Source organism: Danio rerio, chromosome 7, assembly GCF_052040795.2.
Source record: "Danio rerio strain M-AB ecotype USA chromosome 7, GRCz13ab, whole genome shotgun sequence".
NCBI lineage: Eukaryota > Metazoa > Chordata > Actinopteri > Cypriniformes > Danionidae > Danio > Danio rerio.
The window spans coordinates 38,920,222-39,477,500 of record NC_141027.1 but is presented as its reverse complement, the minus strand read 5'-3'; the positions used below and the strand labels follow the sequence as shown (position 1 = coordinate 39,477,500).

The 557,279-nt window shown below is 36.0% G+C and overlaps 15 protein-coding genes, 5 long non-coding RNA genes, 1 other non-coding gene and 1 pseudogene across 94 annotated transcripts; 11 read left to right on the top strand and 11 right to left on the bottom strand.

Moving 5' to 3' along the window:
* Window positions 1–44,639: 44,639 nt before the first annotated feature.
* Window positions 44,640–71,296, top strand: chrm4a (cholinergic receptor, muscarinic 4a). The gene is made up of 2 exons (XM_087261565.1): window positions 44,640–45,009; window positions 65,066–71,296. The coding sequence occupies exons 1-2, from the start codon at window positions 44,955–44,957 to the stop codon at window positions 66,550–66,552; spliced, it is 1,542 nt and encodes a 513-aa protein (XP_087117691.1). The 5' UTR covers window positions 44,640–44,954; the 3' UTR covers window positions 66,553–71,296.
* On the bottom strand, window positions 70,792–81,950 carry mdka (midkine a). Its single transcript, NM_131070.2, is given in 5 exon segments — window positions 70,792–72,187; window positions 73,848–74,009; window positions 74,209–74,376; window positions 74,548–74,630; window positions 81,822–81,950. Coding segments are annotated over 4 exon segments (441 nt in total). The 5' UTR covers window position 74,630; window positions 81,822–81,950; the 3' UTR covers window positions 70,792–72,158.
* A 9,062-nt stretch (window positions 81,951–91,012) lies between these two features.
* dgkza (diacylglycerol kinase, zeta a) lies at window positions 91,013–286,490 on the bottom strand. Of its 51 annotated transcripts, none has more exons than XM_087259351.1 (37): window positions 193,962–194,098; window positions 168,687–169,543; window positions 166,878–166,986; window positions 166,672–166,767; window positions 164,708–164,785; window positions 164,556–164,627; window positions 163,800–163,856; window positions 162,116–162,211; window positions 159,647–159,715; window positions 159,458–159,529; window positions 159,249–159,365; window positions 158,909–158,980; window positions 158,704–158,799; window positions 158,525–158,607; window positions 158,169–158,229; window positions 157,248–157,361; window positions 156,128–156,268; window positions 155,932–156,010; window positions 155,729–155,784; window positions 153,531–153,593; window positions 153,154–153,227; window positions 151,233–151,344; window positions 150,932–151,131; window positions 148,217–148,320; window positions 145,329–145,408; window positions 141,426–141,470; window positions 140,525–140,594; window positions 132,212–132,252; window positions 131,910–132,103; window positions 125,257–125,358; window positions 121,767–121,823; window positions 111,400–111,434; window positions 108,111–108,160; window positions 105,355–105,475; window positions 102,734–102,770; window positions 102,412–102,511; window positions 93,424–94,821 (listed from the first exon to the last, which is right to left on the bottom strand). In XM_087259351.1, the coding sequence occupies exons 2-37, from the start codon at window positions 169,499–169,501 to the stop codon at window positions 94,705–94,707; spliced, it is 3,885 nt and encodes a 1,294-aa protein (XP_087115477.1). In that variant the 5' UTR covers window positions 169,502–169,543; window positions 193,962–194,098; the 3' UTR covers window positions 93,424–94,704. The 51 variants fall into 51 exon arrangements, with proteins under 51 accessions (NP_001429875.1, NP_001429877.1, NP_001429878.1 ...); XM_087259350.1 differs by having other exon boundaries at window positions 193,965–194,098; XM_087259352.1 differs by having other exon boundaries at window positions 148,217–148,317; window positions 193,965–194,098.
* Window positions 111,636–111,760, top strand: LOC137496268 (U5 spliceosomal RNA; annotated as a pseudogene).
* Window positions 187,366–187,442, top strand: LOC147836060 (small nucleolar RNA SNORD36). Its single transcript, XR_015496679.1, has one exon. It is a non-coding gene; the product is annotated as a small nucleolar RNA SNORD36 (small nucleolar RNA).
* LOC147836059 (uncharacterized) lies at window positions 208,431–212,101 on the top strand. The gene is made up of 6 exons (XR_015496012.1): window positions 208,431–208,569; window positions 208,876–208,931; window positions 209,411–209,470; window positions 210,280–210,394; window positions 210,658–210,769; window positions 211,863–212,101. It is a non-coding gene; the product is annotated as an uncharacterized LOC147836059 (long non-coding RNA).
* LOC101882371 (uncharacterized) lies at window positions 267,319–274,837 on the top strand. 17 transcript variants are annotated; one of them, XR_015496004.1, is made up of 14 exons: window positions 267,443–267,629; window positions 267,910–268,039; window positions 269,284–269,317; window positions 269,478–269,507; window positions 269,599–269,668; window positions 269,982–270,011; window positions 270,108–270,177; window positions 270,265–270,292; window positions 270,502–270,531; window positions 270,586–270,655; window positions 271,015–271,059; window positions 272,020–272,150; window positions 272,206–272,337; window positions 274,559–274,837. It is a non-coding gene; the product is annotated as an uncharacterized LOC101882371 (long non-coding RNA). The 17 variants fall into 17 exon arrangements; XR_015495996.1 differs by having other exon boundaries at window positions 272,017–272,150; XR_015496002.1 differs by having other exon boundaries at window positions 271,015–271,077; window positions 272,017–272,150.
* LOC147836058 (uncharacterized) lies at window positions 284,641–287,111 on the top strand. The gene is made up of 3 exons (XR_015496013.1): window positions 284,641–284,958; window positions 285,401–285,564; window positions 285,625–287,111. It is a non-coding gene; the product is annotated as an uncharacterized LOC147836058 (long non-coding RNA).
* Window positions 287,112–293,796: 6,685 nt separating this feature from the next.
* Window positions 293,797–350,839, bottom strand: creb3l1 (cAMP responsive element binding protein 3-like 1). 2 transcript variants are annotated; one of them, NM_001243038.2, is made up of 12 exons: window positions 350,462–350,839; window positions 324,219–324,423; window positions 318,991–319,166; window positions 314,841–314,925; window positions 312,670–312,869; window positions 312,390–312,539; window positions 310,356–310,414; window positions 309,740–309,808; window positions 302,636–302,735; window positions 300,103–300,253; window positions 297,987–298,233; window positions 293,797–295,783 (listed from the first exon to the last, which is right to left on the bottom strand). In NM_001243038.2, the coding sequence occupies exons 1-12, from the start codon at window positions 350,561–350,563 to the stop codon at window positions 295,747–295,749; spliced, it is 1,581 nt and encodes a 526-aa protein (NP_001229967.2). In that variant the 5' UTR covers window positions 350,564–350,839; the 3' UTR covers window positions 293,797–295,746. The 2 variants fall into 2 exon arrangements, 1 of the variants encoding a protein (NP_001229967.2); NR_199880.1 differs by lacking the exon at window positions 300,103–300,253.
* A 1,015-nt stretch (window positions 350,840–351,854) lies between these two features.
* Window positions 351,855–386,240, bottom strand: LOC141375414 (uncharacterized). The gene is made up of 3 exons (XR_015495993.1): window positions 386,038–386,240; window positions 385,795–385,912; window positions 351,855–354,477 (listed from the first exon to the last, which is right to left on the bottom strand). It is a non-coding gene; the product is annotated as an uncharacterized LOC141375414 (long non-coding RNA).
* Window positions 386,241–387,104: 864 nt separating this feature from the next.
* On the top strand, window positions 387,105–427,405 carry phf21aa (PHD finger protein 21Aa). The gene is made up of 15 exons (NM_001328015.1): window positions 387,105–387,388; window positions 395,208–395,262; window positions 395,818–395,907; window positions 396,059–396,091; window positions 402,345–402,494; window positions 406,203–406,448; window positions 408,904–409,152; window positions 412,521–412,679; window positions 412,778–412,829; window positions 412,929–413,008; window positions 413,101–413,158; window positions 418,376–418,398; window positions 421,161–421,236; window positions 423,777–423,880; window positions 424,072–427,405. Exons 2-15 carry the CDS (start codon window positions 395,233–395,235, stop codon window positions 424,630–424,632), a joined length of 1,911 nt encoding a protein of 636 aa, NP_001314944.1. The 5' UTR covers window positions 387,105–387,388; window positions 395,208–395,232; the 3' UTR covers window positions 424,633–427,405.
* Window positions 408,905–411,644, bottom strand: LOC141375415 (uncharacterized). The gene is made up of 2 exons (XR_015495994.1): window positions 410,528–411,644; window positions 408,905–409,378 (listed from the first exon to the last, which is right to left on the bottom strand). It is a non-coding gene; the product is annotated as an uncharacterized LOC141375415 (long non-coding RNA).
* Window positions 425,509–437,046, bottom strand: zgc:110699. The gene is made up of 7 exons (NM_001020806.1): window positions 436,943–437,046; window positions 436,668–436,777; window positions 436,524–436,580; window positions 433,974–434,047; window positions 432,141–432,288; window positions 431,520–431,613; window positions 425,509–428,688 (listed from the first exon to the last, which is right to left on the bottom strand). Exons 2-7 carry the CDS (start codon window positions 436,738–436,740, stop codon window positions 428,499–428,501), a joined length of 636 nt encoding a protein of 211 aa, NP_001018642.1. The 5' UTR covers window positions 436,741–436,777; window positions 436,943–437,046; the 3' UTR covers window positions 425,509–428,498.
* A 148-nt stretch (window positions 437,047–437,194) lies between these two features.
* atg13 (ATG13 autophagy related 13 homolog (S. cerevisiae)) lies at window positions 437,195–455,011 on the top strand. Of its 4 annotated transcripts, none has more exons than XM_087258980.1 (18): window positions 437,195–437,362; window positions 442,245–442,325; window positions 442,425–442,505; window positions 442,602–442,721; window positions 443,058–443,104; window positions 443,210–443,350; window positions 444,296–444,336; window positions 444,436–444,532; window positions 444,628–444,726; window positions 445,236–445,329; window positions 445,974–446,072; window positions 446,509–446,604; window positions 449,193–449,332; window positions 449,449–449,536; window positions 450,149–450,226; window positions 450,337–450,450; window positions 451,654–451,782; window positions 454,191–455,011. In XM_087258980.1, exons 2-18 carry the CDS (start codon window positions 442,257–442,259, stop codon window positions 454,266–454,268), a joined length of 1,611 nt encoding a protein of 536 aa, XP_087115106.1. In that variant the 5' UTR covers window positions 437,195–437,362; window positions 442,245–442,256; the 3' UTR covers window positions 454,269–455,011.
* harbi1 (harbinger transposase derived 1) lies at window positions 438,241–440,780 on the bottom strand. Its single transcript, NM_001003734.1, has 3 exons — window positions 440,755–440,780; window positions 438,912–439,603; window positions 438,241–438,817 (listed from the first exon to the last, which is right to left on the bottom strand). Exons 2-3 carry the CDS (start codon window positions 439,582–439,584, stop codon window positions 438,441–438,443), a joined length of 1,050 nt encoding a protein of 349 aa, NP_001003734.1. The 5' UTR covers window positions 439,585–439,603; window positions 440,755–440,780; the 3' UTR covers window positions 438,241–438,440.
* Window positions 455,012–456,303: 1,292 nt separating the features above from the next.
* Window positions 456,304–461,017, top strand: si:dkey-23n7.10. The gene is made up of 5 exons (XM_087261564.1): window positions 456,304–456,464; window positions 456,700–456,867; window positions 458,453–458,584; window positions 460,233–460,423; window positions 460,597–461,017. Exons 2-5 carry the CDS (start codon window positions 456,708–456,710, stop codon window positions 460,798–460,800), a joined length of 687 nt encoding a protein of 228 aa, XP_087117690.1. The 5' UTR covers window positions 456,304–456,464; window positions 456,700–456,707; the 3' UTR covers window positions 460,801–461,017.
* A 4,215-nt stretch (window positions 461,018–465,232) lies between these two features.
* arhgap1 (Rho GTPase activating protein 1) lies at window positions 465,233–486,823 on the bottom strand. Its single transcript, NM_001017781.1, is given in 13 exon segments — window positions 465,233–465,515; window positions 469,056–469,159; window positions 469,283–469,411; window positions 469,505–469,582; window positions 469,692–469,768; window positions 471,489–471,599; window positions 471,698–471,796; window positions 473,465–473,551; window positions 473,651–473,782; window positions 475,595–475,682; window positions 475,766–475,858; window positions 478,542–478,686; window positions 486,763–486,823. Coding segments are annotated over 12 exon segments (1,305 nt in total). The 5' UTR covers window positions 478,678–478,686; window positions 486,763–486,823; the 3' UTR covers window positions 465,233–465,344.
* A 1,875-nt stretch (window positions 486,824–488,698) lies between these two features.
* Window positions 488,699–497,977, bottom strand: f2 (coagulation factor II (thrombin)). Its single transcript, NM_213390.2, has 14 exons — window positions 497,834–497,977; window positions 497,541–497,698; window positions 497,346–497,370; window positions 496,655–496,726; window positions 496,420–496,525; window positions 496,080–496,210; window positions 495,162–495,473; window positions 493,016–493,123; window positions 492,804–492,930; window positions 492,078–492,245; window positions 491,778–491,951; window positions 489,617–489,795; window positions 489,437–489,507; window positions 488,699–489,340 (listed from the first exon to the last, which is right to left on the bottom strand). Exons 1-14 carry the CDS (start codon window positions 497,907–497,909, stop codon window positions 489,185–489,187), a joined length of 1,863 nt encoding a protein of 620 aa, NP_998555.2. The 5' UTR covers window positions 497,910–497,977; the 3' UTR covers window positions 488,699–489,184.
* A 731-nt stretch (window positions 497,978–498,708) lies between these two features.
* znf408 (zinc finger protein 408) lies at window positions 498,709–503,878 on the bottom strand. Its single transcript, NM_001328275.1, has 5 exons — window positions 503,845–503,878; window positions 502,351–502,562; window positions 501,611–501,675; window positions 501,293–501,528; window positions 498,709–500,531 (listed from the first exon to the last, which is right to left on the bottom strand). Coding segments are annotated over exons 1-5 (2,295 nt in total). The 5' UTR covers window positions 503,846–503,878; the 3' UTR covers window positions 498,709–498,750.
* A 10,065-nt stretch (window positions 503,879–513,943) lies between these two features.
* syt13 (synaptotagmin XIII) lies at window positions 513,944–532,800 on the bottom strand. 3 transcript variants are annotated; one of them, NM_001017652.1, is given in 8 exon segments: window positions 514,613–515,059; window positions 517,317–517,440; window positions 522,048–522,364; window positions 526,028–526,165; window positions 527,267–527,471; window positions 530,910–531,085; window positions 531,460–531,519; window positions 532,545–532,797. In NM_001017652.1, coding segments are annotated over 6 exon segments (1,263 nt in total). In that variant the 5' UTR covers window positions 531,084–531,085; window positions 531,460–531,519; window positions 532,545–532,797; the 3' UTR covers window positions 514,613–514,754.
* A 1,495-nt stretch (window positions 532,801–534,295) lies between these two features.
* fbxo3 (F-box protein 3) lies at window positions 534,296–545,258 on the top strand. Of its 2 annotated transcripts, none has more exons than NR_144396.1 (11): window positions 534,296–534,405; window positions 535,962–536,051; window positions 536,163–536,326; window positions 536,439–536,553; window positions 537,100–537,304; window positions 539,137–539,182; window positions 539,271–539,355; window positions 539,445–539,567; window positions 543,179–543,314; window positions 543,421–543,611; window positions 543,708–545,258. NR_144396.1 is itself a non-coding variant. In NM_001346202.1 (11 exons), exons 1-11 carry the CDS (start codon window positions 534,314–534,316, stop codon window positions 543,834–543,836), a joined length of 1,356 nt encoding a protein of 451 aa, NP_001333131.1. In that variant the 5' UTR covers window positions 534,296–534,313; the 3' UTR covers window positions 543,837–545,258. The 2 variants fall into 2 exon arrangements, 1 of the variants encoding a protein (NP_001333131.1); NM_001346202.1 differs by having other exon boundaries at window positions 543,179–543,294.
* A 4,986-nt stretch (window positions 545,259–550,244) lies between these two features.
* cd59a (CD59 molecule (CD59 blood group) a) lies at window positions 550,245–553,134 on the top strand. The gene is made up of 4 exons (NM_001326385.1): window positions 550,245–550,291; window positions 551,894–551,974; window positions 552,071–552,172; window positions 552,288–553,134. The coding sequence occupies exons 2-4, from the start codon at window positions 551,920–551,922 to the stop codon at window positions 552,485–552,487; spliced, it is 357 nt and encodes a 118-aa protein (NP_001313314.1). The 5' UTR covers window positions 550,245–550,291; window positions 551,894–551,919; the 3' UTR covers window positions 552,488–553,134.
* Window positions 553,135–557,279: the final 4,145 nt, after the last annotated feature.

Sequence of the window (557,279 nt, the reverse complement as noted above, 5' to 3'; positions counted from 1 at the left end):
GTTGCAGATAAAACACATTGCCATATTATGTGTAAAATGATTATGACTGCTATCTTCCATAGTTGTATATCTTAGAAGAGAAAGCGACAGAGATTTATCATTACACAGCCTTCCTAGTGACCCGAAGGTCAGTTCTGAATGGATAGTGAAAATAAAAAGGGAAATCAGACCTCATTTTTAGCTAAGTCAAGGGAATTGGCACTAATGTTTTCTTACCCAAACATGCATTTTAGATGCAATTTATCAAACTCAAGTTAATTAACTGATTCTTTCACTATAGACTTGTCACGATACTGAATTTCGGGACTGAAATTCATAAAAAAACATCAATTTCCTGCTAACATTTAAGCACTGTTAAGTGCGTTCTTAAACACCATTGCCCAGTGTTGCCAACTTTGTGACTTTGTCACTACATTTAGCGACTTTTCAGACCCCCTTAGCGACAAATTTTGAAAAAAGGACTAGCTACAAATCTGGTGACTTTTTTTGGGCATTGCTGGAGATTTTTAGACTCGTGTCCATACTGTACCATTCCTGCTCTTCTCCACAAGCTGCGGGTGATGCTGTCGGCCCCTCTTCTGCCTCAAAGCACTTACAGGCTGAGGCGGCCCAATCCTCGTACAGCAGTCTCCCCCACCTGCAGCCTAAGAGCAGAGCAGCCCTTTACATACCGACGGCAAATAATTTAGCACCGTGAGTGTATGGCATTGTGCAGTCAAACTGATCTGCTTCTTTGTTTTATATTTAACAGTTTAATTTGACCAATTATTCTTTTCTTTTTCACAATCACAGTTATTTTAGTGACAGTTTCGGAACAAGTCTGAGAGCATTACGCCTTAGAGATTACTGCAAATTCACCACACATCTATACTGATATACTGTATTCAAACAGCAACAAATTTAGTTAAATTCACGTGCTTACATAAAGTTTAGTGCAAATATAAATACCCCTTTATTTACCATAGGCTGTTAAACACACTGAACAGATTGGATGTAATGACATCAGTAAAATCAAAATAGACGTATGATGTAATCCAGGGACATTTAGCTACTTTTCAGGCAGAGCTTAGTGCCTTTTTATTAAAAATAGTTGGTAACACTGCCACAGCCTCGGTTTAATTTTTTAAAATGGCGGCCACTTGAAATAAGCATATTGCTATTCAAATAGCTTCCTTCAGATTTTGGAGACCTGTTTGACTGAAACACTTCGCTCCTCTAATCAGTGTCATCCTGACAAATATCTGGAGTTTTTATGCAGGTCTGAGAAATCCATTCCTGTCATGCGAAATGACACCAATCCCAATTCCTCCAGCCTGAACCGTGACAGGACGTCCCTGAAGGCCTGGGTGCCGCAGCAGCGATCGCTGTTTATACTGAGAAAGCCATTATAGACTTTTCCCTGAAGACCCAGAGAAATTCCACCTGTCTAGCGGGAAATTTGTTCGCCATTAGCCCAGTGTGCGTTATTCTCAACTTTGCTGACTCTCTGCTTTTTTTGTGCATCTCTGCGCAGGGCTCATATATCAGTATTGATGCTGTGAAAGGTCTGCGTTTGCATCGAGGAAATCAAAACTTACTGCACGTTAACCTGTGAGAGACAGAGTTTCAGACCTGGCTTGATCGGAGTCCACCTTTTAAAGCTGATCTCAGTCATTTGTGTAGATTCAAAACACAGATAGCTACATGATTACAGGCCCTGCTGCACATTATCATCACCTACACCAACTACACTCTTCAGAAACACTGTTGCATAAAGTGCTCCAAACAGAGGCTGCAAAAGAGCTGCGTCGCTGCATAAGTGGGCACTGTATGTGTGTTTATATGTATGTGTGTGTGTGGTGGCATTTTTGTGAGCGAACGCGCACAGTTGGGCTTTGTGAGAGAGTAGATTTAATGATGGGTGTTTTCTGAGAGATGCTGTTATGCAAAGCCCCCCTTAATTGTATAATGTGGCAGATAAACAGAGTGGGCTGAGGTTAATGGGAATGACTACAGCAAAACATGCTGCTAATGATCCGGCCCATTTACTATTGCTAAAACCCCTCGGCACAGCATGTAGCCATTATATATGTAATTACATCACTATTACAAGTTTCTCTAACAGATATGGCATGGGTTACATTTATCTGTTTGTTTCTCTCTGAAGTGTGCGCGTGCTTGTTTGTTTCTGGAAACTAGTGATCATTTTCCTGTGCTGTCAGTTATAATTTGCTATTCATCCCCGGCTAATAAGGACACTGAGACTGTACAGGAAGTATCTATACAGTGTTTACTATTACATTATGGGCTATCGAACAGTTTTGGCATTTGCATTATTTCTTAGTTAAACACATGACCTTAACATTGAGTGTAATCTGCACTCATAATCAAAATAGACCCTATTATGATGATTACCTGCTGTAGCATACACAGTGAAGTATTTTCACTTACTTCCAGAGATCATTCATATTACATACATGAACATTTTTACAAATAAAGCTAACACTTTATTTTAAGAATGTCCTTGTTAAATATTCTGATTAAAGTTCATTTATTATGCATAATTACATGCAAGTATCCCTAAACCTAACTTGCAACCCACCATATAGTAAGTTCATTCATTTATTCATTCATTTTCTTTGTGGCTTAGTCCCGTTATTAATGTACGGTCGCCACAGCGGAATGAACCGCCAACTTATCCATGATATGTTTTACGCCGCTGATGCCCTTCCAGGTGCAACCCATCACTGGGAAACATCCATACACACTCATTCACACTCATACAAAACGGACAATTTAGTCTACTCAATTCACCTATACCACATTTTTTTGGACTTGTGGGAGAAACCAGAGCACCCGGTAGAAAACCACACCAACACAGGGAGAACATGCAAACTCTACAACTGACCCAGCCAAGGCTCGAGTCAGCGACCTTAGTGCTGTAAGGCGAATGTGCTACCCACTGCGCCACTGTGCCGCCTATAGTAAGTCTGTGTAATTAATATTAATAATTCCTTACATCAGGGGTCACCAATCTCGGTCCTGGAGGGCCGGTGTCCCTGCAGGGTTTAGCTCCAACTTGCCTCAACACACCTGCTTGGATGATTCAGGTATACCAAGTAAGAGCTTGATTAGCTTGTTTAGGTGTGTTTGATTAGGGTTGGAGTTAAAATCTGCAGGACACCAGCCCTCCAGGAACAAGTTTGGTGACCACTGCCTTACATTTATATGGCGCTTTTCTAGACACTCAAGGCCCTTTACACATTTATGGGCGAATCTCTTCATCCATCACCAGTGTGCAGCATCCACCTGGAGGATGCGATTGCAGCTATATTGCACTAGACCACACACAGCTGATTGGTGGAGAGGAGATAGAGTGTTGAAGCCAGTTATGATATGGGCATTATTAGGAGGCCATAGGGCAAAATTTTGTTAAACCTCAAACCTTCTTTTCGAAGACCTCAGTTTAACGTCTAATCCGAAAGACGACACTCACTGAGTAGTATAGAGTCACCATCTCTATACTGGGGCATTAGAACTCACTTAGACTGCAGGTTGAGTGCCCCCTGCTGGCTTAACTAACACCACTTCCAGTGGCAACCTAACTTTTCTCATGTGGCCTCCCATCCAGGTACTCACCAGGCACAGCCCTGCTTAGCTTCAGTGTGCAACTATGTGGGAGCTGCAGAGAGCTAGCTGGCTGGTTGGTTATTAAATTAATAATTACAGTATAATGCAACAAAGGCAACTTAAAATAAAGTGTAACCCAATAAATTGTTTTAAATTAATATTCTTGTTTTAGCTGTAGCTTTGACAAAATAAAAGCATCTTCGGTGATTTACATTCTTTTAATTGATTACCTATGTAGTCTAATCTGAAAAAATAAAATAGACGTTAATGATTAACCATTAATAGGCCTTTTGAAGACTATCTGTCCTGAGTGAGTATCTGTTTTTGATTCACTTATAATATTTCCAAATACTGCATTTTTAATTATATTTAATCGTTTTGATTTAATAAGTGCCACTGAAATATACAGACTAAATCTTTAGTCATAAAATATTTCGATGATTTACTGCCCTATAGCATAGAAGTTAAATCATCCATAGTATTCTTATATTATTTGCATTTCATAATATATGTTTATGACTTTTAATGAAAAAAAAAAAACAGGCTGGAATACCAAGTACAACATGCAATTGTTTACATTTAAGTACTTGGGCTGTAAAAATACAATATGCTTTGGTAAAAAAAAAAAAAAACAGTTATGCTAAAAGATATATAATGTAGCTTGTTTTGTGTCTGTGTAGCATTGAGTTACAGAAACATGAGAAATATTGAGTAAACAGAATCAAGCCTCTTTATTTATATAGAGATGCAGTTTCAATGAAGCAGCGATCAGGTTGTGTAAGTTGCATAGATATCATTTTTCAGAAAGGATATCAAGAGAAGATAAATTTGTATTTTTAGCACAATTATAGGGTCTAAATTTGTAAAAGTAAACTCAGAATTGCAACTTTTAAAAAAATAATAAACAATCAATAATCATTGCAGACCAACCTGTCAAATTTACATGCATGCAAATGACTCTGCTCTCCGATTGGTCAGTTGTGGTATTCTGGGGTCATACACTTTGATAATGATTTCTTAATTGACCATTTCCCCAGCAGTACATTTGCTGAACAGCTCTGCTAATTTCACGGCTCTCGTGTGACTCCACTGTCTCTTATTTTGCATAATAATAGCTTTTTAACTAAACTGAATTGTTAAGGACTGTTTATTTAACATCACAGAATTACCCTCTTCAGGCTGATTCAAGACTCTTGCAAGACTATTTTTCCATCTTGATTCAGTTATTGCTTCTTTGAACTTAGTGATAGTTCACTCCCAAAATGTAATTAAATAATCAAGCATTTTATATAAATAAATCCATTTACAGATGATACTGTAATAATATGAATTATAATAATTGTAATTATGATAACAATAGCAACAACAATAATACACAAAAGGATTAAGATTGAAGTAAATGGTCCAAATGTGAAAACAAAAACAAACAAAATGCACACACAAATTAGTTTAAAGCTCTAACTCTAAATACATGTAACTATTTAATATTACTCAGTAGGGCTGCATGATATTGCAAAAATCTGACATTGCAATATTTTATTTTTCTATGATATATAGTTGGGTCCATAAACATTTGGACATTGACACAACTCTGACATTTTTTTATACACCAACACAATGAATTTTAAATGAAACAAGATGTGCTTTAACTACACACTGTCAGCTTTAATTTGAGGGTATTTGCATCCAAACCAGCTGAACACAGTAGGAATTACAACAGTTTGCATACGTGCTTCCCACTTGTTAAGGGTCCAAAAGTAGTTAGACAACTGACTTCTAAGCTGAAACCTGGCCATGTGTGTGTGTTATTCCCTCATTATCCTAATTACAATGAGCAGATAAAAGGTCCAGAGTTGTATTTGGAATCTGTTACGATCTACTCTCAAGATGAGATCCAAAGAGCTGTCACTATCAGTCAAGCAAGCCATCAATAGACTGAAAAAACAAAAATCCCATCAGAGAGACGGCTGAAACATTAGGCGTGACCAAAACAACTGTTTAGAACATTCTTTAAAAAAAGAAAAAGAAAAAAAAAAGACTCAAAAGACCACAGAAACAGCTGTGGTGGACGACCGAAGAATTCTTTCCCTGGTAAAGAAAACACCCTTTACAACAGTGAACACTCTCCAAGAGGTAGGTATATGTGTGTCAAAATCAAAAATCAAGAGAAGACTTTTTAAACAAGTGTTAAAAAGTGAAAGTTTGGTTTAAGATTATTATTCTGCCCGACTACGGCGGTTCATTCTGCTGTGGCGACCCCAGATTAATAAAGGGACTAAGCTGAAAAGAAAATGATGGAATGAATTCTGTCCAATTACTTTTGGTCCCTTAACAAGTGGGAGGCACATATGCAAACTGTTGTAATTCCTACAGTGTTCACCTGATTTGGATGTAAATACCCTCAAATTAAAGCTGACAGTCTGCAGTTTAAGCACATCTTTGTTTCATTTTGTTTCAAAATTGATTGTGTTGGTGTATAGAGCCAAAAATGTTAGAATTGTTAGAATTGTGTCGATGTCCAAATATTTATTTTATTATCCCAACATTGCTGGATAAGATGGCGGTACGTTCCGATGTGGCGACCTCAGAATGAATGAATAAATCAATGAATTAATGTATAACTTGGTAAGTATTTATAGTCGCCTATTATTTTAAGGCTCACTTCCCGCTATTGGCCAACCATTAACTATGACTTTTGCTTCAATAAACTCTTAATTTGTTCGGTAATAATAGATATTTATGTAACTTAGGTATTGGGTTAGGTTTGTTAAATGTTAAAATTTCTAATATTCATACTAATATTCATATTCATTATAATTCAACACAATTATTATTTATTAAACTTACAATTGGTAAAATGTCTTATGCCTGACTACTTAAATCTCTATCAGGCCTTAAAAACACTATCATATCTATGCGATGTGACTACTGCCAATGCAAACATTGCAATATTGTTGCCAAACCGATATATTGTGTAGCCCTATATTATTCAGTATTTAATTGTATTTTAACTCTGTAACAATGAGACTGTAAAATCAATTATTAATTTAGCAGTTTCTTCAGTCAGGTTTTTAAACATAAGTGGGGCAAATGAATATGTTGTGTTGTTGTTTACAAAAACAGTTCAGTTTTTCTTGTTGCCAAGAATCCATTGAAGTCATTAAGAACCATGTTTGTGATGCCAAGAACCCCTCACATCAGTGAAGAACTGTGTTTGTGTCAGGTTCTGTGAGCGGTAATGAATCCAGCCAGGACCATTTGTCATCCAGAGCACCTTTTTTTAAGAGTGTGTATTTGCATAATTGTATCTTCTCCTACTGAACACCGCAATGATTATGCTCAACTGAAGAGCATGAAAGGGGTCACAATTTCAGCTTCATGGTTTTTAAAAACAATTTTGCTTGTTTTTTTTTTTCCTTGCAGGAGGTGATTGCTTTAAAAAAACTCAGCTGATATGATGTTTTGCGTGTCCTTTTCGATTAGACATTTAACTGTGTTCTTGTCCCTCGGAAAAGGGATATTCATCATTGCATTACGTTAGCTTAACTTTCCATTTCGATACAACTGCTTTGTTTTTGATTAGTTTAATTATTTATCTCTCACAACTCGCATCTAATCACTGACTCTGGTAGCTCTCTGTCTTTTGCTGGTGAGTAATGATCCTAATGCAAACACACCTCTTAAACAGAGAGAACACACTGCACTTAGAGCCACTGAGAGTGTTGCGTAATAACTTAAATGGGTGGAAATATAAAAAGTGGAGAGGAGCAGGAGATGTACTGTAGGTGATGCTGATTTTTCTCTACAGTATTCATAGAAGAACACAAGTGATTGTATGCATGAATGCAGTGTTAGTGTTTAATATCCCAAAAGCAGAGAGGCTTGCTGATCCTCATTTAAATAAACTCCATTTACAGTAGATCCATGGTGAAACTAATTGGAGGTTTAAGTTCCCATATATTGCAACCCCGGCATACAGACCATAGACTCTTAAATATATACACTACCTGACAAAAGTCTAGTCGTTGATCCCAGTTGTAAGAGCAACAAATAATAACTTGACTTCTGGATAATCATTTTGAAAAGTGGCAGAAGATAGATTTTTTTGATGAATTATCTGTTGAACTGCATCCCAATCATCACAAATACTGCAGAAGACCTACTGGAACCTGCATGAACCCAAGATTGCCACACAAATCAGTCAAGTTTGGTGAAGCAAAAAATCATGGTTTTGGGTTACATTCATGGAGGCGTGTGAGAGATCTGCAAAGTGAATAGCAACATCAACAGCCTGAGGTATATCAGGACATTTGTGCTGCCTGTTATATTACAAACCAGGAGAGGGCAAAGGATAGCGCTCCTTCTCATACTTCAGCCTCCACATCAAAGTTCCTGAAATCAAAAGAACGTCAAGATGCTCCAGGATTGGCCAGACCAATCAGCAGACATGAACATTATTGAGCATGTCTGCGGTAAGATGAAGGAGGAGGCGTTGAAGATGAATCCAGAGAATCTTGATGAACACTGAGAGTTCTGCATGAACGCTTTCTTTGCCATTCCAGATGACTTTAATAATAAGTTATTTGAGTCATCGCAGAGACGTACGGATGTAGTCCTCCAAGCTCATGGGAGTCATACACCATATTAATTCTTTTTCCACTGCACCATGACTTTATATTCTATACTGGACACTATTTCTGTTAAGAGACAAGACTTTTGTCTAAGCAAAGTCAGACCTTACTGTTCTTATTAAATAATTAAAAATCAAGGCATGATCATATTTCATTTTAGCAAAATAAGCGTAATCTAGAGGCCTTTGTCATTCATATAAGCCACTTCTGATACCAAAGTAATAATAAGATTTCTTTATCGTGTAGTATACCGGACATAGCTGAGGTTCAATATACATGCTTATGTGGAAGTACAATTGGCTGGTACTAATGCATGTGATGAACCAATAGGTAATTTATTTTTCAGCTTAGTCCCTTTATTAATCAAGGGTCGCCACAGCGGAATGAACCGCCAACTTATCCAGCATGTATGTTTCACGGAGTGAATGCCCTTCCAGCTGCAACACAACACTGGGAAACACCCACACACTCTTACATTCACACACATACAAGACGGACAACTTAGTTTATTCAATTCACCTATACCACATGTCTTTGAACTTGTGGAGCAAAAACTAGAGCACCTGAAGGAAACCCATGTGAATATGTGGAGAACATCAAAAATTATAAATCTTTAGAGCAGGGAAGTAAAATGCGCTTATTGATGGAAATTACATTGGGGTCAATTAGGCCTATAAAACATATGCATTTAACTCTTCAGTTGTAGAATGCAGAGAACGGTTACAAAAAGAGGAAGTATGTTTGGGTGCAAGTGCCAAAGGCCTGCATAATAATTGACAAGTGACGAATTCCATCAAAACTCCACCTTTTAATATCAGCTGTGAATAAACATTGCAGTCAGGGAAATGCAGAGACGTTGCAAACCTTCTTAATGTAACTCTTGTACTGCATTGGTGTAATGTAACCTGGATTTCTGTTATCGAATTATTTATTTGTGTCTAATAAATTACTGATATTTTTGAAAATACCTTCCTGACATTTTTATTGAACATGCATGGAATTGGTTAGATATTCCAGTAGGAAGTGTTTCAAAGAAACACATCAAATCATACATTTTAGTTATATAAATGTATTTTTTTTCACTATGAAGAACCTTTTGTGAAATAAAACGTTTCCATGGAAGTTGAAGGTTCTTCAAAAAAACCATTGCCATTAAATGACTTTTATTTTTAAGAGTGTAAGACATGAACAAAAACCATATACAGTATTGCATTCCTTTTTGCATACAACACAGCCATGTCCCCCAAACTGGTGACAGCCAGGTAATAATTATGTTTGATGTAATTAACTCGTTATTAAAACATCCAGCCTTAACCTTATTACAGACAGCCTAACTGTAAGAACCCACTATTAAAAGGATAGTTCACTCATAAACGTTCTCCCCATTTACTCAGCCTAAAGTTATTCCAGACATGTATAAGTTTCTTTTTCTGTTGAACACAAAAAAATTTGGAAAATCAGCCACTAACTTCTAATGGAGAAAAACCATTTAGTCATCATAATTTATTATCTTTTGTGTGTGTGCATGTGTGTGTGGGAACAGTGAATAAAATTACTGCAGACAGACTCGTGATATTGTGAAAGAAGAAACATGGTTTGCAGGAAATACAGAAGACATCACTGTTATCAGATAAGCAGTGTGACATTGAATACATTTACATGGGCACCAATAATCAGATTTAAATATGATTTAGACAATACTCTGATTAAGAGTCCACCATGTAAACAGCGATTGTTGGTTACCTTAATCAGACTAAAGTCATAATCGAACTAAACAGAAATCCAATAAAGCCATGTGGAGTGTACCAATTTCAGTCGCATTATTAAAGTGCAGTGCAGACATGTAAACTTAATTAAACTATTACCGTCGTGTAGGATTTTGACACTGTTCTCTGCACCCACCCAGAGAAGGACCACAGACATCTGCATAGTGAAATGCGAAGCTTTTTTTCCCATACGACGTGTGGTGTCAAATTCCATTAAAACAACACTCTTCAAACAGTCCTTCATACTCGCATCCAATGTCTCAGTTTGTCACGGAGGCATGGATGAAATGTTCCTGAATGAAAGTGAAACTACCGAACTGCAGTTAAATGAGACAAATAAAACGAAACACCTAAAATTGCATCAAACTCCGGAGGAAATGTGCATAGTGTGATGATAACGCAGTGATGTTAATCGAACTCTGTGCTGTAACGTAAAATTGGATTACGAAAGGAACATTCAAAAAGCAACTTATGTAAACACCTTGATTACTGACGTCCATGTAAACATAGCCAATGCTTGTGGAGTTCATAATGGTTGACAGCACATGTGTGCTTGATGCATGCACTCCATAAAATGTGCAATAGCTGCTCAAGGGATATCAGTTATCAAGGGGTAACTGTTGACCTGATTAACTCAATCCTTGCCAAATTCACATAACTCACATCATGTGCACATTCACCCAGTCACTCACTCAGGTGCAAGAATAAAGACTGCATGCTCTACTGGCTTTGAAGAGGAGAAAGGGAATAAGTGATGAGAGAGAGGGAGATGAGGGGGGCTTGGGAATGAAACAATGATGAGAGATTCAGGAAAGAGAACAAATCTTTGCGTTCATACTCCTGTGCTCTCAACCACACATTTGCAAGGGATGCATGAGCTCCTGCATATGCGTTCATAAAGACACAACTTCACTAGCTGAAAATATACTTAAGGGAAATTACTATTTTATGTATGTTCTTGGTGGCATTATATATTGAATGGGCTGTCAACATTTAAATTGAACTGTCAAATCATGCAAGAATAACACACATTTGCAAGGGATGCATTAGCTCCTGCATATGTGTTTTCAAGATAAAGTTTGAGAATATATTATAGGGAAAACTTTATTTTATCATGCTCTTAGTGGCAAAGTCAAAACCTTAAAGGGCCATGACACCCCCAACTTTCGGCTCAAGTCTACCTTTGAATTTTTTCAAAAAGTGCATCATAATGGGCGTGGAGCTCCCCGTTCAGAGGCAGGAGTCAGCGTGGCCAGCAGACCAGGGGAGAAGGAGGGGAGCGAAAAACTGTTGTCAGTTAGCTCACAAAATAAGACACAAATCGTGAGAAGATGCATAATTTTATAGTTTACAAAGTTAAAAAGCAAAAAAATAAACAGTAATTTTTGCCCTGCTACATTTGTCATTTGTAATTTAATAGACACACAACTAAAATTTATATGATTATAAAGATAATCGTCTTCAGACTCAGAATGAACGCAGACTTGGTGCAGCAGGTCTCTTGCCATGCCTATTTCAACCATTAGCCCTGTTGGTAATTTAGGGGATTTAGACGAACACAACAGCATGGCGATGTGTTTAAATGTAAACAAACTCCACTGATAAAGGACAAAATCTGTCATTCTTCAATTTAAAAAAAATCATTTTAAACCCGGAAGCTGAAATTAACTGACAAAAGCTCAAAATTATCCAGTTTTCCCCACAATTAAAGCTAACAGGTGCTAACATTGTTTTAACCGATGCTCAACACACACAAATCTGTTAAAATCTCCCAAAAAAGTACTCGAGGGTTTCTTGAACCTTTAAAACACATATATTTTTGGTTTGTATTTGTATTGTATAAAGCTGTAGTTGCTATTATTAATATTTCCTATACTATAAACTCAAAAAAATATTTCGGTCTAACAACTAAGATTTATGTTTTCTGATTGCATATAAAATTTCCATCCATTTGTTATGTGTACTTTTTAACATAATTGAACTAATAATCTTCATATGATTGATATGTTTTAGTTAAACATAAATGTATCGAATACGAACAAGATTTATGTAATAATATCAACAGATCCCATGTGTTTTTAAGGGCATTGGTTATTTGATATATGTATTGTGGAGTTAATTCAAGTGACACACAATGCGCGTGCACACACACACAAACACACTTTTAGATTTGCACGGCAAATGTGACAGGACACACATTAATATCCACTGCTGTATGGATATCCGTTATGTTAATGTACAAATAAACCCGATTTAATGTCCACAAACATGGATTGAAGCGTCTTCTTTTATAATTGTACTGAGACTATGCAGCTGTAGTGATGAATTACGTAGCAATATTGTCTTTATTGCAAACATGTTCTTTATTGAACATGTTTTAAAAATGTTTTACACTATTTGATGATGATTGATGATCACATTGCGCACGTCCTGTCTTGTTGATATGATTATACACGTCACTACAGAGACATGTTATTACATAGCTGTCAATTCGGTGGGTGGGGAAAACCACACTCCTACATCACGATGTGGTTGGCCTCTAAATGGGAGGGATTTCGATCCCATTTTAACGTCAGGAAATTAAAAAAAGAGACTTATTGTGTTTCTATCTCTCCAATATATCTATACCTACACACACTTCTGTCCAAACAGCTTCCAAAAGATAATTTTCATCATAGGTGCCCTTTAAATTATTATTAACTTAAAACAGATTGGATATAATCTATATCCAATATAATCTAATTTAACTAATTGGATCTGGCTTTTTCTACAGCTAGATAAGGTTATACCATATTCATATTTTCTACTGATTACATCTACACTCTAATAAAGGAGTAAAATACGCAAGAAATAAAGGTAAGCAAGCTGTCACTGGGGTGGTACCTTAGTGTACGGTATTCCGAATGATTTTAAGGAATCTGACAACATATATACATATAAAAAAAGCTGACAAATTAAATAAAATCAAAAGGTTAGAAACAGTTCATGAAAAACTTTATTGTGATTCAGGAAGAACATGGCAACAATTCCCATGCAGGGAAAGCAAAAACTGATAAAACATGTACCTTCGATATTCTGTAAGTCACTTAGGGTAAACGCATCTACCAATGGCATGAATGCAAATGTTAATGATTATATTTATGTTAATGATTTGAACTTTTATTAAGTGGTTTAGTTATTTGAATTTAGCAGTGTGGTTATAATCACCCAGCTAAAAATGAAGTGAAATGAATTGAGATTAGCCACAGCCATGTCACCCTGCAGCCCAAGACTGGTTACTTGCTGAAGCTAAGCAGGGCTGAGCCTGGTCAGTGCCTGGATGGGAGACCACATGACAAAACTAAAAATCCAATGGCACATCTTGTAAAGAGTAGGGGTGTAACCCCGGTGTCCTGGCTAAATTTTCTTCATTCTCTTCATTCCCATACCCATCATAGCCTACTGATCATCTCCATCCACCGAATTGGCTCTATCACTGTCTCTCCACTCCACCAATAACTAGTATGTGGTGAGTACACTGGCGCTGTTGTCCTATGGCTGCTGTCGCACCATCCAAGTGGATGCTGCACACTGGTGGTGGTGTGGAGAGACCCCTTCTTATGATTGTGAATCACTTTGAGTGTATGGTCATACACGATAAATGCTCAATATAAATACACACATTGCATAACATTACAAAATAAACATAAAAATAAAACATCTGACCAGCTGAAAAATACCCAGGAAACCTCAACCTCAGGCTGGCAAACCAGAGAGCAAGCAATGGATGGCTTTGGCTTTTTTTTCCCCTCAACAGAAAAAAACAGATCACGCCGGCAAATAAGCTTTTAACTCTGTCTGCACAGCTTGTTCTTGTGTTTGTTTAATGAAGTTAACTTTAATTCCACTTGAATTTAATTACATTTGATTCATTATAGTCAAGGCCACGAAGCAGCCATCGCAGAAGCGTGCGCATTTCTACTGTGAAGTCTACGATATCAGAAGGGAATTTTCTCTCATGCAAACAGACCACAGGGCAGGGAATAAGATCTGAGAGAGCCGTTAATGAGGTGAGGCAGACCAGCACTCCTGTGTGGACACGAGGAGACGTCTCTACTAAACCACCGTGTGTGGATATTAACAGTAATACGCTCTGCTCTCTCATTAGTCCAGTATGAACGCTGAGCTTGATGATCTGACTGCAGCAGGAGAGCGAGAGACAGGCCCATATCACACAACTTAATAAGCAGAATTGCAAATATCAAAGTACAAATGCTTTAAAACTATAAAAACTTTTCTAAGACTAACAAGCCGACCAGTGAGACCTTTTAGTTTTTTAACAGCTTCTTATTTTTCCGTGTTTTGTCTGTTTAGAGAAATGTCATCATCTAGACTGGAGAACAACACTTTAATAAATAGCTACTGACTCTCGCTGCTGTTCGCCATGTGAGAAACCAGCTCTAGTCTGTAAAAGACATCCAACAAGTCAAATGATAGGCTCATTAATCTCGTACAACACAGACACAGATAACAAATTCTGTTACACTTCATCTGCTCACCCGCTGATTTCAAATGAGATGTATTGATGAGATATAGCATTGCTGCTGAGATCAGTTCAGTCTCACTTTGTTAACTTTAAAACTGCTGAATCTGGATTACATGAGAGAATCCTGTTGAGTTGATTTAGCCTGTACTATATAGTATATCATAAATATTCATTGTACTTGGTGTTTTTTCTTTTCTTTTTTATGTATCTACTATAGAATTACTGTAGCTGAAGGCCTGGGGTTAAACCTGTCTCGATAAAACAACTGGCAAAGTTCACCAATAAAACTGATTTGCAATAGCTAACTGAACCGCTGACAAAGCAAATGACTTTTTTACTCCGTTTTCTTTCTGGCTCTGTCTATTGATGTTTATCAAGGTTATAAAAGCTCTATGAAGTACCCCTCTAAATTAACTTTATGTGGTTGATCTAAGGCGAAAGAGTCACCACCAGCTAAAATATGCCATGAGTGGCACTTTAATTCAGAGAGAGGTGTATTTCGCCTGAGGCTGAGGGAATATTGGTTTGGAGAAACAGATTAGATTTAATATACACCCCTCTCCCTTTCTCTCTCATTGGTCTAAATCAGATTAATTAAGAAGCTGCTTTGAAGTGACAGAAGAACTACTGTATATGTGACCCTTTGTACTGCACCTCTTTACAGGAGAAGGGGGTTTTTATTTTCTAAATGAAAAACGAATGATTGAATAAACCTTAATCAAATCATATTCAAATTGCACACCATCTGGGCCATTTTCCTATAGTCTGATAGAAAAATACTTTTATATGAATGGCATACATTTGCAATGGGAAATGCAAAGATATTTTAAAGGGCAGGTGCTAACGTGAAAAAATCTGTCTAATTATTATCGTCTCTTTTAAAAAAGCAACAATTGCCCACTGTTTGGAATTTTTTAATTGATAAACGTTGTACACTATAGGGTACGGTGGCCAAGAGAGCTCAAACATGCTGCAAATTAGGAAAACATAGTTTTATGCTTATTTTACTGTCCTAGGGTGTGTTTCCCAAACAACGACACATCTAACGGCTTACCTATCATTGTACGATGCATCATTTGGGAAAAGAATGATGCATTAAAGAGTGTTTCCCAAAACAGTAGTTCTAAACAGGGTGGTGTAAGAAAAAAACCCTTTTTGTGTTGTTTTACACACATATGCATTTAAAAAAATTACTGTTAGCTTTGATAAAAGCATGCACTTGTTCTCCATATTAGTTGAAATGTATGTAAACAGCACATACTGTATATGGCCTATATATGTTTCCTTTACAAACATTATTTGAGAATATTTCATATTCTATTTCAAAACCAAAAACCACTTAGCTAACATGTAATCTCATAAATAAATCATTAATGGTTGTAATTTACAGTAGGCTGGTTATTAAGAAATAAAAAAAAACCTACTTAACAACAACAACAACAACAACAACAACAACAACAATAATAATAATAATAATAATTATTATTATTATTATTATTATTGTTATTATTATTATTATGTAGGATATTGTTTATTTGTCTTTAAATTATTTATTTTTATAAAAAAAATTTAAAGTACAATTTGACACATTCAAACCATTGCAGAAATCTTCTAACCAACAGGCTCATGTCATATAGGTCAACAGTACAGAAACATTTTTTTTATAAGTAACTTATAAATTGGCTGCACTGCACAGTGGCGCAATGGGTAGCACGTTTGCCTCACAGCAAGAAAGTCTTGGATGGGTCAGTTGTCAGTTCATTGTGTGGAGTTTGCATACTCTCCCTGTGTTTGCGTGGGTTTCCTCTGGGTGCTCTGGTTTCCCCCACACGTCCACAGACATGTGGAACAGCTGAATTAGGTATGCTAAAATTGACCGTAGTGTGTGAATGAGTGAGTATGGATGTTTCCCAGTGATGGGTTGCAGCTGGAAGGGCATACACTGTGTAAAACATATGCTGGATAAGTTGGCGGTTCATTCTGCTGTGGCGACCCCAGATTAATAAAGGGACTAAGCCGAAAAGAAAATGAATGAATGAATTTATAAATTAAAAACAATAACATGCTATATATTTTAGTATTCAAAAGCTTTTGAAACGTAAATTCTGCTTTTAAATCATAGGTCACATATAACTTCCTCTATAAGCCTGGGCTGCATTCAAAATGGCATAAATGATTTTAAAGTGCACCAAAGGGATCGCAATTTATCATTATGATGATCGCTAAAACTGAACTTAAAAAATACTTTTAAATCTAATTACACCTAAGAGAGACGAATTTTATGTTGTTTTTCATTCATTCTGAGTGTAAATGTTAGAACATTAGAAAGGAAAAAGGCATAGGAGGGATTACTGGCAATAGAACACAACCACAAACTATTCTTCTAACTACAGCTCCAGAGGTGTAGTTGCAAGCATACAAGTTTTTGATGCAGTTTGCCAATGTTCATTGGAACATTGAATTTGTGAATAGCCAAGTCCACCAAATTTGTTTGTAACAATGGAACTTGCAATTTTAGTTTGCTAACAATGGTTTTTGTAAATGCAGCCCATTTGTACAGTTCCTTGTTATTTTTAGCCATTATAATCTGAATAAGTAGTTAATTTAATGTTAATTGTGCCGATTATGGTTAAAATATACAAACAACAAGGAATGGTAAATGTAGGATGTTAAAATAAAATAATAAATATCAAAAAAACAGCTCAGATCTCTGACAACACCACTGACTCTAAACAAGAAGCAGCCGTTTTCATTATTTTGGGAGTTTCCATTGTGTGTCTGCGCTGCCTACAACCCATTTCCCTATTTGCATGTGTTGTGAGAATGTGCATGCAGGTATATTGGACAACATAAATACCTTTATGTACTTAAATATATAATGTACATAACATTCTTTAAATCACTAACTTTATTGGGTTTGAGTCATGTAAAGACAAATCTAAATAGATATTTTCAGTCTGCTGTACATACTAGAAGATAACAGACTGTAGGTAAAATTAAATTTACCCACATTTGACCAAATTCAGCATATATTGAAATGAGTTTTATCTTGCAGCCTTGAAACGCTTATCAAAAGCATAATGACCATTTGAATAATTTTAATCAAAAGCATAATGCTTCATTTTTGATATACACATTAGTTTTGGATCAGTTTATTTGATCATGTTTTTGAGTTTACCCTAGAAAAAGCTCACAGACAATTTTGTGACATGTAAAGCACTCATTCATCTCTAGGGAGCTCCAACTACTCTTCCGCAGAGTGATCAAATATGTTTTCATTGGATTGTTGTGGTTTCTGCAAACAGGGTGGCACGGTGGATCAGTGGTTAGCACTGTCACCTCACAGAAAGAAGGTTGCTGGTTCAAGTCTTGGCTGGGTCAGTTGGCATTTCTGTGTGAAGTTTGCATGTTCTCCCCATGTTCGCGTTGATTTCCCCCACAGTCCAAAGACATGCGCTGGTGAATTGATTAACTAAATTGCCCAATGTGTGTGAATGAGTGTGTATGGGTGTTTCCCAATACTGGGTTGCACCTGAAGGGGCATCTGCTGTGTAAAGCATATGCTGGAATAGTTGGCTGTTCCTTCCGTTGTAGTGACCCCTGTTAAATAAGAGACTAAGCTGAAGGAAAATGAATGAATAAGTGAATTATTAATCGATAATGAATCAATACGCTTTTAGCAATTGTTGATATCAATCACTAGAAATGGCCCTTTCTGAACATAGTTTGGCTAAATAAGAATCATAAAACTGAGCAGAACCCATTTCTGCAACTAATGAGAAAGCAGAAATCATCTGCGCTCACATTTTACCGTCTGGTTTCTGAAATAGGGACTAAGACGAAGGAGAATGAATGAATGGTCTTTACAAACAGTGAAAAAACTCTTACAGAAAGTCAGTGGACATTAAGGCTGTAAATTAATAATCAGACCTTTTCATCTTCATTAATTTATCATTTATTTAAATATACTTTGTTAAATAAATGATTTTTGCTTTGTTGCATGACACTGAAACACCTAGTATGGTTCTTTCCATGCCTTTAACACTGGATGAAGGATGTAAAGAAATAGAAGGTGTTCACCCGTGTTTATCTCATACTGTACAGTACAGTAGCTAGTAAATGAAGGAGAATAAATGCAATGCATTTACATTATCCAGCAACCGCAGTACAGAAAAAAAATGTGCTCCCATATGTTTACTATGACAGCTAATACCACAAACTGACTTCTTTAATGTGTGAACTTGCCAGTTCACTGATTCATTAGCTCTGTTTTGCAGGCCAGTCTTTAAAGTGAAAGGCATACAATACCATAGTCATGCTCAAACCGAAAAGGCTCAATTACACAGGTCTATAGTATTAGTATCCTATTTGCAGTCATCTGATATTTATTAAAAATTAGCTTGTTTGGTCATGCATGATGCAGTTTTACATCAGTGGTTGCATGTTTGTTGTTTAGCTTAAAGGGATAATTCATTCAAGCACCCATACAATCTCACATGCACACACATACTCTACAGCCAGTTTAGTTTATTCAATTCACCTTTAGAACATGTCTTGGGTCTGTAGGGGAAACCGGAGCACCCAGAGGAATCCCACACCAACACGAGGAGAACATGCAAGCTCCACACAGAAATGTAATTCAAGCAAAAATGGTCATTCATTTACTGATCATCCACTTGTTCCAAGCCTGTATGACTTTCTTTTTGCTGTTGAACACACACACACACAATTCTATTCTTATGGCGTGGACTCTCATAATCACAATGATGTTTCTCTTATACAAGCCATATTCTATCTCCCTAACCAAACCTTAACCCTAAACCTAAGGCTCATAGGAAACATTCTACATTTTTACATTTTCAGAACACTTAAGTATATTTACCTGTGGTGACCTCAATAGACTCTTTTCACATTTCCAGGTTTCTTAGTAGCGGAAGTCGTCATAGTTGGGAAAACTTAAAGCACAGTAAATAGGAGAGTACAACAAACATTTTTTCTTATTTGCTGAAATAATAAAAGAAAAACTCCACGATGATTGTATAAAGACTTTCAGAAAATGGAAAAAAAATACTTTGAGACTGATCACGGAAACTATGGCAGAGAATAACGTTAAATTTGCTATCCTGTCCCATAAATGCTGCATTAGAAACCCCTCGCACGAGCGGTAATTCATTTTTTTATTTATTTTTTGTACTTTAAAGCAAAGATGATATACTAGTATGTACATAAAAATACTTATAAATGTTCAAACATTTTTTTAAATAAAAATATTAAAAACTATTTAATATTTAATAGTTGTAAGAGGCTGATGGCTATTAAACGCATCATAACAGGCTTGTAAAAAGGGTCCATTTAGTTCTCTGTGAGTCTGTGTTCACTCAGGTTTAAAGGTCATGTGAAGTACTTTGAAATGTGCATTTTTATTTGATGTTTAAGGTCAATTCAACTAAAACATGAATACAGGGTGGGATATAGAGTAGATCCTTATATATATACCAATTTTTTTTCTTTTTATCACAGATCTGTCAGTCAGAGTGTGAATGAAAGCAAATAAGAAGCATCTTAAAGTGGGTGGGACATGTTAGATTCTATAGAGCATTTTATTGGTCAGAAGATTTAATGAGAAACTGAAGTATGAGGTTATGTCAAAGTAGGTAGCAAGATCGCCTCAGAGCAAGATGGTCTCTGGTTCGAGCCCCTGCTGGGTCAGTTGGCATTTCTGTGTTGAGTTTGCATGTTCTGCCCGTGTTTTTTGATTCTTTGGTTTCCTTCGGATGATCCGGTTTCCCGCACAGTCCAAAGACATGTGATATACAGTATACAGTAGGTGAATTGGGTACGCTAAATTGTCCGTATTGTATGTGTATTAATGAGAGTGTATGGGTGTTTCCCAGTGATGGAAGGGCATACGCTGCATAAAACATATGCTGGATAAGTAGGCGGTGTCTTCTGCTGTGGTGACCCGATTCATAAAGGGACTAAGCCTAAAAGAAAATGAATGATAACAAAGCTTTGTTAATCTTCTACATGTGAATTTTGGAGCATACTAGATTACAGATACCCTTATCCTTAACTTACTGATAATAACAGCTAAAAAAGATTATGATTTCACAAGAACTGTAAGTCCCCATAGTATGCAATAAGTACATAGAAACTCTAGCTGGTATTCCAATTGAATATTCCCAATTATTCCCACTTTTGTAGTAGTGCATAGTGTGATTCTATAAAGTATTATGTTAACACCGTTGATGCGACATTGATAAGGCATTAACTGGAATCAGATGTTCTATAGTGTTGCCATATGGAAACTTATCTTCTTTTCAAACTACACTATCCTGAACAGATGTTTTTTTTTTTTTTTGTCTTAGCCCATAAATTGGAAACATTTTCCGTCACCCCAGGGAAGAGTTGTTGAAGCTCCCAAGAGATGAAAGCTTTATAAAAGACAGGGGCCTCGATCAGTGTACCATCAGACAGACTTCTGACAGGAGGAAAATGTCAGAAGTGTTTCTAGAATGGTGTTCATGAGAGGTTACCGTAGTGGAAACCACTGCTCTCCAAAGCAATTAATAATTTACCCACAGCTCTACTAAAACAATGGACCATGAAAAGGTGAAGCAACAGCTGAATGGAGTTCAAAGCATTATATTTGAAGAAAACAAGACACTGTTTATAGTTAGGAGGGGGGGGAAACTCATCCAGCTGTCAATTATTTTGTAAGGAAAACTGAAAAGTATCAGTTTTACTATGATGCTTTTAAAAGTGGATGTCAGAATGACCTTGATTTTTCACAAGGGAGTAAAAATGTACCTGCCCCAGGTGTCCTGGTAAAATGGATATACCTGCCTCTAGGCATAGCTACATATGCCTCACATGCGGAGTCTGGTAGAGCAACCGACTCCCATGGGGAAGATTGACGTAGGACTGGCGGGGTTACATTGGTGCTGTGACCCGGATGAGAGTGAGGTTTAGGGGGGTGAGTGTAACGGTGGACAGCTAGTAGGTGCTGTGCAAGTAAACCTCACTCCTTTGAACCTCTTAAGGTGCTCTGATGACAGATGCTAGAGACAATTGTCTTTAGCCTCCTTGTCAGAGCAACCGACTCCTGTGCGAAAGGTTGCCGGTTCGATACCAGCTCGTAGTGGGTTGGGTGGTGTAGGGCCGGCGGGGTTACATGCACGTATATCTCTGTCAGTCCCTTTTGTTGAGTAAATCTAAAATTTAGCCTATATTTTATTTACAACTAAGTAGCAGTAATGGAGGAGCAAACTTAGTTGAATATCTTCAGTTAAAATGATTATCATTTGACAAGGCATCTACTTCATTTATTCATTAATTGTCCTTCGGCTTAGTCCCTTTATTAATCATAAATAAAGTTTGCTGTGTTAACATCATGGACTGATATATCTTCTGTTTGCTACGTTATGAAGTGTCCTTTCTCCAAACATTATAAAGAGACATAAATAAGCATAAATAAATTGTCAAGAAATAGTTCATTGGCAAAAATGTTTTTTTTTTTCATGTAATACCGTAGCCCTACCCTAATGGGTTAATTTGAACTCTGTTGTGTAATTTAAGTACACTTATAAACAGCTTTTGTTTTTCAATAACAATGAATAATATTCTAATTGAATCAAAACAAATCAATTCTAGGGGTTAAATAATGCCCATTAAAAAAAATCATTTCTGAGATGCTAATAACATACATGAATAGGCCTAAAGAAAATTAGCAAATTAAACAAAAGATAATCAGAATGAATGCAAAAGAGTCATGAGGGTTGCAGTTACCTCATTGTCATGTTCAATAAACCAGTCTGAGATGATTTGTGATTCCAGCATATCTTTTTTTTTTCAACAGAAAAAATACATTTGTAAAGGTTTATAACCACATGAGGGTAAGTAAATGTTGAACCAATTTTCTTTTTGGGTGAACTATCCTTTCATCAAAAGGATTTGTACAAAAAATCATTATTATATTTGATATCATTTGTATATGGTAATGATTATTACTGGTGTTGGGGGTAACGCATGACAAGTAACAAATAAATCACGTAATGAATCACACAGTCAATGACAGAATGTGTTCATTAGTTAAAACGCATCGAAGAAAAGCAAAAAGGAATTGTCTCAATGGACAGTGATTTTCTTTAATACAAATAGTACAAAAGTGGCAAACAAATTGCTTTAAACTTTCAATAATCTGTACATACACATGTAGAGTTCTGACGAAAGGAAGTTCTCAGATAACATTATCCTAAAATATACATTTTTGATGTGTTTTAAAGGTAAATGAAGGTTATACAGTGTGTTGTTATTTTTAGAGCGCTACCAATTAAAAAAAAAGAAAAAAAAAGAAAAAGAAAAAACAAGTTCTAAAGAGATCAAGCCTCAGCCAGCTAAAAAAAAGTGACACAAAAGTAATGTAGAGCATAAAAAATAAAAAAAAATAAGTAATGCAACTAGTTACTTTTTTGGGCACAGCTGAATATTGTAAGGCATTACTTTCAAAAGTAACTTTTCTCAACACTGATTATGGCTATTTACCAAATCACCAAATTTTGATGATGTATTTTTAGGCCAGTTTGTCTCTCTTGTTGTCTAGCTTTAGTGTTGAATACTACAGACCTACTGTACGAGTAGGAAGTTCGAACAACTTAATTTTTTCTTTTTTACTTTTTTTCAAGTGGTGTTCATTAGTCTCCAACAAAAATCTTCTGACTGCTAGTTCATCTTTTAGGACGTACAGTACACTAAAAAAAAAAAAAAAACATTTAATACCCAATGATATAATAAAAAAAAATCTTGTGGAAGAGTGTGTATGGTAGTGTGTATTGTAGGAAGATTGGATTATTGCATTGTAAAATGAACGCTTCATCTTAAGTGCTGAAAAATAATAAGTTAATTTTAAACTACAAGTGTTTAAAAAGAAAGTAGCAAACAGAAGTGAATTTCCATTGTCAGTGTCTGTCTCTGTTGACATGCTTTGTAGTTTTATGCAGATGTGCAGAGGTAATTGAATGCTATAATGTTTCAAGATTTGCTTGTTCTCTACATTTGCATGAAGAAATCTTTTCCTTTAACGAAAAAGTTTGAAATTAAAATTCTGAAAGTGATGGGAAAGTTTTCCAGTTCTAAAGAGTGTTATCTGGCTTCCTTATTCTGTCTTGATGGAGTCAAACTTTATTTGCATTAGCCGCAGACAGATTTGAATAAAGTAGCTTGAAGGTGCTGAACAAACATCTAATTGATGTGACCTCTGACCCCTGTTTGCCAGGGTTATTTAATGTCAGTGAAGAGATTAATGTGGGTGAAGAGAGGCAGCAGTAATGTTGCTGGTAGATGCAGACAGACTCTGTCAGTGCTGACACAATCACTTACAGCTCACACTTATTTCTCATTCCAGAGAGAAGCAACTCTCTCTCTCTGAAAAGATCTCTTCTGCATTGGAAGGAACTCAATATTGATTTTGGATTAAATGACTGGTTATGTTTATTAGTGGACTGATTGAGTGGATGCAGAAATGACGATCTTGTTTGCATCAAACCCAGAATTCTTCTTATTGAAACAAACAGCATTCACAAAGTTATGCGAAAGCTATAGAACAGTTTAAATTGCTTTCATAGTCCTTTTTTCCTTAAATCTCCAGACATAATCGGAACAAACATCACATGGTTCAGCAGCTCTCAGATCTAATCGCAAGCTTGTTTGATGTGTCACCAAGAATCAACATGGGAATGAACTGAACTAATGAACCCTTAATTCCTGTGTGAAACTGACCATGGACACACACACACAGAAACTGTAACACACTCTCAGTTCCCTATAGAGATCATCCTCAGATGCTCTTGCAGACCTCAAAATCTCTATTCTTGTGTGTTTACGGTGCTGATCTGAATTATTTAGATAATTGCTTGGTATTGCATTATGTGTCTCTCTTAAACCAACATTTTTCCACTCTAAGAAGTCCACAGAGAAATAACAGACTGTAGAATATTTAGTCATAAATTAATTTCTAAACATACTCTGTGTTTGTAGTCTTCTAAGCCAGTGAGGAATGGCCTCATAAAGAAGCTGTCTAGGTGTGCTGATCAATGAGAGCAATTTCAGATGCACAATTTCTTTTTCGTTTCTTTTTTTTTTGTTGCTCAAATTACAAACTCTCGTTGTTCCCATCAACACTGCTGGCGAGAAACTAACATCTTCGGAATTGATATCTCTAATAATGCTGTGTTCTGGATTCACCCAGGATTCTGTTGTCTTGTGTACTGCACATGCTTTAGGATTTATTTTGACCTTCTGCATGAAAAATAAGTCTAATCTGGGGTTTTCTAATTTCAGGCTTTGAGGGGCTCAAACCCGTAATGAATGTGATTTGTTTCGTATAATAGGAGCAGGAGGCCATGATTCTTGTATCAAAACCTTGTATAACAACAACAACAACAAAAAAATATTTGAACAAATTAAAAATAATTAACTAAAAATTAGTATCCTTTTTTTTGTGTGTGTGTGTGTGTGTGTGTAGTACATATTAGGGCTTTTCACACTGTACTTAAAGGGGTGGTCCAGAATGTAATTTTAAGGCTTGGTTGTGTTTATAAGATGCAAAGCAATGTGTGCTCATGTTTCACTTAAAAGAAATCACGCTATTTTTTCATATACCTCACTTTGATTATTCACAGCTACTCAGCTAACATGAAAACGACCGTCAAATTTCCTAGTTCCTCTGAAAGGCCGGCCCTTAAGTGACTCTGATTGGTCATTGTCATAATGTGCTGCGATTTGCAGATCGGCTCCACGTCATGCCCTTAAAAGCATGCAGTTTTCTGCTGCAGACAATCAGTCAACCTCCTGCCTGCTCTCTAAAATAAAATCTGACAAGTGTCTGTAACGAGTGAAAAAGGGGTGCGGCTTCTACAGCGTTTGCCATTGTGTGTGCGTCTATGTGTGTGTGTGAATGTTGTCTGCATCTATGTGTGTGTGCGTGAGTGAATGTGTGAACTTTCTGTAACAAGCGCTTGTGCACAGGAGTTTTTTTTTCTTTTTCTCTGACGTTCGGATTAATTTATTTTCTGTAATATATCGTGACAGAAGAATAAAGCACAAGATGTGGGATGCTTACTGTGTAAGCCCTGATTTATTTTTCTGCTGTTACAACGAGTCAGGTGAACTATCCTGTATTTTTTTTAACTCTATACGTTACACGATATCTTTCACATATATCCAGAGTATGCAGGTGTAAGTAATATGAATCATCCACATATCTTTTGCGACTTCATTATCTGAGATGTGAAACGCATGAAAAAGCTGCCTAAAGACAATCAATGCAGTCGCGCACACACATAAGTGACACAAATGTGCTGGTGGAGTGTGTGTGTGTGTTTACAGCAGTTTGACTGATAAATATGGATTTGTAGCTAAATCGTTTGCCCCCAAAGCAGCATTTCCCAATGTTTACATCGTTGCTACAGCATACTGTTAACGCTAGACACTGTACATGTTACGATCAATTTTAGCAAATAAAAACACTTACAGGTTGTAGTTCACAGCTTCTGCTTTGAGGAGATTGTAGCCAAATCCAGCACTAAACAGGGAGAGATTCTGGAGCTGTTTTGTCAAATCATGCTTGCTATGTATTTTGTAATTCTCTGGAACATAATTAAAATTGAACTGTAAGCACTTCTGTCTTTGTGTCGTGTCCTTTGGAAGCCCAAATACAGAAACAGACGAAGCTCTGTGGAAACAGCAGTGTTTAGACACATTTTTAGCTTCATCTCTGCTATAACGTTACAGTGCCTCTGGCCACGGCCCTTAGCTGCGCAGTGTGTGTGCTCAGTAAACGAACCTTTGTGATCTCATAGGGGGTGGAAGTATTTTTTGTAGTCCCTAAAATATGTTCATTGTAGGCTTTGCTAAGCTAACTCTGTAAAAACCAAAGTCTCCCTTTGCATTGAACATAGAACTTTTTACGTTCAGAAATGTTGTTTATGTTCACACAGCTACATTACACATCAACTAAAGTTTAAAATATGATATCATAGTGGACCACCCCTTTAACCATGGAGTATCATTAGGATAATGGATTTTTGGCCAAAATCAATGACTCAAGATTTGGAGGCTGATAACTGATACACCATAGGTCCATATACATTCATTTATTTTATTTTCAGCTTAGTCCCTTTATTAATCTGGAATTGCCACAGCAGAATGAACCGCCAACTTATCCAGCATCTGTTCCCAACACTGAAAAACATCCATACACACTCATTTACACTCATACATTACAGACAATTTAGCTTACACAACTCACCTATACCAAATGTCTTTGGACTGTGGAGGAACACCCGGAGGACACCCACACGAACATGGGGATAACATGCAAACTCCACACAGAAATGCCAACTTACGCAGCCGAGTGTCGAACTAGTGATCTTCTTGCTGTAAAGCGACAGCGCTACCCACTGCACAAAAAGCGTCCTTCAGTTCAGCTTCCTCTGAAATGTGGCCTATTCAAATTAGTTTGCAGCTCATGAATTAAAAAGAACCATGTTTGAATTTTGCCAAAGACTTTTGTAACATGTTAAATATTCAGAATTGAGTCAGCTCTTTAAAGATGAAACTGTTAAAGCACACTCACCCTGTGGTCGCAGTCCTGATAAACGACTTTTAAATGGTTCTGTTCATTTCAAGTTTATAGTATTCTTAGGGGGCCAGTGTGTTCATTATGTATTGATTCAGTCAGCTGAGGTTTTGCATTCATCCACTAATAGACCCTTATCTTCAAAGCGGTTCTGACCTGCAGAGGATTTAAGAGCCGATCATTCAGTCGTCTACATCTGGCATGCAATTTGCTGTGCATATCGACAGACTCTCTTAAAGATTTTCTAGACCCCTTTTAAGGAACTAGAAAACATAGTTATTCATGTTTTACATGTGGTCATATATGTGTGGTATCTGTTTAATTGATAGACCTATCCCTATTCTATATATATATATATACACACACACACACACACACACATATAATATATATATATATATATATATATATATATATATATATATATATATATATATATATATATATATATATATATATATATATATATAAATGTGTGTGTGTGTGTGTGTGTGTAAAAGAGAAAGTATGTGTGTGACCTTTCCTACAGGACAGGTTCTCCTGAATGTCATTGATTTTAGTGGCATAATAATCACACGGCTTTGAGCAACTGTCAGAACTGGGAGGAGAGAGAGGCAGGAGGAGAACGAATAGAGGTGAGCGAGAGGAGGAGAACCTAAAAGAATGACATTTAGCTGTGAGGGAGACAAGGACCCACTGGCATTTATTCTGACGGAATGTTGGCTTCAGTCTTCTGGCTCAGCTGGTTCATGTTGCCCTGTAGATTACACTGCAGTGCCTGTATCAACAGAAAACTAGCCGGTATCCTCAACAGACAGCAGGGAGAAGATCACTTGGCTAAGTTACATGAATGATGGGATGTACAGAACTTATCGCACTGGGTATTGCCCGGATGGATTGCCTGTTGCATCTTGGGTGGGAACGGGATAGTGTTTAAGGCTTATAAGGGAGTTTACTCAGCCCAAAATCCCAGTTGTTGTTGTGGTTCAGGAGGTCTCTTGATTATATTTCTGCACAGAGTTACAGTACCCCAGATCAAAGTAGCCCAAAAGTAACAATATCCCCTGTGCCATGTCTCCTGCAGCATAATGACCACTCTGAGTATATAAGAGAAGCATGAAAAGACCACAACATGAAGTCCAGCATGTTATCGTCCTGGGACCTGAGGCTTGCACATTTTGCCTTTCTTGCCTCAGGCATTTTTCTTCCAAAACTGTCCGTCTTGAGTTCATCCTGTCCCAAACATTCGCCTTGGGTCCATCTTTCTCTCTGAGTGTGTTTACTGTTCTCTTCAGCAGTGCATAAGTCTAAATCTGATTACTGTCTACGAGACTGGGCTCTATTTACAGAGGTATAAATTCTGCTCATCTGTGAAACAGCTATTGATTTGTGGGCCGTCACTCTGTCCCGTTTTCTACCGCTAATCTTCCTCATTTCCCATGAAGTCTCCTGCTTAAGCAGTCTGGAGACATTGGGATTTCATTTGGAGTCATGTAGAGGGAGGATGCTGCAGTGTGGTACAATACACAGCAGGACAGACATTATGAAGTATGAAATGCTGTGCAGGGAGTGATGAAAGATGATAGCAAATTCCCTCAAATCACAGTGATGCCAATCACTCTGTCTGCCATTTCCTGAAAAAGTCGTTATTTTTGAAAAAGTTTCCTTTTTTGCCATACTTAGACAAGGCCTAGCATGAGCCTGTAGTGTTTAAAGAGACTTTAGTCATCAGAGCCGTGTCTGATATTTAATTTAAGCTATTTTTTGGAATATAGAAAAGGTTTTCACATATTTTTGTCTTAAAAATGTGAAATGTTATTCTCAGAAAATTCTCTTTTTTTAAAGAGAACCCTTTTATGCATTAAAAAAAATGTCATGTTTTATTTTGGGGTCTCCGAGGCTTAACCGCATGCAAGGTCAAAAACACTTGTATTGTTTAATACATTGATTTTTATGTAATTATCTCACCGACTCACATTTGATTCATTCAGCGATTTATTTGTTCCAAAACCCCTCCTTAACACGAAGCTAATGCACTGATTGGTCCGAGGACCCAGTCTATTGTGACTGCGTTCAGGTTGAGACAGAGAGAAACGCCCACCACAGCTTATTAACACTGTTGAAGTAGCCAGAGTGTTGAGTGTATGTGTGAGCCCAATGCAGGAGTGCATTAAAGCAATGCAGTTAAACACCAGAATATTACTCTACAAGTAAAAACAATGACACACATTCAGTATTAATCCACACAGTGATAAACACTTGACCATGGCACAGGTGTAGAAACAGCTGGTCATAGCAACAACAAACGGCAGAGAATTTCGAGCTCACAAATGCATTTAAATCTGTAAACAAATCGGCACGTGTTGCATTTTCAATGTAGTTTTAGACAGTACAAACCAAATGGAGCAATTACAAGTAACAAAACACAATTAATTACATAATTTGCAAGCTAGAGAAAACAAGGAGGCAATCTTTTAAATCGCATTTAAGTTACTTACACTTGTGAAATGGAGGAACAAATTGATCAATGAGCTGTGTACTGACAAAGTCCCAATCATCAATAGTCTTTTCTGATCCTTCCTTTAACAAACCGCGACGAATCCCGTGTTGCTGGGTAAATTATTGCATTAATCACCAGAATGTTCACTTATTAATGTTCACTCATCTTCAGTCATTATCAGCCCCACACACCGCGGCACTCTACTAGTGTTTAAAGGAAAAGGCGTGTTCACATTTTACTGGATCCGGCACTTCATATTTGGTGTTGTTTTGTATCAACATCAATATGAACAGGCAAAAGATCTTGACAAACGACAAATAATTTAAACGGCTGTTTTGTTTTTAAAAAATCCATATGTTTAAACAAGGTGCACTTTTAGATTTATACCTCAGCTGAATGTTTCCATTCCCTTAGAGCTGTGTTGCACACTGCATGAAAGGTCTTTTTCAAAAACCCTTAATAGTGGCTCTTTAAGAGCTTTATTCTAAATCCTGAGGTTCTAGTTCCATTTTGAAGATAAACCTCAGTTTGCAGCCTATTACCAATACATTTTCACGAAAGCATTTATTTCAGTGTTTTATAATGTATTTTGATGGTCCCCTTTGGGCAAGCTGTTGAATATAACTCACTTTGCAAGTACATGTAAATTAGCCATCATTAAGTAGACTATCTTAGAAACTGTAGTAACTTAGTAACCCTGTGATCAAAAATTATTTTACTCACTATATATTCTTAAACTAATTATGATGTATTCTTAATATTTCTATACAATTCTACTAACACTAACCATTTACTAATATACTACTAATATTATAATGATTGTTACTAGACATGTACAGTACACTCACTGGCCACTTTATTAGGTACACCTGTCCAACTGCTTGTTAACACAAATTTCTAATCAGCCAATTACATAGCAGCAAGTCAATGCATTAGGCAAGGCAAGGCAAGGCAAGTTTAGGAATATAGACATTGTCAAGATGATCTACTGCAGTTCAAACTGAGCATCAGAATGAGGAAGAGAGGTGATTTAAGTGACTTTGAACATGGCATGGTTGTTGCCAGACGGGCTGGTCTGAGTATCTCAGAAACTGCTGATCTACTGGCATTTTCATGCACAACCATCTCTAGGATTTATAGAGAATGGTCAATAGAAGATTGGAAAAACGTTGCCTGGTCTGATGAGTCTCAATTACTGCTGTGATATTCGAATGGTAGGGTCAGAATTTGGTGTCAACAACATGAAAGCTTGTATCCATCCTGCCTTGTATCAACGGTTCAGGCTGGTGGTGGTGATGTAATGGTGAGGGGAATATTTTCTTGGCACATTTTGGGCCCATAAGTACCGATTGAGCATCGTGTCAAAACAACAGCCTACCTGAGTATTGTTGCTGACCTTGTCCATCCCTTTATGATCACAGTGTTCCCATCTTCTGATGGCTACTTCCAGCAGGATATCGTGCCATTTCAATCCAATAGAGCACCTTTGGAATGTGGTAGAACAGGAGATTCACATCATGGATGTGCAGCCGACAAATCTGCAGTAACTGCGTGATGCTGTCATGTCAATATGGACCAAAATCTCTGAGGATTATTTTCAGTACCTTGTTGAATCTACAGCACGAAGGATTAAAGCATTTCTGAAGGTTAAAGGGGATCCAACCCAGTATTAGTAAGGTGTACCTAATAAAGTGACCGGTGTGTGTAGTGTATAGTTATAAACTTAATTAAATAGTTATAGAACATTTAGAATATTTATGAATATTTAAAGGTGGCCATCACTATTTTTTTTTAATTGACCATATATTGTTTTAAAGGGATAGTTCATCCAAAAATAAAAGTTCTTTCATCACCTACTCATGTTTTATTTCCTTTGATGAACTCAAAAAAGGTACTTTGTAGTATGCTAAAAACTGGAAGCTACTTCAATTGCTACTGTTTACCGGCAACTGGTAACAGTCTTCAAAATATCTTGTTTTGTGTTTTGTTGTACAAAAAGGTTTTAGAATCACTTCTGTAAATCAAAATTTTGGGTTGAACTTTTCCTTTATGAGCTGATATATGCCAGCTAAAGCATTAATTATTTTATAATGGATTAATGCATATTGCAAGGGTCAGTAAAGAAAAACATTTGTTTTTGTTTTAAGACCGGTACAGTAAATCTTACAACAACACAATGACTAGGACTACTGGAACCTCTTGAATTATATTAGGATGGTAAACAATGACCTACAGTATGTCGTAAATCACATTAGAAAAGGGTAAGACCATTACAGCCATTAACAAGGGCTGGGAAAAACAAAATCAAATGGAGACTCTAAAAGAAACAGTACTCTCTTTGGACTATGCATGAAATGTAACCTTTAGTCATTATCCATAGTAATCTCACTATTTGCTATCTGTGTCGTTCTCTGTGGTAAAGCATGTGTTCAGCTAAGGGTAGATCAGACACAGTTGACCTCTTGTTGCAATCAAAAGGCCATTTGAGCTCCTGGTGTAACTCTGGCATTAACTCAGTCTGATGGAGCATAGCTGTCCCTGTCTCAGACTTCAGCCGCTACAGAGAGACTGCTCAAAAATCTCTCTGAAGATCACGCAACCCTCCCGTGTGAAGCCGACCTCCTAATGAGCTTAATTTTATTTGGGAAAATGAGGAGGACTGAAGCACTGTTGGAAAACATGAATCCAGGCGGAGGTGAGATTGCCGCTATAAATAGTGTTGTTTGTGAGAGGAAGTCATGCTGCATTTAGCCCTTGTCAATCAAGTGTCTTTTCTCTCACACAGACACACGGATGTCTTCTGCGCCACTGAACAGTCAGATGATTTCTACATCTATACACACCTCTGTGATCGGCTTTTCACCTACATTCATTCATCTGCCAGTCACGTTACACCACACCTCGCCCTGAACAACGAGAGATGTGTGGTGTGGTTTACTGATTTATTTATTTTTTCAAGTTTGTCACACTTTAATGTTTCAGATCATCAAATAAATTTTAATATCACTCTAAGATAACACAAGTAAACACATCATGAAAATTTTAAATAAAGGTTTTTATTATTAAGGGAAACATAATCTAAATTACTACATAGCCCTGTGTGAAAAAAAAGTTGTTGCCCCTAATGCTAAGTTTAGACTAACTGCATAGTTTTCAAAGTAGTCATGTCACACATGTTTTTAACTGCATGACTACTTGGGCTAGCGTTATGTTGCATTTTAGCTCTCCAAATATCTCACAGGCATTCGTGACTCATCTGCGATTCTCTCAGATCGCGTCTTTCTTAGTTCATACTGTGTGATTGTCACTCATGTGCGCGAGCACCGGTTTGCTGGTGATTTCAGGCATTTGGCGGCAATTTCTTAAAACTTGTCGGCAAGTAAATATCGGGCCTAAAATCATGCAGTCTGAACTTGGCATAAGCCTAACACAGGTTGGCCCCCGTTAAAACATAACATAACTGTAATTAATCACAGCTGAGTTCAATTTCTCTTGCCACACCCAGGCTTGTTTACTGTCAAACTTGTTTGCAATCAATAAATCACTTAAATAGGACCTGCTTGAAGAAATTAAGTAGACCAAAATATCCACAAAATTAGACATTGTGTCAAGATACGAATACATTCAAACACAAATTAGAAATAACAGTAATCTACCAGTCCAAAAAAAGATTATAAAGTCATTTCTAAAGCTTTGGGATTGCAGTGAACCTCAGTGAGAGCTATTATCTAAAAATGGCAAAAACATAAAACAGTGGAGAACCTTGCCATGAGTGGCTGACCAACCAAAATTACCCCAAGAGCGCAGTGACAACTCATCCAAGAGGTCACAAAAGACCCCACAACAAATTCCAAAGAACTACAGGTCTCACTTGTCCCAGTTAAGGTGTGTTCATGACTTCACCATAAGAAAGAGACAGGGAAAAAAATTATTTGATTGGCAGAGTTCCAAGACAAAAACCACTGCTGAGCAAAAAGGTTAAGTCTCAGTTTTGCCAGAAAACATCCTGATGATACCCAAGACATTTGTGAAAATACTCTGAACTGTTGAGACATTTGGAAGGTGTGTGCCCCAATATGTAGGCATAAAATTAACACTGCAATTCATACCGGGGCTGTTCTGCTGCTTCAGGACCTGAAAGACTGTGATAAATGGAGTCATGCATCATGCTGTGTACCAAAATACCCAAAAGAAGAATGTCCGGCCATCTGTTAGTGACCTCAAGCTGAACTGAACTTGGGTTCTGCAGCAGGACAATGATCTAAAGAACACCAGCAAATTCACTTCTGAAAGGCTAAAGAAAAACAAAAGACTTTGGAGTGGCCTAGTCAAAGTCCTGACCTGAATCTAATTGAGATGCTGTGGCATGACCTTAAAATATAATTCATGTTCGAAAACCTCCCAATGTGTCTAAATTACATCATTTCTGCAAAGATGTGTGGGCCAAAATTCCATCTCAGGGCTGTAACAAACTCGTTGCTGCTAAGGGTGGCCTAACCAGTTGTGTTTAAGGGGCAAACACTTCACACAAGGCTATGCAGCTTTGGATTTAGTTTTCCCTCAATATTAAAAACCTTAATTTATTAATTAAATTAAGTTTACTTGTACTATCTTTGAGTAATATTTAAATTAGTTTGATGATCTGTCACATTAAAGTGCGACAAACATGCAAAAAATAAGAAATCAGTAAGGGGGTGAATACTTTTTTACACCACTGTATACTAAAGTGTTGCAAAATGTTTACCATTCAACACAATTACTTTTGAGTGATAGAAATTTGCTTTGGATCTGTCAATTATGAGTAACTTTGCAACTAGTGTAAACATTAGAGTACTGTAGTAGTCAATATGCCTAAAATCAGTCAACAGTTTATTTTGATGTTCCCATGATAGGCATTGATTGACTAGTACGTCATCTTAATCTACTAAACCCAAAATAGTCTCTAATTATCATGCTAATGATAGTTAGCTGACGAAGATTCAACCAATAATCATGCTTGTTTCAGTCTCAAATTAAAGGTAACGGAAACAGACCAACATCTAGTGTGGAGTGAGCTTGTGTAAATTCAAACAAACCCACATCTGTTCTTTCTGCTTCTCCATTACCTCATTAAATCAAAACAGACAGAGGTGAAATGACCGAGAATTACATCAGCCCAGTTCAGCACAAGAACACATGTGAACAACAGTCGTAAATACTGGATAAGATGCCACATTTAACAACTGACAGAAACACAGTTTGTCAGGCAAGTGGAGAGGCATTGTAGTGTTTGCATCATACCTGTCTTAAGTTACAGGTGCTCAGCTAGATCTGTTTCTCTGACTCCACACCTGCACAAAGACATGCTCACGACTGCTCCCCTGAGAGGTGCATGCTGGGTAATACTGGCATTCCCCGAAGGCAAGTTATGTCCAATTAGATCAGCTATGCTGCAGGAAATCTAATTTAACATAACCACATCAGAGAAAGAAAGAGTGGAAACACAGGGCAGACACCGAAGACCCAAGTACAAGTGAATGTGTTTGTATAGGCAATTCCCTTGACACACACCTGCTCGTGTCTGTCTCAGTTTGACTGGACGTTTTAATGTGTGTTTGAAAACAGTTATGAAGCTATTAGCTGGTGCTGTAGAAAGTAGAAATATTTCGGCTCTGGCTGATGCAACCCAAATTCAAACAAATACTAATCGTTCTGTAGCTCTGTGTAGACACAGGTGTGCTCTGTTATTTCTGTTCTCTAAAACATCCTCCTCAAAGTCACTAATGGTGTCCTGTTGTATTTAGCCCTGCTGCGGTTCGTGCTGAGTCTTTTTGCTGGCCATGTGCAATAGTTGAACTCTGCTGCTTTTTCGGAGATTGGAAGAAAATCTTGTATCTCTTCCTCCTACCTGAAACAGTCACTTTCAGCCTTGAGCAAACACATTACATAAAACCCATAAACAAGTAAACAGAGCCCCAACAAAATAGTTCAAACTCTTACAGAAATGAAATCCCTCAGTATTTTCTTAGTGTCTAATTTAAATAGCTGTTTTTCATTTGTATAAATGTACACAATCCTTTTATCCGTGAACAGGTAGTTCATCTAGAAAGGATATGCTGTTAATTTGCTCACCCTCAGGCCATCCACAGTGGAAGGTTTCAGTTTTTTGTTTAGGACAGCATTTTAGCGAAAAAAGATTTTTAGCTGAAATCATAATCCTAGTGATTTCATTTCATGCATTAATTTTCCTTTAGCTTAGTCTCTTTATTAATTGGTGGTCACCACAGTAGAATGAACTACCAACTTATCCAGTATACCTTTTACACAGTGGATGCCCTTCCAGCTGTACTCCAGTACTGGGAAACATCCATACACTCTCATTCACACACATACACTCCAGCTAATTTAGTTTCATTCATTTCACCTATACCACATGTGTTTGGACTGTGGGGGAAACCGGAGCACCCAGAGGAAGCCCACTCTAACTCGGGCAGAACATGCAAACTCCTCACAGAAATTTCAACTGACCTAGCCAGGACTCAAACCAGCGACCTTCTTGGTGTGAGGCGACTAACCACGGAGTCATCGTGTCGCCCATCCTAGTGATTTATAAAATGTAAATCAATGGCTATCACCACTTTGAGTGTAAAATTACCAATGCAATCTCACGGCAGTTCGTAAATATTTGATTTAGTGGCTAATTCATAGGAATTCTTACAAATTAGAACAATTTGCTCATCACCCAATGACAGTTGGGGTAAGGGTGCCATACCTCCTTTTTAAAATCAAACATTTTCATTCGACTGAACTCGTACGAATTCATACAAATTAACTGACAAAACGTAAAATACTTACATTTCCTCGTGAGATAAGGCTGAAAATTACATATACAGAGAGTAAAGAGAAAATACACTTGGCTCCTGACAATAAACACTGAGGTCCCGCGAAGTGGCCTTTGCTGAAACTGAGCAATATTTATAACAATGTGGTACATATTCTGTGTGGATTTTGCATGTTCTCCCCATGTTGGCATGGGTTTCCACTAGGTGCTCCGGTTTTGAGTTGTAGCTGAATTGAATAAACTAAATTGTCCATAGTTCATGAGTGTGCGTGAATGGGTGTTTCCCAGTACTGGGTGGAGACTGGAAGGGCATCCGCTGTGTAAATCATATGCTGGAATAGTTAGCAGTTCATTCCCTTGTGGTGACCATTGACAAATCAGAGACTAAGGTGAAAGAAAATGAATAATGAATTGATGGCTTGGCATTTGTGTATTGCAGAATTTAGGAGTTGGCATTCACCCAGAGCATCTAAACAAAACTCCACAATGATGCTGTTAAAGATAACCTAAACATTTCTAGAAGAATAGAGCTGACCATTCCTAATTTGAGGTTTAGCTTATTTCAATATCATAACAATAGTATTTTAACAGCGAGTCACTGGTATGATCCTTCTTTGTTAGTTTTTAATTTTACCTATATGTTTGCTGGTCATTAAAACTTGTTTGTTATTAATAATAATATCTTAATGATTGTAGAATGGCAGATTTTACAAGATCATATAGACATACATTATTTTATTTTATTTTCAGTTTAGCCCCTTTTGCCACAGCGGAATGAACCGCCAAAATATCCAGCATATGTTTAACACAGCGGATGCCCTTCCAGCCACAACCAAACACTGGGAAAAACCCACACACACTCTTTCACACACATACAGTAACTATGGACAATTCAGCTTACCCAATTCACCTATATCACATGTCTTTAGACTGTGGGGAAACTGGAGCACCCGGAGGAAAACACGCGAACACCGGGCGAACATGCAAACTCCACACAGAAACGCCTACTGACCCAGCCGGGGCTCAACCTAGCGACCTTCCTGCTGCAAGGCGATCGTGCTACCAACTGCTCCACCGTGACGCTCTGGATCAGCAATTATGGATCAGTTGGGGTAATGAGGTAAAGATTTTTTTATATTCGCACATTCTTTCAGTGACAACTTGTGACATGCTCCCTATATTGTTTACCACAGTAGTTTAAGTATTCAGCCTGAAATCAAATGCAAGTATGACTTCAAAACAACATTAGCACTATTTCATTGACTGTGAACAATATTATACTTTGTTAGTCATTAACTGCTAATATGATTGCACTAATTAGAATTTACAAAGAAAACTTTTCTAAAATTATATTATTAAGGAGAAAGTCAGAATGAGTGAATATAAAGCTAACTTTACCTTAATCTGCTCACTCACTCTTAAGTTGTTCCAAGCCTACGAGTCCTTTCTTTCTTGGAATAAAAGAGATTTGTAAAAAGGTTGAGAATATTATCCCTGTAATGTACTAATAATCCCTTATTAGTGGTGAATCATTGAGGTGAAGTATTTTTAACTCTTAAATGAATTTCTGTGATTAACAATCCCTGTGCAGCTTTCTGCTACAAATACAAACAACAAAATAAGCAAATCTTACATTGTAAAAACCTGCAGTGTGTTTGTTTAAAGAGGGCTGGTTATTCAATATAATAATTTCCTGCCAAAATTGGAGACTATGAGCTGCAGAAGGGACTTGTTGTATTCCCAAAAGACATTTAAATGAAACCATCCTAAGCGAAAACATATTAAAATTCTGTTTTAAAATTAGCTGGTGAATTAACTTGTACTAGAGTGTGGGGATTTGTTTTGTAGCTGTTCTCTGATGAGGATATAGGCGATGAGTGGGTTATTTTACAGCCATTCTCACTGTTAATGTTCTCTCTGACGCCACTGTGGTGAATCCTTTCTCCCTACGGATTACTGATGGCATGAACAACACGCATTATCTTAATAACAGACTAATCATCCAAGTCACTTAGCATATCATGTTTTTATCTGCTTTAATTGTTGCTTGTACCTGCTCAGCTAATGGAAACAGATTGGCCGCTCTGTGGGAAGAGCTGCTGGGAGTTTAGTGAAGCTCTGCACTGAAAGATGTGCTTTTGTTCTGTGATTGTAACAGTTTCCTCTTTCCTCATCTTCTGTCTTTGAGAGGAACACACACACCTCCTCACACCCACTCATCCTCTGAGGCTTGAGTCCAGTGAGGAAATACAATCATAAAGGTGTCCGACAGGTGTGCCTTGCCATGTGAAACTACTATAGAAAGCAATACACAGTACAGTTTGTGAAAAGTCTGCAATGTCTTAAAAAAACTGTAGCGAATCTGCTTTTTATAAGGAATCATTACGTGGACTTACACCTTTAGGTCAAAGAATGATCATGCACCTGTGATGAAATACGATTAGTGTCTTCCTCTCTCTTTCGTTTTCTCTTCATCTGCTTGAATATTATGGATCATTAAAATAATTAAGTCTCGTCGTGCCAGGCTTTAGAAGGACTTCCAGGCCTTTTAACGGTGATGATGAGAAGTGCAGCCACATCTATCTCTTTACTGTCTCTGCTTCTGACACATCACATGACCTAATTTCATCACTTCCTGTATCAATCAGAGCTAAAGCCACTGGCTGGATGCGGACATTTATTTTTGAGATGAATATTTGCACCAAAGTGATCTTAGAAAACAGAATTTCTGCACTTTCATAAACAAAAATAGTTGTGACTAAAGTGCTAAAGTGTCTGTGAGTATGATTATTACACTCCTTTTTACAGAGATGTTTATTTTATTATGTTAATGTTCTTTCATGTGGCATGGTGGCTTAGTTAGCACTTGGTTGGTTAGCACTGTTGCTTGACAGCAAGAAGGTCGCTGGTTTGAGTACTGGCTGGTTTAGTTGGCATTTCTGTGTGCGGTTTGCATGTTTTTCCTGCGTTCACCGGTGCTTTGGTTTCTCCCACAGTTCAAAGACTTACAGTATAAGTGAATTGGATGAACTAAATTGGCCGTAGTGTATGACTGTGTGTGTGTGTGTGTGTGGATGAGAGTGTATGGGTGTTTCCCTGTTCTGGGTTGCAGCTGGAAGGGTATCTGCTATGTAAAACATATGCTGAAATAGTTGCCGATTAATTCCGCTGTGGCGACCTCTGAAATAGAGATTAAGCTGAAGGAAACTAAATGAATGAATGTTGATGTACTTCTATCAGAAATAAAATATTGTCGGCAGCTAGCTCTCTGCAACTCTCACATGGTCGCCCACTGAAGCTAAGCAGGGCTGCGGCCAGTCAGTACCTGGATGGGAGACCACATGGGAAAGCTAGATTGCTGCCGGAAGTGGTGTTAGTGAGACCAGCAGGGGGCGCCCAACCTGTGGTCTATATGGGTTCTGATGCCCCAGTATAGTGACGGAGATTTTATACTGCTCAGTGAGCACCATCTTTCGGATGAGACGTTAAACCGAGGTCCCGACTCTTTGGTCGTTAAAAATCCCATGATGCCATTTGAAAAAGAGTAGGGGTTTAACCCCAGCATCCTGGCCAAATCTGCCCACTGGCCTCTGTCTATCATGGCCTCCTAACCATCCGCATACCATAATCTGTTTCCTCTCCACCAATCAGCTGGTGTGTGGTGTGCGGTGTGGCACAATATGGCTGTCGTCGTGTCATTTAGGTGGATGCTGCACACTGATGGTGGATGAGGGGATACTCCCAAAAATGTGTAGAGCACTTTGAGTGTCTAGAAAAGCGCTATATAAATGTAAGAAATTATTATTATTATTAATTATAATGTAGCACAGGGGGCACTATAAGAGAGGTGTGCTTAAGTATAATGACTGAAGCCATCAAGCTGACATCACTCCAGAAGCAAATGGTCAGACTTTGATTAAAGTGAATTAACATGTACCAAACCATTGTTCAAATTAAAAGTTCAAATAAAAAAAGTTGTATTGCTCAAATTAAAGTTGAAAGTCAACCGCACCTTAAACAGGGCTACCCAACTTTTTCTTATAAAGGGCTAATAACCAAATTTGATTGAGTGCTCTCATTCTACTACGTTCTGTTCCGATAATCAGTTCAGAATAACAGTGTAATCTTCCAGTCTTACAACTAAATTGTCAGGTCAACAAGGTGTTAAAAACATTTGTAGTGACTTTGGTCCACACTGCATTGCACCACATCCCAAAGGTGCTCTATTGGATTGAGATCTGATGACTGTTTAGGCCATTTGAGTTCAGTGAACCCATTGATATTCTTAAGATATTGAGAGGATTTGAGCTTTGTGACAAGACATGTTATTTTGCAGGAAGTAGCCATCAGAAGATGGGTTGACCATGTTCATGAAGAGAAGGACATGATCAGCGACAATACTGAGGTAAGATTTGGTTTTTAAATAATTTTTGCTTAGTAATAAGGGGCCCAAAATGTACCAGGAAAATAGACCCAAAATATTACAGCTTGTTAAAAGGCAGGGTGAATGCATTATCCTTTCTTATGACACATTCTGATCATACCATTCAAATTTCACAGAAGTCAACAAGAACTAGCAGCAACCTTTTACAGTCTTCTGTTATCCAGTTTGCTCAGCACATGGGTATAGTGAAAGTTTACTGTTCCTAGATGGCAGTGGTGGGCTCTTCTGCTGCTGCTGTAGCTCATCTGTTTCAAGGTTTGCTGTGTTGTGTGTTCAGTGATAATCTTTTGCAGACTTTGGTTGTAACAAGTTGTTATTTGAGTTACCGTTGCTAGATCATTTCTAGTTTTGAACATACTCTGCTAACCCAAGAAATGGCTGAGTTTTTTTTAAATATACAGTAAAAAAGGTTGTTACAATCTCCTAAATCACTGTTCTCCCTCATTCTGGTGCTCGGTTTAAACTTAATATATCTAAATCTTACACAATAGAATAAAGACTAACCAACAAAAGTAGGACTGTCACGCTTTAGATATCAGAAAATACTGTTGTATACAGTAGTAACGTTTTTGGCTTGTAATTTTATTCAATGACAAAAATGTGTTTTAAAGTTTTTGTTCAAAAACGTGACGACCTGCCATCTCCAATATGTCATCTTCTTTTTTATTGATTTAATTATTTTGCTATTGTAAAGCTAGATTGTGACATTTGCCTGGCATCATTAAATAATAACAAACAAACCAATTAGTTAGTCATGAAACTCATCATAATAACATAAAGAGCTGTCTCTCCTAAACTATTTGTGACATTTGGATGTCTTGTTGCATAACCGGCACATGCAAATTTAACAAAATGTAATTTGAGAAAAGCAAAATGGATAAGACAAGTCGAACTGATTGCCTGCATATTTGTAAAGTTAGTTACAGCTCGCGCTTTCTTTATTCCACATTTTACGCCTGTATACTTTAATTAACAGCGCTGCTCATCGGCGGCGGAGCGCGCGCGGACTGAAAGAACGTTCCGCCTGCATCTGATTTGGATGATTTCGTTCCGGGTTGTCAGTGGCTGTCAGGTCTCCGCTCCGTGCTGCTATTGAAATGATTTTCTGTTCGCGATCTCTTTGTTTTGGCTGGCATCAATCTCATTTTGCCTGCTTTGAGACAGCTGCCAGATTAATCTTGGAGTCTGTGCGCAAACCCATGCCGAAAGGAGCTGAGGAAGGTGAGAAAGGGCGAATTGTCATTCATAAACCTTCTATACGAGCTCTCAAATATGCCCCGTTCACCCTTTACGTGATTGTTTTCTGCTTTTTGACTTAAGTTAGGCTATACTGTCACAGAGCACACAGCCTCCAGTGGATCTGAGCGCGTGCGCTTGTCATTCAATGCTGTGGTGCCAGTTCACGCACAAGCGACAGACAGCAACCATTCAGCTGTTGTAGAAATCTCTTGAGATGATGATTTAGAAAGTAAAGAAAACACCCCATCCCTTCTCATCTACACACACTCGTTTTAATAATGCGTGGTTTGTTTATCTTTAGCAACTTTGCTGTTGTTCTGGGAAAACTCGACACTATAAAAAGCACAAAGCGTGTTTGGATTTCCAGCAGATGAAGTGATATTTTGGGAGACACATGAAGGCTCGTGCTGTTGAGCGCTGTCCACGAGCGGTGGTGCTGAACCTGTGCGCTGCGCTCAAGAGCCTCGCGTATGTTGAGAGACTGGCTCTTCATAAGCAATATCACGCCTGTAAAGACACAAGCCACATAGGAGGAGCGCGTGCACGGCTGGGGAAGCTTAGCCTTCTTCTGATCACGTGCATAATTTCTGTATATGATCACAGATGCGGTGGGATTCAAATTGCTGCCCTGGGATAACTGGATTTGGGGACGGTTTCCCTCCCCAAATCTAAAAGTTAATTACGGGTGTGCAGGCATAAATTGGAGTTGGATCAGTGGCTACATATTTATTTTACATATTTTGTATGTGTGCGTGCACAAAGAATAATGTAATTTATGTTATTTAAAGTAGCCTATATTATTTTTAAAATAGCATGTTTCCACACTCAGGTGGGCTACTTGGTTTAATCTTGGTTTGGATACTCAGTTCGATCAGATTTTTTGTTGGGCTGTTTTGTTAGGTTTTCAACACATTTTCAGTCATTAGGAAAACAGGACTTTCAGCATAAACAGGTTTTAAGATATACTCCTCCTATAACTCTATATAGTGTAACAGGTGTAAACAATGACTGTCACGTTTGTTGCTTGTTCGTGTTGGCTAATACATGGATTCCAAACATGTTTTTCAGCCAAACCCATTTGACATTAAACACTTAGCTAATTGAAATCACTCTGAGAAACTTCATGTTCAAACAATTTAACAACATAATTGCATGGTCTTCCACTCACCTTCACACTGACATGCAAGTAAACATAACATATAAAAAAATCTGGTCTAAAAAATGTGATTTTTAAAAATTATTTATTAATATGATTAGGGCAGCATGGTGCCGCAGTGGGTAGTACAATCGCATCACAGCAAGGTTGCTGGTTCGAGCCCTGGCTGGGTCAGTTGGCATTTCTGAGTTTGCATGTTCCACCGTGGGTTTTCTCCTAGGTTCTCCGGCTTCCCCCACAGTCCAAAGACATGTGGTATAGGTGAACTAAATAAGCTAAATTGGGCGTAGTGTATGTGTGTGCAAGAGTGTATGGTTATTTCCCGGTTTTGGGATGCGGCTGGAAGGGCAAAACATGTGGTAGATAAATTGGTAGTTCATTCCGCTGTGGCGACCCTTGATTAATAAAAAGACTAAGCAGAAAAAATGAATGAATGAATGAATGAATGATTAAATAAATAATATGATTTAATTAATTAGCCCCACAGCACGAGGGTCACTGGTTCGGGTCCCAGTTGGACCAGGAGGCCTTTCTGTGTGGAGTTTGCATGTTCTTCACGTGTTTGCATCGCATGGGTTTCCCCCACCGTCCAAAAGCATACAATAAGGGGAATTAGAGAAACTAAATTGTAGTAGTGTGTGAATGAGAGAGCGTGTGGGTGTTTCCCAGCACTTAGGGTTTAAAACAGTTTGTAAGACATCTGCCAGAGTATTGGTGGTTCATTTCACTGTTGCGACCCCTGATAAGCCATGGAATAATAGTGATTGAGTAAATGAGCTTCACATTAACTCACAAAGTGACTGTATTTCTTACATTGACCACAGTTTAGGGAAAACTGGCGAAATTAAATATTTAATCCATTTCTGTTGAAAAGACAAAAAGAGTAGCATAGATTACGTCACAAACAGTTTTCATAATACAATATACATTGACGGACTACAATACTGTGCTACACAAATCGTCAATTTCAGATTGTCTGACTTGTAAGTGTATTATGTAGCAAAGTGTTGTTAATCCATTGACCTTTTTATTGAACCACTGTGTTTAAAGACTTCTCTAAACGCAATAGTTCAACCAAGTAGCTGCCCTAATAAGCCGAATTCTGTAATGAGATCTGCTTGAATAAATGCATTTGTCTTGAAGGATGTTTTAGGCATCGGGAAAAGAGACAGCGCCGAGAGCAGGAGCATCTCACAGGACAGTACCGGCTATAGGTTGATTCAGTCGAACCTGCGGACTCTCAGGTGATTGGCTGGAGGTGGATGACATCATTGAAAGTCCGCTGCCTCAGCCGCGCGCTAAACTCCTGGAAAGAGATCAGAGACGCTCGCGCGGATGGGAGCCACATCTGGCGGATTGTAAACCGACTCGTTCTAGACAAAAGCAGTCGCTCGAGGTGCGCTTAGGTAAGCAGCAGTCGCGATGGTCAGAGTCTCAATCAGCGTCTCACCGCTGGCCAGAGCCGCGCGCGTCAAGAGCGCATGATGTGAAAACAAAGTGTTCCGGCGCAACATGAGGACAGCCCTTCTAATAATCGCGAGGAAAAACTTGACGGAGTGAAAGAGGAAGGCTGGATTCCTTTTTCTTTTTTCTTCTGGCTGGTTGAGCATTTTTAAAACCATGCAACATGAATGTAACTAACAGCACTGGAGCAGAGGGACTCGCGCCCTGGAACTTCAACGGTAAGTTGCGAGTGAAGGCGTCGAGCTTAATGTGACACACACAAAGAGTTAGAAAGAGTTTCTTATCACCACTGGGAATTACGACGGATGTGTCCAGTGTGTGGGTATTCATTCTGAGACTATATCCAAACAAAGTGACTCACATTTGTGACTGTAGCCAAACTGCCCTCTTTATGTTTTCCAAGATTAATGTGTTTTTATTTTCTGTTATTGTGTAAGTAGGCTAAAATCATTAAGCAGAACCCTTTTCACCTTGTCAGATTGAGTTGTAAAGAAACAAGATGAGCATTAATGGTACTTAGGCACATCTGCAGAAGGGGCTAAACCGGTTTATCCCAGTCAGTGTGCGCTGCAAGTGAACATTAAACATAAATATCATTAAATTATTACTGTCAAATGTGTTTTTCACTCAGTTATGTTGCTTATGATATTGAAGTGGAGGAACACAATTATTATCAATTAAAATTATTATTATTATTTATTATTATTATTATTACAATAAAAAATCATGTTTTTATTCATTTTAAATACATTAGTCAATTATTTGTTCATATGATTAACTCAAAACCAAAATTGTATTGCGTCATACGTGAATGTTTCATCCATTTAGATTTTGTTTATCAGGTAAAGTTTTTGCAGATATAAAAAAACTTGTAAATGAGGGTTTGTGTTAATGTACAAGTGTGGCTGAGAAATGATTCTTTGTTGATTTCTGCTGGAATGCCCTGTGGTATTGGCACAGGAGTGGATTTGACAAGGGCTGATTGATGTTTAGGGGAGATTACTGTTGATGTTTACATATAGATTAGTGTAGGTTTTAGGCTAAAAGCCATTTCTGGCCAATTCACCACTGGCTTATCTGTCTCTGCCACTCTGTTAAATGATCTATCAGGACCTGATCTTTAGCTCTTTCTGCTGCTTGTGATTTACAGAGTAGCAAGAGCCCAAAGTGACAGCCCACAATGCCATATTATTTCCCTTAATTTTTTTTATTAATTTTTATGCACAATTCATTAAAAAAATCTTTAAGAATCCTCTCTTTCTCAACTGTTTATTTCTATAATGCTTTTACTATGTAGATTGTGTCAAAGCAACTTAACATAGAAGTTCTTCACATAATCTACTGTATATTTAATCATGCAACGACCATATCTGTTCCACGTCTTCAGTTGAATGTGAATGTTAAGATAGATGAAATTGATAAGGGGATAAGCCCTGCTCTTGCTGATAAGTATGTCATATGCTGTACAGAACACACATGTGCATTTCATTTAAATAATCTGTGCATTGAATCCAGTTGTCAAAATGTTGTCTTTTCCGTTCATAATAAGCAGAGTGCATATCATCACTGAGCAGGCACACATTCCCCCCTCAGAAGCTTCTACAGACGCTTCTCTCCAAACTGGCTTTAAAGTAGAAAATGTATACAGGCATTTTGGGGGCTCTGAACATGGGAGAAAGAAACAAAAAGACTGAGTGTTGGTCAAAGTTCTCTCAGAGAGGATTTTCAGATAATACAAATCTCTCAGTTTTGTTATCTCAGACAGACTCAATCACATCTCACTGCTGCGCATGATGGTGCCTCTTTGATTCTGTGACCATGATTCTTACTGTGTGAACTGGTAAAGTACTAGAAGAATCCCCTAGAGTCAAAGTCTGATCTCTCTCTCTCTCTCTCTCTCTCTCTCTTTCTCTCTCTCTCTCTCACTTTCTCTCTCTCTTTCTCTCTCTCTCTTTGTCTCTTTGGCGGGGTGTTAACCCAGTTTCACAGAGGAAAGTGTGTCGCTATGCTGCTGTTTCACCCTGTTACACACACACACACAAACACTCTGAGAAAAGAATGAAATGCCTGGAGACACAGCCAAATCTCAGTGGCTTCTCAACGGGGAGAGAGAACAGCTATAACAGCTGAAGCAGCAGGACTGGCTTTTAGCTCTAAACAAAGCCCTGAGCGTTCTGCCACCGGCCACCAACAATTGCATCACCTGTGACACCTTTAGACTAAATATTTCATCAGATGTAGCACATGTTGGTTGTGGGCACAGTGTATCATTACATTGCGGAAGCCTTGAGTGGAGCATCATAAAATGATGGACAGCACTGGACATTGAAACAGACTCTGATCTCAAAATGGCACTCTTTATTGTCAAAACTGACACGTAATTGGGTTCAGACTATCAACCTCAGATTATTATCAGACCTCAGATCATCAAAAAGTGTATATTAGGACTGACAATAATGGATTTAGGTTAGAGAACACATAACTAGGACCAGAGAGGAACTATAAACATTTTCTTGCTATTTCTGCGAAAAAATTTGTTTTAAAAATCTGAGGATTTATGAGGAATTATTTTGGGAATATCATAACTAAAAACTAAATATATGAAATAAAAAATAATAGCTTTTTAACTTTTATTTAATGTTTACAATGGAAATCCATCTAGAGCCACTTATTTGGTAAACAGTCTATCAAGAACGAAAATATTACTTCACAAACTTTATTGCAAATAAAATGAACACTTTCATTGTCATAAAAGTAATAAAATTACTGAAATTCATTTAAAAATGGAATAAATATCAAATGACACATTTAAACAAGTAAATAAATACGCAATGATGGGTTAAAAATCTGCGGAAATCTGTGGATTTCTGTGCACGCAGATTCCGTGAGGGCCTACTTATACTGTAACTAACAACTTATTCCTTCAATAAAATCCTTATTGCTGCTTACTAACAGTGAGTCATTGAGTGAGTGAGCAGGGTAAGGACAAGGGATAGCGTAGGGACAAAGGATCTTGAATATGCAAAACAAAGCATTACTATGTGCTTTAAAAGTACCAAATATTTTTAAACAACTGCTGATAATACCCACAAAAAATACAAAATACACTGTAAATAATTATATAATACAGTCATGACAATGTTTTTGGTCATTTAACTTATTTCAAGCTTACCTTGCCCCCCAAAAAAGTAAGGGATTCATCCAGTGGCTTCATCAGAATAAACAGCAAAAATCAGTTCAAGGCACTCTAACATGGAATAAAAAAAATGAAAACTCGTACTGAATTTTGACTTTTAAAATTTATTTGATTCAACTGTAGTTTATAGTGAATATATGTTCAATAATTTAAAGTGTTAACCATTATTTTAATGATACAGTTGAAGTCAGAATTTTTAGCCCCTCTGAATTATTAGCCCCTGTTTTTGTTTTTTAAAATAGTGCTTAAAAGATTAAAAGCTGCATTTATTTTAGCTGAAATAAAACATTAAGACTTTCTCCAGAAGAAAAAATATTATCAGACATACTGTGAAAATTTACTTACATCATTTGGGAAATATTTAAAAAAGAAAAAAAAAATTCAAAGGGGGGCTAATAATTTTGACTTCAACTGGATAACACTACAATAAAGATTTCTTCATGCTTTTTGGTTTGATTAAATCATAAAACTTAATTCTTTAACCTTAAATCTTTGGTTTTCTCTGATTGATTTCCCTAGACTTTGGGATGGGCTGTGTCTGTGTCATGCAAGTGCTTGCATTGCGCCAGTTGAGTGTTATTGTTATACATGTGACGGTTATTGGCATTTGGGCTCCAGGCTTTTCATTTATGAGCATTAATTTCTCATGGGAACTCTTGTACTCTTGTGAGGTTTAGTGTATCTTAAAGCCCCTTGGGGGCAAAGGAAAACTGAACTTTGCACTTATCAGTAATGAATAGCATCTAATGCCATAGGAAGTTCCCAGACACTGACATAGACAAATGTGTTTTCACCTACTAGAAAGAATAACGCTGATAACTGTCCGAGCTGTCATCTGGTCTTTTAAAGTAATTGCTTTTTTCATGCCGATCACAATGGCGCAGTTAACAGGGAGCCAGCACCTGTATCACCTTCCCTAAGAGTGCATGCCAATCAGAAGCATCTGGAATATTTTACTAGCTGTAAAAACCCCTCAAATTAAAACGTGTTTTTAGAATTATAACTACGCCACGTTCCTTGTCACAAAGCTAATCTGATGTTTTGCTCGTTTATGTGTTGATCTGCTTAGTCAATGTTACTAAACTGCAGCACAGCAGGGTGTAGTGCCTGATTCTGATCCAATATTCAGAGAATAAGCTCAGATTAGAACTGTGTGTGTGTGTGTGTGTGTGGGAGAGAACGAGAGAGTCATTAGCTTGCCAGTGGCCAGTATGGGGGATCTTATAACAAGCACAAAGCAAAATCAAAGGAGGAGTCTGATGAACAGACCACAAAGCTTCCCACACACACTCCCACTGTGATGTCTGTCCGAATCTGCAGAGGCTTGCGTGCCGTCTGTGTGTTTGTCCATGTGTCCTGGTTGCCTTGTTAACTCTAACTTTAACTTGTGTTGTGGGGCCCAATGTAAATTGGAAAAACGTCCTGGAAAGACAGGCCAGCAAATTACTAAAACACCAATTAAAAACTTTTTGATGCTTATATGGAACCTTTCAGCTTGTTAATCGAATGTTGACACATTGTTATAGATGTTTAAGTTAATTAACTGATATTCATATGAGATTTTTTTTGCTCCTTCAGTCGTACTGGTGGGGAAAAGTATATTTGGTAGCAGATGGCTTTATGTTTGGAGCTGCCAGCTGGTAACTGGAGGCTTTCTGCTTTGAGTCCCAATAGAGTCTCTAAATGAGCAGCATCCATGTGTTTGTTGGTGTGCATGCATTTGTTTGTGCAGACAAGCGTGTGTGACTACATCCATAGTCAAATCCTCTGCAGCTGACTTGACTCCCTTCCTGTTCTTTGTCATTCAATTAAATTTAAAAGTACAAGAGTTTAGCCTTTATGAACATGTACGACTCTGCCAGTGTGTGTGAAGCAGAGAAGTGTTCGAGAAACAGCTGCTGCTTTCTGCATCCCAGAGCTTTAGCACAGGAGACACGCAGCTGAGAGAATGACAGCTTATATAAAAGTCTCGGTTTGTGACTAGGAGACTCTGGAAACATCTTTCGCTGTATTTTTGACAATGTGTCGCCGCCTCGCTGTACAAAGAGCCACAGTGCTCTAGCATCAGTGCAGAAAGAGTCTCCAATGAACAATAACAGGCTTTTTGAAGGTACTGACACAGACATTGCTAACATGTAACTGAATGTCTGGTGATTCTGTTTGTTGGGTTTCCTTCATGTTTTCTTGCTCTTAAAGGAACACTCAACTTTTCCTTTTTTTGGAAATAGGCCCATTTTACAACTTCATAGAGTTAAGCATCCATTACAGGTCTGGCGGGAACACTTTTAGCTTAGCTTAGCATAAATCAATCAATTGGATTAGACCAGGGCTATGTCCGAAACCGCCTACTAGTCAATAAGTACTGCATTTGAATTTAAACGTACTACTCGGCTTTTAGAAAAGTACATTCATACAGTATGAGTATGAATGTGAATGGAATTCGGACATACTACATCCTCCATTTTGTCATGGTCATGTGACCTACCTGCATCAGTTGCATATGCATTGCTTTACTCCCATTCATGAATTCTCTCTTGGGTCATCATGGGATAGCGCAGCATGCATGGAATGCGCACTTCAGAATCTCGTCAGAAGTAGTAGGTCATCCAGGTACTTCTCACATACTACTCGGCTCGCATTCTGATTTTAGCAATCAATAAACTATGGAAGAATGTGGTTTCGGATGCAGCCCAGAGGTTTCTGGCCAGGTTTCAAACTGCTGGCCAGCAGGCCATTTTCGCCCCCTCTCCACACCCCACACACTGAGGTCAAAAATATAACGAGATTCGTCCCTAAAAACTAAATATTGTTGAATCGCTATCATTGTTGTGCAGTCGCTTATGGCCACTTGTGGTTTTGACCTGCCTCCTACTGGATGTTTGAAGTACTGAAATATGTTTGAGTTACTTTCGGTTTCTTTAGGCGTGCAGTCAAGTAAGTAAGTAATGCACATGCAGATTATTTCTGGAGCTGATTTAAACGTTGAAATAAATGTCAGTAAGTGCTCTATTTTTACTAAAGCTCTACTTTTAAAAATATTCAAGAGTCATTTGATTATAATTATTTTATACCACCTGTATTGTGTTGTACAAACACACTTCCATGGCTTACACATTATGATGGTGGTGTAAATATGATCATTTTGCTAATATTCGATTAAAATGGTCTAATCTCATTTAGTAGATATTCCACAAATGCATACTAAAATTTGTATAAAAAATGTGTGAAATTGTACTAAATATTTGCCCCCTCTTTGTTGTAGTTTTACACACACACACACACACACACACACACACACACACACACACACACACACACACACACACACACACACGCACACACACACACACACACACACACACACACACACACACACACACACACACACACACACACACACACACACACACACACACACACACAAAGAAAGATATTGAGAAGTTACCCAATCTGCTTTCTGCTTTTCTTGTGCCATCTGTTAAACTTTTGGTTAAGCAACAACTGATTGGGACAGAATAATAATAATTATTATTATGCCTTTTATTAAATTGTAATTTTTTATAGCAATTTAATCTACCCCTTCAATATAAGAAACAAAAAGATAGGAGCTTTGACTGCATATACTATGTTAAAGCCCCTTGCCAATTTGAGTGTAAAAAAGTGTACTTAAAGCATGACTCTTTTGTAGTTACATGGTGTACTAAGAGTGATAAAAATTAGCTATTTTCTAGGCCATATTGCTTGGTCATTTTGGCATAATAATCAAGGATCTTTGTTGCTCTACCATGGCTGCAGCAGGAGCAATGATATTACGCAGTGCTGTTACCTAGCTACCTCGCTGGGGACTATTTTCAGGTGCTGCTTAAAATTTTTGCTACAGATGAGTCAAGCTTTAAAAAATGAAAACTATTAAAACTCTAATGTGAGCAAGATGCTAATGGTCTAATTCGATTCAATGGTTTAAACAAAGCTAAGCTAAAAGTGCTCCCGCCTTATCCAGAGATTGGCTTGAATGGATTCAAAAATGGTAAAACTCAACTGTATATGTAGCAGAGGTCTTTAGACTCCAGAGCAACCGACTCCCATTCGGAAGGCTGCCAGTTTGATCCCAGCTCAGAGCAAGTTGGGTGGTTATAGCGTGGTTACATTGGTGCCTTAACCCGGATGGTAGTGAGGTTTAGGGGGGTAAGTGTAGCAGAGGCCAGCTAGTGAAGTGCTGTGCAGGTAAACTTCACTTCTCTGACCTCTAAAAGTCACTGGTTAGACCTCAGATTAGAGCGGGTTGGGTGGTGTAGGACCAGCAGGTTTACATATAACTCTAGGGAAGTTGTAAAATGAGGCTATTTCCAAAAAAGTGGAATGTTCATTTGATAAAAATACAGTCTAAATAAGATCATAATACACCCAAAGGCCACTTTACACTGGCTCATTAATGCAAATACCAGCTCAGTGTTAATGAAAGCATTTAGTCGTAGACAGTAAAGATATGGGAATAAGGAAAAAAGGTGATTTTGGAATGATTGTTGGTGCCAGAGGGATTGCAGCAACTGCTGATCTGCTGGGATTTTCATGCACGGGCATCAATAGAGTATGGTCTGAAAAGAGAAATCCTCCAATGAGAGGCACTTCTGTGGACGCTATGCTCACAAATGCCTTGTTGAGGTCAGCTGAGAATGGGCAGACTTGTTCAAGCTAACTCAAATAAGCAGCTGAGGTTAAATTTTACATAATGGCCGTCTATGACTTATGCTCAATACATAATAATAGATTTAATGGCTTGTAATGGTATCATTGACGCAGTCATGTCAGTTTAAAAAAAATATTAATAATGATTTTCGAGTCGAACGCAAAGAAATACAACAGTGTGAGGGTTTGAGAAAGAGCGAGAGAAGGGCCATCAATAAAGAGTTAATGTGCAGAATGTGTCCGGAGAGAGAAATGAGTGGAGGTGAGGGCAGATGAATTATTATGATTATATAAGCAATGGAGCTCTCCCTCAGCTTAATGGCGCTCGGTTAGAAATGAGCACTATTAATAACGTCCTAACACATCAGTGACATATCACTGCTCCCACAATGACCTCTCTGGGGTCATTCTGTAGACACAGATTAGTGCCCTCTTGGTAACCGTAGACTGGAATTGTTTTTCAAAGCTTTGTCAAGCAGGTCCCGTATCGACTCAGTTAGGACATTGAGCTGAGGAAGACAGAACGAGGCAGAGGAATACATCTGTGCGGCGTTGGCATCGGGCTGTGATCAGGCATGGAGCTGCGAGCCAGCTGAGATCAGACCCCTCATATCTCACTGCTGCAGGCTGAGCTCTGATCACCCTCTCTGCATCTGCACACTGCCAAGCACACAGACACAGCTGTGGGAGAACTTCACCACCAGATCCCATCACTAACATACATGACACTCACACTTCAGTAATTGCATCTGTAATAATTCTGGAGCCGTTTTAGGATGCATTTGTGCTAGTAAATCAGACATTAGAGAAGGGTGTAGTTTTCTGTATTATTGTTGGTGAGCAGGGTGTGAATTATACATTGACGATCAGGGGTCAGCTTTTTCTGTAATACATTCATCTATATTTCTGTAGCAATTTTTACAATGTAGATTGTCAAAGCTGCTTAACATAGCTGAAATTTAGTCTTTACAGTTGAAGTTCAGTTCAATGTAATAATGTAAATCTCACTGCTGAAAGCCAAAACACTGAAGAGCAACTCCAACGATGCGCAGCTCCACAAGTCCCAAACCAAGCAAGCCATAGGAGACAGTTGTGAGCAACAAACTTTACCAACTTGGCTCAGCTGGGCAAAACCAGTTCTTCTCTGGCCTAATGTCTTGCGCAGAGCTAAAGTCTAGTCTAAATAATATTATATGCTTCAGTGAACCAAATTTATATATTTAATTAGATTAAATCTAATTAATTATTCAAACTTATAAAAGTTTTCATTGTTTTGATGGACATTCAGTGTATTCTGACCTTTATTAACCTCTGACTGGCTATTTCAGCAGATGTGTGATGCTCAAAGACAACCTATTTTTGCATCAAAAAGTAAATGACCATGAAAGATTGCACTATTATTTTACAGTTTGACCTCCATGTGCGATTAGGTATCCATAAAAGACAAACTATGCATCTAATTTTAGTATTTATGTAGATACAAACACTTATTTTACAAGAAAAGTGGCATCATACAATGTCTACAGTGAAACAGTGATCGAAACAGTGGGACTCTGGCATAAATAGGCAGAGTGATCTTTGTCCATATAATTGCATCGACAAACTTTGTAAAAAAGGTGCACAACCAACAGGAACCAACCAACAGCATCTGAGGGTTTCGCTACAATTACTAAGGACAAGCATAAAAGCCAAAGATTGAAGCAGTGTACTGACACTGTTACATCTTACCTGATAGATTCAAAGGACTGAAGAGTCAATAGATAGAGACCAGATTAATTAAATATCACGTTTAACAACTATAGTGAGACAAGATCCAGTGGTACATCCCTGATAAGCTATCCGACGTGCACTGCTCTCTGGGGTTTTGTGCTGACTGCCTGGAGCTCAGACGTTCGCATATGCTGCAGTGCATCAGTGCATGCCTCTCTCTGTGTGTGTGTGTGTGTGGTCATGTGATGTGCATTTTCAGCAGTATAGTGTGGAAGGAGGGCTTTTCAGAAATGCTAGATGAAACGTCAGTTTGGACATGGATTGTTTTTTATTCTAAAATGCCATTTTAAAACTAAGACATAGTAGTGTAAATGAGGCCGTGTGTATTTTCGCGAGCTGGTTGCTGCTGCAACAGAGGTGGGGCGGAGGATCGCGATGCCCGCTCAGCATCGTGATGTCTATTGGCCATCAGTAGGCCCACATGAAATCTGTGCATGCAGAAATCTGCAGATTTTTGCCCATCGAGTCTATGTATTTACTAGTGTAAAAGCGTGTAAATTTATATTTATTCAGTTTTGAAATTATTTTCAGTAATATTACTAACTAATATGAAAGTGTTCATTTGATTGACTTACAATACAATTTGTAAAGTGATACTTTTAGTATATAATATTAATATTCTTTAGTCTTTTAGTAGATGTATATTATATGAGAGACTTGCTTTGTTTACCAAATAAGTGGATCTAGATGGATTTGCATTGTAAACATTAAATAAAAGTTAAAAAGCTATTATTTGTAGATTTCAAGTTTTTGGTTATGATACTCACAAAATAATATCGCATAAACCCACAGATTTTTTACAAAATTCTTTGCAGAAATAGCAAAAAATGTCCACAGATTCTGTCTAGCCCTAGCCATTGGCGATGGACAATGGCATCGTCTATCGACCCAAGCCTAGTTACTGTAGGTCAGAATACACTCAGTATCCCTTAAAACAATGAAAACTTAAATGAGTTTAAATAATAAATTAGATTTAATCTAATTAAATATATAAATATGGTTAACTGAAGGGAAAATGGTATGAACTGTCATAGGGGTGCTCAAATATGTACAGTTATATGATCTATTAATTATTGATATTATTATTTAAGATCAGAGCAAACAATTTCGCACTACTTGAAGGGTTGACCCCATTCATGTCGTCACCTTAGAATTATAAGGTTCTATCTAACATTTTTGCCAAATTTGAGTTATTGACATATTCTTAATAAATGACAGCTCATTTATATTATGTGATGTTTTTTTATAAGTTGTTTACAATTTAAGATTTTAAAATGGTTTTATCTACAAAGTCGAACTAGTTTGGCTTTATAAGGTTCTTTCTGTGAGCCAATCAGCATTTCTAATGCACGCACAAGGACCAATCAGGATCAGCTTTCTTTGTCATTTCGCCAGACTGCTCCATTGACAGCAGGACAGACCAGAAAAATATAATCAGAGTCGACAAAATAATGATGCACCACACAAAACTGAGCAGAAACCTGAAACTGAAAAAATGTATAAATGTGATGATTTAGAAGGTTTTTTTTTTACATTGAGATGAAATGTTGCATTTTACATTGTTGAAAAAGAAACTTGTTAAAAAATGTAATATTAAATTTAAAATAGATTTTTATTTGGGTATATATAGTCAGTGAAACATTTTCAGTGTTTATTAAACTTACTGGCGCATTGTCTGTTTTCTTTTAAAGTCTTTAAATTTCATGTTAAGTCTTGAAGGGCAAATACTTTAAGTCACGGGGCATTTAATTCAATAAATATAATTCAATATTTCATATAAAGCATATAATTCAATAAATCTTACCATATTAATTAAATCATATTACATCTGCACTGGACAAAATATTTTTATATTTCAGCCTTGTATGCTTAATTTGAAAAAGAAAAAAATATTCAACCTAAAACATGAAATAATTTACATTTCTAGTACATTTAAGGTCTCTGTCATGTTGATGTATGAAAGAGAACTGTTTTGCACATTTTATATATAAATTTGAAAAGCAAAAACTTTGAAGCTCAATATCTCAAGATCATTTAGAGCACAGATAGCACCTTATAATTCCAAGGTGATGATGTGTTTGATGTCTTTCAGGGGGGTGGAATAAGCATTAATTAGGGGCCAATCACACCGAACATGCTTTTTGCGTTGAGAGGTGCCTCTTTTGAATGATTGGGGGTCAAACCTACCTGTAATTTGCGACCTCTTGGTGTGTTTGTTTAGCAGCAGAATTGATCAAAATTGAATCGATGAATAAGCTTTCACAGCTCTTCGTGCTTTATTCTTGGACTTGTGGATGCGGATTTGAGTGTCTGGTTTCAGTAGTGTACACGGACGTGTCAAAGACATGTATTCATCATGTCGTGAGTTACGGGAATCAGTGGTTCGTTTGAGATCAGCTGCCCGTCTGTTATGGATATTCAGTTTCAGCCTTTTGATGTGAACTGTGAAAAAAAAAATATCATGATAGAATCGGCTGCGGTTTGGAGAAGGAGGAGAAGGAGGAAAGTGGTGTCTTTAGCTCTCCATCAATTCCAGTGGAGCTGCAAAGTGGCGCAACTGCACATTTTGTTCACAATCCATTGGTGTATATTAGGCGTGAATTTAAGGTTGAGTGCAGGCTTTGGTGGGATGTTTGTCAACATGTCGAAATGGTCCGGGCTGTTTTTATCTCCTGACATGAGAGTCGGTGCCGGTATTGTGCTGGTTCAAAGCTCAGCCACCCTCTCAGCACACAAATGTCACTCCATCCTCAAAGAGCTCTGACTCTCTGAATATTAACCTTCAGAAGAGAGGAAAACCCTCAAACAAACACAAACAACGCTGGCCATTTCAGGTGGAAATTTAGTGCAGCCACTTAGTATTGAGAGGACAGCGGGGAGAGGAAAAAAATTAAGTGGCACTTTGTTTCAATCCTTTTTATGTACTTACTTTAGTAATAACACTAAATTGTGCATAATTACATGCAATAACCATAAATCAAACCCAAACGTGCATGATTGCGTTTAAATACAGTTTACCCAGTTTGTGAATGTATAATTATATTGTAACATGGGGACACAAGTTAAAGGGTACCAATAAAAAAGAACTAAAAATCATTGAATGTAATTCATACACAGAGAAAACGCAGGCATCAGAGAGATGATGATTTGCCCTGACATTGAATGTCTCATTATACATTCACTTTGAGGATGACTCGATCTTAGACTGTTTGTGTAAACAGATTTCATTCTTGAATGCTAGGCTTTCTGCTGGTATCATTATGCTTATGAATTCTGATTCCAACTGTAAGATTTTTAATGACAAAAATGCCAGATCAGATCAGAGAAACTGGGCAACAGTCCAGCTTCCAGCTGCTCTTCTGTTGACTTCTGTGTGCGAGTGATTGTCACATCCTGCCTTTGTCTTTCTATGCATGTGTGTGATGTGTTCAACAGCATCTGCATGTGTTGTGTGTTTGCACATGTTTTTGTGACATATAGGGACACAACTTTGCATAATGACTTGGGTTTGACATAAGTATTACAAGGAGAAGGTGACTTATGAGGACATTGCATATTGTCCCCATTTTTTAAAGGCTGATAAATCATACATAATGAGGTTTTGGGGTTGGGTTTAGGAATAGGGTTGCTGTATGGCACAGCTGTTGAACTCAAATCCTGAAGGGCCACAGCTCTGCACAGTTTGGTTCCAACCCTAATTAAACACACATGATCAAACTAATTGAGTCCTTCAGGCTTGTTTGAAACCTACAGGTAAGTGTGTTGAAGCAGAGTTGGAACTAAAATGTACAGGGCTGCAGTTTGAAACCCCTGGGGTATGCTGATAGAAAATATAGTTTAATCAGTATTAAAGCAATGCAGACCTGCGAGATATCTTTACAATTCACAGAAACAAAAGTATAGTATGTGTGTGTGTGTGTCTTAGAAACAGTTTTTGAATCCACACTAATTTTACTGGCTGTAATTTCAGTATTGTTCTTGCTAAACCTATATGAATACATTTGTTAAAAATATTTAGTTAACATGTCACAAATTACATTTCAATTAATTTTACTGTTGTGTACTTTTTTAATAAAGATACCGGTTAGCATGTTAACTTTGTGTTCCTTAAAATAATTTTTAAAGAAAGTCTTTTCTCTAAAGGGATAGTTCACACACAAACACACACACACACACACACACACACACACACACGCACACACACGCACGCGCAAACGCACGCACTCACGCACGCACGCACGCACTCACGCACGCACGCACGCGCACACACACACACACAAAATTTCCTCATATTTACTCAAGTGATAAACACCCAAGTGGTTCTAAACTTTTAGGAAATTCTTCTCTATAACACAAGAAATTCTGAAGAATGTTGGGGAAAAAGCATTTATCATTCATTGACATAAATAGTAGAAACAAGAATTCAATGGAAGTCAATGGCTGTTGTTTCCCAAAACATTTTTAGATCAGAATATCTTGTTTTATTTTCAGCAGAATAAAGGAACTTGCACAGGTTTGGAACAAGTTGAGGAGTTAATGATGACAGAATTGGTATTTTCAGGTGAACAATCTCTTGGGAAGTGGGAAACAGTTCAAGTTTGTGAAGAAATGTAACTGTTTTATATATAGTCAGAAAACTGACTAATATGTACTAGTTTGTTTATGAAAATATATCATTTTAAAAGGAGGCCCCCAAAACCCCACCCCTAAGCCCAACCTTCATTGGGGGATGAGCAAATTGTACTAAAATGTATGAATGAGATCATACAAATTAGACAAAAAAAATTTGACAAAAAATCTAAAGTTACGAATTGCAATGAGATTGCATTGGCAATGACTGTCCCGGCCATTTAACATCTTAAATGGGGAAATCCTGGAATCTCAAATACTCTTCAACAAACTGATATTTAGATTATATATTTCATATCAGCAACAAAATCAACACACCGACAAATGTTTTTTACAGTCAAGTAGGATTAAACAAAAACATTTTTTTCTGAATGCAATTCATTTGCATGTGCAGTTATACAAACTAAATCTCATAAAACATGTATTTTCAACATAGGCACATTCTGAAAACGTAGTCCTCTATACGTTTCTGGAGATTAAGAATAATGTAGTCAGAGATACGTATGGCTGCATTTTGTCTTTAAAATGAGCACTATGGGGCGGTATGACACTGCTCCTTATTGCACTCACCAGCTGATCGCTTACCTCCATATGGATGACTTTCCCGCTGTTACCAGTTTGTCCGGTAGCTTATGTATGTCGGCGGACTTGAGATGCAGTGCAGAGTTGATCATGACAATCGGGTTTGAGTCCTGTGAAGAACAATTCCAAAAAATGGGTAAGACAAAAACAAAAGCTAAAAAATAAACTAAACAAGTAAATAACAGGGTGAGAATGTGGTAAAATCTAAAAACGTAGTAAAAAATCAGGAGGCTTTTCTTTTTCTGGATTGTTTTTTAAAAACACTGCGGTTGGGTTGAGGGAAGGGTATGGGCGGGTAAATCAGTACTTTTTTAAAACACTATCGGCTGGGTTTAGGGAAGAGGAAGGGTGGGGGGGAATCGGTCGGTTGGTCAGTCAGTGGACAGTCTGGTGGATTTATGTGAAAACAGCAGGCGCGAATGGCACAAATTTAAGATCTGAAAAAGAGTACACAACGGCCTCTGGTAGACTCGCAAAAACAAAAACTGCAACAAAAAAAAAAAAAAGAAAAAATGCAATAATATCTTGATGCAGCCTTTATGGTGCAAGCTGAGGTTGCATCACTCAGCGATGCAATGTCAGACACAATGCACTCAATAGAGTGAGTGACGTCACTGTGACGAGTAGGGTTAGGGGTGAGGTTAGGTAAGCCCATTAAAAACCATTGGATGCAGCTCAAGATTGCACTGCACCAGATCTGCATCCAGACCCCTCTCACAAAACGTAGCTCCTGGGACATATTTTTTGCTCTCTTTCGAGAAATATACAGGAGTACATAATTGGAATGAGCCTGGGTTGTGTATTTTTCTTCAGCAATTGGAATTTTGATGGCTGGTTCAGTGATGCAATGATTGGCTTTTACTTAGAAAATGTATTGCCATATAACATGTTGCACATTCTCAATTTCAAAGTAATTCAAGAAGATAATTTTTGTATGCGTTCTCAGATGAAAATGACTTAACTGAAACCAGAGAACTCTAAATAAAACTACACAGAAATATATAGGCAAATTTAGCTGTCGGATATTACATTTTAGAGTCTGCCTGGCAATTTGGTCTTGAAATAATGGTAAAAGGAGGCTCAAACCAGAGCAAATTCTAAGCTCAGACTCCTCCTATAATGGCACTGTGTGGAAAAGCAATGAGAGAAGTAGAGAAGAATATGTGAAGATGGAGGAATGCTGTGCTGGGACAGTGCAGTGGCTGCTGCCTGTGTATGCTTTAATGTGATTGACATTACTGAATAATTAGACTTCTCCCAAAGCTCATTGAGTCACAAAATGTATGTAATGTTGTACACAGTAGAACTATCCAACATTCTCTGAATCAAAACAGTATACACGAGAAATATAATAGCTCTTACAGCTGAACTATATTAAACTATATTATCTCCCAACTCAAATCTGCTAAATAAGTCATGGATATATAAAAAATTATGTTCACATTTTAGTTCAAGTAACAATTCTCACTATTATCTAGTGCAGGGTTTCGCAACCCTGTCCGCTGAGGCACACTAACAGTACATATTTTAGATGTCCCTTATCTGACCCATTGACCAGGTTTTGAAGTCTCTTCTTATGTCTCTTATTCTCTTTCCGATGAGATGATTCAGTTGTGTTTGATTAGAGAGAGGTTGGTATGCCCTCAGGAACATAGTTGGGAAATCTTGATCTAGTGGCATATTACCTACCTGTTATTAAGATATTGGCTGTTTATTAGTACTTGTAAAGCACATTTCCAATACCTAATCCCAACTAATAGTAAGCAGCATATTGAGGCTGAAAGTCACATGGTTTGTAAACAGTGACTGAAGTTTTTTTTCATTACATTAACATGATATAAATGTATATTCCAAAACAAATAATTTGACCTAAAAAATAAATAAAATGTAGAAACAAAAATAAAACTATTGTTAAAACACACTAACCCTGGCTCTAGCAGCATGACGCACATCTACAGCTGCTCTTCTTCTGTTCTGCGAGTTTAGGGTGTCAAAGGTTTGTGTACACAGTTAAATTGTACAAGAAAGCTGAAAAAACAGTCCTGGAGAGCTTTCTCCCACGGTGATATCAGATGAATATTCGTGATTCATATTTAATGAGGCTTGGCACTTATCTTTCCGCTCTGCTCGAATCCACAGTTGAGTAATTGCTGATTCATATTTGATAAGGGGTAAAGAATCCTCTCCCCGCTCTGAATCACCTGCACCCCAGGGGGAAATACAGAACCAGACCCGGCCTGCTGTATATCAACCTTCTCATCTCTCAAGAACCAAGAGCCTTAGAGTTAAAGGAGTGTGATCTGTGTCGGCAGGAGAGAACGGGTGTCTGTTTGTCAGAAGCTTTCAAAAGGAATAAGAGATGTGTTGTCTGGCCGTCCGGAGCGTGGCAGCGCTTTGATGCCTGCTGATGATCAGTCAGGTGGATTTAGGAGAGAATAAAGATAAAGAGAGAGGCTGGTTGGGGTCCTTCCTCTAGTGGGAAACGGATTTCAGATCCAATAGTTAGGCAGGGTTTTTATGTCTTAACTCGTCGAGAGCAGTTTAAAAGCAGTGCATTATATAGCAAGTCTTTAGCCATTTTCTGTCAGAGTGATGGGTTGTAGTGGCTCTGGTTATCCAGAAGATGGCAACCTTCAAAAGATATGGCTGACACAACTCCTCCGGGAGTTAAAACGGGCAGTAATGAAGAGTGTGTTTGAAATGCTTAAAGATATTTGCATTTACTCTGACGCACTTCTTTAATGCATTTTGAGCATTTAGCAGACTTGAGTGGCTTCAAACAGGATTTTAATTGCCTATTGGATTAATACTTTATCAGTATTACAGCAGCTTCTCACAAGAAGGTTATGGGTAATTCATGACCTGAAACAAAACATTTGTGTCTTTTAATGTACTTTTGTACATACCTTTTAATGCACTGCATAGCCTCTTGTAAGGTTAGCATACAGCGTACATCATGAAGAAACCTCTAGAAATGCAGCCTACATTCACAAATGATATGCCAGATTACCCTCAATATTTCACGGAAGCTTATCTTTACTTTAATATCTATGATAAAGGACATTTATTTTGTGGAATTTGTGCACATAGTAAATAAGTGTGTGTAGAATTCACAGGCTTGATGTGATTGTTGATTGTTTCTCCTGAAGTTCTCTTGGTTCCCCGCCTGATAATTGTGTTTAATTGTTCCTGAGTAGCTCAGATCATTAGGAAGCCCAGGGGGTCAGTTGAGTTTAACCACGGGGCAGATTTGCACTCTTTGATTGGATAATGTCGTAAGGTGTCGAGCTTGTGTATTTGAATAAAACATGAGCGTGTTATTAATTGTGAGGATATAATTAATTTTCTCTTCACCTGAGACCTGTTCACCCTGATGTCTGAATGCTCTTACACTGTCACGTGATAAAGACTCTATAATTATCTAGAAAGAAGTTTATAATTAAGCTCATGTTAGTTAGGTGTCAGTTAACAATGATCTGTTGAACAGCATTCATTAATATTGGAGAATGTTCATTCATTCATTTTCTTGTCGGATTAGTTCCTTTTATTAATCTAGGGTCGCCACAGCGGAAGGAACCGCCAACTTATCCAGCAAGTTTTTATGCAGCGGATGTCCTTACAGCCGCATCCCATCTCTGGGAAACACACACACACACACACGCACGCACGCACGCACGCACGCACGCACGCACGCACGCACGCACGCACGCACGCACGCACGCACGCACGCACGCACACACACACACACACACACACACACACACACACACACACACACACACACTTTAGCCTACCCAATTCACCTGTACCACGTCTTTGGACTGTGGGGGAAACCGGAGCACCCGGAGGAAACCCAGTCGAACGATGGGAGAACATGCAAACTCCACACAGAAACGCCAACTGAGCCGAGGCTCGAACCAGCGACCTTCTTGCTGTGAGGCGACAGCACTACCTACTGCGCCACTGCTTCGCCTAATTAACAAATATAAAATTGTTAATTTGTGTCCGCTTATAATTTGTTCATTGATCCAAGTAAAACGTTTTAGTATATAGTAAAAATGATCAAAAAGGGTCCAGAAAAAATGCATTTAATTTCATTTAAAGTGCATGTGATTTAAAAGCACAAGCAAATATTACAGCACATTGTTTTCTGCTCAGGTGATAATATTAAAATATGTTTTTTCACTGTTATGGGACTAAATTCAGCACATAGCATTTAATCATTTGCATTATTTTTTGTGGCTCTATAAGCACATGGAACAAAGGGATCCTCTTTATTTTGTCTACGTTAAATCCATTTTGCATCAAACAATTTTATGCACATTAACCAAGATAAATGTAGCAAAATATCTCATTTTTTATATTAAAGAATGGTTAATCTTTAATTCATTGTTCAATAATTAATAATTGTTCAAGTGTTACTCTATAGTTAAAAATATATAAAAATAAAAATATTTACAAATACAATATACTTAATGTCATTGTTTATACCCCAATCACAAGTGCAGTAACTGGTCAGATGTTTGAGCCAGTGGTCGGATGATTGGTGATTTTGCAATTTTAATGAATACATTTTGTTATTCCATACAGATATTAAGCAGAGCTCCATTATTCCATGTCTGAAATAATGTTTAACAAATCCAGGCTTCACAATCGTACACACTGTAAAAAAGTGATTCATTGGATTTACTTAATTTTTTTTAGGTAAGTGATTGCAAACAATTTATATGGGCTGAATTTAAATGGTAATTATCTGCATTCATTCATTCATTCATTCATTCATTCTATCTATCTATCTATCTATCTATCTATCTATCTATCTATCTATCTATCTATCTATCTATCTATCTATCTATCTATCTATCTATCTATCTATCTATCTATCTATCTATCTATCTATCTATCTATCTATCTATCTATCTATCTATCTATCCATCCATCCATCCATCCATCCATCCATCCATCCATCCATCCATCCATCCATCCATCCATCCATCCATCCATCCATCCATCCATCCATCCATCCATCAAAAACCCAACAACTATAATGTACATTAAACTGAGAGATGTTTCTTGGTAACAGTGACAGTGAAGTGATTTCTGGTTCACATGCTACCAAACAAATGTACAGTTGAACCCAGAAGATTTCTCTCCGTTTTTATCTCTTACCATTTGGGACACAGAAAACAAGTCCTCTTCCTTTGCAAAAGCAACTGCATGTTTATATTTCATGATGGAAATGAATGTTCTGCACTAGTATGCATCATAATGAATGTCATGCTGTTTCCTTCTATACACTCACTATATTTGTATCAGCTATATTCGTATCAGCTTGTGATTATTTTCAATGACTGCATCCAGACATATCTGCTGCTGTGTAATTTATATCACGGTGTGTGCTTGTGTTTCAGGCTCTTTGAGCAACGTGTCCAGTGATGCCAACTTCAGCTGTGACAGTGGCAGCGCCAATGGCTCATGTGCAGCGGTTGAGGGCGACGGCGAGAGCCCGTACAAGACGGTGGAGATGGTCTTCATCGCACTGGTCACTGGATCTCTCAGTTTCGTCACCGTCGTGGGCAACATCCTCGTCATGCTCTCAATCAAGGTTAATCGACACCTGCAGACGGTCAACAACTACTTCCTTTTCAGCCTGGCCTGTGCAGATCTGATCATCGGTGTGTTCTCCATGAACCTTTACACCGTCTACATCATTAAGGGTTACTGGCCGCTTGGCCCAGTGGTGTGTGACCTGTGGCTCGCGCTGGATTACGTGGTCAGCAACGCTTCAGTCATGAACCTGCTAATCATCAGCTTCGACCGATACTTCTGTGTGACCAAACCCTTGAGCTACCCCACACGCAGAACCACCAAGATGGCCGGCCTCATGATTGCCTCTGCCTGGATCCTGTCCTTCATCCTGTGGGCTCCCGCTATCCTGTTCTGGCAGTTTATCGTCGGAGCCCGAACCGTAGCACCTGGGGAATGTTACATCCAGTTCCTTTCCAACCCCGCGGTCACATTTGGCACAGCCATCGCTGCGTTCTACCTTCCGGTGGTCATCATGACAGTCCTTTATGTGCACATCTCTCTGGCAAGCCGCAGTCGTGTGTCCAAACAGAAGCCTGAAGCCAAGAAAGAGAAGAAAGCCCAGAAATCTAGCGGCCTGCTCAAGAGTCACATCCTAAAGCAGAACAACAATAACCAGTCTCCTCCTAAGCCCAGCCTGGACACCTGCTCTACAGTGGACACCATGAAAAACGGTAAACTGGAAGAGTCTGTGGTGTCCGCTAAAGCAGACTCTTGCGTGCAGGCGGAGGAAAAGGAAAGCTCCAATGATTCCAGCACAGCCAGCATAGCGCCAAAGGAGCCCAAAGAGCGAGCGAACAGTGAGGTCACTTCAGACGCAGGTCTGACCCCTGCGCCAGCAGCTGCACCTAAACTCAACCCTCAATCCAAATGGTCCAAGATCAAGATAGTCACCAAACAGGCAGGAGATGAGTGCATCACAGCAATTGAGATCGTCCCACCGAACAGCACCGGCGAGAGCCGCTCCATCCCTGTGAGCCGTCCCCGCACTGTGGCGCGCAAGTTTGCCAGCATTGCACGCAGTCAGGTGAAGAGGAAACGGCAAATGGCGGCACGAGAAAAGAAAGTGACAAAGACAATCTTTGCCATCCTGCTGGCCTTTATCATCACATGGACGCCGTACAATGTAATGGTTTTAATTAGCACGTTCTGCCAGTCGTGTGTTCCAGACACAGTCTGGGCCATTGGCTACTGGCTCTGCTACGTCAACAGCACCATCAACCCCGCTTGCTATGCACTATGTAACGCCACTTTCAAAAAGACCTTCAAAAACCTGCTCATGTGCCAGTATAAGAACATCGGCACCAGATGAACTGAAGAAAGAAGCAGCCTGCGGAGACGAAGGGTATGATGTAGAGGGCTGTCCGGGCTCTTCTGGCCCCAATACCTTTTTGAAGCCTTGGAAGGTATTGCACAGTTCTTTGTGAGGCTTCATAGTGCTCAATCAGTGAGTCATAATCAATGTTTCATGTATTAAGGGATCACTGTTTGCAAGAAGATGATGGAGCTCTCACAAGAGACTGAAACACAGACCAAGTCTTAAAGCAAATGACTTTTCCAGTAATCTGATCATTGCTGGAGCTCTGCACTACAGAAATGTGAAGATCAACTGCATAGAGAGATTCCCAGCAAACATAAACCAAAAGAAACTTGGTGAACGAAGGGATTTTTTCATTCATTTATATTCCCAGTACAGCACAAATGGTATCTATCAAGTTTCTTTTGGTTAGTATTACCACTGTTTCTGACCCAGATTCTCTGCAAACATCATACAGAGGTGAGGAGGACGATGGGAGAACATATTCAAATATCTTATGGAAAAGCCTCCCGATTGACGTCCCAGAGTGAGTTCAGATTTGCTGTACCTGCACCTTCCACTTTTCAGAAGACAGAGACTGAAGCTGCTCACTGACCACAACAGCTGTGTTGTCCATTACATTCACAGAGGCGAATTCAGGGCATGTGGTTCAGACTGGGAGAAGCTAGACATCATGATCCTCTTGAGGTTCTGGAATAGGTCAGAATTCAAAAGAATCTTCTCAATGGATTGGGAAAGGCATTATAGACTTTATATGGGATGAGGCACTCAATACTGAGCTGAGAAATGTCACTGTAAGGGTTTGATCTTACAGAGGTGTGTACTGTAAATATGTTAAGATATGATGAATATATGCTCTTGAAAGTATTATTTCTTCCCTGCATTTAATGTCTGGATGTTTGTGTTCCTCTTGTATATAGTTGGTGATCTTCATGTGATTTTATAGATTAAATATTAAATGTATCGTTGTCTGTATGCAAACTGCTAAAAATCATTTATAATTTGTGATATACTTGGAAAAAAATAGGAAATGACTAGTGCATTTATTTAACCTGTTTATAAGATTTAAAGCATTTAAAATGAGGCACAAAGGACGGTGTAAAAAATTTGAGAAATGGAAAATTGGTTTTATTTCCCCCTTGTACATGTTTGTTTAACAGATCCTCACTTCATTATATTGTTTTCTCATGGTGCAATACAGTTTTGCCTAGTTTTTGTATTAAAATACAAAGTTTGTAATTGATGGAAACGCAGCAAAGAAAGATCTCCCACAGTTCTGTGTTTAAGAGCATGTGGCTGGAATTAGAACAGAGGGAGAAATGTGTTGATGTTTTAGGGCTCATGTTGTTACATTATTAACAAGCTGCCAGTTTCAGCAATTACAGATTTTAAAGCATTAAACCAAAGAGGTCATGGCGCTCTGGTCTGTTATTATAGGCCTGGTCTGAAAGAGAGATTATTCATTCATTAGCATCATTTTAAGATGCAGAGACTTGCCTCTCTTAACGTCTTTGGTTTGGTTTCATGTTTCTACCTCATAATCAAATTTCCATTCATAGGGTCTGTATCTCCAAACCAGCCCTCAATCTCTTTTTAATGGGCGGTAAAGGCAGACTTGGTGATTAGTATGCCATTGCAAAAGCATTAAAAACCAGATTTCCATTTTTCTGAATGTTAAACTTGCCAATTGCTTTGGTCTAATGAAACATGCGGTAGTCTTTTCACTACAAATCCTAGTCATTGATGCTTTTGTAAAAGTCTCCTTGACTGTGATGCAAACTCGGAAGACTTCACACTGGAATACAATTATAATCTCCTTTTGTAACAAAGAAATTTAGTCATGAAATCTGAATAAATATTGTTCCTCTGCAAACCTTAATATAGCAAAAGTCAATGCTAAGCATTGGTTATATCAGTGTTTTTCAACCACATTCTTGGAGGACCACCAGCTCTGCATATTTTCCATGTCTCCTTAAACAAACATACCTGATTCAGATCAACAGCTCATTAGCAGAGACTGTAAGACCTGTAATGGGTGTGACAGACAAAGGAGATATCCACAAAATGCATGCTGCGTCCCAATTTGCACACTATCCACCTTAAATAGTATTCGAAAATAGAATTAATATTTCCCAAAACATAGTATGTTGAAAAGAGTATGCTAAAGGTACCCGGTTGGTTTACTATTTCCAGAAAATATTTGAAGTGTTAAAAACCTCCATACGGTCTGTTTCCCAAAATGCGTTCTTCAGCAATCTTGCATCCTCGTGTTCTTGTTTAACGTCATCATCAACTGCCAAAATTCCGTTCCAAAACTCAAGACCGTAAGAACGCAGGATACGTGAATAGTTCCTGAAGGACGCACCGATGCAGACCTGAACACAAAACTCGCTTGAGAAGTCCAAGAAGTCATTGCGGCTGTATTAAGGAGGTGAGAAGCGCAGCATTTAATATAGATTTACTATTAAAGAACAGAGATATAACTTATTTGTCTCAGGAATTTCCCTAAATGAGACGATGAAAGTAAACATTACCATAAAAATCTTAAGGAAGGCATAACAGTGTTTATTTGCTGATAGTCATATTAAACTCTAATAAAAAAAAAATTATTGTGAAAAGTATATTGAGAAACAGCCAATCGAACTGCAAATATTGGCCACAATACATTGCACGTTGGATGTGAAATTGATTAGAACTAAAAACGCAGGTAAAAAGTGTAAACAAACTACAAACATGGCGGACACGTGCGACCAAACATCAAGTAGAGAGGCTTCGGTAATGATGTTTGAATGACTGTTATTTCATATCGAACATATTTAAACCATGTTTTCTGTGTTTTATTTAATCTGCAACAACAATAATGACATAATATAAAGATGTTTTTGAACATTAACGCCTGAATAAATATTATTCAAAGGCCTGAGGAGATTTCTCTGCATGAAAGACCCGCGAATGGGAGATTACCCAGCTGCTGCTTCACCATTAAGGTAGGTAACTAAATATGAAAGAAATGTGGAGAAGTAACTAAGCAACATAGCGATCTCTTAACAATGTGTGTCCCAAAGATTGCATACTCAACTGTTTTTACACTCAAAAGAATATACCTTTTTTTTTACAAAAAAAGTGCATACTTTTAGGGCGTACAAGTCCTACTGTAAGTAATAATTAGGATGCAACAGCAGTGTTGGTGGTTCTCCAGGATCGTGGTTGAGAAACACTGCTACATGACTGATACCCCTACTGAAAAAAACTGCTTAAACCAGCCTAGGCTGGTTGGCTGGTTTTAGCTGGCCAACCAGGCTGGTTTTGGACGGGTTTTGGCCACTTCCAGGCTGGTTTTCAGCCATTTCCAGCCTGTTCTTAGCTGGTCAGGCTGGGAGATGACCACCTAAAACCAACTTGACCAGCTTGAGCAGGGAGCCCAGCCAAAACCAGCTATGTCCAGCTTAAACCAGGCTGGTCATTTTCCAGCCTGACCAGCTAAGACCAGGCTGGAAATGGCTGGAAGTCAGCCTGGAAGTGGCCAAAACCCCTCTAAAACCAGGTTGGTCAACCAGCTAAAACCAGCCAACCATCTTAGGCTGGTTTAAGCAGTTTTTTTTTCAGCAGGGACATCAAAATAACTATGCCCATAATGCTCTCTGTCTTCTGGGGTCTGATTTATAAAATGTTTTATTTATAAAACATACAAACCATCTTATTTTTGACCTAAGATCATTTCTAAACTGTGTGTATGTATGATTCTCTTTCTCTATATCTACAAATCGCAAATAAATTAAAATACATTTTGCAGAAGTCCACCTTAAAAAGACCATCTAATTAAATTCTTTACCATATAAAAGAGTGCCTGTCAATATTTTAAATCTTTTACTTGATCATGTTGCGAGACAAAAACTGTTAAAAGTATAGGTCACCCAAAATTGAAAACGTTGTCATTATTTGCTTGATTTTCTTTCTTCTGATAAACACGAAAAAAAAAACAGATGTATTTAGAAGAATGTTGGAAGTAATTGTGTTCCTTCTATGGATCATTGGTTACCCGTTTTCAACATTTTTGAAACATCGTCTTTTGTGTTCAACAGAAAAAAAAGATATTAAGAAAAGTTTAGAACAACTTGAGAGGATGTTTTAGTGAATCCTTTAAGATTTTCAAATACTCCAACTCCACCACAAGGAAAGTTTCCTCAGAAAAGAATGCTCCGAGAACAATTTACAGTAAGTAGTCGTTTTTTCCAGAATGTTACAGGGCAGTGTTATTATAACAACTTAAAGAATATTCTGTGAATGTTTTCCTAACCTAGAGGGAACAATTAAGTAATCTAATTACGTACAGAAAACTTTCTTTGCTAACCAACAGAAACACACTGAGAACCACTAATGTTCAAGTAAAAAGAAGTCACATTCTTTTTAATAAATCCTAACGTCGTGAAGGATTTCGCTGCATGTACACTCTAAGAATCTCTGTGTACACACATTTTATAAATAGGCCCCAGTCTCTTAAATTTCTATTCGAATGTTTATAAAATGTCATTTGTTAAGGGTTAGATGGAGAAGCTCTCATATAACTGTACCAGCTGAAGGGCAAAGTCAACGATTATTACCCTGATGGAATGAACACACTGTATTAATGGACTTGTCTACCACTGCCCTTAAAGAGCCAGTGTACATAAGTGTGTGTGTGTGGTTCTTTTTCTATTGCATAAAGCTTAATAAAGATCTCATGCGCACTGACCCGGAATACAGAGGAATGATTATTCTTTGCATATTCATGAAGAAACATATGCGGTCTGCATAACGAGAGATTCAGAGGGCTCAAGTGTCTTTAATAATGAACTTTCATCACTCATGTACCTTTTGTTAACACTACATAAAACACACAAAGCTCAGTAACAAAACTTCAGGGTTTTTTTTTTTCTTAAATGCTTATAAAAAATGTTTGCGCAAGAGGGGACGGTCACCTCTCCATGCATTTCAACAACCCTCTTTCACCCTTAGATCTGTTAGTAACAGTCAATATGAAAGCAAAGAAAAAAGGGGGTATTTTCACTTTTACATACACTACAACTTTTATAGAAAAAGAGAAATCATTTATTTCAAACAACACTCCTTAGTTTTATAGTTTAGAATACAAAAAAAGAAATGGGTGACTTTCCAATTGCTACTTTTATACCCCGCTAGTAATATAATCCTGTAAATTACAAAATCTTACAAAACCAAATGTTGTAAGTAAAACAGTAATAAAATAGATGTGTTTGATTGAGTTCTACTGATTGTTGTCCTTTAGCAAATGAGAGGCCTGAGGTGTGAACAGCTGATAGATGGTAGAGAGAAAGAGAGAGAGGGGGAAACAGCAGAGGAGTGGCTGAACTACACGATAAACAACGGCATTTTATTCTCCGATCGCCCTCGCGCATGAAAGAGTCATGTAAGGTGTCAAACACTCCGCTGTTACTCTGTCATAGTCTTCTAAAGCTATGTGTTTGTGGCTGTAGAGCGAGTCCCGCTCGTGCTGAACAACACAGAGTGGAGATATAAAAGGCCGTGTTTAGATGGCGGATGATCACGGGGTGTTTACTGCTCCTCTGGATCTCTCGCTCCCTTTAGTTCCCTTTCCCCTTGCCTTTCTTTCCTGCGGAGAGAGATTGACAGAAAATCGCGTTATTCAGATGCAGCAGTAAACCTCCCCGTCTCACGCTGGTTAGGAAATGCATATGCTCTCGTAAAATAATGCTACAGTATTATTGCTCAAATCCACATTGGGATAAGCACATTAAGCATAAAACGTGTGCTTTGAAAGGACTGACTTAGACATCTGCCTCTTATGTATGAGCAGAGGTTCATTATTGATTTCAGAAACCCACTCAGACACCCACCACAGCCAACAGGCCAAGATTATACAACCACAGCAGATTACAGGCATTACTGTCTCCATTCAGCCAAAGCAGACCCAACCAAACCACTGGCTGCAGAATAGAACCTGTTGAGTCGCATGCGTGCGCGCGGATGCAATTTAATTCAGTAAATATTGTCATGAGAAAATAACCATTTCTGAAATCATTAGTATCATTTTAAATGACATTTATACAGTACACTCCCACATACATGTGTCACATGACCTTCACATGAGCAGTCACTTGTTAAAAATCACACGTGAAGCACACATGAAATGTGGCATAATTGGAGCATTGTTATGTGAAGAAAAAAAATCACATAAAATGTGTGTTTGGCGTGTTTCACTCATGTGTCAAGCCATGTGACACTCATGTTTTTTTTTTTTTAATTATGGCTATTGTTGTTATTATTGTAATACATAATTAGACATTATTAATGTTATTTCTAACACTAAAGCCCAAATTATGCCATATTTTACTTGGATGCATGAACTAAATATTTGTCTTAGTCCTTTGTCTCTTTCTTCACTCCATAGGTGAAATAAAATTAGCTTTTTGGACTCAATGAACTGTATTGTGGTTAATCTTCTAAGCCAGGGGTGTCCAAACTGGCCAGTGTCTGTCCTCCAAGTTTAGCTCCAACTTCCCTTAACACACCTCTCTGGATAGTATACCTAGAAAGAGTTTAATTAGCTGGTTCGGATGTGCTTAAATGGAGTTTTAACTAAAATAAGCAGGACACCGGCCATCCAGGACCAAGTTTTGACAACCCTTTTCTAAGCCATCCACATATCTGCCAATTTAGTAGTTACTGAAATTCTTGCTCAGGGTTGCCAAGTCTGGATTTCCCACAAAACTGGGCAACTTTTAACCCCTTTCCAATGTTTTTTTTTATTCCTTAAGTTAAAGTTTTGATACTTTGGATTGATTATGTTTATAAGGTCACATTAAAATATTTTACTCTACCAAAGTTATATTCTGCCAATGATAAAACCTGTGCTAGGATGACCAAACAGATTAAGCCATTTTTGTGATGTGTATGAGTCTAGATGAGTAGCTGATTTTTCCATAGTAACAGATTCCATAGCATTTATGTAGATTGCTAAATTATATTAAATCTACTTAAAGTCTATTGATTAACAATTTAATTCATATATTTTATGTTTTTAGTTTTTTTTAAACATCTTTAATTTAAAATTAGTTTCTTGAGTTTGAGGTAACTTAATTCAGAGTTGTTTTAAGTGGACGGCAGTCACATGAGGGACACCATCGCAGCTGTGCTGTCAGTTTTAAGGTAAGATCATTTTTATAACAGAATCTTTATAATTACTAATATATACTTGTATATATTATATATTACTATATACTACTCAGTGAGTTTGAGTGTTGAGGATGTACCTTTGGGTTTGTTTTTGACCTTGGTGGTGCAGGGTTTGGTCACAGAGACGGTTTGCTGACATTCGACGTTGAAGAGAGCCTTCTGCAGAGTGCCAGTGCGGCTCTTTGTGCTCGTGGCTGCGTCACATTCACCCCAGTTACCAAACTTATACTTGCAGTCAGCTGCAGGAAATGAGTTACAGTAAAGTATGTCAGACATTATCAACTGCAAAGAACAAACAGAAATGCACAGAGGCACAAAACTACCAAATATAGAAATTTCAAAAAAAAAAAAAATGGCTATGACTTACTGTAAATATAACTCGAGGCAAATTCCACCTGATTACCATATCTATTTTTAATCACCCACAGTTTAACTCACCTCCAAATTCTTTCTTCCAGTTGCATGGCACTCTGCATTTGACTTTCCTGGTCTGTTCATTGCAGGTTCCCTCCCTCATGCCTTGGCCACAGTCGCCGTTATTGGCCACGCAGCTGCCATAGAGCCACTCCGCACAGTCGGCACCACCCTTACCTCCCTTATTCTTCTCTATGGCACAGAAAGCACAATGATTGGATTCACTTCCCATTTAATCGCAGAATCATACATAACAGCACTGAATTTTCAGCGTCAATAAGCTTCAAAGTCACATGATGTGTTAGAGATGAACTATGAGAAGAAAGAAGAGAGTATGGAGATGGTATAATTCATGATTGATACCTTTCTTGTTTTTCCCAGCCTCTGATGTCACGATCATTAAGGCCACCAGCACCACGAGGAGGGTGGAAAACAGGCCCCGCATTCTGAAAAACACACACGAAATAGTCAGTTGTCGCGAAGGAAAATTGCAGTTTGCGATAATGATATAATTTCCTTCATAAGTACTGTTATGAAAGGGCAAGACAGAAATGGAGCCATCTGCGCTGAGACCACACTTTGCCCTTTTAATATTTCAACTTCCCAATTACAGATGAATGGATGAAGCCGATAGGGATGATCATTCAGAATGATTAATTACAGCTTCGCTGATGGAATCCGATGGACTGGCATTAAAATGTCGCAGACTTGGCTCGTGCAAACACTAAAGGTCATATAGTGCTGAAGGACTACATGATTCTCTGCCACCAGATTAGAATGTAACAACAGCGCTTAAATTTCTCCAGCCGCCCACAGAAATGAAACACAAACACATCACACAGGGGTATGATGTAACAGCTAGTGAAATGGCAAAATACGCAGCGATTTTCTTGGAATTATGATAATGACGTTCTTGGCACTGAAAGCACCACCACTGTGCTAGCTTTTGAATCATCGAACACAAACATCCAAAAGGACAGCAACGAATGCACAAGCACATTTGCAGCCCTGACTAACATCCATTCGGAGTGTTGGCGTGTGTCTTTGAACATGTCTTTTCTGTCCTGCTGCTTTCCGGCTCCGCAGTCCTCACATCTGTGTTTTCTCTCGGCCTGTCCTCAGCTGTGTACACACAACGTAAATTAATAAATGTTTGTATGGAAACGGCACTCTTTTGCTCCTCTCAACATGTCAGCATTCAAAACTGGAAAAACATGAAGATCCCACAGAGTTCATAACGGCTGAGAATGGCTGGTGGTAGGTAAAAAAATATATATACAAAAAAGTGATATTTGACTGGAGAAAGCACTTCTCTGTTTTCTTTCTGCTGATAAAAGAGCTCTTTTCAATCATGCATTTATTTGCCTGGATCATCTAAAAGAAGGATTTCTCCATGTACACAGATCTGCTTATGTGGGTTTTGTGTTTGTGACTCTGGCTGCGTGAGTGCGCTCTTTAGCCTCCGCTTGTGATCTCCATGGCAATGATTGGCCCGCGTGCTGTGAGATAGTAGGAGCGTATTGTCTGAAGAGAATGGAATCATCGCTGCGGGACGCCATTCTTCCGGAGCGCTCCGTGGATATGAAGGCAAGAAGAGTGAAGCATATGGAGCCACACAGATTAAAGAACTCGCATTCACATATCGGCCGGCTTCCCACATTTACCAACAACACAGCAGCATTGTCAGTTTGGGAGTGACTCTTTTTAGTCAATAATATAGCATTCTTGGTTCAGAGTTCTGTTAGCAGGAAAAGCAATTAACAGTAACAAAAGCTGATCTCCAGTTGAAAGAATGGCCGTGGTCTGTAGAAGACGACTCAAAGTAGCCAGACAGAGCTGGACTGATGAAAGCAGTATTGAACAGTCTTTGAGGATAATTAAGCATCTATTAGGTCCAAACAAGCTTCTCATTCTTCACTCTCGACTGAAACGCTCTAAAATGGCTTTGTGATGGAGGACAAAATTCAGCACACACTTTGTTACCTTAAAGTAACAATTTTTGCAATAAAGTATGTGGATTCTTACCTGCTTATTATTAACATATTGGCTGTTTATTAGTACTTATTAAGCACTTATTCCGTTTGATCTGACTCTACATCTCTAAACGTAACTACTACCTTAACAAAAATATTAAGCAAATTAATAGTTTATTAAAGTTATAGTTAAGGCTTGGTAATAGTGAGAATTCATTCATTAATTTTCTTTTCGGCTTAGTCCCTTTATTAATCTGGGGATGCCGCAGCGGAATGAACCGCCAACTTATCCAGGACATGTTTTACCCAGCGGATGCTCTTCCAGCTGCAACCCATCACTGGGAAAATAGTGAGAACTGAACCTTGAAATATGGTAGCCAAACTTTTTTTCTAATAATAATGTTCTATAGGGGAATTACCAACTTACGTCATACATGACATCACACGGGTTCAACCACGCATAGTGGTTGCAAAAAAAGACTGGTTGCAATAGCAGACATGTTGTGTTGACTAAATCAAAAGTGCAAAAATAGAAAACTTTAATTTTACTGTACACCACACTGCTTTTAATGCAGTTCTCATTTTAAATCAGGTAAGTTCACGCTATGCTGAATCATACACATTACTGGTTTTTGATTGCAGCAATGATTTCAGCAAAAACAGTTAAATATGGTAATTAAACTGCGGACACTGAATGCTTAGAATGAAATGTAAACATGTGCGTTCGCATACCCTGCTGTACAGGTGCAGTTCGCTGTCAGAATGCAGTAGTTTTGCTTGTTGATGATTACCCAGGCCTTGCACAGTTCAGTCTTCTTTCCTTGTCTTGGCTAGGCAGAACCTCGGTTTTTAGCACTACAAAGTTTTGAATCTGGCAATCATGGAACATTAATTCTTGCACATGACTACACAGAACAAAATTGTTGGCATCCAAAGACGGGTAGGCTTTTAACTTTTCTCTTGTAAAAACACTTGGAGTTTCATTGAGATTGACAGGTCCATTGGGAGGTTGCGCTATAGGTGAATTAAATAAACTAAATTAGCCGTAGTGTACGTGTGAGAATGCAAGAGTGTCTGGGTGCTCCCCAGTGTTGGGTTGCGGCTGGAAGGGCATGCTCTGTGTAAAACATGCTGGATAAGTTGGTGGTTCATTCTGCTGTGGCGACCACTGATGAATAAAGGGACTAAACCGATGGAAAATGAATGAATGGATAATGGTATTTGGCCACTGTCTTCATCAGTTAAGCCACATTAAGCATTTTCTTTAGAACCGCTACCTAAGAGAGGCATACAACTAATATGAATGGAGTTAATATTCTGAGCACATCTGCTTTTCTTTACATAGTATACATTTTTAATCAACTTTACACCAAATTTCTCTTTTTATATCTTCATCTTATAAGCTACATTAAGCATTCTATGGGGTAAAGAGTATTTAATGTGAAGATGTGTGTGTTGTGTTCATAGTGTTGGCTGTTTTGCTGTTAATAGATGCTTAATTAATAAGGTTTGTACTGAATTTGGTTCTCATACAGCTCACGTTGTCTGTTTCACTCTGTATTGGCGCACGTGTTGCTCTTGCTCAGTGTGTTTGAGTGGAGTACTCTGATTCTCAATATCTCTGGGCTGTAACTTCCTGTCCCAGCCCAAATGCTGGACCTCATCACTCAGACACCAGGCCTTAATGGGTCACCATAAGCAGAAGCAATAAAAATGCTCTCTATCTCTGTTATTTTTTTACCCTCGATCTCTCACTCTCAGACATTAAATGCTCTTCTAAAGCCGTTTATAAAATATTCTGTTGACCCAGTAAATCCTGCAACTCCCTCCAAACAGTAATTAAGTGTCAGCCGCTCAGCGGAGCGTGACTAACCTCTCTCAGAAAAACACAAATCTCGAGCACCCCAACCCCCATTTTGCTGGCCCAAAAATGTCTTCACCCCCTCTCTGTGTCCAAAAATTCCCCCTCCTCACCTTTTTTCTCTGACCTTTCTCCGAAATCTCTCATCAGGCAGTCTTCTTTGTGCAATGTGTGTGTGTGTGTGTGTGTGATGGGGGGTGTTTTAGACGGCCTAACGAGGTTGTTCTAACCCGCTGGGTCCACACTCTCTCACACACACACACTCTCACACAAATCTCGTACACTCTGAAGATAGAAAGCCCTTTAAAAGCCCCATTCCTCCCTCAGAAACACACACTCTTTGAGGGCCTTACTCACTCATCATACGCCATGGGGCTTCCATTATCACAAGCGTGGAGGAATGCAGGACCGCTGGACACACACGGTTTCTCTTCTCTCCCCTCCTCAGGTCCTCTCTCCTCCCCTCACATCTTTTCAGTGCGTTCCAGCACCCAATGTTGGAGAGTGAACGAGTCCCTCGCCGCACAACCAGCTGGACTTCAAACTCATTTCCATAGCAGAGAAAACAACACAAAGCTCTGACCCACTTCACTCATAGTCAGACATATGGCACAGTTTCACGCTTATCAGCGCGCCTTTTCAATTACAGATCTCCATTCGGAGGCTCCTTTCTGCAACTCTTAAATTCTATTACCAGCGCTGCGTGTTTCTGGAAAGAGCACATTAAACGGAGGTGCTTCCATTAAGTCTGAAGCAAAGCAGGCCCTTAAGGCTGAGCCGGTACTGAGTCTGTAGATTAAGTGCAGAGGGAGTTCAAGTCAGCACTGGCTTTATCAGTCATCTAAACCGCAGACAGACAGACAGACAGACAGACAGACAGACAGACGGACTGACGGAGCAGCATGGGGGAGGAGAGAGAGAGAGAGACGTCTGGAGACAGTGTTCATACCAGGAGCAGCTGTTTAAGTTCACCTCGGCTCAAGATTTACTCAAACACAGGTCTGAGGCGAGCAGTCATAAATCACTCACACTCTCCCATCATTCTTTCTGATGGGCGTGTGCAGCTGGATGACACACACACACACACTGTCACCAGACCAGTGCTGCACAGCATTAGGCAAGTGTTACAGCAAATGCTTTCTGACAGAAATTGTGACCAGCATGGTGCTGGAGGCCTGTAAATCTGAAAGTTCGGAGACACACACACACACACACACACACACACACACACACACACACACACACACACACATGCGCTTAAAAAAAAAACAACAACCCTTTTCCTCACAAAAAAATCAGTGACTGAATCAGTGCACTTTGGTTGCTAAACACAAACCCCCTGAGGAAAACAATAGCCTGACACCCAGCTATTGGAGTTAAAGGCTTGTAGCTCTAATGCAGATGGCTCTATACCAACACACTCCATTTATCCTCTATAGTCATGTGAAATACAATCTTTAATGCACACAATACTACCGTTTTAACTTCCCAGTGTTTTATACAAATAACTCCATAATTATTCACTCTCTAACTTTCTGTTTTGTTTCTGCTTTGAAAAGGGTTTACCCACCTTTTTTAAACCCAAAGAGCCCCTTTCACTCTCCGTCTCTCACAAACTCACAACAAAAACAGGGCAAAGGGCAAAAGGTTGAATGTTTACAACTTTGCTGAAGTGCTGTGAAGTGGTACAGCTCCGAATGTGTAATCGCTTCAATAAAACGGCATTTTTTTGCACTTTCTTATTCCCACTCTTGGATGAAAAGGCCCTGAAAGTGTCTAAAGAGAGAGAAGTGAAGAGGGGGGGGGCAGGTCAGAATGCAGGTCAGGTGAAAGGGTCTCTGAAAAAGCAAGAGAAGAAAAGAAGAAACGAGGCCCTCTTCCTTTCTGTCCTGCACCCTTTGACCATACTCACTTTAATCACCCCATTCAAGAGGAAAGAGAGAGAGTGAATGAAGCCAAGAGCATTAAACGCACAATGATCCCTAACACACACACACACACACACACACACACACACACACACACACACACACACACACACACACACACACACACACACACACACACACACACACACTTTTAGCAAGAGGGTTGAATTATGGTGATTCTCCATTTATAGCATTAGCTGTTGTCCCATCACAGACACATGTAACAGAAATAAAAACACATTTCTTAGTAATTTTTTTAGATAAAGGGTCTTGGGTTCTTCAGGAGCATCTAAAGTATTTATTTTCTTGTTTAAAGACTCAATTTATACTGCAAAAAATGATTCCTAATCATTTATAGATTCATTTAACTCTTTACATGGAATATCAATTACAACAGTATTTTATCATTATGTTTCCATGTTCTTGTTAGCACTACCCCTAATAAACACTTCCCTCCCTCAACTGCCTCTAACTTCCCATTGAAATACTGAATAAACATAATTAAGTTTTTAAAAAAAAGTAATAAATAATAATAAAGATAAATAAAAAATATGAAAGTGAAAGAAAATTAGTTATAAATATGTTTTCATATATTATTGCTCAGTTTAAGATTTTTTAAATTTATGCATTTTATGAATTATATTTTTGTTCTATATTTTTTATGTTTATAACATGTTTATAATTATAAATGTATATTTACATTGTCATTTTAGATTTTTATTTTATAATTACTAAGATTGTAATTATTCATGTTATTTTTTTACATTTTCAGATGTAAATGTTTATTTCTTTGCCCATTTTTATTTGAAACTTTATTTTTAAACTGTATTTTTAAAATGAAATGCAATATTTTTTAGTTTCATTTTGTTTGCTCTTTTTTTCTAAAGGTTTCCCCTCAGCAGTCCCATTGAGCCCCTCAGGGTCCCCGGACCCCTTGATGACAGTAAAACTGAAAAAAGCAGTTCAAAAGTACAGTGAGAACAAGATATTTAAAACACTGGCAAGCATCTCAGAATCAGTGCAGACAACCACATTCTTTGTGTAAATACTTTTTTTTTCTGCAAAGATAGCAGCTATTGGTCACACTTAAAGTGAGTGAGAGCAAAGAAATCGCCTGCAGATCATGCTTTGAGACAGCTTATAATACTAACCTTATAAACAGTCAGCAGGTTCAAGGGACACTGGGAAGTTAATTTTAATGTCTCAAACTATGAAACTAGGATCTTAGATTTTCTACAAGCATACTGGCTAAAACGTACAATATCCACCAAACTGTGTGATACTGTGTTAGTTAGTAGTTTTGCATATTAAACATAGTTGTAGATTATGTGCAATCATTTACAGTGAATATTACATTTATTAAAATCCATTAGATAAAAATATTATAATAACAGGACTGTTTATTACCCTTATGACAAAACAAACTAATAAAAGAAAGAAATAATCTGCTTTTTACGCAAAAAAAAGTTGATGGTTATTTTGAATTATGACTTTGACACCTTTTAAATATCTTGTGCTGAGTTAAACAGCTCTTGACTAACTCATCCTCCTCAACGAAAAACTAGTGCACATAACAAACCCACTCACTCCATATCGCTTATGTTTTATTGATAGATAACAGAAAACTCGACACTTACTCAAGAGCATTGCCAACACATTTATAGTATTTTTAACATTCTTTTCACACCATATCAAAATCAAGTTTCTGACAGTGTTTTAAATATCGTGGCAGTAAAAACATCTAAACTGCTCTTTACGCGGTAAAACTCTCCAATGGCACTTTTCAAAAAGTTCAGGGAGTAACGTTAAAACAAACAGAAAGCCAAACAATAGTCCGACGAGAAGTGCTGGTGTGTAAAAACAGCTAGAACTCACTTGTTTTCTGTGTCGAAAGTTCCCTCACTGAAACTCTGGCTGAAGTTTGCTGTGTTCACTCTTCTCCAGCATCCGCCTTTATGCGCTGCTCCGGCTCTTTGTTTCCCCCCTAACTAATTTAATCTGTTTCTCGCCCCCCCCTGAACCCCATATAAATTAACCCCGCGGTGACGTCAAACCGTACGTCAGCATCACTCAATAAACATCAGTCACAGCCATGAGACTTTTTTTCTAGACTTTATTCAACCTGCAAAATGTAATAACTACAATATAACAATGATAATAACATAATTAAGAATGAATCAAATAATGTACAGAAACCAATACCTTACAAATCGAGGAACAGAGTTTGTGTTTTTAAAAACGTGTAGCACTGGACCAAGCAAAAAATAAATAAAATAGAAATCAGTAAAATAACTGCAAACCTGTGTAGAAAAAAAGCTAATAAACTGTAAAAAAAAAAAAAAAAAATTAAGGATTGCGCACAATTTAATCATGTTGCGCGAAAAACAAATCCATTAAGTTAACCTAACCTATTAAAGTAGATTGAACATAAAACAATTAAGTTGTCCCCAAAGAAATCTCAAAATATGTGTTGTTTCAACTCATTTTAAATAAGTAATGTTAGTTCAAACAGGCAGAAAAATCATTTTCCAGTACAAATTCAGCAAATTTATCTGTGAATGAAAAGTAATCATACTGTAAAGACCAGGCTACCACAGCATTTTAACATATTATAATCTGGATTAGCACAACATTTACCATGTAAATTTCTCAAGTTTTACATATAAATAATTCGTTTCATATAGACTTAAATAAATAATTAATAATTTTTTTAAATTTAGTTAATCCACAACTGAAATATCTACCACAATTTACTCACCGTTCACTTATTCTAAACCTGTTTGACTTACTTTTTTCTGTTAAACACAAAAGTCATTTTGAAAAATGCTAGAAACCTGTAACCATTGACTTTCACAGTATTTGTTTTCTCTTTGGAAGTCGATGGTTACTGGTTTTCAGCTTTCTTCAAAAAAAAAAAAAACCTTTTCTAAAGACAGTAAGTCATAAGTTTTGACCACTTGAGGTAAAGTAAACAGTGAGTACATTGTACATTTTCATTGCTTGGTGAACTATCCTTTACATAGGTGTGTTGTGGTACTTTCGTTAATTACCATAAGTTAATATTTCAAATTATTAATTCATTAAATTTTCCTACTGTTTAGTCCCTTATTTATCAGGGATCACCACAGGAATGAACCACCAACTATTGATGCCCTTCCAGCCCAAACCCAGTACTGGGAAAATGTTTTAAATAAAATAAACATTAATAATGATAATAATGAAGTAATAATAATAATGAGTTAATAAAAATGAGTTTAACTTAATGCAAGTTGAAATTACATGACATGATTTACATGAATCAACTTGCATTAAAGCAGCAACATTTATAATGGTTTAAAAAAAAAGTCCAGCCCTGGTTGTAAAGTTTTAAGAGTCTTAAAAAACTTTTTTCAATCATGAAAGCATACTGAACACAGAAATCTCCCGACATCCAAATAAGAGCTTCAACAGTAAATTCACTAAACTGAAAAGTACTGTCAGAGTTCTGTGTGCAGGCTGTTAGTTTTTCGACTATAGCTATAGATTCTCTTATTTGTGGCCTGTTGTGTGATTTTATGTGGGTGTGTTGGTGATGTTTGTGTTTGTAAAGACCCCTAAGGGCAGGAAACAGCAGCTCAATAGGACAAATGGTGCAGTCAGATAAACAATCTCTCTACAGGCTGAGACAGGACAGAACAGAGCACATACAATGACCCGAGCCAACTCTACCAGAAAACCATTTACTCACTAAATCTGCTCTCAGTGGAAAACACACACTTGTTGAACAATCACTGCCCATGGCTGCTGGTCTTCATCAGCCACTGCATCAATTAAAGTATTACATTTATGATTCGCACTGAACGTTAATTGTACATGAAGATGAACAGCATCACCATCATTCTGTTACACTTCTTTTTTTTTTTTTGCTGTATTTTTAAAATGTATTACTTTTTTGCTGGTTGATGTTCACTGCTGTTATCTGGTAAATAAGATAACTTTTCATTAAACAACTCTTGAGCTGTTTGCACGGCAAAAATAATATATTTTATTGATGTTTTTTGTTGTACTTTTTTTCTTTTTTTTTTTTTAATTATACTCATATTTATAATCCATTTATGTCCTCGTTTTGAGCAATTAAACTTTTAGCTTAATTATATGTAAATCTAAACAACCTAGGCTAAAACTATAAATAGAAAAGGGTGTACTTATATATGCTGAGCATCGTATATTATCTATCTAGAGAGATAGATGAATATTGAACAGTCTTATGACAATTTTGCTGAGAGATTTGGATCCACTTCAAATGTTAGTTACTATATACTGTGTGTGTGTGTGTGGGCGAGGGGGGTATTTAACATGTCTTTTTTTTCTTTTGGTATCACTTAATTTTGATGGTCCCTTTAGTGCATTTTGTTGAATTTAAGTTACATTGCATCTACATACCGAGTAATTCTCAACAGATTCTAAGTAGACTGTTAGATCGGGCTTAGGTTTAGTGTAAGTTGACAAGTACTTACAAAGTACCAGCAGATATTAAGCCGACAGTCTACTAATACTCAAATGAGAAGTAATTGGCATGTAATTGCAATACAACTTATAGTCAACAAAATGTGCAATAGGGACCATCAAAATAAAGTCTTACCTTTTTTTTCTTGGAAATAATATTCTAAAGGATCTGTTGACATGGGATTGAAACCCAAAAACCCCAAAAATATAACAAAATAAATAAATAAATAATAACAGTAATACAAGGTGGAATAATACAAGGAGAAAGTACTGAACTACTGAAATGTATTTAATAATTCATAATGAAGGCTTTGGTGATGGCAGCTAAAAGACACCTCTCATATTGAGAATGATGTCACATACATTGCTCAGTTTTTTTTTTTTCACAGACTTCAACAGAATGTAAAAATCTTGATGGTTCTGTGAGTCTCGTCTATCAAATTTTAGTCTATTTTCTATTAGAAAGATTTGAGCGAGGTGATTGGCTGGGTCATTCTACAGCTTGATTTTCATTCTCTGAAACTATTTAAGAGTTTGCATGGCTATGTTTTGGATCATTGTCCTGCTGAAATGTCCACCCTGGTTTCACCTTCATCATCCACGTGTAGATGTTGAACTGAAGCAGCTAATATTAAATTTGCAATGATAAAGAGCAGAGGGTTGCTGTTTTTCTGCCTTTCTACATTCTGCAGTCATTTGATTTTGAGTGTCTACCGATCTGATACTTTTAATACATAAAAAAAAGAATAAAGAATAGTGAAGAAACAGATCCAGGATGTTCCTTATTTTTAGTTTAATTCACCTTATTTACAATTCAACAACTCAGTTAACAAACAGAGCACTTCTGTGAAATAGCTTGAACAATTAAGTAATAAATAACATCAATTCTTCACTTCTGGACTTTAGCGCAACAGTAAATATATAAATAAATAAATAAAAATCTACTATAAAAACAAACAGCACCTCAACTTCAAATATCCCAAGTTCACATATCTCACAGTTTTCTATGGCAATGTTGTCGTCATCAACTTCATAAAACCTCCAGACTGCAGACATGCTTTCCGCTTCAAGCTGCTTCCATGTTCTACTTTGCTGGCATTTAACCAATAGTGTCACTGCAACCAAGTGATGTCATGCCAAACGTGTTGCTATTTCTGTGTAAAGTCAGGTATTAGCCTGGTGATCTGATCGGGAGGTAACATCAAATTCCGATCAAGTGATCAAAACCACGTGATCAGGCCCAACTTACGATCATGTGATTGCACCTGGACATCCTCCAAAAACAAATCAATAAAAACGTCTTATCTGTTTTCAAAAGAAAAACAACAAGACATGCGAACAACAATTTTGCATGAACTACACTGAAAAAAAAGTTTTGTTGGATTGACTCATTTTTTTAAGGTAAGTGGTTGCAATTTATATGAGCTGAATTTAAAAAAATTAAGTTAAACACAACCAAATTTTAATTGTTTGTTTAAATTCAACCTATATACACAGTTTGCAACCCCTTAAAAAAGGGTAAATTCATTATGCCAGCAGCAGATTTTAACAAAGAAGAAAAAAAATCCTATATGGAAATACTTGAAGTAGCAAAACTTTTGAGGGGAAAGTAGTGTTCATTTTTAGAGACCGATTCCAGCAGCAGACCTTGAGGAAAAATGGGGGCTATGGAGGAAATCAAAGTGTGGAGAAGGACAAAGAGAAAGAAAGCGCGGCTTGAGAGGTTGGGAGGTTTATACAGGCCACATATTTTGTAGCGAACTGAAAAGGCAAGACCTCCTCCCTGCTCTCCACAGTGAAACCTCTGTCTCACAACAGAGGAGCAGATGAAACAACCAGTGTTTGAATAAAAGAGAGCTCACAGCCACCACAAATGACCAACAAAACCCCAACACTCCTCCTCTCCTCGCTCAGCGCCTCTCAGCGTCCACGGGAAGTCATGGGAAAACTTGCCAAATGGGCCAAGGGTGAAGCAGTGTGTGCGAGTGTTTGTCCATGAAGAGGTTAAAGAGTTGAGGATGAAGTCTGTGCTTTCATTCACACGAACATTATTGTAAAGGCAGGGGTCACTCGGAGCATGACAAGAAGAATGGACTCAACACTTCCTCTTGTGCTATAGTCCTTTTCTTAGACCGAAAATGAATAAATGTGTAATAAAAGACAACCACATAGACCTTAAACAAGTTTGCAATTCTGGAGCAAACCAGAAGCTGTTTTAATAACTATTTGTTAACATTAGTGAACAATAGATGTACAGTGTTTTAAAATCTAGATTAATGTTGATGTATTATGGTTCATTCACTGTTTATTCATGCTCATTAATAATGCATTATTTATTAAAAAAATGTAAATGGGATTCATAATTTCTGTAGAAGTTCTCTTCATATTGGTTTGCAATGCACAAAAAGCACATACAGATATTTGTTATACAGTACATCTATCTTTAGGCACTGTGAAGAGTTAATTTGAGAAAAAGAAAAACACTATCTCTATGTGACGTCCAATTTGAAACGTGTCAGAAAAAGAGCTGAAACTCAGTGACTATTTCTCACATATACTTGAAACATAAGTTTGTCGAAAGCTTAGTTTGCCTTCTTTTAAACGATGCAAGTCAAATGTGAAACAAATATTCTGAGCTCATGTAATTTGCATGAAAGCATCTTAATAAAAGCACCTAAATAAGGGAATGAGTATAAAAAATAAACACAAATGTCGAAGCCTTACCTGACAAAAGTCTTGTCGTTGATCCCAGTTGTAAGAGCAACAAACAATAACTTTGACTTCTAGTTGGAAGGTTTCTTGTAGCACAAGTGACGGAAGGTAGATTTTTTTTCGATGAATCATCTGTTGAGCTGCATCTCAATCATCTTAAATACAGCAGAAGACCTGTTGAAATCCTCATAGACTCAAGATTCTCACAGGTATCTGTCAAGTTTGGTGAAGGAAAAATCATGGTTTGGGGTTACATTCAGTATGTGAGCGTGCAAGAGATCTGTAGAGTGGATGGCAACATGAACAGATACCTGAGGTATTAAGACATTTGCTGCCCATTACATTACAAACCTCAAAAGAGGGCAAACTCTGCTCCAGGATTGGAAAGCCCAGACATAAACATTAATGAGCATGTCTGGGGTTGGATGAAGGAGGAGGCATTGAAGATGAATCCAAAAAATCTTGATGAACTCTGGAAGTTCTGTAAGAACGTTTTCTTTGCCATTCCAGATGACTTTATTAATTAATTATTTGAGTCAGTGCAGAGATGTATAAATGCAGTCCTCCAAGCTCAAGGAGTCATACACAATAGTAACTCTTTTTACACTACACCATGACTTTATATACCAAACCAATGCAATCTCGTGGCAATTCGTAACTTTCTGATTTTGTGGCGAATTCGTATGAATTAGTACAATCTAATTTGTACAATTTAGTACGATTTGCTCATCACCCAATGACGGTAGGGGTTAGGGGTGGGGTGCCATGCCTCCTTTTCAAAATCGTACATTTTTGTACGACTGAACTCGTATGAATTTGTCACTAAACTGACAAAACGTAAAATACTTACGTTTCCTCTTAAGATCAGGCTGTCTACACTGAACAGTATTTCTGTTAGGTGACAAGACTTCAGTCTATGCAAAGTCAGACCTTACTGTACTAACTAATAAAAATCTATAAAAAAATCTATATTAATTAAAAATCTCAAATAAGAAAAAGGTCACAAATAAGTCTTTAGGAACAAAAAAATAAGTAAATCACAAGAAATAAAATTTAAAGTAGCACCATATTTTGGAAAGGCGATTCTACAAGTTTTCCTCTCAAACAAATCAAGACTGAGAAAGAGCTGAACTGTGACTCTTCCAGAAGAATGGAGATAACTTGCTGAATATCAATATATAAGGTATCATCCTATTTTAAGATATTCCACACCAGGATTCTCCTTTCGTCTCATATCAGTGATAATTCAATCTCTGATCAATCAGTGCCTGCAGTCAGAGAGTGGGATTGCATTTCTCTTATTAATACCTGCCTCTCATCTCACAGTCGGCAACTCAGTCCTGCAGAGACAAAAAGAAACTCAGTTTTAGAGTCTGAGGGAAATATTGCTAATACACTCCATGCATGACTCAACTATATTAAAATTAAAACAGCACTGAGCCGTTTCAAACACCAAAGTCTCAAATCTATCCATAAAAGAAGAGAAAAACACAGGCTCTTCATAACAAAACTCACATTATACCTAAAACGGTGATACTCATCTCAGGGTTCATCTTAAATACTTTTTTTAGTATTGAATATCCCACAAGAGCTCTATAAGCACATCCATTTTACATTTATTCATTTTGCATAATTGTTGTTTTCATTGTTTTCATCCAAAGCCACTCTCAAATTAGGATAATAGAAGCATGTAAAATCACCAGAAAAGCAACAATATGTAGACTCAGTGATAAGTCTGGTTAGTTTTGCATTGTGTTAGATTTTTTTTCTTTCATTATTATTAATATATATATTTTTTACAAATAAAATAGTAGGTCATAAATAAATGTAGACATTGAGAACAAAGCACAGACATACCTAAAAAATGTATTGCAATGCATCGATTAAAGGGTTGGTTCACTCAAAAAAGAAACCTTATTGCCAGTTTACACACCTCTTATTTAAGATGTAATTAAAGAGTTCAGATACAAAAAACTTCATTTTTCCCAAAAAATTTAGCATTTTTTTCAACCTCTTTTGTTTACGTTGTGTTATTTCACTTTAAAGTCCATAAAAAAAACTCAATCTTAGGCATTAAAGAGGAACGACTGAACCTACTGTATACACTGGAGAATGATAAAAAAAGCTCATTTTAAAAGAAAATTTTAAAGAGTTTTCTTCAGTAGAGCATTAAAGAAGTTTTTTTAGCTGAAACCGTGGTCCTTTATGGTCTAAGAAATGCAAGTCAAAGACTCGCCAATGACTAGACACGTTGAAAGCAAATTAAGTACATAAATAAGGCAAAACCAAGTGAATACATCTGTTTTCTGACAATATATTGGGGCATCAAAACCATTTTTAGCAAGAGACAGCAAATGGTCTTGAACATGTTAACATCTTTTAAACTATTAGTTCAGCCATAAAATATAATTCTGTTATTATTTACTCACCTTCTTGTCAAACCCCTGAGATCTTTTTTCATATTCGGAACTTAAATTAAGATATTTTAGACTATTTCAATAGTATAGAGACATTGAAAGTCCAGAAAAAGATTTGAAAACATTTTCGTAACAATGTCATGTAACTGTAATCAAGCTCCAAGAACTCTTTTCTGCACCAAAAAACCTGTACAAATGACTTTGTTTGCCTACAGTATATGCAATATACTGTATTATACACTCACCGGTCACTTTATTAGGTACACCTGTCCAGCTGCTTGTTAATGCAAATTTCTAATCAGCCAATCACATGGCAGCAACTCAATGCATTTAGACATGTAGACATGGTCAAGACGATCTGCTGCAGTTCAAACCAAGCATTAGAATGGGGAAGAAAGGTGATTTAAGTGACTTTGAATGTGGTATGGTTGTTAGTGCCAGACAGTTGGTGCTGCTCTATGGTTAAGAGAGAATGGTCCGAAAAAGAGTAAATATCCAGCGAGTAGCAGTTCTGTGGGCGCAAATGCCTTGTTGATGCCAGAGGTCAGAGGAGAATGGCAAGACTGGTTTAAGCTGATAGTATGGCAACAGTAACTCAAATAACCACTTTACAACCGAGATATGCAGAAGAGCATCTCTGAATACACAACACGTCCAACCTTGTGGCAGATGGGTTCGATGAGTTTAATGTATACAAATGGCCTCCACGGTCACCAGACCTCAATCCAATAGAGCGCCTTAGGGAGGTGGTCGATTGGCAGATTCCCATCATGGATGTGCAACTGACAAACCTGCAGCAACTGCGGGATGCTATCATGTCAATATGGACCAAAATCTCTGAGGAATTTTTCTAGTGTCTTGCTGAATCGATCTACGAAGGATTAAGGCAGTTCTGAAGGCAAAAGAGGGTCCAACCCGGTATTAGTAAGGTGTACCTAATAAAGTGAAAGTATATTGGCAATGTATCGCCATTAGAGTCAAAACCACAACATGCAAGCATTATTTATATTTGACGCAGAAAAAATAGGAGAACAATGTTATTGTTTTAGTTTTTTTGACAAACAAAAGTGTTTTTGGAGCTTAATTTAATCACAGATGAACCACTGATTCTTTTTTTGACATTGAACATCCCATGACTGTTTTTGTCTATGGAGGATGAAAAAGTTCTTGGATTTCATCTCAAATATCTTAATTTGTGTTCAGAAGATGAACAAAGGTCTCAGAAGATAAATGTGACATGAGGAAGAGTAATAACAGTGTACTGTATATGATGGTCTGTTTACTCTAAAAAGGTCTTAAGGCAGAGGGGAAAAAAGGCATTTGTTCTCATTCTTATTAAAAAGGAAAAACCACTAAATTCTTCAATCAGAATACTTGAGCAGCATTGGGTGATCATAACAAGACCATTCAAAGTCCAGACATCCCAGTGGTTTGAACAACAAACGACCTTGCTTTGGAGTATGAAATATTCGGTATGCTTTATTACTTTATTAGCCAGACAGTAACAGAATAAGTTCATTGAGGAGATAGATATTGACTACATATTGTTACAGAACAAAATATTCATAAAACATCTCTTAAAATTTAGTATATTGCACTAGAACCCATGCGTTCTCTTTACAACCTCTAGCGATTTCTAGCCTTGAATTGCACCGCAACTCAAAAAGAAAAAAATTCTGACTAAACAAGACTAAATTAGAGTCAATGTCAGATCATGTTCCCTGTAAATCAATGAAAGAGGCAGTTCTTCCTCCTCTCGCAGTTTTCATGCATCTCAATGATGGCTAAAGGCTTAAGAGCTTAATTGAGCGAGAAAATGCACGGCAACAAAACACATTCAGAAATTCAGAATACATACATATTACATTGCTTTGCCCTTTAAAAGTTAAAAGTAAGGAGATTTCCATAAAACAAAAGGAGAAATGCTTGGGAGAAACTTTTTGGAAAATCTAATCCCTTAAAGGGAAAGTTCACCCCTAAAAAACTTCATTTCCTTACCATTTACTCCCTCGCTTTAAGAAGACATTATGAAGAATGCAGGTCAACAGAACCCACTGACTTCAATAGTAGGATAAAAGGACTGTGGAAGTCAACCAGCATTCTTCAAAATATCTTCTTTTGTGTTCAACAGAAGAAAGAAACTGAAAGTTTCGAACAAGTGAAGGGTGAATAAAAGTCATTTTTGGGTGAACAATCCCTTTCAGTAATAAAGGAATGCCTATTAATAATGTTGGTGATGAAGTATTGACGATGGATCAAGCTTCAACAGTGTATCACAATAGCACAATAAGGAAATGAAATTAATGTGTTTTCCGACAATGTGGTGATAATGAGACGTGAAGCTAAAATAAGCCATGGATTAAAATCTTGGTTGTAATCAGATGATAAAGGGACATAAAAAGCTTCGTCCCTGAATAGCTGCTTGTGAAAACAAGCAAGTATGAATTATTTATAATGAAACATTGTACAGAACTACCACCGTGATCTGGTGTATGGAGGAAAATAGACTCCAGTATAGAAGAATGAAGAGTAACAGGAGATCGCTTATAAACTCCTCTGAACATGTCGCAGAATAGATAGATCAACAACAACAGCAATAGGGCCATATAGTTAAAGTATGACTGATAAAATCTAAATAAGCCAGACTAAGTCACTCAGTGGATTCCTCACTTGCCATTAAAGGTATCAGAATGATATGCTAAATGCAGTACTTAAATAAAAAATCTGGCCATTATTTAATATGCACTCAACTCTGGGTTGATAGCCGTGGAGTTCATGCAGAAAACATCACAATGCCAATCAAAAATGCATATTGCTAAGAGTATGGATCTGTGGATAAATGTAAGGCTTTTGAAAGGTCTACGTCCAATAAAGTCCTAATCAATAATAAGTTTCACAGAAACAGAAAAAAGAAGAAGCTTATTGTAGCGTGGTTCTAATATATATTTAAATGAGAAATAAAACTCAATGTATTATTTACACACAATACAACTGCTTTAGAAATGCATCCAAATAATTACAGTATAACAAGAAAAATTATAAATAAACATTTGGGGCATATCTATACCATCTGTCCCGCATATTAGTATGAAAAAACTCTAGTTTTAGGACTGTGATGATTCTGAAGAAAGTGAAAGAATCATAAAATCTCCTCAAACGATTAATTTGTAAAGGAATGAAGTTGGCATGGTTCAGTAGAAAGAACTGGCATGAGGATCACTTACAGTTGTAGCCAGTCTGCTAGCTCTGTTCTCTCGCAGAATGCATCCGTGTATGTCTTTCCAAGCTACAGTATAAAAAACAGATTATCCATTACTGTAGTGCAGGTGATATTTGGCCTTTATGTTAAGCTCTTGGAATAAAGCATTATATAAGAGATTATGACAAAAAGAGATTCATTTCCATACAAAAATGGCCAAAATGGATTACAAAAACATCTTTGTCTGAATGTTTATTGTAAAAGTTAACTGAGTTTGGCTTTTATGGTATATAATGTCATTTAAATCAGTGTTTCTCAACCACATTCCTGGAGGACCACCAACACTGGATGTTTTGGATGTCTCCTTTGTCTGTCACACCCATTATAGTTCTTTCAGTCTCTGCTAACAGAGTCTCTGTGTTTGGATAAGAAGACATGAAAAATGTGTGAAACTGGTGGTCCTTCAGGAACGTGGTTGAGAAACACTGATTTATATGATGTTATTCATCAACACTGTCAAATAACTGTCAGGGTGAGGGATGAATGGATGGGATGGATGTTTAACCACTTATATTTCCAAAATAAAGAGCAGAACCAATGATGCAGGATATTAAAAAAGAATATTAATAACATTAATTAACACAATGTGTTAACAACGTCAAAATAATGTAAACATACCGCATAACGACGTTTATTGATCTTTGAAATCAGTGGGTCATGTCATTAATGAAGTAAATTTCTGGACAGTTTCATTCTGTGATGTAAATAATTCAAAAAGATTATAAATTACTATTAAGTATTACTTTTAGGTATTAAATATGTATGCTTTCAATATTTTCAATATATAGCTTTTTAGGAAAATAAATAGCATCCTAAAATTTTCAATCTCCATTAAGACATCAGTACTAAAAACAAAACAAAAGCCATAACAAAACAAACTCTCGAAGAGCATGTCGGTTTAAAAACGTAGGAAAAATGAGCTGAATCACAGGGAGATCTGTTCTCAACTCCAATAAAGCAAAATCTAATTTACAGAGGTTTATGATACAAAAAGGACAACACATCTTTTATAGCTACAAATTATATAAACATCTATTTACTTAAAAATATTGTAGGAAAGAAGCTATATTTTAGTACATCAATTATAAATCCAGAAAAGAAGGCAATCAAAGCTACAGTGCAAATGCCTCTTAAACAAAAAGCTACTCGCATACATTTACAGTACCGAATGTTCTTATTAGAAACAGCACAGAAATCTATGAAAATGCAAAGTCCTTGCAATTACACACCTGAAAAATATCTAAACACGTCTGACACTTCAAACCGAGACCAACGGAAATATTCCTTGTCTATGAACTCTCCTGAACTCTTTCAGTGGTGGGGAATCCACATTATACATTATCATCATGTCATTAAATGCCTCTACTGTTACTCAGAAACAGGTCAGCTAATTGAAATGTCATGTCTGGTTCATTTCTGGACCACTAACCAGAGCTCAGCTTTAACAGAGCAATACTAAAGCTGTAGCTGTGGACTTCCAGACAGCCGTGGCTCAAGACAGACAAAACGCCGTCCACGCCAGCCTTCTTTTGAAAACCTCATTGTATTCATCAGACATTCAGCATTGTCAAACTAGAAAAGCAACACTGATGAGTGCATTAACATGGAGGGAAATCCATTCTGTCTCATACATAAAAAAAAAACCCTTTAAGATATTTTGGCAGTGCATTGAAAGTAAAGACATAAAGTCCATCAAGGTCATTCAGAGAATGATGACAAAAGCTAGGGAACATTTCAGAGACGATGAAGTGTGCGATCATCTCCCCTCTCTGGGAATGTATCATCCCGCTTGCAGTCTGGAGAGTCTGCGACGAGTATAGAGACACATTTTTGGTTACAGTTGTTTTGGCACAAAATAACGAGGACACCGGTCAGAGGACAAAGGTCAAACTGCAGTCTCCTGGTCCTCACGCTGGATCATTTGGTAGTGCTGGCGGTTTTCAAGATATGCCGCAAGTTCAGCATCTTTCGCCTTCTCGGCACGATGCTTCGGAGTGTCACCCTGGAAATGAAAAGACATGATGAGTACAAACAAGACAGTTTGGGTATGTAGTACAATTGAAATTTGCAATTAATATTACTTTTTTGTAAAAAGTATTTTGTGTTTACAAAAGCCACTCGAAAGTTCAGTACTCATGTAGTAATAGTAATTTGAATATTGGTTATTAAAAATAAATGAACAGAGAATAACATTTTTAGGTTTGTTCTAAAATGTGTCCTGTCCAATTTGTTGTGATACTTCCAATCTAAATGCAATTTTTTTATTAATCTATATTAAAACATATTGGTCACACTTTACAATAAGGTTCAATTAGTTACATAATAATAGCTAATGTATTTAGTAAGAATGAACAATACTTGTACAGCAATTATTAATCAAATTTTAACATTTACTAAAGCATTATTAGTATTGTATTGGTACACTGTAAAAAATCATGCTGCGTTTTAGTTTTTTTCAACATGATTTAAGTTGAAACAACAAAGTTGGTAATTCAACTTAACCTGTTAAGTTTTCGCTGTCTCAACTAGTCTGTAATAGAGTGTTTGTCGACTTAACTCAAAAACATATGCTGAACCAGCATCTTTAAGTTGCGCCCCAGACTTCCAATCCAATCTTAAGTCGGTTTGCCAACTGCCAGTTAAACACCAGAAGAATTCAGACAATGGGATACTTTTCACCAGATATTTTAATTGTTTAATCATCACATTTGGTAAGTAATGCTTCTTCAAATTTGATATAACTTGTAAAATGACACATATGAACTGATTGTCAATGTACTGTTCACAGTATAAATGTTTTTGGAGCAGATTAGACCTTTTGGTCACATTTATAAGATTGGGCCAATAGGTCTAATTTATAGTTTGGCCACATTTTTAGTAAAAGTAAAGTTTGCTTTAGGTTCAAATTTGCAATACCTCAATATGTGTATAAACAATAGTACTTTTATAGTATAATTGTTTTTATAGATTTTAATGGATTGCTTCTTTATATATAGTAGAAGATACTTTGGAAAAAATATTAACAGTAATTCATTTACATGTACTTTTCTCATTATAAAGGTTGTTCCCAGAGAGCAGACTGGTTACTTAAAGGTGATATTTTACCATTATTTCCATTAATAACTTTACAGTATTTAAATATTTAAGAACAAATATTTACAATAATTGACCCAAATGTGACTTTTCCATTATAAAGGTTGCAGCACATTCCCAAAAGCCAGATCAACTTTCAACAGGTGAGATTTTATTAAACTTCTCTTTTCAAACTTCCTTTTTTTGTTTACAGTAGAATAATATTTATTATATGCATACAGTAAACAAATATTTAAGCAGCAATAGGCAAATAAATTAGAAAGATTTCAGTAAATTTATGTTTAAAAAATGTATGATTACTCCAGTCTTGATTGTGTAAACTACTTAAAAAGTATGTTTTTGGCATTTTCTTTTCTTTATAGAATTACTTCAAGCAGTGTGGGGCATTTGGTGTTGATAAATTATTGGAGCTGCAAGTTCCACTACAACCAATTAATTACAAATTGTCATAGGACACTAAACACTGAAGCACTGCCTTCACGCAAGTAATGATTTGTAGGTAAATACCATTTGGTGTACATGTTGTGTTTATGTTCTTCAGCTTAGTGTTTTAGATTTTGTAAAGTAAAGAAAATGTAAAGAAATTTAAAGATTTTTTTTTAATTGTTTGGCATTTTATACAGCACACAGATTCTGAAGAAGAGCCGACCAGAGGGACGACTCCTTGAAATCAGAAACTGTTGATGAACATTGGAGCAGATATCTGCAGTGCAAGAGTACATTCACTTAAAATACATTCAAATAAGGATGTTGAGATCAGATTTTATAATCTGATAATTCCATGTTCTGGTGTCATTTTCTTCCAAGAGTCTGTGTTAGATATGTATTTCAGAGTTTTACAGTTATTCTTTTTTACTTTATAAGAGAAAAATACTTTGTAAAGACAATTCTATTGTAAGTACATTGTGTGTGGTTGCTAAATTGGTAGTAAAAACCTTTCATAAAATGTGTATTTTGTGGTCTGTTCTGTTTCTAATTGAGAAAATCTGCTAGATTAAGTTCAGTGAACTTGATGATGAATTACTTGAATGTAAGTTAATGTATTTAAACTAAACTTGGCAAGTTCTGCTTACTTGATAATGTAAAATAACTTATTAAAACTAAACTGCAAGTCCAGTTAACTTGAAATAAGTAGTTGGATCAATGATTTAACTCTGTCAACTAAATTTAAGTTGAGAAAACTCAGAGTATTGAGTCACTGCAACAAGATGACTTAACTAAGTTAAGTTGAGTGAACAAATAATTTTTTACAGTGTAGTGTGAGTTGCAAAAACTAACAATGAATTACTCCGATTTCATTGATTAATGATCAAAGATTAATAATCATGGTAATAAATGTATTGTCTTTGCTTGTTCATGTTAGTAAATACATTAACTAATGGAACCATATTGTATGTTAATTATAATATAAAATTTGAATTTAGGACCAGATTTTTGATGCATGCTTAAAACAGTTTAAATAAATCATTATTAGGCTGCTCTTTGTTTCAGTGGGACTCCATTTATAAATACAAACACAAGCTGAAGTACACGATCAAGCTTCCTGAAGTGAAGCAAAACACACAGAGAGAATCTCTAGTTGCTGCAGGCCTTAATTAGGGACAGTTTCTTTCAGACAGATTCTTCTTGAACAATGAAGAAAGGAAATCAGAGATTACACGGAGCCTCTAATGGTAAACATGTTCTCTCAGAAAACGCCTCTCTTTTTCCATGTTGCTGGTGCCAGCATTGCTCAACAGTAATTGTTGTTAATTGCAGGCAGGCCTAGTGCAGAGAGTCTAAGAGAAAGGCCTGGACTGTTCCTGTCGGACAGAGCTCAGAGCACTCAAACTGCCCGCCAGGCGCTTTCATTGTTATGGCACAGATGAAGCTGCTTTTGTTCGTGAATATACAGTACAGCAGGCCGGCCACCGGCACCCTTTCATCCTGTGCAACTTTCCAGCGTGGTACTGCATCTCTCCATTTCCAGCCTTTCAGACGCAGACAAAGCCAGTTTTGGAAAAGCTGTCAAAAGCTAGTCCCGTAGCTAGCACAATGGAGAATATTAGCCGTGATGAACTAAAAGTTGCACAGAAGGAAAAAAAAAAAGCTTTAAGAGAGATGAATCTCTGCAGGGCAGGCCAAACAGAAATATAATCACACTTAGTGCTTTTAAAAACCAGCATTCATCCTCATACAAGTCACAAATGAGAAAAACGATGGAATGGATAATGGGGAGGCTTATTATATAAAGACAAAGACAGATGGATGGACTGCAAAGGAGAAACAGAGGAAAGGAAGGCAGCGGGAGGAATTGTGCTTCATCACCGGCGATAAACGGTGAGTCACTCTATCCTGGAAGTGATGCTTTCTGGATTGAATCAAACCATGAGTGCGGGATGTTTAGATCTGATGGAAAGCAGAGCAGAAAAGTGCTGACGGAGCCGTTAAACGCAAAGCACCGTGGTCCAAGAGAACGGCACAGCCAAATCGGGCCCTGTCAGGAGTACAGTCTCCCTGAAGAGGGCAGATGAAAATCTTGGGATGTCCTCTGAAGAGAGAAATCTTTATCTCGGCCTGCCTTTAGACTGTGCCAGACTGGTGACTTTACACATTTCATTTCCCTCAACAGCACACGAGTTACTGATAATTACACAGATAGAAGCGAAGGCTGTCAGACAGACTAGAGTCCACTGGCACCCAGGAGACTCAATCAGCGGCGTCTCACACATTTATCAGATGGGAGTTGGGACAGGTCCGTTAGACTGCCATGAGCTTTTGGAGACATTAAACGGAGGCCCGGGGGTGCAAAGGTACAAGACTATAGGGAAAGAAATTAAAAAAATAAAAGCATGAGCAAGAGCCATAGAAAGTACTGCGGCGAGTTCTAACCACAAATGAGATTTCTGTGCTTTGTGGAAAATCATTCCCTCAGTGATCTCTTCAAATGAGTAGCTTTTAAATTGATGTTTCTTCTGAAAAGAAGAGAGGCAGTAATTAGAGTCTAGTGTGTCTACAGCTGTGTGTAATTTTGCGGTGCACCAATGAGAAGTGCCGCAGGAGGGCTTGCGTCTCTTGGCTGGCTCTGCGGAGGTGAGCGGGGGAGAGGGTGGGCTTCTGCTGCTGGGGGGGAAGAATGGCTCCTTGTTTCGTGTGGAGGTCTTAGTCAGCATTGACTAACAGAGCAGTTGAGTGCAGAGACGTCCTGGGATTGAGAAAAGCTGGAGGCTGCAGCCAAAATGAGAGAGATCCAGAAGCCACAAACGTCTACAGTGAACCGGCTCAGCATGGATCCGTTTTCAGTGCTAACCAAAATTATTCCTTACTAAATGCCCATATCAGTAACAACGAGTGAAGAAACCACTGACAGGATGTATTTTAATATATACTCAAACATGACAGTGTGTCCCAATGGGTTTCTGTCATGCACTATACAAAGCCTGATTATGAGGCTTGTACAGTACATTAAGTAGACATCTACATTAAGGCTTATGCCTAAATTAAATTTATATCACCATTTACGTGCTCTAATGTTGTTCTAAGACCTTAAGACTTTAAATAATACAATCGTTTTAATGAAGTCTTGGAGGTTTCTCTGTCTCTCGAAGTGCAGATGAACAAAGCTTAGTTATAAAAGGTCATAAAGGAGCTGTAAATTAATCTATATAAATACAATTGTGTTTCTAAGTTTAACCATTGACCCTTCATGATGCATTCAAAAATCTCTATATTATTTTTGTATTCAGGGTTTGTTTGGACCACTTCAATGAAAATCATACTACAATATTGGGAAGGGAAACACATTGCTAAATTGGATTTAAAGAAAGTTTTAGAAAGACACAAAGAAACTATTATGCAATATATATTTTGAAAAAGGGATAAATACACTGCCAGTCAAAATAATTAATAATAATAATAATAATCCAGCATCACGATGTATCTACCCAAATACTTTAGGGCTGCATCTGAAATCGCCTATTACTCAGTAGGTACTGCATTTGAATTTAAACATACTACTCAGCTGTTAGAAAAGTGCAGTCTATTCAGTATGAATGTAAGCAGTATGAATAAAACTCGGATGTACTACATCCGCCATTTTGTCTCATCACATGAGTTGCTTCGCTTTTCTCCCATTCATGAATTCTCTTGAAGGACATCATGTTTTTATCGTACTATTTAGTATGAAAGTATGCAATATCAGATGCAGCCTAGATATAGATATAGCCTTGCATTGGATAATTACTGCATGGATAATTATGTTTCAGCTGGTAACTAATGATTTACTTCTAACTGATGCAGAGAGTAGCTTCTCACTTATTAACTGTATCAGAAGACACATCCTGCGGTCATGGAAAAGATGTGAATTGGATTCAGAAGGATCAAATTAGTGCATGCATCGAGCAAAGGAAACATCTACGGTGATTTCTGAAATGACTAAAATTGGGCTAAGAACTGTCCAATGCATTATTCAAAACTGGAAGGAGAGTAAGGAAGGGGAAGCATAATCTTTGAGGAAGAAATGTGGTCGGAAAAAACCTTGAATGATTGAGTTTGGCAATTACTAAAGGTCAAGTGATATCTAATGGTTAAAAAACAACAACAGAAGAGCTCACGGCTATGATTAACAGTAAAAGTAAGAGCATTTCCACATGCACAATGCAAAAGGAACACAAGGGATTGGGACTGCACAGCTATGTAGCCTTTAGAAAACTAATAATCACTGAGGCTAAAAAGGCTTCAATGTGCTAGGGAGCATAAAGATTGGACACTTGAGCATTGTAAGAAAGTCATGTTTTCTGATGAATCCAGATTTATCCTGTTCTAGAGTGATGGGCACATCAGGGTAAGAAAAGAAGCAGATAAAGTGGTGCTCCCATCATGCATAGTTCCTACAATGCAAGCCTTTGGAGGCTGTGCTGTGATCTGGAGCTGCTGCTGGTGAGGTCTAAGTTCAGTAACATTATATGCACAAAAGAATGAGGTTAGGTAGAACCCTGTATATATATTAATGACAAGGTCATGCAATCGATGGATTTTTTTCTTCCCCTACACGGGCATATTCCAAGAAGAAAATGCCAAAATTCACCAAGCACAAATTGTGAAAGAGTGGTTAAGAAAGTAGACATAATTTTTACACATGGATTGAACTCATATTCTCAATAATATATATTAAAAAATGCAGGTCCCTTGGGTAGGCTAATGATGGAAAGGACAAAATATAATATACATTTTTTTTTTGCAGCTGGTTTTTAATTTGTGATTGTGTTGTTAAACTGAAAAATATTCTTAATTCGTTGGTGTATTTTATTTGCATGTGCTTTCTTAAGCTCTCACAGCCACCATACAAAATAAACTTAATAAAAATATATTAATTCTAATGGGTATGGTACCACTACATTTTTAGATGAACAGCCCCTTTAACTAATTCAGCACCAAACATTAACTTAGGGCTGGGCGATAAAATTGGTATCGATATTTATTGATCAAACACCATTGTCAATATTGAAAAAAAACCTATAAAAACATTTGAAATTTTCAGAATGCCCCGAGCGCAGTGCAATTCAAGTACTACTAATCAATCTGCTTCACACTTTGTATAGAATATGCACATTTCAGACTAATTAGTAATTAGCCGAGACAAACACAGTTCATCCTAACACTGCAGCGCTTTTTACTTTTCTCCATAAACTTGCATTGGAGCTGCAGCAATGATTATTTTGTTTGTCATCCTCTGAAAAAGCACTTGATGGTCGCCTAGTTATAAGAGACGCTAGGGGAGCGTGAGTGCAAAGTCCATTGTAAATGGTCAAGGAATCCACGCGCATGCACTTGACACTTCAGGTCAGAATAACAACACATGCGAAAATGTGTGCCGTATAGCAGCAGTGAAGAGATTGTAAATAAAAAAGGATGTCACCAGAGTGGCTTTTTGGTTTCTTTTCTTGTGCATCCCAGCCACTAGCTCCCCATCTGAAAGAGTTTTTATCATTGAGGTAATGTAGTCGTTCAACTTCACAATTTGTACTGTGTAGAATGTATTTGTTTAGTGATGGTTAGTTCCTTTACTTTAAAGCTCAGATTTGATTATCATAATTTGTGTTGTTGACAGAGTTTGAGGTTTACTGTATCATTATTATTCACACCTTAAAGCTTGCTATGATTGTTCAGTATTTACAAATTAACATTGCACACACTGTAACATTTTATTTATCATGTTTAAGAGTCTCTTTAACACTTATGTTTATATTACTATTTATAAATGATATATTTTGTTTTGTTTATTGTTAGAGATATTTATATTTTGGTTTTGACTATTATAACTGTTAGCCTTACTAATGTACGCAAATTAAAATAAAATGGTTGAATAACCAAAAAATCCTAATAATCCTAAATGTATTGTTAAAAAATATTTAATAATTATTGATATCGAATGATATGAAACATGTTGTTGTGATCTTTTTTATTTTTTTGCAATATCGCCCCACCCTACATGAACAATCCTCTGCAGATTTGATCTCACCTGTAAGTCTGTCTTCATAAGAGATGCTCCTGCTTCCACTAGGTAATGACAGATTGTCCTATGACACAGCGAGGCTGCTTTGTGCAACACAGTCTCTCCACTGAATAAAAGAAACAGACAAACAGAGAAAAAGAGAGACAGATAATTATATAGAAAGCAGTTGGTAGAAAACTGATTGTTAAAAACAAAACTCAAGGTAAGTCTTTTGAATGAGCCAGTCCTGACTACAGTATCATGAAACAAAAGCTTGAACTTTTACTGTCAACAGATAAAAATAGGAAATGGCATCAGCGTGAATTCAGTATGAAAGACCAATCCTCACTTTTCTTTCTCTGTTACATCCAGGATATCGGTGGGTGCTGTGGAAAAACAGAGACAGAAAAAAACATCAAACCTTGCATCTGCACAAAAGCATGTGCCCTGAGGTGATGTTGTGTTGCTTAATGAAGAGCTGTAAAAAGCTTGCGTGGGAGAGAGAGATGACCTGCTTCACACACCAACCCCCCCACACACAGCAGATAGCAAACATAACACTGACTGAAAGCAGACAATACCAGTCAGAAGTTTGGACACACCTGATGTTTTTCTTCTGTTCACGAAAACCTGTTGGTCTAAAGTTTGTATTGTTGTTTTTTTTTATAATGTATTGTTGACAAATTTGGGATTTGCGTAAATAGGATTTTTTTTCCTTCACAAAATTACATTTACACATGAAAAATACGACTACATTTTTAGACCCACATTATTTTGGTATTCTTAAGATACTATAGGAGTTTTATTATTAGTTGTAATATTTTCAGTTCCAGTTTAACTTTGTGATTTTTGATTTAAGCATTATTTAAAGTATGTCCAGTGTTGAGAAAAGTTACTTAAGAAAGTAATGCATTACAAACTTGAGTCCGCATAAAAGTAACTAGTTTCATTACTTAGTTACTTTTTATGGTAGGTAATGCCTTACGTTACTTTTGCGTTACTTTTTCTGACCTGGCTGAATCTTGATCTCTTTTTAAAAATTGCAGAGTTTTTCTCTTCTTTTTTTTTAAAAAAGAGGAGCTTTCCAATTAAAAACACACTGTATAACCTTCATATATCTATCTTTAAAAAAAAAAACACATGAAAAATGTGCAACCCACTGCGCCACCGTGATGCAACTTTTTGTCTAATTAAAACGTAAAATCACTGTGCGTTTAGATAATCCTTTTTTCCTTATTTTCTTATGTGTTCAAAATAATGAGAACATTTCTATCGTAGAAATGTAAGTCTTTGCCATCTTTCTTTCTGTCTGTTTAATAAAATGACGTTTATTTTATTTCAGCAATTAAATTTTTTAAAGCGAATTCACTAAACTAAAAAGTAACTTGCATTGCATTTTTTAAAAGTAACTCAAATATTAATTAATTCTAAAATTAATGTGTTAGTATGTGTTACTCATTATTTAGAAAAGTAACATTATTATACAATAATTAATAATAATAATACTTTATAACTAATATTCATTTTCTTGTCGGCTTAGTCCCTTTATTAATCCGGGGTCGCCACAGTGGAATGAACCGATAACTTGTCTAGCAAGTTTTTACGCAGCGGATGCCCTTCCAGCCGCAACCCATCTCTGGGAAACATCCACACACACATTCACACACACACACTCATACACTACGGACAATTTAGCAAACCCAATTCACCTTCAGCATTTTGGACTATGGGGGAAACCGGAGCACCTGGAGGAAATCCACGCACAGGCAGGGAGAACATGCAAACTCCACTCAGAAATGCCAACTGAGCCGAGGTTTGAACCAGCAACCAAGCGACCGTCTTGCTGTGAGGCGACAGCACTACCTACTGCGCCACTGCCTCGCCCTTTATAATTAAGAATAATTATAAATAATTAATTATTTAAGAAAACAAGCTGAAATAAATTTGTATATAACCCTGTTCTAGACAAACCTAAAATACGAGATTAAAGTATGTCTTAGTTTTAATAATTTTATTATGATTATTATTATTATTATTATGCTTCATCTTTAGTATGCTTTATCATTTCAATATTTCATTATGAACACGGGGATTAAACTGTACTATCAAATTTTAAATAGTGCTACCTCAGCAGCCCTATGTGCTTTGGGGCCAAAATTCAGATTTATACAATAATAATTAATACAAGGACTGATCGTTCCACCAGATCTGCAACAAATGGATGTCTGTTATGGACAGAGATCTCTCTTTTATGTATTCACAAAAGCCCACATCTAAAGACAATAAGACTTTTTTTAAAAATCCTAAGCTCCTCATCTGATGCTCAACTATCCCTATAGCCACTGAGATAGCAGCTTGTCTCTCCTTATGTTGTATATTTTGCAATTGTTTGTAATGTTCTTATGTCTTGACGGATGAGATGTTAAGAGTGTCTGTATGTTTCTGTGTTCTGCAGAGCAGGAACCTGTTGGAAAAACAGCATTTATGTTGAGCCAGGCCTGATTATCTTTTAATCTTTTCCGGTTAAAAATGACGAAATAAAAAAAAAATAAATAAATTATTATATTTTTTCACATTTTGAGATATAGCAAAAAAGTGCATTTTTACTCTCATAGTACAAAAAACACATTAAACTTTTATTTCCACGGTGTCTGGGATCTAACTAAAAACATAGGAGTAATCATGTAACTGAAACATGGACTTTAACCGTTCAAAAACATTGCCCCATTCTGTATTTAAGGACAGACAGACAGAAAGAGAAAATGAGAGAGAGAGAGAGAAAGAAAGAGACACATCTGACAATAACAGTTGTACTTTACTTCTTCAAAGAATTTCTCCATAGCTTTTACATTAACTGTTCAACAGAAAGAACAAGAGACATACAGACATAAACCGTACCGAGACAAAAACATTCTGCCTACGCTAGCAGTGTTTGTAAAATGATACTGTACAGATGTGATTTGTGATTACCATTATCAATGATGTATTTGACAATCTCCTTGCTGCCCACTTCCACAGCATAGTGCAATAGGGTCCGTCCAGCAGGGTCCTGCACACACAGGTCGGCCCCTTTCTTATGCAGCTCCTTCAACTGCACAGAAAATGCAGTTAGGGAAATGTACAGCAAGATGAACACATCCTAAACCATGGCAAATTAAAGCAAGCACCATTACGGGAAGCCACATGCTATCCTGAACACCAAGTCTTATTAACTATTGAAAAATGGCCAAAAGGATTGGTTTTCACAGTTATTGAATCAGAATCTAGTCATGGGCTCAGCTGTGCTTAAGAAAAAGCACACGTTTGGCTGAAAGCTGATAGCAAACATGCCAGTGACCATCTCAATGGGTTCAAAAAACCCTTCAGTGCGATAAAGCCCAAAAATCTGTCAGAAAATTGCCAAGACTCTTTTATACACCACAGAGAGTTTGGACATTAAAATACTGGCATTATCACCAGTCCAGTGAGTCACAGTGATATCATCAAAGGTGTTTTATTCACCAGCTTTGAGTCTCATTTTGGAGGAGATTTCAGATGAGGAATCCACCGAGAGGAAAAAGAATACACCAAACACCAGACAGTGAGCAAAGTTAAGTTTAAACTACTGAGCTTTTCTCTTAAATGGCACAACTTGGCTACAATTATGTCTAGCATCCTACTTTGCACCCAAATTGCATACTTATACACTAAATCGTATTCTTGTACACTGTTATATGCTTTTTGCACTATAAATTGTGTAAGTGGTGCGTTCACAACTAAAATTCTCCAAATAATTAGTGCACATTAAATACCCGGATAATATAAGTATTAAGTAAACGATTATACCACCTCCATACGGTAAATGCAGTTGCACACATACCTAGCACTATTTGTTTGTTTGGTGATTTATTTTTCTAATTTAGTAACTGTTAAGCGTTGTCTTGGAAACTCTGCAATGTTAGGGTTGCATTTGAAATTACACAAAACTAAAACACTGCATGGTCAAGTGTATAGGTGCATGAGTACTGCAAGCACTGCAGACCCTTTTTTAAATTGAAAACTTAACCAAAACTAAAAAAAAATAAATAAATAAATAAATAAAAAAAGGCATGTCTGGTCACATTTAAGTAGTGCATTCACACTGAAATATCCTTTTATTCTAAAAGAATAAGTGTACTTTAAATACCCGGATGATGCACTTATTTAACTGTTAAAAGAAGTCTGGAATGATGGACACTTCACACACTCAACGCCTGCAGTTTTGCTGATGTAGCAGAAGGGGCGGAGCTATCAGGCGCTGACATTTGATTAATTTATTTATTTTAGATTGTGAAAGCAAAATTCTCCTACATGAGTGATTATGCTGCTTCCCGATGGTAAATGCGGTTATACTTATGGCAGGTATTGGTCATTTGTTGTAGTATTTTAGTAAGCGTCAAACATCTGGGAAACGGTCTGAATTTGTGGTTAGTAAAAAAGGGTCAGCGTTTTATTTGGGACGACACTGCAATTATATATTATCATATACTAAGTGAATAAGTAGTGTATAATGTGCCATTTTGGACACAGCTCCTGATTGGTTCTTCTGGATCATTCTATAGTATTTCCTGTTGTACAGTGATTTGTGTTTTTTGTAATAATTGTATATGTAGTTTTGTACTACACTGTAAAAAATGCTGGCATCCACACTGTTGACACAACAAAGAAATTAAGTTAATTCATTAGATTTGACTAATTTAAGTTAATTGAACATAAAACAATTAAGTGGTCCCCAAAAAAACTTTTGTTTCAGCTAAGTTTAAATAAAAAAAACTTTTTTGAGTGTATAATTATAGTTATATCTTGTAATCTCCTAAATACTGGTAACATTTAAAGCATTTTTAGCTAACTTAAATGTCACATTTATTTCTTCCAATGCAATTTATTACTAGTTGTTATAATGAATGTTACTAATTAGTGGTTTATTTAAAAAGCTCAAATAGGGTACAATTTTGATAGGGCCATCAGTGCAGTGTGGATGGAAAGCTTTTTTTTTTTTTTTTTTTTTTTTAAAAACACCACTATTCCTTTCCATCAATTCTATTTTATAATGCTGTGCAAAAATAAAAAAGTACTGATATAAACGTGGCCTGAAGGAAGTTCTGCATCTTTCATGCGACTTTAAATGTCAGAGAGGCTGTTTACTGCTCTAATGTTCAGGCTGTAGGAGCACTAAAATGCTTTAAAGACGACACACTGGGCCAGGTAAAGGATGCCGGGTGCATCACAGCCATTTTGCAGCAAGTCAACAATTCTCATTAATATTTGAAATATTTGAAATTCTTTCCTCTTCTGAGGTGTTCCAGGAGTGGGAACATGTTTGGGTCTGGGCGTGAGAGATTATCAGTCTGGAGAAAGTCTGTTTGGTCACCATAGAAACCCAGAGCGAGTGAAAGGTCAAGAGAATATGCAGGATCATTTATCTGGATCCGCCTCCGCTCTGCAAGATACTTGACATTTAATGGTGAGGTCAGTCCTGTGTTACAGACGACAGAATATCCTTTAGGCCGAGTGAACATTTAACTAAAAGCACACAGGCTGCTCTCTTGCATATTAAATCAGTGTAAAACACAGCATCTGAGCGGTCTACTCGAATAATATCTGCATGTTCTTGCAAACTAGTCAACACTGAAGTTTGTGAAACTTGTAAGAAGAAAGAGTGAGGCTGCTGTATTTATGTGCTTAATGTATTGAAATGATGCTCTTACCTTCTGATGGTCCTTCTTTTTCACACATTCAATTAGACTGTCCACTGACACTGTTAAAGAAATGAGATGATACTCTGTTAATGGACATGCATTCATATTTTTTGTCAAAGTAATTGATCTTGATCTTATTTTGATCATTTTCACTTAACTAATTACAGAGCAAACACTGTTTACTGAAATAAAGTGCTAGCAGATGTGTGAAAACGCATGGCTTCAGTATAAAAAATAAAGTTAATGGGTTTTTCTTCAATGCAAAACTGGAGGAGGCCATTTCAATTGATCTTCAGTTTGGTTTGATACTATTACTTAAAATTAATCACAGCAAAAATGAATCTAAACAGTATGTGACTGCAATAAAAAGTTGTAACTCAAAGTTAAATTTCTAAAAGATCGAACTCTCTAGAGACACATGGGTAATTGTTTGACTTTAATACAGTCAGGCTTCAACAGCAGACACTAGCTGATTCAATTCAAGGTCATACACCGTCTACATTACACTACACTAAAGCCAAACTACATAAAATCTTTCCTTGTGTCTCACCAATGTGCGATAGATGCACGATAGCAGAGGACATGGTTGCTCAGACCTTTTGGTTCTGTTCCTTACTGAATAGATTCTGGACAAACATATTTGACCGGTACTCCAAGGCTTATAGCAGACCTTTTCTACCAGATGCCGAACTTGCCATCTTTGGTTTTTTACAAAATACATCTTCTCTCCCTCAAACAATGCAAGAATCTTTAATTCAGCATGGTTGTGGTTGAAAGACTAGTACTTAACAATTGGAAATCACCTTTCCCCGCCTCATTCCAGAACTAGATTTCTGACATGATATCTGTTATTCAGATGGAAAGACTCAGATTTTTAACGACAAGCTCCATAAGAACCTTTTCAATAACACTTTATAACACCTACACACTATAAATCCTTTATTAAACATTAGCAAATATTTAATTTATTGTCTGTTAAGTATTAACTCTACATCAATAGAGGTTAGTAAGCCGTTTATAAATACAGCTACAAATGCTTTATTCTTCACTTATAAGCACATTTATAATGTGCTTATTAATGAATGTATTTTCATACTTTGTTAAATATTATACTTTCATTATCCAATTAAGTATTGTGTTGTTTACAAACTAGTTATTTAAGAGTAGTTGGTGTTATTTTAAGATAAATGGTATTTATGACATTCATATAAAGTATCTTATTATTCCGGCATATACTAATAGTTAATTTGTATGTTAATAAATGCTTTAACTTAACTTCAGCCAGTTTTGTGACCTAATCTAGTGGAATTATTTATGCTTTATAAATCCCTTATAAATGACAATTGAAGGCTCTGTTATATTCTAAACAGGAAAAAAAAGAAAATAAATGACTTTATTAATTTCTGTTCATTTGAAGACACACAAGTGAAACTGTACTTTAAATGTAAAATAAATCTTTGCACTCTTATGTAAAATAAAACAACTGTACAGTTTAAACTTCACTTAATAACTTTGATGTGTTGCATCATAATATATTGTTAAATTATAACATGTTTTGTCCAAATTTTATTTAATTGTATTTATTTCTAATTGTATTTTGACATTTCTGTTATTTGGCAATGTTTAAAGTTTACAGTAATTTTATTTTTTTAGATACGATTGCAAACATTCATTCATTATCTTTTCGGCTTAGTCCCTTTATTAATCAGGGGTCACCACAGCGGAATGAACTGTCAACTTATCCAGCATATGTTTTAAGCAGCGGATGCCCTTCCAGCTGCAACCCATCTCTGGGAAACCTTCAAATAAAGTAATAAAAAAAAGCTGATTGCATAAGTTGGCTTTAGCTCTGCTAATCAGGTTTAGAACCGACGTATAAAGATTGTTTTATAAACCTAGTGAATTGGATGTTACACAAACTACTGTACACGTATTTCTAAAAAGCCAAGTTGCTGCTGATTCAGTTTTTCATTGAAGGCATTATCTTTTTTTATATGCAAATTATTTTCAGTTTTGTTTCCTTCTTCAAGCTATACATATATGATTTGAAAATACAATGACAGAGCTATCCTGTTTCTCACTAAATCTGACGGCTCTAAATTAAACAGTTGTTACAAACATGCTGACAGCAGTGATTCAACATGTTTACTTTTTTTCAAAATTTTGTTCAATTAAAAAAGAAACAGTGTAGATTTAAAACAAGGAGTGAATATATCAAGTTCAGACATGTGAAACAGCATGGTATCAGTTTTTTTTTTTTTAAATGCAGTATTATTAGTAAAAAAAAAAATGACTGTAAAAGACAAGAGCTGCAGCTTCCTCTTGACAATTGATGACTCCATTATTATTTCAAGGTATGATTATTCAGAAACCGCCTGTATGCGCAAATCGCTTTTGCATATTTGTTCAATATTCAGTTATTCAGAGTTACACAAGATGATGTTCTGTTTATTTAATGCTTTGGAAGGAGACAGTTAAAAAGGGAGTAAAAAAATACCATTTTAATTACGGGTGTTAATCACATTAGCCGATGCCAGCTCTGAGGGTTCAGTCTCAATATGCTAAATCTGTGTTCAAAGCTTTGCAATGCCCTTTGTAGATTTGCCTTCCTAATCCAGCAATCTTGTGTGTTGCTTCAGAAACCTCGAGAGGTAAAATATGAAAATACCCAGCTGGGATGTCGGACTAACACGCACTGTAGAGCGCACGGCGAGGCTAAATCTACGCCTGTGTCTAAAGATATGGCCGCTCCAATCCCGCTCTCAAAACTCGGCCGCTTTATGGAATTGAAGAGTCTTTTTTCCCTGTCTAGAGAAAGCGTGCAAAGGGCCAAATCAGGTTTTTGGAAATGCGTTCCTCCTCTGCTCATGCCAGGAAGCTTTGGAGCTAGCGCTGAATTCTAATGTGGATCAATGTGAGTGATGATAACCTGCTCTGCCTCGCTGCACCTCACAGACTGTGAGACAACCATTTCCCTCTCTCACTCTCTCCATCTCCTCTACTAATGCCAAGAGAGCAGAAAACACCACGGCCTTGGCAGATGCCCTCTCCTGACAGGCAGCAGCTTGTTAAAAAGGAACAAGAAGACCAGCAAGCGTTTAACACTCAGCTTGAATCCCTGATCGACGTTCACAATTTGCTTCTTGCTGAGCAAACCTGAGACTGACTATTTTTTTTTTTTCTGCTGAATGTGAATTAATTATTTCAAATTAGATATTTTTATCCAAAGCAACTCTTGGATAAAGTTTGCTTGAGGTTTGTTCACTGAAAAGCTGAAAGCACCAGATAAACTCCTTACCAGAGTTGGCATTGTTCACAGCGCTCTTCTCAAACCTGTGGAAGAAACAGAAACATGACTGAAACACTTCAAAAACTATAGACACTAATCTTTTGGTAAACCTCTTTCAGAGCATGTATCTGAAACCACAGATGGATAGTTCACCCAAAATGACCCTTTCTTCACTATTTATTCACACTCAAGTAATTCTCAACTTTTATAAATCTCTCTTCTGAACAAGACAAGTTATTCTAGTACACTCATGTGTCTCTCTTCATATTGAATAAATCTTTCGCCTTTACTTAAGATTTCTTTGGAGAGGACAATAGCACTTTAAGAACAAAAAAAAGAAATTCTGAAGAATGTTGGAAAAAGCAGCATTTGAAATCCATAGTAGAAACAAAAAATACTATGAAAGTCACTAGCTGTTTTTCCTCCAACATTGTTCTGTATACAGTAGTCCCTCGCCATAACGCGGTTTACCTTTCAGTTTCAAATTTCGCAGTTTCATGGATTTTTTGTGTGCAATTTGACAAGCTTTTTTTTAGCACATTGGATTCTGCGTCCTATTTAGCACATTGTGTTCTGCGTCCTGATTGGCAGTAGACTATTGTCAATCAATCTTCTTCGTGCCATGTCTGCTGTACAGGACATAATGCGTTCAGTTTTGCAAACTGACATAAATCTTTGATCACTAGTAGAGATGCTCCAATCGATCGGCCAGAGATCAATATCAGCCGATAATCACCATTAATGATTCGATCACATGAACGATCACAAGCGTTTGTGTTAGTTTAAGATAAGCAAAATATTTGAATGACCTTGCATGTATTTAGGTCTTTTTACATATAAGAACTGAAAGAACTTATGTGTTTTTTACAATATTACAAGTTCACTAAAACTTGGCTGGAAATATTGCATAAATAAAGCATAAATTATATATTTTTAACATGAATATTTAATAATAAAATTTCTTGTCATTTAATTATTGCAACAAACAGTAGTTTATAGACCTGCTTTTCTTTTAGTAAAGAAGTAATGGATTTTTTAGATGTGCATTTTACCTTTTCAAGCATCAAATGTGTGTATACGTGTGTACCTTTTTCTTCATTGAAACATGTTGAATTTTTCTTCCATCATTTGCAGTGATTTCAAATTGCATTGTTTGTCTTTTTTCTTACTATTTTTTAAATTAGTTAAATCTATTTTCTGACCATGACATGTTCACATCTAAATAGTTAAAAAAGACACATTTAAAAGATTATATGCAGCATCGTTAATCTTTTCTCTTAGGTAAGAAGAAATCTCCACTTAAGTATCATACTTAGAGGGAAAACGTCTTTTATGCATTATAAAGCTTAAAGCATCAGAATCGGCACTCTGTATCAGCTGATCACCATGACAAAGGATCGGTACTCTGTATAGGCTACAAAAATTCTAATCGGAGCATCCCTAATTGCTAGCAGTGTGACTCTAAAGTGCTGTACTGTATGTTTGCAAGTTTTCTCATCAACAAACCCCTTGATGTCGTCTAAACATTCTGCACCATCAAAGGCTCCCACTGTAGCACCCAAAAGGGCAGAGCAAGATGTAAAAAGTTGGAGTTCTGGACATGCTAAAGGAAGTTAAAAGTTACTCGAGTGTTTAAACAAGAGAGAAAAGTGTGCAAATGTTAATGCCTAGCTGATAAATAATGTAGTGAGGGGTTTTACAACCTTAAAACATTTATAATAATTGTAAAAAAGAAAAAAGAAAATAAAGCAGACTACTTTGTGGATTTCACCTATTGCGGTCTATTTTTAGAACGTAACTTCCACAATTAACGATAGACCAATGAGTCTTCTTTCGTATTCAAAGGAACTAAGAAACTCAAACATGTGTGGAAAAAAAGTGCAGAATGAGTAAATGATTTTTATTTTTATTTTGAGGTGAACTAATTCCAATTTGTTTCGTTTTCAACTTCTGACTCGGATGCACAATGCACACACACACATCTGCACCTGTCCGTTTGTGTAACACTAGACTGCTAGTTACATCATACTGCCTCCCTCTATACCAATAAGACAGTGTCACTTCATCATAAGTATCATGTTTACAAGCCTTTTGCACTATATACTGTTATGCATTATACTGTATTTTTTGCATTATATACTGTTTTACATCTGCACAACTCTGGTTTGCTTGACATATGCCTTTAAGTTTAATCCTACTGTTTACAAATTTGTATTTGTTACTTATATTTTAGATTATTTTAAATGTGTAATTTCTTTTTAAAATTCAACTTTTTGTATTATTATTATATATTAGGCACCTAGGGTCTGAGAGTAACACAATTTGGATTCTCTGTCTGTCCTGTACATGTAGTTGAATTGACAATAAAGCTGACTTTATCATTTTCTGATATTTTTCCTGATGAAGTTGTACAACTCATCTTCAAACAATCCTAAAAAGAAAGAACATCTGTACAAGAGAACACACTCGAAATACAGCATCTCAGGGATTTAGATTTCTAAATAGAGATTAATTGAGGAGAGACCAAATTTAAACTTAAATTAATATCACAGCAAGGCTATCAGTGTGACAAAAAACAACAAGCTGTTTCACACTGATCAAACTCAATGGCAACCATTTATGTTTATTTTGACACCTTCTAATCCAATAATACTGATGATGTGTACATAATATGGCTTATCTTAATGCTTGTGATATTTAAATAAAATGACTAATCTTCCTATACAATAAAGAGTGATCTTGAGCCACTTGTACATTAGGGAAGCAGTCAGAAAAAACACCAGTGAAGAAACTTGACACAGAGGCACAAAAAAAAACTAATGCCATTTAGCGTCTCGGAAGTGTTATTGCAGAGCAACAGAAACAGCGATTAGAAGTATAATTGCACAGCAACATGCAAGACATGCGATGTGGGTCACACTGATCACTCGATGCAGAAGTATAAACCAGGCTTAAGCAGTACCTATACAATGCTTCTAACATATAAAGCTTTAAATAATCTAGCTTCTGTCTATCTAACCAACCTTCTATCTCGCTACAATCCAACCCACTTTTTGTGATTTAAAAAAAGGTTTCTGGCAGTACACAGAATAGCAAAGTCTACTAAAGGAGGTCGAGCCTTCTCATTTATGGCTCCAAAACCCTGGAATCGTCTTCCTGATAATGTCGAAGGCTAACACACGCTCTCAGTTCAAAATTAAATTACAAAAATGAAAATTAAACCACACTTAACTGAACTAAACTGAACTGAACTTCAACTCTGAAAAATGGACTGACACAGTTTCAGTTTACTAGAACTTCTATGTTAAGCTGCTTTGACACAATTTACATTGTAAAATCGCTATAGAAATAAACATGAATTGAATATTAGTAGGGAGGCAACCACAAATATACTTTCATATTCTAGCTGCAACCCTGACAGCAAGGCACAATATCAAGCAACACATTACGTATTTAATAAAGAGTGTGTCTTGCTTTTAAAACACCTCTTCATTTGTGAAATATACATTTTTCCACTTTGAGCATACACTGTGCTTGCCACTATGAGAGGCAGAAGTGTCCCCTTTTTCAGCTCCTCCCACAACTGAAAGCAGGCGCAGCTGAGGTCGAGCACTCCTAATGATGATGCCACCATTGCTGACACTACACCTCCTCTCTGTCTCTTCCCCTGACAGACCTCCACCTGACTGCACATCTTCTGTGCGCCCTCACCTGAAAGAATATTTGATCAAAGAGCTCTCCGCCCTACTCTAAGAAGGCTGGGACATTAAGGAAAAGAGACAAGTGGCGCACAGGGCTTTGGATCCTGAACTTTGCTAACAGCAGTGTGCCTCTGAAATGGATTTCATTGCCAGGAACACACCGCAAGGAAATACATAGCAGCCTTTCCTAATTTAATGCAATGTTTGCTGTAAATGTAGGGTTTCCATGTCTTGTTTGTCTTAGTCAGACTTAGACTGTCCCATTTTGAGCTATATTTTTTGTTTCATCAATTCATATATATTTGATTTGAATGTTTTCTAGAATATCCTCATAGCTGATTGATAGCAGAAGGCTTCTGTCGCATACAAAAAACAGGTTTTTCAATTGTAGTCAATTAGTTCATAGTATATTTTAAAGATCAAAATTAGCATCCAATCATATATATTTTCATTTATACTGGTTTGCAGCTAGTGAGGGCAAGACTCATTCGTGTGAGTTTCCTCCAGGTGCTCTGGTTTACCCCACAGTACAAAGACATGCGATATATAGGTGAATCGAATAAATTACATTGGCCATAGTGTATTTGTGTGTGTGTGTGTGTGAATGAGAGAGTGCATGTGTGTTTCCCAGTAATGGGTTGCAGCTGGAAGGGTATCCGCTGTGTAAAACATATGCTAGAGTAATTGGCGATTCATTCCACTGTGGCAACACCTGACAAATCAGAGACTAAGGGCGCTATTTTAACGATCTAGGCGCAAAGTCTAAAGCGTATGGCGCAAAAGCTCTAAGGGCGTGTCCAAATCCACTTTTGCTATTTTAAGGACAGAAAAATATAGTTTGCGCAGCAGCGCATGGTCTAACAGGGTTGTGCTCATTCTCTTAATGAGTTATGGGTGTGTTTTGAGCATAACGTGCATTAAAGCAATTTGAGTCTCATCTCACATTCCCTTTAAGAGTCAGTTGTGTTGTGCTATGGCGCATTTGTGTTGTGCTATGGCGCATTTGCTATTTACATGGTGGACTTTATAAGTGGAAAAACTGAACGCTTAATAGAAGCGAGAAAACAGTTAAACAACATTTGCAGTGTGAGGATAAAGAACAAGCGTCCTCCATTCAGCCTCTTTACTTTTTATATATATACATATATATATATTTCAACACTGAACTTGACTAGAAACAGTATTACATAATAAGGAGGATTAAGCCATAAGGTTGTGTGGTGAAGAATCTGTCCTATATTTTTATTAAATATATTGAGTGGGCTTGACAAACCACCTGTAAAACTTCTTTCTAAACCACACTAAACTGAACTACACTGAGCTCTGAAATCTGGACTTTACTAGAACTACTATGTTAAGTTAGGAAAATTATGCTTACTATAAATGTACCACAATCATGTTGCACTGCTTGCTTTAACCTTGAATAACTTTTCTGCACAAAAAACCATAAATACCTTTTTTTCACAATATTCACCTTTAATACCTCTCTTGTACAATAGTCTGTACAACATTGTTTAGTCTCATGTAAAAGTACTTGTATAGCCTGTCTTATGTGTAGGCCCACACGGAATGTTCACATGCAGAAATCCGCAGATTTTTAGCCCATCATTGAGTCTATTTATTTACTTGTGTTAACTTACAGTATACTTATTCAGTTTTTTAATTCATTTCAGTAATATTATTAACAACTATGAATATATTCATATGATTTATTTACAATAAAGTCTGTAAAGTAATATTTTCTGTCTTTCGTAGATACATTATATGAGAGACTTGCTTTATTTACCAATTAAGTGGATCTAATTGGATTTGCATTGGAAACATTAAATATAAGTTATTAAAATATATATTTTTTTATGTAATATAAGTTACGATACTCCCAAAATCATTCAGCATAAATCCGCAGATTTTTCACAAAATTCTACGCAGAAATAGCTAAACATGTCCACAGATTCTGTCTGGCCCTACTTATGTGTATAGTTTATGTATCTTATAGTATATGTTAAGTTTTTTTTATAATAGCTCTTATGTCCAGTGTTGTCCTGCGAGACACGTCTTTTCATTTCCCTGTATGTCCACACATGTAGCGGAATGACTATAAAACTCGACTTGACTTGATATCAACTTAATATAAAGGTTATGCAGATATTTGGTATATTAGCGTAGAGGTCAGAAGTCAAAAGGTGTCAAACATTGTAAAACAATAAACCCCTTTCACTTTGAAAACACTGGCTCAAATTGGGTGAGACAGAATAAGAGGGAGGGGAAAGGTAAATGGGTTCATAAATACTGACGTCAAAGCCAAAAAACACTGTTTCCAATGTGATACGTCAAGGAGTGACTGTATATGTGTGTGTGCGTGAGAGCTTTGTAAAGGAATCTGAGCGTGTCCAATAATTAAAAGCATTTCGCAGACTCATAAATCTAGACTGACTCTGACGTCTTCTTGCACATGCACACACGCGCATGAGCACACACACACACACACTGTATGTACACACAAACTTGCGTACACACACCTTTGCTGTAATGTTTGCATGTCTCCTCAAGCCTTCTAGCTGAGGTTCAGCCTCCAGGCAGCAAAATTTGCTCAGGTAAGTGGATTTTAGATCAGTGAAACCACAAATCGCAACTAGCAGCTATTAAAAAAACCTCTATAAATCACAATTCATCTTTCCATACAGTTCTATTATGATAAATGACGTTCCAAAGCATTCAGCCCTGGTCAGCCTTGGGGAATGCTCAAAGCAGCCAATCTTTTCCTATATGACAAGCTCACTGCAACACTCCAGTGGAGAAATACACAACCAACATTGATCTTCAGATGGAAAAAGGTGAGCGTGAATAGGAAAAAAAAAAAAAAAAAACTGATAATGTTATTCCAACTTCTATGAATCACAAGCATTTGATATGATAGCCTGGACTCCATCTCAATCCATCTCTAACCATCATGCCCTGGAGAAAAGGCTGGTAACGGTTTATTCCCCTAGTCTAAATGATCACCCAGTGTTTGAACATGTCCGAACCATTTCTTGGTATGTAACCCAGACGGCAGCTGTAATTACTGATGTTCTTTAGCTTGCTTTCACGACACATTCACACACTCTCAAAAACACATGCACCCTGCAAACACACACACATACACATGCTCAACAACATAAAATAGCCCAAGGCCGATTTAATGGGGTTATTGAGTTTTTGCTAGCTGTAATTGCTAGTAATTTAGCACATTTACAGAAAGGGTAGAAATGTGACTTTGGACCAATTATTCGATATGAGTCCAGAAACCCCTCATTAGCTCCAGAGAGGAATGGCGATGTGAATCTGGACAGGCTGGCATTTATTCAGCCAGATCACCAGCTCCCAACGGTTCTCACAGATACGACAGATCGCATTTGCGAGCTAGTTTTATTGTATTGATTGTGGACTGGAATGTTCTTCTCTAATCACTACCAAGATTTATGAGCAGAGGTCTTTCTTTTACACAAAAGTAGGTCTTAATGAGGGGCGCTTGATGGCCTGTGCTGTGAATACAATACCATTAGAGGAGACTTCAATATTCTTCAATATAGGCTGGTTTTAAGGTTAAAGTTCACCGCACTGGGGACCAATCAGACTTTGGTAGCATCGGGATCTCAGCTTAATAACGAAGGGTGCGATGCCCCATTAAACTGGCCTCTCTTCTATGGCGTATCTTTCCTTGTTTGCTTCTCTTCATCAATATAACCTTTATTGTGCTCCCTCCAATTTAGCATTTGCAGAGAGCACATTAAAGATGGCTGGCAAAGGAAATAAGTGGCTAATCTCTCTCATGTGCGCTCTAGCTTCCTCCTGTTATTATTTGCTTGGAGTATCTGTGTTCTGATGTGAATCTGCCTTAGAGTGAGAGTTCCTCATGGGCCCGCTATAATTCCATTACAGAGGAAAACACAAATCCCTCACTTATTAAGGACAGAAAAACAACATAAAACACGCATCAATTAATTACAGCTTCCATTCAAAATTAAAACAACAGCAACAGAAGCCTAATCAATTTCTCAGGCAGACAAAGATGCAGAGATGCAGGTTTAATCAAACTTTCAAGCATAAGCTGATTTCATGTATTGATGAGCTGTAAAAGCCGGGCTATGGAAGACAGTGATGTAAAAGAAGAAGGTTTTCAGGATGCAAAATGTTGAACGATCTGTATGTCTGCCGGTCTATGCTATACTGAAGACATCTCTTAAAGTGACAGTTCACCAAAATTGAGAATTGTCATCTTTTTATCACCCTATAATCAAGCCTGCGTGGCTTTCATAAATGTCTTTCTGCTGGGGACCACAAGACTTTTAAACCCTGTTTACTTGTATGCACAAGACATCCATTTGTACATTCGGCGACAATATCAGCATGTGTCGAAAGCCCCTTTCACACAGCAATAAATATCTGGAAAATTACCAGAACGTTTTTACCTGCAAATTCAAAAAAGCACTGTTCACACAGTCAAAACCCTTCTAAAAATTTTCAAAGACCAGGTAAAAATACAGGTAAATTCTGACATCATTAACCAGAAAACGGATGTGCTCATATTTTTAAACACAGAAGGGGTCGGGTTTTTGTTGATGGTACATAATATGTGTGTGCACTGGCGTAAATGGAAAATTTAATAAATAACATAAATAATTCTTGTTAACAGCTGCCTGCAGCCATATCCGATCTAGCAACAACCCTCACCGGCTGCTTCACATGCACACACGTCAAGCAACTGAAGTAGAGCTTGAAGGTAAACAAACAGCAGTTTATCATAAGCATTTTATCGATATTTCTTTCCACAGTTGGCATTAAGAAGGAACATAGAAACGTTATCTGACTAACATCTAGCAGCTAAATGTGTCTGGAAAAATATTCAAAGGCTCTCATTTTCGTAAACAGCACAGATGTAGATGCGTCTGAATGTTCTGATTGCCTGGAGTAGACGTGTCGCGTCATCGCGTTCTAACCGTTACCACCCTCTGTTTTGCAATTTTCCTTCTGCATTCACACAGAGCAGCATTCCGGCAAATTACCGGTAATGTTGCAACTTCTCTTTCCGGAACTAATTTACCAGTATTTTTTTTTAAAAGGGTTCACACATGATCCGCCAATTTTTCAGAAAGGTCTGTATCTGTGAAAGGGGCTATACTTTACTGGGCCACGTCTCACATGAAAAAATGCACATGCACAAAGCTTTCAACTTTTCAGTTTTCATTGAGATCAAATATTTACAAGCTCTCTTGTTAAGATTAAAAAAGGTTTATCCCACCCTTCAAATTGAATTGAAATTTCAATCAATTTGGGCACTTTTAATCTGACTTAGATGTTTATGAAGCATTTTTAATATGATTGTATTTTTAAATCAATTGTAAACACTATTGTGAAACAGAATAAAATGTCTAACATGTTTGGAGTGAATAACTGATGACAGGACTTTCCCCTGCTCTTATTTTTGATAAACTATATTCCTTTAAGTAGGGCTTATTCAAACAAGAACACATCTTTGCTTTTAGAAAACACAATTTTTTTAGTACTCAACTTCAGGTTGGGCTGGTTAATCTCAGAAAGTTTAATTTATTATCATTTTATACCTTGGATGCTCATTGTGAGACATTGAAAAATAAAATAAAGAAAATGTGCAATAATTGAAAACATCTGTTGAATACACTGAAAATGTTGCAAAAACATTTGCTGAGAGTTTGTCTTGTTTCATATATAAATATCTAAAGTAGTAACTTAATCAGGAAGTATTTCTCGACAAGGTAAAAATATCGTCATATTTGTAAATATTATGCTTTTTTCATTTGTATATATTATGAGTTTTTTCATAAAACAAGCAAAACAAATCACCAATAGGGTAGGCAAAATAATCTTGCTTTCGCTTTGGCATTCTGATTGTTTTGTTTAACCAATTAGCAGATTACATATTTTGCTTCTTTAAACTCATCTAATTTTGACTTTTTTTTTTTTTTTAAATTCAGGACAATTGTTTGCACGTCTAGAAAATGCTTCTTGATTTAAAAATATTCAGACATTACTAGAACTAGAAACATAACAACAATAATCTAAATAAGAAAAGCAGCATTTTACAACTTTTTCTGGGTGAAATATTTTTTATTTCCCTTCACCTCGCTATACGTTTTGATTATCTTTGTGAACTGGCCCTTAGTCTTCAAGCAAACATTAGTTAGAGGAAAGGATGACAGACATCACCTGGAGAATGCCAGACAAGACAAAACATGAACACACCAGACTAGGAATGACTAAACTGGACCAGCACAGACTAGATTAGGCCAGAACAGGGTTAATTGCTACATGGGCTGTGCTTTTCTTTGAAGAACTTTTGCCCACTAGAGCCATGTCAACAGAGCCAGCTAGACCTAATAAGGAACATAAAATGCTGGTAAAAAAAATAATAATACTAATCAGCAAGAGAAATAGTGTGGTCCTGCTGTGACAGAGTTCATTTTCTCATTGCTGCAATGACACTCATAGCCCACAATAAGAAGAGCCACCGGTCACCAGTAACTATCCCCGCTGGGATTAAAACAGCAGAGCTGCTCTTTGAACAGTTTCAATGCTAACATCGACAGCAGCTCTGGAGAGAGACAGCTGAATGGGCACAGAGAAAAGAGAAATATTAAAACAGTCTATAAAGCTCACCTGCTGGTAGGTTTGAAATCTGCTGCGGTTGTATTTGAGCGATGAACACCCCCAGCTCTTCAAAACAACAACAAAATGAAACATAAAAACATAAATAAATACATAAATAAATGGAAAATAACATAAAAATGACGAAGACATGACTATAAACATTAATATTTTGTCATAACTGTGATGCAGTACAAACTAGATTTGTATTTCCCAAAGGAAATATGTGAAATATGCTACAAAAGCATTGTTATCTGGCTGAAAATTCTACAATTATAAAAAGTCTTTACACTGTTATTTTAAAGGCAATGACAAAAGCACACAATATTAACATTTATTGCTAAACAAATGCTAATAAAAATGAATTTATAGTTTAAATATATACTATAATAGTTGTTTTAAGTCAAAATGGAAGGTTTTCCCTTAAAGTTAAGTTTGGGTCAAATAAACTGTGGAAAGTTATATATATCAATATCATAGTATAGTACAGTATATGGAATGAAGTAAAAATATAATGAGAGTACATACATAAAATGAAAAATAAAGGCAAAGAAAAAATACAGTAATGACTGGGTTTGCGTGTTGTACAATTCAGATCGTTTGACATTCCAAGGACTTGAAGCATGTGCATGTGATGTAATCCAGACACATCTGACCATGACAAACAGGGGTGGTTCTATTATCTGTAGTTTGGCCAGATATTCCTCCCTTCAGGCAGGGTTGTGGCCAGACCACTGGGGCATACCAGTTCATGGCAAATACGACTCTTACATAATAAACCACAGACAGATATTTCCTTTACAGAGATATCCCCGACCCCAGGAGAAACTTAATAGGATCCAAAAAACGCATCATTTAGGAACACAAAGGCGTGTGTGATCCCAGACCAGCCCTCTGCGCTTTACAGAGCTGATTTCACACAAGAGGGAGATTTGTGATTGTGGTTTCTGACTGGAGAGCAGTCAGCCAGTGATCTCCTTTATGTCTTCTGTGCAGTGAAAGCTAACTGTTCATGGCCGGCAGCTTTCTTGTTTTTTTTTTGTTTTTTTTTTATCTGTGTATTATCTCTTGGCCCATTACCAGTGGTCAGGTCTTTTCTCTGTATGCCCTTATGAGGTCTGGGATCCTTAAAGAGCAGATCACGGAATGCAATTACATATGCAGATACAGTATACACATCATCATGTGAAGCTAGAGTTTTACTGTCCAGCTGGATAACATGAGGAACAGTTGATCCAGTGTGAATATAAGTTATAAAAAAATCATCACTTCTGGAGATTTATGTCTTACAACAACATCTACAGTATGAAAAAAGCTACTGTATATATGTTAAACATGCACACATGCGCAGACGCAGCATAAAACTATGCTAGAAAGGAGACTAATTATAAGCAAACAAATACATTTTCCAGTATTTTCTTAAACTTAGTATGTGAAAACAAACCTTTCATGCACCCCACATAAAATTCTCATGGGGAACTATTAAATGCGTTCTTAACGTGAACCTTTATGAAAACCCCATTAGAGACACACTCTCTCTCATACACAAAGACAGAGAGAGAGAGGGCAATAGAAATGCAAAAGGCATTTCTGCACAGAAAATGAGGTGTCATACTTTTAACAAAAATGCCTGGTGGCCACAGCTGAAGTTGCAAAAGCACAGAGAAAACCTCAAACGCATTAAAAATGAGGCCAAAAATACTTATACAAATAGTTATTTGTAGTAGTGACTAATTTTATGTTCTCTTTTTATTTGGAAAGAGGCTAAAAGATACAATCTTCTGCATTCTGACCTGACTGGAACATGCTACACTAGAAAATAAGTGCAATGCACATACAGTATATTGCCAAATAAATCATGTTACAACTACAGTGTATCTTCTTGGACTTTTTTTCAGCTGAGGTGGCAGGTCTTTTACACAGATCCTCCAACTACCTATGGCATCATTTCAATGATAAATGCAGTAAGAGTAGTATTATAAGTCGAGATTGCATTTATGTAAAAGGAGCATGCAAATCTCTTTGCTTGTGCACTAATTCAGCACAAAATTAGTTTTGTTCGTGCACAAAACTTCTTGCATGCTCTCAAATATACACTGCTCAAGCGCAGATTGACGAATTTCACTTTTAGATATTGACAACTTTCTTGTGCGCTGTCAAATAAACGCTGCTGAAGTCTGATTTAATGTTTTTATGTACTGAGTATGTCTCCAACATTTATTAGATTTGCTTGGAATATTTATGAATGTCTCCAATAGACCTACAGATCGGCATTAATGTGCCCTGAAGTAAAGTAAAACAGCCATAAACTCAAGCAAGATAAAAAAAAAATTGTGTGCAGAATCATAGACCTTTATTTATAAAATTAAGCATAATTATGGTAACTGTGTTCTTCATAACTGAAAGCTACGCTGTGTTTGCTGGCTTCACCTGGAGCAACCAGTCAGCATTAAAGGGTTAAACAAATAATGCACAGCACTACTTTGATTAGAGAAAAGTTTGCTCTGTTATAATTCACATTTTAATATGTTTTGCTGTGATTATAACTTGCTATTTAATTTAAAAAAAAAAAAAAAAAAAAAAAACAGCAGCAACTGAAGGTTGTATGAGAAGCTATAATGTAGCTGTGACGGGAACAAATTTTGGTGTGGCATCCCGACATGGAAGAATGAATGTAGCGGAAACCATGAATTGTTTTATTTAATCATGAATAATCTTAACAATAACAATACTACACTTAATCCACCTAAATTACAGTATGCTAGATTATATATCCCATAATTTCATTCCTAAATTCATATCTTGACATGGTTTTATTAAGATCTGAACAGTAATGAGCGACATATTCTGGACTTTAGATGATTACAGTAAATGGATAGTTCACCCAAAAATAAAGATTTACTCCCCCTTTACTTGTTCCAAACCTGTTTGAGTTTCTTTAGATTTTAAAGAAAGCTGAAATCCTGTAACCACTGACTTCTATAATATTTGTTTTTCCTACTAAGTGTTAATAATTACAGCTTTCAGCTTTCTTCAAAAAATTGTCTTTTGAGTTCAACAGAAGAAATCATTTCAAAGAGCTTTAGAACAAGTAAACTATTAGAAAATAGTGAGTAAATCTTTATTACTGGGTGAATTATCCCTTTAAGATTCTATTCATTAGCATTACACCTACAATAAATGCTTCATAGAGAGAGTTATCACAAAATCTATAAGTTGAGATACTTCAATTATTGTATATATTATCAATAAACCACGAAGCCCTGCAAAAACAGATAGAAGAGTGGAGGAATTTCTTTGCTATAATAAAGATTAGCTATAGAAATTCGCGGGTCAGCATCTTTCATAGCCATCACAGAATTCAATATCCTGCTTAGGGGTTTAAAAATGTAAATCAAGAAGAATAAGCAAAACTTTAAGCCTTTGTGCTTGGCAGTGGGCTTGATCTATGTGGCTGGAGAGAGTTTCAGAGAGAATAAACCTTCCCCTCAGTAGCTCTTACCTGCAGAGAGCTGGCTTGGCTGATCTGAGCGAGTCACTGTGTGCAAGTGCTTCTGCCACCGAACTGTCACTGGAAACACGCTTCCTTTGCAGCTCTGCAACCCTAAAGGAACACCGACACACACACACACACACACACATTATCAAGAGGAATATTCCATCCTGAAACAGCAGGCCAGTCATTATATCTGCATCCAACAAAAACAAATGCTGCAGCGTACCGCAGTCCAGCTGCTAACAAATCATAATGATGTGTAGGCTTGTGCTTTAATGTTGGAAGTAAGTAAAAACAAGTAATATGCAAAGACTCACAATGGCAGTCTGGTTTGAACTGTGCTAATATATGAGCAATACCTAAAACATAATACATATTGTTGATAGTATATAGTAATAATATGTGAGACAAAGAAAAAGGAATATGAAGGTGGAGAGAGATGGAGATAGATACACTATCCTTTGATCTCCACTAGTGCATGTTTCACCCTGTAGCAGTCTGATCTCATTTGGTGGAAAAGCTTAACTGGTGGAAAAACATTACACAGACGAGAGAGAGCGAGTAAGAGAGAAAGAGAAAGAGGAAGAGAGAGAGAGAGAGGAAGAGAGAGAGAATTTCTAGAGATTCAAGAAGACAATAGTTACTGTCACTTTGTTCACCCACAGCTCACCCTGGCAAACTCAGCACTTAACACCACAAAGAGAACACCACAAAGGCTAATTAGCTCTTTTTATTAATTTAATATTCTTTTCATAAGCGATTCCGTGTGATTTGGAATTGAACAAAAGCATGTTCAATGTTGCCTCGGCGAGAGATCGTTATTTTGTGCCCAAGGGAGTTAAGGGATATAATAATGCCTGCCAAGCGCATCAACAGTCGTACGCCAGTGTGACTGATTGTGAGTGTCTGAGGCTGACAACAAATCAGGAACAGAACAGTTGCCAAAAAAAATTGCGTACAAAAAAAAGTGTCACTGATTAAATAAATCAAAAAATGTGATATGCATGAAAAAAATGAGAAATCCAAATGAAAACACAACGAAAACGGAAGGAGAAAAGCTGAGGGAAAATGAGGGATGTCAATTATGGGAAGGTGAGCCAGGGTTCTCAGAAACTCTGAAAGTCTCCTACTGTTTCGTAACCACGTCATTAAGACTGCAGAAACTATATTTAAGTATTGACAAGAAAGAAAACATCCAAGTCTTTCGGAGCACAAAGCAAAAAGCGAATGGACATAATCATATCTGAAATCGTTTATGGTGCCATTTTCAGACTTTTTCAATAAAAATAAAACCCAGACATATATTTAGATATAAAAATCATTAAAAAACAAAGCAGAATCTTGACATTTAGTAGCTTTGTTGTATGCTTGTGGTGTTACTGAACAGAACTAAAAAAAAAACAACAACACACACTCGAAGTAAACAAGCCTAATTGATGAAAACTACAGCTTTGATGTGGAAAACTCTGACGGCTAAGCGTGAACCCAAGAAAAAAAAGTGGTAAGAGAAAAGGTAGTGGTTGAATCATTAAGGTTGATAAATGGCGCATTAACTATGAAGAGAATCTAACGGCGAAGTAAGAGAAAGATATAGTGAAGTTCAAATAAGGAAAGATAAAGGACACACTGTATCAGTACATCTCAAGCACCCAGAGCCCCTAAAGACAAAAGGCAGGCTGTTATCTCACAATCACAGCACACATGACAGCAGCAGCATCAGAACTCAAAGTGCTCTGAGGCTTCGCTCGATGTTTTCCATCGGGAGCCATAAACAAAAGCTCCTATCAGATGGGTTATACAATCATGACATAATCAGATGAAAGTTATGCCCGGCGCAGCGGCCTGTCTGCGCTTCAACTAGACACGTCGCACTGCATCAAACAGCTGGGGGATGCAGGAAGGTAATGATCATTACATAGACATCACGCAGCTAACAACTCCATCATTCAATTCAATCAATTCCTTATTATAGTCTCTAGCCGACCAACATGTGCTAAATACATCAAGAGGGGTATTAGCAATTATCAGTAGCATTACCAAATTAGGATGTGGAGGAAAAGAAAGAAACTCGCATCCCTTAACCTGCTGAAAAGAGCAGAAGATCATCACCAGGACAGCTGAAATTTGCCAAAGCTGAATTTAGACATTTTAACAATAATAATAATAATAATAATAATAATTATTATTATTCCTTACGTTGCAGCTGGAGGGGCATCCGCTACGTAAAACACATGCTGGATAAGTTGGTGGCTCATTCCGCTGTGGCGACCCCAGATTAAGTTGATTGGTGGAGAGAAGACAAAGTGATGAAGCCAATTATGGTTAGGAGGCCATGATGGACAGAGGTCAGTGGGCAAATTAGGCAAGGATTTTTAACAACCACAGAGACTCTCATCTGCAAGACGGCACTCACTGAGCAGTATTGAGTCCCTATCAATATACTGGGGCATTAGGACCCACACGGACCACAGGTTGAGCGCCCCCTTGCTGGTCTCACTAACGCTACTCCCGGTAGCAATCTAGCTTTCCCATGTGGTCTCCTATCCAGGTACTGACCGGGTGCAGCCCTGCTTAACTTCAGTGGGTGACCATGTGGGAGTTGCAAAGGCTGCTATGCTCATTTGGTGTCTAAGACACATTTCTTATCAACTTGGAAAAAGTTTTTGTTTGTTTGCTTGTTTGTTTATTCATGTATGGCATCAAAATGTTTTTAACAGTGAACAGTACTGATCAAAAGTCTGGAAACATTAGTTCATGTTTTTGAAAAGAAGTATTCACTGCTGTACAAAATACAATGAAAACTATAACATTGTGAAATATTATTAAATCAATATTAACTGTATGTTTTTATTCAGTTTGAAACATCAATGCATTCAAGTAAGACTAAATATTACAAAAAAGAATTACAAAATTATTTGAAATGAATGAACACATCCTCACAATAAAAATAAAATAAAATAAAAACTTAAAGCTGCAGTATGTAAATTTGACACCCAGTGGTTGAACAAGGTATTACACTACTGGTTCAAAACACAAGCAAGCGCAGGTTGCCTGATTGACGACACCAGCATAGACAGATTTAAATAGTGTTTTTAAAAAAGCAACAGCATCCCATAGAATGAATATTTTCCATATTAAAAGGAGTTTTTGTCCTAATCAACACCTGAAATATATATTTTAAACACTATTTCTCTTTCTCATAGGTAAACAAAAGGATAAACTGACAACGATCAGCTCAGGTACACCTCATGTGCTGTATTCAGTGGTACATGCTAATAATGTGGATTTGAATGCCATTTACATGACATTTATTGCCATATTACTGACAGCAGCAGCAGATAGTTCACCTCAGAGTAAAATAAACTGCTTGAAATTGAACTTTAGAACTGTGACTAAGTGCAAGCCAACACATGTCAGTGATTCAGCATGTACATTTAATAATGTTAAAGAGGTTTAATATGTATTAATTTGATTATAAACCGTTCTGTTGGAGTGCAGTGAGTGCACAAATATTCTGTGCTTCTGAATGGCTGTATTTAAATTTCTGTCGTGTTTTGTCTAGTGCAAACTGCCAAATTGCTCATCACTGCAAAGCTTGTCATGTACTGTAGCACGTTGTTAGGACAAAGGGTTGCAATGTAACCTGCTCACCTATTGTTTACATTCATTATATTTATATTATTAGCTAATTAATAACCACCTAATGTAAAACTCTGAATCTGCATGTCTTTTCGGATTCTGCACCTGAAAGTCACATTTCTGGCCACGAATACATACTTTGAGAGCCTTTCTGACTGAATGAATCAAATTTGCAGTTTTCCAACCAAGGCAATACACCCGGGGTGCTGAAATATAATTGGCTAAACTGGCATTGGGCGGGTTAAATGACCAAAACAAAGACAGATTTTCCAGCATGTAACACACATTTTTAAAGCAGAATATCTGACTTAAGAATTGTTTTTCAGATAAATAAGAATGTTCACTTAGCATGTTTCTTAAATATCTGCAAACATATTAGTGTATTTTATGCTTTAGAGGAGTCAAAAACTTAAATACAGCACCCTTAAATAGACTTGTTGAATGATGTCTGATATCTGTAAGCTAAATATATAATAATTTACACCTGAGACAATAACAAATGATTAAGCATTCACAAACACACAAAAAATGGAAAAGCAAAAAAAAAAAAACTAAACTGTTTGTATTCTCATTCTCTGTTTTGAGCTCTCTTACCCCATTAAAACCCAAACCCACACACACACATAGCGAGGAGATTAGCAAGGGCTGCGGTGCTGTATGACTTTTTCAGGCAGCTATAAATAGAGGATGGGATCAAGCTCTGCGCTGCAGGAAACGCTCTATTTTATTCACTCTGAACCACACAATTATCCTGCTGTACACACATGCATGATTGTACAATCACGTTCTCGTTCCCGCATACAAATAGGAATCGACAGTCATGTATGAACCGGCCTACACATGCATGCATTTATATCGTTTACAATTCAGAAGCAACTGCAATTAAAGTGTCATAAATTGATGTTAAACGTGCAGTTCTCAGTACATTATAATTAATGTTGTTAATATGGCACTTGTACAACGTGATCGAAAACCACACTGCCACCAGGCGGCTTGATGCTCTGCTTCTCCCTCTACAAAGAAGAAGCTGCTGTCAAGCTAACAGCCATCTGAGTTATTAGCAGCTGATAATGAACCCGTCTACTGTACGATGGTTTGGATAAAATAACTCTTTCATGAAAGTCATTATGCTGACATGAAAAGCAAATATTAGCTTAGAGAATGTGAAAATCAACTACAGATCTTTATGTTGTTCCAAATCAGTACAAAGAGACTTTATTTGTTGACTATAATGTTTTTCAAAACAACATTGAAGTTTTTATTTTAAAACATCTTCCCAAGACCATGTTCACAAACTTTAACGGTCATCAGCATCTTAAATCATTGAAAGTTTTTTTTTAATATTTAGATTAGTTTTTTTTTTTTAAACGTATGAACTCAAAAAAAAAAAAAAAAAAAAAGCAAAAAAAGCAAAAAAAAACAAACTTGATTGAGAGCTGTGGGCCGAATAAAACCGTATTACAATAAATCTGCCAAGGGGAATTTTCTAAAAATGTTACTTTAAATCATATTAACTAATGCAGTATCATTTTAACATTTTATACTGAACCTATTACAGTAAAACATAAACAATTTCATTTATAAAACAATTAGTTTAATGCTAAATACACTAGTCGAGCTGTTTCTGCCTTCACTTTGATTTGCTCTCAGATGGCTTGTGAACTTTCTGTAAAGTGACAGTATTTACATTTTAAATAATTGATACAACATTTCATACAATCATTTCATTTCAGCTGGATTTTTTGTAGCTTGGTATTAAAACAAAGAAACAAAAGATTACGTTAAATTCGAAATGACGATTTCGGTCAAAACGAAAGCAATCGGCCTAACCACATCCCCATTATTCTCCCTCTCTTTTTAGCTGGTGAGCCAAATCAAATGTTACCATGGGCCAACTTTGGCGAGACATTTGAAATGCAGAATCTATGGGCAGGACAATAGATTGTTCTCTCTTCTTTTTTCATAATATTTCTATTTTCGTTTTCTGTTTGTACACATTGAATAACAACATTTTACAAACATTTTTTTACAACAATAACTTTGTTGCATTTATAAACTATACAAATATGAGTATATATTTATTTATATTAAAAACTAAAAACAAACAAACAAAAAAATAAAAAAATATTTTAAAAATAAATAAATAAAAGTAAAACTGCTCTTTTTGTCATTAATGGTAATCTATTCAAACATGACAATTATAATCATACTGAGAATATATATTGGAGAATATATCAATGCAGAACTATACGACTGGAACTGGATTGTAAAAAAAAAAAATTATTCATCAACTTCTTCCTTAATTCCACTTCTTTAATAAAACTAATGAAAGTACTCCATTTGTTTTCAATTACACGCTGTTTAGCTTTTAGTATACAAGTTATTTTTTTCTAATAGCAGGCTTGACAACATTTGTCAACAGCAACGCTACACATCTTTTGGCATAAAGCAAGCTGAGGTCTATAAATACTTGTTTGCTTCTGCTATAATATGAATCCTCTGGGTATAAGCCTAGCAAAAAAAAAAGCTTTGGATCGAAGAGGATTTGTTTTGAAATTACTTTTTCACTTATGACACTTAAACTTTTTTAATAATAATTTTTTGATAATAATTGAAAAAAATAAAAAAATTAAAAATAATTGAATCTTTGTACACTTCCAAATACAGTGAAACAAGGTACCACCAGCTTCCAAACATATTGTGTTTTCACTTCTACAATATTTGTTCCTTTTTTTAAAAAAATTTTCTTTAAATATTTCAGCACATATGAGTGTAAAAAATTATAAAAACATATACGCTCCCATTCACTGCGCTCTAACTTTACCCAACTATGATGACTTCTGCTACTGAGAAACCTGAAAATGTGAAAAGGATCCACTATCTTTTAAAAGTATCCATGGAAGGAAATCTTTTTGAAACAACTTTAGAGTGAGCAAATTATTTTTGGGCGATTTTCCCCCTCTTTACAGTACATAATGGCACTGAATACATTTAAACACTATATGCTTGTAATGTCTCACCTAGGTCCAGGTGTGTTTGGTGGTGAAGAAGAGGATGACGGAAAGGCAAATTTGTGTGGATCGGACTGGACTTCACCAGAGTCCACCAGGTCTGGCATGCCAGGTGATGTGCTAACAGTCTCTGTGACCACCAGCTCTGGGTCCAAAACAAACAGCTCATCCTGAGAAATTTCAGTCACGTAGTTGAGATGCTCCTGAGAACAGAGACACAGACACCAGACAAATGGGAACGATTTGTTTGTGAACAAAAGTGCTCAATTGTAGCATGAATTACTCTAAGAGGTATTGTATGTACAACTCACTTGAGCTCGATCAATCCTGTAGAATCGATCAGCAGTTGTAGCTGTAAATACAAAATATAAAAAAAACAACCCAAATCAGGCCTCTGATGAGGTACTGGACTTATGTGGAGAGTTTTATCACCCTCTTGTTCTAATTTTAGGATTGATTACACATCAGCAGCTCCAACATTTACATCTTAAAAACTCTAGGTTGTTTTTAATTCAAACACTTAGTTGAGACTATCGGGTAAGAAAGCTGGACTGATCGGGACCAATTTAAACTGATAAATCATCATAATTAGTAACCCAGGGTATGGTTTTGAGGAATGTGAAAGAGAGCATGCATGTCTCTAAAGTTCCCCTTGTTCTTTGTGTGCCAATACCACTTCATCTGTGCGTGCCTGAGGAGCTCAGGAGGGGAATAAATGTAGAAAATAAAAGAAAAATCGAAAGAGAGAGGAGAGAGAACTTAAAAATGGCCTGCAGTTTCCTCTCGTACCAAAATCACTCGAGCGGTTACCATTGATTGGAGAGCAAGAACCGGAAAAGCTTAAATGACACTTGAGAGGAGTCAATGAAAAGCTTTAAACAAAGAAATCCTGTCAATTTGCTATAATTCTCCATTTATCCTGATTTTTATTACAGGCTTCTTTTCTATGCTTTTACTGGTGGCCTGAAGTAAAGCCTGATGCTTTGCCATCTTTTTCATCATGAATTCAACAAAGAACCTTTGAAAAGCACTGTCTAACAAGCACATATGTTGATTTGCCATTCTTTCCTGTACTTTTAATTTATGAAATGCATTTGCCTATGCAGTACTTTTTTCTCTTTATTTTTATTTTCCTCAGATTAGAAGGTTACATTATACAATTATAGATGCAGATTGATTGAAAACATGCATGCATTTAATTGAAATTTGTGCTGACCAAAAATTAATAAATCAATCGCATCCAAAATGCATATTTTTTTTACATACAAAAATACACACACACTACATACACACACTACACACACACACACACACACACACTACACACACACACACACACACACACACACACACACACACACACACACACACACACACACACACACACATATATATATATATATATATATGAATATGTTTATATATTTATATATATATATATATATATATATATATATATATATATATATATATATATATATATATATATATATATATATATATATATATATAAACATATTCTCACATATATTCAATATACACTCACATATATACAATATACACTTAGGTACACCTTATTTGTACCGGGTTGGACCACCATTGGCCCTCAGAACTGCCTTAATCCTTAATCCTAGTTCACACTACAGGATTTTAAACATCAGCAGATCGCTGTGCCGTTCACACTACAAGACTTGACTTTGTGTCTTTTAATCTCTGTGGTGTTCACACTACGCGACACTTTGTGAATTGTCCACAAGAGGGGGGTCACACACTACATGATCTGGCAATAAGTCCTTCCCCATCAGCTCATTCAAGCTACCAAACCACAGCCAATGAAATTTTAAGGGAGGAGTCGTCAGAAAAAGCTGAACACTATTGGCTGCTTGTGTGCTGATGACATCACTGACAGCGTTTCAAGCTTTCGAGAAAGCATTTAAAAACATCGTCAAATCAGCTTATGCATTAGCGGATTAATCACTTATCTGCAAGGTTCGAGTGGATAGATACACAGAGTTTTTAATTTTTGTAATTGTAATAACTCTTTGAAATAAAACTAACATATCTATAACACCCTGCCACTTTCTAACTATCACTGTATTTCTTTCTGACATTGTTATCTTTTTTTTTTATTACAAAACAGTAAAGAACTGAGTATTTCTGCCTTAAATTACCATATTGGTCAAAATGACTGCATGCATGTCTGATACTTTTCACTGTGACTTTAAATATGTGTGCATTTTTTTGCCTAGCAACTTCCTGCTAACATAAACAAAACTTTCTGATGGCAAAAACATCAATTTACTTCAGATATCTTTCAAAACAGCATATTCTGTGCTGTGAAATAGCTCCTGTTTGAAAGTGAAAATGAAAGCCAAGACCTTTAAGTGTTTTAGTATCTTAACTACATATTTATAGGCTGTATTACCAAAAAAATATTATATTTTTAGGGTAATGGTGTCATTAAATATGATGCCAGACATTCAAAGCTTAATTTTAATATCTCGATAATAGCTTTGAATGTAAATATGATGTGACAATATGGCGTTTTATATGAGAACGGTCAGAATGAGCAGTATGATAATTCTAATAGTTACAGAATTCTAGTTCCACTGTTAATATAGCCTACTCTCTTGTCTGTGTTAATGCAGAATGAAGCGAGTGCACCGATGCCCATTCTGACCAATCACAGATGTTTCTGTTGAGTTCCTGAGCACACAGGCATTCAGCTCATGCTGATATGCTCTCTCATTGGCTGCAGCTCGTCACTACATCGGACCACACGTGGGGTTGAGTCGGCCGACAGCATGCTAAATATTGGATTTCCGTCTGCGAGGTGTCGGCGATGCGTCAGCGAGCCTCGTTGATGCGTTGATCAGTAGTTCACACATAAAGAGTGGCGCACCTGCAGATTTCTTGACGATTACAGCCCGATCTGTCGGCAAGCTCGTTAATTTCCAAATCGGGCTCAAATCAGGCTTAAAATCCTCTAGTGTGAACTAGGCTTTAGTGGTATAGATTCAACAAGGTACTGAAAATATTCCTCAGAGATTGCAAATATTCCACATGATAGCATCACGCAGTTGCTGCAAATCTGTCGGCTGCACATCCATGATGCAAATCTCCTGTTCCACTACATCAAAAATGTGCTCTATTGGATTGAGTCTGGTGACTGTGGAGGCCATTTGAGTGCAGTGAATTCATTGTCATGTTCAAGAAACCAGTCTGAGATGATTCGTGCTTTATGACATGGTGCGTTATTCTGCTGGACATACTGTAGCAATTAAAAGATGGGTACACTGGTAGGCTGTGGCATTGACACAATTCTCAATTAGTACTAATGGGCCCAAAGTGTGCCAAGAAAATATCCTCTACACCATTACACCACCACCACCAGCCTGAACTGTTGATACAAGGCAGGATGGATCCATGCTTTCATGTTGTTGACACCAAATTCTGACCCCAATATCCGAATATCACAGCAGAAATCAAGACTCATCAGACTAGGCAACGTTTATCCAATCTTCTATTGTCCAATTTTGGTGATCCTGTGCCAACTGTAGCCTCAGTTTCCTGTTCTTAGCTGACAGAAGTGGCACCCGGTGTGGTCTTCTGCTGCTGTAGCCCATCTGCCTCAAGGTTCAGCATGTTTTGCATTCAGAGTTGCTCTTCTGCATACCTGGGTTGTAACGTGTGGTTATTTGAGTTACTGTTGCCATTCTATCAGCTTAAACCAGTCTGGCCATTCTCCTCTGACCTCTGGCATCTACAATGCATTTGCACCCACAGAACTGCTGCTCACAGGATATTTGCGTTTTTTTGTGACTATTCTCCGCAAAACCTACAGATGGTTGTGCGTGAAAATCACAGTAGATCTGCAGTTTTTGAAATACTTAGACCAGCCCATCTGGCACCAACAACCATGCCATGTTTAAAATCATTTAAGTCACCATTCTTCCCCATTCTGATGCTCAGTTTGAACTGCAGCAGATCATCTTGACTATGTCTACATGTCTAAATGCACTGAGTTGCTGGCATGTGATTGGCTGATTAGAAATTTGCAATAACAATCAACGAGCAGTTGGATAGGTGTACCTAATAAAATGGCCAGGGTATCTAAATTTATGCATATTCAAACATTTATTTTGAATGTGATTAATCGTTGCCCAGTTTTCATTTTAACCCATTGTTAATATGAACATATGTATTATGATGTTTATTTGAAAGTTTGGCTTCAAAGTATTAGCTGAAAACAGCCCAAGATTGCTTAAAAAAACAAATTGAGTTTTTTTAAACTCCATATCAATAACAAAGCAAGAACTTTAATCAACTGATCTGCATGTACAATTCAAAGAAAAAAAAAAATTCTCAAAACACTTGGTCGACTCAAACATGGTTGACACATGATCAGAACCAATCAGAGTGCAGCACAAAAAGGCAGGCCAGGTATTTAGACCAATTGTGTTGATGGATTTGTGAACACTAAACAATCCCCTCACGTTGTCTTAATGAGCAGAGAAAGAAAGATTGCCGGAGGTCTCGAATCTTATAGAAGCAAATGACTCCCAAAGAGAATTCACATGCTCAAAATGAGCACATAAACAATTTCCCCAGAGTTGATCATCATACCTGTGAAGAACACATTTGCAGCACAAATAATGAGTGCACATGAATCCTCACAATCTGGTGACATCCTGCCCCATATTGCTTCTCCGTGGCATGAAGAATCCCCTCCATGATCCAAGAAAACTCTATAACACTGTCCTTGGATCAGACTTTTCCCCCTGCTTGAAATGGTTATTATTTGACAGGACCTTCATAACACTGAGCTTAGATCAGATGAGGCGCCACAATCACTCTCAAATGTTCTGACTCATCCTGCGGTTCTTTCTCTGGTAATAAAGCCCTCTGAAGCTTTTTAGTCTTAAAACGAGGAGATGAGTTTTGCTCTGGGCCACTGGGATGAGAACAAGGAGGGACTGGAACGAAAGGATGAAGAAGAAGAAAAAAGAGTGGAAAGATGCATGTTCTGAACAGGGGATTGTGATGTACTGTCATTTCGCTGGTTTGACGTGTGGCACTTCAGGATCTGTGTGAACGTGACTCAGCTGTCACTGAGGATTTGTGTGTAATGATGACTGGCTCCCTGTATCTTGAGATGCTGTCAAGTGAAGTCTGTTGGTCCTTTCAACACAACTCGCCTTCTCAACAAAAGCATCACCTGTGTGTGAAAAGCTATTTATCACCTCTCACGGAATACATAATGTGTATAATTATCTTTTTGCTCCATGAGAGTTCAGTGCATTGGGAAATGTTGACACATTAAGTTTGTCATATGAAAGCTTCGACTCTTTGAAGCACATTACTTTTCACCGAACTTTTATAATTAGTTGCCATTAGATAAAAGTGCACTTTTAAGAAAGAGGTTGTGACTACAACACTGCATGCATCACTGCAGTCCATTTTTTGTTGAGCTGATATTAATCCAAATCTTGAGCAGGATACCGCATAGTGTAAAACAATCAAGTAGTATATGAATGTGTACTACTCTTTGAAGCTAGGACACTCTATTGAATTTCGTGGTTTTTTATTTCAGGATGTAATAAAAACTAGAGCTGTATGATATTGGAAAAATCTGATTTATTGCAATATATTATTTTTCTGTGATATACATTGTGATATGAATACTACTGGCGTCCCGGTGGCGCAGTGAGTAACACGATCACCTCACAGCAAGAAGGTTGCTGGTCTGAGCCTTGGCTGGGTCAGTAGGCATTACTGTGTGGAGTTTGAATGTTCTCCCCGTGTTTGCATGGGTTTCCTCAGGGTGCTCCGGTTTCCTCCACAAGTCCAAAAACATGTGGTATAGGTGAATTGGGTAAGCTAAAATTGTCAGTAGTGTGTGTGTGTGTTTCCCAGTGATGGATTGCAGCTGGAAGGGCATTCGCTGCGTAAAACATATGCTGGATAAGTTGGAGGTTCATTCCGCTGTGGCTACTGCTGATTTATAAAGGGACTAAGACGAAAAGAAAATGAATGAATTAATGAATGAATACTATTTTACAATATGACATACTGTATATAGCTCGTTTTAATAAAATTATAGCTTTAAATAATGTTATTAATTTAGATTGATTGTGATGATTTTGTAGGGGAGAGAATCATGCTAATTAAATTTATATAACAAACTTAAATTAGATAATGGTTAAGATTAAGATTAAAAGCATAGATAAACATAAGAGCAATAATAAAAGTGAATTAAACAGTGCATTAGGGTTTCAAGGGAGTCTAACAGAATTCAGATACAGACATTAAATAATTGTAAAATAACACTGAACAGATTTCATTGTATAAATAAAACTGAAAAACGTATTATGCTTCAATGCTTGTAGTATTAAAAACACAAACAAATGATAAACTTTCACTTCACTATGGTTAAACTGTTCAGTGACTCCACAAATCCTTATGTGTTCTGGACTGTGGCTCCTGATCAACTATAAACCCAGCTTATAAACTCAACATTTCAGATCCTGCACTGTGACTATTGCAGACGTGCACATTGGAGTTTCAATGCTGAAACTATATATTACACAGTTCTAATAAAAAAATAAGCAAAGGGCCCTTGGCAGATCTTAAAAATTTGGGATGATCTATCCCACCGTGTCATTATTTATTTAACAAAAAAAGCCAAGATAGAAAAGCCATTACTGCAAATGTGTTCTTTACAGGTACTGTATGAGGATACACTCTGGGGAAATTGATTGTGTGCACATTTTGTGCACATGAATTCTCTTTGGGAGTTATTTGAGACCTTTGACAATCTTTCTTTTTCTGCTCATTAAGACAGCGTGAGGGAATTATTTTGTGCTTACAAATCTATCAACATCATTGATCTAAATACCATAAGCTGAACAAGTTAAAAAATCAATTATGGGTGCCTAAATGATTTTTGTTTAGGCTATATGTTGTTATTCATCTGAGGTTTTCTTTTAATACCCGCAATCATTTGTTATGTCCTAAAATGTAACAATTGCAAATTTTTCACAAGACTGTATGTACAGTAAGCGCACAAAATTGTATTTGATTATGGGAAATACAGTAATATAATAAATCATGATTACACTTTAAATGTGAAATTCCGCCAAATCATGATGGTAAACATAAATAATCAAAGTTGGGTGTATCATGTTTCACAGTAAGACGTTGCTCTATTCTAATTACATTTTTAGGGATGCAGTAATGTAACGAATTACAACTTACATTAGTGTAATTTGATTACAGTTACTAAAGTCAGTGTAAATGTGTTGCGTTACAAATACAGTTTTAGAAGAAAAATGCTCCTTTTAAATCACGTTTTCCACTGCAACGTCAGTTAATAAGCATGCGCTTTTAAATTTTTAAAGAACGTGAGCTAAAATGGTTGCTGTTGAGAGTGGATGCTTCTTCAAGTGGTAATACAGACATTACTTTGTAATACATATCTTCATTGAGCGTAAAACAAAAATATTGTTGTGAAATGCAGTCTATGTCCAGTCTCTAAAGAACTGCTGACTGCTTTTTAACTAGCAACTTGTTAAAGCACTAGAACGGAAAGCATTCTATGACAATACTCGTCATCAAGGAGGACACTGGCCCCAAAAAACACGATGGTCCAACTCGGCGTAAATAGGCTAACTTGGATTTCTGTGCAGGATTGGGAGTAGGGGGATTTTCTGAATGTGAAGAGAAGCATAGCTGCTTATGGGACCATTCACACAATGCGTCTTTTGCTTCATTTTCCAGGCAAACCAGTTGAAACACACAAGTCATGTGACAAGAACTGACCGATCAGCCTGATACTTTATAAGGAATATACACACTAATTACCACTGATACTTTATAAGGAATATACACTAATTATCTCAGACAAACACAGAACACCCAAACACTACAGTGTTTTTGCATAGTATGGATGTCAAAGGTTACAGATGTCCAGTTTTCTTCATGTCTTCTTTTGTGTTCAGGTTTGGAACAAGTGAATGATGAGAGAATTTTAAGTTTTTTGAATATGTCAAGCTGCTTTGATCGGCCCATTGTAATGTTTCTCAGTAAATATTAAATTACTAAAAGAGCTGCAGTATAATTTGTATTTTTTTAGGTATATTTTATATGTTTAAAGTAACTTCAAATAAAGTAACTAGTAATCTGATTACGTTTTACATTAAGTAATTAGTAATGTAATCAGATTACAATTTCCAGTAGTAGTCAGTAATTTGTAATCTATTCCTTTTTAAAGTAACTTATCCAACACAGTAAATAATAAATAAACTAATGACAGTAATCACCTTGGCTCAAAAATGTTCAAAAAGATTCTGTTCTGTAGCATGGAGATTTATGAATCTTTCTGTTCCTCGCTTTGATTCTGCCGCTGATAAGAGAGTATTTTGTGGGCTGACTCATGGTTTTGAATCTCTGACCTTTACTCTTTGCCATTTGATTCACTGCAAACACCTACAGCTTTGTGCACTGATAAAAACACAACTCCAGCCCACATCCTTGAGGGCCACCATGGCACATTTTCTGTTCAGTACCCCAGATTTGACTCTCTCAATTCTAGCACCAAACTCACAGTGAAAAATAATACTCACAGTCGAGAAAGCACCATTTCGGTGATAGCCTCTGAGACGACAAAGCCTTTGATTTGCTCCCGTCACCTTCCTGTGAATGTGAAGAACAAACGGGGTAGAAGATGGGAAGGAGAAAAGACAAGAGTTCTGATTAATGTCAGTTCATGCCAATCAAACAAAAGGAAAAGTTCACTTTCACCACACAAACACAGACAGACCTGCCATTATTGCTTGTCACATCAATTCATTTCTTTCTACAAAGCTCTAAACTGCCACTTGAACATCTACGACTAAGTCATGCAACAGAGTCAAGACTTCACTCACAGTACAACAACTGCATGCGCCATCACTATACAGTAAGCTGCCATTCTCGACAGAAGCTAAACACGACTGAAGGTATCCACACAAAGCACACGGGAGCACTTAGGACCCAGGGGAAATATCCAGAGCGAGTGGATTTAGCTTAGCAAGCGCTTCCTATAATTTGTGCTTATTTGAAGCTTCACCCATAACATCTGTCATAAGGGAACGCCGAACTAATGAGGGTTTTCTTCACGTCTGCAAAGCGACTAGTATCTAGGAGGCGCTAGAGTGCTCTAATCTTACAGAGAATGATGTGGATGAGATTTAGGACGAATTGGAGAATATTCTGCTTTGGAGATCATGTTAAGCTCTATCTGAAAACAAACTCTCCTGCTTATTTTATCTCTCTGGAGGTTTATGTACTCTTCCGGTAAACATGTCTGCCTCCGAGCCTATTTTTAGAGATTTTAAAAGTTTGTGGATAAATGTCCATCAAAAGCTGATGGGCTCTAGTACAAACAGCACAGAATTTGGTTTTCTCGACTCTTTGCGCAGGCTGTATTTCCAGTCTTGTTCCTGAAAGTGCTCCTGTCTCACCTCTCGCAGGTGTCTCACCCACCTGGAGCACCAGCCGCTGCAGAGACGGGTTACACGACACAAAGTCCTGCAGGAGACCCCATTATATTAGATACACACACACACACACATAAACCCCAGGAGATCAGATCAGACACACAGCCCACTAACTCAAATACACACACACTCACACCATCATATATATATGATTTTTTTAATCATCTGCAGCAGACAGTGGAACAACAGTGATCTCTGGGAAAAGTTCATACAGCATATATGAATGTGAGCATGTGAATGAGACTACTTCTGTTTTTGAAGAATATTGTGTGTGTGTGTGTGTGTGTGTGTGTGTGTGTGTGTGTGTGTGTGTGTGTGTGTGTTACTCTTGCTTTCTTTTTGACATCAAAATTAAACCAGATGGGGTTGTTCATTTGTTCTAAATGACAACTTATTAATTGTTTCATTTTTCAGCTGAAAGTTATTTTTGTAACCACTGATTTTTTTTTTCTGGGAACATGGATAGTAGGGCTGCATAATATATTGTTTTAGCATCGATATCAGTTATGATTATAGTTAACTGGGAGAAACCATTTAGAACACATTAGGAGAATTGTGTAGTTAATGCAGAGTTTAACCAAAATGGACAGTTTTCAATTGCACATGTTTTTAAGGGCTGACAGCGTTCAGTGTTCAGGCACAATACATTTGAACATTTGTAACTTAAATAAAGAAGATTTTTTAATTATTTATACGGTAAAGACTTTTGCCGTGTTATTTTACATTTGATTACTCAAATTCTACACACTGAATACTATTTGATTTCCCAGTTTATTTCACTGTTACCTTTGGTTATTAGTTAATATTTGATATTTTAACGAAGGATTTACTTCCCTACAGAAACAGTCTAATCTATTTAAACGAATAAATTATTTTAAAATTGTAGTTTAAGTTTATATTCTGAAATTTATTGCAGAAAAAACAAAACATTGTAATATCAGATCTTTTCAATATTGTGCAGCCCTAATGGATATAATGGGGAGTCATGAACAAAATGAGATGTTCTCGAACAATACTTTTCAAATTGTGAGCAATAACAACGAGAGAAAAAAGTAAATGCATATTCTTTGATTATCTGCGCATTTTGAGCACATGAATTCTCTTTGGGAGTTATTTGCTTTTGCAATATTTGAGACCTTTGACAATCTTTCTTTTTCTGCTCATTAAGACAGCGTGAGGGAATTGATTTGTGCTTACAAATCTATCAACATAAAGGACCTAAATACCATACACTAAAAATTGATTGGCGGTGCCTAAATGATTTTTGTTCAGGCTACAGTATATGTTGTCATCTGAGGTTTAGTTTTTATTCCCTGCCAAAAAGATCAGATTTTATGTCCGACTATGGTACAATTGCTCATTTTTCAAAAGACTGTATGTTAGAGGACTAAGAATCTATTTGATTGATGAAAAACATGGGAAACACAGTAATAAATAAAAATATTGTAACTTAAAGAATGATTTTGAAATTTTTTTTTTTGAGTAAAAGCTTCTGCAGTGTTTTTTGTTTTACATTTGATTCTTCAAAATTTCCACCTGAATACAATTTGATTTCACCAAAAACCATAAAACAGTTTATTTCACTGTTATCTTTGATTGCAATTAGTTAATATTTTTAATTTTTTTGAACGATTCACTTCCCTACAGAATCAGTCCAATCAATCTAAATAAATAAATAATTTCTAAATACAGTAGCAGTTTAAGTCACCTGGTGAAATTGTTTATATATTGCAATATTGATTGTAGAAAAACAAAACATCGCAATGTTAGATTTTTCCAATATCAAGCAGCCCTAATAGATAGTATGGGGAGTCATGAAAAAGATATTCTCGACCAATGGTTTTCAAATTGTGAGACAAACAAAAAAATTGTGCAACAAAGAGAAAGAAAAAAGTAAATGCCTATTCTAAAGTTTACCTAAACAATACACTGAGCATTCACAAGTCATAAGAGTAAGTAATTATAAACCATATATAGTGAGGAGAAGTCCTTATTTTAACTTAATGTTAAAGGTTATGTGCCCAGTCAAACTAGAGTATTACTTTGCATTGATGTTGTTTAAAGGTTGAATATTGGATCACCTGATAAAGGACAAACATGATTTGTGTGCAATTTACTTTCACCATAAATGTATGGCTAGAGGGCATGGCATTATGAAAATTTGAGAAAAAACTGTCACTGTCAATGTCATTTGGCCAATTTTTGGTATGATGTTGAGATATTGTATTAATAATAATGCATTTTGATAAAGGTGACTGCATTAATAATGCTTCATGATGGTTTTAAATTGTTTGTGGTAAATAAGTAAATGAACAGCGCATCAAAACCTAAGAATTGAACAACATATGCATAATCTAACTGGAAAGGTTAAAAAAAAAACTCCAAAAACAAAACCCCCGTCAACATTTACTCAATTTTCCAACCCGGCAACTATTTATAAATTCAAAACCAATGATCAAAAATTAAGTGAAAAAGAGCCCCTATTATGTGTTTTTGAAAATGACCTTCCATGCAGTGTGTAACACAGCTCTAAGTAAAGTTAAATATCCAGCTAAGGATTAAATCTGAAAGTGCACTGTGTGTAAAACTATTGATTCATATATAAAAGAGAAAGTTAAAATAGTGTTATTTTTCCTACCCAAAGATGTGGCTGTGAAGAGTCAATGGATAAAGTTTATTTTTGCAAAAATATTATAGCTCCAGCCTTGTACTGTGCTCCTGTCATTTTTCTGACGAGTGCTTCAGCAATCTACATGCTTACAACAGGAGATTTATCGGCCGTTTGCTAAAAGGAAGGATCAGAAAAGACTACTGATGTATGGGACTTTGTCAGAGCTTGACAGGAACTTTACAGTACACAGTTCATGGATCAGTTCCTTCCTCCATTTCACAAGTCTAAGCAACCTAAGTGTGATTAAAATGGTTGCCTCCTTGTTTTCTCTAGTTTGCAAATTATGAATTTAATTGTGTTTTGTTACTTGTAACCGCTCCACGTACCTTGTACTGTATCTGGTTAACTCTTTATATTCTCATTTCGCATCTAAAACCACATTGAAAATGCAACGCTTACCACTTTCTTTACTGATTTAAATGCGTTTGTGAGCTCGCAATCCACTGCCACTTGTCATTGCTATGGCCACCATCAGCTATTCTTACACTTGTGGCGTTCAGGTTTCAAAATAGTTCAACTTTTGCCACTGTGTGGATTAATACTGAATGTGTGTCATGGTAATGAAGAGCTGACAGAGCAAACTGCATTGCTTTAATGCACTCCTTTATTGGGTTCACACATACACTCTGCACTCTGACTACTTCAACAATGTTGATAAGTCGTGGTGGGCGTTTCTCTCTGTCTCACGCTGAACGCAGTCAACCAATTGCAATAGACTAGGTCATCTCACCAATCAGCACAGATTAGCATCACGCTAAGGAGGGGTTTGGGAACAAATTAATTGCTGAACAAATCATATGAGAGGTGTTGGGATAATTAGTTACAAATAAATGTATATTATAAGATACTACAAGAGTTTTTGACCTTGCATGCATATCAGCCTGTTGTTGGAGACCCCCAAAACCATAATATGGCCTTTTTTAACGCATAATAGGGGCTCTTTAAAACATTTAATAATATTTTAGAATTAAAACATTCTAATAGAGTGTCACTACTTGCAAATCTGGGTCCTGAAGGACAAACTAACCAAGCGCCACTGTTCTGTACTACATGTAATGCAGTAAAACTTCTCCATATATTATATTCTTATACAGTGACTGACTGTTCCCATCATTAATCAAACTCTAACACCTCTCTCCTCCTCTCTATTTTCCTGTCCTCTTCATTTCTCACTTTTACCCCTCTCCCATCTGTTAACCCCACCCTCTCATTTTTTACCTCCTGTAGTCTCTCGATGTGAGCTCGGCAGGTTTCCAAATCACTGTCTCCAGGGACAACGATGAGACCCAGTGGAATCGCTGCAATAAGGATGGAAAGACAAGAAACGAGAAGTTAGAATGAGAGATAAGGAGAAGAAACAGAATCTTTTCATCATTCGCACAGTAAAAGTCTGCTGCACGTTTTTAAAAATTTGGCCCATATTTCTCCTCTCAGGAGATACTGATCAGCAGAGGGAGATGAAATTTGAATTAAATAAGAGAATGGAAGGAAAGAAGGAAGGCAGGAAGGAAGGAAGGAAGGAAAGAAGGAAGGAAGGAAGGAAGGAAGGAAGGAAGGAAGGAAAGAGATAAAGAGACAAAGAAAGAAAGAAAGAAAGAAAGAAAGAAAAAAGAAAGAAAGAAAGAAAGAAAGAAAGAAAGAAAGAAAGAAAGAAAGAAAAGAGAATTCAAAGCATTGAAGATAAAATTCATCTCTGTCTCTGTGTCCTGGTGAATCTCTGTAAGCTGTATGTGTTGATGGAGATGATTTATGGCAGTTGTATTCAACATGCAGTGGCTTAGACCCAATCCAACTCATTCAAAGGAATCCAGAGACTCCTCATGAAACGAGGGCTGACAGTAATAGGCCATAGCCATTTTGTCTGCACTAGAGTCTAAATCACTGTAGGCATTTTGTAGACATGCAGCTGTAGGCCTGCTCTTATACGTGTCATTGAGAGAATCTGATGAAATATGATGTTCAAGCAGTGCAGTGGCTGCTGAGGGTACGTGTCCTCTCATGCATATGGACATTCTCAAGTCCAACTCAATTTAGAGGGAAATGGGAAAAAGTCAAAGATCTCACTCTGAGATCTCAACTGTGCAATGAAACACTCAACCACCCTTAACATCATGAAGATGCAGGAGTGCACGTTTTAAAGCTGGAGAAAAACTACAGTCCTACCCTGAGCAGCGAGCCTTGATGGCTTTAGAGAGGCAGGGTAATATTTCCAAACTAAATGAGCTTTCTCAAGAAGACGCTGAGTTTCTCTGACAAAGTGGGGAGCGAGAAAGTGAGAGAGGGCGACGGGGAAAGCGGGAAGAGACGAGTGGAGAAAGAACGGCGAGATATGGGAGAGGTCTCCTCCATTGAGGAATGTTGAGTTGCTTAGCAACATCTGAGCAGTCGTTCCCAAATTCAATTCAGGTTTGTTCTCCGTGCTCTCGCTCTTTCTCTTGAGTTGGTGGTATTGTCAAGGCTCTTCAGAAGAGTGAAGAGGGACTGACAGCAGTGAGCTGACGAGACACAAGGATGTGTGGTTTATTTTTGTAGCACAAATGAAAGAGTACAGAATGAGTGTATGAACTGAAAAGAGAGAACCACTTTCTCCTAGTTGACAAGCACTTTAAATGGATGAATTCAGTCAAACTAAAGGAAGTCTTACTTTTTTATTTTCTGTTGTTTTTTTTTAAAGTCAGACCAAAAGGCTAATGTGATTGTCAACCAGCATGTATATAAATTAATCATCATAAAACTGGTCTCGGGGTGATGGATATTCACTATTTTAAATGTTTGCTTATTAAAACAAAGCTTGATTATAACCATATACTTGAACATTAACAAACAATTTTTCATACTAGACTTGATTTTTGAAAACTGTAGGTAATAGTTTATTAAAACTAGAAATGTATGATGCTAACATTGCTGATGGATTGGTAAAATACTCCGTGTCAAATCTTAAAAGCGGCATAAAGCAGAGGCTGAATGTATTGTAATAGAGCCACTAAATTCCAACAGCACACACCATAGTTACTGAGGGTAGTGATGGGACGACACCTAGTGCTGGGAAATAGAAGTGTGCACACAGCTTGACTTGGGCACTCCTAAACAAATCGGGCAGCCAGAATAAATGTTATTGCCCTCACTTCATCAAATTCATCTAACTTTTGATGATCTTCAACACATGAAAGAAAATCTGGGATGTTTCTGTCCGTTTTTGGGTGAACTAATCTGTATCATAACCACAATTCTATTTAATTCAACTCATCTTTATTTCTATGGTGCTTTTACAATGTAGAATGTTTCAAAGCAGCTTCTAGCAAATTGAAACTGCTTCCATTCAGTGCAGTTTTCACAACTGAAGTTCAGTTCAGTTCCGTGTAATAATGTAAATGTCACTGCTGAATGCCAAACCACTGAAGAGCAACTTCAATGATGTTTTACAAACGACATTTAAGGGGACAAGTTCATTCAATAATTATTAACGGCCAGATTTTGAGGTTATATTTAAGGTTGGTCTGCAATCTAACTGCACTTGTCACTGACAAAATGAATAAAATCAAAGAAGACAAGTTGTGTTAACAGGGAAAAAATGAAATGTTAATTTTACAAAAGAAAAAAAAAAACATTAAATGATCAACAGTAAAGTTTTTTAAACATTTTACCCCAGATTTAGCTTTTTGGAATTAAAAATGTGGTAACATTCAAATCCAGTTTTGACATATTACTTATAAAAAAATAAGAAGGGACGCGTTTTTAAACTTAAAAACTACAATTACAAACTTAATAAATGACAAAACTATAAGCTTTATATCCTTATTTATTATTATTATTAATATTATTATTATTATTATTATTAGTATTACATCATCATCATCATCATCATCATTATTATTATTATTATTATCATCATCATCATGATCATTATTATTATTATTATTATTATTATTATTATTATTATTATTATTATTAATAATATCATCATCATTATTATTATTATAATCAGTATAATTATTATTATCATTATTATTGTTATTATTATTATTATTAATATCATTATGGTTATTATTATAATCATTATAATTATTATTACATTATTATTGTTATTGTTCATGTTTCATACTTACAAGCTTCTTTGAGCTTCTCCTTGTCGTAGTGCAAAGCTTCATAATCATGCATGCTGATACGGCTCACTCTGATCCGTAGTCGTTCTGGAAACGGTTGCTGACTGCTTGATGGAAAAAGATTATGGTTAAAAAAAATTTATTCAAACAAAAGATATTCATCAGGAACTGAAGTTTCTATAACAGTGGCATATCATAGTGAGCATGCAGTGATGGCTGTCAGGGTTGGAAACAGCATCTCGCATTTCACTAAACGGCCCAGCTGTCGCTATACTAATTAAATCTGTCTCCGCTTCCGATATTTAGCTTTTTAACCGTGGTTTCATTATGGGTCTATCTGCCGTCGATACAATGAGCTCACCTTGAAGCAGCCAGGTGTGAAATGAACAAAACCCCAGGGAGAGTGATTATCTAATTTCAGCAGGACTAAGCAAGCTTGTCTGTCCTTACCAGTCATTTATGAGGGTCATTTATTCACTTCAGGTGACATGGAAAAGAAATGAGACTGAGAGAGCAAATAAATCATACTAAATTGTCACACGTTCAGTAACAGCTCAATAAAGAGGCACATCAATCCAACAGTTTAACTTTTGCTCTGACTGTTTATTAAACATTAGCTAACCTAGTGCTTTAAAAATTTGTGTGTGCGTGAATGTGTGTGTATGTGTGCATTTGAATACTGCTGTCTTTTTAAAAGTCTTGCTCTTTAAATCTCATTCATAAATCGCAGACCTCATTCTTAATTACACACTAACTACTAAATACTAAATTGGGGGTTACAATATATCAATATTAAAAATAACTAATTTTTTTATTAACAAACTATCAAAATAAATAAATAAATAGATAAATAAATTAATTAATTAATTAATTAATAAGATAGATAAGATTTTCAAATTTTGAAATTTAACACATATAATTACAACCAACCCAAACCAAAAGAAAAAATAGGCTAGCGTAAATGATGAATATATTTTAAGCTACACATAATATTACACATAACAATACTGCAACATTGTAAAGAGTCCATTATTAGTGCCATTAATATTACTGGCAAATAAACATCTTGTCGGAGAACATGACAGGCAAAAGCGAGAGACAACTCAAGCCACACAAAAGAAAAGCTTCATTAGTTTGCCATTGTGGGCGTTTCTTGAATTTTATGAATAAGACATGGATTCAGACACCCCCTCAACACGACATGCTGATCAACAATCAGCAATACATTGCTTGTACAGTATACACTTATAGTTACCCTCTCTACGCATCCTTATTCTGAGTGGTTCATTGGACAAAAAGACGAAAAGACTAAATAAAACCAATAAAAGATGAAAGGAACTGACAATTATGTTTAAGACTCGCTATTATGCTCTTTTCATTTAGCTGTTTACTAAAAATGTGTAAGGTCTGCAAGTGTCAAAGATCAAGGAAGCATGATAAATGTAGTATTGTATAAATACTGTCTCCTAAAAGAAAGAACTGATTCTGAAGTGCCTGGAATGAGTAAGTAATAATTCCAGTCCTACTTCCTGCACAAACCTAGGTCAGTTTATTCAACCAATCAGCATAATGGCTTCACTGGCTGTAGGTAAACTGCCTCTTTTGACCCTCAAACACTCCAGTAGTTGCTGGAGGAGTTTGCTACATGATTTTGTGTGGTTGACATATTGAGAGCATGCTATTTTGTGTGCTATGAAAGCAAAACCACTTTGTATGCTCTTCTAAAGCAGCGGTTCACAAAGTAGGGGTCTGAACTAGACATGGGACGATAGCCGTTTTCAAGGTATACTACGGCTTTGAAAGGTCAATGTTTTAAAACCACCAAAAGGTTCTGCTATACCGCTCCTACGGTACATTTAAGATTTTTAATGTTTTTTTGTTTGTTTGGTTTTTACGACAAGAGTATCTCCAGCAGAAAAGATTGTGGGACAATGAGGTTGGGGGAGAATCACTTTGCGATTTCCAAAAGTCAAATTCATTTTACTAATTTACTAAAATTAACCTACAAAAGAAGAGTAATGTGAAATTTACATAATAAAATGCAAATAAAAATCCATCAGCCTATCCATTTTTTGCGACTCCTGCTGTGTTAACGTTATTTTAAAGACCCAGCAATTGAGTCAGATGCAGCAAATTGATTATATGGCACTAGGTTCAACTTTCTGACACCTTTACGACACTCACATGGAGAATGATCTCCATTAGTATGTGTTCAAGGTTTGTATATTTACTGTATAACCACTTCAGAGGATACTGGTGGTCGCGAGTCACTGGTATTGTTATTTTAGTCGTGATTGGAAATGTTTGGGAACCCCTGTTGAAGGATTAAGACTTTGGCTTGAATTGACACAAAACAAATCCCATAATTGCGGTTCATATTACTGTGTTTACAAGAGATTAATAGTTATAATTTGAACATGGGTGGGGGGTTTTCTGACGTGCAAAATAAAATATGTGCAATTTGACCAATCAGAGCTGAGTAGGCTCTTGGACAAGACAGGTTTAAAAGAGACTGAGTCTTTGAACAAATAGTTTCAGACACAGTGAGAAGTGACATTACAATGTACGTTATGACAAAAGTGAATTGTTTTTGGATCGTGAATGAATGTAAATCTAGTATAGCAATGTTGTAAATATTGCTTTCAAGAATTTGTTTGGTAGTAAAAATATGATATTATGACAGACCTACAAGTGTGTGATGTCAAATGTTGCACTCACTCGTTTAGCAGTGGTATAGATGTACGTCTCTTGGTTTTCTGCACCATGTTGGCCTGGTTTCGCAAAGAAATGTGAATAACAGATGGTGCTAGTTTACAAGGCTCCCCGTCCACCTGCATGGGGATTGACTTAAAGGTGGTGAGGGTGACTTCGCGACACTGATTTAACCTCTCACCGTGACCTCCGACCTGCAGTGTGGCCTAAAGTCACAAAAAACAACGCAGGGCACATCTGTTGACTTAAGAATAGACCCTTTCATTTGAAAACTCACTTCAAATGCATCCAGTGAGGTGAAACATACCAGTGATGTCATTGTGAATCCAATAACCTCAATGCAGCCATCATCATGACGCTGAGGCTCAAAGTCATGATGCTCACTCGGATTGCCCCATGGCATTGTGCCCGCACAGTACCTGAGATCAACATAAACAATCAAATTCTGTATTCAGATCCTTACACAGATATACTGATCAGTAGTACAGTACAGTTCAAAAGAGTTTGTATTTGTGAAAAAAATGAAAAAGTCAACAATGTAATTATGTAAATACAGAAATCAATGACAGATGAAAATTACATGCAAATAATTTATTTTAAATATACTGTAAGTACAATGTAAAAACATGTATGTACAAAACACATACATTGTACCAAATGCAGGGCTCAATAATAAAGACTCTCCGATGGCCCGGGGGGAGAAAACAGGATCCTTACTGCCTTGTCGCTAAAGTTTATTTTGTCTGTGACTATGTGTCAATTGCATGCAAATACAGTCTTCAAATCGGGAATACTTTCCATTTAAAAATACTTTCCATTTAAACATTTTCCATACTGCTCATTTTGCTTGCATAACACTCTGAATTTTGCTCATTATAAATGTATTTTTATTTTTTAAATATTCAAATTCTAGATTCACAGACATTATTTTCCAGGATCTTTGAGAAATTTAGTTACATCACAATTGAAATTTTACGAACTGTTAGTTATTTATTAAGTATTTGAAGAAAAGTTATGTTGAATAAAAAGTGTACTGTATGTATTCAGTTTGGGGTGGACTTAGTGATTTAGGGGCCCTAAGCAATTCCAAGTATGGGGTCCTAGCATTAAAACTCAAAACACTTTCTTTATGTGTATATATATATATATATATATATATATATATATATATATATATATATATATATATATATATATATATATATATACACTGTAGAGAGAGAGAGAAAGAGAGAGAGAGAGAGAGAGAGAGAGAGAGAGAGAGAGAGAGAGAGAGAGAGAGAGAGAGAGAGAGAGAACATATGGAAATTGTTTTGTTTTTAAATAAACTGCACTATAGACGGAAAGTTCCAGTATTCATGGGGACCCCAAGATTTGAAAAGAATTAACGTTAGAATCTTAATGATTATAGATAGCTTTTACAATATATGATAGAAAATATTTAAAAGAGCTATATTATTAATATGGGCTTCTTAGAATTGGTCAAACAATCAAACTGTAACAAAAGTCAGTTCAAGCATAAATTAACGTTTAAACCGCCGACATAACATTATTTATCAATATGTGGACCTTTTGGGATTCTCGCAAGCTATGATAATTAAAAATGTAACACAAGAAATACTTTAGGACCAATGCTATTTTTTACATCCCTCAAAATGGTCTATCGTTATGTTTGGATTTTGAAAAAAAATATATAAAATGTGTAGCTGAGAGATAGCTATTAACTTTATTTATTTATTTTGTTTGCTGGGGCCAGTGAACATTTTGGCAGCGCAAGTAAAAATCTGAATCACCGGCCTGTTCGGGCCAGTAGAAAAAAGGCTTAGTGTTGAACCCTGAAATGATTAAATTTAAGTATAGAACATTATTAAGGCCACTTAATATAAAGTGAGACTGAAGTTTATATTAATCAAAGAATCCTGAAAAAAACTGTGACACACTAAAAACACTGGCTTCCACACAGTTCCTACAGGTTGTGCCATCACAACTCGATTAAGTAAACTTAATCTAACAAAGTTAAGAGGATTGAACAAAAAACAATTACTTAAGAATCGCTTTGTTTCAACTCATTGTAAATAAAATAAAATAAGTCCTTTTTGAGTGCAGTTTTCACAAAAAAATATTAAGTAGATTAATTGTTTTCAACATTGATAATAACAGCAACTGCACATACTGTATGCACAGATAAAGCACTCAGAAAACATTAAAAACATGATTAAGTGCATCACCTGGGGATATTTAGGAAGACCAGGCATTGCAGCTTCAAATCCTGGACCTTTGAGGTTAAATCTGTGCCGTCACACTACAAAGAATGAGAGAGAAGAAAGCAGCATAAACTAAACAAGTCAGCAGAACAAACCAACAGTCAGCAGAAAAAAAAAGTTTTCGACTCAAATTTAGACACACTACCTCCCAGTGCTAAAGCCCAAGAGGAAGAAACGCAAACAGACAAACAAGCATGCAAATATAGAGACTTAGAGTCAAACCTAAAATGCGCAGCATGATCATTTGCATTTTAAACCACACAGAGGCATGCACATTTACAGTATTTCCTCTCTTATTGTCTCCAGAAAAATATATTTGTTTAGTTTAATACTGTACATACGACTACTTTGATGTGCTTAGCCAGGTCTTTGGAGCTGCCCATCAAGAAATCAGAAAACGCTGTCTGTAGAGGAAAAAAAAAGATACTTGCATCAATGTCACAATGATTTATGTTGTATGATCAAGCAAAAAACACTGAGCTACTTGATTGTTTCCATTGATTGTTGACAAAAGCTACTTCCACCAACTTACACCTATAATAATTTTTAACACATTTGACTGGACTCATGTCATGACTCATGTGTTCTAATAGCCACTAATCACCAACTACATAGATAGATAAATCTAACTTTGTTCGCCTATATCTTCTCATCAGATTGTCAAGGTGTGTGTTTACTACAGGCAATATGATGCTTTGCCATTAGTCACTAGTGCAACACACAAGCATTGGATTGCCCATAGTAAATGTGCACCCTGACCTTGACCTAGACAAACAAGGTTGCTTTTACAGTTGTTTAGTGCACAAAATGTTTCATGGAGCTTCATATGATTAGATGAACACTGAAGTCACAAGCAATGTTTTAACTAAGTTTTTTTTTTTTCCTGGACATGGAACATCTTAGGACTGTTGCTGTTTATGAAAAGTCAGAGAGCATTTAGGATTCATATAAAATATCTTCATTTGCGTTCTGAAGATGAACAAAGGTCTCAGGGGACTAAAATTACATAAGGGTGAGCAATTAAAATAAAAAATTAAAATAAATAAAAAAACATTTTTGAGTGAACTAAGTCTTTGAATAATAGGAAGACCTGTTGAAGGATGGTTTCCACACTTTCCAGATTTAAGCTTTGCTATCTGAAATCTTAAGTTTGGAGAACATTTAAAAAAGCAAATGCTTTCTTTCCAGTCCTGATTTTGACACATCCTGGCCCTTCACAATAATTTAGCAGCTATCAGATCAGGTCAGAAACTAAACCTGCTGCATCCATTGTCCCATTTCATGTTTCTAGATAATTTATGCAAGCATATTTGCCATATCAAATCAAAAGATCAGATAAAGCCTGCTCATGGATTCACCTCTGTAAATAATGTTCGTAAAGTGCTTGAGAATGAGTTTTTTTGTGGAAAAAATAATTATTATATTATTTGTTTCTTTTTTTTTCCATTTAAATTTATTAAACAATTTATAAATTTGAATGGTAAAAGCTAATATGTGGGTGGCTGGATGAAACGCAAAAGATGCAGACCACTACTCATAAATCTCAAAAGGCATAGATTAGTTTAAATGTATTTAAATAGTCAGTTAAGCCATGTGAAGCTATTATTAAATACAAAGTCAAGCCAGTACAAATAGGCTGTAAAATGTGGAAAAGTTATTGCGATAAATTTAACTAATCATCTATTGTTATTTAGTTGTCTATTTCTGTGTGTATTTCTGTGTGTAGTTTGCATGTTCTCCCCATGTTCGCGTCGGTTTCCTTTGTGTACTCCATTTTTCCCCACAGTCCAAAGACATGTGGTACAGGTGAATTAAACAAACTAAATATGTGTGTGAATGAGCGTGTATGGACATTGTCCAGTGATGGGTTACAGCTGGAAGGGCATCCGCTGCGAAAAACATATTCTGGATAAGTTGGTGGTTCGTTCCACTGTGGCAACCCCAGATTAATTAAGGGACTAACTCGAAAAGAAAATGAATGAATGATTGAATGAATGTTACATCTTGAATCTTATATAAAATTTCACTCCATAGTTGCTAAATAATTGAACATTAATTAGATGATGTCATTGCACTGCTGTTTTGTCACCAGCAGGTCGCTACATTGCAGATCATGATTTTAAACATCAATAAACCTGTTCAGAGATTTAAATCTGATTCACCAACTAGCTTGAAGAACAAAATTAGCCAGCTGTTTGTTATCAGAAAAAAAAATCCAGGTCTGTCAAATCATCTCAGATCTTTTTGGTGAGGTATGATGAACAACAGACCCCTGGTATAACCTTCTGATCTGACTAACCAAATTTTAATGGCAGGTGTAAACAAGGCCTTGAGGTTTGCAATCGCAACACTTCTTTTTTTTTTTAAATGAAGCACGTATTTGCTGCATGGATGTATGATGCATGAATTGTTTACAATAAGAATGAATTGCCATTTCATCCCAATTCCATTGCCAATTCATTACTCTGAATCCAATGAGAACTTTGTGAAAACTTGGCTGTTTCAGTCTTAGGAGTTTGATTTTGTGTTTATCACTTACCCCTGCATAGAACATTTTGTTTCTGAACCGGCTGTTAAATTTCTCAGGATTAGCCTCTGAGGAGAAAGAAGACAAACCATAATGAATCTCAATTAGCACCAATCAATCGGACCTCACAGAAGAAACTTTACATCCTTTACTTTCTCAATCTAGTTAACAAGCAGTCGCACATTTATCAGACAGACTAGTGCGTTTTCACAAACCTCGAGATTCGTGGAACTCTAAAGTCACATGAGCATCAAATCCAAGGCTGAAGTAGTTATTGAAGACGTCTAGAGGGAGCTGTGGAGCAGAGAAACATCAATCACACTTTAGATGCTGACACACAATAAAAAGCATACCGCTGCTGTTCTGTGCTTCTGACAGCATGTGAAACAGCAGCACCGCTGGAGCTCTCACCTTGTCCGTCACCTGCTCGTCTCTTTCCTCTGGTCCTGCCTCTGGGTTGGGCTTCACAACAAGATTCCACCGATCCAGCTGTACAATATTCCCATCCTCCACATGAGACAGGATTTTACTCAGAGGTTCATCTGTGTAGCCCTGGTAGTTCACAAAACACACATTACAATGAAACTGGCTATGATTAAAGTGGCTCTGATTGGTCAGAAATCAACTGCAACTAGAAACTACACAGATAGATAAATCTTTACAATCATTACTTCTTAATAAATATCAAGCAGAAGAGTATTACAGTAGATTAAATACTTGGACTGCGTTTTCATTGAAGTTATGATTTGGTATACTGAAGAAATAACAAGCAGAAAAACATTATGGGATATTAAGTTGGATAGCATTCAACCCAGATTTTCAACCTTGTACACTAGATAAGAGATTTAAACAGTGGGTTTGGAGAGGAATCACATCATTTAGTTCAGTGACCTCTAACAGACATTACATGAGTTATCAGAAAGTTTGGGCTCCTGTTGGAAACAATGTGGATCCTCAATAACTAACCATTTTCACCTTTTTTTGGGCTTGCCCAAAAATACAGACCTTATGGTATGACATAGCGACTGAGATAAAAAAGATAACTGAAGAAGAATTGGACTACTAATTTATTACATTATACCATCGGAAAATAGCAGAAATTATTCCAAATATTGACAAATAATTCATTCAAATCCTTTTGGTAAGTAGCAGAAAAGCCATAACTCAAAAATGGTTTCAGGCTGATCTCCCAATTAGGGCTCAATGGATAGGTATTGTAAAGGAAACACATTGTATGGAGTGACTGACTTTTAACCTAAGAATTGATTCAAAAAAGTGTAACAAGTACTGGCAAAAATGGACTGAGTATGTGATTGTAAACAATTTGTGATAATGTCAAATGTATTATGACTTGATTTCAAACCCTTGAATGAACGCATATGACAACCGCTTTGTTATTTGTTTTTTATTTAAATTTTCTTCCCCTTCTGTCATTTTTTTCTCTTTTCTTTAAATAAAATTTTAAAAAGTAAAAAAAAAAAGAAAGAAAAAAAGCAATCAACTGCAGATGCTAGACTCGAATTCAACTCACCCCACCCCAGTTTAGCGTCCTAGCAAGGTCATTTCCTGTGCCCAGGGGAAGTACGGCCACAGCAGGAGAAGGGTTTAATTGCAGCTGATCAAGTGCAGATAAGATCCAGCCCACCTGAACAAATTATCATTTAACATCAGTATATAAAAAGAAAATGAACAAAATGTCCATTAACAAGCATAAAAAGTTTATATCACACACATACCTTTTTCATCTAAAACCTAATTAACAAGTTAGAGCTTTTGTATAGTAAAAATCACATGTAAACCCCAAAAAACTTGTGTTTAACTCAGTTTAAACACATTCAGCAGGCTGGAGGATGAGTGATGGATTTAAAATCCTTATTTCAGCTGAGCTAAAGGCTTTATTCTTAAACTTCTCTCTCTTGGATCAAAGTCAGGGTATGAAATATGACTGCATTCAGATCTCCTTTAACACTCTTAATTACTCATACAAATGGATTACGGAGATGTGACAGCATGGGATAAACCAGGACGCGCAGATCAGCATTACATGTCAGAAAACTCAAATACACGACTCATCTGAATAGTCATAGTGTTATGACTCAGGAGAATTAACTTTTGATTGGCTCACAGACTGTGAAATACTGCCCCCTGCTGGAGAGGTTTCTAATTCTTCCATAAACTATTCACCCTAATATTTAAATAAAGTGGCAGATTATTGCCAATTATTAACAAATACTTATGCGCAGTTCAGCATTACATGTCAGAAAACTCAAATACACAACTCATCTGAATAGTCATAGTGTTATGTCCCAGGAGAATTAACTTTTGCTCGGCTCACAGACTGTCAAATGCTTCCCCCTGCTGGAAAGGTGTTTAATTCTTGCTTAAACCGCTCGGCCTAATATTTTAATGAGGTGGCAGATTATTTGCCAAATACTAACAGACAGACGCTTACCGTGCCATCCCCCCCACAGGCCAAAATTCTCAAGTTGTGAACCTTGCGATACATTTCCAAGCTAAAAGAAAAAAAAGAAAAAAAAACATGTAAGCAAGTAAAACTATAAACAAATGACAAAATATAGCAATATTTTTACCAGCCCTATTAATGAATTCTTAATTTTTTCAAATGAAAGCAAATTATAATAAAACAATTACTACAAAAGATACAATATTGTACGACTAACTGACAATAGAGAGCAAGCTTTGTGTTGTTTTATTAGTGAAATATAAGAAGTATACTAAAGTCTTGATAGATGTGTCCAAAAAGTTTGAAAAGTTCTGTTCTGAAGCATTTCACAAGCAGGTACTGACCCTTCCTGAGGACCTCCTTGACTTAGATCAAACACCTGCCGAGGGTTTAGATACCAAAGAAAGGTCTGGATGATTTTAGCTCCCTAAGACAAAGAGAGCAGAATGGAAATAGACATTATAGGTTATTAATATTTGTAATATGTTATTTCTGTTTTTACTATACAAAGTAACAACAATACCTGGTTTCCTCCACTCTTTGGATTTACAAACACTAGCAGTGGCTTCATGAGTTGGGAGGGAATGGGTCTCACTATAAAAGGCTTCCATCGTGCCTCCTAGAATAAAAAAGGGAAAGTGTATATAAAACAAACACATATTGCTTCTTTAACTGTTTTGTCCTCTTAGAAACAAAAATAATAACAATAATTGTTGCTGTATTCATACCTCTGCTCCTTTCTTGCTGGATTTACGTTTGAAAGATGTCCGTTTTTTCTTTTTGCTTGACTTTAGTGAGGACTATGATAAAAAAAAAAACAATACAAGATAATAACATTTTAAAAACATAACAAAAAATGCAATGGAAAACTAGCAATGCCTTACGGATTGTGCATGATCGATTGCATTAAAAGTTTACATCCAATTTTGCCACAGAATAGCACTGCTCAGTAATTTACAATGTAACCACATTAATTCAATCATCTAATTCAATTTGTGGATTGTTCTCATACACCTGTTTAAGCAGTAATCCTAACAGTGTGTATTGTGTGTGTGTGTGTGTGTGTACCTGAGGTCGGCGAACCCGTATGATCCAAGTAGGAGGTACTATTACAGCGGCATGAGCTCCTAATGAACATGGTTCTTCTATCTGCTGCAGCATAAAGCATGTCACCTTATTATGATACTGCAAAGACACAAAAAAAGGAGGGAAGATAAACAAAAATACACAACCTGCAACATTAAAACACACTAATGCATGATGCTTGAGAGACTCACTGCTTGTTTGCACCAGGAGCAGCTGATGGCTACAATCTCTTTACTGTGAAAGGCAAATTTCTGCTGAAACCCCTGTAAGTGGATATTAGACTCCATTATGAACTTAAAACGTCATTCAATAGTCCTTTAACACATAATACATGTCATTTCTCATAAATATAGTGTGAATACTTTTGTGATTTTACTCACCTTTCCACACTGTTTGCATTTGCCCTCTTGTCTTCTCCGATGGACCCAGTGGTGTCGCACTATTGCAGGCTGCCATAAAAAACAAGACATAGGATCATACACCCATAAAATATGACATTGTTGTGGGGTTATGCTGTGGGCTATAAAGACTGAATCTGATTTGGTAGCATGAACAAGAGGAGACAGCTGAACAGACACCATGAGAACAGAAAACCTCTGGAGATGCAATTAAAAATACTTAAAGTTGAATGCCATGATGAAGTGCCTATACGAGTAAGTGCAAATGTATGCTTAAATTCTTGAGGGAGAAACACTGCAGACATATTGTTCACATTTAAAATGAGGATTGGTTTTCATGGGGTTCAAATTATTTTGTATTACTAAATAAACTGAAAAGGATGACACTTGTTAGCATGTTAGCCACCTCCAAATTGTGAAGTTTCAGTAGCAACAACTAGGGCTACAAAATACATTTAAGAGTACTCCCCATTTTTTAAATGAATATTTTTCTCCATTTCTCAGTGAATATAGGCAATGCATTTTAGTGCATTTAAACAAAACAGATTTATTAAACAGATATATTTATTTATTAAAATAATATTTTAGTCACCAAAGATATCTAGAAATTGAAAGACATTACAATTGAATTCAAGCAAACTATTGCAAAAAAAATTCAACTCATAATTTCAACTAAATTTTTTAATTTTTTGCTTCTCTTGTTTTTTCCTCTCATTTTAAACTTGTATATAATATTTTTTATAATATAAAATTTGGCTGTACTAGTTTTTGGACCATTATTGTAAGTTATTTTGTTAGATTAGCTCCAGTTTTGGCTTCAGTACCGACTAATCAACTGTAATGTAAATGCACAAATTTAATATTGTATAGCTTCCTATTAAAATATGAATTTAGAAGATACGTTTGTGAAGGGTGTATTTATATATGCAGAGCTCTGTATGCATGATCTGTATCGCAGAAAAGTGTAAAAAAAAATCAATGATCATTACATTTACTAAAAAAAACATAAAAATCGTTTTTAAAAAGAGCATTTCTGTAGGGATATGTAATATTGCAAGACATATTGTTATCGCAATCCTCAACGAAATTGAATATTGCATATTTTTTTCAATAGCGTGCATTCCTAGTGACCACCCTTTAAACAAGGGAGTGAACTACATAAATAATGGTTTTGTTTGATTGTGCAACACAACTTACAACCAAAATGATTAAGTTTAAGTTTATTATTGGCTATTAAATTCTTAACTTGTTCTCTTTAAAGGGCAACTATTTTACGCCTTTTCAAGATGTAAGATAAGCCTTTGGTGTCTCCAGAATGTGTCTGTAAAGTGTCAGCTCAAAATACCCATCAGATCAGTTATTACACACTCCAGAATCTGCCCATTTGGTGTCTGAATACAGTGTAGCTGTTTTTATAATCTGTAGCTTTAAACACAAATGAGCTGCTTCTCCCCGCCCACCGTTCGCACGTACATGTCTGCTTTTCATCAGGCGCTACGTCAGATATACAGCACAGTGACAGACTCGGATAAAGCTAAAATACTGCTCATTAGTCAAAAATACCAAGTATGTTTATTTTATGTGTTTGTCATGGAGTTTATTCAAGCCTTTCTGAAATGACGAGTATCACACAAATGCCGTTTGCAGTACACACACACACACACACACACACACACACACACACACACACACACACACACACACACACACACACACACTAGCGTTTACAGACACCATGTGGCTGTGATGATTATAATGGTTAAGAATTAGATATCGATTTTACTGTCTTTATTACACACATGCCGGTTTAGAAAAAAAATGGTAAACTTATAAAAAATCACAGAAATATGATTGTAGACACTATACATACAGACAGTTCTTTCCAAACAGCTTACAAAAGTTGATTTTCATCATAGGTGCCTTTAAATTTCTTACTCTATACACAAAGAACAGAGACTTTTAAATGTATTAAAATGTCATGAACAAACACTTGTTCAGTTGAGCCGTGTGCACACAGTCAAATGTTTGTAAATGCTCACTGTTGCAAAATTTGGGAGTTAATTTGTTGACTGATCAATAAAATGTGAACTGTTGACCAAATTTAGCTGCAGTGTGTATTGCATAACATAATAAAGAATTAATAAAAAAAAGAGCAATTAAATGGCAGTATAGGATTTTAATAAAACTCTGCTATATTTGCTGAAAAACCCTTTTTATTTGTTTTACTTTTAAAATTAGTAAAATTTTGTGAAGTTTCTAAAATATACAGTATTCGTTTATTCTTGTGAGTGCATTTGTGAGTCACCATCTATTTTTATAATGACAAAAACAATTTTTACTTAATCTTATTGTGATAACTGTAATAAAAAAAATGGAAAATTATATAAGTCTTCATTTAGATAACCAAGTAAAAGTGTCATCATACAGTAGCTGCGTAAATGTGTGTGATACCTGTGTGTTAGAGGTGTGCGCAGTACATTTAGCTGCAGCACCTCTCATTTGCTCCAAAGCACAGCGACCTCTGAAAGCTCTGCGTCGCCAGGTTTGCTAACCCAACAAAGCAAGATGGGAACAGGAAGAGACAGGGCATACCGAGGAGCAGAAGTGCAATGGAGAGATAGGGATGAAGAGATGAGGGATGGATTACGGCAGTGAGAGCGACATAAGGGATGTGGAAAAGGAAAACAAAGGGTAAAACGGGGTGAAATCAAGATTTAAACAGCAAACAGCAGCAGCCCATGCAGTGTGTGTGTGTGAGTGTGTGTGTGTGTGTGTGTGTGTGTGTGTGTGTGTGTGTGTGTGTGTGTGTGTGTGTGTGTGTGTGTGTGTGTGTGTGTGTGTGTGTGTGTAAAACATCTGGGGTCATTCCGACAAATAAAGAGCTAAAATTAAACTCACAAATAACTAAAATCTAAATCTTAAAGTGTTGTTCAGTTGAAGTCAGAATTTTTTTTTTTTTTTAATATTTCCCAAATGATGTTTAACAGAGCAAGGAAATTTTCACAGTATGTCTAATAATATTTTTTCTTCTGCAGAAAGTCTTATTTGTTTTATTTTGGCTAGAATAAAAGCAGTTTCTAATTTTTTAAAACCCATTTTAGGGTCAAAATGATTAGCCCCTTTAAGCTATTTTCTTTCGATAGTCTACAGAACAAACCATCATTATACAATAACTTGCATAATTAACCTAACCTGCCTAGTTAACTTATTTAACCAAGTTAACCTAGACCTTTAAATGTCACTTTAAGCTTTATTGTAGTGTATTGAAAATTATCTGGTCAAATATTATTTACTGTCATCTTGGAAAAGAAAAATTAAATCAGCAATTTAAAATGAGCTATTAAAACTATGGTAACACTTGATTTTGATGGTCCATTTGAGTATTTGTAGACGGTCTAATTAATATCTGTTGATACTGCTGCTAAACAGACATTTAACTGACTATAAAAAACTGTGCAAGTGCATGTCAACTTACGCTAACCTTAACCCCAACCGAACCCTAACGCTAACCTTAATGTGAGACCATGTTTTTGGCCAAACACAGAAAAGAAGTAAAGACAACTAACCGATATTCAAGTATACAGATATTTGTTAATCTAATTTCCATGACTTTTCCAAAACTCTGTGGGTTTTTCTATTTTTCCAAAACGTTTGCAGGCCTGGAAAATGCCATGTCAAAATTCTGTGATTTTTCCAGGTTTTCCATGACAGTATGCACTAATCTAATGAGACAGCATGCCAATCTAATGAGAATTAGTTGGCATGTAGATGCAATGTAACTTAAATTCAACAAACGGACCATCAAAATAACGTCTGACCAAAACTATTATTGCTAGAAATGTGTTAAAAAATCTTCTCCATTAAACAGAAACTGGGGAAAAAAACAAAAAGGAGGGCTAATAAATTAGGGGAGTTAATAATTCTGACTTCAACTGTATATAAATAATAATAATAATAATAATAATAATAATAATAATAATTCACAAAACACAATGACTTTTAGCACTACGCTGTTGGCTGTTTATATCAAGTAATGAAGCATCAGCGATAAAAAAGTTTGACAGAATTGGAAAACAGGCAGAATAGACGAGATTTTAAGAAAACAAACAAAGGAAAATAAAAATAAGAGACTCACCTCTCGGATGTTCCGTGATCCTGACTCCCTGAAAGACGGTTTACATCTGAAGTTTATCTGAAAAACAAGGAGGAAAAATTTTTTAAGAATATTATTTGGGATTTAACCTAATATAAACACCAGTAGCTCCATAAAGTAAACCAGCTCATTAAAACCACAAACTTTTTTATGATCATTTTCCAGAAACTATGCTAAATCTTGAAGATTCCCTCTAGATCTCTACTGGAAGCTACTGAAACCAAAAGTAGCACTTACCTTACCTTCATCTCTGAGTTTATTAGCCTGGTTAGTGTTAAGTATGATTAAAATCATCCCTGATCAGACATAATTTCACCAAAATCAGCCCCACGTACCAGAAATAAACTGTCGAAGACACCAGCTAGATTGAATTCTGAGCTCACACAGAAAATGTGGCTTGTGGATAAAAGGACACCCAAAGACCTGACACTGCCAAATCAAAAAAATAATTATGATTAAAAGACTAAAGAGTTAAATAACATGTCTGGCAGGAAAACCTTCAGGCCAAATCCAGTTTTTGTCTTGACTTCGAAACAATCAAGTCAAGAAATAGAAATCACGGATGCCCACTTCACAGTCTGCATGGACCGCGGGTGGCTCCAGATGTTAGCAGGGCTTTTGTCGATTAGATGTTCTCGGTTTATCAAGCCAGACAGTCACCAGTCGTCACTAAGATCAGTTGTGTAAGTGATCCATTAGCCCCAGATGAGTCTGAGAAAAAGCTAGAGGGTTTCTCACTCTGAATGACGGCTCTTTGAGAGGCATCTCATCAAGCCCCTCCCCCTGAGGTGGAGCATTCCAATCCAATAACTGAAGGGAGGAACACGCATGGTCTATGATGCAGTGTTAGATCAAGTCTCTGCCTGTGTGGGATTAAAAACTGCACTCACCTTCTCCAGCTGTTCAATGCAGATAGAGTGAACTACGATCTTGCAAGCCGCACACTTTTTCCGAGCAACAGACTTTTGCTATGGAAAAAAAAAAGGTCATATTAGATTTAGCTTTGAACTAAGGTGACATCAAAACTACAATTATTGTATGCTTTCTCAATTCTTTTTAATTATTTTAAGCACAAGACAAATGCAATGCATTCTGTATACATACCACTAGAGAGCAGCATTACACGACGAGATAAAGATATGACAAAAAAAAAAAAAACGTGCATGACAAATTAGGTATATTATGTCTTTCCTATTTTTTCCATCAATCTCTATCTTCTCTTTTATCATCTTGACATACAGTTGAAGTCAGAATTATTAGCCCCCCTTTAATTTCTTTTCTTTTTTTAAATATTTCCCAAATAATGTTTAACAGAGCAAGGAAATTTTCACAGTAGGTCTGATAATATTTTTTCTTCTGGAAAAAGTCTTAAAAATTTTTATTTCGGATAGAATAAAAGCAGTTTTTAATAAAAAAAACATTTTAAGGTAAACATTATTAAAGCTATTAATATACCTTTAAGCAATAGTTTTTTTCAATAGTCTACAGAACCATCATTATAACTTGCCTAATTACCCTAACCTGCCTAGATAACCTTTAACTGACACTTTAAGCTGTACAGAAATGTCTTGAAAAATATCTAGTCAAATATTATGTACTGTCATCATGGCAGAGATAAAATAAATCAGTAATTAGAAATGAGTTGATAAAACTATTTTGTTTAGAAATGTGCTGAAAAACATCTGCTCTCTGTTAAACAGAAATTGTGGAAAAAATAAACAGGGGGCTAATAATTCAGGGGCTAATAATTCTGAAAAAAAAAATATATATATATATGTGAAGCGCTATATAGTAGTTTTATTAAAATGTGGCTGCTGAGTGTGCATCTTGGAAGCAGTAAGGTGCAAGTTTGTCATTTAAATGGAGGCGTGCCTAATATCTCAACTTTCCGGAATGACGCGAGTGCACCACGATTCATGCAAGCTGAGGTAACCAACCTGCTTCACACTTTGTATGGAATATACACATTTCAGTAATAACGGCAGACTAATTACCTCAGACAAACGCAGCTCACCCAAACATTCATTTTCTCCAGAAACTAGTATTGAAGCTGCAACAATGGTTTATCATCCAAGACAGTTGATGACGGCAGGTAGGGGAGCACGAGCGCAAATGAAGGAAACCACACACCACTCGTGCTAGTTACTTCAAGTCAAAGTTGAGGTTTACTGTATCATTTTAACATTTTTTCAATTAAATCCTTTTTTCTTTAATAATGTTGGAAAATTAAAATGAAGTGGTTAAATGTTTTAAAATCCTAATATATTAAAAAAATATTGAATAATTATCAATACCAAATGATATGAAACATGTCAATTTAATAATTTTAATATAATTTTAAAGAATTTTAAGCAATATATATATATATATATATATATATATATATATATATATATATATATATATATATATATATATATATATATATATATATATATATATATATATATATATATATATATATATATATATATATATATATATATATATATATATATGTATATTTGCAATATCACCCAGCCCTAGTATGAACTATGAAATAAATAATATATAAAGAAGGTTTCTATATACATAAGGTGTCAATTTTAAACTGTTGTGCAAAATCCAGCAGAGAATGAATAATGTGCAAAACTGTAACAGCATACATATGCAGTAGTCGTAGTTGAATTTTGAAGTGCATATGTAACCCATACTTTTTTGACCCATACTAAGTATTGTTGATTATTCCCACAAATATACCCATACGATATACGACATAAGGAATTTGTCTCAACTCCCTTTTGTCTTTGTTCATCTCTCTTTGATAAACAGTGACTTATTCTGTCATTTCTTTATATATAGAACACAGACTCACCAGTGACTTGGCGTAACAGTGCTGTTCTCCAACGTAACAGAAGTCCCCCGAGACATTCGTCTCAAACCAGATGTGCTCTCCGTATACAGCTGATTCCTTCTCAAACACAAAGCACAGTACCAAACGTGAAACCAAAGAACGAAACCGTAGCTCTCTAAAAATACAGTGAATGGAGATCAGAAGTCTTGATGACTCTTGTAACTCACACTCCAGTCTACTGTGTTGCGTATTTCTCTGTCCGTTTCCCCTTTGGCTAACACTGCAGCACTGGGCTGGCATGAGAGGTGCTGGAGACCGGACTTGGCAATAGCCTTCCTGCAAGCAAGCACAAAATAGACAGATTTCAATAAAATACAAACTAATAAAAACATAAACAGAAATATCCCGGATTTTAAACATAAACAAAAGAGCACAGTTATTGCATGTGGAACAAACAAAAGCTTCAAATTACCTGAACTAATATGACTGAGCTAAATAATGACTTGATTGTCTTCTGTAGAGCTGTTTTATAGGTGAATCAAATTTGTTTCATAACTGATAAACATCAACACTGTTACTGGACTTGAATTGAATCAACACTGAAATGATTCGAGTTTAATAAGACACTAAAGTCCTTTTAACTGCTTGTAAGTAAAATTTGAATTTGTCAATTGTTTGTTATTTTAATTTTAATTTAATATTTTATTAAGCTATCTGTTTTGTACAATGCAACATTTAAATCAAAGTGACTGTTTTTAGCTGTGTCACATTTAACACATTAAAGTAAAATAATATATATTTGAGAAGTAAAAGGAAAATGTAAAAGCAAAAGAAAAAGATACACTAAACCCGCATGTCTAGCTGTGAAACTAAATATTTTTTAAAGATTCCAGTGCTTTCAAACTCAAACAATATTGTGCAAACCATTAAGAAATAGTTTATACTCTAAGTATCTTTTGCTAAGAATATGTAAGAAAAGTTTAACTAATGACAAATACAGAAAAATTTATAATGCCTGGTATTAAATTTGGTTGTATTTAGGTATAATAATAATTATCAACTTATTGCACATGGTTAAAAAACACACTACAGTATTTACTATAAATTACCATAGTAAATTTTTATGTGGGTGTGTGACGACTGGAAAAAGATCTGGTAGCAGATATCGCAGTCTCAGTTACTTTGTGTTGCGCTTTTTAGTTAACATTTATTATTATTTATTTGTTTAGGATATACTTTTCCACATTCTGATTCCAATGCCTAATTATAAAATTTCTAAAATGACTAGTATTAAATTAAATATTCTTAAGAACAAAATATTATGTGTTTTTTTGAAGGAACTTTAGATGCTATTATATTGTCATCCTGGCATTATATATAGAGAGTGGCATAAAATGGTCTTAAACCTTTGATCCTCTAAAAAATGGCTGACCATATTTTAACGGTTTTAAATATTGTTTTACACATACAGCATTGTTGGTTTACAAAAAAAAAACAATCCTGTTGCACTACTACACTTGATTTTTGGGGGAAAAAAACATGTCTAAAGGGAATTTAAAAAAATATAGGTCATTTAGCGTTCAAAAATGTTTTAATTTCATAATTTTGTTAAATAAATTGATCTTCATATTTTCAGATTTTTCATACTATTCTGGTACTTTTACCACAAACCGACATTTGGTAGAGGTTGATATTTTAGAAATTACGGGATGTGTTGAAAAATGCATTGAATGTGTTAACTAGTGACATTACGAGATAAAAAATCCAATCCAATCTTTCTTTTCTTGGTGGGGTAGTTAAAGAGTTAAAATGACAATTATATCGTTTTGGGCAATATATTTTGGGGCAATATACCATACAACAAAAATTGAGTTGAAATTACAAAACCACAGAATCAAATCTGAAAAAACAAAGACTCTTACAAACCCCCAGCAACAAACCAATATACTAAAATGACAGAAAAGTCCAAAAGGATCAGGAAAAACATGACAAACACACACATTAAAACATACAGCGGTAGTTAGGGCTCTACATACGAGAGGAACCCACTCCATGTGTCAATCTGTGGGTTGTAGTAAGTTCCCTGAAGTGTGTGCGACACACTGAGATCTGGCCAGCAAGGGGGGCTCGTCCTGTACAGTGCAACTGATCCACGAGCTGCGAGAGAACTTCTCTTCCCTGCCCACAATCCACCCATATTATGCACCTGACTGGTCCTACGGTAACGGCCATACAGCCCATAAGAAGCTGGGCTTCTGTAAACGGCCTCAGCGGGGAGAAGGTGTGAGGAGTTTCGCCTCAGACACCGAGGTGCACGGATAAGAGGCCGGGGCTGAATACTTTCTCCCACCAACAAACCCTGGGCCAGCCATGTCAGACACTTATCAGACTCTGTTTCAAAGTCCATGCCTGTTTGCTCGTGCTCATCTTGGCTACAGTCAGTATCAGAGAGAGAGGAGTATTCTTCTGCACTCTTATCCTCAGGTTCATGGTCTTCACTCATCTGCACTACACTCGCCAGGAGCAGCGATGGTCCTAGGAGTTGGGCGTGAATGCTGCGGTGTTTGGCAGCCTGTCTTCGGCGGATAGCGAACCGCGGAGTCAGGCAGGCTGTCCCACCACTTGATTTTCTCCTCGTAAAGTGTCCTCTTCTGTGTAGTACGAGCCCTGGCTGTATGCTGCCGATTTGAAGCTGAGCACTGGATCTGCGTCTGTGGGCCAGTCCTGCTGAAGGCAGACCTGCGCTGGAGCGCCGACGTGCTTTGCTTGCTGGAAGTGACACGCTGGAGCGCCTGCGCCCGCTTGGCTCAACGGCTTTCCGCCTGAAACGCAGGTTGAACAAAGCATCCATTGGGACAGAAGAAGCTACGACTGATGTCTTCCTCAAGCGACGCTGTGGGCGCAAGAGTGAGTCGGTCAGCACAAACAAATCACAAGCTAAAACTTACATGAAGAAAAGTGCTGTGACTGTCCTCACGAATGCAGTGCTGTTCCTTTGACCTTTTTAGGGGACAGAACAATGATGGGATATCAGACCACCACCGCCAATCACTCCAATCAGCTCTATTCAACGCCTTTCAATGCCAATCAGTTCTATTCTTCGCACCCGTGTGACTTACTTAGCAGCTGTAGAAAACCACATGCCCTATTCATCCAAGTCCTCTCTATCCGAGTATCTGTCTGAGTCACAAGCAAGCAAATGAAACCTCCTTTAATCAGCACAGCTACGTGACCGACACACGATCACAATTAATTCAGGAGCATAATGTGGTCATGATATACCTGACTGCACTCAGGTAACTTTACCTAGAGAAAGTTTATCTGACTGGGATATTTGCAGTCGTCGCCCCTCTCAGAGGCCACATAATGACTTCTCAATAGTTCTCTTAAAGCTGCGGTGTCCACACCTGTCCTACAGGGCCATTGTCCTACAGAGAAAGGTTCCTTATCAAATTACATAGACAAGTTAATCAAGCTTTTCAGACTCAGGTCTATTTATAAATCACACCTTAAACGCTTGCAGTTGCATATAAACTCTAAAATTATTAATGGAGCACCCTAAATTCTAATGGAGTTCACTTGCTCGCAGCCATTGAAAGCTAACAAGACATCTTAAAGTGTACATTAGGGATTGGGCCTTACAAACTTTTAGGCAAACTGAAGCTGTATGATGCAAAATCTGCAGGGCACTGCCCTCCAGACCCAGGATTGGACAAACCTGTCTAAGAGGGACAGATTGTTCACCCAAACCTTCATATTCACTGATGTCCACTGATTCATTGATAACAATTCAATGATAACAATGGACACCACAGTAATTCATTTAAGGGGCAAAACCTCAGAGATATATAGAATAGTCTCTCTTTAAATCTTAAATCAACTCCAGAAACTGCCCTTACTCTCACATGTGCATGAATTCTGCGTCATTTCTCAGAAAAGTACTTAGTACTTAAACTAATTAAAGACACCAAGAATGCAGAAGCGTAACAAAGTTTACAGACTAAGAGAAAAATCTAATTTTTAGTAAAACCCTCGTGATTTCAAGATAAATAATACTCAAACTCTTTGAATACAAGATCAGAGTCCTTCTGTAATCCTGATTAATGTCATATAAAATGCTTCTGAACACTTTGTGCATTTTAATGATTTATACTTAGTTACTCTTTAGCACATATCTATATGACAGGCCCGTGGCCAGTCTGCTGAAAGGGGTGATTCTGTTTTTTAAATACTGCTTTAGCAGACATTTTACGCATATTTTTAGCTGAATTAGCTTGTCGGATGGTCATCATAACCACACTTTTTGATGTACCAAAAGCATTTTCTAAACGTTTAAAATAAAGAAATATGACAAATATTTATTTTAAAAATACTTTTTTACATCATATATCATTAGAAAAAAAAGTTTTAAATTAAAAACTGTAGTCTATTGTCATTTTTTAGGCAAATAACAAACCTTTGGCCCTTTGAATTATAAAAAGTCAAATAATAAAAAAAATAAAAAATAAAAAATAAAAAAAAATAAATAAATAATAATAATAATTTAGAGCTTCACAATTTTTCTAGCCTCTTTCATGGATAACAACAATAGCCAAAATATTATTCAAATGTATTTTAATATGCACCTCTTGTGGTGCTTCATAATTTTTGTTCATTGTTTTTGTTTATTGTTAAATGCTTTGTTTATTTAAAAACAATACAGCAGTGAAAGATTACTTCACTTATGTCAGATGTTTTGTTACACAGTTGGATGTTATAGTCTTGAAAAATAGTTGTTTGCATTGGCTAAAACTGATTAACTGAAGTCACACCAGGATTATGCTTGGTCTTAATGCCTTTTTTGATGTGCTATATTTACTCTTTATAATGGCGTAGCAGTCAAAATATGACAAATGAGCTAATGTATGGGACAAATTCTGGACCTTTGTCAGTGATGGGTGGGTATTCCGAACCACTTGAAACCCCCCTGCCTATGGGCCTGTATGAGAAGACTTGAACTTAACAGCCAAATTACAGTACCTTCCAGCGAACACAGGGAAGAGATATTACAGAGAAAAAAAAAAAAAAACATTGTACTGTACAGCATCTCAACATTTCATATTAAAAACAAATAAATTGAACACAAAATTTTTATTTGTTTGTGTACTCTTTCGGAAATATAAATTGTAGTAATACCGAATAGGCATGGGCCGGTATAAGATTCTAATGGTATGATAACCTTCAATAAAATGTCAAGGTATCACGATATTGTAATTACTGCTCTAAAATATATTCTTTTAAAATGTCTAGGTAAAAAAAACAAGAACTTTTTTCCACTTTGAACACAATTGCTGTGTCTGAAATTGCATACTTCCATACTATATAGTGCGTTAAAAACAGTATACAAGCTGAGAAGTATGTCTGAACTCATAGTATTTGAAAAACAATATGCGATAACCTACTTCTGGCGAGGTTTTGAAGTGTGTAATCGATAGACGCTACTCTATCCCATGATGCCCCACAAGAGAATTCATAAATGGGAGTGAAGTGCTGGAGATACTGTTGTCCTTATAAAAATTAAACAAAAAATCTTACCGTAGGAATAGTATAACAGAAAAATTTGACGAAACTGTTAGTAAACCAAAGTATACCTTAAAAACAGTTATCGAATGCTTATTACCGAATATTTAAAAAACAACAACTTGAGGTGTGTGGATTGATTTTAGAGTTTTACAAGAGAGCAGTTGTGCAAGCATGCCAGTTTGATCTCGTTTGAAACGCTACTTAGTTTCATAAGTCATGTGATCTCACAGGCCTGTTATCAGATTCCCACACTGTAAAGGTCACCAGTGACTAACTGTTTATCAAAAAAAAAAACACACAACATGAGTGATGCATCATTCTATAATGCAAATAAACAATAGAGGCAGAAGAAAATTTGACTATAAATACAAACTTAAAAAAAAAAAAGAAGTTCACGAATATAAACATACTTTTGTCAGGGGTAAATTTAAGAGCAATTTTAAAATGACAAAACTGTAGGCATTTAACGCATTGTGTCTTTATATTGTAATAGATAAAGCATATCTCCAAAAGAGAATATCCATGAGTAGTATTGCATGAGTAGTATTTTTTATACCTTCACAGGTTAATTAAGAAGCCTTTAAAAATGTTTTCCGAATTAAATATACTACTCTAGCTCTAATAATGCTCTTTTAGTTCTCAAAGAAATATGTAAATAATATGCAAAGCCCTATTGAGATGGAAACTGTTTCTCATAGGGATGTCTGTAAAAGAAACATCTCCATACTCTACTGTACTGTATCTCCTTATTAATTAACGCTTAGTTTTCCAGAGAGTCTGCAAACATTTAAACATGGGACTGTTGTTAAAGTTTAAAGTTTATTTATGGAATCCTCAAATGTGGCGCCACTTTCATACAGAGTTTAGTTCAAATCCGGATTGAACTCAAACGAGATTCACACAGTGTTGTCATCAAGACTAGTGCGATGGTCATGATAAGAGCCAATTACACTGGGCTGCAACACAACTCAAAAAAAGCAGAATTCTGACAGCTAGTAAAAGAGGAAACAATTTTTACGCATGAGATGCCACTTTTCTAATGCAAATGACCACAAGTGCAACCTTACAATTCATTTCAGTAGCCAAAAACATTTTCTGAATTAATCTAAATTCAGAGATGTGAATCGAACAGCAATTAAAATCACCACGCAACCTTGGTATATATATAGAAAATCTGACAACACAGCAAGGTATTTTTTACATGAGTGATGAGAGAAAAACCCAAACATTTTGGAATTCAATGACAATAAAAACATCAACTTGTAAGAACACTGTAAAAAAACAATTACTGTATGAAAGGGTTTAAGGGTGACAGGTTATCCAACTGAATGAGGACAAGTGTGAATTTATTTTGTTTGGTCAAAAAGTTTCAGATTCTAATGACAATCTGTCATTGCTTCCTGGAAAAATGCATTCCTCTGTCTTGGTCTTTTGACTCTGAGCTTGAATTTGATGGCTAAATTAATGCGGTTGTCAAAAAATGTTTTTTCTATCTTAGATCTATTGCCAAGTTAAAGTCTTGTTCATGCCTTCATCTCTTCTTGTCTGGATTTTTGCGATGCACTGTATCTGAGTATGAGTCAGGCCTCTCTCTCTCATCTGCAGCTGGTGCAGAACTCAGCTGCCAAGCTTTTAACTGACACAAAAAGAAGAGCACATTACACCTGTACTGGTTTTCTGGTTACCAATCGAGTTTAGAATTCAACACAAAGTATTGTTATATGTTTTAAATCCCTCCATGGCCTGGCCCCTGAATATATTTCTGAGCTAATTAATAAACATCAACCCGTGAGATCTCTTTGACAGTTTCACAACCATGCTTGAAATGTTACGGTGATAGAGCAGTTTCAGTAGCAGCTCCAAGACTTTGGAATCATCTTTCACTCTTCTTAAAACTATCTTCTACTTTGGAGTCATTTCAAAGGTCACTGAAAATGCACTTAATTTCTTTAGCTTTTAATCATGTGTTGTGAGTTCATTCATTTTGGCTTCTTGCTTGTTTGCATGTATTATGTTTTTTTATTTACAGCACTTTGGTACTCATTTTGGTTGGTTGAAAGTGCTCTAGAAATAAAATTGTGTTAAGTAGCTTATGGGATGACAATGGATCTCATTGCTGAGGTCAGCATTGAGAGGTCAGTAGGCAAAAGCTGACAAAAGCCAATGAAATGTATTGTGATTGTGTAGTCCTCAAAGTAAAAAATGGAACTGACTGAACCCTAGACTCAAATACAGTAAGTCTAATTACAAATTCATCAGTTTTACAGCACAGAGCAGAGAGTTGCACAGAGCAGCAGGAGTCAGATTTCACTTAGCATGTGAAAGTAAGATTTAGTGCAGAACCTAAGCATCTAAAAATGTCTTATCTTTCAGAACGTGCATCTGGCTCCTAATAAACAAAGTACGAGTGATTGCAAATTTGAAAGCAAAAGTAAAAGCTGAGAGTGCATTTAAAAGCCTTCATGCTGATTGTGGACTTATGTTCAGTGTTTGATAAGGGCTTCTGTTAAGAGCTCATGCATACAGTGACCAGAAGTTCATACGCACTTTTCTAAAGTCTAAAGAGACTTGTGCGAAAAACAAACAGGAGAGAAGCCAGTGAGTTTGCATGAAGAGGTGCCTATTTTAGGCTTTTTCAAGATCTATTAAAGTCTTTTGTGTCTCCAAAATGTGTCTGTAAAGTTTCAGCTCAAAATACCCATCAGATTATTTATTATCTTTCTGAATCTGAGAAATTTGAGCTGTTAAAACATTGCATCTGTTTTTGTTGCCTGTGCCTTTAATGCAAACAAGTTGGTTCTACACGCCCACTATTCCCACTTGAGTGTCAGAGCTATAGAGATCGCTCTGATGGGTTTAGTCTTGTCTCACGTACATAAACAGCACAGTGACAGACAAGAATAAAGCAGATATCCATTACTAGAGTAAGAACTTTCCCAATGGTTATTTGATGTATCTGTCGTGGAGTTAACTCAAGCCTTTCTGCAATGAAGATTCACACACAATGTTGTTAAACACACACAAACACGTTTAGCTTTGCACAGCAAATGTGACAGGATACATGTTAATATCCACTGCTGTATGAACATTCGTTATGTTAATGTACAAAATAAACCTGATTTAAGTCCACAAACCAGGATTGAAGCGTCTTCTTTTATAATTGTATTGACACTATGGGGCTGTGGTGATTAATTACTCATCCATTGTACAGTTTTAGTTACAAACACTATTTTAAAAATGTAAAACTCATTCTCGAGGTGCAGATGATCACAGAGAGCTGAACAGGTTTTTTAATCCAAGTTACTTTGCACAAGTACTGTTTTGTGGATATGCGTTACAATAGAGACACGTTAATATGAAGCTGTCAAGCAATTCTGTGGACAATGGAAACTGCACTTCTACAGTACATCACAAAAATGTGGGCCTCAAAATGGGAGGGATTAGGATCCTAATTTAACATCAGGAAATTAAAAAAAAAGAGACAAATTGTGTTTCTATCACTCCAAAATGACAGTGGGCACACTATACCTACACACAATTCTTTCCAAAGAGCTTCCAAAAGTTGATTTTCATCATAGGTGCCATACAAAAAATGTATTTGCAAACTATCCATTAGTTAGTTGTATAATTGTCGTTCTCAAAAACCCATTTTCGTCTATCATCTCAGCTTATGAGCAAAGTGTCTCATGATCACACCTCTAATCACGTCCTAATCACATTGGTAGAGAAGATAGTTTGACACAGACAGAAGGTTAAAACAAGACCCTTTTAAAAAGCATTAGTACAGATCTAAATTACTATGTTGATTACATACTCTTATTACTTTTCATAAGACTGGGATCTGCTTAAGAATTTAGTTATGGGCCACATTATTACATTCTTTTTTTGCCAGCTATATTACTTGTAAGAAAACAGTGTCATGAACGAACACACACACACACACACACACACACACACACACACACACACACACACACACACACACACACACACACACACACACACACACACACACACACATGCTCAGAGGTCTGTGGGCTGAAGTCAGCAGAGAAATAATGGCTAATGCAGAATGGCAATTAGGCTTTGGTGACTCATGTAAGGTGAGGTTGTTAGACTGACTTGTAACTGGAAACTTGACTCATTAAACTGAAGTGCATGAGATGAATTCAAATAACACAGGGATAAGTACAGAGAGAACACAATCATATTTATATTTTTGGCCCCAAGTCACAAAAATTTACTCACACAATGGCTACATGGTCGAGAGGGAGGGAGCTATGTATTGTGAAGCCATGTTTCATTACAGCTTTAATGGTACATGTACAGCAGGCCTGCATGATTGTCAGAAAATAAATAAATAATTAAAAAAATAAATATTATTTTGATGTATTACCAGCAAACAAAAATATGCAAAAAATGTTTTGTCAGTTTCAAGGGGCCCCCCAACACTCTACACCTCACTAAGTTAAGCACATCATTCAATATCCTATTAAGTACATTATATTCAATGATGCAATCAATTATCAACTTGCCCAACACCAAGCATGTATTTGAGCAGATTACATGTCAGCGTGTGGATAAGAGAGTGGTAATGGATGCATAGAGTTTAGACTGATAAATAATGACAGCAGGTTTGAGTCTAATGAAGCACAGTTCCACAAAACAGATGGAAGCAATGTAAAATAAAAATAAACTACATGGTGTCAGTAGTTTTTTCAGTAGAAAGTGTTACTGGTTGGGTTTTAGAGTATGGTATAGGACAGTCATTCGCTGGGCTAGGTAAACTTCACATAAACTGTACTGTGGTAATGTAGTTTAGAAGAAGACAGTGCCCTCTAGTGGATTTGTCATTTGAAATGTGCAATTAAATCAACCCTGAGAAAAGTATTTTTCATTTCTCAAAAAATTAGGCTGTGGCTGGATTTTTTTTTAAATGTATGCTGTCAAATGAGCATGACCTGGATTTTTACCATGGTCTAATGCAATGGCTAGATCATTACGTCTTCATGCTAATTGTAATAATTTGGAATGCTGCAATACTACTGAATCATTCAGTATGACCTCCATGGTTTAGTATGCATATGGATATTGCAGTTTTTAGGTTTTGCATTTGAATTTAATAAATTGCATTTTGCATTCCCCCATTCATTAAATTACTCTCTGAACTGACTTTGTGTATGTTAGAATGCCAGTCCATGTGCTGAAAAATGTCTCTGCGAGTAAACGTCCTATTAGTGAGCACTGAAGTAGGAAATGCATACATGTGAAAATGAAAGTGATGTAAGCAGCATTACAGCATGCAAGCGCACGGGAGATCTAAGAAGTGCCTCATCTGAACAACTGATTTAAAGTTATGAATTGCAAGTCTTACTTTTTATCTCAATGTCAATCGATGTCTTTCTCATTGTGCTGTGTCAGTGCTCCGTCTTAAAGTAAAACCAACTTATTCTTGCTGTCTGTGTTTTGAACATTAATCACACACCTAAAGACAATGAAATCACAATGTTCTTGACTGAATCGCTATATATCTCAGTAATTGTTAACCTTTTTTTTATTATACAAGAGATAAAGATTCTATTGAGTATGCAGTGTTATTTGATTATATTTTTCAGTTTATGTAACTGAAAAGTACTGTTAGATACATGAAAAACCTTAAAAGCACTGTTTATCTTAGTATTATCTATGTTAAAGATGCACAATATATCGTTTCAGCATTGATATCGCAATGTGTGTGCCCGCAATAGTCATATCACAGTATATGCAATGTTGAGTTGGGATTATAGTTGATCAGCACAACAGTTGGGACTATATTACATTTGTGGAGTCATTGCAAGGTATAACCAAAACAGAGGGAAACTTTGTCATTTGCATGTGTTTTGAAAGCATTTCAAGAAAGTTTAAAGCATTTGGGCACAAATAAAGTACATTTGTACAATATGATGAAGACTATACAATTTTTTAAATTTTTTTTTTACAAAAAGAATCCTGTTTGAGTCACCAGAAAACACAGTTTATTTAACTTTTTTTCATTGCTCTATTGTAATTATTTTGCTTGTAATTTGTTTATTCTTTTAAAACATCATTTAAACCCTCACAAAATAACCCCAATCAATCTAAATGAATGATTTCTTTCCAAAAAGAGCTATTTAAGCCATCTGGTTAAATTGTATTAATATAGCAATATATACGGCAGAAAAACTAAATATCACAATGTCAGATTTTTTTCGATATTGTACAGCCCTAATCATTGCTACTGTGTGTTGTAATCATTTTATCTTTTGCTAATAGAGTTTTGTTTTATTTTATTTTATTTTTTTACTGAGCATATTATAAACCAAATCGTACCAAAATCATGGCCTAAAACCAAAAACCAAACCAAACCATGAGAAGTCCATATTGCTGCACCCCTAGTAATAACTATAATCGACCTGACAGTGCTTCCTACTGGGTTTGAAATATACTTGTGGTGGTAGTCGAATTGAAACCCATCATTAACCAAAATCACATAAATAGTTAACTATATGTGACCAACAATACGTAGTTATTTTTTTTTAACAATAATTGTATTTATTATAAACCGATTCTTTTCAATGGGTTAAGTAAATAAAAAGAAAAACATGTAACAGGTAAAATCTGCTTCTCTCTCTCTTTCAAATTCAGAATGCCAAAACATTTTAGATATGTATATAAAATAGCCTATTTAATATATTAACATCAAATTATTAAAATATTCAGCAAATTAGAAATAAATGACAGAAAAATAAATAAAAATGGAAAAAAAGTAATAATTCGTATGATCTATAAGAGGATGAGAAGTTTAAATTAGATGCATACAAAAAACACACAGAGAAAGATCACATGGGTAGTATACTTTAAGTAATGAAGTGTGCACTGCATGCTCGCGGTTTTAATTTTTTGGTGAGTTAATCTAGTCAAAAATATTATTCAGAAGGTCATAATTCGCACTCATTAAATAATAACCTTGTATAGCTTTTTTTTTTTACATTCTTAGAGGATACAAAACACAGATGTTTCGAAGCAATGCCTTCTTCAGTGCGTGACGCAATCTTCTCACTTCACCCTTTTATCCCATATTTCTTATTTCCAAAAATATTACAAAATTTAGCAGATATGACGATTACCTCAGATATAGTAAGAAATAAGAAATCCACTTTTATACAAGGATGATTTTGATGCAGAAATTGTGCCACATGTCAGAATTTAGTATTGTATAAAGAATTTTTAAAATCCAGTAACAGGTAAAAAATATAAAAATAAAAACTTGTATTAGCTGCTCTACTCATAATGTTGTCTACATGTTAAAATGTCTGTGCCAAAAAATAGACTGCATATACAGTAGAAAAGTCATCATGTCAGTTGAAGTTGCATGCGAATTACTGAATATAAATCAAGTATACGACAACACAATATAACTTTGGCAGTAGCAAGACATTTTGTAGATTTCAGACATGATGTTAAACAACTAGATATAGGAATTGAGGAGATATTTAAGTTACATAGAGGAGGTAATCTGAATAAAATATTATTACAAAGAGAATCATTCTAAATTCATAAATTTAAATCACTTACACTAAGAGGGAAAAAAAGGAATTGAATCTTTCTGTGTTTCTTTAATGGTTTGTTGTTTATCTATGATATTGTGAATCATGGATTTTGAGTATGTAATTATACAAATAATGAGATGAAAATGTATTTTGAATGTTTTGGACTGTCAGAATTTCTTTGCATTGATGTAGACATGAATAAGTGAATGATGATAATAGATATGGTATTTTCTTGTGCAATGGAGATAATGCTTTTAAAGGTAAAGGAAAATATTTCTTGTGTGGTAAATTACAGTATATTGAAACAAAAATCTGATTGTTTTTATCTATTGAGTGGTCGTCTAACTAATGACGTAATGTGTTTGACTTTAGTATACATTAAGGAAACTGGTAGACCCTATTGTCATCATAAATGAGAAGACATTGACACTACATTCCTGTGCATCTTACATTAATCCAGACTAAGCCTGTCACTTTACTCTTTGAAGTATTTCAGGCTGTTTGTTCTCTAAACAGAACACACACACAACTGCACCAGATGACACTCGTGTCTTAAGGGGTAAGACTATGTGTGTGTGTGTGTGTGTGTGTAATCCAGTAGAGCTAATGCTTATAGCCTGACCAGATTAAAGCTGTATCTGAGAGCGGGAAACAGCAAAGAAGATGGCGTGTGAGTGGGTTTGTGTTGTGTGATAGACCTGCTGTGGTCTCACAGTTAAAGGTTAAGGTTGCTAAAGAGCGTACTCGAAATAGAAACTTCACATTTAACACTTCTTCAGCAAAACCTCACACAAATGCACAACTAAGGGTGTGTATTAGCACCAGAATTATGTTTCACGGTATAAGACATTTGATTAGACATATCACAATATAGTTATTTATATCTTAATCAAAAAGATATTTTACCTTAACTATTATTTGTTTTATTTGAAACTTGATGAAAGACAAATAAAATCAAAATAAAAGATGGTAGACTTTTGGATAAATGCTACTATTGCAACAAATCTCACAGTATAACAGCAGAAAAGCCAATTGCAGACACCATCCTATATAAACTGTGAATGTGTGTGTTTCAATAAATAAGCTTTTTACATAGATAATTATGGATCAATTATTTTGTTATAATTTGAAATCAAGCATTTTGATATACCACTTAGGGCGTCACAATATATCATTTTAGCATCGATATTGCAATGTGTGAATCTGCAATAAGTCAGATCGCAGGATATGCAATGTCAAATTGGTTTTATCATCATATATGGTTAGTCAGCATATTAACCAGTTAAGCTCTGGGGCTATTTGGGGTGATTCCGCCTGAATTTGGCCTTCCGATTTAAAAAGCTTCCCATACCCACATGCAGAGGTGCAAATACAAAAGTTTGGTATCATTTGAAAGGAAACCCATTGAAATTTCATAAAATACAGTTGAAATTGAAAACAATTGTTGTATATACAGTATTGTCTGTATTATAATAAACACACAAAAAAAGGGTCTTTTTTTTATATATATAAACTGAAGTTTGGAAATGTGTAACTCAGGCCTTCAGTGTTCCAGCACCCTGGAAACAATTTTGTTTCTTTCCAGCAGGAAAAAATATTTTTTTCTTTATAATAATTTATGTGAGAGTTATTCTATTTCAACTGCAAGGAGGAAAAATGCCATTTAGTTTTTTTTCATTTCCGCCTCCCTATTTTTGAAGTCTCCCCATACCCTCATACAGTGCAATAAATGCAATCTCAATGACAGAAAACCCTTTGAAATTACAAAAAGAACTGCTGAAAGTGATAAATATTATTATATATGTTGTATGTCCAATGCTTAGCCACCTCAACACAAACCGCTGCTCTAAAGCCTGATTTACAAAGTGTATAACTCAGGCCCTGTGCTCCATCAAACTGCAGATTGTTTTGATTGTTACCAGCATTTGTCAGGAGACACAAGAAAAAAAATTTTTTTTTATCATGTAGTATGCAATAATTATGTTAGTTTAACCGAAGGGTGGAAAATCGTAACTTTTTTGCTTCTGATCTGTGTCTTTTACACACTCTGTTTTGAACACCTCTCTTCCCATTCATCATGCAATACCTTAGTCACTGATTGGCTGATCAAGGCTCGCGATACATCAGCGTAAAGTCAAGAAGCTCACCTTTCCAATGATATGTAATCCATCTGGATAGAAACTATCATATTTTCCTGAATTTTGGAATATCATGACCCTAATTTGTTGCGTTTGGCACTTACAAGACACAGCAGGAGTTTACTGATGCACACATCCTCAGAAAATGCTGAAAATGAATTTTGCAGAGGACAACGTAAGGTAAAAAGACGATGTAGCTTGTTTGGCTATCTGTGCTATCTCCGGCAGCTCACGGAGCAAATAATCAATAATTTCCCTTGTATGTTTACAAAAAACGAGTTTATACTTTATGATTCATTCGAAGACTGTTGGATTTGTGATTGTAAATCAATAAAAATAATTGATTTGAGCCACCCCAAAAAGTAATTATTAAATGCTGATATTTCAGCACATTCAGCAATAATGCTAACATACTCAAAATTTATGAACTGCATAAGTTCACATAGTTGCAAAAAGACCCGCAATGAACAGCAGTTAAAGTGACAGTACATGTAAAAAGTATTCATATAGGGGACATTCTACCAGAAATATACATTATTCATTCCTTCATTTTCTTTTCGGCTTAGTCCCTTTATTAATCAGGGGTCATCTTAATGTACATTATCTGTCCCTGAAATAAAAACATAAATACAGTGCATAAAAAGTATTTTATGCCAAAAAAATGTCTAAAATGGATTGATGGTTAATTTCTGTAAGTTGTTCTGTAAAGACTTATGCCATTCGTTTTTTACTCAGATTTTCCTTCATTAAAAACACTTTACAAATTTACAAACTCTGTCATTGTCCTTGTCCTCAGCCCAAATTCAACTTACAGCGTTAATAGTTCTGTTATGCTAAAAAAAATATACTAAAAAAAACTTCAGAAATAGCAAGTTTAAGTTGCTATCCTTCATATCAATTAATTAAAAGCACAAATTTATGAATAAATTCTACAAATAAACACTACAAATATATAATACAAATACAAATACAGTTTCTGTCAGTCCTGTCACATTTGCATTAAGGCTATGACTCGGAAGTGACATCCTTTGACGGAGAAGAAGCTGACATTGATCAAGGATGCATTCATTGAATTGTGTGATTTTATGCTTGTTTTTGTTTGATTTTTTTAAGGACAAGCTTAAGTCAGACCCTGTCACATTTTTATTAATATGTGAAAATGTACATTAATGTCCCATCTGTTGTTAATAGCAACATAATAGCAACAGTGTCTTTTACTTTTTTGTGCACTGATACATCTTGAAACACTTGAAATTTCACAGTCGGATACAGAAGATCCCTCCTCCATTATGCTCGGAGATATTAAAAAAAGCTGTCAGCCATGTGTCAAGTGTTGACACTGAGGACTAAGATCATTTAACTCAAACACTTGTGTGCAGGGCCATCAGAACAGCTTAAGAGTAAACAGCTATGAGAATCAGACAAGCAAACAAATAGCATGAAATGCACACATGGCTGTCATGATGTCACGATGATTTGCATGGGTTAGCTTTAACAGGATGGTATTATTCATGTGCTGTAAAGAGCCCTGTGAGAGATGCAAAGACCACCACTCATTTACATGAAGAGTTTGTCCGCTGTGAATGACACACTGTTAAAAGCACCTGTCGGCCAGGTAGTATTATTCTAAATGTATTACAAATAGATGCACAGATATGCAATTTTGCATCCACTTCTAAATGTTGTGACCACTTAGGTTTCTTATCAAGCATGTATTATTTTTGGAGTAACGGCTTTGAAAGAAAACACACCATAACTAGTATTAAAACACATGACATTTGTTCTAATGACCAGTAAGCAATATGTTACGCATGTGCTATGGATGAAATTACTGATATGTTCATAAATTTCTGGCATGACACAAGTGTGGCATTAACTAAATTTGCACTGCTTGAAAATATCAGCTTAATATATAATATATAATACAATATTATTATATTATAATATATAATATTTATAATATATAAAATATATAGCTAAAAATATCAAACAACTGCAAAAAATGAATAAATAATTACATGTTTATCATGCTTTAAACCACAAAGTTTTAACAAAAAGAAAACCTGTTCTATACTTTAACTGAAGAATAAAAAAAGAGAGCTACGGTAAATAACATATGTATTAGCTGTTTATTTTAATATGATCGCCACATAAGTAAAAGACTTTTAACTTAGCTAATAAAAATATAATTTCTCCAGCGAAATGTTAAATCAGAAGAAATAATCAGTACATATACATTCACACCAACACTCATATTTACATTTACATTTAGTCATTTGGCAGATGATTAGACTCAGATTTTAATATCATTAAGACAATACTCTGATTAAGAGTCTACCATGTAAACGGATTTTGAGATGATTTTTCAGAAATCGAATTAAGACGTGGAGTATTCCTATTTTAATGCAGTGCAGACATGCAAACAAATCAATCAAACTGAGCATATTGTAGTACTTTTGCTACATTTAGCAACAAGAATCACACACAGCAGTTGTCAGGTGGTTGACAACAAACTAATGAGAATGACTTCAAGCTAGAGAGCACATTTTTTGTTTAAGCGGGAAATGATCCCTATGCTATCATCCAGTACATCCGAGTTTGTCACAGGGACATGAATGAAAAGTTAGTAGATGAAACCCAACAGTATCTGGCCTGTTGCTTGCGAATTTGTATCTGCTGTAGGCATGGGCTGGTGTAAGATTCTGACAGTATGATAGCCTTGGATAAAAATATCAGGGTTTCACAGTATGACGATATTGTTTTAAACCCTTGACTTTTCCAAACTGCAGTAAACCTTAAAACCGGTTATTGTGGCATGCCTAATCTGCTGTCATCTGTTTGCACGAATAGTGTGAGAAATTAACTACAGTTCAATTTGTCGCAAAATTAAAAACAAAATGCCCAAAATAACATATGGTGCCATGACGAACACAAACTGTTGTTGCGTGAAACGCTAAAGGAATGTAGCCTGGAATGCTGCTGAAGTAATAACATTCAAAAGGCAACTCATGAAAACACCTTAATCATATGATTATGGTCATATTCAGATTAAGGCAAATAATTAAGATTACTGATGTCCATGCAAATGTAGTCCGTGTTATCACAGTACTTAACATTATTAATATAAATTAGCCGTATTTTCTGTATTTTGGGATTCATGTTTTGATATTTACACTGTTTATGAATTCTTTTAAATAGCATTGTGGGATCTTGATCTTTCTTCCAACAACTTTTAACCTTGGAAAATTTGGAAAAGCTACGTTTATTAACATTTTTAATAGGTTAAAGTTATACACTGACTGGGTTGTTCGGTACAAAAACTGCTAATCCATGTTCTGTTATTTTTCAATTTTTCGATATGTTTATATATTATTTCTTATACAGTACATTATATTATTTCAAAATATTAAAATGTCAATAATAGTCACTCTGCTTAACTGTAGAGATAAAATTGACATCAAAATATGACAAAGCAGAGATCAAAGTCCCATAATGCAATTCACATCCGTAAATAAACAGAGAACGCTTGTGAATTACAAAACACCGAAAATGTTAATTAACAGACATTTTTTACAGTGCAGTATTGTGTAGAACTAGAAAATCCTGTATAATTATTTAATAGTATGCTTCAAAAAGCTGGAAAGAGACAAAGTGTGCAACATGGGGGATCTGAATACATACATTTTAAACTGAACGGTCAAATTATGTAAATTGACCTGCGGTGGCAAAATTGCTCATTCAACACGACAAACAAGCAGCCTAGATATCTATCAACTTATAATGCATGAAACCATTGGACTTCAGGCCAACGCAGATTGCACGCAGTAATTGAAAAATTGCTCACAGCATGCAATTAAACTCTGACAGTGATTGTCTTGAAATGTGTTGTTGAAGGCATGAATTTGTCACAGAAGCAGTGTTTGATGGCTGAAGCACTGATGCTTAAAAAAGAAATGCATTTCTTGCAGCATTTACAGTTCACTTGCTTCGTTTATCCCATTTAAATCATTACAGCTAAAATATTAGTTTCAAATATAGGCTTTCAAAATGTAGTTGTTGAATAAGCAGTTGCACACCTTGTAAAGTCTGTCATCAAACACATGCACATGCAAAGACACACATGCACACATATACACATGCACTTAGAACAATTAAAAACTCCAGTTTGCTGTTTTGTGATTTGCGTATTAGTTATTAAAATTACCAAAATTCATTTAATTCATTGAATTGAAAACATATTTACACAAGTGAAAAAATACACTCAATGGGCAAAACGTATCTGTGTAATTTTGTGGATTTCTGCAAGCACTCATTCTCTGTGTCTTTTTAATTTTTTTATTTAATGTTTTTCTATAACATATACATTGGAGTGTACTAGTTTTTGGACTGTTATCGCAATTTATTTAGATAGATAAGCTCCAGATTTGGCTTCAGTGCTAACTAATATATAATAATACTAAGACTAATAATATATGCACAAATAGTAATCTATAAGGGGTGTACTAATATATATTACGAATTCTAATTAAATTATCATTAATGTTGTTGCTATTATTATTACTTTTAGATATATATTCTACATTAAATTTAACCAACATTTTCTGTCATAATTTAAGACAAATTTGATAATAGCTTTGAATCTACTTATCCAAAAGCTGGTGAAGCCTTTCAAAAGCAGCTCCAGAGATGAAGTTCTTTAATTTATTTATTTAAAAAAAAAACTGCTAAATGTTATATTCAGCTTTATCCTGTTAATTTATTACTGCCTCCTGTAATTCCACTGTCACAAGTAATTACGAGACATCAAAGTGCAGAGATTAATCTGAGATTGTGTCTGCTTGTCACTGTTTTTTTCTGTTAGCCATCCCTCCATGTACTCTTTGTATATGTGAAATAAAGTTGGCATGCAAATATAAGACATCATTCATATGAATAATTTAAATATATGTATAAAAAAATGTAAAGCAGTCAACATCTGAAGCGCATTAATTTGATTTAAATGTTGAATACTGTGTATACATTATTAATAATATGAATGTAGACATAGTTTGCATAATAATGTTTTTATTTTTACTTTTAAGGATGGTAAAAGGGAAAATCTTTATTATTGTATATATAGATGCTTAAAATCTGTAAATAACAAATAATATGTGAGCTCTCTGTGAGCATCTGAATTTGTAGGGAATGACATGAGGGATTTTGTGTGATGTGTGTGAGATGTACGTGATAATGACAGTACTGTCCCTCTCGGGCTGTGCCCCAGACCATGGGAAAGAGGAAGTGCTTAAACTGTCTGCGGTCAGATGTCTCCCCTTTAGTCTTATACATACACATTGTTGTTTATATGTTCATATGATTTTTTTTTTGGCTTTTAATAAAAATAAAAGTGTAACTCATGTGAACTGGTACAATAAAGTCATTATAATTTTTTTTTAATCTAACAAATATTGTATTTTATGTCTATTAAAATTTCCCTAATTGAGTTTTCACTGAAGAATCTCAACTTTTTAAAACTGATAACAACGCTTATTAAGCAGCAACTCAGCACATTAGAAAGATTTCTGAATTATAAAAACTGGAGTAGTGACTGCTGGAAATGCAGCTTTGACATCACAGGAATAAATCACATTTAAAATTCATCAAATGCCGGGCTCCGATTGCCTTCAAGGTGTACACTGAAATCATGCAATGCACAGGCAGTTCCAGTTTCTAGCTAATTTAATCACCATTCTATATTAATGCACTGCCTTTACTGAATGACACACACACACACACACACACACACACAAACACACACTGAGGCAGTCTCTCGAGCACACAGAGATTAAGCAGCGACAAATTAGCTTTGCTACTAGAATCTCTATTACAAAGTATTTGAAGGGTTTAGGTTGCTGTTTACATAAAAATTATTTCATTAAGTTTATACATTTTTGGAAAGTCACACCACATTTAAAACCCGAATATCCAACCGCATCTTAAATGAAAAGCTCAAAATGAAAATTGAAATATTCTTTAAAATACTGCCTAAATAATGTATTGTATATTAGAATATACACTCAATGGCCACTTTATTAGGTACACCTGTCCAACTGCTCTAATCAGCCAATCAAATGGCAGCAACTTAACCACACTGGGTGCCACTCCTGTCAGCTAAGAACAGGCAACTGAGGCTGCAAATTCGCACTGGATCACCAAAATTGGACAACAGCAGATTGGAAAAACGTTGCCTGATCTGATGAGTCTTGATTTCTGCTGCGACATTCGGATGGTAGGGTCAGAAACTGCAGTCAACAACATGAAAACATGGATTCATCCTGCCTTGTATCAACAGTTCAGGCAGGTGGTGGTGGTGTAATAGTGTGTGGGATATTTTCTTGGCACACTTTGGGCCCATTAGAACCAATTGAGCATCGTCTCAACACCACAGCCTACTTTGTTGCTGACCATGTCCATCCCTTTGACCACAGTGTACCCATCTTCTGATGGCTACTTCCAGCAGGATAACGCACCATGTTATAAAGCATGAATCATCTCAGACTGGTTTACTGAACATTACAATAAGTTCACTGTACTCAATTGGTCCCCACAGTCACCAGATCTCAATCTAATAGTGCACCTTTAGGATGTGGTGTAACGAGAGATTCACAACAATGTCAATATGGACCAAAATCTTATATTTTTCTTATATTAAATGTTTCCATTAAATGTTTCCAGTACCTATGCCACGAACAATTAAAGCAGTTCTGAAGGCAAAAGGGGGTCCAACTCGGTACTAGCAAGGTGTGCCTAATAAAGTGGCCGGTAAATGTATATGCTTATGTGCTGTATATGCATATGTAAATGTACATGTACAGTATATGTATATGTGAATGTGTATGTATGGATTAGGGCTGCAAAATATATAATTTTAGAATCAATATCGCAAAGTCACATCGCAAGATATGCAATGTTGAATCTGAACCATAGTTGACCAGCAGCTGCAGAATTGTATCGAATTACTCTACTTATACGGAATTTAAAAAATAAATAAAATGTTTTTCTTATTTAGATTTTCTGCTTTGTTTCTAGTACAAATATCTTATTTTCAAAGCAAAAACAAGATTGTTTTATTTACCACACTGGCACAAAATGTAGCTTGTTTTAAGGAAAAACACACAGATTTGACTTATTTCTTCTAAAGTTGAAAACAAAACAATATTTCTATTTGATTGAAGAATTTGTATATATGTGGACTAGATATTAAACAAAGCTAAGAAAGAAAAGCATTTTGTGCATTGTGGTTACTATTCAATTTCTATACCTGAATACTGTTAAGACTCCCAAGAAAACTGTTAAACAGAGCTAAAAAAAAATCAATGGTCATTTACTGTTGCACATCTAATGTACTGATTTTTGGTGCCTTCTGCCCTTATAACACGCCTCAAGATCAGCATAGCTCACCACGAACATGACGGAAAGAGGGAGAGGGAAAGGGCAAAAAGAAAAAGGGGCGGGAGACACAGTGTCGTTTCAGCTTGAGTAAATATTTACACAGTGCACAGGCACAGTTTCTGGATATGACATGCCTCTGTGTCAAACACACACACACATACACAGATCTACAGGATCAGAACAGATTAAGTGTGCTGATGTTATTTGTTAAAGTAAAGGTCACACCTCTCGAGACAAATGCATTAGAAAATGCGACACCTGAGCTACTATAGTTAGCAAAACTACATAATCTACAAGAGCAGAACAGACAAGAAGAGGCCTTGGTGGTTAGAAACTGATTAATAGCTACACACCCACACACACACACACACACACACAAGCATGCTTTTATGAGGGAGGGAAAGCAAAGTTTGATGAGATGCAAGCAAGCAGAGAGACACTGATGAGATTAACACATCTGGCTGTTGGTTTGAGCTGTCTTTGGTTTCACACAGCATGCAGCTTTTCATCAGCCTTGTTGTTGAGGCCATTATACATGTAATGCTCTGACCTTCACTCTGCCTCAACATCACAGTTCAACTCCGCAAAGTGTGTGCTGTAATAAAAATTGTGTGTGTGTGCTCAAGAGCGGCTGTGTCCCTTTTCTGAAATCACTTTGTGAGATTCAGTGCAACTCCACTGATTGAAAAACTCAATTGAGTGTGTTTGCGGGTGTGAGTGAGTCAGACTCGACCTCCTCTTTTACCTCAGCGCTGGCCATCACTGCAGGGCGCTTGCAGGTTAAAACTAAATGTGAGCAAAGATGACCTGAATCTCCCCACAGTTTATATTCTCTCACTGACAGCACATATAGCAGGGCGGAAATGTTGTTTTCATTTTTCAAAGCATACATGTCCCGATCTTCCACCTCCATCCTTCTTTACTTCAAATCCCCTTTTCCATGGATAATGGGATATTTTTCAACATGAAGGAGATGTGGGGGTAAATATAAAGCTTTGAAGATTCTGGTTTTGGCACGTCTTCTGACCGATTATGTGATTTGCACATGCATCTAATAATTCAGCAGGTTTTATGCATAATTCATCATTATGAATGTGCACCTACAGTCTATCACCAGCAGTTCAACTTCTGACAAAGCCTGGGAATTATAAAGAAACTCAAAACAAGCTGTTCATGAAGCTCCTGTCTCTGCGGCTAATACTAGATGTGTTTACGTCTGCATTGTGAACTTTATTGAACAGCAAACTGTATGTAAGATTGCTAGAATATTTCCCTCACCTTTAGTTCCCCCTTTAAATCATTACAAAAGTAAACAAAACAGCAACATATCCAACACGCAAACTAGATGTTGATGGCATATGGATCAAATCCTATAAGAATCATAATATCATCAATTTCCAACAGGTGTCTTAGCTGTAGCAGAGTTTAGAGTGCAGCGGTTTCCAGAAGTTATAGCAAATTAAAAATTAGCAATAAAAACACATACAGTTAGGTCCATAAATATTCGGATATAGACACAATTCTAACACTTTTGGATTAAAATGAAATAAACAAGATGTGCTTAAACTGCAGACTTTCAGTTTTAATTTGAGGGTATTTACACCCAAATCAGGTGAACATGTTAGGAATTACAACACTTTTCATATTTGTCTCACACTTGTTAAGGGACCCTCTTGTTAATTCCTTCATTAAGCCAAATAAAATGAGCATGTAAAAGATCCAGAGTTCATTTCAAGTGTGCTATTTGCATTTCTACTACCAAAAACTGAAGACAGTCACTGTAGAGGCTTGGCAGAGCATCATCAGGGATGAAACCCAGCGTCTGGTGATGTCTATAAGTTCCAGACTTCAGGCTGTAATTGACAGCAAAAGTATTTCAAGGATTAAAAAGTGAAAGTTTGATTTATGATTATTATTTTGTCCAATTACCTTTGGACCCTTAACAAGTGGGAGGCACATCTGCAAACTGTTGTAATTCCTACAGTGTTCACCTGATTTGGTTGTAAATACCATCAAATTAAAGCTGACAGTCTGCAGTTAAAGCAGTTAAATCTGGTTGGATTCGATTCAAATCCATTGGAGTATAGAGCCAAAAATGTTAGAATTGTGTCGATGTCCAAATATTTATGGACCTAGTTGTATAAACCTCGGGGCATATTTTATCTTTATTTTGTATGAGCATTATTCAGTGGAGTTAATTCAATTATTATAAACAGTACCTTTTATAATTAATTGCTTTTGCATATCTTCAGTTAGAACCCAACTTGATTTAAGACATCTGTTTGTAGTCTGGTAGTTAATTGATAAAAATAAATAAATCAAAAAGTATTAACATCTTGGATAAATTCTTACATCTGGCAGTATTTCAATAATTATATGGTTCTCAAAAGATATAGAGATGTTTATACTTTGCTTTCAAAAATGTATATGACAACATTCCAAGAGTTTTTATAGATTTTCAGCACCTTAAATCTTTAATCTGACATGTATTATGACAGTTCATCAAGCAGGAAATTCACTAATCCTGTATGTAAAGCAGCTGAGCATGTGCATGCCATGTTTCAATTCCTAACAGTTTTCTAAGCTGCAGTTTCTCTCGCTCTCATTTCTTCCCATGCTGTCATGGCTCATTCGCTTCCTAAACTTCTTTACGAGGATTTTCCACATTTTGGCAGTGTCAAATGGGCTTTTAGGTACTGCTGTGAACACACACTTGCCTTGTTGTACTTTAAGGAATTGACTACTGCAGTTTACCCAGAACTGAAAAGTCTGTTGTTGTTTGATCAAAACTTGGAGTGTTAAAGATATTCTTTAATCTTATTTTATTAATAAACATATTTGAAAGAATATTGATAACCAGACTGATGGCATTTATTAAATTCAACTTAAAAATAAAAAAAATAAAAGTGGATGCCAATAGCTAAAATCAACTATTTGTTTATCATTCAAAAAAAAAAAAACATTTATGTGTTTAGCAAGAGAGAGAACTCTTGGTTTTGTAACTTGTAGATAGGTTTGTAACTTGTATTAGGGCTGCACAATATATATGGTTTCAGCGTCGATATCGCAATGTGATCATTCACACTAGTCACATTGCAGGATATGAAATGTTGAGTTTGCATTATAATTTATCGTTTTAATGTCTGTAACTGTATAATGACCTTTTTGACCATAACTATGATTCCTTTTATTGAAATATATATTTTTTTTTTATCATTTAGTTACTGTACTTGAATATAGTTAGACTTGGGAAATAATAAAACACTTTATTTCAATTGTATATTGATTATATTTATAGATAGTTATTCATGAAAATATTTAGAAATGCACTGCAGGTAATGCAGACCACAAAGAAAATGTTTTTAAGGGCCCCAAAAACTTTATAGGTTGTTTATTAGATTTTATCAAGATGCAAATAGTAAACATTAATAATTCCCCAATCTCTGACTTACCATGTGCATGAAAATACTCACAAAACATGCATATACAGAAATGCACTGCAAATATAGCAGACAACAATGTAAAAACTTCGGTGAACCCTTTAAATTTTATAGATTATGCACCCCACTACAGAATCATCCTAATTGATCTACTATTTTATACTCTTTCCAAATAGATATTATTAATATATTATTAAGATACAATTGTACATATAATAAGTCATCTGGTGAAACTATATTCATATTGCAAAACACATATCGCAAAATGTTTCCAATATCATGCAGCCCTATAGTAAATGTTAAAAAATGATGATGATTTTCAATTTTGGATGAACTATTCCATTTGAAAAGTGCAGAAGACCACTAACCATGGTAAATCAGTCAAGTCTTGAAAGTAAGAAGTGTCCTGATGAAATCACCAACAGGTTTGCTTCCCTTAATACATACAGACACAACTGTATGGTAACATTCACATTATACTGTAGCAAATCGTCTTACACCAAATTGCCTAAACACTATATTTTAGGTTTCAGGCAAAGCTCCTGCAAATCAGAATTTATGGACAGAGCTATCTTTTTGCCCAAATAAATATCTAGTCTGCAGTGAGAAGCTTGTGCATATAAATATCTGAGTTATCTCTCTGCCAGCATGTACAAATTACAGTCTCTCTGTCTCTCACACTCACAATCAGTGGCCTATAAACACAGCAGTTTAATCATGTGCTTGACTATTTATTTTTATTATTCACATTACACAAACACAGTGACCAAGCACGAGTGCACTATTTTGAAAGTTTCCATGCTAGAGTTATAAAAAAATGCTATTGCTAACACCAATCCCAAAATAAGTACAACTTTCTCCTTTTCTTTAAAACATGAAACAGATTAAAACTTCTGGCTGCAAACTACAGAAGCGCTACATGCAAATACATACAAAATTAGTTCATCACAAAGAATCACAAAGACATCAATGAGATTACAGTCACTGTAACTTATAATCTTCAGATGAGTTGCCACAGACAAGACGATCCAGCAGATTTGCCTAATAAACCTCACATGTCTTGCTCTCCCACAAGCACCGCAAGCATAAATCACAGTCTAAAGGATACAGCACTGCACTCCAACTCTCCAGATCGACTAAACCCTGTAGAGTGAATAGTTAGAGAAACGTACAACCTGATGGCAGGGTCAAAATCATCCAAACGTCTTCTCCAGTTCTCTCACCAGATAACTTTTAGAGAAGAATGAAAATAAGAGAAAGAGAGAGAGAGAAGAGGAGAATAGAGACAGAAAGAAGGTAGACTGGGGATGGGGAAACAGAGAGCATGCAGTCTGTCCTAAGAGAGTGGGAGGGTCAAAAATAGAGCGAGTGAGAGAGAGTGAGAAAGGGGATCACAGACAGCAGCATGATTCTACTGACGAAGCATGCTTCCTCTGACGCAAACACCGAGCTTGTATGCAGATCAAGTCAACCAAACACTTCAAAAACGTGTACTGTCTGAACACATTTGAGTGCATGTACAGTACATGCAAATATGTAAGCAAACACCCCCAGAAGTTATTATGTAAATAAATGAGTTCTGGCAAGCTGAGAAAGCAGAGTAAGTGTATCTCTGACCTGAAGACATAGTTTAACCAAAAACTCACGTAATCATTTATTTTCCCTCATGTTTTTTCTTCTACTGAAAAACAAAAAACAGTTTGGAGTGGACTGATAGAGTCTAAATAATATGATACACCTATATGGACCAAAAAAAAAAAAGGAAAATAGGAAGAAAACAAAATAAAGACCTCTGGGTGAATTATTAAAGAGAATATATACTTTATTACAAGTTAACCAAGCATTTGAGGTGCTATAAAGCCACTTTTAAAAAAAATATATTTATATTTTCTTAATAGCAAAGTTTTAAAGAGCACCTATTTTACCCCTTTTCGAGATTTAAGAGAAGTCTTTTGTGCCTCCAGAATCTGTCTGTAAAGTTTCAGCTCAAACCATCCATCAGATTATTTACTATACATTTCAGAATATTGGATTTTCTGCTCTGAACACAATGTAACTGTTTTTGTAACTGTGGCTTTAATGCTAGTTTCCCACATGCCTGTTTTAGAGGCTGTTTCTCAATATGTGTTCTTAAGCGTTCTTGCGTCTTCGTGTTCTTACGTAACGTCATAATAAACTGCCGAAGTTCAGTTCCAATACTCAAGAGCGCAAGAACAGTGGACGGGTGATAGTTCCTGAATATGTTTTTGATATTGAAGATGCATCGATGCAGACTTGATCGCAAAACTTGCTCGAGAAATCCCAGAAGTCATTGCAGCTGAATAAAGAGGGTGGGAAGTGCAGCATTTTATATAGATTTATTATTAAAGTTTAGAGATATAACTTATTTGTCTCAGTAGTTTCCCTATATTTATAAGGTCTACATGCATAGTATATATAGTGAAAATGGGAAAAACAATAAATCGTTGTATGAATGCAGTAATGTTTAAATAAGTTTCCATTAAAAAGTGTAAAGGTCATGTGACCATCAAGAAGAACGCAGCATCTCATTTCTCACAGGACGTGTACTGTTTTCTTGCGGTCTCTTGAGTTTGTTCTTCCGAGGCAGCTTTGCAACTACACAAAAACGCAAGTCCTTTCCCTGTGTTCTTGGAATTGAGAAACAGCCAGTGTCTCCATCTCCAGCTGCATCAGATAAACAGCACAGTAACAGACATAAAGGAAGTAGACCCTCGCGTAACGTTTGTGAGAAACACTACAGTACCAATGATAATTTGATGTCTTTGTTGTGGACGATGAGCCACACACACACACACAATGTTGTTACAAAGTTACAGACACACGGTTACACACACTAACTTTGCACTGTTTTTACACACCAAATGTGACCGGATACACGTTAATATCCACTGCTGTATGGACACCCGTTACGTTAGTGTACAAAATAAACATGATTTAATGTCTACAAACCAGGATTGAAGCGTCTTCTTTTATAATTGTACAGACATGCGGCTGTGTTGATAAAGATGGTAAAATCGCTGTAATTCATTACACACATCCACTGTTTTAAAAAGGTTTTAAACTTGTAAAACTGATTCTTGATTAAATTTGATGATGATTGATGATCACAGAGAGCTGAACAGACCTTTTAATCCTAGTTGCTCTGCGCACGTCCTGTCTTGTTGATGATTATACGCGTTACAATGGAGACATGTTAACACGCGACTGTCAGTCAAATCGGTGGTTATGGAACCACACTCCTACATCACATGGACCTCAAAATGGGAGGGATTTGGATCCTATTTTTAACATCAGGAAATTTAAAGAAAAGAGACTTATTGTCTTTATATTATCCCAATAAAACTGTGGACACACTATACCTACACACAGTTCGGTCCAATCAGCTTCAGTAAGATGATTTTCAAGTTAATTTTCAATAATGAGTTAAACCTGAAGTGTGTTAGTTCTACACTACATGTATTTACAGACATTTTTTTTCTCAGTCACCCTCTCTGTTGGCCATTTGACAAACATAAAGTCCAGTGCTGAACTTGCACTCAATGTGCTGGGTCAAACACCACAGCAATGTTGTAAAAGTGCCTCAGAGCTTAGTTTAGTTTTTACACCTCTGAGGGGGGAATCAATCAACAAAGGGTTTACTTGTATAGTACAATGTGTCTGCATGCTAAACTGTGATAGCCATGTAAAAAAAAAAAAAAAAGACACCAAATGACCTCAGGCTGTCAGCTTTAAAAAGCTAACATCCTCTCGACTCCCCCACCGACCCATGAGCAAGGTTACTATTTTAACACAAACACAAGCCCAGCTTCCTATGGGGAGGACATCAACCACAAACATCCTCAAGCCAGCTGTATAAGTGTCTGATCGTGTGTTTGCGTATGCACATGGGTATATGTGTTTGTGCCAGGGGAAATGGTGTATGTGAGTTTGTGTGTATTCTTCTGTGCTGGTCTCTTAACTCTGATGTGACAGAAAAACGCTAGCAGTCCCTTTGATCAGTGCGATGCCACTGCCGCAAGCACTGAGTGTGTATGTGTGTGCATCTTAGCGCTGCCCGTGTGGTTGGACCGCAACAGTTTTTTTGTCCTATGATGACTGATAGATCTCACACAGAGCCGTTTACTGCATCTAGTGAACACACAAAAAAAGAAACACAACCACGCTCTCAGTTCCATAGTTTCAGTTTAAATAAATTCACAAGAAGCCTGTTGAGAATCTGAAAATTGACAAGAAAACGAAAGAGGCAAAACCTTATATTGTTTCGATTTTTGAGTGGTCAGAAAAGATTACCCTGTGATGTACTGCATCTCTTTCCTCTTTGTGTCATGAACTTGAAATGGAAAACCTGAAATCATGTATTTTATGTTAGTTTCTAAACTTTGAGAGTGTTCATATTTACGTACGTAGCTAATTTGAGGAAACGTATTCTGAAGAAACTTAATGCCTTAATATAGTCACAGTAAAAAGTGAAAAAAAAATGTTTTTAAAAATTCACATTGATATCCCAGTGGGCAGTGTGTCAGCATGTTGCACAAAGCTTTGTGGTGGTCATGAGTTTAAGTCCCAACTTCTCATGATCCCAACCCTAATTCTCTGGCCCGGGCCAAAAAAAATACAAAAATGCCCCAAAAAAATGTTTAAAAAGTAGTTTGTCAGTCTGTCAGCATGCGCACTGTGAGCATCCCAGTTTTAGTCATTATCCCTGTTCTGCTTTAAAACACGCAGATGACAAACATTTATGACAATGAAGAACTGCAAAAGTTACAAACAAATGTCACAAAAGAAAACAGATGTTTTGTCTTGAGAGTGTCTGAGACGCCGGCTGTAAAGGCTTCACCTTTATCTAGAACAGAGATGCCAAAACTAGGGCTCGCGGGCAAAAGTTGGTCCATGCTAATCTTTGTTTGGCCCACCATTTTATTTGAGAAGAGAGTGAGAATGATGGTTGGTTGGGGCGAATATCGCTGATAATTTTAAGCAATGTTTTGTAGTTATTTTTAAATATTGGAAACTTACTCATGGAAACAATAATATAAGGGTGCTTTCACATCTGTAGTTCGCTTCATTTGGTCCGCACCAAGTGCAATAAATGATACATTGTTGCATCTTCTGCCGTCTTTGGGTTGTTTTCACACCACACTACTGGCTTTGGTCCGAACCAGTTGAAACAAACCAAAATGCACTCATCTGACAAAATCCACATCTCTCATTGGCCAGATGTTGTTGAACATATTTTTCCTAAACTGCTTATTGATTGGTCAGAATTCACGTGCGGGAAAATGCCAATGAACTCCCGCAGGTAAACAAAACCGGCAGACACACAATGTCGCTTTTTAATATGAAGGGACGACTGCGCTGACTGATTTGTATGCCTGCTTTAGACAAACTATACATTTCAAGAATGAAGCGCGGCCACGGCTGGAAAACAGAGTTTTAATGCATTGCTCGTCACTTCAGGAGGAGGCGTGAATTAATTTAGCAAAACTGCGACATGCTCATCTTGAGGAAATATTACCAACGATCCATCAGGTAATGTTTTCCAATCTCCCTCTCTCTCTCTGTTGGTAAAGCGCTGTCAACAAATATTTTTCCTCCATATCCCATAATGCACAGCGCATCGGCCTACGGCAGCTGAATTGGTCCAAAAGGCGCAGTACTTTTTACGGTTGGACCTGTTTTAGTACGGATCATATTCTCACCACAAACGAACCACTCCAGGGTTCGTTTGAAAGCGGACCTCTTCAAGCAGGTCTCGGTACGCTTATTTGGTCCGTTTTTGGTGCGCACTTGAATACGATTGCTGCATTCTCACCTGCCCAACTAACGTACCAAAAGGGGAAACGAACTCTAGTGTGATTCAATCTAACTAAATAAGGCAGCTGTGAAAGCACCCTAATACAGTTTGGTACATTTACCTTTGGCCCAAAGCCCTCAATCAAGTTAGTTTTTTTGCCCTTCATAAAAAAAGTTTGGGCACGATATTTGTACACAATAGAAGGAATATTTATGCAAATTAAAAGGAGTTTTTGTCCTAACCAACACCTCGGATTGATATATTAAAAACGGCTTCTATTTCTTACTGGTGAACAACAAAAAACTGACAATGATCACCTCAGGTATACCTCATGTGTTTTATTCAGTGCTAAATCCTAATAATGTGAGTTTGAATGCCATTTTTTAAGTGACCTTTATTGCCATATAACTGAAAGCAGCAGCAGACTGTGAAATAATGCATACAAACACATACTGTATCAGTGATTCAGCATCTACATTTAATAATGTTAAAAAGATTTAATATGTATTAGTTAGATTATAAACCTTACTATTTCGTGAGTGAGTGCAGCCCAAATGCTTATCACTGCAAATCTCGTCATGAGGCGTGTTGTTAGGAAACAGGGTTACAATGTAACCTGCTCAGCTAATGTTTACATTCATATTATTTACATTATTTGCTAATTAATGACCTCATGTGGAACTCTGAATCTGTGTCTCATTTCAGACTCTGCTACTGTCCACCGGAGGATGCATTTCGGTCACAAGTGCATGCTTTGAGAGAATTTCTGAATGAATAATTGAATGAAGGAATTATTGAAATACGGCGATTTCCAAAAAGGCAAGCCGGAGTGCTGAAATATAATTGGCATTGTTAAACAAACCAAAACAAAGACAGCAAACATATTATGTTGTTTTTATGCTTTAGAAGCTTTAGTGCTTTTATACAGCATCTTTTAATAGAAACGCATGCAAGCAGTGATGTGCTTTCTTTTTCACACTTGCATCATGGTTTGAGCGTAATCTAATAAATTAACCATGAGGTATTGTCAGGAAAACCTTAAGGGGACACCTGACACAGTATACTACAGTACTTAATAAGAGGTTTGCTTCAAAGAAATGTTGGAACATTATTGTCAGTACTGCTTTGTATGGATATCTGAGCTCAAAAGACCAGTGGTGTAAAGTAACTAATTACAAATACTCAAATTACTGCAGTAATTGTAATTTACCAAGTAGTTTTAAAAATGTGTACTTTTACTTTCCCTTGAGTACATTTTTAGTGCAGTATCGGTACTTTTACTTCACTACTTTGGGATTAGAAAAATCAGTCCTGTGATTCCTGTCCAATCAAATCCAACATAGAATGTATATCACATCATAATGAACTACCTCAAAAGACATGGGCAAGTTATAATTGCAGCCAACAACGTCCAACCTAAAACCAACCAAATATCAACATCTATTGATGTTACAGCTTGACGTTGTATGGACGTTATCACTATGACGTCTTTCAGACGTTGGATTTTGGTTGCCATACCTGACAAATAAATGTCAGTATTTGACGTCAATATGACGTTGGTTTTATGATGTTGGCTCGACGTTGGATTTTGGTCAGTTTCTAACACAACCTTAAACCAACCAAATATCAACGTCATTTGACATCATTATTGGACATCAAAATAACGTTGTCCTTAGACACTGACAAGACATTGAATTTTGGTCACCTGACATCACAACCTAAATCTAACCAAATATTAACGTCTTATGACGTTGTATGCCTGCTGGGCAACAACTAGATGCACTAGAGAAGGTTACGTTTACACACACACGCCCACAAATTACATGTAAACGCATCGGCCAAAAAAAATAAAAAATAAAATACTCACTACGCATGAGTACTTTTGAAAGGTCTATTTTTTACTCATACTTAAACTAATATTTACAACAGATACTTTTACTCGCACTACATTGTTAGGTCAGTATGGTACTTTTACTTGAGTTTGATTTTTCAGTACTCTTTTCACCACAGCAAAAGACTGAAGAGAGAAAATGAAATGAAGAGAAGATGTCAAAGTGGGAGAACACAGAGCCTCAAAGCTTCACCACATTACATAACAAACATAGACCAAAGCTAGGGTAGTTACCAACTAGAACAAACTTTTTGAAAAGAACTTTCGAAATAAACTTCTTTGCAGCCTCATTTAATTTAAAATGACATTTTTGTAATTTATTTATTATAATTTCATTATTTTTTGAAAAATCTGATACATTCATTTCAGAAAAACAGCTGTTAAATACATTTTATATGTATCAGTCATCTTTTTGATAATGTGTGAAAAGGATGAACTTTAAAAGGGTTATTAGGGGAGTGTCATGCAAAAATGCATGTGGGATGCTATAAGAGAAAAGCAACTGACAGCAGAAAGTAAATCCACGTTTACTGAAACACAGAATGTGAAGAGCCGCATATGCATTCACACACTGTACACTTCCTTCCCCCACACCTGAACCCACACAAACACTTACTCACTCTGCCTCAGCCGATATGCATGTGCACACAAACAGAATCTGTTCTATGCAGATGCTGTACCAAAGAGCCGTTAGATGAACTAAGATGCACATGTGTGTGTGCGCGCGCACGTCTGCATCTGCCATATACGGTAAAGGTGCAGCTCAGGCAGAGTCTCTGAAGTTACACTGCTTAACAGGCACAAATTAGACCCAGTGTTTTTTTCTGATAGTCTTGACAGTACCAGACAGAAAGGGTTTTAGATTAGCATTTCATAAACCAGACAAGGAGATTATATTTAGACCTCCATCTCTGAGTGCGGCCGTGGGAGGAACGAGAGGGAGTGTGAGTCACCACGCAAACAAGAAACACAAGCAAGCGTCTGTTGGTGTATTTTTTTTTTTATTTGGTCGTCGTGTGTCTCTTAGCCTCTTATAGGTCTCTTAGCCTTCTCCCATAGCAACTGTTGCTGCTTCTTTCTGAGTGTCAGAGCACATCGGTGCCTGATAATAATCTGGAACTACTACCTAAGGCCAGCTGTCAGTCACATCCGCTGACAGCCCAATCTTCATTTTCCATCTAAACAGCCGTTCTCCTTCTGCAAACACACACATGTATGAGCACACAGGCTGGGGAAGACACTGAGAAACAGAGGCACCTGCTGGTGAGAAGCTGAAATCACAGACGTAACAGCGAGTGCCAAGAACTACATGACAGATTGGGACACAGGTATTCTGTTTCTGTGTAATTAGACAGAGTTATCAAACTCTCCTTCATATGATTACTACCACACTCTCAGAAAAAAAGGTACACTGGGGTCACTGGAGAGGTAGCTTTTGAAAAGGTACACTTTTGTACCATGCAGATGGACATTAGTATATTTAAGGTACACTTTTGTAGCTTTAAGGTACTGCGAGGTACACATTTGTACTTTTTAGGTATTAATAAGTACCTTTAAGGGCCTATTAGGAAGAGAAATGTACCTTATGTAGATGTAGATGCTGAGTTTCCTCAAAAAATTTCAGCAGATGTGACAGTTTATGCAACATTCAATACAGTGTCTTTATGAATTTAACTTGTGCTCTTATTTAACACTTTTTAAAATGTCTTAAATTGTAGAAAGGCAAATTAAATCATTTGTAAATAACAAAAAAAAAATCTAATTGATGATGTTAATTTAAACTCTCTTTTCATCAATAATCAAATGTCAGTTGAAACACAATTTTTCACAGCACAAAATTAATTTTGAATGATCATACGAATAAATTAAATAAGCATGATGCTTGGAACAAATTTGACACTAAAGACACCAAAATTGTAATAATATCCCACAACATTGTTGTTTTAAGTGTATTTCGAACTATTGTTTTTTTTCCTTTGCAATAATAATTAAAAATAATAATATAATAATAAATAATAAATCATCTTTTTAAATAGTAGTGAATAACATTTCTACCCTAAGTGTATGTATACCCATCCTCCAGTAGATGGCAGCAAATCACAACGTAATGTGTAGTACACCAAGATTATGTTTTCAGAACAAGACTCATATCATATTGACAGTTTAAAAACTAAATCTAGAATTCCAAATCAATGCAGTATGTATTTTTCATAATCATCAAAATGTGATCATACCAAAGTTTTCTGTTGCTTTCATGGTAGTTATAAATAACAGTAGAATAATGAATAATAAATAATAATAATAACAGTAGAACCTAACATCATTAAAATTTGGGAACACTTTTTTTACAGTCTCCTTATGTTTACAGATTACAGGAACTTCTTAAAATTAAATACAATTATATTTTTTAATTAAATATTAATATTATATTATCTACACATTTTTTAAATGTTCAGATTAAGCTTCCTCCTCTTTAGCAAAGGACATTACGATTTCCTCCACTGCCTAAACATGCTATAGTAAATACTATAACATACACTTGCACAAATCCTCTAACGCAGCATAGCAGCATTTTGCTTCTTCCAACAACTTGAGAGAGGTCTAATGTCAGCGTGTGTATGGTTCAGGGTTAAGCTACTGTACAATGTTGGCAAAAATCAATAGTAACCATTATTTATTTGAAAACCGCTCACGCACTGTACTTAAAGGGATAGTTCACCCAAAACTAGTTGATTTATTTTTTAAAAATTACATTTCCTCACTATTCACGAGGTTCCAAACTGGTTTTCAAACTCAGTTCATGGAGGGCCGTAATGTTGCACAGTTTAGCTTTGACCCAATCACCCAATTGACTCCTACAGGCTTGTTTGAAACGTGTAGGTAACCTCCTTAGTGTTTAAGCAGAGTTGGAACTAAACTCCCAAGGGCTGAGGCCCTCCGGGAACAGAGTAAGACATCCCTGTTCACAAACATAATGAATGTATTTTTTCTGTTGAACACAAAATAAAGAAAAAGCAGCCACTGACTTCCATTTAATGGGGCGAAAAACACTACGGAAGTCAATTCCTATTTTTTCAACATTCTTCAGAATATCTTGTCTTGTGTTCAACAGAAAAAAAGAAACAAGTTTGGAATAAGTGAAGAGTGAGTAAGTAATGGAAGAATTAAGATTTCTGAGTGAATTATCTCTTTAATTATGCTCTTTAAATTATTTTCGGTCCAACTCTATACTGCATACTAAGTGGCCTTAATTAATATGTACTTAAGCTGAAATGAATATTTCCTTACAATGTACTTTTTTACATTGTACTTATGCTTGATTAAACACCTGCATGTATTTTATCTGTAATAAATTTCCATAATAGGGTACAGTATATGCACAGCTAGTGTTGCTTCTAATGATGATAAACTTCTGGTGAACGGTTAATGTGACTTTTCAATTTCATAAGGTTCCTTTTTTAATGTAATTGAAATATAACCAGTTAAATAGACTTCAGCATTAATTTAGTTGTTCAAGAGTAAAATGAGATGAAAAGCCTTTTACAGACACGCACCTGTAAGGATCAGCAGGCTGGCAGAGAAACTCCATTTAAAATACTGGGGTAAAATAAATGTATATATTTAAGTTCATGTAGTGCTTCTTGTTCTGAGACCTACTTTAAATTACATATCCATCAGGCACTGAAGATTGTTGAATTTTAAGGAAAACAAACCTTAAACGCGCCGACTTTCTAACAGCAATCTAACAGTTTACCAGAAGCATTTGACCTAGGTTACTGAAAGATTTAAAATCCTTCTGCATATACCCCATTATATTTATAATTACACTGTTGATCATCTCGTATAACTTAACCCACCTTTAAACCTACACATACCACCAAACCTTTCCCTAAACTTGCACATATCCTACCCTGAAGTCTAGTGCATTCCATTATAAAGACAATAAGTAAATTGCATATATTTATTATGCACAATTGCAAGTACATAATAGTTAAGGCCCACTAATATAAAGTGTGACCATATTTTCTGTTAAGGGTGATTAAGTATAAGATAAGTGGAGAGAAGGCACAGTTTATATGGCATGAAACCATTGTGACTATGGAAAGTCCTTATGGAAAGAAAGCCCAAAGCAATGTAGCAATGGCTATCATGCACATACTGTTTAAAAATGCTCACTGTGACTTTAACATGCTGCAAACAGATGTGTTATTTAGCTCCTCAACCTCTCTGTCTAATGTGAAAAAAAGAGATAGAAGCAGTCAGACAAACTCCTGTCATGTAGAATAACATGCTGTCAATAAAACTACACATCTTCCATGACTGTTGTAAGATCAGAAATCACAATGACTCATACCGTTTTTAACTGTGACATGCGATTGCTGGTGGCCAATTAGAGCTTCCAGCAAATGTGAAGCTGATATTAATCCTGGTTTGATTTTGAACCTCGCTTTAGGAAAGGTGGCAGGTAGATACATTATTGATCCCCCTGATTCTGTCAGGTTGCATCAATAGACTCAGTCTATCAGACAAATAGCACACAACAGGCCAGACTTTGTCTTTGAGATGCTAATGAGATTTTTATAAGGTCAATACAATAGACAGTGTTTGTATTATCCATCTCTTTTTTTCTCATAATTGTTGAACACGCTTCTCCTCCAGGTCTACTCATTCACTCCAAGCCGAATTGAAACTGACATTTACGCCTAGAAGACAGGCATACTGACAAGGACAGTAAAGATGGCAGCCTCCAGCATCATTCGGTCACTAGTGCATCATTTACTCTCCTGAGGGCAGTGGAGTGAAGTTTTTTCACACAACTCTTACTAACTGCCTCTTTTACCATACACGTATAGATAGATTCAACATTTTACAGCTTCAGACACATCAATACAATGACATCTCCACAACATCCTGATTTGTTTAACCTGTCAGCACTCATTGTAAAAAAGATCTACCTTGTCAATATTGCCAGCACTGCCAAAAACAAAAGCAAATAGTTACATTTCTAAAGAAATGCGGTAATATTTGTGAAAATGTTTGACTTAAGGGCTAACTATTCCATTTTGTTTGGCAATGTGAGCATTTGCAATCCTTTTGGAACGAATTAATAGGTGTAATCTCTGAAACTATTGGTAAATAAATCCCTGTCTGCCCTAAAGTCTGTATTCTTGGTCTTTTTCACCTGCCTTTCACTGTATTGCCGTTCATTGGAAAAGTATTGATGGTTCATCTCTGTCCCTTTGGATTAATGAAATGTCTTCTTGTAAAAACTGCATGTATTTTACAAGATTTAAGACCTTTTCATTTTTTAGGTGAGAATGGACTGACTGTTGAGTAACAAACAATGTGATCATACTGTGTAAGTGTTTAACGATATTTGACTGTGTTATTACCTGCATTGTGTTTGTTATGACTGTTTTACAAAATATATCTTTCGGATGAGATGTTAAACTGAGGTTTTGACTATTTTTGGTCATTAAAAAACCCAGAAAAAGATCCTTCGAAAAGGATCCTGGCCAAATTTTCCATTGGAGTCTCTGTCTCCTCTCTACTAATAATCTGGTGTGTAGTGTGCAGTCAGGCGCAATATGGCTGTCGGTGCATAATACATGTGAATGCTGCACACTGGTGGTATGAGGAGATCCCCCCCAAAAATGTGTAAAATGCTTATATTAAATGTAAGAAATTATTAAATTAATACTAAATAAATATTTTTTAAATAATTATTTGTTTTGCATTCCTTTTTTCATTATCATTTTATTACTATTATTAATCAATTAATTAATTTATTTATTTATTTATTTGTGAATGTGTATATATTTTATGGATCTGTTGGGATAGGTTGGGTGTTCTTTGGTCGGTATTTAATTTGGTTACTAATACAGTACTGTATGTATGTATCACATTTTTTTAAACAATAAAAGTATTTTTTTAGAAGAAATGCGGTAAACTTTTACAGATGAAAATAATAAACATTAACTCAATATAAGAAGTTTTTAAATTACGGCAAATTTTAATGTAATTTTAGCCAACACAACTGCCACTTGGTTTCCCTATTTCATGGGGACTTTATAGTCATTTTTATGCCATCAGCCTGTTGTCTTGTTGTAATGTCCTAGTTCAGCAAAATCATCTACTGAAGTCAATTGCAGATATACTGTAGATATTCATACATGTGTAAATCCATGTTTGCAGACACTCAACTTCAGAGTGTTTAAGAAGCAGTTTAGACCACTCCAGCTTTTTTTTGTAATGTCAATACCTGTCATCTGAAGACCACTTAGTGCCTTCATTATTTTTGACAGCAAAAAAGACATTGCATCACATTTACACCCACACCACATAGTGTGTTTTCTGTTTCTTCTTTTATTTTTATTTTTTGCCTGTTCTTTCAGCTTTGTAACTGTGTCCTCTGATTACCGTTGAAACATTTGTAAATGAGATTTACATCATGAAACATCAACTTGAAATAACATGTTTTAAATGTAATTAATTGGAGCTTAAGCAATAAAGGCAATGGGACAGATCACATCAGAGTTCTATGCTGATTTGAAACAGAATTTAATTGTGAGATCAGCAAACAGATTTCAGGATTGCACCATTCCTTTATATGCACTGTAAACGATTTCTGTTGTTTTCACGGTATTATACTGCATTTCTCAACAGTTGTTTACTGTATAAGCTATGCACAGTGTGTTACTGTATATATTGCTGTTTTCACAGCATGATAATGTATTCTCAACATTTCCATACTGTGAACATGATTAACAGTAGGCTACTGCAGATTTTACAATGAATTTTGGGAAAAAATCAGTTACTGTGCATCTAAATACAGTACTGCAAATGACCATGAAAAACTCTACACACACTTTATATTATTATTATGTTTATTTTTTTTTTTACAAAGTATTTTGTGAAGAAAAATAAAATAACCTATTTCTTCAGACTGTTCAGTGCATAAAGCTGTCCCCTGGTTTTCCATATTTGGGTGTACTGCACCTTAATTTTATAAGGTTAACATGAAATAATTAAATCATTTTTAATCAACATAAATTTGTGCTTAACCAAAACGTAAACTGGAACAAAAGTAATTGAAACATGAAACCAAAGTTAGCTTAAATGTCATAATGACCAGCCTGCTTTAGACGGATTCATGAGGTTAGGGCACCCGTCATCACCATGGAGGTCACATATCTCCGCATTTTCAAAACAATATTTTAAAATACCCACCATCTCTATAAATAAACCACAGACTTGAGTTTAAAACAACTACATTCCCGCATGAAAAACGGTTAAAACTAAATTTCATAACACATTCATTATAGAGCCATCTAAGACCGGGGCAAGTCTCACATGTCTAGCCGATTATAACCTCGTTTCGCCGGATACATGAGTGATGATGGACACCCTGGAGGTCAGAATCTCCGCTATCGGCAAAGCACGCTTACAATTTTCACATGATATCTATAAATAAACCACAGATTTAAGTTTGTAAGAACTACATTCTCGCATGAAACACTGTTAAAATTTCATTTCGTGACATATTAAACGCAATATTTATAATATTAGCTGGGCTTTCTCATCCGCCATTACCATTTGCTTGTTGATGTGAAATGAATTCTGGGAGAAAATAATATTAATTCTCAAAACACTTCAAACGAACTTTATTCGTATTGTCAAGGTCAGATATATGTAATAATTTTGCTGGTAAAGTGAATAAAAAACAATGTTACTATATTGTAATCAATTTCACGTTTGCACTGGTTCGGTTCAGCACTCGAGCGACTCTGAATCGTATTGAACCGTTTGCTCGGGAATTATTTGATCACACGTGTTCACAAGCACATTCAGCAATATGCAATTAGTGTATAATTAGTGTATAAATGCGTGTGGCCCAGCAGTATAACGAAATAGTAATGAATCAAAAAGGAATCTGTTTTTAGGCGGATTCGATTCTTTACTGTTCACTAAGGAGCCGATTCATAGAACCGAACGGACACGACTCGACATGCAGGCAACGGCTCTCCTAATTTGAAATTCACCTGTCATCTATCATCCAGCGAATTCATCCTCGGTAAGTGTTTTAAAGTCAAATTCTGTCCGTTAAAGGATTGTTTTATAAGTATTTCTGTGTATTGTGTGTGTAATTTAAAAGAATTAACCAAGTGACATTAGTTGTAGGTTCTTATGTTATGTCACGCTATCCGTTAACATACGGTATTTTAAACAAGAAATAACAGACGCCAGGCGGTCATTGTAGTGTTTGCGAGGTATTAGATACAGTGAGTTTATCTTGAGTGAGTTTTTGACCATACGTTAAGTTACCTGAAAAACATAACTTCAACTTATTGTAACTGCATTAATGAATTCTCTATTTCAGCACAACACTGAGATGAAGGCGAAGTCACCATGAAAAGTTAAACGTTTACCGTTAAGGTAAGCTCTGGTCTTCACATAACGTTAGTCATTTTGACTAAGCTATCATTATGGTAAAATTTTTCAACTGTAAGTTAGTTATTTAAACTAAACTCATAATGAAATGAGTCTTAACTGTTTTATTAAATGGAGCTGAAAATTCAATGCAGTTGAATTATTTTAAGCTAACGTTAATATTAACAAAATACATATTAATTGTCTATTTCTCAATAATGTTAATGAGCTTGATGTATAGTGTGTCATTAATTGTACATTTAATTTTTGGTGTTCAGGTGTACCTGAGGTGAGTGTACGTTCTGAGTACACAGATATAAGCCAAAGTCATATTGATCCTAATCTAAGAGAAATTGATGGGGTCAGGGAATGATTTGTGTACAAATGTATTTTAACCCCATACAGATTGGTATGGTTGTACCATATATTTAGATTAATTAATGTTAAGTCTTATTTTACTCTTATTATATTTATCTGTTTTTCAGCTACAGTAATTAATGTTGAAAAACTGATGCAACCAATCACTCCTCACTTGATTGTTCAAGGTAATGTTGATGTCTTCCTCATTTTGATTAGATTTTTAAATGTCAAGTTGTTCACAGATTTGTTGTGAGGAGTTTCATGTACAACCTCTTTTTCTTCTTCCAGCAGTTCCTAAGAAAACTTTAAGAAAAAAAAAAACATCTGGTGTTAAAACAGCCACGGCTATGCTATTTGCCTACCAAGTGCTGAGTGAATATTAGACAAACATTTTTTTCTTTAACTGTTGTCTTTGTGTTTATTAGCAATTTTACTGGGCATATGTGTTTGTTTTCAAACAGCCTGGAAACTGTAAGTTTAGTTCAACATGTTATTTTATGCTATTCATTTTTGTCTTAACAAGGATTGCATGTTGAAGCTATCGTTTTATAGTGGGAAAATGTAAAAGAGAATCACTGAATACAATGGCATAATGATTCTGCTTGTTCAAAGAAGGTACTTGATTTAGTTTTCCTCAAGCGACACATCAGTTTTTATGACTATTGCTTGACACTTGAATTGAAGGGACAGTTCACCCCAAAATGAAAATAATAGCATCTTTGGCATCCTCCACTTGTTTCAAAATAGTTAGATATTTAATTTGTTCCGTTGAACACAAACTCGTATTTTTTAAAGAAATTTGGTTCAAATATGGATGTCAATAGTTACTGGTTACTAACATTCTTCAAAATATCTGCTTCAGTGTTTAACAGAAATTCAAACTAGTTTAAAACACGTGGAGTAAATAGTGGCAAAATAGTAAACTATTCCTTTAAATATTTTATTCTGAGACTTATTTATATGTGTCTTGTCTTTTGTCATATTGTCCTTCTAGCCCAGATTGTGATGGACCTGGAATGCGACACCAGTTACTCTAAAGACAAGAACCGAATAAAGCACAGATGTGGAGGGATTTGCAGCCAAACTAACTGGAGGGAAGGAACCTTTAGGTAAAAGCACCTGCTTTATTTAGATCTGAAGTATTTTATTTGACATAGAGATTTATTGTTTTAATTCTAATTTAAAGCAAACAAGGTTGAGCACCCCTGGTCTAAAAGCTCAAAAATGCTGTTTCCGTGATAAGGTTAAATGTAGTTTAGAAATAGATTCATTAGGATCAATGCTTAAAGTAAACATTTTCTTCTCTCTGTAGACCAAACATGTTTACTATCCTCACATTTTAATAAATTGTTTCTGTTTTTGTTTCTTACAGTGTGGGTGAACATACTACCTGGATGTCCAACAAAGGCTGCACAAGAGCTCACTTGATAGCACACATTCTGTCCTGTCTACATCTCTGATGACCTGGAAGTGCTTCGACATCAGTGAGTAATACATCTTTATATTGTCATGCATACAGGATTTCTGTAAGCTTAGCTTTAATGTTAGTTTGTAATCAGCAGTGACTGTTTTAAAAAATTAAGTATTTAAATTATTCTCAACGTTTTACTGATGCTGTGCACAGTAACGTTATGATGATTTAGTTTGAGGAAATGTCACTAGAGGGTTTGTATAAAAATAAATAAATAAATAAATTGTATGAAATGACTCGATAAAATGTTTATTTGTCTCGCTGACATGCCATCACTGCTGCATATTAAAATACAGTAATACGAATTGACCGCAGAATATTACCACAAACATTTCATTTAGTAGGCTAGACTGCTCTTTAGTTCTCTACTCAACTTTAACACATTTCCTCGTGTCGCTGAGCCTCTCTGCAGATTTTGCCAAAAATGAATACTTAGTGATTACTTTGTTTTATGCAAACCAAATATCAGTAACTCATCATTAGCATTATTTTAAAAAATCACCCACGGCTTTCATGTTCTCTAACGCAATCTTATCTGTAAGTTAGAAGTGGATTTATACGTGTTAAAAGCCTAAAAGTATTTAATTAACATTAGTCACGTTAAATTAGATTATTTTTATTTATTTAATTTTAAATATGTAGCCTCTTAAAGTGAGAATGAACTGTGTTCACCCCTCTTAAATTCGTGGAAGCACTAGTAGTGTGATCATGGAATCAGATATTCGAGCTATACAGAGTCGGACATTAAGTTAAGATGAGACTTTGTTTTTTACACACCTGTGTGGACACCTGAATAGCAATCTTTAAGAACAATGCCCGCTGATCTTTTCCCCATTAACGTTAGTGTAATTGTGAATTGACAACAAACTGTATTTCACCAACAAAAACAATTAAAAAAACTGTTATATATATTATAACTGTTTTATATATATATATATATATATATATATATATATATATATATATATATATATATATATATATATATATATATATATATATATATATAAAACAACAGTGCAGTGTTTCGTTTCTGAATGAATTAAATGGTTTGAGGGATGATTAGTTTTTACTTCAGTGATTGATTTTGCCTGTCATTTTTGCAGGATCATCATCATGTTGCTGCCCTTTTTCACTGTCCCTTTCCACATCATTTGGCCTTCATCATTTCCTGTCTTGTAGCAGTATTTTCACCTGTTTTTAAAATTGTAATAATTTTTGATGCATTAATTGTTGACTGGTTTTAATGATCAATTGTTTATTAGTGTTCTGTTGCTTTGTTATATTGAATTATTGCTACTGTTTTAGCATGGTTTACACAATAAACCTTTATTTTGAAGTTAAAGTTTCAGTTTATTTATTTTTCTTGTATTTCTTGAACAGTTAAAATAACACTTGTGCAATTTTTGAACATTTTTACCCATTATAAAGTAGCACTATTAAATAAAATAAAATAACATTTAATAACTGTAAAATACTATACAGTAATAATAAAAGTAACGTTAAAATACCGTAGTTCTTCATGGTAAAAATGTACAATAAAATACTGTTTTCAGTTTTGCAGTATGTGTATCACTACTGTAATTGGTGTTACAGTAAAAATCAACAACAGTAAAATGATGTATTACATTTTACATTAAATGTAATACTAATGTAATTAGTATTACAGTAATGTTACCGTTTTATGAAATACAGCAGCTACTGGATAATTGTTGCCAGTAACTTACTGTTGATTTAACAAGAAATCGTTTACAGTGTGGGACTTGGTCTTCAATGAACTTTCAGGCGATGTTGCAAATATGGTCACAGAGTGAACAGACTTTCCTTGAAAAGGACTTTAAAAATAAAAAAGGGACACCCCACACACACACACAAAGAAAAGACTCCAAACCTGGAGTATGAGATTATTTTTAGTGGCTGTGCTTTTTTCCTTCTGTCCATTTATCTTTTTACAGATACCACTGAATAAGAGAAGAATGAACAGACATGGCAAGAAAGGGGCTGGTGACCTTATTGAGAATATGTGTGTGTGTGTGTGTGTGTGTGTGTGTGTGTGTGTGTGTGTGTGTGTGTGTGTGTGTGTGTGTGTGTGTGTGTGTGTGTGTGTGTGTGTTAATGGGGAGCAGGATCAGAGGCTGCTTCAGTGGCAGATGGCTGCTATTCCCAGTGGAAGAGAAGTGATGTCAAAAATACCAGTAGTTTGGTACCAAGCCGATATGCCTGCATGAGGAGAGCACTCATACTTCACTGTGATGTAGCCTTCAAACTCAAAAAAAAAAAAAAGCAAAAGCTATTGCTGAGGTAGTAAATTTTTCAAAAAATACATTTCTTTACCTTTCAGGTCCACTTCAGTAACTTACAAGGTAATGTGGACTTGTTAGGTACAAACATGTACACAGTAAAAAAAATAAAATCCTTTATTTTACTTTTTTTTTCCCGACAGCTCGGGTGCCAGAAAGAAAGTAAAATAACTGTCGTTAAATTACAGAAATTTCCTGTAAAATAACAGACGTTAAATTACAGAAATTTCCTTAAAGGTAAAATTCCGGTAAATTTCTGTAGTTTACATCAGTTATTTTATGATAGATTTCTGTAATTTAACTGCCGTTATTTTACTTTTTTTTTCTGGCACCCGAGCTACCAGAAAAAAAATTAAAACAAATAAGAATGAATTTTTTACAGTGTACCTTTTAAAAAGGTATCCCTCTGGCTTTTACTTTTAAAAGTGAACCTTGATTTAAAAAAAATTGCTGGTCTTGGCTTTTTAATAAATACATATATGTAATAAATAACAAATATATAAAAAGACAACATTCAAAAGATGATGTTGTGGTCCTTTTGGTCTCATGTACATGTCTTTGCTTTATAATTGCTTTAATTGATTTATACAAATATGATTTATCTCTACAGGTTTAAATAAAGTTTAAAAACAAATGTTTTACAACAATACAATGTATTCATTCACAATGCTGCATATTTAAAAATAAATGTAGGACTATTTAGTAGTACAGTGGTCTCCCGCCATAACAGTTCAACTTTGACAGTCTTTCAGATTTTTTTAGTGCAATTTGACATGCTTTTTTCTTTTACAGCTCATTGTGTTCTGCTTCCTGATTGGCTGTAGGCTATTATCAATCTTATAGGCTATTATCAATCTTCTTCGTGACATGTCTCCTGTACAGTATAGAAATCCGTTCAGCTTGCCAAATTGACATAAATATTTGATCCTAGCAGTGTGAATCTGAAGTGCTGTACTGTATGTTTGCGAGTTTTCTCCTCAGCAAACCCCAGAATGTCAACAAAACATTCTGCACCGTCAAAGAAACCCACAGTAGCACCCAAATGGCAGAGCAAAATGCTGACCATCACACAAAAAGTTGGACGTCTGGACATGCTAAAGGAAGGTAGAAGTTATGCAAGTATTTAAACAAAAGAGAAAAGTGTGAAAATGGTAATGCCTATCTGAGAAAATAGTGTAGTTTTACAGCCTTAAATCTGCTATAATAATTGTAAAAAATAAAGCGGACTACTTTCACCTATTGCAGGCTATTTTCAGAACGTAACTCCTGCGATTAACAAGGGACCAATGTATAGAAAATTAGTGAAATGTTACTGCTATTGGTGTCAAATACTGAATATTTGACATTGTACAAACCCTGTGGGAGGAAGAACAAGTGGAATGAAAATGAATGAGGGCAGGCACTTTACTCCTGATGTACCAAACACACACACAGGATACAAGATCCCCCTTTTACTGCACACAGGCTGTGTCAGCAGAACAGATGCTTTCAAACAGACATGGATACTTACCTATGACTGATGATTTAGCTGTTCAGAGAACCAGTAATGGGGGAGAAAGAGAGAGGAATATTGATTGGCTTGAAATCAAACTGTCCAAACACTAGTGATTTCTGTTAATGATTAGAGCAGCTGTAATTACAGCATTTCCAAACATGACATTTGATTCGATGGCACTGATATTTACTCTAGGCTGAAATAGGAGGAGACATTTATTCTTACACAGAAGAACCTGTTGGACAGGCAGAAAACACATTGCATGCTGTATGCCTCTTCTTAACCTTTGCTTAAACCAACACAGGTGTGCTCAAACACACGACACAAAAAGACAGCGCATGACTGTGTGCAGACGGCTTTAAACTCATCTACACTCTTTACATCTAACGAGGATGTGTGTCACGGATGTTATATACTGTGCAGTACATGAGGCCTTTTGCAGCTAATGGGAGTAAATTTGTTATCAATAACTCCTAGTAAAGCATGTCCTTCTACTGAAAGTAAAATATTAAATAGGCTTATAATTTTAGATAAACATATTAATATTAGACAGTTACTTCAAATTAGAGTAAATCAATACAGGAACATTTTCACAATATACATTGTACATTTCTTCTACACAAAGCTACTGTATATTAGGGCGGTGTGATTTGGGGAAAATATCTGAATGTGATCTTTTTGACAGATATTGCGATTTCGATTTGATTTGCGATTTAATTTTTGTAGTCAAGATTAAGCTCAATAACCTGTATTGTAGCTTCTTACTGTGCGTTCACACCGAAAGCGGTGAGCGCCCAAGATCACTCTGGCCGACCCTGGCGACAACACTGTCTGCCTTCAGCTCCGGCGGCGAGAGCGTCAAAATTGGCTACATTGAACTCGTATTTAAAGGGGCAGTTGAAGCATATCAGTTACATTACGGCATGAAACATGCTTTCTGGAGTGAAAATGTTGCGCACTTCTTATCAAATTCATTGAATAATAGAAGATCAATTTGCATGTGGTGGTGTGACTTTGCTCCAGTTAATTATCCAGTGTCCATATGTCTGAAATATCCTGAAGCAGCAATACTGTTTTGTACTTTCGCGTGAGAATCCCACTTTTTTAAAGATAAATATATATAACAGTAATGCACATCAGTAACTCGACAATAACCTATTTAATGCATGTTCCTGTGAGAAAGCATTGTAAACAATAGGTAATCCAGCGACCGCAAAAATCAAACCCCTGGGAACAACTGTGGTCGGAACCAAAGTTTACAGTGAATGTGCTCTCTGGACTGCTCTCAAGCGGTGGACTTCTTCATCCGGATTGCTTGCCTCCAAACAATAAAGTAAACTTGATTTCAACTCTCCTCGACGCCTACACCCGTGAAGATGCACTGCTCCTCGCTGCTTATGGCCGCCGGCTCTCATTGAAAATGAATAACTTCCGGGTACTTTGACGCTTTCACCGCTTTCTGTGTAAATGTATGGTTACTGCAAAAATGCAGTGAGTGTTAGTTAAAAAAATGAACTGAAAGATATCAAGAAACATTTATTCAAATTTGTTTTTAAATATTTAAAAATCAAACACTCATTTTTCTCTTCAGCAAATTGTAAACACAAATAATAATAATAAAAAAAGAACACTCAACAAATTAATATAGTTGATAAAAGCCTTTCTGTAGCTTATATTGTCTAAAATAAAGTAATTATCCCAGATTCTACACAAAATATCATGACGTTAAACCTACAGATGTGGTACTCCAAAATAGCTAAAATACGTGCAAGAGGGAATCGTAAATCTCCTATCCTGAATTTAGATTATTTTTTTTTTTTAATCCATCTTTGGTCACTGCATTAAAAGGCACCTTGTTTGGCGAGTGCGTTATGGCATTAGTTATCTCCTGGCTGGGGTAGCACCAGCTGTTTGTAAGTTCTGTCTTAAACTGAAAGGTAAAGTCCACACTAGGGGCTTTAAAACTACTAGATAGTTTGTAACTAAATTTGTCAACATGTTCTTAAAGCAAACTGTAGTTAGGTCGTAAGCTCTCCATAAAAGTCTGCTTATAGTCGCATTGGATGATGTAATATCCAACAAGAAGCATTTAAATCGTTAAACTACTGTAACATTCTGCAATTAATGCATCTATATAAAACTGTCCTGTGAAAATGAAATGACAAATTATATTTGTATAGTTACAGTCAGTAACTACAGACGACGCACATACCTGCATTGCGAGTCGTGAATGCACGCAGAATTCATGAGGTTATCAAAACGTTCAACTTTCATTTTGTGGTGGTGGTGGTGGGCGTTCCGCATAGTTGGGCTACTTAATTCTGATTGAGCAGATCGAAAGTGTGCTCACTCAATTGGCTAAGACTGTCACACACAGATGGCAGTCACCATTTGCTCTAAATTAAATAATATATATTTCATATCACAGCCACTTGCAATAAGCTAATCGCAAAGTTTCAAATCGCAATTGCGATTTGATTTCGATTAATGGCACAGCCCTATTGTATACGATTTGGAAGGTTGTGCAACGTAAGGCGAAATATACATTTAAGTATAACTATGAGTTTTATAATTAAAATTTCATCATAAAATAAATATTTTAATCATATAAACAATAAATCCATGCCTTTTCTATATCCATGGTTTCCGTTGTTGCAATTTTGGAATTTTGAATTAATTTTAAGGCACAAGTTTTGGTCAATCAATTCATAATAAAGATGTTCTGCAGAATTGCATGTAAAAATAATAAAAATGCTCAGTAATTAAGATCCAATGTCCTCTTAAGTGCAGGCTTTTCAATCACTTTAATCAAATAAATGATTGTGAAAAGATTGGTAACAAGAAAATCAGACAAACAGCCTGAACTCAAAAAACACACAAAAGTTCAAAACTACACTCACTAAACTTGTTCAAACTACTTATTTAAAATCAGCTGAAACAACACAATACTTGAGCATTTTGGGGAACAACGTAATTGTTTAAAGTTCAATGAATCCCTTAAATGTGTCAACTTAATCGATTGGTGTTGAGACAACATGAATGAACTGTTTGAAAGCATTTTTAACAGTGTACTAAAGGTAAACAATGATTTATTACATCAGTCAGCTCCTAGATTCAATCTTTTTGATTGGCTACTTTTATTTCACGGGACACACTACCTTCAGCCTGCACACAAGAGATTTGACAACAACTTACAGACTAGTATTTACTTCCAGTTTGCAATGCTGCTGCTGTCAGATTGAACACAGCTGACAGGCTGCTTCATCTGTCATATCGGCTGCTGCATCAGTTTCTTTGCGATCTCTTCATTACACTGTGACTCATTTACAAAGCAATCTGTAGTCAGATGCTCTGAAAAAAGTATAAGCATCCAATGCCATTAAAAAACTCCATTTGTTCAAGATGCATGGATACTTCTGAACTGCACAGATGTGCAAATGGGCTATTTATATCACACACATACTGTATAACACAAAGTTCTTATATTTCACTCTTTCAGTTGCCCTGATTCAACCACATGGAAAACGTCAGATGCTCTATATTGCCGTTCTATAGACATTGGGGCATGGGTCAAATATGGACAAACCCAATGTTGACTTATTTTTTCAATTAAACTTAATATACATTTGTTTAACCCAATGTTTGGTTTTTCCATATTTGACCCACGGTTGGGTTACAACCCAGCCTTTTTTTAAGAGTGTAAGCCAGGGGTGACCAACCTGGAGATCAACCTTCCTGCAGATTTCAGGTGCAGTTTCAGTTTGAGACCATTGGTTTAAACTTTCCATTGATGATTTGCTCTATAGACAGTTATCTACAAATATATTTGTCCTGCATGGTGACATCGAAGATCCCACATTATCAAAATGAAGATACAAAGACCCCTTAAATGATAGAAGATTATTTTTTCTTAATTTTCTTTAATGCCCGTATGAACTAAAAGCTGTAGCCATTTTGTTTTAATTTTTTTGTATTGTGACGCAGTTCCTAGAGAAAAGGAAATCATGAGAAAGCAGCGGGTGTGGGTTTTTTCCACAGCGAGCTGATTGGATAAATTAAAGTAGGCATTTCATTCAGAAAGATCAGGAAAAGGGTTTCAGGAGAGATTTTACAACGTAACAGATACCTCCTGCTCACGATTTCTGTTTATTGAGAAAGCGCTGTCAAACTGACAGTTGGAGGGGCGTGGTTAATACATCAGACAGACACAAACTGACATTTTAGCTGAAAACAAACAGGAAGTGCATTTTCAGATTTTAATTTTCAAATAAACAGATAAGGGCAGACGTTTTCTTTCTTAATGACATGCACAGATGAATTGTTTACCCCAAAACTAGCAACATGAGCTTACAAAATCAATATGGTTAGCTTAGTTTTGCTTGTATCTGTACTTTAAGATTTGCGAAGCAGTAAGTATAAATGCTTCAATAAATAACACACAAAACAAAAAGATAAATAAATAAAAGAATTATTGAGCAGCACCTGTGCACAGAACTCCAAGTCAAAAGCAGCGCAAGATCCTGATTCAAGTGATATCAGCAGTGTTCTCTGGGACACCCACACATACAGTTAGACTCAAACTTCACTTCTCACACTTAACCGTGCCGTTTTTCACAGCGTTGCGCCCACTATCCGTTCCACCCCTCTCGGTGAAAATGAATTGTGACCTAGCAGGTAACTTTTTCCGAGCGTCTCCCAGCACTGTGCTTCTACGCCCCCACTCGCTTCGGCTGCTGTATGGGGCCACCTGCCTGCACTGTAGAAACAAGAGCCTACCTATAGAAGGAAAAGGTTCTTCGCCTGCTAGAATCAATACAGTTAGTCAAACTATTTTATATACTGAAGTTTGATTAACTGCACAGTTGTACTAACTATATAGCTTAACTGTTTCACAATATTCTGAGTTTCCATTCTGTCAAGCATTTACAATTTATTTGAAATAGGCCATTTAATATTAAATACAGTATCAAGATAGATTCATTTACACTGATCTTCAAAAGTCTGGAAGTAGCAACATTTTTCACTGCAATAATACAAAAAATAAATAAATAAATAAAAATTTACAATTAGATATCTTCCCTAAATTGCACAGCCATTATATGTAACTATATGATGCTGATCAGCCCAAACCACACATAATCTGATCTTTTCTAATGTGATTTGGGCCACTACCATATGCAATGTCAATAAGTAAAAAAATTATGAACAAAGTAAATAAAACTTATATTGATAAAATAATAATGTAAACAATATTAATAACTAAATTTACACAATGCTGGAAAGGTCAAATATACACCTAATAGACAAACTCTATACTAAATAATATTAAATCTGTGTTCTTGGTCTAAAGAGGAGAGTATGAGAGTTTACAGATTAAAACCAAGTAGCTATTATGTTATGCTTCTTCAAATCTGGATAAAGCAACCTTACATATTCACTCCATTTGGTCAGCAAAACATTTTTAATGTTACAATAGATTTTTATTTAGTTTGAATGCTGTATTAACTTTCTAATTACCAAAGCTGCATTTAGATTACATAAGATTTATTTGTTCTCTTAGAGTGTGTGATAGGGCTGTGCCATTAATTGAAAAAAAGTGCAAAATAAAAAATAAAAAACAGGACAGTGCGGACAAGTGGGAAGATGGCATCTGCCACTTCAGAAGCATTAATAGATGAATTCATATCAAAGAAAAACAGCATGTTGGTAATACGGGAACATCTTGGTGTCACAGACACGGAACAAAAACAGTAAATTTGTAATAGATGTCGCAGAATTGTTGCCAGCACAAGACATACAACAACCAGCACCTAAAAAAGCACCACAGGCAGCTATATAAACGAATGCAGTGTGTCGCTAAAAAGTCAACTAAAAGTATTGCCAGTGACACTCAATCTAGTAGCAAGCAACAGCAAAGTACAATTTCAGAGTTGTTTGCAGCTGTCACACCATATGAAAAAAACATCACGAAGGCACCAGGAGATAACTACCGCCATAACTCAATACTGTTTACTCTAGAGAAAAATTAGTGTTTAATTTCTGAATATTTAAAAATAATTTTGAATAAAGTTGGAGTTTCTCAAATCTTTTCATTTCTTTTTATAACTTACACTGCAATAGAAGCTGCAATACAGAATATTGAGCTGAAGCTTTAAATTAAATCACAAATCGATTCAAAATTGCAATATCTGTTACACAAAAAAAATATATCGCTAATACATATTTTCCCTAAATCGCAAAACCCTATTATGTAACCTAGATTATTTTTTCCATGACAACATGAAGCTGATCAGCACAAACCACATGTAATCTGATCTTTTCTATTATGATTTGGGCCACTACCATATGCAATGTCACATGTCTTCTGAACAGTCATTTCGTTCATGCCACTTTTACATCATACTAGATCATCATTTTCCTTAATTGTGCAATGGCCCATCGCAGTCCACCAAATGTACAAATCAGTAGCTGTTTGGTCACTGGCTGCGATTGAGTTATACTGTACCACAAATAATTAAAAACATTCCATTCTTTCTTCTCGTGCTCCTCTTTATCCCTCTTATTGCCTGCAGACATATTTGTTGGTTTAGCATGGCACATCCCCATATAAAACAAAACACAAACATTGACTTTAGTGGCCTCTATGTTTACTTCTGTATACCAGCATGCTGTGTGTGGTCTTGGTGGTGTTCTTTTGCACATGCGGGTCAGACTGTGATCAGTTCATACTGGAGTCTGATTGAAGTGACTTTCATTTCATTGCAGTATGTGGATGGCCCATAGCGCTGGGCTGGGCATGATAAAAAAAAAATGTTCATATTAGTTGATACCATTGTTCATATTATCATGAATGTTTATATTAGTTGATAGAAACTGTTGCCTCTAAAAGAAAGTTTGAGAAACTGGATAGTTAATTTTTGAAACTGAAACTTTGTCAAAAGATGACAAAAATGTCAATAAAATGATAATTGTATAAATGTAAGGTACAATATAAATAATGAATATTTTTAAAACTTGCATCGAGTACATTTAAAATGACTGCTAACATTTTTGGTTCATGCATTGAGTGACATTCAATGATGAAGCTGGTTTCTTTTTCCCTGACTATGAGGATATGTACACACATGTAAATTAAGTGTAGTAAAACAATAGCACCATACATTTATATATCATGTATCATAGTATTTAGATCATTATCATACATTTATCATTAATAAACATGCACATAAAACCCTATTACAAAGTTTAAAATGATTAAATGCCAACATTTGGACAACAGTATCTCCAGTAGAAAAGGTATTCAAAAACATTTAAAATTGTAAAGAAATCAGTGTTTAAAAAAATGAATGAAGACAGCAGAAGTCAATGATTGATTTGAATTATTTAGCCTGACATTTTTACTGCTCCAAAATATTGTAAATGTTTCTCAAAATGAAACATATTGTGTTCAAAGGGGGAAAAGGATTTTTTTTCCCCAGATATTTAAAAATAATATATTTTAAAGCAGTGATCACAATACTATGAAACCATGATATTTTTATCCAGGATTATCATACCGTCACAATCTTAAACTGGCCCATGCCTAGTTGAGAGCATGCTTATTAAAGCCTTTCACCTGACTTTACAATAAATCAGAGAGTCATGAGGTGTGCTGGACTTGAAGTAAGGCCGCTTAAAGCGATCAGTGTATGACATCAAAAAACTGTGAGAACAATTTAGAATGTAGACTACTCCATGTGCTTTTTTTTGTCATACAGCAGGAGAAATTAGTCTGCACAGCACCACTTCAAGTCCAACATACATGTTAATTCAAGTGTTTGTCTTTTGTGCTTCTGTCAGTATTTAATCTTTTGTCATGAAAACAAACAATCTCATGCAGCTATTTGTGTGGTGAATGAATGAAAGATCCATGTGGTATAAATGAGCAATGAATAGTTCAAATTAGAGTATAGTTCCGCTTAGATTCATTCATTTATTCATTTGTTTTTTGGCTTAGACCCTTTATTAATTAGTGGTGAATGAACCGCCAACTTATCCAGCATATGTTTTATGCAGTGGATTCCCTTCCAGCTGCAACCCATCACTGGGAAACACCAATACACTCTCATTCACACACAGACAATTTAGCCTACCTAACTTACATATGGTATAGCATGTCTTTAGACTTGTGGATAAAACCAGAGCACACAGAAGAAACCCATGCAAACATGGGAAGAACATACAAACATAGAAACCAGCCAACTGACAACAGCACTACCCACTCCGCCACCGTGCCGCCTCCGCTAGTCCGCTTACGTTGTACTTTTTATACAGTATAGAACATTGACTGAACATGTTATCTTTTATTAAGAGAAGCTATATTTTTTATCATTATAATAATTAATTATAGTTAATATAATAAATATTACAATTAGATTATTATGATAAATATTATACCCTTTATAATATTAATACTTTAATAAAATATTAACCCTTTGTGGCATTAATTTTTGGTTTAGGAAGAAAAAAATGACAAATCATGTTCATTTTATTACAAAGATTTTTCAATTTAAACAGGCTAAAAAGTTAAATTAATCTTACATTATGTTAGCCGTGTGCTCAACCTGCATATGGTCCCAAAAAGGGCACTTCAGCCCCCAAAAGAAAGGTCAAAACCACACCCACCTCAAATTTCATTGGTCACCAACTTTTTATTTATCTTTTAATGTCAACTTTACTTAAAAAACTATTTAAAGAGATGTTGTGTGGGCCAAAAAAAGTAGTTTGTTGTCTGAGGGCAAAACCAGAGCAGGGGTGCCCAAACTTTATCTTATGAAGTGCCAAAAAGCACATTTGATTGAGGGTGGTGGGCTGTAAATATACCAAATTTCTACATTAAAGTATCCATGGTAATTTCCTTAATATATTAAGATTTAAAAATAAATAGAAAAAATATTTGAATCGTATTAATAATTATTATAATATCTTTTAACATTCTATGATGAACTTTTTATAGATTTGCTCATTGATGTCTTGTGCATCATCCTTTATCTTCCAGTAACAGCTTTTACATTTTTAAAAATCTGATTTATGATCAAATTTATTTCAAACATTTAAATACAGTTTGCTTTTTTGCAGCTCAACAATTAAAAGAACAAATGAACAAAAGGTTACTTTAAATCATAAATGACAATCTCTGTTAAAGGCATTCAAACTTCTCCCTTTCTTCTCAGATGGGATGGCGACTTTGGCCCGCGGGCCCTACTTTGGACATCTCTGTCATAGAGGGTTAACTGCCCAGTGGTAGAATAGCCTAACTAAAAAAAAATGTAATTGGACCAAACAAATCTAAGTTGCCCACTAATACCTGAGAAATGTATCGTGGTTTCCACAAAGAACATTTAGCATCACAGCAGTTTTCAAAAATGTACTGTCACAGGAATAAACTACATTTTATAACAGAGCAAAATTGCTCATAATTATTTAAAACTGTAATGATATTACTCACAATATTAGTTCTTACTGTTATTTTTTTCCCAAACAAAATGCAACCCAGGTCAGCATGAAACACTTCTTTAAAATTCCCTTTCCATTGGCCATTTTCTTATATTTCTGCATTCTGAGCTGCAGCTTATTTCTGATCTCACCCAGCATACCATGTAAGTCAGGATTGCAACTGAAGAGCAGTACGGCTTTGACATCACCCTGCATTCCTGTTCCACACTGCCAGATTAACATGGAGTGTCTGCTCTTCACAACTGCCTTCCTTTATTAGCTTCACTCCATATCTCTCTTTTTCTCTCTCTCTCTCTCTCTCTCTCTCTCTCTCTCTCTCTCTCTCTCTCTCTCTGCTGTTGAGGAAAAGACACACTGCAGTCTATAGCATGTGTATTCACATATTTGAAATGTCTACCTACTGTGCCACACTACATATCAAACATACAAATGAGTCAAGCTAGTTCACACACACACACACACATATGCTAAACAAACACTGTTGCACAACATGGCTATAAATAAACGTAAACACACACCGACTCTAAATGAACTGACAAAACCCTTCCTCTTCTCTCCTTCACTTCTCTTCTCTCTCAGTGTAAAGTAGGGCACTTGGCAGAGAGCGTCAGGCCGCGAGATGCTGACAGATGGACACACTTCTGCTGCGCTTCTGAATGGACAGTCGTGAAATGAAGTTCACAGAGAGAGAGAGAAAGAGAGAGGGAGAGGGGGGGGGCAGATCATCTTCTGCTCACACTGACCACTACACTGATCTGTCAGATGTACCATCACTTATCTTCTTTGTTTATGCACTGAGCTCAGTCCAGCTTTGAGAACACAGAGTTCCTCTGCTTCAAATGAGCAACTGTCAAACACAAACAGACGCACACACACACACATACATCTTCAGCTATCAAAATGATTTTAAGTGCACTTTCTGTCCATCATCTCCTTTCTCATCTCTCACCCTCTGATCACATGCACACACAATAAAATCTTCTGAAAATGTGCACTGGAAGAGATTCACTTCTTGTTTAGTATGCCTCTCTTGTCTTATTTTGCATTTAAATGAAATAAAATTCATTAAATTTAAAGATTGTGAGCGCCACGGTAGCTCAGTTGTTAGCACTGTTGCTTCCACTGTTGGTAGGCCTGTACGATTAATCGATTTTAAAACGGAAATTGGGATTTGAAAAGCTGCGATTATAACTCCTATAATGAGGGAGGCGAGCATGAGTAATAAAAAAAGATCCTAGTAACTAACCTTACTTAAAAAGCTTTAAACCCTATTTCACTACTTTGGAGAAAAGCTGTAAGCTCTCTTTTCTCTCTCTCTTTTTCTGCTTGCATGAGGTAACGTTTCGTATCATCTCTGCTCTATTTGAGGGGGTTTGATGTTTTTGATGATCTTAATTTGTGTACTGTAAAACCCAATGGTGCTAAAAACGTATGTACTATGTATCTGTGTGGTGTATACTTACAGTACTATGTTTTGCAGGAGGATGATGCAGTAATAAAAATAAGTTTTAAAAAAAGGCAATGCTCTTATCAAAATCAAGCCGCTCACACGGCAAACAGAGAAGACCACATTGTTGATTATAGTCCTTTCTTGATTGTATCTAGAAAAGCATTTGTGGCATTTTGTGGTAAAGATTGGGTCCAAAAGTGCCCAATCATGTAAATGTAAATGAATGTTTGTTCATGTAAATTAATGCATGAAAGGAAGTAGACCGTCTGAAATTGCATAACTCCTAGGTACACTCTTAAATATGCTTTATATTTAACAAAGGATGCGTACATGTCATAGCATGAAGTTGTGTGTGGGAGATTGACTAAAATAGGTGCCAGATTCAGTTCTGCAGGTGGCGGATCTGACTTATTCTGGGAAAGTTTAGCCTTGCCTGTTTGACAGCACAGCTATAGGCCAAATGAATCACAGCTGCATACAGCAGGCAACATATGGCAATAGTTCATGATAAAAAAACGTACACTTATCATGAATTTGTCTTCAGCCCTAAAGCTCAAGACTAGAGTAGCACAGATGTATCAGCTACCAATATTTATCAGCTATTTTTGATTCATTCAAAAATGTCAGCATACAGGCTACAGTGTGAAAAGGAGTAATTAAAAAATGGGTCCCATGAAATGAAAATAAGGTTTTTTAGATGTTAGTATCAGTATTGTTAGTTTCCATAAGCTAGTGTGCTCCAAAGCAGTGACAAAATTTGCGTATAGAAAATATAAATCTGATATAAACATGTAAAGCTTGTAGTTTGTCACTTCCACCTAAATGGATCAGCGGTTTTATTTATATCACCTCATACTTCAGTTTCTCAAATCATAACCAATCAAATGCTCTCCTTTATCTTACATGTCCCGTCCCCTCCAAGATACATGTATTGAATAAAAATACATATTTCAAAGCACTTCACAGGACCTTTAATAATGTACAGAGTTTAATTAGTTTTAATAACTCGTTTCTAATAACTGTTTTATCTTTGCCAGGACGACAGTGAATAATATTTTACTAGATATTTTTCCACATAATAGTATTCAGCTTAAAGTGCAATTTAATGGCTTATCTAGGCTAATTATGGCTTATAATTACCAATAACGATAATTAGATGAGTTAAGGTAATTAGGCAATCGAAACAAATATTGCTTAAGTGGGCTAAAAATACTGATCCTAAAAACTGCTTTTATTCTAGCCAAAATAAAACAAATAAGACTTTCTACAGAAGAACAAATACTACAGAAAACTGTGTGAAATCTCCTTTCTCTGTTAAGCATCATTTGGGAAATATTTGAAAAAGAAAATTCACAGGAGGGCTAATAATTTTGACTTCAACTGTGTTGCATAATTGTAAAATGAAATTTGTAGAAAGCATAGTAACTGAATAAACTCAGACTCACTCACTAAACTAAAAATTATCATTACAATAAAAAAAAATGTAATTAAATTCAATCCTTTGAAGGAAATTTAAAATTCATTACTTTAGGGGAGCTATACAGTCAAAAGTTTGGGGTCAATTATTTACTACTATTATTATTATTATTATTATTAAATAAAATTTTGTTCATCAAAAGGCAGCATTTGTTAAATGTAAAAATAATTTAAATAGTTAAAAACTTATTTATTAAATATTTATTTATTGCTTATTGTAGTTACAAATTAAATGATTACTCCAGTCATTGTTGCATTTATTTTGATAACCATTAATAATAATAATGATGGTAATAATAATAATAATAAGAAGAAGAAGAAGAAGAAGAATGATAATAATAATAAGAAGAAAAAGAATAAATTAATCACTGGAATAAATGATTAAATTAAACGATAAATTACTTTTGAACAGTTATTTTATAGTGTTATAACATTTCACATTTTTACAATTTGTTCTGTATTTTTGATTAAATAAATGCAGCCTTGGTGAGCAGAAGCAGCGTATTTTAAAACATTTAAAAATTCTACTGACCCCAAACTTTTGACTGCTAGTGTATATCTTATATGAAATGACATTGTTTTCATAGAATAAATAGTAAGAATATGGATGTAAGTTATATTGGCAACCATATCGATATCACCTGATAAGAGCTATTTTTTTATGTTATCGTTATTGGTCCGATAGTATTAGGCCAACAAAAAAATACAGTATTTCTTCTGGCTGTTTGGTAAAGTTAATAAAGTTCCGAGAGTTAAGGTTTTACAATAAAATCAAATGTTAACTGTATATATTTGGAATCATGCAACAAATTGTAAAATTAATATGAACATTTATAGCTTAATATATCGGCCTCCAAATCTAAAGAGTCATCAGTATTGGCCAAAAATGACATATCGGTGCATCCCTAATAAATAGTCACTGTAAGCTTAAGTGTGTGGTAACAGTCAGCTATACTGTACATAAACTGAACACACACACACACGTTTAAAAAAAGCACAAGCAGACTGAAAGGACATCAGACATTGACTAATACATGAGTCAGTGCTGTCAAAAGTTCCCTTCACATGGCTTGTGTGTCACACTGAGTTATATGTGGAGATGACCCAGATAGCTGGAGTCTGACATGATAAATGCATCTCCGCTGAGTTCCTCCACCCTGACACACGGTTGCCATGGTGACACAGACACTTCCAGGCCATGATCAGAAATATCCCATCGTGCCCTAAAGTACACTACGGTCAATGCGTTTACACACAGTTGCACTTATTTGTGCTTAACGTCATCGCTGATGTCGGAGATGCTCTAGATGTAAACTCAATCAAGCATTCAACAAAAAAAATAAACAAAAACAAACAAACAGCGGGAGGGGCTTCATAACTGTCTTTGGCTGAGATTGTTTACAAAGGCATGGAAATGTAAACACACAAAATGGCAGTGTAAACAAACAGAGAAACACAGAGAGAAAGTAGGGTAAGGTCTAGATGGGATACAGCTGCGTATACATTAATATAGCATTATTTTTGTGACAATGTACAACAATAATTAATATTATTTTACATTACTCTGAGGGGTAGGTTTAGGGTTGTGGTGTCACAATCTAATGGGTAATTAAGACAAATATGAAAATATAATTACAGTTTTTACATTACTGTAAGGTTTGGGTTTAGAGTTTGGTTAACCCCTAGGGGTCGAAGACCACGTATACATGTTTTGATGCGTGTTCTCCTGATAACGACGAAAAGAACTTAAGTTACACTTTTAGTTTTGATCGTACAGATAAGAGCAAAACATCAATCGAATCTGTTTAATGTCTACTTTTTGTGTACATTCACAATAACAACAAAAGTGTGTGCTTTTGCAAAATAAGGAAAACATACAGTGCAGGCATTTTTTCTTTTCTCTCTCTCTTCGCGCCAGTAAAATGCACTGAAACTCTGCAAAAACAAAACACACTGACATGAGACACATATCTTTAGAAAGCTTGAAGTGTCTACTTTTAAATGCAGCAAGTGCATAGGAAAAAAACAATGTTTGATAAAATAATCAGTATGAAATCAACACTATGTCTAGTTTCTCAGTCTGAGTTCATTAATTTTAATGCGACCACGCCCACGAGTCCACGCACTGCTTGAATACATTAATACATGAGAGAAAGACATAACTTCATAAAGCTTGAAAGGTGAACTTTCCAACTCATTTTGAAAACAAATGTTGTCTCGTTAGGTTATCTATAGAATTTTCCCGGCAGAGCGCGTATCACGCCGGCTCTTCCCATGTCCGCCTTTATAAAAACAAAGCTGCTGCCCACACCCTCAAAAACAAAGACAGCGTGCTAGAAAGGTTGTTTAATTTTTATTCCCATGATTAAATTGAAATTATGACCCATTTAACCTGGACGTTACAGAGCTGATGTTAATAAATTACAATTAATGGGTAATTTAATAAATAATATGAATAATGCTCTATATGATTAATGTTTTTACATTACTCTGATGGTTGAATTTAGTGTTGGGGTAGGGGTAGACATTAATAAAATACAACTATTGGCTAATTTAATAAAGAACGTGTATAATAAATAATAATATAAAGATTATAAATAATATATACAATAATCATATAAATAATTGTCATTAACTTCCGGCCGCAACCATATCCCTTCCAGCATCATCCAGAAAGTATGTGTGTGTGAGAAAAGGAAGTTGAAATGTAAATGATAGCCATTTTTAAGGCACACATTCATACACAATAGAGCTACACGATATTGGAAAATCTGATATTGCAATACTTTATTTTTTTGCAATAAATATTGCGATATGAAATACAAGACCGTTTAAATAACTCTATTTAATGTTTTTTCGAATATTCTGGTATAAAAATTATCCACAATGCAATAAAAACTTTTCTTATTTTGCTTTGTCTTGTTTCTTGTCCAAATATCAAATAAATCTTAGATCAAGTGAAAAAGTTGTTTTGTTTTTAACTTGAGAATAAATAAGTCAAAGTTAAGAGTTTTCCTTTAAAGCAAGTGAAATCATCTGCCAGTGGGGTAAGTAAAATAATATTTTTTCACTTTGAAATGTAGATATTTAGTTTAGGAACAAGATAAAAAAAAAATAATTGAGCAAAAAAACTAAATTCTATACATTTCGTATAAATACAATTCTGTGGCTCCTGTTCAACTACAATCTAGACTTAACAGCTTATCTTGCGTCGACTCGTGACTATTGCGAAAGCGCACATTGCTATATCGATGCTGAAACAATATATTGTGCAGCCCTAATACACACAGATTCTCACTCAATTAACGATACTTTTAATTATTCCTGTGATCTGTCTGAGAAGAATCCGATCGTGCGGAAATCGAGCTCCACCAGCGAAAGTTAATAATTTAGTCTGATTGACATCCTCTTCTCACATCTCTGATCATCTTCATGCATCAATTAATAAGCTCCACACACTCGCACACACTAAAACTCACAGCGGGAGCCGTCTCATCAGCGGGAACACATGCAGAGCTGAGAAGGCGAGAGATAATAGAGGTGATAAAAATGTTGTCATGCCGAAAGGGCTTCTTCAGTCAGACCTTATAGAGCTGACATTAACATGCATCATTTTAGCCGAGCAAAGCATCCCAGTCTGCCACACCGGATGAAAGAACTAACCACTCTAATGGAGATCTCTTCATGTTGTACATCGTTATGTATGGTATAACATGTAGGATGAGTTTGCATATCTTCCCATCTATCGCTCCCTCAATTATCAGTCCATCATCTTCTGTTTTGTCTTTGCAACCAGATTAAAAATAAAAAGATGACTAATAAGCAAAAGTCCATAAAATTGTGCAAGTTTTTTGACTTGTCAGCAGACATCCAAAAGACACACACATTTTGTGGGCACAGCATTCTGTTGCTTTTATACTGACTGAACAACCATTAACCCAAACCTACCGCTCACTGAAACCCTTTTTTAAATAAACATCATTTAGTATTTGTTTATTTTGGACTTCAATTCATTTCCCATTGTTTTACAATGTAAAAATGTTACTATCCTCAAACCGTAAATTAAACAAAAACACACAGGAAAACACATTAGTAATGGGAAGTTCAGATCAATTTAATGACTCGGATCTTTGAGTCTCGTTCAGTGAGGTGAATACATTTAAGAGACATCTCATTCATTTCGTTCAATTTGCCTAAAATATTATTAAATTGCTTTGCTTCCAAACTCATCTACAACAAACATTGATCACACTATAAACAAGTCATAACTAGAATGCTAAAAGAAAGAGACAATCATTTATTGTTTACCTGACCTTTTGTCTATAATTATATCATCTCACCTTCAAATTTGAGTGGTTCATTCAGGTCATATAGACAGTCCCATATAAGCTTAACCAATGGACACAGTCTGAGCTGTAAGGAGCCATGATTAGATCATCTTTCGAGTCTTCTGGTTTTTGAGTCATTCGTTCATCACATGACAGCATGTAAAGAGAGATGACTCAAACCCAAGGACTCGAGAAATAAACGGATCAAATCTTATTCGGGCTCTAAATGCATATGATTTGCTTCCATCTTTCACATGATGAAAAAATGACTCAAGCAGAGGACTCGAGAAACAAATCAATCTTTTTCCAGGTCTAAATGCATTGACTTCAGTCTTTCACGTGATGAAAGAACAACTCAAAACAAGGACTCGAGAAATGAACGGATCAAATCTTTTATCAGCTCTAAATGCATATGATTGACTTTCATCTTTCACGTGATGAAAAAACAATTCAGACCAAGGAGTCAAAAAATTACCTAATCAAATCTTTTTCCAGCTCTAAATATATATGATTGGCTTCTGTCTTTCACATGATGAAAGAAAGACCAAAACCCAAGGATTCGAGAAATTCATTCATTCATTTTCTTTTTGGCTTAGTCCCTTTAATAATCCGGGGTCGCCACAGTGTAATTAACCACTAACTTATCCAGCATATGTTTTACGCAGCGGATGCCCTTCCAGCCACAACCCATCACTGGGAAACCCAAACACTACATTCACACACATACACTACAGACAATTTAGCCTACCCAATTCACCTATAACCCATGTCTTTGGACAGTGGGGGAAACCGGAACAGCCAGAGGAAACCCACGGAAACGCAGGGAGAACATGCAAACTCCACACAGAAACGCCAACTGACCTAGCCAAGACTCGAACCAGCGACCTTCTTGCTGTGAGGCTACAGCATTACCTACTGCACCACTGCGTGAATGGACTCATTGTTCTCCAGAACACAAACTCTATGTTCTATCTTCTAATAAAAACCCTCTCAGAAAATATTTTAATAAAAATAAATAAATAAATAAAAATAAACAATCATTTGATGAAAATGAATTTGATTGATTTGATTTGATACTGTGCAATCATGATCCAAAATAATAATAAACAAATTTTAAAAATCAAGCATCCTTACAGTAACATTTTTATTCAGGCAAAACACCTTAACCACACACACACAAACACATACCTAACAAATAAATTATACTTGAAGTAGATTGATACAGACAAACCCAATCATGTCTCCCTTCTCCAAGCTGTTTGTCTTACATCAGGTCACGGAGGGTACTGAAGCTGAAGCCAGAGGAAACACTCAGAATAGATGGATGGCCTGTCTAATAGTGTCCAAAGCAGACATGATGCCATTTGTCTGCCCACACTAGACACAACAATATCAGTCACAAATCACAGCCAATTAGAGAAGCGTGTGGGCAGACTCTCTCACCAGCACACTGCTGCCTCACACTCTCAATAAAATGGATAATTAAATAATCAAATTAACAAAAAAGTAAACCATTTAATACGAAATCAATAACAGACATAATATAATGGATAACTCTTGTAAGTAGTAGTCTTGTTTCTTACAATTGATTTTCAACATCTGGATATTATCTGTGTATTGATGCTTTCATAATAAATATCACTTTTAAAAAGCAATATTTTAACACAGAACACAATAAGTACTGACATCGGTGACATTGCAGAAACCACCGTGACTTTAATGGGAGGGGGAAACTTAGATAAATATGAAAAAAACATTTTTGATAAGCATTGTGCGTCACATCTGGTTAGCAGAATACAATGTAATGCAAACAATTATTTATTTGCCTCATTTCATTCATTTATTCATTCATTTTCCGTCGGCTTAGTCCCTTTATTCATAAGGGGTCGCCACAGCTGAATGAACCACCAACTTATCCAGCATGTTTTACACAGGGGATTTCCTTAAAGCTGCAACCCAGTACACACACACACATACACACACACAAATAATTTAGTTTATTCAATTCACCTTTAGCGCATGTCTTTGGGCCGTAGGAGAAACCAGAGCACCCAGAGGAAATCCACAATAACATGAGGAGAACATGCAAACTCAGAAACACAGAAATGCCTTTATCACATTTAACTGCCAGAAATGAGCAATTCCATGTAAATGTCAACATTGCCATGAACAACAATTCAGTTTTCACCAAAATACGAAAACATTTCCTTTTTGTTTCTTGAGTAAGCAAGTATTTTACAGTACTTTAGAAATACTCAAAAGTGTATCTGTCAATGTTTTCAAACTATTATATTTGATTTACCAAAGTAACACAAGTACCAATTTCACATCTGTCATATCCATAACGAAGCGTTTTTAAAATAAATCCAATTATTTTTACCATATAGTGAGCCGACTCTTATCCTTTTGATTAGCATCGTTTCTTTTGGGTTGTGCAGTTTGATTCACAGAATTTTTGCAAAGTATGTTGTATTCTGTAAACTCGAGACTTTTTTGGTCACATCCATAGCGCATGTTTATTTTCCTCATTTAAAGTTCAAAACATGTTTACATGATATATTGATATTTTTCTTATGCCAAAGCTGTGGGATAATTTGTTTTCGTTTACTGTGGTCAGTTGTTTTGGAAAATATAAACAGATGTTTAAATATAATATTAACATATACTTTCTCTGTGAATTTATTTGTTGAGTTTTTAGTGCAAATGTCACATCCATAATACTGGAAATGCTCAAAAATACAGCATCACCTCTGGATTTTGATGCCAGCTAATAATATTATATATATATATATATATATATATATATATATATATATATATATATATATATATATATATATATATATATATATATATATTCTATATAACATATATTAGTGGTGGGCTGTTATCGGCGTTAACGCAATACTTTTTTTGCGCGCTAAATACCGCCGTTAACCTATTCTTAAAGTTGGGTTGGGAGCTGGGTGCATTCTTTGCAAGCTGGACTTTCACCTTGATATTTTAGCATGGATGTATACCTGATCAGTGAGCCGTCAGACAAAAAAGTGCCCCTCTGAATCAAATCAGCATGATGACTGACTTTAACTGCAGTTCTGCAGTTTCACTTTAACCCACGAACATTTCATTCATGCCCTGTGACAAACTGGGGTATTAGATGCAAATAAGAAGTGGTGAGAGTGTTATGGAATTTAATAACGCACGCCAAATAGAAAGCAAAAAAACCTCCGCGTTTCACGATGTATGTGTGTGTGTGTGTGTGTGTGTGTGGTCCTTTACTGACAGCCGCGTGTGTGGATCTTGTCAGAAAATATGCCGAAAAGTCCTACATGATGGTAATAGTTTGATTGCGGTGTTTACTTCAATTATGTCACTAATACATGCATACTACAAATCTTAATTCCATTTCTGCTTATTCAGTTATGACTTTAGTCAGATTAAGGTCATCAAAAATCACTGTTTTGAGCTTATATAGGCCTAAACCTCAAAATGTATGCTTAACTGAATAAACACAAAGTACATCTTATTGAACATCATTTATTTTCATCACCAATTATCATGGTAGAACAGTTTCTCAAGCAGTTTGAGATGCATTTTGTAAACAGGAGATGAGCCCCTGGTCTAATGTGCCACCTGACTTGAGAAACCCGTTCTCAAAGACTTATTATATGGGCAGCACACATATTCTAAATGCCTTTGACAGAATTTAAATGAGCCATTTCAATCTATTGATATGTCAATAAATATATTGATATAGTTTGCTGAACAAAGCCAAACAATGATGCTCTATATCTGTGCAACTTAACCAATATGTTTTAAAAGACAAAACCGTTTTAACAGTAAACGGTAAAAGACAGTTTTAAAAAATCATTTAAAAGCATCTGTAAGTCCATCACTGTATCAACTACAGAAGGGCATAATAGACACCAGAACACACATCCTGAACTCGATTTTTTATTTTTTTTGTTTTTTTTAAATAAATAATTAATTTTCTTTAATCTCATTACTTACAAAACTGTTCTTTCACTTCCTACTAAAAGCTGTTCCCCAAAAAGTGCAATCTAAATATATCCCTAATGACTATATGCTATTAGAGTTAAAAGAGTTACAATTTAAACTGATTTCTTACCATGTAAATTTTTACTTCAAAGACCATGTAAAGTTAAAATCATTAAATTAAAAATTATCCAGATACGCATATACTAAACTAATCATGTGTCTTTTCAGCACAAATAATAAAAGTTAACTAGTATGAAGCTGCGCAAATTGACTTGCTTGTTTTCAGGACAAGCCTAAATGCAAAACAGAATGGATTTACAATGGAAATCATAAAACGCACGTTTTGTCATGAAAACAGGCATAATGAGCCAAGGCATCTTTTGCATAAGCAGTTCTTCTACTAGAACAAGCTTGGTTGTGCAGCAACACATTCTGAATGCTCCGCTCTCACCATAAGCAATATGTGTTATCCACTGCTTTGAAATTATATGACTAGCAAACATTTTTAATGTGATCCATACAGTAAGTAGCATACAACCAAGTCTGTTGACAATTTTTTGCAATTCTATCAATTAGTTACAGTGCTCAGCATAATTGAGTACACCCCATTTTGAAAATGAATATATTTCTTATTTTCTCAGTAAATATAGGCAATGTATTTTGGTGCATTCAAACAAAACAGATTTATTAAACAGATATATTTATTAAATAACATTTTATTCACCAAACAAATATAAAAATAAAAACATACATTTAAATTCATGCAATAAAAATTACAAAATTTCTACAAAATTGTAATATAATTTCTTTCTCTTGATTTTTCATCTTTTTTCAAATTTTCTATTTAATATTTTTCTATACACTTTCATTATCGTAAGATATTTAGTTAGATAAGCTCCTGATTTGATCAGGACTGACTAATTTAAAGTATATGCACAAATATATATATAAATTATAAAGCATGGTATAAAGAATATTCATTTAAACGAGAGGTTTGTGAGGGGTGTACTTATATAGGCTGTGCAGTGTATTGCAAAGAGAACTCCAACCCAAACACAATACAATCTGTCAGCGAGCACAGTCTGGCTAGGTAATATACACACAGTGTTACAGACACGATGTGTTGTTATTGTAAACGCACAGCACAGGGCTTGGCTTTGAGATGGAAACACTGAATGGAAACTTGAGCACGGCAAACACACACACACACACACACACACACACACACACACTCCGCAAGTTCTCATAAATACACAATCTGTACATCTACCCACAGACAAGCACAAGTGCACCAGGATGATCTCCGTCATCAGGTGTCACACTCACCTCCTTCCAAACAGTCGTAACCCAGTAAAAGTCCTGCTGCTGTGCCGCCGACTAACCGCCACTCTATCCCCCTCGGGCAAAGGCTTGGATGGGATGTCAGAGTTAGATGAAGAAGCGGACGTGGAGGCCAGAGAGGCTGTGACCTCTTCCCTGTCCTGAGAACCTGCTCCCAGCTCTTGCTCCATCAGGAGCCCCAGCTGTCAATCAAACAATGTGAACCAATCCCAAACTCACAGAGTCAGAGAGTCCTCATGGCAAGAACGACAAGCAGAGAAGGGTCGCACCATCCTGCTCTCCGCCTCTCTCAAAGAGAGGGAGGACAACACCAACAGCGCTCAGTCTTGCAGATCCTCACAGATGTCCACGTGTGATCCGCTTCCCATTCCGCCTTCAAGACACATAATCCTATAAGCAAACCCCCGCATTCCTCTCCCCCTCCTCTCTTTCCTTCCTCCCTCTCTCTCTCTCTCTCTCTCTCTCTCAGGAAGTTCTTACAATCCCAGTCTAAGCACAGAGTATTCCTCCAGACCTCTTTGCATGTCTTTCTCTCTCTCTCGTTCTCAAGAGCTCATCTCCTGCTCCTCTCTTGGTGGCTGTCGCTTGTACTCAAACACACACACACAGACACACATAAATGCAGGCGCACACACATATGCTCTGACTGCCGGTTGCACTCCAGGAAGTGTCAAACTCAAAAAGAGACTCATTCATAGGACCCCAAATGTAGCTGTCCCTCCAAATGCCTGACTGTTTTTGACATTTTGAATGTTTTGCTGTCTGTCAGACAGAAGCTCTAGATGAAAATGTGCTGACAATGCAAATAATAAACAGCTTATGGTAGGCAGATCAAATCAGGAGTCAATCTAGTTTTGTTTGACCAAAAGATGCATAACTTGGGTCACAAAAGCATATATGAAGTAAAATGTAAAACATTGCACGTGCGCGCACACACACACACACACACACACACACACACAGAACAATGTGTTTTTGGTTGTGTGAGCACAATTGTAATAGGTACTCAGGTAGGAGGACATTATACCAGTGAATAAATGCAGTTTGACACTCAGAAAAGGAGAGAAAGAAAAAGACATGAAAAGAAAAGAGCAGAAAGAAAGATGGCCTCAGGCTCTGAGTCGCTATTGATTTCTGGCAAATCAGTGTTTGTGTATATAGCTCTTAGCTTCAGTTAAAGGTTTTTCTTTTGCACCTTTATATAAAGATTCACTGCTAGCCTGCAATGTAGAACAGCATCACAACATAGACCAGAAGTATTACAGATAAGTCTAACCATTTAAACAACAATATTATCTATCTATCTATCTATCTATCTATCTATCTATCTATCTATCTATCTATCTATCTATCTATCTATCTATCTATCTATCTATCTACTAACCTATCCATCTATCTATCCATCCATCTATCCATTCATCCATCCACCTATCCATCCATCCATCCATCCATCTATCTACCAATCCATCCATCTATCTATCCATCCATCTTTCTACCCATCAACCTATCCATCAATCTATCCATCTTTCTGCCCATCAACTCATCCATCTATCCATCCACCTATCCATCCATACATCCATCCATCCATCCATCCTCCTATCCATCCATCTATCTATCTATCCATCAACCTATCCATCTATCTATCCATCCATCTATCTATCCATCTTTCTGCCCATCAACTCATCCATCTATCCATCCACCTATCCATCCATACATCCATCCATCCATCCATCCTCCTATCCATCCATCTATCTATCTATCCATCAACCTATCCATCTATCTATCCATCCATCTATCTATCCATCTTTCTACCCATCAACTTATCCATCCATCCATCCATCCATCCATCCTTCTACCTATCAACCTATCCATTCATCCATCCACCTATCTATACATCCATCCATCCCTCCACCTATCTATTTATCTGTCTATCTACCATCCATCCATCTATCTATCTAATTCTAAATTATTTTTTTTAAATGATTGCATTTTATAACCGTTTCAATACCAATTATCATTTAATTAAACAAATATTAGTCTCATAAAAATAAAAGCCCAATATTAATACAAAACACTACTGTGGATGGAACAGCAAGTACATGACGGGTCTTGTCATCACCTCATCATAGCATGTTTATGTATGCTTATGTCAACAAAATATAAAAGACAGCAGAAGGAATTATCCACACCCCCACAACCCTCCCCTTACCCGCTGTTCACACTCACTACACACTTCCTGTGAAGGAAGGAAATGATGTCACTAAAATAGAAGTTGTACACAATTACAGTTGGACCACAAACCAGATATTGTTTCCTGCTATTCTTCTCTTGGCACTACGTGTTGGCTTGTGTAAGAGAAAAAAAGAGAGGGAGAAAGAGCTAGAGGGAAGCATATATAAAGGGAGGAAGGGAGAGAGGAGGTGAAAATAGGACAGCTGAAACGATGGGTAGGAAATATAACTGTGTAGGAGTAACAAGTTGGATCCACTGTAACCTGAATTCAGCCTGATCTAATACACTGCCAAAAATAGGGGCTGAGAAATGTACAGCTCAAAAAAAGAAGCACACATTAAATTACAGCACCCGCTCAAGTAAAGAATCTTCATTGAAGAATCAAGTGGATCAAATTTAAAACTATATCTAAGGAAATCATTTAAGAGCACGTATCTTAAGAGTGGACCGCCACCTTGTGGCTACACTGAGCAACTGCATACCTAAGGGTATTTTCCCTCTGCACTTCCAACGTTTCAAATACACTGCTTATTTCTTTACCCAAGTAGTTACACTACACAATAAATAACATCAGACTGTGTGTTAAACCTTTGTAGTAATTACAAACAACGAAAGTGACTGTGGTTACCTTGAGTCATCTAGTGTCACCTAAATTAGGCACAGATTACGTAGGCTTCGAAAACAACATCAGACATTCCGTTCCACAATAAATGCAACAAGTGGAACAATGTATTATTAATATACATACAGACGTCTCTCGTGACTGCGCATCACTCTTTCTCTCTCACAAGCACACATTATGTGTGATGAGACTCTAAGATAAGGGTGGTGGTCACAGATGGTTTCCACATGCTGGTTTGGTGGTTAACTACATCTGGTCTAAAAAACATGCAAAAACACTGAGTAACCAACCAGTGAAACTAAACGTCAACCAGCCCATAAATGGATACAAGACCCAATGATTTTGTTTACTTGCACATAAGGATGGCGGTTAATGCATGTAGGCTGACCGAGGAGCAAAAGTGGCCTTCATGTTTACATGCACTTAATTGGCCGCATAGCATAACACTGAAATGGCAAGATCAGGGGTAGAAATGGGATGATAACCGGATTCAAGATTTATCTTGGTTTGGAAAAGCCAAGTTTTACATTTTTTGTTTACCATTGCTTAGGTATTTGCAAAGAGTTTTTTATACATGTTTTTTTTAAATGTGTTGTAAAGAAATCTGTGTTTTTGAAACTAATGAAGATAGCCAATGATTAAGTTTAATTATTTATCCTGACATGTTTACTGTTGCAAAATATTATAAATGTTTCACAAGATAAAATTTATTTGGTTAAATGAGGGAAAAAAGTTTTTTTTTACCCAGACATTTAAAAAGAATATATGTTAGAGCAGTAATTACTATACCTTGATACTATGACACTGTGGTATTTTTATCCAAGGTTATCATACCGTCAGAAACTTATACCAGCCCATGCCTAATCAGGGGTCTTGAAGACTGCTAAAATGCAAATTCAATGGAACAATTTGTTTGTTTTGGACAAAAGCATGTATGTAAAATTAAATGGAAATTCTAAATTGACATAATGTCTACATTCTGCAAACAAATCTGCAATAAGTCACTAAACTGGCTTAAATTTCGTAAAGATAGTCGCTCACACAACAGCACATGTATGCAAATACTGTACAAAGAAACCGTATAAGCAGTACATCCTTAACTGATACATTTCTGAAATAAAAAAGTGCACCTAAAGAAAAATGATTCATAGGATTTACTACATTCTTTATGGTAAGTGGTTGCAAATAGGGCAGCACGTTATTGGAAGAATCTGACATTGCGATATTTCGTTTTTCTGAGATTTAAATTGCGATATACTTTGTTATACTTAGGAAAAACTTTATCACACTTTATTTTAAGGTTTAGTTCTGGCTCTTGGTAAACCATTTGACACTTGCTTCAATAAACTCCTAATTTGCTTTTAATTAATAGTTATTAAGGTAGATTGAGTATTGGGTAGCATTAGGGATGTAGAATAAGATCGTACAGAACATGTGCTATATAAGTACTAATAAGCAGCCAAAATCTCAATAACATGCAAGTTAATAAGCAACCAGTCAATAGTGAGAATTGGTCTCTAAAGTGTTACTGAATGTATTTATTTTGGTTGGCTGGGATGATTTTGTAGGAGAGTGAATCATGGATAACGTGCAATAAACAAACTATGAGCTAGATAAATGCAACAAAGCAAAGATTAAAGTAAAAAAAATTTAAAAAGCGTTTGCGTAATGATTTTGTATATGTAAATGTAAAAATTACACTGCAGATTTACCTCAATATTGCATATGTGTGCGAGTTGACTATTGCCAATGCACAAATAGTGATATCAATGCTGAAACGATATATTGTGCATATTAAATTAATGTTTAACTTAATCTGTTAGTTTAAATTCAGCCCATATAAATTGTTTGCAACCACTTACCTTAAAATTAGCACATAATATTTGTTTTCAGTGTGAGGGTAACAGTTGCATACTGTATAATACATCCACCACATTGTCATTGCATCATTCATGGTTTCTCTTTTGGCTTCATGGGATCGTAACGAGTCCATCAGAAGGAATACTAGATAAATCCAAATTGTATTTGAGACACACTGACAGGCCAGATTTAGGCATATTTTGGACATCTAGAGAGCCCTTAATGCCTTCAGATCTGACTGTTTTCATGATGTTCATCAGAGATCAGAGCTGGCACCACAAAAGATGAACACGTGAACACACAAGCAGCATTTTGAAGTTCAGTCTTACCTGTGGTGCGGTTGATGCGGAGGGGTGGGGGGCAAGACCCATTTCCTCCTATGAGCCCACATTTGTCTCTCTCTCTACCGTGCCTGCCAGATTGACACTGCTCAGTCTCACACACTCAGCTGAAGTAGACAGCAACTGACCCTCACAGCTAGTGCCTCTCTGAGCTAAATCTTTCTTCCCCAACACCCCCTACTTCCTGTTGTGACACTTCCTCATGTGAGTGTGTGTTTGTGTTATGTTTGTCTTTTGTGTGTGAGGCAGAGAGAGAGAGAGAGATGGGTCAGGGGTAACACTCGGCTTGGGTAAGGCCTCAAATAGAATATGAGCTACAGTCCACAGGAACATGCTCACACTGTGGGCAGGGTCTTGTGTGAAGCTATTTTTAGTAAAGAACAGCCACCACACACACACACACACACACACACACACACACACACACACACACACACACACACACACACACACACACACACACACACACACACACACACAAACACACAAACACACACAAACAGAGGCGTGCAGTTTAACAGAGAATAGAAGATCTTGATCTTTTAGATTTCTATGCATAAGAATGCAAGCTGCTATGATATAATCAACAGAGATGAAGAGAAAGTCTATTACTGTACTTCCCTTTTTAAACTCATCTTACTTTAACCGCACGTAAACTTACGGAAAAAGATGCAATGTTATGATAAAGATATGTTAAATAATATATGATATGTACAAATGCTGCTGCTGTGCTTTGCACGTTCTTTTTACTACCTGTAGACTTATGTCCATTTTGACAATTATCACATGAATGTTTGTGTACAGTGCAGCATCTACTGTATATGCAAACACACTATCCCACAATTTAATAAAGGCCAGGAGATTCTTTTTGTATCTAGTACTGACCATTGACTTCAAAGCAACTGCAAAAATCATATTACAAAGTGTTCTACAATGTCTCCACTAGAGGGAGAATGTACTCTCTTTAGTGATGCTCCCTTTTGGTTCAGCATCTGTCGATCCTGCTGTTGCAAACTTGAAGTTACTTTTTAGTTCCACTGAAAGAAAGAAAAGGGTTTTGAAGACTTGCACTAGGTGCTGTTATTTGTGCATTCACTGTACAATCCTTGAGAATTGCTGGCTTAAAAATGTGGAATTTTAAACAGAGTTTAAAACTTTTTATGAATGTTTTCCATTTGATTCATTTTACTGAATTCTGTGGTTCAATATTTCATCAAATGTATTATCAAGGTATATGCAGGAATTAGAGAGTGAAATTCAACTAATTTTAAGACCTTTTTAAGACTATTTTACATACATTTTAAGACTTTAAATCCACTTTAGGTTTCAACCGGAAACACTGGCGAGGTTTTAACTTACAGTATATTTACCAACTATTAATGTAAGAGACAAATTCAAAACTAAAACATTATTCATATATTGAAGACAAATCTATTAAATCTAACTAATCCAGCAGGTTGGTGCCTATAGAACTGCAGAAATAATGGTGTTGCCTTGGTTACTGCAGTAAACAAAGCAGCATGATGTCAAGTTTAGTAGGATTCATTGATTTTATAAACTACACAGCATCCTGATATTCGCAGATTTAAATCAGGAAAACTTTAGCATACAATCATACTTTGCATAATCAAAAATTATAAAAAAAAAATATAATACCACACAATATAGCATTTAAGACTTTTTAATAGTTTTCAAGGGCCTTAAATTTCCCTACATTGATTTGTCAACTTTTAATACTTTTTGGGACCCCTCGGACAGCCTCAATATTAAAAAGGTGACAATCACATGAATGCATGACACCACTTCATTTTCATTTTCTAAGTTTACAAGCAAAATATATTTGAATATTTTACATAATGTCCATAACTAAATACAATTTCGCAAAAAGTGGCACAAAAGGTTTTATATGGCAGCAAGACTAATGCAGTGCATTTGAATAAAGTGACTCATTATATTTTATGCATACTCCAAGCAATTACGCCAGATATTTGTAGATAAATCATATATTGAATTTAAATGTGTAGCACCTACTCCTAGCCTAATTATCTAAACTTTCTAAATATACACTGTTAAAATATATGATTCATTTTTAGTTAAAGGGTTGTTCCACAGTAGTTTTAAGGCTTGGTTGTGTTTATAAGATGCAAAGCAATGTGTGCTCATGCTTCACTTGTAAAAAAATAAATAATAAAAAAAAAAAAAATAAATCCTTTGTCATTTTTTCTAGCTCTTCCGTCAGGAGGCTCTGACTGGTCATTTAACATATTGTGCTGTGGTTTGCGGATTTGAGCCAAAATCAGACAGAAAATGACACAGAGGACAGAGCTGAACCCCATGCCTGCCACTGGAATAAAATCTGACTAGTGTCTTTCACATATATTCAGAATAAGCATGTGCAAGTAATATTAAATGTTCAAATATCATTTGGGAGTTTGTTATTTGAGATGTAGAACGCACAGAAAGCAGTTGCAAATAGAGAGACTGCAGCGCTGCTGAAGTTTGTGGGTGTTTACAGCGGTTTGACTAATAAATATAAATTTGTAGCTGAATTGTTAGCGTTAGAAATGGTGCATGTAATAGATCAATTTTAACAAATAAAAATACTTACAGATTTTGGCTCACAAATAGGCATGGGACAATAACCGTGTTCAAGGTATACCGCAGTTTGGAAAAGTCAAGGTTATTAAATCGTTAAAATTTTTAGCTCGTTAAAATTTTTAGAATATCTCGAGCATAAAAGATGATCAAAGTTGCCATTTTAAATTGTAAAGAAATCTGTGGTTTTGAAAAAATGAAGACAGCAGAAGTCCACAATTAATTTAAATTATTTAGCCTGGCATGTTTACTGCTCCCAAATATTTTAAATGTTTCTCAAATTGAAATATATTGTGTACAAAGGGGGAAAAGGTTTTGTTTTCTACCCAGACCTTATATATAAATAATATATTTTAGAGCAGTGATCACAATGTCGTGATACAGTGAAACCGTGATATTTATATACAAGATTATCATACTGTCAGAATCTTATACCAGCCCATGCCAACTCACAATCCACAGCTTCTTCTATTATGGTTGGAGCTGCTCCTTCTTGGAGGAGTTTTTAGCCAAAACCAGCACTAAACTGGGAGAGATTCTGGAAGATCTCCTTTGTCAACTGTTAGCTACATATTTTTATAATTCTTCGGAACATAATTAAAATTAAATTGTAAGCACTTCTCTCTTTGTGTTGTGTTCTTTGGAAGCCCAAACACAGAAACTGAACAAGCTCTGTGGAAAAGCAGTGTTTGGACAGCATTGTAGCTTTCATTGCAACATTACAGCCCAACAGTGCCTCTGGCCACGCTCCTTCACTGCGCTTGTGATCTCACCAGCGTGGATGTAGTTTTTGTAGCCCCCAAACTTTGTTTTCTTTAGGCTTTGCTAAGCTAACTCTGTAAAAGCCAATGTCTCCCTTTGCGATGATTTGTGAGCATATTTTATTCAGATATCCCATTTATGTTCACACAGCTACATTACACATCAACTAAAGTTTCAAATCTGATTTCGTAACGGACCACCCCTTTAAAATAAACGCCTCTGTGATCTTCTGATTCCCATTTTCCACATTGCAGAATCCCATTAATCTTACAGATCATGAATATTTAGATGAAGAAATATTTTTGAAAAACCTTTAATAATTTCAGTTGTAATAAATGGTTCTGCTTGTGCTTACTCATTTTTAACCTCCATGTAAAAAGCTGAAGTCAAGTATCAGCAAGCCAGGTTATATGCATTTAAATAAAAATGTGTCACACGGAGCACACAGTATTACACTCTTTTAAGAGTCTCTAGTCAAATCAAGGTAAAATATTTCAGCATATCTGAAATGTGTGATGTGGCAGCATTTGCTGCATCTCTCACAGTAGAGTGTTTTGGACAGTGTGTTCCAGGACGACCTGTGCACTCAGGTAAATTTTTAGAGAGATCAGGGCCAAAGTTACATTGACAGTCACTAGCAAAAACTCTTATCAGCTACAGGAAACAGTAAAAGCCTGATGTGATTGGCTCTCGTAAGCTTATTTGGAGCATTGTTGTAAGAACTGTGTTATTTAATTGTAGGAGCTGGACTGGGTTTCTATAATCCTATACTAAAAAATGCAAGGTTACGCAAAAATTATTTATGTTGTCCCAACCAAAATCAATTAAGTTAGCATAACAAATTTAAGTGGACTGAGAATAAAATAATTGAGTTGTCCCTCCAAAAAAAACTCAGAAATTACATTGTTTTAGCTCATTTTAAATAAGTAGTTAAAAAATTTATATTTTGACTGCAGTTTAGAAGACAAATATTGTTAATGCTGTGACCGATACAGAGTTGGTCACATGCCTCGTGTTATCCACACAGTTCACATCTACACAAATATCTCTCTCACACCCCCACACACAAACACAGAGCGGTGTTTGTAATCTGTGTTGTACAGAAAAGGCTTGAATAATTAATTCACACTCAGTCACAGTCTCTCTTGTGTCAGTTACTGAGTGATGTCCTTTCGGTAACAGTCCTGTGAGTGTGTTTGTGAGATCGCATTTGTTCCAGCTCGCTTTCATCCATGCAGTAGGATTGCTTTAAAAGAAGGTTTTCTGACAGCACTGAACTGCTGCTTTCTCTCTCAAGAGCGTCTACCCGATCCCTTAAGAGCACTTACTGTACAGACACCGGCATCAGCACACTAATGAACAGGACTCGTGAAACTGCACACTTCTAATTTAAGTGCTTAGCCACAAAAATGGGAGCTGAACCTGCATGGTGTGATCCACGCTGTCTCGCTCGAGTAATGTCAAAATTTAGGGAAGCGGCATTTCATTGCTCAAAGCAGAGGAAAGGAGGTGTTTTTGTGATGGTTCAGACTGTAGGAGGACAGAGAGAGCTCCTGGTAAAGCAGCACCTGCAGGGCACATTGACTCACTCTTAAACAAGCTCCAATCTGCAGTCATTACACACACCCTTCAGTACAGCTGGGACCCTCTAGCTTACCCACTCACATACAGCAAAAATACACATCAACATCTGCAGACAGAAATCATACAAAATGGTTTAATGGCCAGCGAAGGTTGGTCAATAGAGGTTGCTGGGTCACACCCCTCCTTGTACAACAAACAAACACAAAAACATATGCTTCTCCCTTTTATAGAGAGGTGCTAGAGTGATGGCTTTTGCAGCAGTTAAGTCAATTACAGATTGAGCATTTAATCAAAATATGATTTCTAATTTAGCCAATCAGCAATTTAGCACCCTCTAATTTGGAGAGTAAAAGATGAAAGGATGATTATTTTATATTGTTAGGGTGGGGCTGGATAAAGCTGATAAAACTCTGATTGCTGATTAAATTTTTATTATTGCAAGGTTGTGTTTGTTTTAATATAACCATCAGATGTTCCAAAAAACAATTGATTAAATAATGAATACATTTAGTAGTGATTAGTCAACATTTTAACAATAAATAAAAGAATGATCATACATTTTGATAGCATTCCCTGGAGAGCTTTCATTATCTGATCTGGAAAAATAAATCAGAATATGCTGCACGATATTGGAAAAATGTAACATAACATTATTTTTTTTTTATTCAGTGATGTATATTTATACAAGAGTTCTGACTGGTTTGCCAATCTGATTGGCTCATAGTCGTGCTATATTCTGCAATATCAGAACTCATATAGTCTTTTCACTCTTGTGTATTATTCCGCCCACATAGTGACAGCAGATCAATAAACTGACTACAGTTTAACAAATATTGCAGCTGTTGGACAACATAATGTACTTTTGAGGCTTTTTAGGCGAGAATGCAGTTGTTAAGAATGCATCTATGCCGTTTATTTATAAGGTTAGTGCCTATTTTAAACATGTATCATTTCTGAGATACAACGTGACGGCAAAGAAAAACTGCCTGCTTGTGTTTAGCATTGTTCCTTATTTCAAAAACAAAAGTAATCTGGTAGGTTAGGGTTTGCTTTGCTTTGACTTTTTCGGGGATAATTATTGTAATATCCCGAATGCAACAGAGAAATACTGAGAAATCTCTGTAGACTGATGGCATCTTCCATAATCTTAAAATGTGAACAAAATCACCTGTTTTGTCATCACTTTAGATATTATGCTAGAGAATCATTGAATTACTAGCTCTAAAATGATGTTGGTGAATTAACAGTTTCTGTTGTTTTGGCATCAGCTGCAGATGTGTATGAACGGCGGAAGAAAGTAGTTTCTCATACATAAGGATTTTTAGACTCATGTTTGATTTTCTTTTTTATATACACAATTATGCTGTCAAACTGTTGTATGAACGCAGTATCACACTTGTAGCAGCGCAAGATGGCTATATATCATCACTGGTGGGACACTTTGGCACACAGCCTGCTGCCTTGTGCCAACGCATGCCTCCCACCAGTGCCGATATACAGGCATATTGCACTGCTACTTGTGGGATATTGCTCATGTAGACAATTTCACCAGATGACTTGAATATCTCTATTTGGAAAGAATTAATTATTTTAGATTGTTTGGGATGATTCTGTTGGGAAGTGCATCCGCACTCAATTGACAAGTTTATAAAGTGTTTACAATTTACAAGTATATAAATTCAATAAAGAAAAAAATATAAATGAAATAAACTGTGTTTTAATGTTTTTCGAGGAGTCTAACAGTATTCAGGTATACAATAACTGAATATGCAAATGTAAAAAATAATACTGTGATAATACTGTTTAGTTTTCATAATAAAAACAATTAAATAAAATTAATCGTTATTAAACTATTGTGAATGATCACACTGCGATAGAGAGCTAAAACAATATATTGTGGAGTCATAAATAAGAATATGCTTTCTGTCATAAAGAAGTATTCTTTTTGACATCATGAAGTAAATTACATTAAAAACCTGTTAAAATAAGTTAAATATCAGTTTAAAATGATTAAACAATGATGTTGTTGAGTACTGAGAGTTGTTTTGTGTTGTTTTGTCTTTCTTTGTTTTTCTTTTTGGGGACTTAAGTAGACTTGTGACTGCCATGGTGTATTTCTAATATCGTACCATATAAAAAAAATACATAACTCTAAAATAGCATAGATTGAATTACCATATGTTTTTCTCAGTTGCAACTCTGATTTATCCCCATCAACAGAAAACAAATTAAGTACCTAAAGCTAGTCTGCTCAGAGATCCCCTCTGAGAGAAACAGGGTGATGATAATAAGAGATCGATGGAGGCTGAAAAAGACGAAGACAGACAGGGACTTAGACAGAGAAAGAAGGACAGAAAGAAAAACGGAGGAGGAATAAAGAGAATGAGAGAGACTCAATTAACAAACGCCCACTTCCCCACTGTCAGTAGCTGCAGCATTATCCTCTGGAGCAACCCACAAACCCACACAGATGACTGTCAGAGGCGATCAGATGCTCACTGAATGCCATGATCACTAATCTGATGGCTAAAATAATCTCCACTGAGATTACGTGTGGAATACTGGGCTTGTTTGTTTTCTTAGTGGGTCACAAAAGAAGTCATTTCCATCAGACATTGTTATCAGCTTGATGTCTATAGAGACCCTTTTGTGCTAGGATAAAAAAAACTGTTTCTTATCTCATTTCTCTTTTTTTTATTAAAATCCCATTTTCAATCTCCCAAGCGCCACACCACTGTCATGACGACCTCGAATTTAAATCACTTCTTTTTGTAGAAAATCTTTTTCTAGTTCTCTTTGGGAGAACATGCACATGGAGAAAGTATTTTTGCCCATCACTCACTCTATGCTTACAGTGGCCAGACTGAGTGAAGCTGAGAATAAGAAGTGCTCGACAGAGATGAGAGTTAGAAGAGCAGAATACAGACTTTTCCTGGGCTCACCATGAAAAAACTAAAAAGGCAGTATGAAGTTGGTTGTTAAAGGGTTATATTTAACATGGTATCTGAAACCTCCCTCATCCTCTAGATCAGTGATGCCCAAGCTTTTTGAGTTGAGTTTTGCAGCAAAGTTTGACATTTGATACTGTAACAAAAATTAAATCACACATAAACATACCCACATATACACATACAAAAGTACGTTTTAACAAATTACAATTTAATCAGAGTGACAACAGATGATGGGACACAGCTATTCCTGTAACGTTTTGTCCTAATAAAAAGCATCTGAAACCATCGACCCGAAGGGAGTAGGATAAAATCCTCAGACAGAGGATGAGCGCTTCAGCTACTAATGTTCTGGGCAATACGTAAAAGCTGCCTACTATACAGGGATTCAATATTCAGCTGTGATTCACCAATCAACCTGCCAGACCACCTAATAACCTGGCTCAGTCTATTCCTGTTTTTAAGGGACAGACTTAAAAACCATGCCAGGAGAGCGAAGGATAGAATAGACTCACAATAGAAAAAGAGCAAGCATATTGGGGCCAATGTGAAAACGTGGTAGTTTCCCGAGATAAAAAAAAAAGGTGCTGATGCCACTTCTTGCACACAGGATCACAGTTTGCCTCAAAAAACTGGGGCAAAGAGAAGAGAAGAGAAGAGAAGAGAAGAGAAGAGAAGAGAAGAGAAGAGAAGAGAAGAGAAGAGAAGAGAAGAGAAGAGAAAGAGAATGATGGGGATGGTTTCGAGATTGTCAATTTAAATTAAATGTTTAGCTACATTTTAGTTTGGTTATCAATTACAAATTAAATATTTCAATCAAACTGTGTAAATTAATCAGATTATGTTTAAATGTAAATATTGTGACTTGACAATGCAGAGACTTTGGTGAGCAAATCCAGTCAAAGGCGGATTCTGCGTGACTAGTCTATTCAGCATTGAACTCCATGTGTTATAAATGTGATCGTTTATGCTTTTATTGCAATAAGTTATCATTTTAAAGGTTATTCAGCATTAGTTAATGTTTTCTGTTTATTTTGAATATTGGGAAATTACCCATTGCAACTTTAATGTAATATAATTTGGTATATTTACCTTTGGCCCATTGTTCTCAATGATATTTAGTTTTTGGCCTTTAATACAAAAAAGTTTGGTCACCGCTGCTCTAGAAAGACTGAAACACTGTGGACTGATTTATACTTCAGATGCTAACATGCTACATCTTGTTTAAAACAAAACCAGGCATGTCCAAAGTATGTCATCAGCATGAATGTGTACACTATACTGACACTGAGGAGAAGAATTTGGAGAATACATTTGTTATGTTTGTTTTACTGTATGTGTGCACAAATGTATGATAGTATTCTGAGTAAACCAGTGCAGGTATAGGGTCTGGACTAATAGAGGACCATTTTAACATACTGTACATGCTGTCGAACACATGAAAATATATTACATGGAACCTGAGAGCTCCATCATCGTCTAGATCACTGATGCCCAAAGTTGCATAGTATACCAATATATACCAGTGTAGGCAAAGGTCTGTTTCGAGGATTTTTTTTTTTGGGGATTTTTCCAGAATATTAAAAGAGTTGGAACCATTTTAGTATGAAAACTGTTGACCTGTAGCAAATTATTTAAACTAACTAGTGCTGCAAAAAAATACAGTACACTTTGTTATACTTGAAAATAGTTTTTGGTTACACTTTATTTTAAGGTTCAGTTCTCGCTCTTAGCAAACCATTATGACTTTGCTTCAATAAACTCATAATTTGCTCCGTATGAATAGTTATTAGGTTAATTTAGGTATTGGGTAGGATTAGGGATACAGAAAAAAGATCATTATCGAATGTACTAGTTTTGATTGGCTGGGTTGATTCTGTAGGAGAGTGAATCATGCATAATAAGCAAAAAAACAAACTACAAGCATAGATAAATGCAACAAAGCAAAGATGAAAGTAAAACAAACAGTGCACACTTTATGGTTTTGCATATGTAAATGTAAAAATTACACTGCAAATTTAACTCAACATTGCATATCTTTGCGATGTGACTATTGCTGATGAACTGAAACGATATATTGTGCAGCGCTAAGACTGACTATTCACAAATGAAGGATATTTCTTTTAATTTTTAGGAATAAAAAAAGAGAAAAAAATTATATACATTAGACTATTAAAGTGCGATGAATGTTAAACAGTCAGGACACACCGCGAGTTAAATGGATCATGTGAATTGGTCTCCACTCACTGTTCTGTTCACAACAGCTTGATGAATGTATTGAAAGCAAATGTTGAAAATCCATTGTACTGTTAATTGTACAGTTAATGTTTTCAGTCATATGACCTATGTAGAAACCTAGAGGGCAAAACTGCAGCACAGGCTTGTCAAGTTTCCATCGATTCCAAACTACAACTAGTCAGATCACATCTCAAAAGAAAAGCAAACATGTGTGAATCCAATTCAATTCAATTCAATTCAGCTTTATTTGTATAGCGCTTTTACAATGTAGATTGTGTCAAAGCAGCTTCACATAAATGGTCATAGTAACTGGATCAGGGTAGTTCAGTTCACAAGCATCACCCACCACTGTACAAACTAAAGACAACTGAACATAGTAAGACACTTAAAGGGAAAATCTTTGAAAAGCAAAAATTCTAAGTTTTAATTTATCCAAAACCAACAAAAACCATGATTAAATCTGGATTATTTAGGTAAATGTATTTAAATTGCTCAAATTACACATTAACAAACATTTAACTTGCAAACTAGGCAATTGTATAATCATATTTCATTATTAAGCTATAATAATGCACCTATTAAACGATTTAACCATCATCTTAAGATAACAGCCATTAAAACCAACATTTTGTTTAATTCTAAATCTACACTGCTGTAGAGACACAAGCAGTGACCACTTTAGCAACTCTCTATCTGTGATACTGGTATTCCATCTTCATGAGCCAAACTGTTAACATCATCAAGCTATTCCCAATATTAATCTTATCTTATTTAACACCATCAGCAAAAAAAAAATTGTTCACAACATCGCTACTTTTACCATCCCTGCATGAGACTTGGCATTTACAGTATAAGGACAAATATACACACACACAAAGGAAAAAAACTCCAATATGGCCTGGATATACTGAGCCCATATTGAGCTACACTGTGGCTGGTTTCATAAGCCAGCAGACGTCTGGCTACAGTCTAAAGTGGCTGCACTTAATCAGCCAACACTTAGCATTTAATCTTATTAGTTGTTATTCCATGTTCACTGTTGTATTCAGTGGCTTAACAAAATTGCTAAAACACAAAGCCCACAGCTACATTTTCAAAGGAATTCTTTTATTTGATGTTCAACAACACACTTTAAGGAGCAGCACTTTCTCTTTCAGTTGATGATAAGTAGCGAGATTTCATTCTCAGTAATAGCAGTGTTCACGGATGTAGTGACCGTTTTGTTCACAGTGGAGGAAAAGAACACTCAGTATCACGAAGAGAAACAGGACGTGCTAAGACAAAAACATTCATGAGATCAAAACAGTAACATCACCTAAAATGCAACCTGTCAAACAGTATTAGAATTCTGTACTCCACTACGGCAAAACATGCACTTGTCTCTAACTAAAGCCATATTGCTTTTATAGCGATAGGCTTTCCTGCCAGTCATTACCATTATATTACTGCATCATTCCCCTTTATGACCTGACCTTTCAGGTATCTCATTACTGCAAGCAGGGGCCTGTTCTGCAGAAGAACAGATTTTCTTCCCATTTTGATCCTCTTACTGCCAGCAGTACAGAGAAACCTAGGTCATTATCTGGCTTTAATGAGCCCCATCTTACGTGTTCTGGTTTCTGGGAAACCAAAAATCCCCTCAGTGGATGAAGTTCTGAGAAGATCTTTAGCTGGAGATCCGTGGTCTCAAAGGTCACGTACACACTGCAGCTTAATAAGGTAGCCACTCCTCAATTGTCTAGTATGGTTTCATACAGTATGCTCATATAAAAAAAAATTTACTATTATTTGAAATTGAAACCCATTTTAAAACCATCACAAACATATGGACAGCTTTAAATGATTTTTAAAGAGCCCCTTTTACGGGTTTTTTAAAATGAGCTGGGGCCTCATGTACGAAGACTTGCGTGGAAATCTTACTAAAACATTGCGTACGCACAAAGCTGTAAATGTGCGTACGCAGAAAAAAATTCAGATGTATGAAACACTGCGTACGCCAAATCTCACGCATATTCTTTTGTACATCTGAATGAACGTGAAACTGAGCGCAACATGCACGAGCACAAAACTCCTCCCTGCCTCCTCCCCCGTATGAATATGCAAATGACTATGCTAATGGCAAAACCCAACGAAAAAGCAATGGCAAAAGCAAGCAAAAAGAGAAACTTTGAACAGAATGTGAATTGGAGGTGCTGCTTTCGGAGGTAGACCGGAGGAAAGCGGTGTTATTTGCAAGTTTGTTCTCCGGAATTAACAACAAAAGAAAAAAATAGAGTGGGAGAGTTTAGCTGATGCGGTCAACACAGTTGGGTCTGAACATCGCACTGAGTGCATTAAAAAAAAGAAATAGTGTGGTTTATATCTGTAAAATGTTGCAGGATGCTTAACAGTCTCAGTGGCGCTACTCGTAAGACGCATGTGATCATGAATTGATACATTCGAGCATGAACTCGGCTCGAATCCAGCGTCTGATGAACTCTTAGTTGTTTTTTCCCCCGCTACATATCAGATTTTGCCAACTATTTATCACGAGAAAGACAAGTAGGAATCATTAATAAGTTAATATCAATAAGCATCATATTTTATTTGCACATTTATTGAATGGAAATGTTTCTGATTCACGCTTGCAAATTCATCTTCAGATAGTGTCTTTATAGCAATGTGCGTGCGGTAGATCGCTCAGATTACATTGGGAAAACAGGCGACTGCTGCAAATTGTGCTTTAATGTTTAGCTGGTCAAATGTATGGTATGGAAACCTTATATACCTGCTAGATGAACCCGTCTCATACAGCTGCCATTGCAAGGCTCAGACGCTTTGTAGAGAGGAATTTAACACAACTGCCTCTAGGAGTCGCCAATGGAAATAAAACAGACACGCACAAAAAATGTGCGTACGCCTGCCAGAAAGCTGCCGTGAAGCTGCGCACATTCCCACGTTCAGTTCATTGTTAGTAAATCCAAACGTGAGCGATTCTGAGCGTAAAACCTGGCGTACGCAAAGTTTTTGTGCGTACGCAGCGTTGATACATGAGGCCCCTGCTGTGTGTATCACAGCTCTAAGTAAATGAAAACATCCAGCTGAGGTTTAAATCTGAAAGTGCATCATGATTAGGGTTGTAACAATATACCGGTATGACGGTTTACCACGATTTGAACGTGCACGATTATCATACCATGAACAATTGCATATCAACGGTTTTAACCCTTAAAGACCGAGACAGCCGCCCGCGGCTAAAAATAAGTATAGCTCTTAAATGTTTAATAACTTTTGATCCGCTGATCTGATTCATACAATTCAAAGATTGGCATAAAGAAGAGAATCTCAGCTTTCCAGTGCTGTATCACATAACATCGCGGACTTTCAGAGGCTCCGGAATCAGTGCGGTTACGTCATCAAAATTTGACAACGCTGATTTGACAAAGAAACGCTCGTCACTGTGTCTCCGGACAAACCAGACATGATACATTGATGCATTGTCCCTCCTCCATGCCCAGATTGGTTCAAACTCGCTATATCACAACCAATAAGCATAGGTTTCACTTTTGTTTGTGGACCAACACTGAGCTTTTTGAACAACACGGAATGAGAGATAGGCATACATTTCTGCGCGGCTAAATAAAACGCAAAAAAAAAAAAAAAACGTTTTGCATGAAATAATTCTCATACTAAGTACTTTTGCATGCACAGCAGCACAGAAACATGACAAAACAGTGACACAGCAAAGACGAACTGCTGCTCCTGCTGTTTTCAAAAGACACAAATGAAGGTGCAGCTGTTTGTCTGCATTGCAGACAACCAAATACAAATCCATATCCACAGACAACCATATCCATGCTGGCACATAAAACCTAAGGATGTTCCATATTGAATCTAGTTTCGTTATGTAACTATTTATAGTATAGTAAATATATCTATTTTTTTACTGAGGATTTGCACCATGTTTATTTGGACTTTGACACATTATTTATTATTTTTTATTTGTTCATTGTACAAGTGGACACATTCTCTCACCTCAGCGGTCAAGATTAAGTCCTGAAAATCTCAACATGCTTACATTTCTTCATCACAACCTAGACTGAAAAAAAAAAACGCTTTAAATACATGTTTACAGCCATAAACTTGGTATTGCACTTTTGGTCTCCCATTTATCCTGCTTATAAGGAAGGACAGTTTAAGTTTATTTTTGTCTAATCTTAAAAGACCTTGCTTGTTTATTCCTTCTAATTTAATTTATTAAAATGGGAGATTTTTCAGTTTATTTTTATAAAAGACTTCTTTAGTTCTATTAAAATGGTTCTTTCAAAAGTTTGTTGAAATAAAACCTTTGTTCAGTCAGAAAACGTGTTCTTATTCTTTTCAGGGTCTTTGCTATGAGAATTACTATTTAATACCGTATACCGCAAAACCGTCAAACCGTGGTATTGTTTTAGACGATTATCATACCGTAAAAAATTCATACCGTTACAACCCTAATCATGATTAAAACTATTGATTCTTTAATGAAATAGTTGACTCAGAGTCGCATAAATGAATTGTGTTGGGTTCGGAATTTTTTGCCTAAACGCATCAACGTTGATACGGTGCATCCCCAAATATGTAGTGCAGGATCCAGTAAAACATAAATGCACCTTCCCCTTCAGACACTAACGGAGCGCGGGAGATCACGGGACTGATCATGACCCGAGGATGACGATTACTGAGAGATGAAGATTTGGCTAGAAGTTCAAGGGTTGAAGTTCATTTGCATAACACCACACTATAGCCAACCTTGTGTTTGGTTCTGTGAATATATATATATATATATATATATATATATATATATATATATATATATATATATATATATATATATATATATATATATATATATTTTTTTTTTTTTTTTTTTTTTTTTCAAAAACCTATGCTGCAGTGTGGGATTCGCTGACCGTTTGCTATTTAAGGAAATAGCAGCAGAGACTATAATGGGACTTTGTCAGTAACTGTTACAGTTCATATGGTTTTCTTCTAGTTCATATAGCTTTTTCTTCATCCAGATCATCACATGCAAGTCTTATTAAAATTGTTACACATCTGAACCATAATTATTCTGACTACATGGCATATACCAAATTAAAGCAGCGTTTCTCCCACTTCCAATGATATGACACATTTATGGAAAATTTTTTAAAGTTTTGTAAAACAGGTCTAACTTTTATAATGTGATGAACCAAAGTGCACAACAAAACAATTAAACTAATGGGCATGGTACAGCGGCTTTTAGTTATTATATTTAGCTATAAAATTGTAATACAATAAATAGATAAAATATATATCATAAATTACTATAGTATAGCAGCACGGTGGCGCAGTGGGTAGCACAATCGCCTCACAGCAAAAAGGTCACTGGTTCGAGCCCTGGCTAGGTCAGTTGGCGTTTCTGTGTGGAGTTTGCATGTTCTTCCCGTGTGTGCGTGGGTTTCCTCCAGGTGCTCCGGTTTCCCCCACAAGTCCAAAGCCATGCGTTATAGGTGAATTGGGTAAGCTGAATTAGCCGTAGTGTATGTGTGTGAATGAGTGTTTATGGATATTTCCTAGCGATGGGTTGCAGTTGGATGTATAACATATGCTGTATAAGTTGGCAGTTCATTGCGCTATGGTGACCCCAGATTAATAAAGGGACTAAGCCGAAAAAAAAAAAATCAATGAATGAATGAAAATTATTTTTCATGTGGCTGCATTAAATTGGCTGTATAAAGACTGTTAAAATATATTTAGCACAAAAAAGATAGCCCAAAACAAACTTTCATTCAAATTTAAAGTTTGAGTCTTGCACATTATCCTCCAAAACATAATCCACCATAGGATGTTGTTTTCTGCTTTCTGTTACTCGTGCTTTTTAACTGCTGGCATAACAATTCTTCACAGCATAGCATCAGTATCCTCTCTAACCAAAATATTTTGTGGTGAATCAGCCATTAAAATGACCTTTAAATAACTAAGTTACACTGATACATGTTGAGCTTTAAAACAAAATCGACAGATATTAAAATTTTAGCATTGAAATCCAAACAGAAACTAGAACAAGGGTAAAGTCGCAGCTTGCCTGTCGTTACTGCAACTGATCTGATGTTTGCAATTATAGAGATATTAAATTATTAGACATTAAATTTTTATATTAGTCTGTTTGCAGTCTCTAATTGTAGAAAAAGAAATATATTAATGATAGGAGATTAAGGTTTAGATTTTATAGTCTCCTAAAAATAAACCCAGAGATTATTAAAATCAGTGGGTTTTTTTCTAGAAAATGTTCATAAAATCGTTCATTTCAGTATTTATAATGTTATAAATGTAAATATAGTGAGGCAGTGGCGCAGTAGGTAGTGCTGTCACCTCACAGCGAGAAGGTCGTTGGGTCGAACCTCGGCTCAGTTGGGGTTTCTGTGTGGAGTTTGCATGTTCTCCCTGCCTTCGCGTGGGTTTCCTCCGGGTGCTCCGGTTTCCCCCACAGTCCAAAGACATGCGGTACAGGTGAATTGGGTAGGCTAAATTGTCCGTTGTGTGTGTGTGTGTGTGTGTGTGTGTGTGTGTTTGTGTGTGAATGTGTGTGTGGATGTTTCCCAGAGATAGGTTGTGGCTAGAAGGGCATCCACTGTGTAAAAACTTGCTGGATAAGTTGGCGGTTCATTCCGCTGTGGCGACCCCGGATTAATAAAGGGACTAAGCCGACAAGAAAATGAATGAATGAATAAATGTAAATATAATACTGTACTGTATCTCATAACCTTGATATTTAATCTATTATATGCTAAAATAAACAGGAATTGATGTCACTTTTATGATTACAAAACTTTGACAAGGTTTTTTTTTAGAAGTTTGACTTAAGCCAGGGTATCACAGATAGGGTTACATATAATGCTTCAGTGCCTGCGTTGACCAGAGCTCCATTGCTGGCTTGAGGTCCTGTGCTGATCTGTGTCAGATCTGTGCTCTGTGCTTTCCTGTCAATGCTCTACTGTCCAGTCAAAATTGGGTCAAAAAGGAATAGAAATCCCTAACCTATATAAAAAAAAAACATGTGACTTTTGAAAAAAAAAAATAAATATCGAAAAAAACATAGATCAGTGTCTGTCTGACACTTCGTAAATGAAGACCTCATATTGTTGCTATTGTTCCAATTCAGTCCAATGTTCTTTCTTAATACTCCACTTTAAGTAATATGTTTGTGGCTCCCATGTTTGAGGCTGACCTATTTTAGCTATAAATGTAGTGATGCATTGATCGTGATTTACCAGATTAGTTTTTTATATTTAACAAGAAACCAGATGGAAAAAAGACTATGGGTCCTATCATACACCCGGCGCAATGTGGCGCAAGGCGCGGCGCAATAGTCTTTTGCTAGTTTCAGCTTGGCGCAAGAGTTGTTTTAAGGTATTGCACTACGCTGTTTAAATAGCAAATGCATTTGCGCTCATTTGTGCGCCCATAGGCGTTCTGGTCTAAAAAGGAAGGCGTTCTGAGGCGCACTGCTAGCGCGTTGCTATTTTGAGAAACTATAATAGATTTTTTAATAGACCAAAACAAACCCGGTCTACACTCCAGCGCAGAGTTGCGCCTCGCTTCCACATTGCTTTATACACACAGGAAGATGTAGAGCAATACGCAAATATCTTTACATATGAAAAAATATAGGGTATAATAAGAATATGTATAGGATATAAATATAAAGGATTAAAATATTACAAAACATATTATTTTCTAGCCTACATAAATATGAAAAACCATTGCTTTTATGTCTTCTTCATCTCGGGAGGCTTTTTCAGTTCATTCAAAGCAATTTGCTTTTGTATAATGTTATTATTATTAGCAGTATTATTTATTATATCCCTATTTATATTTGTTTTATCAAAAACAAGCTTAGATTTGCCCACCTGTCAGGTTTTAGACCATATGGGGCACAGCATGTGTTGTAGGATAAAACTCAGGTTTTTGAACACACTTCGTTATTATTGTTCATTTATTCGTTTGCTGGAAATTAGAACTGAATTTAAAAAATAGTTTTGAAACAAATATTTGCACTTTATCAAACGAAATTATTTATTTATAGGCTAATTGATGTCTGTGCGTAAAGGTTTCACTATCCAAGAGCGAAAGTGAAAGTAGAAAATTTATCTCTCATTCTGGGTAGATGCTCAGTTTAACGTTTTTTTCGTAAAAAAAAACAAAAAAAAACTGTTAACTGCTTGTGAAATGCTCAGTTTTTCCACTTACCCTTACTCTACGTCATTTAAATAGCAAATGCGTTTATGGCGCGACGCAACTGGCTCTTAAAGGGAATGGAAGTGGAGACTCTGGTTGGTTTATTCTCAAAGCACACCTATAACTCATTAAGAAAATAAACTCAACCCTTTTAGACCATGCGCCACGGCGCAAAGCGGATTTTCCCGCCCTTAAAATAGCAAAAATGGATTCTGACACGCCCTGAAAGCGTTTGAGCCCTGCGTTTTGCACTGTGCGCATGGACCGTCAAAATAGAGTTAGTAGAATCGGCAACTTTTCTTAAATATTGGTCCATACAAAAGAGTAGCAGACATTCTCACGCAGTTGGCGATTTAAATAATTATATAATTTTAATATATTAAATGAAGATAGGGCGAAGCAGTGTCACAGTAGGTAGTGCTGTCGCGTCACAGCAAGAAGATTACTGGGTCGTTGGTTCGAGCCTCGGCTCAGTTGCCGTTTCACACAAAAATAGATTTTCATCTGATATTTCACACATCACAAACAGAATGTGTGCTGGTAAGGTTTTAGCAAAAAAATGTAATATATCATATACATAAATAACATAAATTTAACAGATGCACAATCAAGGAAGCCCATGGCATGTACAGCTGAAATAAGAACTATTAGCCCATCTTCGTTTTTGTTTTTTTTATATTTTATATTTCCCAAATGATGTTTAACAGAGCAAGGGCATTTTTACAGTATGTCTGATAAAAGTTATTTCTTCTGGCAAAAGTCTTAAATGTTTTAGCTAGAATAAAAGGAATTTTAAATTTTTTTAAACACCATTTTAATTATTAGCCCCTTTAAGCTAAATTTTTTTCGATAGACTACCGAATAAACCATCGTTATACATTGACTTGCCTAATTACCCTAACCTGCCAAGTTAACCTAATTAACCTAGTTAAGCCTTTAAATGTCACTTTAAGCTGTATAAAAGTGTCTTGAAAAATATCTAGTCAAATAATATTTACTGTCATTATGGCAAAGATAAAATAAATCGGTTATTAAAGATGAGTTATTAAAACTATTATGTTTAGAAATGTGTTAAAAAAAAAATTCTCTCTCCATTAAACAGAAATTGGGGGGAAGATAAACTGGGGGGGGGCTAATAATTCAGGGGGTTTAATAATTCTGACTTCAACTGTACATCAAGTATAGATGTTTACTCAAGCTTTAGACTTCGAAATATAAACCACAAGTGATTGCCTAAAATAAGCTTTAAAAGGAAACTGGCCAAACACATAAATATGATACATTTACTGAAGGTTAAAGTTCCTTTCAATAAAAGCAGAATATCTCGTGTTTGTCTGTGAGTGTTTGGTGATTCCTGTTATCGCCTGTGCTGCCTGTCAGGATTCAGCATGTCTCTCTCTGACTGCATCTGTTCTTTGCCTTCAGCTTCTCTTTTAACATTTTCTGTATAGACTTTGTAGCATAAAGCTGTGCAGTCTGTTTGCAGATCCAGCATATATCAGTCAAACTAAAATAAAAACCATCTGCTTGCTGATCACATGTTTAGAACAAAAATAATTTGGTTCCAGTTTTTTGCACACTAATTACCTATTGTGGGTATCTCATTAGTGGCAGTCCAATCAAAAGTTGAGATTAGGGAGGCTCTGACACAATCAGAATTAGAAAAATAACAGCAATGACACCACAAAGAAGTTCTGGGCGATTAATCAAAAAGTGATCAAAATGGACATTCAGAACTTATAATTGAACAAATTTTTCCAGATCAATTTTTTAAAATTACTTTCCCTACTTTGTGTGGAGTCACGTGATTCCGCTCTGTTAAGCCTTTATTTATACTTCTGCGACCATTTTGCTGCCACGATGATTGGAGGCTGCGCCAGAGATGCCTTGAGACAGCACATTTTCCATAAAATTTTAATTATTATTTACAATAAAATATTTGTATACTGTAGATGCAAGAAATGCACTGTTTAAAATATTATGTACAGGATTTGGAAGAGTTATTTGATTTAGAAGAGAAACTGCTTATTATTTACTTTTAATAGAAAAAACATTGAAAATAATTTATTCTGTTTCCAACAGTGCAAGATATTTATTTTTCACTTTTTTATAAGAAAAGTTTGTTTTAGGCAATGTGTGTTTTAATTTCAGTTGTTTAACGTTGATCTTCTACAGATAAACATAGATATTAGATAGTGTGCATTTCCTTTAATTGTTTTAAAATCAAGTAAAGCACTCCTCATTCAGAAATCTCTCATTTGTAATATGTCATCATTTTTACTGTACAAAACTTCTTAGTAAATAAAAATAAAATAATTATTAATTAAGCGTAATGGAGTTCAAATGTTTATTAAATCGAGATTTTGATTTTACACCAAATTCCCCGCAGCCCAAACTAAAAATGAAGGATATTTTTAGGTAATAAATTGGTTGCAACAAGCAATTGTGTCATACCCCTGATCATGCAGGGGTGAAAATCTGGCTGGAAAGAAAAATATGCTAAAATCTTTAAGTGTGTGGCCAGCCATTTTCTGAATGAAATTGCATAATTGTATACTAAATTTCACTTTAACTTGATTTGCATCAGTTTTAGAAGTCAACTTAAAAACAAAACTTTTACAAATATGTCTTCTGAGAAAAATCGTGACGTGTTGAAAACTTATTTCCCCCACTCCCGCATCAGTCGCGTTGGTTCACAGACATTCACAAATCCTCTCCTCCTTTGACCTCATGAGATCGTAAAGTGTCCAATCATTTCCCACACAATCTCACTGCAATTCGTAACTTTTTGATTTAGTGGCTAATTCATATGAATTCGTACAATCTAATTTATACAATTTAGTATGATTTGCTCATTCCCGAATGAAGGTTGGGTTTAGGGGTGAGGTTAGGTGCCACGTCTCTTTTTTAAAATCGTACAATTTCGTACGACTGAGCTTGTACGAATTCATACGAATTAGCCACTAAACTGGCAAAACGTAAAATACTTGCGCTTTCTTGTGAGATCAGGCTGGTATTTCAGTATCTCGTCAGAAGTAGTAGATTCTAGTTACATTTCAGCTACTGATTTAAGAATCCTGAGAATTCAGACACACTAATACATGGGGTTAATCTATGTGCATTTTGGAAGTGGAAAAAGATGCAGATGATGTAGCTTGATTGGGCTTGTTATTTAGACTGAGTGAAGTCTGCTATAGATAACTTTAATAACTGAACATACACACAAAAATCAGCAAAGAAAATTGCAATTGTAGATGCTGTATGAATAGCCATAATTCACTTTTGATAATCAAATTGTGTACTGAATAATACCAGGAATCAAAACCCCTTGATACAGACAGCAGGCTTCGTAAAGCAGACAAGCGCTTTGGAAAAATCAATGCACTACATAGCAAACAGAGTCCATGCAGGGCCAGCAGCGGCCCAACCCCCTACTTCATCAAAGACAAATCTGATAGAGACAAGAGTGACTCGTCCTGAACCATATCACCGTCTCCTTCATCTTAATCAGCCCTGGTAGACTACAAAGCCCATTATTCATAATTCATGTAGGTCTGGTGGTTTTAATGTCATTAGGCTGCTTCAATGGGCAATGTGTGGTTTCATAAAAGACCAGCTGGTGGTGTGTCATCTGTATAAAGACAGATCTGCTCAGCTTCCGTGTACATCTCCAAAACAAGGTCTGAGCCATCTGACAGAAGTACTGGACTGTGTCCATGCCACTGAGCTTTGATTAACAAGATATGTCAAAAAAATACAGAACAATTACACTTTGAATGCATGATGTTCCCGAGATCTGTCAGCTCTTTCCTTTAGCTCTTTTGTTCTTCATTTTAATCCCTTGTTTCAATCGCTGATTCAAAGATTGATACAATAATTGCTCTAAGTGTTTAGCATGTGAAGGTTAACCAAATGTTAAAGTATGAAAAAAATAACAACATAAAACAATCCAATGACAAGAGACCATGTTATACAGTTATTGTATCACAGATAAAAGTTGTAATAAACACAAAATAATTTAGCAATACTTGTTCTACAGTTTTACATTACACAATTATAAATAAAATTGATGCCGTGAAACATAAGCAGAAACAAATATAGGGAACGCAAACAACGATTTATTTTTAGCTGAATGCATTAAGGAATGAGTCTGGGGACAATAGGATAACATAACCTGTGATGTTGGCATATTACATTTGAAAAGGCATATGAATAAATGTTAATTACCTGACATACTTAATCCAGCCATTTAAAAACATTGTACTAGTTCTGACAAATGTACCACCACTTGAAAGTAAAGTAAAATCTGACACTATTATCAAATATTTATAAAATCTATATTACTATACACACTATATTGCCATATATCCAAAATAGAGTCTTTATGTCTAGTAAAGGGTGATGTTTGTTTTTCCTTTTCAATTATTTAGCAAGCATCTTTCTAAATCTCATGTCTAGGCCCTAGGGCTGCAAGATTAATCGAAAAAAAGATTACGATCTTAATCCGGCATCTGTACAATTCAGCCAATTATTTTTTCAAGTTCGGGAAGAAGTATAAAGGAGGTCGCTTTTGTCTCCACATTGTTTTACATAAATTACTCAGCAACGTGGACACCTCCAAATAGTGTTGAAAGAGTTTAATGACATATTCACGGCCACGAATAACACGTGAGCTTGTTTGCTACTGTGCACGCAAATGATGTGTGAACAAAAACTGCTAAGGCTGTGAATAACAGGTAATGAAGTTGTAAATAATGTTCAGTTTGTTGTACAGACCGATCGTTTGAAAGCCGCGTAGGAAGTATGATTTACACTAGGGTTGAGCAGTATGTTGAGTTCTGGGGATATATCGGTATGATTCCCCAACGTGATGCGGGATTATCCAATACTTTCATATCGATATGTTTAGAGGCCCCTCGTGCCCATTCTGCACGAAACAGACGCACAAATGAGCACATGGGTTTGTTTATTACACAACAGTCTCTTCTTTACATTTAGGTTATAAAACATTTAGCTCTGCATTCGGGTCTGTTATTGTATATTGACTTTAATTTTGATTATATTCTAATCACTGTATTTGTATTTATTTATTTATTTAGTTAGTTTTATTGATTTATTTATTTTAAACAGAATAAATGAAAGACCTGATTTGATTTGTGTGTGCCTAGTGTACAAACAGTTGGTGGTTTAAACAATTATTAAAACTTAAAAAAAAAAAAAAAGAAGTAAATAAAAAAACAGGATTTTTTCTATTTAATATCTCGCTGCAAACTACTCTTTCAACAAACAACAATATCAGAATGATAATTATAATGATTATAATAAAAGGTAGGAAAATGAATTATATTTTATTTAAAAACTGTTTAACAAAGTTTTAATAAAGGTTTTCACTCTCAAGTAACCATTTATGGGAAAATACCGCATATATATTGTATACTGTCATTCCTCCTAAAAATAGCGAGATATGATTTTTTGCCCATAACGTCCAGACCTAATTTGCATGCAAGTTTTCTTAGGCAAAGTGACGGCAGCCATGACATGAGCCGCACTGAAAGTGAAACCGAAAGCGCACACATCATTTAAATCAGTGTTTCCCAACCATATTCCTGGAGGACAACCAGCTCTGCACATTTTCGGTGTCTCCTTAAACAAACACACCTGATTCAGATCATCAGCTCATTAGCAGAGACTGAAAGACCTGTAATGGGTGTGACAGACAAATGAAACATCTAGAACATGCAGTGTTGGTGGTCCTCCAGGAACGTGGTTGAGAAACACTGAATTAAATTATCATATCGCATTTTAGAATTATGATTTCAACAAGCACTTTTTCTTTCATAGTGAACTTAGTGTTGTGCATGAGAATAAATGTTTAACAGTGTCAGTGTAACTACTCTAGCCAGTAAAACGTTGAATAATGCAAGAGAGAAACTGATAATGACAAATGTCTGATTTTTTTCAGTGAAAACAAATGGTCTAATAATGTTGTCAATGACAGACTGCAAACATATATCTCAAACAGAATAATTCAACTACAAAATGATGAATATCTGTATTCTAATGCATCACTTTTACTGTATTAATAAACAGGACAAATTAAAGTCTGTTTAAGCTCACCGTTCTAAGTCTATTAAAAATTTTACATTTTAGCACACATAGGCTTAATATTATTTGTGTTGTTTACGGTATGTTTGAAAAATAACAATAATTGTAGGCTACTCATATTAGCCTTCATTTTTACATCTACAGAAACGTGAGAAAATTGTGATCTTTATTTTAAGCAAAAAAAAAATCTCATTCTCATTTTAGCCATAATTGTGCAGCCCTAGATCCTTTGTAAAGAAAAATTACTAAACAACAGATTCCAAAACTATAAGTCAAACTTAAATGTAAAATACAACTGAACTAGTAATTTAATGTGTACTGTTTTGCTAACACCATCTGGATATGCCACGTCTCACCATATGCATCTGTGTTTGAAAAACGGAAACACTATTTCACAGTAACGTTTTTTATTTACTGATCTATCATTAGTGATATAACACCCAGTTTGTGTGTGTGTGTGTGTGTGTGTTTGTCTGTATGTGTGGTGTTGTGGTGGTAATCCAGTACTGGATTAGTCATCCGTGTAAATCTACATAGCGGATAACACGTAGTGTAAAACTTCCTCGCTCTGACCCGACCAGACCTGACCTTACACAAGATTAAATACAGAAATTTTTTTTTTTTTTGGAATAAATATAATGTCATTTTCTGATTAAAAAACAAATCTTCTAACTTATGATTTCTCCAAAACACACAACTTTAAAATATAATATCCTCGAAAACATTCTGGCACGAGGCATAAACTAAGCCTTTGATGACTGCTCAAGCAAACATATCACCATAAATATTGCAATAAATAGCAAATATTGCAATTTGAAGAAGCCAGCAGTTCTCTACAGGAATGCTGTTTTCTCAGTGTTATCTAACTGTCAGACAAAGCTGAGAAATATCAGAACATTGCTTTTAGAAGAGCTTTAAATTAAGCTGAATCACCAGCAAAGCACTTAATCATCTGTAGTCCACTGGTAATATTTCCTGTTATGTTAATAATATGCCAAATAAGTACTATGGCAGAAAAAATAAAGGTCAGGTTTACTAAGATTTTTTTATTGATTTATTGGTTGTTGTTGTTGTTGTTTTGTTTTTTGTTGTTGCTTTTTTTGCATTTCATTGCAGGTGCTAACTGCGTTGGTTTAGCACTCGATTTACTGCAGATTGATTATGCAAATGAGACCATGAACATGGGTATTATTTTAGGGCTGATTGACTAAGATGCAAAATAAACACAAAGAGGTAAAACAAGTGGATCTATATGTTATACGTTTATAAGGCTGCACTGTAAAAAAAATCTGTAAAATAACAGTTAAATGACTGTATATTTTAACGGATTTTTTCCGTATACACGTATTACGGGTGTTTTTCCGTTTATATACATTTTTGAATTGCATTATGGGAAGGGGATCGCAGCTCAGGCAGCGTTTGATGGACACCGGGACATATTTCTTCCTCTGTTTTTCCCTGGTAAGTACGATTAATAAAACATATAACAATATTTTAGTTAAAATACTGCTTTATTACATTTGTATCGTTATTTAAAATTATTTTTGTCTTGTCTGAAGCGGCCATGGAAAGTACAGCAGTGAATTACGTTTAATATTGTTAATAAGATCAGACTTTATATCATTAAGTTCAAACTGAGCTATGAGTGGTTAAATGTAATTTAAACAAGCATTTATCTAATAAATTTTTACCTTTTTATGCGTTTTCCTCATCAGTAAATATGATATCTGTTCATTTACAGTTGTTTGTCCGTATTTTTCTAAACTGCCGTGCGCGGGAAGTGATGTGACGTCCCACTCACTCCCTCTGCACCTGCGTGAGTCTGACTGGATTAACGGTAAAACGTCAGCTTGTCTGTGAGAGTGTAAAAGGTATGTTAATTATTTAATAGAAATATAAATGTTTTCTTTGTACAGTGCATTGAACAAGGGATAGCATTCAAAGTTTGTGACACTGTGTAATTTGGTTGATATATAGTGCTGAAGGTGTATATCGATGACTGGTTAACGTTACCTTGAATGAACCCTAACGTTAACGTGTTTCAAACGCTCGTAACACCTGACCGTCTGTGTTTGTTTGCATATTAATAACTAATTTCATATTTTTACTGACGTTATCAAATGTTAACTTTGGTTTGACCGACGTATTAAGGCTGTGTGACCGAGATTCAGCTGAACAGCTTTGCTATTAGTTAGACCCGCGTGAATTTGAGGCATTGTGTAAATCGGTATGAGGGGAAATACACACTCATAAAGTTATTATTAGTGGTGGGCCCTTATCAGCATTAACGTGCTGCGTTAACGCGAGACTTTTATCGCGCGATAAAAAAATATATCGCCGTTAATCTATTCTCAAGGTTGGGTTGGGAGCTGGGTGACTTTCATACTTTGGTAGTTTAGCGCGGATGTATACCTGACCGGTGAGCCGTCTGACAAACAAGTGCCCCTCTGAATCAAATCAGCAGGATGCCTGACTTTAACTGCAGTTCGGCAGTTTCACTTTAACTCATGAACATTCATTCATCCCGCGTGACAAACTGGGGTATTAGACGCAAATACGAAGCAATAACTGATGAGAGTGTTATATTAATAACGCTCACCAAATGGAACGAAAAAAAAAACTTCCGCATTTCGCGACGTGTGTTTGTGTGTACAGAGATAACAGAGTGGTACAGTAAGTGTGTGACATTTAAAAGTATATAGTGTTTACACTGTCATGCGTTTTAGGCCTCAAATACAACGTGTACCTTAAAGCACACAATTAAATGTTTGTTGTAGTCGAGTTGAACTGTCATGGATATTATACTTATGAACGTCTTGTCAACTTGCAGATTCAGCCAAGTTCACTTTTAAGAACCTCAACAGCTGCTAATATGAAGATATAAAGATGAGCTGTTCTTCAGTCTTAAAATTCTTCAGACTAACTGTCAGTTAGAATCATAGCAAATAATACTTTCATTACTATTAGGAGATCAGGAGTTTTATTTTAATGAAGCCTTGATAATAGAGTGAACTACACATGGTGTTATCACAAATGAAATCTTTTTATGTAGATTTTGAGTCTGAGTGTTTTCCACATATAATGTTCACTGATATTTTGTTTTGTTGACTTCCAGGTTCTTTCATTTTGGTTATAAGTACATGGTACAGGTAAATTCTTAGATTCAATCCAAACTGAATTTGAATTGATATGGACAAATTAAATAAAATACACATGGGATTTTAAATGTTTTCATTTTTTTATTATTCACGACGTTTGTGAAGTTTAAATGTAGACTGTCTCAAACTGAATGTGTTATTTTTGTTGTAGGTGTGTTGGTGTAAAAATTGATGCTGACTGGTTAGTACTGCATTTTTAACCATGAAAATAATGATTTATATTTAGCGTTGCATCTGTTGTCATTTTACCAAGAATGTGTTTGCTCTTTCAGAACTCAGGCAGTTGTGCTGGACCTTCTGTACTTTATACAGGAGATGACAGTAAACTTTCAAGTTTAAGAGGTAAGATATTCAGGGTTTTTCTGTTTGATTTTGAGTGTTTTGTAGATATAAGGTTCACTGATATAGGATATAAGATTTGCTGTATGTTTATGCTGTCATTTTGGTTATAAGTACAAGGTACATGTACATTTTCACAGCAATCTAAATTAAAATCTTAAATTTAATCCAAACTGAATTAATATGGACAGATTAAATAAAATACACCTGGGATTTTAAATGTTTTCATATTTTTATTATTTACGAAGTTTGTAAAATTTAAAAGTAGACTATATGCTGCATGTTTCAAACTGAATGAGTGTTATTTTTGTTGTAGGTGTGTTGGTGTAAAAATTGATGCTGACTGGTCAGTACTGCATTTTTTAACCAAAAAAATAAACAATGATTTATATTTAGCATTGCATCTATTGTAATTTTACCAAGAATGTGTTTGCTCTTTCAGAACTCAGGCAGTTGTGCTGGACCTTCTGTACCTTATACAGGAGATGACGGTAAACTTTGAAGTTTAAGAGGTAAAATGTTCAGCGTTTTTTCTGTTTGATTTTGAGTGTTTTGTGTATATATAAGGTTCACTGATATTTTGCTTTGTTGACTTCCAGGTTCTGTCATTTTGGTTATAAGTACAAGGTACAGGTACATTTTCACAGCAATCTAAATAAAAATCTTAAATCTTACGTTCAATCCAAACTAAATTTCAATTGATATAGACAAATGAAATAAAATACACCTGGGGTTTTAAATGTTTTCATTTTTTTATTATTCACAAAGTTTGTAAAGTATAACAGTAGACTACATGTTGCATGTTTCGAACTGAATGAGTGCTATTTTTGTTGTAGGTGTGTTGGTGTAGAAATTGATGCTGACTGGTCAGTACTGCATTTTTATAAATAATACAAAAAAATATGTGTTTGCTCTTTCAGAACTCAGGCAGTTGTGCTGGACCATCTGTACTTCATTCAGGGGATGACAGTAAACTGCAAAGTTTAAGAGGTAAAATGTTCAGCGTTTTTGTTTGATGTTAATGCTTTTATTTTTATTATTTGGCAAAACCAATTACTTGTACCTATATTTTTACTAAGTGTTTACATGAACACATTTTGCTTCAGTAATTTTGAAATTTTGTTAACATGTATTCAAACTAAAAGTACTGGGTTGATGTGGGTGTTTTATCTGGGGTTTTTTAAGCTGCAACTGTAATCTGTTAAATGAACAAAGCAGTTATTTATTATTATTATTATTTGTTTTTACAACATTTAAAATGTTACAAGTTCTTTATTTTGGTTATGTCTGTTTAAAATGATAAGGAAATAACTGGTCCACTGCTGAATCTCTTTTCTTTTCTCTCTTAGCCACCTGATGATGAGAAAGACATTATCAATGTAGGCATCTTGATGGTGGGCCAGGCCTTCATGGTGATTTTGTGACCGTTTAATCTATTTATCGTGATTGTAATAACATTTTTTCAGGATGCAAAACTGGCTAAAAATCAACTTTAAATTTTAACATTAATTGTATGATAGTGTGGTTGATTCAACATTTTATTTAATGTTGGGTTCATTGTAAAAAATGATTTAATTTTGGTTGAATAAATGCTGGTTTTGGGACAGTTTTGTCTATTTATCATCATAGAATTAACATTATTTCAGGGTGGAAAACTGCCTAAAAATCAGTGATGACTTTTAACATTGTTTCAATGATAGTTTGATTGATGTTTTAACATTTCAATGTTAATTTAACTTAGGTCTGCTATCTGGAAAAGAACTCATTTTAAAAAATGCAAAAAACTTATGAATGTGCCACTTGAATTTGGTATCACATGTAATTGGCATGTTATGGAATTTAACTATGGCAAATAAGTGAGAGGAGATGGAAAGCTATGATGTCTACACGTTTTCCTGAAACATTTGCAAGGTCAATTCTTTCTTGCTTAAAGATAGTGGAAAGGAAGAAAAAGTATAACAAAATGGTTTGTCGTTCTTTTTATTTTGTTTTCTTTCCTTTATTGTTGTTTTTTGCCTTATTTTTGTTTCTGCACTATATTTATTTCTTGTAATATTTGATTAAGTAAATAAGTTTTTAAAAATTTCTTTTAAATTATGTAGCAGACATGTATTTGAATAATTTTACATAATAATTATATTATTTATAATATTATCAATAATATTAATAATTTAACATATAGGTGTGCATATATGTACCCATATATGTACATATAATATAGGAAAACAGCCAATTTTATATGTGTCACATATATCAAAAACCTATATTAAACCATATGTTTATATAGGTTCTTTCCATGTGGGCGTGTACCAGACCCAACACACAACTCACTTTTCTTTTCTTTTTTTCAGAAGAAGAGTCCACAGCCACAATAACAAGATCATTGAGCTGTCTCCTAATTGTGGTCAGCTACATGTTTAGTCTCTTATGTGCTAAACATTATGTAGCCTAAGGAAGCAGCCCTGACTCTGTAGTTTATATGAAGGTATGTTTTTACATTTTTAAGTTTAGGTGATACATGTTTGTTGTATCTACAACAGGAGCATGCTGAGTAACTATCCAGAACGTAGATCCAAAGAAGAGAAAAGGGCACCAAGCAGAAACATACCATCTAAACTCCTTCGATTCCTGTCAGACCAGAAAGACTTTCAGAATCCTTGGAAGATTTAAAGGTAATTAAGCACACCGGTAACACTTTATAATAACTAAACACTATTGATTAATTTATTAAGCATTAGCAAAAAGTTCTGTTAAGCATTGACTCTACATTAATAGACCTTAGTATACAGTTTATAACTACAGCTGCAAATGCTGTAATTTTGACTTATAAGCACATCTATAATGTGCTTAATTATTTTGTTTTCATATTTTGTTAATGATTAATTTTTCATTCTAAATTTAGTATCGCATTATTTACAAACCAGTGATTTAAGAATAGTTGGTGTATTTTTTTTTCTTATCATTCAGAATGTTTAAGTAAATGGTTAATAAACTATTCAAACTAACATTTAAATATCTTATTATTCAGGCATATAGTAATAGTTGGGCAGCACAGTGGCTCAGTGGCTAGCACTGTCGCCTCACAGCAAGCAGGTCTCTGGTTCAAGTCTCAGTTGGCAATTCTGTATGGAGTTTGCATGTTTTCCCTGTGTTGCCGTGGGTTTCCTCCGGGTGCTCAGGTTTTCCCGACAGTCCAAAGACATGCGCTATAGGGAAATTGATTAACTAAATTGGCTGTAGTGTATGAGTGTGTTTGTAAATAAGTGTGTATGGGTGTTTCCAAGGGCGTACTCATGCTATGCAGAGTTACCTTGAAACTGGAAGCGTGCTTGTCTCCCCGACGCTTACGTCATCGATAATGTGCTGTTCAGTTTAACAAGTGCTCTCACTCAGCACAGTGGAGATTTCTTTATATTGTTATATCGTTTTAGTTGTTTAATATGCTGTGACACGCAGTCAAATATTTCGCCGAACAGATCAGCCACTTTTGACGCTCATAAACAATCAAAGTCATCGTGCTGCAGGTACTAGGAGGTTTGCTAAAGGTGCAGCTGTTGTGCAGTGAGGGGTTTGTGTCTTTTGTGACAGTTTGCAAGGGACGGTTTGATTTGGATAAATTAACCACTATTACTGTTCAATGAACGCAAACTGTCATTAATTGTTAAAGACGCAAACCCTTTACTGCACCACAGCTGCGCCTTTAGCAAACCTCCTATTCCTGCAGCACAAGGAATTTATGAACATCAAAAGTGGCTGATCTGTTCGGCGAAATATTTGACTTCGTGTTACTGCATCCCAAACGACTAAAACAAAATAATTTAAGAATTCTCCACTGTGCTGAGAGAGAGCACTTCTTAAACTAAACGGTGCATCATCGATGATGTAAGAGTGCTCAGGCTCGAATGCAATGTGAGTGCGGGACGTCAGGGGAGACGGTAGGGAGGAAAAGCGTGCTTCGGCCTGGTTCAAGGCAACTGTACATAGTGCGAGTACACACTAAGCTGAAGGAAAATACATGAATGAATAGTAATAGTTATACTTGTATATAAAGTATAAAAAAATAAGTATATGAAGTATATACAATACTTATTTTAATAAGTGCTTTTGTTAACTTCATCCAGTTTTGTAGCCTAAAGTGAGGATTGTTTATGCTTTGTAAATCCCCTTATAAATCACAATTAAAGGTTCAGTTATATTCTAAGAATGAAATTCATTTTATTGTATTAAATGAAAAATAAATCTGATCTAAAATAAAATTACTGTACAGTTTAAACCTAGCTAAATAACACTGAAATGTTGCATCGTAATATATCATTAAATTATTTTATTGTTGTTTTATCCAGTTTTATCTTATGTTTTGGCACTCCTGCTATTCAGCAAGGTTTCATATTTACAGTAATTACATTTTTTAGATAAGACTGTAATGATTTATTGTTAATTTATTACTGAGCCTTTAACTGTCGTTTATAAGGATTTATAAATCATAAATAATCCTCACTTTAGATTAGGCCACCAAACTGGAAGGATTTTGTAAATAATGCAATATAATATATATATATATATATATATATATATATATATATATATATATATATATATATATATATATATATATATATGTATATATATTTATTTATTTTTATTTTTTTATTATTTTTTATTATAAAAATAGTCATGTAAAATCAATCATTAAAGTTTGTTAACACAATTATTAAGCACATTATAAATGTGCTTAAGTCAAGATTACAGCATTTGTAGCTGTATTTAAAACCAACTACTAACATCTGTTAATGTAGAGTCAATGATTAACAGAACTATTGACATGCAAGGAATCACCCCAGTTGTAAGTGAAAAGTCATTAGTAATATTTTTTTTTGTTTGTTTGTTTTACAGCCATTGAAGTATCAGTATTGGAGAGGAAGAAGACCCAGTTATTTCGTCTGTTTCCTGCCATCTTGCAGTTAACCTGGTTTCTTAATGTAAAGTACTTGTAATTTGCCCACTTGTCCTTAATTATCTTAAAGCTAACATTTAAAACTAATTTGCTATGAGATTATTTGCCAAGACTTCTCACTGTGCGATTCACATGTCAATATGTATTATTGTGTGTATAACTAGCTATTTGGAATTCAAATGATTTGTATTCATTAAAGAATCTGTTTTAATTGCAAAGTTGTTTTTGTACTAATCATTGTAAGTTCACAGATAACAAGCTATGTACTGCTTCTCTACACATACAGTATAGAATAAATGTTTTGTTTTACTATTGTAAACCCTTAATAGTGTATTTCCCATATGTATATGTTTGTCCTTACCAATTGCCATTTCTATGCTGCTTGAAGAGCATTAAATTAGTAAAATAATTATTTTTTACAGTAGGTATCCCATTAAAACAAAGAATCTGTTTATTTTTTCACTGTAGGTATACTATTAAAACCCAAAAAACCCCTCTTTTTACAGTAGGTATACTATTAAAATACAGAATCTGTCTGTTTTTTTACAGTAGGTATACTATTAAAACACAAAAAAGTCCTCTTTTTACAGTAGGTATACTATTAAAATACAGAATCTGTCTGTTTTTTTTACAGTAGGTATACTATTAAAACACAGAATCTGTCTGTTTTTTTACAGTAGGTATACTATTAAAACACAGAATCTGTCTGTTTTTTTACAGTAGGTATACTATTAAAACACAGAATCTGTCTGTTTTTTTACAGTAGGTATACTATTAAAACACAGAATCTGTCTGTTTTTTTACAGTAGGTATACTATTAAAACACAGAATATTTCCGCTTTTTTACTGTTGGTATACCCTTAAAAACACAGAAAATAACCGTTTTTTTATATAGAAAACCCTTAAATTACAATAAAATGGTTGGTTATTTTACAGTAGTTTAACTGTCAAAAAACGGATATTTTTTAGTTTTTTTAATGTTGACACACTGTTAATTAACAGAAGTTTTCCGTTTTTAATTTACGGTAAAATATTTGTGTAATGAGCTGCCAGTACATTTTACCGTTTTTTTACGGAATTTTTTTTTAGAGTGTGACAACAACCTTAAAAATATTAGTAACTAAAATGGAATTACATCCACCAGACATGATTTAAGGTAGATGAAATAGTTCTATGCACATCGCGAGCATAACCATAAGTCATGGATTAATACAGGCTGAACCTAATTCGGACACAGATCCTATAAAGCTGAGATCTTCAACAGTAAATATTATTAAAGCATCTCCTTGTGTTTTAACAAAGAAAGATAAAGGTTTTACATTGCGAGTAGTGGTTGTTCCCTAGCAATATAACACATAGTACAGTTCAAAATAAAATTCAAATTGTGTTTTCAGGCTTCTCAGTTTTGCTTTATTGTCAATGTAGCAGAGTATGTTGTTACACCACAATCACAGACACTGCATTTGCTACTCCAAAAGGATTTAAGAGTAAACCCATGCTTCACTGAATACACGAACATTCACTGAAATTTTTCAATATTCTGTGGCAGTTTATACAGAGATATTATTCAGGGTATACTCATACCTTGAATATATTATGATATATGGGGCATATGTGTATATGCACAATTAAACTGTAATTCAATAAAACAATACTTTATATTCTAGTTCTTCTTTTTGGAGTTTTGAAAAAAATTGAAAAAGGGGAGAGGGTATTAAGGGATAGTGTACTATAATTAGGCAAAAGACAACTTTTTAGACCTCTCAATGATCCTGCTTATTATTAATATAATTATTATGCCCAGGAACAAATAGGCTGAATAAACCAATTTAATTTTAAACTAATTTGTTAAATTTAAAAAGAAAGACAAAAAAATGAATTGTGTGTTGAATCACTATTTTGTAATATCAACTGCAAATAGACATCTGCAAAATTCATTGTTAGGCAAATTATATAAAAATATCTGTGCAGCACAAATTCCTAAACATTAGATGAACCTCAAAAGGTGTAGACATATTCTGTCTAACAGAAAATAGGATATTTCTGACCAGAGCTTTTATACGAAACCAACTAACTTGCATCTTTTTTTTTCATCCATGGATGTCAAAGTCATCTGTTGTAGCTTGCTGTTTTATTGCTGTGTGAAACAGTTGTTTTAATTGCTATATCTACTCATCAGAACTTTAACAAAGTTATTTTTAGAGCATTTACACAAATTTATTGGATGCGGATGCACATATTGACACACACAGACTCTCTCTGTGCATCCACAGTGACAGCGCCACACGGATATAAAATCATAAGGTTGAAAGCACACAAATAGGATTTTGAAAGTGGGGTGGCACTGGGGCATGTCCTCCCTGTGCCTAGTGGAAGTTACTCTCCTGTACAGTAGATAAATACATCCAATTTATACAGTACTAGAGAATGACCCATAGAAAAACATAGACAAATTGATGGTTCTGCCAGTAAAGTGTGAGAACCCACAAATCCACATCAGAAAAATAAATTAATGTGAAATTTACAAATAGTAAGATAACATGTTTACGCCAGATACAGCAAAGCAATGCAAAAAAATGTATCAATATAACCCTTTACAATCAGTGATGCTGTATCCATAACAACCAATCCCTGCCAGTAAACTGATGGACCATACCATTTCGGATGTAGCCCACTACTTCAACAGAAGGGACAAATGGATTTGCAACACCCATTTTGGCACTTGCAATAGACACCATCAGCAGTTGCTGCACAGCAATCACATACAGTATGATGAAATTACAAAAAAAAATATGATAAGGCATATCTGACCTGCACAGTGTTTTTTAATTTTAAAATATTAATTTCTGACCATATGAAAATTTAAAACACTGCAATTATACGTTCAGATGTACCATTTTAAATGCGTTGTTTTAAAGAAATCCTACATGATGTGGCAATCAAGGTCAAATCTGAGTGAGACTTGCATGATCTGAAAAAGTCTGATTTGCATCAAAGTAATACAAAATGATTGTGGGAGAAGGCTTGAAAATGTTTTCCTTTACAAAAGCAGAGCCTGGCAAAGAAAAAAGTGTATTAACAATTGTTCTGGTCTGAACTAGAGCTGGAGGATTAATCAAAAACAAACCAAATCCAAAATTCATAACCTATAACGGACGTAATTTCCCCATGTCGGTTAATTTGTTTTGTTTTTTAATCTGAATGATACTTCCCTTTTAAAAACACTTTCAGTTTTCACATATGTTTTGACATTTTTATGAGTGCATGGGAGGAACCTGACATCTCTCATCGTACGTCAGGTAAATCTTCTTTGTTGCTGGTTTAACTGGACAGGAACACTGCAATTCAAAGGTCCTTGGTCCCGCACACAGGTAGAGTTGAAGTCAGAATTATATATTATTAGTCTCTCTGTTTATTTTTCCCCCAATTTCTGTTTAACGGATAGAAGATTTTTTTCAACACATTTCTAAACATAATAGTTTTAATAACTCATTTCTAGTAACTGATTTATTTTTTCTTTGCCATGATGACAGTAAATAATATTTGACTAGATATTTTTCAAGACACTTCTATACAGCTTTAGAGACATTTAAAGCCTTAACTAGGTTAATTTGGTGAACTAGGCTGGTTAGGATGATTAGGCTAGTCATTGTAGAATGGTGGTTTGTTCTGTAGGCTATCAAAAATGTATAGCTTAAAGGGGCTAATAATATTGACCTTAAAATGTTTGTTTTTTTATTATTATTAAAACCTGCTTTTTTTTCGAGCCGAAATACAACAAATAAGACTTACTCCAGAAGAAAAATTTTTATCAGACATACTGTGAAAATGTCCTTGCTCTGTTACACATCCTTTAATAAATATTAAAAAAAATATATATATATATCAAAAGGAGGCTAATAATCCTGACTTAAACTGTATCATCTGCATTTTCACTTAAGCAAATAAAACGAGCAGACACAGAAACTGTCATTAATGTTGTGAAACCTGATTGATTATTAGTAGAAATTAGTTATTAGTTTTTATTTTTTACTGAGCTATACCCTGTCAAGCATCACCCACTTGGTAACTTGAATTACCAAGTTCTATCATTTAAAATAATTAAATAGGAAATATTTAGTTCAATGATGTTTTGTTAAAACTTTAGCTTTGCTTGCAAGAGATGCTGGTAATTTCCAACTTTTGACAATGAAATATTCAATTCAATTCAATTAAAAAAAATTGTAAATGAAATAAAAAATAATTAAATTTTTTGGTTTGAAAAAAAATTTATTCATTAAAACGATGACAAATTTGACCATTTTTAGAAGATGACTCCAATTTCAAGCTGATTTTAGGTCATATCATCCAGCACTTGTCTGAACTGTGACTTCCCACATTTTCTCTAGAATCACATAAAAATGAATTTGTTGAATATCAAGCAATACTTTGTTGAAAAATGCACAGCTCATCAGGCCAATTTTACCCTCTTCATGAATTCCAAGATTAAGGAGTCAGTTCACCCCAAAATGCTAATTCATCATTTCATATTGAGATATTATATAAGATATTATGAAATTAATAAGAGACTTCAGTTTGTCCATTGAATATTCATGAATGTCCTAAATGTTCATAAAGAGATCAAAAATAAGTCTATGATATATAAATCAAGCAGTTTAACTGAAGCTTCTGAAGAGGCAACGCTTTATTTGATGAATAGATTCAATTCAGTCTTTGATTAGGGAACCTAAACAGAAGCTCACCATATCTGCTTATAATGCACAAGAACAAACCGGTTCTTGCAGACATTAACAAGCCCCATGACACGCAAGAATGAATCTCACTGATTCTTGCACATCAAGCAAGCATGCTTGACCTTCTGTGACCACATATGAATGCTGTAAACATTGCTCACTGTGAATAAATGCCTTCATTAAATTCTTTAATCATATAAAGCAACAGTCTTTTCAGAAGCCTTGAACTCAACTGCAAAGTGTTATTTATTTATATGTTTATTTATCTCCTTATGAATGTTTTAGGTTAACAGACATTCAACTGGTGGAAAGATATTGCCCAAATTTGTTAAAAAAAAATATATTTATTTGTGTTTTAAAGATTAATGAATGCCTCGTGAATTTGGCATGAGATGAGTATGAGTAAATGACAGAATTTTTATTTTGGTATTAAATAGATCTTTAATCATTTTTATTTCAGAGGTAATATAAAAATATAAATGAAAAAGAGGTGAGAAAGCTTTTTATACCTCATGACTGTCATTAATGCACATACCATCATTAGGGCTGACAATACATCGCTACAGCATCAATATCCCAATATAAGCGTCTGCAATGCTCACATCGCAGTATATGCAATGTTGAGTTCCTATTTTGGGATTATAATTGAGCAAGAGCAATAATTTCAAAAACATGATATTTGTGGAGTTAAACCATAGAGTGAAAGTTTATCATCTACATGTTTTAAGGCCTCTGACTGGAACAAAAAATTGTACCATTTGTGACTGTATAAGCACTGTATAAGTTCCTTTTTATCTTTCCTCTTATTGTACTATCTATGCTTTTAAATTGTTTATTATATTATGCACGATTCACACCCAGATTATTCCCAAATCAGTCTATATATATATATATATATATATATATATATTTATATTTCTTTTTTTTTATAGAGCTATTCAAGCTCTCGGGGTTCTAGTGTGGCCTAATTTCTCAATAGTGTGATAAAATAAATCTGAGATCACACCAGTGTGATAAGTTATTCAAGTACTCCATGACTGTGGTTATGTGGATTGTGCTAATGCATTTTAGAAGAAAAGTGTACCAGTGCAAAAAACTGTTAGGTGCACCAGCGCAAAAAGTCAGTCTAGAGCCCTGCATCTGGTAAAATTGTATTTGTTTCAAAATATGTTTTGCAGAAAAACAAAATATTGCAAGTCATATTTTTCCAATTTAGTACAGCCCTAATCATAATTAAAGCTCTCTTCAATGCAAATACCAAAACATAAGGCTGAAATAAGCCATGTTGTGAGTGCCTAAAACACTGCAATCAGATTAATTTAATGTGAATAAACTGGTTTAGTCTTGCAATATCCGCTTGTTAAGTGTGACGTCACGCAAAGCGGCTTCCAGGTCCAAGCGCTCTATTCAACTGTTTGGGGAGACTCATGAAATGGCAATAATAAACATTTACAAAGCGATTTAATACTTTCAAAAATCACGATCACAATATATCCATGCCTAATATCCAATGGCCAGAAAGTGATTCCTTTTTTTTTATAAATTGTTAAAATTTTGATATTTGTTATGCAGCAAGCCCAGAGATTGTTGTGTACACTCTGACCTTATATAAAATTAACTTTAATGTGTGATATGAAAAAAAGTGATCATAAACTAATTATTTCTCAACTTAAATAAGTGACGGCTTGGGCCCGGAAACAGTCACCAGTTAACAAGCGAATACTCCGATATCCTGGTACATATTTATATCCAAACAAAGTAAAAACAACAAACAACTCAGGTTGAATGCATGGTTCAATATTGAAATGTTTTGTTTTTGTTCATTATTCCCATAGGCTGCTCTCCGCGTATTTCACTCTTTTTTTTTTTTTGCTGTTAATTGACTCCCACACTAATAAGAGCTAAAATGATGATGATCCACGGCTAACTGCCCCAAACACATTACTGAGGTCACAACAACAGCACTGAGGTGGACAGCTACAGAGATTTCTCCCATTCTAAGCTATGCAGTTATCATCAATCCATGTCTGCTTTTTGTTCTACTGGCGCTGCTGAAGATGTTTTAAGTTTATGCACCTTTCAGCATCTGCCGTTCATCCATCAGAATAGGGCTGCATAATGTATTTGAAAGAGAATTGATACTGTCATTATCACACCATGTAGGCTGTCATTTAATAATATAAACACGAATTTCAGAGTGAAGTACAACATTTATACCCCTTACATCATGAGCTGAATGCCTATAAATGAAAACAAGCTTTCCTCTGAAACCAGCAGCCAAACAACACTTATTTGCCAGCAATTCATCAAAATAATAGCTTGATGGCAGGAGTGCAGTACATATTTATGTGTTCCATGCATTTGTTGTTCATCCAAAACTGACCAATCAGATGAAGCCTTACTATCTTTATACCCACCTCCCATGTAAGTGCTGCTATAGCTATTGGCTAGACTGGGCACAAAATAAATACCTATGGCGAGAGTAGTGAAAAGCAAGAATGACAATAAAAATAAAATTCTGAATATCAGCTGAGGATTCAGGCATTCGTTTTGTTTTTGAGTCTACGGCTTTTTAGTAACTTCATAGTTAAACTTTGCAATGACACAAATAATATGTTTTTAACTGCGACTCCTGATCAACTATTGACCTTATTTTTGAATGCGGAAGTGCATTCGTTTTTGCGATTGTTTTAGAACTTTCGATTCAGTTGCCTATAGGAGAAATGACTAGGAATAATAAACAGCAGAAAACGGTCCATCTATTTGCTCTACAAAGAAGTGTTTGCATGATAGCTGTTTTTAATGTCTAAAATGAATAAAGTGGATGGAAGTGAGTGAGACTGTAAGTCTTAAGCCAAAAAGATTCAAATGGCTGCGCCCGCTCGTACGCAAAGAATAAGGTGAATAAAAACCAATTGGACATTGCAGATCCTGCGATGTGACTATTGTGGATGCGCACATTGCATTATCAATGCTTAAATTATATATTGTGCAGCTCTACGGTTTCTTAGCCAAAATAAAATGTAATTTTATATTTGTATCATTACACAAATAAATCAAATTTTAAAAACAGTTAATAAAAATAGCGATTGTAAATGTGGAAAATGGAAAACGTTTGTAACATTGAAAATGCTTTTATCACAATACTCACAAAACAATGCTGCATATTTTTCCAGTGTTATGCAGCCCTACTTGATGGTTTATTGTTTAAAATGAAAGAAATTAAGATAAAGTAACAGTACAGTACATATATTTTTAATATAAAAAATCATAATAAAAAAGATCGTACAAAATATTAATTTACAGTTATATAAAATTTGCGAAAAACAAATATGTAGCATAATTAGATTATAAAATTTTTTTTTAAAAAGTCCAGTAACACTTGTAAATAGTAATTACTCTCTTTTTTATTGTAAAATGTATTCCAATAATATATTTGACCATTTTTATTTATATTTTATAACATCATTCCGCCCTATATCAGAGCACGACTCACACTGACTCTGGTTAACTTTTTTTCCATTGCAAAACCACCTGTAAATCTACACAGTGGCCTTCATCCTCTTATATAACACACTCAGAGCTGAAGAAACCATCCACCATCAGACCCACGAACACATACACAGTCTCATCACTTTTACACTGTGTAGTATAAAAACCCTGAGCATTATTACATAATCAGCACAGCTGGTGCTAGTTTCATGAGAGATTAAAGCACGAGAGGAGAGCAAATACTGTATTATTTCCCAAAAGATTCAGTTACAGTGCCAGAGAAAGTCTGAGGAAAAGGAAGCTCTTATAAATAATGTTAAACTTTATTTCCTCTTTCAGACCAAGGTCAAGAATTTCAATTACAACAGGCAGCTTCACCTTGTCCTAGAAAAATGAAAGGAAAAACAGTTTATCGGACAACTACTAAGTAACAGGCAATAAACCTTATCTTTAGTTCTTGCAACTAATATTCAACACTAAAGCTAAAGCAAGTTGCACAACCAAAATTGACAATTTTTTTTTACTTTTTTACCGCTAAAGAACTTTATTAAAATAAACAAAATTGTCCACATTAAGTTAGTTCTATTACTGTAACACACAATTGATATTTTTAGCTACTACTCGCAGGAAAAACAAGTCCATTGATTTGCCCATATACAACAGGATTCTATTGATGAACATGACACAGCAAACAAAAAGAGAGCAAAGTGTCAGCTAGGAACAATCACTTACACACACACACTTTTATTGCCCAGGATGAAATGGCCTTTCCCTAAACGACAAATAAGCCAGTAAAGCCGTGCACACATTACTGGATCACAAACTGAGACCACATGCAAATGCTTCTGAAGTAACAAAGCACTGCCTTCTATTTACTTCTTAACCCGCCGCACACATCGTCAGGTGTGTCATTCTGCTGCTGGCTGATGTCACCGAGGATGCATTATAAGGCCTCTCCATCAGGCTTATGATAGCTGCACTAATGATGATGACGCCAGATACAGATGCTGATAATGTGCAAGGAGATTCTGGCATCTGACACCATAATAATTCAATTTACAGTCATAGCAAACTGACCCTTATGACAGGAGAGCCATGTTGTTCGATCTAATGAACTATAATTAGTCACCAGTTTCTCACAGACAACCAGATTACCTCTAAAAACAAAGCAAAACAATAATTACACCTGAATGAAAAGAAATCCAAATGCAATGTAGAATATTGGTGCTTCGTTTGCTGTAACAGCAAGGAAATTTTCACAGTATGTCTAATAATATGTTTTCTTCTGGAGAAAGTCTTATTTGTTTTATTGTTGCTAGAATAAAAGCAGTTTTTCATTTTTTAAACACCACTTTAGGACAAAATTATTTGCCACATTAAGCAATTTTTTTCAAAAGTTTACAGAACAAACCATCATTATACAATAACTTGCCTAATTACCCTAACCTCCCTAATTAACCTAATTAACCTAGGTAAGCCTTTACATGTCACTTTAAGCTGTATAGAAGTGTCTTGAAAAAAATATCTAGTCAAATAATATTTACTGTCATCATGGCAATGATAAAATAAATCAGTTATTAGAAATGAGTTATTAAAACTATTTATGTGTTGAATACTAGAAATGTGTTTAAAAAAAAAACTTCTCTCCGTTAAACAGAAATTGGGGGAAAAAAAGTAAACAGGGCGGCTAATAATTCAGGAGGGCTAAAAATTCTGACTTCAACTGTGTATATATATATATATATATATATATATATATATATATATATATATATATATATATATATATATATATTAGGGATGCTCAGATCAGGATTTTTGGAGCCGACACAGAGTACCGATTCCTTGTTATGGTGATTGGCTGATAATGAGTACCGATTCAGATGCTTTAATCCTTATATAACTTTAACATTGCATGAAGCATATTTTCTCTCCAGGTATACTTTTTTTCCTTTATTCTGTTTTTTATAAATAAATAAATGAAGGATGTTGCATATAATCCCTTAAACACGTCTCTATTAACTATTTACTGTGGACTCGTCATGGTCAGAAAAAGCTTTACAGAAAATAACAGATAAGACAGATAAAAAAAATGGTAAGGAAAATGACTAACAGTAGATTTTGGAAACATTTCAAATGAAGAAAGAATAATTCAACATGTCTCAATGAAGAAAAAGTTTGTAGTGCATGTTTGATTCATAAGAAGTTAAAATAATCATTCTCTGCTTGTAAACCTGTAAACTAACACTTCGGCCAGATTGGCGAGTACCGATCTAGTCATAAAATGTGATTGTCGGCCGATACGGAACTCTGGCCGACTGATCGGAGCATCCCTAATATTTATATAAAACAAAGTCAAATAAATCAAACCTAGAAAACAAGTAATACAGTATAAGAAATGGTCTCTTTACACAAATAAAGTAAAGTTGGTTTTATATCCACACATTCGAACTTTCTCCTTATTAAAATAATTTCAGGAAAGTATTCTTTGCCAATGCTAAATATGGAAATCACATTAACAGTCAATGACTATACAATTACAATTACTATAAAAAGTACAATAAAGTTCAGTTAAACAAATAGTGCTAATGTTGTTTTCAAGAAACACTTCCATGTGACTTTCGACCGAATATTCAAAGTACCATGATAAACAATATAGGGAGCATGTCACAAATTGTCACTCAACGAATGTGCCAGCTTTACCTCAATCTTTACACAACGTAGATAGATAGATAGATAGATAGATAGATAGATAGATAGATAGATAGATAGATAGATAGATAGATAGATAGATAGATAGATAGATAGATAGATAGATAGATAGATAGATAGATAGATAGATAGATAGATAGATAGATAGATAAGTGTTAAGATTAAACAGACAAAACGTATATAACAAGTTTGACATAGTCTTTTACAAGAATGTTACGTGTCCTCTTTTGATGGCAGAAATCCAGATCGTTTTGTAACGTTACTGTCAGCCAGAATCAATCAAGACGGTTGCTTAGAAAATGACAAGTTGCTGCTAACACCTGACGCTAACTGAACCAAAATTTACAGTAATTCAAACTGTACAGAGTAAGGCCCGTCCACGTGATAGTTGGTATGAGTTTGAAATCATGTAAAATTTCATATCCTCGTGTACTGAGCTCTAGTTGTTAACCGTGAGTGGGATTTACCTGTATGACACCTGTTTCCGGATAGTGAGGTGCAGGAACTCGCTGCTCTCCGCCTGGTTGTCAGGACGCACTTCTCCTTCTCTCCCCTCCGCCAGTCTCTCAACCCCGTTCCCCGGACACTCGTGCGGTGTTGAAGTTGCTCCGCTGTGCCCGGTTTCAGAGAGGAACACGTCCTCTTCCTCCACCACGTCCTCCAGGGCAGGCGGAATCAGGACGGTGGTCGGCGAGTCCGCGGAGCTGTGCGCGGCGCGTGGCGAACCGTCAACGGTCGCGTCCAATTTCTCTGCCATTGATTAAACTAACTTCAGAACTGTTAAACTGAGAGTCACGCCGAAGTTAATATGATATACGTGTTGCCCTTAAGTCGCACGAGTGAAATAGCGGCGTGATAGTTCTTTCTGTGTAGTTTGTGAATAATTTGATCATCACCTTCTGTTACGATTGAATGTGCTTTCAGTTGAGCAGACGAAGACCACCTCGAACACACACAGCTGACTGTGTCACGAGGCCCCGCCCACCTTCACTACTGATTCAGGATCAGCCAATCACCTGAGAGAATGCCCGCCCACCCCGCCTATCCCAACCACAGCTGCAGAATCAACCAATCACGAGAAAGAACGCTATCTCACATACGCTAATCCTAAACAACAGCAGGCTCAGCACAGACTGGTACACAAGAATCACAGCACTCCAAACAAACAGTTTTACGTCCAAATTCATTTTAGTTTTATTGAACATTTCAAGGAATATTTTATTATGTTGAATATTTAATGTTGTTAACGGCAATAGGGATACTAGAGGAGAACAAATAAAGGGCCTGTAGACAGGTTGGGTCTGTGAATGGAAGAAGGAAGTGTGCCTTTGTAAATAGAGCATTGTTTCTATTTGAATAGCATATGTGAAGCATGTGAATGTCTTGTGATTTAACACTCAGTTCAGTAGAAGTTTTTTGAACACTGACATTTACATTCACTGGTCATGGTATTAGGGACACCTTTCTAATGTTGGACCATTAGCTCATCATGGCATATACAGTACAATATTCAACATGTGCTGAAATGACACATGTGGGCTAAAACCACATAGCATCAATCGGCATGTGCATAATGTGAATCGCCTCCAGTATGATCTACTGGACAGATCTGCTGACTGTTGAGGTCATTCGAGTTTAGTTAACTCACCGTCAAGTTCAAGAAACTATTTTAAAGATTATCTGATGTGTTATTTTATCAGTTTGTCTATTCTCGCTATCAACAAAGCATTTTTATTCTAAATAATACTGCTTCTCCCTAGAATTTTTGAACCCTCTCTTTATAATGGCTGTGCATGAAAATCCAGGTAGACCAGCAACTTCTGAAATACTCAGACCAGCCCATAGACCCTTTAAAAATTATGATACATTCAAGATCACTTTAATTACCTTTCTTCCAGATGCTCTGCCTCAAATCACATTGACTTCTTTTACATCAGGGGTTCTCAAACTTTTTAGCATACAACCTCCAAAATAACAATTCCAGTGACTCGCGACCCCCACTATCCTTTAAGGTGGTTATAAACATTCAACTGTATAAACTATATAAAGATGAGCATATTGACAACACAAAAAGTGTCTAATATTGTTTTTTGACATTATTAAATTGTTTAGGAGATTTTGATTTGCAGATCATCCTCCATGTTCAGTCGTGGCCTTTGTGTTTAATGTAGGTGAGTGTGTAAAGGTGACAAAGTTTAACACTGTGCCGTAAAATCAATCTGCTGCTTCGGATGCTATTGCTGTGTCATTAACAGAAACAACCCAGGGGTTGCAATCCAACAGAAAAATATTGAAAGGCTGATGGCTTTTATTTCCATGTTGTTGTTTTTTATGTAATTCATCATTCATAAATTTTCTTTTCAGCTTAGTCCCTTTATTAATCTGGGGTCGCCACAGTGAAATGATCCGCCAACTTATCCAGCATATTTTTTTCGCAGTGGATGCCCTTCCAGCCGCAACCCATCACTGGGAAACGTCCATACACACTCATTCACGCTCATACACTACGGACAATTTAGCCTACCTAATTCACCTGTACCACATGTCAATGGACTTGTGGGAGAAACCGGAGCACCCAGAGGAAACCCACGCGAACGCAGGGAGAACATGCAAACTCCACACAGAAACGCCAACTGACCCAGCCTAGGCTGGAACCAGCGACCTTCTTGCTGTGAGGCGACAGCACTACCTACTGCGCCCCTGCATCGCCCCTTTTATGTAACTGTTAAATACAATTTTATATTTTGTAGGTTATGGATAAAATATGGAAATTATTAATATATATGAGACTTTTGGATATCACCAAGCTACCCCTGCTCATTGTCTCTTGACCCCCACTTTGGGAACCACTGTTCTACATCCCACTCTGAGTTGCTGCTGCCATGTGATTGGTTGCTTAGATATATATTTTCTTTAACAAATGACTGAACATCTGTGTGTTCTAAATGAGACATTTCGTCCTCCGGAGGGCGCTTTAGAGTGAAAACAATCGTGGCAGTCATATTGAAGTGTCATTCTAAACTGAAGTGTGCAAAACTGGTCACTTTGGCATAAAATTATTATGAAAGATAACTGATGGACACTTCTGGTTGTGATACTTTGCACAAGGAAAGTGGTCACACTGCATTTAATCCAAAAGTGCTCAATCCCTATGCCCTAATCCCTTGAGAGGGACCCTGCAAAGGGATTAGGGCATGGTTATAAATCCTTCTGAGTGGAACACAGTGCAGTTCTGTGTAATAAAGTGACTGGTAACTGTACGGTATATTCCAGTGCAGCACCCTTCACAGATCACTGACTGCAATGCAATGAAGCTAATATTCAACCAGTGGCTTAAACAAATGGAGTGGAAATAAATTTATCATTTATCTGAAACAGTAAACAAAATTTGGTCACCAAAATGTCACGTTCACACACACCCACTCAAAAACAAAAGTACAAAAACTGTCCCCAGTCAGTAGACTCTTCGAAAAAGATGGTTCTCTAAAGGTTCTTGGAAAAGTAACAGTTCAGTGTCACATATTTCCCAACTTTTTGTTTTTCAAATCTGTTACTGACAAAGCACTTCATCACTGTTATTTGGAGCTCAACCATCAACACAGACTGTAAACACTCTCTCAAGATGAATGATGTCTTTCTTAAAATGTATATTTTCACTTCCAAAAAGTAATTTGTTTCCAATCATCTTTTTTTTAAGTTTAACAGAACATGACCAGCCAACACAATCGCAGCTCATAACCGATATCATTTTGATTTAGTGGCTAATTCATATTAATTTGTTTCGTTTCATTGGCAGATTTTACTCGATGGCCACTTTTCTGACAATACATAAAATACTTACATTTCCTCATGAGATTGGGCTGGACCAACTCTGTTCAGTTGAGGATTGCAATTCTTTACTTGGTAACAAAGATGTTTTGTTTTTATTCGTTTCATGAATAAATAGTCACAAAATGATTAAAGATATACAGTGCTCTGCATATATAAGTACACCCTTCACAAATCCATCTTTTAAATTCATATTTTAATAGGCTATAAGCTTTGCATTATTATATTTGTGCATATACATTAGATTAGTCAGTACAGAAGCCAAATCTGGAGCTTATCTAAAAAAATAACTTACAATTACAGTCCAAAAACTAGTACACCCAAATTTACGTTATAGAAAAATATTAAATAAAAGTTTTAAAAGTAGGAAGAATCTAGAGAAACAACAAATAGAAAAATTGAGTTTAAATTTTGTAGTTTATATATATATATATATATATATATATATATATATATATATATATATATATATATATATATATAGATTGAATTTAATTGTATTATCCTTTAATTTCCAAATCTTTTTATTGACTAAAATATTATTTTAATACATATATCTGTTTAATAAATCTGTTTTGTTTAAATGCTCCAAAATACATTGCCTTTATTCACTGAGAAATAGACACCAATATTCGTTTTTAAAATGGGGTGTACTCAATTATACTGGGGTATATAATAGGGAGCATTATATACCAAGGCTTCACTTTGTCTTTTTAACACAGTAACTGTATCACATACTGTCCATTTTTGCTACTTTTGGTCTTCATAAACATATTTGTTTATACCTAAACAGAGAGGCACACTTGTGCAACTCATTTGTGTATTTCAGATGCTGTGAAATCTTATAACCTCTTCATCCGAACAGAAAAAATGACACTTTTTTCAAAATACACTCATAATTATAAACATAAAGGCATTATAAAGGATTGTGAAGACAATTTACTGGAACTTTTCACTGGAATTTTTTCCACCTGTTTACATAATTATTAATTAAAATATTTAGATAATAACTGCTGTTTGCACAGGGTTAGTTTTACTACAATTTCACATCAATAAAAAAATTAAGTAATGATATAAGCATTTATGTGCATTATTATGAGTGTATTTTTGCAATTAGTACAACATTTCGTTCACAAAAATTATTCTCAGCTGTCAAATTCTATTGACTTTAAATGCAGTTTTAAATGCATTGAAAGTTGTCAGTATGTAAATGTTACATCTCTACTCTTCTCGCCTCACTCCACTGGCTGCCCGCTGTGTCAGAAGAACTGATAATCTTACAGTCACTGCACTTGAGCTGTTTTTTCGTCTCTTCCAAAAGCTGCAGTCTGTGACCTAGCAATTTGTGTAAAGATGGAGTAAATAATATTATTTATTAGTGTTCTTGCCATGAAATTGGAAAACCATTGCAGGGAGAACAATGATAACATTATTTATTCATTTAATGAACACTTTCGAAACAAGTCTTCTAAAATATATAGCTCATTGCACAAAGTACCAGCTTTCCCATTGAGAATAAACCTCATTAATTGCCTTCTTGAAAATGAGTTTACACCTGTAGTTTCCAGTTTCCTCAATTAACAACTCAATATTCATATTGAAACCAGACTGTTGCTGTTATTTTCCAGGTTTTAAAATAGTCCTGCCAGCACACCATGCACTGAATCATGAATTTCTCTGATCACACACTGTTTTTTTTGTTTGTTTGTTTGTTTTTTGTTTTTTAAGTCAGACTATATGCAGCATTAATTTTAAAATTATCACAGCTTTCATGAAATAAAAATAGACAAACAGTATCAATAACAGGTGCACATAATCATTCACACATACACGCACACATGCAAGCACACAACACATGCTGGTATGGGGACTATGGATATTTGTGTGGGCAGGAAAAAGTCTATGTTATTTTTCTCTTCCTCTCTCCTTTCCTCTATCCTGCGTCTCTTTTCGTTCTCTCATTCTCTCCGGGTGTTATTTCTTTGTGGGTCTAAAGCAGAACTTTAAAATAAAAATCATAACAACACAAAATGGTTGATGTCATAGGAATATAAACATGAAAAGAGCAAGATGAAAAGACACAACCATTAAATCTCATAGTCAAGATGGAGCCCAATTTAACTGCACAAGCAAAACGATTTTGTTAATATTATTATATATTATGACATGCAGGACTGCCACTGAGCTGGATAGATTACTAAGACCTGGGGTCATCAAGTAGAGCCAATATAGAAACCACACAGCCAAATTTCACCTTAAAGCAAGTCTGCTGGAAATGCATTCAAAAATATTTAAATATTTATACTGTAGATAGATAGGCCAAAGTATCTGTATCTTTTTCAGCTTTAATTATGTTAATGTTGTCCAATAAAATGTGAATAGAGCATTCGAATTAATATACTGGCATTTTATTTGTTTAAATAGGATATTTCACAAAGTTGCAGATGATTTTTAAAAAATATATTGTGTAAAACCCTTAATTGTGTCTTTTTGACTTTAGCTTTGTACTCCTGTATGGTAAACAATCATAAAATGACTCTTCTCTACTTTCCTGTTCATTAGTGTTGAGCAGAGCACAAACTAAACCACATCTTCAAGCATTTCAAGCATTATCACTACATAGATATCATGACCAGTTACTGTTAGTTTAGTGAGTTAGTTAAACAATTTTTTTGTATTATTTGTATTGGTAAGTCATTGTAATGGAGGGTTCATAGGAAAGTGTCTGGTGCATATGGAGAGGTAAAAAGTGTGGTACATATGGTTTTTCAAGCCCACACACCTCACTTGCCTTGTCAACAACATAAAAAGTACACCAACTGATGCAATTCAAGGTCATACATCGTCTACACTGCACTAAAGCCAAGCTATAAAATCTTTCCTTGTGTCTCCCCAATGTGCGATAGATGCAAGAGAGCAGAGGACATGGTTGCTTATGCCTTTGGCTCTGTCCCTACTTAATAAATTCTGGACAAACATATTTGACTAGTACTGCAAGGCTGAAGCAGACCTTTTCAACCTGAACTTGTCATCTTTGACTTCTCACAAAAATACATCTTCTCTCCCTCAAACAATACAAGAGTATTGCAAAGCATGGTGGTGGCTAAAAGGCTAGTGCTGAACAATTGGACATCACCTTTACCCCCTTCATTCCATGATATCTGTTATTCAGATAGAGAGACTCGGATTTTTCAGGACTAGCTCCATTAGAACATTTTGGCTATAGGGTTAATTTATTGATTTATTTAACAAATCTATATCTCAAGAGCAATCCAGTGACCCCTCTGAGGTTTAGGTTATATACCCTCTCTAGTTTTGATTGTATGTTTTGTGACTATAATGCATTTTTTTGTTGTCTTTTTTCTTTTTTGGTTTTCTTTATATAGTCTTTTTTTATGTCTACAGTATGAGCCAATGTTTGTTCGTGTTCTGTGTGTGTATATTTTCATTCACTCATTTTCTTTTTGGCTTCATCTTTTTGTCATTCATTTAATTATTTGTAAAATAAAACCACATGTTTGTAGACAAGTATGAAATTAATTAGGCAAATAACATTCTAAATTCCATATGGGCTCACAATTGTTTTGTGGCCAAGTAAACAGCCTAGGGCGTACATGATATTAATGATCACAAGGTAACATTCTGTGTTTTGTTACTATTGCCGTTTTTCACTAGGATTTTACACTCATTAAATTTACATAGAAATTATGCTGTTTAAAGCTCATTGTATGTTATTTCCAAACCAATTATTCAGCTACATTCCATATTTTCATTACTAAAACGTTAGATTGCCCCGCTCTCTATAACTATATTAGTATTACTATATGCATCTCAAACTTGATTTACCAGCTTAAATGAAATTAGTTTAGTCTTTTGCTTATCATGTCATTTTCACAAACAACACTTTATAGAAAAAAAAATGACTCCATTTAAAATCAAGGCAACAAACTTCAGGACATTTTTGAATCAACCGCACTTGACTCGATTTAAGTTGAATAAACTGAAACATGTCCTAGTTTGTTGCATTAAAATTTCAAATTAAGACAATTTCTTTTTTTTTTTTTACAGTGTACTGTATGATATATGCGTCTGTAATAATAATACAAAGAAAATGTTATTTTTAATTGAGAGCTTGTCTTCTGTTTCTGTCAGAATTTCCCTGTTTTGGTAATGGCTGCTTTTCAAAGATTAAAACACGCAGTTATGTTAAAAATTCAAACTTAAATTATCAAATTGCAAGACTGATTCATTTCACTGACGTTAAGCTTAAACAGGCTGTTCTCAAAACCCTTAAAACAAGACACACACTGCTATATTTATTGTTACAGTAGGTAAGGTAAGAGACAACGTGCTGACACCTGGTGGTCATAATTCATAAATACAACGAGCAAATAAACACAGGAAACACGAGGTTGCAACTGCAAATTTTGTATTTTGCTTCATTCTAACTCTACTTTAGATTAGACAGGAAAGGCAAGCGGTTCAGAGCATAGATACATACAGAGCCAGATCCATACACGGATACAAATCCACCCAAGCCGCGCAGTGATTACCAAAAGGCATTGGAAATATAAAAATACGTCCTCCATATTTACAACCAACCGTTATCATCAGAAATATGTACAAAAAAGGGATACATGTGATACCAGCAACAATTACATTTAAAGCATAAACTCTGTCGTCATCTGGACAATTAAATTCAGCTCCATGTTTGAATGAACAGTTATGTGCAATGAAGTTTACATTTAAACATTCAGATTTACACTTCCAGTTCAACATTGTACACTAGAGAAACGTATTAATGGTTGAGATGACTGCAACAGAAGCTGTAATCAGTCATTAAATGAAGGTAGACTAGAGAAACTACACTGAATTCAGTTTCACTCTGAAAATATGATGGTACCTACATGTTTATGGCACAAATACCACGGAGTGAGTTAGAAAAAACGACAGTGACCAATTATATTATTATAAATTAATCAGGCACATAAAATGATGTCTATCAGTGGTTATCTGTACAATGAAAAAAATATTGTGGCTGATGGTAGAGAGGACGTCATGAAAAAAAATACCCAAGAAAAAATTAAACAAAGAGTTTATGATTAACAATTTGTTTCTAAACACTGATATCTAGCATTAAAAAAATGTCTCCCTTTAGAAAACTTTTTACAAAACTGCACGATCAACTTCCAGATAGGCTATCTGATGAATTTTACAGTGGTCAAACAGTTCACTCAATGAGACAGTCATTAAAATCCTATTATCAGAAGAACGTGCTTTAAATAATATCACTTTTCTTAAAGGTAACAACTGTGTGTTTTCAGATTATAACCAACGTTTTCATGTGGATGTGCAGAAGTCTGCTGGACATGGTGAAACACACACACAGGATTTGATCGCCCCTGTTCATTTTTCTCCATATATACAAAACTTTCTTTACACAGAAATAAAGATAACAGAAAACAAACTGTTTAACAGTTATGACAACAAGATCATGTAAACCTTACATCATCTTTCTATAAAAAAACACACAATAACTTTCATATTTTTTTGTGCATAAAATAAATATGCTCTTTTTTGGATGCTGCAAATACTAGAATATATTATGGATAAAATTATTAATTCAGTACAAAAGTCTCTGCCTTTTTAAAAAGTAGAAAACCAAAAATCGAATAAAACACATCAATAAACGAAAGCTGAGGATTAAGAAGGAAATACGTGGTTATGAGCATCTTAAATATGACTAGGTGAAAAAGGCACTTTAAATCAATTAGTTTTCCTAGTGCAAAACAAGTGCAATCCAGCTTAAACCTATTAGGGACCAAAACAAGCCAAAATGGCAGAGGAAGAAACTCCTGTCAAAGCAAGCTTTGCCAAGCTGCAAAGTACATCAGGCACCTGTGATTACACCTGCTGGAAAACATTCAGAGACTAAAAAAAAATCATATTAATAATAATAATAAAAGCTCTTTGGGGTCTTTTAAAGAAGGATATGTAGTAAATGGACAGTCTCATGGCAGTTTAGGAATATCAAAACAAAGACTCGTGAACTTTTCCTCCCACACTCTGTGAGTGAAGCGTTAAGTGAATTTTTGGAGCTGCAGGTCAAGTCTATCTAAAGCAGAGCAGCGTTATCAAACGCCCACATCCTCTCTTTTTCTTCTTCTCGTGGCCCTCAAACTCAGTGCTGGCTGGTGAAGGGAGTTTCAGTGTATGGATGGACACAGTCAGTTCTTAAGCTAAATGCAGGTGCTCATGAGGCTTGTTGGTTCAGGTCAGGATCTGTACGGTAGCGATGCGGGTCGAGGATCATCAGATGTCAGTGAAGGCCTGTGTGATGGAGGCTGCTCCACCTAGAGGACTTAGAAATATTCAGCTCCTCCCTCAGGATCCCGCTTTCTGATGAAGAAAAAGACGACTAGTTAGTTGCAGAAATAAATCAGTTGTATAGTTAAATCGGTTCTGATAGCACTCAAAAGTATAGGCGTGGTAAAATATTTTTAAAAGGTTGAAATGTAAAGTATGTGTTCAAAAATACTGTAAAAACAGTAATATAGTGAAATATGATGATATTTTAATGTCACGGGCGGCTCAGTGGTTAGCACTGTTGCCTTACAGTAAGCGGGTCGCTGGTTCGAGTCCCGGCAAGGGTCAGTTGGTATTTCTGTGTGGAGTTTGCATGTTCTCCCTATTTTGGCGAACATGCCTATTTTTTCCCCCACAGTCCAAAGACATGCGCTATAGATGAATTGAATAAACTAAATTGGCTGAAGTGTATGTGTGTGAATGAGAGTGTATGGATGTTTTTCAGTGCCGGGTTGCAGCTGGAAGGGCATCTGCTGTGTAAAACATATGCTGGATAAGTTGACGGTTCATTCCACTGTGGTGACCCCTGATGAATAAAGGGACTGAGCTGAAGGAAATAAAATGAATGATTTAATATAAACTTTTTTTTTTTTTTTTGAAATGTTAAAATCGAATGAATTACTTCTCGAGTGTTACACAGAAGTTCAGATATTGTTTATTTTAATCAGCTGATTTGCTACTAAGGAAGGATTTTAGATGATTAATAATGATCGAAACTATGTTAAAATTATTGTAAAAACTGTGATTAAAAGTCTTTGATGAATAGAAAGCTCAATCAACACATTTATTTGAATTATATTTATTCTTAACATTGTAAAATGATTTACTGTCACAATTAATTGAAACATTATAAAAAGCAAGAATAGGTATAAGCAAGCATTAGTAGCAAAGTCCCTCTTTGAAGGTCATATTTAAAAACACTAATAATTTAACAACATTGATCAATATAATCTTTAACAAAGCTGAAAATGAAAATCGAGTTTCTGCGTTTTTTAATGCAGACAATACAGCATAACATTAATCATTTATCAGTTGTCAGCCATAACAACAACAAGCTTATCTATAGTGACTGAATTGTACTATCAGTTACTAATATTTTATTAGTTACTAATATTCTATCAGTTACTAAATTAAAATTCTGTCATTTACTCGAAATCCTGCCCCCTGAAAACTCTCAATTCAAAACTTTGGTTCTTTTGGTTTTTAGGCACAACTGAAGATATTTTATCTTAATACTTAATCAAATCTGAGAGATTTCTGTTCCTGCACTCAAAGTCTATTCTGTCAAGAAAACTCTGAAAAAGTTATATAAAGTCTAAAAGTCAAAAAAAATATATAAAGTCTATACAAATCAAGCCGTTATCTTCTGAATGGAAGCAATAATAGGAAAAATTGTATTTCGTGCAGATAAATATTGATTGATTAACATAAAGTGAACATTAACCATACCAACCTCTGAACCCAACTATATCAACAATCATTTATTGTTTAAGTTTTAATACAATATCAGCAGCATAGGCTATATTCATGGAAACAATAATAAAAATATTCTATAAATAATTAACAAACATAACAGTTTCTAGATAATCAAACATTATAAAAACATGACAACAATACTAATAAACAACAAATAAGATTTTTCAGTTAAGTAAGTGACAAATATTATATATTTTTAAAAACATTTACCATAAAATAAGTTTTGAATAAAAACATTTTCAAATATATTTAGAAACATAAAATGTTTTATATCGACTATCAGTTCCCTCTACAATATTCATTTATTTTCCTTCAGCTTAGTCCATTTATTAATCAGGGGTCACGCCACAGTGGACTGAACCGCCAAATTATCCAGCATATGTTTCACATAGTGGATGCCCTTCCAGCTGCAACCCAGTACTAGGAAACTCTCACATGCACACACACACACACACACACTCATACAAAACAGCCAATTTAGTTTATTCAGTTCATCTATAGTGCATGTGTTTGGACTGTAGGGAAACCGGAGCACCTAGAGGAAACCCATGCAAGCATGGGGAAAACATGCAAACACCACACAGGAATGTCAACTGACCCGCCTGGGACTCACACCAGCGGCCTTCTTGCTGTAAGGCGACACTGCTAACCACTTGAGCCACCGTGCTGCCCCCCTCTGCAGTATATATCCATAATGGAATGTGTATAATAATGAACATTTATAAAATAGAATAAAATGCATCATCCGTATGCGTCTCACCTCGAGTGGTAGTGTGGTTCGGGGGGACGGAGGGGGGCCGCGGATGTGTTGCTGTAGCTTGCAGACTCCGGCTGAGCCTCGCTCAAGTACCTGCTCACAAGAGCCGAATGATCCTGCTTGTGGCTGCTGTCTTTCACGTCCTGTACATGCCGCGGCACGCCCTCCGTCCTCTCCACACTCAGCAGGCCCCTGTGGCCGTCCTCCACTGGGACGCCCTCGTCATAGAAGAGCAGGCTGCGGGAGCGGACTAAACACACACAAACACAGAACACATAGTTACTCACATGATTTACATGATCATTTATTTAGATTTAATAGAGCTGAAGAGAATCAGTTCAACTCAACCAGAGTGTTTAAAGAGATGGAAATTGTATCTGCATATCATTTCAAGGGTCTTTTACAAGGATGCATTTTTTTCACACACTGTGTCCATTAAAATGGACATCATTTTCCAGACCATGTTTTTTTGTGGTTTTTGAGCATTTCATCTAATTTAAAGCCTGCAGTCCATGAAAGTGGAAAATTGTCATCCTATCAAATTGCGATATAGCTCTGCATGTTGTTAATTGAAAAAAATCCCCTACACTGAAAAGCAGCATGGCACTGCACTCCAGACAGAGATGTAAGCCACATGTATAATGTTTTTATTTATATTTAATGAAATGTTTGACAATATTTCCAATATTTCATATTTTATGTAAAAAAAAAAAAAGAGAGACTGCACTTCCTAATTAAAGTTTAAAATCTTACATCGCAAGTTTTAAATCAAGATTTTTTCCAACATGTCTGTGTTTATTATGACCTACAACGGGTTCAAGATCTGTTACTGAAATTAAATCTCCAGTAATGCTGATGGAACTTTTTTATATAAAAAAACTGTATCGATGTACTAATACATTGCTGAAACAATTTCATATGCATAATAAACAGATCTTGAGATTCTTGAGCGTATAGCAGAGGGAAATAATACCAGTTTAATACCAGTTTGACCATCACTTAAATGTTCAATACCCACAAAGGATGAAGCCCCTTAACTGAGATGCAGCTTCTGTCATCATTTAATCATCCTTCCAAACCTATACAGTTCCTTTCTTCTGCTGAACATGAAAGAAAATATGTTGGCAACCAGTAGCCATTGACTTCCATAGTATTTTTTCCGACTATAAAAGTAAATGGCTACCAGTTATAAACATTCTTTGATCACACACTTTATTTGAAAGTACAATTCTCTCTATTAATAAACCATTAAATATGACTTTTGCCTAAATAAACTCATAATTTGCTGCTTATTAATATTTATTAAGGTAGTAGTTAGGTTGGGTGGGATTGATGTAGATTAAGATGTCTACTTTATAAACACTGATAAACAATCAATATCTTAATAATAAGCCGGTAATAAGCAGCTAGTTAACAGAACTGGCCCCTATACCGAAGTGTTACCCATTCGTCTTTTGTGTTCAGCGGAGAAAAGAAATTCCTACAGTAAATGTTTGGAATGAATTAATAGTGAGTAAAAGTTTATTTTGGCATGAACTGTCTCTTTAAGGTAGAAAGATAGAGCAAGATTTGAAGTGGGCTGCTCTCTTAGGCGAACTAGCACGCATCTTCGGTTACTACAGCAACCCTGTGGCCATCATGCACAGGCCGAGTCTGTAGGGCCCTTGTGAAAATGGATGAGGCATTTGAAGCCCCTTTTCAAGCACAGCTTTGATAGGGCCGAACGAGATGCGGCTCGGTGTGTGTTATAAAGTTGAAAGAGGATTGTAAAATCTGCTCAAAGGGAAGTAATGATTTCAATCTAAAACTCTCTGGGATGTCTGACAGTAATTTGTGGGTGAGAATGGGCACTGTCGGCCCAGGAGCTCCAGTAATAACCTTCATAAAAAAAGACGGCCTCACAATCTTCAGTCTCGTGGGTAGGGAGGGGGGCGGGGGGATGAAATAAGACGCACAGCTATTATCTGACTGGATAATTTAATGTGTCTGAAAGCCGAATGACCTACAAGTAGATGTTGATTTTGCGCATACAAAGGGGATGTAATCAAATCATGCATTGTATACAGTGAAGGTGATGATTTGGATGGACACATTAAATTAGGGCAGGGGTGAAACGTACCCTGGCTGGTGGTGTAGAGGTCACCTGAGGGCAGCGGTGCAGACTTCACCGTGTGTGAGGATGATGAGGATAAGGAGGAAGAGTAGAGGGAGAGCTCGGGCAGGCAGGGGGCCAACGAGCCCAGCACCAACACAAAACACAGCGCCACCACCTGACCAGGAGGAGGAACCACACACACGGTGAACACACCGCCCCACTCACCTGCCTTTACATACATAAAAGCTAAACTTAGGGCCAGACTTAACCAATAAGTGAGGTAAGCAACTGCTGAGGGTCATGGGGAATTAGAGGGCCCCGACCAATGCCAAGAAGTCTATATTAATCATAAAGCTCTTTTGACAATTTTCTATAATATATTGTTAAATCTGTCTATGACCGTTAAGAGTAGTAGGGTCTAAAATAACATTGCTTAGTGAAAACTAACAGCTGCCGATTCACAGAAATTGTTCAGTTAATTTAGTTTGACAGATCTTGAATTAAATATTAATTATTAAATACTTTTTTTTATTTATATCAAAATCTATTCACAAAAATGGCTAATTTACTTTAAATAGATACAAATTTGTTAGTTAAAACTTGTTTTTATTTGTGAATGCATTGCATTTAAGTTTATATTAAGAAGATAAAGGTTCTGTTAAATAGTTTTTATATATTTTTGATATATATATTTATATTTATTTAAAAACTTTTTATTTACAATATTGATAAAAATCTACAGAGAAAAATATTAATAGAGAAAGAGAATGTTTTAAGTTTCAATGCTAGGCCCCAAACCCAGAATTGCTTAGGAAATCACTAAGTCCACCCCTCTACAGAGACAAGGTGTTTCATTAAAGTCTTAGTTCAGCACAAACATGATAATTTTGTCATTTAGTCAAAATCGTGTCATTTAGAAGACTTTGCTTCATCATTGGTACACAAATTGAAGATTTTTTTTAATCAAATCTGAGAGATTTCTGTTCCTCCACTCAAAGTCTATTCATTCAACTCCTGAAATAGTCAATAAAAAGATCTTAAAATAAAATTCCATACAAATCAAACGTGATAAACAGATTTAATTTAGGATTTTATTTGCAAATAAACATTGATTGATTAACATAAAGAGAACTACACTGAACTACACTGAAAAATCTATTCAATTGATTTATTATTTAAGGTAAGTGGTTGCAAATTATGTATATGGGCTGAATTTAAACAAACAAATTAAGTTGAACGTTACTAAATGAAAATGTTTGATTAAATTCAGCCCATGTAAACTTTGGTTTGCAATCACATTCCTTAAAAAAATTAGTAAATCCAATGAATCATATTTTTTCATTGTATACATTTAAAATGTAGTTTTTTTTAAACCCTTATTTGGTTATAACACAGACCAGGGGTTCCCAAAGTTTTCAGCATATGACCGCCAAAATAACAATGTCAACCCTCATTATCCTCAGAGGTGGTTATAAACAAACTAATGTTAAACATAAATACCAATAAGCCTATATAAACACAAGCATACTGACAACACAAAAAATTCCATTTATGTTTTATAGGAATTTATGAATTTGTTTAATTTCAACATGATAAGGACTAATAAGAAAGAACGGCACAATGTTTGGAACACATCAAGTATATTATTGATTTATTTTAGAGATAGCCACTCTGAGATAATCCTCCACATTCAGTTATGATCTGTATTTCTTTATAATGGGTTTTCCTTTTATAAATTGCTATAAATTTATAATATGTATGAGAGTGCCAAAATAAGTGTCAGAAAGCTTATCACAGTGCTTAAAAAATGTATCTGCTGCAACTAATGTTATTACTGTCATGTTAATTTAACGTAATCCCTCCAGAGTCAAAATTCTATGGGAAATAAAATCTAATGGTTGATTATTTTTGTGCACATTTTTTTTGTAGGATATGGATAAAATACGGTACTACTAATAGTTTATTATTATTTATTTGATTTTTAGAATACACCAAGCCCACAATACCCACTCACTGTTGTGTTGTGAGGTCCCGACCAACTCAGTTGAGTTGAATTGGGTTCAATTGTTAAAATAAAATTTACAACCCATCTGTTTGGTTGGTCCATAATTTAGTTCCATATTTATTGATTCTTAAACATTAGGAATAAACCTCATCAGTTCCCAAGCCACATAAAATGCATTATCATATCTGATTAGTGTAAACATTGTTAGCCGATCAGTGCCAATCAAATTCAATCTGTTCATCCAATAAAGCAATCATGTCTCTCAAAAGAGCACTTGAAACCACTCAATTTATTTTTTGATCTCTTCATTAATGTTTTGAAGCATTTGAGCATTGAGAGGGAGAGTAATTTCCAAGATTTGATTAAAAATATCATCATTTGTGTTCTGAAAATGGACAAAAGCTTTATAAATTTTGACACAATTCTCATTTGATGGTAAACTAACCCTTTAATAGTAGTTTGTTAGAAAGAAAGAAGCAAGAAAATATAAAATAAATGCTAGTGTTTTGCTGTAAATGTGTGTATGCACTGTATATGTGAGTGTGTATTCACCATGAGGCAGGTTCCGGTCTGTGTTGAGGCGATCTTGCAGGATCGAGGCACTTTCCCGCTCACTAGAGCCTGCAGTCTTTGTAGCTGCTGAAGTAGAGACCTGCGGATCACACAGAAACATTAGAATGATTAGTAAAGGCTTTAGATCAGGGTGTAGGCAGCATATTTGTCTGCAGGCTATGTGCGTTCTGCTCTGAGCCGTTTTGTAACAGCAGGATCTTCTTTTTTAAGCTTCAAGAGCATGCGAGGATAATACAGTTCTTACTCACTATAAGTGTTACATAAACTGAACTCCTCTTCAGTCTCTCGCACACAAACACACTTCACCTCCTCCTTGATCGCTGCTGCATGTGTGTGGTGGGTGTTAATTTATTTGCACATCAATTACTTGCTTCTTCAGAAGCCAATCAGACATAGGCTTCCTCACTTGGATCACACTTTCTGATGTGACCCAAAACAAGCGTAGTCACTCAAATGCAATACTTGGAACCACAGAATTTGTGAATATGGCATACTATATATATCCTCTTTGCAGTATGTGCACCATATGCCAACTTTCCGCACGCCTGATTTACCTGGATGACCTAGTATATTTGAAGAGTTCAGATGCAAAAACCGCCTGAAATTTCCATTGAAAATTAGCATTTTTCTCAGACTCCTTTGTTTATGTTGAGTTATTTTACTTTAAAGACCATGGAAAAGTTGTATTCTTTGCCATTAAAGTAAAATTACTGAACCTATAGACAGTAGCCTGATAAAAATGCTAATTTTAAGAAAGAATATTTCAGATGGCATATAGAGGTTTTTGCACCTGAACTCTTCATTTGTAGAAATCTGATGATGACAGTAAATAATATTTGACTAGATATTTTTCAAGACACTTCTATACAGCTTATAGTGACATTTAAAGGCTTAACTAGGTTAATTAGGTTAACTAGACAGGTTAGGGTATATTAGACAAGTTATTGTATAACAATGGTTTGTTCTGTAGACTATCGAAAAATAGCTTAAAGGGGCTAATAATATTGACCTCAAAATGGCTTTTAAAAATTTTAAAAATGCTTGTATTTTAGCAAAAATAAAACAAATAAGACTTTCTCCAGAAGAAAAATATATTATCAGACGTACTGTGAAAATTTCCCTGCTCGGTTACACATCATTTAGGAAATATTTAAAAATAAAAAGAAAATTCAAAGGGGGGTTAATAATTCTGACTTCAATTGTATATAAGATATTATATATAACTAACTTTATTAAATTTAGAATAGTTTTGTTATTTTTGTAATTAGTAATGTCAACCAACAACGTATTGGAAAAAAATGCAACAAACTTTAAGAGGTTTTAAATAAACAGAAGCATAGTGTAGTGTACTTTGTGATCATGCTTGGTCTTACTTTGTGGCTGTTAAAACCATCACATCAAATCTGTAGCTCTTTTATGAAATGGTAGTAAATCACATTTTAAATCGCAAATCGCAATTTTGATCAGAAACTGCCATTAGATTTTTTCTCCAGATCGTGCAGCCCTAAATTTCTGGCTTATAAATATAGTGCTCAGCATATATAAGTATTCCTCACAAATCTATCTTTTAAAATGTATATTTTTAATAGGCTATAAGGTGTACAATAATATATTTGTGCATATACATTAAATAAGTCAGTACTAAAGCCAAATCTGGATATTATCTAACAAAATAACTTACAATAACGGTCCAAAAACTAGTACACCTAATTTTATGTAATAGAAAAATATTCATCGTTCATTCATTTTTTTGTCGGCTTAGTCCCTTTATTAATCCGGGGTCGCCACAGCGGAATGAACCGCCAACTCATCCAGCAAGTTTTTACACAGCGGATGCCCTTCCAGCCGCAACCCATCTCTGGGAAACATCCACACACTACGGACAATTTAGCCTACCCAATTCACCTGTACCGCATGTCTTTGGACTGTATGGGAAACCGGAGCACCCGGAAGAAACCCATGCGAAGGCAGGGAGAACATGCAAACTCCACACAGAAACGCCAACTGAGCCGAGGCTCGAACCAGCGACCCAGCGACCTTCTTGCTGTGAGGCGACAGCACTACCTACTGCGCCACTGCTTCGCCCATAGAAAAATATTAAATATAAATTTTAAAAAAAGAGAGAGAAAAAATCAAAAGCAGCGAAAAAATGGAAACATTTAGTTAGGCTATCATTTCTTTTTTTTTTTTTTTGCAGTATTTTGCTTGAATTTAATTGTATTATCTTTTAGTTTCTAAATATGTTTTGCGACTTAAATGTTATTTTAATAAATCTATCTATTTAACAGTTCTGTTCTGTTTAAATGCACCAAAATTAACTGCCTATATTTACTGAGAAATTTATAAAAATATCCATTTTTAAAATGGCCTGTACTCTATTGCTGAGCACTGTGTGCCACATTTTGATAGTTAGAGTCAGTAATTTTGCTGTTTTTCAGTTAAAAGTTTGTGTAGCTGGTTTAAAAATAAAATACAGAATAAATTATTCAAACATTAAAAATGAGGCAAACATGGTCACCTTTATTTTTATTTCTATTTTAAAAGAAATATGCCTGATTCTACAAACTGACAATGTGCTCCCTCTAGTGGAAGAACGAAGTTTCAACAACATATAAAGCAGCCATCCTCCACCACCAGAGAGAGCTATTGCAACATTTTAGAGAACAACCCAAACCGACTACTTCACCGTTACATCATTTCACAGACTCTCCTATCGAAAACTACATACAGTGCACTTATACCAGAGACAGTCCCCCCTGGACCCCTGGAATTAAGTGCTTTTCCACTTGGCTAAAACACCCCAAAACAAACCTGTCTATTAGATCTCAGAGAAACACACATGCATAAACACTCATAATAAGTACTGTAGACTAGTCTGTCTCTACAACAGTATGATTTCAGGGGTAAGAGGGGCTCAGACCGCCCTACTAACCTAGCAATAATCATCTCAATTTGATCATATAAACAGTGGTTTTCTTCAGATTAATATACAACCCACCCAGCAACACACAAACAAAAACTCCCCCCCGCTGTCTCTTTGAATTCTCTCAAATAAGTCAGAAGGCTCTATCCTAATAAGAATCGGCAGAGCGCCAACACACACAGTCTCTTTATCCTGTAATGAGGGGCAGGCAGGCACCGTGCTGCGTGCTACTTTAAGTGTGTTGTTAATAAGGGCCTGAGCCAATCCTCTATAAAAAGGCTTTTCTAAAACACTTACACACTTACACGTGCCTACACACTTACATACTTCATACAATGTTTGGTACTTCAAAAAAATCCTTAAGTAGGCATTTTAAAGAGCCACTATTTTCTAAGCGTGGCTAAAAATTTGAATAATCTAAAGCAACGTATGTGGAGCGGAAAGAGATTAAAGGTTCTTCATGGAACCATCAATGCCAATAAATAACTAGAAGAGTTTGAAGAGTATGAAATAATAAATCAACAACCTTAACTGGATAGAATATTGTAGTATATAGCACATGGAGTTATATTGAATAATTATTTTGATACATGATACACAAATGCACTTTAAAACATAATTTTCATCAAAGCTATAGGTAGTTAAAGGTGTCATGGTGCCGTAATATGTAGCACGATCGCCTCACAGCAAGAGGGTTGCTGGTTTGAACCCCGGCTGGGTCAGTTGATATTTCTGTGTGGAGTTTGCATATTCTCCCCGTGTTGGCATGGGTTTCCTCTGGGTGCTCCGGTTTCCCTCAACAGTCCAAAGACATGGGCTATAGGTGAATTGATTAAGCTAAATTGGGTGTTTGAGTGTATGGGTGTTTCCCGGTGTTGGATTGTTGCTGAAAGGGCATCCGCTGAGTAAAACATATGCTGGATAAGTTGGCGGTTCATTCCGCTGTTAAATTTGACCCTGGACCACAAAACCATTCATAAGCGTAATTTGAGATTTATACGAAATTTATTATTTAAAAGATGAATAAAAACTTATCATCGCTTTGTTATGATAGGACGTCATTTGGCAGAGATATAACTATTTGAAAATCTGGAATCTGGGGTTCACAAAAAATGTTGAATAAAAAACTCACAAAGTAACCTTTAAATATTTCTAAATAAAGTGCTCAGTGATTGAGTATTTATATTATATCTTATATACAGCAGGACATTTACAAAGTATCTTCATGGAACATGATCTTTATTTAATATTCTTTTGATTTTTGGCGTAAAAGAAAAACGTATCATTTTGACCAATACAGGTTATTTTAAACTAAAGCTAAAAATATAGCTGTGCTGTTGGGATGATGTGCAGAATGTTATTTCTGAGGTGTTTGGATACACTATTTTTGTTTATGGGAGATATTAAGTACACTGTCCCCAGAGGTGACCAATTTTTTGTGTAAGATTCTTCTTGTGGCGTGCAAAAAGACTATAACTAGGCACACATGAAATCTGCACGTGCAGATATCCGCAGATTTTTAGCTCATCATTGAGTCTATTTATTTACTTGTTATAAATGTGTGTAAATGTACATTTATATATATAATGTACATATATATATATAATTTAATTCAGTTTAATTCAGTTTTTAAATTAATTTTAATTTAATATTTTTGGCTAATATGAAAGTGTTCAATTGATTTATTTACAATACAGTTTGTAAAGTTATATTTTCTGTATTTTAGTATATATATTATAGTTGAACTCAGAATTATTAAACCCCCTCAATTATTAGCAACCCTGTTTATTTTTTCCTCAATTTCTGTTCAACAGAGAGAAGATTTTTTTCAACAAATTTCTAAACTTAATAGTTTTAATAACTCATCTCGAATAACTGATTTATTTTATCTTTGTCATGATGACAGTAAATAATATTTGACTAGATATTTTTCAAGACACTTCTATACAGCCTACTACATTTAAAGGTTTAACTAGGGTTAATTAGGTTAACTGGGCAAGCTAGGTTAATTAGGCAAGTTATTGTATGATGATGGTTTGTTTTGTAGACCAGGGGTTCCCAAACTTTTCAGCCTACGACCCCCAAAGTGACAATGCCAGTGACTCGCGACCCCCAATATCCTCTGAGGTGGTTATAAATACAGTCGTTATATATGCAATGGCGCACACACACCAGTAAACCCAAATCTATTTTTCAATTAATTTTTTTTATGTATGTGAGTTCTGTAAATGAGCCAGAAAATTTAACCTGGTATTATTAAATCAGTCTGTTGCATCTGATAGTATTGCTGTGTTTTTAATATAATGTAGTTACTCTAGGGGTCACAATCCAATAGAACTAGTAACTATAAGCTACTATAGTAACTATAAACGACCATTTTTTCTCTTCATATAAAATATGGTAATTCTTATGGTTTAATAAAATAAATAAATTTTTAGAAATCACCAGGCGAACTCCCTTAATTGTCCCATGACCCCTCGGGGGATCCCGACCCCCACTTTGAGAACCACTGCTGTAGACTATCGAAAAAAATATAGCTTAATGGGGCTAATAATATTGACCTTAAAATAGTTTTTTAAAAAATTCATAACTGCTTTTATTCTAGCCGAAATAAAACAAATAAGACTTTTCTCAGAATAAAAAATATTATCAGACATACTGTGAAAATTTTCTTGCTCGGTAAATATCATTTGAGAAATATTTAAAAAAGAAAACAAAAATTTAAGAGAGGTTTGATAAATCTGAATACTCAAAACCGTCTACTCAAACATTTAGGAGAATTACTGTTCACAGAGACACAAAGAAATGTTTTTTCCTTAATGTATTTCCTCAAAGTGTTTTAGTAAACCTTAAACATTTGAAATTTACAATCGCATAGTTTCATAATGATAAATTTCATGTTTATTTTACAGTGTGGAAATGCACAGACAATTGCTGTCTGCCAGGGGGATGACCAACGATGAGGACTTCAGCATTGTCTTGGAGGATGAGCAAGTCATGGCTGGCTTGTAAAATCTAGATTTGCTGAACTGGATTTATACTAATATTACGCAAATTAAAATGACCCAAAAACAAACTTACATTAAGTTTCTGACAAAAATTCCCTACTACAACCTTGTGGAGAAATTTCACTGCATTGACTGATTGATTGATTATGTTGCTAACATTTTGAGATACAGCAATACACAATTTCTGTCAGATTTTGTCTAAGATGTGACTTTTCCTACAAAGGAAAAGCCAGACAAAACATTTTTTTCCATCATATGGATAAAGAACTTTTTTCAAAGCTTAACATTGCTGTTATCAGTGGAACATGTAATAAAACGATATTTGGCAAAACTGCATTTTGTAAGTATCTCATTATAAAATATATATTTGACAATTTATGAATAAGTAATTTTCATTAATAAATATGAGTAAGTGGTGATTGATTTGCTTATATTACAAATTCTACTAATAATATTAAAATCATCATCTATCACTCAAAAATGTAGTAATTTTCACATGATTTAAGTATTTTTTGCTAAAAGAAAATCAAGTCTTGATACTACTTAAAAATAACACGGGCAATAGTGTTACCATTATATTTTAAAGTAAATAGCACATAAGATTTCTTACAGTGGAACTTAAGACTGCTTTTGTGGTCCAGGGTCACATATGAAAGTCAGCAAGCTTCAGAAAACACCCAATCTTTCATTCTACAGATAAAACAAATCTAAAACATAACTAAGCATAATTTTATGTTCCAAAAAAGAAGAAAAATTCCTCCAGATTTTTCGTTTTTCATTTTAAATGAACTACCCCTTAAGAGCTTTCGCCTCCAATGAGCTACAGTTAATCCACAAAAAAAGTGCTGACTTTGATAACACCCAATCCCCCACGGTGCCCTCTCTTCTGTCTCTCTAAACAGTAGGAACAGACAGCAGCCTGTCGACAGCGCCAATACTCTAAGCAGGCCACCCAGGAGAGAATGAAAAGGTGCTGCTCTATATGATCGGAAGGGGAGGTTAAGACCTGCACGCATCTGGATCAACTTAACAACACCTGCTGACTGCAAAGACCCGCACACTTACCGCAAATACAGCCACACTTAAATGTATTAAAATCCACCTATAAAGTATTCGCCGTGATTAAACACGAGCACACATGTGCTTCCTCACCTGTTGGCATTTTCAAGCGTCTCAACTTTCTTCCAGAGTTCATTGTTCTCTGAAGTGTAGTTCTCCACTCTGAAGAGGAGTAAAAGAGAAAGAGTGTGTTATTGCGCACGGTCACATTGAGATGCATTTACAAAAACGTTTCCATAAGTATGACCACATATAAGCAAGAAAAGCCAGTGTGTGAGTGTGTCCAGTGTGAGTCCAGTCTCTCCAGCACATTATCCAAACCCTGAGAGCCTAACAGCAGCACAAAAGGGAAAATGACTCATGCAAACGCGCGCAAACACACACACACATACACCAATGAGTGCATGGACTGTAGCCATTGGCCATATTCACACAATAAAAGCCATAAAACAGCTAGAAGGGTATAGCGCATTTTGAGGGTATGCTGGGGTGAGAATGACGAGAGGATTAAAGGAGAGGAGGTCATCGAAGAGAACGAAGGATGAAGGCACAGAGAGAGTGGATGCTGTTGGATAAACAAAGCAAAAGAGAGGAAGGGAAAATAAGAGCAGAGGAGAAAAGGACAGCAGTCAGAATGCAGGAGAGAGAGAGAAAAGAGGTAGAGAACAAAGCATTTAAGAGAGAGAGAGAGATAATAGAGTGGAATTACTTCTTCTCCAAACACTCCACATATTCCTTCTTCTTCCTGCGGCTTTCCTGTGCAGAGATCTAAGAAAAGAATGTAAAAAATATTATAATGAGCGTAAATATATTATTCATATATTAATACAGTGGCTAGAGTAAGTATTGAACAGCTCATGATTTTACTTGGTATACAGTGCTCAGCATAAATGAAAATAAATATACTTTTATGCAGTTCTCAGTGAATGTAGACAATATATTTTAAGGAATTAATAGCAGTTTCATCAAACAGTTATATCAATTAAAATAAGAGTTGGTAACTGAATATCCTTAGGAATAGAAAGTTAATAAATTTAAAATCAAATTAGTGGGAAAAAAATGCTATATAATAATTTAATTGTATATTATTCTGTATATTATTTACAGTGCTTAGCATAAATGAATACACTCCATTTTGAAAATGAATATTTTTATCCATTTATCTGTGAATATGGGTAATATTGGTGCATTTAAACAAAACAGATTTATTAAACAGATACATTTGTTAAAATAATACTTTAGTCACCAAACATCTTTAAAAATGGAATGATGATACAATAAATTCATGCAAAATATAAAAAAAAAATTACAAACTAACAACATTTTAACAAAATTGCATACATTTTTTGTTTATCTTGATTTGTTTCTGTTTTTGAAAATTCATTCATTCATTAATTTTCTTTTCAGCTTTTTTTTAGCCTTTATTAATCCGGGGTCGCCACAACGGAATGAACCGCCAACTTATCCAGCAAGTTTTTACACAGCGGATGCCCGTTCAGCCGTAACCCATCCCTGAATAACCAAGATTTGGCTTCAGTACTGACTAATCTAATGTATTTGCATAAATATAATATTGTACAGCTTCCTAGAAAATATAAATATGTACTTATATATGCTAAGCACTGTATATATATTTCTAACATATTAATTTGGGTGTACCAATATTTTGACTAATCTTAAGTTTTTTTGTTAGAATTGTTCAAGTTTCAGAAAAATATTTTAGAAAAAAATTGATTCATAAGAGAGATCTGTGAGGGGTGTACTTGTTTATGCTCACTGTTTATATTTCTAAAGGAGCTGTTCACATGAAATTGACCCAGATTTTGGTTTAAAAAATGTTAAAAACACCCAAACATACAAGTAATGCAAAAAAAAATCTTTAAAAAGTGTTATGTGTAAAAACATGGAATGGCAAAAGGAGAAAGTAATGAACTACTGAAATATATTGAATATTTTGCATAAAAGGCTTTTTTGTTAGTGGTAGCTTTGGAGAATTTTGCATTCTTCAGGTGTGATTTTCACACTTCAATAGACTTTCTACTAACTACTGAGAGAATTCATCTGCTATCTGGGCTTTCCATTCCTTTTTCCACCTCTATTTCTTCATGTGTTCAATATTTTATATACAATTATATGTATATATTAACCAAATAAAATTTCATATTAACATCAAAAGTACTGTAGGATTTTTTTCTTTGATCCATAAATTATTTCCATATACAGGAAATTTTCACAGTATGTCTGATAATATTTTTTCTTCTGGAGAAATTCTTATTTGTTTTATTTCGGCTAAAATAAAAGCAGTTTTAATTTTTTAAATCCATTTTAATTACTAGCCCCATTAAGCAAATTTTTTTCGATAGTCTACAGAACAAACCATCGTTATATATAACTTGCCTAATTACTCTAACCTGTCTAGTTCACCTAATTAACCTAGTTAGGCCTTTAAATGTCACTTTAAGCTGTATAGAATTGTCTTAAAAAATATTTAGTCAAATATTATTTACTGTCATCATGGCAAAGATAAAATCAATCAGTTATTAGATAAGAGTTATTAAAACTATTACGTTTAGAAATGTGCTGAAAAAATCTTCTCTCCGCTAAACAGAAATTGGAGAAAAAAATAAACAGGGGGGCTAATAATTCTGACTTCAACTGTATATGCACAAAACTTATATAATAAGAGACTTGTTTTAATAACCAAGTTATTTCAATATTAATAGTATGTAATCATTATCAATACCTTATTTTTGATTTTCCTGCGCACCCGTTTGAGTGCTTTCTCTTCGGTTTTGGTGAGCGGTAGTTTGTTGGGGACAGGATATCCCTCAGCGATCAAAGTCCTCTTTTCTTCCTCTGTCAGCATCAAAGGGCCTGATGTTCCCTGCAGCTTCTGCATTTCAACACAAGACAGAGTTTCACTTTAAATAGAACTGCTTAAGACGTAACTGTATGCAAATTTCCATTAGGAATATATGTGTATATAGTGTGGTGTGTCATGTGCCGCATTGATTAGCACTCACGTGCGGGGCGGTGAGGAGAGGGGATGAGGAGATAGCAGTGGAGGTCCGGGCCTGTAGCCGGGCAGGGCTGGAGGGTGGCAGTGAATGTGGGCTCTGCAGGTGGCCAGGGCTTAATGGTGGCAGTGAATGTGGGCTCTGGGATCCATCACTGTCGCTGCCATGGCTGCTGGGAGGAGTTGGCGGCAACCGCAAATGCTCTTCTGTTGGGACACACAGATAATCTTGATACAGCTGAAAGTACAAAACCTGAGCATCTTAAAGAGATAGTTTCTCAAAAATTAAAATTCCATCATCATTTACCTAATCTTGACATGTTTCAAATCACTAAACAAAAAAGAAGATATTTTGAAAAATGTTGGAAATCTTTAACCTTTCACTTCCACAAAAGAAATTAAATTACTATGGCGGTCAATGGTTACAGATTTCCAACATTCTTTAAAATATCTTATTTTCTGTTCAACAGAACACCATAAACTCTGATTTGGTCAATCAAGGGTGAGTAAATGAAGACCACCCCTTTAAATAATCAGGTTTAATTTTCTATGCCTACACATACAATGGCAAACTCAAACAAAATAGTCAAAGTTAAAAAGGGCAATGAATCTTTTGAGGCTGAAGTGTAAAACTGAAACTCCATTCACCTGTCACCAGGATAAAAGCCAATGAAACCTAATCTACTGGGTAGCTTTTGGTCATTTCGCACACAGCACATGCATGCTTTTAAATGTGGTGAGTGTTGGACTCGCTGTGTGTTTGGTCTGGCGGTGTCCCAGCATACACACAGCATTGCAATAAAGCTGTTGTTTCTGGATGAGCAGGATGAAAGAATGCTGCAGTGACAGACAGACAGCACACACACAACACCTGCAGGTGTTACAGGTTGCTTGCCATTAGCAGATTTATCATATTAAATGATGTACAGAACAGTCCAGGAGCAATCACACTAGGGAAAGTAACAGTTATCTTTGAGTTTTTAGTAGTAGAGCGGTAAAGCAGGGTTTAATTTGAACATGCAAATGTAGTATTATCAGTTTAGGTTTGTTAAAAAAATTCTGGAACCAACAATAGCAAACATTATTGATTCAATACCAGTGCAGTGTTCTGTTTAATGTCATAATCAGCACATTATTTGCATTGTCTGTAACCAAGTTTAGGGTAAAATGTTTAAGCTATTTTTGAACATTTTATTAATCAGAATAACATTACAAAATGTATCACATTTTTCGCAAAACATAATAAAAACAATAATAATAATAAAATGACGCTTTTTGGGTGCATCAAATGTGCGTTACAATGTTTTTTCCAAAGCATCGTGTGACACTGATGACAGAAGTCATGATGCTGATTGCATGTCAGATAACTAAATAACATTCATTCATTTTGTAATACCAACTGCACCACCGTGATACCCCAAATTAATTTTTTTTTAATGAAAATGTTATTGATGTTATTGATCATTCCACAGTGGTGACGCCAGATTAATAAAGGGACTAAGCCGAACAGAAAATGAATGAATAATTGAACATAATTCAGAATTTAACTGTTTTGTTATTATTGTTATTATGTTATTATTATGTTATTATTGTTATTATTTTTTATTTAATGTTGAGGGGGAAATTTATTTTAAAAACATTTTGACATATAATATTTTCAATACACATATAATATGTTAAAAACCAACACTCGCATAAAGTATTTCACTGTATGCCATATAAGCTACAATGGGAGCTCAAAGCTTACGTCAGATCCTGTTTTCATCAATGGGCCATTCAGAAAAGGCTAAAGTTGAGATCTGAGAGATTGTTAAACACATGCAAAAGTTAAATAAAGAAACACTCACACTAAGCCTCATTTCCTCTGGAAAAGGAACACACCATTAGAGTATTTATAACCCTGAAATGACCTTAGAGCGAGGGAACGGCATAAAAGACAGCTAATTTGCTTCGATTTGCCAACATTAAACCAGAATGAAAAACCTTCACCGACCATCTAGCATTTAAGTTGAGGGCTACTGTGCATGCTTTTATTATTTTATATGAAGGACAGCCATGTTGAAAAGTGCACAGGGTTGCTTGTATGCCAGTGTCTCTGTCCACTGCCAGACACAGTTTAATCAAACAGCACATCATAAAGAGATTAAAAGCAAGACTAAAGATTGTGTCTACACCCACCTGAGGGCACGTTGAGGAACTGGTTCGCCTCGCGGGGCTCAGCTTTGATTGCAGGAACAGAGTTTGAGCTCAGGCCTTTGGAGCCCTAACAGAACAGTGACACAATCATTAACATCAACATTAAACGTTCATTTATTTCTAAATGCCTTTCTTCAAAATAAATCATTAAACAACCAGTATTAAAAAAAGGCATCACAGTGGGGAAGTCAAATGTAATTCTTATTGATTATAACATTAAATCACAAAACAGATATTTATAGAGGGAAACATACGGCCTGTGCTTCCTCAATGCACTTTACAGCAATACTGAACATGGCACTGAGACACCAGTCAGTTTTATCTAAAAGCTTTTGATGATATCAGACTGAAGCGGTCTGTAGTAGTAGTGGAAGATATTTGATAGTTCTGAACTGTTAGGTTACTGGACTAAATGTGCTCCATGCTGGATGTCTGAGACAGTAAACACAGCTGAAGGCAGACTCAAACTGTTTACACTGACAGAGCAAAGGCAACCCGCCTGCTAACCACACACAGTCTGGCCAGCGACCAACCATCAAGCACAAAGAGAGGTGACATGAGTCTCAGATCAGAGGAGCTGCTGTACCCTTCACTTCACACCACCCGCTCAATATTTTCTGGGCCAGTGGACGGTGTTCCCCACCAACTCAAGCTGGTAAAGAAAAAAAAAGACTACACATAAACTGTAAAATGCATCAGACCTAGTTTAGAAATTGTCAGAGTTTTTAAAAACCTGCAGTGCTTTAAGTCACGACTCTTTACAATCTGGTTTCTTCTTTATTAAGTGTCCTTAAGTGTATTCAGAGACTGAACAGAATCACGAGTTCTTTTGATTTGCTATTAATAAGCAGACAACACTGGAACTGCGAGTGTGAGCTTGCTACTGTATAACAGTTCAATAAATAAGCTGTTATTAGGAAATTTATAGTTTAGATTTATAGTATATCAGCAACTTATAGTATATCTATTTCAGGTCAGCCAAATAAAAAAGTTTAAAAGTATTATGATTAACTTCCAAAGCCAAAAAAGTGGTTCAATGGCTATGTTTCCATCTTAAAATGTGAATGAACTTTATGCGCAAAACTGGATTATCGCATAAAAGAAGTGCAAATAAAAAAGCGTTTCCATCCAATGAGTCAAAGCAAACAAAATCATCACTTCCTTAATAACTGGCGCCCAATATCAACAGTAAAAACTGAATTTGCTGCAGCAGGAGAAGCTGCATCAATATTTTCTTCATCTAATAAATCACTTGCGCCTCAGAAGGCAATCCTGACATGCAGTGAACACGCGGTGGCGTTTGAAGGTGTCAGACGCGGAGCACAGATGCTCTTGATTCTGGAGGTCATTAATAATATAATAACACTAATACTTAAATGGTAAGGCGTTTTAGAATGACCAAAACAACCGTTCAGATGGTTTACAGAGTGCTCAGCTTGCTGTTTTGTCTATTCACGCACATTTTCATTATTACATGATCTCTTATCAAAAAATCTCATGACCTTTTTTGATGCGCATACTGAAATTTGTGCGATAAAAGTGCAAATGCAAGTTGCTAAATGGACTACATCAAAAGAAGCAAGCATGGCTGACAATACTGATGACACTGTAAGCTGCTCAAATGTTTACGTTTGTTTAATTTGCATTTGCAAATTAAAAACCACCCTGATTTTTATAACTCTTAATTGACGTCTCATTTCAGGGGTCAGGCAGCCTATCAGCCTTATGTAAAATAATACACAGATAAATGTGAATGCAAACACAGACACAAACTTTCTATGCAAACATATTTTAAATAGCTAATAAAATTGTACATTCCTCCCTTCAAGTCAAGCTTCATTAAAATTAAACTACAGCAAAATCAGGTCAGAATCTGTTTTGGTTGGACTAAGACTTTGGACCACTTCAACATTCCATGGTGGCCCCAGAAAGGTTCCAGCGCACTGCCTTAGGATTATGTAATATATGCAGATCATGAATTATAGTTATTATGGTGTGCAGTTTCTTAATGCCATGTTTTATATGGTTTGTGTTTATCTGGCAAGAGCCGCTCTTCCTGTGGCACACAGTCTGCACAAGGAGGCTCTCCAGTACAGCTGCACTGACAGTCTAGCAGAACCCGATGGGACGTCAGAACAGCTTTACACCATGTGCGTTTTTTGCTCCCCTTCTTAAATAAAGGACGTGTGCTTAAGAAAGCCCATCCATCCTGAATATGATTTAACACAGCCTAGGTATTCTTGACCACATTTTTTTCCCAAGCAAAGAATGTTGAGGGTGTTTGCTTGTTTTGTTGACTGGTATCTTCATACAGCACACAGTCAACGCAGTCCAGCTCCTGACAGAGGGCAGAGTTTATGGGAGCTGGAGGAAAGTCTGGCCTGAGTTAGTGTCAAGTCACGGAGAAGAGAGCAGTTCCATGGCTCTGGTAGAGAGTTTACTGCCAGATCTGTACGGCCTCGGCAGCCACAAAGAACTAATCTACTCTCAACTCAACACTGATGCTGCTGGAGCCGATTCCCATGCTTCAATAAGTTCAAGTCCTCACACACACACTCGTACTGCGAACATGTTCACTGGGCAGAGAAGTGGAGTAAGCTGCCAGCTGAGTAAATGAGCACATGATGCATATGTGTGTGTGTGTGTGGTTTTCATTGTCATACTAACATAATGGTCCCTCTGGTGTGCAGTGTGTGCAAGGTTCACCATTATCTGCTGAGATACAGTTAACTCTGAAAATTCCCACTCAAAGGTAGCAAAGTGAAAGTTGCAACATGTGACTAATATGGGGTCCGTCCCATACTAGAAATTTGTACTTTGTTTTTTAAATTTATATAAATTACACCAGGGGGGAAGTTGTGTGTACTCACTCATACCACCTACAATCTCTTTCTGTACCAAGACTCAAACACAAAACCTTTGGGTTACTAGTCTAACTCTCTAACCATTATGGCCCATTTACATGAGGTGTTGGTATTAATGCTTGGTAACCAATCACATCCAGCTTGAACAGGGTAAAAAAGGCACAGAAGTAGTAGTATATAAAAATATATATAAAGACTGATCGTAAAGAACGCTATTTCAAAGTCCCTTTTAGGCAAGTCATTTTACTCGATGGCCATCTTTGAAATGCCTCTCAGGCAGTATGCTCGGGCATTCTGTTTGAATGGGGAAACATCAAACTCTCCAAAACTGTTGGCCAAGCTCAAGATTACTTTACATATTTGTAACCACCAAAAAATTAAACCACAACCATCTTATGATTTTCATTTCTAAGCGTTCAAATCAAACAAAATCAGCTTTTTTTGTCAGGGTGCCCATGCTAATACGCATGCTCACTCGAAAGGAACGAGATCACAACGCAGACCACATTCATGGCTGTTCAACACATTAGATCACGCTGCTCTTCTGAAGTTCACAACTTGGTCTTGATGGCAAATCTCTTCCAGAAATGACAGCGACTCTTTGTTTATAGGCGTTTGAGTAGATGCTTACAAGGGATGTGCGTTTGACAGGACAGACTGTACCTCGCATTCTTTTTATTCGGATTACAAAACCAAAAACCCTCTCTTATCAAGTGCACTTGGTTCAATTGAAAGCACATATTTGAAGCTTTATGTGGATATATTTCTTATGTCTGTGAAGCAAGTATTCGCTGAGATTCCAGTGCGTTTGTTGACCATTAAACTGTCGTAAGTACACACGTCTGGTCCGAGCTGCTCCCCCTGAAAAAACATCAGTCTATAGCGATCAATGATTATCTCCTGTACTAGCAGACGGGTCTTCATTCACCAGATTGACTGTTACACTTTTCCTCATTCAAAACTATATAAGACATGTCTTGTATATTCTATAGTCTTTGGCTATTTTCTGGTGTTGCACAAACATGATTGGCTAGTGTCTGTACTAGTATTTGCATAAGGCAATCTGATTGCATGACACTCGAAAAGTTAAATATTTTTCAACTTATGCCTTGAGCAACAGATCAAATGCTACTGGACAAACCCACTATTTAAAAGTAAATAAAAGGCATTAATGGCGACACAACAAGCTCTGCATCCCTTTTCAAACTTTTTTAGTGATCTGGAAAAGATGAAGTAAAAAAGTGGTAGCCAAGAGAAGCTTCTCTTACCTTTTCTCCACTGTGGTTCCTCTGTGGCGGAGGAGCGAGAGTGAGAGGCGGTGAGCAGGTGCTGCTGTTGGCCAGAGGCGGCGCTGTTTCCGGGCAGTTCTCTGACATCAGGCTGGGCTCCTGCTTCACTAGAATGGCTGTGAGATCCTGACTAAATGACCACATTGCTTCTGAATCTGAGGAGAGAAATAACACAATGAAAAATACTGATGTTTGTTACATTTTAAAGTTTTGTTTTATTTTTAGTGAACTGATTTAAGTGTTTTATTTTGGGAATGACATATAGAATGATAATACTTAAGGCTAGCTATGACCACTTTTGATTATATATATATTAAAAATGGACCAGGTGTAAACAGGGCCAAAGGCACAAGATTATAACTTCAATAGCACAATGAGGGATATTATCAGAAAAGTGATGACTTTCACACTCCATGCCTCATGGAGAGGGGTTTCATATGGAGGCTGTTATGATGCAGGTGAGGGGGACAGACTCAGTTAATGACCAGAAGGTTAAAGCAAAGCAGCCTCTCTTTATACTGTTAACACAAAAGCCTGTGGGGTGGGAGGAGGGCAGGTGAGAGATTAGGGTGGCTTGAGAACAGCTCGACATGTCTGGACGCTTCAAAGCAGAGGAAAGGACTGCATAAAGTGAGAGCCCTCGTTATCACATCGCCCTCGGTAGCATTTGTGTGCAGACTCCACGGCAGGATCGATAAAACATTATGCGGCCTTGTAAAAGATGGATGGCAGGTTTTTCATGTTAGCCCTCTGTTAGGGAAGGACATCAGCAGGAGTCTGATTACAACAGGAGAGCAAAGCTCTTTAGGAGTTCTACTGTTCAGTGGAGAGCGCTGGATTTTATACTTCAGAGCTCTGTGTCTGTAGGGAACCTCTGTAAAAAAGCCCAAACCATCAGTTCAGAACAGCAGATTAGACCAGAAGAGTCTGTCCTTCACCAGGGTGCAAAGCAAACACACTCTTCTCTATTGTGAATAAGGGATTAGTCTCCTTTACAGCTTTTTCAAAATTGATAAGAACAGACTTCTTTATAGATCAGAGGTGTCAACTCAGTCTCATGGATCTATGATGAATCTCTTACTCACACCTTCATTCTCTCTACATACATTAAAACAAAGGTGTATAGACATCCCTGCTAAAAAGGCACATTTACTTAAGCACCAAAATAGCACTAAGTATTAGAAAACCAACCTGGAAAGACTAGTAGACCAGCAAGCATTGCAAAACTGCAGTGGAGAAGCAATTCAACTAGGAAACTTTTTCTGGATAGTCTAGTCGAACTATGTGTCAGTTACTGTTTCTGGCCTACAACTTGGAAAGTTTAGCTTCAACTAGCTCCAACATATTAGCCTGGACTTCTCCAGCGAGTCATGAAGACCTCGATTAGCTGCTTTAACTAATGAGGGTTACAGCTAAACTATGCAGGACAGTGGCCCTCTAGGAACAAGTTCAGACCCCTAATCTAGGATCTAAAGACACCATATGGGGATCAAAATCGAAAACCAATTTAAACGTTTGGATCTTGAAAACTAAAGCCGATGGCAATGATGTTATCCTTCACTTCTGGTAAGTTCTTTTCAATGCCATGTAATCTCTTTAATCTGACTAAAATCAGACCACTCTAAGTCAGACTAACAGATCAGAGTAAACGGACTTCAATTGGCTCAGGAAATGTGCACTTGTTCTAAAAGATGGAAGTAAAGTAAGGCATATTGTGTCAGGTATAAACAGACTTCAGATTCGGCTTAAGTTTAATTATAACTGTACATATTCTCGTTCATCAGAAGCTTGGCTTATAGGAATGTATTTAATAATATGTACAAAGGCTACATTTACATGCAAATCTCTGAAGTCCCACCTTATATTCTACAGAAGCTGCTGCCCATAGGGCACTGTAAGGCTTTGATCTCTCTCAGGACAGCAGGTATCATAATGAGGCGACTCCAGGCCGATGGAGACGGAAGAGCGATGCTCATTAGCAGGTTTAAAGTTACTGCAGAGCAACAGGAGACGAAGTAGTGAACCAGTCAGTGCTTACTTTAAGTGCCCCCTAAAGTTGCTCATGGTCTTTATAGGGGCAGGTTTATGGGTCACACACTACTGAAACACCTGAACTCATTGTGGTCATCTAAAATCCCTACACTCCCAATGAGCAAAAATTGTTGCTATAGGTGTACAAGAGCTGCTGCTACGTTAGCATCAGTAGGACATCTTTGTACACATTTATCTCAAAATACACACATGAATCAGTTAATAGACTGTATAAATACATAGGGTATAACTTATCAAGGATGGTGGTGGGATTTACCTGTCTTAGCTCTTCCATATCCTCTACTTCTAGTTCTCAATTAGATGTATTTCCCATGTTCAACATTTGTTACATGTATCACAGATTCTTCTTTTAAATAGAGAAATACTGTGCGGTAATATCACATATTTTGTGCATTCTATCAATGGCAATTCAAACAGTTAGTTTTACAAGTTATCCAAATTTATGAAAGGAGGCGAGAGTATCTGATGTCAGCACAACGACTGTCCTTGCCATCACTTTTTCATTGGATTAAATGAATAACACATTATTTAAACAGTTTAAATTTCTTCAATAAAAATTTGATGAGGATCATGCGCAACAAACTTCCATGTTCTGTAATCACTTCCAGCTCAGCTAAATATGGCAATGTTTTACTCGATCAAAAGAGCTACCAAAGATGAGCAGAGCAATGCAATGTCCCTTACATATGCAGACTGACATCAATAACCCCTCACAAACATCTGGAGATTACTATTGAATAAAACAACAATAAAAAGAGCTGGCAAAGATCGGGTGCTTTCATATCTGTGGATCAGTTCATTTGGTCCAGACTCCAGACCAAGGGCAACAAATAATACATTTTCAATGTTACTTTACATACCACACCGATTGATTTGGTCCGAACCAGTTGAAAAGAACCCAAATGCAGTCATGTGACAAAATCCAACTCACTCATTGGCCGGATTTTATTGAACGCATTTCCTAAACTGCTTTTCGATTTTTCAGATTTAATGTGCAAGAAAATGCCAATGGAACTCTCGCAAGTAAACAAACCGGCAGGCACAAAATGTCGCTTTTTACTATGGAGGGACGACTGCGCTGGCTGATTGTATCCTTGCTCATAGTATACTATATAGTTTGTATACATAACTTTAGACCAGGGGTGCCCAAACTTTTTCTTATGAAGGGCCAAAAAGCAAACTTGGGGGCTGTGGGCCGAAGGTAAATATAGCAAACTGTATTACATTAAAGTTGTCATGGGTAATTAATAATATTTAAAAATAACTGTAAATCATTCCTTTATATTACTAATGCATTAGTTTTAATAATACATTTATAACAGTAAAAACAAAAACAATTACATTTATAACAGAATGGAGTTCAATGCTGAATGCGCGAGTCAAGCTGTGCCTGTTTTTGCCTTGATTTGATGTCTTAGGCATTGTTCTCTGTCCATAGATTAACAGTATTTACACTATTTTTAAAAATCTGATTAATTTAAAACATGTAATTGAAACATTTAAAATATATATATATATATATATTTTTTTTTTTGCTTTTTTTGTAGCTCAACAATAAAACAATCAAAAAAGCTATGTTATATTAGAAATGACAAACTCAGTTAAAGGGATTTGCCTCAAACCCTCCCATTAGTCTCTTCTCAGACCTAGTTTGGGCATCTCTGCTTTAAACAAACTATACATTTTGAGATCTATGGCTGTGGCTGGAAAACAATGTTTTAATGCATTGCAAACAGTGAAGGTGCATTGCAAGTTTTAACTAAACTGTAACTTGGTCATCTTCTGGAAATATTACCAACGATCCATCAGCTAATGTTTTTTGCCTCTCTTCCTCTCTCTGGCAAAAAATTGTTGGTAAAGCGCTGTCAACAAATATTTTTCCTCCACACCCCATAGGATAGGACAGTGTATCAGACTACGGCAGCTGAACTAGTCCAAAAATGCACAGTACTTTTTGGGTCTGTTTTAGTTCGGATCATGTTCTCACCATAAGCTAACCACTTCAGGGTTTAATTGAAAGCGTACCAAGACCACCAAGACCACCTCCTCAAGCAGGGGGTAAATCTCAAGTGCGATTGCTAAATTCACACCTGCCCAAATGACCAAGAGGGAAAACGAACTCTAGAGCGATTCAACCAAATTAAATAAAGCAGGTGTGAAAACATCCAATTATGTTTTTGAAAGTATGTATCAGGCAAGCAGATGCAATGATAACAATTTTAAGTTGTTGTTTTTTTCATCAAAGCTTAATATGACAACCTTATTTTTTTTAACAAATCACACTCTGCTGATATGTTTCTTTGGATTGTACCTCAATAGCACAAGTGCTGCTGTATCACTAAAAGTACACACATTTGAAAAATTCTATGACAGAAACTCAGTTCTTTGAGCTAGAAGACAATGAGAATGAAACAACAGCATAAATGGATCCAGAAAAACCTTTGGTTTGGATGTTGAGAGCAGTACAGTCTGGATAAAACGGATCAAAAAATCCTGCAGTACCTCCATGCTTTTTTAAGGATTTGTTGATTTAAAGCCTGACTGGAAAGAAGCAGCAGTCTGCGCACACACTCTCCTCGCATAGTCATCCCAAGTTCAGGATGATGCAACTCTCTGGGCCACCCCCACCAAATTCTCCATCCCAAGCTGGAAACCAGATCCTTTTTTTATTTTATAGATGTCTACAGTTCCCTGGCCTGATCGTGGCGTATGTGAGAAAGAGAGAGACAGACGGATGAACTGACAGAAAGAGCGAGCGAGTGTGAGTGTTGGCTGTCTTCCTGGAATTCCCAGCTTCCAATGCAAGACTGAGCTCTTGGCTTGAGCTTCGTCAAGGAACCCTGTGCTGCACGGGTGCTTCGGGAGATAAGGAGGAGAGATGCAAAGAAAAGAAAGAGACAGAGGAAAAAGAGAAAACAAAGCTGTTGACTGATGATCCTTTGAACTGTCTGAACTAGGCTTTATAAGCTTCCACAGATAATCTAACAAGTTTTTGTGTGTGTGTGTGTGTGTGTGTGTGTGTGTGTGTGTGTGTGTGTGTGTGTGTGTGTGTGTGTGTGTGTGTGTGTGTGTGTGTGTGTGTGTGTGTGTGTGTGTGTTTGTGTGGATGGATGGCAGGAAAGTAGAAGCATAAATAGAGTATGTTGGTCACTAACCTGCATCGTCGTCTGATTTGATGGGTATGGAGGGGGATTGTGGGGCAGAGTCCTCGCTGAGAGAGTAACTGTGTTCTGCCTGGATGTCAGGGTTTGGAGGGTCCAGATCCATATCCAGCAACGGGTTCCTCTCCGCCAACAGATGATCATCGAAAAAACTGTTGAAAAGGTCATTGGAGAAGTCCTCCATCTGCTCTGAGAAGTGCTGGAGAGAGACCACAAAGACCTTTTTTATTTTTTTGGAAATGAATTAGTTGGTATGGTAGCAAACGGATACATTTTCAGAATGATATGTGCTAATATTAATAGTTTTGATTGCTTTATTCAGTTGGTCTAAACTTTAAAAAGATTATAATTAGCTGGATTTGTGTTTATCAATATCAGTCATTCAGAATTTTGACTGAATTAAAAAAAAAACTTTCATTTAAGGATTTTTAAGTAGGTTTGTGCAGACTACTGTATATATTTTGTCTTATTAAGTAAGCCTAAGCAAGAAAAGTGTTCAACTTACTGTATGTATTTTTGCTCTTTTAGTCTTTTTTTATCTGCCATCTTTTTACAGTGTTATATAATTATATATTTAAGACCAGCAACCGCTTTTGCTAATTATAACTATTCTAACAAGAATCTAATTGACATTAAAAAGAATGAAAAATGGCTTTTAAAAAGGCTATCATTTGTTTAAAAAAAAAAAAAAGCTGTCAGTCAGATAAAACAATACTTATATCACATATTAATATCACATTTAAAACTGACAGTAAACACAGAGTACAGCCCATTTTGAAAATGAATATTTGTATCCATTTCTCAGTGTATTGGTGCAATGTATGTTGGTGCATTTAAACAAAACAGATTTATTAAATAGATACATTTATTAAAATTATATTTTAGTAACCAAACATGTTAAGATATTGAAAGATCATAGAATTAAATTCAAGCAAAATATTGCAAAGAAAAATTACAAACTACAAAATTTCAACAACATTTTTTTGCTTCTCGTGATTTTATTTTTAAAATAATATTTTTCTATAACATATACATTTGGGTGTACGGTTTTTGGACCGTTATCGTAAGTTATTTGTTAGATAAGCTCCAGATTTGTCTTCAGTACTGAATAATCTAATGTATTTGCAGAAATTTAATAATGTATATCTTCCTATTAAAAATGCGAATTTAAAAGAGAGATTTTTGAGGGGTGTACTCATATATGGTGAGCACTGTATTAGGAAAATATTTATTATTGAAAATGTTCAAGAATTCTTGTCTGTCTACTCATCACAATCTTATTCCACATAAATAATAACAATAAATGTTTCTTGAGCAGCAAATCACCATATTAGAATGATTTTTTGCAGGGTCATAACACTAATAATCCTAAATAAACTAAAGTAATGGCTGCTGAAAATTCAGCTTTACAATCACATGCAAATTACACATGTAGCATCAATTTAAAACCAGCTATTTCAAATGAGATAAATATTTTTTTCCCATTTCTGATTTTGATGTTTACATTTTTGCAACATGTCACTGATGTTATTATTATTGCAAAATAATATGTATATAAATGTATTACTAATATTTAACATGAACACTACCGGTCAAAATTTGGGGTTTTAAAATAAGCTTCTCCTGCTCACAAAGGCTGCATTTATTTAGTCAAAAATACAGTACAAATTGTGAAATGTTATTGCACTATAAAATAACTGTTCAAAAGTAGTTTATCATTTAATTTAATAAATCATTCCAGTACTTTTAATGATGATTTTTCAGCTTAATTACTTCAGTCTTCAGTCACATGACCCTTTAGAAATTCCTCTAATATTAATTCTTTATTTTTATTATTATTATTTTTATTATTAGTAAAAGTAATAAAAGCAATAATGACTGGAGTAATAATTCAAACTACATACAATAAGAAATCAGTTACAGTATTTAAAAATTTTATAAATATTTAACAATTTTACATTTTTTACATTTAATAAATGCCGCCTTAAAAAATACATGAGAAAAAAAAACTGAGCCCCAAACTTTTGACCAATAGTGTATGTACATATTTGTAATTTAAATTGTTAATATGGTTAATATTAATAAACATCAAATTGTTATACTGTATGGGAAATATTAAACTTAATGGACATACTGTAAAAAGATTTCTTTCAAAATCTTCCCAACCCCAATTATTTGAGAAGTATTAAATGTACTACCAAGTAATGCGAGAACAAATAATCCTTTGTTAATTCATCCCACTCCCTGCTCTTGTTATTATAAGCAAAGATCAACTCAAATAATTTCTTGAGGTGATAATCTTACAATCAGCATTTTTTACAATGAGCATTAGATATAGTTTTAAAATTCAGATACACACTGAAATCTTCTTCTGTGTTTTGCCCCAAGGTGTGTGCTTGTCTAAAATTTGGTGGATCAGAAGATAGACATGCATTCTTCTATGCATGAGTGCTTTAAAGCATGTCGTCACAGACTGAACTCACTCGTGCACTCACTTGAACGTGTGTCGCATCTCCGCATGTGTGTTTGCCCAGAAAGGGTGTGACAGAGGTGTGAGAGGACCTGATCTTGTTTACATCCTGGTGAATGGGGACAGGTGTGTGAAAGACACACCTTTAGAGCAATGAACATATAAACCAGCCACTATACACATACTGTCACACATACGCACACGTGAATACATCCACACTCCCTCCACCTGTGTGAGTTCCCACATAAACTGCAACCCACCGCAATACTTCTGAGAAGAGAGGACTACTGAGAAAACTGTGCTGTTGTAAATGTTTGCTCCTGCTGTCCCCCATCTACCAAACAGAGGCTCTAAAATAACCATATCTCAACTGATATTATGGAGGAAGTATTAGACTCTTCAAAATAATGATTCTTCATTAGGATTAAAGAACTTTCAACACCAATGGAAACATGTCAACGCAAAAGGTTAAACAACTCACTCATAAACACTTCACTTCCTTCATTACAGGATGAATCTATACTTGTGAATGAGTCTTTTCAGTGCACGATTTAGTGACTTCTTCATAAAGGCTTCATTTGATTCACTAGATGAATCAGTATTAAATTACTTTCAAAAAGTCATTTTGCTTGAGCACTATTGTAGATACTGTATTGGTTTTTGTGTGATAATCTGAATGTTTGTAAGGGCTGCTATACACCAAGGTGATACCAAACAACTAACCCTCGCATTAGGCTCAAGTCTGGGTCTGTCTGCATCAAAAAGTTGAGCGTGAACACACCAAATGGAAGGGAGCCAAGTGATTCAAGAGTTTGCGCTCTGCACCCGTGTAGGTGGATGTGTCTTTTCCACACCACAGGGGGCAATATCCGTTATCTCACTCAGAACATGAAACCAGGGCTGCGTCCGAAACCGCCAACTACTCAGTAGGTACTGCATTTTAATTTAAACATACTTGGCCGTTACAGTATGAAAGTGAAAAGTATGAATGGAATTCGGACGTACAACATCCGCCATTTTGTCATGGTCACGTGACCTACTTGGGTCAGTTGCGTCGCTTTACTCCCATTCATGAATTTGCTCACGGGGCATCATGGGATAGCGCAGCATGTATGGGATGCTCACTTCAGAATCTCGCCAGAAGTAGTTCAAGAGTTCACACTTAGCTCATGATTTATACATAACTTGTTTGGCATGCTGTCCCGGGAGAGAGCCCTGAGCTCAAGGGATCCTCGAGCCCAGGGCTCCCCCCCTTTTGCAGGGCGAGTGGAGATTGAGCTCAGGTCTATCTCAAACTCCCCCGCTGCTGAGGCCAAGGCGAACTTCCTGAGTAAGACATTATAAAAAAGGTTTAGGCTTGTTTTATCTATAATATAGAGCACATTTGGATGGTGGGAGGAAACCGGGGAACCCGGGGGAAACCCACGCGGACACGGGGAGAACATGCAAACTCCACACAGAAATACCAGATGGCTCAGCGAGGACCCAACACCATTGGTATTCTTGCTGTGAGGCAACAGTGCTAGTCACTGGGCCACCGTGCCGACCATTCTGGATAAAGGAGGAAGAAGGGGAGGAGGGGGGGGTTTCTTCCAGACGAAGATAGTTGTAGAAAGGAAATGAGGATATATATAGTGGTTTGGGATCCTTTGATTGGAGGATCATAATTAGTTAATGTGGACCAGCTGGGTAAATCATGAGCACATGCTCCTTTCGAAATTAGTTTAAAACTAAACTTCACTAAGTCATCCGGGTACTTCTCGCAAACTGACTTTTGAATTCTCTGAATTCGGACATACTACTTGGCTCACATACGGATTTTATTGTTCTATATAGTATAGAAGTATGCAGTTTCGGACGCAGCCCAGAACTTCTGACACACACGTGCAAAGCATTAAAAAGCAGCATTTAGTGTTTGTAATTGTCACACTAAAAAAAAAAAAAACCTAATGGTTGAGTTTAACAATTTGGTGCTTTATTGGGTTATTTTTAACCTTTATTAGGTTATTCATTAAAAACTCAACCAGTTGGGTTAAATATGTGGTGTTTTGTTGGGTTATTTTTAACCTTTATTAGGTTATTTATATAATAACTCAACCAGGTGGGTTACAATTTTGAATTTAAACAGTCAACTGGTTGTTTTTGCGTTATAAAGTTTCTTTAAGCTCTAACGCAATAATATTGTAGTTATTTTTTTATCAAATTACCCCTCCGTGTCGTGTTTTTATATCCGTTTCTCCAGCACTGTTAATTATTGACGATACAAACGTGCGCTTTATAGCCGATCTATATTAAATGGATAAAGCGCTTTCTCTACCTCCCGTGTTCATCTCAGCGCTTTTTTTTTTTTTTTTTTGGAAATGATACTTATATTTGGCATATCCGGCCGGATTCTTACCTTTAGGACCCAGCTGAGACTTTTTTTTATTTGCACAGTCATAATTATAAATATAATTGTAGTAATAGTAATAGTAAATGTAATACCAGAATAGAAAAAAAGAAAAAATTAAAAAATAACCCAATGCATTGGGATAAATTATATAACCCTATGCATAGGGTTAAAAAAAACAATATTTGGGAAGGTGCTATAATAACCTATAGTTGGATTATATGTTGGGGTATTTTTAACCCAACTGTTTTAACAGAGCACTCACCACTGAGAGATTCGTTCCTGCAAATGTCTGATAATCTAATAATCTATATCATTTACACATATTGTGTTCCTTTTTGACTTGAATTGTGTACTTGCAACGTCGGATCACTACTAACGGGGTTAACCCAACGAGAGGCGATGTGGAGAACACACCAAACCAACTAGCCAGACTGACGCTTACCGATAAATCCCATTAGCTGACCCAGCCCTAAAACGCGAATATTAAATGTTTTTGGAGCTTTTTTTACACACTGTAAATTTTTTTAGTAAAGTTATCTAAACCTTTTTTTTTTAACTAATTAACATCAGTTGTCATGATAAGTTTTGATTTTTAGGGCCAAGTCTATGTTTTTTTTTTTTATTACCGTTAAAAATCATCAATTGTTATGACTACTGTGAGCTTATTCACATTTTCTGAGTTTCTACGTTTAACTAAACGTTCTCTCTTGATTAAACAATGTTCGATATGATCATACTCAAATGCAGAAAATCAAGAATTGATTAAGCTCTCAAGCTTTTAATAACTCAAGCAGCAGCTTCATTATAGTAAAAAAATTGTGAAGATAAATATTAATCTAAGGAAATAATGTACGTTTTTTCTAAACAATGTACTTTTGGGAGAGTTTATCAGGTAATCCAGTAAAACTTGTTCGCCATAAGGATTCATAAGCGGATGAGCAGGAAACAAACCTTGCAATGTCAGTTCTCTGTATTGTTTGATGAATGACATCCTGGGAACACCCAGATGACAGAGTTCTCGAAATGACGCAGCTCTCCTGCCGTCACTGTCAAACTAATGACCACGGCTGAGCGTGACAGTATAAACAGTTCCACCCTAAAACTTTGATGTTCGTTAAATGTTGCTGCTGTTCTGGATGTGTGGGGCAGAGATATGCTTGCACACTGAATGCACTATTCCACATGCATGCAGGCTCTGCGTTTGTTTTAACTTGCTTAGTATAACTTCTTAATGATTTCATTAAGAAATAAACAAGCCTAACACAAAATGCCAATGTGCTTTTAGTAGATGACGGCATTTTGTGTGATCCTGTGTGTATCAGAGCAGACAGTCAATGCTTCTCTAATCGTCTTTATCAGCTCTTTCTTGTTATGACAAGTGTCAGTTCAGAGTTTCTGGTGTCTGTCTGGTATTCGGTTGGCCCAGTGGTAATGATGCAATGCTGGGGTGCTGATGCAAGAGTCCTGAAATTCCACATCTGGAAGGCTCTTCAGAGAAAGGATTCCAGGAGAACTTGGAAAAACTGAAAGAATGTGTCTCTGTCATCAGGGTCAGATTTTAGGAGCAATGAAAACAAATCTAATCTTACTCTTTTAGAGATTACTGCTTAAGATAAATAAAAGAAAGAAAGAGTATATTAAGATTATGTTCTTTCACATTAAAATGTACTGACTGATGTCTAATAAAACAGGTCTAAAAACATTTAAATGATAAAAAGTAAATCTGACATTTCATTTCAGAGCAGTTGTCATGTTGCTATTTAAGAAGCATCAATGGATCTGACAAACTAATCCAACAAAATTTCACAATTATTACAGCAGCTTAGTCTTGTGCAATTAACAAAGATACTATTTTTATCATTATGGTTCCGAGAACCATATATTTTCTCCTATAGTACTTCAGCTTAAAAAGACATTAATCAAGAAGTGCATGCCTCTAAGAGTCTAATTTCTTCCTATATTACAGGTGCATCAGAATGAGGACAGCGAGACTTAGGCACTGATTTTTCCCAAAAGCCATTACCATCTTAAACTCACACACGCACTGACCATATACATGCACACACATGGGTGGACTTTATGCAATACACATACTGCAGTATATACATCTTGTATATATCTTTCGTTCAGCTTCAGAACTATTTTTGCACTACTTTTTTATCATTTTATGATTACATATTACATATTGTATAAACTACCGGTCAAAAGTTTGGGGTCAGTTTTTATTTAATGTTTTTTTTAAAGAAAATAATTCTGTTCATCAAGACGGCATTTATTAAATGTAAAAAAATTAATTGTTAAATATTAACTTATTAATTATTGTATGTAATTTCAAATTATTACAATTATTATTCCACTAATTGTTGCGTTTATTTCTATTACCATTAATAATAATAATTATATTAATAACAATAATGATTAACATTAGAGTGATTTCTGAAGGATCATGTGATTCTGAAGACTGGAGTAATGAAGCTGAAAAATCATCTTTAAAATCCTTGGAATAATTTATTGATTTAAATAATAAACTACTTTCAAACAGTTATTTTATAGTGCAATAACATTTCACAATTTTGCAGTTTTGTAGAGTATTTGTGATAAAATAAATGCAGCCTTGGTGAGCAGGAGAGGCTTATTTTAAAACCTTTAAAAATCCTACTGACCCCAAACTTTTGACCGGTATAGTGTACTGTCTCTTGTTCCATATCACCCTACCCCCTCTCATCCCCTTTTTTGCACTACTGTTTATAAACTAGAGTTATTTCTACTGTATATTGTTGTTTAGTGTGATCTGTATTGAAATTATATATTTAAACTGAGTTTGCACTGAGTAGTGAGATTAGGGTTGGGCGATTTAGCCTAAAGTCAAAATCTTGATTAATTGAACATTTTAACTCGATTACGATAAATGAACGATTATTTTATTTATTTATTTTATTTTTCTGCCCTCGTAGTTCACTGACAAGTTTTGCACAGTAAATGTGTTTGCATTTTACCAGTGAGAGATTTTTGAATAAAGGGTGCATTGCTTGATTTTAAAACAATTAAAGAAAACACACACTATCTACTACAGGTATGTATGATTGTTGATTGAATATCAACATTAAAAAACTGAAAAAAATCTGCACTGTCCACGCTCGTCACCACTATCAAACCGACCAATTGTAAAGACTGCACTACCCATCATTGTGACGTGTAGCTACATTTTTTAGAGGTGCGCAGCGCAGCTATGCGACCATGCAAAGGCTGCATCGGACCATACCCAGACATTCGTCAGCCTTAACAGAGTGAGTAGGGAAAATAATTTAATAAATCAACCTGGAAAAATTTTATCATTCATAGGTTATGAATGTCAATTTCGATTACTTTTCGATTAATCGACCAGCCCTAAGTGACATGCACTTAATCTTACCGCACATGTATATAATGACAACTGTAAATGTGTACAGTGACAGCAAAAGACATTCTATTCTATTCTGTTTAGCTTGGATATCAAATTAAATGTATAAGTTCATACAATAACAAGTACATCATATTGTGTGTATTATATAAATGTATATGTGTGTAATTCTATTTCTCATATCATACCTTTTAACCGTTATCTATAGAAGAAACCCACAAAAAAGTCATTTAGTGTCATTATGATGGAATAATTTGATGATTTAATGGAATATTAAAAGAATAAAGTGTATCTTTAGAATAATTTGAAAAATATATGTGTTGTGCTGAATGACAATGAAACATTTATTTAACCATATATATATTTTTTCATTACTGTTATTAATTAAATATGCTGTCTGTGTTGACGCAGACACCAAAATGGGCATCTTGCCAATGTTCCATATATCATTGATCCATCTATACAGTCATGCCTGAAATAATTCATACTCCTAGTCAGTCACCGCTTAAGCAAATACTGTCATTTCAAATATTGTTACTTTTACTATCAAGCTGGAAAAGGGACCACAGCTGCAGGAGCGCAAAGCATGTGTGCGCAGGCTGAGCAATGCCCTATTTTTCCATCTGATCCATTTTCTTGAAGTAAGGTTTGGGTCATGTCCGGGTCTAAGCGGGCTGGTAAACTGCACGCCTGCTCGACTCATCGCATTCCATTCCGTTATTCCAGACCTCCAGCTGCACTCCAGCCAATCAGAGCTCGGTATGCAAATGAGCAGAGGGGGAGAGCTTGTCATTTTGGAGCTGGAGTGCAGGGTGCGCACGGAGCACCTCGGCGCGCACATGAAAATAGCGCATTAGTCTTTGGAAAAATAAACACTCCAATAAAAATCATTCAGCAGCAGTGGAATTGGGAATATAGCCAAAGCCACAATGTTTGGGAATATTTGCCTCTCGCTGAGCACATGAGTTATTTCTGAGAACAATGAGTCACAATGAGGAGATTCATTCTACTAGTGGCAAAATAGAGAGAGAGAGAAGGGGAGACGCTCTTAAACTCAAGATGGGCTTTGCAGATGTTCAGTGTTTATACTAGTCAACGTGTGATGCAATTAGAAATACGGTTCCCTTAAGTGAAGCATGAATATCGGCTTCAGCCACAGCCTGGTCTGATCAGCTTTATTTATTTACACATCTAAATATTTACAGCTTTCTCTTCAGAAGGCATGCATGAACTATTCTAAGTCATCTGCACTGAATCTGGCATTTTGACCAAAATATGAAGGACATTCATGTGTGAATGTGAGGTTAAGATGCATTTTCACATTCATGCTGTGTTCAAATGCACTTTAAATCCATTCATAAAGTTCAGATTCTGTTGCAGTTACGAGTGGGAAAAAATTCACCATTGCACTGTAAAAAGTTGCATTAACCCTTTAACTGTTTCACCAACAAAAAACATTTTTGGATAGGATTTCATAGCTCCTAATGTCGAAAGTTAACACACATTTTTTTCAACACATCCTATAATGTCTATAATATCAACCATTTGGTAGAAGTTGATAAGTCGGTTTATAAGTACCAGAATTAATACATATACTATGAAAAATCGAAAAATATGAAGGCCAATTTATTTAAAAACATATTCAAAGTGAATGTTCATGGTATGTCTGATAATATTTTTTCTTCTAGAAAAAGTCTTGTTTGTTTTATTTTGGCTAGAATAAAAGCAGTTTTTGATTTCTTTAAAAACATTTTAAGGTCAAAATTATTAGCCCCTTTAAGATATAAATGTTTTTCCATAGTCTACAGAACAAACCATCGTTATACAACAACTTGCCTAATTACTCTAATCTGCCTAGTTAAACTAATTAATCTAGTTAAGCCTTTAAATGTAAGATAAAATAAATCAGTTATTTGAGATGAGTTATTAAAACTATTATGTTTAGAAATGTGTTGAAAAAAAATCTTCTCTCTGTTAAATAGAAATTGGGGAAAAAAAATAAACGAGGGCTAATAATTCAGGGGGCTAATAATTCTGACTTCAACTGTATCTTCAGTTTATCATCATTAATACATCTCAACTTCTCCAAAGCATCAGTATGATTTTAAATTTTTTTAAAACAAGCTTATCCTGCACACCAAAGCTGCATTTATTTAATCAAAAATTGCGCTATAAAATAAAAGTAGCTTATAATTTAATTTAATAATTTTTTCCAGTGATTTTAAAGATGAATATTCAGCTTCATTACTCAAGTCTTCAGAGTCACATGATCCTACAGAAATCACTCTAATATTAATTATTAATATTATTATAAATATTATTATGATTAATAGTAGTAAAAGCAATAATGACGGGAATCATTATTGTTAATGTTATTGTCATTTGAAACTACATACAATAAGAAAAAAGATATTTAAAATTGTAATAAATATTTACCAATTGTTTTATGCTAATTAAACTTTTACAGAGTAATTTTACAGAGAAATTTAAACAAATATTTTTTTCTCACCCCTATCTAAACAAGTTGAGGTTACATTTATCTAAGAGAGAAATAATAAAAAAATTAAAAAAATAAAATATTTAAATAAATTAATTACAAATTAAAATTTTTATTTATAAAAAATCAATAAATCAAACAATAAAAAATCTGTACAGAATACGCATATTACAGAATACACATATAATGTTTAACAATTTAACATTTTTGTTACATTTAATAAATGCTGTCTTGATGAACAGAATAATTTTCTTAAAAAACAAAAATTCTCTAGTGTTTTTGAGTGTTCAGTTATGTCTCCTAACATGACAGCCAAAAAGACAGATACCCTTCATTTTAAGATCACTGAAATAATTTACATTGTGAGCAAAAATTAAATACATAAAAAAAAAAAAAAAAAAAAAAAATATATATATATATATATATATATATATTGACCCCAAGCTTTTGACCGGAAGTGTATACAATATTTAAATATAAATCCACAACTACAAAAAATAAAATAGCAATGTCTAGATAATGTAAATACACATTTAAAGCTTTCTTTTAAAAGGCATGTATAGAACATTTTTACTCCTCTGCACCTAATCTGGTCAGTGTGAATGTGAGGTTGAGATCCATTTTTACAGCCATACTGTCGCTACATCTGCACTTTAAAGCCAGTTCATATTCTCATATTTGGATTCCAGCTGGCAGCTGTGAGATATCAGAGATGGGTCAGGGTGAATAGTCAAGAACTAACGCTCATTATGATCCGCTCAGCATGCGTGATGAGCCAGACGCGAGGGGGTGGGGGGTGGGGGTGGGGGTTGGGGATGATGGGCTCAGTGTTTGCAGGTGAGCCCGAGCGAGGGATCCAGACCTCTGCAGGTGTTCACAGGTGAGGGCTGATTTAGATTACAGGCATGGCGTCAAGTTCACAGCTGCAGTCTTTAACTTTTGTAAGCTTGCCACCAGACACAGACACCAGCGTCTGACCCCCTCCCTGAAGATCAGGTCACACAGGTTCCTCACCAAAACAAAACTACAATAAAACTAATTCAAAGAAAGCCAGTCATTGTGTACACTACTCTTTTTACTGTAGTGCTGATAAGGTAAACCAGGAGATGAAGTGTTGGAGGTTTTATTCAAGTCCTTGCTCTCCTCCTGCTCCCTTTGTCCCCTCTCTCTCTCTTTTTCTTTGTCATTCTCTCTCTTTCTTCTTCCTCCCTTTCTGACTTTTCCAAATACAACTCTTAAGTCCCTTCCCCCTCTCACTTTCCTCTGGTTTCTTAATTCCAGCTCCAGATTTTTCTTACGTTTCTCTGTCAGCCGCAGAGCAAGAGAAGCACGACCACAGGAGGCAGCCGGGCTTCAGCTCCACCTCTAGACGGGAGCCACTGAGGGCCACAAACCAGACCAGCTCTACTGGAGGTGAAGCCGTGGGTGGCAGAACGACAAACATCAACTGGATTTTTGGGACTGAGCGTTAGAGAAACTGAAAGACATTAAGGCCAACAGTAGCTTCCAGAGGAAGGCGGTTAAAGAGCAAACGGGGATACAGAAGTGAAGGGAAATCCTGAGCTACAAGGAATCCCCATAACCAGCCTCTATTTTCTGCTACTGTTGCAGTTTGGGAGGGGGTCTCCAGATGTGATTTCCCCCTCCCCCCTCACAGGACTCTCTGTACTCTGTAATTTTGCCAGTCTAAATTGGCTCTTTCCAAACTGCCTGTGGCAGCACAGCCCTGGGCAGAAGAATATCCTGTATACAGACCAAAGTGCTCCGTTAGTCTAGTCTGTCCTTGAGGAAAACCAGAGGTTTTGGTTCTTTCAGAATATTTGCTCTTTTAATATATTAAGATAACTGCCAAGACCACTTAAGTAAATCAAGTAGCATCTAGGGATGTCCCGATCAGGATTTTTTGCCCTTTAGTCCGAGTAATTTGATTTTAAATATCTACCGACACCGAAACCCAATCCGATACTTCTATAATACATAAAAAATTAAGAAGAGCAAAGAAACAGATCCAAGATGATCCTTATTTGGTTAAGTAAATCCTTATATGATTTAATTCACCTTATTTTAATATTCAGCAACTCAGTTAACAAACAGAGCACTTCTGTGAGGTAGCTAGAACAATGAAGTAATAAATAACATCAATTCTTCACTTTTGAACTTTAGTGCACCAGTAAATATATAAAAAATTTAATATAAAAACAAACAGCCCCTCAATTTAAAATACCCGGCAGGCAAACCTAAGTTTACATATCTCACAATTTGCTATGGCAATGTTGTCGTTATCAACTTTTTAATACCTCAAGACTGCAGCCATACACGCAATTTCCACTTCAAGCTGCTTTTGTACTCTACTTTGCCGGGATTTAACCAATAGTGTCTCTGCAACCAAGTGATATCATGTCGCACGCGTTGCTGTTTCTGTGTGAAGCCAAGAAAGAGGTCGAACTCTATACCACTACATAACTATAGATGTGTTATAAAGTAATGAGGATATACATATATTGTCTTGAACAGGAGGTAATGTCCATTTCCGATATAGTCTGAAAACATGTAATTGGCCCCGATTTCTGATAACGTGATCAGATTTGAACATCCCTAGTAGCATCATAAGACATAGTCAACGTTGTCAAATAATATGGGAAATAAAAAATTTAGATATGAAGACATTCATTCAGTTTCTTTCGGGTTAAGCAGGTCGCATACTGGATGTGCAGCTTGGCGCCGCAATACGGCGTGCACATGACAGTTGAAAGTATTGCACACCAAATGGGCACATTCGGATGTAAAATTTTAAATGAAACTATTTAGATGACGCTCTGTGGTGCGTCAGAAATATGAACAGTGTTTTGAGTCGTGGCTGGGCGATTGACTTGCATAGCTGGTTTGTTTGTACTCTGAAAGAAACCTACAGTATGTTTAGAATTCTAAAATACATGGTGCTGTGTGGTGCGTCGTGTCACCGGTTGGTGCATCTGATGTGCGACCCCCTTGAGTCTCGAATGACATTTCAGACAGTGAAATGAACCACAAACTATTCCAGCATATGTTTTACACAGCGGATACACACACACACTCACTCACACACAAACCCACTACAGACAACTTAGTTTTGTTCAATTCACCTGAAGTGCATGTCTTTGGACTGTGGGGGAAACCGGAGCACCCGGAGGAAACCCACGCAAGCACGAAGAGAACACGCAAACTTCACACAGAAATGCCTACTGACCCAGCTGGGACTCGAACCAGCAACCTTCTTACAGTGAGGCGAACAATATAAAGATATTATGAAACAAATCATAATTATAAACAACATTGTGCAATTGCAGGAAAAAGAGAGAAGGTCTGCAATCAGAGAAGGAATAAATTCAGGTCTACAATTCAGATCAAGTGATAAATAAAGTTACAATCACGAACAATACAGTCAAATTTGGGTTATATAACGACAAAACCTCAAGAAATTTGAGAAACAATTTCATATTGAAATATTGAGTCACAATAATAATCCCATTATGAAACTACAACTAGAAACGTTCAGCAGGTTTGTAATTATGCAAAATAGTTGTGAAATGCAGCCTCACAATGAGGAAGAGCAAATCACAATGCAAATTTTTGGGCTCTGAGACAGAATTGTGCTTCCTTATAGTCATAATAGGAATTAAATACCTTATCCACTGACATTATAATAAAATACATTAAATCTCATTAGCATCTCGGTTATAAAACCATGCCTGGAATTAAAAGTCATTATACAATTAACATAATCAGCAGTGTCTTTGAAGCTCACTAGAAAGGGAGCCTGAGAAGACAATGGTGCATTTAGGGACCGCAAGGAAAGCTGACGACATGTTCCTGCAAACACTCACACCCACCTGACATATTTATTCAGAGCCTGAGGGGTAAGACGTGGTTAACAGTGGGCACACACACAGACATCTCCACAGTCCTCTGAATGCCTTTTCACATGTGAAGAACAAGTGATACATGCATTAAAGCAAAGGTTTAGAGTGAAAACACATAGGACATAACCTAAAGGGTGCAGGTACTGGTTAAAAAGTTCTGGAGTTCTCTTGACCATCCCAAAGGCTATGAACAATGTAATGTGTTCCAGCTCAGACTTTCCTGTTTGATCAAGCTTTTGGCAGTATTTCAAGCCAACATCTGAGTTGCACTAACACTGATAGGATTTGACCAATGTGTAGATATAAATCAGACATTAACCTGACTTCTTTCCTACCAGTGCTGGTCATTTTCCAATGGAGGAAAGCAAGAAACACGGTGAACTACGTACATTCTTCCCCCTCATGATGCCAGTTTGGAGTTGATTTTATAATTGACCTGAAACGCATGACACTTCTAAAAGATCCACAGCTCTGTCCTCAAGAGAAGCATACATAAGCAAGACAGAGAAAGCGCCTGGAGAGCAGGAGGAGTTCTGGCATGTCAGAGACTTGCTGCTAAAACATCAGCTGAGGACAGGAATGAAGGATAATTCATCTGGGGTATTTTACCGCTTCAAAGTAGTTCAGCATGTGAATCATTTTAACTGACATATCTTAAAATGATAACTGACTGCATTCCTACCACAAGCACACAGTCATATTAAGAGCTAAGCGCTAAAATATGTCTAGGCAATGTTTTTCAGCATTGTTATAAATAAATAAATAAATACGGATTTTTAAAAAAAATGCTAACTGCAAACCGGCTAACTTTTGAAAAAAGTGGCAGTTTTTGAAAATGATGCTGCTGTTTTCAACATGTAAACTGCACAAATGGCACTATCATAACAGTAAGGTCATAGGCATGCATGTTTCATATTGAATCCAACAGTATTTGCAAGCACCTGACAATTAAATCAACAACTAACTGCAGATAATAGGAAAGTATGTTTGCAGAATTCTTTTTTATTTTTAATTTTTTGCAAAGAGACATTGACTACGTTTACATGGACATCAGTGATCAAATTATTTACCTTAATTTAAATAAGACAATAATATAATTTAAGTGTTTACATGAGTTGCTTTTGAATGATCCCGGTTGTAATAGCACATAATTCGATTAACATCATTGCGTCACCACACTATCCATGTTTCCTCTGGAGTTACAAGTAATATTGAGTGTTTTATTTTTAATGTGTTGATTTTAACTGCAGTTTGGCACTTTCACTTTCATTCAGGAACATTTCATGCATGCCCCTGTGACAAGCGAGATATTGGATGTGAGAATGAACTGCTGGAAGGGTGTTGTTTTAATGGAGTTTGATATTGCACGCCTTATGAGATAAAAAAAAAAAAAAGTCAGCATTTCGTGATTCAGGTGTCTGTGGTCCTTCACTGAATCGGTGCAGAGAATAGTGTCAAACAGCCGTGTTTCTATGGAATTTCCTGTCATAAAATGAGGCAAAAATCCCACATGACTGTAATAGTTTGATTAAGTTTACATGTTTGTACTGCACTTTAATAATGCGACTAAAATAGGCATACTCCACATGTCTTTGTCCGATTCCTGTTTGGTTCGATTATGATCTTAAACAAATTCATTGAATAAAATAATAATAATAATAATAATAAATAAAAATAAAAAATCACTGTTTACGTGGTAGACTCTTAATCGGAGTATTATCTTAATAGCATTAAAATTTAATTATTAGTGTCCATGTAAAAAGACTCAATTGCCTTGTGCGCCTTGTGAAATACAGTATTTTTGGCTGTCTTTGCAGTTTAAAAAATGATCATTTTGTTTAACACAATGTTGATGTCAATAGGTGAATATTTAAAAAATGTGACAGAAAAAAAAGTATCATATGTACACCACAGTCACATAAATAACCACCGGAGAATGATTTGTATTAAGGTGCAAAAGTACACTAATTTGTGCTCATAGAGTGTAAACACACCTGTCTTATTTATTTTGATTGACTCAAACTCAAGTTAATATTCTCCATTGATCCTGACCTTTTTTGCAGATGTATATAGAGTGAATCACACTCTAGTGTGCACCAGCAACACAAACAGAGACCTAACTGAAGAAGTAGTCTTAATTTGCTTCCAAACGAACTCTGGTACAGTTCATTTAACTTGTGAATATGAACCGACCTCAATCTGGCACATTTACCTTTTGACTTATTAGGATCACGTAGTTTGTTGCCTTATGGAAAAGTCTGGTGTTCGTTACATTTGCTAGCCATTTGAAAATGAGTCACGCTTCGACCTGGACCTCAGAAGAGACACGCTGACATTTAGGCAGATGCATTTATATTAAAACTGTTGGAGATCACACATAAAAATGTCTACAGCTAATTTAGTGAATAGATGAAGGAAAGAGAATTTGAATGGTCCAACTTCTGTCCAATAACTGGTTGACTTTAGCACATGTAAAAAAGGGAAGTCTGAAAGCAAACCACAACAAATATAAAAAAAATCAACATCATCTTGGTCTGGACCAGTTAGTGAAAAAATTGACTTTCCTACTGTGAATAAGCTTTTAAACTATAGAATAGACAGGATCAGAGCCTTATTATCATTATTAACATTTCAACTTTATATTCCAATATTGAACAATGTTACTTTTTAAAAGAAATCAATCTGTGAAATGATAGAAAACATCACCATGCTAAAATAATTAATTGCAGCACAAATTAGAATAGTTTTTTTATTATGATGCTAACATTTAAAAAAATGTATGTGTTTTGCAATACCGGGGCAGGCACCAGCGTGAAAATCGTCAGTCATCGCCCACTATTATCCATGAACAATTGATTAACGTATTATGCAAATGCTCCAAAACTATTCTAAGCATCTAGCAATTTAAAAAAATGAAAGGATCTGGTTTGACAGGACCGAAGACAACACACCCTTACACCTGAACACTCTAACTGCTGATTTAGTTATTTTGTGCGTGACGTGTGTGTGTGTGTTTGCATGAACAAATGCTCACGTAAGAACATACCTCAAAGAACTCCCTTCTGTCTATTTCTGTCCATCATGAGCAGATTTAAAACCAAAGCCAAAGGTATGAATGCAAGAGCCATACTTGACCTTTCTGAGCAACACAATGTTCTATAATGACAAAACTATGAAACAGATGGGAGTGAACGCCAAATAGATTCTCCTGCAGATAAGGAACGTGTGAAAACACAGAATATGTAAGTGAATTCAGAGATGCTGATGGATTAGAATGAACTGACTGATTAAAAGTCTCACTTTTTATTTGTGGGTTAAATCATGTGGCTGCACTGAGGAATCAAACTCCAACATCATAGAGTTCAACTTCTGTGGCCTCTCATTTCTGCATCACACCCAGAGCCTGCCACAATTCCCTCTCTCCTAAAAGACTTCTTAATTGCAGCTCGCAGATGTTGAGAGTTATGACAAGAGTGACAGTTAGAGCTGTATCACTACTATCTTTAACGTTGGCCCAGTCATTCTCAACATTATGCAACCTCTCTTTTTACTTCCCTTCTCGCTCTATCTATTTTTTTTTAAATGGACAGGTTCCATCAGAAGCATCTGAAAGAAAACTCTGGAGGAATGTGTTGCCTTTGCCTCCACTCCTCCCCTCCAGATGCTCCTCACCTCCCCCTAATCCAAATCCTCATCCTCTTCACCCCCAGACACATGAAAGTTGTCAATCATCACTAATAAAAGACCATAATTCATTATTTCAGTAAGGTCACAGTAAAAAAACAACACAGCTAGTTTCAGATGTCAATTACAGCTCCTTGTCTTCAATGAAAAGTAAACAAAACATTATGTTTTAAGTTCAGATTGTACACACTGTACACTGTAAGGCATCTAATAGATATCCAAACGTCTTGAATAAAACAATTGAGGCTAAATTTGGGCTGTTGCTGAAAATCTAACAGACGTCTAACAGTCCAAAAATCGACTAGTCATCAAATAGACAAGAATGAATGACTACACAGGCAAACCCAACATTTTTTGTTTTTAAAAGATGTCAAATAGAAGTCTAATAGACGTCTAAACATAGTCGTCTTGGCTAAAACAAAACAAAAATTTGGGATGTCAGTGAAACAGACGTCTAAGAACAGGCCCAAAATTAGACTAGTCATCAAATGAACAGAAATGAATGACTACAAAAATAAAGTCTGTCTAATCTGTCTATTTAACGACTAGTCTAGTTTTGGGCTATTCTTAGACATCTATTAGATTTTCACTGACAGCCGAAGTTTAGCCTTGTTTTAGCCAAGCTGTCTACGTTTAGATGTCTATTAGACGTCTATTAAACACAAAATTGTTGGCTAGAAAGTTTGTCTAATCTATTAGATGACTAGTCAATTTTGGTCTACTGTTAGACGTCTATTTGACTGACAACTTAAACACACTTTGTTTTAGCTAAGATGACTATGTTTAGACGTCTATTAGACATCTATTAGACATCTTTTAAAAACAAAAAATGCTTCCTGGGTTTGCCAAGACGTCTAAGTTTGGATGTCTTTTAAACACACACACACACATGTAATATGCTTGCTGGAGTGTCCATGCTGCCTAACCCTTCAGGCTCAGAGATAAAGAATCAGAAACAACCTTTAGGACAGGTGGGACCTGTCAAACCTGTAGATATCACTTCTAGACTTCTTCTGGAGTGTTTAGACATGCTACATGCCTCTAAAGAAAGGTTTTCAATCTGACTCATCTTCTTGACTTCAAAAACTGAAAATAAAAAGGGAAAGCATCAGCACGCTATTCAGGTTTCTGTTGTTTCCTCTTTCTGTGTGGGATGTGATTGAGCAGGAAAAATTGGTCAAATGACATAGTAGCATCATCGAGCATATTTCCTCTTAGATTTTTTCACATACAGTTGCTAATAATATTTCTGTGGAATGACATTCTCTGTGTCACTGATAAAGCAACTCTAACCGGTCTCTTAAAAATGAGAGAGATTAACTTACTTGAGTTTAGATTTCTCTATTGAGATATCCGTATCGTATCACAGATTGATTTGGGGTTGAGCGGAAATAAAGCGGCTTTCATATAACAAGCAGTCTTGCGTTTATTTCCATATTAATAAATGTCTTGGTTTTATTAGTGTGACGGAGACAGATCAGAGCATCCTGTTTATAAGATTAATACGGTGAATCATTCTATCTGTCACAAAAGCCATTCTCAGTTTACAAATATGGGAAATATAAAAAAACTATATAAAACCACAGAGTGAGGCAGATTGACAAACAGCAGCTCCCTCTGAATAAAGGATGCACTGCAGAAACATCAGAGATATATCATATAAAGTGATTTAAATAATTAAAGCCTGGGGTTTTCTTTGTGCTGTTGTGGTTCACAGATCCTCTCTGTGATCTGAGCTTTAGCAAACAGTAGAATGAGACATGCTGATTTCCATCCCTCAGCACAAGCCGTGCAATTACAGCATAAGTCATGATTTAAAAGGGTAGACGTGCACGTGCACTTTTATTGCAGTACTATCATTGTAGTTTTTTTAAATCATTATTATGGGTTAATAACTTTCTCTATTGGCGACGTGGTGGCTCAGTGGTTAGCACTGTTGCCTCACAGCAAGAAGGTCGCTGATTCGAGTCCCAGCTGGGTCAGTTGGCATTTCAGTGTGGAGTTTGCATGTTCTCCCCGCGTGCGTGTGGGTTTCCTAAGAGTGCTCATGTTTCTCTCACCGTCCAAACACAGGCGTTATAAGTGAATTGAATAAACTAAATTGTCTGTAGTGTATGTGTGTGAATGATTGTGTAGGGATGCTTCCCAGTGATGGATTGCAGCTGGAAGGGCATCCACTGTGTAAAACAAGTTGGCTGTTCATTCCACTGTGCTGAGTAAAGGGACTAAGTCGAAGAAAAATGGATGAATGAGTGAACATTCTCTATTCTCTATTCCATTTATACTGTGGAATACAAAAGGAAAATGAAGGGATAGATCACCCAAAATTGAAAATGAACTGACTATTTACTCTCCTACTCTTATTCTTACTCTGGTTTAAAGCCTGTTTGAGTTTCTTTACTCTGAACACAAAAGAAGATATTATGTAGAAACAGAAAACCTGCAACTACTGACATCCATTGTAGGAAAAACAAATACTAAGTCAATGGTTACAGGTTTCTACTTCAAATCAGGTTTGGAAGAAGTGAAGGGTTAGGAAATGATGACAGAATTTTCAGTTGTGGGTAAACTATGCCTTTATACCATAGAAATCGATGGCTACCAGGTTCCAGCTATTTTTTAAAAGGGCACCTATGATGAAAATCATCTTTTGGAAGCTGTTTGGACTGAACTGTGTGTAGGTATATTGTGTCCACAGTTATATTGGGGTGATATAAAGACAATAAATCTTTTTTAAATTTCCTGACAATTAAATAGGATCTAAATCCCTCTCATTTTGAGGCCCACCTCAACGTGACGTAGGAGTGCGGTTTCCCCAATTACTGATTTGATTGACACCCATGTATTTACATGCATTCGTAGTAACATGTATAATCATATCAACAAGACAAGACATGCACTAAACAACTGGGTTTTAAAGATCTGTTCATCTCTCTGTGATCATCAATCATCATTCAATGTGATTAAGAATAAGTTTTACAAGTTTGAAATGTTTTTAAATCAGAGCATGTTTGTAAGAATTACAGCGATTTTATCGTCTTTATCACCACAGCCACCACATGTCAGTAAAATTATCAAAGAAGACGCTTCAATCCCGGTTTGTGGACGTTAAATCGAGTTTGGATCGGGTTTCCAGTGGATATTAATGTGTATCCTGTCAAATTTGCCAAAAAACAGTGCGAAGATGAACCCACTTACTGTGTGTGCGTGAATTTTGTAATGACATTGTGTGTGACTCATTGAAAGGCTTGAATGAACTCCACAACAAATACATCAAATAATCATTGGGAAAGTTCTTTAACATTTCAAACAAACGTTACGTAATATCTGCTTCCTTCATGTCTGTCACTCTGCTGTTTATCTGACGCAGCCGAGGCGGAGATTGAGACACATTCTGCCACAAAACAACTAGAGCAGAAAAGTTTAATATTGTGAAAGGTCTAATAAATAATCTGATGTGTATTTTGAGATGAAAATTTACAGACACATTCTGGAGACACAAAAGACTTATCTTAAATCTTGTAAAAAGGGGTAAAGGGGGTGCCCTTTAATATCTTATTTTCTGTTCATCAGGGGAAAGAATCTCAAATATGTGTAAAACATGTGAAGGGTCAGTAAATGATCCCTTTAAGGCTTCCAAAAATAGGCTAAACTAATATCTTTAAAGTGCCTCACTACAAATGGTGGACTGAAGTGTGATATATAGTGTATGGCATATAGTGTGATATATAATATATAATATAGTGTGTGGACTAGTTGTTTCTGTAAATCTTGACATGTGCATTTTCTCGGTGCATTCACAAGAGAAGCAGCAATGTCAGAATAAATTGCTCTTTTGAGTCAGATCTTTTCAATTAGTCGTTTCATCCAGTTTATATAATTTGTCTGAAAGAACTGTAACTGCAGGGGACAATTATCACGAATGAATCATGACCAAAATGTCTTGTCATATAGCGCATGAGTGTTTTTGAGGTTAGAAAGCTTCATACTTTATTCACTGCAATGTTAGAAAGAAACTCAATCAAATTTGCAGTAACACAGTTTGTTCAAATAGTTACTTAAACTATAATTCCAGCTGCCTTCTATTAATTCTGATCCCCATTGTATATGTGATTTCTATTTTTACTATCCTTATATACAAGGGATATTTGTTAATCTACAAACATACAAATTCATATAGTGGAGGAAATATATATCTGAACTCAACATTCCTGGATCGAACCAGTAACATGTATAAATATAATGCCAGAATGAATGAACAAAAACACACAGGAGTCAAAAACCAGTGTGTGTGTAACCCAGGAGCTCAGAGAGCAGCTTCCTCTCTAAGGGCACAAGGCAGTCATTCACTGAGCCTTCAAGGGCTAGTGTCTCTCTCACACACATACAAATACACACACACACACACACACACACACACACACACACATACACACACACACACACACATGCTAAAGAGAAAAGTGGGGTACCATGGAGGGTCTGGAGTGGTCTTTCACAGACGTCCATTCACACACCCACACAGGAGCACAGTGGCATGCATACGCTCATACACACACACACAGACAGCTATCGGGAGCTGTGAATGAGCCTCCTTCACTCACAAGCCTCTCTCTCCTTTCTCTATCATCACTCTCTCCCCTCAGTCAGGTCCTTACACAGCAAACTGGAGCACAGCTGGTACTCAATGAGGGACATCTGGATCGAATGCTACCCGTTAAAAACCCTCAACAACCAACAGACCAGCAGGAAGAAAAAAAAACAGACAGACAAAACCTTTACGTAAAAAAACCTCATATGTGAACACAGTTTACAAAACATGACAGGTTTCCATTAGAGATCTCATTAGAGATTTCCCTGCTTTATATCTTTATATTAATCTTGTATCCTCTCTATATATTTTAGTCATTAACATTTTAAATAGGTGCATATTTTAAGTCCTCTTTTGTTTAGTTATTTTTTTTAGGTTTTTCACCTGTTTAATTACCTTTTGCCTGCAAAGTTTAATTTAAAAGGTCTTGTGGTGTGATAAATACATTATTAAAAGCACAAACATATAGTTTCAAAATTAATATATAGAATATATCCCTGCAGGCACAGAATATCAATATGACGTCATATTGGCGTTGTACCCCAATGTACCCCAATGTCGTGGTGATGCTGGATTTTGTTTGAAAATGAAAATCGGGTTGATATCAGAACCCAACATAAGGCCGACGTCAGTGTGCAACGTCCAACCTAAAATCAACCAAATATCATCGTCTAATCATGTTACACCTTGACGTTGTGTAGACAGTACCACTATGACATCTACCAGACGTTGGATTTTGGTCACTTTCCAACACAACCTAAAATAAACCAAATATCAACGAAATTTTACGTCGCTATTGGATGTCAAAATAACGTTGTCCTTAAACACTGGATAGACATTGAATGTTGGTCACTTGACGTCATGATCTAAATCTAACCTAATATTAATGTCTTATGATGTTGTGTGCCTGCTGGGTATATACTAAAATAACTTGAACTGAAAAAAAAATCTAATAAAAAATCTTTAATAAAAATTCATCATTTTCTTCTATTTTCTCATAAGATCTTAATGAATTAAATATACATGAATTAAAATATATTTTATATATTTTGAATATATTGGAATGAATAAAATATTTTCATATATTTAACTTATTTAATTGACTTATAAATCAATTAAAAAGTGACAAAATGTAAACACAAAATATTTCATTGTAGAAAAAAATGAAGACAGTGATGAATTCTGTAATTCAGGCAATTTCAGTTTAAGTATTTTCGCCCTAAGGTGTTGAACTAAATATGCTATAATCATTTATCATCTTTTGTGTTTCATAGAAGGAAGTAAGTCCTTCTGGTTTGAAACAACATGATGAGGCAAAAAAAGACCAAATAGATTTAAATGAATTGTAGCATGTCAAGCCACAGGGTGCTACAGTCTGTGAGTTGTTTCTACAATAAAGAGATATTACACATTATATAGTATCTCGTGTAATGTGCGCCAGCCACTTTGTATTGTAAAAATAAATGAATAAATAAAAACATATAAGCTTAGGAGCTCATAAGAAACTAGATGCACATCTTATTTGTCCAGCCCCATGAGATGGCAAGATGATGCTGCAGCTTCCCTTTTAAAATAAAGGTCAAAACTTTTCCATCTCATCTGAGCCTCATATAGTGACATCTGTGATGTCTCTTTACGTCTCTCTGTGTCTCTCTGGACAGGGATTACAAAAATGTGTGTAAGTCAGAAGCATTAGCCATAGGAGTTTGTGAATCACTGTGGAAACTGCAGAAGTGTCCTGGGCTCCTAATGGATCATGTGCACATGGAACACTAGCTTCAAATGAAATGCATTAACAACCAAAACACTCCACTCCTGCTGACCTAATTAAAGTAATAGGTTATGCAAAAAATGAAAATACAGTCTTCATTTCCCCACTGTCATTGCTCCAAACCTTTCTTTCATGGAAAACACTTAAATAATGCACCGGTGATCATTCGAGACTTATGACTGGTGGTCATGAGTTGATTCATTCGGTTTGGCTTTAGGAGACTTGGAATATAGTGGATTAGTTGTTATAATTATATATATATATATATATTGATTAAAACTCTTAGCCTCAGCCTCATTCTAGTTCAACAGGTCTATTTTAATACTTGTGACTGGAAATTTTTCCTCATATACTCTTTTAGTGTTTAATGAAAAAAGCGGTTTGAAATGACATGCATTTTTGGGTGAATGATTACTACTGATGACAGATTCTGTTAAGGCAAACATGACAGTTTTTTTGTGAAGTTTATTCACACAATGTTAGCCTACTCCTTGTATTTCATAATCAAATAATGTAATAGACTTGTTGCTTTTTATTGCTATGGTGGTTTTAGCATACTGTTCAACATAAACAACAAACTCAGTAGACCTTTTTTATTTAAATTAATTGAAATTAATTAATTGTCTTCAACCTTTCTTTACCACCTAAGGTAGAGTAAATATACTGCTAAATCCAATTAAGACAGAGCAAATGTACCACTGAGTCCAATAACTGTATAGAACTGAATTATAATAATCAGCATCTTTGTTCACCGGCTGTGGCCGGACACGAGAAGCAGGATGAAGCGATCAGTGGGCGTGGTTTAGTATAAACGTGTGGTTTAGTTACACAGTACGGCAAGGCGTGTGGGCGTGGTTTAAATAAATAACACATTGGCGAAGATCTCCCCCCGCTACCCAAAGGTCCGGCTGAAGTTGGAAATTGTCCCTATCTGTGTGCAGCTGGGCAAACTTCACAGCTTGAGAACTCCTGCCCTTGTTTATATTTAATTTGCACCACAACATCTTTGACGTGTGATAAATAAACACACGAACAGAACAAACTTAATGTAGGCTATATACAGTAATGTATATATGTACGTATATGTATAAATACATACATATATATATATGTATATATATATATATATATATATATATATATATATATATATATATATATATATATATATATATATATATAAAAATATATATATATATATATATATATATATATATATATATATATATATATATATATATAAATATATATATATATATATGTGTGTGTGTGTGTGTGTGTGTGTGTGTGTGTGTGTGTGTGTGTGTGTGTGTGTGTTTAGGCAATATATATATAATCTGTGTTATACTGAGATTAAAAGTATAAGCATGATGACAAAACAATAATGAATATCTCTCCTGATTTTTCATAAAAATCAAAATATGGCAATGATAAAGACACCCCTTGAAAACATATTCTGCACATTGTCTGCAATATATTCCCCTCTCTGCTGCCGTGTATCGTACAGATGGAAGATGCGGAGGTTTGACATACCACATTGGATAAGAAATCGCTCTCATTCAGATCCTCGAGATCCAACAGGTTGGAATTGGGAAAAAGTTTGTCCGAAGCGAAGTTGTCCAATATGGTGTCCATATCGGCTGTGGATAAAACTGCTTGCAAAAACTACTATATCTCAAAGGTGAGATAAGTTGCAGAATTGTTGAAATCCAATTGAAAAATCGCAAGCAGTAAGTTAATGTGGCTTTCTTTAAGCGACTTGCGCTCGTCTGCACTGTCAGGTCGCCTTCATCCACTGAGCGTCTATTGTCTGCCCATTTGCACTTCTCTGGAAGTGTCGGATAAATTGGACGTGATTAAAGCGAAGTGGCGGTGCGTGGTTCTTCCAAAACTGTATCATTCATCTGTGTTGAGTCTCCAAGGGGTAACTACTGATACATATTCAATACTGTCCCCGCCCTACTCTCGCTCTTTGCGCCCATCGGTGACACCCACCTTTACTTTTTTTAAAGACACAGCGCATTGGTTTCCGAGTCATTGACGCACATGAAGGACTGAATCCATGACAGCACACAACCTTGGCTATCCATTACGCAAAACCGAATTACGCTATTAAAGAAAATAGATTTCATGACAACAAAATACCTTAAAATCCCTGGTGATGAAAAATGAATTCATGGTGATAAAAGCAATGGCATTCAAACTTTTAGGCTATATCAATCTCTCTTGTGTTGCGGAGGGGTTGTTTATGTCATTCGAGCCATTACAACATTTAATAGACCTAGAAAACCTGAATTCCTCACAACCCATTTTGATCTTTTTGAATGACAAAAATCAGTCTGATTAGATAACTTCCCAGTTATATAACACAATACATCAATTCACTAAGGGGAAAGGGCACACTCACATAAGTGGAAGATGAAGATTATATACGTCAGTGTCTGATTACATATTGAATTCAATGAATTACTACACCCGTTTGACTCCTTGATCTCCTCATTTAGATCACTTGCTTTCATCTGTGTGGAGTGCTAAGAGTCAATTCAAGTGATGAGTTATAGATCAAGTGTTTCGGGTTCACACAAACATTTATAAGACCTAATTCTGGAAACTATTTCCTCATTGTCAGAGTTTTCTCAGCAGTAGCTTTATCTCAGTTACTGTTACAGCTTTCTTTCCTGCTTTTTCTCTGTCTTTCCAGGTGCCCTACTTTTATAGAAACCTGCTCCACAATAATGGAATTTCTATTAGCTGCGAAAGGTGTCATTTTTCAAGTCATATCCAGCCTTCTACACATTACATGATTTTTGTGTTATGTAACTCCAAGCAAAGTCCTGTTGTACTTCAAACAAGTGAAGGTGGAGATATCAATTACTTGTTATAAGTTAATTGTGTTTCGTTAGTTTTTTTTTTTTTTTTTTTTTTTGAACCTCATTGAAGTTACTATCAGTGCAAGGATACAACAGGGATAGGGTTTTTTATCAGGTCCCTATAGTTTACTTGTCTCCCATAGCTCAGCTATGTCATTTTTACTGTATAAGGGCTGAACGAAACAAACCTGTTCCTTCACTAGAACATTAAAGAAATGTTTATGCTTCAATCATGGTCTTTTGGTAATTGCTAAAATGCTAATCAGCAGTTATACAGCTGCTCTGAGAGTCAAAAGAAAAACATGTACAGGTATAACAACATTAATATGTGACTTGATGAAAAACTGAGGTCTTATAAAGCAGCAAGATCAGACTGTGCAAGAAACATTGTTCACATGTAATTCAAGTCGGGGCGGCAAGATGGCTCAGTGGTTAGCACTGTCGCCTCGTAGCAACTAGGTTGCTGGTTCAAGCCCCAGCTGAGTGTGAAGAAATAAAGAAATGAATGTAATTCAAAGCCTCAGCAAAGTGAATGTCCAGTTTGTAAATGAATCAGTTGTTTGTAACTGAATAGACCTGTTCACCAAACCAGCCTCTATATTTGAAAAAAGTTTACTGCTCAAGCCAACACAGACATACAAGTTCTCAAATGAAACCCCACTTGTTGGTGCCAGACAGACACTCTGGTTATTCTGGTGTTTATGATCCAGTGATGTCAGCTTTTGTTAGCTCATTCAGTGCTTCAATACTCAAACATTGCACTGACAGAACTGACGAAACAGTTTGTACTCATACCCCAAAACTGATGAGTTGCTACTATATAAGTTTTGAGGGTTAATTACACTATAATAAATAGGTGAGTTAATTGATTCTAGGGTGACACAGTAGCTCAGTGGTCAGCACTGTCACCTCAAAGCAAGAGGGTTGATGGTTTGAGTCCCAGCTTGGTCAGTTGGCATTTCTATGTGGAGTTTACTTGTTCACGCCGGTTTCTCTGGTTTCCTCCACAGTACAAAGACATGCACTATAGGTGAATTAGGTAAGCTAAAATAGCCGTAGTGTATGTGTGTGAATGAGTGCGTGTGGATGTTTCCCAGTGATGGGTGGCAGCTGGAAGGCATTCGCTGCATGTGCAAAACATATACTGAATAAGTTGGCAGTTGATTCTGCTGTTATGACCGCTAATGAATAAAGGGACTAAGTTGAAGGAAAATGAATAAATGAATGAATCCTACTTTATGTGTTTTAGACAGCTAAAACATCCTCTTTCTTATCATTCAAGGGTGCTTTATTACTATAATTGTGTATACTTTACAATTGCATGGTTGTGTAAATAAAGTGGTGAATCATTTGTCTGGACCATTCTGTAAAACAAACGTCCAAAAAGAAAATGTAATAATAATCAAAATAATCAGACTCACCTGTCTGCCAGAGGCCATGGATTATAAGTAATAATGTTGTAAGCAATGTTATGGTTCTTGCACATACTGATGGTTTTGCTGAATATGAGATGCATGTATTGTTGAAAGTAGGGCTAGGCTGATAAACGATATTATATCGAATCATGATCAAATTTATGTCAATAACAATGATAAGCTCAGGACTATTTTACTCTATATTGATTAAAGAAGAGCCAAACACACGAAAGAAATGTGCAACAATGGTAATCTTAAAAAGTGTTGATTTCAGAGTTAAAAAAAAGTTTATCAGCCGAAAATATGTTATGCCATTTTATGGACTCTCCTATTTTAGTGGCTTCAGTCATAGTAGGGGTAATCTTTTAAATCTGGAAGCATTAACAAATAATTTCGAAATATATAGTGTTATTGTTCAATTTGGAAAATCATTATCGAGATTGCATTTTTTCCATATCGCCCAGCCCTAGTTGGGAGCCACATGCATTCATTATGCTTTGTCTGTATTGAGTTTGAGCATTGATATTGCAATGTGTGCATCTGTAACAATCATCAGGAGTAGATTATTTATTAGAGATTAAAAGAGAAAGAAAAATGAATTAAATATTACTATATTTTAAAATTATAAATACAATGATGACCATGTTGTTTTATATTTGATTGTACAATTTCTGTACTTGAATACTGTTAGACTCCCCAAAAAAAAGTAAACAATGATTATTTTTTTTTATGAATTTTCCTTGTTATTTATTATATTTTAAGCAGATGCACTTGATCTACTTGATACACAAAAAAAGGCTTGATCATCCCAGTCAGTCTGGTGAAATTATATTCATATCACAAAATATACTGCGGCAAAACAAAATATTGCAATGTCAGATTTTTCAAATACGCAGGGGTTTTCTTGACTCTAAAAGTGGGTCTATAAAGTGATTATAAACTCACATTAATGCTGTTGACCATTAGAAATTGAATTTGAATAGTGATTGACACAGTTGATCACTCACCAATAGCCTACCACACAGTTGAAATGGGACAGTCCTCTAAAACGTGCATGTAAGTGAAGGGCTGATATTTTGAGCCCAACTGCATCCTCCATATTTCCACAGATTAAGAAACACTCTGACGTCAAACAGCCTGTAAACACAGGAGACATCGCCCTCTCTCTTTCTCTCTCTCTTTGTAGTTGTCGTGGTAACCCTCACACCTGGTCAGCTCTCTGTCCGTATGGTTTTTATGGTCATGTGAAGCTTCCGTCCTCCCCCTGAGCAATAAACACACACACATACACACACACACATACATCCCATAAACAGTATGTGGAAGGTGACATGCTGGAAAAACACCATAAAGCAAAGCAACCATGAGGTTTCACTTTATTTACTGCCCTGTGTCTCCACATGGTCTGCAAATTCCAACCCCCCATCTTCATCCCAGCACACGCCTCTCCCATCAGCAGCTTTTTTTAATCATGCTGTGATATTCGCTGAATACGATACTATAAATTGAACTACTTCTATCTGAAAAGAGTCAATCAAACCAGCTCAGATTACAGTTCAAGAGAAACCACTAAAAATAGAGCGGAAATTAACCCTTTAGGTTAAATTTTGTTATCTTTGATGACAATGGTGGATTTCCTTTTTATGTTTAACTTAAGAGTGTAACTGAATCTGTTCAGTTCAGGGTGCTCCGGTTTCCCCACAGTCCAAACACATGCACTAGGTGAATTGGGTAAACAAGATTGGCCATATGTATAAATGTGTGTGTGTGTGTGTGTGTGTGTGTGTGTGTGTGTGTGTGTGTGTGTGTGTGTGTGTGTGTGTGTGTGTGTTGTGGCTGGAAGGGTATCCGCTGCTTAAAACATATGCTGGAATAGCTGGCGGTTCATTCCGCTGTGGCAACCCCTGATAAATAAGTAAATAAGCTGAAGAAAAATGAATGAAATGAATGTGCAGGTGCTCACTGACAGTTCTCGGATTATAGTATTTCCACATTCCATGACCAGAAAAACTGATTAAAAATGTAAAGAAAATGAAAGCAAGTGCAGACCAAAAGCAAAAGATGGAGACAGATGCAGGCACATTTATCTGACAAAACCTGATGAACATGTCTGTTGCACAGCTCTGATAGTTTCACTTGATTTCTATTTCATGTTCAAGTGTACATTTTCAAGCTTAAAATACTTTGTCTTGTCTCAGGGATTTACCATTATTTACTTAACTGATCACAGCATTCTTCTTCCCTAGAACACAAAGCAAAGTTTTGAGAAAAATGTTCATGTAATGAAAACAAAAGAGATCTATATGTCACTAATGGTATGGGGTTGGGTAAAAACATGTTTGGTTAACCAACAGCAAGTGGGCAGGGTGTTTGAGAAACCTGTTTGAAAAGTCATTATTTCTGACATTCTGTTTACACACAAATTTACATACTTCACCCTTTGCGACAGTTCAATAGATTCTCTTTCATGCTTTAATCTGCTAAAGGTTTAACCCTTTAACAGGCACCTACTTGACCTTTTGTCCATAAGTTGTCATTGAAAACAAAAAACTCAAAATTGATTTTTCAAAACTGAAGTAACTGGACAAAAAATCTTTGAGTTCAAGTTAATGGAAAGTGTTAATGTTATAATAATTGAGCAGGAAAAACCTGTTAATGATAGACAGGGTTTCTTCAGGTCACATCAAGTTAAATTTAAGACTTTTAAGACATTTTGAATGATATTTTAAACTTATAGAGAGCTAAATGCTAAGGATTTTGAATGGCAGTTGAAAAAGATTTTCACTGTCCCAATCAAAAAATGATTATAATTTAATACATTTCGTCATTCATTCATTTACTTCTATTTATCAGGCACTTATACAGCATATGTTTTATGCAGCGGTTGCCCTTCCACAACCCAACACTGGAAAACAACCATACACTCTCATTCACACACATACTGTATACCACAGACAATTTAGCTTTTTCAATTCACCTATAGCGCATGTCTTTGGACTGTGGAAACAACTGTGTTAGAAACCGGAGCATCCAGAGAAAACCCACGCAAACACGGAAAAACGTGCAAACTCCACACAGAAATGCCCACTGACCCAGCCGGGACTCGAACCAGTAACCTTCTTGAGGTGAGGCAATCGTGCTACCAACTGCGCCACCATCACACCCCTTAATACAGTTAATAATACATTAATTCATTTTCTTTTCACCTAAGTCCCTTTATTAATCTGGGGTCGCCACAGCGGAATGAACCGCCAACTTATCCAGCATATGTTTTACGCAGCAGATGCCCTTACAGCTGCAACCCATCACTGGGAAGCATCCATACTCAATCACACGTGTGGGGAAAACCGGACCACCCAGAGGACACCCACGCGAACTCAGGGAGAACATGCACACTCCACACAGAAATGCCAACTGACCCAGCCGAGGCTCGAACCAGCGGTCTTCTTGCTGTGGGAGATCGTGCTACCCACTACACCACCGCGTTGCTCATTTAATAATACAATAACAATAATTTAGTAATAAAAAAAATAGGTCAGGTCAGTATCCTCAGATGTAATTAAATGGAGAAGTTTTAAACAAATGTTACTGTAAGGGAAGTGATTTAATGCTATTTGTAAATAAAAAGTTAACAGTTTTATTAAGATGGATAGTTGGTGATTGTATGGAGGTTAATGGCCAGATTAGGTAGCTATACTGTACATAAGAAAAGGAAAATTAGGACCACAATATTTCAGTAGATTAAAGACTTTTTAAGGCCTAAAACTTAGCTTATAAGATAATGGATGAGACATTTTAAGACTTTTTAAGACCCTGCGGATGCCCTGGATAAAAAAAAGAATGAGGAAGGCAAAATCAGAGCTGGAAAGCAGAACAAAAATCATTTTCACTTCTCATGAAGCAGTACGGGTGCTTTAGACAAACATGACTATTTTTGTAAAGTACACAAAATGAAGCAGATGGTTTGCAATACAGGCTTTACTGTACATGTTTAGCTATATTGAAACATTTGTGTTAATTTACTAACCCACAGGCTATCCAAGAGGTGAAATGTCACGTAATTACACTTAAGTGTAAATAACTATTTTTCAGCTGAAACCATTGTCATTGGTGATTCAAGTGCAAGTCAATTGCTGCCACTATGAAAAAAAACATACACACAAGCAAAATAAAATAAATACCTGTGGCTCCTGATGACACATTGAGGTTTTATGAAGATAAAGGTCAGTGTATGACCTTTATGGAGATAAGGCATGTAGGCATTATACTACAGGACGCTTCAGCTCCAAACTGTCAAGATTGCGCTCAAGCCTGTTTACAGAGAATGTGCAATAAAGGAAATAATGTTGTAAATAATCTTTGGTTTCTTGCACAAACCAATAGTATTAATAGATGATACAGCATTCATTTTGTATATAAGGTTTGACTCTACAAGTGTTGGTAGCCATTTACTCGCATTATGAGATATGGATGTGTTATTATGTCATGTCATTAGGATAATAAAATAAACGAAAATCAGCTCACCTTTCAAAGACCACCAATCACTTTACTGAGCAACAGTCACGGCATGATAACATATCCATATCTCAGCAGGGTCCGTCATGGTTTTGGGTCCCCTTGAAACATTTTCGTTGTGTTACCTGGATATTTGCAAGTGTCGTGACTAATTGCAGCACGTTTCTTCAGTTGTTTGTGTTGTGCTGTCAAATTGATGAAGTTTCCCTAGTAGCAAAGAATTCTGGCCCAGATTTGGCATAAAGCTGGCACAGCAGGCATTCATCCGGCACTGGCATACAGCATGTGGGCCAAACATGGCCCGGGTTTGGCAGAGGTGGCACCGTCTTTAAGGCGGCACACAAGATTTGGGCCAGATGAAAAATGTAGTATTTGGCCCAGATTTAAAAATGTGATAAGTGGGCCATTTGAGTTTGGCCAGTCTTGACCCACATTTAAAATACACTAAAATCATTTTTGAGTAAAGAAAAAAAATTCTACCAATCAGGTCACTTTGAGAAAAAGCGTGCCCATAGTGTGCCTAAAGTGCATCACTCCATGGGTTTATCAATTTCATTGCAATCGTGACACACCAACCTATCTGGCCCAGTTCAGGCCCAGTTATGAGTTATTAACTTGGCTGAGACTTGTCCCAGATATGGTCCGTGTTTGGCCCTTGTCTGGAAGCCAGATTTGGTCCAGTCATGTACCGTAATTCACTGCGGCATGTGGGCCAAGCAAAACCTGATTGTGTGGGCCAGAGCTGGGCCAGAGAAATTTTGCTATGTGGGTTGTTTCTTTATTTGTTGGTGTTTTTTGTAATTGCATGTGATTTCTTAAAATGCAGCTCGTTTCTACTGTATTTTAACTGTAAAATTCTGGCAACTTCATCTGCCATTTTTTAACCAGAAATATTACCTAAGATTTTTACAGTGTAGCTAAAATGTTCTACTGAAGGAGAAAAAGGTCACTACACATTGGACTGCATGAGGGTGAGTAAATTAACAGCAAATCTTCATTTCTGGCTAAATTATACCTTTAAATTTGAAGTGTTCACAATGTACGCAGCACTTTTGGGAGACACGGTTTAACGGTTACAGACAGGAAATAAAGGTGATCAGCCAATCCCTAGTCCAATCAGACATTTCCGTCACCTAATTAACAAATTAGATGAGTGACTAATATCCTCACTGCTCCGCTAATGCTAAAGTAGCCAAGGTGTAAGGTTATGGCTGTGCGCGGTTTGCAAGTCTGCGAGGGGATGCGCTGATGAAAGGGGTTGAGAGAGTACACTACAGCTGACAGTGGCATCGGCATATGACATCTCTGCTCTCTGTTCCCACAGCTTCATCTTATTCATTCATTAAACTCTCTTCCCTACCATCTTCATATTCTTCACTAATCACGCACAGCCATTTACGCTCACACACATGCTATCCTGAGGGCACGCGGTGACACTGCAACGCGCACCACAGAGGGAATGAAGCAGAGATGATCACCCCCTTTTCAAAAAGCACCGTTGAGCCTTTGCTCTATAATTACAGACTACAGCGTACACTTTGAGTGGGATCTGATTATAGCATTACTCTCTGCGTCTCTGTCTGTGTGCGTGCGTGAGTATGTATGTGTGTTTAGTGTGTAACGGCCAGCACTCTTTGCACCTGTGTCACCCTGCACACTGTACAACCACTCAGTTATGTAGATGAACACAGAATAATTACCTGTCAGGTGAGCAGCGAATCCCACGGGATCCCAGTAAGGTTTTTCAGCGCTTCCGAGGATGATTCTTATATAACACTTGTATTATAGGCACAGCACAAGCTGGTCTTCAAAAACTGATTTCAGACAAAAGTAATGTGAGGCAAGTAAATTCAATCTTTCATTGATTTTCCTTTGGCTTAGTCTCTTATTTATCAGGGGTCACCACAGCAGAATGAACCACCAACTTATCCAGCATATCTTTTACACACCGTATGCCCTTCCAGCTGCAACCCATTACTGGGAAACACTTTTACAAACTCATTCACACAGACATTCATACACTAAGGACGATTTAGTTTATCCAATTCAACTATACCGCATGTTATTGGCCTGGGGGAAACCAGGAGGAAACCCACGTAAACACAGGGAGAACATGCAAACTCCACACAGAAATGACAAGTGGCCCAGCTGGGACTCAAACCAGCGACCTTCTTGTTGTGAGGTGACAGTACTAACCAATGAGCTGCCATGCCGCCCCAAGGCAGGTAAATGCAAAATGATTTTATTTATATCATTTATAATAAATTTCAAGACTGTCAAATTAAATATAATAAGAAGTAAAGTAAAAAAATTATGTTCAAGTTCATACATATCTAAAAATACGGGATTCAAGTGTCTAATTTTCACACCCTCGGCACGTTCCTGCTGCTCCAATCACCTCTCTTCCTCTCCATCCACCACTCACCACACCTGTGAACAATCACGCGATTACTGATTACCCGCACCTGCAATCACCACACACTACACTACACAGTATGCAAACAGAACGGCTAAAGGGAAGTGGCTAAGCTTTTAATGGCGTTTGAAGATCTGATACTTGCCATATGAACTGTGTGTGAGATCACTCTCCCTCTGCTACATCACTTACCTGCTTCATCTCTTAGCATTTGTTGCATTGCACTAATAAATACCCTTAAAGATATAACCACCCTTGTGTGACCATGACACTAATGATGAGGTTTTTTTTTTTTATAAATGTCAATTTCTAATTCACTGAAATGTTTGCAAACAGTTCACTGGATTTTCATACATATCCAGCAACATTCATTAAGATCAAAACCACCCATTTACCTCCTCATTGATCCTGGCACCATGCCATTGATCTCCTACCCAATGCCATGACCCAAAAGAGTAAAGTACATCCTCTGTCTTGTCATGGAGAAACAAATCAAAGAGGCACTGAACTCCAGGTTCATTCGACCTTCCAAGTCACCTACCACTGATGGATTCTTCTTTATTGGAAAAAAGAGGATGGAGGTCTAAGACCATGCATTGATTACAGAGATTTACACAGCAAGACTGAAATTCAGATATCCTCTTTCTAGTTTTCTTGAACAACTTTGAGAAGCCGAGATATATATCAGGCTATTTAATTATATGTACAGTATTAACAGTGGTGTAAAGTAACACATTACAGATACTCCAATTACTATAATTGAGTATAATTGAGTTTTAAAAATGTGTAGTTTTACTTTCCCTTGAGTAAATTTTTAATGCAGTATCGGTACTTTTACTCCACTACTTTCCTTCAACCTGGAGTCACTACTTTATTTTTTCTTGTTTATAGAGATTGACTGAGTAGTCTTGTGATTCCTGTCCAATCAAACATAGACATAAACACATATAAGGTAAATCGCATCATAATGAACTACCTCTAGATTAGGCTATTAGGCTATTGATTTTTAAAGAAAACGGACCTTAAACATGCAAATTTTGTAACAGCATACAATTCACCAGAAGCGTTTGACCTAGATTACTGAAAATTAAAACTCCTTCTGCATATACACTATATCAGCCATAAAAGTAGAGATAGACGACGGTAAAGTTCAAGCTGTCACATATTGGTCACAACCTACTACAGTGAACAAACTGCAGAGATTCATTGACTTTGCTAACTTCTAGGAGGATCATCTGCAACTACTTGCTGAATGCTGCTCCTCTAACATCTCTCTTATAGGGAGAGCTGCCACAAGGTTGAACTCTTTTATTAACTAGTGCACATTAATTTAAACCCAGCATCTTGCCATCATTACAATTTCAAATTAACTTTCAAGTCCGCTCCTTGAGTAACAGAAGCGCAAATCTTTTGCACATCCAAAACAAAACACTTATGCAATCTGAATGGCCGAGTGTCACATGTTCAGATAAACACTGAGTAAAATCTTCTTTCAGTCTCTCTATTCTGTACTGTATGAGAGGTAACATCATAGCCACAGGTGAAGGAGTTTCCGTATACCCACTGAAACTAGATAACAGAGCCTGGATACTGAAGACAGGAAGGTCAGGACACACAATCAGCGAGCAGCCTCCGAGAACAATCCTTCTGTACTGCCTATCACAGCTCTGGGCCCTTTGACAAAGCAGGGCAGTGAAACCCAGCCTTTCTTGCTGAAACAAGCAGGGCCGATTGCCATCGATGTAGTTCAATATTTCAGTGAGCGGGTCATCAAGAGAGAAAGAGAGAAATGTCCTACAACACAGACAGGGCAGGTGTGGCTTCCATCAAAACAATCTGCAAATATTTCACAAGCTTTCAGATGAAATCCAATAAGGGTAAAAGTGCATTTAATCAAAATTTCTGTTTAGAAATGTATGACATAGCTGATCTTGAGATTTGTTTAGGACAACTTAATTGTTTGATGTTTAATACACTTAAATTTGTAAAAACTAATAAGTTAACTTAATCATTGCCTTAACTCAAATCGATTGTTTGTAACCCAGCAAATACAATATTTACAGACAGGTTATGGCATCAATCATGACAACTTTTTACTACAAGTGAAACTCAAGGTGGCACAGCCAGACGATAACTTTTAAGTACTGTTGCCTCAAATAATTCTGTGTATATATTTTACATTCCTACTTTTGGTTTGTTTACATCTACACTCTGAAAAACTCTGAAAAAGTACTAATTTGCTGCTTATTATTGATTATTAAGGTACACTATAAAAATGCTGGGTTCCAAAGAAAGCCTTCATGTTTTCCTAACACAAATACATTAAGTAAATGTAATAATTTTGTTTTTACAAATTTAAGTAGATTGAATATAAAACAATTAGGTTGTCCCTCCAAAAAACTTAAGAATAGTGTTGTTTCAAGACTTTTTAAATAAGTTCTTTGAACAAGCAACAAAAGTGATTTGTGTTTAAGTTGTGATTGGGAGTAGTTGGGTTAAGGTATTGGATAGGATTATGTGAGTAAAATATGATCATACTTTACAAATACTATTAATAATTAGTAATACTTAATATTAAGCAGGTACTAAGTCAGTAGTTAACAGTGAATTGGTACTTAAACTAGAGTGTTACCAAAATGTCATTTAAAAAAATTAAACCAACTTCTGGATTTGTCAGTATTTATTTAGTCTTTTCACCTGGATACTGGTTCTAATGCTCCACCACTAAATTGAATCCTTCATTCATCCATAAATTTTCATCCCCTTTTCCGGGGTCAGGTCGCAGGGGCAGCAGTCTCAAGAGAAAACCCAAGACTTCCCTCTCCCCAGACACTTCCTCCAGCTCCTCCGGGGGAATCCTGAGGTGTTCCCTGCAGGCCAGTCAAGAAACATAGTCCCTCCATCATGTTCTGGGTCCTCCCCGAGGCCTCCTCCCGGTGGGACATGCCTGGAACACCTTCTTAGGTAGGTGTTAAGAAGGCATCTGAAACAGATGCCAGAGCCACCTCAGCTGACTTCTCTCAATGTGGAGGAGCAGCTGCTCTACTCTGAGCCCCTCCCAGGTGACAGAGCTCCTCACCCTATTTATAAAGGTGCGCCCTGCCACCCTGTAAAGGAAATTTTGGCCACTTGTATGCAAGATCTTGTCCTTTCAGTCATAACCCAAAGCTCATGACCTTAGGTGAGAGTAGGCATTTCGGGCTCACCTTCTTCTTTACCACAATGGACCAGTACATCAACTGCATTACTGCTGTCGCTGCACAGACTGGCCTGTCAATCTTTCACTCCCTCCTTCCCTTACAAGTGAACAAAACCCCAAGATACTTCAATTCCTCCACCTGGGGTAAAGTCTTTCCTCCAACCTGGAGATGGGACTTGGGTTCTTGGACCAAAGTAGAGATCTTGGGTAGCATCATTGTAGATCCTAGATCTTAATTTGATTGAAAAGTTTTATCGAGCCAGACCTGACTAGTGCCGCCGCAATTGAGACATTCAAACTGACCGCAAGAAGGTGCTCCTACAGTTCTGTTTATAGTCATGTTTAAACTATAACTCTAGTAAATAAAGTAATGCAGTACATTGGATCAAATATTTAACTCAGTCAGCTGTGTCTGATTCAAAATATGTGAGGATTTCAGCTTAATTGCTGCATCTTCTGTCTAAAATCTACCCAGCACTGCTAATTGTCAATTGAGTTGTTTTTAATCCAGCAGTTTTCAGAGTGAACATAATGTTCTTTTGTACATTCTGTCTTTGATTAAGTGTAAGTCCCTGAGTAAAGGCTAGTCTTTCGGCAAAAGCAGCATTACATCACGCAGGGCTCAGTGAAAGTTAATGAGACCTAACAGGTGTGCTGTTAATAGCTTCGCTGGTCCGATCTTCCTCTGAGGTGCTGCTCTGTGATCCTGAGCACTGTTCAAAATCCATGACAGTCTGTCTAGATACTGTATCCATGACAACCACACTCGCATTGAAGAACATGGGATCTGCTCAGTACTGAGAAGCGGTCAAAGAAACGGCAGTGCAGTCAACAGGAGCAAGCACTCACAAAGACATCAGGAGGGAGAAGAAAATATTTTGTTCATGTCAAACACGGGCTTCACGCACATAGCAGTAATCATCATCAGTGTTTCCATGACGTCTGGAGGCAGGTGACACACTGACCGTACCTGACTCACAATGTCGTGACCGTAGCCGCTAGCGTACTTGCGTAGTTTACAAAGCGGTCCACAGTAAGAAGAGTCAGCGGTACTATGACAACAGCTGGAGCAGGGCTGATGAATGAACATTCAAGCATGAAATGAGAAGAAAAATGGGAGAGAGCAGAACAGGGAACAAGAGAAATGATGTGTTAAAGGTTTGAATGAGAGTATCTAGACTCACAAAAGATCTACAAATGCTCAGTAGAAAAGCAAATAAACTGTGTAAAGAGTAATCATAGCTGCCTTACCTTCATATATTATTAAATCACTGTATAACATTCATTTCATGACTCTGAGATTAGATAATATTAGTTCAGTCTAATCCAAATGTTTTAGAAAGTAAATTATGTTCACTTTTAGGATGTTTACAATGCATTTTGATTTTAAAGGAAGCAAAATCTGCAATAGTTTGCTGTTAAAGGTTGCTATTTACAGTGTATACACACACACACACACACACACACGCACACACACACACACACACACGCACACACACACACACACACACACACACACACACACACACACACACATATATATATATATATATATATATATATATATATATATATATATATATATATATATATATATATATATATATATATATATATATATATATATAAATGTTTTCTCATACAAAATATTCTTTCAAACTACTAATATGTCAATGAACACTTTTCAACATTTTTAACATATAAAGTTGTCGGAGCAGAGATCATGGTTCCATAACATTTCAAAATTGAAATTGAAAACCCCCCAAAAATTCCTATTTATTACAAAAAAGAAAAGTGAAGTGTTTATATACAATTAAATAATTGAAAAGGATTATTAGCCCCCCTGAATTGTTAGCCCACCTGTTAATTTTCCCCATCTCTGTTTAACGGAGAGATGATTATTTCAACCCATTTCTAAACATAATAGTTTTGATAACTCATCTCTAATAACTAATTACTTTTATCTTTGCCGTGATGACAGTAAAGCAGGTCGCACACCAAATGCAGCGCTTGGCGGCGCGCCCCGCAGCGCCGTGCAGCGCCGTGCAGCGCCAGGCATTTAGAATTCTAAACATAGGTTTCTATCAGGACACACACACCGGCGCCACAAGTCAGCGGCTGTCGGCGGCGCCCGGCCACGGCTCAGGACGCAGTTCATTTTTTAGCCGCGCCACAGAGCACCATTTGATTAGTTTCATGTTAAATATCATTCGAATGTGCGCGTCTGGTGTGTGATACTTTAAACTGTCATGTGCGTGCCGTGTTGTGGCGCCGAGCGGCGCTTCTGGTGTGCGACCTGCTTAAGTAATATTCTACTAGATATTTTTTAGACACTTCTGTACAGCTTAAAGTGACATTTAAAGCCTTAACTAAGTTAACTAAGTTAACTAGGCAGGTTAGGGTAATTAGGCAAGTTATTGTATAACAGTGGTTTGTTCTGTAGAATATTGAAAAAATATATCTTAAAGAGGCTAATAATTTCGACCTTAAAATGTTTTTTTTTAACTGCTTTTATTCTAGCCAAAATAAAACAAATAAAGCTTTCTCCAGAAGAAAAAATATAATCAAGACATACTGTGCAAATTTCCCTGCTCTGTTAAACATCATTTGGGAAATATTTAAAAAATAAAAAATTCTAATTCTAATAATTCTGACTTTAACTGTATGCACATAAATTTAAAAAAAAGATGTGCTTGACTTTAAGTCCTGCAACGTTTCATTAAAAAGCAATGATTCACAGTGATTTTATTTCAGAACATCTCGTTCTCATAACACACAGAAAAAGAATTCATGTATACATTCCATGAGTTTGCACTTAAATATATTCAGTTTGGATGGGGATATATGTGTATTTGGAGTGCTGCAAGGAAAGTGCTCTGAGCTTGGAATTTGAACTGAATCCAGAGCATCCCCCCTTGCACTTGGATATGCATCAGCCAAAATAATGAGGCAATGGGGTGGAGGAGGGATGCTGAAAACTGTTCTTATGCTGACCTGGATGACCTGAACATGCTCTTTCTTTATTAAAAGACCACAAGGTTAAAATCCACTCTCCGGATTTACAATTAATATAAGCTTGTGTTTTAAAGAAGTTTTAGTTTGTGTTATATTTTATAAACATACAAACACACATACTAAAATTTCAAATAAATTATGATCTATTAACTTTTATGTTAATGTGGTTTCCACAAAAATATTAGATCTGCCCCTGTTGTCAAAATCTGCATTGATTTCTAAAAAAGTATGTGAATGGTAGAACAGCAGCCAACACAGGCTCATTCTGAAAACGTAGCCCTATATACATTTCTGGAGATCACGAATTATGTAGCCAGAGCCACATATGGCTGCATTTCATCTTTAAAATGAATGCTACAGGAAGATATGATGCCGCTCCTTTTCTTGCTTACCAGCTGACCGCTTACAGTACCTCCGTATGGACGGCTTTCCCACTGTAACTAGTTTGTCCGGTGGCTCAACAGGTATGTTGGCGGACTTGAGACGCAGAGCGAGACAACAGGGTTAGAGTCCAGTGAAGAGTGTTTCCAGAAAGTGCATGACAAAAACAGAAGCCAAAAAATAAAATAAACAAGTAAATAACAGGGTGAGAATGTGGTAAAATCTGAAAATGTGGTAAAAATCAGATGGCTGTTCTTTTGGCTTTTTAAAACACTGTATAATACTGTTATAATAAATTACATGTAGAATTTTACAATATACTGTCTTTGTATTTTTCAATTACTGCAAAATGCGAAAAAATAAAAAATAAATAATAATAATAATAATAATCCTATCAACCTCGATGGTACGAACGGTGCTGTATATATGTAAAAATGACTGTATTACAGTAGTGAGAATAAGCAGAATAAGATGTGCTGAAATGACTTAAATGTCATCCTAAAAAAATCTGTGAATGCTTTATAGTTTATTTGTGTTAAATATATTAAACAGGCTTGTGCATTTACCTATACATTCCATTTTAATGCATTTCAGTATTTGGTTTAAAGGATGTTTTTTTGACTGATAAACATCTTTTGCACTGTGTTAGATCATTTGGCCACAACTAATTATTGTAATCAACTATATACTGCTATCCTCAAAAGGCAAAGCTAAACATGGCCATCACTGGTTTAAAAATAGACTATCAATCTGTGAAGGGAAAGAACATGCTCGTATGTTCTGCTGCCTCTGATTTATGCATCTTTTAGCCGGCTTGTAATGTGTGCACAACAGTGAGTCAGTGTGTTAGTCATCACCAAGGAGGATTTTTTTGGGGTAAAAAACATGGTTCTGGAAGGTTCTTATATCAGATAAATTGAACAAGATTATCACAGAGAACAATATGAAATCGCAACAAATGTAGTTTCATAAAGGGATGGACATTTGTGTATTTGTACACAGACGCAGGAGTGTTCTAACAAGATGAGTGAGAAAATGAGGTTGTACGGAAAAGTACAGAGAGAGAGAGAAAAAGAGTAATGGAAATGACAGTTTTGTACATGCCCTAAGCCAGATACTCAGAATATTGCAGCGTTTAAACAACATTATGCCACGACCTAGACTCGGTTTAATTTCAGCACATCTAAACATGTATTCCCACTGGGTAATGCACAGTGACCTGCGATTTCTGTCAGGAGCCTGGAGATATTTGCACATAATCACAGTCATACAGAGATGCCATAGAAAACTGCTAACATCAGTTACTTCTCTCTCTTCTGTTTGCCTCCCGATTCACTAATATCCTGCTGACATCTCTCTTTTTCACAGTGCAACTTTATAAATCAAAACCTTTATGCATAAAATATTTTGACAGTAAACATTTGCTGTGTCCTCTTCGCCTAGCAAAGAGCTATCTGGGTTTTAAAGGTTTGTTTGCAGCTTGGAAGCAAAGCAGGGAATATTTTAATGAAACTCATTCAACTGAGTGTTACAGTTACAGTTGATGTCAAATTTATCAGCCTTCTTGAAAATTTTTTCCCCGTTTTCAAATATTTCCCAAATGATGTTCAACAGAGCAAGGAATTTTCAAAGTATTTCCTATAATATTTTTTCTGGAGAAAAACGTATTTGGTTTGTTTCAGATAGAATACTAACAGTAATTTATTTTTTACACCATTTTATGGTCAATATTAGATTATGTTATTATATATTAAATGACTTAAGTTGTATTTTTTCAATAGTCTACAGAACAAATAATCGTTATACAATGACTTGCCTAACTACCCTAACTTGTTCAGGTGACCTAATTAACCTAGTTAAGCCTTTAAATTGCACTTTAAGCTGAATACTATCTTGAAAATATCAACTCAAATATTATTCTAGGTCATCATGGCAAAGATAAAATAAATCAGTTATTAGAGATGAGTTATTAAAACTATTATGTTTAGAAATGTGTTGAAAAAATCTCTCAGTTAAACAGAAGTTGAAGGAAAAATAGACAGGTGGCCTAATGATTCAGACTTTAACTGTATGTCCTCGGCTCTTATTTTGACATTCTGTTCAATTGTAGTTAGAGGACTTTTACACAGCAAAGTTTACAGCTAAAAATTAAAAGCTTCCAGTGCATTTGGCTGTTAATTTACATTACGATTGTGGTTCAGGAGGCCCAAAAATGCAAACTTTAAGAAACAGGCTTTAACTTGAAAATCCTGTGACTGACCACAAGATTACATCCACAGCAAACTCCTATAGATTTAAGTCATAAATTGTTTAATTGTGAATTTAAGGTTAATATATGTGTCAGAAATCAAAACAGTTTATTTCTTTATTACATTACTTGTCTTAGTACTTGTCTACAAGCAAAGTTTTGTTATTCTCTTACTGTTTGGACAGAACTGTCTGTATGTATAGTGTGTACACAGTCATATTGGAGTGACAGAAACACAGTAAGTCTCTTTTTTAAATTCCCTGATGCTAAAATAGAACCCAAATATCTCCTTTTTTGAGGCTCACAGCAACGTGATGTAGGTGTGTGGTTTTTCCGCCCACCAAAGTGATTGACAGGCACCTTGTTTCTACAATAACATAAATACAAATGTCCACATAACATTTTGCTAGCAAATAAACTGGGATTAAAATATTTGTTACAACTCTCTGTGATCTTCCATACATTTTATAAGTTTAAAATGTTTTTAAAACAGAGCAAGTTTGTAATAAAGACAGTAAAGTCGATATCTAATTTTTAACCATTATAAGCACCAAGGCCGTATTGTGTGTGTGTGTGTGTGTGTGTGTGTGTGTGTGTGTGTGTGTGTGTGTGGGGCATTCTTGTAAGACTCATTGTTTCAGAAAGGCTTGAATAAACTCCACCACAAATACATAAAATAAACTTACTTGGTATTTTTGTCTCTATCACTGACTGCTGTTTATCTGACAAAACACATGATGAGAAGCAGACACACACATGGGAACGTTGGGTGGGGAAAAGTAGCTCATTTGCATTTAAAGCCACAGGCTACAAAAACAGCTACAATGTACTGTGACACAAAAATGGGCAGATTCTGGAGGCTATAATAAATTATCTGATGGGTCTCTTAAGCTGAAACTTTACAGGCAAATTCTGGAGACAGCAAAGGCTTATCTTACATCTTGTGAAATAGATAAAAAAGGTGCCCTTTAATGTTGCAGCAACTCCTGCATTTTGAGGAAAAATCCGGTGGAAAATGCTTGTGCAGGTAAAAACTGTGAGTGACACAAAGCAATCAAAACCACGCGGTCAGCATTTCTATTTATTTATTTTTTATCAATAAACAAAGCACAAACAACATGGCATCGCTTCCAGCGCTCCTTTAAGTGAACTATTGTTCTGCCCTTGATTGTTTCCATGGCTACTTATAATTATCACCTGTTTCTTGTTTAGTTCCTTTGTATGTTTAGCCTTTAGCTTGCACTTTGAGTTTATCAGTTATCATCTTAGTTTAATGTGGCTGTATCTCCTTTGTATTCCCACTCAAGCATTTATAAGACACAGATGAAATGCTAAGACAAATGATATTGTTTTGTGCGTAATTACACATATTACCATATTTAATTAATTCCTATTGCATATAAGTTGCATTACTGTGTTAATTGTGTATTGAGGTAAATGTAAGTGCAAAATTAAGGGCAGTAGAATTAGTGTAGCCATATTTAGTGTGCATTAGAGTAACACTGAGCTGTTTACCACCTACGGTGCTTTCTGTGGCTATGTGTGGGAACACTTATCGACTCTGATTCACCCACAGCTGCAGTGAGACAGCCAGAGGAAGAGCAACAGAAGTCACAGACAAGTGAAGAAACATCACATGTTCTGAACAATGCCTACAAATTTATGTGTGTAATGTGTGTATTTATACAGCACATTTATTATGTATGGCCATACATCCAAAGCATTTCACAGTCATGAGGGGGTCTCTGCACACCACCACCAGTGTGCAGCATCCACTTGGATAATGCGACTGAAGCCACAGGACAACGGCGCCAGTGCACTCACCACACACCAGCTAATTAATTATGTGTTTGTGTATGGAGAGGTAAGGTATGCCTTAAAGATTTAGTTCACCCTAAACTCAAATGTTATTAATTACCCCTAACTCTCATGTCGTTTTGATCCTCAGAGAACTTTGTTTATCTACTGAACAGAAAATTAAGATATTTTAGATGAAATCCAGGAGCTCTCTGATCCTCCATATACAGAAATGTTTCAGATGTTCAAAGTCTAGAAAAGGAACCAAAATTATTGACAAAACATTCCTCGTGACTTCAGTGGTTTAACTGTAATCATATGCAGTGTTGCCAAGATATAGCTGACATTTTCAGCTTAAAACCTGTCCAAAACCTGCCCAAACGCACACAAAATAAAACACCCAAAATATTGGATTAATATTTTATTTTAATTTAAATCTAAATTTACCTTGTTACTTTAAATGTCATAATTTTAACCATACAGCAACCGACACCAACAGTCACAGAACCACAACCCCCACCCACACATTGGACTTGTTGTGCAGACTAGCTATTAGAGCAGGGGTCACTCTGGGGGTCAGATTTATCCGGGGAGTCAGATTTTGATATGACTTTCCTTCACCTCCACTTGCAGGAGGCCCTATGCGGTTTGCGCTATGCACTAGTCACTAACACATAAGATATACAGGCAGGTACACAACATTCCTGTGGTTTTGGGTTTCTTCCCACCGTAGCCTCGATTTCGATTTTAAGATGGCGGCCGTGTGAAATCAGTCTATTGCTCATAATTAATGCGCAACCGGGCATGACTTTTTTTGCTACATAAAAGTGTTCTTGTAGCTTTGTATGTTGAACTACTAAAGTCACTAAATGTTTTGACAATGTTCCTGCTTCCTTTTCTGGAACTTCTCATGTCCGTCGCTGTGTCTGAAGGATGAGAGAGCTCTCGGATTAAAATATCTTAATTTCAGAAGTGTTCAGAAGATGAACGAAGGTCTCAGGGGTTTTGGTTGAACTAATCCTTTAAAATGAAATCCAAAGTTGAGCTTTGATTTCAGTAAAATGAGGTTATGCATGTTTGCTGAACTATAACCACATATATTTTAACATGTGCAGTTAATGTTGATTTATGGTAAACGTATGGTTTTGTGTGTTTGGTACATATATCACTGCACAATGTGTGTCTGCTGAGTTTAATTACTGTGTTCTGTGTTTAGTTGCATTGGTTGTGCGTATGTGTTGGGTTTGATGATGTAAATGTAATCATCAGCAGGACAGAGGCAGATCAGACTCAGAGGTCACCGAATGCGCTGTGAGGGAGTGACCTTTTCATGAGTGTGTGGATGTGTGTGATCCTGACATTTTCCTATTGTGCAGTTTGATAAACACACACACTAGCTGAGATCTGAATGATTCTCACATAAACAACATGGAATATTCTAATCTGACTTTGTCAATGGAGGGAGTGGGACTTCATCAACCTGAACCAAAGAGACAGGGGTGACTCATTTTACAGACTGCGGGGACTGAAATATAATACGTTAAAAACACTCCAGGTATGTTCCATTTGTCCTTATTTATGCAGTATAAGGTTTTCAGGTGAAAAATATGGCAAAATATATTAAATGACTTCAATATAACTGTTTTTCATATTAAACTTAAAGGTCACCTATGATGACAATCATTTTTGTAAGCTGTTTGGACAGAACTGTGTGTCGGTATAGTGTGTCCACAGTCATATGGAATGATATAAACACAACAAGTTATATGAAGACATTATCATGTCTCTTTTTTTTAAATTCCTGACGTAAAATAGAATCCAAATTCCTTCCATTTTGAGGCCCACCACAATGTGGCGTATTAGCATGTCAACATAACAACAAGACAGGATGTGCGCAAAGCAACTGGGATTTAAGATCCGTTCAGCTCTCTGTGATTATATGCACCTTGAGAATGAGTTTAACAAACTTAAAATAATTTTAATTCAGTGCATGTTTCTAATAAAGAGAGTAAAATCGCTACGTAATTTATTACCACAGCCGCATAGTGCAATTATAAAAAAAGATGTTTCATTTCCAGTTTGTGGACTTAAATCAGGTTTATTTTGTACATTAACGTGTATCCTGTCACGTTTACCGTGAAAAGCTAAACTTGACAAAAGCTAAGGACATTGCGTGTGACTCATCGCTGCAGAAAGGCTGGAATAAACTCCACAACAAATATACCAAATAACGGTTGGGATTTTTTTTACTGTAGTTAGGGAGATCTGATTCATTCTTGTCTGTCACTGTGCTGTTTATCTACGTGAAGGCTGCATGTGTCAGAGAAATACTTAGAGATCTCTGTGGCTCTGACACACACACGTGGGAACGGTGAACGGGGAGAACCAGCTCATTGGCATTAAAAGCAAAGGCAACAAAAACAGCTACAATGCCCTAACAGCTCAAATTTCCAGAATTTAAAAAGGTATATTAAATGATCTGATGGGTATTTTGAGCTAAAACTTTACAGACACATTCTGGAGACACAAAAGACTTATCTTAAATCTTGAAAAGGAGGTAAAATAGGTGCCCTTTAAAGATGACCTATTATGAAAAAATGACTTTTATAAGGGGTTTAAACACAGTTATGTGGAAACAGTGTGGGAATATATCCAGCCACAAAATTTATACATTTTATTTTTTATACTCAACTTGTACGTGTCATTAGAGAGGGGAAAGCCCCACCCACTACAGTGTAGATCTCCCCCTCATTAGCATAGTACTTTAGTCTTATTTTTAAATCTGCTGACACATGGGTATTTGTAGCTCCTCCCTCTTTTGAAAAGAGGGCTGGGAGAACAATCTCATTTAAATTTAAAGTGACAGTCACCAAAATGGCACAAATATTATCAAAGCCTAAAAGGGTTTCAAAGAGTTAAAAAAAAAAAACATAACAGGGTATTTTGAGCTGAAACTTCACATACATGCTCTAGGGCAGGGGTCACCAATCTTGTTCCTGGAGGTCCGGTGCCCTGCAGGGTTTAGCTCCAACTTGCTTCAACACAAATGCCTGGTTGTTTTAGGTATACCTAAGACCTTGATTAGCTTGTTAAGGTGTGTTTAATTAGGGTTGGAGCTAAACTCTGCAGCACACTGGACCTCCAGAAGTTTTCTCAAGATTCCTGCTCTAAGAACATCGGAGACTTATTTTACATTTTTACTTGTAAAAAGGGGCATAATAAGTCTCCTTTAAATATTTATATAAATTAAAAATAAAGTACAAATGAATAATATGTATACACCCTAAAGATTACCTTTATTGACATTTTTGTAGTTTAAAATAATACGTAAAAAAAAAAAAACAGAGACAGAAAAAAGTCTGTAAGAATAGCAGAAAATGTACTGACAGTTTAATATAAGGTTTTGTACTGTAATATACAACACCAACCTAGGCAATATATCACTTTAAACTGTTAAATATGTTAACTAAAAAAATCACTTTTTTAACTTTTCAAGGATAAATGTTGTTAGAAGAAACATCAAGGTCAAATAAAGCAATTTAAAATCATAAAAAAATGGGGGGAAATTAAAAAATAAAAATCCCAAAATATGGAAAACTGTTAATTTATGGATATATTTTTACAGTGCAGGAGAAATAGCTGACCCTTTCTAATTGCTTTCAATTTTGGGTATGGCCCTGACATAAAAAAGTTTAAAAGAAGCATTAAAAAATACCTGATATTGATATCTTTAAAAAATAGTGTGCTCTACATGGTGGGACCCTGTGAAGACTAACAAAATGAAAACTGTGAGTCAAAGCTTAAGAAAAAAAACTGTCTTCTCTTTACAGTCTTGTGTGTGCTTTCAGCTGGAGTGAATTCCCTCTCCTGTCCAAATGCTTCATTGTGTCAGAAGTACACCTTACAAACCCTCTCCTTCTCTTGCTCCCTCTCTGTGTCTTTTATTCTCTGAGGTTTACTGGTTATTTCGGTCAGAAGCCAAAATGGGACGCTTTAGGCAGCAACCCCAGAAGCAGGCAGCAATAAGAGGGATATTTATATCAATCCATGGGGTCAGTGTGTCTGCCTGTCTGCAAGAAAGAGAGAAGGGTGTGTCTACTCTCTGCTCCCACAGTCCATACACTCTTCTGAGGGTGGAGAACGATGCATACAGCCACACACTTCTGATGTGGTGGTGTGTGTGTGAGTAAGAGAGAGAGAGAGAGGGGGGATAATAGCAGAAAACTGGGGGCTGGTTTGCATGCAGGAAGATGCCATGAAGAGGCTGAAACCCCCACTGAAGCTGCACTTCACACTGACCCAAAAACAGTCCACTTCACTCTCAACTCTGTCATTTTCTTAAGTGATTCACGAACCACACTGTCCACCAAAGCATGAGAATAATCCTTGAAATAATAAAGCAAGGCACCCTTTTTAATCAAGGCATTGTGTTCCAGTCCTCTTTTAGTTCAGTGATAGGTTTTTTCCCTTCATTTCTCAGCGTGAGGAAAGTGGTGTCTGGATTCTGGTAACTTAAATTAAATTTCTGTCTAGTGTTACTGGTAGCTACAGTACAGTGCAATAGGACCAAATTGAACTTAATTTCATTTCTTTTAAAAATGTCAGAGCAAAATCCCTTAGTAATACAGAATAACAAAGAGTATGCATGATTCTGCCAAAAGAATAAGAAAATGAAAAAGGTAACAGTGACTTTTTATCTCACAATAATGGCTTCTCACAACTGACAACTGTAAGATGTGAATTTGGAATTGCAAAAAAGTTTTGTCTTGCAATTGTGAGCTTGTATCAGAGTTAAAACTTTAAACAATACAGTATAGGTCAGCAGTGAAAGATGACTTCTTTTATTTTCAGAAATTATGATGGGATAGGAGTCAAAAGAGGACAAATAGCTCATATAGGGACAAACTCTGGACCTGTGAGGGGTGGGTCTATCGAACTACCCGAATCCCCCCTGGCTACCGGCCTGCCATGGTAATGGTTGAAAATAAAAAATAGATACAGGGTCTTTGAAAACTTGTACAGTCACAATTGACCTGAAGCACACTACTGTAAAATGCAATCCCTTACTTTACTTAAAAAGGGAGTTCACCAATTGTAACTTGCAAGTGTTAAGTTGATTTAACTTAAATGTAATAATTCTGAACATTTAATTGTAATAATTTGAGTAGGTAAATTTTAGGTAAGGTCAACTAATCGCTTTAAAAGTGATGGATTTACATAGTTTTTTAAAGGTGCAGTATATAAGTTTGACACCCAGTTGTTGAACTAGGTATTGCACTCCAGGTTCAAAAAACATTTTCAGTCCACCCCTCCTCTGACGAGTCCACACAAGCGCAGGTTGCCAAATTGATAACAGCAACAAAAGAGTGCCTGACTTTCGAGCCGAAAGGCTGATTTAAACCGTTTTCTGGCTGAAAGCAACGGCACACAATAGAAGAAATATTTTCCATATTGAAAAGGAGTTTTTGTCCTAACCAACTCCAGAAATATATATTTTAGAAACGCCTTCTATTTCTTGCAGCTGAACAACCGAAAACTAACAATGATCACCTCGGGTACACCACATGTGCTTTTTCAGTGCTAAATACTAATAATGAGAGTTTGAATGCCATTTTACATGACATTTATTGCCATACTACTAAAAGCAGCAGCAGTTTAGTTCAAGCCAACGGGGGAGCAGGGCTGTTTAGGAGGGGGATCAGTAAAATGCGGTGCCTGATCACATTTCAGAGGTGCCGGATGCGGCTCTGTCGTGTTCCCGCACAAATTAAGCCCTGGTTATGACACAGGGTTACAGTGTAACCTGCTCGCCTAATGTTTACGTCCTGTAATATTTATATTATTGGCTAATTAATATCCTCATGTGGAATGTATAGAGCTTTCATAACTTAATGAATCAAATACTCTGTTTTCCAACAAGGCAACCCAGAAGCTGAATTATAATTGGCTAAACTGGCATTGGGCGGGTTAAATGACCAAAACAAAGACTGATTTTCCGGCATGTAACAGACATTTTCAAAGCAGAATATCTGATTTCAGCAATGTTTTGCAGATTAACAATGTTCAGTTAGCATGTTTCTTAAATATCTGCAAACATATTACAGTATTTTTATGCTTTAGAAGAGCCAAAAACTTACATACAGCACCTTTAAGTAAAATCAACTAATCACTTTAAAAGCTATGGATTTACTGACTTTTTAAAATAAAGTGAACTAATCGCGTTTAAGGCAATTGATTTACTCACTTTTTAACGTGTAATTAATTACTGTTATAATTCCAATAATTCCAAATTGTTTGGAAAAAAAATGTTCAATTGCAAGGTATAAACACAATTCTAAAAAGAAAAGTTCAAAGTGTGAGGTGCAAATAGTTGCAAGAAAAAAAGTCCACTGTACATTTTTCCAAGCGGAAACAAGCTTTCACAATAACAAACCCACTAAATCACCAGTCATTTGCATGATAAAGCAGATATATGGCCTTTGTAAACATGCACCCTCATAAATAAACTGAAACACACTGATTATAATTGATATGATTATAATAATTACAAGTGTTACTCAAGATAAATCAATTTGTTGCCATGACAAATCCAACATACCATTACACAACTTTTCATTCAAATAAATTAAGTATGCAAGACACTTAAACTACTCTCAACCTTGAGATCGTTTTGACTTTTAATCAAAGCTGTTTTCCAATTTATTCAGCTTTTATTCCTCTTTTGCTTGCACACCAATCGGACCACGGTTAACAATTCTAATTAGCCTCCCATTTTGAGTTTGATAACATCTGTAATGCTGCAGAAGGGCTGTCAGGAAAAACTTGAACTTGAATCTATTATGACGAATAATCTCCTATGGTATGTGGGGTCTGGAGAGTTTTATTTGAAGTCTGGTCTTGTCTGATCTGGTTTCTCCATCAGTGTGCCGCAAACAAATGTAGATGAACTCAGCACGAGTCTGGGCAACATTCAGGAACAGATGGAGAGATGACTAGTAATAAAGCTATCGGCTCTCTTACACACACACACACACACACACACACACACTCGGATGTACCTGACTATATGCAACATCATGATTCAGACTTTCCCTCATTTTTTTTAGTGCTACATGCAACAGTGACTTGTGTGTGGGGGTGTTTATGATTACTCTCTGGATAGCCGGTTGAACATCAGTCACAAAATGTGTCTGTTAAACCCGATACAATAGCACACATGCAAATACAACTGTGCACATTATCTATGATGTAATCCCTGATGCATGTTAGCAACACACGCTGACATGATTCAGTGTGTCGCCCCTGTAAAAATGACTCAGAAATGAGTCCCAAAGAGAAATCCCTGGCCTTGCCGAAGAAGTCTCACTGCATTTTCCTGAGGGATGCCTGGAGCGCTGTCCAAGTCATCAGGAAAGTCTTGCTGCTCTTATTATGGTAATTTTATTCAGATATCAAAGGGACTGGAAAGATTAAATTTGTTTGAGTAGAAGAAATACAGCCAAGCAATAAGTAGATTTACCCTCTAATGAGGAATACATGCAAAAAAAAGTATACGGTTTTACAGATTTTAGTAGTGCCAGAATTTCTGTACTAAGCAAACACGCACCAACACTTAGACACACACAAACAAGCAATAATAAAAACAATATTAAGAAATGCACGAACTAAACACACAGATAAGCAATAAAAGAAGTGATAAGTAAGGTGGAGTAGGTGGAGCATTAAATATGCTCTTTCGGTTTCCATGTGAAGAAGTCGAATGATTTCATATTCTGTTTTCTGTGTGCTTGCGTCTGATTGTTATCCAAAAACCACTTCACAGCAGCCTTTCCCATTTGAGTTTCAAACATACAGCTTGTAAAGAGTTTTGCTATTGGGATTTCTGTTCATTAAGTCTGCCGCACACATTAGGGATGAAATATGAGCAATTTAATTGTGCTCTAAAATTCACACGATTCACACTGGAAAATCTCTGGGGAATTGCTGGCATTGGCAAGAATCTGCCGGCTAGAGTTTTCAGAATGTTCTGTGGGAGGATCATTTGTGCATTGGCATGGTAGACTTTATGTACAACTGTTACCATTTCTAAGCCATTTAATGTAAAAAAAAAAAAAAACACCAATCAGACTACAAATAATTCCCATATAATTATTCTTTAATAAAAACTAGGCATACTCTCACTCAATATAAGGTTGTATAGAATACACAGGTCTAGAACTAAACTGAATATAATATTCCCTGACCTTGACCCAACTTGCTTTCGCAGTACAACCGAACCAATAACACTGTAACATGCATTCTGGTGTTTTTCTGCTGTTTTTTCATTGTCAAAAGACCCAAACCCCTTAACAGCGCTGTTTGAAATCCTGCCAGAATATGTTGAACTAAATTCATTACAGGCTGATAGTGTAGCTTTTGTAACTTTACTGGCGACTTCTTCTAATGAATTGAAAGTCAGCGGCTTCCCCTTCTTCTCAACAATTTTGATTTTTTAAAGCTCATAGAATGGAAAAGATTCAGTTCGCAATAAAGCAAAAGCCAGAACATTTCTAGATAGTCTGGAGCCCTTTTCTAAAAAAATTAAGGAGACCCCTATTTCTTAATTGCTTTTTATTAATTAATTAATTCATGTTTTTACTTATTATATTTTATTTGTTTATTCATTGTTTTTTGTTATCTTATGTGTGTATATTTTGTGTATATATGTGGTATTTTATCTTATTGTTTAGTGAAAATACAATGAAAGATGGACCTTTTTTACTACTTTTGTTCTTCAGATAGTTAGCTCTATAGTCTTGATCTTAAAATGCATGTTTGAAGATTACATTTCATGCAGTGCGTAGTGTAGCTGTTTGTGAAAGTACAAGGTTTTCAAAGTTTTAAAGATCAAAGTGCATTATACAAATGTATACATCCATTGAGAATGGAGGAAGCCTTCCAAAGATTAAAAACTAAGATGTGATAATAAGCAGTTGGTTTCTGGGACATACTGCAAGCAGCAGAACCGTCATAACATCTGAAGTTTAGAAATATCTGTGAAGTTTAGAAGAATCTGAAAGCGCTTTTTGACCTTGGAAGCAATACCATTGATTAGGGACTTAAACAAAAGCAATTTAAAAATGTGTGAATAAAATAAAAGCTGGAAAGGAATTTATATACAATCCCTAAAAACTTTACATGTTTTACCATTTTTTAGACTTCTTGAATAATCATTTCTGTTCAAGAAATTGCTTCCAATGGCTGTCCTAAAGTTGAATCACATTCTCCATCATTGAAATTTATTTTTAGTTGAACTGAATGCTCATTGAACAGACTCAAGTTGAAACTATGAATCTTATGTATGATAACTATGTACAGTATGAATCTGCATTGTATACATCGCTATAGAAATAAAGATGCATTTGACCTGACTTGAGTACATGAATTCAACTCAGTTTTTACAGTGTGGCTCATAGCCTTCATTTTACTTTTTTAACTTTTCTGTTACAGTTTTATTTCTTGTCCAGCAACCATAACAAAATACACTACAAACCATACTTCATCTAAAAAGAAAAAGTATATAAAAAGGAGCAACAAAGCAACAGGGAGGCAGACAGTGATTACTGGGTACATGCGAGAAAGAAGCATACAGTATGCAAAAAGGGCCCTGTGGTAAGGAAGATGGAAGGAAACCATCTCTTTTCCTAATTCTATCTCTCTCTTCTCTCTGTGTGTAGTAAGGTCAGAGGGTTTGGGCCAGCGAATAGAGTTCAGAGTGAAGGATGTGGTCATCCTGATGAGAGGTTTAAGGCAGTAGTGATGCTGTGGTTCAGCTATAGTATAGTAGCTAGCTTCAGCATAGATGTCACATCTACTCTCAGGCACTTTCAGCAGCTGAACACAGCTTTGCTTACTCTGTGCCACTCAAACTAACACCGCACATTATGTCTCTCTTGCTATTGCAGTCTGGCTGTCAGAGGAAAAAAATGTATCTGCTTGTTAGGCTGTGATGTATAGAATGGTATTTGTGGGTCCAAGCCACTGTTTCAAGTGAGATCCTAACTCAACAGTCATTTATGAGCACTATTCATTTATAGGACACATTTTAGCTAAGCTTTTAAAAACTCACAAATAACTCATGCTGTCCCAGACCACCATATTTTAATGATTCTGGAAAGATGAATCACTGTCTGGCCAACTGAGATTTCACTATGGAGATAAAGGTTAGGATCATGAGTTTTTGCTAGTACTACATCACTGTGTGACTACACATTAGCACAGTTTTTTATTTACTTCTGGGATCTGACTTAGCATTTGAGCCTGGAAAGGATTACACATCACAGTCGAACAGAACAGAATATAATAAAATTCACATTTGTACATGGCATTTTACTATTTTAACCATTATTCATTATTATTTTATTATTATTATTTTATTATATGTGTTTATTATCATTTTAATATTTAAATTTTTTTATTATTTTAAGAATTGTTTTAGTAGTATTCTATTGTAACCAAAAAGTGATTATTTGATATAGAGTAAACACACAGTTTATAAAACAATATAAATAATATTGTGATGTAGCCTTTGTGTTTTTAAAGACTATATTAACGCAGTTAATATTAATGCATTTTCTAGAGTCTCTACAGCATTCAGTGTCACATGATTTTTCAAAAGTCATTCTAATATCCTGATTTGTGCTTAAGAAACTCTTAATTTTTTTATTGTCATCAATGCTGAAAGCTGTTTTATAGGTTTGTAGAAACAATATGCTTTTTTTACTTTTTAAAAATTATTTTAAGGCGACATGGTGGCTCAGTGGTTAACACCAGTGGTGGAAAGAGTACTGAAAAATCAAACTCAAGTAAAAGTACCATTACTTGCCCAAAAATGTAGTCTAAGTAGAGTAAAAGTATCTGTTGTAAATATGACTCAAAGTATGAGTAAAAAGTAGGGCTTTTTCAAAAGTACTCAAGAGTAGTGAGTAGTGCTGTCAAAAGCTGATGCATTTACATGTAATATGTGAATGTGTGTGTAAACATAACATTCTGTAGTGCATTTAATTCTTGTTTAAGGCCATTTTAGTCATCATACATTAGATATCCCTCATCTCCCCATTAGTGACATGCAGTCCAAACAATCTCTGGGTCAATGCGTGTAAAGATTTTAGACATCTTCTTGGACACTTTTAATGCTTCCAAACAGTTTGCTACATTTATAAATTGCCCTTGTCTTGAGGTAGTTCATTAAGATGCGATTTACTTTCTATGTGCGATTTGATTGGACAGGAATCACAGGACGGAATTTTATAATCCCCATAGACAAGAAAAAGCAATGTAAAAGTACCGATACTGCACAAAAAATGTACTCAAGGCAGAGTAAAAGTACACATTTTCAAAACTACTTTCTGAGAAAAACTACTCAATTACAGTAAATTGAGAATTTGTAATTAGTTACTTCACACCACTGGTTAGCACTGTCACCTCACAGCAAGAAGGTCGCTGACTCAAGTCCCGGCTGGGTCAGCTGACGCTTCTGTGTGGAGCTTGCATGTTCTCCTCGTGTTGGCGTGGGTTTTTTTCCGGACATGCGCTATAGGTGAAATGAATATGCTAAATTGGCCGTAGTGTATGTGTGTGTATGAGAGTATATGGATGTTTCCCAGTCCTGGGTTGCAGCTGGAAGGGCATCCGCTGTCTAAAACATTTGCTGGTTAAGTTGGCGGTTAATTTCACTGTGGTGACCCCTGACTAAGCCGAAAGAAAATGAATGAATGAAAATGATTTTACCAAAACGTTCAATAAAATGTTTGTTTAAAACATCTCATTACATTATAAAATCCTTCTAAGACTATTATTTTATTTGAAGTATCGAATGTTTGAGTATTTCATTTTATTAAGAATCTTTTCTGACCCCAGACCTTTGTAAAAGCTTTTAAACTTGGTAGCGTTGGGAAGTTGCTTTTGTTGAGTAATAATTATGTCTTGGTTGTCTGTATTTGGTTTGTAAGGGTGTCTGCGGTGACATACATCAACTGTATAATGACGGTGTTAAGTAGACTGTTTGAGAAAAAGATGCTAAGCACCTTATCATGCGTCCTTTCATTAGCAGAGAGAGCCTCCTTTGCTCTTCGGTTTATGTAAACATGTGTTGACAAAAAGAATGTCTGACTCAGACTCTGGCAGCGTGGGACTTCTTGATAAATGGAGTCTCGATTACTTCAGTCACCTCGGATTAGTCTGGAAGTGCAGTGCAGAAATCCATTTTTATACTCTATCAATGTCTTTCACAAAGATCACAGACGCAACAGCCAATCGCTATCAGCCAGAAAGGAAACAGCTCAATGAAGTCCAATGACACAAGAGCTGAAGAGGATGAGTCACTGCCTGCCTGCTGATCTTTCATTGTGTTAGATGAAATAAGAAAGGTAAAGAGCAGAAACTGCTCAAGATTCTGATGGCTGTCATCATGCTTCGATGGCAGGGTCGAGGACCATAACAAAGCACTACAAGAGTATCACACAGAAAGTTCGCCCAAAAATAGACATCCGCTGCTAATTCACTTACCCTCAGGTCATTCGAGCTGTAGGTGACATTTTTCTTCAGTAGAACGTCAAAGACGATTTTTAGCAGAAACACAGATCTGCATGCAAGTCAATATTGGCAGTTTGAGAGTTAAGGAAACACACTGTTGTTTTGTTTATCAAATAGATCTCATTTTGCTTATTCTGGATGCTGCAACCTATATAGAAGATTACATTTGTGAGCACAAATCAGGAAGACTGACTTTTCACAAATTCCCAAAATCATTTTTTCAGCTGAAATAATGAACAACTGTTTGCTGAAGCTGTTGACTAATATAGTAAATAATGTTATGTTTCTTACACATTTCACTTCTTAAAACCTCAATGAATTGTTAGGAGCCATGATTTAATTTTGTTTTGAATGTATACGGGGTGGCACGGTGGCTCAGTGGTTAGCACTGTCGCCTTACAGCAAAAAGGTCACTTATTTAAGTCCCAGCTGGGCCAGTTAGCGTTTCTTTGTGGAGTTTGCATGTTCACCCCATGTTTATGTGGGTTTCCTCCAGGTGCTCTGGTTTCCCCCACAGTCCAAAGAAATGCTGTACAGGTGAATTGAATAAGCTAAAATTGGCTGTAGTGTATGAGTGTGTGTGTGAATGTGAGAATGTTTGGGTGTTTCCTAGTACTGGGATGCGGCTGAAATGGCATCTGCTGCATAAAACATATGTTGGAATAGTTGAAGGTTAATTCTGCAGTGGAAACCCCTGATAAACAGGGGACTAAACCAAAGGAAAATTAATGTACAGTTGAAGTCAGAATTATTAGCCCCGCTTTGAATTTATTTTTGTTTTTAAAATATTTTCCAAAATGATGTTTAACAGAGCAAGGAAACTTTCACAGTATGTCTGATAATATATTTTCTTTAGGAGAAAGTCTTATTTGTTTTATTTCGGCTGGAATAAAAGCAGTTTAAAAAACATTTTTTAAACCATTTTAAAGTCACAATTATTAGCCCCTTTAAGCTATATTTTTCAATAGTCTACAGAACAAACCATCATTATACAATAACTTGCCTAATTACCCTAACCTGCCTAATTAACCTAATTAACCTAGTTAAGCCTTTTAATGTCACTTTACGCTGTATAGACGTGTCTTGGAAAATATCTAGTCAAATATGATTTACTGTCATCATGACAAAGATAAAAGAAATCAGTCATTAGAAATGAATTATTAAAACTATTATGTTTAGAAATGTGTTGAAAAAAATCTTCTCTCTATTAAGCAGAAATTGGGGGAAAAATAAAAGGGGGGCTAATAATTCAGGGGGGCTAATAATTCTGTAAAACTGTATATGGTTCTTTGACAACATGCTGTATAAGTGAATTGGATGAACTAAAATGGCGTTTACCCAGTGTTGGGTTGTGGCTGGAAGGGTCTCTGCTGTGTAAAACATATGCTGGATAAGTTGGCAGTTCATTCCGCTGTGGCAACCCCTGATTAATAAAGAGACTAAGCCGACAAGAAAATGAATGAATGAATAAATTGGCCGTAGTGTATTAGTGCGTGTGTGAATGTGAGAGTGTATAGGTGTTTCCCAGTACTGGATTGCGGCTGGAAGAGCATCTACCATGTAAAACATATGCCGGAATAGTTAGCGGTTCATTCCACTGTGGCAATCCCTGATAAATAAGGGACTAAACCACAGGAAAATTAATGAATATGTTTCTTTGACTCTTAAAGTACCATTAGCTGCTGACTTGCATGAATAACAAAAGTACCATTACTGCTAAAAATTTAATTAATACTCAAGAAAACAGGTCTTGAATCTTGGATGGCCTCAATGAGAGTTGGCTAAATCAGGGGTTCCAAAAAGTTTTTAGTCTTCTACCCCCAAAATAAAATGCCAGTGACTCGCGACCCCTATGCTCTGAGGTGGTTATACATACACAAACCTTACATCCAACAGCGCGCACATACACCAAAAGGCCCAGGTCTACTTTTCATTTAATTTTGGAGAACGCCACTCAGAGATCATCCTGCATGTTCAGTTGTGGCCTGTATTTATTTTCATGGAGGTGAGTGCTGTAAAAGTTTAACTTGGTGCCATAAAATCAATGTGCTGCTTCTGGCACTATTGCTATGTCTTTGATATAACGTAGCCTAATCACCCCAGTGGTCACAACATATGCCTGTTGTTTTTTAATGTAACTATTTTATCTTCTGTAGGTTATGCATAAAAATACTATTTCTAATAGTTTAATCAAATTTCTTTTGATTTTTTGGAAATTACCAAGCGACCCCCCCCCTCCCCATCCCCAATTATCTCGCTACCCCCTGAGGGGTCCCAACCACCACTTTGGGAAACACTGGGCTAAGCCAACATTTTCTTTTTTGGGTGAATTTTCCCTTTAATCCCAGAATTTTCAAAGAATGTCTATGTAAGGTAAATGCAGTGAATCAGTAGCCTATGTATGCATATCCCAGAATAGTAAACAACATTCACTGACCTCACTCCAGGAAGTTTGTTGTATTATATAAGACCGATGCTATACAGCGAGCCTCAACCCATCCAGCCTCCAAACCAAAAAAAAAAACAAAAACGCGGAGAAACATTTGAGAAGTATCCTGTAATTGAATACACACAGAAATAACAGATGTATAAACATTATTAGAACGTCAATAGCTTAGTTTGCTCTTTTTGTTCACACTTTTAGCCACAAAGTGATATTATTCCTCATCTTGTATATTACTTTCAACCACTTCAGCGTGTCGTTCGCATTGTCTCGGCGGTGATGTCACTCTTCTGATCTGTGTTTCATTATAAAATGGATGTAAAAATGTTGATGTTCGTACTTCTTGTTCTTTTTATGCAGAGTGATAATTCAAAGCGAACTGCGATGACTCAGTGGTGCTGATGACGGAGAGCGTGGACCAGTTTAGGAGGCAAAGGCCTAGAAAAGAAAACGGTGCTGCTGAGAGAGCAGGATCGATCACTCACAAACACAGCGCTCTGTCTCCCCCTACCGTTCACTTCGCATAAATGGTGACACCGGGGAACTGCTCATATTTTTGGCAGATGAAGACAGAGAAATGATTGTGGGGTAAATTAGTGTATTCAGATATTCTATTTATAGTACACCATACAGAGCAAATTAGCAGTACACATAGAAGTACTGCACAGTACACAGTGATTGGAATAATTGAGTGTAAACTATTTTGAAATCAAATAATAATGCATTAAAATACACTTTGTAAGTGTGTTATATTACCAGAAATATTAAATACATTATACATTAAACATTATATTTTATTACTTATTCAAACATGTCTGTGTGTTTTTCGGTGTGTGGACTGGACTTTTTATAAACAGCTTTACGCGACGATATAATTTGTTTACAGAAATATCTAAATGATAAATGCTAACGAGTATTATAGTTTAATTAAACGCATATGCAACATATATAGTCTATGTTGTCTAAACAATATCAGGCCCACGCTGGCTGCACATTATTGTAACTTCGCTCAACGTGAGTTTCACTGAGTTTACATCCGGGGCTTTTCCCTAGGCAATGGGGGCGCACTACAACCGTTCCTTAGGCAAAGTGAAATAAATTCGCCGCACCGTTACATAAACTAGTTCTCTTCTTCTAAGTGTTCTTTCGCGCTCGGTAACACTTCTTTCGTTCTAGTTTGCGCCAATATTCAGTTAATTCCCAATCTGACGAATAATCTATCATGTTAGAGGAGTTATTTTGTGCGTTAAACGGCATGGTTTTGCTGTCCCATTATCTCTCTTCTGCGCGCAGTGATACGCCGAGCGCACAAGCTGGGGGTGAATGGGATGGAAGAAGAGTTCTTGTTTTGTATATCAGTTTCTGTCTTTTTATGTATTTTTGGTTAAAAATCAAGCGAACAAAGCGTTGAATCCTCCTGGTACACAGTACACAACTTTAAAGCGCTAAAGCGAGTAAATTCGACCGCGGGATGGTGTTTTAGTGGTGAAATGCCCGGCTGTTTGTAGATATATATTTAAATAATTGGTGACTGTGTGTGTAAGTGTATGAAGATCGGGGTTTGACTGCTGAAGGAGTGTGTACAAGGGTAAGTGCCCCTCGTTTTTTTTCATCTCCATCTTGTGAACTTTTGGGAACGGTGTGTCGAAACTCTTTTCGCCTTCTTTAAGTGATTGTGATGGTAGTGATTTGAGTGGATGTGAAAGCGCAGAGGCAGCGCAGGGGGGTTTTGTTCATTTCTCTTTATTGTAGGAGTTGCTGGAGAGAGAGAGTGCAGCTGCAGTCAACCAAACGTTATAACTTACTGCCGATACACAATAACGCCTCGAATGGCACCGAAACACCCCAAAAACGACACTTGCTTGACAGAACTGCGCTAATATGGATGAAAATGTGATTCCAGCGCGTGCCGTAGTTTTCCCAGCGTGCCGCGAAACAGTGATGGGATGCCATTATAAATGCACTTTGCGCTTACGTTTACGTTCACAAGAACGAGAGGCGAAATCTCGAGCGAAAATGGGATAAAAGTGTGTGTATCGCTACTCTTGATGTGTTGAGCTCGAGCAGCTCGCGCGGTGTTGAGCTACTATTATTGTTAAGAGCCGCTAGGGCGACAAGACGTGTGATCATGAAAGATTTTCCCCCAGTTCGTGTTCTCGGCACCACGCCTTGACATATCAGCACAAACGAAAGCTCGCTGTAATTAAGTCTCCTCCGTTTCTGTTCTCTGATATGGCGGAGTGAAAGTTGTAGGCCTTGTGTTGTAGAGTTTGATGTGTGTGTGTGTGATTGTGTGAGTATATAAAGTGATGGTGCTGTTTCCGGTGTGGATGCGCTGGAACGCTGATGATGGTGATGATGATGACCTTTCTCAAGCTTTTCAGATGGCGCTTGGTCCTCTTTAACGACCGGGCCGTCAACAGCTTTTACTCTCCCAGTGCGTTTTACAACATTGTGTGTGTGTTTTGTGTATGTGTGTCTTGTGTGTTTCCGTTATTAGCTCGTTACTGTATGGCCGTCAAACAGTATGGTTGCTCCTCATCAAAATCACACCCTGTTTTAATAATTTTCACTTCGAAATGGCTGCATAGTTATTAAATAACTCAGTTCTCTCCTGTTCTCGTCAGTTTTTTCATGTTTTATGCATGTCTGGCTGTGCTCCATCATCAACTATGTTGACTGTACAGCCATTTTTTCCCTGTTTCTGTTTCTCTTCCTCTTCACTCCACCTGCTTTTTTCCCCCTGCGATGATGGGTCACCCAATACATCCAGCAAAATGCATTCAAACACTTAAACTTAGCCTTTTAATGTGTAAAAAAGAGTAAATGTCATTTTACATTACATTAGGACTTGCAATGCAGTTTTATGCTTTAATATTGCTTTTATTTTGTAGTTTATCATCGGTGAAGAGGTGTGTTTAACGCCTGTATGTACAGCTATGAGGCAACTTGAACATTTGCTTGATTTATAAGCTGTAAATTTGAGTAAATTGTTAATATTTGTTTTACTCTTTAAAGTTTTGAACACAATTTTCTTCCAAATTATTATTTTTGAATAAAATGACAATCGTCCAGAATAACACATCAGGGCTGTTGGTATTGTTGTGTAAAATATTGCATGTCGGAAATAGGTATGGCACGATAACCAGTTTTAAGGTTTACCGTGGTTTGTAAAAGCTGTTAAACCGTTCCTGTGGTATATGTAAGTTGTTCTTTTTTTCAAGTTTTGTAAAAGACTTGTATTTACTTATTTAGGACAACAGTATCTCCAGAAGGTCCATCCATATCAAAAGCTACTGTTCAGCACACAATTTAGCAAACATTTAAAAACCAATCGCTTTTACATTAATCGGTTTACTTTATATCTAACAAAAACTCAATGTTTTTACCCAGATGTTACAAAAAGAACTTATTTTAGAGTAGAAATCACTATACCATGATAGCGTGAAACCGTATTATATTTATCCAGGATTATCATACCGGCCTATGCCTAGTCTGAAAACATTGTTGTTTTATAGTAAAACAAATGCTCTAAATGACAAGATTTGTATTTTAAATTCAAATGAAATGCGAGATCATTGTGGAATAAAAGCAAAAGTATAATTTACTCAAGAATGTTATGCGAAAATCCAAAGAAACTGAGAATATAAGTAGTCTCTTAATTGTTTTCAATAGCTGTATGTGCATGTACATGCACATATTTGGAAAGTTAGATGTAAAATATATCTGCATTTGCCTTGAAGTCTGTTTTCTAGCCTCATTGCATGGTGCCATCATGTTACTTTCACATAATGATGGTGAGGGGATTCCAGAGTTTTTATACTAAGTCACATGACCTGAATGGTTTCAGGGCCTCCTTTTCTTCAGTGTTTTTCTTCAACATTAGGCCCACACATTTATTGCCCTCCCCCAGCCTCTCAAATGTCCGTTTCCCTCCAGGATATGGAAACCATTTAAAGATTAAACGTCATAGATACTTACAAGTTGTATACATATGTGAAATATATGCTCATGCTCTTTGCATTAAAATGGTTAATGTAGTATGCAAATGATTGCACTTTCTCTTAGAGCTAAAATAAGGCCCAACAATTCTTATTAATATTGGATGTAAGTTCTTAAACATTTTAATTACTTATATTAGAATATTGGGAAGAGATCGGCCTTTTTTCATGTTGTTTCCGGCTTGAGATGCTGGTAAAATTGATGGATGCTTTGAAGTGTTGGTTGGTAAACAGATACACTTATTGACAGGGTGATGCAAACGTTACAAAGACTTCAGTAAACTGTGTGAGTGTGTATGAGCATCTAAACCTGTTCTTTGCAGCCTGAGATATATAAACATCCTCTTTCAATCCCACTCTTTTGTTTTATAATATTTCCAGATATAAAGTACTGCATTAATTATGTGTTTTTTGTAAGCCAGCCCAGAATCATCACAAAACCTCAATAGGATGGTTAAAGTCACTTTAGGATTATTGCAGAAAGTGCGACCTGTTAAAGTTTAGGATGCTTATGCCAGTGTTTCCCAACCCTGTTCCTGGAGGCACACTAACAGTACATATTTTGAATGTCTCCCTTATCTGACTCATTCATTTTAAGTTTTGGAGTTTCTTCTAGTATTCTGATAAGTTGATTCAGGTGTGTTTGATTAGAAAGAGGTTGAAAAATGTGTACTGTTAATGTGCCTTTAGGAATATGGTTGGGAAACACTGGCTCATGATGTTCATAATAATCTTCACAAATGAACACAACTTTTCCTGATTTACTTTTTAAGTCAATCTATAAACAAAATACACCACAGTAATATGCTAATAATACATTAATAATAATTACATAATAACATTTTCTCTTAACATTTACAAGAGTGCAGTAATGAGTATAGTAATAATAACATGTTTACAAGAGTGTAGTAATGAATATAGTGCTAGGCATGGGCCGGTAAAAGATTCTGAAAATATGATAACCGTGCATAACAATATCATGCTATCACGGTATTGTGATTACTGCTCTAAATATATTCTTTTTAAATGTCTGAGTAAAAAACAAAAACTTTTTTCTTTTTTAAAAACAATATATTCTATTTTTTTTAAACATTTTTTATAATATTTTGGAGCAGCAACATGTTAAATGAGTCTTTGACTTCTAGCGTCTTCATTTGTTTCAAAAACAGATTTCTTTACAATTTAAACAGCATCTTTGGATATTTTTTTGCTGAAGATACTGCTGTCCTAAAAACAAAACGAAAAAAAAATGTAAATAAAAGGATTACATATACCTTAGGAATGGTATTACAGAAAATGTTGGCGGTTTTAAAACCTTGACTTTTCCAAACCGCGGTATACCTTGACAACGATTATCATCCCATGCCTATATAACGCAACTGTGAAAGAGAAATAGTAAAATATAGTTTACCTGTTCAGTGTGATGTTTAAAGTCCCACACAACCTCGTTTGTCCAATGTCAGTCAGGCATGGCATCATTTAAGACAAGTAAAAGCTTTAAAAAAATCATAAGAAGGGGTGCGGCTGATATATTTTATGTTATAGACTAAAAAACAAACATACGTTAATCTCGTATTAACCACAGACCTTATTTCTAAAACCCCATTAAAATGACCTGACTACCTTTAAGACAGTGGAAAACCGGGAATGTTCGAGGGCTAACTTATTTTAGATTTTATCCTACACAAATATGTCAGTCCTGCAGCACTCTATTCTTGAGATAATATAAAGCTCAATAAAGCGTCGTCCTCGAGCCTGTGCAATCTGTTCACCTTTATCATCATAAACGATTATACGCACACACAAGCTAAACACAAAATGAAAACAGTGAAACATGTTGACTGTTTTGCATATGAGTGAATTATGTGCTAATGAAATTATTCCATATGTGTGAAGGATCTTGTAAGAATAGGTTTGATTGTGTTTGAGTGTAAGTTTAGATTGAGAATGGGTGTTTGGTCCTTTATATTAATTTAAAGAGTAGTTCTAGTGCTTTAACAGGTTTATTGAGCCAACAGGTGAGTGTATGGTGTGCCAGTCTGATCAGACAGGTGTAGCGTGCGCATGTGTGTGTGTGTGTGTGTGTGTGTTATGAACAATTTGGCTGTTTGCCCTTACTGAATACAGAGGCCCTAGAAAATGCCCTCTTTTTCTCCACAAAAATGGACACTCATATAATGCAGCGTCCTTAATGGGACAAATTGTAACTACTTTCAGCAAGGTTCATGTGATCCATTGTATATATCATTTAAAAATCTTTCTTTGCTTAAATATTGTCCCGAGGCGGATACATCAGTGACTGGTGCAACTACAGATAGAGGATGCCACTCTGAAGATGAGTGAGAAGCTCTTAGTGTGTGGAGTGCCCATCTGGTAGTCTCTGCTTTCATTCGGATGAGAAGAGAGTGATGATCTGTGGCAGAGACAGAGACCGATTCTCTGAGACACAAGTACCGAGAACAAAAAAATAACAGCTTACAGAAACTAGAGAAGGCAGGAAGTAAGTAAATTTGCACTGGCAGCAAAGACGGAATGAAGCAGAGACAGTTCTTTTGTACGTGTATAAATAGTGAACATCATAACACTCAATTTGGTGGCTTTAGTGCTGCCTTGCAACTTTTGATGGAGGTATTGCAACTCTCACCATGGCAGAGCACATTTGTTAAAAAAAAAAACTCTTTTAATGTGTTTTGAGAAAATTTAATGATTCTACTCATTTGCGGTAAAGTATATTTTGAACTTTTTCTATTAAAGGAAGAAGTTAAAGGGACAGATCACCTAAAATAAACATGCTGTCATCATTTACTCACCCTTTTAAACTTTTAGGAGATTCATTCTTCTGTTGAACACAAAAGAATATCATTTAAAGAAAGTCGTAGTGTTAACTCACTCTTTATTTGTTTCAAACCTTTTTGAGGGATGCAAACAAAAACAATGGTTCCAACGTATTTCCTGTTTTGCAGTTTTAATTTCTATAGCTTCTCAGAATTCAAAAAGAGCCACATATTGGTAAATAATGTTATGATAGCTGTTATGTTATGATAATGTTTTGACAATTTAGCCTACCCAAAACACCTGTACCACATGTCTTTGTACTGTGGGGGAAACTGGAGCACCCGGAGGAAACCCACACGAACACGGGGAGAACATGCAAACTCCACAAAGAAACCCCAACTGACCCAGCCGAGGCTCGAACCAGTGACCTTTTTGCTGTGAGTCGACAGTAATACCTTCTGCGCCACCGCGTCGCCTAATAACAAGTTAATACAATTAATGATAACAAGCAGGAAACTATGGAGGTCGCTTATTTTGATAAATAATGTTATGATAGCTGTTTTAACATTAAGTTATGCCTGAATTGCCTCTTGTTATTTAATTATAAAAAATTGATACAGTTAATGATAACAAGCAGGAAACTGACTATGGAGGTCAATAGTAAAAAGTTTTTAGCTTTCGATATATCTTTAATGTTCAACATAAGAAAGAAACTCTTACTCACCTGCTTGAGGGTGAGTATCGTAAGTAAAAAGAAAATAGTTGTAAGTAAATTGATTTTTTTTTTTTGGTGAACTGTCCCATTAAAAGTGCTGTATAGCTGACAGGGGGCATCATGAATACGGGAACTAATTGAACTGACTTTAAGCTAAATGTACACTTTGGTTTTTACACTTATGTGAAAGTTCTGCATATAGAATTGTGTCACAAATTTCAGAATCAATAACAAATTTTGATTTTGAGGGATGTAAATGAAAACAATGATTCCAACGCATTTACTTTTATATTTTTTAATTTCTATAGAAGAGTGTCCAAACTTTTTCTTATGAAGGGCCAAAAACCAAACTTTTCGAGGGCAGTGGGCCGACGCTAAATATACCAAACTGTATTACATTAAGGTTGCCTCGGTAACTTTCTACTTTAATAATATTTAAAAATATGAAAAAAGAAATATACTTTAATATTATTAAAACACTTTTAATACATTGTTATATTTTATGATGTACTTCTTTTATAATTTTAGATTTTTTTTATTCAGTAGTGGAATATATGTGTCCTAATAGGACTTTTAGCAACGTTACAGACATGTATATATGCAAACATTGAAAACAATGTGTTTTAGGGTTTCATGACCCTTTAAAATCTGATAAATGCATTTAATTGAAACATTTAATTTCAGTTTTGCTTGTTTTGTAGCTCACCAATTAAAGAAATAAGCATAAGGTTATGTTAAACTAGAGATTAAAAAAAAAAATGTTTGAGGGATTCGCCCCATTCTTCCCCATCATTTTTTCCCATCTGATTAGTTGGCGGGCCAAATCAAAGGTTACCATGAGCCAACTTTATCCCACAGGCCCTAGTTTGGCCATCTCTGTTCTATAGCTTCCGAAAATCCAAAAGGAGCCACATATTGATAAATAATGTTATGACAGCTGTTTCAACATTAAGTTATGACTGAATTACCTCTTATTATTGTTATGAAATAGTTTGATAACAAGCAGGAAATGTTCATGGGCCAATGACATAACCACATTAAATTGGCCTATACCTAGCTGTTGTTTCGTAATTGGAAAAGGTATAGATACCCATGGTTACAAGTGCTTGTTTGAGGGGGTTCAAAGATAATTGCATCTATTTATAAATGTATTCTATAACTCTCAAAGTACAAAGAAAATTGTATCACTTATATCTTGGACAAGGATGAATGTTTCTAGTGCATGTACTGCCGCTTGTGTTCACATATGCTACAATGCAATAGGCTAGATTGCAGGAAGAAATGTAGCTGAGATGACGTGATGACTGCTGCTTATGGAATAACATATTAATGAATGGCATGACTGATTTCCGGACATTATGCTAGTATGTTGTAGGTATATGGCTGTTTAAAGGAAACAGGGAGTTTGTTGTTTTACTACTCTGAAAAATTGGATTCCCGAAAGTGCTAACTCACTCCAAAATGAAGATTTAGTCTTTTTATTTGTATTCTGTAGAACATGTTTTGAAGAAAATCTGTCTGATCAATAAAAATCAGTGGGGTGATGATGTTTGCCAAGTGATCTTCAAAATGCATCTATTGTGCCACAGAATTTGAACATCATGACAAGGGTGTGCAAAAGGAGGATTTTTCATATCTGGGGAGAACTGTTCTTTTAAGTATTAAACTTAAACAAATACAGACAAACTGCTTTCTACTTTTCCTCTAGTAATCCTCCAATTTCTGTGTTCTCTCAATGTGAAATTAAATTAGCAGTTTTTGCATGCTGCCCAAATCTTTGTCCTCAGAGCTTCCACTTTAAAGATTCATTCTGACATCTTTTCTTCAATATTCTTCCAGCGTAGATTTGTCATTCTCCGGAGCGCTGCTGTGTGTAAATGCGTGTGCTCTTTACCATCCTCTCTTGTCTGTTCCAGCTCCACCCCCCACTCTGCCAGTTGGATGGTGTTCAAGACGGCAGACGTTGGGAAGGTATAGAATAATCCATTGTCACAAAAGGGGGTGCACAATTTCTAACACAACTATGCTGGGCAGTTTCATAGTGTTTCACAGGGTAGCTAATTAATTTAAACATGATTCTAAACTACACCCACTGCAATTACACAAAACAGCAGCATAGCTACACAGTTCTCAAGAGGTTACTTTACAACACGCTGTTAGAAGCTGACAGAGAGGGAAACGGTTAATGCATGCATCAGCATCATTTCCCCCAAAGACCAATGACAGAGTGAAAAAGAGCAGGATTGGGTATGTGCAAAAGAGTGCTGTTCAGTTTGATCCGTGGTGTTCAGGCAGGATTTGATGAGAGTAGTTCTGATTGAATCAGTACACACAGATATATCCAACTCACACTGAGCAGATTTAGGCACACTCGCTCAAGCACACCAACAGATCTGTCATGGCACAGTCATGCACACTAGCAGACCACAAAAGCACTACTTTATATATATATATATAAATATATATAAAATGTGTAGTCATTCAATAACATCTCAGTTAATGACATAATATGCTCTTATTCGCCAGGCAGCTGTGTTGGGTTTTGGGAAGAAGAGATCGATGATGGAACTGCAAAATTTACAGGAAGCACTCAAAGTGGAAATCCAGATCCATCAGGTATCCACAAATGCCCTCTCAGTAGTACAGCATTTGGATGGAGTGTGTTTCGCCTGCAGTACCCTTGTCTTCCTCCAGAGGTCACTGCATCGGCACGTGTTCCCCACTCCTGAGATTGCTAAAACTTTCTCTCCCTCTCCCTTTCTTGCAGAAACTCGTGAGCCAAATGAAGCAAGATCCACAGGTGCGTCTCCCTCACTGAACATTTCTGTTACTGTTTGATCGATACGCTCTCATATATACGGGCCGCTGGACTAGTGTATCAGGGAGGAGTGTGTGTGTTCTTTGTACAGAATGCAGATCTGAAGCTGCAGCTCCGTGACCTGCAGGCCAAGATCACAGCGCTGAGTGAGCGGCAGGTGAGAGCGGCTCTCTGAGAGAACACCTGCTGCCATATCAGTGTTCTCTATGAGCATACACGTGTGTCTTGATCAGTTCAGTTACCTCAGGTCTAAAATGTGTGTCCCGAGAACACGAGGTGATCTTGTTGGGTTATGAGACCTGTGTTACATCATGGCATTGTTTTGTGTTGTATTGTGCTGAACATTTGTGGTGCGATTTGTGCTTTTGTGTTGCCAAATGAACTATTTGCCAACACACACACACACGCACAAATCGATTTTCCCGCCTTTTTCTTTGGCATTTCTTTTAATGGTTGAAGGGATAGTTCAGTTCGCCAAAAAAAGAAAGTTCTGTCATTATTTACTCACCCTTGACTGGTTCCAAACCAGTTTGAGTTTTGTTGTTCTGTTGAACACACAAGTATTTGAAGAATGATGGAAACCTGTAACCCAGGGGTGTCCACACTTGGTCCTGGATGGTCGGTCCAGACCCTAATCAAACACACCTGTACTAGCTAATCAAGTACTGCATCCCAAACGGCACCCTATGCACTTACACACTCAACAGCATAATATATGTTTGTAGTGTCATCCCAAATGAAACAATAACGTTTTTTACTAAGCAGAAAATCAAACCGTTTCCACAATGACATTTGGAAGTTGCCAAATTTGTGAAAACCACCAAATAATACCTGTCATGGGTATAACTGCAGTCACCATCGGGAGGTGATATAATCTCTCTCGTAGGAGAATTTTGCTTTTTCAATCCAAAATAAATCCAACATCAGTGCCCGAAAGCTCTGCCCCTTCCGCTACGTGAGCAAAGTAGCGGCCGTTGAGTGTCCATCATTCCACACTTTATTTTAACGGTTGAATAAGTGCATCATCCGGGTATTTAAAGTGCACTTAATCTTTTGAGAGTTTTTAGTGTGAAGGCACTACAAGATGGCGTAGAATAGTACATAAGTATGCGATTTGGGATGCACCTAAGCTCTTACTAGATATACTAGAAACTTTCTTTAATTAATTAATTGAACATTTTAACTCAATTACGAATAATGAACGATTATTTTATTTTTTTATTTTTTTGCCCTTATTGTTCACGGGCAGGTTTTGTACAGTAAATATGAAAAAAAAAAATTGAGATTTCTGAATGAAGGGTGCGTTACTTGATTTTAAAATAATTTAAGCAAACACACACTATCTACTATACTATATCTACTATAAATCTAGTCATTGAACATCAACGTTGAACAACTGAAAATAAAACACACACTGCCTAAAACAAACCTTTTTTTCCTAAAAATAAAAATTAATCTTGAAAATAAATAACTTGCACTTTTGGAAACAAAATGTTTTTCCTATTAAAAGTTGAAAATAAGCAGTTTCTCTTCTAAATAAAATAACTCTTAAATATCCTGTAAATAATATTTTAAACAGTGCATTTTTTAAATCTTCTGTAAACAAATATTTTAATGTAAATAATAATTTTAATGTAATGGAAAATATGCTGTCAGTGTAGTGAAAAGTAAGGCTCAAGAATAGGCCCACCATCCAACTTGACCACAGATCAAATGTGGCTGCAAAGTGGCCACAGAAGTATAAATCAGCCTTGGCAACACTTGTTAACACTCAATCCAATAGAATCACTGCTTTCCCGTCACCGCAATTAAGCTGACCAATCACAGAGCTTGTGCTAGGCGTCAACACGACGTGTTGTTACATATTTTGAGAGGTTTGCATCAGCCACGGTGATGGATATGCGACATTGTGAAGGCTGCGCCGGACCATACGCATGCGTTCAATGCAGAAGTATAAACAGACCAGACTCCACACGTGATAGGCAAAGTATTTGGAAAAAAAAATGGACCTGGAAAAGTTTGATCGATTATAGGTTCTGAATGTCAATTTTGATTACTTTTCAATTAATTGCCCAGACCTAGCATGAGACACTCTTTGGGTTCTGAGGTAATAATACTGAGCCACGTTGACGATACTTTGGCTGGGGTATTTTAGAATGACCAAAGCAACACTTCGGATGTTTTACAATGTTTTCGGACCTTTAATTCCATCCCATCATGCCCATTTTTGCCATAAACATCTGTTAAAACAACTTTTTTTTATGCATATGCTGGAATTTATTTTATAATCTTCCTTTATGCACATTTTTCTTATCAGATAAAAAGTTTAAACTACTCAGTGAGTGCATTTTTTCAGGAGCATTTTTTTAACACTTCTTCATCTTGCCGTACATCTTGTCGTTTCCATTAAGCATTTATTTAGGCAATAATTCAAAATGTCCTGACACAAATCAATTAAGTTGACTTAATCTTTTTTACTAATTTAAGTGGATTGAACATAAAACCATATAGTTGTCCCTAAAACATATTCAGAATTGCGTTGCTTCAACTCGTTTTAAATAAGTAATTTGGACAAGCAGCAAACATTTTTTGGAGTGTAGCTATTGACATAAATAGTAGGAAAAAGAAAAACTCTGGAAGTCAGTGGCGAAAGGTTTTCAACATTTTTTAAATTATCCTTTGTGTTCAACAGAACCAAAAAAAAACTCAAACTGGATTGTAACATGTCAAAAGTGATTAAAAACGATGGTGGATTTGTCACTTTCAGGTGAACTATCCCTTAAATGTCTGGAGATGATTATGTAGCATACTGTCCTTCGCTTGAGTTTACTGCACAGAACCTGAAGTTCTGTGGAGGAGATGGAGAAAAGCTGTGTTGTAGTCTCGCTGCAGCGGAGAAGAATTTTAATTAGCGTCTCAAAGCTTTTTAAAGTAACAGAACAGAGCAGCTGCCATCAACGGAAGACAAACACACCTGAGATCATCTGTCGTTCTGCAGAGAAAAAGGAATAAGAGAAACACAAGGTCAGCTCTATAATCATAGCGACTGAAATGTACCAGCCTGCAGCTCTATTTAATAAAGTGCGCTGCTTTCCACGCTCGCACACATTCGGTGTCCGGTGGAATTCTCCCAGATCTAGGAGTGTGTGAGTCTAACAGATGGTGGATGGAGCCTGTTAAAGCTGTAATCAGTGCGAGGACTGTGCTTGGGGGTTGTGTTCAGTATTCATTAATGTAACTGTCACTCGCTCTTCACTGGTTACAGAATCAACACATACTCAGCTGAACACAAACAAGCTGTAATGCACATTTGTAGCCTGCATTGAGTGAAGCCAGGCGCTCTCAAACTTTTGATTTCCCCATTCTTCAGTTTTCTCTTCATGATGAGGGATCCATATTATGTTGGTGTTGCTTTGTGTAAACGTGCTCATGTGTGTCTGTGTGTGTCTGTACAAGTTTTTTTGTTTTTTGAGGCTGAACTCTATTAAAGAGTAAACCGATTCGAATGCATTGCAAAGAATGTGAGGAATGATCATACGAGTTATTCTGTTTTCTCGATAGCTTTTGTTTTACAGTTATAGCAGTTCTCTGTAAGTATGCATTTATTTTTAACTGGATTGTTTGTTTTTGGTACTTCTTTTCATACGATTTCCATTTCATGATGTATGATGATTGTTACTTGATTGAATCATCCACTAGACCGACATAACTAAAGTACTTCTGTTTTGATTTTTCAATAAGAGTTTATTATATAAATGTAGAGTTCAGCATGTTCCTCTAAAGCAATCTCGTTCCTGGAGGTCGGTGCCCTAAAGGGTTTAGCGCCAACTTGCCTCAACACACCTGCCTGGGTGTTTCAAGTATACCTAGTAAGACTTTGATTAGCTTGTTCAGGTGTGTTTGATTAGGGCTGGAGCTAAAATCTGCAGGACACCGGATCTCCAGGGACAAGTTTGGTAATCTCTGCTCTAAGGGGTAACGATTTAGTTATTATTTGATGTGAGCTCATTTAAAATTAAATATATAAATGATAATTTGATCATACCATAAACTTAAACTTTTCCAGTGATGGGTTGCAGCTGGAAGAGCTTCCGCTGCGTAAAAAAATAAGTTGGCGGTTCATTCCGCTGTGGTGTACCCAGATTAATAAAGGGTCTAACCTGAAAAGAAAATGAATGAATGAATGAATACATTTTAACTAGGGATGCTCATTTCGATTAATTTTGTCAACCGACAACTGCCAAATATTAACGGTTAAATGGTCAGATTACTATTAAATTATTATTTAATAAAAAAATTGACGTGTGTATTTTGTGTCTGACACATTAAATATTGCGTGTAAAATACTGATTTATTTGAACATGCAAACAACAGCATACAGAACAGAACATCTTCAAGCACCTGCAGTGTTTCCAACAGCATAAAAAAAAAGAATAAACTAAATAAAAAGAATAAAACAAATAGTCCTGCCCTAGATATTTTTCGCTTAAATAGCAAATTTAGATTACAAAGCAAAAACACTGAAGGAATTCTTTTTAAGAACCAGCATAGGCTGTTTGTCCAATTTTATTTTTTTTTCTGTCAAATAAAAATACCAGGCTACCTTAAATTGATCGCTTCACAGAAAATATGCATTTAATTATTGCTCCGCTGTTATTATCATATCACAAACCTCTGTTAACATTTTATACATGTGTCATTAGTTTAAAGATTATATCTTGAGCATCTGGTTTAACTTTTTAGCTTTATTTCCTTTTTCACATGCGGTTCATGTGCACGCTGCGTGGGATGAAAGGCAATGTCAAGGCGCATATGTTGACTTTTTGTAAAAATAGGCTACTATAATAGCATACGTTGTTTACATATGATGTTTTATATCAACATGTTTAATAAGCTGGAAAATTTAAAATTATTACTATATTAACAGCAACACTCTGGCACAGTAGCCAGATGTTTCAGTCATTGCCTAGTTACATAAAAAGCACACGCCGCTTCATTTTTCGTGTCTGCAAAAAAGGCAGTGTGATGCCCCTCGTGTTTTTAGAACAGAAAAGCTCGTTCAGTTTGTGATCGGCTCCTGAATCAGCTACACATTGTGTGCGAGTGCTGCTGTTGTTATAATTGTAACATTCGATAATATTTGGATACTCAAGATTTTTAAAGTAATACAGCTCTGGATAACTTGAAACAATGACCACAAGTCTCTCCTCCATCTTTTTAAGTTCTTTGTAGTCATCTTGACAACACAAACACTGCTGTCACCTCAGTGAAAATACCACCCCTGAATAGATTTGATTAAAGAATGTAATAGACGCAACTGATGTAACATGCTTTTTTCTGCTCTGAGTTTACTTTATTTTATCTGCGAGCGCACAGCATGTAACAGCAAAAACGCAATGCGAGCATCATGGCACATAAACAGCGCACAAACGCTCGCGGCCATTAATAAACCGTTCAAAAGATGCGCCTCTCATGCGCATTCGCTGTGATCGGCCCCTTATAAAAATATATCAAATAATATTTTTTATTCATGTAACTGATACCATTAATCGGTTAAAAAACGCACCCTTTCGGTTAACAGTTAATCGGTTATTATGAGCATCTCTAATTTAAACATATGAAAATTCAGCATTTAAAGGTAGATTTCCTTGCCACTAGCACTAAATTAAATGATGTCTTAGTATCATAATGAATGATGTTCACAAACACTCTTAAATCTGTCAGTTAGACTTAAAGTGAGAGTGTATCCAAAACATTGAAGTTTAAACATTTCCTAACATGCTGCATTTTCTTAGGCAGAACACAAGAAATCAATCAATGTTGAAGTAACTTTTTCATACAAAGAAAGGCTAATTTGAAGCAAAGGCATTCCTTTCAGCTGTTTACTAAACATAATTCAGTCACAATTTATGGTAATGCTAATATTGTACTGCAAAATGTTCCTGTTACGCCATAATTCAGTTTCCTTAACCACTTTTAAGATGTTTGTGAAGGCAGAATACTGTTGGCCTCCTGCCTGAGAGAGACCGAGACAAAGAGAGAGTGATGTTCAGCTGTAGGGACTCCATGTTCCCACTTGCTGTCAGCTCAAATGGGCCAAAATCCAACATCACAAACTCTCTTATCAACAGCAGGCAGAAAGAGAGGGTGTGAGTGAGAGAGACTTCATTGCAGGTACGAGTGACAGAACACACAAAAAAAATGAACAGGCGCTTGTTCTCTCTTTCTCCCTCAGAAAAAGGTGGTGGAGCAGTTAAGGAGAGATCTACTGGTGAAACAGGAAGATATGAAGCTGCAGACGCTACAAGCCGATGGGCAAACGTCTACTTTGCTCATCACGCAGACACAGACGCCTCTGCCTGCTGCTAGCCTCACCACTCCACAGGTACACACGCAGCACACAGCAAACAATACTTGAGTGCATCGAGTACAATGGGGTACACTGAGTTCTGTCTGCGAACACAAAAGGAATGCCAAGCCGAGCCATCAACTCCAAAATGACAAAAAGTGCCCACAAATACAATAAAGGTCTGTTTAGAAGTTTATAAAATATAGAGAAATTTTTAATAATGTATTGGTTGCGTTTTTTTATACAATTAGACTTCCTGCGAACAAGCCTGTGCTGCTTCTTAATGGGCCCACTTAAGGCTAGCACAAGAGTGCCCAGCAGGCTGCCAATGCAGCTTACTGGCAAAACGTTGGCCCCTTAATGCTGCCTCATGTGGGCAGCTCACACCTAGCCTACAGTAAGCCCTCACTAGGCCCACAGAGTAATTCTGCTTTTTAAAGTTGCTGTATGTAAGTTTTTGAGTCTTTTAAATCATAAAACACAGAGTTAAAAGTCGCATTAGGTGGTATTTAATTAGCAAATAATATAAATGTTGCAATCGTAAACATTAGCTTAATGCCTTACAGTGTAACACCATTCTTAACAACATGCAGTACAACAAGATTCCAGCGACAATTAATTTAACTGTCTGCAGCAGACACAGCTATTCAGAAGCACACAATAGTCCATTGCACTTCAAAGAAATGGTAAGGTTTAGAATTTGATTTTATATAAATATATATATACATATATATATATATATATATATATATATATATTGAACCTCTTTAACTGTATTTAAAGTACATACTGAGTGACTGATAAATGAGTCACCATTTTAAAGTTCATTTTTAAATATGTAAAAATTTTTCAAGATCTGAGGTAAACTATTTGCTGCTGCTTTCAGTATGGCAATAAATGTCACGTAAAATTATAATAAAATTCATATTTGTAGCATTTAACTCTGAAAAAAAGTATATAATCCGTACCTGAGGTGATCTTTTTTCATACAATTTAATGGTGTTGGTTTAACTGTAAGTAATAGAAACTGTTTCCAAAATAGACATTTCAGGTGAGGGTTTGGACAAAAACTTTAACTTGGAAAAGATTCCTTTTTTCGCATGTAGTTATGCTGTGGGCTCAATAGTCAGGCTTATTTGAGGATGATAAAATTCAACTTTTTACGTTTTTTGAATGTTAATTTAATGAAGTTCTGCTATCTGAGGTTCAGCCTCAACAGCAGGTTACAAAGTTTGAAATAGTTCAGACTTTAGGTTTTGAGAGTTCTGTAAGTGTTAAAGGTATGACAAAATAAGAACTGTAGTAGTAAAGGAGTATTCACAAACAACACAATAAAAAAAGAAATTCAGTTTATTGAAAACATACAGTTCAATGCACCGTACCCTTAAACACTTCAGAAATCAAGGTATTCTGTAAAAATCCCAAAATGATAGTCCACCAGTGTACAGTGGGCGAAATAAGTATTGAACATGTTACCATTCTTCTCAGCAAACAGATTTCTAAAGGTGCTGTTGACTGGAATTTTTCATCAGATATTGTTCACAACCACAAGAAATCCATATATCCAAATAAACAATATTAAGTAGTATAGGAATTAGGTTATGCTTAATAAAATTAAATGACACAGGAAAAAAAAGTATTAAACACAGAGGATGTGTAGAAAGGCAGGGAAAGCCCTGACTGCAGCTGAAACCTCTTAGTAGTTATCAAATCAAATCACTTTTATTGTCATATCATCAGTAGCACGTGTGCTATGATGAGTGAAAAACTTAGTTATTCAGCTACCCTCTGTCCTTCATCACTGTAAATAATATTAGCTGTTTCAGTTCAACATCTACATGGCCATTTCAGCAAGACAATGAGAACGTTTACATGACACCAATAATTCGATTTTAATGCGATTAATACTCTGATTAAGAGTCTACCATGTAAACAGTGATTTTTAATTAATTAAATCTGATTAAGGTCACAGTCCAACTAAAAAGAAATCGAATTAAGACATTAAGATTTAGTCGCATTATTGAAGTGCAGTACAGCCATGTAAACACTTAAATTGAACTATTACCATCGTGTAGGACTTGTTTTTTTTTTTTTGCGACAGGATAGTCCACACACACACACACACAGCTGTTTGACCCTCTCTGCACCTACCGAGTCAGTGTAAAGCACAGACACCTGCATCGTAAAATACAGAGTTTTTTTTTTTCTTCCATTCACCATGCGGTATGAACTTCCATTAAAACAACACTCTTCCAGCAGTTCATAGTTGTATCCATTGACTCGTTTGTCACAGGGACGTGCATGAAATGTTCCTGAATGAAAGTGAAAGTGCCAAACTGCAGTTAAAGTTGACAAATTAAAAATGAAAAATGCGGATAGCGTGGTGACGCGATGACATTAATGGAGTTATGTGCTATAACATGTAAAACGGGATCATTAAAGGAACATTCAAAAAGAGACTCATGTAAACGAAACATCTAAATCTTATATTGTCTTAAATAGATTAGGGCAAATAATTTAATTACTGATGTTTATGTAAAAGTAGTCAGTGATTCAAAACACAGTCAAGGAAACATTCGAAACACTCGAATGGTGTCAGAGGAAGAAAATCAACCTGTAGAATGGCCCACGCAATCACCTGACTTGAATCCAACAGATAGATTTGACACACAAAACCACACAAAAAGATTTTTGAGTACATTTTCCCCCACTGCATATACAATCCAAAACAATGATAATACACCAGCTTGCAGGTGTATTCTAAAAAGCTATGTCCCGACAAAGGAAACTCCACAATACAGAATAGTTTGGAAGATCCTTTTGTGTGGCCATGCCGCTCTGTGTATATTGTTTTCTGCTTCCTGTCAGGTGATTTTCTACGCTGTTCTTATAGATATACACACACAAATGATAAGAGGAATAATAAATGTGCCTGCTGCCTGACAATGTGGTAAAACATGTGTGTCTGTATCACTAATATAGATACAAAACATGTGAAAGACCATTTCAAATCTTCAAACTTTAAAGTGGAGCTTCCCAATCCAGGGCAAGTGAGAGCCTAGTAAGGATGTTGTGGGGACTAGGTGAGGGCTGCCCATGCAGGGCCAACACTAATGGGACAGCATCAACATTCATTTAGCCATTAATTAAACTCTCAAGATCCTGCTAAGGGGCCGAATAAGTTGGCCCACACTAGGCCTTCATTGTATTAGTGTGGTATGTCTTCTAGTGTGGGCTCTAGTACAGACCCCATAGTTGTGGGCCATCCCACACTGGGCCTGTTCACTCAAAAGTTTTCATTTGGTCACTTTTCACTTCCTTCAAACCAGTTTGAGTTTTTTTTTTTTTTTTGTCTTGTTGAATAAGATATATATATAAAGAATGTCAAAAAAAACTCTAACCATTGACATTCATAGTTTTTCCTACTATGGACGTCAATGATTACCAGATTCAAAATATCATTATTTGTTCAACAGAACAAAAAAATTAGGGGGAGTAAATGATGGCATAATTAGCATTTTTGGGTGAACTATCTTTTTAAGTAACTGCTGAAAAAAGGTCTGGCAGATTTTGTCCTTTCAATATGCTATTTTTGGGGAAAAAATCACTATTCACAGTAGCTTGGTGGCATTATTAAAGAGGTCACAGTATGCTACAAAGTGTTAAGTGCAAAAAAAGTCAATACTGTACCTATATAAGAAAAAAATGAAGTTTACAATGCTGTATGTGTTTGTGACCCTGTAGAGCTCTGTGACCCCTGTCATTGCTTCAAAGACTCTACCTCTGGTGTTGAGAGCTGCCACGCCTGCCTCACCGATCATCATGACACCAGCACCTACCATCACAGTGGTCACAACCCTTGGCAACACGCTCTTGGCAAGCCCTTCGTGTGCAGATCCTCAGAAGTCCCCAGTAAACTTCCAACCAGTCATCCAGTCGAGCAATCAGGGAGCAGAGCCAGTGCGAGTCATATCCAATAGCACTGTTGTTGTAAGTAATTTGACAGTCTCTCTTTATAGCTAGTTTGTTCTCCCAAATTGTACAATTCTGTCAATAATTACTCGCCCTTATGTCCTTCCAAACCCTTGAGAACTTGATTCATCTTTTGAACACAAATTAATATATTTTGGATGAAATCTAAGAGCTTCCTTGTGTTTCCAAGACAGAAGTAGTCCAGACTCATTAAACATCCAGAAAGATGTTAAAAAAAATTTCAAAACAGTTCATGTGTTTTCAATGATTCAGTTAGAATTTCATGAGGGACGAATGCGCACTCTATACTGACACTGAAGAGAAGAATCTGTGTTTTACGTGTGCATAAAAGTATTCTTGTAGCTTGATAATATTTTAATTGAACCACTGAAGGCATATGGTCTTATTAGTCTGGATAATTGCTGTCTATTAAGCTCTCAGATTTCATCTAAAATATATTGATTTGTGTTTTGAAGATGAATGAAGGTCTAAAAAAGTGACCTGAGTAATTAATAACAGAATTTTTATTTTTGGTGAACTAACCCTTTTTATATTTGCCTTTCTTTATATATTACAGCATAGCATTAGCAACACCAACGTTGTAGGTCTGATTCCTAGTGAAAGCAAGAACTGATCAAAAGTGTACCTTCAAGTTGCTTTGAATAAAAGTGTCTGGCAAATACATAAATGTAAAACAGTAGTTTTCTTCTCTTATGCCTGCTTGTTTTGCTGACTACATTTGCGGTGGGATGCAGTTTCGGGCTGTCTGAATTGATTTAGATCTTAAGGGCTTATGGTTGGTTCTTTAGACACAGTTGTTTTATTATATTTTTCCTCTGTTTGTGGCTTAAATGGTTGAAGTTATTTGTTCTAGGATGTCTGGGGCTTTTCACACTGCACTTAACCCCGGGTGATCACCTTTCTAAACACAGCTTTTAACCGCAGCAAGAGGAATGTTTTATGCTTGTAATTTAGAAGCTGGCTTGGCATTGCTTTTTGCCCAGGGTTATGAAATGCTTAATTGAAGCAGTTTGGAAAATGGTGATGAAAAGTTTGTATAATGGACTTCTGAAGACTTTTAGTCTGGCCTGCTCTGAAAAATGCATCCAGGAAAGGCATAATAGTGCATACTTTAGCCTGAATGTCGACAAATTGCTGTGTGCGTTTGTCCAGTCAATCACACTGACACACCAAATATCCAGATTGTTAACCCAGGGTTATGATTGTTTTTATGAATTAATTGTTAACCCTTGGAAATTATAAACAGTGTATAACAAGAAGAAAGTAAACCCTGGATTGCCTTTACAGAGGGTTTAGAATGACCCAGGGTTAACTATTTCAAGTGTGAAAAGCCCACATGTTGGACAGGTTAGTAAAGTAAGGCTGTCTAAATGGGCGGTCTTGTCACAGGTGCAAGCTGCCTCCCAACCTATCAAAGTTCCTCAGTTTGTCCCACCAACCAGACAGACAACACGGCCAGCCGCTCTACCGCAGGTTTGTTTCCATAGAAACCCTTCACACCCTAATGCCTGGCTGGACTAGTGAAAAACCCTCACCGCTGAGTGTTAGTGTGCTTTTATGTGTCTTGGATTTTTTTTCTCTACATTGTTTTCTTGCTCTGGGTTTCATTTATGTGTGCTTGGATAGTGGTAAGATTTGACGTCCCTGCTTTGGCTGTTGCTTTTGTCCCTACAGTAAAATGATCCATAACCCTGATCTCTCTCCAGCAGAAAGCTGTGGTGTTGTATTTGCTGTGGTTTATGAAGTTTGTGTTCATGTAGTCGTATATGATAAAGATGGCTGTTAAAACCATAATCATGCATCCTGTATCATTTTTCTATCACATACACTACCTTTCTAAAGTTTTGGGTTGCCAAGGTAATTTTTAAAGAAGATTTCTATTCTCAGTGAGGCTGCTTTTATTTGATTAAAATTAAAAACAGTTATATTGTGTTGCATATAAATGAATAAAGGGATAAGAATTTACTTGAAATGTACAAACCCTTTGCAGCATTTTAAATTTCTGTAACCTTTGATCATTTTAATGCATCTTTTCTTAGTAAACATTATCTATTTAATACCCAAAAAAGCTAAATTATTGACCCCTAACTTTTGAAAGCTAGTTCTTATGTTGTTATTTTGTATTTTATTTAGAACTTGATGGATGTTTAGATATAGATAAGTTTAAGGTTGTACATACTTAATAAAATGTTAGTTTGTTTTAAGTAACTGGTGTAAAGTATTGTAAAAGAACAGTAGGTGGACTGTAAGTAGAACTATTGGTATTAAGGCTATTGTGGAATATTAGAGATTTGTTTTCTATAAGTAAAAAATGTACATTTAAAAGGTCTGCTGTGTGATATTTACTACAATTGCTATTTTGACACCTCGTTCATTTTTAGGTTGTTTGGCTTTAACATTTTTTCTCTAGTCACTTCACAAACTGATGTTCTCTCATTTCTGTGTGTGTCAGGTCAGGCCAAAGCCTCCAGTGTCTTTGACTCCAGTTGCTGGTCAGGTCTCTGTGCAGACCTTGCAGTCGCCAGTGTTATTGAGCACTGCCCTCCCATCCTCTGGTCACGTCCAGCAGATGCGTATCCTCAATGGCCTGCCCAGTCCTAACAACACAAGCATCCTGATTTCCCCATCTACACACATCCAGGCCTCTGCGCAAACACACACACATCAGTTACCTCACAACAGCCCAAGCTCTGACAACACGGTGAGGGGAAATTCTCCATTTAATCCATTGAAATTCATTGATTAGCTTACTCTGAGACATTCATTAGTACAGTACATAGAAAGTATTCATTAGTACAGTACATAGAAAGTATCTTTATTGAACTTAATTCATTTTCGCCAAAGGAAATAGTTTTTTTTTTACATCAACTTAAAGACAGAAATGTTATGAGATTGTTAATTAATGGTATATTTTTTGTTGAACCCATCTGTTCACCATAAAGGTGCAGTAGGTGATCTGCCAGAATGCTAGCATGAGCATAATAGCTTAGATATTTTACAGCCTTCCCCTGCTGTCCAAAGCCATGCCTCCTTAAGTCATGAACACGCGAACGCGCACTGATTAGATATAATCAGTCATTTTCAGTTGTGCTCACTGATCCTCATACATCGCTTGTTTTCATTTCCTTTTTCACTTGAACAACTAAACGAATGCCTATCAGGTGTATTTAACCGACTATATCAGGGGTGCTCAATCCTGTTCCTGAAGATCTACCTTCCTGCAGATTTCAGTTGCTACCCATATCAGACACACCTGCTTGTAGCTATCACGTGGTGTTCAGGTCCTAATTAATTGGTTCAGGTGTGTTTGATGTGGGTAGCAACTGAAATCTGCAGGAAGGTAGATCTCCTGAAACAGGATTGAGCACCCCTGGACTATATAATCGATGCTGTAAAAAGTACTCCATGAACTTGAAAATAGCCAATCTTTTGCTGGACGTTTTCAGTGGCTGAACAACACTACCATGCATATAAACCCATTCATAAACAAGAACACAGTCTACATAAGCTTTGCGTGGCTAAAACAGTTTTAAAACATACCTGTCTAAACGTAACACTTTAGCCGTGGTGTCACCCTTCAGATCATTGTTTTGATCTGCATAACACCTCCACTGCACTTCCCACCAGTGTGCAAAAGTAATTCCGAGATTGATTCAGGGTTTAGAAAAGTTTTGATTCTGCATTTTTGACAGAAGCCCTTTCAGAAACAATCTTTCTTTTCATGCATACAAGGCCACGCTGGTCTTTCAGAAAATAGGTCAGAGTTTGCGGATGACATAGCTCTGTCAGCTGTAGATGCGTGCTTCACGTGTGCGCATGAGTGATGCATATGTCTATTTAAAGAGGCTGCGCAGAAATTCAATTTTAAATTTTTTGACAGTTTGAGTTACCTGTCGTAATTGAGTAATTTGTCTGCCTGACAATATTTAATTGGATGAACATTTTTTAGTCGTATGCCTTACCCAGAATATGAAAATACATATAAACACATTAAGATCATTTACTTTAATCATTACTATTGGACTGTGAAGAGACTTTCAACCAGCACAACAAAACATGTTTCTGTAGACAATCACCTACTGCACCTTTAAGGCCCATCCCAAATTTATTTTTGTACCTCTACCCCTTCCGCTTCCACTTGGCCCTTAAAACAGAATGTGAAAAAATGTACCCCTAAGAAATGGGCAACACGCCATCATATGTCATCGCAATCTCTTACATCATACTGCTGTAGTTATTCCAGTTGTGATATTCTTCTGTATTTATCTTCAGAAAATCACCGAAGGAAACAATATCATGTTATCTTAACATTATAATGTGGAAAGAAGATCATAACTGTACTGGGCATTTACTCAGTGGCCATATTCATCTATCTAAACTTACCAAAACAACAAAGTGTGGTCCTGAAAAATCTCCATTTGAAGGGGTATCTAGCTCTTCCCCTTAGCTCTACGCCTTCAAGCTAAAGAGAATAAGGGAAGGGGTTAAGTGGTAGAATTGGGATTGGGCCTAATACAATTTAATTCTTAAGTTGGATCAATTTGATAGATTAATAGCAGAATTTAGGTATACAGTACATTACTTATAATGTTGTACAAAAATGTATCTAATTAGAAGGGGTGTAATGATATTACAAACGGAACCGAAATATCGCGATACACCAACCACGATACATATCGCGAAACTCTTGTGGCATACCACGGTACTCTCACGCCCCCTGCTGCCCATTGTTGAGGTTGACGTCACATTGAACCAATTTAAACATCTTTATTTTATTACATTTGATTAAATTGTATTAGTAATGATGAGCTTTTGTTTTAAATATTATATTTTAAAGTTAGTATTTTCCATGTCATGTCATGTGACTTGAGTGAGAGATAACACTACTGTATAAGCAGATGGCTGCTTCGCATATATTGAGATTGCAGATCCCCCAGACACATTTAGGTCGCCTGAGTAAAAACTTTTCTGTTTTCCAGTGGAGTACAGGAATATAATTTGTGACGTAGACAAAGTGCACGCCTATCTGTCCTAACTTTCACGAAACTTACTTATAAGGAAAAATTTTACAATGTGAGGGTGTAAGCAAAAGACTGACAACAGAACTGCCAACAAAAGTATTAATGTAATGTACAAAAGTGTAATCAGAATAATGCACAAATATATACAAAAAAGAGAAACATTTACACTATTAAAAAGAATAAAACAAAGTAGCTATCAATTAAAAATTTGTTAAACTCGATTAAGGGGACGATATTTAGGCCAAACAAAATTAAGAAATATAACAAGACAATTCTAACTCATGAATAACTCCTTACCGCTAAAAACTGATGAAAATAAAAGCCAGAAGATCCCAGCAATCCATGTGAAAAAAAGAACCCAGTGAGAAAGCTGCACCAAGCAAGGCATGCCAAAAGAGATCTTTAGCTCCTAAGAAGTTGGGTTGATCAAATAATAATAAAAATAATACTTTTTTAATTTAAAAAAATGTTAATTTTTATAAAGCTATCATCTGTTTTCATCGTTCACAATTCTAATTGTACAGCACATTATAATAGTTTCTAATAATAAATGTGCACAAGAGTAAATTATTAAGTCCCACTTTATACTTAGTGTTCTTAACTATTATGTACTTACATCACAATAAAACTTTAAATATTTAACATAATATAAAATGAAAGCTTCTGGAGCTCTTGAGGTAGGATACGGGTTGGGTTAGGTACAGGTTTGGTGGTATGGGTAGTTCAAGGTTGGGTTAAATTTTAAGGGATGGTCAACAGTGTAATTACAAATGTAATTTCATAAATGAATTACAGATGTAATTACATGCATGTATTTAATCAAACATAAGTAAAATGTTTAATTTCAGTGGAATACATATTAGTTAAGGCCTTTTATTATAAAGTGGGACAAATGATTATTTTAAATGTAATATGACAATGTAGAAAATGAGAATATTTTACATATTGTGTTTATGATCACGTATTGATTGCATAGCAATCGTAGATGCATAGTAATACGACAACACTTGAATTGTTAAATATTATTGCATTTTTGTATCTGCTTTAGATACCTGCAGTGGAATATGGGACAGAGCCAAAGACTTCATTGCTCATCTCTCCAGACACGCCTACACACACTTCACCTCCACTGTCCTTAGAAACGCCATCATCACCCGCCTCCACCAACACACACACTCCTTCCTCCAAACACCAGGACAGCCCTCTGGTAAAAGAGATTCATATTCGCACAACTGTTTATAATAGCGATAACGATGGTGTAGATTATGATGATTACTGAGATAATGGCATGCATTCTTTCCACAGAAAATGGCCTTCATGTTGTCTCTGGGACTGGTCACACGCGACTATTTAGAAGGTCAGGAAAATGAAATGTGTCTCTCCGTGTGTGTGTGTGTGTTTGTTTGTTTGTTCATTGCATGAGCATTTATTGACCTTTCCCTGTTTGTTTGTGTAGAGATTCAGAGCAGGCGTCAGGAGCGTAAGAGACGAACAACAGCAAATCCAATATATAGTGGAGCCATGTTTGAACCAGAGGTAACAAACATACACTAAATGATTAATCGATTCAGTTCAGTTCAAACTGATTGAAGAAATCGGATGGAATGAACCATGCGTGTGTTTTTCAGAGGAAGAAGAGCTCTGTGTCTTATCTGAGTTCCATAAACCAGTCCAGCAGGAAGAGAGGTAAGCTCAGCCGAATGCACTGCTGGATATTTTTGCTTGCAAATATCCAACATCACAGGTTGTTTGAGGTGTTTGCTGAGGCGAGCATCAGTATTGCTTTTGCTTGTTCTTTGGGGATTTAACTTCCTCCACCATTTGTGCTGCTCACTATAAAGATGCAATCTAAAGACTGATGTTTTATTCTGTACTTGGCATGCTTCTAAGTAGGCTTCTGCCGGTATCAAATGTACCTGTTGTGATTTAATTGCTAAAAAATAACCACTTTTGATTATTATTAGGCATTCATTAAGAAATTAACATGACCTAAGATTAACAAAAGCTGTTACAGCTGTCATTACACTGACTTCAGTTAAATCAGCTGACTTTAAACTGAACCTTAATGAGTTAATGAACTAAATGCCTATAAACGATCACTGAATAAAATGTGGAAATGTTCATTTTTGAAAATACAGAGGCTTCAAAGCATTTGGTGCTGTGACTCTTAAAAGGCACTTTAAAAGTTTAAATAATAATAAAGTATTCACTGTATTTTGACGTGCGTCTGATATTAATATTGTGCAAGTTCATTATCATGATATATTGAATTACTGAATATCGGCATTTGCCTACTTCCAAGAAAAATGAAAGGCAGAGACTTGGTTCTGTAAGTCAGTTATTAATTGGATTGAGGCAGATCTAGAGAATTTGTAGTTGATAGTAAGAAAAGGACATGGTTTATCTGACTCTTTACACCTGCTATCAATACGTCTTTTGTCAATCTGACCACAAAATGACAATGCTATTAAGGCTAAATAAAATTCTCCACATTTGAAGTCGAAAATGCATTAGATTATATTGCATTAGCAGTGTAAATGCATTTATTTCTTAAACAACCATGTTGAAAAACATTTCTTATGGTCATATTTCAGGAAGACAATGCCAAGACTTATTAGGCTCAAATGATGAAAAAATGCTTATTTTTCTAGGCTTATTATTCTAGAATTAATTAACCACTGATAAACTCGTGTGACTATTTTCAGTTTCATAAGGTCCCTTTTACAGCATTCATTCATTCATGTTCCTTCGGCTTAGCCTCTTTAATCAAAGGAGAATAAACCGGCAACTTATCCAGCATATGTTTTATACAGCGGATACCCTTCCAGCTGCAACTAAGTACTGGGAAACACCAATACACCCTCATTCACACACATACACTATGGCCAATTTAGCTAACTCAATTCACCTATACCACATGTCTTTGGACTCTGGGGGAAACCGGAGCACCTGGAGGAAACATACGCGAACACAGGGAGAACATGCACACTCCACACAGAAATACCAACTAACCCAACCGGGACTAAAACAATGTTATATAACAATGTGAGGTGACAATGCTAACCACCGGGCCACCGTGTCGCCCCTATTTACAGCATTGATAATGTAATTTAATTTAAAAATAATACTTTAAATAGACTTTAGCATTTATTACATTTTTCAAGAGTAACACAAGACAAAAGACTGTTTAAACGCCATCAAGCGAGCACTGAAACCACCTAAAAAAACCTGTGTTTTTTGTGGTATTTTTAAAGACATGGCACAGAACAGTGAAATTTAATGCAGTGCTTTTTGCCTAGTCTGAGTCCCCACTGTATATCGCATCTCAATCAGGCAGTGAAGATCGTTGGTTTTAAAAGAAACCAGAAATGTACTGGCATGACAGTTCATCTGAAGAGCTTGAGCTGGCTTACTGATAATGAAGTACCTGTAGATATACACCATTGACCTGAATCATAATGTCCCAATGTAGAGAAGGTTTTACAGAGTTATTCTTTCAAGGATCAACAAGTGACCACCTTTGCGATCATTGTTGCAATGGCAGAAAGTATATATCCACCAAGAGTTGCTTTCAGTTTTGTCCAAGATCTTGTATTGACGTTACTAACAATGGGAGCACCTCCACCGTCTGCCCCTGAAAAGAAGCATTCTCTACTTCAGCGCATCTCAAAAACATTCGGTGGGGTTCAGGTCAATTGGTGGTCAATTCATGTGTGAAAATTAAGCCCTCTTTCACAGTTTGAGCCCAATAAATCTTGGCATTGTCATTCTGGAAAATGGCCTTTGGATACATCGTCTTACATTGTTGTTTAGGAAATAAAAGCTACACACTGCTAGTGTTAGTTGGTGTTAAAGCAATTGCTGCCAAACATATAGCATGCCAGAAACATATTAATCGCTGCAATGGAGAGCCAACCATAGACTGTTAAGCATTTGTTTACTTGAATCCAAAATGCAGACTTTTTTGGCCAAGCAGTGATTTAACAATATCTGTGAAATGTGACTTAACAGTCACAATGATTTGTCTAATTTTATTGCACTAAAATCATTTGCCAGTCATTATTCAGTGCTTTAAGCCTGTTTTCTACACCTTTCATCCTGAACTGATCCACTCTCCTTTACTGCCATCAGTCAGTCTCCCTCTATCTCACACAAGCACACATTCAGCAGTAATGGCTGTTTGATTATGTAATGTGCTTACAGACACTCTGCTGTGGAGTGGCCCTGGAGTGTGTGTGTCTGTGTGTGTGTGAGGCAGGAAGAAATGACCCTGCGGTGTGTTAAGTGGGATAATGATTGTCTTCGGGCTGCTGTAAAAGTGTATACATTAGTAAAAGACTCAGACAGTGTCCTCAGCCTACTCTATAGATTTACAATTAGACAAGTTGTGCAGATCTTAAAGGTGCGAGAGTGCTGCATCATTAGCGTTGTATTGGACAAGCTCAAATACACAAACTCATCTGCAACAATACAGCAATATATTTTTCAAACTTTGAAGAGCAGTGAAAAGACAGGTCATTTTGAAGTTCACTCTAACACAGTGCTGAAAGTGCAAATAATAAATTTACTACAATATTTGCTCCAGTAAATGTTTGAAGCTCTCCTTTTCACTTTTGCTGGTGTAAAATTAAAACACTTCAAAGTAGATTTGGATTACAAATATTCAATGAGAATAATTTATTTTCACATAGCAGTCACCAACAGTCAGTAACAATCATAACATGCCTCTTAGCAGATGATTTTTTCCAGTTCAAAATAATAGGGAACGTCATTTTTTAGGAAATGCAATAAAGCAGTAAGTATGATATTGTGTTTTGTGATGTATTGTAGAAAAAGTTCAAGTTTCCCAAAATAGCAATGATTTTTACAGATAAGTACAGATACTTGGAAAAAGTAATTTGTGTAAATTAGAAATATAAATACTTTGTTACTGTCGACCACTGCACAGTACATTTAGATAATTAAAATTCTTCAACTACATATTTTTTTCTCAGCCTCGTGTTCGTGTTGTTCCAAACCTTTATTACCTTTCTTCTGAATCCTTTACAGTTGTTTTTGTCCATATACTATGAGAATATATAGTTGAAATCTGAATTAATAGCCCCGTTTATTTTTTCCTTGGGCTGATTAGGGTAATTAGGCAAATCATTATGTAACAATGTTTTTTCTGTAGACGATCAAAAGAAAATATAGCTTAAGAGGGCTAATAATATTTTGACATTAAAATTACTTTTTAAAAATTAAAAACTGCTTTATATTCTAGCTGAAATAAAAAAATAAGACTTTCTCCAGAAGAAAAAATATTATTAGACATAATGTGAAAATTTCCTTGCTCTATTAAACATAATATTTAATAAAGAAAAAAATTATTCAAAGGGGGGGTAATAAGTATGATTTTTTATGTGTGTGTGTGTGTGTGTGTGTGTGTGTGTGTGTGTGTGTATATATATATATATATATATATATATATATATATATATATATATATATTAAGAAAGATTATTTTATATGGATTGAGTAAAAAAAGACTATCCCTGTAAGATCAAGCGACAGTATGTAAATTTTCACACTAAAGCTTAATAATAAATCTGAATTTCACTTAAAAAGTTACATAAACAAAAAAGTTACACACTGTAGCTTTAAATGTTCAAAGGACTGAAGCCATTTGCTCTAGAAGCACATGTTGCTTGATGCACTGTAAATATATAAACATCATATTGATAATAAATGACCAAATAAATTTCAGTAAAGCTAAAACGAAACGAAAAACTTTTTGAGTTGTTTAAAACTGAATCGGTTACAATGTGGTATGTGCGCACAGACTTTTAATTTCAGTCAGCCAGCCCCGGGGTTCTCTGGTGAATTGTCATCCCATACAAAATAGCCACGTTTATGGTCTGATTTCTTTTTGAAAAAAAAAAAAAAAAACAGCGATCTTCACTGCCTGGCTGAGATATGATATAAAGTGGACCAAACAAAAAGCACTAAATTTAATTCTGTTTTTCTGTGCCTTGTCTTTAAAATATGGAAATTAATTTTACCCCAGTATTTTCAATGGAGTTTCTGCGTTAGCCTGCTGCTAATGACGGCACCTGTATTTAAATGATTGTTCGTCTCTATTTACGGTTTAAAAACCGAATGACTGCTCAAGTCTGTTTCACTGATTATATTTGAATTACATTACAACATCCATACTGGAAAAGGAGCTGTAGGAAATTAAAAATAGTCACATAAAGCTTTTATCATTGGCTGAAAAACGCTAGCTGTGCATATAGCACATTGGTTGGAAAACTGGCTATAAGCCTCCATCCACTTTATGTTCACTATGGACCTAGAAAAACTTTCTGTTTTTGGACTTCATAAATAGATTTCACATTTGGGACCAAGTCTCTTGCCAAATCATGTTACGTATTGTTTAGCTGACTTTAGTTCTTTGCTACACCTGTTTGTGAAAATGAATAGGGCTAAATTTAAACAAGGTTGTATGTGATTTTGAGACTTTACCTTTTGTAATTTAATAGAGGTATTAATACTTGTTGATAAAGACATTCAGTACAGCCCTAAATGTGCTATATCTGTTGATTTCTGATGCTGCATATTCCCTTTACGGCTCATCTTAACATTTGACAGCAGCTGTGCGAGCTGTAGATGGAAATAAGCTTCTTGATGTCTGGATAAGCTTCTCTAAATGGTTGCCCTCTGATCCTTCTTTGTTATTGGCATTTCTTATCCCCATCTGCCTAAATGTAATGCCTTCTGCCTTTATCAGCTGATCTGAGGCCAGCTTTTGCAGAATGTGTTGTTACCCAGCATGCAGTGCTTCCTTTTGTGATCTAACGTTGCTCTCTCCCTCCCTCCGTCCGCCATCACACCACCCCCACCCGCTCCTTCCTGCTCTCCCAGCCAATGAGGACAGCCTATCAGAGGTACGCAACACCAATGTTTGCTCTTGCTTTTTTCTTTCCTTTTTCTTTTCTTTTTGTGTTTTGTTTGTCCTTTGTTTCATCTCACCCAGGTCGTCTTTCTAAAAACTGCAGTATTGTGGAGCGGGGGCCCATCCCCCCCAACCACCAGCAGCCATCATTCCACCTCCCCAGATCTCCAGTGGCCCACCACGGGCAGCCCACTCTCCCCTGCCCTCTCACTCACCCCTCCATCACATTCTCCCTCACCCAGCCCCAGCTCAGCAGGGGATGTAAGTAGCTGTGAGAGTCCACTACAGTTACTGAGACACAATTCAGACTTCCCTGTCCCAGTGCTCACCGGTGACACCTAGTGGTAGCGGAGGTGAATTAAGGGGCTTGAGTAACTGAGGGGGCTTTAATGTTAGAAATTCATTGCCATTTACTCTCACGCTTCATAGTACATTTCATTTGCTTCATAGTACATTTCATTTATTTCATTTCCCAATGTATTTTTGTCTCAAAAAGGCAGTCTTTATAGGATTAATTTGTTGCGATACTCTTGCAGGTTTGCTATCAGTCTAGAGACTCTTAAGAGTGGTGCAGGAATGATGTCAGAATGTGGAGACATTTTTAGCTGTGGGTTCCCTCGAGATATTCCTATGGAGTTTTACAATTGGCTTTAATATGAAAAATACACAATGTTGAATATGAAGTTTAAATATGTTGTCTTAGTATTATACACCGTGTTTTAGAATCCAATAACTAGTTTGGAACAAAGGTTTAAGTGTTGATTGAGTTTTGTTTATCACAGACTCACTTGATGTATTGAAAATTTTGAGCAAAGTTTCCAGGTTCTGATGTAATTCCTGCACCACTCTTAAAGGTGCACTATGTAACTTTTGGCCCACTCAGCTTGAAATTAAACCCAGCACAGCTCTACAGCCATGTAGGGAGCTATATGGCCCTTATTTGGACATGTCTTTACTGTTGAATCAGGCCCCGTTTACACTAAAAAGTTACATTTTTAAAACATCTATGTCCACACTGGAGTTTCACCTAGCATTTCTGTACAGCTCTCACTAAAACCACTAAAAACGCATATCACGTGACAATACACGCTCTCTTGGCATGCACTGCAGCGTATGCGCCCGTATGAGCTCCAGGCAGTCAGTGGGTGCTTTGAGCACAGAACCCCGGCTGAAAGCTGTGCACGTCGAACGGTTCATCAAGAATCTACCGCTGGATCTAATCTCACTATATTTGTTAAGCATGATTATTGAATTCACCATGTCTATATCCAACAACATATTCCCCGACTTTAGTCTTTTGAATCTACTAGTTGTACTCAGGTCACATTTTTTGGCTGAGCGCAAAGAAAAGTTAATATATTAATTTATGTAACCACGTACACTTATTCTGCACATTTGACTGATTGCTTGCCTTTATTTCCTATATTGTATAACCTTATTGTATGTTATACTTTTTTAATGGCTATTATTGATTATTAAAACTGATATTCAACAAAGACAGGGTATGTTTCGTATTTTTCACTGAAAATGAAAGGAGACAGTGATGCTATAGGAAAGCTATAAAATATGTAGCTCTACAACGCCTCAACATTTCTGTTGTCTGTTAAGTTGTTAATATCAAAATTAAATTAGCAGTTCATTATAACATGTTTTAATTTTTTTGTTAAGATAGTGAAACAGCATAGCCTGCAGAATCATGTGAATGAGGTTACAAAGTACAATGTTCCCTTTACCCGATGTGTCCTCGGGTGTGTGTTTTCCATATCAAACTTGCGAAGTCTGAACTTACAAGGAAAGGATGAAAGACTGAACTTTCTGTAGGCTACTTAATATTGAGGAAAATATTGAGCCCCAATCAGTCACACCTCCGTTTTCAGATGTCTTAATTTCCCACCATCCACACTGACACGGAAAAGCAGCGTTTTAAAATGTAAAAAAAAACATTCTCTCCAGCGTTTTCAAAATGCTGTTTTCAGCTCTCGAAAACTCTGGGGTAGTGTTGACAGAAGGCGTAACCTTAGCAAAACTTGTGCATTTTAAAACAAAAACTTATTAGTGTAAACGGGGCCTAAGAAGTCATCTTTTAGATGTCTCAAAATAAAAAATAATGTTGATTCAGGTTTTATAACAGATAAAACCTGATTCAGGTTATATAACAGACTCTGTTAAGATTTTTTATAACAGACCCTGTTTAGAATTCATCTTCTTTTTTTTTACAACCAGTGATTGGCCCTTTTAATTGTCCATAATCAGTATTTCTTGCTTGTTGTTACAACTAACTTTTAACCTCATGCTAAGGCCTCATAGAGGTGTTCTGAGGACCTATAATTAGTATTCAAATCAGAATCACTTCTTATCTGAACCTAGCATACCTGCATAAATTATTCTTTACAATAAAACATGAGACAGACCTGATAAAAATTAGGCCAAAGTGCATTTTGTGATTGATGAAGTCTGTATTTAGCAAATCTCATCATAAAGGCTTGTAGATCTGCCTGAATTGTGAGGCATGAGCTTGTAATTCTGCTTCTTATGACTCCTTTTATGCAGTTGTTGTGTAATTATTATAATTCACACCAGTTACACTAAAAACCAGCGTGACCTAGGTAGCCTCATTACTCCCCACTTCATTTGTTTTCATTATGCATTCATTTTACATTCATTTTGAGTGTTCATGTTTTTGTGTTCATCACTTTGAATGCAGACTGTCAGCATTTGTGTATTTCAGTACCATTCAGTACATGTTTTCCTCAGATTCTGCAGAAGGAAGATGCCATTGAGTGGCCAGGAACTCTTGCTATTGTACATTCCTACATCTCTTACAAAGCAGGTAAGGGCTTTTAAATACTAATGCTGTGATGGTAAACTTGCACAGAATGATGATTTGAGATCGCTTTTAAAAATATCCTGAGTTTGGAGTTTAAAAGGGAAAAAAGTCTCCTATAATGAGGCTCTTATGAAATGCACCAGTAAATTTCTGATCTGTGGGAAAAACTGTCCTAGAATTATAGAACAAAGCCGTAACCACCCACTTTTTCTGCAGTCTTGCTTCTGGAAGTAATTTCCTTTTATTTTATTCATTCAACTCTGAGATGAATCACAACATTACAAACTTTTTTGACAATTAGGAAAATATACCAAAAGTTCTAGACGGTGCACTTTTTATGAGAGAATTATCTAAAGTAGTTTGAAGCACTTAGAACTGTGGTCAAATCAGAACAACAGTGCCTTATCGAATGATACAAATAGAGAACATTTAATGAGAAGTACAGTTTACCACCTGGAATAATTTGGCAATTCAATTTTTCCATTAATCATGTTTTGCATGAATTCAATCCATTTTAACAGTCCAGTGTAAAAAGGGCAGGCTGGTTCAATAAAAAAGCAGTAGGTGTCACTTATGGAAGGGCAGAAAGAGAGTAATAAACAAAACACAATGTTAGTGTGGTATTTGTATATAAGTATTCTGATACACCCTATTTATGTTTATTTAATTATTAATACATGTTTTAAAACATGTATGTTTATTCCAAATGCTACAATTAACATTTGTTATAATTGCCTTTAATTCAGTGGTTCTCAATTCCGGTCCCTGTGTCTTGTGTTTGACACAAGGATCAGTTCTTGGATCTCTCTGTAAATGAGTGGATGATCTGAATCAGGGTGTGTTAAGTAATGCTGAGTTCAGACTACATGATTTTCAAAGTGGTTTTCACACTGCATGACTATCTGGGACAGCATTTCGTTGCTGATGTGTCTACATTATGCACTTCTCATTATGTAGTTAATAACAAATGATGGACTACGTGGCATTTTTATGTCACTTTTTGCGTGTGTTTGGTTGTGAGACACAGTTTAGACAAAGTTGTCGGCGATTTTTCCTATTGTAAAGTCACGCGGTGTGAATCCCCTGTGGACTCATAATTGTATAATGACAGGAGTGTGATCTAGTTCTTCTGTTTTAAGATGGTTTACAAGGATATGCCTTGTATCCTCACAATTCAAAATGCTTAAAAAATATTAACTTACTTTTATTTTTGTTACTTTTAGCATTCAAAATTTGCCACAGGTTTTCTGTGAGGATTGGGTTTATGACTAGGGGTAGGGGCTATATAATAAACAGTTTTTAGTAGGGATGCTCAGTTCGATGTGCTGAAGATTGATATCGGCCGATAATCACATTTCATGACTCGATCGGTACTTAAAAATCTGGCCGAACTCATGAACCGATCACAGGAGTTTGTTTATGAGTTTACAACCAGAGGAAGACACACAAGTGCTCCAGTATATTATACTTAGCCTAAAGCCACCTTTCCACTGCCTAGGATATTCAGAAATGACTTTCGAAATACGCCCCCTTGTGGCAGTTTTCAGTTTGTCGTGCACCATGGGAGTGAAGCTGTTCTTGCAGTGTCTGAAATAAAGGAGTGCAAAACCAAGAGTCTTAATTCTCTGTGCGCTCACCATATTAAAATGAATGAGTACTAGAAACTCATAGGCCACTAGAAATTTGGGAGGGAATGTGGAGACAACAAAAAAATAATATTTTTTATTACTCTTTTATGAATAGAAGTGTTTTTTTTTAAAATAGACTTTTTTCTGATTAAAAAAAACAAAAACAAAAAAAAAACCTTCTATTTCTCAACTTGAACGCACAGTCTTGCTTAGAAAACACTGGAATACATCACATCCGGTCGGCCTGTCCCAAACGGTCTAGTCGCTGGTGTTCAAATATTTCAGCAAATCGGATGCAAATTTTTAACATACGGAGATGATCAGAACACCACGCAGCTCCCAGACTACTCCCCATTGGAAATTAATAATTTCCAGTCTGTTACTTGTCGTTATTCGTGTGCAGTGGAAAGGCAGCTTAAGCCGAAGTAAAATGAACCAATCAATTATTGCTGTTTCTGGCCATGACATATTTACACCTAAATAGCATCCTTTATTTCTTCTTTTAGGTAAGACGAGATCTTCACTTAAGGTTCATACTTAGTTGGAAAATGTGCTTAATGCATTATAAACCTTGAAGCATCAGAATCGGTACTCTGTATCGGCTAATCACCATGACAAGGAATTGGTACTCAGTATCAGCTGCTAAAATCCTGACAGGAGCATCCCTAGTTTTTACAGTATAAATTGCAATATGCCTATGGCGAGTCTCCATAAACCATATACAAGTGTGTGTGTGTGTGTGTTTGTGCGCGCAATGCCATGGTATAGCGTAAGTCTTAATATCCCCAGAGCTCGTAGTGCATCTGTTTAGACAACTTTCCACAGAATTGTTAAATCAATTTCTCTATTGGGAAAATGAATGGGGTTTGTCTAACTTGTGCATTGAGATTCACACGTACACACATTTCCCTGCAGCTAAAGAGGGAGAAAAGGATCGACTGAAGAGATGGAGTGCAGAACTGCGTCAGGAGAGAGAAACGCTAGAACACAGAGTCGGACAGCTCAGCAACTCCATAACGGTGAGAGAAGTTCATATCATCCACTATTCATCTGCGCAGTGAGTCATACCACTGAAATTACAAATGTAACTGTGCTGCATTAATCCGCCAGAGTTCATTTATTATCCCAGAAGGCCACTATTCCATAACTATATAATGATGAGATTTTGGTCATATGAGTCAGCAGTACTATGTCTTCTCTCCCTTCACAGAAATGTATGGACAGCAAGAATAACGTACTGGCCCAGCAGAGAGACATGGAGGATTCACTCGACAAAATAAGAGGCCTGGTGCATCTGATCAGAGGAATCCAGCTGTCTCCTTTCATCTTGGCTAATGGAGAAATGTCCCACATTGGAGCTTCCGAAGCCAGCAGCTCCACTACAGACACAAACAACAACACAAATACCACAACAAGCTCCTCGGGGGCTACGGTGATAGTCAGAACCCTCTCAAACACTAGCGAAACCTTAAACCAGACCGGCGTGAGTAATAACACGGAAGCTACAAGCGCAAAGTGCGACGAAGGCAGCGAGGAGAGCACACAAATCAACAGCACGGCCAGAATCAGGAGCGAACCCACAAATACAAACGCAGCAGCCTTCAGCAATAACAGCAGCAGCAACCTGGCGGTTCTCAGTTCCAACGGAACCGTATCCGCAGGGGAGGAGAACACGAAAAAACACAAAAACAACAGTGACCTCAGCGTCATCCCACAGGCCCTCCTCGGCCCCATCGTACCCCTCACAGAAGTGACGGAGGGCGTCAAATAGCGTCGAACGCAGTTGGGAGCCTAAAGCGTGCCAGTTAACAGTGTTGTTGTTTTGTGTCGTCGTTTCATCTCTTGTATCTATGAGGGAAAGAAAATCCATAGTGCCATTTACTACATGCAGGAAGAAGGTTCCTAAAGTACCAGCAATGTGTATGCTAACGTATGCACACGGAGAAGATTTCTACAAAGAATAATGATATAGAAAAGAGTAATAAAATTTAAAGATATCACACCATTGTGTGCCTGATACAGTTGCCATATAGCACCTCTGAGTGGGAAGGCTTCTGAAGGCTGGATCGGGTGAAGGTCTCGTCCTGCTAGATGAGTAGTGCAGCTTCCTATCAGGTTCCTGTAGCTCCGATCTAAGACAAACGATACGACGCGTCTGTTTTTGTCTGTGAAATGCAGCCGAGGTGCAGTCGTTTCGTCTAGTTTTCAGTTGTCACGTCTCCAGAGGAACATGGAGCGCAAAAACAGGTCTTTATCACACACACACACTGACAAGAAACACAGGTCTTCCAGGCGTTCTGCTGGAGGTTTAACTAGTATCATTTGCATTTGTCTATTTTGTGGTGTTTTTAAAGAAAAAAAAATCGAACATTTCTGTAAATATGTTTTGCTATTTTTTACACATGACCTTATTTATAATTTCCTTCTTATTAAAAAAATCCGTAGTTCTGTTCTGCCAAATAATCGATGCCACAGGGAACTGTTCTTTTACGTTACTCTGAACATTAAAATAGATATTTAAGAGTAGTAGAGTAGTATTCGTAGTGTCGGTCCTGAAGTGTCTGTGAGGTAAATTCTGACCATGCCTTATCTACTGAACAGATGTGATTTACTGAGAGCGCGGTTCTCTCTCATCCTTCTCCATTTCCACATTGATTTGATTATGTTTTTGTTTTTACCCAGACTGTAGCAGGGGTCTCATGCCTTGTCCAATGACTTACGAGGAATCATGCAGTCAGAAATATCCCATAAAACCGGTGTGCCAGTAACGTTATGCTTATGGGCCAATTTAAGGGCTTCTGTTCTGTATCGTTTTAACACACATGGAGTCACTTTACTAGGCGATAATAACACTGTTCTGAAAGCTGTCCAAAAGCACAACACAGCATGCCTAGTGCAACTACTCCACCATTGTTTCTTAGGAGCTTTGCTTCTTTTTTCTGTTTCACATTTTGCATTTCTCTATCATATCAGAGCTCTTTCTCACCACTGTGTGCTTTCCAGTGTGTGACTGAACATGAACAAGCACAGACAAACACGCCAGACCACTTCAAACACCAGAGATTCAGCCGCGGTAGCTTGAACACTGTATCATGTGCCAAGACGACACTGCTTTCATAGTGTTTAAATAAAAATAGAAAAGCACAAGAAATAATCCAGAAACACAGCGGTGTCAAACACACATGGGGTGCGTCGCTTTTGATAAAAGACAGAAATATCTCCAGTGTTTATATCTTCGTTTCAGGTTCGTGAGTGTTTTCGATCCTGAACATGCAGCTCTAGCCTGCAGTAGCCTCTGTGTATTGGTTGCCTTAAGTTCTATAGACTATGTTAGGCTGTTTCACCGTAGTGTTATGACTTGTCGGTGTCTTAGAGTGTGCTTTTTTTCTCCCCCCTTTTCGGAAACAGAACCTACTTTGTCATCCGGTGTGGTTGTGTTAGTGAGGACAGTATAGCGAATCCGACCACTACACGTTAGGAAAGTGCTTTCTGAAGTGCTTGCGTCTTCTGTCAAAACACAATATGAATTGCTGGTTTGTTTGTTCACCTTTCTAAGAACTTACTTTTGGTTAAATGATTCCATCCCAGGATGATGATCTGGGTATGTACCCCTCATTTTAATTTTATTCCATCTAGTATTCACATGTTTTGTCTGATGAAAAAATTATACTACAACATATTTTGTCACAATTGTGAAAATTCCAAAGTGACACGCAGGAAAGCTGCGTTCTGTTTGGTGGTTTATTGGTATGTCAGGTTTTCTTGTGCATTGAAAAAAAAAGAAGAAAGAAAAGGGAAAAGAGCCCTTACATAAACGCTCATCAGATGTGACATTTGCAAATGTCATCTCCCGTCTTTAGGGCCAAGAATCCTAAGGCCAGATGTGGCTAGTAGGACTGACAGTGCTTCTGTGACAGATGTTCTCTGATGAGATAGATGGGAATCTACTGTGTCTCCTCATTCATGTCCCTTACACACGAGAATTGGGTATAGTGTCCTGAAGTGTGCGAAATCTGATTGTCAGATGTTATAGTGTTTACTGAGAGCTCAGGCTTTTGTTCACGTTTTCAACGTACGCATAATTATGCTTATGAAGAGTCACATTCTTACACCTCATGCTGTTACCTCATTCAGGTTGATGAAACCCTCAAAAATAAAATCAAGGACGGATTATTGCGAGCTGAAAATATCAGTCTGTAATCTAAAGTCCTTAACTATAAATTGAGAACACATTTTACATCAATTTGTTGTATTAAAAGTGTCTAGATTCTTTCATAGTTTTTAAAAGGGATGTGTATTGCCGTTTCTGTTTCATTTTACTTTTATACATTTTGTATGTTTGTTTTTTTATTCTTATAATTAATCTTGTGTGTTGCCTGATGTCTGTTTACCTTTTCTCATAGAATTCAAATCCATGTGTAAGTTATTTGAATATATAACTTCATGAATTTTTTCTGTTGAGGACACTGGATATTACTGGAGCATTTGATCAATTTGTATTTATTTATTTTTACCATTTTTGCTAAATAAAATTGTAAATTAAATAGCCTGTTATTCCTCTGTAGATCAATTTCGCATTGATGTAATTAATAGATATGAACACTCATATCGATGGAATAGACTTTCTTATAACCCATTTGAAAACATTTACTTCAGAGTGAACTTTACACTCTTCCAGGACAGAGAACGTCTAAAAATGGCAGTCTATAATAAAAACAAAAACACCATATAATTTGTTCTGCTCCCACATGACATTTGAGTCCCAGAGAGGCACATATCAAAATGAAATTGGATCAAAAGAGCATCAAAATATCAAGTCACAAGACACAGATCATCTGCCACATGGTGCATCATCTGCCATTTTAAGCTTGACTTAATAATACTAGACAAGTTCAATTAATCAGAATGAACACGAAGCCCATAAATAGGCACGTATGACTTCTCACACATAAACTTACAGAAACAGAATGAATGTCACAGGACTCCACTTCAAAGCAGTGAAAGGGATGCAAAAAGAGATTAATGTTGAGTGTTTAAAATATATATTTTTTTTACATTTTAAAATACCAGTTTAAAGCTCAGAGGTTGACTGCTTCCATAATAGCATACTCTCACGAGTGAGTAGAAAGTAATTAGACTTTTCTGTATTTATGTGTGTAATGAGAATGCAAGCAGACCTACTACATATTCACCATTTTGCCATTATCATATTATGACCTATCTCTGCATCTTTGCTGACATTTACAAATCTCATGTGGCCTTATAAAATCGTGCACAGTACATTATAGGTCATACTTTTTCCTACATTTGATGAATATTGTACATGTATAGGCTACATTTTTCTTTTGTGACCGTTACTATGTAGTAACGAAGTATGTGAATTAGGAAAGCAGCCACTGACTCCCTACACCGTGTGAAGTTACATTGTTCTCCTCCGACATGTCAGCTTCTGGCTTTTTCTGTGGCGTATATTTAAAGTGGGACTACCTGGTTGTCCAGGCGTCTGTAAAGTCAGTCATTGTTGCTTCCACACACGGCGCCTTTTTGCTGTCTGTCAAAAATTCGTCACAAAAGGCACTTGTTCTCCTCGGAAATGTAGTCACGTCATGAAAACGGCAACATGTTGGGGCTTTCTGGTCACCACTGCATTGTTTTACTTCGAGTGAGTTTGTTTTTAAGCGCGTGCCTCATCTGCAGCATCCGCGAGCGCTTGTCCATAGCCAGCAGGTGGCGCTGAAACTCCTGACGCACTTCACGCACCAGCTGACCAAACGCAGCCTCCACAGACGAAGCGTCCTCTGCTACAGACAGCTCGAAAAAACTGCACCTGCATCACAGGTCATATCTTAAGCAGGGTCTGAAGGGGTTAACAAGCAAGGCTGGACGAATTACACATATCAAGCCTTTCAGTAAAAATACAGATGTTACTCAAGTGAAAGTGTTAAAGGGATAGTTCACCCCAAAATGAAAAGATGCTCACTTTTTGCTCAACCTCAACTGGTTCCAAACATTTATGAGTTTCCCATTTTCTGTTGAACACACTCACAAAATATATTTTGTAATATGTTAAAGCCTGTAATCACTGACTTTCATAGGAGGGTTAAGTAATGGCGTAGACCCACACGTAATCTGCGGGTGCAGAAATTGGGATCAGATTTTTAGCCTAATCATTGAGTCTATTTGCTTGTTAAAATATGTGTAAATGTATATTTATTCAGTTTTTAAATGAATTTCAGGAATATTACTGACTAATATGAAAGTGTTCATTTGATTTATTTTCAAAACAGTTAGTAAAGTAATATTTTTTGTCTTTTAATTGATATATTGGTAACACTTTATTTTGATGGTCCATTTGAGTATTAGCAGACTGCTCAATATCTGCTGATACTGCTTCTTAAACAGACATTTAAACGAATATAAGAAACTTTGGAAGTACATGTCAACCCCAACCTAACAGTCTACTTATAATGTAATGAGAATTAGTTGGCATGTAGATGCGATGTAACTTACATCAACAAATGGACCATCAAAATAAAGTGAAACCATCATGTTATAAAATAGACTTACTTTGTTTACCAGATAAGTGGATCTAATTGAATTTCCATTGTAAACATTAAATAAGTTTAAAAGCTTTTCTTTTTTTTATTTAACATATCAAAGTTTTAGTTATGATAGTCCCAAAATCAATCTGCATAAATCCACAGATTTTTTAGAAAATTCTCCATAGAAATAGCAAAAAATGTCCGCAGATTTTGTCTGGCCCTAATAATGGGTTACTATAAAAGTCAATGGTTATAGGTTTCTAACATTTCTAACACTACTTTTGTGTTCAACAGAAAAAAAAAGAAAGTCATACAGGTTTGTGTCAATTGCAGGATGAGTAAGAAGATGAGAAAGTTTTCACATTTAGGTTTTACTTGAGTCAAAGGTTCAAAAAGCTAGTATTACTGCTTGACCTTTACATGCTTGTATCAACGTAAAGTGTTTATTCATCCATTTATTTATTTGCAAGAACTTAATATTATCTAAACTTTTCAGTGACAAATACGTTTGGTATTTAATCCTTTAAGTTTGCAAACTGGTGAAAATAACAATATATTATATCATATAAAAACAGAAATTAGTAAACAAAGTGTTTAATAGGTAACAAATACAAACATACAATATAAAAACAGATATTACGACAAAACATGTCAGCATTTTAAAATTAAGTTAGATATTAAGTTAACTCAAACTAATAGGCTTAACTAAATATGATAAGCTTGTTTACAAATCAGACATGGCTATCACATCTCTGCAGTTTCTCCAGTTCAAAGTAACAAAGAACTACTGTACATGATTTTATGAAATGCATTAGAGTAAAACTATAATATGCTTTGGAATGTAGTAAAGTAGCAGCAAAATAAAAGTGCACACTCTTCCAGGACACAGAAAATCTAAAAATGGCAGTCTATAATAAAAACACAAACACCATATAATTTGTACTGCTTCTTCATGACATTTAAGTCTCACAGAGGCACATATGAAAATGAAATTGGATTTAAAAGCATTAAAAATCACAAGACACAGATAAAGTCAGAGACATAGATTATCTGACATTTTAAGCTTGACTTAATAATATTAATACTAGCTCAATATAGTTAAGTCATAAAAAAAACATTAAAGTAAAATAGCATTACTGATTATATTATAGTTATATTATAGATTCTAGATGATACATTTTAGATTGTCTTTACATATTCATTATATTTTTGGATTATGTAATTGAACTGAATTGTAATATTGAAAGCTAATATTGTTGTATGTAACTTTCCATTTCTGACACTCCAAGTTAATATTTTAAACAGTTAAATAGTATTTTTTACTAATTATAATTATATACTATTAATAACATTAACATAATACTATTAAAATATAAAACAATTACACATTTCTAGGGTTTAGCAATTATATTGTTTTAATCTATATATATATATATTATCATTTCAAGAGTACACACTTAGCTGATGACTGATTATAAAGCTTGTTTGGCATGCTGTCCGGGAAGAGAGCCCTGGGCTCATAAGATCATCGAGCCTGTAGCTCCCTCCCATTTGCAAGGCAAAAGGGGAGTTTGAGCTCAGGTAGATCTCGAGAGCTCCCCTGCTCTAGTAGCCAATGAACAGTTTTCAGTATATAGACAGTGATTGCTCTTAAGAGATTACTACTCACTAGGAGCATGTCTATGGTGCCGATTTGGATTAGTCAATTAATTTAAGTTGCATGTTTTTGGACGGCAGGAGAAAACTGGCGTACCAGGGGGAAACCCATGTGAGCACGGGGAGAATGTGTGATCTCCGCACAGAAACGTTGACTGGCTTGGTAAGGACTAGAACCAGTGAGGTTCTTGCTGTGAGGCGACAATGATAACCACCGTGCCACCCATCTAGAAAAGAAGGAGGAGTAGAGGTGGTAGGGGGAATTTTTCAAAACGAAGATGGCTGTTATATGGAACTTAAGGTATTTATAGTGGCTTAGGAATCGTTTGATTGGTGAATCATAAATTGGATAATGCAAGACCAGCCGCAAACAATCATAAGCACGTGATCCTCTTGAAATTAGTTTATAAATAAACTTCACTTAAAACTGCTGCTATCTGTGAGACAAAAGCATACTGACCTCAGATCAGAAGCCAAAGCCTGTCCCTCATCTGTCCTCACAACTCGGCCGTTCTCCATGTCACATTTATTGGCAACGACAACCGTTGGAATACCTGTAAGACACACACACACACACACACACACACACACACACACACACACACACACACACACACACACACACACACACACACACACACACAATGATGTAATGGATGCTGTAACTCTGAAGGAGAACAGACTACCATTAAAATGACAGTACCAGGTGACAGATGGTATAATAAAGGACTGCAGTGTTGTGATACTCTCTTTCCCTCTCTCTCTCTCTCTCTCTCTCTCTCTCTCTCTCTCTCTCTCTCTTTATCTCATTCCACGAATCTGTCTGTCATTTACAAACTCACACTTAAAGGCTGCAGTGTACTATATTAAGAGTTCGTGCCTGAGGTGAAATCTCTGAACTGAGACCAATTAAGGCAGCCTGAGTCACACTGATGGATAACAGCGCTATTCGCTATTCGGAGGGTCTGTACACATAAACATGACTGCTTGCGGTAGCACTAATAACAGAACAGGCTTGCCTTTTGTGCTCAGTCACTACACTGTGATGGTGATCATTCACAACAGTCTTGATTGGCCTTACCGAGCGTTTGCTTAACGTGGTCAATCAGTCTCTTCAGACGCGACACGGCCTCAAAACTGCTGCGGTCCGTCACCGAGTACATAATGAGAAACCCATCACCCCATTTAATGGAGCTCTCCAGAGAGGACGCAGCAGCTCCTACACAGTCCTGAACACAAACAGATTCACACATTTGAATAGCTTGCATGAATGTGTGCGATGGAGGTGACGCATATCTAGACGTGATCCTGAAAGCAATTCCAGAGCTGAAAGTATGTGAATTAAATCCACACACCAAGCCTCCGCCTTCTCAAATGCACTGGAAATTGTATTCTTTCAGTGTTTAGTCCATACAATAGAAGTCAATTTGAGAGCCCACAGACTGTCATTGTACTGGAAAACACAATCATGATGTGTTTCAGTATATAGACAGAAACCTTCTGTGAGAAAGGAAGCCATGCAGGTTTGGAACAACATGAGTTTGAGTAAATGGCAGAATTTGACTTTTTGGGTGAACTAACATCTGATTTATTTCATCGGATCATTATAGGATTGCACGATTTACCGGTACTATGGTAGTATCTTGATACTATGGCTCCAAATTACTAGTGGTGCCACTGTAGTTTGTAAACGGTAGTATCATCATTAACGGTCTATCTACAATAGATATTGTTGCATGTGGAAAGTCACTAAAATGCTCACACGTTTGTGCAACAACAGACCATTTTATTTTAATAATGTGTGGGGAGCCCTTTAAGGTCGTAGATTTTAAAGTTTCAAACGCACACCTGAATCTGTTCAATTCTGTTCCTGTCAATATGATTTAGTAGCTGCAACAACCACAACAATCCATTGAAAAACGACCCACATTGGTGCCAGTGTTGTAGTGGTTAGTGCGTCGACACATGCACTTGGGTGTTCACGGCGACCCGAGTTCGATTCCCGCCTCGAGGTCCTATGCTGTTTCTACCCCTCTCTCTTCTCCCCACATTTTCATGCAATACACTCTACTATCCTGTCCAATTAAAGGTGAAAACCCCAAAAAATAATTATAAAAAAAGAACAACTCACAAAGGTAAATGTTGAATTACTTTAGATTGTTACCTAATAAGACCACACAATTTTGACTACTTCATATAGCCTTATTTTGTTGGAAAAAATGCTTTTTTTGTAACAAATTTCGTTTTGGCATAATTTGCATGTTTATTTTAATGCATTTTTGGTTGGTCAGTTATCTACAAAATAAACAAAAAGAACTCATACAAATTAGGAGAAGTGAAGTGCAACTAACACTTTTTCAATAATAAGAGAAAGAAAGTAGACCTATTATAACATCTAAAGTACAGTATTTCTGACTATTTGCTTTATTATTTGAGTAGTATCGCAATACTATTTGGTATTGTGATACTTCAGCTGGTATAGTATCGTAAGATGAACTAATGGAATTGCGACAACCCCAGATCATTAGTATAATCTGAACAGGTTATGTCAGAAAAGAGAGTCATCCAAAATATCACTGCTGCACTCACACAGATGGTGCTGCTTTGTCCTGATCTTATGAATTAACAAGTGCTGCTCTACTGTGTAACACAATCAATGGCAGGCGGGCTGTTGAAGCCACTCCGCCAGCCTGAGATTCAGTAAAGCAGACATGAAAGGAATGGAATGGTTCAGAGAGTCCTGTGTCTCATCAGCCATTTGACAAGGCAAGACCATCCTTTTGTCTTTTTTTTTTGAGTCTGTGGATAAATATGCCTGTAAAACAACACAGTGGCATATGCACAGAAACAGAGAGTGTCTCTTAATGCATCAAAGCAAAAATACAACACTAAAACATACTGTGAGATGCTGTACCTTATTAACAGTGTCCAAAATCTCCAGCTCAATCGCCTCCTTGTCCACTATTTTCTGACACCGGTAGTTGACCTCTAAAATACACAAAAGGTATATGCATCATGCCTTCTGCTAAATTTGGTTGTTGTACAGTGAAGACAAAGTTATGTTTAGTCAACAGAGCATTAGTGTGCATTAGACAATAATGATAATCAATAATTACATATATTGCGATAATGAACACTTACAGTGAATGATTATTTATTATTTAAACCTTTAGAAAAATATTCAGATTGTTGTATTAGTCGTTGTATATTTAATCATATAATTTCTGTTTAACTAAGAGATTTTTTTCAACACATTTCTAAACATAATAGTTTTAATAACTCATTTCTTCTTTCTTTGCCATGATGACAGTAAATAATATTTGACTAGATGTTTTTCAAGACACTTCTATACAGCTTATAGTGACATTTAAAGGCTTAACTAGATTAATTAGGTTGACTAGGCAGGTTAGGGTAATTAGGTAATTTATTGTATAATGATGATTTGTTCTGTAGACTATTGAAAAAAAATGTAGCTTAAAGTGGCTAATAATTTTGACCTTAATATGGTTTCTTTAAAAATTAAAAAGCTGCTTTTATTCTAGCCAAAATAAAACAAATAAGACTTTCTCCAGAAGAAAAAATATTATCAGAAATACTGTGAAAATGTCCTTGCTCTAATAAACATAATTTGGGAATTATTAAAAAAAATTCCAAAGGCGAGCTAATAATTCTGATTTCAACTGTATATAATTTTATAATTATTTTGTTTTGTCGTAAATTTAATATGGATTATATTTTCAAACATTAATATAAGGGTTCCACATGATTATCTGGGCTAGGAAATTAAAAATAAGTATATTAGCATTTTGTTTGTTAACTCTGTAAAGCTCTATATATTATTCATTAATTTGACTAGTCAGTGTAATGACAACTACTAAAGCATTTATTAATACAAATAAATAATAAATAATATATTTTTAGTAAATTCCAAAATAACAAAAATTTAAAATTTTAATTGTTATGTTGAATTGAGTAAATAACTAATACAATTGTGTCAGGCCCGTAGTCAAGGGAGGTTCAGGTGGTTCGAAAGACCCACCCCTCACTAAGTCCAGAATTCATCCCATATATGAGCTCATTTGGCCTATTTTGACTGCTATGCCATCATAAATAGTGAAAATAACCCATAGAAAAAGGTTTTAGATCAAATGAAGTCCTCTGTTGGCTGCCGCTTCAGGTTTGACTTAAGTTAATCAGTTTTGGCCAGTGCACACAATTATTTTTCATGAGTTCAACACCCAGCTGTTCAAGAAAACATACAATCTGACATAAGAGAAGTCATCTTTCACTACTTTATTATATAAAATAGAGAAAGTATTTTGCAAGTAACTTTTCTTCTAAATATTGGATATTCTTAAAACAAAATATGACCAATGAAAAGATGTGAAGCACCAAAAGTGACCGATATTAAAATTAATTTGAATACTATTTTGGAAATTTTTGCTATTCACGAATTTTCAAATGTACTTTTTTTTTTTTTTTTTTGCTATGATGACTATCCGACAAGCTATTTCAGCTAAAATTGTGCTTAAAATGAACCATTAAATCTCACAATTAAATATTAGCCCAAAACAAAGCCTATAACCAAAAAAGATACACTTTTTGAGAACAAGAACCACCCCTTTCACCAGGCTGGCTATGGGCCTGTGTGTTGTATTTTTTATTAACTTAAAATAAGTAACTTAACTATAATAAGGCCATTTCCTACGGATGATTTTAATGCATTAACTAACATTTACTAATCAGACTTTATTGCAAAGTGCTACATATTGTACTTTATAATCCTTTTGCAATTAAATTAGTTTAAAACTTTTATTTACTCTGAACATGTATATACAATAACTCACTATACACTTATTTTGTTATACTACCCACTGAAGTGCACATTTTTGGAGCTTAGGTCAATATCCTGATAATGCAGAATACTGTTATAAAAGGTTCAGCAATTAACAAGAAAATATGAAACCATCATAAAACTACACTGTAAAAAATCTGTAAATTTAGTTTTCCATATTTTGTGATTCATGTTTTTTCTTCACTTATTTATGCTTTTGAATGGCATTATGGGATATTGATCTATCCTCCAAAAGCTTTTCATCTTAAAACATTTGAATAGGTGATATTGGCATTTTTAATAGTTTACAGTAGGTTGTTGTTGTAAATTACAGTACAAAAACCTAATAATACGCTGCCAATACATGTTGTTATTTTACAGACTTAGTTCTCTATATTATGTAAAATTTTAATGAAAACAATCTCTCTAAAATGTCAATAAAAGTAATTTTGTTAAACAGTAGAGTTAAATTTTTAACAAGAACGGTGGACAGATCAGAGATAAAACTCCCACAATGCAATTCACAACCGTAAATAGACAGAAAACACGCGTGAATCACAAAATACGGAACCTATTTGTAGTCAACAAATATTTTTACAGTGTAGTGTGTATGTATTTCATCATTCTTACCCCTTTTATGTTCATACTCTCCAATGAAACGCCTGGTGATGAATCTGACGCACAGAGCTGAAGTTAAGAAGAGAGAAACAGGGCAATAAGAGTCATCAAGACAAATCAATATCCATTAAACCCAGTAATCCACTGCAGTGTTACCTGTCTTGCCACAGTTATCTCTTCCCAGTACCACGAGCTTCGCCCTCAGCATCCTCCGTACAGACTCTGACATGGTCAGTGTGGACAATAGTATTTCTGAATAACAGACACTGTTGGAGACGGTATGAGACCAAATAAAATATTGTTTGTAACGGTCTGCTCTAGTTAAGCGAGTCTGTATTTCACGTTAAAGGTGATGCGGTTGAAATGAAAACAGTTAAAGTTCAAAATAGGCTATGTAAAAGAATGAAACAAAGTTCCCAAGAAATACTTACTTTGCTCCCGAAAGTTGCTAAGCAAGCAGACTGTACATCATAGCTCCAATGGAGACTCTGGCGGAGATCATGAAGCAGACTCTGCTGGTTGCGCGTCTCCGTCTGTCTGCTTTTAGTAATGACATTAGGAATAGCGCGCGCGCACCGCGGACAGCACGTCATTGTTCAGCGCGCTCTCTCTTCTTATTCCACATATTCATCACTGGGCTCGACCGAGAGACTCATTAAACAACCTGATGATTTATCGCCTTTGACAGTGGAGCCTCCGGAGCAGCAGAGACAGCCTACTCAGTCTTGCCGCCAACAAAACCATTAATTAACCCGGGCTAAAATTAAAAGCTTTATATTCTTGTCCTGATATATCGTTCACTCAGACTAAAGAGCATCAGTGGAGACCTTTGAGGACCAAACTCTTACTAGGTGAGTGTTTCTGATTAAATGAACTAAAAAGAACCTTTTGATCTGAATGGAGATGGACTTATAAATAACTAGCAGGAGGTTTGCTTTTGTTTTGTCAGCAGTTAATAGCAAGTTAAGAAGCAAACTTCCTGCTTCAAGGATAGTCTCAGGGGACTTTTTTCTCCCTTTTCCCTAATGCATCTTATTTCCTTTTTCTAAAAGCTACCTCTCATCTGACCTGTCTTCCCCTAAAATTTGTGATGTTTGTGTATGGTCGGAGGGGTCCAATTTCACTACATTTAAAAATTTATGTGACAAATAAAGGCTTATCATTATCATCATCATCATCATCATCAAATAACACACCTGTCGTAAATGCAGAAACACAACTATGGTTGATGTGCTATTTGATGATTCAATTTTACATGTCCACGATTTTAAGTAAAATATTAAAAAGCAGGTCCGTAGTCAGCCAGGTAAAAGGGGTGGTTTCCCCCCCCCCCCCCCCCCCCCCCCCCCCAAAAAAAAAAAAACTGGACCTTTTTAGGATTATTCAACTTGTTTTCATTTTAATTTTGAGATTTAAATACTGCATTTTTAAATACTGCAAGTTTTAAATTAAAAACTGTTAGGAAAAAAAAAACTGGCCACCCCATTCAACTTTTTTAGTCAGAATTTGGCCCTTTGAATAATAAAAATTAAAACATATTAATAATAATAATAAAATTATAATAATGTAGATCTTTAGACAAAATAGAATTTAAATATGGGCCTAAAAAGGAAATTGAAATGACAATAGTTTGTGATAAGAGCCCATGTCTTTAATTCCTAAAGTATCCCAGTAACAACACAAAACAAAATCCGTCTTCCTCCATACACACAAAATCAGTGATTACCTCTTTAATTTGCACGCTTTTATTAAAAATATTACCTTTAGAGTTGCAAAAGGAGACAAAAGTCATACACAAGTTTAAAAGGGCATGATGGTGAGTAAATAATACACTTTTCATCCTTTATCAAAATCTTAACATGCAGGGAGTCATCAGCATGACATGTGTATCATTAAAACTATTTCATTGTGAACTCCTACATTCCCATCCTAGCTGAAATGATTCTGGATGAGTTCCTGTCGAACTCTCAGAGCCTCTGGGTCATCAGTGTCAGATGGATCGATATCTTCCCCTGATTGGTCGGTGGCCTCTGTCCTCTCAAAGGTCCAGGCATCAAGGCCGGACTGCAGGGAAATGTTATGCAGCACACAACAGGCCTGAATTATATGAGAGCATTTCTCTGGGGAATACTGCAGGTAACCCTTCGCCCCATCCAAACACCGAAAACGTGTCTGAATGGCTCTAAATGTGCGGTCTACAATCTCATGCGTTGTTGTGTGAGCCAAGTTATAGCGGTAGTCAGCAGGAGACTCTGGACTCTGCACAGGAGTCATCAGCCACTTCTTTAGAGGATATCGGTTGTCACCTACAACAAAGGCGAGAGACAGAAAAAAACATTTCAGATTTAAACTAAATCACAGGATTCTTTAGCAATATCAAGAACAGGTTGCAGGTCTCACCTAAAAGCCAACCTTCATCATCATTCTCTTGCTCTTCAAACAGCTTTGCCACATTGGACTGCTTAAAGACCGCTCTGTCTGTCAAACTACCAGGCCAGTGTGTCTCAGCACTCAACAGCAGTCCTCTGGCATCACATACTAACTGGCAATTGATCGAGTGAAATCCCTTTTTATTTACATAGGAAGAGTCATCCGCATTGGGAGCTTTAATGGCTATATGTGCACAGTCCACAACTCCCGTCACATTAGGTATTCCTGCAATTCGGTAAAACTCATCTTTAAACTGCTGCTTGGTGGCCTCATCCCTAGTAAAGCCGATGAACTCTGGTGCTTTCTCGATCAGAGCTTTGGTGACGTTAGAAACGCAGCGACTCATGGAAGCCTGGCTGATGCCAATCGCGTCTCCCATCTTACTCTGGAAAGAGCCGGATGTATAGAATCCCAGGGCTGCAAGAATCTGAACATCTGGGCTAATTGCTCGCGACCGCTGTGTGCGTCTCAGCAAGCTATCCTTTAGCAGTTCCACCAGGTAATAAATGAACTCACGTGGGAAGCCAAATGTGTTCAGCAGAAAGTCATCCGACACGGTCTCGATATCAAATCGATCAAGAGTTTTGTGACCACGACCATGCAGAAGCAGGTCACAGTCTAGAATTGCAATAGAGAGTGCCATTCCACACACTCTGGAGGATCTGTGAATAAAGGACACACGTGAAGAGCAGTGAATGTCATGTAATATCATGCCAATAATGAAACCATGATACACACAATTATATTACTAGGACAAAGGTTTTCAATATTTTAGACCTATAGATATAATCCTCTGTGTGTGAGGAACCACATCCTAAAAATGTTTAAAGCATAGGTCTCAAACTGGATTCCTGGAGGGCCGCAGCTCTGCACAGTTTTTTTTTTATCTAACTCTAATAAAAAAACAGCTGATCCATCTAATCAAGGTGTTTAAAACTACAAGAGACTATTAAGCAGGTTTGAGTTGGAGGTTGTTGGAACTAAACTCTGCAGAGCAGTGGCCCTCCAGGAATTGAGCTTGAGACCAATGCTTTAAAGAGATCTATATAATTCCTTGTACGAAGATATTTAATTATGTGTAAATGTAATTTATATAAATGCAACAAAAATTAATATTTAGAAAACATTTAGTATCTATTAAGTGACATCATTGTTTTATTATTTAATACAGCAATTTTTATTCATTAAATCACATTTTAATTATTAATTTGAGACTAAATACCTTGTATTTATTTTATTCTTTTGTTAAAATTCGTTTGTTTGTTTTTTTGTCAAATCAAATGTGTATTTATTTTAAATCTTATTGCTGTATTTTATACTTTATCTTTTATAAAGATTATATAATTAAATCAAACTTGTTACATTTTAATTCATTTTATATATTTAATCAATTTTAATAACTTATTTTGTATTATACTATAATTGTATTAGTTATGAAATTCATTTTATTTAATTTTTTATGTTTTTTATCTTCACAAACCCCCTATCATTCCTGTTTGTACCAGACAACATTTCAACAATACATATGAACTAATAACCCAAGCGGTGCAATCAATGCAATAAAATGTCGTGCTTAATGTTTTTATGTCTTTATTGTGTGACTACTGTTTAACACAAAAACACTAACGTTATTTATCTCACATAAACTAAACTATGATCCAGTTTCCTGCCTGGTTTTCGAGCTATTTTTCAGAACGCTAAACGCAATCGACTCTTCATACTGTTTATCTAACGTTGAACAGAATATGCATAATTCGATAATCATTAAAGTACAGGAAACACTCAGTTTAATAAGGAATGAATAGATCATTACCAGCACCAGCGGTTGTTTGTGTACGCCGACATTAAAACACGACGTGACGACCATAACAAACTTCCCGGTAAAGATCTGCACTTTCGACATTTATGTAAGACAGTTTTGAAAATAAATTAAAAACAGGATATATACATATATTAAAATATATCACATAATATATGTGCATACTTTTATATTACGAGACTTATATATATATATCAATATTCATCTGAAAAATAACGAAAGTGTTGAATCAGTACAGACAATTCACATTTGTGACCCAGGCAAACAAGCAAAATAAACAAAAATGGAGCGCCCGTCAGTTTGTGACGTTGCGGTGCTAATATGTGATTAACTGAGGATACAGGACAGTTTAAGCTGTATTTTTTCTTTTCACATAATCAGCTACGGTGTATTGCACCGTTAACGTCATATTCTACGTGTTAACAGTTGAATCTGCACTCTGTGATGAGCTGTAAGTATGTGCGCGTTTTGCTAAGTCGTTAGCATTGACTGCACGGGCACACAAATGTAAACACACTACTGTTTTGGCTTTCAGACACAAACGGCAGGTTTCTGTTTCTTAAATATCGAGTCGGGCGAACTGTCAGTTGACAAACGCTATTATGAAGGGGTTTTCAGAGAGACTAACGTTAATGCTCTGTTGTTGTTTGACGACGAGCTGTGTGGGATGCGACAGCACTGATGACACTAAAGATATCAGCGAATTCGATTACTATTACTGTTAATGAAAGTAAAAGAGCAAGACAACCGTTTATTATGTATTTTACCATAGATGACAATATCTAACCTAGTGCATAAAATGTTCTCTCTTTTGTCGCTTAGTTTGCTTATAAACGTGAACAGTTAAAACTTAGATACTTAAAAGTTCATTTATTTATCTTCTCATGTCTGGACAGTGGTGATAATTATGTGTGTGTGTGTGTGTGTGTGTGTGTGTGTGTTTTGCATTGGTGTTTTGTCTGTGATGGGTTAGTGGACGCATTATTTGCATTTATAGTAATAAAAAGGATATTCAAGTGAAACGATAACTGCCACCAGAACAGGCACATGTGGCTCCAGTGGCATGATGTTATTATAGTAATATTATACTAATATAATATTATGTTATTTATTGTTATGTAATTAGGTGAGTTAGATATGCATTACAGAAATAACAAGTCCGTTTACCTTTCAGAATCAGATTTGTCTGTCATCAGTTATTCAAATATTCTATTAAATTGTCAACGTGTAGGTAAGAGTAGATAATATAAAGATATTTAGGCTAATGTTATAAAAGTACTAAGAAGGGTAGCAAGAAATAGGGAAAAGGTTTTGCTTCATTAAATTTTGTGTAAATGTAAATTGTTCTTAAGGAGCATCTTCCACTAGTAAATGTTCTGAATGGCTCTCTTTTTTAAATATGTCTATTCAGCTACTGTCTTGCTAATTGTTTGCTGTATCTCATTTCCTACTTTACTAAGGAAATTGTCTTTTATTTGTTTTAGGCTCGTGCGACAATGGATAGTGATCTGAGCCCACAGGACAAGAAAGACTTAGATAAATTCATCAAATTCTTTGCTTTGAAGGTGATTGCATTACAAACTAAAATGCAAAGATACGTTACAGCAGTCTGATATCGTAGTTAATCATGTCATGATGTCCTTTGTTTTACCTGTGTCTTTCAGACAGTGCAGGTTATAGTGCAAGCCCGGCTTGGAGAGAAGATCAGCACTTGCTCGTCTTCATCACCGACAGGTTCGGACTGGGTAAGAAATTTCAAGGATGCTCCTTACAAATGGACAATTTTTGTCTTTACTCCATAATTAACATGAGCTCTCCTGTGTTTTTCTGTTCTCTATCAGTTTAATTTGGCAATAAAGGACATCCCCGAGGTCACTCATGAAGCAAAAAAAGCTCTTGCTGGACAACTGCCTGGCATCGGGCGATCTATGTGTGTGGAGATCTCCCTCAAAACCTCAGAGGTCTTGTTTTGCTTTAAAACAATGAAAAATCAAAAGCAAAATATTGATGTTTAAATGCTTTAAGGATTTTTTTCACACCAGAATGAAAATCATAATTTTAAGTCATAATTTAGAATTTAATTCACACTCATATCAATGCAAACCCTAAACAAAGCTCAAATAAAGATATTTTACTCAAATCTAAGAGATTTCTGTCCACTTTTTAAAGTAGTTCTTAAAGTCTTTAAAATCTCCACAAGAAAATCAGAAAAAAAACAAATAATGTGTATCCTGAAAAATAACAAAAGACTAAAATGGAGTTTACCTGAGTATTAATACGCTTCTTTGTCAATGCAGGGAGACTCAATGGAGCTGGAAACATGGTGTTTGGAAATGAATGAGAAGTAAGAACCCTCAGATCCTCTACATAAGCTATCAACTGCTTTGTGTAAAGATTGATACATTGTTAACATATACCTAAACATAACAAGGTGTTGCATTTTTTCCAGGTGTGATAAGGACATTAAAGTGTCCTATACAGTTTATAATCGACTGTCTCTGCTGCTCAAGTCTTTACTGGCCATCACAAGGGTGACTCCTGCTTACAAGCTTTCACGTCAACAAGGCCATGATTATGTAATACTCTACAGGTAAACACACATTCTTATTCGCTCTTCAAGGCCCCATAATACGTATGTCATGGTTTCATACAGAGTAACAAAAATCATCTGTACAGCTTGACCTTGAAAGAGATCTTGAAACTTTATAACAATATTATTGCTATCTTGTTCAAGCTTTACACTATTATCAAATTAAACAGCTTCTACTACACTAAACTGACATGAGTTGCATAAACTGACTTGAACTTTTTAATAAATTTGTTTTATACTAGTGATGCTCTGAATTTTCAGCTGCTGAATATTATCCAAAAGAAAAAACGGCAAAAAATAAAAGCCAAAAAAAAAGGTTATGGTGTACTGAAGTGTTCAGCGCACTGGTTTTAATCTCCCACCAGCCAATTTTCACATCAGACATGGAAAGTTCTGCACTATGAATCCAATTAGTATTCCACTTTGTGGATATTCAATTTAAGAACCTGTATACTTTTCTATGCGTAAACCACACACTCACCGGAAAACCAAAGTTCACTCAAATGATGCGCTGACTAGACATTTCTGTGTTGTATTAATTCCTGCTGCTTGTCATAGAGCTACTGTGATGTAATGACAACACTTGTAAAATGACACCTCTATTTGTTGACTATCAGTAAAATGTGGTTATTTTACTAGCCTGTGTGTTTTTTTTTTAAATCAGTGTAATCTAAATTATTGAGTTAAATTACAAAATTCTTACAAATAATAATCACAAAAGCATTTTCGTTTTCAGCCTAGAATGTTCATTTCACTTTGTATACTGTTACAGTACTTATACCCTGTTTTATACCTAATCATGTTTTATACTTTGCAACATTCACACTGTTATTGAACTTAATCAAGGTTAGCTGAATAATGACACTTGCTTTGTTTATAGCTGCTTTAAAGCAAAATTGTATTTTAATGTAACCTTTTTAAATTATCTTTTTCTTTTTTTAACAGGATCTATTTTGGAGATGTGCAACTGACAGGTCTTGGGGAAGGTAAAAACACGAGGCATTTTCTCCAGAATACTAATAAAGGACATTTGGCTGTTTTATAGCCAGCTGTTTATTTGTTCATGTTTTTTATCCTCTCTTCAGGCTTTCAGACAGTGCGAGTGGGTATTGTTGGCACTCCCATTGGCACCATCACTTTGTCTTGTGCATATCGCACTAATTTGGCTCTTGTGTCTTCAAGGTATAAATGACAGATTCCTGTATACAATGCAATAGTTTTGTATTCTGGTTTTGTAGTGGTGTTATGAAAGATGTTGTCTTTGTGTTGTCTCACAGACAATTTGAGAGAACAGGCCCTATCATGGGTATTATCATTGATCATTTTGTGGAGCGTCCCTTCACTAATATGGCACACACACATCCCTGCAGCTACAGGTTTGTAACAACAAACAAGGTGTGTTTGGAAAGTGATCGATTAAATAATTGCTCAATGAATGTATTTATTAATTTACTACCATGCTATTTTTTATTATATTTTTAAAAAATGGTATATTAGAATAATTTCTGAAGGATTATGTGATATTAAAAAGGAAAAATGTAAACTCACACTCCTAAATTACATTTGAAAATATATTAATGTATAAATTCTCTCTTTAAATTTGATTAATATTTTGCTGTATTAATATTGCCTTTTTTCTATTTAAAAATTATTATTATTATTATTAAAAAAAAACAATTGAAATTTGTACCATAGACCCATCTAATGATATCATCTATGTAGTGCATTTAAGAATATTTAAATATTGTTTTTTCCAATCACACAAGATGATTTTGAACTATAATTTTCAGTGATTCTCTTCTGCATGCTGATAGTACATACTGGTAATTCTGCTCTCTTAACCTCTGTCCTCATACTTTTGTTTTCTCATTTCTCTCTGTCTCAGAGCACCTGGGGAAGATGATGGAGGGACTTACGCAGGGATAGAAGACTCTCAGGAGGTCTGCACCACATCCTTTTCCACCTCCCCACCATCACAGGTAATGCCATTATTAACACCTACCCTTCTGTCCTAACAAAACAACTTTTCACTTCCTTCCTTGTACAGGCCAGGCCTCAGTAGAGGTGTAGTGCAGCCTGTCATTACAACATTAGTTGTTCAACTATCACAATCAGTAAGCTGTTTGCTTTCAAGAATCTTTTTGGCAGTTCCCCGATGAACTAGACTTTTGATTAACAAGACTCTTTCTTTTTATGATTTTATTTTATTGTTGTTGTTTGTTCAATCATTAATATGAACTGTGACTGCTGTCCTTGTGTTTTCACAGTGTTATATATAATAAATTAAATATATATATATATATATATATAAATGTATATAATATATAAATGTATATATATATATATATAAATGTATATATATATATATTAAAATTAAAATAATAATATTATTAATAATGTTAAAATAATATCACTAGTCTTTGTGTACTTGCTTTCATGTTTCAAATATCCATCTTTTGTCGAAATTAAAGAGTTAACTAATTCATTGAGGGGCATTTTTTTTGACCATGGCATCAGATTCTCTTTCCCCATGATCTATTTTTGTGGTAGTGCTTTCATTTTTTTGCCCTTGTTTTTCTTCCTTTCTCTCTTTCTTTATTTTTTTCTGTCCGTGTGCATGTAGTGTGTGTGTACTGTAAGTCAGGCACATTTTAAGACACCTAAGCCAGCTCTGATGGCCACGCTGAAGGTTCCCCTCATGGGGCTTGGCATCTCACAGCAAGTGAGTCCAGTGTTTGTGTGTGTGTGTGTGTGTGTGTGCGTGCGTGTGTGTGTGTGTGTGTGTGTGTGTGGACATGCATGCAGCTGGTAGATTAATTACAGAGTGTGTGTGTGTGTGGCCTGCTCCAGTAACCTATTCTCCATTGCTTACCCTTCGTAACCTCAAAAAACCTTTTAATTAAAAAGGTTTGTACAGTCTCTTCCACCCAAGGGACTGTTTGAGCATTGCTCAGGCAAAAGCACACTGCAATCGCTGCTGCCTTTTCCTTGAGCTCACCTGCCTGCTGTTTAACTTCAAGCATCCGTGTGTATGCTCAGACAAATTCACTGTTTCCTCCTGACCTCTACTCTGCAGTGATTTCTATACTGGACTTGAAAACACCTCTTATTCTTCAATTTGACTTCTGTTGTGACTCAAATCTCTTTTTGTCTCTCAGCTGTACAGCTCGCGTCTGTCATATCAGACTCCTCCTCTGGGAACTGTGGATTTGTGCCATCCTACAGCTTGTACTGGTGCTGCACATCCTCACCAGGTACCGTACACACTGCGACTGCACATAGGGTGTTTTCCACTTGCTCAATTTAAATGCTTAGCTTGGGTAGGAGTTGGAAGAGCAGGGGCTGGTTGCATAAACCACTTAAACTAGTTTTAAAACATTTTTTTCACCATTTCTCAAGACTTATAGCATTTTAAAGTCAGTTACAAATTAGTCAAATGCTCTAATTTGAATCCAAAAAGGAAGTTGGTCAAACTTGCTCTTAAAAGAAATTGTTCACCCAAAAATGAAAATTGACTCCATATTTACTCACCCTCAAGTGGTTTCAAACTGAGTTTTTTTCTTCTGGTGAACACAAAATAAGTTATTTTGAAAAATGTTAGACACATGTAACCATTGACTTCCATAGTAGGAAAAAACAAATAGTATGGAAGCCAATGGTTACAGGTGGTAACAAAAAAATGATGAATAAATTCTGACACAATTTTCTGTTTTGTGTGAACCATCCCTTTTGGACAGTCTTAACAAAGTGACTATGTATTTTACTGGCCACTAAAGTCTGACACTGTATTGATACTCACAAGGTTTGCATACCTTATATATATTATAAATATTTCAGATGCTTTATTTTTTTAATAAATTTAAACAAAAGCCTGTACTATTTAAATTCCAAAAAAGTGGTGTCTATTTTTTACAAGTTCTTTTTTAAGTAATTTTGATACATTAAAATGGCAATATCACACACAAAAAATGTATTGCATTAATGAAACTGAAGCCATGCTGGTGAATCTGACCAGTGTCATAGTTTTCTTGAGAAGCTGCGCAGAATAAGCCAAATGACTGCCTCAGTGCCATCCTAGTTTTGACCAAATATTTAACTTGCTTGCTGTGCTTCAAGTCAGACACTGATCAGTCTACATGATGTCTATATAAGTCAAACATCTCTATACACAGTGCACACAATTTTATACATTTTAAGTTTGCTACAAAAACCCAGTAAACAGTCACTCAACAGTCAACATTTCGGTATCTGCTTTCCCACTCCAACGTTTATTAAACCGCAGAGCATTTAAAATATGTTATAAAAAATACTGTATGCAAATAAAAATGTATACAACAAAATACTAAATTAAAAAAATAATTGAATATAATTCCATGGAACAAAATTCATAAATCCATAGCATTTCATTATATCTATCTGTTTACAAATTGCCTAAAATGGGTCCTCACTTTTTTTTAAACCACTAATTTACTTATGATTGTGTATGTTAATTTTCAATAACAACATTGTAAGACATTTCTTTCATCCATTCTAAGTAAAAAAGGTCTAAAACATTTTGGACTCGTCCACTATTTTCCAGAGGCTTTCAAAAAAAGCATCTGATGGCAATGTTTTCTAAGTATAAACCAGTGTTTCCCACACAAAGACTTTACTTTGCCAGGCCGCCCAGTTATATTAACGGCCCCCCAAATATATTTAGTGACACATTTTTTTTTTACCATAATTAACATCCTTTTACACTTTTTTCGTATCTGCCTAATATAATCAAACATCCGCGATTGATTAAGTAGTGGAAAATCCATTCTCCTTTACCCATTTCATACTACTGGTTCTGTGTGCACGAGAACTATCAACACTACCACAGACAGAGACCCACACCTTTTTGCATCCGTCCGCGTTTTTAAATCTACATAAATGTTCAAGGCTTGGTTTGGCTTTTGTTTTCTAAGCTGTCATTAATTTTTATTTGCGCTCAGCCACAAAAGAGACTTTAATTCTTTAATCTAAACGACTCAGCAAAACTTTACCAATTCTCAGAGAGAACAAAATGACATCTAAATTGGCTGCAGAATATTCGTACACCAATAGAAATGGTTAATCAGCTCAGTTGTCTTATTTAAAAAATCTACACGTTTTAGTCTTGTAATTGTTATAAATCTTTAGAGATATTGTCTGTCTTTATTCTTTTTTCTGTCGTTTATTTTTCATTTGTTCCATATTTTAGTAATTTTATGATAAATTTATAACATTTTATACATTATATTTTATACATTATGAAAGAAAAAGTTTAAAACTGATGATGATGATAATAATAATAATAACAGCGTTAAAAGTCAAATTATGTTTTGTTTGTCGCATATAGTTAACTATTTATGTGCTGCTACCACCATACATACTGTATATTTCAAACCTCTGGGAAGCACTGTGTAAACCCTTACTTTATCAAAATTAAATGTAAACTGCCACAAAAGACCACTACTCTTAATCTGTTGTCGTGACATAAGTATTACAAGAAGAACTAAAAAACCAGATATTCATACTTCTCTATGTTCCACCAAAATGCATAGATTTCTCTCAAAATTTGCGTTGCCATGAATATTATGTTTTCATATGTGAGAAAACATAGGTTAGTTCATTCTCTAGCCCTCATTCTCCCTCACTTTTGCAAAATTAACGAAGAGCATGATGAAATGAGATGAAAGGGTCTTGATCAAATCCTATCGCAGGTGGTCATAACAGATGCATTGGATGGGATCACTAAAAACATGTTAATAGCAGGTGAAGTTGGGGCATGTGTGTTATTCTGCCCTGACTGAGGTGGCCATGTGTGTCTCTTAATTAGATGGTTGTTCCGGGTAAAGATGGAGGAATCCCACAGGTGCCAGCTCAGCCTAATCACGGCACTGGCGCTGAGCAAGGTCGTATCCCATCGTGCCCCACTGGACAGCCCCCTCAGTTGCCTCCACCCACATCTTGTAGCAGGTAAATGTGCGAAGAGATTCAAATTATGGATTTACTAGCTCAGCAAAGTTTGATTCTTTGTGTTTGTCTGTGTTTGTGTATCTTTGTGTGTGTGTGTGTGTGTGTGTGTGTGGTAGTGAGGTGAAGACTGTGTCCCCCTCTGATGTTCTAGAGACAACCTTCACCAGGAAAGTTGGAGCGTTTGTCAACAAAGCCACCACTCAGGTTAGACACTTGTGCACATGATTTATAAAAAAAAACTGGGCAAACATTATATCATTAGTTAATGTTAGCACACATTTTCATACTAGTTAATGAATTAAATTTTCTGCATTGCCATGAACTGCTGTTAAGCATACGGTTACGGAAGTAAGGCTGTTCAAGAAGTCGGTTAAATCCTCTTAAAGGTTGACATTTATTTGGTTAATGTATATTTCATATTTCAAATTGTCTGTATTTCTGTAATGGCAAGCCGGACTTCACTGTCTTAATCCTTGTGGAATCATGTCAATATTGTGTCCAAGAAACATCTGTTGTTATTATTATTTTTGTTTTTATATTATAATTTAGTGGTGCTCCTAAATATTGTGTTATATATTAGAAATGGAAAAGTTTATATATTTATAAATGCTGTTACTGAGACTTGATCTGTTTAAGGAATCATTGTTGAAGGATCATTGTTTTTGATCATATTGACACCCAAATCAAGAATTTTCCCAATGTATATATTAAAGTTGCATTATTTAATTTAAGTGCATATTTATACGAATAAAAACATTATCTCCATGTGGATGTTTATAATGGATATTAATATTTTGTGTTTGTGTGAATTTCCAGGTAACAACAACAGGCCTGGATCTTCCTTTTGCTGCATTTGCTCCAAGATCTTACGACATGGAGGAAAATGACCCAATGGTACCAAAGTCAAAAAGCTAATCCCCACTCTAAGGATATTAACATATTTCCTTATTGTGCAGCTGTATACTCTACTCTCACTCTCTCTCCATGATTTCTTCTGTTTGCAGGTGCATCCTCCTCCATCTCCAATTCCCTCTTCTCCACTACAAGGGAGCCTTCACTCAAACAACTCAAGCCACAGTGGGGGGCAGCCAAATGATGACTTTGTCATGGTTGACTTTGTAAGTGTGCACATAATTACTTTTTTTCTTTTCTTTCAAGAAAATAACTCATAACTCACTATAAGTCACACCATGTTAAGTAGTGTAAAGTCACCATTTATGAGCATGTTAAAAGGGCTAAATTTTTTAATTTAAAAATATTCAGAATAGAAAAATAAATAAGGCACAGTGTTTTTCTTTATTTTCTATTTGCTAATAATTTTTGCTTTTATTTAAGTTGCATTTCTGTGGTTTTAGGTTCAGTGTCTCTTTAAAAAATAGTTTTATTATCATTACTAGATTTGCAGCACAAGAGTTCATGTAAGCTGTGTACGACGTGCTTTGTTAAATTTAAAATTACTAAAGCTAAAACTAAATAGAAATGTGTTCACCAAATGACTTTAACAAAATCATTGAAATCATTAATAAAATGTACAAAAAGTAAACTAAATTAAAATTAGAATCAAATTAAAACCTCATTTAAATATGCTTCGGAGTTTAAGCACATTTCAGGTGATAAAATATAGCACACTCTGGAAAGTAAGTCAAGTTCTCTACATTCATTGAGCAGTATACAACAGAAAGCACATTAAACCAAAAAGCATCGGCAAAACATTGTGTGAATGAGCCAGGCACTGATTAGAATCAGTCTTAATTTCTCATGTGAAAGGTTTGACTGCAATGTGAGTTTCATCAAGCCTTAGATGGAGACGCTAATGATTCAGACAAATCAATTATTTATTAACAAAGAAGAATCTTATACTCAGGCCTGAGAGAAAGCTACAAATGATTGATCTGTAATAAATATAAAAAAAGACTTCACCATTCAGTGTTTTTATTTCATAAATACAGTGCGCTGAATGATTCAGTGTCCCACACCAAGTGGAAATCTTTGAAGTTAGTGAGTTGATGTTGCCTCAGAAACCTCAGAGACCTGCTTGATCATGTTACTTTTTAAAGTCTGTTTCTGCATGACAGAGCAGCGCTGTTCTGCTGTGTTGAGTTCAAAATCAATACAAAGGTTACTAAAGAAATAAAATCATCAAAAGACCATCTTGTTTAGTGTGGGCAGCCAGGATATGAAATATGGGCTGTGAAACCAATTGCGTAAACAAGCACGTATTGATTTCTTCGCTGAACCTTGAAAGAAGTGTATGGTAAAAGCCAGATACACGGTTCCTATCGTGCTGAAAGGTGAATTCTGTGTTTTTGTGCGCTGAACAGAAACCAGCATTCTCTAAGGATGACCTTTTGCCAATGGATCTGGGCACATTCTACAGAGAGTTTCAAAACCCTCCTCAACTTGCGAGCTTGTCCATTGATGTCAGCGCTCAGTCTATGGCTGAAGACTTGGTAAGAAAAAAAACATGTTCTTGTCACACCACATACTGCACATTTTTGCAATCTGTATGGGACAGGTTGACATTACAGTATTAGTGTAGGTATGAAGACATTTTAAGTGGTTTTAGCACCAAACTATGGTTGAAGTTAGTTCTGTTTATAAAATGAAATGAAGAACAATTAAAGGATTGGTTCGGCCAAAAGTGAAAAGCTATTAATTACTCACTGTCATGCTTTCCTGACGCTATTAGACCTTCCTTTTCCATCAGAACACAAATACAGATATTTTAGATGAAATCTGAGAGCTCTCTGACCCTCCATAGAAAACAATTGTCCTGTGTCATTGAAAGTACAGAAAAGGAAATAAAAACATAATCAAAACATTCAGTGACTTCTACTGTAATCATATGAAGCTCCTAGAACACTTTTGTGAGCCAATCAGATTTCATCTAAAATATCTTTCTTATATGATTGTAAAGCACTTTGGATGTATAAATGTGCTATATAAATGTACATTATATTACTATCTTTATTTGTGTCCTGACGTAGAATGGGGATTAGAACATTTGGTTGAGTAATTAATAACAATTTTAATTTTTGGTAAACTAAACCTTTAAATTATTGCAAAATTGTAACTGTAGTTCTTTTAGAAAGTGAATCTGTATTGAGGATGCAACGATTAACCGGTTTCACTATTAACCACGCTTTAATTTGGCTTGGCTAATTAATCATAAAGGCTTATCAACACCGCGTTTCTACACAGAGTCAGTGTTGATTTTTTGGTATGTAGTTTTGGTATAAAACGCTATTATTTTATTAAAGTGTGGCTGATGAGTACACGTTTCGGAAGCAATACCAATAAACTTAGGGTGTCAGTTTGTCATTTCCAATGGAGGCGCGCATGTGACGTGCACGACGTACACCTAGTTGAAAATATACACATTTCAGTAATAACAGCAAACTAATTACCTCAAACAAACGCAAAGCATGCACTCGCGCTTGTCACTTCAGGTCAGAATAATAACACATGCGAAAATGAGTGTCGTATAGCAGCAACGAGATGATTGTAAATAAAAAAAGGATGGCATCAGAGTGACGTTTTGCTTTCTTTTCTTGTGCACATCAGCCACTAGCTCCCCATCTGAATACATAGGGGTAATATAGCCATTCAACTTACCAATTTGTAATGTTGCAATATGTGTTTAAATAATGAAGGTTGGTTCCTTTACTTGAAAGCTCAGATTTGATTATCATAATTGGTTTTGTTTACAGACTTTGAGGTTTACTGTATCGTTATTATTGACACCCTACAGATGTTGATCGACCTTAGTTGCACATACTGTAACATTTTATTTATCAGGTTTAAGAGTCTCTTTAACACATATGTTTATTTTATTATAAAGAGATATTTTGTTTAAATATTTTTGTTTTTGACTATTAAAACTATTTGCCTTAGTAATGTTGATAAATTGAAATAAGGTGGTTAAATAACCCAAAAGATCTTAATATTCCTGAATGTATTGTTAAAAAATGTTCCATAATTATGGATCTCGATTGATATGAATTGCTAGTTTAAAGTTCAGAGCTTGCTAATACACACACACACACACACACACACACTGAATTAACTATAGCTGAGGCTATTAACTAAGGGCCATTCACATATCCCGTCTTTTGAGTCCGCAAGTTCGCCATTTTTAATAGAGGTGTGTGGCTTATTGTGTGGCGCATATTGGCAGAGACGAAAGAATGGTTCAAGCGCATTGTGAGTCATGTGACAAGAACTGATTGGTCATCTTTATATTTTTTATGGAATATACAAATTTCTACTCTAAAGAGGAAAAAAAAATACAAAAGGAAAATACCAAAGAATTTTCTAATATAGTCAAAAGTGGCTTTTAGACAGGTTCAGCAGCCTTTGGCTACATTTATTCACTTTAAAAGGGAAATATTTAGCTAATAATTAGCTTGGATTTACATTAGACACATACTATTTTTATTTATTCTTATTATCTGTTAGTGTAGAATCATCACTTATGTTTAAATGCCAAAACCTTTTTTCACTTATTTTTAAGTCCAAAGAGAAATGGTCTATTGTTTGTTTTTTATTGTTATTTTGTGCTGTATTTTAGTGACTTAGCAGCAATTAATGACACTTTAAAATATAAGGAGTTTTAATGTGATTCTTCTAAGCTAGAAGTGTTTTAAAATTAATGAATGCATAATAATCCTGATAACTGTGACATCGCAATTATTCCTCAGACTATAATCATACAAAAAAAATCCAGAATTGTTGCATTCCTAATCTGTTTGCATACTTTATATAAGGTGGCTGATTTTTTATATTCATGCTCTAATATGTTTTAAGAGTGACAAGTTGATGATGTTCTCTTTGTTAATGTGACCATGTATCTTTGCAGGACTCTCTTCCAGAGAAACTGGCTGTTTATGAGAAGAACATTGATGAGTTTGATGCATTTGTGGACACTCTGCAATAGAACAGAACAGAAAATATATTAGTCACAACCTCTTTTCTCTTTCTGCGTCCTTCACCAAAGCATCCCCCTTTGGATGTATTCATTAACCATGTTTCATGTCAGTTTACCATGTGCAATGAGCTGTAAAAAGAATCATCTTTAGGGAAAATAAAAGATATAAGGAGAATTGTTGACATCTTTTGTTAAAGGAAAAAAAGCGACAACAAAATTCCCACCTCTGTATTTATGAAGATTATTAAGAAGAACTGTGTAAGTAGAGCTCACTGTAATGAATGTATAAACCTTTATCAGCCTTTGTTTTATTATCACGACAACACATCCAGAATATTGACAAGTCAAAGAAGCGGATTCTGTCATTGCAGCAGTGACACTGTCTGAAGAGTCTACATCATCTGTGTGAGGGAAAACTTGAATAATCTGAGAATAAATCCAGTTGTTTATTTTAATATAGGCTTGCACATGAATGGCACTACAGTGAACATTGACAAAAGTGAATTGTGAGTCTGTGTATGCTTACTTGCTTCTTGTAAATGCAATTTACCATAACCTGTCATCCTTTCATTAATTAGGGACAGTTTATCACATCTTGTCAGGTCTTTGAATGGTGAGTTGTTTTTTTAAAGCTTTTGTTGGTAAGTCATTAGGAGCTGGACCTTCTTCAATTATTTTAAGTGTCTTCTTTCTCCCCCACACTTTGTTAATATGGCATGTACATGTTGTGTAATAAACTGATTTATTTCAAACAAGTCCCATCCATTTTCTTCCCTTCAGAACTGGTTAAGAACAAGTGTATGTTTCTAACTAAGTAATGGCAATATCACTGTCTGAAAAGAATTTAAACTATGCCATATAAAATCATTTAATTACTTTAAACAATACTACATAAAATCCCTATAAATATTAATGCATAGGCAATATAAGTAAAACAAACTGGAAAACAGCAAAACGAAGCTGGCTGTGATATGGAACTTATGGTTATTTATGGTGTCTTATGGAATCGTCTGATTGGTGAATCACGAGTTGGCTAGTGCAGGACCAGCTGTGATCAATCGTAAGCATGTGATACTCGAAATTAGTTTATAAATAAACTTCACTAAGATTTTTTAAGTTTAATTCAAACATAACATTTAGTTTGAAAAAAGTAAACTTAAGCATTTTACTAACAAACACTCTTTAAATAAATAACAGTTAAACGTTACATGATTCAAATGTTCCAAAACATTACACCATATTTCATACATACAGTATATTATCATGAACTAATCTTATTGATTATCAAGCATGTGCGATAAAAAATATAATTTTTCTGAAAAGAGAATTTGTAGAACAACAACAGATAAATAAATTATTTAACTGTTGAATTTATTTGCAGTATATAAAGGGATAGTTCACCAAAAAATTTAATTCTGTCACCATTTACTGAGCTTTCACTTGCGTGACTGAGTTTTTTTTTTTTCTCTTGAACAGATATTTTGAAAAATGTCGGAAATAAAGCAACCACTGATATGCATAATAGTTGTTTTACCATACTATGGAATTCAGTGGTTAAAGGTTTTAATTTAGTACTCCGTATAATTGTGTGTTCAACAACAAAAAGAAAGTCAAACTGGTTTGGAATCACTTGAGGGTGAGTGAATGATGAGTAAATGTTCAATTTTGGGTGAACTATCCCTTTAAGGTCATTATATTTACCTAAATTGAGCAGTAATCCTTTACACTTATCCGTGAATAAGTAATTTAATAAGAGTAGGTAGTTGCTTTGACAAATGTGACACTAGTTACACCCAACACGCCGACACCGTTAAGAACATTGTGTCTCCTTGAGGCAAACGCTGAGGATCCAGTAGCTAATGAATATTCGTTAGCTCAATAAATGCGGGCCAATAGTATGGCAGAGGCTTGGCTTATGAATATTATTCAGGACGCGTCACTAAAAGACTATTCGTACGCCAGCAGCGGCTTTTTAATAATTCATGAGCACCAACAACACAAACACGCCCACTTCCATATTGGGATGAACTCAGTGTCGTTTGACAGCAGTTGTGAAATGTTTTTCTATCGTCCAGCTGTGTGAACACCCATACACAAAACTCTCAGTGGCGGTACAGACTTCATTTCAAAAGCTGGTTTTAAGCTCCAAGAGAGTCTTTTCTCTTTCAAATTATACTTTGGGTTACAGAACTCCACGTACATTTGGTAAGTCACGTATGTTTTGATTATAGTAGCAGCCTTTGGGACGTGGTGTGCTTCACGTCTGAAAGGTCTCAGCTTTGAAACGTAAAGAAATAGCCTAAATTATTCAACTTGGAAGAGTCGTAGTCTATAACATATGTATTGCTGTTAATTTGACTTTACTGAACATTTATTTAATACTGATACATGAGATATTTTGACCGTATAGTGACTGGTATATGTGTTTTGTTTTCTGGAGGAGAGTAAATGTGTCACTCACTCAGAGGTCACTGTCAGGAGAGCTGGGAATGGGACCCGGACAGTAAATCCCCTGATGCTCATGTGTCGGTGTGCCGACAAGCCGTGTATTTCCACATCAGCCCTCTGCTGGACAGTCAGGGCACTGCAGGCGTCAGAGGCACCAAAGGTGAGAGGATACCAAACAGAGAAAATGGCACTTAGCTGTTCCTGAGTCAGTTTGTTGTATTATTTAAGTACATTATTACATTTAAACAGGTTTACCCTATTTTATCAGATGTTGGGGAGTAACTGGTTACATGTAACTGCATTACGTTTAGTTAAAAGGTAATCAGCTATTTTTATACCGTTACTGAGGAAAATGTGTTGGCCTATTTAAGATAATGTTAACAATTATATTTCCTGAAAAAAATTCATGGTCAAAGCTAGGACAATATAATTATAACATATTTTTATTATATAGTTTTCTTTGTCTTTTGTTTATTTTTTGTACACAATGCCTACTGTCATTTAATGGTCATTTATAATAGCAGTGCTATTATGATGCTTTTGATTGGTTTTCTTAGTAAATTTGCAGTTTATAGCACATCATATTTTAAGCTTATTTGATCACTTTTATTTCCTATTTGGATTCTTGTATATGCTTAATTTTATTTTTAAATGATCTAAGATAAGGTTTTTTTCAAGTCATGGTTAGATGTCATTGTTTCCTGTCATATTTAAGCACAGATTTGGTTTCAGAAACAGCATGACTGCTATTAAAAATAATTTTCTTAACCCAGAACTGTCTCAAAGTAAAAAGAGATGCTGAGGTCTGATACCTGTTGTTGTTTTGTTCGTTTTTTTTTGTTTTGTTTTTTTTTGTCGGCTTAGTCCCTTTATTAATCCGGGGTCGTCACAGCCGAATGAACCGCCAACTTATCCAGCGCGTTTTTACGCAGTAGATGACCTTTCAGCCACAACCCATCTCTGGAAAACATCCACACACACTCATACACTACGGACAATTTAGTCTACCCAATTCACCTGTACAGCATGTCTTTGGACTGTGGGGGAAACCGGAGCACCCGGAGGAAAACCACGCGAACATGAGGAGAACATGCAAACTCCACACAGAAACGCCAACTGACCCAGCCAAGGCTCAAACCAGTGACCTTCCTGCCCTTTTATTTTTTATTATTATTATTATTATTATTATTATTATTATTATTATTATTATTATTATTATTATTATTATTAGTCCTAATGTTAATTCAAGTGCGAATAAAAGTAATCAACTCTTTGCTCTTTCAACTCTAACTCTGCCAAATTTAAATCTTTGAAACTGATTAACGTTTGTTAGAAATTTAGAAAAGTAATCAAATTAATTGAAATCCGTTACATCACTGTACTGATACAATAAAAATAAATACTCTGCTTTTTGCATGTTAATGAGTGAACTTTTAATCTGTAACCTATTACATTCCCAAAATAACCTTTTCAACGCTGTTTTATGAGTATATCACTGTTCAGTGATAATATGCTGAACATTAAGGAAAGCTGTTTGTACTGTGCCTGGCTCAAGTTAATTTTTAACTAGCCAGTGAGGCTTTATTAGTTGTATCCTGTTGGTATTATCCAGTACACTGTAAAAAATGCTGGGTTCCGCACAATTCCTTCATGTTGTCCCAACACAAATCTATAAAGTTAACGTGATTGTTTTTACAAATTTTTGTGGATTGAACAAAAAACAATAACACACATTTCTACATTAGGTTTTACTCATGGTGAGCATTACTGGGAGATTGAGTTCCTGGAGCCTCCTTATGGAAGCTCTGTGATGGTGGGGGTCGGTACCCAAAATGCACTGCTGCACACAGGAGACCAAACGTTTGTCAATCTCATAGGTGAGTACAGTCTTGTTGCTCATTTATTTGATCACGGTCATTCCTCTCAAATTTTAGAAAGACAATCAGTACTTACTTTGATAAAATGGAGCAATTACACAGCACTAAATGTATGTTATATACAGTTGAAGTCAGAATTATTTGCCCCCTTTGAAATTTTTTCTTCTTTTTTGAATATTTTCCAAAGGATATTAAACAGAGCAAGGACATTTTCACAGTATGTCTGATAATATTTTGTGTTCTGGAGAAAGTCATATTTGTTTTATTTCGGCAAGAATAAAAGCAATTTTAATTTTTTAAACACCATTTTAGGGACAAAATTATTAGCCCCTATAAGCTATATATTTTTCTTGATAGTCTACAGCAGTGGTTCTCAAACTGTGGTACGTGTACCACTAGTGGTACGCAGGCTTACTTCTAGTGGTACGCAGAGGGATCACTGAGTAATGAAAGAAAAAAATGAATACAATTTTAATCATTTGATGCATACGATAACACTAATGTAATCAGCATTGGCTGTTCTCTAAAGGATACGATCAAAGCGATGTGCTTAAAATGTTTACTTTATAGCATCACTATCATCAGCTGCTCAATCCAATTGGCGCAGAATTAGAGAAAGAGGTGCGTGGTGCTAGCGTATTCCAGGCGTATACAATTAAAAAACATCTTAACTTTTCAGAATGCCGCACCGCGAGTCACGTGACATGAACCGACTGATCAGCTTCATATTTTGTATAGAATATAATTTCTTTAGACTAAATATCTCAGACAAACACAGTAACCCCAAACACTGCAGTGCTTTTTAAATTTCTTCATAAATAAAACGTGTATCAGAGTGCAGCAGTATTTTGTCAGCTTGACATCCTCTGGGAAAAACCAATCTACATACAAGTTAATGTTTAGATTTCAAAAAGTTTCACAATTATGTCATATGTACATGCAATATGTATTTCAAAATCAAAAACTGTATAAATATGAATATGACTCTGCCTCTGTTTTCGAACTGTGCAGTTCTGTAGCTGCTTAATTTGGCCAACTACGCTACTTTATTTCAATACTGGTCATTATGGTGGTACTTGGGGAGATAATTTGTTTCTGAGGTGGTACTTGGTGAAAAAAGTTTGAGAACCACTGGTCTACAGAATAAACCATCATTATAAAATATCTTGCCCAATTACCCTAACCTGCACAGTTAACCAAATTAACCCAGTTAAACCTTTAAATGTCATTTTAAGCTGTATAGAAGTGTCTTGAAAAATATCTATTATACATGCGTAAATCATGTATACATGTAATATATACATGTGAATATATAAACGTAATCTAGCTACGTAATCTAGCTGCTTGGCTTCACTGAGAACTGTGAATTCAGCTGACACTTTTTGTTTTTCATCTACTTTATAGTGGCAAAGTATGCGATTTTTAAACAGCCAGTGTGATATAGCTAGAATCATTTGATAGGATTTTAACATCAAGCAGTGAGCAGTACAGGTGGATCATTTTTTATCAAACATGAAATGTGTCCCTTCAATGCCTCTCAGATTAACACCAAAGGTGAAAAAAGTAGATCATACAAAAGACGTCTGTGCTTTGTTTGAATGATGGAGGCTGTTTGACTGTTCTGATGGTCTTGCTTCTTTCTTCAAAGGCATGGACAGTGAGAGCTGGGGTCTGTCATATAAAGGCTATATCTGGCATAAAGGAAGGAGCCGGAAATACACAGAGGCTTTTTATGAAAGAAACACAGTCATTGGGGTTCTGTTGGACTTAAGCGCAGGAACACTGACGTTCTCCCGAAATGGAGTAAACCTTGGGGTGGCCTTCACTGGCCTGGAGCAGGTAAAATGATTTATTTAACAATTATGCACGTGTTTAGGTTACTCTATGTATGCATTCCTTGTTCTTTTAAATGCAAAGCTGCAGTATCATTTTTCTTGTTATGAAAATAGCCATAGAAGCTGGCATGACATTAAACAAAGAAAATGCCTGCAGAACGTTTGTGTTCTTTGCAGGTCGGCAAGGCTTTGTATCCTCTGGTGAGCTCGACTGCTCCAGAAACTGAGCTTCAGCTGGGGTTGAGAAGCCAGAGAATCTCCTCTCTGCAGGAACACTGCATACACATCATCACACAGTCACTTTCACAAGGTAGACGTGCAAAGGGACTGCCATTACCCGCATCTCTACTCTGTCAAATACACACACATGCTCTTTTATAAGCAGGCAATGGCCTGTTTCTGATTTAGAAAATGCCATGAAACAACGCAGAACCTCCAGTGCTACAGATGCGTTATACTATGCAGCTTACCTCAAGTTTTATTATATATTTTTAAAATGTAAATTGAAGAACAAAAGTGTTGTCCAAAGATTTTAAGAGCCAAAATAAAAGTGCAATGCAGCATTACGTTTTAAATGCTGCTCTACAGCCAGTTCCCAGTACTGTCTCAGAGACGTAATCTTTTTTCCGCATGATTTACAGAGATCAACAAAAATGTCAAAGAGCTACAGAGACCTGGAAGGGACGTGATTGTGTGGGGGGAAACTGGGTGGAAGTGAATGCAGACATTTTAATATTTCAACGTGCTTTCAAGATTAAAAATATGGGAGAAATAAGGGAAAATACTTATTGATAGGATGATAGCGGGATAGAATGGTAAAATCGGGATAGAATAAAAACGGGAGGGTTGACATGTATGAAGTGAACAGTGTTTGTGGAAAAACTGTTTTGAACGGGAACACAAAAACTTTATATATATATATATATATATATATATATATATATATATATATATATATATATATATTTTTTTTTTTTTTTTTTTTTTTTTCCTATCACTCGTTTTTTTTTTCTCTCATCAAATTTATTTTTCTTCCACCCATTTTTTCCCCACCATCACATCCCTTCTGGATCTCCATAAAGATCAAGAGAGGCATATTTAGAACAATAGTTATTTGATGACATAAGAAAATCCTTTGAAAGGGATAGTTCACACAAAAATGAATTTCTGTCATCATTTACTGGCCCTCTCATTGTTCAAAACTTGTTTGAGTTTCTTTCTTCTGTTGAACACAAAAGGAAAAAAATTCTAGAGAATGTTGGAAAAAACAGCCATTCACTTCTATTGAAATTTTTTTTTTTGCTCCTATTATGGATGTGAATGGCTGCTTTTCTTCCAGCATTATCTTGTTTTGTGTTCAACAGAAGATGGAAATTCATAAATAACTAAGTGTAAGTAAATGATGAGGTTTCATTTTTGGGTGAACTATCCCTTTAAGGATCACAGTGCGGCTTCAAAATGCTAGTTATTTTGTAGGTTCAGGTTTATTTTGATTCCCATTTCTCAACAAGGTTTAAAGTGTGAAATAATCTAAATAAAAGTCAAGAGTATTTTATTGTTTTATACACTTAAGCACAGAGAAATTGCGATAGAACAATTTTATCCAAATTTGGACATTTTTTCTTTCTCAAATGTTTTGTGAATAATTTAATTGGACACTTTATTTGGATTAATTTAATTCTCTCTATTTATTAATTGTTATTTGTAATTTTAATTTAAAACAGGAAGTCCTGGCTTTGAGCCATGTGATATTTCATTGTAAGATATGTATTTGCTCTCTGTTGACTGTCTTTCTGTAAATGTATTCCTGTTTTTATTTGTAAAATGTATGTGTCTATTTAAAACTTTCTAGAGCAGGGGTGTCCAAACTCAGTCCAGGAGGACCGGTGTCCTGCAGATTTTAGCTCCAACTTGCCTCAACACACTTGCAAGGATGTTTTGAGAAAGCCTAAGGCTGCGGTAACACCGTAGACTGGGTCACACTGGACTTTTCTCCCCATAGACTTCCATTCAGACGCATGTGAATAGGTCAGACTTGAAACGCAAGCTCGATCGCCAAATCGCAGTACTTGACTGCGTGAGACCAATCGAGGATCAAAACATGACTTCTCTGGACAGGAATTTAAAATATGGAGCAATCGCTCGCTTTTTTAAAAATGTCTAATCATTTTGTTTAATCCTGCCCCTTTTTTACAGCACCGTACTACAGAATTTCACACGCATAAACTCTAGTGCACAGGTGTCAAACTCAGTTCCAAAAGGGCCGCAGCTCTGCAGTTTAGTTCCAACCCTAATTAAACACACCTGATCAAACTAATTGAGTCCTTCAGGCTTGTTTGAAACCTACAGGTAAAGTGTGTTGAAGCAGGGTTGGAACTAATCTGTGCAGGGCTTCGGCCCTCCAGGAATTGAGTTTGACACCTCTGCTCTAGTGTGACTGCAAAGCTTGATTAGCCAGCCCAGGTGTGTCTTATTGGGATCGTAACTAAACTTTGCTTGACACCGGCACTCCATGATCAAGTTTGGGCACCCCTGTTCTAGAGAATGTTGGTAGCAATGATTGTTTCAAAAGAATACATTATCTAAAAGAAGTAAAAACAATCAAAGAGTGAATAGGGTATTTTTACTTGCTCACCACATGGTTTGTCCCAAAGCCAATAAAAAGACAAAGAGGGGGAAAAAAACGGTACACCATCTCTATCAATTTATTACTCTGAATTCACAACATGATATACAAAAGTACAGAGTTCAAAAGCACAGAATACATTTCAACAGCCAAAATGGAAGAAAAGAACCTTCACAAAAGAAGTAATGCAAAGTTCCACCTGGAAACCAGAAATGCACGTCTACAGCACAGGTAAACAGGTCGATGTTTGGATACGCACACAACAAAATGGCACAAAGTTCACAGATCTGTCCAGAGAAGGGGAATCAACAGCTAATATAGATCATCGCCAGTTCACTCCAGTAAGGCACACAGACACTTGGGTTTGAGGGAGCTTGTCTAAAACTATTTAAGCCACTGGTCCACATGTCAATGCTCAACGGATGGATTGACATGAACGGGACGTTTACAGTAAACAGTTACAATTCAAATATCAAGGCATATGACACACAACTCATTAGTGCTAAATTATCAGTACCCAAGTACCTGCTTTAAGGTTCTTTTGGACGTCAGACCCATGAAACAAGCCTCCTTTGTGCGAAATCCAGACCGTTTGTGTCCATTAATCATGGAATTCATGCGAAGGGAAATGTCGACCTTCACAAACAGAGCCCTGTGATAAAACTGCTTCTGTACTTGTGTTTTTTTAATTCATTTTTTTTTATGTACTCAAGACACTGGTAATAACTAATCGCACATTGATATGTTTCCTCACAGATAAAAGCACAATTTTACTAACAGGACAAAATGTCTTAAAAATTGTTCTTCACTATTATTATTTTTTTTATTTAGGTGACTCTTTTAATGCGCCCTTGCGTAATGGCACTGTCCCCGACAGGCAGTACGTCTTTTAGTTACAAATAAAATTGACCACACAAGCATTTAACAATATAGTCTTTGGCCAAAATAAATATGTCTGGGGCTATTAATACAACAGCAGTACTCAACAGACCACACATACACACAAAATACACACATTCAGAAAGAAGGGGGAATGTTGGCAGAGATATTTAGATATATTAGGCTTGTCACGATACTGAAATTCCGATACCAATAGGTACTAAAATTTTAAAAACGGGAACATTTGTCGAGCACCTTCTTAAACAGCGCTGATTTGCCATCATGTTCACGTGCTCAACAGAAATGACTGTGGTTGGCTATGAATGTCATCGGTTCACCGAACTCATGACTGTTTACTAAGCGCAACCACAGATACAGGGACACAGGAGTGTTTCAAAGTCACGTCGATCAGCTGGTTTGTCTATAAGTGAACATCACAGCTTTAAAATTTTCCAGTGTCCCTGTATCTGTGGTTACACACAGTAAACAGCAGTGAGTTCGGTGAACTGATGACCTTAACAGCCAATAACAGTCATTTCTGTTGTCATTAATGACATGAACACAACAAATTCAGCTGCGTTTAAAAATGGCTAAACAGCGCTTAAATGTTCGCTATAAATGGACGTCTGGAAAAATTTCAGCACCGATTAATGTCAAATTCCAGTATTGTGACAACCCTAATATATATATATATATATATATATATATATATATATATATATATATATATATATATATTATGATCAAAGATCAAAGAATTATAAATACCAGAGTGCTTCTTGCAATCTGATTCAGCATCAGGAAATGTTTGCTGGCCATAAAAGCATCTGCCCTGTTCCTGGAACCACTGAGCCATCAAAAAAAAAAGATGAAAGAGACTACAGGAAATAATAATAATAATAATATAATGATATGATCAAATAAATGAAAGCTCTTGGCGACAATACATAACATCGCATACTATATGACATAAGAAGCGTGTTTAAAATAAGTGTTTCAAGTTTGAGTAGTAGTGCTTTAAACTTGTCCATAGCTTTGTGCAAGCTATGGCTTACAAAACGTGTGCATTTAGTTGAAATCTGACTTTCTTGGATGAGCTACCACAAAAGAATGAAAAATAAAATCTCTTTGTTGGTTTATTGATCGGGTCTCTGCTAAAAGACCGTATAAAACTTGTGTGCCTGCGCAGTACCATTATGTCTGATAGCAGCTTCGTGAGAACAGGAGACGATTGTCGAAATTTGATCACAGCCTAAGTTTGAGTGAAAGCTTGACTGCTCTGTGCCCTTCAGGATCCTTTTTGTTTTGTTTTTTTTGCGTAGCTTCACCCAGTTAAAATACTCATGCTTTTGGCAATACTGAGGGAGACACAAAGGATGGGACACCGTAGCAAAACGGAGTGAAAACGTTCTCCTGCTCCTCACTGGATGAAGACGTCCTGATGAAGGTCGAGCAGGACGCGGGTGAAGTTGTTGATTGGTCCGATAGCGCTGAGGGTCATGGAAGCATCCTGCGCCCACAGCAAGTTGGGCCCAAACACAACGGCCAGGTTGGCATTGGTCATCTTATTGATTTCGCTCTCAGCAGATACCTGAAGATCCATGACAAAAACAACAAATACTGAAGTAGGAAAGAAACATGGAGCAAGCCTTTTAATAAATTCATGGTGTTCCCAAATAGTTAATGGCTATTTTAAAAAATTTGTGTGTCCTTTTCAGACTAATTATTTCTGAGGGGGATTTAAAGGGCACCTATGATGAAAATCATCTCTTGTAAGCTGTTTGGACAGAACTGTGTGTAGGTATAATGTGTCCACAGTCATATTGGACTGATATAAACACAAAAAAATCTCTATTTTAAATTTCCTGACATTAAAATAGGATCCAAATCCCTCCCATTTTGAGGCCCACAGCAATGTGATGTAGAAGTGCAGTTTTCCTTAACCACTGAACTGATTTGAAGGTGCCATGTTTCTATAATAACATGTATACACGTCCACAAAACTTTTTTTTTGCAAAAAAACTGGCATTAAAATATTTGTTGCAACTCTGTGATTTTTATCAGTTTTATAAGTTTAAAACGTTTTTAAAACAGCATGTATTTAATTTTTATCTGCTATAATCACCACAGCCCCATGGTGTCAGTAAACACGCATATAAATGTGTGTGTGTACTGTAAAATCTCTTTTTTGTGAGACTAATCATTTCAGAAAGGCTTGAATAAACGCCACCAAAAATACATCAAATAAATTTACTTGGTATTTTTGACTAATGAGCTGTATTTCAGCTTCATCCGAGTCTGTCTCTATCACTGACTGCTGTTTATCTGACATAACGCATGATATGAAGCAGACACACACATTGAAACTGTGGGCAGGGAGAAGCAGCTTATTTGCATTTAAAGCCACAGCCTACAAAAAAGCTACACTATATAATGGGCAGATTCTGAAGGCTGTAATAAATAATCTGATGGGTATTTTGAGCTGAAACTTTACATTATGGAAACACCAAAGGCTTATCTTACATCTTGTAAAAGGGGTAAAAAAAAAAGGTGCCCTTTAAGGGATTTTCATCATTGTACAAATCCATAATGTTGCCATTTTTCTCTCATAACCATTGTAAAAAATCCCCAGTTGAATTACCTACTGTTTTTTGACACAGCCAAGGACGTATTTGCCTTCTGAATATGGTTTTCGGACCCAAATTGTATGATGAAAAAAAAGTGTATAAGTAGAAAAAGGTAAGTTTGGTTGCTAAATTTAATTTTAACTTAGAGTTCACTCCGTATTGATGCAATTTCACCCACATGCAGTTGAAATCCCAGAAGACTTTGGTTCATCTTCAGAACACAAATGAAGATTAATTTAATCAAATATGATTTATGTCCCATAATTGAACGTTTATTCATCTAAAACTTAAAAAAAAAAGTCCTAAAGAGATTTAAATAAATCCATTTGAATTGATCAGTTTAATCAAAGACTCCTATAGAAACATTATGGCTTCATAAAATGAAGAAATTTAATTTAGGCTTTTAAGCAGATCGAATAACTATTATTTTTATAATTTCTTTCTTTCATTTACATGGATTTCCTAATCAGGTCACTCCTGATGATGTCCTATCAAAATTATTCATTTTAAAAAGATTTGTAAAGATTATATATATATATATATATATATATATATATATATATATATATATATATATATATATATATATATATATATATATATATACATACACATATATTTGAACTGTTTGTTTACATAATTCACATATGAATTAAAAATCGATATCTATTGCCGTTCATAGGCTAAATGTGAAGTAATTTATTTGATTAAAGCAGAGGTGGGCAAACTACGACCCGCTGAACACTTTCATTCGGCCGCGAGGGAGTTTTTAAAATGCTGCTTCTGAGTAATGGTTTGGTTTCAGAATTAGTAAATTAATGAGGCAATACAAGTGAATGCCATTTGATGTCAGTATTGTATGCAATACAGTTAGTGCAACCAGCAGAATTAGAACACTCTTGGATATTAAAATGCACTCGATGGTTAATGACTGAAAATGAGTCAGGCAAAAAAAATTGACTCTGAATGTCGTGTGTTTAAGGAAGAATGGACAACAAAATACTTCTTTACAAATATAGGACAGAAAGCGGTAGGTCTAATATGACAAGAATTATTGCTGTTTTTAAAAACTACAACCCAAGTCGGCATTTTTCACGCAAACATTCAAAATATTTTTAATGTGTTAATATGAGATTTTTTCTATCAGACAATTTCTTTTCTATTCTCCACTGTAAAAATTATTACATTATTATTAGATTTATTTAGATTATAATTATTTTATTATTTTATGATGATTGATAAGTAAACATAAATAGCACTGCAAATTAATTAGACTTGTAAATATGACTCAATATTAACTATTTAAAAAATGTGTGTTAATGTGACATGTTCCTGTCCAATATTACATGTTTCATGCATACTGCCACTATAAATAAAAGTTGATTTTGAAGGATTTGACATGTGGCCCTTCACTTGGTTTGCAAAACCTGATGTGGCCCTCAGGTCTAAAAAGTTTGCCCACCACTGGATTAAAGTCTTGGATAAGTCTTTGACACGAAGCAACATTAATTTTAATGTACTGATAATATTTTTTGCGCAGAATCTTAATTTTAAAAACAAATCTACTACTCAACACACATACCAACATCTCAGCATGTACACAATAAATTGTTTCAGCATCGATATTGCAATGTTGAGTCTGGATTATTATTTATCAAGTGTTTTTGAGGCTTGTGACTGTTTGAGGGTTTTAAATACATTCAGGCATACGAAATTGTATCGTTTGTAACTTTGCCAAATTAATAACAATGAATTTTATTGAATTGTTTATAAAACGAAGACTATGCAGCATTATTTTTCATTTGATTATTCAATTACTGTAAACCTGAATACAGATAGACTCCTTTAAAAACAATGTTTATTTAATTCACATTTTTTTCTTTATTGAATTCATCTATGCTTGTCGATTGTTTATTATATTTTATGCAAATGCACTCCCCTACAGAATCATCCCAATCAATTTAAAATGATAATTTTTTTTCCAAATAGTTATTTAACACATCTAGTGAAATCGTTTTCATATCACAGATAAAAAATAAAAAATAAAAATCACAATTTTAGATTTTCCCAATATTATGTTGCCCTACTATCCATACTAAAATACCCACATATTTACACAGACACCCCATAGTATTTACTTTGGTCTGCAGTACACAGTAGCCCAAAAAAAAAAAAAAAAGCGGACGAAATGGACAAAATATATCACAATATATTAAATTTGACATTTTATGTAAATTGTGAAACTTTTTACACAAAATGAGCCTATTAATAAAGAATATAAGACTTTTTGCTTTAACCACACTGAGATTAAATGGGTTTCAATGGGGATAATTTTGTCCTGAAGGTTATTAGATATATAAACAGAAATCTTATACTAATATAAACATAAAAAAAATTCCATTAAAAAAGCTGTTTGTATTAATACACTAAAACCATCATAACAGACACAAAACTGCACAGTGGTTAAAGTAAAATCCCTTATTGTCGATTATCATTTCTTTTACCTGAGCAAGGAACTGTACGAGGAAGCGCAGTGATGCATAGTTCTCATCGGGAAGAGACATCAGCATGTTCTGAATCCTTTCTGCCTGAGACTCAATGTCAACATCTGATTTCACAAGGAACACAGAAAGTAAGGTTGTGTAACAGCATGTGTGGTAAAACATTTTCATGCAAAGAAATGTTTAGTGACGTGTTTGTGTTTAGAGGTATTGTGTGTTTGTGTTCTCACTGTGGAAGTTGACAATGTCGTTGTACAGCTGATAAGTGAGCAGTGGCTCTGGCAGTTCTCTGAGGAACATCTTCAAGATCACTGCTGCCAAGTGAACGTCTTCCAGCTGAGAGAAATTCACTTCCTCTCCTACAAACACACACACAGGCAATGAAGATGAACAGGAATTATCATGTGGGGATTTATATAGAGCAAACTACACAGGGCATTTCATGATTTTACCTGAGTTATATTTTGCCTTAACATCCTTCACCAAAGAAACATTAGCAGAACGCCGGAATATTCCCTCTGTCTGGAGACCTACATGAAGATCAGAGTAAAAAAATTGAATGTAGAAAAAATAGCTATGACTAGGGCTTTAAAACACAACCATTTAAGGCAGGACATAATAGAAGAGTTGAAAATCTACCATTCTCCAGCAGGAATCCAATAGTGTCACGCATGACTAGTGGAATTCCCTCTGAGTCTGCTGCCCTGTGTTTCAATCTGATTACAAACAAACAAACCCATATCATAAGCAAAGCAGCTCCCAAAAATGCTCTGAAATGCAATAGAACGAATGAGATGGCTCTGATTTTCAACCAAAATGCTTTACCACATTAATGCATACAATAAAACATTAGGTTTTTTTGTGGTTGAGAAATAAATCTGTCTTCTCTAAGAATATTTTGGTTGTGCTTTGGATTGCCATTTAATATGATCTAAAAAAAATGTGACCAAAGCAGGTAATCTTTAGATTTTCTAGAGTATTGGTGCTTTTAAATGAACAATTATAAAATTCGTTTTGTTTTTTTTTCTCTGAAGCTTGATTGATAAAAAAAAACAACTCAGGATCAAGTATAACCATTTACAAAGCTGAATGGGTTGTTATTTAGGTGACCCATTAGGTTTATCGTTTACGTGAACTTCAAGAATCAGCACAGCATAACCACTCACATTGAAATGACACATATATAATTAAGCTATACAACTAATTCTACAATTAAGCTACTTGGCTATCTATTAGTTAAACAAAACTATTAAATAAGCGATTAAGAGAGAAGAATGATCTTTTAAAACTCTGAAAAAAAGCCAAATATTGATGCAGGTTTTATTACGGACTTTTACAGACTGTTTTTCTTTCTCCTTTCTTTGTCATTTGCTATTTTGTGTGACCCATGCTTAACATGTCACACTCATTATGACAGCCAACTGATGCATCACGCTGCTCCTACAGTATATATACATGCCTAGGCAGCTAAAGCTACTTCACTCCATTTTATGAATATGACCAGACATACACAGGCATCCTGCGAAATCTGCCACAAGAGGTCTAAAATATCATATAGTCTTACTGTACAGTTTTAGGATAAGACATGAGATTTGGAAGATGAAATAATGAATTAATCTAGGGCAGTGGTAGGGAACCTAAGGCTTGCGAGCCACATGTGGCTCTATGACCAAAAATATGTAGCTCTCCAGCTGTCTCCCTTCAATAATATTTTACAGCCTTTAGGGGGAAAACACAACAACCACCACCATATTATACATTTAAGATACTCATGTAACATGTGCCAAGCTAATCTGCTGGGTTTGCAAGTATTCTACTGTTGGCTGTTGGTTGCATCCAGTGAGTGAAATATAAGGCTGATTTATACTTCTCAGTCAAGCGCATGCGTATGCTATGGCACAACTTATGTGTGGATGCATTGCTCTCACCGTGGCCTTTGGCGACTCTGACTCACACCTCTTAAAAAACGTAACTACACGTTGCAACAACGCGTAGCGCAAGCTCTGTGATTGTGTCGGCTTAGTAGCGCTGATGAGTATGGGCAGAGGTGAGAGCCGCGCAAGTCTGATGCAGCGAGTGTTTACAAGTGTGGAGTCCCGCGAAGGAGCTCTGGATGGAGACTGTTGTTTCATGTTTACCTTATGATTAAAGTTGTTGAACGTCCGCCGGTTCCTGTGTCAAAATGAGCGAGTTTGAGCCACTTGTACATTAAGGAAGCGTTCAGAAAAAAAGGAAACACCAGCGAAGAAACTTGACACAGGAATATAAACACCTACTGCCAGCTAGCGTTTCTGAAGTGTTATGGCAGAGCAACAGAAACGGTGCGGAGAAGTATAAATGCACAGCTACACGCAATGCATGCGCTGTAGGTCACGCTGATAACTTGACGCAGAAGTATAAACCAGGCTTTAGAGGAAGAGTGTTCGGGAAACTCACGTTGTCAGAGAGACTCCAAACTGCTGAAAAGGAAGAGGAGGACTACGAGGGGGAGAGATTGGTCCAGGAACAACAGACGGCTTCAGAGACAGACGGATCTTATCATCGTACCTGAACAAAGACACCCGTAATCAGATCTAAACAGAAATAACATTGATATGCAATCAGACATGCTGTTAAACTGCATATATTAAAGCGTCATTTCTTACTCTCGGACTCTGTTGGGGATCACCAGCTGATCACACTTCACAATCTCTTCCAGCTCACTCAAATAGTTGATGTAATTTATCTTCCGGCCAAACTTAAAGCTGTCAACAGAACAAAAGTATAATATGAAAAGAGAATGGAGGATTTCATTCTTTATGTGAGCAATTAATAAATGCAAGATACAAATGCATGAACTTGTATACAACTACAAATATTGCTGTATTATTTAATATAATTTTTTTTTCTATCAAAGTGTATTACGTTTTTTTGTGTTTATATATTAGGCAGGTTATAGTTTTTTATTTTATTTAGCTTAACTGAAAATTTAAACAGCAAAATCATAAGTCCAAGGCACTCGAAAAGTAAGTGAAAAAATTAAAAAGCCTTTATTAACATGGCTATTTTGTATAACATGGAAGGAATAGCCATATCAACAAGCTTTTTCATTTCACTTCCTTTTCGAGTGTCTAGGATTAATGATTTTACTGTTTATCTTCATGAATCCCTTATCCAAAGAGCACAGACACATTCACTACCCCTGAAGCACTTTTTGCTTGATTTTGAAAATGTAAACCTCAGGGTTTCCTCAGGCTCCAAGTCAAATTTAAGACTTTAAGACCTTTCTAAGACCATTATGAATAAAATTTTAAATAGGGCTAAATACTAATGATTATTTCTTTTGTGTGCCTCAACTCTAGTTGTATACACTTTTTTTAACATAATATTTCTTTTTTCTTAATGACAAGTTTAATACTGTTAAAAAAGTAAATTTATTGTGGAGACAATTACATAAATTATAAAAAATATATATCTGTTGTCCTTTGGTCTAAACTGTTTGACTATAACCTCTATTCAACCTAATACATTTCTGTTATAAAACCTTAAGTTTCCCTTAAGTTTTATGCTTATTTATAAATATTACGTCTACTCCCCCTTACTTCTGTAAAAAAAATTTGTATGAATGGAAGATAACGTAAAGTGATACATTGCTCTGTTACTATTATGAGGAACTATGTAATTGTTTTACGCTTTATTTTCCTAGGAATTGGGGAATTTAATTTGGAGAAATTGCTGTAAATTGCTGTAAAAACAGCTATTGTAAATGATATCTCTTTTCAAAAAAAAAAAAAAAAAAACTTAAATATAAACTTAAAGATAAAAAACTGTTTTATTAAGATGGATTGTTGATGATTGGGTAGCTTTACTTAGAGGAAAATTAAGACCCGTCTAAAATTGTTTAAGACACACAACAGTAAATTTAGTTTTTTAATTTAAGATATTTTAAGACTCCACAGACATGCTGAACCTTTGTCAATTTGTTTGACATCGTTTAAAATAAAAATTGTTTAAAAAAGTGTGACCATTTGCTTGCATGTTTAAACTTGTAGTCCTTCTCTGCTAGTGTCACTTTGAAGGCTTCAGCCACTATATTCTTAACCACGCCCCTCTTATTACTAGTTTGCTACAAGTGAATGATGTGCAAAAATAAAGCCCCGCCCCCTACTCAATATTCTATTTAAGTTGGAAATACGTTAACATACTGAAACAAAAGTTACGGTTCAAGTGGACTTTAAACGGATAGTTCACCTTGTTTTAAACCCATTTCTTTATTCTGTTGAACACAAAACGAGATATTTTTATTTTCCTACTGTGAACATCAATGGCCTCTGGGGTTCAAAAGAAAGAAGAAACTCATAAAAGTAACATAAATGTTACTGTTTGCATGAAACAGCACAGAGACGTGAATAAAGCAATACTGTGGGACTGACCTGATGATGGGCTTGAAAAGAATAAGGATAGTTCTGATAAACATGGTGGGATGGACGATGTACAGTGCCTTGATATTTTTCTTATACCTGCAACAGACACAGTGATACGGTATTAGAGAGAGGCTTTCTCTTGGGTTCTGCTGTTAAAGCATTCATGAGCCTCTCTTTAACTGCAGCGTCACTCACTTCCTGTCGAACTCCCGATAGGCATCCCGAAGCCAGCTGAGTGAGGGCTTGTTCTCACTGGTCAGACCGTGATGGAAGTAGATGAGGGTGTAATCACTCTCCACATACTTATCAAGGGTTTGCTTCAAATACCTGCACACAAATATCAATAAATGAACCAATCCACAGTAAATCAAAACTTCACTTTGAACGATGAAACAGATTGAAGGAAAATCTGCACTTATAATATCTGAAACAGCTCTTATAGACTCTAGGTTTCATTATACAAGTCATTATCCTCTCAAATAAGTTCATAAAAGGGAACTGAACAGATGCAAGATTCTGTTTCTATTTCACTTCATTAAAAAGCATCGTGGTGTTTTGACACATTGACTGAACACATGGTTGGTTTATTTATTACTCAGCATATGAGTGGTTGAAAACTGAAAAGCCAGCAATGACGGAAGCAAAACCTCAAGGATGTGAAATGAACTAATTATAGTTAGTAAGCCTTTTTATATTTTAAACTATGCTTTTTTATTAAGAACTAAACAAATAAACTGTTTCATTTAATATGAATGCATTAGATAACTTATGCTTTGTATGATATCTAAAAATGATATCTTTCCTTGTTATATAATAATTTTTTTGCTACTATAATGGTGTTGTTTATACACCCTATACATACACTTGCTGTGCATTTGTATAATGCTTAAGGACTTGAACCTTGATGTTTGAAGACTGTTAGCTTTGTGCCTCTTCTGATCAACACACAAAGGGCAAATAAGTGTTGAGGATGTTTGTTTGTTGTTGTTGTTGTTGACCGTTTGTTTTTCTGTTTTGTGCAAATTTATAGAAAATTCCTAAAAATAAAGAATTAATGGTAAATAAACAATTAGTTCAATTTTAAAGACACATTACTATTTTATACATTTGTATAAATGAAAACAAAATATATTTCATAATATTTAAAACATTTTTATAAATACTTAAAGTGTGCAAAATCAAAATTGACTGGTCATTTAGCTAGCACGTATTGTTATTCCTTAGGTTCACAATATACCTACTGAAAAATACAGTTAGTTTTGGTTATCTTTAATCAAAGTCAGATCATTTGCTTTCATGTTTGGAGTTGCAGTGCTTCTCTGATCTTGTCAGTTCAATTGCTTCAGCCACAATATTTTTATCCACAACCCTCTTACTGTTACGATTCTCACAGGGCTTGACTTAGGGCGTGTCTGAAGTTGGGGCTGACGTGATATTCATAGCAAAGTCAGCCAATCAAAAAAATTGTCCAATCGGCTACTGTCTGAGCTGGGGAATTTGCATAAAGCGATCTAATTGGCTGACCCTTCCGTTGGCGCTTGAAAAGTTACGAAATTCCCAATTTCTGCAGCAAGCAACGTCACAATTCAGTTTGGCAATGTTTGACATCACCCATTCAAAGTGAATAGGAAGTGTTGATGGACTCTGACGCCAGTGTGAATGATGTGCAAAAAGAAAGCCCTGCCCCTACTCGATATTCTGTTTGAGTGTAAAGTATATCAATTTACTAAAAAAAGGGCCTCAGCAACTTCTGGTTCACACTGACTTTAAAAATGAATAGAAAGAAATATTTGACGTGTAAGGATTAAATCAGTCTATTTTCTTATTATTTATTTATCAAACTAAATATATTGTTTGACCAAATTAACGGTGCAAACAAACACAAATCAAGCATAAAAACCTTAGGACAACTTCTCTCCCTCAATCACAATCATGGTTTTCCCTGTACTTTTTTGATCTCTGAGTTTGACCTTGATCTTTAAAGTGTCCCGTGCACAGCTGTGTATGACAACACAGACCAATAAACACCCACAACTAGGACAAAAAGAAATGCAGCAATATTGACAGCACAGCTGACAGCCCAGCTTCATAACGTCTACAAATGAAGCACATAAATCAAGCAAGAGTTATGGTGCCTACATGAGAAGTTTATGATGATCCAGCTGATGTTGAGGTGGCATACGGCAAGCATTAAAGACAATCACCTTCCGGCCAAAGTTATCGTCACCTGTAAAGGAGACAGATTAAAAGGTTTCAGAACCAATACAACAGGCAGCTGATGATGTCATGCTTTATGCTTATACATCTCACCTGCCACCTCCACAATCTGATGTCTGGCGATGTCATAAAAGGGGTCGTCCCAGGGCAGATGTGATGTGTCACCAAGACTTTTAATGTCTGAAGCTGCAGGGAAAAAAAAATTTATGTATTTTAAATAAATAAAAATCATAACCATTTTACAGAAGAGATAGCAACACAGAAGTTCAGTGTAAAATGAGAACCTGGACCACAGAAATGACATTTTTAAAACATCATCTGAATAAATAAATTATAAAGTGTATACTCTTACCTTTGATTGGACAATATTTAGCAGAGATAAAATTATGTGATGAATTAGACTTTGTTTAATTGAGAATTTTTAAGTAAATTTTTAAAAATAACAATAAAAAATAAATATAAATAAAAATAGCCAACTTTAGAGTGGTTATGTGGTTCAGGGTGATAAATGATTATTATGTGCTTATAGTGTAATTATTATGCATGTAATGTTTATTAAATGATTATTATGTGTGATAAAAGACACTTCTGATTCAGGAGTACATACAGTTTCGCAATCACTGTGATACAAGTTTAAATCATGGTAAAAGGTAAATCTGCATCTCAGATCCTTCTCGTTCTACTTCTGTGAAGCCTTGCAGAAGCAGAATGAGTAGAATAAAATGCCCTGTGCCTTGCAGCTTCACAGGTTTAGGTAAATGATCAGGACTTTAAATAAACACCCAGCAAATCCATGAGAAAAACAGCTGTCTCAGCTAATGAACAATAACTCAAGCAATTTGGCAGGTTATGATTCAGAAATGAAAGTATGCGCATTGGCGCCGTCTACAGAGACCATTCAAATTCCAGCCACGGCATCAAGAAGACAAATACTTGTACTCACTGATTCTCCCTAGACTGGAAGATATTGTGTTTTGTCCTTTTTCAATACGGAAGTTTGAATGAAGTTTATCCTTTTATAATAGCCTTAACTACATATTCAATATTTGAAGTGAATTAAAAATGTCTATCAAAATTGTTAAGAACAGGTGTCTTTCAATAGTTTAGGACGACTCTGATGAAAGATTTTGATCTACTTCAAATGGTGATCTACTTCCAAGTACCAAGTTGGACTTCCTTTTGCTTTCAGAACTGCTTTAATCCTTCATGGTATAGATTTAACAAGTTACTGGAAATAATCCTCAGAGATTTTGATCCATATTGACATGATAGCATCACACAGTTGCTGCAGATTTGTTGGCTGCACATCCATGATGCGAATCTCCCGTTCCACCACATCCCAAAGGAGCTCTATTGGATTGAGATCTGGTGACTGTAGAGGCCATTTGAGCACAGTGAACTCATTGTCATGTTCAAGAAACCAGTCTGAGATGATCCACGCTTTATGACAAGGCGTTATCCTGCTAGAAGTAACCATCAAAAGAAAATTACACTGTGGTCAGAGTTGCTCTTCTGCATACCTTGGTTGTAACGAGTGGTTATTTGACTGTTGCCTTTCTATTAGCTGGAACCAGTCTGGCCATTCTCCTATGACCTCTGTCATCAACAAGGCATTTGCGCCCACAGAACTGCCACTCACTGGATATTTTCTGTTTCAGACCATTCTCTGTAAACCCTATAGATGGTTGTGCATGAAAATCCCAGTAGATCAGCAGTTTATGAAATACTTAGACCAGCCAGTCTGGCACTAACAACCATGCCACATTCAAAGTCACTTAAATCACCTTTCATTCCCATTCTAATGCTCAATTTGAACTGCAGCAGATCATCTTGACCATGTCTACAAGCCAAAAAGCACTAAGTTCCTCCCATGTGATTGGCTGGATATAAACTTGCTCTAATGTGCAGTTGGATGCCTAATAGACACCTGCAGTTGGACACCTAATAAAGTGGCCGGTAAGTATATAAAAAATAATAATAATAACAATATATTTATATTTGTTTATATTACTTAATATATTATTATTATTACAGAAATATTACTCTGTCATCACTTCTTACCCTCCACATACCAAATCCGTTTCAACTTCTCTCTTCTGTTTGAAATCCCATTGATTCCCATAGTACTTTTCCCCCCTACTATGGATGTCAATTGCTACCAGTTTTCTAACATTGTTCAAAAAGAAAAAAGAAATTCAGGTTTTGAACCACTTGATGGTGAGTAAATTTTCATTCTTGGGTGAACCATCCTTTTAACAAACATAAAATCCATTCAAGATTCAGAATCAGAAAAATGTTTTTGTTTTTGTTTTAAACTACTCACTGATTTTGAGTATTTGGTTTATTCCATGTTTCTGCTTTAGCCATGCGAAAGGTCTGGTAAAACTATTAGCGGAAAAGGTTGATTTTTAAGGCATGCAGTTGATGAAACAATTATACTGGACTGTTGACGCACACACAGAAATGTCCAGACACAGTCATCCTCTGTCAGAATGATGAAGTGTGTCTCTGGGTGTACGCCTGTGTCGTAAGTGTGTGTGAATGATATGAGTAATACTGCATGACTTCTTGAGTTTTCTGCTGGTTCTTAAATAGGCTGTGACAATTATGTCAACCGGAAGGTTTCAGCTTCACTTGTTCTCCTCTAAATATAGAGCATATGATTGGTATTCAAGATAAAAGCGGTTCTTGGCATTCCTGGAAATTACATCCTTTTTTCATATAGATTCTTTCGCGGAAATGATGCATTTAATGATACATTTTTACACAATAAAACACCACTCATCATTCCATAGAACACACACACACACACACATGCACGCACACGCACGCACACGTACACGTACAGCTCCTATCGTCATGCACTCACCAGATTTGCTCAGGCTGGAAGGGTCATCCGGTGGCCACTGTTTGTCCTGTACCAGTTTGAGCTGGTCCAGAGCAGCACTAGGAGAGTCGTCTCCTCCCAGATCATCATGAAGATCCACCAGCAGGTCAGAGGACATGACGGTCCTCTAAAACAACACAATTAAAACACAAGTCTGTTAGTCTCAATAGCGCACAGTGCTATGCTGAGATCTGCTGTTCCTGTCTGTCAGTATAAGCCTGTGTAAATGCAGTGTTTTCACACGCACACACACACTGGCAGGTTCAATGGCTGACACGACTCACAAGAGTGACCACAATGAGAAAAGCTGAACAGGTCATTTGAGTTGGTTTCGTAACAGAATGTCACTATCTATGAAACTGCACAGTTAAGACTGTTTAGGGAAGTACGTGTCATAGCAAACAACAGTAATGACAGCAAAACAACAGGTCAAGTTCAATATAGTCTTCTGGCTTACGTTTGGATTTGTGCATTTATAACAATGCAAGTTTACATGCACAGAATGTATTATTAAAAATGACACCACTGATGGACTACAAAGTAGCAGAAATCATTTAGCATCATGTTAAAATTGAGTGATTTTTGTCAATCCATAAAAAAATCTGCTCACATAACCCTTTAAAGGGGTGGTCCACTGCAAAATCACATTTTAACTTTAGTTGATGTGTAATGTAGCTGTGTGAACACAAACAACATCTCTGAATGTAATATGCTCAAAGTTCAATGCAAAGGGAGACATTGGCTTTCACAGAGCTAGCTTAGCAGTTCCTGGAGCGAAAACATTTTTGGGACTACAAAAAAATATATCTAGGTTAGTGAGATCACAAATACTTCAGGTTGCGCGCATTCACCATGCGCACACACCCTGCACAGCGAAGGGGCATGGCCTGAGGTGCTGTAGTGCTGTAATGTTATAGCAGAGAAAGCTAAAATGGCATCCAAACACTGCTTTTTCCACAGAGTTTCTTCTGTTTCTGTATTTGGGCTTCCAAAGGACACAACACAAAGACAGAAGTGCTTACATTTTATTTTTAATTATGTTCCCGAAAATTATATTTAAAAAATTATATATATATATATATATATATATATATATATATATATATATATATATATATATATATATATATATATATATATATATATATATATATATATATATATATATATATATAGCATTTGACAAAGGACAGCTTCCAGAATCTCTCCCAGTTCAGTGCTGGATAGACGAAGCTGTGAACCTGTAAGTATTTTTATTTGTCAAAATTGATCTATTACATGCACAGTTTCTAGCATTAATGATATGTTGTGGTGAAAATTTAAACAACGGAAAATGCTCTTTGGCACCATTAACAATTTAGCTACAAAATCATATTTATCCATCACACCGCTGTAAACATCCACAATTTTCACAAGCGCTGCAGTCTCTCTATGCAACAGCTTTCCCTGCATTATACATTTCAAATAACGAACTCGCAAAAGACATGTGAATGTTTCATATTACTTACACACATGCTTAATCTGATGTGAAAGACACTTAGAGAACATGACAGTCGTTTTCATGTTAGCTAAGTGGCTGTATAATCAAAGTAAGATACATTTAAAAAATAGTAATTTTTATTATTATTATTTTTTTTTTTACAAATGAAGCATGGGCAAAAGTTGCTTTGCATCTTATAAACACAACCATGCCTTAAAAATACACTCTGGACCCCCCCTTTAAAGAATTTTTAGGAAATTTAAAATTCTACAGACTAGGGCTGCATGATATTAAAAAAATCTGACATTGCGATATTTTGTACTTCAGCTGTATATATTGTAATGTGAATACATTATCAAAAAGTCTAACAGTATTTAGGTACCGATATTGAATACTAACTGCCTGCTCTACCAAATGGTTGACCATATTTTGACTGTTTTAAATACTGACTGTTAAAATCATTTAAAGAATGACTGTTTTAAATAATGGCTTACACACACAGCATTGTTAGTTTACAAACAAAAAAAATCCTGTTGCACTACTACACTAGATTTTGGTTATACCGTAAATCGACATAACAACCTCTAGCAAATGGTTGATATTTTAGAAATTATGGGATGTGTTAAAAAAAATGTATTGAGTGTGTTAACTAGTGACATTAAGAGTTAAAGGTGCAGTAAGTGATTGTCTTCAGAAACATTTGTTATTTTGCTGGTTGAAAGTCTCTCCACATTCCAATAGTAATGATTAAAGTAAATGATCTAAATGGATTTATTTGTTTATTTATATGTTGGGTAAGGCATAAAACATAAAAATGTTCATCCAATTAAATAGCGTCGGGGCAACATGTCTCATAATTCAGATAAGTAGCCCAGCCTGTTTGTCAGCAAATGCAGATTCGAACAACTGCACAACCGTTTGTAAGTAGTTCCGCCAACCGCTGTTTTTCACAAGAGAGAGAGAGAGCACGAGCACGCACGATCGACAAAAACATGCTGAATCAAAACTTTTTAAAATCCTCAATCAATATTTGAGTTACCTTTGCACACCGGAGAAAGGATGACACAATAGCTAAAGGATTTCTCTTAGACGGGTAATGTTCTGTTTTAAAACTATTGTAGTTTCACGCAAAGCTGATGTATTGTTAGATGTTGTTGTTACAAATGGGTTAAATCTTCACAGATGTGTTGTTCAGCCACTAAAATCTTCTGGTAAAAGATTGATAAGAATATTTTCAGTTTCATAAGGGACCTTTTACAGCATCGATAACGTAGATTTTAATTAGTTTAACAACAAAACACAAGTCAATATCGCTATTTCGTCTAGTCTCTCCCTATATTTTTTACCATGCAACTCTAAATATTTGCTCTGAAATAGCATGTCAGTTTGGCTTAGTAACGAGTGTAATACTTGCATGCCGCCGGACAAGCACTAGTCGCTTTTAACACATGAGAGAGGGTTCTTTTGCTGTCATCTTTAAGGTGCGCATACTCCTGTTTCAGGAAACATGGCTATGGACGGCAGGGGAGGGAGGGACTGTGATTCAGAGATTTAAGCCAAGCTGTTAGCATTGTGGAAGATCACCCACTGCACCTTTAAGAAATGCGATCCATTTCTTGGTGAGGGAGTTAAAGGGTTAAAGTTACAAACATTATCTTGTGGGTGAATAATTCAAACTCTGTAATATTGAAATGTTCACACAGTGACAGGGTTAAAAGGGATAGTGAAGAAAATGAACATTTTCTCAGTATTTACCCTTTCCTTGTTTCAAACATTTAAGCTATTAAAATATCTTCTTTATATTTTCAACATGAAAAAACATGCATAAATGTTTAAAACAAGTGAAGGGTGAGATGAAAACAGTGAGTAAAGTTTTAAGTTTTAAACTACTAATTTAAAAACACACGCAGATGACAAAGTTCTACTCCATAAACTCATCCTGCGATGTCCTATTGCAGATACACACATTGCGAAATCGGTGCTGAAACAATATATTGTGCAGCCGTACTACACATTTATTTCAGAAAGATCTGATTTGAGATATCTTGATTTGTGCTCTAAACATGAATGAATGCCTGAAATTAATGCTGAGCTCTGTGTTTGAAAAATGAATGAGCTTTTATGATGTTTTGCAGAAGTGATAGTTGTATATATATAAAAAAAGCAATTTCATTACTGCTGTTATATTACATTTAAACGAGCAGGAAAACTGTGCTACTTAATTTGATTCTATTGTATTAGCATGATTTCAAAATAAGATTCATTGTCAGTTCACATATTTAGCTTCCATGTGCATTCCACTGTATATTAAGCAATCAACCACCAAAACCTAATACAGTTTTCTCTTGATAAAACAGTGCATTGTGCATTCAAGCGAAAGCCTGCCTGTAGATTTCATTGAGGGAACCATGCAGTGGAAAAAAGCAATGGCAAAAACAGGGAAAGGCATTTATGCATTCAACAGCAGGCATTCAAACACTGAAGCACACAAATAAACAATGCTCATCTACACTGTAAACAGTGTACAGTGTCTACAGTGAAAATAAGATACACTACTCAGTGTTTTCCTTTGCCATAATGAGGACAACAACAGTAATCCTATCATAAACAATGTTTCATTTTTTAATTAGGAGCTTTGTGGTTTGTGAAACCAATTTTTTTTATATTATGCCATTACATATTCTGTACTTATTAAAATACTATTGCAATGCGAATGTGTTACTTTATTTTTAATCTGTGTGTGTATAGCTTGAAGGCTACTTGTGCCATCATCAGTAGGGCTCAGACGCTGATCTGCTGTGACAGTGCCTCGCTTTGGTGCCGCGCGGCAATGTGGCTGCCCAGCCGTATACTGACAAGAAATCACGGCTTTACCCTCTGCTCCTATTTTTATCTTTATATAATACCCTATTTATATACTTTCTCAACTCCAGCAAACCCAGTTTCACATTTACAAGCCGCTGTGACAGTGTTCGCTCTGCAATGACACCCACATTAATCTCTAAACACTGAAAGTCTTCAGGTGACGGGCATAACCTGAGCCGTCCATGTGTCACCGTGATTGAAGAGCACAGCTTATGTCTGTTGTAACTGATGACTGCAGCTATTCTATAGCCAAGAAGCTCTCAACACCGTTGAGGTGCTATAGATGTACTTAATTTTGGTTTATATGGTTTAATTAGAACTCTATTAGCCACTAACACGTTGGTGGATATTTAATGAATAAAAAGCCAAATTTACATTAAATTTACAATAAATCATAACAATAAAGCTGATACTAAAAACAAATAAATAGACAAACTTATATTAACCCTTGTGTATTGTTTAAATTGCCTTTCGTTATGCTCATGGCTGTTTTTGCCCCATTGACCTATTGGCATTGCAATCAAAAATTGTGTTTATAATGGAAGTCAAGGGGTCAAAAACAGCCACAAACATAATGAAAGGTTAGTCAATTATTTAAAAAAATTTTAAAAGCATTTTCCCAAAATATGTGTCAAAACAAGATGTCACCAAATTTCTTTCCATTTGCTGAAACAGGAAATTGTATCTAAATTAAGCCTCAAAATCTCCCCAGAGTGGATAAAAACATCCCCAAAAGTACACAAGAGTTGAACTAAAACAGTCAAAAATCTGGTCAAATAAATGCTGATATCGTTTGCTTTTGGCCAAATAGAACTCATCCAAAACCTTTCCTCTTTCGCTCTTTTATTTCCTGCTAATTAATGGACGGGTTCACAAGATCATCAGCAAAAACAATGCGCCTCATTCACAGTTGTGCCTCAAGACCACACTCGGTCAAGTCAACCAGCACTTCACGTACAAAGCTCCTAAAGAGAGCTTAAAAACAAGAGACCCAAAGAAAGTCCAACACCTCCAAAAATCAACTCTATGCTTTTCAAAAGACTAGCTGCTGTAAATAAAATCAATACTTGCTAATGCTTCTCTTGCGTTTGTTTGTGTTTTTATTGCCACATCAGCAACTTATGGCTATTTTATGGAAATATCAATACAGATTAAAAAAAAGCATATTACATTTTAATAGCAATTTCAAAATTCAATGAAAGATAAAAAAAAAACATTAAATATGATTTTTCAGTTCAATATATGATAATGAAGATATAAATACCTTATCTAGTAGTCTTTAAGATTTTACATTTAATAAAATATGCTTAAGGATGAGTGAGGCTTGACAGTGGTGCATCATTCTTCAATAAAATACAAATGACTTAAACTAGAGTGACCAATTTGGCTTCTTCTATATACGTTTTGGTCTTGTGTGTATAATTGCGTAAAAATAATTAGTTTATTATAATAGTTTTACGATCAGTGATGTACAACATAAATGATGATGCATATTTATAATGTTATTATATAGGAGAAGTAAGAAAATAAATTGTCAACCCAATAAATATAGCTTATTAATTAGGGCTGGGCGATTCATCAAAAAGTAACTGAAATCAACATTCAGAACCTATATTTGATTACATTTTTCCAGGTCAATTTTTAAAATTACTTTCCCTACCGTTTGTGGAGTCAAATGACCCCGCTATGTTAAGGCAAATTTATACTTATTATATTGTTCTGATTATACTTCTACCAAGTGCACACATACAGTCCGGCGAAACCTTCGTATACCCACACAGCTCACAAAAAAATTTAACTACATGTCAAAATGCTTTGTGATTGGTCGATTTGATAGTGGTGACGAGGGTGGGTGGTGCGGAGAGCAGCGTTTTAGGCAATGTGTGTTTTAATTTAATTTGTTTAGCGTTAATTTTCGATAAATAATTATAGATAGTAGATAGTGTGTGCTTACTTATTTTAAAATCAAGCAATGCACCCTTCATTCAGAAATCTCTCACTTGTGATATGTTAGCATATTTACTGTACAAAACTTGTTAGTTAAAATTTTCAATTAATCGAGATTTTGATTTTGGGCCAAATCACCCAGAAATTATTAATGCAATTTGTCTGCAATGTTTGAGTTTGGGAAAAGAAAGGACCACAGAATACTGATACATAAATTATTTTGTGAAAATAAAGATTTAGATGTTTCTTTCAGTAAAGGTTTTTAATTAAAATTGTCAAATGCATTTTTGCAAATAGGATCTGATTTTTTTCAAAATCTGTATTTATCAGTCTAAATATTGGTTATTGGATTTCTATAAAGAGAAATTGAGATTTCTAGTACAGCTCTACTCATAACTGCACATAAAAAAACTAAACAGGGCTCTGTGCGCATAGCTTGCAGCAGTTCAATATTCCTGAATGCCAGCATCTTCTGTCAGACGCCACTCATCCAGGATCCCTCCTGATGCAGTAATCCTCATTCACAATTCAATAAAAGCACATGCAATCATTTTCTGTTGTGTTTCGAGTAGGGCAGTTTAATATGGTTCAGATGTGCTCAGTTCATAAACACAGTGCGATGCCTTAGAATAATCTGCAGAATGAAGCACATGAAAGCAAAGCAGAGTGTTTGGTGGTCATGTGATTCTGCTAATCTCTCTGCAGTGTCGCCATTTATTTACACATAGATCCAGGGGAGCGAAACACAGCAAATGATCTCTACAGCGCTCAGATAATCAGTTTAGAAACGTGTGGATTTCACATTCAGCTTGTAAAGGATTTGCCTTTAGAAGTTCATGCTACTTTTGCACCTTTTTCTCTTGAATGTAAAATGCTCTCATCATTTACTCTCCCTCCACTGGTTTTTAAACCTTTATGAGCTTCTTCTTTCTGCTGAACATAAATAGATATTTTGAAGAATACCGTTAACTGGTAGACATTGACATCCATGGGAGAAAAAAAACTGTGGAGCACAAAGGCCAATGGTTTCCAATATTCTTCACAATCTCATGTTTTGTGTTCATCAGAGAAAAGAAACCGAAATATGTTTGTAACCAGTGGAGGGAGAATAAAAATCATAATTTTCATAATCATAATCAAACTGTGCCTTTGAGATAAGGTCAAACAAAATGCAACCCCCTAAAGAAACATCCGTTTAAAATGGTTGTTGAGCACAGCAAATATCAACAAATAAAGATTTATTGATTTTTTACTACATGTAAACTTGGAATTTATTTTGAGCTGGTGCTCCCATAGCTTTTTCTAATGTTATTAAAAAACAATTCACCTTTATTAAGGACCTCAATTTTAATACAACAGGAAAAACGTCGACATGGTGCTCGTGCTCATATTTAGATTTCTGCCCTTTCACAGGGTAACGTTAGTCTATCTCTGGCAGGTCAGTCACCAGCGTTCTGTCTCGACAAAATACAACTCATGGCAGACATCCTTCCAAACTTTGCAGTGCGAGAGCTTGAATGCCAAATGTATACTCTGGTATAAAATGTTACCCATTAAGAGCCCTGCTCAGGACAGATGATGTCGTATTCTAAGCTTACTGGACACGTAACCGTGTGTTTACTCTGCAGGAACTGAGCCAACATCCAGGCATGTGATGTAAACAACACGAAACAGTTCAAGTCTCAGTGATGGCGTTAATGCAGAAAGTCAGATGCTGCACACATTGGCTCGGTTTTACTAATCGACAGTCTGCTAAGCTAACTAGCTGCAAACCTGCTTCACCTCGACTTAACAACAGAGCGGAAACGATAGCAAGCGTTGCCCTGACGAGTGACTAGATTTTGCGGATCAGGGAACACGCAAAGCGAAACCCCGCAGGTTTCATAAAGGCAAAAAGGAGAAATGGATTACCTAGTTTTCAGTGCTCCCTATTGAAGTCTTCACAACTCTGCCAATCTTGCGAATTTCAAGCGGCACTTCCGGTTTGCGGTCCGTGTAGTTTGGTGTAAACAGCCCGGATGCGACAGAAGGAGGATAGACCACGCCTCCGAGATTATTGACATTTTAATCTTTGATTGAACAACAGGTTGAATGTTTACATTCTCTAGTGTTTTTGAGTGTTCAGTTATGTCTCCTAACATGACAGCCAAAAAGACAGAAAGATAGATACCCTTCATTTTAAGATCACTGAAATAATTTACATTATGAGCAAAAATTAAATACATATATATATATATATATATATATATATATATATATATATATATATATATATATATATATATATATATATATATATATATTTAATTTGTATTTATTTATATTTTCTAAATGATGTTTAACAGCACAAGGAAATTTTCACAGAATGTCTGAAAATCTGAAAAACCCTACCCATCACCCGTCTCTCTCCGTTGAGTGAGATATTGTTTATTTCAGGTAGAATAAAAGCAGTTTTTAATTAAAAAAAAACATTTTAAGGTCAAAATTATTAGCTCCTTTAAGCAATTTTTTTTTTTACAATAACTTACCCTGTAACCCTAACCTGCCTAGTTAACCTAATTAACCTAGTTAAGCCTTTAAATGTCACTTTAAGCTTAATAGAGGTGTTTTGAAAAAATATCTAGTAAAACATTATTTAATGTCATCACGGCAAAGATAAAATAAATCAGTTATTAGAAATGAGTTATTAAAACTATTATGCTCTGAAATGTGTTGAACAAATCTGCTCTCTGTTAAACAGAAATTGGGGAAAAAAATAATTCAGGGGGGCTACCAAATTCTGACTTCAACAACTGTATGTATATATATATATATATATATATATATATATATATATATATATATATATATATATATATATATATATATATATATATGTCAAATTATAATACATAAAATACAACCACTGTACATCTATTAACATTTATGTACAGTTATTAGTTAGCCCTCCTAAATTATTATTTTTCAACACAGTTCTCAACATTCATTCATTCATTCATTTTCACTCAGCTTAGTTTCTTTATTCTGCCAACTTATCCAGCATATGTTTTATACAGCGGATCCCCTTCCAGCTGCCACCCTGAACACTCATACACTACAGACAATTTAGTTTATTCAATTCACCTGTTCACATGTCTTTGGACTGTGGGGGGAAACTGGAGCACCTGGATGAACCCACACAACACAGGGAGAACATGCAAACTCCACACAGAAATGACAACTGACCCAGCCGGGACTCGAAACAATGACCTTCTTGCTGTGAGGCAACAGTGCTAAGCACTGAGCCACCACTCGCCTCATTTCTAAACATAGTAGTTCTAACTAATTTCTAATAACTGATTTCTTTTATCTCTTTTTTATCTCTTACCAAGTCCAAAGACATGCACTATAGGGGAATTGGGTAAGCTAAATTGTCCGTAGTGTATCTGAGTGAATGAGAGTGTATTGATGTTTCCCAGTGATAAGTTGCAGCTGGAAGAGCATCTGCTGTGTAAAAAACTTATGCTGGAAAAGTTGGCACTTCATTCCGCTGTGGCGACACCATATTAATAAAGGGACTAAGCCGAAAAGAAAATTAATGTATGTATATATATATATATATATATATATATATATATATATATATATATATATATATATATATATATATATATATATTAACAATAATAATATTGGCTTATTCTAGCCAAAATAAAACAAATAAGACTTTCTCCATAAGAAAAAAAAATAGGAAATACTGTCAAAAATTCCTTGGTCTGTTAAACCTAATTTAAAGAAACATCTGAAAAAGTAACAAAAATATTTAATAATTAAATTTTGACTTAAACTATATGTACAGCAGTCAACATTTAAAGTGGATCAAAAAAGTTTTATTTTATTCATATATACATCTGAAGTCAGTTTTTGCAGAAATGCGTTGTCAGATTATTGCTTTACATTTATTTTTGACCTTCAGTTTTTTTGTCATAAAGCAGACATGTATTAAATGAAGCATGCTTTGAATTAGTTCAGTGAAAATGCATGGCACCACATATTAGAAAGTAGTATGTATTTCTTTTCATAAAACAACTGAATAAAACATTGGTCTGTGTGTGTGTTGTACACCTCATCCTCAAAGTCACTGTTCCTCCTTTCTGCACAGCAAGAACCTGATGTTAACTTTCACTGACGCAAAACAAGAATTGCATCTGTCTCTCAGCCTCAGCACACAAAAAGAAATGCCATGCTCAAGCACTGATATCACCATACAAAGAATTAAAATGTATTCATCATATTTATTTCATCACATTTGACCAAAGTGTTTATTCCTTGTATTTGCTTCTAGACTGGAAGATCATTCGTCATCTCCCGAATCTGTTTTTTCAATGACTTTTTTCATCCAGCGCCGCATTCGGAACAAGTGAGTGTAGAATCCATATTTACCATCACGGTCACAGCCCTCACCCCACGACACAATGCCAATCTGATACCAGCGATTATCTGAAGGACTCTGCAGGCAGTTACAGAGAAGATGTTTAAATATTGTGGTTTGAGTCCTTTATCAACAAATGGCAAATCAATAAGAAAAGTATAAACGTCACTATACCTTCATCACAAAGGGGCCTCCGCTGTCTCCTTCACAAGCGTCACCTCTTTTTGAATCATCAGGCTGGTAACCTAAAAAACACAAGATGACCTGTTTGTGAAGTTGGAGCATATGCACCACATGGGTTCTTGGCACCTGATCCGTCATAAGGTCTGAAGAATATGAAGATATATGTTTTACCAGCACAGAACATGTTGTCGGTGATGATGACCGAGGTGGAATTGCGGCAGATGCTCTGATCCACAATGGGCAAGTGAATCTGTTGCAGCACAGTGGGGAGATTCGTTGGGTTTGAGGTCCAAGACTCCCGAAGGTTCCCCCAGCCAGTTACACGGCCCTTATAACCTGCAAACATCAAACTTACAAACAGACAGAAATCTGTCATTTACAGATATACAGTGCTCAACATAAACATGTACACCCCATTTTGAATATTTTCATCAATTTCTCTGCGAAAATATGTAGTATCAAGTATTTTGGTGCATTTGATCAAAACAGATTTATTAAACAGATCTATTTCTAAAAATATTATTATATTCTCTAAATATTTTTAGAAATAGGCAAATCCATTTAAAATCGTGACATATTGAGGGGAACATTACAATTACAAACTGCAAAATTTAATTTTTGTTTCTCTTGGATTTTCTCTTTTTATTTTTTTATTTAAGATTTTTCCCAAACATATAAATTTGGGTGTACTAATTTTGGACCGTTATCAAAAGTTATTTTGTTAGATAAGCTCCAGATTTGGCTTCAGTACTGACTAATCTAATGTATATGCACAAATATAATACTTAAAAGCTTCCTATAGAAAATATTAATCTAAATGAGAGCTTAGTGAAGGGGTGTACTCATATATGTTGAGCACTGTATGTGAACATTTAGATCATTTTATTTTCATAAAATGAAGAAACATTTGCCTTTTTAACATGTACGAACACAATTCATTAAATAACAAACTATTAATCAATAAACTATTAATTAGTTGCTTATTAAAAGTTAGCAAGGTAATAGGTTTTAGGTATAAAACCTAGGCGCAGAAATCCACAGATTTACAGCCCGTCATTGAGTATTTTTATTTAGTTGTGTGAAAATATGTGTCAATTTAAATTATTCAGTTTTTAATTTCATTTCATTTCAGTAATAATATTGAGTCATTCATATTAATATCAAAATGTTCATATGATTTACATAAAATACAATTTGTAAAGTAATAATTTCTGTCTTAGTAAATTAAATGAGAGACTTGCTTTGCTTACCAAATAAATGTATCTTATAGGATTTTCATTGTAAACATTAAATGTAAGCTAAAAATGTATTACTTTTTATTTAACATATTAAGTTTTTATGATACTCCTAAAATCATTCGGCATAAATATTTAGTAGAAATAGCAAAAAATGGCTGCAGATTCTGTGGCCCTAGGTATGAGGTAGGATTAGGGATGTAAAATAATCATACTTTATAAGAGCTATTAGGTTTTATAAGAGCTTATTACTGGCAGGTAATAAGCCAGTAGTAAATTGTGTGAATTTTAACTTAAACTAAAGTATTACTATATATATATATATATATATATATATATATATATATATATATATATATATATATATATGTGTGTGTGTGTGATTTAACTTCTGAAGGAAGTTAAAGTGGAGTAAACTTGATTTTAAATCCCATTTTATAAAGAAAACATTTGGGCTGCATCTGAAAGCCCTATGATGCTGCCTTCAAAAGCAGCATTCCAAGGCGAGAAGGTAACAAGGCACATCAGAATGTAAATAGTTCCTGTCTTGAGAGGAACCTTCAACTAATCTATGTTTTCATCACTGCTTTTATATTCTATACTGCTGTGACATTTCAAGCGGCATTTCAAATTTCAGTAATTTTGCTTGTAAATGTACAATATTTAACCAACATGTTCCACTTTTGATGGCATTTCTTGTGGGGAAGGGAGTTTAGTAGAAAGGAAACATTCTCTTTGTTATCACCAAAGCTCTCTCTATCTTGTTGTGCTTGTACATGAATCATTATGCTGTCTCAGAAGTCTGTCTGAAATCAGTGTTATGAGGTGCCTTCATGCACAAACGCTGCCTCTAAGGTCAGTGCCCGATAGCAAGAAAACAAGGCAGCTGACTAAGCTTTCGACACAGCCTTGTTATTCTAGCCAACTGTCTTTTCTACATGACAATATTTATACTTAAAATGTAAAAGACCTTTATAAAAAAAGATTAACATTTTACTATAACCCATATCTAATAAACTTAGCTAATCCAGAGAAACTACAGTGCCCTGCAGGTTTATACATGGATTATATATATTATACTATCGGATTTTCCTTACTTCTTTGCAATGCTCTTGGTGGGCAGACAGACAGGGTGGATCTCACTCGTAAAAACGACAGGCTTCTTCATGTGGAGAAGAGCAATGTCTCGGTTTAGGTTTTCTTTCCAGTTGTATTTAGGGTGGACAATGATTTCATCAATGGCCACAATCTTCTCGATGCCTCTCTCATACCTGATTAAGAGAGAAACAGGAAAATGTTCAGCAGCTCATTCTGTTAACTGAGGGTTATTGTTTACTTTTATTTCAGCTTTTAGAACAAGCAAAAGAAATCCATGAAGGAATTTTTGGAGGGCTCACTTAGTACGAGAGTGTTTTCCAAGGCGGACGATGATGTCATTGATTGTGAAGTTCTTGTTCCACGGCGGGTAGAGAATGCAGTGGGCAGCGGTGAGAATCCATTCATCACTGATCAGACTGGCTCCACACAGCAGCTCCTGAGGGCTACGCTTATACAGCATCACCTGCCTGCAAATCACATCAAACAACCATTGCAAAGAGGCTTTTTATCACTTTCCAGAACATTTACAGTTACTGTTCCTCACTGAAGGAACTCTCTCCAATCACATACAGATTTCTGAAACACAAGCAATGTTAAAAACCTATAATAGCTTGTATTTCTCTATCAAAATGAGAAGCTTTGTATTTGAAGCACTGTGAGTATTGTTTCTTTACAATGAATCACTTGATGTCTCCTCTTTGTAAGTCACTTTTTATAAAATCACCTGCTTAATGTCTAAAGCAGGCATGCTTAACCCTGTTCCTGGGAATCTACCTTCCTGCAGAGTTTAGCTCTAACCCTGATCAAACACACCTGAACTAATTAAGTAGGATCTGAACTTGTTAATTAAAGACAGGTGTGTTTGATCAAGGTTGCAGCTGAACTCTGCAGGAAGGTAGATCTCCAGCAACAGTGTCAAGCACCCCTGGTCTAAAGGTAAGGTAAACATGTGGCATTAGCTGTTGTCATGACTGATGTTGCCAAGAAATCTGAACATTTAAAAAGAGGCCCTGTCATGTTTTTACCATGGAGCGCTAGCCACTTCAGCCTCGTCTCCTCCCACAATTCTGCTTCCAGTATAGGACATCAGAAGCTCCTTCTCATTCTTGTCTGCTTTGTTGATCTTCTCAAACAAGGGGCGCTCTCCACAGTCTGTAGAACAACGCGGGAGCATCATATTAATTATTAGTGGATCGTACAAGAGCTCAGACCTTTAGTGAATGTATTAGATTCTAACCTAGCTCTCCGTTTCCAAAGCTGCGGGGGTTAAAGAAAGCTTTCCTTTGGTCTAGAGTTGTTCTTTCTCGTCCACCACCTTCCTCCACAAACTTGTCCAAAGGAGCATCTGAGAGTGAATGACAAAGGCAGGATTATGTATGCTGTGTGTGCTGTGTGATTTATGAAGTTTTGTTTAAGGATTTGTAAATTTTTTACCATAATATTTTATTCACCCTTATTTCATTTCAAACTGATGATCACTCTGAACATAATATATATATTAATAAAATCTTAGAAATGTTTGCCCTGCTTCATTCACCCCAAACTTTGATACTTAAAAACATTTATAAAGAGATTAAAAAACAAATCCACATGAGTTTAATGCAAGGTTTGGTTAGAAAATCTTTACATTATATATTAACAGAAACTCAACCATACCAGATTGGTTCTTGTGGGACAGAAATCTCTTAGATGTATGGCATAACATTTTAACATTTGGTCTTAGTCTAATCATACTATTTATTTTCACATCACTAGTAGTTTTACTAGCACTTCAGCTACTATGATGATCTTTTCTATTATTTAATAACAATTATTAATAGGCTACTAATGTTTATTTTTTTATTTTTAGGTACCTTGTTCTTATGGTTATTAATTGCAACTTCTTATTATAAGATACTGGCATTTATTCACCGGGTACTACCAATTAAACAGATACTAGTGATTCATTTGACACTAATATCAATTCATTGCATTTTATTACTTCAGTTTCAATAGTGACAACTAGATATTTGCTGGTGAATTTTTTATAGGCTATTTATGAGTTATTATTTAATACAGTTGTGACTAGTACATATTTGTTATATACACTCACCGGCCACTTTACAACTGTCCAACTGCTCATTAATGCAAATTTCTAATCAGCCAATCACATGGCAGCAACTCAATGCATTATGGCATGGAGACATGGTCAAGACGATCTGCTGCAGTTAAAACCGAGCATCAAAATGACTTTGAACATGGCATGGTTGTTGTTGCCAAACGGGCTGATCTGAGTATTTCAGAAACTGCTGATCTACTGGGATTTTCATGCACAACCATCTCTAGGGTTTACAGAGAAAGGTAAAAAAAAATATCCAGTGAGCGACAGTTCTGTGGGCGCAAATGCCTTGTTGAAGCCAGAGGTCAGAGGAGAATGGCCAGAAGAGCTGACAGAAAGACAACAGTAACTCAAATAACTACTTGTTACAACCGAGGTAAGCATAAGAGCATCTCTGAATGCACAACACATCTAACCTTGAGCCAGATGGGATACAACAGCAGAACACTACACCGAGTGCCACTCCTGTCAGCTAAGAACAGGAAACTGAGGCTACAATTAGCACAAGCTAACCAAAATTGGACAATAGAAGATTGGAAAAAATGTTGCCTGGTCTGATTAGCCTCGATTTCTGCTGCAACATTCGGATGGTAGGGTCAGAATTTGGTATCAACAATATGAAAGCATGGATCCATCCTGCCTTGTATCAATGGGTTAGGCTGGTGGTGGTGGTGGAGGTGTAATGATGTGGGGAATAAATTCTTCTCATGCTCTGGGCCCATTAGTACCAATGGAGCAAAGCCACAGCCTACCAGGGTATTGTTGCTGACCATGTCCATCCCTTTATGACCACTGTGTGGCCATCTTCTAATGGCTACTTCCAGCAGGATGACACGGCATGTCATAAAACGTGAATCATCTCCGACTGGTTTCTTGAACATGACAATGATTTCAAGATAAAAAAGATACTAGCTTCTAAAATAGATATAGAAAATAAATACTAGTATGTTGTAAAGATTAAATGTAAAGTCTGCTTGCCCTATCAGATATGATTAAAAAATATTCAACTTCTAAAAAAAAAAATTAAATTCCTTCCTTTAGTGTTCTAAAGAAAGGAATTGAGAAATGATAATGGTATTTTAAGGGAATCTTCATTCTGGGGTGAACTAACTCTTTAACAGTTGACATTTAAGAAGTGTTTTTGCCTCATTAAAATCCTGACATTTAATCCTAATTAATTAAGTCTGCTGCAGAACTCCCTTTCAAGGGAGATCCTAGGTTCAATGCAAGGATATGAATATTTTTAGTGGTTAATGAAGTTTTAAAGAAAGTACTGTTCACTCACCGCACAACTCTAAATCACAGTAATCAATGGTAATGTTTCCGCTTGCTGCCTTTATGTAACACCAGGGACCCTCCATATCTCCATCTGGGTTTCTGCAATGGTTCTTCACCAGCTGAACTTGAGGCAGAAGTTCTTTCTTCTTAATCAAGGCTTGTACTTCTGCGGAGCTCCACTGCAGGCAGGTGTGTAGCCCCAGAGTCACAAACAACTCCCCGGTGTAGGTCTCCCCGTTTCCAGGCAGACATTTGCTTATCACATGACGCTGCTCAGGTTTTGCAGTAGGAGCTTTTGGAGGAGGAACAACAGCCTCACCTGAGGAGGAGGAGAGAGAGAGAGAGAGAGAGAGAGAGAGAGAGAGAGAGAGAGAGAGAGATGGTATTCAAATGCAGCTCTTTTGTCCACTTTTCTGTTGGGTGTACCTTTTTGTTCAGTAATTTACATACTTTACAACAAAATAAAAACTCTTTAAGTATGACAGACTAATTTTTTGTTAAAAGTAGAGTAAATGTAAAACCTGTAAAAAGATAATTAAAGGCACTCTGCAGACAATCTTAAAGGGATAGTTCACCAAAAATGATAACTTATTCATGATTTACTGAGCCTCAAAAAAAAAAAAAAGCTGAAAGTCAATGAATGAATAGAGGTCAATGGTTACATATTTCCAGCTTTCTTCAAAATATCTTCTTTTGTGTTTAACAGAATAAAGAAATGTTTAAAACGAGTATAGGGTGAGTCAATGATGTTTGGGGTAAATAATCCCTTTAACTCAAGCCTGGACTGTGCAATAAACACAATGCCCAAACAGGTGATGGTAACAAATGCTATAAATAATACAGTTTTGATTGATTTCAAATTTCTGACTGCCAGTTACTGCACTTTAGTACATTTTGCTGTTATGTTTTAGTAAGTTTTCTCTACCACATTTTGGCACATTGCAGGTCTCCCTCCTGACAGTCGGGTCTCTGGTAAAACACCAAGGGCCATCTTTGTGCTTATCTGGGTTCCTGCAGAAGTTCTCCGGTAGCTTCAGCTGTGTCACATTAAATTCGCTGCGGGGGAAACAAATGGATCATAAGACAGAGGAACATCACTAAAGGCATGTAAAACAAAACAACCTTTTCTTTACTGAAGGCTTTTGTGTTTTCTATTCAATCAATATGAAATGTTTTTCCCCACTGGCCAACACTGGGAGATGACACAGTTAGACACTGTTAAAGGTGGTTCAGTACAATAAAAATACGAGAGTAGTGGTGCATACTCAATCTTGTGGGGAAAGTTGCTTTTCCAGTACTGGCATGCCTTTCCAGACTTGGTGACAGATACTTTACCAGCATACTTTGCTCCAATATTTATGAAACAGTCCCCTATCAATCACACATTAAACAATTTGGGTTATTTTACAATGTAGAAAGGACTCACCTTAACAGAATGTCTCGTTTTGTTACAACAAGCATATTCTGTTACCAAAGTAAGCAAACATGCATCCCACTTACCCTCTGTAGTCGCACATATTCTCAAACTGTTAATATTTTGGGGTGTTCTGGACAGGGTTGTTCCTTCACAGCCTTTGAGCAGATGAAAATGAAACAGAGTAATATTTGACCGACATTACAGAGTTGCCATGTCAGCAGTTTTAAAGTGAAGGTTTGACATTTTACATAAATTATATTGATGCAGATATTAAAATATTTTAGTCTAAGCAATTAAATTCTAATGATTCAACTGTTGTAAATCACAGGTCAGAAGACAGGAGTGGTAATCTATTTCAACGACAAAAAAGTATCTAAAAATTATTTTTTTAGTTGTCAGTATTTTTTAAACACCTAATTTTAATATATTTTATTATTATTATTAATAATAATAATACAAAAATCAAATAACTAAAAAATAGAGCATTTCAAATTGTGGCATCCTAATGTAAGATTATTTTGTTTGTAATCACTCCTCTGTTTTTTTATTTTTTTATATAAATTATGTGTAACTAAATGTATATTTTTATATAAGTAGCATATTTTCAGTTCTGGTAATTTGTTTGATTGTTTAAACACTTGTTTTTAATTTGTATATGGTGCAGAGAAAGGTCAGTAAAAATGCACTTTGTCCCTGGTTCAATAGAAACTGTTTACACAAAATGTTGTCACTGTTTGCACTCAAACTTTCTGTAAGGTGATATATTTTACTTACCTAAATATTTCGCCCAAAAGATTTCCTGCAATTAAATAGAAAAAAGGAAATGTTGAGCATGAAATACTATTAAATCAAACCAAACTGAAATCCTATAAAGACACGTGACTGAAAGAGGTCTAATGAGAGATTTTGTTATTTTAATATATTTTAAATCAGGACTACTGAGCCTATAACAAAAAGTGAAGTACTCACCGTTTTATCAACTCTCTCAAACACTTCTCGAGCTTCCTCATGGTCACAGATCTCTTCCACACACTCTCTCTCCAGATTACCAGGCTTTAACTCCTCAAAAACAGTGTTGGCCCTCTTCGCACGAATAATCTGAGAGGCTTCCTTACTATCGATAAACACTGCAGCACAAACGCAAACAATTCTTAATAAAATATCTAGATGCATTATAATACTTTATAATCCTATCTGTTCTTTATTACAAGGACCTAACAAGAAAAAAAGGCAGATAAACTTTACAGTGTATACAGTCTTACCATTATGACACAGTGTGAGATGGAAAACTTGTCCAAAAATTAAGAAGAGTAGAAGAGGTGCTAGTTTGGCTCCCATCCTTGAGAGTGACTGAGCCTGTAATCCTGAAAAAACCTGAAGCATCTCATGGAATCTGTTGCCTACTCAATCAGAAAGCCCACAGCTGCATTTACTAGAGTCACCAGGTTAATATTGAACTACCAGAGTTCAAAGAGAACAAAGTGTCTGTACTTGTTTTACTCAAAAGCCTCTTCTGTATCAGAACACCATTCAGCTTCAAAATGGAACATTCCTTGCTTTCTGAGCAACATGAATCACAGATATAATTATTTAAAACATGACAATGACAGCTTCATATCTCTAATGATATGTAAACTGATGTGTGAAAACATATTACGCTATTTCTTATGTTTATAATTAAAACAATATGCTTCACAGTACACACAGTGCTTTGCTATTTAAATATAAGATATATTTAATTATTTAAAAGTATTTATCTTATCTATGTAGCTGAAGAACTCTGTAAGTCCTCATGGTATCTTCTTCTTATCCATCCTTTTCATAATAATCATTAGGTACTTTTTGTAAAAAGAACAAACACAGTGTTTCACTTTAATAGTTTAAGTGTGAATGACGCGATCATTTGCTTCAACTTCATCAGATTTTCCTCAAAGAAGAAATAATTTCCCAATGCAGTTGTGTTTTCCTGATGTACTCATACAATGTCTGTATAAACATTGATGAAACAAGGTCCACTGCTCACTGAAGTCAATATTTACTGATATGTGCCGCAAACCCTCCCAAATATCAAAGAACAGCAAGACTTAAATTCAAAAGGGAATCATTTTATTTCCGATTTCTCTTCCTTTTTGTGTGACATAATGTGAATAGATCATATTTTAAATGGAAAATCCTACCATCATACCACTGTCTCAATTTCTACCGTCTCTGCCACTGAACTTAGCCCATCCTGCCCTTGGATTATGACCAAACAACTATTAGCATCTTGCTCTGGGAGTACAATACAGTCACTACTGGCCTCCACTGTGCATTCAGCATTAACTTCCTGTTCTTGAAGGCTTAAACCTTTAGAAGTCTGTTCTTGGACTACTATATTGGTGTTTTCATCAGAAATAAAAATCTCAATAATGTCCTCACTGAGCTCAATCCGATCGAGCTCCTTCTCCGCTCCCTTTCCCAAAACAATCGTGCCATGTTGGTATGTTCCAGAGTCCAAAATGATCCCTTCTGTGTGGGTCACCATAGTGAGGTGGTCTGAGGCTTGAGCGCATGCCACAGCCTGTCCTGCCTCCAAACCGCTGCTCTCAGTCCTACCAGGTTCTTCTTCTTCTTTCTGGCCTAACCTTTTGGGTCTGCCTCTTGTTGGCAGTGCATGTCCAGAGTCTGGCTGGTGCAGCTGCAGATGCCGCTGTAGACTCTGCATCATTGAGTATTTTGCTCCGCACACCTGGCAAACGTGTTGCTTCTCCTCCAGGTGGGACTTTAGGTGGCGTCGTAGCTTGGTTGCCATCGTGTACCCTTTCCCGCATTGCTCACATTTGTAAGGTCTGTCTCCCGTATGGAGCCGTTCATGAGCGCGAAGCGTGTGAGGGTCCCGTAAAGCTTTACCACAGACAGGACAGAGATACACCTCACCCGTGTGTGAAATCAGATGCCGACGCAGTTCGGGTACTTGAGAAAATCTCAGGTCGCAGTGGTCACACCTGTAAGGTTTTTCTCCTGTGTGGATGCGCATGTGTCCTTGCAGATTCCCACGTTGGCGAAAACACTTATTACAGTGCGGGCAGATGTGCGGTCGCTCTCCGGTGTGCAGACGCATGTGGTTCCTCAAAGAACCCGAATTGGCCAGCTCTTTGTCGCACTCTGGACACTTGACCTTTAAAGCCTGGTAGTCTGGCTCTTTTGTCCGATGGATCTCTCGGTGGACTCGTAGCGAGGGCCGACGAGCGAATGCTTTTCCACAGATGTCACAGACAAACGGTTTCTCTCCTGAGTGGAGAACCTGGTGCTCCTTGAGGTCCCGTTTCAAGCCATAGCTTTTGTCACATTGCTCGCACTTAAAGGGCCTCTGGCCACGATGCATTAGCAGGTGGGCTTGGAAGCTCTCATGTGAGCTGTAGGACTTGCCACACTCTGTGCACGTGTATGGCTTCTGATTTTGATGAGTGTATTTGTGTTTCTTCAGATGGCACAGTTGAAAGAAGCTTTTATCACACTCCTCGCATTTGTACTTCCTCTCTCGGATATTGAAGGGAGGGAAATCCTGCCCGTTTTGCTTTGTGCTGGATTCTTCTTTAACTGTCAACGGCTGCATTAAGTCGTCTTTGCTATTCAAGAGCTTTTTCTTGCTGCTTAGATCTGGCTTGTTCTTTGGGTCGTGTCGTTTGTAGATGCGTTTGGCTGATGAGTGCACTTTTCGGGGTTTAGAGGCGAGGCGAGAGCTGGTTCTCAGGCTTCTTTCTGGTGTGAGACATTGTGATGAAGTCTGGGCCTGTGATGCACTCACATTGATGCTCTCAATCTCTTCTGTTGCAGGAAGTTCATCACTATGTTCTGCTTCACTTTCTTCCATCCCATTCTGCTCAAGGACATTGGAATTACAGATTGTATTGTCCTGCACAAGACCTTTTACTGTAACTGGAGATTTTGTATCCTGTTGTGTGACTCTTTGAAGAAGATCTGATAGAAGAAGAAAAAAAAAATCACATTTTCAAATGAACTACTTTATATCAGTGGTGTCAAACTCAATTCCTGGAGGGCCTGCATAGTTTAGCTCCAACCTATGTAGACCAGCTTAATAGTCTCTAGTTGCTTTGAACACCTTGATTAGTTGGATCAGATGTGTTTGATTAGGTTTGAAGCAAAACTGTGCAGAGCTGCGGCCCTCCAGGAATCCAGTTTGAGACCCATGCCTTATATAAGTATGTATGTGATGTAGACTTTATTTTTAGTATTGATTGTGTTCAGCACTTTGGGCAATGTTGTGTTGTAAAAATGTGCTATATAAATAAACTAAATAACTAACTAACTATAATGGACCATTTAAGGCACCAACACACTTCAACATTTTACTGAAAGAACAAACTGACACGGTTTCGGCATTAAAATCAGGACAGCACAAGTTTGATTGGTGTTTGTTTCTGAAATTTGGTAAAATAGCTTGGTAAACACTTTCAAACTATTATTGGTGTTATAAATTCTGCAAAAATCCACACCACTATGATCAGATGCTTTCTCAATAGCCATTTTCTTATTGCTGTAATATTAGCTGTGTCTTAATTATGTTATTGGAGAGGAATAGCATACATTTACATATTTATCTAAACGCTGCTCTCAAGATGAAGTCCAGCAATAACAAGTGTGCTAGCAGTATGCTAAACACTGCAGGCACTATATCTGGCCCTTTAAACAGATATAATGAATATTGTGTATAAACTCACATGGAGAGCCTGAGAAGTGATCTGAAGTGTTGGCCTCCAGAGCTTCATCTTGTTCTCTGTTTTCACATGTTTCTACTTGAGGCGTTTCTTCTTCAGTCACAGCTTCTGGATGACTTTCCCAAAGGAGCAGTTCTGTTCCTGGCTGAATATCCCTACAGACCTTAAGGCCTAGTCTTCCATCCACTTTAAGTACACTGACATTGCTCTCTTCTGCACTCTGAGCACTGCAGGCAAACCTGTGAAAGCAGTTCTACAATGTCATGATGATATCCAGTAATGTAATAAATATACTAATTAATGAATTTTAGATCAACTTACTGCATCCAGCACACTTCATCAGAGATTTCTCTTTTGTACACACTCTGGCTTGCGTTTTGCAACCCCTGAAAAATAACAACACATGTTTTACTTATTACTTGAGGACAATTTACCCATCATCACGGTTAAAAATAGCAATTACTGACACTGTACAACCCAAAAAATTAAGGTAACTCAAACCATTTGAGGAAACCGATTGCAACAAACCATTTTAGTTCAAAAACTAATGCTAAAGAGTACTGTGAACTTAATTCATTTGAGTAAATAAAGCAATTTGAGCACAATAAAACCCAATAAATGAAGAAAACTCAAACCAACTCAGTACTGTAAAACTCAACAAGTTAAGGCAACTCAAACCGTTTGAGGAACCCGATAACTACAAACCATTTGAGTTAAAGAACTAATCTATATGAGTACTGTGGAGTTACTCCATTTAAGTTGAAGTAATGAGGTATTTAATTAACTGATTACCTTCAACACTGAGTTCAAAACTCTTTTCAAATGAGTAGAATTAACTGTCAGTACATGTTGACATGACTACACTCATTTCATTTGATAAAGTTGACTGTTGAGTTTTACAGTGTAGTTAAAACTGCTCTTATGGTGCCACTTGAACATAGTACTGTTTATAATACAATATACCTGCAGGTGAGAAGGAACTGTTATATTAATTGCTATTGTCTTGATGCATGCAAATATGGTGCAGGATATAATCTGAAACACACTTGTATTGATCATACCTCCTCTTTTTCTTTGCTGATTGTTTCTCCAGGCTCCTCCAGACCAAGCAGAGTGTCCTTCTTTAGCACTCGCCCAACACACCACAGACCCAGCTGTTCATCTTCAGCCAGAGATGGACCCACGGTGAGCCCTAGTGGTACTGACCTCAGGGCACTGTGGATGGAGTCTCTCTTGTTCCCAGAGCCTTCATTTCTCCCAGTGACTGTAGACACTAAATAAAACACACCACAGTGTGACAAAGTGGAATACTTTAATTGTCATGAGCTTATTTCATGGTAAAACGACAAGTGAACCACACTTAACAACAAACACTTCTTATTTTTGATCAATTAATATTATTTGGTTGTATAACAGTCATCTTTTCAGAAGTTTATTTCCCTCTATTTCTTTTTTCCAGAATGTCAGAGGATCAAAGGAGGCCGTTACATGTATTATGATCATTCAGTGGTCCACAAAAGAGTTGCCTCTATCCTGAAAGACCCCACGCACCCACAACACAGAATATTCACACTCCTAGCCTCAGGGAGGAGGTATAGGAGTGCGAGATGCAGGACTGCCAAACTCAAGAACTCTTTTTTCCCATCAGCTATCAGACTTTTAAACGGATAACCAGTGGACATAAACAGTTTCATTTTCTGCTCAGTAGCACACTATATTCTCCATCCCAGTTTGCACTATTTATGCATACAATTGCACTCAATCTGCTCCGGCCATCATACTGTTGTTTGCACATAAGCCAATTGCACCAGGCATTTTTTTGCATAATAAACACAATTTTAAGAAATACTATACATTGTTTACATCTGTTTACTACTTCAGAATCAGTGGTATATATTATTTACACTTAGATATTTGTATATATACATTTCATAGTTATACTTCTGTCACTTCTGTGTATATACTGTATGTCGTGTATGTTGTGTGTATGACTTCACTGTGGACGGCAAAGTAAGAATTTCATTGTACAGGGAAACGTGTTTCCTTACTGTGCACATGACAACAAACAAACTGAATTAAATTGAACTAATATTATATTGCGGTTATTGTTTTTATAATGAATTGCATTCAGTCAGATGAATGTTCCCAATACAAACTAATGCATTTATATAACCTTTTAAATGCACACACTTCATTTGTGTAAGCTGCTGTATGATTTTGTTTTACTTTTGTGTTATTATCCTGTGAACAGCTTTATTTAATACTACATGCAGTTCGTAAACTACACAACTATGAGAGAAAAATGAGCTAGCTTATTACAAATAATAAAAGTATTCAATAATGACTATAAATGATAACATTAGCGTGCATTTCACATGTTTCATTAATGAATTAAAGCATTGCGTAATTCACAACGTCCTAAAGATCTCTAGCAAATATTCTATTGCTGTATACCTAGAGATACAGACTGTGCTAAGAACACAGAGCATACATCTCGCTGGTAGATAAGTAATGGTATTTTCTAATATGAGCATGAGAAAAGAACTTCAACTAACTCAGGGCTATATTTCCTCTGCACGTTGGCCACTCGAGGGTCTTGTTTATTCATCCAAAACTCCGGGAAAATTATCGTTTTCCAGCCATGGGCGAATCAACCGGAAGTCAGGTAGAGGACTGTTACAGAGAAACGCTTCCCTCTAGAAACGGTCATATACAGCCGCACTCTATCCAAAACAGCTGGAAGTATGTTCTTGTTGTCGTTTTGAACTTATTTAATAATAATAATAATAATAATAATAATAATAATAATAATAATAATAATAATAATAATAATAATAATAAATATATTTATGACTATATTACACACGCATTTGACTTGTTGGCAAATTGTCGTACACGTTTGGCCCTTCTTTTTAATTTAATTACTGAATCTGAAAAATCGACGCAAGAGCATTAGAATATTCTTTTAATGGATAGCTGACTTTCTTTAAGGTACAACTTATAGATTAAACCTATTATAGAATTGCATGTATTTAGTGTCGTGAGATTTTAATCTGGTTTCCTGTGTGGTGATATGTGTGTATCGTTTTTTCCCACTGGTTTCTATATTTTCTAAGATATATTTCTAAAGTTAGCTCAAAAATTTTGATTTAACCTTCAGACAATATTTCAGAGACTACAAAAAGCCTAAAGGCAAATTGTTGAAGCACAAGGTGGCGCTAGAGACACATCTCTATTCACATAGACGAGGAGCAACAAGGACAAGGTCACCAGGTACAAACAAAGCAAAGTTTTAACGTTATTAGATGATTTCAGATGAAGAAAGAGGACATTTTAAATTATAAAACGCTTTCCACCTGTATTAGAAGTGTTCTCATAGAGTGGCTATTAAATGTGTTTATGATATGGCAAGCCGTTTTGACATTTAACATATCGTATCTGTTTTCATGTTAGTAGTACTTATTTTTTTAAATATTACTATCTTTTTTATTAAGTACTAGTAATTATTCATTAGACAAGAGTGCTTATTTGTTTCATACAAGTGTCTATATTTTTAGATACTAGTGCAGTAGGGGTTCAATCTTCAACTTTATAAAAATATACTAGTGCTCATCAGACACTAGTTCTTTTATTAGATACCAGTATTCATCCATTAGATATTAGTACCTATTAAATAGATACTAGTACTTATGTATTAGGTACTACTACTCATTAATTAGGTACTAGAACTGATTAAGTATTTCATTCATTCATTTTCTTTTTGGCTTAGTCCCTTTAATAATCTGGGGTCGCCACAGCGAAATGAACCGTCAACTTATTCAGCATATATTTTACAAAGTGAATGCCCTTCCAGCTGAAACCCATCTCTGGGAAACATCCATACAGACTCATTCACACTAATACACTACGGACAATTTAGCCTACCCAATTCGCCTATACCACATGTCTTTGGCCTTGTGATGAAAACTGTAGCACTCGAAGGAACCCACGTGAAGGCAGGGAGAACATGCAAAATCCACACAGAAACACCAACTGACCCAGCCGAGACTCGAACCAGCGACCTTCTTTCTGTAAAGGGATCTCCTATTTCCTATTTATTAGATACTAGTGCTTATTTTAATAGTGACTAACTATTCTGTTGTTACTAGTAATAAATGAAAACAATTCCATTAATTTCTATAGGATCTGTCATTGAGAAATCTACTATTCAGTTTTGACGATATATATTCCAGCTGGGACTAGTTTATGTAATAGTAGTTAATCATTAGGAGCTATAGTATCTAATTATTAGATACTAGTACCCAATTAATAGATAACAGTTCTTTTTCATTAGATACTAGTTCACTTTTTACAATTACCCACAGAGTGCAAAAGGACAGCAATAAACATACATTCTTGTTAGATGTAGTTTGATCTTGTATTAAATTAGTATATCACAATAATATCCACGGTTTTATGATAACAAAAAGTAGGTAACATTTTAGTTTAAGTAACATTTTCAACTAATAACTAATAGCTTATTATTACATGATTATTATTAATACATTAGAAGGCTACTTGTTATCTTGTTCTACATCCTTAATCCCACCTATAAACTCAACCACTACATTAATAGCTATTATTAAGCAGCAAATTGGTATTTATTGAGCTAAATGGATGCAATCTGAGCTGCATGCAATGCTTTTTAATGCCTACACCTAAGTCCACCCCTAACCCTACCCCTCAGTGACGCCACCAGCTTCATTGAGTGCATTGTCTGACATTGCATCTCTGAGATTTGCAGTCTCAGGTTGCAAATCCAAGTCTGCATCCAGATAATATTGGCTTAAAATAAAATGTGACCAAAAAGTATGTTTATTCATAATCAGGATCATTATGCAGATTAAAATGCTCGCATGAGACATTGAAGTTATGCAATTTTGCATGCATGTCCAGATGTACAATTAAGAATATATTCCCACATTTAAACATTTTGAAGAAAGTGAATTGACTCTAATAGACTTTTAGGTGATGTCTGCTGTTCTAGTTTGTTGCAAATGTAATGGAAAACCCTAAAAATATATATTGTAACCTATACAATCTAATAAAAAAAGATTTATTATGGTAGTCCAATTTGTCTGAAGACCCCAGTCTGAATACCCTAGTGACAGACGAGTAGCTGCATTGGTCACGAAGGGCCAGCCTGAACACCATTAGGCATTCTCCACAATGGATGTCCAGCGTTCTCCAGCCTCCAGCGCCTAGACTGCAGCTCTGCACAGGAAGTTTGGCCAGAGGAGAAATGGACTGCCCAACTGAGCCTGGTTTTTCTCTAGGTTTTTTCCTTCACTTTTGTCAATTGGTGAAGTTTGCTCTACAAGCTACATTCACTCACACACACACACACACACACACACACACACACACACACACACACACACACACACACACACACACACACACACAATTTAGTTAATCCAAATCACTCATGCTGGATTTTTTAAACTGTGAACTTGAGCACCCAGAAACACAAACATGGGGAGAACATGCACACTCCACACAGAAAAGAAAACTGGCCCAGCTGGGACCCGAACCAGCGACCTTCTTGCTGTGAGGTGACTGTGATAACCACTGAGCCACCATGCCGCCCCATTTATACACTATATACCTTATTAATCTGGGGAACAAAGGACCCTGCACAGGAACATACATTAGCATGAAATCTCATTACAATTTTATATTATTAGTATTTGACATTCTTAAATGATGGATATATAGATCAGGAGCTGTAAAAAGTGGATTGTACTGAACTGATTCAGGCATTTGGAGGCTAAAAAAGTAAATAAAAGTAATTTTAGAGGCAGAACAAGTTATTCCCTTTGATGGAAAAAAAAATTGTTATTGGAAAATTTGTTATTGAAATAATAACGTGCTTTAATGAATCATGCACAATAAACCAGATAGTGAAAATAAAAAAAAATTAAAAGGTAGAAGTCAATTTTAAAAGCAGAACAAGTTATTCTCTTTGATAGAAAAAGTTGTTATTGGTAAAAATAACGTGCTTCAATGAATCATGAATCAAGCGTGCACTACGAAAATAAACAAGGCACATTAGTTTGTGGGTTGTGCAGTCACATGTGCTTGATCATTAAAGGCATTAAAGCAGAACAGCTTATAGTCTTAGAGGACACATCTGGTCCAATCAAATGTCTGAATGCTAATAGCTTCCTGTGTGACTCTGCATTGAAATTCTGTCATCTTGTTTTCTTGAAGATCAGTCTGTTCCTGTTCCTGTTTTTTTTTTGGTTCATTAGTTTTGTTACTTTCCTCTTATCCTCTTAGCTCTCTCCCAGTTATTGATCAGCCAGCCTTGTGTTTGAGACTTGCAAATGTCGTGTCTGTTAGTAACGAGTGGATTGTTGAGCATGAGGAGATGCTCTGAATTGATCTTTCTGAACATGATGCTGTTAGGCAGTCGCTCCTCTCTGAATTACCAACCAGCGGTTGTGTTGAATGCAGAGCGGTTCTCCATCACTCAGCCTTTCCCCATCACCCTGGCAACGTGAAGCAGTCCAGCCCAGGAGAGGCACAGAGGGCAAATTGGATACGACACACACTCACACAGACACACACAGATAGACATGTCTATGAATTATGAAACATGTAGCAGGCTTACCTTCAGTCGATTTATGGCGACACAGAAACATCCTCATAAAGCATCGCTAGCAGTTTCTGAACTCTAATCAGAGTTCATTATTGTCTATAGGGAAGTGCAACTGTTGTGAATGAAGGTTGTGATTGATTTTAAAACAGCATCCTTCTCTCCATCAAACTGATGACTGATGTCTGTTTACTGAAAAAGTCCTTCACTACTCTATGATTGGTGGTTTTTATGGAAGTTTGTTTATTATATTATAAGATAGAAGCTCTCACCGGCCTTATACTTTTCTTTTTTTAAAAATCAAATCAGCATATGAAGTGCTGTAAATTACATTATAGCTACATTGTAAATACATTGTAAATAAAAAAAATCCATAACCAGTACTGCTGAAAAACGGGACAGCCTCTTTTATTCTCTCTAAAGTGCCTGATGGAGACAGATTTATCCCATTTGGAAAACAGTAATTGATTATTAATTATAACTCATTCAAGAGTACTAGGCCGACACAGTGGCGCAGTAGGTAGTGCTGTCACCTTACAGCAAGAAGGTCGCTGGATCGCTGGTTTGAACCTCGGCTAAGTTGGCGTTTCTGTATGGAGTTTGCATGTTCTGCGGTCGCGTGGGTTTCCTCCGGGTGCTCCGGTTTTCCCCACAGTCTAAAGACATGTGGTATAGGTGATCGGTAGTCTAAATTGTCCCCCTAGGGTTTAAGTGTGTGTGTGTGTGTGTGTGTGTGTGTGTGTGTGTGTGTGTGTGTGTGTGTGTGTGTGTGTGTGTGTGTGTGAGAGAGTGAATGAGTGTGTGTACATTCGCTGCATAAAAATGTGCTGGATAAGTTGGCGGTTCATTACGCTGTGGCGACCCCGGATTGATAAAGGGACTAAGCCGAAAAGAAAATGAATGAATGAACAAGAGTACTAGTAATAGTGTAGAGTAGCTAAACACAGACTAACAAAGGCAAACACAGACAAAAGCAGATAGATGGAAACAATGAAATGGCCAAGTATTGGTACACTGGAAAAAAAAAAACGTTTCTTTAAAATTGTTGTAAAAATGATATAGGTTTAATTTAAAAAGACAAATGAAATGCAGTAAGTTCAAATTAATTTGTTTAAATACAGCTCAAATAAATTGTTTACAACCATTACGTTAAAAATAAATCCAATAATCTTTGAATTGTTTTCTCAATGTATATCAGTGCTAAAAAAAAAATCAAGCAACTTTTTAAGATATTAATAAAAAGTTAATCACAAAATCCTTGAACATGTTTTTATCTAGACTTCAAATCTCAGATTTTCAACAAAGACTGCTGGATCCCGCAGTGCATGGTCGCGATTTATCAGCATTCCTTCTTATTAAAAATATTCTTCCCTCTGCTCTGTTTGTACCAGCTGATGCCTTTGATCGCTCAAAAACATTGAACAGAGAGAGAGACAGAAATCACAGAATGTCACTGCCTTTTCTGTTCTTGTTCTGGCTCACAGCAAGGTTCATTCCAGCTTCAGAAAGAAGTATTTTCTAGGACAGCTTTTCCCTCCATCTATATTTCATAAGTTGTTTCTTTGGGAAGAACTTCTGCCAGTGTGATGGGGGATTTCAGACACGTTTGTTCAAAGCAGAAAGCAGTGTGGTGTGGTGTGAGTTTAGGGCTGTCCATGCTGGCTAAAGAAAGTAATGAGCCGTAGTTTAGCAGTTTTCAGACGGAAAACCATGATGAGAACATTAATGAGTGCGCTCTCTCTCTCTCTCTCTCTCTCTCTCTCTCTCTCAGTCTGTCTCTCATGACATTTAAATGCTAATGTTGCAGAATGAACATCTCCAGCATTATGTGCAGTTTAATTCTGCATGAATCCATTTGAATTCAATGAATTTTAGATATGCGTACACTCTCAGAAATAAATCTACAACGCTGTTTCTTTCAAAATGTACACATTTGTATGTAAAGGGTCCATATTGGTAACTAAAAGGTAAAAACTGTAAAAAAAAGTTTGCCTTAATTTTTTAAGCTGAATCAAATTAACTTTATGTCATTAGAAATTATATGATTTAAACAGCTTGTGTAACTCGTAAAATTAAGTTGGAACTTGATAAACTTCATTAGGTTACAATTAACTAAAACAGCATAGGCTCATTCTGAAAACGTAGCCCTATATACATTTCTGGAGATCACAAATTATGCAGCCAGAGCTACGTATGGCTGCATTTCATCTTTAGAACAAACGATACAGGGTGCTATGATGTCATTCCCTTTTGTGCTAGCAGCTGACCGCTTACCTCCGTATTGACTAACCCAGGCTCATTCTGAAAACGGACCACTATATACACTTATGAAGAATGCTGAATAAGTCCCAGGAGCTACGTTTTTCCAGTTTTTGTTTTCATGAATCCACCAGAAGCCCCTGTTTGTTTTTTGAGACCTCAAATTTCTCTTGCGAGTGCTATTCGCACCTACTGTTGAGATCTGAAAAAGCTTACACAGCGGCCTCTGATGGATTCGCGAAAACAAAAACTGAAAAAAAACAAAAAAAAAAAAACAAACTAGCTCCTGGAATGTATTTGGCACTCTCCAGAAATATATATAGCGGTAGATTTGCAGAATGAGACTTGGCTGAGTTTTTGTAGGTTTATTTATTTGTTTAATTAGTAAAGAGTGGTCACAGCACTTCTCTCCATTGCATCAGAAACATTTCAAAAGCAAAACATATGCAAATCACTGATTTAAACTGATGTGTTTGGAGAGCACAACCCTGATTAATCAGTCATAATTTCATTGCTCAGCACTTTCTTTCCATTCTCTTTCTTTTACTTATTAATACCTACTTAACAATCCTTTCTGGTGACAGCATGCTTTAAGTAATTTGTCATGTGAAATTTGGTGTCATGTGGCATTTTCTCTCATTGAGTTTCTGCGGAAAGAGTGAGCCTGTAAAACCATTTTTAGCTCTGGCAGGGCAATATCTAGCAGGTGGGAGTTTTTTCATTTTTTTATCAGTAGGATTATGTAAGAAGCTCATCAGCGATGCATTGCAGTTACCGCTGGTACCCTGTGATATTTTCAAGGCTGCCAGGCAGACAGACAGCAGACTCGTCCATTCTGATTATGAGACTGTGCCAACCAATATCCACACAGCACATTAATATTAACTGTTATGCAACAAGAATACGTGGGAGTAGATCAAGGTAAAAGAAAGATGACTTTTAAACGCTGTCACCAGTGTTTACACACTCCATTTATTTTGTTTTGCATTCTCACTGATATTTTCGTCAGCGTGTGTTCATTTGGTGCTCATCGTAGGAGTTGTTCGTATGGATCTCTGTCACTTCCTCATCTTGTGTGTCATCTTTCAAATCTGACCAGTTCTATAAATAGATGCGCCAGATCTCTGACATCAGACAAACACACATGAAATATAGCACAATTTCTGAAAGGAATATTTATTTGACACCAACAAGAGGCTATTCGTTTCGAGCATATCTGTGGGTTAAAAATAGTAATACATTTCTGTCTGTATATGAAATCAGGATGCAGCAAGTCTTATAAATACTGTAAATCAGATTTCAGAGCTTAACATGTCATATATCCTCCTTCTCGGCAAAAGTATCAGGCACAGAAATAAATGTGAATTGTGAAAATGTGAATTCGATATTCACTGCAGCAAATGATTTGATTTTTAAATATGACAGATGGGCAAATTAAAACAGGAGATTTCACAAATCTCTTTCACAAATACATCTAAAGGCTGCATTTATCAAAATAGGTCAACATATGTGATATTGCAGCGTTACTAGTGAAATACTGCACACACTGTTAAAAAAAAAGATGTTAATTAACATCTTCTGTATTGTATTTTCTATTTATTTTTGGTTTTGAATTACAGGCTTTATGAGACCTTGATCTCTGCTCTGTTAACTTTTTATGTTGAAAATCCAATTGTACAGTTTAACAAAGTGGCTTTTATTGACATTTTGGCAGTTTGAAATAATATATTGTATAAACAATTGTACAAATATAGAGGAAAAAGGTTTTTATACCGTAAATACAACACCAACCCAGATAATATATCCCTTTAAACTATTAAATATGTTAATAAAAGTCACATTTTTGAACTTGTCAAGGTTAAAAGTTGTCGGAGGAAAGATTAAGGTCTCAAAACAATTCAAATGCATAAATAAATGAAAAATAAATAAGATGAATCACAGATTATAGAAAACTGCTAATTCACAGATACTTTAGAGAGTTTAAAACAGTGTATTTAAGTTTATGACATTACAAATAATTCTTTCTGATGAATAATTGATCATTTTATTCAAGATGGAGATTATATTTTGATCAGGTTGCACAGAGCACGTAACACTTAAACACACAACAAATACTTCAGCAGATATCTTGTGTGAAAGCTTAGTATTTTTCTACTTATTCATTTGGTTTGTCACTTGATTGTTGATTATAGCACATATATAGTTATATACATATATTTAAGTGGAATTTGGATGCATTGGTCAGTTGTAGTTGGTATTTGTATTTGGGAGGCCTACATTTTACTGTTAATCCCTGCAGTTGTCAGGCATTTGTCTTGCAAAATGTGCATTCCTGGTGAAACACAAATACATATGGAATAAGAGAACAGTTTGGCTTGGGGAATGGTTGGTATTTGGGTGAAAAAAAAGCTACTTTTATATGGGACAAACATAATGATATCGACATTCAGCATGTGTCTGACAAGTAATATACCTATAGTTCTTTAAACTGAGTAATAAGTATATAATCAAAGGGCTCCAGAGTAACATTTGCGAGCAATAGCACCGGTGACACCAAGTTGTACAGATAGCAGTACCAGCACTACACTAGTAATAAAACAACATGCTTGGTTTCTTGGTTCTTAGAAATGCAGCATCTTGACCTAGAGTTGGGATAACGCAACGAATGAGCTATAAATATTTAGAAATAAAACAAACAACACAATGACACACTTGTACTGTTAATGGATATGAATTCAGTTGATTAATAAAAACGGCAACAGCTATTTTACTTTACCTTTGTCATATTAACAGAACACTGATTTAGTGGCAGTCTGGAGCCCAGAGTAGATGTCCTGCTTAGTTATACAGGCAAAATTCTTAGCCCTCCTGTGATGATCTAATTAATTTTAAAATATTTCCATAGTTGTTTACGAAGATAGGAAGTTTTCACTTGTATCACCTATAATATTTTTTCTTCTAGAGAAAGTGTTGTTGCTTTGCTGGAATTAAAACTTAAATAAATCTGCAATCAAATAATTTAAGATGAATATTATTAACCACCATGAGCCACGGCTGTGTTTAAAATAATAACACAGGGTCATTAAAGTCAAGACTTTAAAGCTTTTTTTTTTTTTTAATCATTCCAAGTTTAAATGTTGGAATGTTCTAAATGAATAGGACATATAGAGAGGATAAGTGGGAATAGAATACAGCCAGGAACTATGTTTCTAACTACAGCTCCAGAGGTGTAGTTGCAAGCGCACAAGTTTGTGACACAGTTTGTGAATGTTTGTTGGAATGACGGATTTGGGGAACGCCAAAAATTAACAAACTATGTTTGTATCGATGGAACTTAAGATCTTAGTTGGCTAATGATGGTTTTCAGAGAAACACCCTGATTGGCTACAAAACAAACCACTTTTGTCTAATGACTTGCCTTAACCAGACTTGATTAGCTGACCTAATTACCCTTTAAATTGTACTTTTAACAGAATAGTATCTTGCAAAATAACTAGAACCATATTACGTACTGTCATCCTGGCAAACGACAAAATAAATGAGTTATAAGCGATTAGTATTAAAATTATTGTTTAAAAATGTGTTGAAAAAAATTCTCTACATTAAACAGCACATGGAATATACTTGTAAAAGCATTACAATTTCACAGGAGGGCTAATAATTATGTCTTCAACGGCATATACATACAGTACATACATATGTATGTGCATATATATATATATATATATATATATATATATATATGTATATATACACACACACAATTTTTTTATTACATAGTAATACATCCTTTATACATGCATCTTGAGAAGAATAAAGCTGCCTTTTTGAGACCCTGTATAATAATGTAGTGCGTAACTCCTGTAAATGTAACGGCCACAATCAATCTACAGTAAGTGATCAGTTCTCCATCACTCCAGCTATGACAGCAAAACTAAAAGGATCCCTTCTGCATTCTGATGCTGTCCGAAAAATGCTGCCTGTGGATCATATAATATCATTTGGCAGAGACTGTTTTCACGTATTATTTGTTGTGATTGTTCCTTTATCGTCATCTCTTCTGCCAAACCTGGTAAGATACAGCGGTTTATCCTTTTCTCTGACCTGATTCAGCCCAGCTTTACACCTTACATCAGATCACAAATAAGCTGTTTGTCTTATATTTCACTCAGTCACTATAATACTAGCTAAATATGGGTCTTTTTAGTCGTATTTTGTATTTCACATATATAGGGAGAGGAGGATTTCTCCAAGTTGAACCTGTTTAAAATAGCATTGAGTACTTTAAACCCACATTAACAACAACACCGAAGGTAAATGCATCACTGTAAAATACTCTAAACTACTGTGTAACAATATTAGTACTGTATGTGACCGTCTCCATTCAGCTTTAACTTTCACTTTACCAAATAATGACAACTGGGTTCACACATAACTACTGTTTAATATATATATATATATATTTTAGTACTGCATATTTTTACACAGGAATAGAGTACTAGCTTAACCCAACCACCCGTTTAGCTTATCACATTGGTGGTGCTTTGGAGACTATTACCCTGTACATTAGGTGTATAGAGGATGCCACATTGCGATTTGTTTGCGTGGATTATCTAGCATCTGTTTCCAGTGCTGCAGGCCAGTGCCGGATGTCTGGAGCCCCAGCATGCAGCGGCCCAGAGGGAGCAGGGTCCCGGGGCTGGCCAGGTTCAGTACCTCCAAATCCACACTGGATTTAGCCAGAAGCTCACTTGGCAGCTCCAACATCATCATCTCGTTCCAGACTGGATTCATCTTGTGCTTTACTCGCCGCGTCTGCTTCTTCTTCAGCTTGGCATTTTGGTGCTTTAAGGTCAGCTTTACGGATAGATCTGTCAAGGAATGCGGTATTGACCTTAACATTGTATGTCTTGTATGAAGAGATGGATGAATATTTCATATTTGTGCATGTACATGTCTGGTCAAACGTTATGAATTATAGAAAGTCTCTTGTGCATATAGTAAAACAATAACAATATGAAACATTTTAAACAGAACTGTTTTCAGTTTTAATTAGAGATGCAGCAATATTTAATTTGTCAGCTGATACTGATTGTTTAAAGTGATATCTGCCTATACTAATGCAGATTGTTTGGTTGCTCTGCCTTTTACATCTATTTATTATTCAATGTATGTTTTAATAATGATAATAAATAATAATGAATTACACAGTTTTGAAAGACATGCCAATTAAATTGTATTCCATTCATTTAAAAAAGTCATAATTACGATTTCCTGACTTTCTGAATGTACAGTTATAACCAGAAGTTTACATACACTGTATAAAAAGGCACATAAACATTTAAAAATATATACGTGTTAGTGTGACTAAACTTTTAGGTAAGTTAGGATTATCAAATTTGTTTTTGTTATGCCTAATAGCAGAATAATGAGAGAGATATTTTCAGAGAGATTGTTATAATTTTTTTGAAAGTCAAGTTTACATACATTAAGATTATTATGCCTCTGAAAAATCTCAGATGAAGGTGTCAAGGTTTTAGAAGTTTCTGATTGGCTAATTGACAACATTTGAGTTAATTGGAGGCACATCTGTAGAGCAGTGTTCCAGGAAAACGTCAAACACACTGCTTCCTTTTGTGACAACATGGGAAAATCAACAAGCCAGAATCAACAGAAAGCCAGATTACAATTTGCTAAATTACACTGGGGAAAAAAATAATTTTTGGAGACATGTCCTGTGGTCTGATGGAACTAAGATTGAACTGTTTGGCCATAATGACCAGTGTTACATTTGAAGGACAAAGGGGAAAGCTCAAAAGCCTTGGAACACCTGCCCAACTGTGAAGTATGGGGCGGCAGCATCATGTTGTGGAACTGTTTTGCTGCAGGAGGGACTGGTCCACTTCACAGCGTAGATGGCATCATGAAGAAAGAACATTATGTAGAAACACTGAAGCAACACCTCAAGACATCAGCCAGAAAATTAAATCTTGGCCACAAATGGGTCTTCCAAACAGACCATGACCCAAAGCATACTGCCAAATTAGTTAAAATGTGCTTTAAGGACAACAGAGTGAATGTTTCGGGTGGCCATCACAAAGCCCTGATCTCAATCCCTTAGAAAATTTGTGGGCAGAGTTGAAAAAGCTTGTGCGAGCAAGACAACAAATTTTACACCAGTTTTGACAGGAGGAATGGGCCAAAATTCCTTCAGACTATTGTGAGAAGCTTGTGGAAGGATACCCAAAACATTTGACCAAAGTTATACAGTTTAAAAGCAAAGCTAAATAAAAATACAAAGGAAATGTATGTAAACTTTTGACTGTCTAGAAATTTATTAAAAATAATCTAAAAAATGCTTTCATTATTCTGGCATTTAGCAAATGTAAATTATTTAGATAATTTTTTTTGAGAGTGTATGTAAATTTCTGGTTTCAACTGTAAATAGTGATGTAAATAAAAAGTTGTTCATGCTATAGCTTCAAATTAATTTCACATAAGTGACATTTTCTTTACACTTTTTCGTTTTTCTTCTTCTTTTTTTTTTTGCATTTTATTGATAAAATCAGCACTGATAATCGGCTATATAGTCTGCCCAATAATTCTGTGCTTCTCAAATTTTAATATATTTAAAAATGTCATGGCGGTTCATTCGACAGTGGCGACCCCTGATTAATAAGGGACTAAACCCCTGGAGTTAATGAAAAAAAAAAAAGTTATTTATTCCAGTAATAGCCATACTGAATTTTTAGAATTCATACTCCATTATTTAGTGGAATAAATTACATTTTTTTATTAAATAAAATAGAAAACAATTATGTTTAAATTGTAATGATATCTCTCTATATTACTGTTTGGATTCTCTACAATTGAATGCACTCTGGGTGTGCAAAACAGACCTCTTTCAAACTCGTAGAAGTCTTTATTACATTAAACTTTTTACTAATAGTTTTCATAATTTTAATTGAATTGTCAAATTAATTGCACTGAGCTGCTGACTCTTTGGTTCACTTCTATCTTAGAACTGACATGTTAGAATAATACCAGATGATAAACCAAATCACCAAAGTTTGATTTGGAATTGTTGACATTGATTTGAGTGTCGTTGTTGTGTGTTGGTGTGAATACCTATGTTGTCTTTGAGTTTATCTGACTGGAGTCCTCTAGCCTTCATTACTACCACCCCAAGTCTGTTGGCTGCTGGTAGATAACTGAGCGACAGTAGTAATTCTCCAGTGGATGATGTCACTTCCTGTTGAAACAAAACACGAGTTAAAGGGTTGTTGCTAGAAGGGATACAGCTGTGGTCGGAAGTTTACTAGAACAATATTACTATTTTATTATTTTGTATTATTATATTTATATATTTATCTGTTAATTTAATTAATAACTTTAACCCCCAAACCCAACCATCACAGTAATGTAAAAAAAACAGTATATTATACAGCATAATTTTTATTATTATTTATAAAATTAGCCATTAATTGTATGTTGTTATTGTCTACCCCTACCCCAACACAAAACCCAACCATCACAGTAATGTTAAAACAGTAATTATACACATTGTTATTTATATTATTTTTTAAATTTCCCATTTATTGTGTTTTATTAATGTCTACCTCCAGCCCAACTCTAAACCCAACCATCACAGTAATGTAAAACAGCAATTATACACAGTATTATTCATATTATGTATTAAATTAGCTATTAATTGGATTGTATTACCACCTACCCCCACCCCAACCCTAAACCTACTGATCGAAGTAATGTCAAAATATTAGGTATTGTTGAACAGTGTCGCAATAAATATGCTATATTGATGTGAGAATTCGCAGCTGACAGGTTGTCAGGTTATTTTTCTCTCATAAAGCTATTACTCTCTCATTATTTATTACCTTTACTGCTATTACATCTCTGTGTTCACATATATATTTGCATATTCACAAAGACCTCTTTGCGATGTTAATGAACATGGCTTTTGACTGCACATAAAACCATTTCATGCTAATGTTTTAGTCATTTGTGAGGCAGACTGAACACGACAGGCGCATCTTTCAGGGCAAAAAATTGCTGACTTTAAATCATAAATTTGTCAGCTCAGCTCTCTGATTAAACACTCTGAAAGATAGTTTTTGATTACCATCATGACCTTATGCTAATCTGCCCCCGCCTTTAGTCAGTCCCACTTAATCAGCTGTGTGAGCGGAACATGACATTTTCTTCCACACATTTGCTGAAATATAATCTTGAACTAGATTGGATATATCAAACCGTCACGTTTCATATCACTCCATGGCAGTGACAGTGACAAATAATACTGAGAAATTTGATTTAAATTAAAAAGATCGAAAGCTTTAGGGTACTGCGATCATTATTTTTATTCTTGTCACTGAGTCATATTAGCATAGTAATTTTCAAAGTCTAAATGTGAATTAAATTTCTACTCATGCAGCTTATTCACCAGTTCCTTAAACATGTTCAGAAACTTCCTAACACAAATATCTAACCAGCACACATATATCCTAATAAAACATGCTCAAGTAGATCTGCTGTAAGCCAAACTAAAGATCAGACTAAAGAAGAAGGTGATTTGTGTGTTCTTAAACATGCCATGGTTGGAGAAAAACTTGAGTTGATTTTAGCAAAAAAAAACCAAAACAAAAAAAACAAACGCATCAGCTCATTCTGCCTTGTTTCAGCGGTTAAGGTTGGTGATGTAATGGTGTGAGGAATATTTTTTAGCACACATACACTCGCCGGCCACTTTATTAGGTACACCTTACTAGTATCGGGTTGGACCATCTTTTGCCTTCAGAACTGCCTTAATCCATCATGCCATAGATTCAACAAGGTACTGGAGATATTCCTCAGAGATTTTGGTCCATATTGGCATGATAGCATCACACAGTTGCTGCAGATTTGCCTGCTGCACACCCATGATGCGAATCTCGCGTTCCAACACATCCCAAAGGTGCTCTATTGGATTGAGTTGGGTGACTGTGGAGGCCATTTAGTTACAGTGAACTCATTGTCATGTTCAAGAAACCAGTCTGAGATGATTCACACTTTATGACATGGCGCGTTATCCTGCTGGAAGTAACCATTAGAAGATGGGTACACTGGGGTCATAAAGGGATGGACATGGTCAGCAACAATACTCAGCTGGGCTGAGGTGTTGACACAATGCTTAATTGGTACTAATGGGCCAAAAGTGTGCCAAGGAAATATCCCCACACTATTACATCACCACCACCAGCAGCCTGAACTTTTGATACAAGGCAGAATGGATGCATGTTTTTATGTTGTGACCGCCAAATTCTGACCCTTACATCAGAATATTAGCAGCAGAAATCGAGACTCAGACCAGGCAACATTTTTTTCAATCTTCTATTGTCCAATTTTGGTGAGCCTGTGCAAATTGTAGCCTCAGTTTCCTGTTCTTAGCATTTGCTAAGATGCCCTTCCAGCTGTAACCCAGTACTGGGAAACATCCAAACACACATATACACACATACACTATGCACAATTTAGTTTATTCAATTCGCATGTATTTGGACTGTGGGGGAAACCAGAGCACCCGGAGGAAACCCAGGCCAACACAGGGAGTACATGCAAACTCCACAACTGGCCCAGCCAGGGCTCGAACCGCAAACTTCTTGCTGTGAGGTAACAGTGTTAACCTGAGCCACCGTGCCTCCAACTCATCAAAACTTTGTTTTATTAAAAAAGAAAAAAACTGAAGGCAGTTCTGCAAAGAGTATCTAATAAAGAGGTTGGTGGGTGTACAGTTTATTTCATTTCATTCCCTCATTCATTAATGAGTTCAAGGTCTTGCATTCATGCACCGTATCTGAAATATCCACATTAATGAAATATGACTCTTAATGAGAGCTCTTACAATGATTAAGCATTTATGAATGTTGTATATGAACAAATAATACATTCTGAAGGGCACCATACAACCTGCGTCATCATGTTCATCATAGGCCAAACTCTACATGCAAACAAACATACACACACACACACTAAACACCTCTAAGCCTGCTCATGCATTACTTCCTAACTCTCTCTCTCACTCTCTCTCTGTCTCTCCCTGCAGTCCAACGGTGGTTAGTAATTCCTGGCATGTTTGTGAGTCTGTGTCTGTTAGAAGCGGATCTCCTCTGGGAGGCGAGATGACGCAAATAAAGATCTCCAGCAATGGAGGTCTATGACATCATCAGCTGATCAAAGAACAGTGGGGGTGGAGTGTGTGTGTGTTTATGTGTGTGTGTGTGTGTGTGTGTGTTTGTGTTTTATGGCCTGGACCCAAGAGAGTGATATTAAGCGAACAAGGTGTGAAGGGAGTGCAGTTTCTTGAAATAAACTCTTAGATCTATGCTCATAACACACCTCTTATGGGCAATAACCTGCAGGATGTGGATGTCCAAAAAGATGTCAGAGCTATTTATAAACTCCTGCCAATATGTGCACTTTGCTCTTGTGAAGACTGAGAAACACATCAACACACAGTCAGCATCCCATAATAAAGCTACTCATATAGCATCAAGAATGGAACCATGGCAGTAAGAAAAAGTGTGTCAAAGAAACATTGAATTTACTGCTGTACTTTGTTTTAACATGCCTTCTCGTTGTATTCTGTAAAAAGAGAGACATATCTGTGGGGTTTACTTGTTGGTGACATCTGTGAACTGAATATGTTTGAAAAAAACGAAAAAAACTTATATTTATTTTATTGTTGTGATAATTTTCATTTCATTCTAGTAAATGATGATATGCCAGATCTCAAAAACCTGGTACCATTGTATAGACTGAATATCTATAGCCCTTAAGTGATAAATAGTGTGTGCCTGGCTGCGTCCGAAACTGCATACTTCCATACTATACAGTATGCTGAAATCAGTATGCGAGGCAGGTAGTATGTCTGAATTCATAGAATTAAAAAAACAGTATGCAAGAAGTACCCGGATGACTTACTACTTCCGGTGAGATTCTGGAGTGCGCATCCCATTCACGCTGCCTTATCCCATGACACCCCGCGAGCGAATTCATGAATGGGAGTAAAGCGACGCAAATGACGCAGGTACGTCACGTGACTGTGTCAAAATGGCGGATGTAGTACGTCCGAATTCCATTCATACTTTTCACATTCATACTGTATAGAACTTTTCCAACAGCCAAATAGTACGTTTAAATTCAAATGCAGTACCTACTGAGTAGTAGGCGGTTTTGGACGCAGCCCCTGTGTTTGTACACTTAATTAGGTACACCTGTACAACTGTTCGTTAACGCAAATTTTTAATGAGCCAATCAAATGGCAGAAACTTTGTGCAATTAGGCATGTAGACATGGTCGAGATGATCTGCTGCAGTTCAAACGGAGCATCAGAGCGGAAAAGAGAAGTGATTTAAAAGTACCAGACTGGCTGGGCTGAGTGTTTCAGAAATTGCTGATCTACTGGGATTTTCATGCACAACCATCTCCAGGGTTTACAGAAAAATGTCCGGAAAAAAGAAAATATCCAGTGAGTGGCAGTTCTGAGGACGCAAATGCCTTGTTGATGCAGTGTCTGCGTTTTGCTGGCTGTATGCGGGCGGAGTAATACACAAAGGGTAAAGAGGCTGTACGGGTGCTGATATTACTTAAATATATCACGGCTATCAGCCAATCAGATTTTAGAACCAGACAGAACTGTTGTATAAATATACAGACATATTTTTAAAACAAAATATTAACAGATTACAAAGATTTAAGATACCTATGACTGTTAAATGTGTCATCTGCATCTTCAAAAAAGTCAATAAAAATCTTAGCAATGGTAACTTTGACTTGTTGACATTTTGAAACAATGTTTCTCACCTGTTTGGGTGGCTGTAAGTCAACCCAGCAGTCGGCGTCCAACATCATGCTCACATCAGCCAGCTTGAAGCGCATCATGCCCAAAGTGGAGTTATGGGAGAATCGGTCACAGCAGTGAAGGGAAAGCGCCACCTCTCCATCTAGACTGTCAGTGTCTTCTGTGCTCTCCATAGGCAGTGCAAACACCAGCTCCTCGCCCCACTGCACATGCACTGCCAGCTTGTGGACCGCTGTGTGTGCATGTTTCTGCTCTTCGGAGACACTGACACACCCTGATATATATCCCTCACAGCCTGCTTCCACTGATATATTCTCCGCTGTGCAGAAAAAGACAATATGAATCATAATATAACAAGGAGCAGGATGAGAAACTGGGTCGCCAAAAGTCACAAAGGCCCTTATTGTTTTTTTTTTATGACTCCTCACTTTTCATTCCTTTTTACATTTCAGGCAGCACGACTGATCCTCTCTCGCTCCCTCTTTCCTGTTTGGATGAGCTGAATAGAGGTTTTGAGTTTAAAGCAGATTTACCCTCATTACAGATAATGATGCGTATCAATCAAGGCTGCAGCTATTGAAATGATAATTCTGTGATTAAAAGGCTTTAAGCTGCCTGAAAGAGGCTTTTATTTGCTTTAATCACAGAGAGTTTTGAATATCCAAACCTCCCCCAGACCCCGGAAGCGGTGGGTAAACCCACAGTGACACCTCTATCCTGCAAAAACACCTGGATGAGCCCTGAGAAGACTACAAGTTCAACACCAAAGCCTGCTTTTAACAGATACTGTATCTGCTCCTGTTGTATGACCTTCTGATGGCATTTTTTATTATTGAACAATGTCAAAAATACAATGCAAGTCAAATACAATAAATGTTAAGAGAATTTCAAAGGCTAGGGGGAGATATAAACATTCATTCATTTATTTTCTTTTTGGCTTAGTCCCTTTATTAATCTGGGGTTGCCCCAATTTAATGAACCTCCAACTTATCCAGCATATGTTTTACGCAGCTGATGCCCTTCCAGCTGCAACCCAGCACTGGGAAATATCCATACACACTCATTCACACATCTACATTACGGACAATTTAGCCTAACCAATTCACCTATAGTGCATGTCTTTGGACTGTGGCGGAAACTGGGTCACCCTTAGGAAACCCACACGATCATGGGAAGAACAAACTCCACACAGAAATGCCAACTGACCCAGCCGGAGCTCAAACCAGCGACCTTCTTCCTGTGAGGCGATTGTGCTAGCCACTGCGCTACCGTGCTACCAGATATATAAACCATATCATTAAATGTTATACAGGCTTGTACAATTTACATACTTTTTTGATTTTTTGAGGGTGATACAAACACATTATAATATTTTAATAAATTTTTAAATGCAAAGGATTTTTGCCTGAAAAATCTTATTTATGAATATGAAATTTGGCCATTAAAATAATGAAATTTATTTAAAAAAAATGTGTAGGTCTTTTTGTCTCTAGAGTTTTCAAAAATTGCTAAAAGAACATCTTTCCAATGTAAAGTAATAGCTTTACATCAATTTTCATCAATACTGACGACAGCAAAGAACAGCATTCTCTGGCTTCTGCTTGCAAAAGCAACATCTCACATCTATATCTTTTTTTTTTTATTTAAAGTTTGGCAGGATATGTTCTGAGAAGAAGTTTAAATGAAATCTCTTTAACCATGTTTGTCAAGAGACAGCGATTAGGCAGAAGCCAAACTGTTTTCCAATCGACATCACTCATAAATTGATTCCAATATGCTTTTGCATTTGGTTTTGATTCAACATCCTTCTTACAACTTTAGGAAACGCATATTTTTATCGGAGAGTCACTGGTGAAAACTGTGCTGATAGCTGATCATTTAATCTGTTTTGTTGTTTATGCAACACATATTTTAGGGGAGATTATACCAAAAACTGTTGTAAATTCCTTTGGTGGTATAAGAAAATTATATTTTGTTAAGAATTCCTCATATGTAAAGAAAAGACCGTCTGAAATAAATAACTGGTCTACCAATACAATGTAACTACATCATCTGCATCAAACAAATAAAAAAAATTGATTTTTTAAATATAAAATATCCTTATTATTCCAAATAATGTAACGGTGTGGTGAGAAATTGTGTTTGTAAATCAAATTCCATGCTAAAAAAGCTTGAAGGTGAAATGGCGAGAGTTTCACAAATATTTTGTTAATATCAAAATGACAAGTAAGAAAAAAATTTAGCCACCCAAACTAGATAAATAAGGAGGGAAATCATATTCTAAAAAGATAATAATGGATATTTAACAAGTTGTCCAATCAAGTTGATTTAAAATGTATTGTTTAGTGGGTAGCTCAACAGCCTCATGGCAAGAAGGTTGTTGGTTCGAGCCCCAACTGGATCAGTTGGCATTACTGTGTGGAGTTTGCATGTTCTCTCCGTGTTTGCGTGGGTTTCCTCTGGGTGCTCCGGTTTCCCCCACAGTCCAAAGACATGCATTATAGGTGAACTAAATATTTTAAAATTTGAACCGTGTATGTGTGTAAATGAGTGTGTACGGGTGTTTTCCAGTGTTGGGTTGCAGCTTTTAGGGTATCCGCTGCGTAAATCGTGCTGGATAAGTTGGTGGTTCATTCCGCTGTGGTGACCCCAGATTAATAAAGGGACTAAGTTGAAAAAAGTTTTCGTAACCTTGATGGCCTGCGTGTGTGCTAAAACAGAGTGGTTCTAGAATCATTTTGTAATTTGAGCTGATGTGCTTGTCAAACATACTGTACAATGTAAACACAGAGACTGTACAGTCTGGTCCTCCTGGGAATTTTCCTGGAGCTCCGGTATGCATTAGTGGTATAGATTTTTCAGTGACTCTTTCTGCAGTTATTCAGTAAGTGGTCACTATCTTTTAAGATCAATCATTTGATTCAATCAATTGGGTTCATTCAGGATTCACTCGCCTGGGTTCTGCGTCGAACTGAAAACTGAGCTGCGTGTGTCATTTGAGCAGATGCGTTTCCAATGTACATCCTACTGTATGTATTGTAGAAAGCAGAGTTGAGATAGTTCTGGTAAAATTATGTTATTAAATTAAACTATAAACAATTAGGGTGGCACGGTGGCTCAGTGGTTAGCACTGTCACCTCACACCAAGAAGGTCACTAGTATGAGTTCCAGCTGGGTCAGTTGGCATTTCTGAGTGGAGTTTGCATAATCTCCCTGTGTTTGCGTAGGTTTCCTCTGGGTACAGTCCAAGTGTAGTTTCCCAGTACTAAGTTGTGGCTGAAAGGCTATCCGCTGCATAAAACATATGCTGAATCAGTTGGCGGTTCATTTCGCTGTGGGGACCCCTGATAAATAAAGGAACTTAAGGAAGAAATATGAATGAATAAACTATTATATTTAGCCATAGGCATGTTTATTTGTATTTTATTATTATACTTTCACATATGGATAAGAATAAGTGCTTGTTAAACAAAAAATTAGCTATTTTGATTTATTTATTGAATCACATTGTTATCAGTTACATGAATAACGTAGGCCTAAAAGATTCTTCCTATATCTTAATTTTAAAAGCCCAGTCCAGAAAAAAAAACAGTACAGGAAACAGTAATAATGTTGGTTGTTTTACAGTAACTTTTACACCAGAGCAACATTAACATCAGACAGAAGACAATTTGTCTGTTTCTAATTATGGCTCGATATGGTGAGGTAGAAGAAATGCAGCCAGCAATCAAAAAGTACAATTTATCTAATAGATTTTCACTGTGCCCCTAAAATTCTTCTGAAAAAAGCAAGTGTTTTGAACCATGTGCATAATCAAAGCAATTCAAATCTTTATTATATTATTATAGCATTTCAGTAATCCAGCACGTCTGAAATGTCCTTTTTTACATACATTAATCAAACAAATGCTATCCCATTTAGTCTGAGATTCAATCCACAAGAGTTCTTTCTAGAAACGGTAGAGTAAATGAGTGATTGTTACCTTCAACAATGTTAATGTGTAGCTCTCCGCTTTCTTTGTGCAGGCTGATGGAGAAGTGCAGTTTCGGATACAGGATGGAGCTACTTGTCGTCATGGCACCAGTTTGTTCAGATGAGCAAGGTATTTCATCAGCAGAAGCTGTAGAGGAATTGAATGTTAGAGCAGATTGAACTCTGAGTAAATGAGCATCTCCCAGAAATCCCATCATGTTTTGTAGAGAAGAGATAGTTCTGGTACTCCAGGGACTTTATTTCGTGACTCCTTTACAGGTTGAATCAGTTTTCCAATCAGTGGTGAATTTTTTTTTAAATGAGATACAGAATCAATTATCCCATCCATTCATTTGGTTTTTCATTCATTCCTGAGCGCTGCATGAAGGAATCATTCTCATGGGTGGAGCAAACATTTATATTATGAAGGCAGTGGTGCATATAAAATGCTAGTATGTGATATAATAACTTCTTGTTTAACTATTGTATAGAAGCAAAATGATTGCACTCATGCATAAAAATGCAGGGTTTCACACAATTCATTCATGTTGTCCCAACACAATTCAGTTAAGTTAATGTAACAAATTTAGGCAGATTGAACATAAAGCAATTAGGTAATCCCCTAAGAATCTGAAGAATTGTGTTGTTTCAGCTCATTTTAAATTAGTAGTTTGAACAAGCAGCAAAAATCATTTTGTCAGTATATGTCAGTACACCTTTGTTAAGTTCTTCGAGAAACGTGATGCTTCTTACTTTCTCTGCATCTGCTACAGTGAGTGTTTTACTCTGGCTCAGAAAGGAAGGCCTTGATCATGAATTATTATATTGTGTTTAACCTTTACCTATCATGATGGAATCTGTGCTCTATGAGTCAGCTCAATGTAGCTCAGACACCAGGCATGAATACAATAGCAGGTTTCACTGCTTTAATGCGAGAGGTTGGCAATCGCCTCTGTGCAATTGATTTTAATGACATCAACAAATGCCACTGGTGTCTTGCATAGTTTTTAATGGCGGAAATTTCAGTTTACATGAAACCCATTGAAGGCTAAATTAATAGATATCAATCGTAATTGTTTCAGCTAATAAATTAAGTCAGCCTCACATATATTGATTTCTGACCCTCTTGAAATGAGCTGGTGTCTCCCACTGGCTGAAGTGGACTGGAACGCACAGTAAAATCAGTCGCGCTCACACACACAGATCCTCCCCATTGAGTTCCATTATGTTTTAGCTGTCATTTCTTTACCTTGCCGCGGGAGGGAGAAAACCTCCTCACGTTCGGTTGCTTGGTTACAGGTGTCGAGCTCGGCTGCAGACGTGTCATTGGAAGCTCCATGTTCTTTGTAGTTTATCACCTCTTGAGAAGTCACAGAAGGTTTGGGCCGGTAGATTTGAGGAAACTTCAGAGATGCTTGAGGCTGGATGGGTTCAGTGCACTTATGCACACTGAACTAAAATATGCACATGAAGGAGAAAGAGAAATACAAATTATAAGCTACATGGTAATATGATAATGGGTAAAAAGGATGTTAAATGATTGATAAAAATTATACTTAGATAGTTCGATACCCAATCCAAAATACATTGTAGGATCGATTTTCTTTTATGCAAAAAAAAAAAAATCATTAGAAAAGCAAGTAAAAATAATGTTCCTTAAAGATATTTTGTAAACTTCCTACCGTAAATCATTAGGTATTTGAACTGCTGATCAATTTCTTAAATTTACAATGGAATATTCAGACATACTTGATCTTAACCAAAGAGTATATCCAAAAAAACAGAGCTCAATAAACCAAATAATGTAGCATATAGACCCAGCACACTGTAATAAATGCTAAAAACAACCCAGCATTTTTAGACTGCATGAATAAATCTTTTTTATTTCCCGAAGTAAAACATAACAATACAATAGTCAATTCTGATCATACTATAATATATTCAAACTCTAAATTATGCAGACCTGTACTCTGTATTGATTTTAACCTCTTTGCTACGTCACAGACATGAGACAGGGCCACATCAATTTAGTTTCAGGTTTCATTGGGGTTTTGATGTGTAGAGTCTAAAAAAACAGTCAAGCATGAATGAAAAGAAAAAAATCAATACGAGAACACTCCATTTCCCCCAGGTGGACAGTTATCGTGGTGAAATGGAGTGCACAGTTAAATGGGTGGAAGAGGACATTCATATTCCTCTATCATCTCTCAACCCCTCCTGTTCATTAATAATAAATAATAGTGCAAGGAGACAGTGCTCACTTTTTGCTTTGTTTTGTTTTTTGCTCTTGTTTGTGTTTGAAGCTGGTGTCTCATTATATTAGCACAAGAACACATGGACTTCAACTCCTGAGCTGATCTGAGAGTTCATCATTTGAAAAAGATCAATGTACATCACATATACATTTACTTTGTACTTCTTAGGGGATATTCTATGAGAAACATACATATTATATCTGTCCCCGAAATAAAAACTTAAATACAGTGCATAAAAAGTATTTCATCCCAAACGTGTCTAAAATGGGCTGATGGTTGAATTCTGTGAGTTGTTCAGTAATGGAGTATGTCATTCATTTGGTTCTGAGATTTTTTTCTTTATTTAAAACACATTACAAATGTACAAACCCTGTTATTGTGCTTTTCCTCAGCCCATTTGAACCTAGTTATACTAAAATCTGTTATTTAAAGAAAATACTTCAGAAATAACAAGTTTAAGTTGTTATAGTCCACATCAATTGACAAAACCATTACATTAAGAAATTCACAAATAAATACTACAAATATATAATACAACTAAATGTACAATTGTCCCCGTGTTTCTGTTAGTCTTGTCACATTTGCATTAAATTTAACATCAAATGCGTGCAATACATGTTTAAGGCTATGGCTCGGAAGTAACATCATTTGATGGTAAAGAAGCTGATAGTGACCAAGGATGTGTTCTGTCATTGAATTGTATGATTTTATGCTGGTTTTTGTATGATTTTTTTGAGGATGACGAGCTTAAGTCAGAACCTGTCACATTTTCTTGTGTCTGAAAATGTACGTTTCTGGTAGACTGTCCCTTAGATCAAATGAATATTCTATTTTATTTAAACATTATTTTTGAGTAAACTCCCATAACATAAGACAATTTCATCTATTAAAACTGTAAACCAAAACCGAAAAATGGATAGAACTGACTTTCATTTTTTAATAAGAAATTTGCTTGACACTGAATCACTGAACAATAAACAGACAAACACATCATTCCATGGAAAAACACCATTATAACACATTCACAAATACTTTGGGAGATTGGAATATTAAATTCTAACTAAACCCTTAAAATGGTGGTTCATTCCTCTGTGGCGACCCCTCATAAATAAGAAACTAAGCCAAAAAGAAAATGAATAAATAAACCCTTAAAACCAAATTCCCAGATAGAGAGAGCCAGCTGACAGATGTGTTTGTAGATATAGTGCCACTTTCAGTGAATACATTATACTACTGATAAATTTTGCTCTATGATTTGCATGACTTTACTTTAGCTCCTCTTTCAGCAGACACATATTCTGTACTGAGATTACTGATGATTAGTAACAATTTTTTTTGTATAAATATGGACAGTGGAAGGGCATCCACTGCATAAAACAAATGCCAGGGTAATTGGTGGTTCAATCTGCTGTGGCGGCCCTGATAGAGTGAATGGGATAGAGCACTGGGTTGCAGCTGGAAAGGAATCTGCCACATAAAACATATGCTGGAGCAATTGGTGGTCCACGTAAAAATCAAGGACTAAGCTGAAGGAAAGTGAGTGAGTTAGTGTTAGCATTTTTCAATGTTCCCAACGAAAAAAAAAAGTGTGAATGAATATTAAAGTTTTAATGAGGGTTGCATTTACAGGCAGGGAAAAATAATAATTATTAGCTGTAGATAAAAACAATACAAGATAACACAGAAAGCCCTGATCGTGATAGAAGAACAATCATGTGTGTATGTGCAGCTATGAGAGTCATGACTCTAGATTGTTTCAGGGAAAGCTCAGCAGATGCCGAATAACACCAGTGCTCAGTGTCAGATTTAGTAGTGTGTGTTCACCAGTGTGTCTGTCTGTGTTTAATGAATTAATGGCAGAACAAATCATTTATAATTGAATTATCTTTTATAAAAGCACTCCGGAGAAGAAGCTAATAATAACACGCTTGTCCATCTCTTAACCAGACTGTCACTGGACGAACTCAGTGTTCTTTGACACAGCCTGAGTTGTGTGTGAGAGAGCAGAAACTGATGGCTGATTTTGATTTGCAGATCTGATAATCAAAAAATTTTCGGCCTCAGGGAGACTGAAGTAATTTTTTATTTCTATTTCAAGAAGATTCAGAACTGTGACAGGATCAATCTTGTTTGCTCTTGTCTGATTTCTCGCTGTATTCATGAACATCTTTTGCTTCTCATTAGAACAGTAACCAGCATTCCTCAGATAAACTTGACTGACTGTAAAACACATAATACCAATGAAATCTCATTACCAAATGAAAATGTCTGAAAATTTCATTACAACTCCATTAAAAAAAGCTTTTCTACACCAATCACCAGTAACCAGAAGGAAAACGATGCCCAATTAAACAACAGTAGTTACATGTGCTTTTGATTTGCAGTGCATATATAGAGCAATACCAGTTTTTTATATAGAAAGCAATCACTTTTAGTACAATATCACTGTTTCTGTGTCAGTGAGCTAACCTGCGTTACATAAGCGCCACTTTTATCCTTCCACTCAGGTGAGTCAGAACATTTCACTCTCTGCATATCCCAACATATTTTCTCATATCTGTTCTCATTTTCTAAGCTCTGTATTTAAATCTGGCAGCTGGCTCGCTGCTGCTAAGTGTGAGTGTATGTATGTCTTACCTGTGTCAGAGTATGCAGGATACTAGGTTTGGCTTTCTCTGGGTCAGCCTCATCTCCACTCTCAAGTTTCCCCTTTTTACAGCTCTTGCAAAGCAGGGAGAGACCACATAGTGTCAACACTCCAGACACTGTGCCCAGCGTAGCCCCCAACAGCGCTGTCGCAGACACCAGCATTCCTGCCCAGGAACAGACAACCAAACACACACACACACACACCGAATGAAGAGAAGAGGAGAAAACAAGAGGAGCAAATCCACACTTCAGTGATGATGTGACTCCATGCTTGCAGAGGAGGAGAGAGGAGAGGAGACACATAGAGTGGCACGTGTGTAAGTGTGTGTGTGAAACCAACTCAGTCAGACAGAGCAGAAGGAATGAATAGAGAGAGAGAGAGAGAGAGAGAGAGAGAGAGAGAGATGGGGTAATGAAAGGGGAGGGGTTTGGATGGATGGCAACCCCTCCTCTATAAGAAGTCTGTGACTGCAGCCCACCTCCCTTCACCATCAAGTGGCTGAACGTCAGGCTTTACGTCAGAGCTACGCGGACTCACCTTCACACGCTGGGTGAGCTGTAGCAGAGCTTCAAATACACTTACAGTATTAAAGGATTCCTAAAATAATGAGGAATGAAGCGTGGGAATGTCACTCTTTTATTTAAAATGATCCAAAATCAATTTAATTGTATTCTAGCACGTTTCCTGAGAACTGAACCCATGGCCTTGATGTTGTTGGCTCCACATGCTACTTTTTGAGTTACAGAGTATGAAAAAAACTATTCTTAAGTTTTAAGAGAATATCACAGTGGCAAATTAATGTGACTTCCTTTTAAAAATCATAATAATTTCCTAAACCTTGCAGCAATATCTCTTCTCTGATAACAAGGGTGAAACAACCTGTCACTTACCGATCACAGCAATAGTAATTTAATGATCTAATCAGTTTCTAATCTCATTTTTACCAGTTCAATATGCCATTGACTCAGACTACAGTAGAGAAGAAAACTACTGCACAATTCTGTTTCATGCTGACTTTTAAAGATTGAGATAGATTTTTAGAAAATATGATGTTTAATATAATTACATGAGCCTACATTTTGAGATGATGTACTCTCGAGTGCAACTAGTGCTATAGCCTCTAAAATTAATGGTTTATTTCAAAGTGTCATATAGAAAAATATATAGAAACATTTGGGGTTTCCTTATTGAACATTTCTTAATAAAAGTATTTTCTAAAGAAACTTTTTACACTTTAAGAACCTTTGTTGAAATAAAAAGATTATGGTAAAGGTTTCAAGTGATAGGATAGCCAGCACCATAGGCTAGAAAATAATAATAGGCTTGGACATTAATGTTATTTAATCAGGCAAAAGGCCAGGTCTGCTCTTTAAGATATATTTAAGTTTGACATTCATTCCTTTAAAATAATGAAGCTGTAAATCAAATGCTTGTCATGAGGCTGCAACGTTTGATCGCTTTGACCTTGAGAACGCCAGAGAGAACATAGACCTGTGACGCCATCTTGAGGCTATAAAATAATAAAACCTAAACAGCCTTAAAAAATCACCTTAACAGAATCGTTTTAGTAGAACTACTAGGGCATTAACTTATGAAAAAGTAGTCTTAGGTAGTTTACTTACCCAATTTTTAAGGACAACCAAATTGCATGTTTTTCAATGCCACGTGGACTCTATTTGGACTGGCGTGGATTTCAGTAATTCTGTTCCTATACTTAACAGAATATTACACTCGAAAAGCTCTTTAGGTTTACAATTTACTATTACAACGCACCATTTTGAGGCATCATTGTAACAATAACTGTTCTTTAAACATGTAAAATTCTAATCACTACAAAACTACTTGTCACCACAGTCACAAGGTAATTGCTACACTGGAGGTGTGACCAGTGTTGGGGTAAGGTAGAAGTAACGCGAGTTACGTAGTATAATTCCTTTCTAAGTAACGAGTAAAGTAACGGACTACTTTTGAAAAAATAAGTAATAATATTTGAGTAACTTTTTCTAATTTAATGCAAGTCACTTTTTTAGTTTAATTAATTTTTAAACTTAAAAAAATGCTGAATTAAAATGAAAGTAGTCACAATTTATCACAGAGTTAATGAGAGAATGTCTTCATTATTTTGAACACATGGATGAAAAGGAAAAGGGAATTGTCTCAATGGACAGTGATTTAACTTACGACAAATAAAAGTAGCAAACATTGCTTTAAACTCAATAATCTGTATATGGTGTGTATAGATCTGGGCTCAGGAAGTTCTCAGATAACATTATCCTTAATGTGTTTTTAAAGATAATTGTGGGTGTAAGTTATACAGTGTGTTGTTAATTGCAAGTTCTGAAAGAAATTAAGCTTCAGCCATTTCAGAAAAAGTAAGGCAAAAGTAACTGAAAAGTAACGTAACACATACTTACCATAAAAAGTACACTAGTTACTTTTGGGGGGAGTAACTCAATATTGTAATGCATTACTTTTTAAAGTAACTTTCCCCAACACTAGATGTGACCTTTATTCTTAAGGAATTGTAAAAAAAAAAAAAAAAAAAAGATTTAAATGGATTCATCTCCTTAATTAAGTCAGCATAATATGATGGGTTGCATTCTCTAATGAAAATTGTCACTGGTGTTTCTCCTGCTGGTGTTACTTTTCTTCAGGGTAACACCACTGAAGAATTGTGTTTCTCACTGATGATTCATTGTGTCACTATAATGTTGGTGTGTTTTTCCCACATTAATAAAAATGCCTTGAGATGTGTAATAATTTAAAATATAACCACTTAATATCCATTGAATTTTGCTACAGTCAAGATTTCAGCTTTAAAGGATTGTACTTGTTTATTAAAGTTTTTAAAGTATTTTCATTATTATAACAAATATATAGGCCTAACTGCAGAAATGAACTAACAATGGTAAATAATAATGTTTTTTATTTAGTATTGCCAGAGAAGTAGGTAAATGACAAAAAATGTAAAATGGGGATCATTGATTCTGTCAAGACGTGCTTAGTTTTGCTGTAAATGTTTTTATTTATTCATTGTTGAATATTGTTCTGGGCTACATATTGCAGCTTTATATTGTTTATTAAAAAAGTCATTACAAAGTCAATTTTTAAACATCATTTACATAAATTATATATGTGTTAGCTACATTACTCTATTTGGTCGATCTTATAATTGGCAACAAGTTTTATTCATTTTTTATTAATACTTCTTCTATAAAAGTAATGAGAACAAAAATCGTAAACATTATCTCGATCTCATCTCCTCACTTGGTTAATCGTCAAGTTAAAGCAGGCGACATGTGCGCAGTATTTGATAACAGAACAGCGTGCGGACACGCCCTCTTGTCATCGCATCAAGGGGCGGAGTTTCGCTTCTGCATTCGCCACCAAGATGGCAACGTCCATAGCGCTCAGCTTGGATAACTTACCGTCTGATCCCTTACTTCTGGTGCTGTCATTCCTGGACTTCCGAGATCTTATCAGGTAGACATTACACTCGAGCCATACCGTTAGTCCGTGCAACAGCAAGCACGATTTAAGCAAGTTTCTTCCTTGAATGATCTTGAAGAATAATATCAGCTGCACAGTTAGCTTGCTAAGCTAATGGTATAGCAAATGATTTTACTCTAGCAAGTGCTTTTGATAGGCATATTCTACGGCGATATTCTCCGTTTTTAGTCACTATTAAAATACATCTATCACAGTATGAACTGTTACACCGGTCATCTCCTGCATCTTTTTCTTTAAAGATGAAAGTGCATGACTTTATGTAAGTTGACAGTAAGAATGCGATAGGAGACTGCACGGATGGACATCACTAAAGCTTTATTTCTCCTTCAACTGCAAGTTTACTGTATGTGCACTGATGGTTATGAAATTGAGGTAAAGCTGGTTTTATATTCGCACATTCAGAGACATGCTCCCTTTGAACAATTTTTTTCTGAAGTCGCAAGTATGGCTATTTAATTCACTGTTAAAAATGTTGTGCTTTGATAGTCATTGGTTGCTAATATGATTTCACTATTTATCATTGGCAAATAATACTTTTCTGAAATGATATTATTAGGGAGAAAGTCAGAATGTGCACATATAAAACTAACTTTACCTCAATGATTATAAGTTAGTGATTTTGATGCTAAATATTTTGATCTGAAAATTGAGCATTACGTGACGCTATTAAGGTAAAGTTGGTTTAATATGTGCACATTCTGACTTTCTCTTTAATAATATCATTTCAGAAAAGTATTATTTGCTAAATTCAAATAGTGTAAACATATTAGCAGCCAATGACTATCAAAGCACATCATTGCTTACAGTGAATTAATAAGTGCTAATATTGTTTTAAAGTAATACCTAAATGTGATTTCAAACCAAATATTCAAATTACCATGTCAAACAATAAAAGTAGCATGTCTCTGAACTAATGTGCAAATATAAAACCAACTTTACCTCAATCATGATGTTTGTCAGCTGGAAGCTGTGACAATAGAGTTGTCAAACTAGACAGCTGTCAAACTAGAGTTTCCTAAATACTTATAGGAGCTAGAGCTACCCTAAAGTCAGAAGCTTTACGCCATTTTAACGTTTACCACTTTGCAGTCTGAAGGGATTGAATGTTTGTCAAAGTTCTTCAGGAAGTTTTCTGTTCCATTTAAGTTATACACTCAACATTTCACCTATGTATATAATTCAGTAAATTAGACACAGATAATCCCTTAAATTATTAAAGAATTGCAAGTAAAGTTTAAACATCTACAACATTATTCAAAAATCTGCTTGAAGTTTAATATTATGATATTATTTTATGTTTTAACCCTGTATCGAGGGAGGACTCATGTATGGAAACTTCATTAACATTGTTTACAACATAATTAGCATTTTTTTCAAGTCATAAATATCTTGTAATAACCCCCTGTAACACCATTTCAGTGAGTGCCCTATAAAGGGGTTAATATGTTATTTGTTTCCCCTTATTAGTTGGAAATCCCTCTAACTAACATTTGTGTGTGATTTTATGTCTTGGCTTATCTTCCCCTCAGCTGCAGTTTTGTAAGTCGTCGTCTCAATGAGCTGACAGGTCATAACCCTCTATGGAAGAGACTTTGTCAGAAACACTGGCTTCTTTCAGAGTAAGCTCATAATTGCCTACTTGATTAATTTATGTCATTTTTATCATCTTTTTGTTGGATTTATGCATCAATTGTAGTAAAAATTTGATGTTGATGATCTTTTCTTTCCAGGGCAGACAAAACCCAACGAGGCCTTTCCTGGAAAGATCTTTTCCGGGAGTATTATGCTGATCTGGGTCGTTATTTTGACTACTACAGCACTCTCAAGAAAGCCTGGGATGATCTAAAGAACTTCCTAAACCAGAAATGTCCTCGAATGATAGCGTCACTTAAAGGTCTGTCTAAACTGTTAATCAACCATACATAATTGTGAAAACCTATGGGTGTTAAGTTCTATCATAGGATTATTGTCTACTGACGGGTTTTGTTTTTCTTTTCTCTGAGAAGAAGGAGTAAGGGAGGATGAGCTGGACACCATTGAGGCCCAGATTGGCTGCAAACTGCCTAATGACTACCGTTGCTCTTATAGGATACACAATGGACAGAAGCTAGTGGTCCCTGGGTAAGCCATCTGAGAATATCTTTAATCGTTTTAAAAAATGTTTGTGTAATTTTGCTTTGTTGTCTATTTGTTTTACAATTTGACATGCTTAAAGGGTTAACTCACTTTCAAAATAAAAATGCCATGTAAGGTGTTAATCTTTTTCTCTTCAGTCAGGAAGAAATAAAGTGCATAGTTCACCCAAAAATGAAAACTTTCTCACCATTTACTCACACTCGAGTGGTTCTATATATTTATTTATTTATTTTGTTGAACACAAATGAAGGTGTTTTGAAGAATGTTGTAAACCAGCAGCCATTGACATTCATAGTAGGAACAAATCATAATAAGGAAGTCAATGGCTGCTGCTTTCCATCATTCTTCAAAATAACTTGTTTTGTGTTCAGCAGAAGAAAGAAACTCAAACAGGTTTGTGTCAAGTAAAGGGTGAGTAAATGATGACCGAATTTTCAGTTTTGGATGAACTATCTATTTAAATAACAATAAGTGTACAAACTTCGTTCAGTGTGATCAGAACATAAAGCTTACTTCTTCTTCTCTCCACAGGCTGATGGGCAGCATGGCTTTGTCCAATCACTATCGCTCAGAGGACCTGCTGGATATTGAGACGGCAGCGGGAGGGTTTCAGCAGAGGAAGGGTATGCGGCAGTGTCTTCCACTCACATTTTGCTTCCATACCGGCCTTAGCCAGTACATGGCCCTGGAGACCACAGAGGGACGAACACGCAGTGAGATCTTCTATCAGTGCCCGGTCAGATCCCCACTCTCACATCACTACAAATTTCATGCACAAATACACACTCGTTCAATTGTCTTTTGTGAAAACAGTCAGAGGTAATATAGAAGCTGGAGGTCACATTGTAAATATTTACCACAAAAAAGAAATGTACCTACCCACCCTCAGGCCATGCGAGATGTAGAGGTTCATCATCAGAATTAGAGAAATTTAGCATTAAGTCACTTACTCATTAATGGATCCTTGCAGTTAATGGAGAAAATGGAGCTCAAACATCTAATAAAGACATCACAATAGTCTCAGTGCATATGACTCCCTTCTTTTAGATGATTACAGTTGGAGCAGGTTTCAATTTTATATCAGCTCTTTCAAGCTGTAGAATGGAGTTAGATAGTTTTAGATTTTTCTAAGCTCTCAAAACCGCATATGTCTGTTGTAAAAATATATTTTTTTCTTTTACTTTGAAATTATCTGACATTTAATTTTTAACTTTGAATTAGTTAGCTGTGTTTAGTTATCCTTGTTCATCTAAAAATGCACCTTAGGTCATGTCTCATTCAGCAGCCATGCTTCATCATGAATGTGTCTTACGAACAAGCATTTGGCAGCTGCTGGAGGTCATTTAAATCATGGTTTAAGTTCATTCATTCATTCATTTTCTTTTTGGCTTAGTCCCTTTATTAATCTGGGGTCGCCACAGCGGAATGAACCGCCGACCTATCCAGCATATGTTTTACCTGGCGGATGACCTTTTCAGCTGCAAGATACATACACACTCATTCACTACGGACAATTAAGCCTACCCAATTCACCTATAGCGCATGTCTTTGGACTGTGGGGGAAACCGGAGCACCCGGAGGAAACCCACGCGAAAGCAGAGAGAACATGCAAACTCCACACAGAAATGCCAACTGACCCAGCCGAGGCTCGAACCAGCGACCTTCTTGCTGTGAGGCGACAGCACTATCTACTGCGCCACTGGGTTGCCCGATTTAAGTTTATAACTTCAATTAAAACATGATTCAATCTGCTCCAAAAAGACATGCGATAACCTCTTGGTAGCATATGGGTTAGTTTTACAAATTTATGTGCATCTAAAAGCTGTGTTCATCTGAGAGAAGCGACTTATGTACATTGAGGAAGGCTTGAGGGTGAGTAAATAATGGACTGATTTTCATTTTTGGGAACTATTTATTAAGAGACGATCAACTGCAATTTTGACTGGGTGGAAGTTAAAGGGAGTTTTAAGTTCAGGAGTCCCTGGAAAATTTAAGAGTGAAGTTCACCAAGTGTCTAACTCTTTTTTTTATAAAGTACAGCTTATTTATACACTTCAGCGGAGCTGTGAAAACATCTTCAACCTATTTCTAAAAGACGAGGGGAAATAAGTCCAGAAATGGCTTCATGAAAGTAGAAAAAGAAACATTTCACAGGTGTATCAAAAAGAAAAGGAAACGCCTCTGCTGTAAAGCAGAAACTCATCTCACAGAAATAAATATCCTATCTTTTCTGTATCTAGCCAGCGAGCATGGCTTAGGGGTTTCAGAAAGGAAACTCCTTTGCAGAAAAAAAGAAACTCAATTCGCAGAAATATATATCCTGTCTGGCTATGTCTCGCCAGAGAGCTGCAATGTAAAAGAAAACATTGTTTAAAGTGTTATCCTTAAATCTCTTATCCAAAACTTATCTTATATACATTTTCAAGTATACATTTTCCTTCTACAACAGTTAATCACTTTAGATAGGATTTTTGCTTGTGCAGTCATTGTGTTGTTCCACTCTGACCAGTGAGAGGTGCTCTTTTCTTCTGAGTACTTGATTGTTCTGTTTATGCCTTTTCTGCACAGGATCAACTGGCACAAGATCCCTCTGCGATTGACATGTTCATTACTGGTAACGAAGAGTGAAAGGAAGCATTAATGCACTGTAGTTTTATGGGCGGTTCAAATTATTTGAATCCTTCTCTCTCCTGCTTTTTTAGGTTCTAATTTTACTGAGTGGTTTACTTCATATGTTGACAACGTTGTAACAGGCGAATACCCCATCATTCGGGACCAGATCTTCAGGTTTTCCTTCTGTTTTTACTTAGTAATTTATGCAAGCATCTGAAATCACAGAAACATATGACAAAGTTGCCATCCTTATGTTTATTCAGGTATGTCCATGATAAGCGCTGTGTGGCAACCACTGGTGACATCACTGTATCAGTCTCTACCTCCTTCCTGCCAGAGCTCAGTTCAGTCCATCCGCCACACTTTTTCTTCACCTACAGAATCAGGTACTACAAAAATCCACGGACATGTCAATATAGTAATTACATAGTCATTATATTCTAATGGGGCGTCATGATCTCACAGCAAGAAGGTCACTGGTTCAAGCCTCGGCTGGGTCAGTTGGCATTTCTGTATGGAGTTTGCATGGTCACCCCGTGTTTACATGGGTTTCCTCTGGGTGCTCCAGTTTCCCCTCACAGTCTAAAAACATGTGGTACATATATATTACATTCTGTAGTATATTACATAGTAATAACATTCTTTGCTTATGGATAGGTCCAAATTAAATGTGTGCCTGCAGAAATCCAGAAAAGCTTCTGCAGACTATTTAGCCCATTATTGAGTTTATTTGTTTACTTGTGTAAACGTGTGCATATATATTTATTACGTTTTTATATTAATTTCAGTAATATTAAATAAAAAGCCAATGTATATTGGACTTAAATAGAATATTTATGTTTGTAAAGTGTTGGATTATTCAACCAATTCCATGCATGTTCAATAAAAAAGGTCAGGAGAGGATTGTCTTCAATGTCAAAAATATTACTAATTTATTAGGTACAAATTAATAATTCGATGAACAAAATTCTCTGTATCCCCAATGCAATGCAAGAATTACATTAAGGAGGTGCGCAACAAAATGTACATTTCCTGACTCAAGTTTTTATACACAGCTGATATTAACAGGTGGAGTTTAGCGGAATTTGTCACTTGTCAATCATTCAATCAATAAAATACTTCCCTTTTTTCTGCAATTCCTTTGTACACACAAGCTGACAGACATAATTATCAGATAAAGCATGCTCTGCAACATTCTGTCTTGACACCTTTAAGCTCATCTCATTGTACAAGAAAGTTCACAAAGTTATTTTCAGATATCGATGGCATTCTATCTTTCCAGTAAGCTGCATCTACTTCTACAGTATGCCAGTGAGAAGAAGTTTGTTTAATATATCTTCTTAAACAATCCAAATGTTTATTAAAAAGAAAAAGGCAAAAATATTAACATTTTTAGTCTTTAAGCAGATATATGAGCAATTTTGTTTACCAAACAAGTGGTTCTAATTGTAAAGTTAAGAAGTTAAGTAGTACTATACTCGCACTATACTTTAGTTACTTTACTAAATTCTGTGCAAAATGGCTAAACATTCCCATAGATTCTGTCTGATCCTACTTATGGCTCTAGAGGTGTGCTATAGGCTAAAGACAAAAATATCAAATCAACATATTTTCACATTAATAATGAAATATTTTTACAACAAGGCAGTATGTGTACCCTTAAACTGATCTGAAGGGAATTAAAAGTTATAATTATAGTGTCTTTTTTCAAAATCTATTTAAAGAACCATGTCAGGGCTCGAAATTGCGACCATTTTGGTCACACACACGCCCGAAATTTAAGCTATGCGACCTTATAATATATTTGGGAGCATTTGTGAGACTGCATAAAAAAATTGTAGTGCAACCTGTTTTGATTTTTTTCTAAAAATGTGGCGAACCGCTCTTCCTTGCCGCTATATTGGTTAATATTAAGGCTTTCCGCTGTCAGATGACAGGGAGCTTTTGTGACCGCCGGGAATGCAAACGGCTGAAGAGTGAAAAGTACACAGGTTTGCAAACCCCACCTAAAGGTATAATAATTATATTAATAATAGCGCAGATAAGAGCATGACAAGTGGTGAATATTGATCCGCCAGCTGAGATCAATCGAGTGTTTTCAGAGAAGGTGCCTGAATCTTAATGCGTTGCATTCACTGCGTGTTCAGCGCAAATGTTTGCTAAATGTAAAATCTAATACTGTACACATCATCGCTAAAAAAGCTTGCCTTTACTAAGTTTACACTGAAACTGCGGCTTATAACAAAGAGCGGTATTGCGCCGGTGGTCATCGCGAGAATCCTGCTCTGCCCCGCTCATATATTGGTCTGGCTGACTCGCCTGCTTTTCCACTAACACAGAAAAATGAAGATCAGCTCGTAACAAGACTGAGCATCTAAAATGACAAACCGAAATCAAAACTTTAAAAGAGTGATAGAACTGAGACTTTCTTTTGTCCGTTCTTTCTTGAGATGTATATTATTTTTCTATTACATTATTTATCACTGATGACTGCTTTGCAGCTTTCAGCGTTGAATTGAATGATTTATTATAGTCTTTTGTGTTTTGTAACTGAAATATTATTTATTAAATTGACATGCATATAAAACAATAGTTCAACATGAATATTTCTTACTGCAATGCTTCATTTTTGTTTGATGCAAAGCATACATTTATTTTTCATAAAGTAGCAGACAACTTACAGTCAAGCACATTCAAGGCTGCATCATAATGAGAAATGTAATTCATTGTTACTACTATTGTCATTTTCATCATCATTAATATTCTATAATTATTAGACATACATTTTGGAATTATTGCACTCAAATATCAATGTCATCTCAGCATTAGTTAGATAGTTGTTTCTGTTTTTTGTTAGTCCTTATTGGTGTTGTTTTAAAATACAATAAATACCTTAAAATACAATTTGCAATGGTGCTCATTTATTTTTGGTGGGTGCTCCAAAAATTTTTCTGGTGCTCCTAAATATTTAATGTTGGGAGCACCGGTGCTACCAAGTAAAAAAGTTAATTTCGAGCCCTGCATGTTTTTTATTCTTTCATGTTATTTTAATACATTCAATGAGAATATTGAAACAGTGTAACCAATCAAATCAAATAACTATCAAGAGAATAAATCTTTGCACTACAGAAGATGAAGTGCCATTTAGATGTACTGGCACAAAAGTATAGAGTGGCAGCTCTAATCTGTTTACGTTAAATGAAGTGAATTCACCAGTGTACATGCCAGTAGGTGCACTCATTGTGTTGTTCATTCAAAATATTTCTTTAAATGGCTGATTCAGTCAGTGTTTGAATTATTCACCAAAGTGCGCCTATTATGCTTATAGATATTATCGTTAATATAGACCATTTAAATGTGGTTATGTCGTTGGCCCTTGAACATTTCCTGCTTGTTATCATTTCCTGCTTGTTATCAAACTATATCATAACTGTAACAAGAGGCAATTCAATCATATTAAAACAGTTGTCATAACATTATTTATCAATATATGGACCTTTTTGGATTCTCGGAAGCTATGGAAATTAAAAATATTAAACAGTAAAGGAACATTGCTATTGTTTACACTCTTCAAAATGGTCTATAGCTGTTTGTGAATGTAAGAGATCAACAAAGATCAAGATGCACAATATATTGAGTGATTGTGATGATTTTGACACTCAAACATTTCGATTCTAGCAGAAGCCTGTAAGAGTTCATATTGTTGGCATGTTTGATACTGTTTTCTGCCCTACAGAATCTAATCTATTTAGTACACACTTCTAAAGGCTTCAAATTAATACAATAAAACTAATACCATTATTACTCAATTGCTATTTTGTCCCAGTACTTCTATCTTACCAAAAAAATAGGCATCTGAATTCCAACTGAACTGATGATGCAGCTTTGTGCTGTAACTTGCTGTAACGCCACACAGCTGTGCTAAGACTTGACACAGGATGATGCATTGAGTTGACTCTATGACGTCTGAGCTGTACCATCATCCTATATGCATCAGGATCGAGATGGCGAAGTCGGCCCTGCCAGAGAAAGCTTGCCAGCTGGACAGCCGCTACTGGAAGATCACAAACGCAAATGGAAACGTGGAGGAGGTCCGAGGACCTGGCGTTGTGGGTAAGAGCCCGTCCCTGTCTGTAAGTGAAGAATAAACTAGAACAGTTTAGTAACCAACATATTTAAGGCTCATCTTGATTCATAATGTGATGTTTACATTGTTTGTTTGTGTCGATGTAAACACAGGTGAGTTTCCAGTGATGACACCTGGCAAAGTTCACGAGTATGCCAGCTGCACCACGTTTTCCACTACTTCGGAGTACATGGAAGGCCACTACACATTCCACCGGCTCAAGAACAAAGAGGAAGTGTTTGACGTTTCCATCCCACGATTCCACATGGTGTGCCCACCATTCCGCGAGTCAGTGGTGCGCTCCGTAAGTCCCCATTTGTCCCCCATCCAATTGAAAAAAATTGAAGATGCTAACGTGTGTCATTTTAAACCCCACGCTGTGTGTGTCTCTCTTATTTAGAGCTCGGTCAGCGAGGTGTCTGCTCCTTATGATGATGAGAATTCATCAGACACTGATGACTACGAGGAGGGAGAAATGCGTGGCATGAACATGGCTGACCCAGGGGGACGCTGTCCTCGGCATGTCTGATGCACTTTTTAAGCGTCTCCGGCCAGCAAGCGCCTACAGACACACTCGCACAAACAGGAGAGCAGGAGGACAAATGGAGCTTTTAGGCCTCCATTGTTTATTGTTCAGCGCCTTTGTGCCTGTCACCTCTTGAACGTTTTCTCCCGTTTGTGAGGGCATGTGTCTGGTTGTGGCGTGTTTGTGTCTGTGCGCGCTCGTGGATGTGTGAGATCATTGTGTGTGTTTGATTGAGAGTTTACTGAATGTGTGTGTGATTCTGTGAGATTTGTGTCTTTATGATTGGGTTTCACGATGACCTGCCACTTACCCAAAATGGGATAGTTCAGCCCAAGATGCAAAGATATTTAGTCTCTCTGTCTTACTTGAGACACAAAAGAAAGATGCATCTAATTGTCAGCAGGTTGTTTTGGATTTTTATTGCTTAAAAATAGTTTTGTGAAACAAAACCGTTTGGAACGGACTTGTCATTTTGAGTGAACTATCCCTTTAAGACTTTACAATTGCAGTAAGAGCATGATGGGAAAATATGACACTGTTAGCAGAAAAGAACGCGCACAATGAATCGGGATACACACTGTGTGTGTTTATACGTAAATATTCTCGATTGTATACTTCACAAAAAAAGGCAAAAATGAATCGATCCCATTCATTCTATCACAAGGCCTCAGGTATTGCGTAGTATGTATGTGCTTGTACATAGATGTTTGTGATTGTGTCATCTGTACGGTGGGTTTTGGGGACAGGCTGAACTCCAGACTATAGTCAAACTGGTTTATTCAATGTTGAGTAAAAAGCACACTAACTAGCCAGTTAAAGGGATAGTTCACCAAAAAATGAAGGTTTGCTCATTAGTTACTCACGCTAAAGTGTTTTTTTTTTCTTCTGTGGAACATTAAAATAAATATATTTTGAAGAAAGCTGTAACCACTGACTTCCATAATAGAAAAATAAATACTATAGAGGTCAATGGTTACTGGTTTCTAACATTTTACTAAATATCTTCTTTTGTGTTCAACAGAAGACAGAATTGAAAGGGTGATTAAATGATGAGAGAATTTACATTTTTGGGTGAACTATCCCCTAAACTTCTGCCAACCTGCACAAGCAATCAGTTAACCAGTTTGTTGGCGCTGGTTCAGCTGTTCAAAGGTGCTGATGTCCTGTTCTCAGAAGCGCTGGATGGATGTCGGCTGAAGGTCAGCTAAGAGCACATTGGTGTGAAGCAGATTGTTTTTAGCTCTGATCATCGTAAGGGCTGAAGGTTACACAGACTGGTGTGAATAGTAAGATAAGATAATTTTATGACAAGTTTATGGCATTATTATGACATTTTCTGCTTTTTTTTCCCCTTTAAAATGCTGTGTAGGAGGTAAAGGATGAGGAAAACATCTTTGTTGTACAGCTCCAGATTGAAATATAGGCAGACTGCATTTTTTTTCTTCCTCTTTTCCCGATAGTGAGCTAATCTTGCCTAAAGATGTGTATGATTTTGAGTTTCATGTTTATGACTGCGATTATATGTTATCAACTTTGTAAAATAATGCTGTGCAGTGGGATTTTTCAACAGTTTGCTATCATGTTTAGCCCAACCAAAAGTCTCAGATTAGTTAACTTTTTGGGTTGTTTTTTTATGTGTTATTTCTTTTTTATTTGGAGTAAATAAAAGATAATGGTGTATAAATCTAGTTTCACTGTCAGGTTTTTTTGATTTACATTCCCCTTGTGATCAGGATGCATTCTACTATCTGGACACAAAGAGGCTGTTGATCAGGTTGAGTATTTTTTTTGCCAGCCACAGTGCTATTGTCTCTACAAAACCGCTGAAAACATTTATTGTTCTCACAACACAAAACGTGGAGTCATTTCTCTCAGTCTGACCCAAACCCTAACCCCAGTGCCAGTTGTCATGGCAACGTGTTGAAGAGCCCTTGTATTAGTCAGACTGATGTTTCTTTGTTAAACTGTTTGTTTTTTGGCCCACATCTCCTCCCTTCAATTTACTCATTCATTTCAAACAGTTCTGAAAGAGAGAAAATACAACACTCTTGTAACCTATCCTAAATACTTTCACAAACATTTCATTTTTTTCAATTGCGCCAAGTGATCACACTAGTATCAATGCATTTGCCAGAGCACTTCACACACCAGGGTAAATGCAGTGGCTTTTTTTCCATGTCTGAGCATTCTTGTTGACTTTCTCACATTCTTCATCTGTACTTGTGTCACAGCAGAATGAATCCTTGTGTGGCCCTGTGTCCAGAAATGACCCATTAAATACCCACAACATGACCTAGAATTGGGGTGACATGGTGGCTCAGTGGTTAGCTCAGTGGCAGTTCATTCCGCTGTGGTAAATAAACCTCTGATAAATAAAGGGACTGAGCCAAAGGAAAATGAGTGAATGACCTAGAATTGTAGTCAAGCGGTTGTGAAAGAATTTCTTTTTATATTTAAAAAAATGTGAGAAGAGAAATGTCAAGCACAGATCAAATGTAAAGGGTCTGCAGATATTCTGAAAAGGTTAAAAATGTTAAGACTAATAGAAGAGAACAAATTGGAAATGTTTGTTTCCTGTGCAAGTTCTTTGTGACTTTTGCAAGTATATATAATATAAGACGTATAAGACTATAAACATTGTCTATACATGTTGAACAAAGAATATGAATTGATTAAATAGAGATTCAAAAATGTAAAGGGTCAGTTTATTTAGTCATCTTCATGAAATTCAGAAACTAGAAAACTTACTTTCATCTTTGCGGCACAAATCTGATCACCTGATGCTTGAAAACATCCGTAAAAAAACAATATAAATCCATATCAATCGATAAGTCCATGTCAGCATATTTGATTTGCATTCTGAAGTCAGATATGATTTTCAATCATGTCAAAGCAGTAAGTAAATCAGCATACTATCATCTCAAAACAATTGCAAAAGATTGATGATTTGTTTCCAGTGAGGAATTACTGTAACGGCCTCCTCATCAGCCTTCCCAAAAAGACAGTCGGATGGCTACAGCTCATCCAGAACACTTCTGCCAGGATTCTGACCAGAACCAGAAAATCAGATCACATCACACCTGATCTCAGGTCTCTACGCTGGCTCCCTGTTACAATCAGAATAGAGTTTAAAGTATTATTACTGGTCTATAAATCACTAAAGACCTAGGACCTCAAAACATATTACAGATATGTTGACTGAATACAAACCCAACAGATCACTCAGATCTTTAAGATCAAATAAACAAGAAATTCCAAGAGTTCAGTCAAAGCAGGGTGAATCCGCCTTTAGCGTCTACACCCCCCGCCGCTGGAATCAGCTTCCAGAAATGATCAGATGTGCTCCAACATTAGGCACATTCAAATCGAGACTGAAAACACATCTGTTTAGCTGTGCCTTTACTGAATGAGCACCGTGCTATGTCCGAGAGATCGCACTATTATGTCTTTCTTTTCTTTTTCATTCTTTTATAATCTGATTTAACACATTTTAATCTGTTTTTAACCATTTTTAATTATTTTTATTATTTTTATTTTCCTATGTATTTTATTCCTGTTTAAGTAAAGCACTTTGAATTACCATTGTGTTTGAAATGTGCTGTATAAATAAACGTGACATGCCTTATTATAGACTTTGATTCATATATAAATATTAATCAGTGAACATAAAGAACATAAACAGAAGCTTACGCAGGTCTGCTTCACGAACGAAGAAAAAAAAAACTCTTTTCATCATCGAGAAACTCAAATGTGTTGATGTGACAAGTAAGAATACACCATCAGCCTGATCTCACGAGGAAACATGGCGGTATTTCACGTTTTGTCAGTTTAGTGGCTAATTCATACGAATTTATAAGTTTAGTCCTACAAAAATGTATGATTAATAAAAGGAAGCGTGGCACCTAAACCCAACTGTCATTGGAAGATGAGCAAATCTTATTAAATTGTATGAATTCGATTGTACAAATTCATACAAATTAGCCACTAGATCAAAATGTTATGAATCCTTGTGAGATAGCGTTCAAATCATTGATTACCAACACCTCAAGCAAGCATGCCTGAGTTTACACGTCCGCAGAGTTGAGTGGAGATTGCACAGAAAGCTGCAGGCTCATTCCTAAGTGCAGAATAACTCTGATGTTCAACAGTTATAGAAATCATAATGCTGCACTGTTGATATAAGAGTAGGAGAGAGTTGTAACAGGGGTCAGTTGTGAAGGACTCCCACACGGGTCTTTTCTGAACAATGAAAGAGAAATGATGTGGTAGTTTCCTTCTCTCACACAAGCTACATCATGTGTGCTTACAAATTATGAGTTTACCAGCATGCAGATTCACACTTTACAACATTTATTTACCAACAACACACACACATACACTTTGGGAAGCTTTAATCTGATGTGGTTTTCTTCTCTCTTACACTCTGTCATACACATATGCACATAGATACAAATTTGTATGTGGTTTACAGGAACTTGTGCTGCATATAATGAATTGGCCTAATTGTTTTTATACTGTACAGACTATATTCTCCTAAATTAATCTCCTAAACCTACCTAAAGAAAGTCAATTTACAATAGCAAAACAAAAAAAAAGATAAATAAACATGATTTTAAAGCCAGTTGGTTTATGGGGACACATTGTCAGTACACATTTGTGAACTCATTTCTTCTTTTAGCATCCACCCTCAAACACTACAGACAATTTAGCCTACCCAATTCACCTGTACCGCATGTCTTTGGATCGTCTGGAAAAAATGCAGGGAGAACATGCAAACTCCACACAGAAACGTCAACCGACCCAGCCGAGGCTCAAACCAGCAACCTTCTTGCTGTGAGGCGACACCCATACCTACTGTGCCACTGCATCGCCCATTTGTGAACCTGTAAGCCATATATTCAACTGTTTAACACGGTATCTGTTTATTCATATACTGTAAAACAGTGCTGGGTTCCACACAGTTGATTTGTGTAGGGACAACATGAAGAAATTTAAGTTGATTAAACATAAAACAATAAAGAGGTGCCCAAAAGCTCAAGAATTGTGTTGTTTAAGCTTTTTTTGAATAAGTCCTTTGAACAAACATTTTTATTTTTTTAAATGTAGAAAGTACAAAAATCTGTAATTTGTGTTTTTATTACAAGGTTTTTGTACCATAAATACAACACCAACCCAGGCAATATATCACTTTAAACTATTAAAAATGTTAAAAGTCACTTTTTCCAAAAATGTAAGGTTGTTGGAAGAAAGATCAATGTCTCATAATGCACTCCAAATGCAGAAATAAAGAGAGGAACATAAAAAATAAAAACATGAACCACAAAATATGAAAAACTGCTAATCTACGGATATTTTTACAGTAAAAATATATTACAAAATGCACTTAAAGTTCATTAAGCTTTCACAGATCCATTTCAATTTTGTAATCAGGGGCGTAGCGTAAAAAGTGGGGGGGACTGCCTATCAAGATCCAAAAGTTTACGTTCATGTAATTATTAATCACCTGTTTCTAAATGGTCTGTCTCTAAAAGTATGAGGGACATACAACCCCACACACACACTCCCACAAACCCCCTCTCCCCGGTTGCTACGCACCTAACCAAAACAATATATTACAGTGCAAATGTATTATGTAATCTGTGATTGATACCTTATTCTATCTCTAAGAATTCAGTAGGACATTGCAAAATAAGGTTTGTTCTTTCTCTTTTTCGATTTTTAATAAATGTTGCAACTGCCCTCGTGAATTGTTGCAACCACCCCTTATTATAGGTCAAAGGCAACATTTGACTTCCACTTTCTCTGTTTAAGTGTAATAATAGGTGTTGATGTTTTTAAAATGATAGTTCACCCAAAAATGATATACTGCCATTATTTACTCACCCTTTTCTGGTTTCAAGTCTGCTTACACTAAAGAAGATTTTAAAAAGACAGCCGGAAACCAGTATTCAATGACTTCCAGAGTTTGTATGAATGTCAATGCTTACAGGTTTTCAGCATTCATGAAAATAAATAGAGAACAATAGAGAATATAGATACTTATGAAGTGGTTAGAAACCACTTAAGAGTGAATAAACAGTGCGTAAATATATATTTTTTGGTGAACAAACCCTTTAAATATGTTGTTTGGATGTATTACACTTTGTTTTGCTGTATTTGTCAGTAGAAACAGTCTTCAGCCAACTAAGCAACTGAGGAAAATGTTGCAATCCTTTCTATACTGTGTAGCTCAGTTCCTGTAATATGTCAATCAATTATTTATGAATTCTTATATCACTGTTTTACTTCATAAATAATTTAGGAGCATTGGTATGCATATGATATGCATTAGAAAAAAAAACAAACGTGTAATTGTAGGGCATTGTGGGCGGGTGTACGCAAGAGTGAGTGGACAGGAGCCCTTCAGTGTTCAGACGGGTTTGCATGTCTCTGTGGTTGGATTCCTGCTTCACATTGAGGTAAGTCTGCAGTAAGTAATGCCATACTGCTTTATGCATGTTTTGTTTATAAGTTAAGCTGATTTAGATTGTACTTTTCAATATTTCAAAATCTATAACCCATTAAATATTTACTTGTTCTAGTTGCATCCTAGTTTTGTCAGAGGTTGAAATGTGTTGTTTATGTGATTATTATGTGACGATATGTATGACATTTCATTTATTTATGGTAACTTGTTGTGTCATGTTAAATATGTCAGATATATTTTAATGAAAATAAAATAAATCCATAATAGAAAAATAAGAATAATTATAGTTTGGTAATAATTGCAGTCGCTATAATACCCCTCTAATACAGTCAAGATTAAATGTTATCCATTCAATATTATTTTGTCCTTTTACTGTCTCTATTCTTCACAAAGATTATATTTCCATCAATGCTGTTATTGGCAAAATTTCTTAATTTATAATTATTCAGGTTTTAAACGAAGGGATGCTGAGTAAATGTTGACTAATAATTATTTTTTAATTTTTGGCCAAAGATTGCTTTCAAACATTTGTTGTAGTAGCATATTAAGCCACTAAGATGTTTGTGTCTAAGGAGACTTGGATTCCTTGGGTTTAAAAGTGTAGCTAATCATAGTTAGTCTATGATCCATGGCACATCTCACACTTCTGGATTTCTGTGAATAAGGTGCAAAGTTCAATTACTATCTGCAGTTTCACAAAAAAATTAACCTATTTCAAGTCTCTTTTACTTACTTTTGGGTACATACAAACAAAAAAGCATGCATAAAAATCATGTGAAAATACTCATCTTGCCGACTATCCTTGCAAACAAGTTAACAGTGATGAACTTGAACAGATAGAAGACAACATTAGATCCGTGCATTACCTGCAAAGACAGAAAAATATTTACTGTTTGAGACAGAATGTGTACATTAATAATTCATTACTTATTTTCAGGCCCCTGAAAACTAGATGTAAATTAATCACTTGTGTTTTGTGCTATGGATAATTTGGTCATGTTGTGCTTTATTTAAGTTGTGCTTTATTTACTCAATGTTTGAGTTTTATTTTTTATTTTTCTTGAATTTTTATAAGGATAAATTTTCCATATTATTTTACTAGGATTTTATTTTATTTGACCCATTTTTTGTGGCTTAATGTATGAAAAGCAAAGTAAAAAAGCTAAATTTACATTTTGATTAGTTTCTTTGCCCCAGTCTGAAAAATGATTCAAGCCAATCTTGAAAATGAAGGCTCTTTATTGACATCGACATCAATCGTGGAGCCATTAATTCCACAAAAGGTTCTATTTTCAATTTTTATTATGTTCTTCACACTAAGAATAAACTGCTCTTTGAAGAACTCTTAAGTGCTTCTTTGTGTAACCCAAAATGGTTCTTCTATGGCAAAACAACTTCATAACATAAGCCTTTTTAAAAAGAGCATAACTTAAGATCAAATAAGATTTTGAATATTAGCATTTGAGCAGCTTAACTGAGGATGAATTTGAGTTTGACATCAAATTTTAGGATGATCATCCCATGTCATCAGCAAATTTAAATAAATCCAAATGACACATTTTCAGATTCTCCTCTCTCTGTCTCTCTTTGTCAGGATTAGACTGGTAAACTGAAGGCATTATGAAAGCTTCTGTCGGAGTGTGTGTGGTTTTCGTGCTGGCTCTGCTGGGGCTTGGTATGCTTTGCGATTGATCCAGATTTCATGGTACATAAGATGTAATTTTGCATTATTATTCATGCAATAAAGTTCACTTTCTGTTTGTCTCTTAAGGTTCTGCCATTAAATGTTACAATTGTAAGGACTACACAGGCGCATGCTCTAAAATTAAAGACTGCTACTATGATGATGCCTGCTTGTCTGTCTACGAGAGAGGTCAAACTTTTATTAAAAAGTGTCTTTTTTCCTGTAATGTATCAAAATATACCGACCACATCTATGACACTTTGATTTTCATGTCTTCTCTCTGCGTTCTTTCTCCTCCCTCTAGGTGGCGACACATACAGGCAGTGTATAAAGTACTCTGAATGCGATTATAGCACAGTCGGCGTGAAGTTTCCTAAACTTTCCAGCTTTAAATTCTCCTGCTGTACCTCTGACCTGTGTAACTCAGCACCCCTGTCGGTGTCCAGTCGCTCTGTGGTGGCGATACTGCTCCCGTTAGCACTCTTCTGGTGGGGTGTTTTCTAAACCATCACAAACACAAGTGCTTCTGCATTGTTCCTTGTATAGCTGGTAGTGGTATCAGTGAGAATGCAGAGATCTTATAAATCTCAAATTAAGAGGTCAAAGAAGCATTCACAGGTTTAATCTCTGTTAAAAGTATGTTAAAACTGTGTGTGCTTGTAAGCTAAAGCTCTTTTTGTTTTGTTTTGCACCTAATAGTGAATAGTCTGATTTTAATTTATTGTTAAAAGGTTGTGTAGCCTATGTGTTCTCGCAGCTAATCTCGTCACCTAGAAAGGTTTAGCTAAAACTGAGTGGGTTGTGACGAATTGGATGTTGAGTTTTTTAAAGGTTTAATGTGTCATATATCTGCCATTGTTACAAATGCCCTTGTTCATACCTGCTTTTCTTCTGCCTAGTCTATTTTAAAACTTAAAATGTACTGAAAAACATTGCATGCCGTGTGTAGACATGTAGTCTTTTCAGTGATTAGCTTCTTGTTACCACTATAGCCAGTGAAACTTACTGAACCTTTATGCGATCAATAAAAGGAACATGCAGGTTTTATGCGAACTAAGTGTTTGAGTATTCTGTTAAATAAAGAAGACAAATTACTACTGTGCAAAAAAAAAAAAAAAATGCAGAGAAAATAAAGTATACAGTGACTGCGATATAATGTGTTATTAATGTTTCATTGATGCTCTCTTGCATTTTTTGATTAGCAGTCATTCTCCTGCACATATTTATTAGTTATCACAAATTACACAATTGAAATACAGAGCACATTGAAGTTTTATATATACATATATATATATATATATATATATATATATATATATATATATATATATATATATATATATATATATATATATATATATATATATTGTTGGAATATCAAGCCAATTCCATGCGTGTTCAATAAGAAAAGGTCTGGAGAGTTTTTTCTTCAATGCCAAAAATATTAGTAATTTATTAGATACAAATGAATAATTCGATGACAGAGCTCTGGGTTACGTTACCCCAATGCAATACAAGAATTACATTCCGGAGGTTCGCAACTAACACATTTCTTGACTCCAGCATGTACACACAACTGATCTTAACAGGTGGAGTTTTGGTTTAACGTCACTTATCAGTCATTCTGCAGTCCCTTGGCCCTTTGTAACCCCTGGACATTACTTCCTCTTTCTGCAACCCTTCTCTGCATACCAGAACTGAACAATTACGTGTATCTTTAATATATTTCACACTTCTACAAGCATCATGACAACTTGTTACATGTCTAGACAGCAGTCTAGAACAAACTCTTAGTTGATGATTGATAATTAAAGCTTGTTTGGCATGCTGTCCTGGGAGAGAGCCCTGAGCTTATGACATCCTCGAATCCTGGGCTCCCTCCCATTTGCAGGGCGAGAGGGTAGATCTCGATTACTCCTTATTTGTAGCTAAGTGTCGGATGTGGATGGCTGAGAAGAGGTGAACTCACTTGACTATGGTATAAATTCGCTGTGTTCAATTTGCGTAGGGTGCTTGTTATTTGGACAGTGGGAGGAAAGCGAGCATGGGGAGAACAAGCAAAACTCAGCACAAAAACATCGCCTGGTTTAGAAGGAACTTAAACCAGAGGCATTCTTGCTGTGAGGCAACAGTACTAATGTCGCCTGCTGTGCCGCCTGTTTGAAAAGGAGGGAAAATGAGGTTGGGGGGGTGTTTTTCAAGACAAAGTTATTGAGATAGGACAACTCAGGTTATTTATAGTGAGTTAGGAAGCATCTGATTGGATAAGTCATGAGCTGATGCTGGAACAACTGAGAACAATCAAAAGCACGTGCTTCTCTCAAAATTTATTTATAAATAAACTGCACGAAGTGACATCAAAGTCCCGTGATTTTTCTATCAGTGCTTTCAAGATGTTTTGTCTTTTTATAACCGATGTGGCAGAGTTGACCATAATTTAGTGACAAACAAGATGTATTTTTTACATTTAGTTTTTATTTTCTGATGGCTCATGCAAATGTTTAACTTAATTAAAGATGAAAATTATTTGCAGCGGAATGTATGATTAAGGAGGTGGGTGCACAATATTTTCCACACAAAATGTCCTCAAATACAAACAAACATAAGTTTTTTTTACTCGATTTCATTTGTGTTATTTTTAACTCTTATGTGCCGTCGGGGATGTTTTTATCCACTCTGGGGTGATTTCATGTCTTAATTTGGCCTTACACTTTTTATGTTTCAGCTAGCAGAATGGTTTTTGCTGACAAATCTTATTTGGTCACATATTTTGAGAAAATCCTTTGAATTTTTTAAAGAAACGCAACAATACACTCTGGGCAAATTTATTGCCCTTTTGTTATGTTAGGGATGAAAACATCCACCAAATTAAACTGCTGTAAAAATACATCAGATAAAGTTTAAAAAAAAAAACTAAATTGTTTAGAAAATTACAGGATTTTAAATCTTTAATAAAAATAATGTCACTGATTTGGTGAAAAAACACACACAAAATGTTGTATTTTCAATATAAAAAAAAGTAATGTGAACTGGATTTTTTTTTACCTTTTATGATAGTCTTGGACATGTGAAACAACATTGCCTTTGATATATTGTTTTGGATTCATTTTATTATATACATATTTTATTATAATTGACTTACAGTATAACCATTTTCCCCCAAAACCATGGTACCTACAGTATAATCATGCATTGTTGATTGTTGGTGGTTTTCCCTGTTGGGAAGAGGTACAATTTGTAATTTTTACTTTTGATCATCAGTTGGCAGCATTAAGCCTTTAGACAGGCCTGTGCAAAAAAAGCGCAGTTTCTAGATTTTAATTGGAGTACAATAGCCAATTAAAGTGTGTGTACTCTATGTGTGTCTGTGAGTGTGTGAGAGTGACTTTTGCGCACTTACCTTGATGTGTCTGAGAAAATCAACATATGCATCTCAGCTCTCAGAACTACATGGAGTAAATAAAAACAAAGACTGTTTATTTATGCACCATCAAATGTGGTAATAAAGGAAGTCAATGGGGCAAAAACAGCCACCAACAGTAAATAAGAGAGAAAAAATGAAAATCTAACAATGCATCAAAGCCAATGTTGTTACTATGTTCAAAACTGGGATCCACAATTACTTTTTATATTGAAAATACGTCATTGTGTGTGAGTTTTTTTTTTCATCAAATTACTGACATCATTTATGAATTTGGCAATAAAGAGTTAAAATCTTGCAATTTTCTAAATAATTGAGTAGTTTTGATCAGGACTGACCTTGATCAACAGATTTATGAAACGTTATTTAAAAAAATTTCTGAAGCATTTTTACAGCAGTTTAATTCAGTGGATGTTTTCACCCTGAACATAATAAAAGGGTAGTACATCTTGTGTTTTTGAAAAGTTTATCTTGCATATGAACAAAATGTACCCAAAATTCTACAATCACCCATGGGTGTAATTTAACTGCTTCTCTATATTGCAACACAATTTATAGTCTGGCCTGGTGCTTTTGAAACCGAGTGTGTTTAACTCATGTCATATACAGGGCCCTGTGACCTCTTTATGGCCCCTTTACTGTTTGTACAGCTGAAATCAATTAAAAACAAAGAGACAAAAATCTGTGAGCGTCTTTATGACACTCAGAGCCAAAGTGAAGTGTATATTCTACATACTGTTGCCTACATGCTGTGCAATAGTCAGGTCTGTCATTTAAAATCAGCAGGCATTAGACAAAATACCGTCTGAATGCTTTTCGTTTGATTGAACTAACCGCTCTACACTAGTTCAGATGGAGATCTTGCAAACAGGAAATTTCATCTGTTTGTATAACTTCTAATAAAGATCTCTGTGAGCAGCGGTTTCCACATCTCCTGGCTATTGTGCACATGGCCAATTTGTTAGTCTGAGAAAACACGAGTTTCACAACAGCATTTTTAAATATTTGCTGTGTGTCATGGTGTTGCTTCATAAATAGCCGTCCTGTTGACTTTCCTGCAAGACTTTCTTCAAGACAAAAGACTTTCCCTTTTTTCATTCATGTTGAGAGTGCACACAAAGCCCACAGGGGGGAATCCCTGAGTTTCAGAAGTGTTTAAACAACATAACACTCAGACTGCTCAAGCACACTGAATGTATGAGGTAAATAGAGGCAGGTGAACAGTTCACATACTATATTACTATGACATTTTATGAGACTAATTCATTTATTATTAGAAGAGATTTCCCACCAAAATTTATTTTCTATTTTAAAGTTCTCCTGGAATGCCCTGAAACATGTAGCGTTATTCAGCATGTTGATTGAAACACAGGACACTCCTCATTTTAAAACAGCCAATAGCTATGTGATATAGTCTGATGTTTTGTAGCCTGTGTCTTTATTCACCCCAATGGAAATTGAAATGGATACAATGTATGAGTCACTTATATCAAATATATGGTTGCACTTGACATTAAGTAATAATTGTGTGAGGAAGTGGTTCCCCTTCTGTATCTATTTATAGTGCAGGGGCGGCATGCTTCATGTGCTTGAGAGCATTTCATTCATTTCCTTTAAGGCTTAGTCCCTTTATTAATCCAGGGTCGCCACACCGGAATGAACCACCAATTTATCCAGCATGTTTTATGCACTACAAGTTTAATTAAAATAAAATTAAGCCATCAACGTATTGAAACATTTTATATTGGGATGATAAAAGCACTATTTGGAAAAAAAGGGCAAACCAAAGTTTATTCCAGAATATGTGTTTTGTTTTCCTACAGGAAACGGAATAGATCTCCAAATGCTAGGGGCATAACCTCCTAATTTGGTAAT

What these genes read in the sequence shown, in the direction of transcription:
- chrm4a (XM_087261565.1), top strand. Translation starts at nt 44,955, where the DNA reads ATGAATGTAACTAACAGCACTGGAGCAGAGGGACTCGCGCCCTGGAAC. An exon ending in CGCGCCCTGGAACTTCAACG is followed by an intron (nt 45,010 to 65,065) that starts GTAAGTTGCGAG and finishes CTTGTGTTTCAG; the next exon opens with GCTCTTTGAGCAACGTGTCC.
- dgkza (XM_087259351.1), bottom strand. Translation starts at nt 169,501, where the DNA reads ATGGATGCTTTGTTCAACCTGCGTTTCAGGCGGAAAGCCGTTGAGCCA. An exon ending in ACATGGAGTGGGTTCCTCTC is followed by an intron (nt 166,987 to 168,686) that starts GTATGTAGAGCC and finishes GCTTGCTTGCAG; the next exon opens with GAAGGCTATTGCCAAGTCCG. An exon ending in AAAAGAAGGACCATCAGAAG is followed by an intron (nt 105,476 to 108,110) that starts GTAAGAGCATCA and finishes TTTTCTGTGCAG; the next exon opens with TTGAAGGAGCTGCATAAGAA.
- creb3l1 (NM_001243038.2), bottom strand. Translation starts at nt 350,563, where the DNA reads ATGGACACCATATTGGACAACTTCGCTTCGGACAAACTTTTTCCCAAT. An exon ending in ACGCTTGAAAATGCCAACAG is followed by an intron (nt 302,736 to 309,739) that starts GTGAGGAAGCAC and finishes TGTGATCCGCAG; the next exon opens with GTCTCTACTTCAGCAGCTAC. An exon ending in CCTCTACACCACCAGCCAGG is followed by an intron (nt 298,234 to 300,102) that starts GTACGTTTCACC and finishes GTGTGTGTTTAG; the next exon opens with TCCGCTCCCGCAGCCTGCTC.
- phf21aa (NM_001328015.1), top strand. Translation starts at nt 395,233, where the DNA reads ATGGTGTTCAAGACGGCAGACGTTGGGAAG. An exon ending in GCCCAAGCTCTGACAACACG is followed by an intron (nt 409,153 to 412,520) that starts GTGAGGGGAAAT and finishes TATCTGCTTTAG; the next exon opens with ATACCTGCAGTGGAATATGG. An exon ending in ATGAGGACAGCCTATCAGAG is followed by an intron (nt 418,399 to 421,160) that starts GTACGCAACACC and finishes TGTTTTCCTCAG; the next exon opens with ATTCTGCAGAAGGAAGATGC.
- zgc:110699 (NM_001020806.1), bottom strand. Translation starts at nt 436,740, where the DNA reads ATGTCAGAGTCTGTACGGAGGATGCTGAGGGCGAAGCTCGTGGTACTG. An exon ending in AGATAACTGTGGCAAGACAG is followed by an intron (nt 436,581 to 436,667) that starts GTAACACTGCAG and finishes TCTTAACTTCAG; the next exon opens with CTCTGTGCGTCAGATTCATC. An exon ending in CCACGTTAAGCAAACGCTCG is followed by an intron (nt 431,614 to 432,140) that starts GTAAGGCCAATC and finishes TGTGTCTTACAG; the next exon opens with GTATTCCAACGGTTGTCGTT.
- harbi1 (NM_001003734.1), bottom strand. Translation starts at nt 439,584, where the DNA reads ATGGCACTCTCTATTGCAATTCTAGACTGTGACCTGCTTCTGCATGGT. An exon ending in TGATGAAGGTTGGCTTTTAG is followed by an intron (nt 438,818 to 438,911) that starts GTGAGACCTGCA and finishes CCTTTGTTGTAG; the next exon opens with GTGACAACCGATATCCTCTA.
- atg13 (XM_087258980.1), top strand. Translation starts at nt 442,257, where the DNA reads ATGGATAGTGATCTGAGCCCACAGGACAAGAAAGACTTAGATAAATTC. An exon ending in TCTCCCTCAAAACCTCAGAG is followed by an intron (nt 442,722 to 443,057) that starts GTCTTGTTTTGC and finishes TTGTCAATGCAG; the next exon opens with GGAGACTCAATGGAGCTGGA. An exon ending in TGGAGGAAAATGACCCAATG is followed by an intron (nt 450,227 to 450,336) that starts GTACCAAAGTCA and finishes TTCTGTTTGCAG; the next exon opens with GTGCATCCTCCTCCATCTCC.
- si:dkey-23n7.10 (XM_087261564.1), top strand. Translation starts at nt 456,708, where the DNA reads ATGTGTCACTCACTCAGAGGTCACTGTCAGGAGAGCTGGGAATGGGAC. An exon ending in AACGTTTGTCAATCTCATAG is followed by an intron (nt 458,585 to 460,232) that starts GTGAGTACAGTC and finishes CTTTCTTCAAAG; the next exon opens with GCATGGACAGTGAGAGCTGG. An exon ending in CCTTCACTGGCCTGGAGCAG is followed by an intron (nt 460,424 to 460,596) that starts GTAAAATGATTT and finishes TGTTCTTTGCAG; the next exon opens with GTCGGCAAGGCTTTGTATCC.
- f2 (NM_213390.2), bottom strand. Translation starts at nt 497,909, where the DNA reads ATGGGAGCCAAACTAGCACCTCTTCTACTCTTCTTAATTTTTGGACAA. An exon ending in TCTCACACTGTGTCATAATG is followed by an intron (nt 497,699 to 497,833) that starts GTAAGACTGTAT and finishes TTTGTGCTGCAG; the next exon opens with TGTTTATCGATAGTAAGGAA. An exon ending in CTTTTGGGCGAAATATTTAG is followed by an intron (nt 496,727 to 497,345) that starts GTAAGTAAAATA and finishes ATCTGCTCAAAG; the next exon opens with GCTGTGAAGGAACAACCCTG.
- znf408 (NM_001328275.1), bottom strand. An exon ending in TCAGCAAAGAAAAAGAGGAG is followed by an intron (nt 501,676 to 502,350) that starts GTATGATCAATA and finishes GTTATTTTTCAG; the next exon opens with GGGTTGCAAAACGCAAGCCA. An exon ending in TCACTTCTCAGGCTCTCCAT is followed by an intron (nt 500,532 to 501,292) that starts GTGAGTTTATAC and finishes TTCTTCTATCAG; the next exon opens with ATCTTCTTCAAAGAGTCACA.
- syt13 (XM_087259307.1), bottom strand. Translation starts at nt 531,224, where the DNA reads ATGTGTCTCCTCTCCTCTCTCCTCCTCTGCAAGCATGGAGTCACATCA. An exon ending in TCCTGCATACTCTGACACAG is followed by an intron (nt 527,472 to 530,909) that starts GTAAGACATACA and finishes TGCATATTTTAG; the next exon opens with TTCAGTGTGCATAAGTGCAC. An exon ending in ACACATTAACATTGTTGAAG is followed by an intron (nt 522,365 to 526,027) that starts GTAACAATCACT and finishes TTTTCTGCACAG; the next exon opens with CGGAGAATATATCAGTGGAA.
- fbxo3 (NM_001346202.1), top strand. Translation starts at nt 534,314, where the DNA reads ATGGCAACGTCCATAGCGCTCAGCTTGGATAACTTACCGTCTGATCCC. An exon ending in AAACACTGGCTTCTTTCAGA is followed by an intron (nt 536,052 to 536,162) that starts GTAAGCTCATAA and finishes TTTTCTTTCCAG; the next exon opens with GGCAGACAAAACCCAACGAG. An exon ending in CAGAAGCTAGTGGTCCCTGG is followed by an intron (nt 536,554 to 537,099) that starts GTAAGCCATCTG and finishes TTCTCTCCACAG; the next exon opens with GCTGATGGGCAGCATGGCTT.
- cd59a (NM_001326385.1), top strand. Translation starts at nt 551,920, where the DNA reads ATGAAAGCTTCTGTCGGAGTGTGTGTGGTTTTCGTGCTGGCTCTGCTG. An exon ending in GCTGGCTCTGCTGGGGCTTG is followed by an intron (nt 551,975 to 552,070) that starts GTATGCTTTGCG and finishes TTGTCTCTTAAG; the next exon opens with GTTCTGCCATTAAATGTTAC. An exon ending in CTTGTCTGTCTACGAGAGAG is followed by an intron (nt 552,173 to 552,287) that starts GTCAAACTTTTA and finishes TCCTCCCTCTAG; the next exon opens with GTGGCGACACATACAGGCAG.